Source organism: Cydia strobilella, chromosome 6 (assembly GCF_947568885.1).
Source record: "Cydia strobilella chromosome 6, ilCydStro3.1, whole genome shotgun sequence".
NCBI lineage: Eukaryota > Metazoa > Arthropoda > Insecta > Lepidoptera > Tortricidae > Cydia > Cydia strobilella.
Genome location: NC_086046.1, coordinates 17,500,606 through 18,026,447, shown reverse-complemented (window position 1 = coordinate 18,026,447; position 525,842 = coordinate 17,500,606). Strand labels below are relative to the sequence as shown.

Below are 525,842 nucleotides of genomic sequence, written 5' to 3'. Positions count from 1 at the left end.
AACTATAAAGGCAAGAAGTGATAACATTTTTACCTTGGTTTACTGGTTTCCACTTTTAAATTTAGCATCGTTCGTAGACGTTTCTGCTTGTTAAAAATTAAATTAAATATTATCTCCTGATTACCTCCGGTAGCGGGCAAGGCTTCGTTATGCCACTGGGACGTCCGATTAAAATCCGGGCCCGACTTTCGACAAGTAGTAACGGGTATTTATTTATGAGAAAGACAGATGTCAGAGAGTGGCACTCTTTATGCCACAATGTCCACCTTTTTTGCGTTTTTTTTCGACATGCATATTTCTTAAATGAACAGTAAAATCGCCCAAGAGCATGTCGGGCCATGCTCAGTGTAGGGTTCCATTGTTACTCGACCGTCACAATAGGCAGCCTAGAATGGGGGGGAGGAGGTATTAGTAAGTGTATCATGTCATGAACATAGAGGGGAAAGTAAGTGTAGATCGCACTAAGCTTATCTATTGCCCTAGCCACGAGATTCATAGCTCTTGGCTATCCACCAAAAAGGCAGGGGGGAAACGTGGCTCCGGCGGTTTAGTTTGCACCATAAATAATAAGATGGAAGTTTGTGCCGAACAGTAGGTTATTATAGGCTCAAAAAATATTACAATAATTATATATAAGTAGGTATTTCGTGGATGTCTAAATATTCGAAACCGCCAAATGTACAAGTTTGGTACCATAGTAACAAAACATTATCTCCGTGACATAGAATGTGTAATGCAATTAAAGACTCGTGTAATGTTTGTAACTAGGTATATTGTAATTTATTACTTAAATATATAAAAAGTAGTTCACTTGACAAATCTCGGTACGTAATTAACTATTCTATTGACATAACCTACTCACTACTAAAAATCAAACAAACGAATCATATTTAGACGTCTTTGATAAAGTAACCGAAAATAAGATAAGCTAAATGTGAAAATTAGGAAAAAATTGCTTGGTACCAGTTATTTGATAAGGTTCGTTTGGATAAGGGTTCCGTTTTTTCCTTCTGAGGTACGGAACCCTAAAAATGTCAATTTTCTTTTGTGTTCTCGTATATAAAACCTATAAAATTATTGACGAAGTTTTTATTCAAATTGCACTTAAAAAACTCAATAAAGGACTCGACTCGGGACTTTAAAAGACTTGGAAGTTTTTTAAGAGTAGTCGCGTAGTAATAACTACTATTGGTTCTTCAAATTTAGACTTAAAATTTAGACTCCTCGAGTCTACCAACTTCTTTGTTTGCTTAATTTGACTCAGAATGCAAGCCTTGGTGTAGCCAGGGATCCCTTTTGGTTCCCCGAATCGTCAAGTGGTTATCAATTAACTAGTTAGCTTGCTAGACAAAACGAAACCTCTCGAGGCCGGAGTTCTGTAGTTAATAGTACATTACGATACAAGTGCCCAAAAATAGGAAATTCGTAACGAGTGGCGATAAATTAAAACACGACCGAAGGGAGTTTTACAGTACAGTTTTACAGTACATATGGCCCTTTAAATTTTTGACATAGTTACGTAATGTGCTAATTATCTCACTAGTGCGGTAGCACCATATGTACTGTAATAGTATATTACGATACAAGTGCGAATTACCTATTCGCACTTGTATCGTACAACGTTTTACAGTACATATATGGCCCTTTGAGTTTTCGACATAGTTGCGTAATGAGCTTATTGTCGCACTAGTGCGGTAAAGTAGCACCATATGTACTGTAAATATCATTAATAAATGATGAATATTTTGAAAGCGAATGATTCTTGAAACTTAAGGTAAGTTATTTAAAATGCAAATTAGCTACTAGTTTTGTGCAAAGTAGAATAATTAGACTATCGTTAAAACAAATGAAAAGTAGAGATGTATGTACTCTAATCATCCATCAAGTAGCATTCATTGTGTTTCAAAATTATGTTGAAACTAAACTAATAACTAATTGTTCAAATAAATTTAATGAAGTAACCTTACTTATACAAATATTTGTCTATTAAACAATGGAATTATGCTACAGCCTTTAGTTTTGTTCTTGTTCACTTTTTCTTATGTTGTAGTCTTTTTAGGGTTCCGTACCCAAAGGGTAAAAACGGGACCCTATTACCTACTAAGACTCTGCTGTCCGTCTGTCTGTCACCAGGCTTTATCTCATGAACCGTGATAGCTAGACAGTTGAAATTTTCATGGAGTAGGGTAGGGTGGTCTAAGACTGCGCGGTCGATAAGAATGCGCATACGTCATAACTTAAATACAATGTGAAGTTCGTGGCTAACTTCAGTGCTGTTTTGAAGTGTAATAGCACCTGTTACTGCTCCCGGAATCAATTTAGTTTACTGTGAAAATAAGATACTCTAGGTTAAGTTTGAAGTTTTTATCACATTTTGATCGTATTTTTCTTCAACGTAAATGTATTGTCACTAATAAGACCTAGGTAAATTAAAATATGAGATCTTGAATTTGGATCGCGTATGCGATGGCGCGTTTGAACGGCCGTCGCTAGTTCACGTCATTTTGCATAGGTGGCGTTACCAGTATGTTTTAGTGAAAATGGAGGAATGTGTAAGAATGCGCATGGTACGAATGTGTAAAAATGCGCGCGCAGTCTTACACATCCATTTCCACATGAATGTGAAAAATGGCTCAGAAATAACCCAGGAAAAACTATAAATATTCCAAATGTTTAAAATCTTCACTCCAGCTTATCCCAAAGCTGCAAACCCCGCATGCGCTGCTGAAAGTTTTAAACCTTTAGGAATATCACCTTGTAATCCTGAGTTATTCACTGAAGCTGATTTCTTGGCTAGTTCTGTAACCGAACGAGAAAACACGAGGCTAATTTTGCTGAAGCCAAAGAGCAATCTACAATTTATACAAGCTATGTTGTTGTAAATGATGTTGACCCTCTTGGGCATGCCCGTGATGTGGCGAAATCTATAAAGATCCAATTACTGAAGACTGGATCACGTGTATCGCTTGTAATGAATGGTGGCATGATCAATACACAGCGCACACGGGTGCTGCCGCCTTTGCTTGTGACTTATGTAAATAATTAAACTTGGCTGGATATGCTACCGCGTTTCCTTAGGTATCGCGCATTCTTACACCACCCGCGCAATCTTACACATCCTGCTGCGCATTCTTACAACGCGGGTAGTGTAAGAATGCGCATTTCTCGTTTTCCAATTATGCTCTAATATATCAAGATTGGTTGATCTCATTTACTAATAGAGTTTAAAATTATGTTGTCTTGTTATTCGGGAAGAAAATAACAAAAGTTGACTTCAATGATACCGTTTGTTTTTATTTTATCACGTCTCAAACCTTAAGTGCGCAGTCTTAGACCACCCTACCCTAAGTATTTCTGTTGCCGCTAAAACAACAAATAATAAAAAGTACGGAACCCTCGGTAGGCGAGTCCGACTCGCACTTGTCCGGTTTTTTTATATTAGTAGGTTGTTCAAATGAAAACACTACATTTTCGTAGCGGCCTAAACACCTCATACCCTTTGGGAACAGAACCGGCAACTGTGAATACTAAGGGTCGGTTGTATGAAACCGTCAGTGACCGTAAAAACCTTCGCACAAAATTTTAGTGCAACTGGCCCTTAATATTTTTTTTTATTTTTTTAAACTTTATTGCACAAGCAAAGAAAAATGTATAAATGGCGGACTTAATGCCAAAAGGCATTCTCTACCAGTCAACCATTGATATGTGTGTATTGTTCTTGATTAGGTCAGTGTGGCTAAATCCATCTGCGGAAAATCCCGTACAGTACAACAGTACACGGCGCTTTTTTCAAACAATAGTACACGATTTTTAACTTCATTGACAAAGTAGTGATTGTTTTTAGTTTCAGCAGTAAAAAGTAGGCTATTTCCTACGGTTGAAAAAAAAAGGCAAAAAAACGCTCATGTATGGAATTTCTCATAGACGGATTTGGCCATATTAACTACATTAGATTCTATTGCTTTGAACCAGCGTAGCTCCACCTAAAATTCCTGAAACCCAACCGCTGGCATAACCGAACCATGAAAACCAATACGGCGCTTCCAAATTCGAAAAATAACAGTTCGATCCAATTAGGCCTGGGCGTGGATTCGGCTGATTGGTGTGGACGGGACTTGTGCATGGCGGTTGGCGGGCTTCCGTAACTAATACGAGACGGGTCACTGAGCAATGTCGGGTGTCCATGCCGGGTGTGTGTTATATAACGGTTGAAATCTAGAATCTAAATCTAAAAGCCTAGCTAAAGAACAAGTGGTTATAAGAAACGCGAAACTTAATGGTAATGTGTGGAGATCAGGCGCCTTTTCGTCTCATCTATCGTGCCGATAGAATTTTACTTTTCGATTAGTGTTTGTCGATAAGCAGTTGTCATCTTGGCTACATATGAGAAGAACATATAAATAATAATAAATAAATGGAATAAATTACATAGACAAAGGTAAAAATACTATCATAGAAATCTTTCATAGTGCTAATGGTAAGGAACATACCTGGGGCCGTGGGGACCTAGCGCGCGTCGCCTCTATGAGGAGCTGGCAAAGCGCCTCATAGAGGCTTCTGGTGACCAGAGGGCTGGCCAATATTTTGCCCAACGGATCAGCATTGCCATCCAGCGGGGCAATGCGGCCAGCTTTCTGAGCACCCTACCAAGCGACTATGATTTAGGCCAATTTTTTTATTTATGTTTTTAATTTTTAAGTGTTATTGTGTAATTAAACTGAGTTTGCTAAATTAAAATTTCAAGGAACATAATATACAAAACGCAAATATTTTGTAAGGTTCGGGCTAGTTTAGTTTTAAAGGCAGTGACATTATCAGCAGATTTTATAATGCACGTATCGTCTGCGAACATGACATATTCCGAGTTATCAGAGGCGGAGGTGATATTATTCACAAGAATCAAAAACAGGGTATTCCCCATTGATGACACCTGTGGGACTGCGCTCGAGCCTATTTCCTCTAGGTTAGATTTACATTAATTAACAAAAGTACTTTGTTTTCGATCTGCCAAATAGGATTTAATTGTGTTTGAAGAACCACCATTTATTACACCGTACCGTGACTGCTTTGCAATCAGTAGCGCATGGTCCACGGTCTCGAAGGCGTATAATAACTATTTTAAAGCCTGTAAATATGTAGTAACTTACATTGAATGTCGCCTTTTATTGTGTAAGTAAATAACACGTGCAATTATAGTAATCACTATTCCCCCACACACAGACATGTAGGGTAGGCATGTTAAGCTGTACGTTACATACACTTGTCAATTTGACATTTGCATTTCCTGTAAAAACTGAAACGCGCATGTTTCTGCGCATGTCACGAATGTACCTTTCTAGTCTTTGATACTTTGGAGATGTAGGTACTTTGTATTATAACATATTCAGGGTGCTGATGAAGCTGCCGCGACGCTGCAGTGCGTCGGGTGTGTTCTCAGAAGAGGTGCACTGATAGCCTTCACGCCCTCAGAAGGAAGGTGCGCAGCTCCAATACCATCCTGAATATGTTTGCGGAACGCTTGGACTGCCTCATGACAAACCACTAGATATAAACTTGTAATCACTGGTCAAACAAAGTGATATTTCTACCTAGCAAAACTACACTAACTGGGAAGACATTCTTACAGACAGATATTCTTTTTTCAATTACTCTACCTGAAAAAGTTTTCCCACTATTAGTACTATTTATTGGTAGTAGTATTAGTACCTATAGGTGATGTCTTGATAACCTCAATGTTCAATGTTCTTTCATCAATCATCATTAAACAATGTAGGCTACGAAATGTATAAGTGTGTAAAAGTAGTCCCGAATTTCAAAGATATTCCAGATCAAACAATCGTATCGTAAGCACAGCAAACAAACATCAAACTTGATGAAAACACTTTCGTAACTAGTTTTCCAACTTCCATTATCACGTATATAGGCTGCACCAATTAATCTTGTGTTACTCTATCACGCTAGTTGTCCTTTTCTCACGCATTTACTAATGTCAAACCACCGTGGTCGGCTGGACTCGCCGCGCGCACCGCGAAAAGGCGTCAGTAAAATGATGATTCGCGGGTTCATAGTTTAAAAGTTTGAATTGTTTTTAAAATTAATGTAAAATGAGCAAAAAGTCTGGAAGTGACGACGGTATAGTGGCCAGGCAGAACTCTGTGATAGCGACTACTAATAATACGTCGAACCCCTCATCGCTTGGTGATGATTCCTATGTAAGTGCCTATTTACTTTATTTGTCAATTATTAGAAAGGGTTCGTATTTTTTGGTTAAATGACAATTTAAAATAACGAAGTCGGTAGATTACATCTTAAGCGACTATTAGCCAAAAACACGAGAGCACTGTCATGAAAACGATTGTTTTCAGGTTAACTGAAGAGCATTTTAATATTTTTATGAGAAATTAAAGTTTAATAAAATCATGATAATTATTTTTAACGATTGTTAAAAGGTTGATCGTCATTAGTCGACGAATACAATCAAACCCTTAATGTAAATGCATTTCAACGCTAATTTAAAAAATATTAATCACTGTTCTAAAACAGATTTAAAATAAATATTACGAATGAATTGAATACGGAAACGTAGTATACAACTAAGTTACGTTATCTACGATAGTCTGGCAATACCAATTTCGTCAGTAGGTACCTACATAAAGCAAATTATAAAACTGTACTCATTCCTCTTTTTGGGACAAAATAATATTAGAATAAGAAAAATACAGAATGATTTTTTCTGCCTATGCCCCACTGACAAGCTGCTCTTGTACAACAAGTGATTAAGTTATTTTTAGAATAATTTGTGACGTTTTCAACCAAAAGGTACCACATTGTCGCTTGTTGATAAGGTTGATTTCTAATTAAAGCTATATGGAAATAGCACCTTACTGACCTTGACAATAAGTACCCTTATGGTTGAAAATGGCACATTTGGTCTACATATAGTAAAATATCCTTTGATTAAAAGTTTAAGGGTTGCGCTGTAACATTCGCAAAGTGAGACTAAAGTTAGTTGAACTAAGGCTAAAGTTAGTTACCTATGAACCGTTTTAAAGTACGCATGTGCATAAAAGAAGGCAGAACAAGAAAGTGAAATATATTAAACTCTACCCCCTTACAATAAAGTTCAAATAAAGTTATCGGATTTCAAAGTGACCGGAAAGTACAGTTCGCAAACACGACACCGTAACTGATATTATCGATCTTGGTATGAAAGTGTGTTTGGATTAAACCACAGACCTTAAGGGAGCGCTGTCCGAGACACTGAATGTCTAGACTAGACTGATACGTGAGAATCATGCTATATTCGCACGATTCCAATCGCGGCTTAGCTCATAATATAGTATAGCGTAGCTACGATATATCCCTAAAGTTATCTTTTTAAGAGCTGGCTGGACGATAAAGTTCACATTCAGAAAGAAGAAGAAGCGTCTAGAAGACTAAGCTCAGCATTGTTTTTAGTTATTTATTTATTGTTTATTGTTATGTCGTCGATGTAAATACCTAGGTACCATATTATTGTCTGTATTTTCTCTTGATAGAAAGCGACCCAACCGTTCCCACACGGTTATTGAATTCTAATATTCTAAGCAACCTACCACAATTTGATTAGGTTAGTAACTTTCGATTACAGTATTTACAGAACTAAAGCTTTAGTTTTGACGATGATTGTATTACCCACCTTGGCCTGTAAGTGACATTTTTAGGGTTAGACAAGACAACTATCAATTTTGTCAATTAATTTAATTTCTTCTTAATAGCTATTTATGCAACAAGTGCGGAAATCATCTTTATGCACGTGTATCATACAATGTTTTACTATGCATTGTGCGAGTAAATAAAAAAACATATCATGGCAAATAAGTTAAATTATTAAAAAATTGAAAACAAAAAGCACTAGTGCGGAAAAGTGCTCTTTTCCGCACTAGTGCAAGAAAGTAGCACCATATGTACTGTAAAAAAAATTAAAAACAAAAAGCACTAGTGCGGAAAAGTAGTACTTTCCGCATGATATGGCTCCGTAGGAAACGCACTTTTCGAGCACATGCATTGTAAAACTATTTTCTGAACAGGAGCTGGCCTCAGCCGACGTCCTGTACATAGACAATGGGGTCTCCAGATCGAAGTACGAGCCCCTGTTCCCTGAGGTGGAGGCGGTGCTGGGGTCGCCACACGCGCCGCCGTCCTGCACGCTCGTGTGGCGGGACCTGTCCGTGCACACCAAGCTGAAGGATGGACACCTTAAACGATTAGTCAATAATGGTTAGTATACTGTAGGTCGAAGTACGAGCCCCTGTTCCCCGAGGTGGCGCTGCTGGGGTCGCCACACGCGCCGCCGCCCTGCACGTTTATATGGCGAGACCTGTCCGTGCACACTAAGCTAAAGGGTGGTAACCTTAAGCGATTAGTCAATAATATCTTGTTCTTATAAAATGAGCGCGGGAATTAAAATTTTCTAGATTAACCTTTTGGATATTATCTTTGCCGGCTTTGCCGCTTTGGTTAGATTTAAAATAATTTATTTAATGAAAAACCAAACGACGATGTTCACTAGTTCTTTCACGAGTATCTACAACTAACCGTAAGACAGGAAAACACTTTATAAGTTGGACTGATTACTATCGTGAATTCCGGTTTGATGTTATCGGGTGACATGGGCATTCCACCACTAAGATCGCTTATGTGACGCTATTTTTACATATTTATGATAAAACTGATAATCTGACACGCGATATATTTTTTGATTCGTCGTCGGTCAATTTTGCTAGATAGCGGTAGAAATGCTATCCGCTACGACGTAGCGCTACGAGCTTAATATAGCAGTAAAGAGTAGCTTCTTCTACTGTCCATTATTAATTAAGGTGCATTGGGGTAACTTTAAGAGTCACCCCACACTAGCGTCTCTCTAGCGTCGGCGTCTAGTCAACTCTATGGCTGCTACTCGATACAACGTTGGCGCAACTGCGCAGCGACGCCATTTTCCATATCGCTGACTAAAATATGCTAAATTTTACCAGTGTCATCAAAACTTAAATATATGAAAGTCTTATAATATTGTATCTAAGTATTTTAGCACAGCGCAACTCGTATTCGAAACCATTATTCTTTTTTTTATTTGTACAGTAAGCGGCATTGCAAAACCTGGCTCGCTGGTGGCATTAATGGGACCCAGGTAAGTGATCAATTAATTAAATCAGTTACTATATATCACTGCACTAGTTTTCTCCTCCTATCAGCATATCAATAGCAGTCCTACAATACATTTATTGGTACGAGTCGGTAGGTATATTATATTTCGTTTTTTACTCGACGACTTATGTACTTTTGTCACACTTGAATAAAACGACATGGGGCTACTATTCGCTGTCTATTGACCACAGTGAACTAATTAAACAGCACCATGACTTCGTGTAGCAGCTCTATAAATAAAGCCAAGTGCTGTTTGTTGCAAGGTACAGTGATTTAAACGGTGTGGATGCTCATACGTGTTCAAGTTCTGTTGTTATTCCAGATACTAAATTCGGTTGACCAATGACTACTCAATCTGCACAATGCAACTTCCATTTAAAACGAAACCGGTCAATACACGGTCAAACAATATTACATAGTACCGTAAAATGGGGTGAGTAGGAGCAAAACTGACATTCAAACCTCGATAACATTTTATTTTTGCATATGCAAACTGAATGGTGTATATAATAAGTGTTCCGGACGTTTGTATTTTAGTTTTTATTTTATTTTGGGTAGTGCCATTTCATAACTTTGACGATAAACAAGAAAAACCATCTCACCCCATAATCCCTTATAATTGGAGTGAGATGGGTTTTCATACAAAGGTGATTTTGGAAGATTGTTGGATCTTTTTTTTTATTATGACTATATATTAATACTATACATTAATACATTATTTTTGTAGCAGTAGCAAAAACCCATCTCACCCCCCTTTCAAACCTTCTCTCCCCGTTTATTAAATTATTTGTATTTGTTGTTGTATTTGTATTAACCCAACGCTCCCCGCGATCCCTACTCACCCCATTTTACGGTACCTAAATTAAGCCAATTTAACAGTAAAGTCAATTTTGTACCTGGGATATTTAAAAAAATCAAGGCAAAGTACTGTTTCAAAGTTGTGTTGCGTTTCCAGCCAGCAGTGTGGAAACTTAACATTCTATCGGCTGTATAGGGTTTCATGGCTTACCGGCCGTTATCGCCGAACGATTGATTGACATGCGGTGGGTAGGCGCTTTCTATATAGGCGGCCTATGCAAAAATCTTTTAAACTGCTCGTTTTCGCAAAATTGCGCAAAACACGGCCAAAAAATCACGTTTGTTGTATGGGAGCTAGTGACAGACGGACAGCGGAGTCTTAGTAATAGGGTCCCGTTTTCACCCTTTGGGTATACGGAACCCTAAAAAATAACTTCCATGCAACGCTACATGCGTCATCATTGTTGTTGATGGTGTAATATTTATTAAATTTTGCGTTTAAAAACTGGCATCTAAATGACTAAAATGACTAAAATTAGGCACTTGGTGTTGTATGGAGGCTGACAAACATTATTTATTAATTAACTTTATCTGCCATAACTGGCAAGCTGAGAATGTTGAAGTTGTAAGACCCTATATTTTTAACTATGTGAAATACCTAAGTTTATAATACTTTCAACTTCTATAATAATATTTATTTTCAAGGCCCAATTTTGCCTACCAGTAACATGCAACTTATTCTTGGTTCATGAAGTGGGCGCTTAATTACCTCATTTGCTGATTATACTTATTTAATTACCTATATATTTACTCAAATCACATGTGATCATTAAATTAACGAATTTATTCCAGTGGCGCCGGAAAGACTACATTGATGAGTGCGTTAGCGCACCGGAGTCCAGGTAAAATGAAAAATATGCATTATCAAATCTAATTATTCTAGATTTACGTTATTAGCTCTTAAGAGTAAAAAAAAAAACCGTATATACATTCTTACCGACATCAACCATTTCAAACGGAGTTGTATGTACAATTCGGTTGTGTTTTTTTTTTGTAAAAAGTAGATGATACAAAAGATGCTAGTGTTACATCTGTCAACGGCTCATTAATATGCCGAGCATATAAAGTATGCCATTGCCAATGCACACAAAACGTATAAAATGGTCATAAAAAATGCCAGAAATCACCAGTTTATGATACATTAATTCTTATTTGACCCCATCAAATGATATCATTTCGGTCATCAACAGCTACTATAATAGTACGAGTACATACTAGCTTTCGCGAGTGTTTTTCACAAAACCCATATTTGCCATACCTATACGATATCTCACGCCCGACTTGCGTGGAAATGTTCTAGAGCAGGGATTTTTGAGAAGAATAGCCAGCCGCGGACTAGATGTCACCAGGTTTTAGGAGTGTCAAAGGGTGCGCAAATGATGTTTTTTTGTAGTAGTAGTCTAAGAACACAAAGGGCGACTTGCGCGTTCCAGTTAGCCAACTAACTCGGAGTTAACCGTTATGACAGTACAGTTTAACCCTGTATAAACGGTTAACTCCGAGTTAGTTGGCTAACCCTAGAAAGCGCAACTGGCCCAAATGGTGAAATTTTTTGATAAGTTGAAGAGTCGCAATCGGACGCAGCCGCATATATCTCTCGAGTTTGATAAGTTTGATAATCCTTGTTTTAGAGAGATAGTGTTGGGATTCGCATTAGTATTCATGTTTCTAATAGTTAATGTTTCTCTCCGACAGTAGGCACGATCGTCGACGGAGAGATGGCCATGAACGGGCGGCCCGTTGGAGACTTCATGCATCGTCATAGCGGTTACATGCATCAAGATGAGTTGTTCGTAGACAATTTGACGGTTATCGAGCATCTCAATGTAATGGTATGATTCTTTCTGTCAATTTTTAACTTCTCGACTACTTAATCAATTTTTTTCAGTTAAAAAGTTACACCGAAGTTTTAGTATTTTTGTGATTTTTTTTGTATTTAGAAATACATTTAGAGACTCTTTGCGGAATAGAGATCCTTAATGACCTGAGCACATTCTTCTTTCCTTCTTAAATTAGCTTGATGTAAGTAGTGACGTTTTTTACTTACTTTCTACGATAACCTGTATATATCCGATAAGAGGCTAATGACTCTAAATGAGGGTAAGAAGAAGAACTAAGTATGATAAATATCAAATAAATACAATTAGAAAAACAATAAGTAAAATATGGTTAGTACATTATTTTTTTATAATAGTTAGACATAATTAAAAAGTGCAAAATAAAATACAAGTGCTTCTAAAACGGGACATTCATATTATATTCATATAAAATCTACTTAGGTCGCCTTATCAGCCAGGGTCAATAAGGATAAAAATGACTAATAATTCTTCGTGAGCCGGCGGATATAATATTATAGGTATATATACCTGTATATGACCTTAGCCATTGGACAAACCCTGAAATCCCACTTAGGGTTACTTCTTAGGAATGCTCTAACTTTAATATTTTTTTAATTAGAACAAAAGATACTTACAAAACTTAATTTTCAAACAAAAGTTATTTCCAATAATCGACAACAAAAATAAACACACTGGCAGCGCTTTTGACACCTTGTTCGAAAATGTGCGGCCATGATAACATTCGTCAAAAGTCAGAATCTTATTAGTATCATGAATTAAAAAAAAACAAAAAGGTCGAACAAGGTTTCATACTATTTATGACCTATTTATGCTACTAACACATACAGGCTGCTCCTCAGAATAATGACTAAAGCAAAGAAGCCGGGCAAAAATAAAAGCTTGGTAAAAGATATCGTATTCACAACACGTTATTACGTTTTGTGAGTGAGATAACAATCCGCAAGTTCTTTCGTTTTTTTCAGTATTGTCATAAGATGAACTGAGGGAAATGTCAAATGGTCCTATGTGGTTCTATAATATAATCCAGCCAAATAAAATATAAGTTCGTTATTTCACAGTTAGGTGTCAACTGTAACAACTTGACATAGTCGTATTATTTTAGTTGAAATATTTCGGGATGTTTCAGCGGTCATCTTGGTTTATTTTAATTATATTCTTGCTATTCCTGAAAGATTGTTGGAAAACGTGTTGAGTTTTTATTTGTAATGGTTTGAAGTTCCCTTTGTGATAATGTCTTGTGTGATCGAGGGCTGTAAATCGCATACAGGAAGAAAAGAAAATACGCACGAACCGATAACCTTTAATCGGTGAGTTTTGTTCAATTTTGAAGAAATTAATTTATAGGACCTGACCCTAAACATAGAAATCGATATATTGTTTATGTAATTATTACTTGCATTCAAGTCTATATAGATTTTTGCATAAATTTTCGAACTTTTCTGCTAAGTATGAAAGGTTATATTTTTGGCATAGTGATGTATCGACCTGATCAATAACCTATCGACATTTACAGCTTTCTTGTAGTTTGGCCCAGGACTGTCTCATTTTAATTGATGAGTACAGTCAAGGGCATAAATATATATACATTCCCAGTCTCAAAAATATGTGTACGCTCAGACAATAAAATCGTGTTCACATATTTTTAAGCCATTTGTCTGGATCGATATTTTTGCCTTCGACTGTACCTATAGTTTTCTTTGTTCTTACTTACTGACAGATTGTGTTTGCCAGACTATAGTTTAATACTAAAAACCGGTCAAGTGCGGGTCGGACGCACGCACCAAGGGGACCGTACTTTTTAGTATTTGTTGTTATAGCGGCAACAGAAATACATCATCTGTGAAAATTTCAACTGTCTAGCTATCACGGTTCATGAGATACAGCCTGGTGACAGACAGACGGACAGCGAAGTATTAGTAATAGGGTCCCTTCTTTACCCTTTGGGTACGGAACCCTAATAAAAAAGACATTAATGCTCATTGATGAATGTTCCTTTTATTAATATTGTTGGTCACAAAACTCAACTTTTTATTTCAGATTTCCAAAGGACGAGGAATAGGGGATATTACTGCAATTTTCTGCCACCAGAGTGCAGCACTAGTTTTTTTAGTGCACCTTATCGTAACTTATTCATACTGTACCTTTAACAGGTTTTTGACAAGTTTTCAGGGGACCTATCGGAAAACTCGAATCCGAAATTTCGTTATCTAGCTGCCTCTTTATCGCTCGAATACGCAAGAGTGACAGAGATGTTAGATAACGAAAGTTCGATTTTCTTGTTTCGCGATAGACCCTCAGATTGTGATAGTGGCGCCACCTACGCCGAGTTTCGCGTAATATTCCCTATTATTAAATAAAAAAAATTATTACACGAACGTTTTTTTTTTTCATTTCCTATTTGGTACAGTCAGCTGCAGAGAAAAGGTACCCCACGTCCATACTAATTTACAGAACTTTGTATGCAGGGGGGGGTGCCTTTTCTCTGCAGCTGACTGTACATGACTAGAAACTATACTTAGTCTTTTAGCATTAGAAAAAACGGTAAACCATTTCCACGTGTCTTTTTATTGACAAGTTTTTTGATAAATATAGCAATATTTTACTTATGAAAGCAAAAGTATGTAAATGATCGTATATTATATTTGTTGCAACTTATTTTCAAAGTGTTTTTCGATAAAACGACACGTTAAGATCGCTCGCCTTCTTTCTAATGATAAAAAAACGAGAGGTATAGTTAGACGGTTCTGAGTGGTAGACTGCAAATGAGATAAAAGCTATATTAGGTACATGCATTAATCCTCATATCAGGCGGCTCTTTGATTCCAAGGATTGCATAATTTTTATACTTTTTAATGATTTTTAGAATATGAAAATTATAAAAAGTATAAAAGTTATGCAATCCTTGTATTCCACGCATTTCATTTCATTTCAACGAGCCGCCTGCTACAGATTTCTTGAAATTGCCGCGTTTTTTCAGGTTCAACTTTCATTAGCCAGACTATTATCAATTTGCCAATTTCGTGATTATTCTTTTACACGGCACATAAACTTATGCATAATTTATCGATATAAAAAGTCGACACAGTCACATCCCTAGCAAATTATCAAACTTATGACACCGTACGTAAATGAGAAATAACAAGCATATATGCATCTCTTTTCGGCACATTATCTAATTCGTAAAGAAGTAAAGTACGGGTATACATATTTGCGAAGCATTTTTGCCCGACTTCTATGCTTTAGTCATTATTCTGAGGGCTGCTCCAAAGTAAAAAATCGTAATTTGTGATATTCTTCGTAACCGCTACACCGGTTGTTATAATACTTTGTATACTGGTTTTAAATACCCTAATGCATATGTACATTTTGGATTTGTCCAATGGCTAGGGACAACCTGTATAAGGCCCGAGTTTTACATTATTTGTCCGACACGATACGATATCCTCTAAAAAAATTTTCTTATCATTGCCAATCATATTTTAATTCCGTATGAATATTAATTATAATAGACTACGTTATAGAATAGTGTATAGCTCTATAATACTGTTCTCAGGCCCGACTACGTATGGACCGGCGCACCTCCTCCATCGCTCGGAAACGTCGAGTGAATCAACTCCTGCGTCAGCTGGCGCTCTATAAATCGCGGTTCACACGCATCGGCGGTCTTGATGGACAGAAAACTCTATCCGGAGGGGAGAGGAAGAGACTATCCTTCGCTACTGAGGTAAGGTGATAACTCAGGGATATAACTCTGGCATTATATTGGTTCTCATTTGGGGGCGAGTGAAACAGGCTATTTTTCGCCACTGGGATAAGAAATTAATTACCAATTAAATAGCAAGTCAACGCTGGCTTTTGCGACAGCTGCCTCTACAGGTTGTCATTCTCAATAGCTTGGCGCTTCGCGTTAGTGAGAGAAAAAGATATCTCACAGGAATGAAAGATAATTCAGATGTAAAGTGAAAGAGATCGATCGCAGATCTCTGCGCTCTAAACTAAAAACCAGCGCGAGAAACGTTCATTAACTTGTTGTTAATGTGTATTTAATTTAACTTGCGAATGGAAGATATAAAAAATCTACTGAATAAATTGAGATATAAAATAACACTAAATGTTAATTGAATTAGTAACATAAATATCAATCAGTGTGATTTTATTAGTGCCTCAGTCTTCTTCGACCTTGACATTGCAAATTTACATGTGAGCCTTGTCAATAATCAACAATGGTTTGTTATATTCCAGCTTTTAACAGACCCCGGTCTCCTCTTCTGCGATGAGCCCACCACGGGCCTGGATTCCTTCTCCGCGCAGAAGCTGGTGTCTCTACTGCGAGCCAGCGCTGCACAAGGGAAGACCGTTATATGCACCATCCACCAGCCTTCTTCGGAGCTGGTAGCGCTGTTTGACAAACTAGTGCTATTAGCGGAGGGAAGAGTAGCGTATGCAGGCAGTGCGAAGGGAGCGCTCACTTTTTTTGAAAGGTACGGTTCTCTCCAATTGGATTTCGAAGAAGAAAAGTAGTTAACAGTTGTTATCTCGACTGTGAGGAAGTTAGTCATATGCACTATTCACCAGCCTTCTTCGGAGCTGGTAGCATTGTTTGACAAAGAGGTGATGCTAGCTGAAGGGAGGGTGGCAGCGCAAAAGGAGCAGCAGGTGCAGACAGTGCAGGAGGAGCAACCCTTATTTGTGACCGAATTTTCGCAGGCAGCACCATACATATTCGCAATAAAATTACTATCATTTTGATATATAATTCAAGCGTCTGACAGATGAGTGCAATTATCGATATAAAATCACCAATCAGGTATTTCGGCGCAGTATCGCAGTGAGCGGTTTAAGGAAATAAGTTCGCAATTTATACTTATAGATTTGTGCAAATAAGTTCAAATAAATTTTCATGTCTATGATGATAGCAGAATCTTGATAACAGATCTATGTCTAAATTGTCTAATACCGTAGCGTATTGTAATCGAATACAATTGACTCGATGCATTTAAATGATCTGGACCGACTACTGACCTTAATAGAACATCCTGAACTCATGTGAGAAAGCCCTTTATGTTTACAATCGGACTTACAATTTTGATATAACTACATTGATATCAAACGAGCTAAACTAAAAAAGTTTGTAAATAAGTATGAACGATGTTGAAACTATGATTTAATTAAAGGGTCGGATTATTTATTTTGTGTCCGCATTATATAAAAAGGACTTATATTATTTTAACATATTATTAACAGAAAACTGTTACTCATCACTAAAAAAAAAATACAAAATAATCATCAAAAATTTTGATCTTTAAAAACATTAAATTTTTTGTTATTTAGGATTGGTGTTCAGAGAATCTTATCTCTTAACAACACCGGTCCGGTTCAACACTTCTTTTTCTATGATAGGTGACGTGACGGTAATTACGTGACGCTTTCTATAGAAAACTGAAGTGTCAGATGCTCCGGCCCGGGACCAGACCGTTGTAGCGTGAGTCATCCTTTATTGCCCTTTTAATTTCCAGCTTGGGCTACCACTGTCCCATCACGTACAATCCAACAGACTACTTCATAAAGAAACTAAACTCATGTGAGAAAGCCCTTTATGTTTACAATCGGACTTACAATTTTGATATAACTACATTGATATCAAACGAGCTAAACTAAAAAAGTTTGTAAATAAGTATGAACGATGTTGAAACTATGATTTAATTAAAGGGTCGGATTATTTATTTTGTGTCCGCATTATATAAAAAGGACTTATATTATTTTAACATATTATTAACAGAAAACTGTTACTCATCACTAAAAAAAAATACAAAATAATCATCAAAAATTTTGATCTTTAAAAACATTAAATTTTTTGTTATTTAGGATTGGTGTTCAGAGAATCTTATCTCTTAACAACACCGGTCCGGTTCAACACTTCTTTTTCTATGATAGGTGACGTGACGGTAATTACGTGACGCTTTCTATAGAAAACTGAAGTGTCAGATGCTCCGGCCCGGGACCAGACCGTTGTAGCGTGAGTCATCCTTTATTGCCCTTTTAATTTCCAGCTTGGGCTACCACTGTCCCATCACGTACAATCCAACAGACTACTTCATAAAGGTGCTGGCGATGACGCCGGGCTCAGAGGAGGCCTCGCGACAGGCGGTGAAGAGCATCTGTGATCGGTTCGCGGTCAGCGACGCCGCTAAAGAATTAGACATGGAGATACACTTGGAGTTTCACCTTATGGACCATGAGGACCAGGTTCTCGTTGATCAAATGATTTTTTTAATGTTCGACATATTGACCGGGATATAGACCGTAATTACCTTTTGTATTGTTTTTGAGCTCAAAAACCATACAAAAGGTAATCACGGTCTATATCCCGGTCAATATAAGTCTTAGTGAAACTAACCGTGTATCATTCAAAACTGATTTTTTTATGGTCAAGAACGCCCGAGGCAGGTTTAAAGTCTGCGATTCTAAGGTGACGAATCATGGTACTCAAGTTTAGCCAAACTCAATTCCAACAGAGTTGTGTGGTGATTGTTAGAATGTGAGAAAAACTTCCTATTAAATATTTTACTCACTATTTTCAGGTGGTGGTTGATAATTTTTACAACGTAACTCGATTCAAATATTGTCAAAATCAAGTACCTATCTTAACCTATTTTGTTCTTGTTCCAGGCTCGAAAGAAACTAAATAAAGAAAACTTCAAGCCACCATTTTTCTTCACAAAAATTATGTGGCTTGTGTACCGATATGCCCTGATCGTCATCCGAGATCCGAGGGTCCAGTTTATACGAATTATACAAAAATTGGTAAGTTAGAGAGTCCGGCTACGATAATTTTGCACGCCAATAAATACTTAATAATAGTGCTATGCCAAGGGTACATACATTTATGTTAATTAAATTTAATATTATAAAAATCACACTGGCACTAATAACTTTACTTGCAACTCGCACGTGTTCACCTGGTTTTCTGGGTGCACGCCATATCGTGTTGGTTTTGATAAAATCGCAACCATCCCATCCGTACAGGATGTACAAGTTTTTGATTGATCTAGCGCTTATATTGCAGGCAATAGCGTTCACTGCCGGCGTTTGCTTCCTTGGTACAGCACGCCTGACACAAGCCGGGATCCAAGACGTGCAGGGTGCTCTCTTCATCATCATAGCAGAGAATACCTTCAGCCCCATGTATTCAGTCCTGCACATGTTTCCTGAGGAGTTCCCGTTGTTCCATAGAGAAATCAGAGCGGGATTGTACTCAACTCCTGAGTATTATATAGCGAGGATGATTGCATTGGTAAGTATCTCTCTTATGACAAGCCCGTTGCCCAATCGACTTGCTACACAGACACCACTGTTGTGACTCCAGCATATCATAGTTTCCGTTACGATGAAGACTGCAACAAATGGCATATATATCGCGAGGAAAACATTACATTCATCACGTCATCATTAGGTACACCTCCACAACTACTATCAAGAGTGAACGACTAAGAAATAACTGGTCTTGCACATGATGCATAAGATTACTAATGCCATCCAAAGATACTCTTAGCAATGAAGGGGATAGAAACCCACTCAAGACAGTGAATTTTTCCAATTTTAATTTATTTCACAGACGTTTCACCATTCACCAAGACGATTGTCAAGGTTGAATCAAAACTAGTTCAAAATCCTAACAAATGTTAAATATAGACTCTGATCTCCGAATAAATTGTTCAATATTGAAACTTTCCTTTACAATATTATTCCATTACCAATTACGCTTCAAGCATATTTAGGTATATATATATATAATACAGTGTAGCTCTGCTACTACGGTTGTCAATAGCTAACGTCGCGAGGTCGCAAGAACAATATAGCGTCTTGTTAATTAAAAACGTTGAAGCTTCATATTTTCCCAACACATTCTATAGAAGCTTTGTGCAATAAACTGAAATAAGTCCATACAAAATGGGGGATATTTGTTCCTTTAGCTGACAAAACGGCGCATCCTATTGCATTGACTATCATTATTTAGATAAAACTGATAAAACTGAGGTTACAATTCTACCCTCGTAAGACCCAGGGCAATTTGTGCGCTTTAGAAATTTGAACTTTCTTATATTTCTATAAAAGTTCAAATCTCGAATTGAATTTGTACTTATCGAAGTACGCGGGAACTTACGAGGCTGTACCTAGTGCTCATGATGCTGCATAATTACTTATTTACATTGTTTATTTTCGCAGTTCCCCGGGTTGGTGGTTGAACCATCCCTGTTCACACTAGTGGTATACTGGATCGCGGGGCTTCGAGCTACTGTCTACGCCTTCGGCTTCACCGTATTCCTGTCCATACTGGTGCTCAACGTTGCTATCGCTTGCGGTAAGGCAAAACACAGATCGATTTTTAATTTGGAAGTTTTATTGAATCACCTTGTTAGCCAATGATGCTTGAGCCCGAAAGGGGTCGTTTATTGTTCGCGATACCTCGTTTGGAGTTCTAAAAACTAAGCTAATAGTCCACCATAATACTTACCTACCATATTGTATTATTTAACAATCAATAACGCTTTGATAATATTTAGAAGGTATTAAAAGTCCCTATATTGAATAAAAACTTTAAAATGTTTATTTGCAGGATCGTTCTTCTCATGCGCTTTCGGCTCAATGCCTGTCGCCATAGCCTACCTCGTACCTTTTGACTACACTCTCATGATGACATCTGGCATCTTCATCAAACTAAGGTATTGTTTTTGGTATTAAAACTTCATCTTGTATTATCTTGACAATTCAATTCCACATAATATCTAGACACGCGGTAGCGTGTCCAGCCAAGTTCAAAGAAAAAGGAACTGGCGACGCAGCAACCGTGTGTAATATTACACGAACCACTTCGAGCTCCTTTTGACCCCTTCACAACTTGAAACCTATTTTTTCTACACACATGAAATTTGGCACATTTGTGACGTTTTCAACCAAAAGGTACCACATTGTCGCTTGTCGATAAGGTTGATTTCTAATTGAAGCTATATGGAAATAGCGCCTTACTGACAAGCGACAATAAGTACCCTTTTGATTGAAAATGGCACATTTATTGAAACTCTTAGCTTGTTTAAAATACAAAATTTTATAAACCGGCATTGTTGTGATTGACTGACTTATCTAAATCAAAAACCTATCAAAAACCTAACCCACTCCCAGATGACCTTGAAACTTAAACATATGTCATCGAATTCATCATTTGGCATCATATTAGGTGTATATAGATGGAAAAATCTGAAAACTGAAAATTATTGATAATTCGATGGAAAAAAATCATTATATTGATAATCATTAGATTAATTTAGACTTATAGATCAAAAACCACTTACAGATGACCTAGAAACTTGATATTTGGCATTAAGGTGAACATTAGCTGGCATTAGGTGGCTATTAGGTTAAAATCTGAAAACTGAAAATTATTGATAATTCGATTGAAAAAAAAAAAAACATATGGTTATTGATAATTATTAGATTAATTAAACTTATAGATTAAAATCCTATCCCACTTCTAGATGACCTAGAAACTTGATATTTGGCATGAAGGTAAGGCGTAATACGAAGGAAAAAATCGGAAAACTGAAAATGTTTGATAATTGACCGCGCGTTAGCGATGGTCTCTTCAGCTTGGGCAAAACTGCTTTCATGATGAATACTATAGTAATTTTTGTACACAAAGTAATGATATTCCAACAAAAACATAAATGTGAAATGAACGATAAGTTCAGTATTAAGAATATGTTGAAAATATTAAGGATTTGTCTTGGCTAGTTTTTTGTATAGGCTATTTATATTTGTCTATGTTACTTTTTTTAATTTGGTTTGTTGGTAAAAACTAGCCAAGTCAAATCCTTTATAATTTCAGGATTTTCTACACAACACAGGACTTGGCACCCATATAGATCTCATTTGGGTTCCGTACCAAAAGGGTAAATACGGGACCCTATTACTAAGACTCCTCTGTCCGTCTGTCCGTCTATCCGTCTGTCCGTCTGTCCGTCTGTCTGTCACCAGGCTGTATCTCATCAACCGTGATAGCTAGACAGTTGAAATTTTCACAGATTATGTATTTCTGTTGCCGCTATAACAACAAATACTAAAAAGTACGGAACCCTCGGTGGGCGAGTCCGACTCGCACTTGTCTGGTTTTTTTTGTAGTCGAGTCAACAACGACTCATATTCTTAATATTGAACTTGGCTCTCATTTCACATTTATGTTTTTGTTGGGATTGTAAATTCACTAAAATACACACCCGGACCAAATGCAAACAAATTGTTAACTTGATTTTCTTCATAAATAATTCCCTTTAGTGTCAAGTTAACATTGTGTAGATAATAGCAAATGCTCTCTTCAGTTTTCTAAAAGTGCGTTGGTTGGTTTTGGAAATTTAGAAAAATTTTAACAATGCAATTAGCGTTCATGATTATGTAATAATAACGTTTCTTTTATTTCAGTACATTACCAAAATACGTATCCTGGATTCGGCATTTGTCATGGCTTATGTACTCAAACGAAGCCATGAACATACTGCAGTGGGACGGTGTTAGCAACATTAGTAAGATAATTTTGTCTAAGTTCACTATTACTCCCGCATCATTTATCACCATCATCCCTCTACACGATGGGCTATCATACTGGCCCACTAAGATGGGCCAGCACGTAAAGAGGGAAGTGGTCTAGTGGTGTCGGATGGCTTATGGCGCGGCGGGATGGCGATGGGATGGCCACGGTGTCGGTTTTTCGTTCGCATATCAAAGGTAGTGGGCCAGCTATGGTGCGTACCATCTACACGTGGCCCATTCCATAACACCTACGTGCTCACAACCATCGCATGGCCATCTTGCTGGCCCAGCGCTGGGCCATCGTGTAGAGGAGCCATAACAAATGCGTCGGTACTATGTGGCGGAGATTTGATAAGTTAAAATTAAACAAATTTAGAACCGGCTCAAGTGGGGTCAAAGGGAAAAAATTATTGCATTAAATAAGTTTTTGGCAAAAAATACATTTTTGGTACAAGCTTTTATCGCTGACTGTACTTTTTTTCACAGGCAACTAATACTCATCGAGACGATTCTAAAAACCCCAAACACAATTAGGTTGCGTTTATTTATCACAGAGTTCCTATGACCACCTCCTGTCTTCATCATCAGATCAGCTCGATGGTACCATAATATTGCATTAACACCCGACTTACATGCGTATGCAAATTTTCAGCTTCATCGGAAACCGGGAAGATGGTTAAATTAGTTACCTTAGATTCCATTACATAGTTAGTTACATACAGGTCGACCTAATAAAAGCGCGTTAATTTAATGTTGAGGTTCGAATAACGCTACATATGACATTTGGATCAGGTCAACGTCACTCACATCTGTCAAGGGAATTAAATCAGTCGCTTTTTTCATAATTTCGGATTTTAATTCAAATTTTTAGAAATTACACCAAGAAAACCCCACAATTTATTCAACGTGAAATGTTCTTCTAGAACATTATTATTAAAAATGTTTTATTAATTGCTTTGCGATCCAAAAGTTATTGCTTTAGCACCAAGAACAAAAAGCTTATCAGCTATTTAACACCTCCGTTGTCAGTTGTTTGTTTCTTTTATAAAAAATCAGGTAAATACGGCGCTAACTTGGGGGTTTCCCGATCGGATAAAATATTACAAAGGAACCAATGCAGGTAGTTTATAAGGAAAGGCCCCATTACCCCATTCAACAGGTTGAACACAGCCGATTTGTCGTCTAATTCTTTTGTAAGTATTTCTTTTCAAAAGCAGCGCTCTAAATTGTTACGTGCAAAGGTATTTATTATAGATTTGGGAAACTTACAATTAAATCTAAACATATTTTATTTATGAAAAACATACCGACTCATACCGATGTACATTTTTGTTTTGACATAACAAAATCAAGTTCTTGATTAATGATTACACCGGGGGTTCTTGAATCAGTTATTGATCAGTTAGGACCACAAGTTATTGGAAAAACTTTTTCACAAAAAATCAAAGCCTGATTTGAAGTGTTGCATGTGGTCGCTAAATTGCCTCTGGCTTTGTTAAGAGTTAATCTGCTTGTTAATTATTGCATTGTTTAATCTTAAACTTGTTGCTCCAGCTTGCGCCCCAACTGACACCGTTGTGCCGTGCCTCAGCACGGGAGATGAGGTTCTCAACGTGTACGACTTTACCACCTCACATTTCTGGACGGATGTCATCGCGCTGGCCGTGCTGTACCTCACCTTCCACCTCCTCGCGTTGCTGGCTTTGAGGCATCGGACTAGGCGGAAATAACCATAATAGTTAGTTTACATCACGTCTCCCGACACGTTACGAGATGTTTATTGAGTAGACTTCCTCACACTTCTGGAACAATGTCGTCGGTACGTCGTAATGTATTGCCCTTAGTGGCCTTCAGACTAGGCTGAAATAACCACTTCGAATTAATTTTGGTGAATGTGCCGCTTGCAGACCATTCGTGAAATGCTCGCGCATAGTACCACAGAATAACTAATAGTACTACCGTACCACTGTTTAACGAACAATTCGTTTTTAGGCTTCCGTACCCAAAGGGTAAAAACAGGACCCGAGACTCCGCTGTCAGGCTGTCTGTCTGTCCGTCTGTCACCAGGCTGTATCTCATGAACCGGGATAGATAGACAGTTGAAATTTTCACAGATGATGTATTTCTGTAGCCGCTATAACAACAAATACTATAAATAAACAATAAAATAATTAAGTGGGGCTCCCATACAACAAACGTGACTTTTTTTGACATTTTTTGCGTAATAGTACGGAACCCGGTACCGTCTTTGATTTGAACTCCTGATATGTTTTCCACTAGATAAATTAGTATTTCAGATGAGTTTTACTTTTTTTTTTATTAAGTACTTTTACTTACTTATGTCCTTCTCGAGACGTGTCAGAGAGTCGGCTCAATTTTTTTTTCCTTCATAGTTATGAAAGTATGAGGTTTTTTGACATGTTTTAAATAAGATACTTTCTGTCGGCAACTCGGCAGCGGCACATAAGTAGAATTGCTTTCGATGAGGACGCGAAATGAGAGATAAAGGATGAATCAATTGACTGTTGTTTTGTTTTTTATTTTATTGGTGTCTATTAATAATTTTAATTTCAATATGTGTGATATATTTAATAAATTTATATATATGTAATTTAGAGTTTTGAATGATTCACGGTTAGTTTCACTAGACTTATATTGACCGGGATATAGACCGTGATTACCTTTTGTATTATTTGTGAGCTCCCGATATTTCGACGCAGTTACATGCATCATGTTCACGGGTGACTGAAGATAGCGGGTGGGTGTCAAAGTTGTGTAGACAGCGCTCTGTCTACCCTCATTCTTGCGCGTCGGCTGCGTTCACTTTCAACGTTACCAACGGTCGCATTCACACTTGTTGGTCCGGTCGCGTTCACACTCGTTGGTCTGTCCAAACACACTACACTCACGGTGTCACTACGCGTGTTTGATTCGGATATCACTGGTTTTTTACACAAACAAATCACAGGATTCCACACATTTGACAGTTTAAACCCATCTTCACGATTAAAATTTTTGTATTTGTGAATTTCAACGGCTTCTCTTACCAAGCTTGGTATATAGTGGCGTTCTGTCGAAATGACCTTGGGACTATGCAACTCGATCCAGTGATTTGTACCCGACTCAAGGAGATGCTGAGCAATAGCTGACTTGCAAATAATACAAAAGGTAATCACGGTCTATATCCCGGTCAATATAAGTCTATATGTAATTTGTATAAATAGTTGTTCTTTTTTGCGGCCCATCAAATATCACTCTCTCAGAAAAACCTAGTTATATAGTAACTTATCACCACCAATTTTCATTTTCACAATATGTCGCATTCCTGGCCACTGGCTCGATTCATGTACGGTTTTGAACTGGTTTTGATACGAACTTGACGACCGTCTTGGTGATTGGCGTTCACTTCATTTCGCATGCACCAATCAGCGTGAGCGATCTTCAAGGTCGTATCAAAATAAAATCAAAACAATTACAAGTTAATAAATCTAAATCGGGCTCCGTATCTTATTGTAAGTAAGTACATGAGGCGTTTATTGCCTGCCCCCTTGTCCAGCCCAATGCGAATTGAAGACTTGTCTTCAACCACACCTCTCCTCGTGATATTAAATTGGTGTATTTGTCACCCACTTTTTTGTACATTCCTACGATTGTTAAGAAGGCGGCCGGTGAGTAAGGTTGCCAGTGCTCATGCAACGAGGGTGCTGGGTTTTAGGGTCAGCAGCAACGCGCATGTAACTCCTATGGAGTTGCAGGCGTCCATAGGCTACGGTGACCGCTTACCATCAGGCGGGCCGTATGCTTGTTTGCCACCGACGTAGTATTAAAAAAATTGTATAAAAGAACACGACTTCCAGTTTGGTACGCCTTACCTCTTCAAAAGTCCATCTTTAAAAGGTACCGTAACGCTTGTTAAAAGTAGAGGTACTCTCCTAGGTAATAGAGAACTACAAAAGTATGTAAATGGGGGTCAGAGGGTTATATCCGCCGAATTGCGTTCCACAGCGCTTACTATACCGACGGACTTTAATATTACGATGTTCTTAAGATTTAAGTTGTTCATACCACTCATACGTTAAGATCAGAGCACCCGGGATAAATTTTACGAAGAAGCAGACGCATGTGTTGCTATCGTGATTCAACGTGTGAGATAATGAGGAGTTAGAAATACAATATTTACTTGAAGTTGTGCAACTCTGTCGCCATCTGGAACCGTAACTAAGTTATCAGAACTAGTTCTCCTCAAGTACTTGCGTCAAGTTCCGGCCTCCATCGTTAGATGGCGTTCGGCGCGTCCGTGTTTTTTTGCTACCTGCCAGGCCGCGGTCGGCCGGCGCAACTGGCGCAAGCGTAGTGTAGTTCAAATTCATCCGCCATATTCGTCGTGTCAGGCGGAGTGCAGCGCAGCCGTGACATGTTTTATCGTAAACTGCACATTACTTATGACATCGAGTCCACACTGGTGCTACTCACGTTCAATAATCAGTACAAATATGCGCTCTGATGGACTCTCAGACGCGTATTCTTTTAATTTGTTGATTCGTGCATCGAACTGTGTACCTATATTGGTGTGTTTATGATAACAGTATCCTCGGCCGTGTATTGTTTTTAGTAAATCCCATGCGATTGCCGGTGTCGAAGCTTTGTGATATTATGCAACGTGACATAACCGTGACCTTCTAGTGTTGTGATCGTGCTTTAGGTGCTTTTGAGGTTAAAATGCAGCTTGGATTGTGAGCGACTGCGCCGAGTCATACGGTTAGTAAGACAAAGTTTTTGACAGCTAGTGATAACAAGTCCGCATTCCCTTAGTTAAGTATTAATATTTACCTAACTTTAACTATCGATACCCTCAATAACTGGAGCATGTTATTTAGTTAGTTCTATTTGTTTTCAAATACATAGGTTTTTTTAAAACTTTTTGTAAATTTCTAAGTCATTCTTTACATCAACAAACCTTTATATCTACAAATATTGACCTTAATTAAATTACTTGAAAAGGCACAGAACTCCTTTAAAAGTATAAGATGCGGTGTATAAGTTGAAGAAGCAACCGTTGCGCGCCTTGCGCGGGCGCGGGAATGCGAAGCGGGGGATAAAACCAAAACGAGTAAAAACCAAAGGACCCGTCCTTCATTACCATTACCCAAATCGTTTTGTGTACCAACGCGGCAGCGTTCTAGTATTGATAATGCACTCACGGAAGCAAGCAATTTAACATTTATTGGGTTAATATGTTGTTGTGACTAAACAATACGAATATATGCTAATAGGACCGGTTACATGTTGACATTTTTTATGGTAGTCATTACAATAGTGAATTGAATGTCGTGTCGGCTAATTATGCATTGGTTGCATTTCGGTCCTGTAAGTATGTTCACGGAGAAGATAAAAACTTTTTATATTGAATGATTGATAAGTTTCAAAACGCCGACTAAAACTTGAGTTGGACTACACTATTGTATACTCATAGGTAGGTAGGGTAGGTATTCCTGTCATGAGACTTGCCTCCTTTACCATCTTGATTTGGTTATAGCTGGATTAAGCTTATGAAAGATATACTCAAAATAGGTAGGTATCTAAGGGTGACCAAAAACATACTCTGACTAAAAACTTCAGAAGAAACGGAGAATCCTAAACACGGAAACCTCGAGAGGATAGTGCTGTTATGCCGGTTAGTTATGGATATTAAAAATGCATTTGCTACATTTCTGTCACTCGCATGATTAAATCATCTAAAACAGACTAAAATCTTGTCAAAACTTCGATAATCAGGAGTCAAACTGCAGCACTCCAATTCCCCCACACGCACTGATAATTCTTTCCTCCTTATCACGGATTGACCTCCATTTTCGCCCGGCTAAAACGTTTCCTATCACCGTACCGTTATCATCCCGATAAGACCACTCTAGATACGGTGTTTGGTTTCCAATGACGTCAGGCGAAATAGCGCACCGACCGCAACTATGCAGCGCTGGTTTTTTGCAACATGATATCATGATGAATACATAGATGACGGATACCTATCCCCGCCTGTTGTTTTTTTCGTATCTGCCAGGTAGCTATGCATTATTTCTATAATTTGTTTAAAATAATCTAAAAAGCGCCTGAAAAAAAAAACTAGCGGGCCAGGTACAAGATTTGCAAGACCATACGGAAAAACGTCAAATGAAGAAAACATACCGCATGATAACGAAATTCACCATTTTGGCAACGCATTCGTGAGAAATGTAACTGTTTATACTCTGCATTTCTGTATGATTAGTCTAATTCATCCTAGGTTAATCTAATTAGAAAATTTAAAATACATTGCAAGTTAAAACCCAGAAGCTTGCTTACTTTCCTTGGCAAGTTTTATTCGCCATCAATAACTGTCCAAACATCTCACACGCCTTTCTGACCTCGAGTCACGATATCCACCAATTAATTTCAATATACATTCCACGCGTTGTAGGTACCAGGCAACTAACTATTACACCTGACATTATTGGATTGGCCAAGAACCATATCATGATATCAGTGATTCCATAGTTTGTATTTAGGTAATGCTGAAAAATTAAGGACAGTGGCAAAATTCTCTGTCTCGTTCGAGGCTCAAACTCTCGACGCTAAGATACTGGGCCTGGGAGGCGTTACTGTTACGATTATCACTGATCAGTATTCGCAGAATTGCAGAATGACGTAAGCAATCGCCAAAAATTTGTTCTTAGAACTCGACATCTTTTACACTTTACAGGGATCCAAGAACCAGGACAATCCAGTGAGTGAAGACACGAAGCCAATATAATTGAAATGGTTCTTAATAATAATATGACTGTCTTTTAGACGATGCTGAATGCTGATGGGAATGTTGGATTAGCTTTAGTGGATTGTGTTGTGTCTTAAATTGGCATCGTTATAACTGTCTCACTCAATATGCACACTTGATCCTGAGGGCGGACTCCAAGTTAATGCATCTTATCCTATGAGTTCCAAATCTCGAATCAATTCTATTTAAGTAAACTTAGGGTTAAACGTTTCGTTTCTAAGAGAGCCAAGTTTCCGTATTTTAAATAATCTCAAGATAGCCATTTCAATATGAAGTTCAGTTCAGTCAGTCCAATTAAGGCCTAACTGGTGGGATGGTGCCTAAGGATTTTGCTTAATGAGGCTAGACCAGAGTCTTGTCGGCCGGCGCGACAAGTACGGATACGATTCATTAAATCAGTGCCCGCTTACCTAGATTTCCGTTTTAACCAGTCTAACTAGTATAATTAAGTATAATACTTACCCCGCCGGGGCCCAGTGGCAACCGAGTTCATTTGCGGGGCAAAAAGGACACTAGTTTTACAGACTGTATAGACGCACTGATTTTTAATACCTTGAGGCAGTAATTCACTTGGTCGTATGTTTTTGCGCAAACATATTCAAACAATTTTTTTTTAACTAACCAAAGGGAAATATACACAAAAATCTGGGAAGCTCACCAAAATAGTGAAGGCGACAAGACTTAAATCTATATGTAAAATATACTCAGTTTAGTACCTAGATTAGTGTCTATTCTAAGTCTGCCAAGATACCTAACTTAATTGCAGGGACACTTGATTGCTGGTCCAACAATAAATATTGTCGCTAGGTACCGTTGTTACTTATCGACCTGGACAGAAACAAAACAAAACAGCCAAATCAATCAAGAAATGCCATTTTAAAAGGTGTTTGAAAATTACAATCAGTTGATACTATCAGTGAGAACAAATTTTGATTGGACGGTTACTTATCCCGGAACCTTGAAGGTAAATGATTACATCCGATTTCTTCACAAACAAATGGTAGTGTTTTTAGCTAGCTGCATCTCGACTGCGCCATTGCTAATCAGTCTCCGTCGGTGCAAGGTGGTCGGAGATCGAGATTGATCACGACCTGTGTGCATTCCCGCTACACACAACACAACACAAAGTCAGACCAACCAATGTAAGGTGAACGGCTTTCGGGATGTGCATCGCATGTTAGCAGTTATAACTTCTCTTCTAATTTGGAAAAATTGACAGGCGTAGGGTTATGTCGTTTTTGAGAACGCACTCAGGTTGTATTGGAAGTACACTGAATTAAAGTTTTACGATTCTTACTCATTATTATTCACAACGGCGGGACTTAATCGCGTAAAATGAATTTTAAATTTACCTTCGACGTTTCGAGGACGGCATTGTCCCCGTGGTCTCTGAGAATTGGAAGTACTTCTTGATCGAGAACTTTTCAGCTACGAAATCGACATGATTTTTTGACATCCAATGTCAATGGGTTTTTTATACGGTAGATCGTGCGCCAGCCAGTCGCTAGGATACTTAGATAATGTACTTTTAGTAGTAGATAAATCAAGGTACCAACTAATAACTATTTTGTACTATGCTGATTTGTTTTCGAGATAAGTAATATCTAAGAATATGTCTTATTTTAATAGGGTACCTACACTAGTTCGTTTAAGTGCTCGACTTTCCTGTTTTCGACAAGCATTTGGAATTATTTAGGTATCACGTCTGAGTTCACTACAGAAACATTGGCTGACCATTTCCTGTTAGATGTCAGTGCATTAGCTGGTTATTTATAAAAAAACTGACCGTGAAATTGAGTCATATTCTAGTTGAGCTTTGCTCTAATGACGTTTGACTGTTCAATATGCTTTTCTTAATGCCTATTTCTTCGCTACCTGGGGAAGGAACTTGATAAGTTGAATAATTAGCAGGTTTCTATGAAGGTGAAAGGAAAGTCTTACATGTTTTTTTAAGTTACGTCCACATTATGTTGTGAATAATTTTCGCTGGCTGCACTCTTTGAAGTCAATTACTATGGCATCGGCAACGGACAAGTGAAAGTATATAATTACCATAACATATGATAGTAATAATGATGCGCGACGTTCGGACGTTTTTTGGTCAATTATTCCTCAATCGATCATTAACGGTAAAGCGTTACAAGTAGCTGGTAAAAAATCGTGAGAACAAACAGTGTGGAAGTATTTACTACCAGATTTGGCATGACGCGATGAAAAGTGGAACTGGTTTGATGTCGTTAAGAGTCGCCGCGTTGTCTCACGCAGTGCAACAAAAAGCTGGACCTTTTTTATTCCCTTAACTTACCGACCAGTTCCTTCTCAAAAACTAGTATTATTGTGACCTAGAGTTCTATAACAACCACGTGTACGCAGAGATCACTTGTAATAATTGATGTACGGTCTTTGTTTTGTAGGCGATGAAAATAAAGGCAGGTCTCGGACAATACTCGCTCTGGCCTGACACTTGAATACCGATGCACTTAACCATATGACGGGCCAGGCTTCGCTTTAAGCCAATTTATTGAATCTTAACTTAAATCAACTCCAGCTTACGTAAGAGGAAATAGTACATTTCGATGCTAGTGCGGAAAGTATGTCATTAGAGAATGACATTTCCGCACGTGTATCGAACGACGTTTTTTAATACAGTTGCGAAAAAATAAGAAAAGCAACAAGTAAGGAATGGAATTCGAAACTTTTAAATTATTAATTCTGTGACATCATTGACATTGACATTATGAAGAAGTGTTTTTCTAGTTTTTATTCGACTAGAATAGATTTTGTTATTATTATTGAACCCACTTCAATGAAAGTTTTTTTTTCAAATGCATGTTCTATAAGACAGAAACAATTGTAAATATTAAAACATTGTACTATTATTACCTAAATATTGTTATTTATGATTATTTGTGTATCGTATATTTATAAAAACAATATCGAATGTTGCCTTTGGAAACTTAAAACATTCTTGCAGTAAGAAAATACGCCTCTTCTTTGACAGGCGTTCCGTTCTATTTAGACAACTTATTAAGAACGGTTTTTCAACATTAAAAAATAAACGTGTTATAATACTTATAATGATGAAGAGGTAAGTAATAAAATATGAAATATGCATATTTTTCGTATTCTTACATTAACAGTAGGTTTTTATGTTGATTACGACGTTTAAAGGATACTAATATTAACACTCATCAATAAGTAGTCATGAATTGGAACAAGTAAAAATTTAAAAAAATTGGAAAAGTAAAAAGCACTAGTTCGCGAAAACCAACTTTCCGCACGCTAAACAGCCACGAAAAGTAGCACTTTTTAAGCAACTGTATTAAAAACATATTTATGGTAAAAGTGAGTATTAGACTAAAGTCAAAAGTAGTATATATACCTATGTTTAATATCGTTTAGACTACAAGGCTCATGAACTTAGAATTATGATAATGGATAATATAGGTAATATGATTATGATAATAGTTATCTGTGCGCACGTCTTTAATATTTCATTTCTAACATAACATTTATAGGTACTTACTTTGCTTGGGCTATAATTTTCTGAATACGTATAATCGCAAATTGTGTAGGTACAAGTGGTACAACGTAAATTACTATCTTGTTATTTGGCCCAAAGAATGGGAAGAGAAACACAAAAGATCTATTGTTTAGTCCCGAAGGTCCCACTGCAAGATAACGCGCGCACTCGAGGCAATCATTCTTTGTGTGGTTTTTAAAACGGAGGCATTTCGCAAAAGAAAACAGGCCTTTATTCAAGTTTATTCCCGCTTATTTTGTATTATGAAATATTGTGCTTCAAGCCCTAGTGGGCTAAAACAAATAGGTGTCTGTAATTATGACAAAATATTATTATGTTAGATCAAACAAAAAAATAACAAGTTACATTACCATTGGAGAATAGTTATTTGTTTTACAAGGGGGCAAAGTTGTTATTTAACCTCTCGTTCTAATATTAGAATAGAATAGAATAAAAATTTATTCGTAAGCACAATCAAACAAGACATTGATACCCGAGCAAGCGAATGAATCCAAATTGGAACCATGAGCGCAGCGAGTGGTTCGAAAAATGGAATGTTGAGCGTTGCGTGGGTTTTAAACCAATTATGCCACCGAGTGAATCAAAATTTTTCACCACACCAACACAAGAAAAATGGGCGTTTTCTAAAATATGTAAATATTGAACACCTGATTCTCACAGATCCTGGTGTTTTTGGGTTCTTTCAACTTAGAATCACTAGCATATTCAATCCTGATGATAAAAAAAAATGTCCCAAAAATTTGTATGAAAATTGTACATTCCAGTACGTCACGCACTTACAAGTGAAATTTTATTACACTAAAACGTAATGTGATGTTGTAACGTAATGGAATGGACATTTTGGGACATCTTTTTTTAATGGCAGGATGGAGAATGCTGTCGATTCTGAATAGAATGAGCCCAAGAATGTCCAGATTATTTTTTTATATTTTAGAAAACGCCTAAATACTGACTGTAAAATATCAAACAAAATCAAAGCAAATAAATTCAAAATAAATGTTATAACTTATTTATCATTCAAAATCATCATTTAAGAGTCAATTCTACCAGCCAACATAAGGAAAGAACTCAAAATTTGCATTTGATTACTTTGGCTTTAAAAATTTGCATTTGTTTAGTTTTCGAACAATCAAGAGAGCCTTTACCAGCTGGTGCGGTGAATTTTTTTAAGACACCTTAAGGCGAGATTCCACCAGTGTGTCACTGTGCGGCACAAGCATTTTTGTACTGAATATGCTTCTTTATGCCTTTATGTTCGTACGATGTAATTTCTCATGATTTGTGTATCATATAGTAGATTTTTTATATTTTTTTTATTAATAAATCGAAAGAAGATAGAAAATTAGTTTTCTTTTATTTTTAAGACCGTTTCGCACCCATGACTTTACCGCTACGGGTAAATACATATTTTTAATACAATAAATACAAACAAATCGTGCACTGTTAGTATCGGGAACTCTGAAAGCTCTAAACTGTGTTACTTTAATACCTTGCTGAAATCACTTCCCAGTATGCTGTATTGGTATTTCAGCACTAGCTATTGTGGCCGAGGGCATCGAACTCTAATTACCCTGCACCGGTGCAGTGCAATGCTCCAGTAAAATTCAGCATAACAAGTCTTTATTGGACCCTCGGCGCCGGTTGCGTCATTGCGATGGACTTTAATTTCTGTGCCGAACTTGGAGACAAAATGCCAAAACCGGACATTCATGTCATGTTAATAAAAATGGTCTTAGTCTCATCTGATTAGACGCGAACGACTGCACTAGTTTTAAATTTACTTCCGACGTTTCGAGGACGGCGTTGTCCCCGTGGTCTCGGAGAAGACTGGCTAAAGTTGACATCAACATCTTCTAGGCGCGCGAGTTTTTCGAACTACCCGCACTTGGTCTTGTTTATTAACTTGAACGTTTTGCGCACTAGGGAGGGAGGTAAATTTAAAACTATTTTACGCGATTAAGTCCCGTCGTTGTAAATAATAATGAGTAAAAACCGTGAAAGTTTAAATCAGTGTTCTTTTTTCTGTAGAAATCTTAATCATATTCAACGGGACAGGTACAAAAATTTCACTTCTTATAAGTTCGCTTTAAAAAAACGATCGTTCGAGCAAATGATTGGTACGTGGATAAAGTAAGGATGCTTCCACTTCTCACGTCAGATGATGATACGAGTGCTAGGGTTTGAAACAAGGAAAAATCAACTGTTAAGGTATATGAGAGTGTGTCTATTTATGTCTAATTAATTAGTACCTGTTATTACCAAGGTTCGAGTCTCAAAAGATAAGACTCATCTTGTATATTGCGTTAGGGAAAGAAGCCGATGGGAGCAAACCCAAGTTTAGATAACCCTAAGTATGTTGACGGCCACCCTACACTAGCGTCTTTTGAGCGTTGGCGTCTATGGAAAATGGCGTTTTTGCGCTATCGTTGCCTCGAGCAGCAGCCATAGAGTTGACTAGAAACCGACGCTCGGGAGACGCTAGTGTGGGGTGGCCGTCAACATAGGGTTATCCAATCTTGGGTTTGCTCCCAACGGCTTCTTTCCCTAACGCAATATACAAGATGAGTCTTAGCTTTTGAGAATCTAACCTTGGTAAATGGTAATAAATACAGGTAATAATTTGATTCTCAAATGCCAAAAGCGTAATAAAGCGTACTAAGGACTATTAATAGTGCGTCATGCGAACGTAAATAGCTTATTACATGGAGTTATGTATTTAGTTTGGTGTAACGTAACCTCGCAAGCCACAGACGAAGCCCGATCGCTATCGAGTGACTCGTGAATCACCGTCCGCGTGCAGCCGAAACCTTTTTTGGGCCGTTTTGGGGTTCCGTACTCGAAGACAAGGGTGCAAAGGTGCAAACAGAATTATATTCGTATTACTAAGCCTAGAATTCCAGTCTGACCTTTACAAGGCAGTAGTTTTGTAGTTGTAATACGGTATATTGCGTTACGTTTGTAAAATGACGAATCTTACAATTTGCCTGCATCGGCTTTTGCTTTAGTTATGGCAGATTGCTTTCTAATAAAAAGTTAAAATCACTAACTAAAGAAAACTATCGGAATATATTACGTAGGATAAAATAATAAAAAATGGTAATGAACTATTTGATCTCAATAAATTACAAATTGTGTACCTAATAGTTTATGATCCTCGATGCACGATTACGACTCGCACTTGATCGACTTGTAAATCAGTGTATTGATATCATGGATCGAAATGATTTATTCAATGATTCACACACGATTACAGGAATTGTGCATTTTTTGTTAACTATAATCAATTCGCCGGCTTCCTGAACGTTTCAAGACCCTAATCGAATCGTTACTATAGGTCTACCTTTTAACAGAGGTTGTTGGTAAGTAGTTATTATTGTAGGTAGTCAGCTACGGACTGGTTGAAGGGTTGGCTGCATGAAGCTGTATTGTAATATTTTTCTCAGCTACGGACTGGTTGAAGGGTTGGCTGCATGAAGCTGTATTGTAATATTTTGCTCAGCTACGGACTGGTTGAAGGGTTGGCTGCATGAAGCTGTATTGTAATATTTTTCTCAGCTACGGACTGGTTGAAGGGTTGGCTACATGAAGCTGTATTGTAATATTTTGCTCAGCTACGGACTGATTGAAGGGTTGGCTGCATGAAGCTGTATTGTAATATTTTGCTCAGCTACGGACTGGTTGAAGGGTTGGCTGCATGAAGCTGTATTGTAATATTTTGCTCAGCTACGGACTGGTTGAAGGGTTGGCTGCATGAAGCTGTATTGTAATATTTTGCTCAGCTACGGACTGGTTGAAGGGTTGGCTGCATGAAGCTGTATTGTAATATTTTGCTCAGCTACGGACTGGTTGAAGGGTTGGCTGCATGAAGCTGTATTGTAATATTTTGCTCAGCTACGGACTGGTTGAAGGGTTGACTGCATGAAGCTGTATTGTAATATTTTGCTCAGCTACGGACTGGTTGAAGGGTTGACTGCATGAAGCTGTATTGTAATATTTTGCTCAGCTACGGACTGGTTGAAGGGTTGACTGCATTAAGCTGTATTGTAATATTTTGCTCAGCTACGGACTGGTTGAAGGGTTGGCTGCATGAAGCTGTATTGTAATATTTTGCTCAGCTACGGACTGGTTGAAGGGTTGACTGCATGAAGCTGTATTGTAATATTTAAACTAGTTTTAACTAGTCCCAAAATTCTACTAGAAAGTAGCATCGCACAACTTCTTTATCAACCACCTGTATTGAGGTTGTATTTTGTATTTAGTCTATATTTTATATCCTTTATTGCCTATTACTGTATTTTATGTTCCTTTTTAGGGTTCCGTACCCAAAGGGTAAAAACGGGACCCTATTACTAAGACTCCGCTGTCCGTCTGTCCGTCCGTCTGTCCGTCTGTCCGTCTGTCTGTCTGTCACCAGGCTGTATCAAATGAACCGTGATAGCTAGACAGTTGAAATTTTCACAGATGATGTATTTCTGTTGCCGCTATAACAACAAATACTTAAACCAGCATAATATAAATATTTAAATGGGGCTCCCATACAAGAAACGTGATTTTTTTTGCTGTTTTTTTCCGTAATGGTACGGAACCCTTCGTGCGCGAGTCCGACTCGCACTTGGCCGGTTTTTTATTCCATTTTTGAATATTTGATGTTTATACTGGATGATTTTGAGGTCATCATCCTAAATGTCAAAAATGTGTTAAGGTGATCATACTAAACAAATTTCTCCACAAAATTGCGAAAAAAATCTTATGGACACCTTAGCAAAGTTAAGTCCACGGTACGTATGGGGGGTATTATATTTTTCACGATTTTCATATCGGTTCCATGGGAAACCTTGTTAAGTATGATCATCATAATACATTTTAGACATTCGGGATCACGACCCCAAAATCACCGTTTTCTAAAATAAATATTGAAAACCTGATTCTCACAGATCCTGGTGTTTTTGGGTTCTTTCAACTCAGAATCACTAGCATATTCAATCCTGATGATAAAAAAGTGTCCCAAAAATTTGTATGAAAATTGCACATTCCACTACGTCACGCCGTCACCGTCACGCACATACAAGTGAAAAAAAATCTCACTAAAACGTGACGGAATGGACATTTTGGGACATCTTTTTTAATGGCAGGATGGAGAATGCTGCTGTCGAATCTGAGTAGAATGAGCCCAAGCATGTTCATATTTAAAAGACTCAGGTTTTCAATATTTATTTTAAAAAACGCCCCAGTATGTTTGTTTAGGTATATTTTCTTGCCAGTTCTTGATTAAATCTGGTGTGATAACGTCAACTGCTTGAGTAGGTATTATTCCATTAATCTCCTAAAGCTATCAAAGTTGTCTTCTTTAACCAGATAAGCGGTAGATTAGTGTGATTGCTCTCAAACGAATGTGTGTTTTATAGGACAGTAATGACACGTTTACGCCCGGTAACAAGTACCCGGTAACGTTGAATAATGTCAGCTAATGCTGCCGCCAATAAATAAAACCTGTTCCATTGTGCTATTGTCGGAGTAGAAGTACGTCTACAGATCGTTACTTACCTATTAGACGGATTATACAGGTTACAAGATTTGATCTAACTTTTAATGTTCTTTGTGTTAAAAATCCATCCAAAACGGAAACTAACAAAATAAACCTGCCTTAGCCTAAAAATGGCTTAAAGCTTAGCTACAGATATTTGTTATGCCGCCGGCCCTATAAGGCTGGCTGCGTCACCTTCCGGAAGACAATACTCGTACCGTACCTTCGGTATAAGACCAATAGAGACCACGTGGCGACCACCCATACGTGGTTATATAAATAACACCGGCCAAGTGCGAGTCGGACTCGCGCACGAAGGGTTCCGTACCATTACGCAAAAAACGGCAAAAAAATCACGTTTGTTTTATGGGAGCCCCCCCTTAAATATTCATTTTATTCTGTTTTTAGTATTTGTTGTTATAGCGGCAACAGAAATACGCCATCTGTGAAAATTTCAACTGTCTAGCTATCACGATTCATAAGATACAGCCAGGTGACAGACGGACAGCGGAGTCTTAGTAATAGGGTCCCGTTTTTACCCTTTGGGTACGGAACCCTAAAAAGTATGAGAACGCGGATGCTCATTTCAGTAACAACTCTTTTGACTATCGGCATTTGAGTAAATTACTTTGGGTAAAAAGCACGAATCGTAAGATGCAAGTGATGCAACTGCCGGAAGCGGGTGGTGGAGAAGTCTAAGATGTAACGATGCGTGTTTATAAACCGCAGCATCTAAAGGATGTAGTCTTCTGGCATTGTCGGGAGAGAAATACGTCCTTTCTAACGAGGAAGTGTGAACGAGTAATTGGACCAGGCGAAATTACACGTATTACATTACAATTACACGTACAATTACATTAAATTAGTACAGACATTGTACATTTAAGAGGCTGTTAACAACGTCTGTCACAAGTTGTGCTTAACAATCTTCAATGCATTTTATTAAATTGGAACAAATATTGTTAGCGGCACAACAAATACAAAATATACCAATGTCATTAACTACTCAAGCGCCGCAAATACTCATCTTTATTGCAAGACTATGAATTTGCGGCATTGCAGTGGAGACAATGGGACCTTGACTAGAAGACATGGAAGCCTTTATGAGGGCCCTGTCGCCACGGCTGGTCGACGCTTCAGGAGACCAATAGGGCTAGCCCTGCGGTTACCTCTCCCAGCGTATATCGCTGGCAATACAGAGGTAACGCAGCCATCGTTGTGGGGTTAATGCCGCAGGCGGAGGTTTTGGACGGGATGTTCTTTTTATAAATTCGGTAGATTTTTTTGTATATCTATAGTTCTTTTTATATTTAGTTTTAATTCAGTTTAAATATAGTTTTGTTTAATATTAATTAAATTTTAAAGTAGATAGTTGTATTTATTGTTAATTTGGATTTTTATTCGTGTTTTGTCAATGTTGTGTTAATAAAAGCACTTTTCACACAAAACGTACAAAATGCATATTATTAACGAAAGGCAATTAGGTAGGTACGTATTAGTTCGATGATTATCTGAAGTTTTAGGAACACCTACATAACTTACCTACAATACCTACATCAAAAAGGTTTGTAAAGGTCTGAAGTAAAAAAGACCATTCGGTACCTGTGTTGAGCTTATAGGGTTTAAAAGTTAAGATATGACAGCTGGCGGTCTATCATAAGTTGCGTTCTCGTGCGCGAGTCCATACTTAAAGTTGCGCTTGATGTAGTCTGGCAAAAAAGAGTAGAAATTAAAAAGTGGCAACACTGTAGTGTCGTCCCGTTTTTCTTAGATTGATTTGAAAGGGACGACAGTACAGTGTTGCCATTTTTAAATTTCTACTCTTTTTTGCCAGACTGCAGTATAAACTATGAAGTCGCACGCGTGAACGCAACTCATGCTAGTGGAGATAGCATGCAGCTCGTACGTAGGTATTGTCTACTAGTTTATTATACATAATGTATGTAGTAACATTTATTAGAAACGCAAGCATACCTACATAACAATTTGTCCACACGCCCTTAAAAGAACGAACGAGACATGGTACTCGGACATAATCATCCGCGCCGCGTTTGGCGAGCGACGAGCTTCTTTAAAAGGCCTGCTTAGTTAATGTGAACCGTTAGCTGCGGCTGTGACACACTCGCTAATATTCGGCCTGAGCGTTACTCCGATCGTCGTGGCGTGGGGATTAATGGGATTATTTATTTATTATTGTTTTATTTTGGCCTTTTTGACTGCCATATCGACCATCAGCAGTGATGTATTGCGGCGGCCTTTTAAAGTTCATTACTAATGCCCGTTGAATCTGGAAAATTCCATGTTCTTTAGGCCGTAATGTTTTGCAACTTAAGGTTTAACTACGTACCGCCCTAAGTAGGTGCTCCTTTTTGACATAGTGGTCCGCAGGAACATTTTTAATATTGTGAGGTAATAAAATATTCCCTCCTTGACTGGAGTATCCTCGTGTCAGCGAAAATTACTAGCAATTAAGGCTTATACAGATTTACGTAGCAATTAAGACGGCCTTATTAAGCATGACTAGCTGCGGATGGTATGCCCCTAACTAGTTTTTCGCTTTTGATGAGTTAGTATTCAAGGTATGAGGACAGTCTATTCAGGCTACATCGCAACGAGGCATGTCAACTCATACCATATGTTTAATTGAAACACATTTTAATTGCAGTGGTCAGGTCACCGAATTCTTCAAACATTTGACAGCCATCCTCCGAGCGTTGGTTGCCTGTGTTAGATATTAACATCAGTAGTGAAAACTATTAAATATTTTTAAAAAGGTCTTGAGGTAATTTATCAAACGGTTATGGATGTGATCTGTCAACAGAAACGTTTCTGGCAGAAATGTGTGGTTATATTAGAAATCTCACTGTTGAAAGCTGATATATTATATTCATAACCGTTTGATAACAAAAACTTACTGTCTTAATAGGCCCCCTTGTAAAAACCAAATAATAACGATAAATTACATTAATCTTAATAGAAACGTTCTTTATTTAACGTATCAAAATAGAGGAAAAAAGAATAGAAAAATCCTACTCGACATGTCTCATATAAGGAATTAGGTATGAATTTAATAAATTGTTAGTACGTGTTGCTTTGTCTCCCGAGGAAGTAGAGTATATGGGACTAGCACCAGATACAAAATAAACATATTGTAAGTGTTTGCTTAAAACGCTAACCCTTGCAAACAGTCAGTCAAGTCGTAAAATCAGCATAATGTGCAATAAAATCCAGTATCAATAATATTGCAATTAACTTATTTATTTTCTTACTTACATGCGATGATTTAGGAGTTCAGTGGCTTGTCCCATAAACTATGCAAGCTAACAAAGCATAAACATGCTTTTGTAAACTGCTTGTATTAGCCACGTCAATACAAGATGTGGTTTCATGTATACTTACCACGTTTTAAAAATGCAATTTATAATACAAACTATTATAGTAAAGCTGTATCAATCTAAATAAGGTTTCAAATTGCAATAGCTTGCAGAGTGCAGGCAAGTTCATTAGATAGTCAAACCAGTATCGAGTGTTCTTTGATTGCCTAAAATTATTACTGACTGAGCTCACAAGTTACTGGTTCAGTTAAGAACCTGACTCACATGAAGTAGCGCCATAAAGAATGCTAAGTCAGTAGCAGTCGCCCGCGCATGTCTGTGCATACAGTAAACAGATATAATTAAGGTCGCAGCGGCCATAATAATGCGACTGATCAATATTCATGGCAGGGGTCAGATCTGCTATCTTTCCAAGTCCAGGTCAGCTGAGATTGTGCTCGAATCAATTAGAAGCATCTTTTGATACAAACAACGCTATCTTAGTTCATTTACATGTAGCATTATCGCGGATACCTACAAATTCGCGGATCAAGTACCTATGTGAACAGTACCTACTAGTATTACGGATACGATTCTAGTTAGAACACAGTAAGCCAAATTATAATTAATGTTTTGCATTTTTATACAAGCAATGTAGGGCAGGGCGAGACCCATTTTTGCTTAAATTACACTTCAACCAGCTGTATTTTTCGTGAACATATTTTTTCCGGGCATTTAAACCGTTAATATTCATATTGTACATATATCGCGTGAGATCTAACAATGCTCCATATTGTATGCGACTCACGCGCGTCTCAGCCTTGACTGCTTCTTTGCGAGTGCAGTGGAAACATTAGATCCAGTACTTTGGTTATTTGCAGATATGACCATTTATAAAAGCAGGTATATTGGTTAACCCCTCGTATGCGGCCGCTCAAATTTGATCATTGAAAAAGTGACCTTGACATTAATACAATACTTATATTTAAATTCCCACGCACGGATCCGTGTCTAGGCATACGAGGGGCATGGGTATAGTTTCCTATCTTAGGTAGCAACCATTGACACACACACATAGGTCTTGACGTAATACTACAAAACAAAAATCTACCTTTAAGTATCATGTGAATCCAGTCGAAAAACTGTGAATTTTTAACTGTGACGTGGCTCGCCCTGGCCCATCCATTATTATTACAAACGTGCCAAGCATCGCCATGTTTTTTGGTAATTACCGTTTACATTAAAATCCGTTTATCTTGAAGATGGCACCACAATTATTGATTTCTCCTTAATTCGACACGTAGTTTATTAATGTTTACTGTATTGCGGTTGACATTAAGGTTTTATTACTTGCCTTGCCTTATTGAGGCGTGTGTTTTAAAATGAGGGATTTAAAGAAAATCTTTGTCCTGAACCCTTTTGCCATTAACCATAATTCGGGGCAAATAAATAAGTAAAGCCTGACCAGTAATATATGATCATTGTCAAGAGGGCGCTGTTCATTCTCATGTATAGGGTGACAGTTCTGTAAAGTATGAAAAAAATAGTTCCAGTGAAATTCCGCAACATGGCGCGTGATCGTATATTCCTGGACAGGCTTTATACGAAATGCAAACGCAATTAATTCAGGAAAAAGTCGTTAACATTTCTATGATTCGCATAACCCGCGAAGAAATCATTCGCGATGCCCCATTGCGATTCAGATGAATCCTTTGATAGTCTTCGAAAGCTATTTACCATGAATGAGCTTCATTTACCTTCCTTTTCAATCGCTGCCTTCATCAGCCGACCCACTTCAATATCATTCGACATCTGATGCGCGCCGCATTTCGACTATGTCGACTAGTATGAAGAACTATTTCTGTGTTTAGCCGTACGTGAGCCTGAGCGCGTGCTACGGCGCGTGCAATTGTCAGAGACAATGGTACACAATGGGCGACCGCTCACAGAAAAGGAACAATGGCTTTTGTTTAACAGATTACCGTCTTAGACGAAAAAGTCATTTGAGAAGATGCAGACTATACTTAGTACGGCTAAAAAACTTTGCTTTGTCTTTGTTTTATAGATTACCTGAGATTTTAAGGGAAATCTTTGAGGAACATCATTGTATTTTAGTTGTAGATTGGTGCATACAAAGCACTGATATGCATTCACCACGTTTTAAGCCATCCTTTCAGTTGATAAAGATTTCACTAAAAATAAATCATGTCATGTCTTGTTTATTTCACTATCTCTTGAAAAAAAAGAAAAAAAAAGAAGAGAAATTGCGTAATGATTATGACTACTTTTCTTGCGTTAATAGGCACTTTTATTGTCATTGTCTTGTCCACCGCATCCTCGGCTGATTAGGCAGATACCATCAGACGGTTAAATGTTGAATCATATACTGCTTTAAACACATAGGTTTAACACATGCTTAGGTACGGGAAAAAATGTACCTGGGCTACAATTTTATATAACTTGCATACAGAAAAAATTATTTATTTTTTCACTATTAATTAACAATAATACTTTAATACTTTATCACTTTAGCCACATTCAGCCCATATTTTGTATATAGGTGCCTTAGTACGCGTATACTTAGATTCCAATGTTATCTAAGTGTAAACATTCATCGAACATGCACTATCGGTGGCTTCGGCATAACGACGACTCATGGCCGGAACTATCAGTGTATTTGTCGCAATGCATCTAAAATATTAAACCGCATATCCAGCATTAAAACATCGTTATAATTTCAATCTTAACAAGATTATATTAAGTGTAGAATGGCAGTGTTATGGAGTCATTTGAAACCCTTTCACACTCGACAGATATATGCGCATGACAAATGCGTAAACTCTTTAATTAGCATTAGAAATCCAGTTGTCGTTTATAAGCTAGGTACTAGCTTTGTATTACGGGTAGTTCAACTAATTTACACAAAACCTTTACAAATTATACATATAAACCTTCCTCTTGAATCACTCTATCTATTAAAAAAAACCGCATTAAAATCCGTTGCGTAGTTTTAAAGATCTAAGCATACATAGGGACAGACGGACAGACAGCGGAAAGCGACTTTGTTTTACACTATGTAGTGATGATATGCCTTATTTCCTTGTGTTGCAGTGTGTTATAACTTTGTAACTGGTCGGCGGTTGCTTTCCAAGAATTTCATCACTCATCAGGCTAAGGAAGGCAGGTGTGATATGAGTGGAATTTACAAAGCTCATTTAATAAGATAATATTGGTACAGGCTAGCCAGTCTAAGCTTGATCTGTGATTGGAGCAATTAAAGAGACGAGAGTGTGTGTTTTTTTTTGTAATAAAAGACAGAATCTGACGCTAAAATTTTTAGCTCAAGCCATGGAGTATTGAGGCAAGCGAGGAGAAATGGTTTCTATTTTTTTTTCAGAACATGTTTATAAAACTCTGGATTAAGTTTAACTTGGTACCTATCTATAGACTTACATTCAAGTAAAAATATGTTAATATATATAAATATTTAAAATATAATACAACTATTTTTAGGGTTCCATAATCGAAGGCCTACACTCTCCGTCTCCGTCTGTCTGTCTTTTGTAGGTGCCTGGTCTAATATGTCTTATAACTTATAACAAAGCTTCAACACGTGAACCCGAGTCGTTTGCAAACGGTTATTATCTGTACTAAGCGCCGTCGGTGGAATGTAAATTAGAAATATTTGTATGATTGCTGGACTACTGGCGTCGTTGCGTGTTGTTGAATAATGATCTGTTTACAACCTCAGCACGGTAGCCTTAAAGAAACTACACCTTGGAACAGTGCTTAGTAATAGTTACTAGATTACTGACTTGATATTTATGTTTTATTGATATTAGTATATTTATAGGGCCACAAATATTATAGGAACATGAATACTTGGGCCGAATTAGAACAAATGTATGCACAACAACTGCCTCTAAAACGACATGTTAAAGTAGACGCGTCATAAACAACTGCAGAAACCGTACAATTAATACATACGAAACAAACTACAAATTAGTACAACAGTTCTTCTATTTATTATAATAATTTTAAATACTACTTATGCAACATAATATAAATAGGTATGTATAAGTAGATAAAACCTTTTTTTTAAAACGTCTTATTATTAGGTACAAGAAGAAAACCAACTTAACCAACATGTTATGTCACAACTGTCAAACAAACTCCGCATTTAATATTTATTTACACCATTTTGCCAATTTAAAATCAGTTTTTTGGAAAAAGTTATACTTAAGTTTTTCATCAATCAAGTAGTTTTAACGGTGGTATCAGATTGTTTACATATGCCAACGTGTACGACCTTATATATTGTAAGTAAAATGAGTGAACTCTGTAGTTGAAAGCGGTTCCAACTGATTTGCCGCAAGCTGGGCACCAGGTACAGTTATTTTTTTACCAATTGCTTAGACAGTTTAGGTAGTAGGTATCACTCAACCCTCTCACTTACTTATTCGTCAAATAAGGGAATAGACAAGTATTGACGAATAAGTTCACCAGTGGTTGGTTTATTGTCTGTATCGCCCATGGTGATGGTACTAAGTCATCATTAGCAGTCGATGTGTCTCTAAATAATTCGCATAACATTCACATAGATGATCAGCATCGGACAATAAACTAAGACTACTAGGAGACACCATGCTCAGTCGTCACCATTTCGCCGCATCATCAATGTTATTCTGTCATTTATTACCACGCTTTTATGTTTGTCACAAATATTTTGTATTTTATTTCTTAATTTCGACTAGCTCGTCTCTATAGAATTATCATTCATTCATGGAGTCAGCGCAGCATATCTTTTTCTTCCATACCTCTTTATCGTTTGCCATCTCATCATACGATACTATATAATAGCACCAATAAATTATACCATTTCAATCACGAATAAGAGTAATAATGTATTTTAAATGGTTTCCTATTTTGTGGTGCAAACAGAAACATGAGCGCTCGTCTGTAGTACATATTGTACGAATTAAACACACACGTGTGTAGGTGCGATGCACTGGCATTATCGTACGTCTCGCGTTACCTTTATATGACCGAGATAGAGCTTGCAGTAGGTAGTATGTGTAATACGTGGCTAGAAATACATATTAGGCATTACTAGGTATCTGCATACACAAATAAAGAGACAGGAGAAGAGAGGTTGGCGATAGACGGCAATCAAAATGCGTATACCCGTATAATAAAGTGATTACGCTTGCTGTTCTTTTTTACATAAAAGGGTGTCATTATGTTCTAGATAGTACTTACCTACCATAAACAGCCTTTATGAAGGAAACCTATAAAAGATAGGTATGCATAATGTTCGCTAGTTGTATTGATGTCATATTTGTAACTGGTACAAATGATAGGACAATTTTCTGTAAAAGTTAGTTAGAAAAGTATGTCTGTGTATGATAAGAATCCTGAGCCTGATCGAATCTTTAGTCATCTTTTAACATTTTTTTTGAGAAAGATTTTTTTCTGTTGCATAGAAACACAACCGAGGTTTGAATCCACGATTTTTAACCACCACACACATAACTATGCAAGGTTAATTATTATCACTACTTTTCTGCACATCTCTCTTTCAGCAAAAGCTCATATTGTCTCAATCTCAATCGAATACCTAATCGTTTTTTTGTTTACCACACTTTTTTACGATCCTCGAGTCTAGTTCACGATCGGATTCAGAATTGGGTCAGTCTTGTTGGATATTATCTGATCTGTCATTATTGCCCTTGTCAACGTTAAAAGCTCTATCAGGGTACATCACGATGTAACGGTGCTAGCTTCTGACGTTGCAAGATGCGATCTCATGAGGGTTTGTGACCATGTAATTGGATTGAACGTTTTGAATTATTTGATCGTTTATAGGTTTGTATTTAAAAGGTACTATTGACATGTATTCAACTAACGACATATATTATGTATGTAGCTATGTACAGTAGTAGCGAATGATATTAAGAAAAAAGTATCTGTAAATAATTTCACAAATAGATATCTTTACAATTCGCGTTTAAAATGTTTTGACACTCATTAATTTCCTTTTATATGTGCTTATATTTTTATTTTTATAAAGCTCTACAGTAAATGCAGTGAATGTATTTTCTTTATAGAACTACTTCATTTATTTAGTAGGTAAATTAACAATTTATGCTTCTTTTCTTGATAAAGGATTGAAATTAATAAACTCGGAGGTCGGAAATTAGTTTCATTAAAATGCGAAATAACGACATAAATAACTTTAATTCCGTCTTTAGCTTCAAGTAAAGTTTAAAAGAGTCCATTACCAAAATAAACGATGATTATTTTTTTCACGATTGCGTAAAGTCAACTTTCTACTTTTTAAGAAATGAAGGTTCGGTTCGAGTTCGAACACCATACGGATACGGTTATTTGCGGGGTCGAATATCGGTTTGCAATTCGAGTCTGAGCTACAATTTACTCCTGCGATACGGTTACAATAAAATTTGCTTATTACCATATTACAAGATAACTTGGAAACTTGAAAGGAGCAATTCTTGTAAATAATATTCATTTTATCGGGATTTCATCAGTTGCAGTAAAGGTTGTAATTTTGAAACGTAGAAGTTCTGCTTTATCGCAGTTCCTTTCCTTAGGTCTATATTATCAGACCATTGGTACCATTAACATAACATTAAATTGTCACCGAACTTCTGTAAGTCCTTATGCTAAAACTTTAGCTGAGTTATTCTCAAGGACAAGTTTAAAAACAAGCGAACTAAAAATAACCAATGCAAGTAAAAAATGGTCTTAAAAGTGCAAGTTGTGTGGAATTTATTATTCATGTGTTGCTAAATGAATAAAGACAATTGTTTATGTAATAACTGCTTACTCACTATATTGACGTGGCTAGCCATATATTCGTTTTATGCTGTATTAAATGTTTTTTTTTTTTTAATTTACATCTAACCTTAGCTGTGGAAAGTAGTTAATTAGTTGACAATTTGACATCAGAACTTCACCTTTATCCTTGTATTGCTGTAGTTTCAAAACTGTTCGAGCCCGAGAGGCCTTTCTACAGCTGATGAGGGGTTAATCCATATCCATACTAATATATAATTGCAAAAGTATGTCTGTCAGTCCGTCTGTTACCTCTTACCGCTGAACCGATTTAATTGAAATTTGGTATACAGATAGTTTGAGTCCCGTGATAGGATGCTTTTTATCCCAGAACTCGCCCCCCGAGGAGGTGAAAAGGGGGGTGGAAATTTGTATGGGGAATCAATAACCGCTGAACCGATTTAGATGAAACTTAGTATGGGGATAGTTTGAGCTGTGGGAAAAGATATAGGATAATTTTTATGCCCGAAATCATTCCTTAAGGGTGTAAAAAATGGGATGGAAATTTATAGAGTGGACCAATTTAGGGGTGAAAAAAAGGATAGATTTAAAAGCAGATTTGTTTAAAAATTAAGGTACCCAAATTATTCCACGCAGACGAAGTTGCGGGCAAAAGATAGTTAACATATAAAGTGAGATCACCAGACCATAAACTACCCGTATACACTATCAATCGGCGCACATCCTTCCGATGCAATCTCAAAGCGATACCAGCACAATACCTCCATTTATCGAACGCCGTGAATTGCCCACTTGCGTAGAAAGCCAATACAAATGTTTACTCTTCACAACCTTTTATTATCCCTTAACCTTGCCAATCAAATTTAAACCTTAAATTTATAACCTAAGAATCGTTTTCCAATGATTTTATGGTTCGTGATGCGAGGTTTAGAAAGTAAGAGTTTGATACGATTCCGACTAGATCTGATAGTGTCTATTGTGCCTCCATTTTGAGAGTTCGATGACTTCTCGTTCATCAAATTGTAATAATTCATCCTTTTAAATGCTCTGTGGTTCACAGCTGGAGTTTGATGCGTTTAAGAAGGTGTTTTGATTTTAATGGCGGCCGTGCTGTGCGTATTCAACTCTTCCCTCTACCAATTCTTTGCTTTTACCTTTTACCCTATAAAATTGGGCTCGACGCTTTTCGATATTGGCTTCTTAAATGAGTACAGAACCAGACATTGTGGAATTTATTTATTGTGAAAACAGTAATTGACGTTAGGTCACCTTAATTACAGTGACTAGGTACTGGTAGAAATAATAAAAAAAATAGTTTGTTTACCCGGGCAAAGTTGTTTAACCGCTTGTGCTAATATTGATACCCGAGCAAGCGCAAGATTCCAAAATTGAAATTCGAAATTCGAGAATTTGAAAAGTGGAATCTTGAGCGTTAGGAGAGTTTTAAGGCACGAAGGTTAAACAAATTTTGCCACCGAGTGAAACACAAAAAGAAAAGGAACAAAAGAATCTATACTTGAAGTAGACGTTTTCGACCAATGTGGCGCGCAAAGGGGTAGACTTGACTTTTTAGTCTTAAATCCGCAAAATTGTAAGTGGGGAGTTGGGGACCCATTTTTATACTAGCGCAATCTTGGCGCAGAACATGGGCACCACTGACCTGAAGGGTTAGTAGTTATTATAGCGGGTCTAATGACAACAGTAACTAATGGTGCATTTACACGCCAAAGTTAAAGTAAGCGCTCTCGCTTTTCCGATGCGCCTATTATAACCCGACACCATTCAACTTCAAACTTAAACTTTCAAGATTTATCGATATCTACCTGAAGTAAGTGAAGTAAAAGTTTTTAACCAATGGGGTGTGCATACGGGTGAACTTGCCTTTTTAGTCCTCTAAACCCGCAAAATTGAAAGTTTCCATTTATATACCAGGGGGGCAGGGGACCACTGACCTGAAGAGTTAGTACTTAGTTATTATAGTGGGTCTAATGATTAATGGTCCATTCACACGCCAAAGTTAAAGTATGCGCTATGCGCTCTCGCTTTTCCGATGCGCCTACGACCCGACACCGTGACACGGCCGTACAATAACCACAAGGTCGTGTGATTAGTGGTCAAAAGGTTTTCTTTCACTTTTTTACTGTTATTCCCTTCCAGTTTGGGTTTGCCGTGTATGTATTTTGCTTAAACGAAACCTCGATTTCGAGGATTCGTAGTAGGTAGTTACCTACAGGGAATGCTGGTAGGTAATCTAGCGGTAGCGTGCGATTTTCAATCCGGAGGTTGCGGGTTCTAAACCCTGCACGTACCAATGATTAGATTAGATTAGATTAGATTAATTTATTTCTTATTGGGAATTACATGATATTTAACAATGTCACAATGTATCTAAATAACATGAACTCACAAAAAGATCGTCAAATTGTATAAAATAATAATTCAGTAAAAAAATTAAAAAATAAATAAAAACAAACAAATCATAACAAAATAAAAAATTAAAAGTCAAATACAGTGAGATAAAATGTCAGAAAGTAATACTAAACACAATGTCAAAAATTATCTCTTCAGAGTATAAATAAGCGGTCAAAATATATATATTGCTAGGGCACCCTAGTTAATATAATGTCAGAATTAATAATAGTATTGCAAAGTCAAATTAAAATAAAATTCTAATTAACAAAGTAACTAAAACAATAAGAAATAAAAAACAACAATAGAACATAAAAATAACAATGTCAGATTAAATTATTATAGAAAAAATATTATACATTTTAATCGCGTTTCAAGTTTGTGTATTCTTTAACAGAATACAGCGATTTTGTTAATAACATTTCTTTGAGTCGGCGTCCAAAAATGAGTTATGTATACGGTATATCTTTTGGTGAAGGAAAACATCGCGATTAAACCGGACTAATATCCCAATAAGGCCTAATTTCCCCTCTGTTTTGGAAGGTCAGATGGCAGTTAGTTGTCAAGCGGACCCCAGGCTCCCACGAGCCGCGGCAAAAATCCGGGACAACGCGAGGAAGAGGATGGTGCAGTTCTTAGTTAAAACAGGGTTTACACAAGGTTAATTCGTTTAATTACCAAACCTATCTAGACCCAGAGCCATGTAATCCACTAAAGGCAATCCAACATAGGTGTCGACTTATCGACATAATGAAGATAACCTATTTTATTAGCCGGTACACTGAAACAGAGCCAATTATATTTTAATGGCTTAATGTCTTGCTTGACTCAGTAGATTGTCTTTATTTTAAGCAACGTATAATAAGGCAGACTATAATTATTATTCGGAGTGTTAAGTAATAAATAGCTTATGGTGGATAATAAATCAATTACGGAGGAGAGTCCTTTTATTACATTCTCTGCTTAAGTTTCAAGATCATCTTGTAAACGTTATAATTAGAAACATTTTTCTACGAGTCATCCGACATCCGATATCGGATATGAAAACGCTCTAAGTGACCTCTCCAGTAACGCATAAATGTCAGCGATATGGAGGTCACATTACGTCGGTTTGTTCTGAGACTTCTACTCGCTCAAATTCGCGTTAATGAAGAATATACAGACAATATAATAGCCAGAACTCAGTATTTGTTTTGACTATAGAAATAATTAAATTGATATTTATATCTGCGGGGTAATCGTCAAATGACCCATTATGTTTGTTTGAACAAATTGATTGGAGGAATGAAATGGATTCTTGTTTATTCAAGATAAGAAATATGGGCAATCGGTATCACTTCATAATATAAACTGTGATGATTATTAATTACGGTTATTTAATAAGACTGCGTATTAATTTTTTTCGTAAATTTCATTTTACATTTAATTTTATTTAATTATTGTGTTCTTATTTTCAGGTAAGCTAGACACAGTTTTGGGGATTTTAGGAAAGTTACTACTATTAGTACTATCCTACCATGAGGCCATGCCCTTCTCTCACAAGTAAGTTTAGACACCATCAGAAAACCAATAAGTAGATTCTTGAGTGTTCAACTACCTACCACAAAGTTTTGAAAGGTGAATGCTACGAATGTTTCATCGGGAGACTGAGGAATAGTTATTTCAGTTATCGCACAGCTAAAAAGGCGTTTTTCACTAAGTTATTACAGAAACAAATTTTCTCAAAAATTGTCATTATCTCTTAAACGAGATTGATTTCAGGAAACTTTGTATGACATTTTAGTCTCTATAAATGCGGTCAAGAATACACCTTTAAAATCTGTCGGGTTTAATAGGCCCACGGTGTATAAGTTCACAGGGATATTAGGTACTGTAGCATGACGCTACATCTGTCGTTTTGTTTTGTAAACTACTTGCTTGTCAGTCATGTCTAGTTTGCTTGATGTTTGTTTAGTCGTGTCGTATAGTGTGAATTGATTCACGCAATTACGGTTAGATGGCGGTTTAAAGAAACACATGGAACCTTTTTTGGACGATGATATTTTCGAGATTGGCAGGTTACAATTGCGTTGAATTTTGAATTTCAATTCTGATTCGGAAAGAGAAATTTGTTTTCTTCGTGATACTTCAGATGGATTTTGGGATTGACGTGTAAAGATCTGTTTGCGATATATTAGATTAACCTTTTAAGCTTGAAGAGGAACGTTTTCTTCTGAGGTTGCTAATAACAACTTCAAGTGCGCTTTACTTCCCGTCGTTCCGCGGCCTTGTTGGCCGCAGTTGCCTACAACAGGACCTTTTTAAGGCCACCGTGGAGCAGTGCTCCGGTGGTGCGTGGTGGCCGTATCAACGACAGGGCGCAGCCGCCGACGTGCAGTCGGCAGTGGATGGTCGTCGACCCCATCAATCAGCGGTCAGGTATCAGACCCACGGAGGAGACGAGCCCGCATACTGCGTGGTTCGATAGCGTTGGTTGGCCGAACGTTTGCTTTGGAAAGGAACTAGCAGACCCACGGAGGACACGAGCCCGCATACAGCGCGGTTCGATAGGTCACGGTACAGCTTCGGTTGGCCGAACAAATTGTCATCGTCTACGGAGCTTGAATATTTTTTTAACGTATTGGAATTGGTTCCCGTTTAATTGTTATCTTTTTTCCCGGTTCATTGTTGTTTTTTTGTGCAATATTTCTATTAATTCTGAGAAGCCACTGTTATCCGTATTCCGCATTTATTTAAGGCATTGTTTTTTTTAAATTCTAATTGCCCCTAATTGTCAGGCGAAACTAATATTCGGCAATAAATTTAGGTACCTATCACCCGTTGAAACAGCCATTATCGTCCATAATCTCCATCTCATTAATCCATTTCTTTCCTTCTACAGCTAAATTTATACGCCGTAAACTTTCGCGCGTACATCAGTTCACGCCAGTGCGGAAAGCGGACCGTCAGAAAAACAATTTGTTTTGGTTACATAATTTTTTTAAATTCTATGTGTAGATTTTTTTAGTGACTTTCGGAAGTGCTTATCAAATTATACGTGTTGTGCACAGTATTTGTTTTACTGCAGTACTCACTTATTTTGTTGGCTTAGCGACCCAAAGTAGGTCGTAGCCTCCGATACAAGATGGCGCCAGCGCGTCCTGGTTTATGCGATTTCCTCCCAGTTGTCTGCGTTCAGGGCGAGCAGGTCGCTGCCAACCTGGCCCCTCTAGCAATAGTGTCGGATGCTATATTTGGGGAACATGTTTCAACAATATAAATATTTACACTTTAGGTATTACGTAACCCTAAAAAGCGGGGTATAACTGATCACCGTTTAATTTGATCCCATAGAGAACTGTCAAACATTTTACACAAGCATTTTTATACAAACTACGCTGACGATGACAGACTGTTTGGTAGGTTTTTTAGGTTACCGGTATTTACCCAAATTCGTGTATGGGAAAATGTATCAGGGGGCCTACCCATGATGACAATTGCAAATCAACGAACGCTAAACGAAAATAAAAAATGCATTGGGACGGGAAAATTTCACGGGACAATCTCCATACTTTTCTATCAACGAAGATGACAATCTTGGCTAAACCCCATATACTATAGTACGTTTCACGACGCTATACGCCTTAAGTAAGAATTAATCACGAGTTCAATGTATCGCACACGAAGACGTTTTGTTTGCTTTGTTTTAATTTACGAAGAATGTCGAAACAATGCTTACTGTTCTCGGAAATTAGCAGAATCGATTTACTTGTTGCTTCACCAATTCACAGGTTTCGGCGAAGTTTCATGCCTGTTCGCTTGGTCACTTACATTACATTGATATGCATTTATAACGTTTTTGCGACTAAGCGTAACAGGAATATATGAAACAAATTACTTGACTTTGAAAGAAGTGACGTTGATAAATTTACTTTTGATATGCACCATGCACCGTTTTATCGACACTGAATCCAGTTTGAGCAGAATGGCGATGCATTTTCAAATATCGACATGTATGAAACAATTTTAGCCGATCGGGTCGGGTTGCCCAAGTGCAGAAAGAATAACGTTTTATCGCTTTTAAGGTAATTACAGATATATATAGGTAGTAGAATTTAGGTCTTTTTTTTTTCCAAATTGGAGCTAAATTTATTTTTTACTAGCGACCTGCCCCGGCTTCGCACCGGTGCAATGCTGTATACATACCTCCCTCTTGAATCACTCTATCTATTAAAACCACATCAAAATCCGTTGCGTAGTTTTAAAGGTCTAAGCATACATAGGGACAGACAGACAGACAGACAGCAGGAAGCGACTTTGTTTTGATGATTGTGTGTCAAAATTATCTGAGAATTTTACCTGCTCTTTGGACATTTATTCATATTCATATTCTTTTATTCACTATTGATTATACATTGTCAATATACCACAAGTAATAAATGTTTGTAGCAGTTGTCACCCTCAATAAAATTCTCAAAATTAAGATGGCGTGCCGAGAAAGGCGTCCGTTAACAACTCAGTCCTCACCCTACATTTTGTAATACAAGTTTTAACAATAATCTTTAATTTATGTACATTATAATACGTATTATTTCACGTTCAACGTCCCTGGCCGATTTATTTTACCATTATTATTTTTCGGCACATGATTAATATTTTTTTATCGGCGACATATTAAAAAGCAACGCCGCCGAAAATGACTTCATCTTTGACTTGGGTGAGCTATTTACGAAAAATTGCAACAGGCTCATGTTTATTAAAGGCATTATACCAAAAGGAGACCGCATGTCAGCCTTCGCCGGGTTTGGCTTTTGACTCAAATGCTTGTGTATATTTGCGAGGTATCAATGAAAGTTAGTTTTTAGTCGAAGTTAAAATAATATTAAATTGCTTCGGAGTATTCTTAAATTAGATGAAACAAAAAAAAAACTACACTACAGACGTCATTTTATTTATTTAACATACTTAACATAATGGATTCTTGTAAATTTACACAAATGTAATTTAAACTTAATCATAAGTTGTGTAATAAATAAATCTATTAGGTAAAACGTAATCTGAATCTAATAGAGATAGGTAGAGGGACAAAAAGACGCTTTCAAGAAGAGCCAACCTCTCGCGTAATCTTGTTATTATATATGGGTATTCTTCTTGTTTGGTAAGTTGAAGTGCCACCCAGCTATGATACCACATAAAATTCCGTATAAACCTTATAGTATATTCATATCCTCTCTGGTTAGTAACATAATAAGTACTAAAATTCAGTAAAATAAAGCTCATATTAAAGGCAATAAAATAAACAATAAAGAGAAGACATAAAATCTTTAATTTTATCCTAGATGCACAAATCAAAAGGTCGATATCGATACATTCATTCTCACAACCTTTTATTTTTACTGAGAGAAGTAAGGTTTATTTTAAAAGCGTAAGATTGAATGAAATACGGAGGCTTAAAAGTTATGGACTGTGTATTATTCATCCAATCGATTTAGAAGTTTAATGCGAAACTTAATTAGTTAATAAATGGCGGAACGTATTGATTTGTGCTGCTGGGAATATCTTCGAAATATTTTATAATTTTATACCAGTTGTAGTTTTGATTGCAAGTACATATTTATGAGTGAGTGATACAATTTTTAGATTGATGCTGTGTTACATGTTCTTAAAACTTTGGCTTATTTCTGGACAACGGCATATCATGGTTTCTTGGTTGGCTATACAGAATGCTTAAATAATAAATAAATAAAATAATTTAATTTCGGACATAAATCCATAGTTGTTAGTTACATACATAGTTATATTTAACTTATAAAATAGTGTTAGTAGAATTACAAAACTAATCTTAACCTACATACCTAAGTATAAATTTACCTATTTTATTACAGTGTGGAGTTTTGTCCACTGCTGCAGTAGAGGGGAGTCTTAGGTACTTAGAAATTAAAAATATTAACTATGTTTTTTGTGACTGGCCTTTATATTTATAATTTATTTACCGGACTACAATTTCAATTTTAATAAAAATGTGGTAGATGCTACGGTGTAGGTTGAAAGACGTAAATTGCAACGAAACTCCGGAAATACGTTTCGGGTTCGTCAGCCCACTGGGGTGGTCTAACGTGGACAATTGCAACATCGGAATTAGTGTGGTACGAAGAATCGTTTATTTTCCAGAATATGTTTACAAATTAAAGAGATATATGGATTGAAGTTGATTCAACTAAGTATATTTTCGCTTAATAGAAAAACGGAATGTAAATTTTATCGGTTTCCATAACAATGTTTTTCTTGCCAGTCTTCAATGAATTGTTTTCGTTAGCAGTGTGTATATTTAAAGTTTTATCTGTATAGTAAGGATCCAGTCCGAATGTTTTAGTCTTCTGTATGTTTTTTTTTCGAGAACGATATTTTCTGCACTACACATATTCGAAGTTTGAACCGAAGATTTTTAACCAACACACACATATGAAAGGTTAATACGAAAATAAGAATAATCGGCTTAATTAAAATGAATCAATGCAGTTAGTAGATGCACCCAGCTCGGGCTTTAGAACATAAATCTAAGCGCAGTTCAGGGAATAGTTTGTAAGTACAATCTCGGTTTCGGGTTCGGCCCCACCGGGGTGGTCTAAACGTTGACAATTACAACATTGCGATTCGTTGGTCTTTGATGTCACGCAGCCGGGTACAATAGTACATTATTGTCGAGGCTCGGAAGTAGCTACTTGCTGGCTGAGGATTCGTTTTAAACGGACGACCTTGGGAGTCCGTTTAATTGAATCCGAAGCCTGCAAGTAGCCTTCCAGCCGAGTCATATATAGTGCTTTTCTCAAAAATGGCACAATAAACACAAATATAATAGAAATATTTTACAGAAGCAACGTTATTATGTATATATTTTCACAGAAAAAAGTAAAAAGATTTGCTTTGCCGCCTTTTTATTTTTTTAATTAAAAATAGAAGTGTATTTTTCTGCTGAAAATACGCCAACCTATTTGAGACACGAAAATAGTCGCGGTACCAACATTGTAATAATAAGTACTGATCATCTGTTTGGCTGTTTAATGGACCTATGCCTTCATTTGATATGGCCACTCCAACTTTTAAAAAGTTTGGAACTCGACAAATAATGGAATTTGTATGCAACATTGCAGTCCCGAAATCGAGACTGCAATGTTTTTTACTTTTTAATTTTTCGACTGACCATAAACTACGCACTTCGCGACCTACTTTTTAACCGGCAACGTCGACTTTGCCGTCCATTTTTGAGAAAAATGTGTTTATTTATTCTAATGTGTTTATTATTTGTACCATGTAATTTTTAATATGTATATTTGTACAATAAAGAGTTTACTACTACTACTACTACTAATTTGATGAAATATATTTCGTAAATATCTAGAAAATGTTTCATTTCACCAATAAAATGTATGTATGATCCGCGCAATTTTTAACCCTTATGTTTTATTCGTTAGTAAATAAACCATAAGATCGGACCAAATTTAATGAATTTTTAAGAAGTCATAATCACATACATACTTAAGGGCAGAAATGTTAACCGCGAACGTTGAAGTACCATGATGCATGTGAGTGGATAAATTACAACTCACAATAACAAGAACTTAATGCAAAATTTGAGACACGGTGTAGTCATTTGTTTTCACGCTAATCATTGGGCAATAATAAAACGCTTAGCTGTGAACTGTGAAACGCTTTATAAACAGTTTTTTAAATTCAACAAATATCTTTATGCGAGGTATAGCAAACAATGTACCTACGTAAAATATTACAGTAAGAATAATTATTAACCTTTATAAAAAAAGTTAGGTAGGTATTATAACATTTATAACCAGCTCAAGTGCTACGAAAATTTGTCATATTACAAGCTTTTATTGAACTTGCCCTGTTAGTTTGGGTCTAATCTTAAAAGTTAATTTGAGCCACTTCCCGACTTCCGATTGAGCTGAAGAGCTGAAAGAGCGCTGGTGGCCTAGCGGTAAGAGCGTGCTACTTGCAATCCGGAGGTCGCGGGTTCAAACCCCGGCTCGTACCAATGAGTTTTTCGGAACTTATGTACGAAATATCATTTGATATTTACCAGTCGCTTTTCGGTGAAGGAAAACATCGTGAGGAAACCGGACTAATCCCGACAAGGCCTAGTTTCCCCCCTGGGTTGGACGGTCAGATGGCAGTCGCTTTCGTAAAAACTATTGCCTACGCCAATTCTTGGGATTAGTTGCCAAGCGGACCCCAGGCTCCCATGGAGCCGTGGCAAAATGCCGGGACAACGCGAGGAAGATGATGTAAATCGGATGACAATGCAATATTATGATGACATGGAGCTGATCTGATGATGGAGACAGTAGATGGGCATGGGAACTGTGATAAAGCAACGCAAACTAACTGTTTGGGGTTGTTTTGATGTATCGATGTGTTAGTTGCCTGTGGGAAGAAAAGTACAGTCAGCGATAAAAGCGTGCTACCAAAAATGATTTTTTCCCAAACAGTTATTTGTTAACATTATTTGCATTTTCTATTGAACTCTACTTCTATTCTATCGTTAATTATATCAGGCAATTGCAAGCGCGGCACAAACTGCGGGCCCAACAACGGCGCACGTAGCCATGTCTGATCATTGATTATTCCGATACATTACACAAATATGGCTGCGGCAATGTTTGTAAATTCCTGGCCTGTTAATAATGCCGGTCTGTTGCGGGCAAGGGTTGGGGGTTCCATAAATCCATACTTAATATTATAAATGCAAAAGTGTGTCTTTCTGTCTGTCTGTCTGTTACCTCTTCACGCTTAAACCGATGAACCGAATTAGTTGTAAGTTGGTATAGAGATAGTTTGAATCCCGGGTTAGGACATAGGGTAGTTTTTATCCCAAAAGTCATACTTTAAGGGTATGAAAAGGGGGGTGGAAGTTTGTATGGGGAATCGATAAAAACAGATTGGATAAAAAATAACGAAGTCGCGGGCAAAAGCTAGTATTGTTATAATTAAGGTTGCCAAAATATTATGGTCAGCTACGGACTGATTGAAAACTTGGCTGCATGAAGCTAATTTGTATTACCTATGTTAAGTAAGTAAACATGCAGTATATACTAGTTTCGTCTCAAACTCGGCTACCTTCTACTACCTATAAGCTAAAATAAAATAACTACGCAATATCTTTACCAACCGCCTGAGATATTATAATGATTCAGCCTTCGATACAACGTTAGGACTAATTTATTAACCTGTTTTGATCATATGCCATTGGAACAAATATGTATTGTTATACATTTTTACCTTCAAGGCCTCTTGTGATTTCATACACTCACAAATGCCCTTTACTCAATATAACACCAAAGCTTAGAAATTGTATCATTACGATAAATTGAGTAATGTGTAGATATTACATAAGTGGTAAAGAAGTATCAGCTACTAATGAAGATATTAAAATTATCCCTACACTTACCCCAAAATTTTTTTTACCTAGGATTGAACCTTAAGGCACTCCACCACCACTGAGTAATGCCGTAGAAAGCTTCATACGTAGTTCTAGTTTCATGTCTCTAATGTTTCTATTGACCTCACATTAAAGTGGCTATTGTGTTTTAACTGTCTTATTTAAAGTCAAATAAATACAGGTTAATTTCTTATTAGAGCCGTTTAAATCCAGAAAGTCCGTCATAGTTATGTAAGTATAGAAAGGGTTCCTTAGGTCTCTTGATAAGCAGCTCAACAAGGTGTGAAGAAAGCTATATTTATCGGCATAGATATCACTGATTAATAAAGTGAAGGCATATGTGTAGATACGAGTCAGGGTGTGGCGCTCTCTCCGGCCCTAAATGGAGAGAAAAGTTTGCGCTGACCGCCCGCTGACCTTTCGCACCTCGACGTATGATGGGGCCGCGGGGTTGTTTGACGTGGTGTGTTTAAACGGCTGTATAATTTGACGTAGGATAGAATATGTGCCCGGTTTTTTTTTTAAATAAAGTCTGAGGCTTTTCAGAAAAAAATAGTACCATTTGCTGTTTTTCGAAAAACTATCGAGTTTTGCGTTATTTCGACTCAGAATCACGAGGACTATTGATGACAAAGAAAAAAAGTGTCCCCAATTTTTTCATACAAATTTTGGGTGTCAGTTTTGTGACGGTCCATACAAAATGTACCTATATGTGAATATGCGTCGCAAAACTGACATATTTTTTGAGGCGCTTTTTTTTCTCTTTAAATCGAGTCCTTGTAATTCTGAGTAGAAATAACCCAAAGTTGATGGTTTATCGAAAAAAGAATGGTACACTGAAGTCATAATAATGCCCAACTACCAGAAAATGAGACAGCGTAGGCGTAGCGAAGTGTCTTGGAATGCGTTAAGATTTGCCATGCATTTCGCGGTGCGCCAATGCTGGTCCTTGATTCAAACTTCCGTAAGTAAATACAAAATAAACTTTACTAGTTGTGTGTGAGTTTTGTTATTGTTAAATTATATTTGTGGCTCAAATTATTTTACAACTGGTTTAAAGACTCGTGCAATAGCTGTATGCGTCAGCGCTCTTTTCGACAAACTTTAGCCTGTTATTATCGTTCCTATACGGTCCTCAAATTAAAGCTAACCTCTATAGCCTCTGATATTATCACGTCAAAGTTAACACCTTAATAAATACCATTCAAAATCTCTTTACAAAAAATACTTTTTATTATAAAGTCAATTTTTGCGACCTCCTGCACTACAGGCATCTAGCAGCTATGGCATAACTGTTAACGTTTTACAAATCCAGTTCCCCACACCGACTGCTATCTCCTATATTGTATACTGATAGAATAATAAAACAACTTAACGGTATACAAATGGCCGAAACGTGCGGTGTTAAAAAAATAATCGACAAGTTTTATAAACGTCACGATTGTGTTATAAACATGTTTTACGATACAAATAAATCGGCATTAGTCGATCGTAAATCGATAGTTTGACAAACGGTTGATATTATGTTAGATTTCTTTGAATTTTAAATGTAATTGTGTCTTTAAGCAAATACGGACGTAGGATTGTTACGGAAACTCTTTTACTTTGTGATTTTGGGTTTGAATAAATTACCTAGCAGAACTAAACCATTTATAATTTAGAGATATAGTAGGAAGAAATAGTGGTTTATATTTTACTAATGTAGTACCAATATGTATTAATGTCAATTACCTATAGACAGATTCTCTATCTATGATGTGTTCAGAAACCGCATGTTGACATGACCGCCATTGCGGCATTTGATCATCCACTCATTAAAAGTCATCTCGACTGATACCAGAAATGAAGGTAACTAAATTCCTTTGTTTTTCAATGATGTATGAAATTAGAATGTCAATAAAAAATGGATATCGACGTGATACATATAAAAAATGTGTTATAATTTGAGGTTTTTGAACGAATCACAGAGGGTATATTAAATATATTAATAACGGGTCACTCACGTCGAAACGCTCGTTGTTAATATATTTTTCCCCTCACTAGCTCGGAAAGTTGTCTTTTATCCTTTAAAACAAGCGGGGAAAAACGCATTTTATCCACTAGTGGGGAAAGTAATTTGACCTTGGATGGAGCGTGTTTAAGTAGCTTGACAGATAACAAAACGTAAAACGCTCATAATAATGATTCGTTTGATATTAGTTATCATTAAACAAATGGTTGGAGAATCTAATAAGAAATACCAAATTTAGCTTTATTTAATGATTTTATGTCATAAACCTTAAAGTTCCATAAGAAACGTTTGTTTTTTAATAATGATGTTAAATATAATTCTGAACGCACAAGTTGAGTAAATGCAATTTCAAAACGCATCATTGACTATGGATGGTATAGAAAGGATCGCAATCTCTTATGGCAGAATTGTTGTAAAAGTGACCGCGTTAAGCTTTAAATAATAGTTCCTAATCTCTCCGGTGGCGCTAGTTAGGCTCTGGGACATGAGTATAACATGAACCATATAAGATATACAGTCTCCATGCATATAAGGCAACAAATAACCCGACCAAATTACGTAGGTTGTTTTTGGTAGTATTTCGGTGTATGGTGGCGCCGCCTAATTACTGTTTTTTGATGGACACTTTTCATACATAGAGATTTGGCTCCTTTATACAGTCTCCATGTCATTGACATTTCATACGTCAGAAATGTCAACATTGTCAACAAAATTTTTACTTAAAAACTTCTCACGTAAAAAAATGAGTGATTTCAGTGATGAAGATGATCTAACGCCTGTGGATGTTGCACTTTCCTCGCTATAGTGAGGTGAAAAGTTTTGTGTTACACACGGGTGCAAATGTATTTTACTTCTCGTGTGTTGAAACACTTGCTACGCTCAGGATTCTATTTTAGAACCACTCGCTTCGCTCGTGGTTCAACTATAGAATCCTTTCGCTTGCTCGTGTTTCAATTCCACACTCGCGGGTAAAATACAACTTTGCACCCTTGTATAACAAATAACTATAATATGTCTGTGTCTCACGGAAGTTTTGACATCATAGAGGGTAGGTAAATATATGATATGTGTGTACCTAGATAAAATAAATAAGAAGACTTTTATTCATCGAAGTTTGACAACGCATTTCTTAGTTACCTTTCTATTATTATGTTTCAAAGGCGCCACCACTCAATTGTTCTCATATCGGTGTCTGAATCATACACTGTCTATCTCTCGATGGAGACATTGGATCCCGTTGTCCAACGCCAAGAACAATAGTCCTGAAAAGTTGCTCCGTAATCTAAGTTCAAACATATGGCATACGAGCACTAAGAATGAGCCGTCTAGAGAGCAGTTCAAAAATATCAGTAGAATACTGACCTTAATCCATTGTGATAAAGTTCAAAAGTGTAACGTATTTGCAATTGTACATACAATATTCTGCTGTAGCCTTATACATGTCATCGCAGCGGGCGATAGATTATGCGCTTTCGAATGAGCTCGCAAAGGCGTCATAAGTGTATTCGATATCATAATTTTACAAATATGTTTATTTAACATAATTACTAAATGATTTCACATGTGGGATAATTCAGGAATAAATCGCATACCTATTTAAATATTTTTCATTAATTTATAATTTTGCTATTTTTTATTTTATTAATATGTATATCTAAAATACAATATGCATCAGTAGGCCTAGCACATGAATGGCGCGGCAGTATCTCGCCCGCGAGATAGACTACCCGTCTTTTTCTAATTATATTAATTAAAGAGGGACGGGTATAGTTTATCTCGCAGGCGAGATACTGTCGCGCCTATCATGTGCTAGCCAGGTTGCGTCATCTAATCAGCCATGTAGGTTTTCCAAACTACCCGAATTCTTTAATTATCGAACTTCAGTGCTCGTCCCTCTAATATCGGATAAATAATTCTGTGTTTTGTGAACTGAAATTAAAGCGGACCCTTAAAATGTTCCAGGTAATAAAACAATAAGGAAGGAAGTAGGTAACCAAGAAATCTTGTAACATAGCTCCATTACAAGGTTGGGTATTGTAAAGTTACTTAAATCGTGTATCATTAGTTAGGGTCTCCCTAGATATATCGAAGCGGAATCGGCAAAAGCCGATAGGAAAAAGCTTTACGTCCGCGCAATAATAGCGAAAAAGCCGTCGACGCGTCGGCAGGCGTCGGCCGATGCGAGCCAAGCCGAACGAAGACTTTTTCGCTCTAAAGACATAAAGACATTTCGCTTTTTCCTATCGGCTTTTGCCGATTCCGCGTCGATATATCTGGGGAGACCCTTATTTGATTAATTTTGCTTTGGGCCACTCGGTCAGGCAAGCGGTGTAAATTATTCAATCTATCGCTCTTTATACAATCGCCCCCGACTTACGCGGCACGCGATATTTTAAACTAGTCGTCTAGCGCCATTACCATTGCCAACCAAGTCCAACTCTCTAACCAACCAGTCTAAACTGCAAGTAATCGTGGTCGGGCAAGGGCAACGCACATATACTGGTGACCTGGAGCAATCAAATTACCAGCGCACTGTAGGCGTCTGGAACAACACCCCAGCTTGTTTACGTACTTTATCAAACATTTATCTTATTGTACGTGTTTTAAATACAACCTCAGTTATAATCAAATAAGGTTCACGATTCAATGTCAAGAAATAGAAATAAATTAACAGGTGTGAGTAACCAATACTCGCTCTTTGTTGCATAAATTAATCGTTATAATTAAATTTCATTGTAAAGTTCACTTGCGCGCCCTTGTGACCAAAACGCGTGTCTGATAAGTCAAATAAATAATGTTATTATTTGTTTAATTGATTCCCAGAATGAGTTTAAGGTAGCGTTAACAAATCGGTCAGGTCGATTAAAAATAAATATTACTCGTGCTGCTATAAATAACTTAATGTTGTGTTGTTAATGTTGTTATACCTAGTTATTTTTACACTGGTGATGATTAATCGTATAGTCGCCATCAGATATATCAAAGCTGTTTAAGAGTTTAAGGTGTTCACAAATATTTAAACGAACAAGTAAGGAAGTTCCGCTCTCCCACAGATTATTAGTCCGCCGGACGATATCGGCCTGTCAGTTAGAACAAAAATTTGGCAGTTCCGAACAACTGACAGGCCGATATCGTCCGGCGGACTGGTAATCAGTGGGCCCCTTTAGGTTGTCCACAATATGAGCTAGATGACATTTCCGCTGTGGTCTACCCTAACTAAAATCCCTCCAGTCCAGTTGTTGCATAATATGAGCGTATAAATAATTCTTGTAGATTTTTACCAGTCTTATCTCTGACCCACTAAGATATCGTCCCGCAAACAGCTTAAGTATCTGTCTCGTGTGTTCTTTTCCTATTCTTGCACATGACACCTTTATCTGTGGGAGCGGGATGCATGCAAGAAATGCAATAAAGCAATTGACACATGATAAAGCTTGGTGTATCCGTTGCATTATGTTTACTTATTGTGTTGTTTCTTTTAAGGTAAGACGGACACAAACATTGTGTGAGGATTTTGGGAACATACTAGAAGTAATATCTACTTAGTAACTAATAGTAACTTAGTAAGTAGGAAATTGCGTAAATTTATTAGGTACTTTATGTACGAAATACTAAGTTTTCATTTCGGATACATGCTTTTACACGTATCGCTGACTTGCATTTCTTTCAACAGGCAATTTATACTCATCGAGAGAATTTTAATAAAACCCGATACTACGATATATGTCATCCATCAGATCATTTCAATGGTACCATAATAGTCAGCTGCAGATAATTCCCCCCCTGTTTTTAGTATTTGTTGTTATAGCGGCAACAGAAATACATCATATGTGAAAATTTCAACGGTCTAGCTATCACGGTTCATGAGATACAGCCTGGTGACAGACGGACAGACAGACAGACAGCGGAGTCTTAGTAATAGGGTCCCGTTTTTACCCTTTGGGTACGGAACCCTAAAAAGTCTGAAATATTAATGTTGCGCCCTTGTAAACTAGGTAAGTTAAATCAAAACTAACGACCAAAAGCAAGAAAATTATCCAGGTTATGTAAAATGTACAATAATATAAATGCACCAGAAAGCTATAAAACCTCGTGTTTAGCGTCTCCTATATCATTTCCCAGATATTTATGCGACATAATTGCCGGAGCTGTAAATCGCAATTACAATGGCTTCTAAACAGCGAGCAATGAGGTGGAAAAGCTGATAGAGTTGTAACTCCATACTCGTGTATAACTAATATAACCGTCGTGCACTGAACGGAGGCGAGTTTCCGCCTCAAACAAACCAATATACTTGATTTTGAATTCGAAGTTACCTACACTTGAAACATTTGTGACATTCCATCAAAGAATTCAGAGAAGGATCCTTATGCACATGGATCATTCCTTCTCTGATAGAAAACCACATTTACACAATATAACTACCTACCGCAAACCACAAAAAATTACTATCCTCAAAGATAAATAGGTATGGCAACGTAAATTATTCCTAAATTAGTAAGCAACTAAAAACAATCTAATAGATGAAAACATCTTTGTAAGAAATATCATAAGTGACTTTGGGATGGAAACTGTTACGACAATGACACACGCGGCTTTGAGACGACCTGTATCTGTCAATTTCCTTAATAAAATAAGTGACGTTCGCCGCCACATCACTGCCGCGATTATGACGTTCAATCCGTCACTTATTTTTTCAAGGAAATTGTTACATACAGCCGTTTCAAGGCCACAGCAGTAATGTCGCAACAGTAATACAGCTACAGTTGGCACCTGAACGTCACCTTTATAATGTCCAAATAGGTAGTATCAGTCGGTCGGTTGGTCTATTCGGCCACCAAAAACGGTGTCTCTCTGGTGTTACACCATAAATCGTCTGCAACAGACGCAAAGGTGATAATGACTATAGTATACTGGTGGAAGGAGCCGCTCAGGATCGCGACAAATGGAAAATTCTTCTGCGAGCCCTATTATGTCCCTAACACAGATCATATAATAGTCCCTAATGAGGGATAACAGGATTACATCATCGTCATCATCATAGTATACTGGTCAACCTGAAGCGACTACTCGTCTCGGCTAAGTAACAGGAAGAGCAGTCCAGTCTATTTTGAATTGTTTACGACGTCGCCATTCATGGCTAATAAAGACGCACGCGCACCATTGTGGCGACGGAGGGTGGATGCCCTCGTGTCTGGAGATTGTGTCGGGTTTACATTTTCATTGATCCCGAGGATCTTAATTACGGAATAGCTTTGCTGATGGTTTTACAGTTTAGCTGTGTTAATTATCCTAGGGATATAACTAGCCTAAAGGGGCCCACTTACTATCAGTCCGCCGGACGATATCGGCCTGTCAGTTGTTCGGAACTGTCAAATTTTTGTTTTAACTGACAGGCCGATATCGTCCGGCGCGGCGGACTGATAGTCAGTGGACCTCTTAAGTCCATCTAGAAGCGTGTGGTTATCCTGGTGTGTCCGCAGGTTTCCCGATATGAAAGTGCCAAAGCGCGATAGGCCCTGTGCCTTCAAGTAGTTATCTAGTGTACCACTGTATCTAAAGGTGATTAAAATTAGGAAAATTTTGTATATAATAGTGGGCCTTAGGAAAGTAAGCCGATACTTGAGGCTGACCATTACAGACATCACTTGGCGTAAAAAGGGCAATTTGTACCTTTAACGTTGTTATTCCCGGCTTTTCGAACTCGGTCGAACAAACAGGAGCGGAATTTGATTTTATGATTTTGTTTTGATATTTAATTAATATTACTCGGCGGCGGCGTGCATTTCGCTCACAACAATATTTATATATAGGCAGATAACGAAATTTAGATTTTCGTTTTTTGTGGTATAGTAGGCCCTCAGACTTCAAAATTAGAATGCTAGTCCAGTTTCACGCCGGCGCCGTATATAAGTAAAGTGTACTCGATTGAAATGACCCAAATATACGTAAACGGTACAATTTGATGAGATCACGAAGGAAACTCGCTGAATTGTTCCCGTCAACGAATATCCCCTACAACTGTTATTTACTGCTATTCTGTAATTAGTATTATCCAAGTCCTTACTGGAATGGAATGGACTATACTGAGTTTTGTTTGCGAGATAGCAATGAGGTGATCCGCGCGAGAGCCGAGGCTGACAATTACAACAATGCTCAGAAGCGGCATTCAAAAAAAAAACAATATCGTCTTAAGAATATTACGAAGCATTTATAAGTGGGAGCATGTTAAAACAATTAATAATTTTCAAGTTTAATACAAAATACTTAACTGCCAAATAATTTTTATTTTTCCTTAATGACAATCAGCGAATATCAGGTAAACTTTTTTCATGCCACCAATCCAAACCGAAAAGTTCACCTGATATTAGTTCTAAATAATGTCAAATCGACTCTAAATCAATTCTTAAAGTTCAAATAGGCATCGGTTATTACGCCATATTACAACATAACCGCATAGCAACTCCAGATCTTATCGAATAACCGAGAGTTTACACTATTAGTCCGACTGCGATGTTTACATTGGCCAACAAACACACTGCCCTACGTAAACAAGTGTAAACACGGCATCCATCACTACGATATTCACATTTCGCTTATCTGCTAACACCGTACAAATGAGCGCTTCTATATATAAATTTGTTGTGACTTATATCCTTTTAGAACTGAGTGGACGTTTGTATTCCTCTCACTACAAATAACGCAGGAAAGTTTGTTGGAAACCAGTATTATAAGTATTATAACTGTAATTATGAGATCTGTAACGCCTGTCCAGAGGGCCTACCGAGAAAATCGAAATTTCGTTATCTACCTCTCTATCGTATATGCAAGATTGCTAAAGAGGCAGACAACGAAATTTCGATTTTCGCGACGGACTCTCAGGTACAGCTAAACTTTAAAAACTTAAAAAAAAAAATGCAGTGTGGTTCGCTACCGAAAGGACGACGATTTAAACTTTGGTTGTCCTGTATAGATCAGACAAAATCGTTTTGATAAAAATGCAAAAATATGTCTATTTATATTCGGTCAGGATCTTTATCATACACAGACAAGAGGTTAAAGTCGCCTGCGGTCAGATAGCCAAAGGAATTAGGAGATTATATTATTATATGTAATTGTTTAGTAGGTTACTGGTTACAGGAGATAACAAAAGGGGAACCAGTATAATGACGTTTTCTGATTGCCCATGGTTGTAACGAATCTCTAAGCCATGTTATTTCTGCTTCTTAAAATCTCGGCTCGCCAACGCTCGCTTAAGCAATGATAACACCTTTATGTTTACATGGCGAAGTGAGAATTAAGTTTGTCTGATCTCACGCCAATGATCTGGTAAATTTTGCACGAGTTCTTGGTCTGAGGAAATGTGTTTGCTATCCTACTTGTTTATTATTGTTACTTGGTCTTGATAGAATTGAGTGGTAGTGGCAATGTGCTACCATCGCCCACATTGTTAACTGTCCATCCGTCGACCTTATTACAAACTGCATAAGGTCCACGGATGGACAGTTAAGAGTGTTGCTGTTTGTACTGTAGCTGTGGTATCTTAATATAATTACTTTGATCTATTATGTTCTCACTATTTTCAGCAGATTTATCTGTTAAGTGTTTATTTTAACTCATCGAGCTGGCAGAGAACCGATTGGAGCGCCCACCAAAAGAAAACATAGTTCTATGGAACTTCTATATATTTTGACAGTTTCTGTCACTGGTAATATTGCCCAAATTTCAATTTCTCTAATTAATATAACACCTATAACATAAAAACTTTCCCTACGTAATTTGATCCGATTTGTGTACCTAATACATATCTACTACTAACATCAGTTTTTCTCTGCGATGTTCTCTCTTGTTCCTCATGGGAGAAAAAAGGACAAATTACTTACATAACCAAGGGATCATAGGCGATTGTCACGAGCACAATTCCCATGACGTCCATGGACGACAGTTAACCATTCGTGAACCTTATTACGAGGCGTTAAGGTCTTCAAATGGATAGTTTTGCATGTCTTCTTCTGTATGGAATTGGCGTTTTGGCACGCGTTTTGACAATTCCTCGGCCACGGTTGGCCACTTCTCAACGCTCTGATTTATTTAAACAGAGTTTGTGTCCATTGTTTTTTACTAATTGAGAGTATGTTATAGGAATTGGGTTACGTTTGTGCCTATTCATTTGAAAGACTAATAATACGAAGAAACCTACAGTCCCTGACCCTAGTGTAATTGATACCTACATTGTTTTTTCAATTTACTATCCTACATAATTATTACATTTAGACACGTCGACAGCTCTAATAAATACGAGTGTGGCTCCTCATCCTTCTTTAACATAATAATATATTTGATGATGACATTGATGACTAATCAATGAGACGTTATGACTCTATGACCAATATGTTTTTAAAAATATTACTAAGACTTACATTTGCTGCATCCAACTACGTCCCACACGAATTACTTTATTCTATTTTGTGTTCAAATTATTTTAATAACTTTATAAGAATTGACATCACAGTTATATTGTATGAGAAGTATGCATGTCCTTTGCTTGACACCGGCGATGGTATTCGATCCATCATGTGTGACGTGGACGCGATGTAAGCGCAGACAGGCCCATGCCCCACATGGTGCATCATGACGTCCCGTTCTGTCATCATTCATTGCACCGACTTCTAACCTCTAAATACACAGTTATGTGACTTATCTGTGAGTACTATGTCAAAAGGGAGTGAATTTTCTTTTCATATATATTATATATATTTACCGTGGGACTTAGTCAATCTGTGTACCTAAAGAAATGTCCTATAATATTTTTATTATTATTATATATCTTATCTAAACAGTCTTATACCTATTATATTATTTTAAACCGGGTCACTCACGTATTATTAAGTCGAATAGCTCGACATGTTTCGGTCCAATTTACGAGGACCGTCTTCACGGAGACACGACCGACGACGGACGACGGACGACGCTGTTGTTCACGGAGTCTTATACCTGGAATCCGTAACCCCCGTGGAGAGCCCACTTAGATACTGCCAGTTTCAGCGTTTTTGTGCGAAATCGTGCGGAGCGTTTTTTCGTCGCTTCCGAGGAAAAAAGAAAATGAAGTAAGTTTTTAAAAAGTGGAATGAACTCTCTGTGGAGAATTTTCTCGATGGATCACAGTATGGGGTTCTTCAAAAACGAGTGCACAACTGCACACGTTTCAAGAGCCGGCAATGCGCATGTTACACCTTTGGGTTTGCAGGCGTGTATAAGCTCAGTGACGACTTAATATCAGGTGACCTGTATGGTTGTTTGCCACCAATGATGTAAAAAGTAGAAAGCGATAATTTTTCCCTTAATCAAAAAAAAAACACTTGTACATTCGCGAACACAAAATTCACACACATTCACACACAGGCATTCACATTTGCAGCAGCATTTGGATTCACAGGCAGAGTGACGGCAGGTGTACCAAAATGTTGATGGATTAGTGGCCACTTTCGGATGAAAGAAGCGCCTGGCGTCTGTTGGCTCTTTGGGTGGATGACGTTCGAAAAATCGCGGGGCACTTTTGGATGAGACTAGCCCAGGACCGGGATAAGTGGCGTACACGAAGAGAGGCATATGCCCAGCAGTGGGCGAGTGAAGGCTAAATGATGATGACATTCGCGAAAGGGTATTTCACCAAATTGCGTACCAACGACTCTGGATCAGACACAACAGATTTCATTTGCTATAATTTTAGACGCACTTTACGACCCATAAAGTCCACAATAGAAATCGCCAAGCCGACAGCTGTTAGTTTCAGGAACTGGAGCTGCGGAATGAGTTATCTTTTGCCAGTGGGCCAACACATCTTGTCTGTCAAATCGCAGACGCGCGAGCGGTCCATCCTTCTATTTCGTAGTTGGTAGTTTTTGTCGCCCGTAGTTCGTGTCGCACCGCCCTTTCAGTTAACTGCATAGCGAAATGAACCTTGAGGCTTTGGGTTCATATATTTGGAACTTTGGATGTTCTGACGGCCTACCGCGAACCACGTTCGACGTGTTGCGTCTCTGTCGCACTAGTAAATTCGTACGTAAGTGTGACAGGGAGGCAACACGTCTAACGTAGTTCGTGGTAGGCCCTTTGATACTCTGAGTAGTCAGTTCTTCTGAGTGTAGTTGCAACACGTAGCTTTTCAATCGTAGAACAAAACAAATATTATATAAAGGAAGGCATCTATCACGTCCTGTAACGTTTGCCCTTTTAAATGGCTGAACCTTGTCACAGTCGTACGGGGTTTAAGATTAATAGCACACAGAAATAACAAAAACAGCTTAATTATGGTTACGAACGATAGCGCGGGAGATACAGTAGCAATAGATGTCACTAGGTTGGTCGTAGTTAATAGTAGTTTATGTGACTGGTACATAATGAAAGGCATTAAAATATGAGTGTGGGTTTAAGAAACGAACGAAGTGAGTTTCTTAAAAGGACCAAACGGATTTTGAAGGCATCATAGAGGGTTTATGATATTTGTGTAGATAAATGCACTTTCTTGATTGAAACATATGCAGGCGTTCGGACTAACGGTTATTACGGAAGCGTCCGAAAATAACTTTATAGCGACGCTTCGGAATTAAAACAAGTTCCTGTCATTCCAAAAGTTTATGTTCACTCATCGATGCTAATACTTTGATGTAGTGGTTCTCAACTCGCGGCTTACTCGAACGTTCATTGCTTTTAGCTGTTATTTGTCAAGAAACCGAATGGCAAACACCGTTGCCAAACGTCGAATCTTTTGTTGTACACCGGCACGTGAGTCACGGTGACATTTTTCGAGGATTTTTTTTTGTGAAGTTACGTCTATGCTCAAGGCTAGAGGCGTGTAACGGTTGGCTGTGGACGAAAATTGTTGTTTACTCAAGTCGCGTAATTAGACTAATTAGTCATCACTCATACCGATTGCAAGAAAGAATAAGATCGTAACTATCTTGCATTTCATAGCACACTAGGTTCAGTCACATAAATGTATCAGTTTCTTATGAGATATTTATAGTGTAGGTACAATATCGTGATGATTGGTTGATGAAATAGATGCAATTTGCAGTTACGTACCAATCTTTGGTCATCACTCTTGCCGGTTACAATGAAGTCTTTAATAGTGACCATTAGCGCAATAATCTGATCATTTCAATTTAGAAATGAATTATTAAATACCACGCACATTATCAATTGAATGTTTGTAACCTTTTATCATCGCCTCCGCCTTAGAATTTCGGATATAATAAAAACTGGCCATATTTCAACATATTATGTCCATTAAACCTTTAAGGTCAAATTTGTTCTGAATTTATTACAAAACTAATGAGTAGGCATCGGAATACACGCCTACGGTCGAACTTGGTGTGGTGTCAACCGTGGACTATGGCTGTGAATCTGTGATGATACAAAAAGATTATATAAGCTTTGGCGAGTTAATAGTTCATAGGTTCTTTTGGCTGTGTGCAACTTCGCAACGATTAGAGAACATCAAAAACACCTGTTCTGTGTTGCATATTAAAAAGGGCTTACGAAGTTTGGAACGTCCACTGAACGCAGCGTTTTAAAATCATTAAAGCGTTCAGGTGGGCGACGGCCAGGGCCGGCGGAAAATATATCGCGCTCTAATTAGTTAAAAGTATGATCGGAATTTCAGGATAACTTTGACTTTGACATCGATATCCACTATACCCAGGTCACGAGTCCAGCAATCTTCGTGACTTCTATGCATTTCTTTAATCATTTCGCCAAAATCTCCTACACGTTCTCCTGGTTTGTTGAAAATGTTCCTGCAATGTCAAAGCTATCCACCAACTCGGTGGGTTGAGTTCCCACAAGACTTAAAGTTGTCTGTATATATCAGTTTCCACTGTTTCCAGTCACAGGAAAGCAAATCAAAAACTGTCCAAGCGTTTATTCCATCCGGCCTGACACTTAAGCCGCTAAACCTTGCTTCCGGCGCGAGCTGATGCAGTCATTAGCCGGTATACCTACCACGATGTCGTGCAAATTCTACGACCCCCTGTCTCTGAATTTATAAATAATCCGGGAACGTTTCAGTGGCGGCCGCGAAGCGGCACACCGCGGACGGCGCGGACGCGCTTCCGAAACACGATCGATATGACGATCTATGAGTACATCGATCGATAAACGACGCGAGTGGTCTTGTGATCTAGCGGTGTGCTATGTGATTTTAATCAAGTGCCGGTCGAAACTTTACCATCTTAAAAGTGTATTACTCATTTTTTATACGTTTTATTTCTACTGATTTAATAAAGTCACAAAGATCTTTACGCTGTCACCCGACTGATTGAGAGCAGACGTGTCACTTTCAATTTAAGAAAATATGAGTTACCGTTCGCGCCGCTTGCGAAATTCCTGTCAAGTGATTTATTTTTGAAATCTCAATTCAGTCTAATGAATGGACCCATCATAACCATTAAGTTTCACATTAACTTGGTATTGTTTACGTTCCTCGTTTATATTTCGCGACGTTTCATGATTTACATTCGGTTCGTGTATTTGAAAGTCTAATTTGGTCTGTCGTTCGTTTCCTTAGTAAAACGAGAAGTATGTACGTACGCAAATACACCGAGACGGTCAAGTATGTCAGTAATGTTGTCTACTGGACGATAAGCGCATGATATACTGCTAACGATATACATTTAATGATAAAAAAATGGCTTATTCAACTTTCAGGTTTGATAGTTTTTATAACAGACCTACCTACCCTATTAACATAATACAGATTTTGGTGAACTCAAATAGGTACCAACTAGATTAATTGTTTTAAGAAAACAGGAGGGAACGTAAAATGTCAAAGATGGATACTAGTAAAAAACATAATCAAGATTTTACTGTAGCGTACACTGAAAACGATGCCAAGCAATATTTCGCGATTAATAAATAAGCATGGAAAACAAACGCTGTCCATTACGATTTTCCTACCTTCAATGGCGTCTTTGTTCTTCTTTCCATTGATTTCGCAACGGCTTTCATGTGTGGCTAATTTTACTGTAGGTACATCGTCGGTGTCTCATTAGTGTCTACATCAACTTGCCATTGGCATGTCTTTAATATTCAGACTTCACGGCACATTTTCACGTAGGTACCGTTGCCTTGCCACTGTTTTATTAATGACCTATTGTCATCATTTACCTATTCAACCAGACTGCACTTTAAGAGTTATAATATGAACTTAAAACGTAATATCATGTTAATTATGTCCTCTGAAAAGAAAGTTGCTTTTTTATTGGAGTTTCCATTTGCGGGATTTAAAACGACATTGAATTATGTATTAGCTCTTAAATCCGTACAGTTTTATTGCCATCTTTATTTGTGTTTTTTGTACATGTCACCGGCAGAACTTAATGATGTTGTTCGTATTCAAATTGTCTTGTGACCTCCTTTGAAATACATAGTAATGTATCAAAGTAGGCACACAGTGTCTGAAAAACCAACACTCAAGATGTCTCGCTCGCATGATGAAGACAAACGAGCGTAAATTATTATGGCGCTCAAGTTTTTTTTTTTTCTTTTATTGAAGAGGTAAAGGAGGTTTTAATTTTAAAGTGCTTTGCATACATTACTTTAAACAGTAGTGTTTTACCCTCGTTTTATCAAAGCTTTTAAATAGCTTTATAGTTATACTAATTGCGTTTTAATCTAAATTTAGTTTTAGGCCCCCGCAATACTCAATCTATCGACCACCTTGTTCTGTCAATGCACCGCTTATAACTAAGTAGACTTAATAACAAGATTGTGTATCGGCAGTGAGATTAAGATAAAACCATAGACCTCACCTGTTAGATTGAGTATGTAAAACGACTTTTTCCATTATTTGGTGCTACTCCCCTATTCCCCGCTCCTCTACTAATTTAATATGAGAGCTGCTCATCCCAGTTCTGTTGCATCCAGGTTATTATTGAACTGAATTCCATTTTATAAAGTTACAAGTCACAGTTTTACAGGTATGCACCGGCAGCGTTGATGCGATTGATATTTGGTTGACGACAAATGAGCTTCCATTTGGTTAGTGTTTTCGGTTTAGACCTATAAAATAGTAAGAAAGTACTAAGAAAAAATTAATTTATTAAATATTAGTCACATTTCAGTTTTTACTGCAATCACATATATATTTTAAAATTGACTTCCAAGCGGTAGGTTACAAATAAGTTACCATTATGAGTGTAATGCGGACTCTATATGAGATAGTCTACGGCTAAAACCTTTAGGAATCTCCCACACGCACCAGTTATTCCTGAGGGCCTACCGCGAACCACGTTCGCCGTGTTGCCTCCCTGTCACACTTAGGTACGTACGAATTTACAACTTTTACAAGTGCGACAGAGAGGCAAGAGGCAACACGTCGAATGTGGTTCGCGGTCACGCGGTCACGCTGGCTTCGACTTTGTCAGTTCCGTATTTACGGGCCGCGTGGGCGTCTTTCGACGTTACGTTAACAGATGACCTTGTGTTAGTATTGTGCTTATGATAAACCTACATTTTCCATGTCGGTATTTGGTAACTTTTCCTTTTTAGACTTTTAAGTGCCGCAGGCGTATTATGGTTAGACATATCGCGACGATAACGACAAGATAAAATATAGGCACGTCAATTTCTGACAAATGCACGTTAGTAAGAAAAAAACGCTTTATTGTGAAGAGATCTGCGGACGCATTCATTTTTTTTATGTCAGACATTAGCTTTGTTCAAACTCAGCTCCAATTGTGGCTAGATTTTTTTTCTGTCTGTAACTGTAAGCACAGACCTACTTAGACCGACTGTCCGAACTCCGAATGTAATTGCTAACAAATAGTTACGCAAAACTGATTGATGATAACGATCCCGGCATTTGTTACCGTTACTTCAATTTGGCCACTGTACTGTCTGTCTGAAGGTCAAAAACCTCGTACAGTCAGCAGAAGAAAAGTAGCTAAGCGGCCGAGGTGGTCAAACTGATCTGAATACAGCTTCATTGTTAAGAATGTAAAGTGTGCTCAGATAATTTTGAACACCTGGCCCGTGTAGCCAAGATTTCCTTTGGCAGGATTGGTCCTTAGGACCCAAGGATGGATTTAAGAAGTGGAGCCACCAAGATTTGTGATGTAAATATGTAGAGGGGGGGGGGGGATCTCAACTTTATCTTGACATCTATATCATTTAAGCTACCAGGCCAAGTTTAGTTTAGTATCGTTTTCGTATAAATCAGGGATGCCGAATTCATTTATGTTATCAAAATGATACCATTTCGAAGTAAAAACCCAAAAAATATGAAAAAAATACTTTTTTTAAATTCCTCTTCACGCTTAAACCGCTAAACCAATTTAATTTTGAAAAAGGGCGAAAAAACTGTTGATTTTAGAGTGTAGTTTTATTTAGCGGTACCTAATTGTAAAATATTTTATCTCGACTACAGTCCTCTAGCGTATCCATCTGTCAACTTTACTTCAAGTTCCGCCTCCAGGGGAGAGGGGGAGAAATTAGGGGTGAATTAGCCGCTTACTGACACAGACCGAATTCCACGCGGGCGGAGCCGCGGGCACAGCTAGTTTTAAATAAAAATACTTATACGTGTTGAAAACAAAAGTTGGTCCTGATTAATTTGATATACCTAAGTAGTAATATTGTTGGTTGACCTCCACAGGGTCCACAGGTCAATAACAGATGAATGAAGTAATTTGAATGGTATAAATATTGTTTTTGCAACTTGCCTCAAGAAGGAACAGGACAGGTCTCACAGACAGGTGAAACGAATGTATTTGTCCCGCGAACATGCGCGAATGAAACGTCATCATTTAACTATGCTTAATTGTAACCGTGTGAATAATTATAACCTCATTGTAGAATTAAACGTGGAATGCTCGGCCATGCTAGCCATGGCTGACTAGTCATTACATGTGTTTGTGGTGGTGAAGTGAAAAGTGATCAAAATGATGCAAGGATTGCTCGATTCGCTGTACAAGATCTATACAGGTAAGTTTTAAATATACTTTAAGCAAATTTAATCCTTAGATGCATGAAGTATCAATACTAAAACAACTAAAGTCAAAAATAAATTCACTTTAAATTAAGAATTTATATCGTCCTAACAAAGTCTTACTTTTAAGAGAACTTAAATAGTTGGCACTTGTCTTGTTTGAGTATATAGCACTCCATACATACATCTAAGATTCTTAGGGTTAACTGTAACTGCCCATTTCGGACTTCCATGCAGGCGTGGGGAACGAAAGCCACGTTATCGATACATTTACCATTTAATCCTCGTCAGTTTTAATGATTGCTAAGGAATGGATTTCACTTCCGTCCCTAACCTAACAATAGTTATTTTGCCAATTTTCACCACACCAACACAAGGAAAATATGAACTGTATAATATCAAGCAAAATCAAATCAAATCGATTCAAAATGAATGTTTTGAAATATTTATCATTCAAAAACATCATTCAATCAATAAGTCAATTCTACCAGCAAACATAAGAAAACAACTCAAGGTGTGAAAAAATATATCTTTGGCGCGAAGTATCAGCCAGCATATACGCGGTGTTCAAAACGCAATTTTTTTCAAACACATGACCGCTACTTCTATCTAGCTGAGCGTTCAAGATTTATTATCACGAGCCACAGTTTGATCCAACTATCCAATTAGGTGGGTGTGCGCACATAAAGTACCTATCTAAAGTATTTTTGTGCATAGAAATTCTCGCTGAATATCTATTTATTTCGTCTAACAGGAACTGTTTGGGTCACGACCGGGCTCTGAGCGTGGGGCGTAGTTCCGTGATGAATTAACGTTTAAGTAATAATTTGTGTTTTTTTTTCGTCCGCCATTTTAACTAAACTCTCTGACGGGTGCTTTGACCCCGCTGGCTCTTAATTATGAAGGGTAAACATTTTACGTAATTACTTTTTAAATTGTACGCCTGTTTTGAGTTTTATGCACGTCAGGCTCGATCCTTAATTGGCGTATTTGTTATGCAATATACATTTTATAACTACCTACAATGAACTTCGAATCCAGTCAATAAATATTTGTTGCGCAAAAAGATTTTTTTTTTAAATAAAATTGTAATACATACAAGACCTACAAATTTAAGTGGTCTGTTTGGCAGTCGGATGTCCTCTGCCATCATTTATTAAAGTTAGGGACATATAATTCAATTCGTAGGTCTTGTAGACCTAAAAGTTTTTTTTTTACCTAGGTATTGCGTTTTTCGCGCGAAAATCCCCTATGATAGTTGCCTTCAATATGACAAAAGGAAGCCAACTAAGTGCATGTATATATATTTGATGCCAACTGTACCCGTCCTTTATACTGATTAAGCACGTATATCCCTATACTATATCTTTGCCTTCATATCACTACCGGCCTTACGGCCCGTCGCCTCAAATACCAACTCTATTTATTGACCATCTGCAAACCTTATTACAACTGCGTAAGGTATTTAATGTTGTGACTTGTGATGTTGTTACTAGGTACATTAGATCCGATTGACATTTACCATTAACACTGGTACGAATTTCGCAACCAATACAACTTAACGCACAATGCAATCGCAGATCTGACCCGGGGGTCAATGTCAAGTTTGGCACAGTCGTGTCTAATAACATGTAAGTACACTTTATTTAACGTATATCTTGGTAATAAGGTTGAAAATAGCCCAGATATTTATGACCGATATGAGATCATGCGTAAATGACGATGTACGATAACAGTTTAGATGAAAAAGGTAGTAAGTTCGTTGTGAATGATTGACGATTGTATTGTTATTATTTTTATTAACGAGTATGTTAGGCATTTTGAGAATGATTGGCGTTTGATATGTGATTCGGTAAATACTTATAGATAAAACGTTTTATTATAACACTATCCAGGTATACTGGTCAAACCAAATTGTCAGTAAATAAGAATAAAAAAAACTATATCATTCTTTTCTTTTGGGTGCTATTACTAGTACTAGTGTAAGATAAAGATAGTATGATTCTCTCTGTCTATATTTGAAATGAGACAGTCCTTTGACAAACTATACCTACATAATAAGTGCGGCAGAATGGGGTTGGCAACTGTCAAAGGTTTTCAGAGATGGCGCCATCATAGCTTTCCCCTTTTTCTATGAGATTTGGTTTAAAGGGCTGGCATCCAGGGCATTAAAAAAACAAAAATTTGACACAATTCCAGGGATTGACAGGGCAAGCTATGCTGGCGCCATCTGCTAAATATTTTGACCGGCCAACCCCATTGCAATTACGTAGTAAGTGTTCAAACATTTTTTTAAATGTAGAGGATAGAAAAAACATCATTAGAGATTATACAATTCCTGTCAGGCCACAAAATACTTCCATGAATAAATCACAGATATTTATAGGTATTTATTTGTCATTAATTATAGATTTCATTTTACCCTTTGCACTAGATAGGTACCTACTTTAAATTAGCTAACGTAGATAAAAAAAACCGGCTAAGTGCCAGTCGGACTCGCGCACGAAGGGTTCCGTACCATTACGCAAAAAATGGCAAAAAATGACGTTTGTTGTATGGGAGCCCCACTTAAATATTTATTTTATTCTGTTTTTAGTATTTGTTGTTATAGCGGCAACAGAAATACATCATCTGTGAAAATTTCAACTCTCTGGCTAGATATCACGGTTCATGAGATACAGCCTGGTAACAGACGGACAGACAGACAGACAGACCGACAGACAGACAGACAGCGGAGTCTTAGTAATAGGGTCCCGTTTTTACCCTTTGGGTACGGAACTCTAACTAGTTATACTGACACAAGAGACACACAATGCCAATACTACCAATATTTGTATAGCACCTAGTTAGAATATTTAAGGTCATTTAACTGATTTAACTAGTTGTCTTATGTGGTGCTACCAAGTGTCTTGCAAAATCTGATAACGATACTATTATTTCAGTTACACAACCACCCTTTCACTAACCGCAAGGTTTGACAAATAATGTAATTTTCTATATCTTATCTAATCATTAAGTATCAAGGTTATTGTTCTATGCTCGGTTCTTAAGCGTATACTTATTATCAGAAATTTAGTGCAATTTACCATAAAATGTTTAAAAGGGCTTGTGAGAAAATTATCTTAAGTGGTTACGGCATCGGCAGTGAAGTTTCTATAGTGCTGCAGATAGGGATGGAACTTTACTTTTAATTAAGCGATTGATCTAAAAGGTAATCGATTTTTAGCTTATTTGATTAACTGCTGAGTAGACCTTAATAGGCCTAGAATCACATACCTGAGCCAAGTAAAAGAGAATGCATCGTACGAGCAAATCAAAAGACTGGCTCAGGAAAGAAAGGACTGGCAATTATTCCACCGACAAGAGCAAAGCTCTTAAGTGATGATGGTGATGATTAGACCTTAATATCATTTGCTTGGGAAATATTGGTGTTGTTTAATAAAAATGAAATTTGTGGCCCACCATATGGTTTATAAATAATTATTTCATTTGGTTTGATTTGAACTCAAGCGATGAATCGTTTAGTAATATTTTTTCTCAAGAAAATAATCAATTAGAGTTTAAATATAAGAAAATAATCGTTTCAACGATTTATGATTTTTGTTTAATTTATTGACTATCTATTAACCCACATTTAGAAACGGGTCTATCGCGAATTTATTTTGTTACCTTTATTTACCGCCGTTTCGACACAGGTTTCACTGGTCGTGGTCGCGGCTAACAGCGACCACGACCAGTGAAACCTGTGTCGAAACGGCGGTAAATAAAGGTAACAAAATAAATTCGCGATAGACCCGTTTCTAAATGTGATTTAATATGTGTTTAAACCGCGAAAGTTTTAAATGTTATATCTATTAACCGTTTTCTTTTACGTGATCGATTATTTTTCAACACAAAATAAACATAAACTAAAATAACCGAATAACCAATTCGACAGCCATCTCTAACTGCAGACTGCAGGTGTGCAGAATCGTGATCTAAGCAGCAAGGTCGGGTTGAGCGGCAGAACAAGCAAAACGCAGTATCGTATTCTAGAGATTAATGGTAGTTACTGCACTTTGCCTTGGGAAGGTGATGCAGAGTCGATGCATTGAGTGGGCAATTAACGTGCCGATACACTACCCTATTGTCGGTGAGCGTGGTATGGTAATGTGCAGATTGGTGTTTGTTCTGTGGGTCGTGTGAATTGAGATTTAAACACTTCGGTAGATACGCGTGCCTCCTCGTGTACGATGCTTGCCGTACAAGTCATACAACTATTGTTTTATTTATCATATTTTTATTGACTTAGAGGCAATCAAAATTCCTACGTCAAATTTTATCCCAAAATCAATGCGCGACAGCATTATTGCATAAAAATCCATTGCAGGCATATCGATTAGCCGCACCCGTGTCATATATAGGTACTCTTAATAGCAATTACCGCAGAATTTACTCTTTTGAATGCCATTTTAAGTTGGTTATTCAACTTGAAGAATGGGAAAATTGATAATTGAACGCGCCTAAACTTCCATTTTTGCTCCAACCGTTTAATCCCGGTTTTCATCCAATACATTTTTATTACCCATAAATTTTGGGTGTTCTTAGTCTTACACGAGCGTTGCTGATTTAGGACCTGGTTGTGTTCCTGCCAATTGACGTCACAAAACGGCTACAAATCAGCCGTAGTGGGACTCTCTTGTGAGTGTTTTAACTCGCGGGAAGTTTAAACAAACCGCTATAACTGCATGATTTGTTAAGGTGGACCAACAATAGATTTTAGGTCAACATGTCGGGGAGAAATATCGACTTATTTTAGCTGAACGGTAGAAAAATGGACAAATCGACGTAAATTACATATGTATAGGTAATGTTTAGCTTGTGTGGTCACTTGGTCAGGTTAGCTAGATTTTCTTTGTATTGCATATAATATTTAACTATCGCGATTATCGTTTACCGACGACTTACGCATGTCGCATATATACAATATAACCGCGGGCCATCAGGAACAGATTTCCATGACCAATCGCCTCCCGGGCGAAAACTCGTATAGTGGTTAACGGCTATGTATGATGAACCCTAGTGAACGTCAGCTGCCGCTCCGTTGGTGGGTTGACGAATGGCATATATAGCTGTTAACCGCTATACGAGTTTTCGCCCGGGAGGCGATGACTGACGAAATTTGCGCCTGGCTCTCGCGGTCTATTAATGACGCCAGTAATCATATTTCTCGACAGAACCTCCACACGGCGTGGCTTTTATTACTTTGAATGCACTTTATTAATTTTAACTTAAGCACAATAAATTATTTGTTTATGAACGCGTCGATCTTGGCCCTATTTAAACTAAATGACACAGGATATGAGTAATCTTATTTACCTCTTTAATTGCTACTATGTAAATGAAAGCATGTTGAACGTACATTGGCCTTACACGTATGTACCGTTGCATGGATGGGATTAATTAAACTGCAACTTTGTCACAGTCAGGTCTCGGGGCAATCTCAGCTTAAGAAGTTTAATGAAAGATAAGAAGATTATAATCAGGTGTGCCTCTCTCGAAAAAGATTAATTACAGGTAAAGACGCCTAGTCTATCTAAGATAAATCACTTGACAAATTTTTGGAACATTCAATATATATTTGCTGTAGGTGTACCTTTCCTTTGCCTTTTTTTATTTCGGTTCGTGGTTCTTGTGTTTTCGTCACTTTATTTTGGTCTGTTGGCAGCGTATCGTAAATTCTTGTAGGTTTTTTCTTCGGTTTTCCTTGTATTCATATCTGCAACATTGGACATAGTACGGTACGAGTATGATCTGCCGTTCAGTCAAAAGTGCTAACATCGAATGAACCAATTTACTAAAAAAATAGGTAACGTCAACCGGGGTGAATAGGGATGGCTGGGGTGAATAGGGACAACGTTTAAAATGTGATTTCAGTGACAATTACTTAGAAAAGACCCACACAAATTATATCATTCGATTGAAAATGATAGTAGATTTTGTATGATACAACTTGTATGGGTAGCTATTATCAAAATGGTAGGTAAATCGCGTTTAACTTTTGTCCCTATTCACCCCGGTTGCGGTACCTTAACATTAATTTACAAAATGAGGTTATTCGCGAAATATTCGCTTGCTTCTTAACCTTTCATATGTGTGTAGTGGTAAAAAAACGTGGGTTCAAACCTCGGTTGTGCTATAGGTATACAGGTTGGAAAAAAATAATGGGCCCTGGAGGAAAAGTGCCTTAAAACCTTAAGCTAGCTCATTTTACCAAAAGGAAACATTCTTTTATTTCTAAAAAGAAAAACTGCATTCAAAGATTTTTATTTTTTTCTTTAATTTCGGTTGTCTAAAAATATTCATGAGTACTAAATATATTCGATTTTATGGATAATTTGAACGAAAGACGATTGTAAGACCTAATGTTTGTTGGAGAAATGTTATCATTTACATTAACTGTATCGACTAGTAGAATAAAATACCAAGTGTTTATATTTTGAAATTTTTAGTCGGTTCGACTAAGCTACACCTAAGCTGCGCGAGACTTGTAGAGTTAAACCAAGAAAAGTGCAACGATTTTGATAGCATACGCAGTAAGAGTGTTATTTATACGTCATAATTCTATCAAAATCGTTGCAGACTTTTTTTGGTCTAACTCTACCCTTTTTCACTAGGGCCACAGAATACATGAATGCGTTGTTATGTTCGTTTAGAGATCCCAAAATAGTAAGCTAACCCAAAATATTGCTACCCTACTTTTAATTTATTTTTGCGATGCAGTGACCTATATTTTGAAATCTAATTTTATACTCTCATAATGAATCTCAACTCAACATACAGACAACATGACATTTTGACACTCATAATTTGACAGGTAAAACAATAATAACTAGTCGTGGCAATCTTTTTTTGTTTATTAGTATTGTGCTCCTAGGTAGATAATTTTAGATGCCTACATAAATTCCTTATTTTTTAAATAATATTTTTTTATTTATTGAATCGTATCGTATAAGTCATACTTAAACATTGTACAAACAGAAAAATAAAAATAATTACTTTTCTTATGGATTTTACACCACTTTGTTATTAAAGTGTATAAATATCATGAATGAAGCGCTGGTGGCCTAGCGGTAAGAGCGTGCGACTTTCAATCAGGAGGTCGCGGGTTCAAACCCCGGCTCGTACCAATGAGTTTTTCGGAACTTATGTACGAAATATCATTTGATATTTACCAGTCACTTTTCGGTGAAGGAAAACATCGTGAGGGAACCGGACTAATCCTAACAAGGCCTAGTCCCCCCTCTGGGTTGGAAGGTCAGATGGCAGTCGCTTTCGTAAAAACTACGTCAATTCTTAGGATTAGTTGTCAAGGGGACCCCAGCCTCCCATGAGCCGTGGCAAAATGCCGGGATAATGCGAGGAAGATGATGATGAAATATCATGAATTTATTTTCGGATTATTTACTTCTTTAGCTTCACCCACTTTTTGATGACGCGGCATGTGAATTTGACCAATTTTATTAATCTCATTTTGACAACACTCACAATGAATCCCGCTCGTACTTAAGTACCTATTGGTTATGGCGTGATATGTTACTGACAATGTCAAAATGATATCTATTATTAAAGTTTGAATAGTGCTCCAGTGTGAAAGCGTTCTTGTAGTTCGAAATATGAGATGCAACAAAGTGGTCAATCTCTCGTAACTGTATGAAATACAATATACTTAGTGGTCAATGACCATGCCCGGCAGTTTGACGGGGGCAATTTGGTTTGACTTTAAAAAAGTGCGAGGATAACTGAAACTTAATATAAATCGATGTCGATAAAATGGGGTTGGCCACTGAACTTTTCATAGAAAATGCCCCAAATATTTGTGTCCACATAACACTTCTAACACTGGAACGTTCTTGCCCCCGAAACACTGGGGCTATATGAATGACTTTGTATAAAAAAATCTGGAGCATATTTAAGGCAACGCAAAGGTCAATAATCAAATTGGCGTAATGCCACACACGCCGTGACATTTGGACAATCGTGAAGGAAACGATCGTGCACCATTTAGTCGTGATATTTAATCGTAATTACCTGGGTGTTAACATTTGCTCTTGTTCAGGCCTGTTTATAAGCTCTAGGGCGCTTAAACAGGGCGTATCGGGTGCATAAATAAACTAGTAGCCGTATTTAAGTTTAAAAATTATGATATAAACAGGAGACCAATTTCAAGGCCCTTCACAACCGTTAGTGTAAGTTAAACGCACCGAGATTTATATACTTTTCGTATACTATTTTTAAACTCTAAATTTATCTAAGCCTCGCTAGTCTGGCGATATATATTTACGATTTAGCGACAACTGGGTCGACCGATCGAGGAATAAAAATCAAAATAAAACAATATAAACATTATAAACTAGCTCTGTTAGCTATAGACCTCGCGAGTATAATTTGGAACTGAATAAATGCTCCGCCATTTTTAAAAATAATCAAAAATTTATTCACAAAAAATCATTACTCATTTAATCATCCAACCTGCTCACAAAATTTCACGAGAATCGGTTGAGTTGAGCATTGCGACCTGTAGAGGAAAACATCCGGACATACGAAAGCATTTTTGTCCAAGCTGAAACAGTCCTTTGCTGACGCTCGTTCTATAAGCGCTTGCTTTATTAACAAAAACTTTTTACCCAAAACCTTAGTGCTTTATTTTTTAATCCCTCGCAAAGAGAGATTTTCGAGTACTTTACTGATTATGCATTGACATGTAGCAATCAAAAGGGCAAACCCCTTTATCGCGATAATTAAAGGTGGTGTTACATACATACAAAATATATCTCTAGTCATCTCAGTTTAAGACTAAACCTAAATAAATGGAATGGCAAAAAACAGCAGTGATTATTTATTATTTTATAGTTCGATGCTTGCAGTAACATTTTTTCTTATCTGAAGTACAAACAATTATTCTTTGTACACTAATCAGTAATCGTGGTCCTACATCCTGGGGTCGCAATAAATTACCACAGATAAAAATATAAGGAACCTATTGCGAACGCGACCATAAAAATACTGATGACTTAATTTAAAAAGACGTTGAACCCACACGGCCGCATTGCAGAAAAAAAAGGTAAAGCGAGTTTCGCGCCAAAAATTCTCGAGTACTCCTACACAATGTGTGGCAGAGCGACCTTATTTTAAAAGTTTCATTTTGATGATAGAGGCTTATGCTCCAGTTTGGGACAGTTTTGAGCGTTACGATATGAGGGTGGAACTCGGGTGGAAATGATGATGTTATCACTGTTATCAATTTTGGCAATGTTTCACACAATAGGTACGAGTAGTACAAGACAGTACCTAATGTACCTATACTAAAGATATGATCATATTATTGTATGTATTACGCTTGTATGTATCATTTACGATTTACCAAGCAAGCAGACGGCGTAATAATTTAACCTCAATTTACCTCGACATTTAATAAGTGTGCGCTAGTGTGAATATGTAATTTTACTACAATAGTGCTGTCCGTCAGAGCCTCATTAAAGTAGGTATTCCATCGCCAAACATGATAAAAACACAATGATTTAAAACACAAAAGCTGACGTAATGGTAAACTATTATCGATGGTACTTCCAAACAAATATTACGCCACGATGTTTTATATAAGACTGCTGCGTCTAAGTCTCCATTACTGTCATCATGATTGACGTAAAGAACTTGAAACATCTTCTTGGTGTAATTAATAAACAAACGTTTGATATGACGGACATGAAAGGACTTCTCAGAATACGATTTCATAATAGTATTTAGTCAAGTAAATTAAAACAAAAACAATCAAACTCCGTTGATTAACTTTCAAGTTAGTTCGTTTTTGAACGAAGCTTAAGACTAAAATATGGTTAAAGTAATTTCTTATTCATTTGAACAATTGTATTCGGGATATTTGGGTAAACATCAAATGCAAAGTGACAAGGAAACTAATTTGAGTTATAAGGGCAAATTCAATTCACAGTTGATGCTAACGGGCCCGATGTCGGGCCTGACGTCGCTGAGCAAGAGTCGTTTTCCGTTTCATGAAATGCCAGAGCATCTTTAACAATATTTGACATGTAAAAATACTTTGTCTAGTTGCCAAAAATGTCCAATGTTTGATATTTTTGCATTTGAACTATTTTTTTATATTTCAAATATTGTTAACGATGTGCTGATATTTGGTGAAACGGAAAACGACTTGTTCGGGCCCGACGTCGGGCCCGTTGGCTAGTGTGGATCCAATAGGCCCTATAGATAGAAATTCAGCGGAAAACGAACGTTTACAATACTCTGAACTGAAAAAATCTGTTCAAATCCTGGAACTCATAACTGTAACGTTTAACATTCCGTTCCACAATTTATATGTCTTGGTGTAATTTAGTGAGCATTTTCGCCTATTTACTTTCATAAACTCGTATATCCTTGCATTAATTTTAAATATGAACTTTATTGTTCATTAGATATGGTTGCATTTGTTTCAGCATGATTGACTGATACGAGTGTAAGAGAGGAGTAGATTTTGGGTTTTTGTTTGTATCGTTCGGCTGTCGAGCGCTGCTCGGGGCGGCGCGTGATGGAATGCTCCAGAAATGATTGCAATTGTTGCAACAGTTGTTGTTGTAATAAGAATTGTTGCGGTGATTGTTCCTCTTATGTATCTTACCGCAACATTTTATGACTGACAACATGCCTTTATACTTGATGCAAATTTGAAAGGTACCCAGCTAGGTAGGCACAAAGTATTTTCTTACTGCAACCTTACTTTAAGGGGCTAGTTTCCGTTGTTGTTAATTGGCAGTGAAATTCTAAATTATTAAAACATATAAAACGTATTGGGTATCTACTGTAACGCAGTAACGCAAACGCAATCATCTAATTCTGAATATAAGTGTGACCTAATAGAAAGATAACCTAACAGTAATGAAAAACGTTCATTAATAAAATTTAATTTTTTGTTTCGCCGATACGAAAATTTACGTATCGCCGTATGTCTACGTTAGCGTAACGTATGTACGTTCGAAATAGGATGTTCAAACACAGCATTAATTCTAAAGGATTTGGAAAGATCTGGAGTTTTTTACAATTTTATACTACTCATATTACCGTATTGAAACATAATACACCCACTTTACTAGCTTGTTGCATCATAAGCAAACACTAAAACGTCTCTTACGCATCGTGAGGAGTTGATGAGTTGATGACTGACGCATGCGTAGAGAAACAAGGTCGCGCCTCTCGCACGATGATAATGCCCTCACACACTTTCGTCCAAACCGCTGCGATTATGATAAGTAATAAAATATTCATGAAATGAAACTATGAAAACGGATTATATCGCGTATATTGAATTTATAATACATCCCGACGTTTCGAACTCTTTACAGCGTTCGTGGTCAACGGGTGACACCCACCACCGTTGACCACGAACGCTGTAAAGAGTTCGAAACGTCGGGATGTATTATAAATTCAATATACGCGATATAATCCGTTTTCATAGTTTCATTTCATGAGTAACTATCGCGGTAACCGAAGACAACATTAATAAAATATTATTAACCTACTAAGTATCCATGTATGTTACACAAATAATATTTGAATAGGGTCAGGGTAGGGTCACTTAAACAATATTTTCTAAATGTTATTTATTATTGTCATGTAAAATTGTGGAAAAATAAGGCAACATATTGAAAGTGAAACAAAAGCAGACTTTGCTGATTACGTCTACTTGTATATTACAATACAATGCAATCTAAATTAAATATATTAAATACATTATTGATTATATTTAATTACCTATTAGGTATGCCAAAAAATATCTACCCGAAACTAATTTGCATTTTTTGACAATTTACAAAAATACCTGTCCTAAGTTACACATTGAATCGTAACTAAAATAAAATGTTACCCTAGTTATAACTAACTAAATTGCTCTAGAAATTGGCATAGGCAAACAACCACCAGGACGTCCAAAAGCCACCTGGTGGAGAAACCTAAAGAAAATCGCTAAAAATACCAGCAACCTACTTTGACAGAGCCAAATGGCGAAAACATTGTTGGCAAGTCCAACAGAACATACTTGTTATATAATGTATTAACTCCTTTTTACACTCTGTTATTTTACTTTTTCTGTTTCCATGTAAACGGATAACAATTAGAATCTATCCTTCACATTCACCTTACAGGTGCTTACATTGTGTGTGCTTAAAATATAATAAATTGTGACCATCAAGACGGGCTTTCCTTCCTCGCCTTACTGAACCAGCCATTCCACCTCACCGCTGAACAAACATAATTCAGAGGGCCGACCCAAAATAAATGGGAAGAGGCATGGAGAAGAAAAGAGTTAATACTACTACATAAATAATGAAACAACCATTCATAAAATTAACGATTCTTCATTACCTATTTATGTAGGTACACATGCTTTACATTATTTTACAAACGTTTTCGTTAAACAATCGTGTAATACACTTTAACAGCTGACCTTGTATCAGCCATTAAACGTTTCGACCTGATTTGTGTACACCAGATTAATGCAAACATTGTGAACGATTCATCACCGTCGATGTAGATATTCAATCGTGAGCAGAACGTTATCGCATCGCACAATTCGTGTGAAGCAGCTCTTAGCGCTGACCTTGTGATGTCAGCCCTTCGGGTTCGGCCTGATTTGTTTTTAACTAGAATACCTAATGCAACGTTCCGTTTCACGCATGATTGATGACTTGCTTTTTAGTAGGTAGTGAAATAGATTATTGTATTGTTTTTTTTTTTTATCTTGTACTTAGAGAGTGCCAGGTGTTACAATAGTTATTTGTGCAACAAGAGAGGAAAGTTGGTTTTTCTTGCGAGTGTTTATTTTGAGTCCCGAGAAAGCGAAAGATTCTATAATTGAATCACGAGCAAAGCGAGTGATTCTAAGTTAAAATCTTGAGCGTAGCGAGAGACTCAAAAACACGAGATGTAAAATAACTTTGCTCTCGTGTTGCACACATAATTCTTCACCTCAGTAGTGAGAACATATTAAAGGTTAAAATGTATTTCGAATTACACAGATTAATTCAGAAAAATAAAAACTTGTAATTAAAGTATGAAGTGGCAGTTCATGGCCTTCACTAAATTAAAAAGCTACTTTGTTTCACTCCCTGGAGTGAGGAAAGTCGCACTTTCTTCACTCCCTGGAGTGAGGAAAGTCGCACTTTCCTCACTCCAGGGGGTGACGAATGTAGGCTTGTTCGAGCTGCTGAGGTGAAAATATTATTTTGCGCTCAATCTTTGTTCTATGAACTGTACAGACTACTTGATTATTGGCGCAAAATGTAAATGTCAAGCTTAAGTTTTCGATTAAGGCCACAAGATGGCAGACCCTCCAACGCGCACGGTAATTATTACGAACGTGGAACACTGCAAAAGTATCAAAGCACTAATAATTACACTTGACTTTTCATTTAAAAATGAATCGATGACATATAGTTTAAGAACTTTTTTTAATAAGTATGTTTAAATTGATGTTTTTCAGCTTGTTTTCTTGGTACCTACCAAAAATTCAGCATTATTCTTATTTTCTCGTACAGTTTTACCTGTCCACGTTAATTTGTCCCACGTCGCATTTCACGTTGATGGATGGCTTGCATCGTATTAATAGCCAGTTAGTCGGTGTTCACTCGTTCATTAGCGTTCTAGATGTTTGTTACTAACAACATCAAAATCTTAAGAGGAGGCGTACAGCCAGGAAATTTGAAAGAAACAAAACATATGGCGCGCTCGTCGAGCTACGTGAAACTTGTCATGGAAGATATGGCCAACGCGCAGGTTTTTTACATTTTATTTCAATTACTCTGAAAATATACTTCTGTTTGTTTTGCTCGTCATCATATCCCTCTATATCACTAGCTATATTATACTAAAATTATACTGCTATGGTACCTATGCAGGGTAATGACACTAATGACTAATAGGAAATGCAAACCGGTTTTTAATAGTATGGGAAAACCGGTCATTAACCGAAATTTCATACAAATAAAAACCGGTTTGCATTCCCTAGTACAACTGAAAATAAACGAAAATTAGACATGTTTTCGTGTTTTGAAATTCGAAGGTGAGACTATGAGATATAGACTACGAGATAAAGACTGTAGCCCAATCCCTCTCGTGCATGAGAGGAGGCCTTTGCCCAGCAGTGGGACGTATATAGACTGAAATATTCTTATATTATTATTATAAATATTGCACGACGTACAACCGCCGCGGACACTCGTGCCTGACGAAGAATTCCCAAAGAATCCGAAACATGTCACCAAAAGCGACTAAAAATAATAGTGAGTGAAACCGTACTGATCTAAATATTTTGAAATATGTCTCACGATAGTTTAGGTTCGATTATATTATTATATTCCTGATTATTTTATATCGAGCCAACTTTTTAAGGTTTTGTTTGGAGTCTGTCCTTGCAAATATAATCTGGTTTCCGTGTGATTTTTTTTATGGAATTTGCCCTCGATCATACCGTGTAATGGTTCATTATTAAAACTACTTATACAATTTTGCGTTAGCCCCCACTTAACAACGTGGGACATTAGCGTTTGAGATTTTGTTACCTAATTCTAGTGGTTTACATAACTCGAGGCCGGGAGCTGAAGGCCATTCCGTTGCGATTCTAGGTTGATAACCGATTAATTGGCTTTAGTTTAATTATTGTCCAGTTCTATTGAAAATATATAGGTACATGGATGAATGATAATACTTGTAGTAAACACAATGCGAATTGGTATTAGGTATATATTGGCTTTTTAATTAGGTAGTGACAAGTTTACTACGTATAGAAAACACATAATATTCAATGCTCTGACACTTCAATTGAAAATTACTTCTAAATTTATATTATTTACATTAAAATTAACAAGAGATGATATGTTATTTCTTATTCTGTAATTTCTGTTACTTAAATGTGTACAGTTGTCACCATAATACACGTAAATGACACATAAGTAAATATGCACTATGTAATGTTTAAATTTTCTCATCTAACGTCACACAATAGCTCGTAAGAATCGTAAGATGTCCAATTGTCCATGGTTCGACTTTGTTTATGTTGGCTAAATATTGTAGAATACTGCTATGCCATTCTAAACCCTATATTCCAATAATATTTTATTAGCTTAAGACCTTTTTGGCTTAACGGGGAACTATAACAACGAGGCTGACTTCAATTCAAAATCAATCTTTGCAAGTTCGGCTCATATGAAAATACTGAAAAAATACCTTTTATATGAAACTACACCTGCTGCCAAGCCATATTTGGCTTGACAGGGTTGCTACATGGAAAAGATATATGAATGCTAGAAAATTTAAACGTGTTTGTCGTTTTTGTATCGAAACAAAACTCGTGGGAAGTTCCGCTGAGATACGGTGTGAGAGGTATCTATTATTGTGTATGTTTGTTTGATGTATGATCTCGTGCGAAACAATGGAATACGAATGATTTATGATCTGTTCGATAGGACTGCGATCACTACTAATCGCTCCTGTGAGTAGTGTTCTGACACCTGTGGTCTACAAATACCTTTGTTTGTATCACTAAAATGTGTGTGTTTATATTGTTGACTAACGGATATGACAGTAAATTTTGCAAGGCATTATCACGGAGTCAGCGGAGTAAACTCGCCCTTATTTTGAAACAATATTCGTGATTTGAATCACTTTATGAAAAAGGAGCTAAATATTCCAAATGTGGGACATAATAAATAGGTCCCATAATATTGGTTTTTGTAATAGATGAAGTTAGATATATAGATATTATACCTATTTCATAGGAGCATTTCGCTCTCGTATCTTCTGTTGTTTATATTTTATTACCTTCGTCTCTTTGTCAGCTTAGATGGCATTTAATACAAATGAATATGCATGTGCTTTAAAATAAGAGTAGGTGTTTATCATTTCCGTTCACCGAACCAAAACAACAACATCGATCTAAATACAACTGATGATGAAACCCATACAAAAAAACTTGTTGTCAGTATTCACAATTAACTTTTTATGCAAATCACTTTGGGCAACAATCACGTATGCTTTTGTTGGCGGACTGTACTAGTACTCCCGCCATTGTGGCGATAATTAATGTTTATCTTACAAAAACTTATTTCGACGTGACTGTGCGTTTGCCTTTTTGCTCTGGTTAACTTTGGAGGTCGGTTGAGAGAAACTTAAACGATTCACCATAATGTGTGTTCTGTACCAAAATGTCGTAATTTCGGTTTACGTTTTTGAAACGTACAGTCGCTATTAGATATATCGGGGCAGCCAAATATCTGAATACGCCTCTATTGTCAAGGCGTTAGAGTGCGTGTTTAGATATATTCGCGCACCGCGGCCGCTCCGATACGGATCTCTATTGTTTCCCATAAAGTTTTAAGTCATAATGTATTGTTTGTCCGCATTTTCGTTAGTCATAATTTGGTTTTTCTCACAAACGCGTAACTTTTCAGTATTGCCATAAAACAAACCTAACCTAACCTATCTACAGGATAACCTTAGGAAAATCCTGAAAGTTTGCGGTGATAGAATTATGACTAATGATAATCTGACAATCATTACATTATGACTTTCAATAATTAAGTCAAACAATGGGATCCCCTCCGATACATCTGATGGCGTCTGAACAAGCTGTAGATACGTTACCAATCGAATAAGGTGCAAAATAAAAATCATCATGAAAAACAGGTATATCAGCCAGCAGCAGAAATAGCTGACCAACCCAGGTGTTTGAAATGGTCTGGAGGCCAACACAAACTTGCAAGGTGCTTGAGATGAGGCCATTTCGTAGCTTTTATCATTGTACTTTTTTCTTATAAATTTGAACCTCGATAGCACGAATCTCAAGGGAAACGCCAAAAACTTCGTGTAAATGAGATTTCGTCTTATCGAGGGCATCGACTTAGGGAGGTTCTTATAGGTTTTTATTTGTCTTAAAGAGGTTTCGAGCTCCAGAGGTAAAACGCTTGAAAAAATCGTGTTTGAGAGGTAATTATAGAAACGCAGAAAGTGCAGTCTTTATTGTCTGTTTCAAGTTACAGAGGTTTGTTAGTAAATAGCTTGGTAAAATAATACGACTATTTTTTCGAGTTGTAGAGGTCAAATTTAATTTTTCGAATTATAGAGGTAAAAATGTACTGGAATAGTCGTGAAGGGAATCGCTGCTTAGGTACTTCGTCTTAATGAGGTTGAATATTTCGAGTTAAAGAGGCTTTGGGCTCTGAAGGGAATGGAATAGCATTTTATTTCGTGTTATCGAGGATTTCTTCTTATCGGGGTTCGAGTTAGCGAGGTTCCACGTAATACGAAACGCAAATGGTAACAGAATGACATCATTTAGATATAAAAATGTACGTTCGAGTTGGTCTCCTGCACATGCTACAATAAGTTTGTGTTAAGTTAATTTTGAACATCAGATTTTTAGAAAGTTCTGCTGCTGCTGAAAATTGTGAATTGACTCAACTGACATCACTAAGGTGATTTACCAAGCCCTGTGGCCTAAATCGGAACCGGACTCAAGAGAATCTTTAAACATTCGTCACCATTCGTCACTTCCTGACATTTGACAGCCTTGGCATTGGCATCGCTGAGGCCACTCGAGAGCCGATAAATTAGCACCTCGTGTGTGCACGGCTTTATTTAAATTCGTTTGTTTAGCGGTCGTTTACCCTTGCGTTGATATTATACTACAAAGAAGAGCAATGGAAATGGGTTACTCTGTATAGAAATTGGTATTGAAAGTCACCGGTTTTCAGTGATTTTGAGTGTTTGTACACTATTTGTTATAGTATGTTAAGTACCCGGTGGACGTATAATGTCTAAGGGTACCTACTTAAAATACTTAGGTATATTGTCCATACATTGTATGAAGTAGGTGCAAGAAAAGGTTGCTGTCTTTCGGTTATAGTAGTGAGTGATTCAATTATTGTTTAAGGTCAACCGGGGTATTTAAATGTAACTATGGGATTACTGCATATATTCGTTATTTCGCTAAAAAGTATTCAGTATTCAGTCATTTATTGCCTTCATAGGTACATAATAAGATGTTACATAATAATTTTGATCAGCTATGAACCCTGTAGGGCACTGCAACTTAATACTCACTAATTAACTACATTCTTATCTACGTAACTTACTAACTAAGTAATTAGTAATAAGTAGCTAAGGATCACGATTATAGGTTACAATACATAATATATTAAATTTGACATTCCAATTAAAGATTATATTACATGTTATTGAATTTCACATTAGATAAGAGATCAAATATTATTAAATTTACATTAAAATGGAATTTTACATTGCGATTGGAGATTAAATATTGTTAAATTTACCTTACGATTGAAGATTACATATTTTTACATTTTACATCACGATTAATTACATATTAAATATTTTATCATATTATATTTCATAGTTAATAACATTACATTATATTTCATATAGTTACATCTTCATTTAAGAATTCTAGTACAGAGTAAAAAGCTTTTTCAATTAAATATGCTTTGAGTTGGGTTTTAAATGCACCTATGTTACTCAGTTCTTGGATCTTATTTGGGATTTTGTTAAATATTTTTATTGCCATGGCAGAAGGACCAGTGCTAACCATCTTCAATTTAGTCTCAGGTAGAGCTAGTTTTTTTCTAGGTCGTAATGAAGATGCGTGTGAGTATTGTGGAAATAATGACAGGTTGTTTTTCACGAACATAGAAGCTTCCAAGATGTATATTGATGGTAGAGTCAAAAAATTTTGTGCTATAAAGTAGTGTTTGCAGCCTGTCATTTGATCCACATTAACTAATATCCTTAGGCAACGTTTCTGGAGTATAAACAGTTGTATAGTATCTGTACTGTTTCCCCATAATACTATTCCATATTTTAGCCATGCGTATGCGTAAGCATAATAGGCACAAGTCGCTGTTTTTATATCGGTGCATTTCTTAATTTCATGCAAGGCATATATAAATCGTCTTAATTTAAGGGATATTTGATGGACATGTTCTTGCCAGTTTATTGTAGCATCAATATAAATACCCAAAAGCGCGGCAGAATCTACACATTCAAGTTTTGTATCTTTGAAGCTATAGTCTACGTTCAAACTGCGTTTTTGGTAAGGTCTGAACTCTAAAAGTTTAGTTTTGGAGAAATTTATTCTTAGGTTATGCTCGCTAAGCCAATTCTCAATACTAGATATTGATTCATCTAAGTGATTTCTTAAAGTAATAGTATTTTTGCATGAAATTACTAATGATATATCATCAGCGAAAAGAGTGCAGGAGCAATTTATCGTTTTGGGCAAGGGCAAAAGATTAGTCGGAGCGCCCTCTATGTTACGTTTTATTTTCCAAGTATCTTTTACCACTAGACATGTTTACCAAACATAGACCATTATTAGTTTTTTAGACAGAATATACATATAGTGATCTAATAATGAACGATGTTTGGTAAATAAATTCAGATTTATTACAATTACGTTGTATAAATAATGTGCGTTCAAAATGCATAAATAAGTTTTAGGTATTTTTTGGGTTCAGTACTCAAAGGGTAAAAACGGGACCCTATTACTAAGACTCCGCTGTCCGTCCGTCCGTCCGTCTGTCCGTCTGTCACCAGGCTGTATCTCATGAACCGTGATAGCTAGACAGTTGAAATTTTCACAGATGATGGTTTTCTTTGTCCGCTATAACAACAAATACTAAAAACAGAATAAAATAAATATTTAAGTAAGGCTCCCATACAACAAACTTGATTTTTTTGCCGTTTTTTGCGTAATGGTACGGAAACCTTCGTGCGTGACCGTGAGTCCGACTCGCACTTGGCCGGTTTTTTAATTTAATTTTCTCTGTGGCTGTAAAAAATCATTTTTACCAGTAAAATTTTTCTAGGGAAGTACTTTGTAAGAAACTGGTGCTGTTATAGTAGGTATATACTAGTTCTAACTCAAATCGAGTAGCAAAGTCACGGGCAGCGACGCAAAAACATGTAATTTAGACATCGCGAAGCAATTACGCCCGCAGGCAGCACACGTGGTGCCAGTTTTTATGCCGTGATGTCATCCTCGTGACTGAGGCATTAAATACTATTGAAAGATATGCTTTGTTCAGTGGAGCTTTGATACCTGTAGGATTATCAAATAAATGATGTCTGTCAGGCCTTTATTTGCGCGATAAAAAGTCTGAAAGCGGACTGGTTAACACCCTCGCTGGGGCAATTAGTGTAACTCGTAAATAAGCATACTTTTCTCTGCAGATGATTGTACGATGCTTTTTGATTTAAATATCGCGATAGATACCGCTTTGGAGATGCAATCGAAGTAATCCCAACATGATAACGGAACGGCGAGCGAGATACGATGTCGTCTCCAAGTTTGTCGATATCTCAACTCAATCTGTGTTGTCGATTCAATTTGTTGTATTCAGGTTTATTTTCACGGTAGGCATGTTGAAATTTTATTAATAAATAATATTGTCTTCGGTTACCGCGATAGTTACTCATGAAATAAAACTATGAAAACGGATTATATCGCGTATATTGAATTGATAATACATCCCGACGTTTCGAACCCTTTACAGCGTTCGTGCTCAACGGGTGACTGAGGAAAAGCTACAAAGTAAGTAAGTAGTAAGTAGCGGGATGTATTATAAATTCAATATACGCGATATAATCCGTTTTCATAGTTTTATTTTAATAATAAATGTTTAGCAAAGTTTGACGGATTGTTGTAAGACTCACGAGTTCAAAGCCGGGACAAGTGGCGCAGGTACACTTAAAAAGAAGCCATCTTATCTCAGGCGGTAATTAAACAAACAGGTAATTACCTAAACAAGTTGCGCAGTGATTTTCTAGTCGCAGGTAGCTGAGATTTGGGGTTTAAAACTAGTTATAATATATATTACATACATATTTACTTACTTAACATAACACAAATAAGCTTCATGTAGCCATGCTGTCAACCAGTCCGTTGGTGACCATAATAACTTCTTACCAACCACCTCAGTTAAACAGTATACCTTACAAATAATTAGTGAATTATAAACAAGATTCATCATCAGTCGTTGACAGCTGCTAGACTGGATAAATATGAAACAACCAAAAATAGTTTTACGGCAGTTACAGAGTTGTTTGTATAAATTCACACGACGTAGAAAACTAAATTCATTCATGCACTATGTTTGCACTGCAGGTTAGATATTACCAGCGAATTAGAATTACTTAACCTAACCTGTTATTTGTCATGGAATGCCGTTAATCAATGGTTTGCAGATTTATTGAACATTTCTCACCTTAGCACGTACAGGTGAGAATTTTAGATAATTTTGACTGGTGACTACGTGATCGTAGAATTAAAATTGCCTTTACGTAGAGTTTAGCTATGTATTTAACACTACCTAAGTACCAACTCAAGAGCGTAAAAGTGGACTCAAAAGCGAAGGTCGTACTTAAGTACATAAAAAAGATATACGGATCCACTAATAGTGTCAATGAACTACGATCTCTGATGTAAAGACACATGCCTAACTTGCCTACCGATAGGTAGAAGATAGACTATAAGCAGGTAATATAAATGCACTTCAAACGAAACGCTATTAGGTATATTTTTACAGACCGGCGATCATAAAATGGAAATAATTAGTACCTAATATTGGGAGGTGCCGAATATGGGCCGGGTTAAGTGTTTCCTCAATTTAGCTTATTGCACACATTCCAAAACCCGTTCTGCTATTCCACATATGCTCAAACGCTATACCAGTGTAACTATGACTTTAAGATTCGGTACCTAGCGGCAATCGAAAAAAAAAATAACAATTTGATATCGCACATACTTATTTAATATATGAACCAGCAATTTGAGAACACAGGCGGTTTTCGGTGTTTGAGGATTACGGGATTACGAATTTTTTATTGTAACACGTGATCTATCTTTATGTTAATACTTAATACCTACTTGTAGAGTTGTTTTACAGTTCGTTCACGCGCGCGATATATTTATTAAACTACTCTAGTAGTGGACTGTTGATGGTGTTCGCTTCAACGAAACACGTGAACTGATTTCGAAATTCACTGTGCCGCTTTTGAGTGCGAATAAGTGCGCACTCAAAATATATATTATTCTGGTAGTGCCTGAGCGTTTGATTAGCATACACTAGACGAGCGTTTGAAATAACAATCCTGAATAGTTTAATGATAGTAACCTGTTAACGCTTGACTAACTATTAAATTAAAAGGTAATTGACCTTGCTAATTGTCGTAGGTAAATAAATAGTTGAGAGAGGTAACAATAAGTCGCGTATTGACGTGAATTGTTAGCGCCATTTTATCAACTTTACTTTTTTCAATAAATTAATTTTTAGCAAGCAGAAAGGTCTGCGAATGATGCTATTAAGCTTAGAATAAATTTAAAAGGGGAAAAATTACTGCCTTGGGTGAGACTTGAACTCACGGCCCGGCCTCTGGATCGATACTCTACTATCTACTACGAGTACTACGACTATGGATGAGGTCTTGGTGGCTCAGATGACAGGGCGCTGGAGTATCGATCCAGAGGCCGTGAGTTCAAGTCTCACCCAAGGCAGTAATTTTTTCACTTTTAGATTTACTTTTTTTCCTGTATGTTCGGTAGGATATTATTAGTAGATACATATTTTATTTTCTCTTACCGCATTACGCGTTTTTTTCCTCACTGGCGTATAATAATATGTTGCATAACGGAGCGCCCAAAAATATCCGACGCAATCTTTTATTTTAAGAGCCATAAGGGCGTGTCATATATTTTTGCGCGCTTTGTTGTGCAAGACATTACTGCAGGTGACTGTACTATGATTGATTTTAGCACAGATATAAAAACAACATAAGCCATCGCCTGTTACAGTCTCGCGGTGTCAGAAATTAATTAGGTACGCTTAAATATCTGGTCGAACGCGATAAGAACTACCATTACCAAAATACGCTGCAGTTTGTGATTTGTACCACGCGAAGAGCGCGCAGTAAATCGCACTTATATGTCGCTCACCTGAGCCGTTAAAAAGCACGTATTTTGTTGGTTTTATTTACTTTACGCTGCTCGCGTACATTTGGAAACGGCATTATTGCTTTGTGATGGCCCGCTGGCGTTGGTTGCTTGAACCCAGTTATATTTACAGCTGTGTCACATCTTGATTGTGTTGTACACAAGAGTTTGTAATCAACAGGCATCGTAAACTGCGAGCGAAATCCATTGAAATGACGTATGACAACCAGTTACAACCCTAGTACTTCAATGGATTTCGCTCGCAGTTTACGATGCCTGGTAATCAATGTTTATTGTTGTTGTTATTTAAATAAACAATTGAACACATGCTGGTTTTACAACACATTGCAAATTTATATTGCGCATTTTTGTGATTCTCCCATTACAAAATCGATGAAATGGGTCAAACGAAGATGATAAATACTGTCGGTTGGCCTGTCGTCTTGCCAATTAGATTTAGTTGGTTGGAGGTTTATAAGAGCATATAATATGTACTATTTATACTTTCCTACTTATAATATATTAATGTTGGTGTTTTTTATTTCAGGTAAGAAGTTAAGAAGTCGTGATGAGTGATGCAAGATACGACAGGTATACTGTTGTGGCGTAAAAACTAGTAAAAAGTACGTTAGTATTAGGTAGTAAATTCAAGATGTTTCTTCAGCGTTTAGCCAATATCCATAGTTATGTGAAGTAAATACATACATATGTAGATCGTAGTAACGACTTACAGTAGCGGCAAAAAATCTATCATACTGCTATTTTTTTTTTATGAAATAAGAGGCAAACGAGCAGACGGATCACCTGATGGTAAGCGATTACCGCCGCCCATGGACACCCGCAACACCAGAGGGGTTGTAAGTGCGTTGCCGGCCTTTAAGATGGAAATACGCTCTTTTCTTGAAGGTTTGAGGTCTTTTGTTGAGGTCATATCGGTCCGGAAATACCGCAGGCGACAGTTCATTCCACAGTTTTTGCAGGCAGTCACTCGAAAATTAATTAAATTAGACTATATATATCATGTTAACTTGATTGTATCATCACCAATACATACTAACGTCCCACTGCACGAGGCAACGCGGGCAACCACGATAGCACAATGCGGATTGGGGACTTCACACACCCCAATTAATTTATGTTATAAAACTTATAAATAGCAAAGATAGATATAACTCCGTAATAGATGGATACAGTCTAAGGAAAAAACGTGCCTCGAAAATCAAGAAAATTTGATTCTCGTTCAGAGGGCGCTACTAGCTTTGGCTTACTGTCATATAGATGGCGTTGACGGTTTCGTTTGTTATTTAACAATTTTAACGCATATCAGTGAAAGAACATGGGTCAAAATCATAAAAAAAATTAATGCAAATAAAAAAAATCATTTATCCATATTTAAATACATTTTATCGTATTTTTATAAATATTTATTTTTAGTTTTTAAGTGTGTCGACAGATGGCAGTGAATTTACTGGGGTTACAAAATTTACTATGACAGTACCGCTCTAGTATAAGTTACTCTATGTAAATAGTGTATTTCTTATTTAAATAAATAATATTATGGCACATTCTTACACAGATTAACTAAGTCCCACGGTAAGCCTAAGGAGGCTTGTGTTATGGGTACTCAGGCAACGATATATATAATATATAAATACTTAAATACATAGAAAACACCCATGACTCAGGAACAAATATCTGTGCTCATCACACAAATAAATGCCCTTACCGGGATTCGAACCCAGGACCATCGGCTTCACAGGCAGGGTCACTACCCACTAGGCCAAACCGGTCGTCAATTTTCATACGCCCTTACATTGTAAATTTCATCGAAATCGCTGGAGCCGTTTTTGAGAAATTATCAAAAAATATATGCAAATGTATCTAAAAAAATAGGATAGATTATTTGCCGCTACTGTATAATCTGAGAACTATCCATACTTACCCCACAGAGCCATAACTATATTTGCAGACTCAACTGTACTAATTGGCTTTGGTTCATTAATTTTGTCTTGTTAAAAATGTAATCTCTAGATTAAATTCTCTTACAGTCATGATTACCCTTTACCGAACATAACATACGATCTTTCGAAACGAAAGCTTATTTTCGTTTTCAATCTAAATGTAGCAGCATTTTCCATCAGAGCTGAGTGTTGCCATCGTAAACGCGAGAGGATCGTATCTGTGCTTTCTCCGCTCGGTCCTAATTGGGCCAAATTGCCAGTTGCGTTTAGCTAGGGTTGCCAGTGCTAGAAAAATACACATTTGGGTTATTTCCAATTTTTCTCATACACTTCCACAGATTTCACTACCGTGGATTAATTTACTTTATTTTTTTACTACAAGTCATTCCCATGATCTTCACTGCTGTGAATGTAATTAATTAATCTTATAAACTCTTACTAAAAAGATTTCTTCATTATATTAGACAAATTGATTGATTCTCGATAGTAACAACTATGGAATGTTTGTGCGCACAAAAATATGAACATTAAAAATGATTAAATCAAATTTGTATTCAGGCAAAGCTGGCCTCATAATCTATGAGCGCTCATTTTCCATACAGTTTGGAATATACAGTTTATCTAAAATAAATTATGACCTTAAGTTATCATTCGCGCATGCATATCGCTCGTAATTAGCCCATATAACAAAAAAAAAAACATCAATTTGAAATCTAAAAGTTCATTTTAATTTGTCTTTTTGATGGTTTTACATGCCAGAGCATCCTCTTTCAAAGCACTGGTTTCTACATACCGCGTAGAATCAATACGGATATTTCAATCTTGCGCATCAACTTTTCTTCTAAAGGATGATTTGTGCTGATTATATTTAAAAAAATCTAAAAATAGGTATTCCTGGTCCTGGTTTACATGACCCTACGTCGAGTCTATACCTATCTATTTAATTTATCTAAAGCTTCATAAATAGCGATTCTCGTGATTGGCAACGGGCATTCAACACCCGATTCGGACCACAGTCTAACTCTACGACTTCATGTTGTTTACTTTGAAATACAATTTTTTTGTTAGATTTTTTTATTTGGAAATCTTTTTTCTTATAAAATTGACTGATGGACTTATTTTGCTTTATTTATTCGCGTCATGCCATGCAATATGCAATACAAAATTATACATATAGATTTATAGGAATTTCTGGAAGGCTAATTGGGATCACTCCTAACGTATTGGAACGGGGTATGATTATTTTATTGACAATTGAATTATTATTATTATTTTTTGTTATTATTGTTATTCTAATGTTTAATGAAACCCAATTTTAATTGCACATATTTCTGACATATCTATTGTAAATAATAATATTAATAATGTAAATTACGCATCCATGACAATGTATGATTAATACAAATAAAAAATATGAATATGAATATATTGACCGGGATATGGACCGTGACCTTTTGTATTGTTTTCGAACTCCCGATATAAGTCTAGTGAAACTAACCGTGAACCATTCAAAACTGACATATGCATAGGTATTTCAGACGACAGACAGACACGAGGTATTTCAGAAAAACTAACATTTCTAAAATTAAACTCAATTAAAATTTTAATTAAAAACTAGTACTAAATAAAACTAAAATACTTACGCCAAAAAAACGTTTTTTTATAAATATTAAAGTTTAATTAGTTAAAAATATTCCATTATTAACATTAGCGACTATCCAGATACTTAATTCAGATTTAGAAAATTAAATAAGGGAACAGACAGAACGGAGGCGGTTTTATTACAATTGCCAAATTTGGTACAAACATAAACATTGATATGGTAAAAGAAGGATTTTTATTTCTATATGGCGATGTTTTGATGAATTCTTAATTTGTTTCGTGTAGGTTCCCACTGTAGGCGGGGTTATTACCAGATCGCGGTTTTTCGACCGCATTTCGAGACATTGACTAGTTTCTCTCGACCACAAGGAGTCGTGATCGAAGAAAGAGTGGTTATTATCTTAAATGGCCTCGCTAAATAATTGTAGAATTCTAGTTTTTAAAATAAATAAATAAGCGGATTTTCTCAAAAACCAGTTTAAAAGAAAATTGCCTACTTACCTATTCTTGCGCACATGAATCACGCAGAAGTTATTTATATACAGGCTATCAACTATCAACCCTGTCCGCGATCATGGTCAGGGTGCTGTTGGAGCTGGCCCGTACTCTGCGCACCAGGGATGTATAGACATACTAACTTTTATTGGGTATGTTCAAGAAAGATGAACATGAAAGCTCACTAGTCTGGACATAGCTGAATTGTCCGAACGGCCAGTGGGTGGGTGGTCAGTGGGTTCATATTCCTTAGAAGATATAACCAAACGGAGTAGCCATTAACAGGTCCCCTCTGTCGAAAATAGGCGGCCAATGGTCATACAAAATGTTAGGACTGACGTTTATCTGACAAGGCTAATTTTACGTTACGTATACCTACATTTGACGTTCCTCTTCCCCGCAAAAATCGGCTTTAGTACAAAAATTTAGTACAGAAAATAACAACAAGACAATAAAGTGGGGTTATAAAGTGTTTTATGAAAATTGAAATGATTACCGATCGGGCACGCACGTACAGCTTCGTTAACCCTTGATTAAAATAACTCAAAATTACGTTATGTTTAGAGTATGATGTGCATCTATGTTCGTTTTTAGGGTTCCGTATTCAAAGGGTCAAAACGGGACCCTATTACTAAGACTCCGCTGTCCGTCTGTCTGTCTGTCTGTCAGCAGGCTGTATTTCATGAACCCTGATAGCTAGACAGTTGAAATTTTCACAGATCCGACTCGCATTTGGCCGGTTTTTTTATTGAAGTTAAAATCATTAAATCACAATATAAAGTACATATACTTAAGTTTGGTATCAAAGTATACATTTATTTATAAACTTAAATTTTGATAAACCTGCCACGGACGGTGTGCAGTAGCAACCTTGCATTCTTACAAATAGGTATTAAACAGGCTATCAGCTAAGCCCCTTTTCAGATTTGAGAATTTTAGGTAAATATCTTCGTCGCGCCGGCGGGGACGACTCCTAAGATTAATTTTAATCTGATGATTAAAAAAAAAATTGTCTCGAAAACGACACGTTCGTTAGATTACTTTTGAGGCCGTAGGTACTAATTAACAGCCAAACTATTAGCAGACCTTATACCTTTGCAATAAGGTTTACAATCGGTTAACAAGTTGGGCGATGGCACATAGGTAGTAATAACTCCAAAATGCAAATACCAAGGCAACGAAATTATTAATTACTCCCCTTTGTTAATTAAGTCGATGAACGCACATTTATCTTGGCGACGCCGAGTTGAGCCAACTTGCACCCCAGTAGGGTTGCACCCTTGCGAGGATGCACCCTTGCACAGGGGTGCAACGTTCGAGACGTATAGTTACTGGAAGAGGCTAGGTATAATTTTATGCGTCAGGGTTTCGTTTTTGACATTTAGGGTTTTTTTTATTAGCCATTGGAAAAACCCAAATCCCACGTAGGTTACTTTTCAGGAATGCTCTAACGTTATTTTTTTTAAATTAAAACAAATGATAAAAAATTTCAAACAAAAGTCATTTCCAATAATCGACAACAAAAAGAAACATACTGTATTAATCATTGGCCTGCTTTTGACAATTTGTTCGAAAATATGCGGCAATGATGACATTATTCAATAGTCAGAATCTTATGTGTCGTAATTAAAAAAGATACTCAAAAAGGTCGAAGAAGGTTTCATACTAGGTTTAAATTGACCGGGATATAGACCGTGATTACCTTTCGTATTATTTGTGAGCTCCCGATATTTCGACGCAGTTACATGCATCATGTTCACGGGTGACTGAAGATAGCGGGTGGGTGTCAAAGTTGTGTAGACAGCGCTCTGTCTACCCTCATTCTTGCGCGTCGGCTGCGTTCACTTTCAACGTTACCAACGGTCGCATTCACACTTGTTCAATATAAGTCTAGTGAAACTAACCGTGAATCATTCAAAACTCTAGGTTTCATACTATTTATTACCTCAGGAGCTACTAACATATACCTAATACAGATAGGCAAAGTAAAAAATTGTTACTTGTTAATTTCTTCGTAACCGCTACACCGGTTGTTATGATACTTTGTATACTGGATCTGATAAATACCCTAATGCATATGTACATTTCGACTGTGTCCAATGGCTAGGGACATCCTGTATTGGAGGCAAACTGATGGTAAGCACTTGCCATCGCATGGACAACCTTAAGGCCAGGATTACACTTGTAAGTTTTACTTACGTAAGTAGAGACACAGCTATACTACAGAATGAGATATGAATATCGTTATCTCATTCTAGCAAATAGCTTTGCCCCTACTTACGTAAGTAAAACTTACAAGTGTAATCCTGGCCTAACATCAGAGGGCCTACCGCGCCTGCCTGTCGCACTTGTAAATTCGTAACTTATACTAGAGCGGTACTGTCATAGTAAATTTTGTAACCCCAGTAAATTCACTGCCATCTGTCGACACACTTTAAAACTAAAAATGAAGATTTATAAAAATATGATAGAATGTATTTAAATATAGATAAATGTTTTTTTTTATTTGCATTAATTATTTTTATGATTTTGACCCATGTTCTTTCACTGATATGCGTTAAAATTGTTAAATAACAAACGAAACCGTCAACGCCATCTATACGACTGTAGGCCAAAACTAGTAGCGCCCTCTGAACGAGAATCAAATTTTCTTGATTTTCGAGGCACGTTTTTTCCTTAGACTGTATCCATCTATTACGGAGTTATATCTATCTTTGTTCGTACGTAAGTGGAACAGTGAGGCTACACATCGAACGTGGTTCGCAGCAGGCCCTCGGAGGGGTTGGAAATGTGTTGCAGGCCTTTAAGACGGGAATACGCTCTTTTCTTGAACGTTACAGAACTTTAATAATAAAGCGGGATTTAATGTTACCTGATATGTTAGCGTAAATTTAATATAGTCTTACATGTCGTATCCGACAACGACGACTTTTACAATTTTCTCTGATGAGCACGTAAGTACACATAGGTACGCAAAACCGAACTTTGTTGTCTTTTATTACAACCGTATTATCTATTACTAGACTTATATTGACCGGGATATAGACCGTGATTGAAATATCGGGAGCTCACAAATAATACAAAAGGTAATCACGGTCTATATCCCGGTCAATATAAGTCTAGTGAAACTAACCGTGAATCATTCAAAACTCGTATTATCTATTTCCTAATTTAGTTTGTTTATTGTAGTTTTTTGTAAATAATACAATTTTTGTAAAGTATTGCAATCTATACAATTTCCAAACAAAGTGATCCGTTGAGTGCAGTCACTTCCAGCATTCATTTGCAGGTAATGCAGTCCATATTCGGTGCAAGTGCATTTAATGTCCTCAGTTTGGTGAGTCACCCTGGCTTCTTCGATATATGGCCGGCGTTGGTAAGATAAGACTTAGTAGACGTATAAATTATGGATGCTAAGTATCGCGTCTATATTCCGTTAAATTTACGACTTTTGATAAGGAAAATCGTAATAAAAAAGTTTCGTAAAACGGGGTGGCATTAGGAAAATTTGGGGTTACTTTGATAGTTTTAAAACTTCCATAAAATTACCATTATTCATTATTTACTGAAACTGTTCAATTCAATTTCATTTCAAAGCCACCCCGTTTTACGGTTCTTTAAATCTTCTAATACTTAATAAGTAGCTAGTAATACCATAAAATTGGAATAGATTATTAATTAGATGCATTTTAGTTTATATTCAAGAAGCAGAACATTTATGAAAATTAATTCGAGGTTTCTATATGCTATTCTGTTTATCGGCGATAGCTTATAAGATAAGTTCGCCTTTGTACTTTTTTATCTGATGTAACCTTGATTCCTTTCTTTTTCGTACAATAAAGTGTTAGCTTACTTACTAATATAATAATTTCCTATAAAAAAAATGAATTTATGTCATAACTTTTTACAGCTGTTCTTAGTTATAAGGGTTAGATAGGTAGTTAGTCCATCTTAGTCCTATTTTGTAATGTCTGTTTGCTAATTTTAAAACGTTACTCCCATTGTTTACTGAAAACTCTGTAAGATTCATAATACATAATTAGAATATAGAAGAAAGTAGTAATGTGCCTGAAAACGCTATCCTGCAAAACAAATAAATATAGAGATATCTGAAATATTATGTAATCCCACACTATCACCGTAGTTACATAAACTAAGCCTGTAACTTATACATGCAAATAAGCATTATCTGCGGGGTTCGCCAGGATTACGAGGGAGCCTGTATCACAACACCCTCGCAATAACTTACTCAATCAACTCTTAATTGGTAAAAGCAACCTTGATAATGTCAGCAATAGGTTCAGTTTTCAAGAGGCTTTTGAGATGAGACGTGAGGTTTGGAAAGTTAGTCGGTATGCGGCGCGTGGGCGTCGCATTGTTTGTGAGTGTACTTGGGAGATTGTCTTGTTTTGCGTATAAAGTGGGCACTTGAGTTCGAGATGTTCCAGTAGGCCACTTATTAAGAATTTTAATAAATATAAAAGATTTAAAAGATATATTACCTTCTGGATTATATTAAAATACGTATGTAGTTTTTTTTTACTCAACACAACGGAAACTATTAATTTGAATGGGAATTTTATTACCAGTGCTGCCTTATAATAATGATAATTGCTCGCAATAATAGTATAGTTTACCCTATGCTTAACTCAACAGAAGTGATAGAACACTGATGGACTGCTATTCGTTTCCATACTACATCTACATCTAGGCTAGGTAGATATTTTGACATTTCTATGTTGTCACTGAGATATCATAGCGAAACAGATGCGATCTGTATGTGTATATATTTTTAACGTTTGCCTTAAAACTTAAAATCATGGCCGATAAAACATATCCGCCATCTTGGATTCCGAAATGGTAATAATTTTCGAAATCTGCATCCCCGAGAACCTAGAAAACGATGGCCATAACGATATTTTTTACGTATTCCTAAAACCATAGCATAGTCCCTTTTAAAAATACGTCAGAGATATAGGTATATATTTCACATCACAAATCTTCTAGAATAGTTCCTTGCTTATACAGATTAATACGTAACATGTACCGTATGCTCCTAATCTCTGCACCTTTGCACCTTGGAAGCGAGCCGGCAATCGGATGCTTCCTAACGACTCTCATTATGGCTTACAAGTCTTACAGCTTCATTAGACATCATTGCTATCTGATTATTATACTGCAGACAGAGATGAATCCAACGAACCCAAAATCATTAAAATCGGTCCAGCCGTTTTCGAGTTCTGAATGGTGTTACTAACCTGACTTTGTTTTAGAGTTTTGAATGATTCACGGTTAGTTTCACTAGACTTATATTGACCGGGATATAGACCGTGATTAATCGTGACCGTGAGTAATATCGGGAGCTCACAAATAATACAAAACGTAATCACGGTCTATATCCCGGTCAATATAAGTCTAGTGACTTTGTTTTATATTATAAAGACCAGAGATTCCGGCGAACTTCGTACCGCCCTAGTCAATGAATGTCATAGTTTTCGTAATTCGTACCCCCGAGAACCTAGAAAACGATAGCTATAACGAAATTTCTAACGTTTGCCTAAAACCATGGCTCATAAATAAATAAATAAATATTATAGCACATTCTTACACAGATTGACTAAGTCCCACGGTAAGCCTAAGGAGGCTTGTGTTATGGGTACTCAGGCAACTATATATATAATATATAAATACTTAAATACATAGAAAACACCCATGACTCAGGAACAAATATCTGTGCTCATCACACAAATAAATGCCCTTACCGGGATTCGAACCCAGGACCATCGGCTTCACAGGCAGGGTCACTACCCACTAGGCCAAACCGGTCGTCAAATAGAGTAAAGTACGTTTTGAAAATACATCTCAAAGATGTATTTTAATATCACGAATCCTCTAGAATAGTTCCTTGCTTATACAGTTTGAAACGTACCATGTAATATGCCGTAAGTTCCTAAGGAAGCGAGCCGGCAATCGGATGCTCCCTAACGACTCTCATTACGGCTTACAAGTCTTACAGCTTCATTAGACATCATTGCTATCTGATTATTATACTGCAGACGGAGATGATATTATACTGCAGACGGAGATGAATCCAACGAACCCAAAATCATTAAAATCGGTCCACCCGTTCTCGAGTTCTTAATGGTGTTACTAACCTGACCTTGTTTTATATTATAAAGACTAGAGATTCCGGTGAACTTCGTACCGCCCTAGTCAATGAATGTCATAGTTTTCGTAATTCGTACCCCCGAGAACCTAGAAAACGATAGCTATAACGAAATTTCTAACGTTTGCCTAAAACCATGGCTCATAGAGCAAAGTACGTATTGAAAATACATCTCAAAGATGTATTTTAATATCACGAATCCTCTAGAATAGTTCCTTGCTTATACAGTTTGAAACGTACCATGTAATATGCCGTAAGTTCCTAAGGAAGCGAGCCGGCAATCGGATGCTCCCTAACGACTCTCATTACGGCTTACAAGTCTTACAGCTTCATTAGACATCATTGCTATCTGATTATTATACTGCAGACAGAGATGAATCCAACGAACCCAAAATCATTAAAATCGGTCCAGCCGTTCTCGATTTCTGAATGGTGTTACTAACCTGACTTTGTTTTATATTATAAAGACTAGAGATTCCGGCGAACTTCGTACCGCCCTAGTCAATGAATGTCATAGTTTTCGTAATTCGTACCCCCGTGAACCTAGAAAACGATAGCTATAACGAAATTTTTAACGTTTGCCTAAAACCATGGCTCATAGAGCAAAGTACGTTTTGAAAATACATCTCAAAGATGTATTTTAATATCACGAATCCTCTAGAATAGTTCCTTGCTTATACAGTTTGAAACGTACCATATAATATGCCGTATGTTCCTAAGGAAGCGAGCCGGCAATCGGATGCTTCCTAACGACTCTCATTACGGCTTACAAGTCTTACAGCTTCATTAGACATCATTTCTATCTGATTGTTGTACTGCAAACTGTAAATGAGGCATCGGTATAGCAAAAATAGGTTACTTGCGCCGTTTTTAAATGGAGGAGAGATTGTTAATTCGCGAATGAAACTGCATAGGTATTATATAAATAATAAGAGTAGTAGCTTGTTTTTTTATTAGTTAAAAAGTGAATAACTAATATCAATAAGTAGCGATATGATTAACTTTTGAGTAATCAGAATCACAAAAAAAAATTCTTGACTCCATATAATTATCAAATTGTAGTTTAGTAAGGAACATCTGATCTTTTTTACAATTTCAGGGTATCATAATAACAAAAGTTTTTCACAATAATGAGTACAGTCGCGTTATTTTATGTGAATCAACCGATATTAGTTACTCTAAGACATCGTCTGATCGACGCGCAACATGTAGCAAATTTAGATAGCGATCGATTTCGAACTTCACTCACTGCCTTTATTGTTCTACTAAATATGTTATTGTCGACCGTACTTTGGTCAATTTCTCTCGCAACCTACATAATGTTATTAATGTTGAAACACTCGTCTTTAGCTTGATACAAGATCGTAAACACCTTGACAAAAAGGCACAAAGAGAATCACTCTATTACAATGAATACGATAATATTGTATCTAATTTACTTACAATCACAAAGCTGCTTCTCAATAAAAATAGCAGTAAATACCTTAGTGTTTATAACGTGTACTGAAGTTACTATTCGTATACGTACTTTGTGTTGAAAGTTGTCAAGATTTACTTTATTATGTGCTGGCGGAGACCATTGTAGCATTTGTAGCGTATTACTACTTACTTCTTTACTCAATATATGATGCTCAGCCATTTCTGCGTTAGACGACTTCAGATAATGAATTTAACTATTAATCTACTTTCATTTTTGACGACCGGTCTGGCCTAGTGACCCTGCCTATGAAGCCGATGGTCCTGGGTTCGAATCCCGGTAAGGGCATTTATTTGTGGGATGAGCACAGATATTTGTTCCTGAGTCATGGTCTGGATGATTTCTATGTATGTATTTAAGTATTTGTATATGTGTATAGTGTGTAAATCTAATACGGGCAATAAATTAAACCAGATATAGAATTTATTCGTCTAATCATTAATTAATAAGTTTTTTTTATTTACACTTAATTATGACACCGTAATTTTTTTTATTTATTTACCGAGCAGCAATGTACTGCAAACATTAAGAAACATAAGATGACATGACATTACGAGATACGAGCTTTTTTATATTAGTAACTGCCAACAAGCGTTGACAGTTACTTTAAAACGCTCGTATCTTGAAACTTGTGTGGTGTATTACATTGCGGGCTCAATTATTTTGTATGGATAAAATTGTAATTGCAATTCTAAGTAAAAGTTATCTAATTACATTTCTTATGTCCTAACCACCGTTAAGAGACTCGCCCGTATTAGATTTACACACTGTATATCGTTATCTGAGTACCCACAAGACAAGCTTTCTTGAGCTTACCGCATGGGACTTAGTCAATTTGTGTAAGAATGTCCCTATAATATTTATTTATTTATCGTAAACCATACTCTAAGCTGGAATTAATAACCCGACACAAACTATGCTGCAGGTGTATCCCATTAGATAGTCCTGCACAAGTTGATAATTGTTTCGCGAGTCAGCTGTTATAACGGTAACGGTGCGCCCGCGCCGGTTGGTACTCGACTAAGGCTGCTATTTACCAAGCTTGTAGGAAAAATTATTTTGCTAAAGAGCCAGTATAAGCTCGGGTTATGAGTAGTTTCAACTAATCATCGTCTTTATAAACTTTTTAAATCTACACGCTTTTGCTTACTTAACAATAAAATGTACTTATAGAAATAATAAACACTGCGACCGTACTGAACTTTTTCTTCTGTAAATTGTACAACCTTTAAATTCAAGACTCCGATGTTTTCATAATCGGATATTCAAAGGTTCCTAATTATGTTGTTTTAGTGAATAGCAACCACGAACCGAGAGTAGGTACTCTGATATCTTACGGAATGCTACGGTTTTAACATTTAAGATTATTACAATCGAAAGCTATTAATGGGTTGGTTTTCCAGAGCCATTCTACAATCCCTTTCTACATCCAAACGAACCTGAACGAATCAAATTTAAGCCTTTAATTTGTTATCATTAGTACTTATTATAACATAACTATTAGATTTTTCTTCAATAATCGGCTAAAATGAAAGTTGATTAATCAAAGTCGAAGTCGCTCTACTTAAAAAAAAAGAAATAGTCATGGTTACTTTTCCGATTAAAATCCTTACGCAATATATTATTTATATCGGTTAGTGTAAGGAATGACTACTTCTATTTTGAATACACGGCTTCCGACTCCATATAACTAATACAAACAAACGTGACAGAAAAACGATAAACATGCTTTATGACAAGTCTCGACATGGCTCCAGCTAATCGCATCACGATTATTTTTCTTTACCCATCATGGGCATGCAACAGTAATCAATATAAACTGCATAAATTTTGCATAAACTTTTCATGATTGATCGAATGCCTTTTATAAATCTACAATGTTTTTGTTAGAATTACAAATTAAACAAGTCATTTGTCAGGCTTTAAATGCGCAACCCTTTCGTTTTAATGCTAATGAGGCTGGGGTCGGGGGCCTTTGAAACGTCCTAATCACATAATGTAGTATTTGTTAGGGTTGTCACAAAAGCGTACAGACGCTGTTTTCCCATTGCTATCGAGCGCAGGCAAATTAAGCTTTTATATAAACCAGTGTAGCTCGTGAGATCTGATAATCTTGTGTATTGCAATAGCCTTGTATTCATACTTGTTTGCCTAAACAACTGACTCGCTTCGGCAAACGATTGGAATATATCCTTAGTTACCGGGCATGTAATGACAGGACATGGTGATCTGGAAGACACGTGGGCCCGCCGGAGCTATTGTTTGAAATAGGGAATAACAAAATGCTAATTTTGAGTAGGCGCTTTTAGACTATTGTGAAGATAGTAAAGTTGTGGGAAGCGAGCGGCGAAGAAAATATATGTGGAAGAGATGACAGATTATTATGTATAAATAAGTGTATTAACAATAATGATAATTGTTACAGTCTTGTGGAAGATAATAATTGGTCTTTTTGGATTGAACTTAAATAAAAATAAAAATTGATACCGTCGCCATCAGCTATCCCTATATATCGCAGCAGCCATCATCATCATATATTTAAGAGTAAGACTCTAATTATCGGTGGAGCAATTTCCATGTTTGGCGGTCCTCTCCCTTATTTTTGACAGCCTGACACGACGTTAAGTTTTTCCTTTATTTGATGCATGTACGCTCTCTACCTCTCCCTTATACACTCTCTTTGTTAGCCTTCTTTCACTCATTCATTCCATGTATCCAAACCATCTTAACATACCTTTCTCAATTTTTGTCACTACATCTTCGCTCAGTTCACACTTTTCCCTTATCACACTGTTCCTAATTCTATCTTGTAATCTCACACCACACACACTTCTCAACGCTCTCATTTCCACTGCATTCACTTGGCTCTGATGCCTCTTCTGCCATACCCAACTTTCGATACCATACATAAGTGTAGGCACCAGCACCCCTCTATGCACAGCCAACCGTGCCTTTTGCGACACCTTCTGGCTTCTCATAAAAGCGTTAAGTGCCCCATTCACGCGATTTCCGGCACTCACTCTCCTTTCAATATCTTTATCATGCTTACCGTCCCTAGTGAATAATGTTCCCAGATACACAAACTCTTTCACTTGTTCTACTCTTTCTTGACTAATCAAAATTTCACAGTTTGTCATATATTCCTCCTTTTCAAATACCATAACATTCGTCTTACTTACATTTATTTTCATTCCTTTCCTTTCAAAAGATTCATGTATTCTAGTTACCATCTCCTGCAACTCTTCACCCGATGACGCTAGCAATACCAGGTCATCAGCGCAGGAGTTGGAAGGGGCAGACCTCGGCGGACTTTCTCTGATCAGATCGGGGAAATCCTGAAGAAAGTCCAGGTCAAGAGCACCCTAAACCGGCGAGCGTGTATGAGGAATGTTATGAAAGTGAAGGATGCGAAAGAGGTATGTCAGGATCGTAGCAAGTGGAAATCCGTGGTCTCTGCCTACCCCTCCGGGAAATAGGCGTGATTATATGTATGTATATACGCTCTCCTTGGTCCTTCCCTTCTTCCTCTTTACTCCAACTTTCCCTTCTATGATGTTTTTGATAAATTCGTCGTGTCGTATCAGTTGCCCAAGCATCTTTTCTCTTCTATTATCTATAGTTCTTAACAAACTCCTCTTCTCTCCTACTACACGTAAAACCTCTTCGCAAAGCTCTTCGTAAAACTTTTATAAGCCTTTTGCGTATATTGCCTGATATCCGGGCTTTAAATAGGCACTTCTTTGCGTTAAAAGCTTTTTTAGCCATCGCTATTCTAGTAGTAATATCTTATTGCAGCAGCCAAGGTGCTCAAAAATATCCTAACGTGCACTTTAACGTCTTGATAATAGAGGATTTGTTCGGTTATTTGTGAACACATTACCCGTTCCGATATATCTGATGGCGACTGTACCTGCTTACTGACGAATATTCACCTGGCGTTAGAAACTCAACACCTAGTTGCATTCAGTTTCGTCAGCATTGTTATTCAATTTCAACACCGTCGATATCTAATTTAATACACCTTAACCCACCGATCATGTAGAAATCCGGCAATCAGCAGGGTACCTAGTCTTCAGCACCGCAGGCGGAAGGCAACAATTCTAGTGCTATCTACAATGCGATCGTACAATCAAATGTCAAAACTTGCAAATTATCCATGTCGTGACTGAACTTTAAGCAATCACCTCAACGCAACGCTCATCAGTACGTGTGCATTGCCTCGGGTGTTACTTCTCATATTACAGCAGGGTTACGTATTTCGAAATAATCAATTGCTATGGAAATTGCGTTGCATTAAACAAGGAAATGTGTAACCTGTGAACTTCAAAGGGCATTTGGACATGTGGTTAGGGAAAAAACCGCGCAGCAATTTGCTTGTTAGAAGGCAAATTGGGCAATTACGAAAATGCCTCTTTACTTTGTTCTCCGTATCATACCTACCAATCAACCACGTGTAGGCACTAGTGACGTGTCAACAAAATGAAACATGTGTATTTATGTTTAAAATACGTATATGATCGAACGATTAGGTATTATGGTATGTGTGCAACGGTCGTGTCAAGTGCAATGTTCATATTTTTATCTGACTCATGGTAAGGTACAGTTGAAAACGGCAGGGGACTTCAAATACAATCATGGCCAGAGAAATTGCATTCGTACATCTAAATAGATGAATTTAGATTTATAACGCATTTAGTCATTAAGTCATCTTAAATTTATTCTCCGAACAACAAACATGCAAATACAGCTTTCACAGTCCCAATCCAATGCTTATTCACAAGTTAATAACTAGTGTAAAGCTAGAGATCACAGATCAGCAACACCTCCAGTTCGTGCCTCAATTACCGAAGACGTGACCGGCATCTGAGGGATCGGATTTGAATAAGTAAATCACGTCGCATCCCGACTTATTTGTTGCTGAGAGAAAGGGCACAGCTTCGATTCTTGGCCGTGCAATCGCTGCATCTACTCAGTGGAATCATCATGGAATCCCAACGGTTTTGCAATTTCGTTATTTTCGAATAATAGACTGTGGAAAGCGAGAAGGAACTGATCTGGGTAATGTTTTCGTGTTGAAATACAGTGATGCCTTGTGGTGCGATGGTTGGGAAGTGGGTTTTGTTTGTGAACGTAACGAATTGTGTTAAAGTAGAGGTTATAGAGATCTTTTTCATTTTCATATCTTCGTTTTGATTATAACGTTATGCATTTGCGTTGATAGTTTAAGCTTGATATGATATACTAAAGCGCAAGCATTTATTCGAATATACAATTGCGTCAACAACAATAATATATGTTTTAACAATATGAGATAAAACCGGCGAATAAATTGATATTTTGTCATCTTTACAACGTATGTTTTGATTTATGCAGACCATTTCCACTGTCTTACAGAGATGGTAGTTTAGACTCAGCCAATGAATAATTCCTAAACCGTAGGTGTTTCCATGATCATAACTGTTTGTCACTGTCGGATAATTTAACATAATGTCCAGGACACTCTTGAAAGACATCTGAAGAGAAATAGCTTTTTAAAGCAGGTTTACGCCCCTACTTTTACTGCATTATGCATTTCACTATACTGAAACTGATTCTAGATTCGCCTTCCGTCACTCATGTTCAACAGATTTCACTTGGATCTTACATAGGAGCATTTAAAAAGCCAGCATTTAGGTCAATATTCGACAAAATTTGGAATGACTTATAGTGTTAAAATAAGCGCAATAAAGGTTAGTTGGGTTCATTCAACACAGTGTCATTGCGTTAATACTTGATATCGTAATATTGTCCATACAAAAACTTCCAACCGCAGCAGCTTCCAACTGTCAGAAATATGCGCAAATCAATAGTAGTCCGCTGATTATCAGTTTATAACGGGGAATGGATATTAACTTATGAACAGTGAAGTTCCGACTCAAATTGGGACATTATCCTCACGCAGCATGTCAACGACGACATAAAAAATTTATCACCTGGAGAAAGCCGAGTATTAAGGTCGTACGTGAAGTTTTCGTATCGCGTCGCGATCGCATCGCACTGACGATTTTCACGCGTGGATGTGCCCTTATCTGACCATCATTTGTACCCATATTTGTTGGCTTAGCATACATACATCATACTTTATTTATAAAGCTTTTTCTAAGCACTTTCTAAAACAAACCAACTTCCAAATTGACAAAGTGACCTCAGCTTCCGGTATTAAATTTCCATATAATCTGTGATTAATTTAATTCACAGTTTCTTTGTTCCCGTTAGCTATCATTAATCGAGTTTGGGGACACAGGCATCGGTTTTTTGTTATGAATAAGTCATGTTTGCATGTTGACAAAGAATATATCGTAAGTAAGTGTGGCCGGTCCGGTAGGTTGTCACACGACATGCTTTAGGTATCAAGAAAGTAGCAAGAAATAAACTATCTAGAAAATGTACACGTTTTTGGTGGCATAGGTACGATAACTTAAAAAAATATGACATGGATTAATTATTGATATATTTTTTTGCTAAGGTGTCTGTAATGACAACAAACTGATGCAAATTTGTTACTTTGAATCAGCCTCCTGTTGCAAAAATTGAAAACTTATTTCTAGTTGCAGTAACCAATTAGACGAGAGATAAAAATAATTGCCAAAAGAGCTCTTCTGGATCTGGCTCATTGTCCAACAATAATTTTAAAGGCATGAAAATAATGGTGACCTTAACTTTTTATTTTGCAATGAAGCCTCGTATCGCGAAATCTGTCGCTCGTGAGATGTTAATATGCCCGCGACGCGACAGCTTTGTCGCGCCGACGCGGATGCGTTTATCCGCGCCACCATCGATTTCACTTAAAACGCACTTTGCGTATACCGTTGTAGGACGAAATGCGTTTTTTTTCCACATGGCTGATTAAGATAACATTCGTCATTCTTGTAGATTGACAGTAAGTAAAATCCGTTAAATTATGCTCTTAATGTGACTCCCTAAAAGTTAATTTGAATATTGCCTGCTCTTATGTATGTATATTGCATGACATATTTTTGCTTTCACGTTAAAGATACACAGTCGTCAGCAATCCTTTATTTTAAGAAAATGTTTTCTGAATCTGATTCTAAAGAATATCGATTCACACTGATTCTCATGTTAGATACTTACTTACAATCCCGCAAAAAGTTTTTTTTTATAAAACATTTGTTACATATTTAAAAAAGTAATTTTAAATAAGTAGCTAGGTTTTTTGATCAATTGTTATTCAATAATGGGTTTGTGAACTTGCTGGTTTCTCATTCACGAAAGTAAATAAGAGAGTCACAAGGACTGATTGGGTGATGGTGCGAAAAGTTAATAAAATGGCAAATTGCTTTTTAGCTACTCGTTAGCTGCCCATAAGTAAACCTTATTCCAATGAGATGGGGCATAACAATCACTAGTTAATTGTGTTGCTGTTAACACCAGAGATGGGCAAAATGTAATCGACTAACGATTAACGATTAAGATTACAAGAATTAGTTGCGACTGACGATTGAAAACGACGATTGATCAATCTTAGTTGTATAGAGTGCAACTAATTTAGTTGCAACTAAATTAGTTGCCGATTGATTTCGGACAACTAAATTTTGTAATCGACTAATTAGTTAGACTATTTTCTCGCGACTAATGTTAGAAGCAAATTGGATAGAATACCTCGGTATGGCTATGTTGACAGACTGATTAGGACATCTTAACGGATGTTTAAAAATAAAATAGTCATGTATTACTTACGATATTTTGACCGTTTCTAAGGAGTGAGATCTGTTCTCACTATTATTTTGCTACTAAAGTAGTGCATCTGTCTGAAATTGGATTAAATTTCTCTTATCTAAGGGTAAATAAGAACTGGGTACTTTGTGCATTAGTAAAATAACACTTAAAAAAACACAATTATATAAATCAAACTTTGTATATTAAATATAAAAGCAACCATGATATGTATTTAGTTAAACTATATGAGGTTAGTCTTGCAATCGTAAAAATAATAATTAAAAGCAAAAATTATCAACAAATCAACGTTGTTTATACAATAACATGTTCATATGTGATAAGATAAAACATTAAAAAACACAGTTATAATAAATCAAACTTTGTAGGTATGAAACATTCAAAGCAAAAAATATCAAAAAAATCAACGCTGTTTATACAGTAAGATGTTTATATGTGATAAGATAAAACATTAAAAAACACAAAACTATGAAAACGGATTATATCGCGTATATTGAATTTATAATACATCCCGACGTTTCGAACTCTTTACAGCGTTCGTGGTCAACGGGTGACTGACAATACAACAATACAACAAGACAAGACAATATTAAAAAACACAGTTAAGGCCGTTCCATCGGTTTGCCGCTGTCTCTGTCACATTTCGCAAGAAAGAACGGGAAAGGTCATGCGCGCCAAGTGTAAATTTTGATCGAATTTTGTCGATTTTTATTTATTTTAAAAACGTTACCCAACAATATCGAAATTCGAAAGCTATGAAATTACTATTTATGTTAAGATTGTTTTTTCTTATTTTTTTGTTTATAACACATAATAAATAACCGAGTAAAGTTGGATTAAAAATCCGAGGTAGAGGTTACTTTGGGAATTAATTGTATCGAGTGGAGTGTCATAATTCGTGTATCGGAAGCTATGATATTAAAGATAATATAGTCAAGAACTACATATATTTTTTCCACGTCTACGAATATCAACGCCTCTTAGAAAAACAGGATCATATAAGGAGATTTTTCGCCTTCTGGCCCAGGGAACCGCCTTAATAATAAATCAAACTTTGTATATGAAACAAGCGGCTGATCGACCAATTCGCTACCGGTCCAATATATTGGCAATAGCGGTAATAAATAAAATATGTATGTTGATTGATATATTTGAATGTAGAATGACGCAAGGAAAATGTACCATAGTTAACGCTGAGAGTTCTTTACAAAGAGGTTTAAATATTTTTAATGACCACACGTTGAAAACAAAATAGACCGCGTAGATAATAAACAACATGCAGATGTGTCATTCAATAGAACGTGTTATTTTTAGAAGATGCGTCGGCACTTGCACCAAAATGCAACAAACAACTTCCAGGCCAGGTAAGTAGGATTATCCCATTGTTTTGTCACCGCGTGACACTAAAAAGAGTTTTACTATCAGAGACAGCAAAATATTGATAGTTTCTATGTCTAAGATTTACTCAGTATCGTATAATTCAAAGTATTAATAATGCACCAACCTACTTTATTGTTTGCGATTTGTAAACAATGCAGTTTTTCGCTATTTGTCGTTATTACCAATATATCGTTATAATAATATTATGGCATTATTTGCATTGTCATTCAAGCATTTCAAATTAAACGTGTATACATAATTTTAGCTCAATCGGATGAAGATATCTGCTTCAAAATAAGTCGCAAAATTCTACCCAAACTAACATAGTTACAACATACGAGTACCTCCGTATGTTACATACATACGTACTTGTAGTTACATATTGCAAGATAAAAAATGCAAAAACGGGCGACTACGTAGTTTTAATATAGATTTAATCGTGAAATTTAGTCGATTGAAACTAAAACTAATTTAGTTGTTAGTCGAACATTCTCACAACTAATTTAATCGCAACTAAATTAATCGCGATTAAAAAATGACGATTGATATTTTTAATCGATTGATTAGTTAACTAAAAGATTAATCGATTAATGCCCATCTCTGGTTAACACTTCGTACACAATTATGTGGGCGCCATATTATAATGCGTTCAGCTTTCGCCTTTTTAACTCTGTTTGACAAGGGGAAAGCCCAACAAAGGCTCAACAAAATGTAAATCAAACAGTTTTTATACCAATCGCAATAAAATGCGTAGAGATCGATTTGGCAAAAAATATATCATTGTTGTGAAGTGAAAGCTGAACTTCAATAGCGTTTACACCACATGTCGTTACCGTTTAGAAACTTCAGTATTTGTAAGCAGCATCATCATGTTATTTATACTCTGCGCGAAATTAATCTACACATTGTACATTGTACGGTAGGTATAGATATACCTAATGCTGAAAAACGTAAGAGTACAGATATTATAGGACTTATTTTTATTTATCTTTTCCTCCAAAGTTAAAGACTGGTGAAATTGGTAGTCACATTTTTGGTTTCGGTTTATAGTTATTAAGCTCAGACTCCAGTAACAGTCCATGCGATCAATTGTCGAGTATCACCAGTTATTCAGTAAAAAAAATGCGAAGTACCGCAGTTGCCATGTCATTAACGGGAGTTGACATATGCGTCCCCTAGTCCCCTTTTTACACGGAAAAACGTCGACATACACGCACGACGCACCCCCAACTTACTAAACATTCTTCCCGTGTAGTCTTCAAATATTCACCAATAGCAATACATCAACCCTTTGCCGATATGGTATTCACCGCACGTAGCTCCGGGGTGGTCCTACGTGAGTGTACCCTTGCACTGTATCCACAAAGTCCCTAATATAACGGCTAAAGGGTTATTATTGCTTGACCTGTAGATTGTGCGTGCCTACGATTACGATTGTCCATAGGGTGTCCGCTCACCTAGCGCAGGCGATTCGAATGCATAAACCAATATAAATTCGCTCTGCAATTAGGTATATTTACTATAGACTCTGAGGTCATAATACACTGTTTTTTCTTGTTTTTATAAGAATTTGAATATACAATCTGTGCGTACACACGTTATAATGACAGTTTTAGTCCTATCATTATGTCGCGAAGGGCCGATAATATCTATAAATCTACGTGTGGTGTATCGGACATAAATAACTAAGCATATTTCATGTCACAGTGGGGCTGCGGTCGGTAAGACCCAGGAATTGACATTAGTATGTAGCAAGATACCTGCGTGTAAGTTTATTGTATAATAGGTTTACACCAATTAAAACGTTAATTACGTTTACACAAATTCAATATTTTAATTGTATATCATTTCTTATGTTTTAGTCATAAAATAATAATCGACAACCAGGAAACATTTTTGCGTCAGACAACCGCAAAATTGCAAATAAATTGCGTGTTCGCATAAATAAACAATAAAATCTTTTTATGATATATTCATATCATAAAACAGCTTTCACGCTGTTTGTTCAGTAAGTGGTCATTATTATTTTTATTGACGTCCTGAATCCTGATACATAATTCAGAAAGCAAGTTGTTCCGGTGCTTGATCCTAATTTAGGACTGCAGAAATAGGTAAGATCGCATATTGCAGTAGTATATTATCTTTGCCATCTGCCTGCCCTTTAAATGACCAATATGACCATGCATTCAGTCCAGCCTAAAGAAGAGCTATTACTTACTGTTAAACCTGCTACAATTGAAAGACCATGAATGAAGATCACTAGAAGGCCGAATTTTCGATTAATTTATTTACACGTCTGTTTATATGTCTTAAATAAATTCCTAAGAATATAACAAGCAATCCATTCGAATATCTTAAATTTTTTTTTTGGATTTTTAAACAATATATTTGTTTAATACAAATCTATATTAAGTATAAACCAAGGCCAAAAGTCTCCGATCAAGACAGATTGAAAAGTTAAAACCACAAACACAGGATGTTTAAAAGGTTACGGCAGTTCAAAATGCATTTCCTTGAGCCTCTTATTTATAAACAAAAAAATATGTTTCGAGTAACTGTTACATTTACTCGGAATAGTAAAAAAGTTATCTTAATAACATCTTATTAGTCGAAAAAAAATTAACAACCGCATTTTATTTTTGTGGGAGCACGTTATTGTATTCAAAATTTATTACCCATACATTTTTCCCCTTGAAACTGGTTCATTAACAAGTTAACAGCTTTGCGTTTTTGTGGTACCATTGTCACTTTTTTTGGTAGAGATAAAATTTGTCGGACTTCTTAGTAAAGAAGAGATTTAGAAAAATATACGGGCCGGAGGATGAGAATCAAAGATATCTTACACACACAGACATATTATTAAATATATACCAAATAATATTTAATATGTCAAATATACCTATCCGTAGTGTAGGTACTATTCTACGATATTTATAATGCTCTAAATGCGAGAGGTACGTATATGTACTTGGAAATTAATGCTATTTTAAGCTTTTTGTTCATCCCATGTATGTTTTCTGTGTTATCTCCTCAATAAATAAATAAAAGAACTTGAACAAGTATTTGATGTCTTGATAATATACTTGTGTTCAGATTTTTATGAGCATCTGTCTGTAGTTTTTTCTCATTATCTTTTAAAATCCAGTAGTATTATCTATGAACATACAAATATAGGGACATTGATGAAGCAATATTTATCTTAACTCAATTATGATTTCCAAACCCCAGGGGGACGTCCCTTGTCAAAACCCTGTACCCTACTACCAGCATTAGTATTTTTTCTACATCTTATTAAAATGCATAGAAAATCTTAATTTATAGTCTGATCTGCCCTTACTTTCTTATCTACAGGGACGTCAGGGACCAGTATTAACACTGTCAAAATTACCCATTCAAAATCTCGCTTCATCTCCCCAGGCGAATTTCTGTGAAAAGCTCATTTTCACGAGTCGACACTAAGAAAACTCGTACGAAGGAAATGGGTAACATTTCCCCCTTCGAGCTATATATTCGCGTAGGTATACATATTAATAATAAAGGAAAATTGCTACCGCAGGCTACTATCAGAATCAAATTGCGTGGGGCAGAGCACGCGACCCTAAGCAGTCGATTTTTTAAAACCACAATAATGATTCCTATCGCTAAGCCAATAAGTCTCAAATCACAGTGTCGAAGAAGTATTAAAAAGGTTGTATACATCGCAAAGCGCATGCGTTCGTTTTGGAGCGAAAAACCGTCCACAGTGTTGTCATAGCAATGACGCATATTGCATCGCGCGAGCTCTTTCTACTCGTACCTAATTTCCTTTGTAACCGGTGTGTTTTCTTTGTGACCGTTAAGTTGTATTGGTTATCGGTTTATAAATTGCTAGTTACATTGTGTTTAAGATCGAAGCCTTTGTTCCATTCAAGTGTGGGCAGTGAGTGAACTCTGCGGGTTATTTACGTTTGAGGTAAATAGTTTACTCGTATTTGCTGCATCGGTTTTCTTTAACGTTTGTTTTATCGGTTCTGCTATCTCTTGTTTGTAGATTAGAATAGATATCTTTGTACTGTTTGTTTAGAAGTTCGTCATGGTTGAAAAGGGTATTCACCTGAAGCTTTTTCAATAGGAAAATATTGAGCTGATTGATTAAATTTCAACAGACTATTGTCAATAAGTAGTTTTGGAAAATGTAAACCTGTTTTGAGAATGAAACACAATTCTGCTCTATTTGTAGGTGTAATATATCTATGTTATCTATGTAACAGGATTGTAGTCTGTATGCACCGACAAATAATTAGTTATTTAGGCTATTGCTGAACCAGCGAGCTTTATTTTATTCTCTTTCTTCCCTTTCCACATTATGTGACTATCAGACGACGACAAATTTTAATTTTCCATATCAAACATCCTTAACAAAATTTTCTGTGATAGACGGACAAACACGGAAGTACCTGCTCCCATTTATCGCCATCTTTTCAGGATGTTGTACACTTGTACAGTTAAGTACCTACTCTGAAGTACGCGATGCACTTAAATTATGCAAAGAGGGCAGCGCCTTAAACGGTCATGTCAGTCAGCACAACCCGTCTGTCGCCATAAAACACAAACTAGTTTCAGCAGGAGTGGGTTAATTAGCACCTAATTAATTCCTCCGGTTCAACCTGTCCTTCCAACCCTTCCATTCACTGCTATATTGGTAACATCCCGTAAAAGAGTCATATCTCATTCAAAATGTGTCATAACTTATTGCCTTTCGTGCGCATGTATTTAGTAGTTCCCTTCCTATCGAAAAATGTGAGCGGACAGGATAAACAAGCTTTGGCGTTAATTGTGGAGCCTCAAAATTTGGGACGTAGTCGTCAAACGACATTGATTCAAATGCATTCTTGACTGAACACAGATTGTTTGACAATACAATTAGAACGCTAGAAAACTTTATGGTCTCTGCATTGAATATGCTATGAATTAGAAAAAGGTGTAGGTAAAGTAAAATGTACCTTATGTACTTAAAATTAATTTCAATATGGGAAGGATTATCCTCTGAATAGGTTCCTCTGAATACATTCAAAACCTCCTAGCAATTTAATTGACATGGTTTTATACTTGAATTAGTTAGTTTTTCCTTAGATTAAAATCTATTGCCTAACGCAAATCCACTAGGGCAGCATGATTTATAAAAACTGCAAGCTCTCGGACTAATAGGAGAGCTTGATATGTTAGTTCATGTATTATTCAATATGAGACATTGCTAAAAGTTGTGTAATCTATGGGAAAACATGTTTCTTTCGGTATGTTTTGCATGTCAACAAGTCTAGTAGTACTCCTGGTAGGACAAAATTGTTTTTCGATTCATGTAGTTATGTTATGACAATAGTAGTTTTAAAAACATTGAAAAGTTTAGATTTTTTGCATAAATATTCAATCAGTAAAATGAAGCTAAAGCAAAATTCAGTCTAGGCTTCAAAGATCTAGAAATACATACACTCGAAAAATTTTGTAACTGCTTCATGACTTTCTTGAGTCAGGTACCTAAGAATTAAAAACCGGCCAAGTGCGAGTCGGACTCGCGCACGAAGGGTTCCGTACCATCACGGAAAAAAGCAGCAAAAAAAATCACGTTTGTTGTATAGGAGCCCCATTTAAATATTTATATTATTCTGTTTTTAGTATTTGTTGTTATAGCGGCAACAGAAATACATCATCTGTGAAAATTTCAACTGTCTAGCTATCACGGTTCATGAGATACAGCCTAGTGACAGACGGACAGACGGACAGCGGAGTCTTTAGTAATAGGGTCCCGTTTTCACCCTTTGGGTACGGAACCCTAAAAACGGTATTAGGAAACCTTCACACACGTAACAGGAAAACAGAAAACCAAAAAAGTTACGATAACGGCTAAAATTCGAACCCGTCGAGTTCAAAGCCGCGATCCGGTTTCCAAAACTGCTCGCCGCAGACGCAGTGTCGCCCGGTGCAGCGCGGGAAACTCGCAGCCACGTACACGCCCACCGAGTTCCATGCTCAATGCATAGATGGCGCTATCTTTAATATATATATCCTTGATTTAAACCTTTACGATTTTTACTCATTATTATTCCCATTCATCATTATTTAAGTCCCGTCGTTGTAAATAATAATGTATATCCTTTTTTGAGAATAATATACGTAGCGGCAAAAAATCTATCATACTGCTATTTTTTGCAGGCATTCACTAAAAAAATCATGAAATCAGATTTTAGACATCATGTAAACAATGATTGTATAATAATCACGACCATAATTATATAATATACTAACGTCCCACTGCACGTGGCAACATGGGCAACCACGTTAGCACAATGCGGATTGGGGACTTCACACACCTCAATTATGTATGTTATAAAGCATATAAATACTGTAATTCTTATTAAAAAAAATACAATCGAATCTTACTAGCAATAGAACCTAGATGGATCGATTTTTTGCCTCGTTAGCCTCGGTTTAAAAATTAAATCGCATCGTTACTTTACAATTGAGTACCCACCGGGCTACTGCGAAAACTCGGCCAAACTAATTATTTTCAAAATGAATCCTAGCTTAAGTTTTTCCTAGTGTAAGTACATGTTTTTCCTTTTCCAAAAAGTCCCTTCTTATTTTATTTAAAAGCCTGGCAATCCTTATTTCTGACCGGATTTTCACAGGCAACCCTATACCACTGTATACCATACTACTACCCTACTATACCACTATTACCACTGTAATCGCAATAAAATTACCATCATTTTGATATATAATTTAAGTGTCAGACAGATGAGTGAAATTTTATTATCGATAAAAACACCTGTTTAAACACGGCAACCACATAATAGTGACCGGAACAAAATAGGCAACTAAACTTAATTGATTCATGTTGTACTACTTGTATGTACATTGGAACTTATTTCGTTAGTCAGACAAGTCAGTGAAATTTAAAGTTTTTTTTTATATAGCCTTGCCTATATTTATTTAGGCAACCCTATTTATTTATGTTCAGGAATATATTTTCTTTCATGAAATATAAGTTTCATCCGTCAGACGTATCGGTGAAGGTCGACCATATATAACGTTTCTCATTAGAACATTATTATTACCTACTCATGTAGACATATCGCTACCGGCGAAGTTATTTGTTTGCCAAAATGATCATATATGATACCGTTCAAATTCTCTGCTACATATTAGAAATGTGACGGCAAATAAAACCCAGAGCCTACGAGGTTTATTATATTTTATAGTTCTTCAAAGAAGACGTGATTTGAAATACGCTCGTAAACGTCACCCCTCGTTAGATTGGTATGGGGATCGCATGATACATCGTTATTTCGAACTCAAACAAATACTTGTCAATCGCTCCCTACTTGAGTTGGAGTGCCTCGTTTATTCAGTGCTCAGGGGAATGTTTTAATACTATAGTTTATTTAGTATTTTTTTGTAATCTCGGATCTCGCACTATTTTAATTGGTATTGTACACGCACTCTCTACATAGTCTAATTGGTCAGTAGGTAGTTAGGTAGGTAAGTTTAGTATTCTAGGTTAAAAAGGAAACTATATATTTTTCTTTCTGTAGTTTTTTATTGAGGTGTGCAATAAAGAGTATTTGTATTGTCAATACAATACACATATGTACTCTTTATTGCACACCTGCAGCTTTATTCACGCTTTAGATTAGGAGCTTTGATGAATGTGGAACCTAACCTAACAAAAGAAAACAAAACACTAAACAAGAAACTGTCATTGTCAACAGATTGGCGCGCACCAATGGCCGACGAGGAGGCTCGGGCGCGGCGCGCGCCCGCGCCGCCGCCGCGGCAGCCCGCGCGGCCGCCGGACCCGCGCCCGCGTACCCTCTCCCCCGACTCCCCTGCCAACCTCCCCGCTCCCCCGCGCCTCATCAGACCCTCCGAACACCTGGCGTTGGTTGAGTGGTCTGAGCGGAGGCCGCATCCTCTGTGCCCGACCGTGATCATCCAAGGTCCGAGACCTGCTGTTCCGCCGCGCCCTCCTGTGCATAGGCACGTCGCACCCCCGCAGCCGAGGATGCCTGCACCAGTGCCTCAAGGTCATGCCGGCCAGCAGGTCATGAGGATGCCGCAGCAAAGGAGAGATATTCAGGTAGGTCTAGTTCTACATTTTTCTAATGAAATGCCTAAAATGAAGTCATTAAGGTTGATAATATTCGCTATGTAAAGTTTTTTTATGAAGAAAACTAACACAAAAAATATCTGAAAGTTTCTTGCGGCCTCGTCATTATATACTTATTAAAAAAACCGGACAAGTGCGAGTCGGACTCGCCCACCGAGGGTTCCGTACTTTTTAGTATTTGTTGTTGTAGCGGCAACAGAAATGCATCATCTGTGAAAATTTTAACTGTCTAGCTATCACGGTTTATGAGATAGAGCATGGTGACAGACAGACGGACAGACGGACAGCGGGCAGTCTTAGTAATAAGGTCCCGTTTTTACCCTTTGGGTACGGAACCCTAAAAAGACGATTTATGTTATTGAACTACAAATTATAACCATGTGTTTACTTCCTTACAATTGAGACTAACCTCGTTTGTTATATTTTACTTAAAACCATTAAAAACGAACAGGATATTCTATGTATGTACCTACTCAACACATATTATATGTTCGAAAAATATTGTTTACTTACATAATACTCGTACATTCCTTTGTCCAGCACTAGCAGCCAGATAAAAACAGAATAAATAGGAAGTAAGCAGTAATAATTCATATTTCATAACAGCCATAATATAATAAAAAACTTCTGCGTGTTCGAAAGTTTAGGGTCGTTTACTAAAAAAAAAAATTGAAACGAACGAGGCCATTCCGTAACGTTATTTGCAAAACTTTCATGCCGAGAGTCCAGCGGGGAGAACGGAATAGTCTGTTAAAAGTTAATAACAATGCTGAGCTTTTTTAATGCCAGGGTATAACTTTTCTCGCGTATGTTTTAACGCATAAACTGCGTCTACCGGCTTACTGGGTTGTCATTCCAATCGGGCGCATGCGAGTCCACGGCTAAGCTAAAACACGTAGTGTTAAGCTCTGTTTTCCTAGGATAGCGGTGCTGTCATATAGCGGCCGTCTCCATACAAAATAATACGGCTAGATATGGATGGAGTTCACGGTAGAATCTCAGGCATCCCATGGCGCCTTCAAAACGGTAAGACGGGTGACGCCGGAGTGGCTTTTAGTGGGTATACCTCCTCTCCTCCTCTCTTTAGGAGAGGATGGCTGCAGGAGGGAGTCCCACATATTCCCCAATGGCTCCCCAGGCCGGGGGAATACGTAACGCATTTTACCACTCCGTCAACAAAAAAAAAAGATATGGATGGAGTGGTATTTTATATTGAGTCGGCCGAATCGGTCGGCTATACGACGACACCGCTATCCTAGGAAACCAGCGCTTAACGTCCTGGCCACGACATTGCGCGACTGACTTCGGCTAAGGCGAAAACCATAGGTGGGAACGAAAGGTTCGATCGCTGTGTCTCGTTCCAACCTATGGTTGTCGCGGAGCCGAAGCTAGTCACGCAATGTCGTGGCCAAGACGTAAGTTTCGGATCGATAATTCTGCACAGACTGCAGTGACATTGTGTGAAATATGACGTCAAATTACTATGAAAATATGGCGTATGTATATCCACACCACACTTCCACACTTTGTCATCTTAAGGTGCAAAATTTGCATACAAGAACATTAATTGCGTGCACGTCAGTAGCGACCACCTAGTAGATTCTTAGCGACAGTGATTTGACAGTTGCCAGATACCTAATAGTTTGAAAATGTGGCTCGAGGAAAGTTCATATCTGTGCCACGTCGAGCACGAACTGTCATTTTCCTACCAGCCAATTTGCACTTTCGCCCATATGAAAATGCCAATAATAAGAAAATGATGATGTCATGTTTAAATGGGAAACTATTAGTATATAGTATAAATATTTTGAATTATGTGTGTGAGATCTCATTTGTGAGCCCAAAAACAAGCATATTTTGCAGCTTATGTCAAAAATGAGTCTGAAGCCGGTGCCCCAAGTAAATTCGTTCGTATACCTATCAAAAATGTTTGAAAATACTTAATACTTTACATTAAGGTTAAAAGTGTGGCATACGGGTATGTGTGGTTGGCCTTCGCATTGGGGTTTGTTAACACATTGATTAGTTTTAGTTATTGCGACTTCATACATTTGCTACTTGCAGCTTACATTTAGTGGCAAATGTATGAACTCGCTACACTTGTCTTATCCCGCAGACATACTTACCCGTACTGATCTTACATCTCCAGTAATTCCTACAAATTATGTAATTCTCACCATTTCACTGGTTGTCCGAGTGATCTACTCCGCGTTCGATAACCATTTGGAATAAAATCCCTGGTAGCCACGTTCGTAATACGGTAGCCGGTTTAATTCGTAACGGACATCAGATATACGGCAGTTCATGCGCAAAAATGGAGCAAAACCCGCCTCGCCTTTTACGGGCACTATGAATGCATTTTGATGTTGCCTTACGCACTTTTTGACCACGCTTTTTTTGCATTTTAACAATGCTATCTGCTCTCAGCGTGTAATCATGTATGCCTCTCGGTTTTTCACATATCTTGGTTCATGTTACCATATGTCTGCTTACTAGGATCTCCTTTTGTTGGAGGTTGGAATCATGGCACAAATCGATCGTGATCTAAGGGCTGGCTGTTTCAAAATTAACGTCAGTTATCATTATTCATTACCGTTATTGAATTATTTGGCAAATTTGACAGTTCTGTTAAGTTTAATGTTAACCTGTAAACCGTTCCGTTAAATGCGGCTCATGTCTATTAATGGTTTTCAAAGTTGACTCTTTTTAAATTTAACTTTTTGGGAAGTTTATCGGTTTTCTCTATCATCCGTCTGAAAGTGTGTTAAGCTGATTCCAGGGGGCTCTTGGATATTTTACTATTAGTATTTAACTTATGTTTTAATTTGCACTCGTGTATTGCGCGCACATTTCCAGGATGTTTATCAAGTCTTTGTCAAACTTTCGATTGTTTTGCCTGCGACATGGCGAGTGGGCGAGTCCATTCTTCGACCACATCGCATATATGCTAATGATGATCTGTTGACGATGATACGGCATGTTCGCGATCGATACGAAAGCGATAGATGTGACTCACTGTTATACAACACATTGTTTTCGGTGTTGTTGCAATTGCTCACAGGAAACACCAGCGGTTATAGCATGGTAGGATTTTTATCGCCTGTCACTATGCCTGTCAGGCGATAAAATCCTACCATGCTGCAACCGCTGGTTTTTAGTAGTTGACTTTTGGCACCGCTACCTCAAAGGGTTTCCAAAAGCTTGTCAAGTTTCCAGAAAATTCGTACTTTTCCTACAGCTAATGATAAAATTTAAAATTAACGGTGACTTGCTTACGATTTTTTTTGACGCATCACCGCTGCTGGCTTTTATGGAAAACTTTCTAAAATGGACAAAAATTAAATTCTTGTAATTCCTGTTTTTAGAAATTTCTAAGCCCTCTCCTAACTTTTCTGGGAACTTTCTGCATGCATTTTTATTATTGTTTGAAGGATCGCAGTAGACTGGTTTCACCGATCACATGATTTTGTCGCGTCCGGCGAGCATTGGGAACAAATGCGTTGGCGCCACGCGAAAAACGTGTCTTGTTAATCATTATACTTTACACGTGATCGCAAATCTTCTTTGTGAATCATTGTCTTTTTTCTTACATACAAATTAGCTGCGTTTTACTTTGATTGTTGTGGCTCATAAACAGGACGCATGAAATCATACGATAGGTCTTCTTATTAAGTAAGTATATAAAATGTAAAAAAGTATATGAATGCGTGGCAAAATGCCTACGAAGATGATGATGCGACGCATAGCACCCAGCATAGCATAGTGGATATAGTGCGTGATAAAACTCGATTGTCCACAATATAGGTACTATTAGGTACTAGCCTGACCTATCCTGATCCTGGTTTATTTCTTCCACATTATACGAAAGAGAGCCTTTGAAAGTTTATAATTAGAGTCGGAACAAGCTAACTCTGCACGGCATTTGCAATGACAAAGTAAGGAGATATAATCATTAAGTTCAAATTTCTATGAAAATATGACGACATTCCATCACTTTATCCTGTTCAAGTCGGCGCAGTTAAAATAGACGAACTGTAGTATGTAATTATGAATTTCACCCAGCAAATTGGCGGGCCAGTTTGTGTGAGGCTTACGCAGCCACGCTGTATTCTCCAGTCCTGGAATAGCCAACCAACTCAATTACGAGGTAATCTTTCACGCGAAATCTCTGTCATTAAAGCGGCACTAAACATCATGTGTTTGAAATCTGGTTGACCCAGATAAAGGGCCCTCCACACGCTAATGACGCGGCCAGACAGGGCGGAGTCGGGCCTTGGCCTAAAACCGCTTTGGAGGGACCTGGGTGTTCCCTTTCATGTGCGAGCGCAGGTGAATCAAGTTCACCTTAAGACCTCGAGATAATTAATGACAAATGACAATGCGTACTCGAAATTGCATTTATTGGCTATATGTACGACAGTGGCGCCCATCTGACGGCTTAGTAGTTATCTGGAAGTATTGTGCAACTCCCAACAATTGACATGGGTGAGCTAACCTGAGATGATGCAGGGGCCTAATGATGCAGGGGTTCCAAAATTACAGTAAAAATAAGAAGTTAAAAGTCACAACAGAAAAATACCAAGGAGCTATACATTGACTGCGTGGAGAAAGTCCTTCAGATGAAAAAGTAATCAAGTGGAAAAAAGTAGCCGAGGTTTGTGATAACTGGAGAAAGATAGTAGAGGAGGCCAAACCCACAAAGGCAAATCTATCGCTATCTGAACAAACGAGATGAATCTCATCAACGTTTCTATTTCGTCGCTACACTTCATGTAATACATGAAATACAGGTTGACCTGAGCCTTGGATTCACCCGTTCTTGGTAAAGAGGTTGGAATGGCTCCCCCTGGCCCAATTTCGGTTAGTTCCGGCTGTTTTGACTGTTTTGTTTTGCCGTGCAATTTTGAGATGCCTTTCCAAATGCCCATCAAGTTTCCCGAAGCATTATCTTAAGAAATAAAATAAGCAATTAAGACATGCTTACATTTATTTAAGAAATAAAAAAGATTTTTGATTAATGTGCCCTTTTTTTTACATACATCGCTCCATGTTTTGTTAAACTGGTTGTTTATGAGATTTTGACTGCTCGCCTGGTTGTGTTGATTCATTCTTCATTTAAATCTTTATCTTTATTTTGATGATTGCTCTATTAAATAGTTTTACTTTATACAACCCTGTTGAGATTCAATGATAAACAGCCAATTCGAATCTTGGCATTTACATGAGATGGAAGTAAGACAAATTCCATACCGTAGCAGTTCTGAATTCGTACCTCGAGTAGGTACGAATTCAGAACTGCCATATAGATATATAACTTATATAATATATATATATATAGTCCTACTCATCGATTTCGATGACGGCGACCTCAGCAATTATGGATTACGCCGAATGTGGCTGGCCAGGCCGAACTTGGTCTTAAAGACTCTATTGCAGGTGTTACATTAGAGTTGGCCAGACGCGTTACACGTATACGCGTACGAGGGCTTCGGTCTCTCTTTACGTTGTCGGCGTTTGACATCTAAGATAGAATTTTAAGAATTTAAAGAAAACGTAAGTAAGATTTTGACACAGATACTGATTGTTTTGTTCTACTTTCGAAACAACCTCAATATTATTGATTTTATCAGCAAATTACCATCATTATTCACATGATAAATCGTTTTCCTCTCAGCCTATCAATATGAAATCAACAATGCAATCACAGTACGCGTTGCTTAATCTCGTCAAAGTTAATTAAAATTTCTATTTAACCTTTTTAATTGGCAGCTCTCATCTGGCGCGGACATCTCTCGATATTGAATCTGTGACCCACATAAGGGCAGGGGGTAATTCCAAACGCTGATAGCGTCGAAAGGTCGAGTGAACCGGAATAAGTCCTCTTTCTGACTGCTTAACTTATATTGACGGGGATATGGACCGTGATTACCTTTTGTATTGTTTCCGAGCACCCGATATTTCGGGGTAATTTCATGCATCTTGTTCACGGGTAACTGAAGTTAGCGGGTGGGTGTCAAAGTTGTGTAGTTGTGTTCAAAACTGTTAGACAAAATAATACTAGAGCGTCTAACGTAGACAATGTAGTGCAGCTGAAGTAGATTTTGTTCGACACTTTACATTTGTGTTTGATGGAAACTAGATCGGAAAACGCCGAGTTTGAGAACTTAATTTGCTACCGACCTTAGTGTCTATATTGCTCTTGAGAGTATTGAATTTCAGACATATAAAATTATAATTCTGTGTTATTAATTTATAAATTTACAATTTGACATCCTACATTTACATTTCAATCCTAATACCCATTTTATAAATTTTCGTGTTTTTAAGTTTAAACTTTAATATTAGTTGCATGTTTGCTTGTTATGGTTGTCCATGTAGTTTTAAGTAATTTATACATTGAAACACAATGTAAAATTGTTTTATGAATAAATGCAATGAAATGAATGAAACGAATGAAACGAATGAAACGAATGAAACGAATGAAACGAATGAAACGAATAAAACGAATGAAACGAATGAAATTAATGAAATTAATAAAATATTAACAAGTTATCTTAAGATTTACACTATTAACTCGCCGCCAAAAAGCCACTCCCATACAGTTGAAGTTACACTCTTGTTTTAAAACGACATGCTTATATTAAGCACATAAAACTTGGCATGAACATTACGTACCTACTTAGCATAAGTCTGGTACTAGTTTTCGTTTCTAAAAAATGTTATAAAAAGAAAATAGCTAGTAGATTTTGTCCCTATGTAAAATGGCGGCGGCTAGGTTTGTGTGACTTAATTAACAACGTATAATTCAATATGAAGCGTCATGTGCCATTTTCTACAGACCGGCTTGCTTTCTAACCATCAGCCTAACAAGACGGTCTATTTACCTACATGTAAGTAATAAAGTAATTATTTCATAATTACAGGTTAAATAATTTGTGACGATTATCAAGCTGCGTGGCGAAAGCTTCACTTTTCCCGGAGCAATGTCGTCCGTACCGTGTTTCTGTAACACCCTGCAGTGTGCAATTGCCACTGGGCTTTATTTCCGAGCCGAACTTACAGAACCACCAATGTGTCAAAGTTTGTAACAACTATATGTTGGCTGTGCATAGAGGGGTGCTGGTGCCTACACTTATGTATGGTAGCGAAAGTTGGGTATGGCAGAAGAGGCATCAGAGCCAAGTGAATGCAGTGGAAATGAGAGCGTTGAGAAGTGTATGTGGGGTGAGGTGAGATTACAAGATAGAATTAGGAACAGTGTGATAAGGGAAAAGTGTGAACTGAGCGAAGATGTAGTGACAAAAATTGAGAAAGGTATGTTGAGATGGTTTGGACACGTGGAAAGAATGAGTGAAAGGAGGCTAACAAAGAGAGTGTATAAGGGAGAGGTAGAACGGGAGTTGGAAGGGGCAGACCTCGGCGGACTTTCTCTGATCAGATCGGGGAAATCCTGAAGAAAGGCCAGGTCAAGAGCACCCTAAACCGGCGAGCGTGTATGAGGAATGTTATGAAAGTGAAGGAAGCGAAAGAGGTATGTCAGGATCGTAGCAAGTGGAAATCCGTGGTCTCTGCCTACCCCTCCGGGAAATAGGCGTGATTATATGTATGTATGTATGTATGTATGTATGTATGTATATGTAACAAAGTCACCATAAATATTATACATATAACTGGAGACTCGCTATGTACAGTCGCCATCAGGTACCTTAAAGTGGCCAAGATGCTCAAAAATATCTGAAAATGCACTGATAGCGTCTGTACCAATACTTTACAATAGTTATTTACATTTTTTTTTCTGTTATCAATGGTTCTGTACGCGTTTATACATACCTATATTTATAAAATATTTATCACCGTACTGATAAATATTTTGAAATATGTCTCACGATAGTTTAAGTGCGATTACCTATATTTATATTTTTTATATTAAACATTCTTGCACTAATTGACTAAGCATCACAGTAAGCTAAAGAAACCTTGTGTTGTGGGTACTCAGACAACGATAAATATAATATACAATAAATATATGCGTTTATTCTGCCATTTTTTTACTGTGTTTCTCGTCAACAAAAATATAAGACAACTAGCTTTTGCCCGCCGCTTCGCCTGCGTGGGATGATAATGATGTCCTTCCCCAAGCCTCAAACTATCTGCATACCATAATATTCATCTAAAACGGTTTAGCGGTTTAAGCGTGAAGAGATAACAGACAGATTTTCAGACAAAATTATTTTCGATATTGTTTTTAATTCGATTATTACGAGTACTTTGAGAGTTCGACTCACCCGCATCTGCTTAGTGAAATGAGTCGGAATAAATTCCCAGTTACTTGTGTATTAGTGTAGTTGTTGCTGTTAGTACATACATAATTGCGCTGAGGAATCAGGAGAATCTCTGCCAATTAAAATGCAGCCTACCGTAGGAGCAAATTACATGATGTTGTTCCGTGATTGTAATTGAGGAATTTCAGCTTTACGCTGATTGAAATAATTGTTACTACATTGTCCTGAGTATTGCAACAGATATACCTAATATAAAACCAGGCATGCAGGCAGGCGGGCAAAAGGCAGGACGAGGATTGAGGCGGACAAAGGTTCTCTGCTAGACTCGGCTAGAAAGACGTAAAGATTAATAAGGGATAACATAATTCCATCATCATTAACATACATCTTGCGATCGTTTTGAGTTTTTTATTTTATTTTAAGTAGCGGGGTCTAGAAGTGATATTTCAACTCAGTAACTTATAATTTCTTATTTTAAATATGAAACAGACTCCGCACCGACGGCAACTTATAGGCGGGTCATTAGTACCCAGAGATGGGCAAAATGTAATCGACTAACGATTAACGATTAAGATTACAAGAATTAGTTGCGACTGACGATTGAAAACGACGATTGATCAATCTTAGTTGTATAGAGTGCAACTAATTTAGTTGCAACTAAATTAGTTGCCGATTGATTTCGGACAACTAAATTTTGTAATCGACTAATTAGTTAGACTATTTTCTCGCGACTAATGTTAGAAGCAAATTGGATAGAATACCTCGGTATGGCTATGTTGACAGACTGATTAGGACATCTTAACGGATGTTTAAAAATAAAATAGTCATGTATTACTTACGATATTTTGACCGTTTCTAAGGAGTGAGATCTGTTCTCACTATTATTTTGCTACTAAAGTAGTGCATCTGTCTGAAATTGGATTAAATTTCTCTTATCTAAGGGTAAATAAGAACTGGGTACTTTGTGCATTAGTAAAATAACACTTAAAAAAACACAATTATATAAATCAAACTTTGTATATTAAATATAAAAGCAACCATGATATGTATTTAGTTAAACTATATGAGGTTAGTCTTGCAATCGTAAAAATAATAATTAAAAGCAAAAATTATCAACAAATCAACGTTGTTTATACAATAACATGTTCATATGTGATAAGATAAAACATTAAAAAACACAGTTATAATAAATCAAACTTTGTAGGTATGAAACATTCAAAGCAAAAAATATCAAAAAAATCAACGCTGTTTATACAGTAAGATGTTTATATGTGATAAGATAAAACATTAAAAAACACAAAACTATGAAAACGGATTATATCGCGTATATTGAATTTATAATACATCCCGACGTTTCGAACTCTTTACAGCGTTCGTGGTCAACGGGTGACTGACAATACAACAATACAACAAGACAAGACAATATTAAAAAACACAGTTAAGGCCGTTCCATCGGTTTGCCGCTGTCTCTGTCACATTTCGCAAGAAAGAACGGGAAAGGTCATGCGCGCCAAGTGTAAATTTTGATCGAATTTTGTCGATTTTTATTTATTTTAAAAACGTTACCCAACAATATCGAAATTCGAAAGCTATGAAATTACTATTTATGTTAAGATTGTTTTTTCTTATTTTTTTGTTTATAACACATAATAAATAACCGAGTAAAGTTGGATTAAAAATCCGAGGTAGAGGTTACTTTGGGAATTAATTGTATCGAGTGGAGTGTCATAATTCGTGTATCGGAAGCTATGATATTAAAGATAATATAGTCAAGAACTACATATATTTTTTCCACGTCTACGAATATCAACGCCTCTTAGAAAAACAGGATCATATAAGGAGATTTTTCGCCTTCTGGCCCAGGGAACCGCCTTAATAATAAATCAAACTTTGTATATGAAACAAGCGGCTGATCGACCAATTCGCTACCGGTCCAATATATTGGCAATAGCGGTAATAAATAAAATATGTATGTTGATTGATATATTTGAATGTAGAATGACGCAAGGAAAATGTACCATAGTTAACGCTGAGAGTTCTTTACAAAGAGGTTTAAATATTTTTAATGACCACACGTTGAAAACAAAATAGACCGCGTAGATAATAAACAACATGCAGATGTGTCATTCAATAGAACGTGTTATTTTTAGAAGATGCGTCGGCACTTGCACCAAAATGCAACAAACAACTTCCAGGCCAGGTAAGTAGGATTATCCCATTGTTTTGTCACCGCGTGACACTAAAAAGAGTTTTACTATCAGAGACAGCAAAATATTGATAGTTTCTATGTCTAAGATTTACTCAGTATCGTATAATTCAAAGTATTAATAATGCACCAACCTACTTTATTGTTTGCGATTTGTAAACAATGCAGTTTTTCGCTATTTGTCGTTATTACCAATATATCGTTATAATAATATTATGGCATTATTTGCATTGTCATTCAAGCATTTCAAATTAAACGTGTATACATAATTTTAGCTCAATCGGATGAAGATATCTGCTTCAAAATAAGTCGCAAAATTCTACCCAAACTAACATAGTTACAACATACGAGTACCTCCGTATGTTACATACATACGTACTTGTAGTTACATATTGCAAGATAAAAAATGCAAAAACGGGCGACTACGTAGTTTTAATATAGATTTAATCGTGAAATTTAGTCGATTGAAACTAAAACTAATTTAGTTGTTAGTCGAACATTCTCACAACTAATTTAATCGCAACTAAATTAATCGCGATTAAAAAATGACGATTGATATTTTTAATCGATTGATTAGTTAACTAAAAGATTAATCGATTAATGCCCATCTCTGTTAGTACCCACTTACCATTACTCTTCGCGTCACTGAAATATCACTTTGTCAGCATTTGAATCGAACCGAAGTCGATGTAATGAATTCAAATGGGGCGTATTAATAAGCCTGGCTACACCTACGCGGGGCACACAATGGATTAGATTGTCGGACTATTGATATTATTTGTTGTGTTACCATTAGTGGGTGTTATTAACCTTTTAAATGTTTATGTAACCAATGAGTCCATCTGTTAGAAAAACAAGCGCGTTTTTCAATTGTCAGCCACCGCGTGCGCTTTGTCACAACATCGTAATAAATGAAACCAGAGTTCTACTTTTATCTATCGAGATCGCATGGATATATTGAAGTGTGATAAATAATATGATGGTACATAACCTACCAGAGCCCTCTGGAGTTAATTGGTTTTTTATAATAATTAGTGGAGATGGAGAGGTCTCTCATAAATTCGAGCTAAAACTGCGAAATTAAATTTGAATACACCTAAGATACCTACCACTTAGTCACAAAAAGTGCACACGTGTCATTCAGCACATTTTCTTACATAATTCTTCATCCTATGTACTCCCGTGTGCTTGCGCCACCGAATCCCGTCTTACCGAACAATATTAACAGCGAATCTCGCAACCAATGATTTACTAAAATCCGCGAACAAGGAAGCTCGACTCAATTTCACAACCGTGAAGGCAATCCGAGAAAGGCATCAAATCGCCGACTGCAATTGAAAAATAGCTTATTACCGCCCAATAAGCTCGCGGTAGAAAGTGCATCGAGATCTTTGCAATTCCCTTTGCAATAATTCGTCGGTTGGATTCTACGGCTGACGGCAGCAGCGTTATCGCTGGGCCGACCATGCTAGAGGTTCTGTGGAGTAACAAGTGTAACTTATATTATGTTATAAACATCAATATAAGCACAATATGTATTAAAGATTTTTTATGAATGCTATCCAAGGATTTATATAAGTATATATGTAAGGATTTATGTATGTAAATGTATTTTCCTTTCTCTGTTTCTAACGTGTAATGTTTTGTGTGCATTTACGAAATAAATGATTATGATTATGATTAAGTCCAAAAATAATAAAAATTGAATAAAAGCCAACAAGTAGGTATGTCAGTTTTTGATAGCAATTGTCAACAAATTATATTGAACTACGACGCAGAAATGACTGTTATTTCATTGCAATCCAAGCTTAATAAACATATCTGGCACAGACATGGCAATAAACTTTTTTTATTTTTTATCTTATCTTATCTGTCAACAATCCGATACGAATCGAGGCATACGAATAGGTACATAATTTGCGGCGCTAATTGATGTTATGGACATTAGTCACATTCATCATCATCGTGATCATCACACACACATCGTTACTTTACAATTTATTGCTTGAAGTTTGATTTGGGTTCATTGTAGACATTTTATATATATATTTAATAAATATTATGATTATATGATTTTATATATATTTAATAACTATTAAAATATATAAATTAAGGTTTTGTTTTGTTAGGTGCAAATTGTAACATTTTTTTATTCATTTTGAATCAAATAAAGATAAGTATTTGATGAATTTATTGCTAAACCTGACGCTCCACATTTTTTGTTTTTTTCTAACATCACGTTTAATTTATTGCGCGTAGGTGAATTTCCACGAGATATGGGTATAATCATATTTTTGCTTATAGATTAGAATGCATCGTGATGTTGATGGTTGATATGTTTGATTTCTAGTAGCGTTTTATTGACAAGCTGCAAATATTAAATTGTAGTACCTAAGTTTATTTTATCCCCCAAAAGTTGGCCACAGCACACACCATAGATTTCATTCCTACCGCTTTACAAAACACTGACTAGACGAACCAGTTTTAAGTGCACTGAATTACTACCCAGGTTTACTAAAAATCTGGAGGTCACGTTACGCTGGTTCTTTCAAGACTCGGATTATCTGTCCTCGCGTAACGAATGAGAATACACACCAATCGCCTGCCTTCCTTAGGGTTACCAGATGTCAGAAATTTTGGTGATTTGTCAGGATTATGATCAATATTCGAAAATGTTAGGAATTTTTATTTATTTATTTATTTTATTTTATTTATTTTATTTTATTAAAAATAAAAGAATACTGAAGATACTGAAAAGCTTGTCCGTTTTACAATGTGGTAAATATAAGCGCCAATCGCAAATCAGGAATTGTTTGAAAATTATACGTTATGACGTTATGACACTTTTGACTCCTGAGCTCCTGCTTTGTATCTTAAGGCTTGTTTGAAATTTCTTTATTGATTCAATTTTCCTGATTTGCAGTGATTCTCGCTGATCCAATGAACCTTCATAAAAGACGACAATATTACCTAATATAGGTACATATAGGTATACCACTTATCTCAGACGTTTTTCTAGTAGAAGGTAGCTGAATTTTTTACTAAAACTAGTTTATAGGTATGTTAAGTTTTTCCTTACGTAACATAATACAAAATCAGCTTCATGCTCCCAAGCGTTCACTTGGTCCTTAGCTAACCATAATTATATTAATAAGAATAATTTCTAACCTAACTATTCTCAGTTAAACGGACCTGATACTGCATCTGGTAACCCTACTGGTGGTTGTCGCTTTCGCCGAGTCGGGCGGCCGCGGGCGCCTCTGATTTACTGCGCACTGACCGATTCATTATTATCACCTGCGCCCTGCGCCTGCGCGTGCCAGCTATTGTGCTAAAGGTAAAAGGGCTAAGAGGGCACATTGGGCTATTCAAATGGCATAGTTAGACAAAATTATTTATAACAAGTGCCAATAGTCCTGCAAAACTTCAGAAAGGGATGTACAAATTTTTGAAGGGAAATTTACATGTTACCTATGTGCCGTCTCTGATGCTCCATGCGGCATGAAGCTGTATCTAGTTTTGGGAATCGTCAACAGGAACAATACCTGCAGCAAATGCCCCGTGTATATTGCAGGCATACGACCTACTGTATTACCTACCATTTTCGATTGAGACACATCGAACGATAATCGTCTTAAAATAAATGACGCCTTTATAATATAAAACTTTTGCCAGAAAGTTTTGTGATCCTAATGCCCCAGTATGTACTGTGACTTTCGCCATACCCTTGACATCATTTCAGGCTCATCTTGATACACTGCTCATATAATCCATTGCTCACCAAGCGTAAGCGAGTTGACCATTCATACTAACCAGTGTCAGGCAGTGTCACGGTGGCTTTACTTCAAGAGCGGACTAAACTGGTTCTCATGATTTTTTGACTCACCCGTGCTTTGTTAACGCCAGGAATGTCACCCGAGCATTGTGATGCGAACATAAATTCCAATGGGGAAATAAATGGTTATTACTATTTCTAGTTCGAAATTGCAAGACATGCTTTGGCATTGTATGTGAGATAGCTTCATTGAGATGAAAACATGATGGCTGGCGTACTATGAATATTTAAAACACCTTTCTACTCACATATTGACATGCACGAGACAGGTACACTGAGAGTGATGTCAAAATGATGTCAATTTTTAACCTTCAAATGCAGCATCTGATGATTGCTTTCTTTACTGGAGACCAACACTGATAATATTAAAAGTATTAAAACATTTCTGTAAAACGTACCGTACACAATCTTTAGACTTATTAGCCAGGGATAAAAAGCCTCTTTTTATTGTTTATAGTAAAATATATATATATAAAAAACAAACAACTATCTTTATTTGTACGTCAAAAAGCGTCCAGGAAACCCAATATTTTCGTAACAGGACACCAGGATTACCGACTACTGGTGGACTTTAAAAATAAACTCGTACGCAATACTACTGTTCAGAAGCGAAACGCTGTAAGTGCACGTGTAGTGAGTGTAGTTTTTTTTGCTTTTTGGATCGAGACGTCGGAATAAAGAGTATCGGTTTTCAGTTAAGTAGAGTTACTGAACTCTGTAAACGTAGACGATGAAAAAGGTATTTTTATTTTCTAGTAAGTATATCAAGATATATTTTTTAAGACTGTGGATATATATGAAGTTTTAAAATAACAAAAATTTTTAAACAAAACGAGCATATTATAATTAGGTTCTATTAACTGCTTCATTTACTATTGTTAAATGAAATGAAATTAAAATTTATTTAATCCACAAATAATTTTCCATATGTACTCTTAGTTAATAGGTACATATATTTATTATATTATGGTTGTGTATGTGTAGCTTATTTTATCTGTTATATAAACCTTACATTATTGTAACCCTACATGTATATTCACAGTTAGTGCAAAACAAATGTTAGATTTATATGTTATTTCAATAGTAGGCATTACACAAAAAAGTCTACGCATCGACTACTTTAGACAGTAATCGTGTCATAGAAGTAAATACCCTTATAACTACATGTATTTACATACGAGTATGATGACGAATTTTACGTTTTAACAAGATAAATATCCTGTTGAGTATTGCGCCTATTTGGGTATCCTTTTTAACAATAACATCCTGATAACTCTAGACCCTTCCGCTCTCTGCTTCGGATAGTTCGGATATATCAAAGCAGGTATTGTGCATACAGTGAGCACTATTAATGAACCTAAAGCTCAACTACCCATTCACGACCTGAAGCAACGTACTGAAGATATGATAGACGTACAGTTTATAGATCACATTCAAATTTATATTTGTTATTTATTTTAAACTTTATTGCACAAGAACAAGTACAAAAGGCGGACTTAATGCCTTCAGGCATACTGACGGGTCCAAAACTAGACACGGTTCTAGTTGCGCATTTTACGATGAAGCCGCGGATTTTGAGGGCAAATTTCTTATTGAAAATTCATGTATACCCATAATGGGAGTCGAACTGACAGCAGTTAATGAAGCAGTAAAATACAAAGAATCGACAACATACCGTAAAATCGTAATCTTTACAGACTCGAAGAGCAGTCGACAACATTTGTTGAGAAGTGCTAAGGGCGGTAGTGTCGGTAGATACGAAACTTACCTCATTATTAAATGTATCCGTAGATTGATACGTAACGGGGTTGAAGTTCGTTTACAGTGGTTTCCTTCACACGTGGGCGTCAGGGTTAACGAGGCAGCAGACTCACTTGCATCTGAGGCTCTACAGAACGGCATACCTCTCGATACGGTACCGCACTATACTGATCATCTTCCAAAAGTGAAAACCGACAATTACATTAAATTTAAATCCTATTTCAATAAGTGCTCAAAAAACAAGGGTATCTGGTACAGGACCATTGTAGACGAACCACCGCGCATACCTTGGTTTGTCTCTCGAAACCTCAACAGAATAGAATTAGTAATTGCTTTCGAACCCGAACTTATCACAACCCACTCAACAAATTTAACTTCATAATGAAAAAAAGAGACGATCCAAACTGTACACGAATGCGAGAGAGAGGATGACCTCCTCCACTTAGTTCTCGAGTGCAAAATCAACGAACAATCTAGGTTGGATCTCTTAAAAGAAACTCGGTGCTCTGCTCGGTTGATCTTCTCTTCTTCTTCCATCAAATCTTAAGCTCAGGGTTCACTACAGAACATAGATTTATAAGTTTTATCATACAGTTATTGGACCTTAGATTTGAATATTGGACCTTAGATTTGAATATTATAAAAATACTCCTCAAGTACTAATCTCAATTGTTTAAGTAACACCTAAAGTTTAAGTAACAATGTTATTATTTTTAAGCCCTTAATCGTAAGAGGCTTATAAAATAAATAAGATAAAAAAAGCAGGTATTGTGTCAGAAATGTTGACACACGTCCAATACGACCATGTTACGAGTAAGTAGTAATAATCTGGATTATCAGGTGGCTACAATTCAATTTAAAACGCAAATAATTGAATAAGTAGCCTGAATTGGAAAATAAAGATCTTCGTCTGCCTTTGACTGTTTTTATTGTGTTTTGTTTTAATGAATTGTGATTAAACTGACATATACTTACTTATTAATATTTATGACATGTAAAATTTGTAATTTTATCAATAAAGGAATATGAATATGAATATTCTCAGTAATTTAGTCCTTACGACTCAAATGGCGAGCTTTTCTGCATGTTTAAAACAACACTCTGTTTCGCAAGTCACGTTCGAGCCCATGCACCTCAGATTTTACTGAATGATACTGATTTGTCCGGGTATCGCCGTCGACGGATACGTCTGGGAGGACATCATCATAGGTTCTATAGCTATTAAACTTTCGATTAATTATTATATGACTATTAACGTACTTCGCATCTTACTCATTTAAAATTACCAGTACCTTTAGCCATTAGTGTAAATCCACCATGAATTAGCACTTTCCATTGCCATGCGATCACCACCCACGCGCCTGCGCCGATTGACAGCTGACGGCTGCGCGTGCGCAATGCACGTGCATGATCTATCTATTAATATGTCTATTTTACTACGTTATAAATTAATTAGGTTGACCATTAAACTACTGTATGAGCAATGGTTGTAATAATTATGTAATATAAATGGCGGTTTAATTAACAAATTGAGTAGTTTATGATTTTATTACTTGAATAACGACCAAGGAAAAGGCTATTGATAAAGAAACGGGAAGCTAAACTAAACAAGTCGAAAATCTACAATCTTTATCCAAATGAGGTTTATGTTAATGTAAAAACTGAAACTACTTACTTTTTTGTCGTTTGTAGTGTGATATGCAATTGCTTTCTAATTTTGCGTAATGTCCTAGTCCTTGACACCGTTTCCGAATGTCTAGATTTCCGACAGTAATTAATTAGTTTCCGTAGACAATGTCTACACTTCGTTATTTTTTAGTATAAGAAATAAGGTAAGCGATCGTGATGTATCTTTTATTGAAAAACTCTTTTGAAAAAGAATTCACAGCAAATATGTAACAATTATAAATCATATACAATCATTTACATTATTTTGAATTCATAAGTAATAGACGTATCGTCTGCGGCAATGGAAACGGGCCTATAATGAATCTCATAGCCGATTATGCTAATGCCGCAGTCAACTTTGATCCCGCAAGCCTCTATTAACGCTAAACGCTTTTGTACTATTAGAGAATGTCTCCGTCATCTTCGTCTAGCGTTGATGAAAGTCGTCGTCGTTGGGCTTTTCGAAATAATTATACTGCGATACGAGTATATCTGTTCTTTTTTCATCACACTTGCTCGTAAAAGTTGTTATTACACGTAGGCGATGTGGTCCGTAAAGCCTAAATTTCGATTTAGGGCTGTAATGTGCGTCCGGTATGTATGATGTTATATTTTTTTCCCCTCACTAGCTCGGAAAGTTGTCTTTTATCCTTCAAAACAAGCGGGGAAAAACGCGTTTTATCCACAAGTGGGGAAAGTAATTTGACCTTGGATTGACAGATAACAAAAAGTAAACCGCTCATAATAATGGTTCGTTCGATATGAATTATCATTAAATAAATGGTTTGAGAATCTAATAAAAAATACCAAATTTAGCTTTATTTAATGATATTAAGTCATAAACCTTAAAATTCCATAAGAAACGTTTGTTTATAATGATTTAAATATAATTCGTCTGAACGCACAAGTTGAGTCGATGCAATTTCAAAACGCTTCGTTGTCATTTTTCATACGTCAGAAGTGTTAACATTGTCAACAACATTTTTACTTAAAAACTTTTCTCACCGACTCGCGTAAAAATACACAACTTCCAGAGCTTTCTGTTATAATATCGTAAAAAAATGAGTGATTCCAGTGATGAAGATGATCTAACGCCTGTGGAAGTTGCAGTTTCCTCGCTATAGTGAGGTGAAAAGTTTTGTGTTACACACGGGGCAAATGTATTTTACTTCTCGTGTGTTAAAACACTCGCGGGTAAAATACAACTTTGCACCCTTGTATAACGAATAACTATTTTCCGTCAGTGTGATGAAAAAACATTGAAATTAAATTACGTACTCGTGTTAATTAAGCTCTCGCCTTAGGCTTCGGGCGTTCGTGCTTAAATTCACACTCGTTCGTATATGCTTGTTTACCGCCCTTAATACACAATGTACTATTAGATAATACACTTCAGCAGCTAAGTACAATATTTACGTACTGCCAATTGGCATAGTTAATTTTGTTCAAGCAGAATTGCGGCTATAAAGTCCGAAGGGATTCCCCTTAAACGTTTCATCCGAGAGAATTGAGAGAAAGCAATTGAAAATATCTAACAAGAAATTTGCTTAGACGACGATTGGCCAACGATAAATCAAAAGGGTAATGACGCGAGAGGCGATTTGTATTTGCGTTCTTCTTTACTTCTTAAAACTCCTATGTCATTCAATTAAATAATTGAAAAATGGGCATTGCTCCGTAAATGTCAAAGCACACATTTCAATATAATGCTATGAACTGATGAGAGGCTGTAAGGCCCGTAAGTGCTGAGTCGATTTGTGAACGCGCTTTTGGATTTCTATTGGCTATTTTGCGATGAAGGCTTATTCGTTATATCAACTCATAATGTCGTTTCTTGTTCTACGTTTTCAGTAATTGAAGCTTTAGGTAATGTATAATATAGTCTTTATTTTATAAATTTATAAGAAGATTGAATATCGGTGTTTGCATGTCGATAGTGACGTTCAGAAATTGTGCACATGTTAATATTTTGTAGCAAAATTGTAAAGCATCATTAAGGCAGTGCTCAGTGCTTAAGTGAGGCGTAAATTCTAAAGCGGAAATCTTTACGTCACTTTATGTCATCGTTTAACGAGTAAATGTGTAGTTACTATAAATAAATATTACATGATCTTTCACTATTAATATAATTACCTTATCCTATGTAGGTACCTAAATATTTCAGACTATTTTTAGAGAATATTTAACGTTCGATGTTGTTCCTACAAAATAAACCATGAATTAGTTTGCAATAATCACCGGGCATGATTATCTCCAATTATATATATAACGAGTCAGCTTCTGTTCGCGACATATTTCAAATAAAACTTAATACGTACTTATTCCTTTCTTATTTAAAACTCCTAAAAATATTTCGATCTAGGTTTTTAATCTTCCGTGCTATATTTACTCCATATGCATTCATACATTCACACATACTTACACGACTAAGCAACAAACATCTAAACACCCAAACATACAGACTTTCACATGAATAACATTAGCAGGATTATTCGAGTAGCGGATTGCGTTACCCATTCACGTCGCTCACCATTATTCGCGATCGATAATACAACGCAATTACAATCGAATTAGAAATCGGACGTCGGATCGGATCGAATTATTGGTTCTGTGCGATTCTCTTACATAATGGGATTAGACGTGAGGCGGTTTGCCAGTGGGTGCTGTGCTACAATACTATTTATAGACTTACTGCTTTCTGCTCGTTAATTTGTCTACTTACGTAAAATTATGATTTCCGTGATCGAAAACATTCATTTAAGTAACTAACTTAGCGGTTTCACTCACGCGTTTTTAGTCACTCGCGCGACATGCGCGTACGCCAATACGTGACGCCCATCAGTCGTGACCGCTACTCACTCAGGCACTGTTAGTGCTTGAAAATGGAGACCTAGGCTCTCCGAAACATGTCGCGCGAGTGACTAAAAACACGTGAGTGAAACCGCTAAATTAGTTAAGTTAATATGTCTCACGATAGTTTAAATTCGAAAAACATTCATGTCGACTCTGCGGTCGGTTCCGCGTTATTATATAGGTATATATTTATTATATTAGTAAGTATTTCATTTTTACCAGCATAAAAACTTCTTAAGGTGCCGTTCGGTTGTAAACTGCAGCTGCACTGTTGCGGCGTCGTTATCGCCACTGTGTATCTGTCAATTTCTTTGATAACACTTCGCCGTCGTATTACTGCCGCCGTGCCGCGATTATGACGTACATTCCGTGATCCGTCACTTAAGTATTTTATGAAGCCAATAAACAGATACTGCGGCGGCAACAACAACGCCGTAACAGTAATGCAGCTGCAGTTGACATTCGAATGTCACATTTACGCGGCGATAGGAAATTCAGTTGCACGATAGAGAAGAAAGATATATGACATAGAGAAAAAGAAGAACTTTCACTACAGATAGTTCTGCACTTCATTTTCTGCCAAAATTCACACGTGCCGTCTCGTTTCTCCATATCTTTAGTGTAGCACTGCCCTATTATTGTGTTGCCGCTTGATTGCGTTGAGTCACTTCCAATCATGAGGACTTCACTAGTTCGCGCACACGTCTAAGATATCGATATTAATATCTAATTATATCATTTCTAATTGCATACTCGTGTCATTGGTTGTGCTCGTATATTTTTTGCGGACTATTGCAAGTTAATGAACACCTCTTTTTATTATAGGTACATGCTTTTTTATATTTTTATCAAATCAGTTGTTTTAATTTTGTGTGATTTTTTGAAAGTTACAAGAAACGTTGACACAATGGTGACGAAATCACGTGTTTCTTACGAGTGCAATAGCCCCCGTGGTCTACTAATATCGTAATAAAATAACACCTTCTTACCGTACGTAATATCGCATTAATTTTACGATTATTACAGATGTATGTATACTTACGATTGGTACATAATATCTGAATACGACACCCGAGACGTTTATTACAATTATTACGAGAGGGATTTTCTTTCAAGGAGTCGTAAAGTATTCTTAAGCAACATTGATCCCTTACAGTTTTAAAAATGGAATTAAAGTTTAAGCCTGCTTGTGCTTATTCAAATCCGAAATCAAAAAGCAGCTTCTAATTATATATAATTGTTTTCTAATTGCGTAACGCGTAAATATTTTAGTTCTAAAATCTTCGATATCTCTCGGTCTATTTTCATAACTATTCATAAGTGACAATGACGATGACTTCGCTGCAGCTATTGAAAATACACAAGAAATGTATTGTTTAACGGGTAACTGTCCTTGCTAATACGTAAGCAAATGTGTATCGCATTTATGATTTTATACCTACTCGTAAGAGTTGGACGCTCTAATGAGAGTTGAATTAATTTCAGCAAATACTTAGATACCTAATATTATTATTTTCTAAACAACTTACCTACATTATCTAAGGCCAGGATTACACTTGTAAGTTTTACTTACGTAAGTAGGGACAAAGATATTTGCTAGAATGAGATAACGATATTCATATTTCATTCTGTAGTATAGCTGTGTCCCTACTTACGTAAGTAAAACTTACAAGTGTAATCCTGGCGTTACACTACGCGCTTGAACTTACAAAATAACCATTATATTGTATTTAGCCGCCGATTATTTTGTAGTGACAAAACGGTTAAAAAGTGTAGAAGTGGTGGTTACGGTATGGAGCAGTTTGGAGGCTGATGAGAGAGTGATTAAGCGGAATTGAACAGAAAAAAAGGTGGTTTAAATTTAGGTGCCTCTAATTGGCCGCGATACAAATGATGTGGAGCGCTCCTATTGGTGATTTAAAAAAGCCTCCGCATACTAACCGAGCCCGACGGCTGCGTTTAGCTACTGCTAGGAATATTTTATATAAATAAAAAGTTGCGTTCGCAACAATATTGAAGGTTAATTGGGATTGATTACTAGTTAGTTATTGGCTTCTGATTTAGACGCCATGCCATGCAGGCCGTTACAAGGCCAATGCATGAAATTTCATCATCACCACCTAACAACATAGGTAATAATGTAATTAACCGTTAATAAACATAACTCAACCAATAAAGTTTTTTTGCAATTCTCTACAAATAAATCACTACAAAGAGTACAAAGTCGCATTCCGCTATCTGTCCGTCTATCCCTATGTATGCTTAGATCTTTAAAACTACGCAACGGATTTTGATGCGGTTTTTTTAATAGATAGAGTGATTCAAGAGCAAGGTTTATATGTATAAATTGTATAGGTTTTGTGTAAATTAGTTGAACTATTCTCATCTTTTTTACACCATACATCGTAGTAAATTGATACTGACAGGCTAAGCGTACTTCCGATTCAATGGGCAGGAAACTCGATGATTAATGTTCTAATTCGATTATGTAAATCGATTCCGATTGAACTTTCGTGTTTGACACGGTGCGTATAAAATGCCTGCCGTGTCCGTTATCGCGAACTACTGACACAACTATTACATTAATCTTGCTCAATGTTCAATTTCATTAAATTTACTTTCTTTCCTAGTTACGTTTGCAAATTGTATACTTGTAAGTTAAGCACAGCTAGGCGACCTGCCTAAATAAATGTGTCGTTTTCAAGCAAAAGATACCACATTGTCGCTTGCCATAAGGACGCTGTGACAGGTTATTCGTATAAGGATACAAGCAATTTTCGCTCTTATAGTAAGCGACAATGTGGTACCTGTTGCTTGAAAACGTCACAAATATACACTTTAAGCAAAATTTTGACTCACTTTAAATGCACGACGTGACAACACGTAAACCCTAATAAAAAGCGCGCTCTTTATTATAACCAAACTGCTTAGGTAGTTCGAGCCCTCAGACTCACCTCTTTGATTACGCACCCAACTTGATATACCTATACCTAAACAAGTGCGTACAGCTAGTATATTAGGCATGGGAATCGCCGCTGATTGTGTATATTCACCCGTCTTAGCGCTTAGCGCTTACCCGAGCCCCGAGCCCGAAGCAGGAGCCAGAGATCCGCTTTTGCATCCTGACTCCAAGAATTAACGCTATCTCTTACGGAAATGATCGACATCTTAGTTTCTGAGAGGAGACTTAGGGTCGGTTGTATCAAACTGTTTGTCATCGTTACAGAGTTCGCTAAATTTTATTGTATGGAAAGTTTCATAGTAAACAGCCGCGGCGCGCCGGGTGACGTTGATCAGTCTATCAAGTGCGGATGGTGCAACTGGCACTTACCCTTTTGTGATAAGTCTGGTTATATGATATAACACTGGGATATAACTTATATCCCAGTGTTGTTAGGTACCTACCGTAAAACTAATGGTATTTCGAACGTTTCGAGTTTTTTCTAGAGGTCGTAATACACTGGTTCGCCAGAGAGGGCGAAATTTGCGCTCGCGCAGGGTATTTAACACACGGTCTGCTTTTAACGTGATGGCACGATAATGCCTCCCCTCTTGAAATGGGCTTCCTGCACCGAACAATATGTGACGCGAATTATTTGTAATTATCTTTATGGCATTTCGGTGACCATACGGTGAGGAAAGTAGTAAACAAAAATTCCTTTGTGATACTTTTTTTGGGTTTCATATTTAACGGATACTTAAGTCAGTAATATTTTTTTTAATCAAACAAATTATAAGTGATTAACCACACCTTACAAGTGTAAATCCGACCTAAGCTCATGAATAAGTATGTAAAAGTAAAATATATGTTGAAAACGCAACGCATTATAATACATCACTAGGTAGGTCCATGACTACTTACACCTACATTACCTACCTACCTACCTACCTACCTACATTAGGTACCTCCGTTGTATCAGGTCAAGATTGGTTTGTTAATTTGGTTATCAATTCCGTTTCAAGCAGCAAGAAGGTTTTGACTAGGAGTTGTTTAAATGAAAAATTTTTCAATGTAAAGTTTTTAATGGGTCGAGAGATTTTATTATGTAAATTGTGAATACGCGAGGCCATTTGTACATTTTATTTATCAACTTACTACCTTCTCTGCTAGTATGGAAATCTGTTAACAAATCTTTCCCAAAAAAACTTATCTGTTGGTCACAATATTCTTTTAAGGCCGTTGAGTCATCCAATGATGGTATCGGTTCGGTTATAATCAATAAAAATATCGATTTTTCAAGTAGAGATTATTATCTTTGTTATGTTTATCGCGTCTGTAATGGCAGTGTTTACACAACGGCAGCATAAAGGAAACAGGTATGCAAAGTAGTGTTGTACTGTTCCTGCCTTAAATGGACATTGGATAGTTTGAGGCATTTTTAACAATCGGCCCGGCCACGACATCGCGCGGCGGCGGCAGCGGTGAGCGGCGGCCATAAGTGGGAACGAAAGGTCCGATCGCTGTGTCTCGCTCCAACCTATGGCCGCCGCTCGCCGCTGCCGCCGCCGCGCGATGTCGTGGCTCGTGGCCGGGCCGAGAGACCGGCCAAGAGGACTTCAGTAGTAGTAGTAAACTCTTTATTGTACAAAAATACATACTGAAGATAATATACAATTAGTAAGAAGTACAAAGGCGAACTTATCCCTTTGAGGGATCTCTTCCAGTTAACATTTAAGTAAATTATTTTGGTTTTTTAACTTTATTCATTTACATACAAGATATATACAGTGGTACTACGTAAACGAAATTAATAACTAGCTTAAATCTAAAATAGGCCCTTGAGGCATTGTACCAAGGATGCTGGTGGCATTTCCCCGCTGTATCGCAATGCTGATACGTTGTGCGAGAAAGCCGCCAGCTCTTCGGTCACCAGTTACGTCAACCAGACGCTTCGCGATTTCTGCAAACAACTTATGCGCGCTGGGACCCCATGGACCTAGAGTTTCAACTCCAAATGGAATGAAATGATACTCTCTACCGAGGCTCTTATATTTATTACGTTTTAAAATTTCGGCGCTTTTCGACCCAAACCCAACTCCTTTGTGAATTTGGGTTGTCTGGAAATTGTTTCTCGGGCAAGCAATTTTAAAAGCATTTTTGGCGTCCTCAAAGCCCGCAATCTCACAGTTTGTGGGCAAAGCCCTTAAAATATTTCCTATATTTTGGTTTAGTTCCGATTGTGGTTTGAATCATTGAGCCGCTAATTAATAGATGCCTTAAAACTAACAGATAGATAACTTTTAAGTTCAACTTAATAGTTTAAAAAGTAGAAAAAAGGTACATTAGTAGGAGGCCTAGAAAGGAATGCATCTTTTTCCTTTACGTAGGTAAATAGGCAAAATTTCCTCAAATATAACATAGCAATAATAACGTAGGTAAATAGGTAAATTTCCGCAATATAACATGCTATGTTATATTTGCGGAAATTTTACCTATTTTGCCTATAGGTAAATAGGTAAATTTCCGCAATATAACATGCTATGTTATATTTGCGGAAATTTTACCTATTTACCTACGTAAAGGAAAGAGATGCATCCCTTTCTAGGCCTCCTAATGTACTTTTTCTATTTTTAAAATTATTAGTATTTTGAAAAAAGGACGTCAATTTTTACAAATATTGCAACAACACGCCTTGTCCATGTTTATCATAATTAAAGATACTTCATTATTACCCCATATATTCGATAAAAAATCTTAACCTCTCAACTGCTAGGCTTTCAATAATTGCAGTTTCTCATTCAGACAAGATAAAATGACGTATACCAATAGTTAGACGAGGCACGCCTATACTTGTTCCAAATCGTCCAAGTGAATATTTCTTAGATCAACCAAGCGAACGGATGCGATCTCTCGCCTGACCCTCTACAGCCTATTTATTAATAAACGGAGCTGTGTCGTGAAATATTGCAGCTTTCTAGGGCTCCATTTTGTGTTTGCAAATCAAACCGTTCAAGTGCTGCCTTCGTACGTTCAACATACTTTATGATTTATGATGAACCGCATCATGCTTTTAACTTTTTAAATAGGTGTAATATTAATGTTTCTTACAATTTTCCTACGTGTATATTCTGATAAATCTTGTAGACCAATGTTAGACCTTTAGAATATTAGGCAGATTTTTGAGTTTTTTGTTTATTTTGCTTCTGTAATTGAACACTTCGTATCCTTATAAGCTTCACAACCTTCATAAAACATCGACGCCTTGGTCCAAGCTCCCGCTGGTGTCCATATTAAAATGATGTTTACAATCCGGATACATAAAATAAAGTTTGTCGATCGCTTCTGAACTTATTTGCATGCTACATTGTAACACAATGTTGCAAGCACCTACTTCAGTTTCTCTTCTCTTATTTAAAAAATACGAATATTAGGATATTAAATTTTAATAAATTTTCAATCGGCATTATTACGATGAGGATACAAACCCCAAACGATTTGCAAAATACAATGTGATACGATATTAGTACAGTTGCAATCTGTTGTGTAATTTTGCTGATCTCTTATTCAACAAAGTTAATTGAAGTTTATGCATAGGATAGTCTAATGATAACATTTATTTGAATCAGCGACAGTTTAACTAAGCCTTACTAAGAATAATATTATTAAACCTTATTATTGCCGTTGTTCGAGGCTTTTAAACCGATCGCGGTGAAGTAAAAGGGGGAGATTTTGACAGGATTTCACTACTGAATTTGACATGGGCTTTGCTGATAGTGTAATGTAATGTATTAAATAGAAATATGTCAATTTAGAAATATGGAATGGTCTAAAAGGTATGTACTAACCTTATAGTACTAGTGCTTTAGTATACCTTGTTTTACTGTACTCCAGTGTAGTGCTACCCGCCGCGCAAGTACAAGCTTTAATTAATTTAAACCATGGCTAATAAATAGTGACCATTCTTCATCCCTCAGTCGCCGCGAGCACCGGACAGCCTAATAGATTTCTTCATCACGAGACTTATTAAGCCGCATTCTGATTTGAAAAATATGATTTTGATTCGATATGACTGAACCCTTTTGCATGAATGTATAAAATCCGGGCAAAATGCACTTTTAGAGAACAATATTAAATCAGTATTGTTTTGAGAATATGAACGCATCTCCTGAGGCACATCCGCGGTATTATGGCTGCATTGGAAATCTGATGTCCGAGTCCCGGATTACATTTATTTATTTATTTTTTGCACAAGATGCATATTTATTGCACAAGAACAAGTACAAAAGGCGGACTTAATGCCTTGGAGGCATACATTACCGGTCTAGTATGACTTATCCCTATTTGAGGTGAGTAAGGTGACGTTTTCATTGCCTTTGAGTATACTACACATAAAATAAAATAAAATAAAAAGTCATTTTATCATTTATTGTCGCAGTAAAATAAAATAAAACAGTAGTAGTATACATATATGCTTTTTGTTTTGAATAATCTACTTAATTAAAGTATTGGTGTTTTAACGTTACAGTAAGACTTCACAGAAGTGCCAAGATTTAAAAGAAATCATTGCAGTCCGACAATAGTATGTATGGTTTTCGCCACGGTCGCTCGACTGGTGATCTTCTAGTGTATCTCACTCACCGCTGGGCTTCGGCCATTGAGAGTCAAGGTGAGGCATTGGCAGTTAGCCTAGATATAGCGAAGGCGTTCGATCGGGTCTGGCATCGGGGTCTCCTGTCAAAGTTACCATCTTATGGATTGCCGGAGGGACTATGCAAATGGATCGCTAGCTTTTTGTCTGGCAAACGCATACGAGCCGTAGTAGACGGAAGCTGCTCCAATAGCATGGACATTAACGCTGGCGTTCCGCAAGGCTCTGTGCTATCCCCAACGCTGTTTTTGCTGCACATCAATGACATGTTGTCTATCGACGACATTCATTGCTATGCAGACGACAGTACTGGGGATGCCTATTACGCAGGCCGTGCCAACATCCCTCGTTCCGTGGTGCTAGAGAGTCGTGAAAAGCTTGTGTCGGATATTGAGGGCACTCTATCCAGAGTTTCGGTGTGGGGCCGGGACAATTTAGTGCGATTCAACCCCACCAAGACACAAGTTTGCGCGTTTACCGCTAAGAAAACCCCATTTACTGTGGTCCCACAGTTCGAAGGCACAGCCCTTACCATGTCAGGGAGTATTGGGATCCTCGGTGTCGACATCTCCAGTGACGTCCAATTCCGTAGCCACCTGGAAGGGAAGGCTGATCTGGCATCCAAAAAACTCAAACTCAAGTGCTCAATAAAGCACGGCGATACTTTACTCCGGGGCAAAGACTGCTGCTATATAAATCGCAAGTCAGACCCCATATGGAGTACTGCTGTCACCTTTGGGCAGGAGCACCTGGATGCCAGCTTGGACCCTTCGACTCAGTCCAAAGGCGCGCTGTACGAATCGTCGACGATCCCAAACTCACAAGCGGTATCGAACCTTTAAGTCTAAGGAGAGACTTCGCCTCCTTGTGTGTGTTCTACCGCTTGTACAATGGGCTGTGCTCTGAAGAATTGTTTGACATGATGCCAACGGCCGCTTTCTATCACCGCACCGCTCGCCATCGGCAGGGTGTTCATCCTCACACCCTAGCACCTAAATGGTCGCGTACTGTGCGGTTTAAGAGGAATTTCCTCCCGCGTACGCTTCGGCTGTGGAATGAGCTCCCTGCCGAGGTTTTCCCGAGGGGCTACAGTATGGGGTTCTTCAAAAAAGGAGTGTACAGGTTTTTAAAGGGTCGGCAACGCGCGTGTAATATCTCTGGTGTTGCAGGCGTTCATAGGCTACGGTAACTGCTTACCATCAGGCGGGCCGTATGCTTGATTGCCACCGACGTGGTATAAAAAAAAATAGATATAAACAATATAAGACATAAAATATAAGCTATTGACCAAAAAGAGGGTCTCACTAAAACAGCCCGTCTATCATTTGCAACTCGCTTCTTGAAATTTGAATCCGCGCGTGAAATTAAGACGAAAAACGTATCACAATACCCTACTAGCGAAATGTTAATTTAATTACAATTACATCTGACAGACGTTTTGACAAGTGAACCCGATCAGTGTGATGTAACCGTTGAGTTCTATGTGTTAATACTTAAATCATCGCTGTCTGAATGTTTGTTTTGTTACCTAATGGCATAAATAGCGTTTCGATATCAATTTAGTGTGTCAGTATATTGGTAATGGTGTTTTAAATGTCCGTCCTCATTTGCAAGGTAAAAGGCTTTTACAGACATTGCAACAAATGTCATGCGATTTCAGATTGTTGCCGGTTAAGCAGGATCAACAAATTCAATCGATTTATCAAATGCCGCAATGTATTACAAATCGCATGCGATTATCGGTGAAGTTTGTAGAACGTTCTCTTTTCAATCTTTTCCTCTTTCAAATTAAAATCATATAGTCTTGTCCGATTTAGGTAATATTATTTGTTACGAAAGAACGATGTTACGAAAGTCAAGTCAGACCTTTTCTATTCTTATTGACATTTGAGGTTTTTCATATTAACAAATACATCATAACTGGTTTGATATAAAATGTAAAAACTTAACAATAATTTCATTAAATTATGTGGTCATGAAAACTATAGCGTAGAATTTTGGCATAAAAAAAAAAATTTAGGGCAGTGAGCCTAGCTAAAATGACAATCGTATATCGACAAATACCAAACGAAAAAAAGGTATCGGTAGGTATGACAGAAGCCACGAAAAGTCATGTGATTATCTAAGCTCTAAGCTCCGTTGTATTACAAGGGGGCAAATAAAAAGCAATTGGTCAGTCGTGTGACTCGTGTGCCTTGCGTCCTGTCTGCCGCCATCACAGTTTGACAGCTGGCAGGAGTGGCAGGTAGTTCGAATACACTTTTATTGTATAAACGTCACAATTTCCATACATTATTAAAGTTTCGTTTGATGTTTCCTATCAACTACGAAAAGTTTAGCTAACTGTATCTACCTACAAAATTTGTACCAATCTCGCATGTCCACGGATCTGGTGAAATGTTCCAGTTGCCAAAACATTGATTTTGATTGATATCTGTCGTGTAGGTTAAAGGATATGCCCAATTAGTTGCGCTTGATATATTGAAGTGGAGCTCGCGGCTATTGTTTCACAAGGGTCTAGCTGCAAATGTAGCTAAAGAAGTAATTTTTTTGGACGTATGAAAAGTAACTGTAGGTAATTAATACAATGACAAAAACTACATACGGCACTACAAGAGTCAAATAAAAAACCGGCCAAGTGCGAGTCGGACTCGCGCACCGAGGGTGCCGTACTTTTTAGTATTTGTTGTTATAGCGGCAACAGAAATACATCATCTGTGAAAATTTCAACTGTCTAGCTATCACGGTTCATGAGATACAGCCTGGTGACAGACAGACGGACAAACGGACATACGGCCAGACGGACAGACGGACAGCGGAGTCTTAGTAATAGGGTCCCGTTTTTACTCTTTGGGTACGGAACCCTAAAAACGAATGTAAGGTAGTTGAAGTGAAAACCTATCAAGCTGGTTAAGAGGATACACCGCGGCGGCGCGTTATAAGCCTTTTCATACAAACGTAGTCCTCATTTTCCTCTCTGGATATTAATTATTAAAAATATTTTTTGACACAGTTTGTTGTATATTAAACGCTATGCCCATATGTTATTTTTTTCGGATCTTTAATTATTATAACAGTTAGGAGCATTTAAAAATTTGTATGATCTGTTTTTCGCTGTCCCCCGAATGCCTATAATGCCCCGGGTTCCCCTACGTTTGTATGGAGAAGCGGCCGAAGTGTATACTCTTAAGACGTGGAGGACGCAAAAGAAAAAGTTGGACGATACGAGTAATAAGCTATTTGCGAATTTAATTGTTTTTAAAGTTTTTAAACACATGTTACTTGAAAAGCTTAACCGCAAAATTTGCTCACTTTTAATTTTTACTCATTGACTTTTTAATCCGTGCCGAGCCTTTTAAGTCTCTTTTTGAGTTGGTTAACCAAAAATCTACAGGGGATTTACTTTAAATTATTTCTCATTGACTTAAATTTAATCCATGCCGAGGCTTTTAAGTCTCTTGTTGAGTTGGTTAACCAAAAGTTGGTTAACTAAAAACTAGGGATTTACACTACATAACAGTTTATTTTAATCCGCCAAGTCTGAATGTCTACCATGACACTGACGGCACCGTGGTCGGTAACGCTACTATTATCTATTAGTATCGCTTGTAATCTCGTTTGAGTGGACGACGCGTTTCCGCTCTCTGGACCGGCGCGGCGCAAGGGATCACCGAGAGCGATAAGCGATAGCGATTAACAGTGTTAAAATCTGGTGTTTCTCCTAAGTATTTTCTAGGTACGCATGAGGAAATTAGTTTATAATCTTAACAATTAACAGTGTAAATGATTTCTAGTTAATCAAAGGTAAAACCTAAAATAAAAAATAACTTTAAGACTAAATTTTTCAAAAGCCAAATAAAAGTAGTTATTCTTTGTTTGTCTGTCTGTCTGTTGGCCAGAGTTCAGGATGGTTATTTTACTGTTAGGAATAAAATGAGCATGTGATTAACTGATTACCTTCTTATAGTTACGTGTCGAAATCGATGATTATTATTTATTCTTTGTTTCAGGTAAGTAATAAAAAACAACGGATGTCATACTATATGTATGTCATGACTCGTGAACCTAACTGGATGGTAAATATAAGTAGGTAAATAACATATAAATACAAAAAGAAATAGTATAAAATCAACTTTTAGAAAGTTTGTGTTTTATACCACATAGAATTTGCGTATTTATTTTGTCGCTTCTACGCTCTGTGTGATGATTTGCTTGAATTTATAATTGCCTTAATGGATTTTGAATGCCTTTTCATTACGTGGCCTTTGTAGTCAAGAATATACACTTTACCCGTACAAACGTCATTTTAACAATTTGAATTTCTTAGTTTTAGATGTTTACAAGTATTTCTATACTCGTATGATAATTGTTCGGGCATTGTAATCTTTTTAATATGAGGGTATTCGTATGCCGTTTCGGAGCAAATTCGGAGGTAGATTCAACACCTCTGACTGTCAATCACTGCGGCTCGGGCGCGGCCTGCAACGCATGTTCCTCTGTGTGTTAATATTTCCAAAATTCGGTATTTAGGTGGTGTTTGCGAACAATCAGTTTACAAGGCGTGTGTGACGACCTCTCAAGGCCCTGGAAGTGCTAGCTAGCTGAAGAAGGACCAGGATCCCCGAAAATCATCGGCGTGTGCTCAAGTTAGTGGCTATCCCATATTGGTTGATTGCAATGCCTGTCCAAAGTTTTTAATACGCTAGGGAACCTAGGACCAGCTGATTTATCGAAGGGTTCATAAATACGTGAACAATAATAATAATATCTACTAGAGGCTAAATTTAGCACTCAAGTTGCAGAGCTGATAATGATAATAACTACCGATTCTTGGGAACTTTCGGGTCGCCTGCGCTAGGGTATGCAATTGTAATGACTAGGTACTGCAGTGGCTCAGTAACCTAGTTGCGTTTGCGCAATGTTTGTGTTGTTAATTGACTTTACCATTTTTCAGTAACGATTTTCGTAGATCTAAGATAATAAAAAGGACTTGTTTTAATTGGCAAAAATCTTAATCTAATGCTTTTCGTAATACCCTGGGGTGTTCGCACTTTACCTATACGTGTATATTTGAGTTCTTTTAAATATACACGTATGGGAAAATTATTAATATCAAATGTATAGTTAGAATTGGCCTTCATTAAATCTCACCCCTAAACTTCAACGGCGAGTCCTTAATTGGCCAACTGGAAACTTGTTGAAACTAGTTCTATATCAAGGCGTCATCTTGAGTGACGCACTGTCTCCTTGTCTGGCGTCCCCTTGTTCCTTTGTCCGGCTTTTCGCTTCATTAGGTAGGCAGTTTTTGCAAGATAGTGACCCGGTTATACTGGATTGGCGCGATGTTTCATCGTCAGTGGAAAACAAAAATAATAGAAAGGAAACGGGCTTCTTTAGCCATAATCTAATGATGTAGTTGTTTTATAGCGGTTTAAAATTAAAGTGAATTGTCATTTGAAACGTTACCACGTTTAGTCGTTTTCATTCTCAAGCAAAGGTCACAAAAAATCCGAGCGAATTCGCTTGACGTCAACACTTACTGCAGCGTCAAGCGTAAAACTTACAAGTCGCCTTCATAATGACGATCGCACGTTTGTTTTTTACGCTCGACGCTACAAGCGTCAGCGGCGAGCAAATTCACTTGGTGGTTAATTTCCGTGAGCCGCAAGTTACGATTCTCGCTTTCAAGTGGGAAAAACTTTGTAGCACTACGATATTATAGTTTCTCCTCGTAGATTTCTTACGTTGTTAAGACATAAATTCATTGAACCGGACTTGTTGATTTATAAAACCAATAGCACTAATTAATTGTCAATAAAAGAAACCGGCCTGTTGTACTATGTTATGCTGTCACATGGTAGAATAAGTTGCTACATAAAGCGCGGGACATAAACAGTTTCACAGCAGCCTTTATTTACCTATTATAAATAGGCCTCTAATTCACCAACTCGACAGTTTTCAGTCTCTGGACTGGCTGGCTATACATATTAACGAATATTTACGATTTCAGTAAGTGTTTTTTCAATAAAAAGTGTCATCGAGTTTGATGACGGGGAAAATAAAAAAATAAAAACATTTCGACTTAGTGGTTAAGAGGGTAGAGGAGGACTTCTGCTCCATACCAAATTTTCCTCCCTGGATAATTCATAACGTCAACGGTCATTATGGAAATTTTACACAATTTAAGTATATTCACCATATACTTACCAATACACCACCATATACTCATCATGACGACCGGTCTGGCCTAGTGGGTAGTTACCCTGCCTGTGAAGCCGATGGTCCTGGGTTCGAATCCCGGTAAGGACATTTATTTGTGTGATGAGCACAGATATTTGTTCCCGAGTCATGGGTGTTTTCTATGTATTTAAGTATTTATATATATCGTTGTCTGAGTACCCATAACACAAGCCTCCTTGGGTTTACCGTGGGACTTGGTCAATCTGTGTAAGAATGTCCTATAATATTTATTTATTTATTATTATTATCATAGCTCCTTCGATCTTTTCATTAGACTTTTTAGATTTTTTTCATTATTAAAATATTAATTAAGAGTTAAGTAGAAGCGAAAAACAATTTACATACAATTTAGTTAACGTCGCTCTTAAAAAGTCTAAAGATTCAAACGATGCGTTGGTAAATATACATCCAATTGTGTAACTATATTTTCTGTAATGTAAATACCTATCGAGAGGATGACAATGTGGACTACGAAGCGGTCGTCCCCTTCTTTCTTACTTACAATTTTCTTGTAGGTAAAAATGTTTAAAGACCACCACCCTCAAGACTCGCAAAAATAACAAGTACCGACTTTGATAACGTCCAAGTAGCTCGAAAGTAAATACGTCCACTTACTATAATCCCGACTTTCTCAATACAAAGCAGACATTGCCAATGATTTACGCGGTACAACACTATCATCGGCTAAAGGTGCGCTTCCGCCCAATCCTGGCATTACAATTGCGCGACGAGTGCGCGCGAGTGTCGCGAGTTTCAGGCCACTGATATCAGAAAGATATCTGTATTCAACTAGGGAACAAATCAAATTATTTTATGAAATATTTTTTGATGTGTTTTTTAAGTAGTCACACTACTATTATATAAATTATAAACTGATATACACTAATTAAAAATTTACCAAGTCCACCGGTGGCCGAGGCGGGAGTCGAGCCCGCGTTTTCAGCTTACGCGGCTAACGTCCTGACCACTAGACCACCCGGCCACGGCGGTATCCGTCCCTAATAAGTATTGTATAGTAAGTATTTTTTTCCTGTTATACGTTTGGGCTACCTAGGTAATATTTTTTATTTAATTGTTACGTTTTTAAACTCAAACAGTTTAAAAAAATTCTAAGCTAATAATACGCTTTTACTCACATATTTTTAGTCACTTGCTTAGCTACTCACGCACTGTTAATAGTGCTTGAAAATGAAGACCTATGCTCTCCAGAACATGTCACGAGAGTGACTAAAAATGAGTTAAACCGTATTCATTTTTGCATTAATGTTGTGTTTTTGAACGTGTTTGTTGAACAAAAATTATAAAATATTTGTCATGCATGTAGCACATTGTCACTTGGCTAGCCCCCGTCAGAGGTCACGTTACCCTGGTTACCTTAGGCCCGACTCGATTCACCTCACTCGTGCCACCAATGACAATACTCGGGTAGTCTCACGTGTACTATAAATTTAACAGCTTCGATCGACATGCAAATAATGGCTGAGCATCACGATTCCTATGACGTGGGGTCAGCCACAGACATATGCCTAAATAGATGCCGACAAACTTAAGAAGTTTACGCTCCATATTAGAAAATTTGAAGCTATTCAGATAATGAAAAATAACACAGAAATACTTCAAGCTTCAATGTAATGAAAGTCTCAAAAATCTTTTTATTTAAAATCAAAGGATTTCCTTGGATTTGGATGTCATTGCTGTTACCCATTTGGGTAGCAGCAATGAATGTACTTTACAAGGTGTGATTGTAAGCACGCAATAAGTTGAAGCATTTGCGTGATCTAGGAGCGTACTGATATTTGAAATTATCGTATTGATTTGATGTGGTCCACCTCGCGCCTATGCAAAATGTGAGCGGATGAGCGGGTGTGAGACGTAGACAATGCGGCAGAAAGACAGGGAAATGATTAGATGCTTTTGAGATGTGGTTGTGGAGAAAAATTAAGAGAATAAGTTGGACGGAGAAAAAAAACGATCGAGGAAGTGCTGCGAATTGTTAGAAAGAAGAGAAACCTACTAAGCACCATAGAGAATAACGAGGCAAAAGGATAGGTCATTTTATAAGACACAACACTTTCCTTAAAACTATATAAGAGAAAACCACGAGCAAGCTATACACAACAACTAAAACCAAAAGAAACTGTCGTATCTTACAGCCCGGCTGAGGACCGCGAAAACTGGCGCATACTCCACTGACAAGAGCCATGCTCTTAAATTATGATGACGATGATCAATAACTTAAAAATTCTATGTTTCCTTAGATATATGTCTGTGGGGTCAGCGATTGGGTCGGGGTCTAAATTGGCGTCCGTGACGCGAGCTTCACAGCCGATTTGTACGCGTCACATTAGTTTACGGTGACCCAATGGGTAATGTCAAATAAGTTTGATGGGTTTCACAATAAGGCTTAGAATTATTGTTCAACATCTTGTTGTTTGCATCTAATTATTTAGTTTTATATAAATTATTGCATTTATGTCGGCTAAGATGCTACAGGGAAAAGGACGGCTCGCGTTTTTGCTGGTGTGACTGGACTGAGAAAAAAAATGTGTTTCCAAAAAAATTTCAGTTTTGTGACGCATTTTCACATACACATGCAGTTATAAAAAAAGTTACATTGTCTACTTTCACTACACATCGCTATCTAAAACAATAATGTATGTCAGTTTTGTAGGAAAATAATATCGATTTAGTCAAATCATGTCAGATGGCGGCGATACGAGTACACGATGTATGTCATTATCGCGCTCACGCTAGGCGTTAAATGTTATGTTATGTCTCACAAAACATGAAAATTTCTCCTCAGGTGTCACAGCATGGCTATTATAGAGCGGTTCATATTCAAGAAGTTCAAACGGCAGCTCGTAATAACTCGGATTGTGTCACATCTTTGTGTGTGTCTCTTTCTAACAGCAATACCTGTCAAATTGTTAGAAAGAGACGTAGACATGTAAATAGGTACTACAATTTACACGGAGCCTAGCCAAGATAAAAACCGTTTGGAGTAAAAGAAACGAAATGCTACGATAAACGTAAATAAATTCTTTATGTACGGAAATGATAGCGTTTCGTTTTCTGCAAACGATATCACTAACTAGCTAATTATTTACGAAAGCGGAACTTAGGTAATAGCGTATCTAATAATTTCCTAAATAATAATGTGTTAAAATCGTCAAGTTTAAATCAGGGTTATGTCACTAGCTTTCATTAAAACGTCCGAATAGGGTCGCAGTGGCTATATTAGGTTAATTTAGCGATAGCGCAGTGATCGATGGCTTAACGCGTGCTGCGCCGGCGCTGCGATTGTTGTTCCCATTGCTTATCGAGCAAATCGAAGACTCAGATGAACAAGTATTAAGGGCGCATTTGAGATAGAAGGTAGGATTTTTTTGTTGTAGGAAAGGTGCATTCGGATAACTTAAAAAGTGCGGTAATTTTTAAAATGGCAAATATCTACTAAACTATTTCTACTGTAGCAACAGTAGGCAAGCAAGATGCTTTGGTAAGTGTTGCAGTCGCGTAAGTGTTGCTAAAGTAAATAAGTTTAACTCGTCTCTTGCACTGAAAACCGGTTTCATTTGATACTTTGGCCATTTTTAGTGTTTCGTACAAAACTTTTTTTACGGAACACTTATGGGATCACTTCGGTCTTGCAAATCAGTTAAATGCGTTTTTCTCAGAGACCGTTTGACGTAGATACCTAAAATTTGGAACAGTTGTAGCAATTATCTACACTAATATTGTAAATAAGTCAAAACCGCTTATTTAATTTCAGCCTGCCTGTCTGAAGCAATTTAGCAGTAAACAGGAAGCTAATTATTTATTCTCAGCGTTTAACGTCTTAGGGCTTCATGAACTGATACCGATGCCATTGGTGTTCATGTCAAAATATTTATCAGTACGGTTTTTACTCACTATTATTTTTAGTCGCTTTTGGCGACATGTTTCGGATTCTTTGGGAATCCTTCCTCAGGCACGAGTGTCCGCGGCGGTCATCATCGCCATCATCATCGCGGTCGGTCGGTCGGCGGTGTTCATGTCGTCTAATTATCTTGGACCTTGAGATCAGAATCAAGACATATCTGTGATCGATGCGGTAAGAAATGCGGATCGGCTATGGGATTACACAGCCATCGCAATCGATGTTGATACCTCTTCAAAATACTTTAGACGCTACAACTATCATCTGCAAAGATGCTGTGGCCAGTGATGAGATCACATTAACGTGGTTTACCCGAGACCCCGAATCTTCTGCGCCAGCGCAAGCAATGGCAAGATATGCTGTCAGAGGTTAAACGCCCACTTTGCGCACGATCGCGCGCTATTGATTCAGCCGGCCACGACTGGGATATCGGGATATCTCACACTGTTTGCGTTGACTGATGTTGTGCTGCAGCGATAAGGGGGTTTCGATTTCACTTGTTTTTGTTTATTTTGTAAGACACTAGCTGTACCAACAATCAATTCAATATACACCCAACAGGCATTTTTGCTTCCTGGGTGGCTCCATCACCTTACATTACATACAAAGTGTATATAAAATAGGTATAATAATTAGTGTTTATTGTCACTCGTTGCATTTCCTTGGACAACTGTTAAAACCTTGATTCTATGGTATTAAAATATACCAAACAGGCATTTCTGTGGTAGTTATAAGCCATTTCTATAATGGGTAAAACCTGTTTCAAGACATATGTGTCATGGGCATGTTTGTAAAACATATCATTATAGAAAAACGTAGAACTCATATTTCTAGCTAAATAGAAGATTGTAATTTCTAAGTGACTATATAAATCATATTTGGTCATTATTTAATACGAGTATAAGCATCTAATATTAAGTAGCAATTTTGTAAACTGTAATATCTAAAACTTATTTATGAAAACCGTAATATCTACGTAGTTATACCCACTAATGTCTGGACCCATTCATCATAACCATTACCTTAGTCCATAAATCTAAGTAAATCAATGTATCTACGTGTAGCAGAATAGAGGAGAAAACCTCGCAAACAAAAGAGCAATGCTCGGAGAGACTGGAGGGTTTCATTCTCAATTGCGCGATTCGGATGTGAATACAATCTCAATTGTATTGGTGGCAGGTGTCACTTCGGGATGCTCAAAATAATCGCTGCCATTCTATACTACTCCTTTGGTTTGTCGCAGTATTGAGTGAATAGACCTCCTCCGTTCCTCCCTCATCACGTTCCTCTTTCCTAAGCATGTAATAGTAATTTAAGCATGACGTTTTAAATTGAGCATAACTTTGATTGTATGGAAGCAACTTTTTGGTGGCGGGTTCGTATAACTTAAGTTTAGTAAGAATAATGTCGACTTTGTCGGTAATAAAAAGAAATTATAAACTGAAATAGATAACATACACTGAAGAAAAAGTGACCAAGTCCACCGAGGCGGGATTCGAAACCGCGTCTTCAGCTTACGCGGTTAAAGTCCTGACCACTAGACCACCCGGCCACGGCGGTACCCGTCCCAAATTCTCTGGTGTATGCTATCTTGGTCACTTTTTCTTTAGTGTATGTTATCTATTTTAGTTTATAATTTATATATAGTAGTGTGACTGCTTAAGAAACACAAAACAAAAAATATTTCTAAAATAATTTGATTTGTTTCCTACTTGAATAAAAATAGAATTTAGATTCTTTTCTTATTTCTCGTATTACTGAATTTGTTTCTGAATGCGGCCGCGATTTGCGGTCAACGAAGGAATATTTACTTGCGTGGGCGCAACCGGCAATTTTCTTTATAGCTACATTATCTAATGACGGACACGGCGCATAAAACACTATCTTTCAACGTATGATAAGGAGGAAATTGCTCAAATGAGCCCTAAACACGTTACGTAATTTCCGCGTTTAGTGGGCAGGTTAATGATTACTCGTTAGTTGTTATTGATGTCCCTGAGATTCGCAGGCTAAATATATTGAATATAATCATAGATTATGTTTTTTAAATACACTGTGAGCTTTTATAAACAGTTATTGTGATTGATTTATGATGGCAAAGAAAATTAGTTTTGAACAATAATTTGGATTTATCAACCGTTTTTTTAATACAGTAGTCTGTAAGTTGACAATAGGGTTGTTGACACATGTTGATTTTATAACTAAGTTTAATTAAATAGATAGGAAATGAGCAATTTCATAATTACAATAAACCGGAAACTAAATAAATATATGGAAATAATAAACATACCTCAGTCAGATTATTATTTTTTTAATAGGAAAAAAAATAATGGTACCATTCGATTCCTCACATTTTATTTAAAAAAATATTTTATAGCAACATATATAAACGCAATATTTAATCGAAAAAATCGCTTTAATTTCCTTGTTTTCCATACATCAATACGGCTTCTAAGCAATAGCGACGTTATATGGTGACGTCACGATGTATTGCCATTTTGTTAGAAGCGTTTCGCCAGTAAAGTGCCAGACTTTGACCATCATTTGTGACTTTTGTATTGCTCCGTACAACATTATCAGCAAAACAAACCTGATCGACTGATTCCATTAATAAAAAATTTAAAAATACCCTTTTGACAGCAATATATTTTTTTATTAGGTAGAATAGGATAAGTTTACTTTAAAATTGTATGCATTGTTAATTTTGAAAAATACTAAGTATGTCGCAAACGAAATGCTTTGCTTAACCCCTATATCGTTTGTTTTTAACCAATTGGGTACATGAATCCTCAGAAAAAGTATATTGGTATATTTGAGGCCACGGTGTAGGTCATGAAGCTAATATTAATATCTGGCGTCTGTCTTTCTGCCAAAGTTTTGATGCCCGCAGTTATGAGAGAGCTCTGCCTAATTTGATGCAATGCAGCTATTCAGCCTAACCACGTTACCTGTCACTCCTGTCAGTGCTGTGAATGAACGGAGGAAACTTATGCGATTCACGGTATTAACTCTTATAGAAAATTAAATACCTAATTCCTGTTTCAATCTCATATTATGAAGAATTTTGCGAATCCACTCAAGTTTGATCGGTAGAAAGAAACTTGCCATAAGCGATAAAACAGGCACAGTAATATCATGATTTTAACCAAATGACGTCCTTTGAAATTTTGAATGTACTTAAGGATATTATAAAAAAATTACAGTCCTCATTAGGTACTAAAGTAGCTTTGGGAAAGGGATAAGTTCGACTTTGTACAAATGACGCGTTTTTCTCTTGTTTTATGTTTCTTTTTGTACAATAAAGGGTTTTACTACTACTTTCTGAACTAGAGGAGGGCAAGCGGAAACCTGGCGGACAACTCCTCCGATACAAAGATGTTCAGAAACGAAACATGAAAAGATGCAACATCGAGCCCTCTCAGTGGGAAGGTTTGTCAGCACAGCGTCCTGAGTGGCGCAGGCTGGTGCAGGACAAGCAGGAGGAGCGACGAGCTGAAAGCAGGCCAGCCTGCTTCCATTCATTACCATTATGTGGCTGGTGTTCTCACGTGCTCTCAGTGTGCACGGGGGTTCGCCAGCCATATTCGGGCGCACGAGCGCCGTGCTAACTGTAACAGTTAGCTCCTAGTTACTCGGAGTCGAAGTGGTCGCCATGGTCGAAATCGGCCGGAAGGATCATCATCATCATCACTAGTACTAAAGTGCTATTTCATAACCATTCGACCACCTTTCTAAGCTTAAAATGATTTGTTGCTCTTTCGACTGATATGGTGATGATGATGATGATAATGAATGACCAACTTTAGAAACGAAAACGAATGCGATGTGTAAGAAATATTACTTTCCTTTCGTCTCATGTCTGTCTTTATGGTGTTCGTTTTCAGACAAATACACTTTACAATACTATCCATGGCTGCCTACAATGCCACCATAAAAGTGGATCAACTATTTCATAATATCTACAAACCATGCGATTACCTAAACCTATTTTTTTCTTTGCCATTGGGGTTGGCCGGTCGAAGTATTTATCAGATGGCGCCAGCATAGCTTGCCCTGTCAATCCCTAAAATTGTGTCAAATTTTTGTTTTTTTTAATGAAATGTTATGCCCTGGATGCCAGCCCTTTAAGCCAAATCTCATACAGGGGCAAGCTATGATGGCGCCATCTACGTAAACCTTTGACAGTTGCCAACCCCATTGAAATACTTTACAAACTCCTTATTCCTCAGCCGCCTTGTCCAACGTCCAGTGTTGTCCTATTGTTTTCCCCGGCTCGTATGGCGGTCACCAGATAAACCGAAACCCATAAATAACCTTATTATGTCGACAGTAGTCGCTACCGATTTTATATGTACGGCTTTATTTATTACCTCGATCGATATTCCAATTTGCATTGTCGAATTGAAATTTGCTATTGTGGCTGATATGTGCAATCGTCGTGTGGTGTTAAATCAATATAATTTATGGGGCATTGCTATACTGACCTCCGTTTGAGTGGAACTAGTTTGCTAGATTTGAAGGCGGGTTAGATTTATCTATGAAATCTTAGGCCTATAAGACAATGTACAATTTACAGCCTAATATGAACGCTAAAGTTATAAAGACATTTGTTTAAAGTTTCATAACTCCGTTGCTATCTCTGAGCATTTTCAGAGCTAAATTGACCAAAAACGCGAAGTGAAACTTGGTAAGTTAGGTACCTTAATTACAGGATAGGTACTGATAATATACTTATTATAAACAAAAAGTTATGTAGCCCCTACATTTATTAGAAAAAGCTGATAAAAACTCTGTAGCTGTCATTATTATTAACCCGAAATAAATGTCATATACGAAGGAAATATTATCATAGAAAGTAATTTTATTTGTTCTTAGATCATTATTCATGTTGGAAAGCACCTCCTTTTTGTGCCCAAAATGGTAAGGTCAGGGTTATTTAAACACATTGTTAGATGATTCTGATATTGGTTTAATCTTCTATCTTTTCTATACAGATGCATGCCATAAGAATAAGACAAACATTTGCAAAAATGGCCGTTAACTTCACAACCACCTGTTGTAAGATAACTATTTACTAGTTGGGTTATAACTAGTAAATAGTTCTCTTACAACAGCCTATACCTTACTCATTTCGTTCGAACATTATGTTCTATTCACGTTACTCGTAACTCAATATTAGTGTAAATACCCCCGTTGTAGGTAAATGCCCCATAGTTTACCGTGTTTACGTTTCAAGTAAAGACATTAAGCTAGAAATGAAACACGACTTCCACATTCAATGAGATTTGCGAACTTAATATAGCTTGAATAAACGCAAAGCCTTATTATTATTCAATAACAACCATTTGAAATCATATGTAAACGATCTGGGCTAGATTTTATATTTCCTTACGAGATATTAGCGTCGGTTCCAATGGGTGGTTTTATTTGTCTGGCGACCACCCCGGTGGCATTATCTGACTTCCTCATGCAAATTATTGCAAATGGATACTTTCGTCAGCATCGAATAAGTATGCGAAACAGTACAGAGAGCACTTGCTAGTAGGAACTTTGATGATGCACTTACCAAATAAAGTTTATTGTTAAAAAATATTTTACTTACTTCAGACTTAGTTTCAGTAAAATAATTATGGTGTTTCAGTGAAATAACTACACAAGGACTTGGGGGAGGCCTATGTCCAGCAGTGGACGTCTATCGGCTGACATGATGATGATGAACTACACGAGTGAAACCCGTTATCAGTTTTCACAATGTTTTTTTTAATATCACGCTGACAGATAGCTGTCACCCTAGCCTATGGAGTCTGCAACCCCAGAGATATGACATACGTGTTGCCAACCCTTTAGGAACCTGTACTTGCACACCTTTTTTGAAGAACCCCATACTATTACCCTTAAAGAAAACCTTGCGGGAGTTCATCCTACAGCCGAAGCGATCGCGAAAAGAAATTCCTCTAAAACCACGGAGTGCGCCGTGAACATTTAGGTTCCACAGTGTGAGGATGAACACCCCAACAGCGAGATGCGATAGTTGAAAGCGGCCGTGGGCATTAAATCAAATAATTCTTCTGAGCACAACCCATTACTACACAAGCCAAAAGGTCAGTTTCAACTGATAGTGAAAACTGATCAGTAAAAACTGTTCAGTAAAAGACTTACGCTGGCGTATTTCTTACGTTGAGGTGGGTAGAGCTCAAATGGGTTCACCGTTCAGGAAGTGAGGTAAGCGGCACTACGCTAGATATTTTGATAGCTTAAGTGTTAAACGATGTACAGTGATTTAGACGCGATTGTTACTAATTTGGTTGGAGAAAACTATTGTTGTCTGTGCTTTACGTTTTACTACATCTCACTTTCATTACATTTTGATTTTGCGTAATAGCATGTATTGCTTTAGCTTTTCTACCATTACAGCTTCTATTTTATATGTATTTATCAATAAAGAGAGCTAACTAAAAATAAATAAAGTGCCGTTAGAATAATATTTACGTAGGGCCTTATTCATGTTATTACAATTGTTTTCTTTGGGTAAGCAATGTTTTACAATTATTTTCGAGAACAAGTAAATTATCAGTCAGAACCTAAACTACGAAAGTAATATATTTTAAAACATAATTTTATTGTAGTATTGGATTATAGTCGAGTGGTTTTACGGTAGTATCAGTCACATGTCACATGTAATAAATAAAAGTTAACCGTAAAATTCAATTATCCTTGTCACTTTCTTATCTATATCGAAATGGACCGCGAAATTCTGAGTCTTATCTCACGCGTGTAAAACGATCTTCACTCGTTCTGAATTCGCAGTTTCACTAGTAGGTCAGCTCGTAATATGTACCCGGAACACGTGTTGAACATAAATTACATTTTGAATTTCACTGCTATTTTTTGTTTTGTGCTGCGAAAACAAATAAATGTATTTTGCAATTTACTGAATTTTCTGCAAGTTGCAACAAATTGATTTTTTATTTATCAACGTGACTATTTAGCGTAATGCATAATATGGAGTAAAACAAAAAGAAAAAAATATTTTTTTACTTGTGTCATATTTTTGGTAATTACAATGTGGCTCGTATTTCTGGTGAAACAGTCCGGAGGTTGTACCGCGTTACTACTGACCATCATATAAATATTCGCCTTCCATAACGTTGTTATAGTTTGCTCCACAACGTATGCGTCTTGTACTAACTTAAAACACCGTACTGCAACGGCAGGTACCATCGCCCACACTGTTAACTCTCCATCGGTAATCCTTATTACACAAGACATAAGGTCCACCGATGGACAGTTAAGAATGTTGCTGTATACCAGACGAAAGATTTTTAACAATCTTTTGATTACATTCTTTCTAATGTGCCCTGAACCACCTAAAAACTTACTTTTAGCTGCACATGGTTCTTAAATGAGACATGAAAGGACAACTGGTCAAAATCCACAGCCATAAAAGACTACGAAGAATAAGATGCGAAGTGCTACCTATGTGAAAGGATTAAAACGAAAAGTTGTAAGCAAAGTTCAAAGTGCCTTACAGAATAGTTTAATTTCTGTAATGTGACTACAGTCTAACAATGTTGAGGAAGACAACTTTGTACGGAAACTACCATTTTTCAATTTATTTGTGTCTCTTACTACCTACAATGATATGTATCAGTTCTCAGCGCTTTTTGTTATCTGGCCGCCTTTTCTAGTGAGAACTCACTCCTGACCCTATCGCGCTCCCTTTCCCGTTGCCCTTGATGCCAATCTTCGCAACATTCACTTACCATCGTCCACTGTTAACTGAGAATACTTAAACCTTATTCCAAAGACATAAGATCTACTAATGGTGAGTTAAATTGCAATGAAATGTTTGAAAGGAAAATATATGAAATTATGTATATTGCGACATGTAGTTTGTAATTGACTTTCAAATAAGGAATTAAGTATGATAGATAACGGATTTGAATAAAATAGCGCTTGAGTACAAATACTATCTAAGGTTGGGAGGTCAATAGTAACTCCACACCACCACCTGCTCGCTGAGTTTAACCCCTAGTACGTCATAAACGTTATGTTTTAAAATGTATGGATATATTTATTGCACACGTGTAAATATGAACTTACTGCCTGTGTAAAATGTGATTAATGCCGAGGATTTGTACAGTACACAGCCTTGCTTCAACACCTTTTTGAGTCATCTTAAAGTATGATTATAATGAGATCACACAAGCGCTTCTGCACCGTATTCTTTTCTTCGTTCTTTTTTCTATTTGCTTGAACTTCGATCAGAGACTTTTCAGCTTAGCCATTTATTTTCCTCTTTCATGTGTAACCCTGGGTGTAAACAATACAAATCATAAAGTGTGTGCTCACGAATTCTTTAATATGCGTCTTCTTGAAGTCATACACTTAAACGTCATGACTCATGACATGATGCATGCATTAGTTAGTCCATATAAAGTTACACCTATGGCTTGATGCACTTGACGGAAGACGACTTGAAGACGCAAGATGTACCTTTAGTGTCTAATGATAGCCCCTATGGCAGTTCCTTCAAGTCTCTTTTGGTTACGCTTAATTTAATAAATAATCAAACAAATATATTTTGGTGTAAAAATTAATGTGCTACTTCCTAAAAATATCTACAAACATTTTATGTGACAGCTACTCCATATAAAAACCGGCCAAGTGCGAGTCGGACTCGCACACGAAGGGTTCCGTACCATTACGCAAAAAACGGCAAAAATCACGTTTATTGTATGGGAGCCCCACTTAAATATTGATTTTATTCTGTTTTTAGTATTTGTTATTATCGCGGCAACAAAAATACATCATCTGTGAAAATTTCAACTGTCTAGCTATCACGGTTCATGAGATACAGCCTGATGACAGACGGACAGACAGACAGCGGAGTCTTAGTAATAGGGTCCCGTTTTTACCCTTTGGGTACGGAACCCTAATAAAAATGAACTGTCATGGGGACCATCTTTCGGCGCGAGAGGTATATATAGGTAACATACCTTTATAATTACTCAACTACAGAAAAACAGATAAGCTTATCTTACTTTAAGTGTACATAGCACAATGCACCTGCCTAGCCTATGAGTATGAAAGTTAGATTCCATCCTTATCCTCAGCATCGGCGTCCGTATATCAATATCCTCATTTCCTGCTGACAACTAATTAAACCTCAAAGCTGAGTGTAGGATATATTTTATCTTCTACGGTTGCACGCTACGGCTTGTGGGCGTTCGTTGTTATATCTTTCATTGATGTTTAAGAGGAAATATCAGCTGAATTACTCTTCACAACTACAAAAACCTCAATACCAAGATTTGCCGTCTAAAGAAAAATACCCTTATTTGATACCACTTTTCCTGCATATGTGGTTAATAATTTCATATTTCATACCCTTTTAATATTTGTAAAATTTGTTACAAATGCACTAAAAATCCGTATGAGTGAAGATAAGTTAATTCATAAACGTACAAAATACTTAGCCATAACAGCAAAACCTTATGAAGAGTGAAATATAATTACTGTGGTCACAGAAGACTAGCTAACACTAGCTATAGACTGGCTAGCTAGTGCAACCTGCCCTTAATCGCATTAGACCCGCTAATGACATTAATTATGTGTACAAAAGGCGAGAGTTAAGATTTTTAAATAGTCCAACACGCCAACATTCATTATATGAATTTTCAAAACTGAAATGGGGTAAATAAAATTGGTACTTATTTAAAGCAACGTGATCAAAAGGACCTATCAAATTACGCTCAAGTTCACAATCCTTCAATATCATTGAACAGTTAACAAATCCTTTACCCCATTGACAATATCGTGAACCGTAGGCGGACCAGGAAGTCGGCGGACTCCCACGAGCTTTCATCACTTGATTCATATCCGCTCGCTTCGTTTAAGATCATCCAGACACGGGGTGCGTGACGGTGGCTCCGAGGTATCGCAGATTGTTTTGCGATCGACTGTAAAATGATTAATGTAATGGAGCCTCGATAAGACGGAATCTCCGTTACCACGAAATAAAATGACATAAGAAATCTCACAGTTTAAGTACACGAAATAAAATGCACCACCATAAAAGGCATAAAATGTCAAAGAAAATCCAACCATGGTTACTGGAAATGCTCGTAATTATTCCATCTACGATACAAAAGAAAAGTTATTTTGTTTTATTACAGCTATACTCCAGTTTATCTAAATAGTTAATCTCAGAAGAACAAGAAAATATTGGTTATCACGTCTAATTGGAAACTGCTTCGGTAATATTTCCAAATTTTAATTACCTAATTTGATTTCGAAATTATTTTTAAACAAGTAGGTAGATTCGAATAAGTGTTAGCTCTGTTAAGTCCACAGGGCATTCCGCAATAAACGAAAATTGAAAAACGCTCTTCCGTATTTGTGCGATAGAGGCAGCTACCAAAATCTTCGATTACTTATATTTATTCTCAGATGCTAAAAATGCCAATAAATTAATGAAACCGAGTAATTTACAGTAAGAATATACTGATGAGGGAAACATTTCGATTGGTACACTCTGACTTCATTATGTTCCAGTTCTACAAAACCAATAGGATGTTCCTTCTGACTTTTACTGTGTGCCCTAGCTCTTCGCTTGGCTGCATTCTACATTAACCGTTTCCGTTTCTTTGCCATTGTCTGTTAGATTTATGTTAGCCGAAGATTTGCATCTAGGTTTTATTTTTCACGCACGCCTTTAGTTTAACAGGTTCATATACAGAGCAAATGCGCTTTTACTACCTCGACGATGATTTATTTGATTAGGTATTAATACAATGCAAAATGAAAAAAATATTACTAATTGTTTAGATAGGTACAATACAAATTTTAATTAATTGACAATAATTATATATAAACACATAGGTACACATTTTTATTCTGACTCCCCCCTCAAGAGTTCACTCTTCCCGTATTTAGCAAAATAACGGGATTTAACTTTCAAATACACCTGCAGGCACATTAAATCACACTTTGATAAGCTTCCAGTCACACAAAAGCGCTCGCCTTATAAACCGCGTAAAGCAGCGATAGTATCGACTGCCGTATCGATAGACGAATCATCGAGATTATCTACGTGCGTGCCGGCCCGGGGACATTTTTCACCGCGCAATTGAGAAGCGAAATTATAGGGTTTTTACAAGTTAATGCAGCCATAAATAGGCGATAAGCATCGCGGGCTGGAGCGTAGCACGCGCGCGCGACGCGCAAGTCACAAGCAGTACCTATTTATACTTATATGACTTGTTTTTCTCGCACAAACGGGCCCACTTACCCCAATAGCCTACTTAACCCCAATAGTTTCTCCTCTGGCTTAAAAGGTCAAGCGGCAATCGCATCCGCAAAAACTAACACATACATACCAATACCTGGGGACTTTTATTACGGAGTTCAGTTGATCATTTTATGGTCTTCATGAGCATTTAAATTATGAATTTATTGGGGTCGGATTTATTGTAGAACTGATATGCAAATGTCCTTTGTCCCCGCTCCCGTCCATGCCTTCAACCGCGTTCAAGCCCGGTAGCCGCTTTCACCCGCCGTCAGCACGAAATTCGACTAATAGCTTAAATGATTGCTGCATATAGTGCAGTGAAAGGTTGAGTGCAAATGTGACGCAACCTTTATGAATCATTTGATAACCCATTTTGGGTCAATGACTTGTTTTTGGAACACTATTAGTTGCATATTTTAATGGTGTTTTAATGTTCGATTGTAAAAATGGCCGGTTCAAGTGGGCCGTTATCTTCTCGGCGCCAGCACATTTGGCACATAAAAAATAGATAACTTTGCACGGCGTATATTTGTGTATTTTACTGTTAGTTACTTGACTCATTCCTTAACTGATAAAGTACAGATCTATCCTAGTAAGGTTCAAGTAGGTTCAAGTCCCGCCTAGTCGATATTTCAACACCTGAACCATCCTGTAAACCATGTTGACGACTCCATTTTAGGTAAAAAATAGAATTGTCATAGGAAACAAAGTTAATATTTGATAAGTTAGTTAGTTACCCTTTGATGTTGATGATCGATGTGCATGTTACATGCATTCTTAAGAATACATCATCACAAACCAAAACTGGACTGTGCACTGTGCGGTCCGCGTAAAATGGCGAACCCTTTTGGACTTTACCAAGCCACAATAAAAATACATTTCAGTTTTTGAATACTCTCGAAATGTACCTATGTAAAGTCATTTTCAAATATATATATATTTGCACTTTTGCACCTTATTGCATTGTAATAAAACAGTAGAATGTATCCAATCTTTGACGTCAGAAATACATGCTGACAATAAATAAAACGACCAGAATTCATAAAAACAAAAGCGAGTGCAATTTGCATTGCCCATTGTTTCCCAATTCATAATTTCGAATACGTTTCGGTAACTTTTTTGCATTCCATGTCTTTATTTCGCTGTTAAGGTGCAGTACATTGTACGACGTGTTATTATTATAAGGATATTCAGTTTTGTCAGATAAAGTATAAAAGGTTCCTCATCGATCGGCACGTTACGATCTCGAAAAAACCTTTTTTTTAATTGACAAGGTTTTTTATTGAATAATTTTTGAATTCCACTGTTTCCGAGTCCTTTATAAAGTATCAAATTTTCCATACATTAGGCCCTTTGAAAGAGAAGATGAGTTTGAGACTTAATACGTTTAATTCCTCATATTGATGGCAGCTGCGTCTGCATTACTGTCGCGATATTACTGCCGCGTCCTTGACGCGGGCGCCATCACTGTCCCTGATAAAATGAGTGACGCATTAAATATCATACCTAATCGCGGCAGTAATGCGGCGGCGAACATCACCCTTTTTATCAAGGAAATTCACAGATATAGCATAAACGCCGCAGCTGTAGTGTCCCAACAGTAATGCAGCTACAGTTGCCATCGGAATGTTACCTTTAGTATCGAAAATAATGACAGCCCTGGACCGATATAATTCATCTCGAAATTCTCGAACCGTCAACTGTGTGGCAATAATTCACAACGGGTCGTACATTTACAAACGCGACAAGTAGAAGGCGATCCATACTGCAACATTGTTGCTAATGTTGAGCCAATTCTTTTACCATTTTAATCGGGGCTATTTTTATACCTTAATAAGAGTTTTCAATGCCTTTATAAATCGATCAAAGCCGGCTCTGACCTAGTTTTGGGAGAAAAAAAACAGTGGGCATATGTTTTACTCACATTTCGTAACTTTTGGGGTATAGTTAACGCTATCTCTACTAAGCTCGTTCACTTACCTGTACTAACAATGGCATTCTGTTAAACAAAAGCCATTATTTCTTTTCTGTGAGCGCGTGGCCTTTTTGCCTGAGCGCGTGGCTGTGAGAGCCTCAGGCACAAAAAGGCCACGCGCTCACACAAAAGAAATAATAGCTTTTGTTTAACAGAATGCCATTGTTAGACGTAAGTGAACGAGCTCAGTAGAGATAGCGTTAACTATAACATACACAGATTTTCATTCCTATATTTACTGCGATGCATATTTTTGTAGCCTACGAGAAGATTCCTCGCGGAAGTAAGACGTATAGATAAGTGATTTATCCGGTACTAATTGTATTCTAGAGCTCTCATTTAGTTATTGGTTTTTGACCATCGGAAGTATGGACACGCGCGCGAGAACGCAACTTATGCTAGATGGGGTAAATATATATAATAGGCCTTTTCATCTGTGCCAGATGTTTTAAGCAGCATCCCGGTAAATATAAGACACGGGTAAAAATAAGACTAAGTTTTTAACGCTCAAAAACTTATTCTACTTCATTCCTATTCCATTTAAAAAGAAGCCTTGTGTGTAGACTTCTTTATAATGGAATAGGAATGAAATATAATATGTTTTTGAGTTATAAACTGAAATAGAATAGATATCATACACTAAAGAAAAAGTGACCGAATCGAAACCGCGACTTCAGCTTATGCTTACGCGGCTAACGTTCGGACACTCCTGACCACTAGACCACCCGGCCACTGGTGGACTTGCTCACTTTTTCTTTAGTGTATGATATGATATCTAATTCAGCTTATAATTTATATATAGTAGTGTGACTACTTAAAAAAAACAAATTAAAATATTTCATAAAATAATTTGATTTGTTTCCTAGTTGGAAGTTTTTGAGTGTTAAAAACTTAGACTTATTTTTACACGTGTCTTTTATTTAACCCACCTGACCCTACGCTACTATTCAGCGTTCGAACACTTTACTACCAACACATCAAATATAACTCGCAATTAATTTCAACAAAGTACCGGCCATCAATCTGACGGAAGCCATTGACCGAAAACATTACGATTTAAATCACGATATCAGCACAATAAGTGTCTCAAACAGTACTTTAACCCGTTTGGCCTATCTAATTTTTATCTCGACGTACCTAACTACGTCAATAGTAAAATATTGAATACGCTAGCCCAATGCGGATTGGGGACTTCACATACACCTTTGAATTTCTTCGCAGGTGTAAGCAGGATTGTTGATGTTTTCCTTCACCGAAAAGCTAGTGGTAAATATCAAATGATATTTCGTACTTAAATTCTAAAAAAATCATTGGTACGAGCCAGGATTTGAACCCGCTACCTCCGGATTGAAAGTTCGACGTCATATCCACTCGGCCACCACCACCGCGAGTGTTGTACATTGTTTTATTTATTCTGGAGAATTGTAAAAGAATCACATGTAAACAAAGTAAGTCTACCAGCAACTTGAAAACTTTTTTTGTGATATGGGAGATGGGAGGCAAACGAGCAGACGACGCCTGACGGTAAGCGATTACCGTCGCTCATAGACTCCCGTTACATCAGAGGTGTTGTAAGTGCGCTGCCGGCCTTTACAATGAGTGCGCTCTTTTCTTTATTGTTCATTTTTAACTTTGATACAAAGGTTGGCTACAAGTTAGAACGGGCATGGTTAAGAGGCCGTAGTCGATTTTGGAGAAAAAAATTGATAGATTTAGTCGTTGAAATTATACACGTTTTGTTACGTAATGTCTAAATATCAAGTATTGGTTTCTATTAGCACGTCTTCTCATCTTGCCTTTTAATAATGAGGTCGCGAGCGTGCGTCGCCGGTAATATATGAAAAGAAGGGGCAGTTTTTAAAAATTCATCAAAAATTGATGGTGGCAAATTATACAAATTGATGTATAAAAATAGTTTCAGCAAATGTTGTAGATTGTTTAAGTATCAAAATTACGTTGAAATTAAGTCGATTGTCAGAGAAATTGTGACTTGTTTTGAAGTAATTTCTGGAGAAAATTGATTTCGTCTAACTTTCATTTACACTACTTCAAAGTCATAATAATAAAAATGTAGTCTGATAAACATCAAGTACAGGACATGTGTCATACAAAATAACCATGTTTAGCCGTCCAAACTGTACGAAATTTACAAATTAGAGCGACAAAATCAGTGCTATACGCGCTTTTACCTAAACGTCCATCAGAAAAGCAAACATAACTAATTTAGTGAGTCTGTTTTCAAAAAATTGATCTGATAAAAGGTAAGATAAGAAGACGTGCTAATAGAAACCAGTACTTGTTATTTCAATTAGGTAACAAAAGGTGTACAATTTCACCGACTAAATCTATCAATTTTACATTTTTGCGACTAAAATCGACACCGGCCTCTTAAAATTTTGACAAAGTTAAATGACTGTAAACTAATCTTACCGTGTATTGCATGAAATACTTAACGAAGTATGTAATATTAATAAATCCAGCCACCAGGGCCGTCGTCCATTGTATTTACGGTGTGTTTTTTGCTCCATTCATGTTTACAATCGAATTTTAATTATCATAGTTATTGGTATAACTTACATATACGTGCGTAATTGCTGTAAAAAGTACAAAGGAAATATTTAAACATTTAATGGTCGAAACTTATGTATAGTTATTTACAGCTTGGTGTGTATACATAAATCTGTAGACTTCATATTTATACTACCTACTTACAATTTATACCATCATAACATACTAATAATATGCAAAAGTAAATCTGCCTATTGATTGCCTTGTTACAGCTAAACTACCGAATCCGTTTTGATGAATTTGGTACTTACAATGTTAAGCTAAGCGTAAGCTTGGAGATGATCTTAGGCTACTGTATTTTTAGAAATGTATCCCTTGGAAGACAGACAGAACCCACAATCATTGCTATAGTATATTAGTACATATAAAAGCTAGCGTGCTGTTTCATCATTACCAGATTGCGTCGCTCCTACACGGCCTATTTTCAGTCGTTCCTATGTCAGCCCATCCCCACTCTACCCCACTTTCCTACCCTGACCCCGTGACCTTGACTCGCCTAGCCGTGAATTCCCAATTATTGAAGACTGAATGAAGTTTTCTGGCAAACCAGCTTTGTAAGTTGTTAGGATAGATTCTCTCCTTCCGCCTCTACACTGAGTTATAGAATTGAACGCTTAATTTTTAACCCTTTTCCTGGCTGCACCAATCTACAAGGTTTTCCCAAAAAATGCAAATACATTCCAGTTAATCCAGCTTTGATGATTCATTTGAAGACGTCATATTTCCCCTAGTCCAATCTAATTTGTATCTTAAATCCGACTATGCAGATTTAAATTCTATAGCGCTTACCTGTGGTCGATTAATCTTACTATGCCTGGAAAGGGGCTAATATATATTTTTGAAACACGAATGCAAAGACGCCGGTCGTGTCGTCGGTGTTTTAGGTTTTGTAATTTGTTTATGTTTATCAGCATAATTGAAAGTGAAAATTTGGCGCTTCACCAAATGTTACGGCTCCTAAGTGATACCTATACTTGATGGAATCGTTCCATAAGTAACAGTCGGAGCAATATGGATTCACGAGCGAATTTATTATCAGCAGATTGAAACAAAATGGTATAGGGCATTACATACCGCTTTACCTAATCTAAGAGTACTGTTTCACGTGAGCCTTGTCGCCCGAGTTCTTTAAGCTATCTGTGACACCCCAGACCTGAGCTCCGTAATTAACCTTCTTATTTAATTTAATCCCCTTTTATGAGCGAGGGTTGAAGGCTGTCTCGCCAAGTATGTATGAATATGTAGTGACCCTTTTTAAGCAAACTACTGCGGTATATAGGATGTTAAATCCTAAAGGGGCAGTTAGGTATGCGGAGATAGTGCACATTTTACTCAAATAAACTTCAATTAAACTTTGCAGAAGTGAACTCCAATGACAAACCAACTCATTAAAAATCAAAAAATCATACGAACGAGTAGCAGTTATTGTCCAAGAAATCGATCTAACTCCAAATCAACCACGTAATATGTCAAGCCAAAGTAGACCTTAGAGATAAACAGTAAGAATTGATACGAAATAGTAAACGAATATGCACAGATGTCTAACCATATAGATTGAGCATGTAAGGCAAGTCGCGTTTTGTAACTCGTAATTATTACGCTCTCCCTAATTAAGTATGAGCTCAATTCAGTTGCGTATATTGCACGTAAGATAATTTTCTACTTAGTATATTTTAATTTTGCCACGGCCTTCGACAACATAATTCTAAGAATAAGAGCAGGGACAGATTTTTACAAAAGTAATTGCCGTCTGACTTTCTGATGCCCACAGAAGAAATAATTCTGTAGCATGCATAGGTCTTCTTCCCTCGCGATGCTTCTTTCACTAAATAAAAATATCAAATGATATTTAGTTCATCTTGTAAATAATTACTCTCGCACGAGTACGGAGACTCGTACAAGCTAGGGTTCGAGTGTGCGAACCCAGGTGGGTTCCTCGTTCCTCCAATTACCTCCACTATGAAAACTGTACGCCTTACCGCTCTCAGCTACTACATACCGGCGCTCGTTATCACATACTACTTAGAAGACGTTAGTCATATTTAGAACTTGCTTCCGCCCCCGAATACATCTGGATGTGGGATGATGATGATGATGATTGATAAAAACTATTCTGCCGATGTCCTTCGTCGGGCCGGCCAAACTATCTCCATGTCAAATTTGATCTAAATCATTTTAGCGGTTCAAGCGTGAAAAGTTGGGTCAAAATTATTTACCCCTCACTAGCTCGGAAAGCTGTCTTTTATCCTTTAAAACAAGCGGGGAAAAACGCATTTTAGTGGGGAAAGTAATTTGACCTTGGATGGAGCGTCTTTAAGTAGCTTTTAACAGATAACAAAACGTAAAACGCTCATAATAATGGTTCGTTCGATATTAATTATCATTAAATAAATGGTTTGAGAATTTAATAAAAAATACCAAATTTAGCTTTTTTTAATGATTTTAAGTCATAATGACTTAAACTCCATAAGAAACATTTGTTTTTTTAAATCAAGTTGAATGTAATTCTGAACGCACAAGTTGAGTCGATGCAATTTCAAAACGCATCGTCAGAAATGTCAACATTGTCTACAAAAATTTTCTTACCGACTCCGACACGTAAAAATACACAACTTCCAGAATTTCCTGTTATAATATCGTATTATCGTAAAAAAATTAGTGATTCCAGTGATAAAGATGATCTAACGCCTGTGGATGTTGCCACGATGTTGCACTTTCCTCGCTATAGTGAGGGGAAAAGTTTTGTGTTACACACTCGCGGGTAAAATACAACTTTGCACCCTTGTATAACAAATAACTATTTCGTGTGTGACGGAGTGGAGCTTTTTGTATGAGATGAAATTTTGTCCTTATTTTTTCTCGTTTAAAATATAATCTAGGTACAGCTAGAAAGACATGCGATAGCACTCGACTTTTTTCATTTTTTTGATAGAAGACGGAAATAGACGTGACAGAGTGGTCAGGACAAGACAACGAAAAGAATTTTGACCCAGGTAACAAACAGACAGACGGAGTCACTTTCGCATTTATAATATTGTATTACTAATCTAGGGATCTAGTAGGGATCTATAGAGGGTAATCTATATCGGTAGGTATAGCACCTTGAACCTATAACCTCGCCCTTGGGACCAAATGACGCCCTTAAGTTTTCCGCGAGTCAAGTTCACACTCGATACAAGGTTGAGGGGTGCTTGACGTGTTTACGTGTAACTTACACTTTCACGCTTTTGTTTCCATTTTGGAGTCGGGATAAGATTTCACCTACGACATAGAAAGGTAATCATTTGATTTTAGCAGTAAAACTGGCATGTTAAATAGGATTTTTTTACGATGGATTAGGTAGAATTACCTATAGTATTTAAAACTCCAGAGGTCTTATTTTCCTCTCACTTTGACATCACTGCATCTAGCTCCAAGATAATATAGGGGCGATCTAAATGCATTGCTAATTGACGTCAACAATTTTACTTAAGTTCAAAGGGGTGTCAAAAAATTATTATAATTTGGAATTCGTCTCAAAACAATGAGAAACTTAAAATTTAAAATGAAAAACATCAATAATGTTATGTTTGTTTTGTTTTTATTTGTTTCAGGTAACGATCCCGGCAATTAAATATTAAACAGACACTTGAAACCGGGCAACATTAACGCAATACCTAGTAAGTATTTTTTTCACCATCAACCATTATTTATATAGAATATATAGATTATGAATAATCAGTGACCGTTCTTAGGTTTTTTTTTCCTGCTTTCTTTTTATAAAGATGTCAGCATAATAATAAATCACGGTGCGTTCGCATTTCGCACGCCGCCGTTTCGCACCAGTTCCGTTCGATATTCGGTCATTTCCGCGCGGAACATAGACGAGTAATTTTAGCCAGTACCTTGACATTTGCAAGCTTTAGATTGCCGACCCAAAGTGAAGACAACTAGAAATATCTTTAGCAACAAAGAGAGAGTTATAGCAACATATCCCAAAATTGTGTGTTGCCATTTCATGCACTTGAAGCAACGCGTCTCGTCATTGTGAAGATACCTCACTAATAAACACCTTTAATGAATAAAATGTAAATAGTAATTAAGTAATGAAATGACGTGTAATTGTATATGTTTTTTTTTACCAATAAAGTACTGTATCACTGTATCACTGTAATCTCTATATCGCGTGATAGGCGTGTCTATAATAAGCCTAAAACAAAGGATCCAAATCTAAAATTTGCATAAAGTCAACATACTGATTGTATTGCAAGCTTGTCAGCTTTTGGAGACGCCCACGACGGGATCTTATGCTTATCTGAGCGGGGCATCGATTATACCATCGTCGACATAATTGATTGACCATTTATGAACTCTATTGCAATGACTTAAGGTTTAACGATGGTCAGCATTGTGTTGCGTGTGGTTATACAACGTAATCCTCCGATATCGATATCGTAACGAGTCATCTCAGACTTTAGTCTGACTGGCGTAAAAATCTGGATCGCGCGACCGCGTTTCTTTATCTGGGTCTGCTCTGCAACTAACAATTACATATATATACCTAACCGATTTCCTAAATTGTAGAGGCTGTCTATTAAATTGTATCTACATGTATTATAGTGTTACCCGTCATTTATTGACCGATATAATTTTTGATAGCTCAATCATTAAAAGACCATCAAAAATTAAAATTTGTCTTCTTTTTGGTAATTTGCCGAATGTTACTAATCGATAGCCGTTTGTAACAGTGAGGCTATCGACTCCGCCGTACCATTAATTTGATCTGTCCTAAATAATCACTCAATTAAGAACCAAGGAAAAAGAAATAATTTACAGTTTCGGTTATCCTAAACATTTTATAAGACAAATACGAATCGATTTCACGGATAACGCGATGATTTCCATCCGGGACAAATTAACGGTGTTTCGTTCCTTTACTAAATTGCTACCACTATAAATTGGTCTTTTATCGTCTCCTGTGTTCCCTTTGAACGTTTGAAGATGACTAGGAGGGTAGTTCTCTGTACGCTGGTTTCTATAATTATGCACAGTACCTACCCACGCCTCCTACGTACTTCCCACCACCATTGTGCCTCCTAGCCTGGGTCAACTTGAAACAATGCTTTCACCACCTCTCCGGTTTAACATTTCTGCTAATTAATGATCGTGCTAAGAAACGGTTGTTCAGGTATAGACGAAACTTATGCAATTAAGTAATTTATTGGCCGTGTTACATAATAATGTCAAACTTTTAGGAAGTTGCGTCTCGCTACGCTCGAACTAGGGTTGGTGCTGCTAGGTTAACACGTTCACGGCGTAGGACCCCTTGCTAAGTATATTACGGATATAATTATTGTTGTTTAGCTGTGTCCTGTATGTGAGTAATATGACTAGAAGTAGCAAAGCAAAAGCAAGGTTTGTAATGCATGGGAAATCATGATAGATTCAACCGCGCTATCAAGCTTTTCTTGTAATAACGTGTTGAGTGTCCCTGGAGCAGTAATTTTAGTTTGTTAGACATCATCTGTCCTCCACGCAACAGGTACATAATTTAAGGTAGGAATTTTTTTTTGTTGGATCCAATCTGTCGAAGCCGAGAGCAACAAATTCTATCGGAAGGAAATTTTTAGATCCCTTCTAAATATTTTTCTACATAACTAACTTAAGTTTAAAACTCTTTCAGCCCTACTTTGTAAATGCAGTTTGCGAATGTCAATTCATGTCTGATCCGTGGCAAAATTGTTTGTATTCAAAACAAGGCACTTCCCCAAATAAGTCCTGAATGTATCTTGTTAGAAACAATAAAACTAATAATAACGCCTTATACAGTCTAACTCGATTCTATCTGCGCATGTTATGATGCTTGACAAGGAAAAATGACTTGGATGGGAATGGCCAAGGGGAAATTGGGGAAAACTTTTCGCGATCATCCAATATTATCGTTGATATATTTGGACATTTGTTGGATGCTCAGTATGGGGTAATCAATTGATTGTATTGTGATCTGAGTAGTGTTAAAATAGATGCTTAATGATATTTTCATAAACGGGCGTGGAAATATTCGAAACATCCTGGGGATTTTATTCTATATTTCCCAGCCTATCCAGGTATATGCCTATACTAGGTACTTATAATAAAGTAACCTATAGCCGATCATAATCTAATCCATTCATGCTAATGGGACATGGGTTGATTTCTCTTTTAATTATGATTTCTAATGAATACAGTAAATGGCATGGTCGGAGTTGCTGGAGAATCTTGAGATCGAGCAGATAACGAGACAGCTATAAAAGGCTCGATCGCGCTACCAAAGGTCAGCAGGTGAGTTATCTATACAAATTGACCTGGCACCTACCGACTGGCAAGTTTGAAATGGTTGAATATTATCTGAAGCTAGGCAGGGAAATTAGATATGGGTACCTACGTTGTTTTTAGTCCTTGATGCTTCCAAGTTTCTGTGCCATTTGGGTTATCGGCTAGCTTATGTGATATATTGATCATATCACAAAGCACAATAAATAACAAAATTCGACAATTTTCTAATGACTTTGCTACATCACAAGCTGACTCTGGTTGAGCTACTAAATCCCTACTAATATAATAAATGCGGAAGTATGTCTGTCTATCACATTCACACTTATCACTCGACCTCTGAAGCGATTTAGATAAATTTCGAAAAGTATGTAATGGAGATAGTTTGAAGCCCGGAGAACATAGGATAATGGTTTTTTTTTATTTCTCATGCTCTGAAAGAGGGTCATTGTTGTTCTAAAAGGTGTGCAGAAAATGATACGTGTCTGCACTAGAGCATTTTACGTTCGAAGTACGATTTTTTTACGATAATAACCTGCAGTAATGAGTGCCTTTCATCCCTTGGTTAACAATCTACTATTATCAATCTTTATCATCATCCCACGCAAACGGAGTCACGGGCAGAAAGCTAGTTTAAGCATTAATTGTTTATTTGTTTATTGTTTATTTTTTTATGTCAATCAGACAGCACTAACAGATAAACCTTACGTGCTATTTGGCATTATATTACTTATTATCTAACATGCATTAATTACTTTAAAATAGAAGGAAAAAAATACAATATTTGGCAAGACAAATAGGGCCGTTCATTACCGTAAATAAAATAAATTTAAATTAAATTAGATTGAATCAATAAATTATACATAACCGAATACAGAATTAGGAATAATGAGTTAATAATAATGTCACAATTTTCTCAATTAAAAAATAAAATAAACTTAAACTTATCTTTACAGGCCTAAGTAAATGTCACATTCTACTCTAATAATAATTAATGAAATATGACTATAAGTAATGAGCATGCGTATATAAAAATATTCGTTTCGTTGTATCAAGTATGTACATATGTATTGTATGTAGTATTAGAGGAGAAATCACCATACATCATTAAATAAGGGATAGTAAGGCACAGTATTTAGCATCTATAGTTATTGTGACGTAACTCACCACCAGTGTTGGCCGAAACGTTAATGCAATTAACCATTAACCAGTACAAATTGAACCGTAAACTGTAACCGTCCGTTACGGTTTACGGTTCAATTTGTACTGGTTAATGGTTAATTGCAATTAACTTTCGGCCAATATTGCTCACCACGTACGACGTAACTACATACAAATTATAATTACATACCTGTATGAAAATTTAAGAGGTCATGATTACCTGTTGTATGTTATACCGCTGTAAAAGTTACAAAAACTATAAAACACTACCAGGGTTGCGATAGCTTTGTAAGCTCCTGTAATAAGCTAATAAAGTAGCATTCAAAACAAGTCGTAAAAGTAAACTCGATTTTTGCGATAATGAGCGAGTCGCTCGCGTAATTGGTTCTTGGTGGTAAAGAAATCTAGTAAATGTGAGGCTGGTTGTAATGTCTATAAAAGTTATGAGACACGCTTTAACTCAAGATAAGTCTGCGATTAGGTACTGGATTTTTAAATGTTTACTGAATAAGAAATATAAATGGCGAAAGGAAGTCAAAGAAGACCTTGCCTAGTCATTTAACTACTTTCATTCGTTTCTTTTATTATTCAATGAAAGTGTTAGTACATTTACCTATGGTATAAGTTACGTTCGTTAGAGCTTCCTGTAGATTTCTACAAGTATTATACAAAATATTTTCCGCATACACGATTCTGTCCGTGGTCTTGTCCGTTTAGATTGCGTTAATCTCTCCCAATAACCACCCAATTCACTCTCACTATAAGTCTTTATAATAGATGATTCCGGGATAAATGTTCTGTGTGTGTTCTACACGGTACTCAAAGTAAATAAATAAATAAATGTTATAGGACATTAATACACAAATTGACTAAATCCCACGGTTACCTGGTACTTTGACAACGACAGAACGAACGAAGTATCCGTGTAAAACGAATTTCATGCACTTAAATGGTGTAGCGTCACCAAAAAAAGTGAATATAGCTGTAGTAAGTTACTTTCGCATTTATAATATTAAATTTTAACGAATAGGTAAATCTTCTAGATTCATAATCAAACAGGTAAAATACCCTATTCGCCCTTTGCAAATCCAACCCAAGCTCCAAGGACAGCTTAATAATTAATAATAGCACAAAACATCGTGCGTTAGTTAAAATACCAAGTACAAGCCATTGTAAACGTTTCCGATAAAAACATGGGCAATTAAAATAAACATGATTTGGCACGCGTGGTTAGTTCGTGCTCAATGATATTTCCACGCCATAATCAATCCTAGCGAATGTTAAGTCGATTAGGTATGTTTTTCACCCGGAATCAAGCAAGTGTGAAACGGGGTAAACACACTTAGCTTGCCAATTGTGTATTATTGATGATTTAATAAAGCTATGAAGGTCATAAGATTTATCTTTTGTGTATCCTATTGAAGGTTAATATTTTATCCTTATTTAAGGCCTTCGCCCAATATGGCTGAGTAGTAATATAGATTCGTTCTACATTACATTATAGTTTTTACCTAATTCAGTAATCCTATATGAAACTTGTAACGTCTTTTCTATCCTTTGCGTAGGTGATTCACGGATTTGACATTAAGAAATCGGTTTGCCATCAGTATTAAGTATTAGCTGGATGCTCAAAAAGACATAGACTATTAATAATGCCATTCATGATACTTGGAGGGTTCAAATATTACGTAACGCAATTTTCGAAGATTTTTCGCTTCAATGCCATATTAACCGATGCTATATTTCGCAAATCTGATAGAGCAAGACTAGCAAGAGGATTAATTTAAAAACGCGAATTCCCAAATTTTGCACCACTAAATTTCTCCGTCCTTTCTCACGCGTTCATAATTATTTGTATCGGATATTTCTGCCGATGGTCAGCCGAGTGCAGTTGCATTAATTACGGCGGCTGTTTCGCCCACTCGCGAGAAAGCCCACCTCATCAGAACACGAGGAAGTTGCAAATTGGCTATGAATTATTAGACTTACTTATAGATGAATCAACATTGCTTGTTACATTTAAGGCGGTTTGCGTAACGTGTTTGGATCGGTTGTTACTCTACTAGTTTTTGTGGTTCTGTGGAAATATTCAGACTAGTCGAGAGAAGGTAGATGTTGCGTTCAAGTTTCCAAATTTAATGCTTTTAAATTTTATAATCTTTTATCAATTTAAGCAGCGTGATATTTACTGCTTACGAAACTGGCTTCGGATTTTTTATGCTTGAATATTTTTAATTATGTAGTTTTTTTAAAACCTATATTTGCATAAGTATAATTACAATAGCGATTTACAAAATGTGGCTTACTGTAAATAATTCAACTGTCTCTGAACACGCAACATATTGACTAACTGAAATAATTAATGACTGTTTCCCGATCATTAATGTCATTCGCTTTTGATAGAATTCCTTATGTAAGTAAGAGACGAATTGTGACTGCTTTAATTCATTGCATAAAAGTGTCAATATCGAGCTTTCTACGTCTTGATTAAGCCATTACTCGACTATAATGTGGTATAGTTATTATAGTACCGCCGATTATACGGTCAACTTTGTAGATTATATCGGAGCGAATCAAGTGTATCGAGTAATATCGATCAAGTCTATCGATTAAGGCGAAACTATATCAGCGCAGCTCTAGTTATTGTGTTGCCTAACTGTATTTACTGCTAATTTAGATACAGATTATAACATAATGACACCGAATCGAGGTCAAAAATGTATAAGTATACCAGTAACATTTTATAAAGATAACAATCGTAAACTAAATAATAGTAAAAGACGTCTGTAAGTAACAATAAAATGCATTGTAGCCGTCGGCAAGGCAATTAAACTCGTTCTAAAGGTGCCAATGTAATATAAAATTTATATTAAATGATTATGTCTCAATAATGAATCAAAATGGTCGTTGTTTGATTACATAAAGATACTCGTGGTTAGAATGAAAATAATGTTTCTGTATTAACCCTCTAAATGAACGCAACATAAAACGGACTCCAGAGCTGTTAAAAGCTCGATGAAGAAGTTCCTACAAATTGCATTTGCGTTCTTCTCTTCATCTCTGTATCACTAATAACTAAATACAACTTAAGTCGCAATTTAAAGTAGGTACAACTTAAAATGAAAATGCTCGTATGTAAGGCGAGAACAACATCTCTCATGCAGTCCGCGGTGGTCTGTGGAAGTACTCGAAGGGACTATAGAACTACTTTATCTTTAACGCCTTTGTTCGTTATAGGTTACTTACTTCCAAACTTTTGATGCTGAGCTAAATAGAATTTATGATTTCTCCCAAAAATAAAAAAATATGGGAAAAATGTGGGGAATGTTACGTTCCAAACTACTTATCGATATCAGCTAAAAGCAAACTCGACGCATTGAATTAGAGCTATTCTCATGCTTACAATCGAACACATTTCTAGCGATAGTTTATCAAATATTCAACGTATAACCACAATGCGATTTTCCGGGCCATAATACGCACTGCATCAAGCTCAGAGCGACGTCTGAACGTTTAGCTGTGCGCTGGCGCAGCGCAAGGTAAAAGCGGCGAGAAGGTTTAAACCTTCTATTCCGTAGTTGATTCTAGTATTTTTAGACATAGCATTTAACGCCACTGGTCAAAATGATAAAATTTTTCGAAATGAACATAACTTGGAAAATATTATTATGTTTTCAATCATACAGAGCCAAGTTTTTTATACTTTTCACAGTGTTTTGTCTTATTTGTATTTATATAAAATAAGTAACAATTACAATTGCTACTTTTTATCGCAATCTCCCTAATTACGACAAATTGCTGTTAAACCCTTTGAGATGTTTACTTATAAACGAATAGCCGTATCGTTTAATATGACGGAATTCTAGCTATGGTAAGTTTATCACACTATAGATCACGTTGTTGTGCTGTAAGCGTAACATGGTATTAATTGAAAGCATTATGGTTCAGGAAATGTTTAGCTTAAGCAGAACAGCATTGGTAGTTTGACCTCCAACCTCAAACAGTTTCCCCGAGGATTATCAAGTTACACCCCAGCCATCAACCCGTAACACTATTTTACGGAACAGAATCTTACTAAAGATAGAAATATTATTATTTCTACTTAAAACCACAATATTATTAGTATTCTAAACTCCGTTTTGCTTCTGGAATCTGGAACTTCTTTTCAATCGCTAGCAGAGCGCAGGCAAGCAGTTGACGCTCAAGCTAACCAGTGAGAACGCTTTAGTTTAAATTAGAAGTCATACGAAAGATGAAGTGACCTGACGCAGTGTCTTACGTAGGCGAATAACTCGCGTAAGCGAACCGAAGCGGCGCGGCGGGCCCACGGCGTTCGCATTCGCAACGAGATCGCCCACGTGGGTCAAAGGATTGATTCACCCCGCCCCGCATCGCTTCGCTTCGCGTTCGCTTGTTGTTCGACTACGTAAGACGCTGCGTAAGCCTCCAGTCTAGGGTTGGGATCACACCAGCGTCTTCTGCATTCGCACGGCAGATGCCGTATTAACCAAATAAAATAAAAATTAAATCTAACGATGTCGATTTCATCATAAATTAATGGTTAAATTAAGTTTTTATGTTTAGTTAAATTGGTTAAATTTAATTATTAACATGGACCTCCAATTCGAACTTACATTTGATATAAAATTTATCTAAATGATAACATCGAATTATCATTCGCGCGTTCTTTTTCCATCGGACTTGCCCGTACATGTATTAGCGCGAGTGACGTTCGAATGAGAACAAAATGACATCATTTAGATATAATTTTGATGACAAATGTAAGTGAATTAGAGTTGCCTAAGCCATGTTAAACTGGTTTATCCTATGAAAATCGAGTTGCGCTCGCGCATTTGTGAATGTCTGCGTTCATCCATTTCCGCGCCGTCAATTTATAGTTTGCTGCGCCTACGCGCTCAGAACTGATACCCGTGTAAATGCGCCACTATCTCGGTTAATCCTAATGTACATAGTGTACAAAGTATGGACTGAAAATCAAGACACTCTTCTGTTTTTTTTTAATGCTTTAGGCACTAATTGATGTCCTTACAAATAGGTATTCATACCACTCCGTATTATTTTTACTTGATTCGTAACTTTTGATCCATCAATATATCTGTCTGCGCAACCGCTCGCCAACGATGGTAAAGTTTTAGACAAGTCGGAATAAAATGTAGATTTAAAAAAAACAACCTAAAACAGTTTAAACTGGCCAATATTTACACGTTGGTATATATTTAGTACTATATTGTGTATATTGCTATGGCTATTACGATGAGATTCCGTGTCTAAATGCTTGTGTCGACTTAGGGTGTCCAAGCTAAACCGCGGAGTTTATTGAAGGAAGACTGCGATGTTGCTATAAATAGGTTCATAAATTTAGCAGGATAGGATCAGGATGTGCTGTTAAATAGGTACATTATGATTCTAAAGGAATACATACTTAAATAGTTCCGCCACGTGTGGGTAAGTAGAACTAGTATATTTAAACTAATATTATCAAACAATTTTTTTTTTACTGTTAGCTTATAATAGTTAGATTCCTATAGTTTTATATACGTATTATGATATTTATGATTCTCATAGACGCCTATTTTGAACAGTTCCAATATTTTAAGAAATTGTTTTTGGTTAACTTAATTGTGTTAAGTATTTACAATAGTTATTTGTTATACAAGGGTGCAAAGTTGTATTTTACCCGCGAGTGTAGAATTGAAACACGAGCAAGCGAAAGGATTCTATAGGTGAACCACGAGCGAAGCGAGTGGTTCTAAAATAGAATCCTGAGCGTAGCGAGTGTTTCAACACACGAGAAGTAAAATACATTTGCGCCCGTGTGTAACACAAAACTTTTCACCTCACTATAGCGAGGAAAGTGCAACATCCACAGGCGTTAGATCATCTTCATCACTGTAATCACCCATTTCTTTACGATATTATAACAGAAAACTCTGGAAGTTGTGTAGTTTTACGCGAGTCGGTGAGAAAAGGTTTTATGTAAAAAAATTATTGACAATGTTGACATTTCTGATGTATGAAATGTCAACGATGCGTTTTGAAATTGCATCGACTCAACTTGTGATGCGTTCAGAATTATATTTAACATCATTATAAAAAAAATAACGTTTCTTATGGAATTTTAAGGTTTATGACTTAAAATCATTAAATAAAGCTAAATTTGGTATTTTTATTAGATTCTCAAACCATTTATTTAATGATAATTAATATCGAACGAACCATTATCATGAGCGTTTTACATTTTGTTATCTGTCAAGCTACTTAAACACGCTCCATCCAAGGTCAAATTACTTTCCCCACTAGTGGATAAAACGCGTTTTTCCCCGCTTGTATTGAAGGATAAACGACAACTTTCCGAGCTAGTGAGGGGAAAAATAAGTTTCTACTTAATTTTATCATAATTAAAGTTTTAGTTTTCAATAAAAACTTTTTTATCACACTTGCTCAAAAAGATCTTATTTAATGCAGGTGTACTGAAGGACAAAGCCCTATATTGTTCTCATTCCCGCGTGAGTTATGGGTTGTAAAAAAAAAGGTATAATTCACTCATACTTATTCATATGAATTAACTAGGAATAAATGAGTTTTACTTACAAAATACTGACGTTTATAACTCATTTTTGTTTATGTTTAAAAATATTAAATTTGATAAGTTTAATAGCAGCTTAAATTTTTTTTTCACAATTTTCAATTGTGGCTGAATGCCGATCGGTCTGTGCCTTCGATGCCTAAACTGCCAAAAAATTTCAAAATGGCGGACGAATGTTTGAAATGTCACCGTATTTAAGAATGATTTCGCTTAAAATTTAGGGTTCCGTACCTCAAAAGGAAAAAAATGGAACCCTAATAGGATCACTCGTGCGTCTGTCTGTCTGTCTGTCTGTCTGTATGTCCGTCTGTCACAGCCTATTTTCTCCGAAACTACTGGACCAATTAAGTTGAAATTTGGTATACATATGTAAATTTGTGACCCAAAGACGGACATGTAACGTAAACAAATGAATTTTAAGCACGGGGGCCACTTTTGGGGGCGTAAATGAGAAAATTAAAAAATAAAGTTTTTCAAACTGTATCGTGTTACATATTAAATGAAAGAGCTCATTATTAAAATCTCAAATATATATTTTTTTATAATTTTAGAATAAACAGTTTAGAAGTTATTCAAGAAAATAGGCAAAAAATTACCACCCCCCCCCCCCCCCTTTATCTAACTACTACTGGGTCAAAAATTATGAAAAAAATACACAAAATAGATCTTTAATTATTTACCTATAGATCCCAGGAAAACCTATTAGAAATGTGCAGTCAAGCGTGTGAGTCGGACTTAATTACTTAGTTTTTGATCCGACCCCCTACGGGTTTTTTAACGACATTTCACTCAATTTTCACATAAAAAATTACATTGTTTAAATTGTGTAATGAACGCGAGTCCGACTCGCACTTGGCCGGTTTTTTCTTCGCAAGTGTGATGAAAAACATTGTGCGTAACTCCGGGGGTAAGAATATTGCAAATTCGAGTATTTAATGGCCATCTAAAGACCTCATTTGCGAAATTACACTTTGCACAATGTACTATAAAGCTTGCACAGTGGAAGAGAAATCTGTTTGCAATCAACCTGGGTAATAGTACCTAATAAGATTAACTCATAAATTTTATCACTGGTTGAGGAAAGTATCATAAAACCTAAGCAATAACTACTCGAAACACTAACATGCCATGAACATGAAAGACAAATATACATTTTGCACCGTATATGATCGCAATAAGGCGAATTATGTATACATATTTTTGATAATGACTATACCTACAGGCCATGCAAAATTATCATAATAATCATGCAACCCGTCTAGCGAGCCTCGTTAGGTATAATAAAATGTAAAAAGTTGCCAAAATACGTCAAGTGAAGCGAAAGCGCGATTTGCCAAGATTATTATAACAAGCCTTTGTTGGTCATTGTGATGTCTTAGTATGTTTGTTACTTATTTTGGGAGTTTTTCTTTTGCTTCCTTTAATGATGGTTGTACCATTTGGTAACACTCTTTTAAGGGTTATGGCAGTTGATAGGATTGTTTTTTTTTTTACTTATAAGTATTTTACACCAATAACAAAACACTATCGCAAAATTAAGAGAATCAAAGGCTAATTTTTGAACTGTACCCTTACAGGCAGGATTTTTTTTTCAGTAGATACAGGGTGGGCCAGTGATAAATGCATTTAATTTTTTTTTTAATAAATAATAAATTTTTATGTTTTTAAATAAAAATTATAATTAGAATTTGGGATAAAAAAATAAATTTTACGTTTTAAAAATTAAATCATCAAGATGTCGTCCGTAGCGGTTGCGGCACTTTTCCAGTCTTGCTTGTAAATTTTCAAAGACTTAATAGACTTTCGTGTTGAGATTTCCTGGCTCCGAAACTTCACGAATCGTATGGTTACAACAACAACACATGGTTTCAGCAAGACGGGGCCACCTGCCATACAAGTAACGTGACCCTGGAAGTTTTGCATGAAATGTTTCCTCAAAAATTGATATCGAGGCGAGGTGACATTGCTTGGCCTCCCAGGAACCCTGACTTAACTTCGGCAGACAGAAGAGTAAAGTGTACTCCAATAATCCGACAACCACAGCAGAATTAAAGGAGAATATTCGTCAAGAAATCCAATCAATATCTCCGCAACTTCTAACGAAAGTCTTTCAAAATTTACAAGCAAGACTGGAAGAGTGCCGCAACCGCTACGGACGACATCTTGATGATTTAATTTTTAAAACGTAAAATTTATTTCTTTATCCCAAATTCTAATTATAATTTTTATTTAAAAACATAAAAATTGATTATTTCTTAAAAAAAAATTAAATGCATTTATCACCCTGTACTTAAGACTGAATTAAGAAAAATGTGTCACTACATAATATATAATTATGTAGTGACCTTTTTCTGAAATGCATTTGACCCACTTGTATCTGTACAAGCAATTTCTTAAACTTTCTGTTGCATTGCAGTCGTGGTCTGCGTTTAACCGTAAGAAATTAAATTATCATTTAAAACGCCGGATACAATTTAAAATCAACAGCAAGCACACACTACTTAGTTGAATTGATGTAAAAAAGGGGTTACCCTCATCTGTCAGAATATTATTTGACAGAAATACACTACGCATAACACGTATAGCAGAAAAACTTTGTCGAATGATACTTTCGCATAAATATATACTTACCTAACTTACCTTATTAGTCATTTCGCATTATATAAATTTTGGAGAATTTTGGTGTGGAAAGTGGGTTAGGTTAGGGTTTTCTTACTTACTTACTGCTGTGGCGCGACGACCCGAAGTGGATCTTGGCCTCCGACACCAAAGACCGCCATGCTACTCTGTCCAAAACTGTCTGTGCTGTCTGTCTCTGTCTGTCTGTCTGTCCGCTGGAGAGACGAAGTGCAGAAAGACCTCAGCGAACTCGGCGCCGTCGACGGGACAGAAACGTCTTTTAGGGTTTTCTGCCAAATAATATTATGCGAAAAGAATTTCTGCGAAGGAATATTATGCAAAAAGCAGTACGCCAAAAGTATTACTGCCAATCGTTATTTCTACCAAGGAACATTATGCCATACAAAATTCTAATAAACGACTTTCTAAAACACATGAGTAAACCAAAAAACCGGCCAAGTGCGACTCGTGCTCGTGCACGAAGGGTTCCGTACCATTACGCAAAAAAACGGCAAAAAATCACGTTTGTTGTATGGGTGCCCCACTTAAATATTTATTTGATTCTGTATTTAGTAGTATTTGTTGTTATAGCGGTAACAGAAATACATCATCTGTGAAAATTTCAACTGTCTAGCTATCACGATTCGTGTGATACAGCCTGGTGACAGACGGACAGACAGACAGACATACAGACAGACAGACGGACGGACGCACAGACAGACAGACAGCGGAGTCTTAGTAATAGGGTCCCGTTTTGACCCTTTGGGTACGGAACCCTAAAAAAGGTAATGCGTTAACCAATTATTTTTCTTTTAATCTTTTGAAAATCGACGAAGAGCGACAAAGATGACACAAGATTAAAGGTTATTATGTTATTAAGATACGTTGTTCATCTTGTGCGTTGCTTTTTCTCTGCTAATGAGCCAGAATTGTTAGTTTCCATTTTTTTATTCTTCAGATATGTCAAATACTTAACTCTTATTTCACCCTGACTGCGGCAAAATTAATCGATTTCTAAATACTAACATTAGAAGTAGACTTCCAAGAAAAAAACGTAGATAGCGAAGACCAATGGCAGATGATATTTAATATCGTTCAAGTTGTACACGACATGATATCTATTCACTTATTTGGCTTCACCGTATCTCTATTCCTATAAAACCTAGTAAACAAAGTTATGTATACAAAATGCACAGACCAGGGGCCCATTTCTCGAAAGGTATTATACTTATATTATTAGTCCACGAACTGTCAAATCGTATTCAATTCAATTCAATTCAATATATTCTTTATTCAAATAGGCCTAGCAACAAGTACTTTTAAATTGTCAAGTTTTAAATATTACCTTAATCTAAATATCAGAGCCATTTATTGATGCAGTTATTATTATTCTTAAAATGTATGAGTTTCCATAGCAACACACTAATAATATTAGACTGATACCGTTCGAGAAATGGGCCCCAGGAAAGTATTAAGTTGATTGGACTCATAAAACTACGAAGTGTTAAATTGTGATACGATGTCAGACATCATGGTGATGTTTTGGGCGAGATAATTATTGTCTAGGATTGGTTGTTTATTGTTGTCTGACGAGGATATTTGGGCCGAGGTCAATATTCTTTGAACTCTCGTCACTGGCGACGGTCAGCAAATTAATGGATGAAAATAATGTGTGTACACTTACAGTTGATACGTTATAAATTCGTTAAAAAAACGTTCCTCCTACAGTGTGACAATGGTTAGGTAGCGTATAGTATCTAAAAATAATTTATTACACGTAGGTAAATTTATGGTGAAATAAATATAAAAATACTAAATGTAGAACTAAAACGAAACTAAGATTAAATCTAAACATAGCAATGTCAGCGAAGTTATGTAATGATAATATCAAATTTAATTCGAAATATTTTATTACAAACGTACAGACACCGGGACGTCTAACCATTTTCAATAAGTTTTGTGTAGGTATAAGATAGCGTATTATTGCAGCCGTTATCATCGTTTATGATTTTCGCTAGAACAGGTTTATCCCTCGTAAATCGAATTAATCGGCATCTTGATATACCCTTTCCAGTAATAATAAGACCCTATATACAAAGCAAACCATCAACCTTTAGAATTTCGCAAGGCATAAACCAAATCGTAAATCATTCATTTGATTCTTGCTAATTTTATTACACGGCAGTTAATTTGTCTGCTGACGCTACGCGAGCCGAGTTCTTAATACGCTTTCACTCCTTTTGTTCGCTTAAAGGCTTTAATGTCACTTTTTTGCTGAAATACGTACCACGTCGAACAATTGAAGCTATTGGTATGTCAATTTCTAAGAAGACTTAAGTTGATAGGAATTTAGTAGAAATCGGAGTTGTTTTACTCTAGCGAATCACTCGGGTTGATTTCTTATCTGCTGTAAGCCATATTTCTCGGTCAATGTCTTATTGTATTGTATCATTTTTGTTGATATCGATGTATGTAATAGTAAACTTTAGTATAAGCTTAGTCACTTCAGATGATACGTTTCTTAAATCACGCCGTAGCAATTTATAATATTTTCTTCCTCAACCTGTTCAAAACAAGTCATCATTTTGAGAAATATACGTTGGTAACAATGCATTTTTATATATGAAAAACGATATTGGTGGAAAAAATCAAGTCATATAAACGATATTTATATATGAATTTAAACTTTAGCATAATATTTTAGATTTTTAATATTTGTAACTCTTTTTTATAAAATGTGTTAGTGATATTTCCTCCATCCAATCATATGAAGAAAAAAAAACGATTTCAGCGCAACAAAGTAAGCTTTTATTTGCTTTAAAATATGTTGATTAAATACGTCTTGGCAAGAAATTTACATTATTATTCTTTATTTCCTGACAAATACGTGCAATAAAACAGATTACATAAATCGAGCGTGGTAATCTCGTGTCACTTTACTTCCTCTCGATACCGGCTTTAGGTAAAATAAAACATGTTTGATCAAAACGCGAATTGCTTAATATACTGTCCCCTACTACTACACTACGTAGATTTTTTAATGGTGGTTTATCTGAAATGTTTGAATCTGCTAGCCCTGAACTGTTCACATTCCTAAATCACTAAGTTTATAAATATATAACAAAAGATATGTATCGTTTCTTAAATACATCAGAGTGCGTAGCCAACGTGCAATCGTTAACTCTCCGTAGCGAACGGAACGTAACTCTCACTGTCGCACTAGTGCGAAAGAGTGATAGAGAGAGATGACTAACGATACGCTACGGAGCGTCAAGGATTGTCACGTTGGCTACGCGCCCTGCTGACATATCCCAGATTTGACATCAATCTATTATTTGGGACTAGACGCTGACTTGCGTTTCACCCTTACGTCGTTACTCTGCCACTGATTCGTACTAAGCGCTATGCATCCAGCTTTATCATGCAAACGGCTAAGGAGTGGAATTCACTTCCTGCAAATCTATTCCCAGTCCACTATAACTTGGATCTTTTTAAATCGAGAGTGAATGGACATCTTTTAGGTAAGCATGATCCATCCTAGACTGCATCGGCACTTACCATCAGGTGAGATTGCGGTCAAATGCTTGCCTTTTTGTAATAAATAAAAAATATTAAAGAGTTCGTAAATGTCCTCGCTACTTGTTGCCATTTTTCTGTTAAATTATTCTATAAATTGTATATATACGTACATACCTACAGAGAAAAAACTCGCTTTCTTCCTCTGAAAGTATTTCCTGGAAACGTGCTATTAGTGAATAAAAAGATAAAAGATAAGATAAAAAATGTTTTTATTGCACAGAACGAATACAATTGTAGTACATAGTAAGTACATATCACAAGTTACAGAAAAGAGTTGGTGCATAACTGAATTGACATTCGGAGGTTCCATCAGGAGTCCCCGCACTAGGCTAGGCCTGTATCGCGGGAGACCAGATGTACATTTTTATGTCATGCGAGTTAACTAGAATAATATTTTTACAATTGAGGACAATAATGAGATTCAGGTTTATATACCTGGAATAAGATAAATACAATTTGAGACATATTTATATTTACGAGTATAGTTACGAGTATAGTTATTAAAAAATTGTTTTCCTAATTATTTTTCACACTGCACCCACATTCGAGAATTTCTGTATTGCCCTAAGGTTGACTGATGGTAGAGAATGCCTTGAGGAATTATGTCGGCCATTTGTGCGTGTTTTAATTGTGCAATAAAGTTTACATTAAATAAAAAATAAATATTTTCAATTCAAGTACCACTAGAAGTAACTATTTATTAGACAAATCGATTTACCTTATTTATCTGACTTCTATGGTTTTTACAACTCACTAGAAAGTCACTGTCGCGTTTTGATGGTACGGATTGCCTTAATTAATTGATACATTGACAGTAGTACGCGCCTCTTCCGGCGATTAGTTTGCCCATTAATTCACATTCCAGTTTTAGAGACATCCATTTTATTTCTTCTTTATCCTCTCTCCTAACTATTATGTAAAGTATTTTAAATCCTTTCTCTCATTAGTGGTTCAGAATGATGATCGATATAGGTATTTAATAAACATTGGTTTCTAAATATCCTCTGCCGTGGAAATAACGTTTTTACTACTTTTTGTATGATTACAATTGGCAAGATAATTTTTAATTTTATTTTAGACCTGTTGTCACTGAACTGTTTGTCAACGTCATAATAATTCGATAAAATTTACTTTAATCTGAAAGTGAAAGATTTGACTTAAATTTTTTTCGTACAACCACATTATGACACATAAACAGCTGCCTCCTAGATTATAGTGTGTGATGAAGATCTATGCCCCGATCTAATATGTACTAGCAGGTATTTTAATCCTTAGTGCTCTTAACGATTCTGTAATTAGGCTAAAACTGAAAACACTTCTGATAAATAATTCCAATAAATTTAGACATAGTATTTTAATCGAATTTTAATTGGCTCTTTCTGCATACTTTGTAAAATACCACATATTTCCCACAAACCGCAAAGTTCAACGCCGCATTACTAAAATAAATGGACAGCTCAGAGCAGGGTGAAAAGCTGGAGGTATTTACTGGTAACACGAGCAATATACAGTGGCCAGTTAACGCCTGTCGGCAGTGCGAGCTTCTGCCGTGACAGTGGAAAGTAACTGTCCTTACTTGCACGTTGCATGCCAATAGTTTGGATCGGTGACATTAAGAGATGCCGGCTTCTCAACTGGTACTAATATATGTAACATATTGAAATGTACCTAAGCATCAGGAATATGGCATAACAACAAGTGAGTTATATCTTACATCTTGTTGATGTAAGTAATTCAACATCTTATGGCCATCTGATAATTTAGTGGTTTTTGCTGTCCATGCAGTTCTACAGTTGCCCCAAATGAAACCCTCGATGAAAGGTATGTTAATTTTTACCTAATTTTGCTAAAGTAAATTTATGCGGCCGTGGCTCACGTATGTACCCGAGCCACTTAAGTGTCGCACTAGTGTAGTGTAGTGTAGTGTGTAGACGATGTTTAAATCACTTTACTATTGATGGAAAAGGATTATGATGATGATGGTTTAGGACAGCCACTTGACTAGCACAGTCGTCGCCAACTTGTACAGTGTATCGCGGGCCTAACTATGCGCGCGCCAGACAATCGATCTGATCGCAGATGGCGATATCGCCAGCGATACGATACAGAAACAGGTGCTGCCCATTGTTCGGCCAATTTAAATGTTAGCCGTTTATCTGCAGATTACTTACTTCTAGATAATGCATATAGGTAAGAAGGACAGTTTTCGCACACGCGAAAGCATCTCTTCCTAGTAAAGTATGACAGCGCGACCGCGATCCATCATTTCAGTTACGTCCTTGTTAACTAACTGCGTGTAAATTAAACTTGTACCAAGCAGTTAATATAATCGACGTAATCATAGCTCGTTCGAATTTTCGTAAGTACATATATGGAAAGTTTGACAGTTTCTCAATAGTATGACAAGTATGAGAACCATAAACTGAAATAGATAACATACACTAAAGAAAAAGTTACCAAGTCCACCGTACCACCGATTCATAAAATAATTTGATTTGTTCCTTAATTGGTAACCCGCCGTTGCCATATTAACGTAAATATTCGTCGATTACGCGTGATGCAACCTGCCTCAAAAGTGAAAAAGTAACTAAAATTAAGTTCCAGGGATAGGAATACAGTACAGAATCGCAGTGACGTGCCGAAAGCGTCACGATTTCATCGCATGCCCTCCACACCGCTGCTCAAAATACGCTGACTATGCGGGATCGCAGTGACGTGCCGTAAACGTCACGACTTTACCGCATGCTCTCCACACCGCTGCTCAAAAATCTCAAAATACGCTGACGCGTCGTAGTTTCGCATGAGGCACGTCACGGCGTATACGATGCGATTGAGCAGCGGTGTGGCCGATCCTTAAAAGCTTAACAAGGGCGCTTTTTCCTAATGCGGAATCTATGTGATGGAGTCCGTCCATTTAGCAAAGGACACGGCTGATGCTGTAATGCTTCTGTTCAATGCGGAGACAAGTGAGAGTTTCTTGTACTCTTATCTTCAATTGCATAATGTTTGCATTTAGTAACAAATATGCTAGATATGGAGTTGCGTTCCCTTTCTATGGCGTGCGTAATAAAGTGAGTTACACTTATTATTTATTAGCCAATTTGTTATTGACTAGTATCTGCAAACGAAACCATTGATAATAAAGTAAATGTATATATTTGCCTATGCGGATATTTTAAAAATGAATTCCTTGTTCCTAAATTATATGAAAATTATATATAACTTGCCCTAGTTGCTAAGAGCAGGAAGAAATATAGCATTGTTTGGACCTGGGGATCCGACCCTTTCCGATCCCTTTTTGGGGGGTAGGCACGGTACGATCTCGTGGATACTGGGCCAAAGCAGCTTTGTTTGACCTTAGGAACAATCGTGCCAAGCGGCATCGCCTGAGAAAAAAGTGCATACTCACTGCACTCACTTAGCCTACGAATTCCATTTCAAAAAATTATAAATTTTGAAAGGCTTTATGAAACTATTAGATCTACAGAGACAATTCTATTGTCGAGTTGTAGCAAATTTAGTCTACTTGAGAAGGCACTATCAAAAACGTTCTTTAGGGTTATAGTTGCCCAAATCTATAAAAAAAAACGAATCTTTCGCCGTTTTTTTTTTTTCGATTTTTGACAAAGTTGCGTTCGGCGCTCGAAGTCACAAACTTTTATTATAACAAGTTTGCAAAATATCAGAACTACCGGATTTGACGCAAACGAAAAGGCGATAAAGTTACTGGATTATGACGTTTGTAACTGGCTTTAACACGTGAAACCTCGAGCATTAATATAGATGTTATTTTTTTAACACTAAGCTTATACCTATTTATCTCGCCGACGCGGCTTGGCAGACAAATTCCTTGCTGTAGGGTAGACTGGGGACGATTGAAATTATTTATCATTGATGACCTGTAACTATGTATTTTATTTTTACAGTTAGAAAGGTATGCACCTATATTACTAAACCTTATTTATTTAGTTCTTAAATAAAGTTTTGAAAACCTTACTGCCCATGGTTATGTCATGATAGGGAAAAAATCAAAGAGAATGTAGGAGAGTGCTTCAATTGACCCCATAGGTGTGTTAATTGAAACACTATGTGAGGACGTTTGAAACACTGTTATATATTCGGCAAAATGAATGATTTTATTATTATTAATTTTTAATCTATTTTTAATAACTCTCACTGTATATCACGACATCAACTAAAGTTCGCAAACATATAAAAAAATTACAATTCGTCAGCATCTGAAAATGTTGATAAAAAAGGTAAACGAAAAAAAATTTGCGAGACTTCTAAACTTCATTTGGTTGCGATTACCTTATACATATAGCTTAAATAAACTAGTTTTAATGCAACAATATGATATTACGATAAAGAATTTTAATAGAAATGCATACTTGTGTTTCATAGTTAAGCTTGTTTCAGTTGTAACAATAAATAAATATTCTTTATTTGTTTCAATCATAACCATTACCACTATAGTACCTATATACAAATACTACCATATCTTTAGTAGGTTACGTTGTTTCTACCTTCCCCACATCGCATGTTTAACTTTAAGGTCAAATATTATTTACAAACAACAGTCCATCGTTGTTTAATGGCAGATATATTCCATGATTCTCATCCAAAGCCCCAAAAAAAACAAGTACTCAAAATACACACGTAAACAAAATAAATGAAAAAGTATGCAAGCATGCGATTACCGCCGCCCATGGACACCCGCAACACCAGGGGTTGTAAGTGCATTGCCGGCCTTTAAGATGGAAGTACGCTCTTTTCTTGAAAGTTTGAAGGTCGTATCGGCCCGGAAATACCGCAAGAAGTTTCTGGAGAACACTATACTACTTAAGTTTTTCATATAATCTCACTGCTACCAAGTCCGGGGCTGAATTTTCTCGCGATCGCTATCAACTCCATGACATCATTACTGCACCAGTGACCCGAACCACTTCCTCAGAACGGCACGACCATAAATCAGCCCTCATTATCGAGCTTTAATAACGCAGTAAATTTTATATTTCAGTATGATAGTACACGGGAATTCTTATGCGGTTATCACACTAACGGCCCGGCCACGACATCGCGCGGCGGCGGCAGCGGCGAGCGGCGGTCATAGGTCGGAGCGAGACACAGCGATCGGACCTTTCGTTCCCACCTATGGCCGTGGTCGTGGCCGGGCCGTTAAAGGTGACATTCAGATGACAATTGCAGAACTGTAATACCGGACCGGATAGATGTAAAAAACCCTTAAGAGATACCAAAACTTCAGTATAATATGGTATAATTTACGCATGTTTTGATGACGATAAGGAAACTGATGAAATGGATTCTGAAATTTACATTTACTGTGATGGGCCTAATATAAAGCAAACAATACCCGTGCAATCCGACTTCTAAACCCGACTTTCCTGGTTCCAAAATTTTAAGTTTATCTTAAACTTGTAAGGTTCGTAAATAAACATATTTATTGTACGTACATAAAAAATATAGGAGAGAAGTTTAAAAGAGGCCACGTGTGTCACGTTGGCTTGGTTAATTAAATGTTGATGGTATCGCATATTGTTTGGGGGTACTTTCGAATTTCGACCAGCCTCGGCGCGAGGTCTCGCCAGCATTGGAACTTTATCTGGGCCACAAATCATTTTTTTTTGTGAACATATTTAGATTTGTGCTATTTCAAGCAGAAATAGGGTATCCTCATACTGTTTCTCTTGCTGCGAGCAAAATAAACTATGTTTCTCTTACCCCACCTGACCTTATAAAATATAAACTAAAATAGATGTCATATAAAGAAAAAGTTACCAAAACATCAAGTAACCAGGGCTGGAATAGGACCAGCCGCGAATGCATAAGACGCTGGTTTAATCCCAGCCCTGAGCACTATACGTATAGGTCCGTATATGACATACATGTATATTTCAGTTTATCCGGGCCTCAGCTGAGTTCGACACCGTCAAAGTCATACACAGCCCACAGATAGATTACTCGTATTAACTTTTCGACCGGAACGTCATTAACATTTTGAAATATACATATTACATGGGTAGATTTCTTTTCAAAGGTGTGAAGAATTTTTATACCACGTCGGTAAGTAACAAGCGCACGGACAACCTGGTGGTAAACAGTTACCGTAGCCTCACACACATTGAAAACCTCATGGAGTCGCGTAATGAGTGTAAATAAATATGACGGGCAAAATTTTTTCGGCACATAGGTGCCGAATGAACTCTTTTGTTTTGTTTGTTACCATTTTACTACTACTTCATTGGCCCACACACAGTGACCCAAAAAGGATCTTGGCCTCCGACACAAGAGAGCGCCACTCTGCCCTATTCTGCGCCACTTTACCCAAACCACCTTACCCAAACATATTCATTAAGCACCCTTACTCAGAGCAAATTACCTAACATAATATATTTATCTCCGTCCAATAAACAGAACGAACAATTTGTGGCAGCAAATTGAATTTCCCAAAAACAGCTGCACGCGAACGTGCGCAAAATCATAATTCGCTAGTAACATTCCAAACAACGTATCTTACGATTATTAGGCTATCGATTAACAACTTACAATTGTACACAATAGAGTTTATTTTTCAATAACATCTAAGGAAGATACAAGATTCTTTAAGAGATTGGTCGAGTTTCGTAAGAAGTTTTTGTAGGTACTCGTGTAATTTATTACGTGATCCTATTTTCTATTAAATTTCGTTTTTTGTACAATTAGGCTTGTCGCCTGAGGTGTTCAATATGTACGAAGTTTGACATGAGACTATGAACACCAGTCATGTCTTTGAAATCTGGTTTTGTTCTTTAAAAAACCCACTGATAATGCTGATAAGTATCGATAATCGAGGTAAAAAGTGGGTAAAATGCATGTTTGTATATATGTAGGTATATATTGTTATTATTCTTATATGTGTAAGTGTATAAACAAAATATATATTGTTTAGAATAATTTGATTTGTGTTTCATATTTCCTCTCGCTTTCTACAATCCTGCACTAACTACACGTTTCTGTTTGACCCAATGGTTGACTGGTAGAGAATGCCTTAAGGCATTAAGTCCGCCTTTTGTACAATTTTATATCGTGCAATAAAGTTTAAATAAATAAAAAATAAATAAATAAAAAACTACACAGATTAATACTAATTCGAGGTGAAACCAAAAGTGACAAGTCTGTATGTAGTCTACGCTATGGTTTATGTTTCTTCATATCTAATTGCATGTATTGTTTTTAAACGATTGCAGCGCCATCTGCGTAAGTTTTGTGCGCTTATTATCATTGGTAAAGTACCTACTACTATAAATTACTCTATGTTGACTGAAGTTATAATAAACTATTGGAATGATTTTAACGCGCGTGCACTGCCGAACTCATTGAGTAAAAAAACAATAAATTGTGCTCATTGTCATAAAACCGATTTTGTAACAGGTAGGACATAGTTCTAGTTTTTGTGTGACTAGTAAAAATAGTTATTTGATTTACATGGGGGCAAAGTTGTTGCTTAACCGCTCGTGCTAATATTGAACCACGAGTGTAGCGAGTGGTTCGACAAGTGGAATGTTGAGCGTTGCGAGGGTTTCAAGGCACGAGGGTTAAACAAATTTTGCCACCGAGTGAAACAACATTTTTCACCACACCAACGCGAGGACTTACTATAAAATTAATATTAAACAAAATCAAATCCAAAGATCGTTATTAAATATTTATCATTCAAATTCATCTTTTAAAAGCGAATTCTACCAGCCACAACATACGGAAACAACTCAAAATTTGCATTCGAATACTTTTCCACACACATTGTGGATAAAACGCAACATTCTCATTACTTTTTGAACAATCAATAGAGCCTTTACCCCCTGGTGTGGTGAAATAGTACATTATTGTCGAGGCTGAAGTAGCTACTTGCTGGCTGAGGATTCTTTTTAAACGGACGACCTTGGAAGCGAGCAGGTAGCCTTCCAGCCGAGTCATGTATAGTGCTTTTCTCAAAAATGGTGCAAGAAATATAAATATAATAGAAATAATTTACATAAGCAAAGTTCTAATGTATATATTTTCACAAAAAAAGTAAAAACTATTGAAAAGATTTGCTTTGCCGCCTTTTTATTTTTTTTATTAAATATAGAAGTGAATTTTTCTGCTGAAAATACGCCAACCTATTTGATATACCTAAATAGTCGCGGTACCAAGATTATTAAATAAGTACTGATCTACTGATCATCTGTTTGGCTGTTTAATGGCCCTATGCCTTCATTTGATATGACCACTTCAACTTTTAAAAAGTTTGGAACTCCACAAAATAATGGAATTTGTATGCAACATTGCAGTCCCGTAATCGAGACTGCAATGTTTTTAACTTTTTAATTTTTTTACTGACCATAAACTACGCATTTCGCGACCTACTTTATAACCGGCAACGTCGACTTTGCCGTCCATTTTTGAGAAAAATATTTTATTACTGTTATGCAAACATTTTTTTCAGTGTAATTATAATTAATGTTGAACCGATGGCCAGACACGAAGCCCCAATTACTCCAGACAATGGATCCGTGTCAAACAAGCAGCCGACTCACAGAGGCGCGACATTCTACCGACCTAACTTTTTGGATTAACAGGCAAACATTAATACTATATTAATGTCTGTGGCATTAGCGCACGCGCTGCTGCTGTTTCCAGTGCTGATCGAGAGCAGGCGAGCGTTCGTCTCAAATGAAGCATACCCTACACACACACACACACACACACACACACCCTAAACAACTTATAACCAATAGTGTCCGACCGAAGTCTCGGTATCGGCAAATTTCAGCATTAAAACCATGTTTCGGCTGAAGGATCGGTTACGGCCAAAAAACTGCCGAACCTTTCAGTCGCGCTGTAATTGTATCTTCAGTAGTGCGCGGTCAAAGTTTCGATTTCGGTTTCAGCAATAAAATCATGTTTCGGCCGAAGGTTCGGTTTCAGCCAAAACTAGAGCAAAACTGAACTGAAACAAAACGGCAAAAAGCGATTCTTATTACAAGACCGTTTTATTATAATTATGATATTTATCATCATTACAATAACCAACCTTTGAGGTAATGGCCATCCTCTATTTCAATAAATACCTATCTAGAAAGATCCATATTTGTAAGACCACCAATAGCAGACCGAACATACGTAGTGGAAGATCCTACGGGCTTCCGTGAGGCGAACGCTCGGTTAACAATGGGAATAATAGGCCTGCTCCCGCGCAGCGAAACAATAAGCGCATTGTGTACATATTGGAGTTGTGCGAATGTGATATGGCATTTATTATCTGTCCAATCCCAGGGGACGTATTATAGTTTATTCGAATAATCTCAGTTTTAAATAACATTTAGCAATTCAGCTATAAAAGTGCTTAGATAGGTAGTATAAGTAATATACCTAACTTTACATATAGGCCTGGAAAATGTTGACATTTCTCATCATAAGTACTCTCGGTAGTCTCGGTAAAAGGGTAAAAAAAAAAATCCAACTCGGTTAAGAAAAACCCTTTAAAAATCCAGATTTGGTTTAATTGCGAAGTATTTACTTGTAGGGTAGCGCTTCAAAAGGTATCTTAAATAAATCTAGCAATATGTTTATTACGGTAGTATATGGTTCACTAAAAGCTGATTTAGCTGATGAATCTTTAAATCACTCCTTTCCTCGCGAGCACCTGAGCCGGTAAACATCCCAGTAGGTAGCGGACTCGAGTCTTTCGTAATTCTCGTAACGCATTTTTTTAAATATCCCATCTTTAGTTTTAGTTTGCAAAATGTAAGAAAACTATCCTATTGTACAATACAACATTCGAAATACTAATCTTCAGATGGGAGACAGTCATTCTCACTTCATCGCCAGCGGTCCGCGGCAGTTTGTCACGACCGATATCTCGTGATTTATCCCCGCCCAACGATCGGTAAAGGATTTGTCGAGAGGCGAGATGAATAGCCTAGCCGTGATATATGCTGTGTTGTTATTTGTCAACTCTCTTATCGATAACAGAGCGACCAGAGCGTGATGTTGATTTTTTTCTGAGCGAAATGTTGAATCTACAATTTGCTAGACAAGATACACCGTACAGTTTGTCGAATAATTATTAGTGTGTTTACTTTTCCCAGTCAAAAACAAGACTGGCGATAGATTGTTCGTTATGTATTATAACAGAAACAGCACGTTTATCTTTTACAAACTACTTTAAACGAAATGTTGTAAGATCATATCACGAATAAAAAAAATGTAAGTACTTATATCTACGAAAGTAAAACTTTCATTAGATAATTCCTAAAAAAAATAAGCCATGTACGTACTTAAGTACTTATCCAGCCTTCACCATTCATTCATCAGACAATTTATTGTACCCCACTATCTGCAAAACATGGATTCTTCGAACCCACCTTTCCCTTTAAATAAAGCTTGTATCTGAGATGCATCTACACAAAACGACAATGAAATAGTTCCAACGAAAGTACACCAAGAATTTAAATGCGCAGACTGGTTCTAGCAGAATAAGATCGTTTGGTTTTATTTCAAGTTTTATTATTTTTTAACAAAACCTGGTACTGAATGCGATTTTCATTTCTTTGCAATAAGATTACATGCACGCATACGAGTACGAATACAAATGTAATTGATGGGTCCTTTAATACATATCATAAATAAAATTGTAATGTTACGAATTTCTTAGACAATTTTAATTTTCTCGGTAAATTACTGATGTGATGTGTCCGTTTTTGTTACAGGTACGATCCAGTTTGTTTTGTAATTATTTTATTGATGGTAAGCGGATAATCCTAATTATAATAATAACTAACTATATACACCTTAAGCTATGCACTTAAATATAATTACGGTATTTACGGTAAGCCAACCGAGTTATAAAAAAAAAAACGGCAATAACATCACGTTTGTTGTATGGGAGCCCCACTTAAATAGTTATTTTATTCTGTTTTTAGTATTTGTTGTTATAGCGGCAACAGAAATACATCATCTGTGAAAATTTCAACTGTCTAGCTATCACGGTTTATGAGATACAGCCTGGTGACAGACAGACGGACAGTGGAGTCTTAGTAATAGGGTCCCATTTTTACCCTTTGGGTACGGAACCCTAAAAATCGAATCGACATTTACGAGTATGATGCCATTGATTACTTTTTTTTACCGATGGTAAAACATGAATATTGACAAGATTTGCTTGACCAGCTATAGTAGGCACATTTATCAATGTCTGTGTGCGCTTGACGGCATAGGAATCTTAGAATTCTTATTCCCCTCGAACCTTACATTATCCGGGATCAAAGTTGTTTGAGACCCCTCTTTCCGTGGCTCTAGAGCTCTAAGTCTAAACGAAGATTTTTGCACTTATTTTTTTGCACGTACCAAATTTTTGAAAATAAATTTCCGTAATAATCAAAATAAAATAATATTTTTGTAGACACCTGCAAAGCAGCTGCATAGCTAGACTGATCACGAGATAAAATGCAGACACCCGACATTTTTAAGATGACACCTTTGTCGCATCTGCTTTGGAGGACCTTTTTATAAAATGAAAATACTGTAGTTAACCGCTGCGCTGCACATTATTTACTCTAAATCTAGTAAGTAACAATGGAATTTTAACAAAAAGCAGCTTTTGTTTAGATTCGGTTTACCAAAGTTATGCATTTAAAAAAAAAATGATTTATTCAGTAACTTATTAACTTAACAGTATGCAGGTTGGTGTCTCTTTTTAAGTATACAGGATACTTGTGTTAAGATACACCGCTCTTCCTTACTGGTTTGCTTAGTAACAATATCAAAACAACAGTAAACATTAAAAATTAATATTAAAATTAAAATTACTTTAGCTTTGAAATTAACGTTACAGGAACAGGGATGAATTAAGTTAAACAGAAAAGAGTCAAATATCTAACTATAAGCCACGTGTGTGTGTGTGTGTCTGTGTGTGTGTTTATGTGTGCGCGCACACATGCGTAAAGCGTATGTATTAGCATAAAAACGGTATGGTTAAATTGGGTGGAAGCTGAGCATAGAAGAGGATTGGAAGGAATTGGAGAGAGGTTACGTGATTGTTACTAATAAATCTTCTATTTCTGTGTAGTTTTTAGATTTTAACCAGTTTAATGTTTTATTTTTACATTCTTTATACGTAGAAGAATATAAATCAAGGGCATTGTCTATGAGGTTATATAATTTTGCAGATAGAGCGACACACTGTCTTCTAGCATATACAGACTGTGTTTTTGGAATGGGGATAACATTTCGTTTCTTTTTCCTTGTGGACCTTGTTGAAGTATCCTCTCGACAGAACCTAGTATTTTTATGTCTACGCGCTATTTTTTTCTCTAATCTTATGCTTTAGGCACGTGTGTGTAATGTCATTGAGATTGAGATTCGATATAAATATATGATTGTCAAGTGAAATGAGAACCTATAAGCTCTGTAATTATATTGTATCTTGTAAAAATGCATAAAGTATTTGGTTTTTCATGTATGAAATAAAATAATTGAAATGAATAAGATTTTCGGATTTCCCAGAAATCCAAAAACTCTATCTATCCTCAGCCACCAAAGAGACATTTCAGATTCCGTGACATAAATTAATATGTATTTGTATGTAAACACATTTACATTTATTTTATATTCTTTATCATTATCACAAAAAAACGTCCGCGGTAAAATCGAAATTAAAGGGCAGATACCTACAGCATAAAACAACGTTCGCACGGCGTCCTGCTCGGTCAGTCTCGAAAATTTGTTTACACATTTGCACCCTTTCCCATTGTAATAAGGCTAAAACGTGTACATATCTTTGACGTGGAGTTAAACCACATCCATTTACTTGACTCATTGTTGCCAGTGTAACGTGAGAAAAAAGGTTTTCGTTGTTCGACGTGCATGCGCTTGCACAATGACCATAAACAAAACACTTTGGTATTCCGATTCGCTCCAATTTTGAATATCGAACGACCGGTTTGTGTGTTTCGCCTGTTTCGCGCCATTTTTATCGATCTTTTTCGATAAGATTCGTTGGCTGTTACTACGAACTGCTATTTTTTGTATATCCCACGGGGATAATGCTTGAATAAATTGTATTAACTCCATAGAAAGACATGTGAGGGAATAGTACATTTCGATGCTAGTGCGGAAAGTATGTCATTACTTCACGAGCACCGAGATATCTTACGATACAGTTGCGAAAAAATAAGAAAATCAACAAGTAAGGAACTCGAAACTTTTATATTATTAATTATGTGACATCATTTTTTTAGCTGGGTGTTATTATTATTGAACCCACTTCAATTAAAGTTTTTTTTTTTAAATGCATGTTCTATAAGACAGGAACAATTGTAAATATAAAACATTGTACTATTATTACCCAAATATCGTTAATTACGATTATTTGTGTATCGTACATTTATAAAAACAATATCGAATGTTGCCTTTGGAAACTTAAAGCAGAAAGAAAAAACGCCTCTTCTTTGACAGGCGTTCCGTTCCATCCAGACAACTTATTAAGAACGGTTTTTCAATATTCAATATAAAAAAAATAGACGTGTTATAATGATGAAGAGATAAGTAATAAAATATGAAATCCATTCATTTATTTCTGTGCCATATTTGTGTTCTATGTCTTTGTACAATAAAGAGTTTATACATACATACATACATATGTATATTTTTCGTATTCTTGCATTAACAGTAGGTTTTTATGTTGATTACGACGTTTAATGGAAACTAATATTAACACTCATCAATAAGTAGTCATGAATTGGAACAAGAATAAATTTAAAAAAATTGGAAAAGTAAAAAGCACTAGTTCGCGAAAACCAACTTTGCGAATGCTAAACAGCTACGTAAAGTAGCACTTTTTGAGCAACTGTATTAAAAAATGATATATCGGGGTTACGTAGGTACATTTTTTAAAATTCAGTTGGGTTTTGCATTCATAAATTAATTTCTATTAGGTATATTTACTCAACAAACCCATGCTTATTTCTTATTGCAAATATCCTTAACGACCGAGCTTCTCAACTTTTCCCTTTGAAACGATTCATAATTCAAGTTGCTATAAACGTAAATCAAACGATTCCACGTTTCTACTTCCAACTCATTAAATGCTACAGGCACTTTATTGGACAAGTCACTCAGCGCCGTGATTACAGGTTTAATGTACGATAATTAAATTGCATTATCCAATCAAATATATAGACATTCAACTTCGTTATCTCTGATCTAACGTCTGCGGGAGCACTTATTAGGACTTCCGTGTAACGTTCATTGGTTGGTATTGAAATAAGTCGTGCAAGTTGCCACGGTGCCCAAAAAATATTAATTGGGCCTTTGGAATGATGTCACTTTGTTTTAATATGTATATTTCTAGTATGGCTGTAAATTTAACTATGATACTGTGTCGTTTTCATGCAATGATATTTAACTCCTCCGCTCAAGAAGTCACCAAAAGCAAAGATTATTTTGAATATTTCATTTTAAAATATTATTCATGAATTAAACAAGGTACTGCCAAACATAACATATGTAAGATGTTTTCCAATCATTGCTATAAAAATCTGCCTCTTTTTTTTCGGGTTTCAAAATATTCATACAGCACAAAGCACAATAGGTATCTATAATACCTACTATGGTTACGGTTTAAAGTAAACAATATGCATACATTAATGTTACCTTTCGTCAAAAGTGACCTTTGCCTAATCTAAAGACTAATCTTTCTATTTAAAAAAAAGCGTGGTCTAATAATTAAGCAAGGATATACATTTTTAAGGTCTTACAAATCCGCTTTTGTTTTACCAATCGAATCTGCATAGCAAATGCCATCCAATTTTGCATCTACCATGAACTTTTCCACCTGCACCGTTGACCTTTGTGAAATATAAAACTATTGCGCCGTGTGATTCTGTACCTACCTGCCATTGTTCTGAAGATAGTCGTATCTATTACATTGTACTCAGCGGGAGATCGATCAAGTTTTTGCGAAGCATTTGTAGCAAACAACTTTTTACCGATGACAAGATGTTGGCGCCACGGCATATAAGTCACGTATTACAATTGCAAAACAAATAATTACGCAAATAGTAATGAGATTGGTAGAAATTATACTGCCGCTCTTTTGTTCCTTAACGAAGGATCATATAATCGTAAGTTTGTAACAAATATGAGCTCTATGTCTGAGATATCTGAGAACTTACTTATGCTGGAATCCAGTATAAAGTTTTTCTTAAACAATTAATGAGGGATGTTAATTAAGTGATGAGTGATTAGTTGATTAAGTTAAAGTAAAAAAAAGTACCCACCTAAGCATTCTGGTATTTGGAATTCAAAGAACTGAATGCCTGTATTGGACCAAGTAATAAAGTAAGGCACGTTTACGAACGCTCATATAATTGTCGTATTTATTTAACTCAATTTAAAGGAACAGGATGCTTGGTCATCTCTGTTTTCTTCTTTAGTTGAAATGTGTTGCAACAAACTCGCGCGGCATATATTGCTTCTCAATCAGGAAGCCCTTATTGAAATCACAAAGTTTGTAAGAACAAAGCACTGATTAAAATCTACAGCCGTGAGAAATGCTATTAAATTTCCACGCTAAGGTTGCCGGAGCAAATCGTCAGTCCTAAATAGGAGCCAGTGACATCATGTCCACGCACCTCTAAAGGGCAGTGAAAGCGAAGGCAATCAAATTTTATGATGGATTCAATGCGAAAGCCTGCGTTATGGCGTGCATTAGAGTAATGTGACAGTAAACTTAATGTCCACGCGCAGATTGCAGTTATTAAGGCGCTTCGCGCAGTTTTTGGCCAAAAACTGTTACTTTTTAGAGCTTATAACTTCTAAATGAGTCAACCAAAAATTATGAAAAAAATATATATGCATCTTCACTCTATGGACAACAATCGCAACATTTGACTTTCTTCCTGAAATTTGTAGTTTCACCGAAAAAAAAATAACACGACAGGCCGTTTTGCGGCTAACTTTGCTTATAACTTCTAAACGGCTTAATCGATTAAAATTATTTTTAAACTAACAAAAATGTTTTAACAGGTTCTACAAATGCAACATAGCTTTTCTTAATCAAAAAATATTTTCTTAAGAAATCGAACGTTTTTCCACATTTCATGCGTATGCAGCCTGAAAATGGCGTGGCCGGCAGTCGTGTGCCAGCTTTGAGACGAGGAGGCTGTGTCGCTCGTCGCTCCGTGCCTTCCTTGCACTATGTTCGCTTATGCACAAGCAAAGTGCTATAATATCGGAGTTATTGTGGCCAAAGAATAAATAACTGCAGAGCGCTGATTTGGTTGCGACGCGCATTAGCGAGCGCAACACGGTATTTTGCGGTCTATTACAATGAGTGTAATGATAATATCCGCATATATTATATTATAATATACGTATGTTTGAGAAAACTTCATTTGAAATAAATAAATAAATGTTTTCTAACCGACATATTATAATGTCATTCAAGTTTTACGTTTTGAATAATGTTCCATTCCATCTCGAAACAATAAATAATAGATCATAAGCTACCTATTATTACGTTGTATGTATGAATAGTACCTGTTAAAAAACATTGTTTTTGTAGTTTAAAAATAATTTTAATCGATTAAGTGATTAACGAGTGATCCTATAAGGGTTCCGTTTTTTCCTTTTGAGGTACGGAACCCTAATAATGATGATATTCCCACGTAATGATTGAGAAAACTTCGAATTTCGAAAAATAACACATTTGTAGTAGTATATGAAGCTAGTAGGTACTTTAATTTTATAAGTTAACTATTAATGGCATTATTTATATTTATTTATTACGGATAAAAAAAACTGTATAAAATAAACGCACTGTACGCCTCAATTTAGTACATACCAAGCTTTAGCTATAAATCTTAATCCGTCGATTTGACTTAGGTATTTATTTGTAAGAAACAGATAAAACACAAATTAACTAATTGAGGCTTGTAAAGTATAATGCATAAGGGAATATATTTTTATTATAATTTACGACCTCTACACGCATGATCTACTCATACTCAAACAACAAAATATCTGCAAAAGATACACAAATACGAGGTATAGCGCCAAATGCCGCGCACCTCTGGGCTGTAGGTTATTCTTTGAACCTCGTTCCGCCGCAGTCGCCGCACCGAGACGAAATTCACGTACGATCGCAGTGAGCGGGGTGCGGGTACAGAGACGCTGAGACGCTCAAGGCCAAATCAGCGAGAATCGTCTTAATGCGTTTACATATTGCATAAATTTTCGCAAACTGTGCATAAAACTGACCGTAAAGTTTCCTTTTGCTATATATTCTCTGCTTGGGCTGGCTACTCAGATACCTACACCTACCTACTAACCTCCATAGTACAGGAAACGATCAAATGCATATACATATGGAGACGTCCTAACTATCCTTTACTAAATAACGAGCCAGCGATTTGTGAATGGATTTTAAAACACGAATAAACGTATGTACCTTGGTATAGACAGATATATATTTTATACTTACCACTAAAAATAAGAAAAGGACCTACAAGCTCAGTAGTTTTTGTAGACTGACTGACTGACTGAATAATTATGCACTACATCGTACAGTAACTGTCAACGATATATGTATCTATAGGTTTTAATGAACGTATTGGTAAACTGTTTAAAATTGTATACGGTAGGTAAATCTATACTTTGATCAATTTAAACTAATATAAAACGAGGAATTGCATACCTCATTTAGCTTATGATCACCAACTTTCTAGTAAACCATGTTATAATTATCAAAACCATATCAACCGTGCTTCTATATACGGTAGAACCGAAAAGGGCCATACACGATGCACGGGAACTATAAGGACAGCGAAAGTGACTCTCACGCACTCCTCAGTCTACGCTAAGTTAGTTTTGAGATTCTTCAGCGGTTTGCGACATGCTTATGAACCTTTCTTGTTAATTAAATAGCTTATTGTGCATCTACCGCTAACGTGTCTCGTTATCCTTATAGGGTACAATAAGATTAAGGAAAAAAATTACTATCCTATAACATCATCTTATTGTATTGTTTTCTTAAGCAGAACTTTTAGGGCAATAAGGTGGCAATGAGGCTTGAATTGAGAATTTCTTAAAATCTTGACTGTTAAATTAAAGGGTTATTGATATTAAAGTCAGAAATAGCATTTGATATGTATCGGTCATTTTTTGATGAAGGAAAACACGTACACGAAGAAATTAAAAGATAAATGTCCCCAAACCGTTTTGAGCTAGTGTCGGGAAGGGGACTGTAGACTAATCTCTTTCATGTTTAAGTAGAGACCTGGCCGCGTAGCCAACATACCAAAAGCTTACACTCCGTAGCGATCGAAACGCAACTGTCACTGTCGCACTAATATGGTAGAGTGATAGAGAGACACAAAGCGTTTCGTTGTCTATAGCGATTGTCACCTTGGCTAGGCCGGCTGTAGGACGTATATAGGCCATTATAGGCTGAATGTTATATTTATTTACGTAGCTTAAATAAGAACAATTGTATGTACTGTGTAAGTAAATAAAATTTCTGAATAGTCCATCCAACTTCTGAATCGTCCCAAAAAATACGTCATCCGTAGCGGCTCCCAAGAGACATCCGATGACCGACAGTTGAATCCTGACTTACCTAATATGAAAGTAATGTATTTTCCATGGGCTCGCATTGTGGCCTCGGTCCGACCACCCACCCGAAATTGCACTACGCATAATATTACCATCAGTTATTAAAACACACGCGCGGGACATGAAATAAGATGACTTTTAAAGTGATTTTATTATTTATGCTCTGAACGTTTCCGCGTCTGTCGGTTTTACTTCTCAATGATATATGGACGTATTGGAGATAGCTTACTGATTGTTTATTGAATTACCTGCACTCAAATACAAAGTAACAAAAGAGTACGAAATAATTTATTATGTGTACCGTGAAATAATTTAATTTCTCCAGTTCCGTGTTGCGCTGTCGCTTTTCATCTTTTATCTTGCGAAAACTGAAAGGGGCATGGAGTCTCTATCATAACATACTAAATACTGAAGTTACTAAGTTATTGACGATCACCTAATACCTACATACTAATTCTAGTATTAGGTCAATTAGGTGATCGTAAGTAATTATGACATCGCATTGGCATCATTGAAGCCTAGGGCGACAAGAAAGGGAGTTATGATACGAGTAAGTTATGGTCACGTACGACGTTATTCACCTAATTGTTGGCATTGGCAGTTCGTTGTGTAAACTATCGAGAATAGGTGTGTTACTAAACTTAAGTGACTCCGACACAATAATAGGCGGCGTTTTCGGAAACTATACAAAACTTTGTTTACTATTTCTATTGTAACAGTTCGTCACTAATTGCTATTATGGAATCATCATTTTTACATTTAAACAAAACCGTAAACAAAGCGTTTAAGAATCGATTACAAGTTAATTATTATAGACATAGAGTAAGTTATACTAGAGCGGTACTGTCATAGTAAATTTTGTAACCCCAGTAAATTCACTGCCATCTGTCGACACACTTTAAAACTAAAAATAAATATTTATAAAAATACGATAAAATGTATTTAAATATGGATAAATGAATTTTTTTATTTGCATTAATTATTTTTATGATTTTGACCCATGTTCTTTCACTGATATGCGTTAAAATTGTTAAATAACAAACGAAACCGTCAACGCCATCTATACGACAGTAAGCCAAAGCTAGTAGCGCCCTCTGAACGAGAATCAAATTTTCTTGATTTTTGAGGCACGTTTTTTCCTTCGTGTTTGCTTGCATAGGAAACGCCTAGTGTGTATGACGACTACTTGCTAAGTAGAAAAATATGAATAGACGAATAACGAATTCTTTGTACCTATGTACATACAACACAAGGTTTTATTAAAAAGGAAGACCCAACCTCGTACGTAGAAAAAGTGACTTAATAAATTGGACTTATAAAAAGGCCTATAGTTCAAGCTTCGGTAGTAATCATTTTGGTTCGAAAAAAAAGCAAAAGGATGGTCAATGGTAATGTTACTCCTGAGGGACACAATCAAGCGTTAGATTGGCCATTTTTTTATTTTTTTGTCGATCTTATTTTTGTATCAGATTTTGATAAAAATGTGTAGGTTTGAAAAGCTTCATATTTTGGTCCGAATAAACTAGAAATCCAAATTTGGGACAAAAAAATGTATGAAAATTCCCATAGAGTTAAGGATAATTCCATACGTTTTCCGTAACTCAGTGGAAAATTTTGTAGGACATACGATGAAATTGCGCTTATGTTGTACAGAATAAGGAACTATCTATCCACCAAATTTTATCAAAATCTGAGAAAAATGAAAAAACGACAATAAAATAAAAAAATGGCCCAGATAACAAGACTGAGGACAGAGGTGATTTTTAGGATTCCGTACCCCAAGGTTAAAAACGGGACCCTATTACTAAGACTCCACTGTCCGTCTGTCTGTCACCAGGCTGTATCTCATGAACCGTGATAGCTAGACAGTTAAAATTTTCACAGATGATGTATTTATGTTGCTGCTATAACAACAAATACTAAAAAGTACGGAACCCTCGGTGGGCGAGTCCGACTTGTCCGGTTTTTTTAAATACTTTCTGTAACTAAAATTTATTGATTATTTGTATTTCATTACTTTAGCGTTAAATTACATTTAAAGTCAAAATAATCAACGTCAAGCACATAACACCAAACCATACAATATCACCATCATACGTCGCCACGCCATACGGTTTTGCTTGCGCAACCAGTAGCCAACAATAGTTGAAATAGACACTCAAGTCGTAAACGGCATTTTGTAATACTTAGTTTATTACGGGGTATTGGCGGGGCATGGGTGGGTTACTTATGGCGAGCTATAAATAAATTGTCAAAACGGGCGTCTCAAAGTAGCCAAGTGAGTGCCTTTTTAAGAGTATTGCGCATGGTGCTCTATCATTGTCAGGGATCCACACTTGGACTGTCTGTCTACTTTTGAAAGCCTCCATTTTATTACGTATTCTGGAGTAGAAGCGGCAGTTGGAAGGGGTAGACCTCGGCGGAATTTCTCTGATTAGATCGGGGAAATTCTGAAGAAAGGCCAGGTCAAGAGCACCCTAAACCAGCGAGGGTGTATGAGGAATGTTATGAAAGTGAAGGAAGCGAAAGAGGTATGTCAGGATCGTAGCAAGTGGAAATCCATAGTCTCATGCCTACCCCTCCGGGAAATAGGCGTGACTATATGTAATGTGTGTATGTATTCTGGGGAAAGTGATTATATTCCCGACTGTTTACTACTCTTTCGATACAGGAACACAGTACAAATACGTACTACAGTCGATAAACAAAAATATTGCCTTCCTTCGTCGTTGTAGTTGCTTTTACTACCCAAGCAGCGCCTCGTCTCTAATAACTAAAGTAGGTAATTTTTAAACAAAACAATCAAAACGGAATGTAATCCGTTCGCTTAGTCTTCAACTGCATTAAACAACTTAAACGCTCTGTAAGTGATCCGATGGAGCGATAAACAAAAAGGTTGGAAGATAAACTTGCTCTTTTATTAGCGCGAGGTTGTAAGGAACGGCCTTAGATTCCACAGTAAAAGCGAAAGTCCGAGGAATGTGAAGAACTCGCATCCTTTTCGGTGGCTATATCACGACATTGTACGGTCCAATCCACTTGACACTGCCTAATTAAAAATTAGGATTAAATTTTTAAATAAACAGGTTATGTTGGCTGATTATAAGCGAACAGGTTCCCCTAATCCTAAGCAGGGATTGTGAAAGGACCTTTACCTTTTAACACCAGGGTTACCACATGTGCCTTGTCTAACCTAAATAAAAACCTTACTTCTTTTTTAAAGAACCCTTATTGCGGGAAGACGTTGGTTGTGGGACCAATGTATCAGGATGAACGCCCTTTAATCGTCATCACGAGCCTTTAAGTCCCATTTCTTAACACAGGCCAAAAGGTAAGGTTTTTCTGTAATGCTTAGGTATATATTATTATGTTTTCTTATTTTCTTCGGCTTTAATTGACTCTTATAATTTAAACACAACTTGCATAATGTTTTTAGAGATTTTACGCTTGGCTGCTCAAGCATGTATCACATATTTCAAAAGTAACAGTTAAATGCTGATTTTCAAATTTCCTTTTGTTACACAATATTGTATACCCATATTCTCATAAAAAAGTTAAGTACTGTTGATTGTATTAACATTTGGATTCCTTATACATATAAGTACGTATTACAACTTGATGTTTTCTATGGCATGTCTGTTATAACATTATGCAAATTATTAAATAAATAAATATTATAGGGACATTCTTACACAAATTGGCTAAGTCCCACGGTAAGCTCAAGAAGGCTTGTGTTGTGGGTACTCAGACAACGATATATATAATACTTATACAAATACTTAAATACATAGAAAACATCCATGACTCAGGAACAAATATCTGCATGTGTTCATCACACAAATAAATGACCTTACCGGGATTCGAACCCAGGACCATCGGCTTCACAGGCAGGGTCACTACCCACTAGGCCAGGAGATTAGTAGGTAATTGTTGTAAAAAACTAGAAGAATTAACTTCCTCCCAATTATTACACTATAATCTCGAAGTATAATTGCCCGACTCCAATAATGACCAACCCAGAGGACCAGAAGGCACAAATCAATAGCTACCGAACGGACACAAACAACTATCGCTTTCTTCATGACTTATGACCATCATTCAGTCAGCGGCATCAGTGATTAATACGGAATTGATAACGCTAATAAGCTAAGCGTTTCGCTCAAAGTGGTTGCAATCAATAACTGGTTTTTGACACAAATATGTATTGAACAGTCGCGGCCTTAAACGTGGGAGCGACATGGTATCAATTTGTCGGACTTGTTTTAATCGGGCGGTAGTGTCATTAACTAATAACCGCTTGGACTATATGCATCCGGATGTCTTGGACGCGCTGGCCAGCTAAGAGCCGTGACTAAATTCAGCTTGCCGTAGGTCCGGTTTGTATTTCATTAGTGTGTTATTCACGTTAGATATAACCCATCGTATAGCACTGTTGCGACAAATATGCAAACTTTTCGAAATTATGTATTATTTTAGATTTGTGCTCATCACCTGGGCGCCGAGCACATGATTGACGCGACAGTATCTCGCCGCGAGATAGACTACCCGTCTTTTACTAACTGTATGAATGAAAGGGGGACGGGTAGTCTATGTCGCGGCGAGATACTCTCGCGCCAATCATGTGCTAGCCCGGCTGTTCTGATGTAGGTTATATTTTTATCAAATGGTGTATTGCTCATGCAGTAGCGGCAAAACATCTATCATACTATAATATACTGCTGCTATGTATTGCTGGCATTCATTCGAAATATCATATATTTTACATATGCTGCCAAGTAAGGAGGTTGGTCTTCGGAGCTTTAAGAGTATGGCCCAGATGACTCCGAAATTTGTCCAAACTTATAATGAAAAATACCTATTGATTCTTAAATTGCGGATTTATTGATGCGGGTATTCCGAGCTTCTACGAAACAGCTTTACATGATATAAAGTCTTATTTCACGAATTTTCGAATGGATACCTGTAATAAATAAATAGCAGTATGATAGATTTTTTACCGCTACTGTACCTGTCATTTTGCTCCCTGGTGACACAATCTATTACTGCTTGCACTCTTCAGGTTCAGACTTTCTATGATAGTAAATAAAGAGTCAACAAGTATTAATTATTCCAAGTAAATAAAAACTGTGGGCGTGGGCAATAATGTAACTGGTAACTTAGTATAAGTGGTATGGGAATATCTTAGGTAATTCGTAACTTTATCTTATCTATATTTTATAGACGTCCTTAGCTTACTTTACCAATAAAAGCGTGTTATATAAACATAAATCAATCAATACTACAATAAAGTGAGCTAAAAACATAATGACCTAAACTAAAAACTTACAAATAAAAAATCTGACCTAGGTCTCGGTCGTGTGGTAGGGTGCCCAGAAGGCTGGCCGCATTTCCGCGCTGTATAGCTATGCTGATGCGCTGCGCGAAATAGTGACCAGCCCTCTGGTCACCGGAAGCCTCAATAAGACGCGCCGATATCTCCTTGTGGAGTCGGCGCGCACTTGGCCCCCGCGGCCCCAGGGTTTCAACCCCAAACGCCGCAAACAAGTAGCTACTGCCAAGGGCAGCATACTTGCGACGTTTGAGGTTTTCGGCTGAAGATGCAGCCGCACCAGCATCAACTTTGGTGCCCGGAAGTTATAAACATAAATTAAACAAAAATTAAACATAAACATTAGTTTAGAAAATGTCTCAGCTGATTTAAAAACTTTTAGCATCTTTATTACGAAGTAAATAATATCGTTCGAAAATTGTAAAAACTCGAAAACGGACGCATTAATTTAAGCAATGACCAAAAAGAACAGTTTTGGAATTTTATTGCACAAGTCCAAATTCGTACAATAATGAAGTTTTATCAATGTAAACCGATAAAGTTTTATAAATTGTGATTTTAACACATTATCTTAAAATCCTTTTAGGCGGAATACGGTAGCATATTTGGGCATGATTCTGCCTTACGGAAAATGTATGTCCTGTTTATTTAAATGACACCAGTTTGCATACAATCTCGGTGAAAGCTGACCATTGCTTTAATCAGTCGGCTTTTCGTGCGTGCAGCCGATATCTCAATCCGACCGAGTTGTATATTGATTTCCTTGACGCTGTTCTATGAACTTGTATTGTCTGTTGGGTAAGAGTGATGGAGGCAAGTGCGTGCCGGACCGACGCGCGAGGTTGCATAGACGCGATAAATCAATACATTACAATTTATCAGTATAGCTTTTTGCATAGTTTGGTAAACAACTACAATTAAACTACAACCACAGCAAAAATTGTACAATTACAAAAATTCGCAATTAAAGTAATTTAAATAGGTACCTGTGGTTTATTTTATTTAAGTTGCTGATTAATTTCCCTTAATTTTATTTGATGGCCGTCCGTTTTGTACGTTTTAATTTGTCATACTACATATAAATAAATTTAAACCGCAACATACTTTACTGTTAACAACGAGCACAAGACGTATGAATACATTATAAATTAACCTTTAACAATTACACGTTAAATCTTCTCTTTCGATGTAAATACGATGTTCACGAAATGTCGATAAATTATTCTCTTTTGCGGCGAAATATCATGCTAGTGAATCAGTGGCTGGTAACCACTTAACCAGTGGGATGTGTACTGACAGGTCTATTGCTTTTTCTTCGTTTTACTCGCGGTGGTTACTACTTTTATTGATAATATTTCACAAGAAAATCTCTGGCGAATGTCTTCTTAAAAAAATCCTATATGTTATAGGGTAGGCCAATGATAAATGCATTTTAACGAAAGACGTCGAGACGAAAAGAGAATTTATCACTGGCCCACCCTATATAAAAATTAGGAACAAATAGTACACAACATGTTGTCTGAAAGAGATAGTTTTTTAGCAATAAGATATAATCTGTTGTTACCTAGTCTTAAACTTATATTTCGTTTCCTGTGTATTTTTTACTTTCTGGTGCACAATAAAGAATACTTACTTACAGGAACTGAAAATGTAAGCATATGTATGTAACTGTACAAAATTAAGGAGGAGTTTTGGCTGAAGGGTGTCAAGTTTGGGCGGTTCCGCGGCCGGCTTCCTGACATAGCGGGGTTGCGAAATGCATCGCAGCCATAGTGTGTGTTTTAGTTTTTAAGATACTTACCTATATTGTGTAATATGTATGCTAGTTTTAAGGTATTTATCTATGGGCCAATAGTTTCCTGAAAATAAAGATTTTTTATCTCATTTCATTTCATATCCTTCAACACGAACACGTGCGTGATACTTCAGGATAGCTTAGTTATACGACTAGTTACCCGGAAATATTCAGGCGCCTCGCCGGTCCGCGCGGATGACCACCACGTTCATCCTAACATTGCTCGTGGGCAGGCGAGTCGATCTCTCAAACCAGCGTAATGTGACCTACAGAACCGTAACAACGACATGTAGTCGGAAGATGCAGTCAAATTGGTCCTTTTAGTTTTTGTAAGTGCCTAGATGTCGCTACGGCTGATGTTTGTCTACTTTACTGATGTGCCATTATTGGAAACTTCTCATATCTGTGTATAAGGATTCGAAATTTTTCATTTCCTAAATACATCTTTCGTTCGTTTCCTGTGAAATTTCCGAGAACTTTTCCAACTTTTAGGAAACTTTTCACAACTTGGACATGTGGCCATCTTGGTTACCTATGTAATTTTACCTACGATACACGCCTTACCGACGCTGCAATTGCTTTATTTATCTAATTAATATTTTTCGATATTTGTTTGATTTTCAACAAACTACTTGAGTATATTATAACTAGTTAGATACCTAGTTCTAAGTACTTACTGATTATACCTATTAGGTTATTGTACTTCACAATATTTAAAAAAAAAATACATTTTAAAACTTGGTACATAAAATTGATTTGTCTGAGCCTGCTCTTATGTAGGCAATTGGAATAGCACCCCAGTGCATCGTGTTTCCTGTTTCCAGCCGATATCGTTGCGTCCGGGCCGTTACAGTAAATATTGCTACCCTTCCGCAATGCAGACTTCATAATATATCTCATAGGATAACATCAAACTTTACAGTTTTAATATCCGTATAAAATTGGCGTCCTCTTGTATTAGAGGCCAAAACTCATTTTAGGTTATCGCGCCTAACTAATAAGTAAGTAATCCGTATAAAATTAGTTGCGTGAGTCAATGTCATCCTTGCGAAATGCAGTGCATGTGTGATAGACATAAAGGTTAAACGCAAGGCATATGTCATCGTGGCGCTTGTAATTTCCGTTATGTGGCGCTTGTAATCTCCGTTATGTTGCGCTCTTTGTGATTTGGAAATTTATAACATATTTAACTGATCTGTCTTCCCTTTCCATCAGGTGTGACTAGGGCCAATCGCCGATCAGTTTATAATTTTAAAAAAAATATTAGCCTCAGCATTCCAACTGTCGGTTTTTAATTTGTATGTGAACAAGCTGTATTTCAAACAACCATAATGGGTACTAAATATATTTTTAGAGTGCTTAGGTTGTTAGTCGCTACATTAATTTAAATAATGTTAATTAAATTTAATCGAATAATAATATTCTTATCTAGATAGGCCCTATACAAAACTAACATGATTTTATCTATATTACCTATATATATAATGGCTCACCTATAGCTTAGCATGATATAGAAAAAAAAAAATACTACATGATAATAAAAAAATAATCCTGCGAGTCCTGCGACAAGTATTAAGATAAGAAAATAAATTAAAACGTTATAAAAAATCTTGTGCTAGTACGGCACCCTCGGAGCGCAAGTGTTTACTACTTTACCGTTTTTTACAGTTTAATTTGACGTTCACGTTCGATGAAATATATTATTATATTGCTTCTAAGCAATTGCAATTTAAATGGAGCCCATATTTCTGTTTTCTTACTTAATAGTTGCAATGATATGGCGCTGTGCTCGTAATGTAAACAAGCTAATTTGTAATGTATTTCTGCAAATCGCATTCAGTTGGAACGAGGCACACCCCTTTATGAAAGCTGTGGAACTGGAGTGCAGGTATTGTCCTGCATTTCATCTCTGTTCGTATTAAGGGGTAGTTCGCCTTTAAGATTTTGAGAATAGATATATTTTTTTTAACGAAGGGTTAATAAAAAGCCTTAAATACAGCAAGACATAATATGTTATTGTACAGCGAACTGCAAAAGTGCATAGATATTTTATGAATGCTTGCATGTGTGTACAAGGCAAAAGGTACAAGTTTTATAACCTGTCGTAATATTTATTCGATTCAAAATATTTATCAGTACGGTTTTTACTCACTATTATTGCACTTGACGACTCCATCTGCAGACTGCCCCGCGCCCCCCGTCCCCGCCCCATCAGCGCGTGCGCAACGAGCGACGAGGCGGGCGGCGCGGGCAGTGCACGACGTACAACCGCCGCGGGCACTCGTGCTTGAGGATGGATTCCCAAAGAATCCGAAACATGTCGCAAAAAGCGACTAAAAATAATAGTGAGTAAAAACCGTACTGATAAATATTTTGAAATATGTCTCACGATAGTTTAAGTGCGATTATTTATTCGATTGTTTACATTTCAATGAGAAATATTTTATTAAGATATAATAAAATAGCAATGTTATTTCTTTATCTGATTAGGTTGGTGAGCTAGAGGGCGAAAGTTACGACCGTTTACTAAAAAGTGTTCCTGAAGCTCGGTTGAAATAAAAGACTCTATTTTTGCATTTTTATTGCCATAATTTATATCACAAAGAAAACCTACCGTTTTTTCGTATTTTCGTATTTTTTACAATTTTGATACATTAGTTTAATTCATAACTACCGCTTCAATTTTATTTTCACAACCGACCAAAGCACATATCCTACTAAAATCATTACTCACAACTAAACGGCATAATGCGATTAAGTTCCCAAGTTCCTTTGGCAATATACGCGAAGCTACCACATAAATATGGCTTAGCTAAAAGACAGGTACCGGGCACTCGATGTTGATTTACTGTGCGCCTTCGTTGAGGCGATTAGTGACCACTTAAACTGGGAGGCTGGGATTTGATGCAATTTATTTTAATCGAAGGTATTGTATCACGTTTGCTTTTATTGATTTTGTTGAGTTATAGTTTAATTTAATAAGTAGTTAACCAATCTACAGAGATCGAAGCGTAGCTGACTGTAGGGAATGTGATATGATAGGACAGGTAAATGATATATTATATTTACTACCCGCCGTAAGTTAATTCCAACAACATATTAACTAAACACGAAATAATAGCTACCATTACCTAGTGGTCTTAGGCCAAGCGTGCACTACGATTATTTGTCGTGGGATAATTTTGTTGCAGAAATGCATTGTATGTGTTTATATGTCAGTGCGCGCATATACGACAAAAATATGTATTACAGCGCGATTCTAAAATCATGTCGCAAAAATTAAAATCGTATTTGCTCGCTTGGCCTTATAACACTAGACCCTAATATGCATAGTGTTGTGTTCCTGACGGTGAGTAAGGTTGCCAGAGCTCAACGAGGGTGCGGAGTGTTAGGGTCGGCAACGCGCATGTCACTACTCTGGAGTTGCAGGCGTACATAGGCTACGGAGACTGCTTAACATCAGGCGGGCCGTATGCTTGTTTGCCACCGACGTAGTATAAAAAAATATGTATGGGAAACTATCCGTCGGACCTAGCGTGTAACTTACTTTCTATGCGTCTCGCATCGCATTGTACTCGCATCGCATATTAGTGCGAGCGAGATAGAACGCAGATGTTAGCGAAAATATCAGTTTGACACTGCTAAGACAGTAGTGGTAAGGCTACTAGGTGCGCCAGTAAAGTATATCCTAAAAATAACTAGCAACATGAAGGTATTGATGGTTCATAATATATCATTCATCGGTACTGTATATGTAGCCTATAAACTAATTTACTAAGCATACGATACCATCTGACACAACTAAGTTGATACTGACGTTACATAGTACCAAAACGATCTTTACCATGAGCTATAGCACCTCCAGTTCGTCAGAGTAACGCGCAAGCATTAATATCTAAAGCTGTCGAAAGGTTACACTGCCTCGAAATGGGAAAGATCATATTTTCATAAGAATAATATGTGACTTACGCCTTTTTGTGAGAGTGAGCAGCGCGAGCACCGGCTCACAGAACTATTAACGCCGTTTCCGGGTTACACCGCTTAAAGACCTGTAAACTGTGCTTACAGTTTTTGTTGCGCAACATTTTGCTTTGTGATTCCGATATTTTAAAAATAAATACATATATTTATATATTTTTTTTGTATTCAGCAGAGCCGTCTGTCTGCTAACCAAAACATTCACCACTTCCGCCTTTGACGAGGTAAAAAGTAAAAACTCGCGGTTCTGGGAAAATGGACCTCCATATTTATTATTTTTGTACAATTACTTATCTGGGTACCATTCGTAACTTGGGTAGCTGTTCGAGTATAATAATAAAATAAAAAAACCTTCTTTTCCTACCTTCACTAAGTACTTACCTACTTCCCGCTAGAAACACGATTAAAAGAAAGACATATACCTAGCAGATGCCACTTTGTTTTGACTTGGAATTATATATTTTTCATTTCTCCTGCTCTAAAAGAGGGTCAGTGTTGTTCTAAAAGGTGTGCAGAAAATAATACGTCTCTACACTAGAGCATTTTACGTTCCAAGTACGTTTTTTTTTTACGATAAGCAATTGAAATTTAGGTTTAAATGAATTTATTATAAAATTTCCATTCTGATATTTAACTCCCCATTCCATAAATAACGATACTTTTGCCTAAATTGTTAATTGAAAGTACCCTCAAGGAATACTATAAAAATGTATACTTAGTCATGTTTTTAAAAAAACACATGTATTTTACTTTCCTCGTATTTAAAATGAAAAGTAGAGTGTTTAACTCGGGTGAAAGGCATCATTTCATCCCTTGGTTAACAATCTACTATTACCACCGCGTCTAATGAAACTTGTTTTTCATAAACAGTAATGTGTAAATTTTGTAAGATCTTCACTTTCTGCTATCACATTTCCATTCCTAATCAGTATCTCATTGAAACATAGCGGAAACCTCATTGGAAGTTGCTATTAGCAAGAAGCTCGTCAATATCGTAAAGCACAAGAGAAAAGTGCAAATGTAATAAACATACGACTAAAATGCGAAATGGCTCATTAAGTACCTTAGATTTTCACTGTCACTTGTCGTAATAATGTTATGTTATGTGCGATCGTGATGCAACTAAAGGGTGATGACTCGCGTTATACCTCGCCCAACACGGGTAAGAAGGAGCATCCACACCGCGGTTAACTTGTAACACTGTGCAACAGTAAGTAATAGGTACTTCAATTTAAAAGTGGAAAAATTACTGCCTTGGGAGAGACTTGAACTCACGGCCGCGGCCTCTGGATCGATAGAGAAATCAAGACTTGGAAACTGATCTGTTCTGGGAAATAAGAATCCGTTTCAGTCAACTACCTAAATGGATGCCAAAAAATTTAAAATTAATGTAATGACCTGTATATATGATAAGTATTTAATAAATTGTTAATTTTATCATTGTTTTATCTTTTCACAGGTATACTCACTCATACCTGACACGATACTTTATAAGTTAGTAAGTAATGTAAGACCATAATATCCTTATTTTTTGCTTTTAAATCGCTTTTCTTTTTTCTTTTTGTAGAGACAGAGGTCTCTACTAACTGTGTATAAAAAAGCTTAAAAAGGTTTTGAATGCAATTTATACCTACATAACAGTTAAAATATAAGACGTCTACTCAAAACGAATTAGCTAAGTTATTGCTGTGTTATTTACTGTATATGTGTCTATAGTCTTTGACTTTCACTAAAAGGCCTCTAATAAAGTAAGTCTTCATCAGTATTAAATTAACATCAAGTTTTCTGTGAAGTTCTGTAGCCCAGTAGGACTAACACAGGAACTCCGCAACAGTATATCTCGCGCTCGAAATTACCCGTCCTTCTCTAATTAATTAATACAGTTAGAAAATGACGTTCAGTTTAGTAATTGATACAGTTAGTGAAGGCTATAAATTTTATAACAACTTGATTGATTTCACCTTTAACTGTTTCAGTAGTAGGTAATTCCCGTGAGATTAATATACATATGATTAAAATAGTAAATAATATATTAAGGTTGACAGTTGATTATTAATTAAAAAAACTAGTTTCAGTTGCCTAAGATAGATAATGTTATTAAGATGAAGTGGTGAAATCTAGATTCGATTTGAATAACCGTATGATACGGGCTATATAAGTACTTATTGATCGGCTTATGAGCATAAGCCATATTCTGGTTCCATAGGTATCGCAATTCAAGAGTTTAATTAATGTTAATTTTGTTCGTATAATAACCACACATAATGTAGGTACTCGTAGGTGTTGTCCCTGTTTAGTTATCGTACATTTTTAAATTAATTTAAAAAATTAATTAGATGCTTTTAGCTAGGTGCGAAAAAAGTGATACGCCATGGGGAGAATGTAAGTTTTCGCGGCGACGCCATCACACTCGTGTAAATACTAAATAGCCAAATTGCTAATTGCGCATTTTGATACGAATCTTAAGATTATATCCTTTTTTCGAAGGTTTTTAGAAGAATTTGGTGTGGTTCTTGTCAAATGTATAAAGGTACCTTTTTTACAATTCATCAAAATTATATATGTTTTGTGTTTCATTTTTATAATCTTAACTGTTTTGTATTAATATTGTCTTCGGTTACCGCGATAGTTAATGAAATAAAACTATGAAAACGGATTATATCGTGTATATTGTATTTTATTTCATGTTTTGTATTAGTTAAAACTGATTAGTACCAACTCAATTCATACCGGATAGTTTACTTCATTTACGAAGCAGATTGAATTTCTAAATGATGTGTAAATCTCATTTGCGAAATGACAAGAGAAATTGCCGCTGCCATTTTGCTTTGCTTTCACGGGCTGCGCAGTGACATTTAAGTTTGTATCTAGATGAGCCCAGATTATCTATCCTAGCCATCTGTGCGGTACTGGACTGGCTTTTATCTATTTATTTAATGCTTCCTAATGGCTTTTAGCGGCGTTAAATATAGACAGGATACAAACAAGTTGGCCGATTCTAGGCTCTAGCGACATTTTTAGTTACGAAACATGACGAAATAGATTGAGGAAGGCATGCTTGATCCTTATAGATAGATAGATAGATTTATTTATTGGTACTCATCATACACTGTCAACATAATTATGCTCTAAGTGAATTATAATATTGGATGTTACGCTTACACCTATCGTAAGATACATGCGCAAAAGTTACAAATAAGGAAAACCTAAGGTATAAGGATGTAGAAAATTGTGTTGTAATCATAACTAGAAAAATGATCATAATAATACATCATACGCACAAAATGACGCTATCATAACTAACATAATAAATAGAGTAAAAGGATAGAAGACCATAAATAAGTTATAATACACAAAAGACGAACTATTTTCGCTAATATCCGCCATTTTTTTAATTAAAAAAAACTTGCACCATTGCAAGATACGCAACAAAATAGCGGAAAGAAACAATGATGTTACTAAAATCTGATAGTTTATCGCAACATATCTAACAGATTGCGGTCGTTTAGACCGGAGAATTTCCCTAACAAAACACATTGTAATCATCATCGTCACATCATCATATCAGCCTGTTGTCGCCCACTGCTGAGGATAGGTCTCTCTTCGAGTAAGCCACTTATCCCGGTCCTGAGCCAAACTCATCCAGAAGTGACTCCTTTCGTCTGAAAGCGGCCACCATCCCCGCACACGCCACATTCTAATAATAAAGGATTAGTACTACTAACCTAACCTAAACAGGTAGCAATCGTTTACATTTTAATCTAAACTTGTAAGTATACAACCAGCTTAGCCTGGCCTCTGTAAACATTATCATTACCAGTCACCGTTGTCCCAGTATGGCCAATGGTCAGTTACGGTCCTATCCCTCCATTAGCAACTTTGTCGCCTAAGTGCTTGGCGCTTCTTAAAACAATTTACATTTAATAGTGTTGTTCATTTGCATATCCAAAGTGGTTTAAGACGTACTTGTGTTTATCCAAATGTTTATAAACAGTTTGGGGCCCACGCGTTACGTCACTCACGTCACACGTTACGCTCACAAGCCCAGACATATATATCTTAATGAAGGTGCATGTATCGACTCGTACGTGACGATAGGATATTGTAGTGGTAGGCTACATGTTAACCGGATCTCGTAGTTTTTTTTTTTAATTTTTAAGATTATAAAGAATCAAAGAAAACTGCTTTTCATCCAACTTCAGAATGCGGGTAGGCAGACACGCAGCGCTACTGGCCAAGTGGCCATACGCATTAAACAGCAGCTTGTCACTTTTACGATTTGCCGGTCAATTCGAACAACGTAATAATTACTAGAACAATACGAGAACAATACGAGATCTAATAGATACGTTATAGTTTAGTTCTCAACTAGCATTGTTTTTGCATTGTTCGAATTGGCCCTTATGTTTCCGAAACGTTTTATTATATATTTTATGTTGATTTATCCTGAAAAAAAAATTAATATGTTTAGATCGCATACTCGTACTTATACGAAATGTGCACTACGCACAATAACCGTTTTGCAACCTTTTAAGTAACCGAACTGCAACCTTAAAAAACTTAAATATACCTATGCTCAAGTGTCCCCGCAGCGCGCTTGCGATGCTTTGATGTCTTCCGATTTACGATACGACTCGCCGTTTCACGCATCTAACGCACTTCACGCTTCCTTATATCCCAATCTAATTTTAGTATTAATTTGCCCCTCAAATTGAGCTGTAAATTTGTTAGTAGGAAACTATATTTTTCTGAATATTAATGGATTGGATCGGGCTCTTTTATCTGTGGTTAGCTTGATATGTTTTTGTGAAACTCGTGTTCTAAGTTGACTGTTAGTAGTTGGATAGAATAGTATATTCTGTGAATAAGTCATACAACGCGAATCAATGTAAAAGAAAAAACAATCGTTTGAAGTTGTGAGAACTTTGAGCCTGAAATAAACGCGGGCCGGGCCGCGGTCCACTGGCAAAACCTGAGATTGTTGATGTGGTTACTTTGAGCAGACCCATGGAAAAGGCATTATATGATTCCCGACTAAAAATCTTATCCAACCAATAAACTGCTCATGTAGGTATTTGTATTTTTCTGGGTTTTCAAATAATAGGGTTATAATAGGTTTTTAAAAAATATATATATTTTTGCTTTACCTTTATATGGAAAAAATATTTTCGGCAGAGCTGAGCTTTATTTTCTGAAACTATTAAAAAATTTTTTTTCTATATAAGTGTTCAAGTGTTTCTTTCTGGGACGAAAAATATATTGATAAGTTTAACAGCAGTCACCAACGCTTTGTTCGTGGATAAACTCGAAACAACCTGTTGGGTCAAACAGACGTAATTTTAAATAAAATATCTATCCATCCATATTAAATATCCATCATATCTGGATCGGATAATTTGAATACGAGTACAGTATATATCAAAATGTAATCTACAGTAGCAAAATGGAATGGTTAAAAAAAAAAGAATTTACAACCTTATATTCAGTTTACTTAGTGTACCTACACTTACACATTTCATATGCTTTTGGGTACCTGTTACATACAGTAACGGTAAACACATTCCGTTTTACTTTTACGTCTAAATGAGATCACACTAACCTATACTTATCTATCGAGGTTGAACTTACGAGTTAGTATGGATAAATATTATGTTCAATGTTTAACTAACATCACTTTGCATGATAGTCGTAATGGTTTAGCAATCACAGCGCTCGAATTTAATGGAAATTATTCATGACACATATTTGCAAAATTGAAGCACGATATTATTTCACGTTTATTTTGCCTACCTTTTTATCAAATGGGAAATCATGTTAATTATTTGGATAGAACCTTTGAAATAGAAACCTTATTCAAAACCTAATTAGATGTAGAGCCAATTGCACCAACCTACGGTACCTAGAATCGTGATTATCGCAATATTTTTTTTGTTTTAAATATTTGTCAGCTAGCCTATGTCCGTAAAAAGCTCGGTTACATTAATCCGAGCGTGATTCTGGTTAGGACAATCGTTACTAACTGCAAACGACATGTTTTTACAGCGATAGAACCGTGAAACTTTCGCGATTCAGCATCGCTAATACAGTTGCGTTACAACCGGGTTGCAGGCCTTTATTTTTCCCACAGTTGTCAAAACATTCTTACGTCATCATAGATTAAATTCTATAGCAATGCTCGATATAGTTGAGTGCAGCCGTTCTCTGATTTAAAATTTGGAATGCTAACTCTTTTTATTGAACACACACAGTTTTGTATCTACAACCTTCTGTCTTCTCATTATATTAGCTGAAAGATTTTAATTACTGAATCTGAATCCCCAATCCCCAACATCTACACCCTGATTCTCTGCGATCAGCAATCGACTTTGTTGGTGGCCTTCCCACGCTGCACTTTCCGCTGGAGAAGCAAGTTTAAAATGTAAGTAAAGATAAGTGAATTAATAGCGACTCATTTCTCTCATTGCGCACGACAGCTGTAAGTGCATATAGCAATATCAATAAAGCAAACAGATTAGGTACCTTCATATTAGAACAGCAGTAATGGATGGTAGAAAGCACTCGGGCGGCGATAATCATCGCGCGCGCAGGTCTACGTGTGGCCGCCGATTGCAAAGTAGTGAGGGAAGACCTACAAGTGCTGAAAAGCTTCAACACATTTTGTGTTTGTCTTGAAAACAGATTTGCAAGTTGCAGAAAGTTGGAAAGTTCTCGGAAATTTCAGGAAAATTATAAAGGAAATTAAAGAAAATGTTCGTTTTGGAAACAGATAATTTGTATCCCCAAGTCCAAAATTTTTCAATGTGGAGATTTCGCGACTGAGAACTTTCCGACGACTCATCACTCATCGGTAGTCATGAATCTTAAATCTCTTATTAAAATATTAGCCAGAGATTCGATGATCGTGTGAGATGTGTAAAGAGACAATTTCGTACTTCGAATTCGGCAGCTAATCGAGATGGCACGGCTCCTCACATTACGCAGTAACTTTAGTTGTTATAAGTTGACGTTTGATGGATTTCCCTCGCAGTTTACGATGCCTGTTGATAACTCAATGCAGACTAAGCAATATGGCGCAGTACTACGCCAACGGTACGGTTTTTTCTTAGACTTCACCTCTCTATTACAATCAATTACTCTTTGGTATTTGTAAACAGTTTACTTAGTTAATTACATACTTACATACGTCTTAATTCTAATGATTCGTATCTCTACTCGACACCTCCATGATGTTTGGTTTTTTTTAATGCTACCTGTAAAAAAAACTAATTGTTATAAAAATGGCATACTCTACAGACAGAAATTTCCTGGAATTGTTTTCAGTAGCTGGAATTGAGGTATAGTATAATGAAATTGGAAACTCGAGTAATTTTAAACCAAATGTATTTAACACATAACACATCATATTCAATATACATATATTATAAACGACCTAAAATTAAATATTTAATCATATTAATAATAATCAATATTTTTTCCATAAAATAACGAGGAAATACACAGATAAGAAAAATAATTTGCCTTAAATATATGGGGCACCCGGATCCGATTTAAGGCGAGCCGATAAATCAGAGTTGTTATTTTGCATACAATATATAATTATGAATTCGGTCGAATGCAAAACGCAACCATGGTCAGTGGCCAAATGGGGGACTGCAATTCATTCGCATTTCCAATAACGTAAGTGCACTAACTTTGTTGTACCTACATGCTGTTAACTAAAAAAATGTATAAGCTGTATTGGGGTAACTTCGAAAGCGCGGTTATTTTGAAAACTGCAATTTTCTATAAAACTAGATACTTTAGAAACTTTTACGCTACTACTACACTAAAAATTGCTTCTAGTTTGGTAGATATGGTCTGTCAAGCCATTTGCGTCAGTAGAAAAAAGCGGCAAATGTAAAAAATGTAGGCGCGAATGGTAATCATACCATAGAAAATTTGTATTTCGCGCCTTTTTCTACTGACAAAGTAGTTTGACCGGCTATATTAGCCATTTTCAAAACTACGCGGCTTTCGAAATTATCACAATGCACCTTAGGACTATTTACTTATACAATATTTTTGATGGTATGTATGAGTGCATGACACTTGTTCATATATGCCTTTCTTGACCGCTGGAGTTTTACAGCCCTACCTGGCACAGAATAAGTAATAGTATTATCATACAGCCACAGGAAGAGATGTGCCGCACCTCCGATCTCCGACGGCGCACAGACCTCTTCTTCATAATAAACTGTCGCTGCAACAATCATCTGTCTAGATGCTGTGGCCAATGATGATGATGATGATGATATCATACAGAACGGCCACGCACCGCCCCGCCCCGATTCGAATTACCTCGCCCCGCGACAGCAGATCGACGAGCTTTTGCCGACCGCTCAGTACTGTTTTTTAGCAACTTACTCACACAATGACACATGCCGCGTGTACAGACATGCCGTTCACACATAGAAACGCAAGTGATTTTTGATGTATAGCGTGTCCGCCCTGTGCTAGTGGTTTATGTCCGGTTTAACCCCCGACACAAAAAGAGGGGTGTTATAAGTTTGACCATAAAGTATGTGTGTGTGTGTCTGTTTGTGGCACCGTAACTCTTAAACGGATGAACCCAGTTTGAAAGCAGGTTTTCTAGCGGTGGTTCTTAGACATGTTTTATCGAAATCGGATCATCCGTATCATTGCGTTGGGAGTTTTAATATTTTTTTTTATTAAAGGAAAAATGGAAAATGTACCGGCAAGACCCGAACTTGCGAGCTCTTGGAACACCGGTCCAATCGCTACTACCATCTGAGCTACGGAGGCTTTCCAGAAGCGTGCGAATCTTTCTATTTCCTTGAATTTTCGCTTTCGATGACCGTTCTCGGGATCATTTCGCAATTAAGCTGGATCAAAAGGTGCCGATGCCGGTGACAAGCAATAACGTCACTATCGCTGAGTCAGACTATAGTTACCCCCGTGGGCGAGCGCTGGTTCAATTAAACTGACGCCCACCGGTGGACTAAAGCGGCAGAATAGGCAGGACTGGCTCGGAGAAAACGAACCTGTGAAACCTATTGTAGGGAAAGAGTTCGTTTTAATATCCCGAGACATGGGGTAGTTAATGGACGGGTAAACTAGCCCTTGTACTTAAAAAAACAAAACACTACATAAATTGGATTATCAACATGTAGACCTAGCAATTAACAAAATAAAATAATCTATTTAAATTAAAGTAAATAAGAAATCAAAATGTGAAAATGTCCGTTAATCTGTAGTATCGGATGTATGCACCATTGTTTTTGGTGTAGCCGTTAGTTGACAATTGGTGTGTCGCGAGGCGAGATCATGACCTGAAATTAAAGTCTAAATTCTATACCGTCTTGTTAATAACTCTGATAAAAACCTTTCCACTCTTTCCCCTACATGTCACGGCCGGAACGGGGATGTTCTGTCTTATTCTTGTTATTATACTTCAGACAATGCTTTATTTCCTGGCCTGGCCTGCAATTATTACTACCTACAATTATCTGATGCATTTATTGTATCGTTTCAAAAGATAATAAAAAGCGACATTATCCTGTACCGACATTAAGACATAAATTACAAAACCATAACATCATAAACTTGACGTGCATGCGAAAGAAAAGTGAAATCATCCTCGATACGTCTTGTTTCACGGAACAATGGGGGTACCTACCAGCTAGCAATTTTTCTGTCAGCGCACGCCAGCGGGCCTTATATGGCCTTTGACGCACGTCATTTTTTTCAGCCTGAATATAGATATATCCACGCTCACTTTCGCAAACGCGCATCTTACCCACTCAATTCAAGGAAAACTGACCACTGCAACAAACTAAATAAAGTTTATGTTTATAGTTGCAATGCAAGTGAGATGGGAATTAAAGATGATAAACGGACACTATTCGAATGACGGATCGGGCTAAAGGCCAGCCCGGTTATTTTAATCGAGATATTAATCTCGATCTTTATTGTTTTTGAGTTCCGCGGTACAAAGACATCTTAATCGGTGAGCGGTTTTGGAAGCGCAATATATTATCGTTGATCTACGATTGGTGCAAGTGAAGGAAACAATGATTTTGCATGGAAATTATACGCTTTGGGTGGTATTACCGATGCAGTGTTAAGAAAAACGAGGTGTTCCTTTTTCACTTAAAACGTTGTTTTGCGCAGAATGTTTACATTTATTCGGCTCCGCAATTCATTTTATGGCGTTGAAGATTGCAAAAAAAATGTTTGCAAGGTTTTTATGATGAACAACTTGGTTGATTGAACTGTTTCTTTTACGATGCTCTGACAAAAAAATACAAAAATTAAACTTGAAGCTTAAGTCCCCGGCAAGCTCGGCCAAATTTCACCTTCCCATACAAACGGAGTTTCGTTCTCATTTTAAAACTACGTGTTGGATTGTAATGAAAATTTGCAAGTACAATGACATGAGGACCATGAGGTATAACAAGTTTTGTATGAAAAACTTAAATTTGCTGTAATTTTTTACTATTGTATCTGAAGCTACATAAACTAATTATATACCTTATCCTATTGTAAGTACAAAGTTACAGAGCAATCTAGCTAATAGTCGTTTTAAAATGAGAGCGTAACTACATTTGTATGGAGAACCGAGCTTGTCGGGGACTTAACAAAAACGCCGGGAAAATGAATTGTTATATTTGTAATGCGCTGTCAGCAAGAAATATTGCCAAGGTAGAAATGTTCAGTTCAGTGTTCGAAATACATGTTTAGTTTATGTCACCTTTTTTAAACAAGTTTGAGAGAAATCGTTGATATTTATATTAAAATATCCAGAATTGTGTTCCTAATAAATATCTCTGAATCGAGTAACGTCCAAACCGCCTAGCTTATGATATCAAATTACTAAATAATGTGAAATCGTCTGAACGTTCTGTTGAATTAGATCTTGTTGTCGTCATTGTCGTGTACTATAAGCGCCACATGCACCATCCCACTAACCCGGGGTTAACCGTTTTCAACCGTAAGCGTTCGGTCGCTTACGTCATTCCGATTATTCAACGTCCATTACTAAAAAAACGTAGTTTTTATATAAAATAATGAGATGATAACATTCACACTTTCGCTGTGTTGTCGTTGTCGCGGTAATTTCGCGTTCGCGCCGAAGCGGCGATATGTAGATTTCCACGACTAATTTGATATGGCGCGTGTGCGCGTGCTTTCACTCTCGAACCGACCGGTCTGAACTTTGAATAACTAAGGATGAACATATAAAAATAACATATCCTTGGTACAATGCCTCAAGGGCCTATTTTAGATTTAAGCTAGTTATTAATTTCGTTTACGTAGTACCACTGTATATATCTTGTAGGATGAACTATGTATACCCATATGAATGTATTATTATTATACACGGTGGCTAAAAATAAGTGCATTCCCGTTGCTAGGGAGGTTTTGGGATTATACTGAGCAACTTTTACTATGAAACCAACCACGAAATCTCGAAAAAAAAATGTACCCTTCCATAGAAAAAGGGAGCAGCCAAAATGTGTGAAACAGTCAATTTTTTTTTCGCGATTTCGGGGTTGGTCCCATAGTAAAAGTTGCTTAGTATAATCCCAAAACCTCCCTGGCATCGGGAATGCACTTATTTTTTAGCCACCGTGTATTCGGCGATCGATGGCCGAACATTTGTATCGAGTCCAATTTCTCAAACAGACTGCTTTGTTGTAATCAAGAAAAATTAAGCCCATGGGAATATTATTTATTTAATAAATAGCGAGCTTACGAAGGTGCTTTTTATAGGTAGAAATAGTTTAGCAATAGTATAGTTTATAAAGTAATATTTTGTTAATCAGAATTTCATACGCCTCTCATAATTACTTAAGCCCCATTTATACGGTTCAAGAACTTGCATGCAATATTCGATACATTGCTAACTACAAAGTACAATGAATTCAGTGGATTAACCAAATAGGTACAGCAATGTCAAAATCACTTGCAAGTTCTTAAACCATCCAAATGGAAGCTACATAGGCATATCTACATAAGACATCATGTGCAAAGTGCGATTAACGTAGAGATAAACATTAAACATTAGGTACATGAACTTTTGCCTTACGCATCGGACTAATATATTAGACGAATCGCCCCTAGGAGTTTTATTCATGTCAAAGAGCAGTGTTTTCGGCCCTTGTATTTCGCTTTTATAGGGCCAGTCAGTTCCATGTAACATGACCAGAATAATATAATCCCACTGAAAACATTTTCATGTAAAATGTTACCAAGACAAAACCATAAGGCTCGAACTGTCAAAAATTTATCAGATCCCTTGTAGAGCCAAGCTTCTAACTCTACAAGCCCTAACTTCACAAAGTCTACACCTTAGTCAAAATATGTGGCGTGGCCGTTTTATAAGCTATGCAATTGAAATTTTTTGTACTTAATATGTCCACGATTGACATCAAATCCCGAGAATTTTATTTATCTGGTATAATCCAAACCCAAGTTATGAGGGTTCAAAAAAACTACGAAGCGCTTCGAGAAAAGGTAAGTAGTGCTCTTGTGTTTCGCTTTGCTAGTCTTGGCGGGGCACTGCCATGCCCCCAGATAATTCTGTTTGACCTTCTCCAATATTAATTATTATTTATTATTGTGGCAATATACCTTAAAGCTGAATATATTTTTATTTCACTGTAGTGGCTAACAAAACTACTTACTATCCGCCTAAATACTTTATGGACGGTTTCAACTCTTGGTGTATGACATGCGCGTTGTCGATATGTTGATAAGCGTATTTGTTGCATGCTCTGGGAAATTCTTCTGAAACGGTATAGGTACTTAGTTACCTGTTATCTCATTTTCACATCGGCGTTCGCTAAAGACTTCACATGATAATTAGAGAGGGGTTGAAACTTGTAAGGCACATGCTAACAATTTGATAATACAGATTTGACTGAAAATCAAGATGTTTCACTAATAGCTGGCCTAGCACCACAGAGACCTCTGGAAATGTTAGGAGTAGTACTGGATTATTTCTGAGTGTATGAGTTTACATAGATACATTTTAAGTATTAAATCTATTAGGTACCTACAGAATTTCTCTGACGTAGAAGTCTTAATGACAAGAGTCTCCACGCTCACATGGATTAGGAACTTCATATAGCCCTACACTTACGTTTTTTTTTATCAAAAAGGTAATATCAAATGATAAATATTCCATGCAACACTTACTACAGCTAAACACAGCTGTACTCAGCTGAACTGAGTAACTGTAGAATACAATTACAAATTTCACTATACGGGTTCAAGGGTCAAATGGACTTGTTGAAAAGAAAGTATACCTACAACTTAGTGAAATTAACTCAAGATGAATGCAATTACAGTAACCCAGTCTAGTTACAATAATGCGATGATCATAGCCGTTTTGAATGATTATACCAGTTACAATAATCATTTTTAATAAATTCGGCGTTACATAAACGCGTACAAAACGCCGGCTTCGCCACGGTTTGCCGTACTGATATTGTATGACAGATTGTGTGGGTGATCTTTAATCAATACCGTGTAATCGCACCATTCGTGAAGTCTTTCAAGTTTAAACTTTATGCAATTGGCAGATAGTTACATATTGATAAGCTGTTGGTGATTTTTAACTGTTGGTGCAGTACATTAGTCGCGTTGAGTCATATTTTGATAGCCGCGAAGTAAACTGAAGTAATCGAAAAGTGACTGGCGTCTCGTGGTGCCGGAATTGTAAAGAGTTTCAAGAATCGCATGAAAATTCTGTTGCATTATTTGTTTGATTGTATATCGCTTTTGTTCGATTTCTGTATTCTATTGTTTTTTAATATCGTACCGATGTTGGTATCTATGAAGCTTTTAATCCTTAGATAATGGAATTAGGATCAATTCCCAACGATAATCTATCTCGTTGATTGTAGCTACATTTAGAGAAAATCTTTTAAATGCTGATTAGTGATGAATTAGAATCACTAATACTAACTATGATAATTCATAGTTTCGGAAAGTTTTTAAAAGTCATTCTTATCTTACTGACCTGTGACGAAAGGGCGTTAAATAATTGTTATTGTTGTATGTTTTGTTTTGACTATTTTAGAATTGAGGTACGAGTGTTTTCCTTTGCCGGAGTCAAACTTCAAACGGAGGCAACCTCTGAAACCGTAGCGTGATCTAACAATTTTATTCGACCAACCAGTCACAACGAAATTGATATCAAATTATAAAGTAAATCGTAGACGTATTGTCTACGCCGGGTATCGAACCCGGTAGACACGAGGTATGGCGCAAGCAAGCTGTGTGGGCTGCCGCCGTGTCACGCTTAATTTCGATATAGCCCTAAGGTCAGCCGCGATCGGTCAGAGGGATCTATGACAAGAACCTTTACTGCAGACAAATACACGTCGGGATAAAATGGGGCAATCCATGGTTGTAACCAATAACCATAAATCATGTTACACAACTGGATTCGTATTAATGTTATCAATTGAGTAGCAATTAAAATCGTTGCGGTGCAAACAAAATTAATGTTTCGACTTTCGAGCCACCCGCCGCGCCGCTAGGAAGGACTTAAAACTCCGTGTTACCTGGAGGTGTTAAAATCGTACCATTGGCGTCAAAAACATGTTACATTTTAACACCTTATTCCTTTGGAATAAAGCCAAAAATTATACATCTTTGACGTCAACAGTACAAACATTCGTACATAGAAGTTTTTATGTGCCCCAGTTGAAACGCGACTTCGTCCGCTAGTATTTTTCGCTGAAAATCATAAGATTTGAAAGGCCATAGCGCGCTAAAAGTTTTTGCCACGGTTATTGCTTTGCGAAAATATTAACTTGTCTATGGAGCGTGGAGTTCGGAAGTTATAGTTAGTAATATATATAAAAAATGACCTAGATACATGTTAGATTGTATCGTAAGAACGTAGTTATAGTTAACAGACTTTTTCGGATCGGGCAGTGGTCAGCTTATAGGCCGGAGAGCGACGCTAATTCGAGGAACATGACGATAACGATGGATCTCGATTGCCGTCCGCATGCGTGGCGTGCCTTACATTGCTGCGTTTGACCCCATTTTTAATGGATTCGCATCTCCGTTTTAAACTTCTAGCTTTAATATTTTGCGATATGATCCAAAAACTTTCATTTTTGCAAAATATTAGCAAAGACTAAGAAAAAACCTAATAAGAAATATCTTCACATTATGTGATAGGTATAAAGAAAAACAAGCAAATTATACTTTAAGGAAGCATAAATTTTTGGTAATGAATTTATCGATCATGCAGTTTAGCGCAAATTACTGACGCAGTTAATTAAATAATCCATTAAAGGTATGCTGCTATTGATCTACGGTATAAGGCACTCCATGCCCCGCTCTCGTCAGTGGGCAACTATATTTGGAAGAGGAATACTATTACGTAAGGCTGGGAGATAGATAGACAGACCAAAAGTGGAAAAAGTATTGACCGTTACGCCATCATCGTACTAGTTTTACCCTACTTTTGTAAATGGTCACAATATTTATTACGGCAAATAGTTATGCTAATCAACAGAAGCTAACATAAATAGGTGAGAGAAAACGGTGCTGAGATTTCCGGGACGTTGCTAAGTTGCTATTAACAAATGCTAAGTTAATTTTGACTTTTATGCTGATACTACAATCGAATTTAAACTGTCGTGAGACATACTAAAATTAAGCTAATTTTGAGCGGCCATCGTAAATGCTACTCACGCATCTGTTAGTGCTTGAAAATGGAGACCTAAGCTATACGAAACATGTCGCGCGAGTGACTAAAACATGTGAGTTGAACCGTAAAATTAGCTTAATGTAGGTACCAACAAATTAATTTTGACTTTACTCAAAGTATTTACAAATTTAAAATGTTTTATGTAGATAATAAATGAATGTCATTTTTATATAATAAAATATATATATATATATAAATATACACGGTGTTTCCTGTAACAGCAGCAATAAATTAAACTGGAGGCTGTACGCCTCAAACTGACCAACATTTGTCCAGCAACTTTTTAAAATTATGAAATTTTTAGATTATACCTTTTTCATACTAATTAAATATTATTTTCAATGTACGCTGCCATCTGTGTGTTTGACGTTGCTTGTCACCCTTTTAACATAACAAATTTTGCAATACGTTGCGTCTTAGAATAAACTTTAAAGTGTAATGAAAATCAAAACACAAGTTATTTTTAAAAGTTGCTGAACAAATGTTGGTCAGTTTGAGGAGTACAGCTTACAGCTTAATTTAATGCTTCTGTTACAGGAAGCACCCGGTATATATATGGTGCCATATCCATGCCGTAATAGGCAACGGCGACCCCAGCTAATTACGAGCGTGAGCTCTCATATGGCACCATAACTTGCCGCTCACAAACGTTTAGTTTCATAACCAGGTCAAAAGAAACACAAATTTGATGCTACAAACCTTTCAGTACCTGCTAATTATTTTAAACTAGATAACGAGGCTCGTAACAATTTAAATTGTGATAATGATACCCGCAGCCAATCACGATTGACATGAACTTTATCTTTCTTGGGGACTTGTCCAAATAAAAATGACCCTTTGATTTGTTTAGGTCGCGTGACCATGCAAGCCTATTATTAACTGGCCGAGATAAACTGTTAATACGAAATCGCCCTTTTGACATGCAACGTTCCAACAATGCTTATTATTTTGCAATAGAACCTGTGGATTTCAAAACAATAACAAGTAATTGCAGTGCCGTGCCGAAACAAATTTGTTTTTTTTCCCTTTACATTCCCTTTATCTGGCCTCGTATCTTAATAAACTTCGTTCACTATGGTGTAACGTCATTATTTTATTTAGATCGCGAGTCAACCGCTAGATTTCACACATAACGTCTTATTGAACAAAGCTGTGTTTCCCACGCGTGCGTCCGCGTACTAGATGATCTTGAAAACAAGTGCACTGACTTTATGTACCTGCGTGCAATAGCTTGTCTCGGCATTGGGTTTCACTGGGACAATTGTTCGATACAAATAAAATTTAATAACAATAAATATTCGAAATATCATTCAAAACCATTTCTCTATAATGTAGGAAATAATTTCCCTAATAAATCTACATTATTAATAAAGAGGAAGCTAAGTACGGAACTAATCAACGGTACGCCTATTAATCACTGACAAGGAATCATTATTATTAGAAATTACCGAAAGCGTCACGAACCTTGGTGGAATATGCGAAGGTATAATCGCAGTATTGATTTAATTATAAAACAATTATGGACCTTATTACTCTTTGATTAAGCTTAATTTGTCGTTAGGTACAGCGGCGTATTAAAGAAAGGCGTCTGTAATTAACTGTCCGATCCGCGGCGGACATCATTGTAAATCACTCATCGCGGCCGACAATGGTTTCATCTGTTCATAAATAATAAATAATGCGAGCTTTCTACGACTCGGGAGCACAATCCGACGGTACAGTCATTAGTCCGGTATTACACATTCGTCGTGCGACGATTCCTCACTTTCACTGATAAATTTGAGGCCAAATTATGCAATTTATTCTAATTCGACGCATTGTTGCGTCAGCGGCGTCTTCCGATGACTTATATTAATCCGGACCCTGCGCCCGCCGAGCGAAAACACCTCGCAGGCGCTGGCGCTAGCTAACGGAATAAAATTCCTCGCAACACTGTTCTTGTCATGTTACCGTCTTAGTTACACCCGGCGGGTTATTTTATATCGTTGTCAACCGGGTGCTGTTGGTACATTTGCATCCGCGGATCGTGATTCACGCGACCCAGAGGCTCGGGTGAGGATGAAAGTGCCCGATGTCGGGGCCCGGTGTGTGGTCCGAGGCGCTAATTACTTCTCGTGTCCGGTCAGTGTCGCCGAGATCACCCCGCTGATTTGGGCAAAGGGCGGCCACACACGGTATCGCGAGATCGCGCCGCACGCGATTGGGTAACGAGACCAATTAAGGGAAATTGTCGAAAACCGTGAGACTTGATTTATCGACCGAGATGATGGCTCATTGCGGTATTCATTTGTAACGAGCGGCTACTTAAGACTGGTGGATGCCGATTCGAATTACGCTTATCTTAACATGTAGCGTTCGCGGTGTTTTATGAACACGCGAATGCGCTAAAAGCATGCATCGTTTGTCGTAATCAATTAAAAACAATAAGAGTTGTGCAGGAGATGGCGGCGCGATGATGCGCGCGCTGGCATATCACGCGACCCCGAGCGTGCGCGTTCTATCAATACTCGGATATCGCGACTGCAAATTTTACAAAAGTCAATTGTCGCCATATCCGCCAATTAAATTGTATTTGTTTGCAATAAAACAAGCTTAATGTTCATTTTCCTTTACCTTAATCGGGGCCAATCCCATATGATTTTAATATCATAAAACGGTTTTATTTCCCGCCTGAGTGAACGCGTCTCGACCAAAAACTTTATAATGGGCACGAGTAGTCCATAAAAAGGCCAATTAAGTATTCTGATTAATCGGTAGTCTTGCGCGCGCAGTACGTTTCAGCGATCTGCTCAATAATTGAGAATGAATTCTTTGCCCATTTAACGTACACAGAAATGCAATCCATAGTTAAGTTATTATATTGTTTTTGGTTAAAAATCCTGTTTCGTATAAAGAAGTTTAATTTATGGTAACGGGAATGTAATTTTATTTAAAAGCTCTGAGGAATCTTAGTTCGCAATATATTTGTTCACTTCTGTTAACGTACTCGAAAAGGAATGCGTATTGCAAAATATGAGTCCGTAGCTATTCCCGGCATGTGCATATGTTGTTCACAAAAAAAATTAAGATCGTGTCCCAAACTTTTTTGCTCTATTGTGATCTGTATGTAGAAACAGTAAAACTCATTTTGGGTTGTCCCGTCATTTACTCATCTTAAGTCACAAAGGGACCTTGACCATTATAGTTTGCTTTTCGGCCTGCGACATTTTCATCGGCTATCCTCGAAACCCAGGAATTTTGTTAAACAAACTTGACAACTTTTTTTGCAAATTGTTTTAAACATCGAGACCGGGCCGAGGACACGTCGGTCGACGTATAAATCAAAACTGGAAAATGTCGGAATGGTTTTAAATCGTTTATTCATGAACAATATGGCTGGAAGTAGCCTGTTGGTTGGTGCTTATTATCATGTGTTTCGAGCTGTCTGGGGATTGAAACAATAGCTCCAGGACGTCTTCGTCACTTGTCTATTTTCCATACCTACTTGAGTTATCGACAAGTTTCTTTGTAACCACGGTTGTTCTGTAGTTGGAAATGTGCTACTTTCTTATAGTTTTCAAATAGTTTCAGATATTTTATGATATTTTGGTATTGATAGTACCCACCTAATATTAAAGTCCGTTACACCGTAGAACGCTAACTTAGGAAAATGGTCGATTTATTTTCTCTGGTCAATAAGTTTTACAACCTCACGAAATCATTTTTAAAAACGCGTGGTTTTGTAGGTATCCAAATAATGATTTTTTTTGTTATAATTTATGACATAAACATTTTTATACTTCCTTAAAACTGTACACACATAACCCCCAATAAGATAAATAATACGTCATAAAAAGTACATTACGGCTCAGTTAACGAGGATCTCGGCTAATTTCGTGCGACTGATGAAATTACGAATATTTATGGATACTTTACTGTAAGTATGGGTTACTGTTAACTGATGTTGATCAATTTGACGTTTGGGTTCCGTATTCAGTCAATGACACCATGACTCGTCAGCGTCAATCAGTCGTCATTGGTGATTAAATATTTAGTACCTTTAAATTATGTGTGGTATAATATTTTGTGATGACTTTTTTCAACGATAGCTCGTGCAATTAATCATCTTCCATTTTTTCACAAAGCTGACCATGTTATTGTCGAACTTGCTCTACAGTTTAGTTTTGTTATTGAAATTAAAAATAATTTTAAATTTGAATAACATTATTGATATTATTGATATTGACATATAGCCAATACTTAAGATATGATCCTTATTGGGAGAGAAAATTATTTTAATTTGTTTTGTATTTTTTAGTATGTAATGTTTGACTATCATGATAAGAAGATAAGCATAATTTTGACATTGATGCAAATTTATAGTGTAATTTTTATCCTGAAATAAATAAATCTAATCTAATCTATGCACATTTGCTAAACTGCGAACTGTCAAATTAATTATTGTTTCTCTGAAGCAAACTATGGATAAAACGTTTACGATCAATTTATTCTTGCTTTAATTCAATTTAAGTGACTTTTAACCTTCTCAATGTCAATGCGGCTTGCCCTGTTCTGATCATTCATGTAAGGAGGTATAAAACTATATTTCCAGTAAGCAAATATAAGACTGCCAGTATTTTGCTGAACATATACGTAGGTATTTGCATTTCAAATTGAAGCGACGCGACTCGTGTCCTTCCCACGTACAAACATCTCCATGCGTAAATCAAAACACTACACACAAGTCAAAACAATGATCTGGGGCATAGTTTCATGAAAAATATGTAAGTATTTTTTTTATCGAAATGCACGACTTGTTTGCGACAGAAGGGCAAACCCTTAACAAATTTCGTTAAATAAAATAGTAGGTGCGTGATGTGATCACTTAAAAAATAGAGTAACAATAATTTAATAAAGTATCTTTTTCGGATATACGACCCACTATTTCGTTTAAACTTTGATCAACTCATATTACGCGCAGCAGCTGCAATGACCATTCTCTAATTAAAATTGGTATCAAATTAGTCCAGTTACATAACAGTCCAGTTACATTGCTCCTCATCCAAGAATGGGTGGCCAATGACCACACACTTAATTACAGATAAATTATGAATGGATTATCGGCATAAATCAAAATTTGAATTGATTAGAAACGCGAACGATCTCGATTCGGTTTTAATCAAACGTTATGCAACTTAAGGGACATCGTGGAAAATTTCAAGTAATACATTGTAAACTAAAATGAATTATTGCTTTATATTTGTTACTTTTAATGTTTGTTTTTGGTATTTGAAATTGAAAGAATTGAATGCAATTTGCCGTAGGGCATTGATGATCAGCAATGATTTATTGTAAATTATCGTAAACCAGTATAGTTTTAAATAAATGCAATGTATTTTAATATTTATGTGTTTGATTGCAGGTATGCAAACGGATTCATAGTGCATGTTGTAAGTAATGTAGTAATAACCGATAACGAGGCTTTCGCGAGTGCAGCTCAACAATCGGTATTGAAAATGGACACATCACTATAGCGCGGCAAGATCTTGACAGATGAGCATCGCCGTAATGGCGTCGCATAGTGGAGTTTCCCAAGTTATGTCTGTTTTATTGTATTAAATCCTTTATTTGATGAGGATTGGAGCATTACTTTAACAGTAGTTAGTGCTTTCGTGCCTATAGTAAATGATTCGACTGTATGCTGATAAGCTCTACTCTATACCGATATCGGTGCCGGGTTTTTGTCTTACAAATTACCAAAAGTTAGAAAATGATTGCTTTTGGCCTTTTGTCTTTTCGCCGTATTGTAACAGAAGAAATAAATGTTATTTGAATACTATTATAACTTTGAAAACTCCTACTAACTTATAGTAAGGTTAGATAGGGTAATTAAAACATTGTGGCAAAAGAAACACCTTTAGCGAATTCTCATACTGCTCCTCTTGCTCCGAGCAAAATAAACTATGTTCCTCTTGGCTCTTATCCAACATAACCTTATAAAATTACTAATAATAATGTATTGCAAGTTGTTGCCTCGCAAAAGGAGTTCATATTTTTTCCACTTGTGATAATATACCTAATATGCGTTATCAAAGCGAAAGTACTTAAACAACGCATAATAACGTGGCCAGTTATCAAATAACAATAACTATTAGTCATAGAATAGACACCGGAATACGAGAGAATATTATTGTCATATTTAAAGCTTTATTGTATACGGCCAAAATATTTATTGAAGATAAAAAGTGTTTACACGCATTATTCACTGAATTAAGCTTTCAATAGGTACTTCTCATTTCGTTTACAAATATTGAATATAGCCGCTGCTTGTTGGCCCCGCAATAAAAATGCTCGTAGGTTCTCAAATTCCGAAACACATCGAATCACGCATCCGCGATTCGAAAATGCTTTAATCAAAGGCGAATTTTAAGCCAGCAGTAGCAGCCCACTTGGTCGGATTGGCTCAAAATTCGTGTTGCATTCTTGAACGAAAGTGACGTAGTCATATTTATATTTTACGTAACAGCCGAGTGTGCAGCATTAGCATAAACCGTAAAAAGCATTAAGTAAATACTCACGCGAACTCGAGTGCGTGTGTTATGATGCCACTTATCTGCAGTTCCCATGACTTGCCAAACACTCATCTCGTAGGCTGTTAAGTATAGGTATTTGGCATCGTTCAACTATTCACAGACTTGTACACCAACATAAACAACATCATGAATGTGACGTTCGGATGTCAACTGCAGCAGCATTACTGTTGCGGCGTTGTTGTTGTCTCTTTCCTTCTGTCAATTTCCTTGATAAAATACTCATTTTATCAGGGAAACTGACAGATACAGCGGTGACAGCAACAACACCGCAACACACGTGACATCCGAACGTCACCTTTAACAGGGTGTGGGTTACAATGTGTACAATTTTGAGAACTAGCACTGTGAACTTTGAAAGGAATTTATCAAATAAATTGGAGTAGAGTACACTAGGCCACACCTAAAATAACATTAACATAACCTTCTTTGAACTAATAGACTTCCGACTGTGAAAGGTTTCTTCAGAAATATCGCGGCTTACTATTATTTGCTGTTAAGTTCCAGTTTTAAAAGCTGACACAGTTGTCAGTAATTTTTTTGAACTGTCAGCTGATTAAAGACATTTTCATACTTAACGAGTCTCCCAAGTTGTTACGTTAAGCTTCCTATACACATACCTGTTGAACACCTTGCTTTACATAAATAATTTATGCAAATCTTATTTAATACAGTGTATTTCAACGTCTGCTGGGTTAAACATAGGTCGTATTAAACTTTTATTTTAAACAAACTCTGAAATTGCGTAAAATAGATCTCACTCAAAATCAAAATATACTTTATTCATGTAGGCCTAGCAACAAGCACAAAAAAAATCTAAGGTAATGAACAGGCTTCTTGCAATTTTAGGGCTGCTCCCGCTCCCACAGTAATATTTGTTAAGTACTTATAGTCTCCCATATCTAGTGTAGATCGTCGTAGTTTAGCCAGACATTAAAAAACAACCGGTATATGCATTTGTTTGATTATTTATATATTTGTGGATATATTAATTTAGTTTTTGCACCTTCTAATTAGTTAATTGCCTGACAGAATTGAAAAACCAGTGCCGTTTATCAGCCACAGCGGAACCTTAACTACTTTGGACACGTGCATGGCCAGACGGGAGCCGGACAACCTTGAAAAGCGCATTGTTTCAATTTCAATTTTATTTATTAAATAAAGATAACAATGATCTTAATTTTTGTTAGTATATTCCTAAAAATAATGTTAGTACTTAAAAATTAAATTATGGTTGACATGGTAGATGGAGGCCGGGGAAGTGAACATCCACCAACCCGCTGGGTGGATACTGTAAAGAAAGCCTGCCAGGGATCTACATAGGCACCTATCTTCAGGAAGGCGGGAAATCGTGCAGAATGGAGAGCCTTGGTGCACAAAATAACGACCTCATGTGGTCGTGACCCTCAGTAATGACGAATCGAGGAATAAGAATAATTTTAAGATTTTTAGAAGTTAATTTAACTTTTCCATTTCTCCACTACTTAAAGGAAGAGATCGTTCTTAAGCTCCTGTTGTTTACCTCTGTCTTTATGTGTTTTCATTTGTACATTTATTTCGAGGTTGTACAATAAAGGGGAGTCGCCAAGAGTGTGTAGCCAGCTTAAAGTAAAGACCAATTAGCGGTGACTCAGTTCCGCTCAATCGAAAGTGAGATACCCGATCCAAGGCCTCGGGTAAATTTTACAGCTTATTTTCAACCAATTTCTTTGGCGAATAAATTGCTATGTTATTTTATTTTGGTTCAAAATTTATACCGTCTTTATAGTGATTCAGGTTGACTCGTGCAGAATGAATCGTCTCGGTGGACGTGAGGCTGGTAATATATAGCCCAAGCGTCAAGGGCAGCAGGCGTCTAGTGCTCGCAGCTTGAGGCCGTATCGTTGTCATATTTGAATGTCTGATAGTACAGTCGGTGCCCTAACATAAGTACCTATCCGCTTTAAATACAGCTAGTAACTATGGCTGTAGACAAGCGGATTTTGAATTAGCAAATGGCTAACCGTTTGGTTAGTTATATTTTAAAACAGTACGAAGAATAAAAGAAGGAGATTAAAATCTACAGTAGCATACAACTTAAGCAATAAAAATATGTTCTAAAAAGCATGGTATCTAGTATTTTAGAAAACTACGTAAATTTTTACACGATCGGGAATCAATTGTTATTGTACTTTTGTGACCTACCATAAGTATGTTTGTCTAGTTATGTAAGGTTAATGCGTATTTTTTTTTAACTATAGGAAAAAAAGCCCATTGCTTTTGATTGCCTAAACTAAAACCTATAGCTGCTTTGTGCTTGAAATTATCAATTGTGTACCTAGTATTGTTTAAAAAAAATTGCTCGGAGTTGTCCCTATGACGGATTTGGCGGAATTGACCTTATATATGTTTCTTTCTCAAGACGTACTCTGTCTATTAAATAGGACAAAAATAAGTCAAATGGTAGGTTAATATTTGCTAATTTAAATTCCCCGTAGCTACAGTATTATAAGAACTTGTGGGAAGTGCGGGTAGTTCGAAAAACTCGCGCGGCTAAAAGATGTTGATGTCAACTTTAACCAGTCTTCTCCGAGACCCCGGGGACAACGCCGTCCTCGAAACGTCGGAAGTAAAACTTAAATACGCGATAAAGTCCCGTTTTACAATTTAATAATGCGTAGAAATCGTAAAAGTTTAAATCAGTGTTTTGTAGGACGTAATATATTGATTCAATAAGGTATACCAACAGCACACAATACCAACTTGATACCAATAGTCAGTAACCGTCTACGATGGTATCTTTCGCATCAGAGAGGCGTATGTAACTAGAGATAATTTAACCTATAGTACACTGTTCAATTAATAGTCTAACCAGAATATGTATGTCTTTAGGGATCACAAATTCACATATGACATTATAGTTTCGTATTGAACGAAGTGTGGATGCAACATGTGTGAGTATCCGTAATAGTTTGCTTCAATAAATTTCAAAGATACTCTAGTCTAGCTGAAACGAGTAAAAAGTCGACAGTCACAACAGTTTGGTGCGCTGTGATATATCGTTATATAATAGATAGTAATGTTTTATTGCTATCAGTGACAAATGTATCCTGCGTATATTTAAAAAAAAACCTGTTAAATTTATACATTATTATACAGCACTACTTTCGCTTCGTGCCATTCGTGTTGTGGCGTGTTGCAGGCTTAGTGATGAATAGAATAAATCTTTGGGAGTTATTGTATTATTAGTATTAGTAGTAGGTAGTATAGTTCTGGCGTTCATATGCATGTATAGATGATTGTATTGATAGACTACAAAGAGTATCTTCTGCATTGCAAACTATTTTGTAGAGTCGTGTCTATTGTCAAATTAACGAGAAAAATCATTCTCACATGGTATCCTCAGCCTCTTGTTTTTCATCGACAAGTTGTCGAATCTTTCATAAGGTTAGATTTTTTTCGGATACTTATGGTATATTAAATTCGACTTTAAATACATGAGCCACCCGTTTTAATATATTTGATATGTCTGTGACTTACGTAAGTTTTGTTATATTACTTATGGTATCACCTAACTACAGAAAATCCGCTCCATAACGTCACAGGATGGAAGCGCTTTCGAGATTTGAGCTAGTTTGCGAACTGACGCGCTGGTCAGAAAATAAAAATAAAATGACAAATTATCGTGTGGATCGAAACTTAACTTTGGTTGCCCTGGTATCACCTAACTAAATAAAAGCTGCTGGATGACGCCACAGGCTCTGCGTGCGCGGGAACGGTCGTGAGGCACGCTCGGATGCGCCCGGCTCGAGATACGGCCTAATTGGAAAACCGACGCGAAGGTTAATGAAATTAAGAGTTGACGAAATTTGGCTAAAGAATATTCATTTATTTTATTTTCGATGCTTTTGGAAAGGGTTATCAGAATCTGGGAATTTTGAACTTAAAATCGTGCTGACGAATAATGTAAAGTAAAAAGCAATGAATAACGTAGATGTGCATTCTAACTTAAACTTAAAAGCTATTTACTTTTTTCGAAATTCCATCAACTTTTGGGTCATTTCTACTCAGAATCACGAGGACTATCGATTTAAAACAAGTACAAAATTAACACAACAACTGCAGCTCCTTGGGTCGGACCAAGGCGCTGTCAATTATGCCTTTATTTACAAGTCGCAAAGGTCACAGATGTGACCTAATCGCGGATCCGCATATATTTCCGCGATTCGTTAGTGCATGCAAAATCAATTAGCTGGAGATAGTTATTTGTACAACAAGGGAGGAAAGTTGGTTTTTCTTGCGAGTCTTTATTTTGAGTCCCGAGAAAGCGAAAGATTCTATGATTGAATCACGAGTGAAGCGAGTGATTCTAAGTTAGAATCTTGTACGCTCAAGCGTCTTGAGCGTAGCGAGGGACTCAAAACCGCGAGATGTAAAATAACTTTGCTCTCGTGATGCACACATAATTTTTCACCTCAGTAGTGAGAACATATTAAAGGTTAAAATGTATTTCGAATTACACAGAATACAGACAAAAAAAAAAACAAAAAAAAAAGTATGAAGTGGCAGTTCATGGACTTCACTAAATTAAAAAGCTACTTTGTTTCACTCCCTGGCGTGAGGAAAGTCGCAATTTCTTCACTCCAGGGAGTGTCGAAAGTAGGCTTGTTTGAGCTGCTGAGGTGAAAAATAAATGTTCCCTCTACCGCGACTTCAGGGGTTTCGTTGCAATTGCTTACCAAATCTATAGCTTAAACGTACCAGTTTGACTGTGACACCTCTATGTAACCAGTAAAAAAACTATGTGCAAGGGTAATTTACGCTTATACTGGTTCTGGTTCGGATGGTCTCCGCTCAGATAGCAATTGTAATAACTCCACAGGTAGCTATTTACAAAGAAATCCGCGCTGTAGGCGGACCGTCACAACTAGCAAAGAGGATATAATAGGATAGAGCGGTACTGTCATAGTAAATTTTGTAACCACAGTAAATTCACTGCCATCTATGGACACACTTTAAAACTAAAAATTAATATTTATAAAAATACGATAAAATGTATATTTATGTATGGATAAATGTTTTTTTTATTTGCATTAATTTATTTTTATATGATTTTGATGTTGTGTTGAAATAACAAACGAAACCGTCAACGCCATCTATCCGAGAGTAGGCCAAAGGTAGTGGCGCCACCTGATTGAGAATCAAATTTTCTTGACTTTCCAGGCACCTTTTTCCTTAGACTGTATCCATCTATTATGGAGTTATATCTATCTTTGCAACTAGGTATAGTAGTTGTTACGAATATCTGACTCTATTTACAAGTATTAGAGACGAAATCTTGATTCAAACTTGTTTATGAATATGCTATGCGCTAGCACAAGCTCTATTAATTGGTAACATTATCACCGCTACGTGATATGCTAATTCCGTTTTGAAAATGGAACCGAACGACGGTTACGTTTGAAATGTAGTTGCGAAAGGTCTAGTCTTGCTCTTGTTTCTCTCCGAAGGTTGTGTGTGGGTTTCTTGCAACTAGGCTTTCTTAAAGAATGCACTTAAGTAATGTCTCGTTGGTCTATTTATAAGCGTCATTGGTAGCTGCTTGAACACAAATCCCTCCGCTCGATCTTTTAGTATTTTGGTGCAGAAAGGTAAAAAGACTTTATGAAACACTAATATTCTTGCTGCCTTTTTAAGGTAAGATAGAAGTATGAGTTCTCGCAATTTTTATTCTTTCCTATTGAAAAGTTTCATTAATCCTCGGTAGGGTCGTGGAGGAACTTGTTTATGCCTTTGTTATCGTCTTGGGTTCGATTCCCGCGTCGTGTCGCCGTTGTCAAACGATGCGTGCCCGATAAATCGCGTCTCGACACCTTCGATAAAACAATGGGAGAAAGTTACCATCGCACGACAAAAATCGCGTTTTAAAGGGTTTCTGCAACGGTACTGTTTACTTTACAGGGCGCAATCACATGTTAAACTTACTTTATGATAATACAGCTACAATATACAATGAGCAGTAAGTCGGATAAAATAAGAGGATAAAAATAAACAGCTTAAATTGTATGCTTCATTACACCAAAGCTTAAGCTGTAAGGTTTTATGATCAATTATTTTTGAAACGTAAGACTTGGACAAGGATATTCGAATATAGTGGAGCCATAAACATCATATTAAATATAAAAAAAAAAAACAATCTTATCTAATCACTCCACTCGTCGCGTGACATTTCTTCATCAGTCCATAAAGCAGCTAATAAAGTAATAAAATTTCGAATGAAGAACTACAAAAGTCCGAGCGAGCATGCATTCGTGCCTCAATGCAATAAAGCAATAACGTCTACACAGAACGTAGCAAACTATGTAACGAGATAGAATACTTAGCATCTACCGAATACTCTCAAGAGCTCTTCAAACGACATCGCCGCGAATAACCGGACAAATACAAACACACCTTCCACTGCACCAGGACGTTGCGAAGTTGAACATCTCCTGTTTTGGTCAAGTATAACCAGTGATTAATACGCGGCGATGTGACCGGGTCCTCTGGATTCCTATTTAATTGTATCTGCTTTCATGCATCTCTCGTCTATGGGAGACATTATCGTTTCAATCGTTTCAAGTCAGACGATGCATTCTGCCCGCTTGGATTCCTCGCCAACATTATAATTAAGATCAGTGAATGTAGAGATAAGATATTTTGCTATTAAATCAAAGACTTTGCAATGCTTTGCCATTTATGGAGAAGCACGAACATTGAGTTTGTGTCAATGAGTTTATTCATGAATGAAGCGGCCTAATTTGTTTAGAAACCTTAATAGTTATCAACCTCTTTCGGTTGTTCTTGAAACCCGGCCGTGTGCTGCGATTATTCAAATAAGCGTCGAGCATGCATATCGTGGCAGACGGCGGGTACCGTTGCTCCTACGTGATCCTAGCGCCTAGCGGCACTGACGCCCGTCATTACCCATCCATTAACTCAGTTTCAGGATGTGTGTGGCACACTTTCTCACTTACAACCTATTCGCTATCGACCTTTACCGTGATGACGACTTAACGGGACAATCCTCAAACTATTTCACAAATGCCGTAACATACTGATCTCGTATCAAAAACGATATGCAGGTCATTGACCGATGGTCCACTTAAATGCGCTTTTACTTTCATGCCACCGATGACATCTATCAATATACCGCGCATAAACTTGTTCTAATTTATCTGCATATTATGCATAATTACAAGCCCTTACATTCGCATGAGAATAATCGAATAGATTACTGTTTACGCGTCGTAAAAGGCGTGAATAATTACTTGGGCGACGGAAAAAGCGGTCGGATTCCACGACTAAAACGCAAAGTTGTCCTGTACGGGTTGCGATGTTCGTGTTTTTGTTGGGGTAAAAAATATGTCTGTGGAAGGAAGCGGCAGGGTTCGGTTGGGGTTGGGAAGATGCTTGGGGCCTTCGGGCCGGGACTGCGGTCCGTCAGTCTCGCTGTGCTCGGTGCGTACAGCGGTCGTGGAGGGGCGTAGCGCCGCGCGCTCACGTATCTTCTGTTGTTCGCGGCTAGCCGTCGAGAGCGCACGTGTTGCCGGCGACTGATGCTCCGATTCCGACGCGTACACCTGTGACTGCGCAAATATTTGACGTGATGTGAAAGACCATTGTTGGTTCTGTAGTGTTTATCAAGAAGCCAAACCGATTGTGTTAACGTGCTTAGTTTTTGTGTGCCTGTGTTGGAGGGATAAACTCTCGTGTTCAGAAGAATTTGTCGGTGCACGAGTTTCGGCGACAGCCAAAGCGTCCGAATCCACAGTTGGATGAACGCCAACATCCCCGCTGCTAAGGTGAGCGAAATCTGAACCCTCGAATGAAAATCCAATCGAATGTAAATTTACAGGAAACAGCTATAAAACTGATGTTTTTCAGGCTTATCTGCAGCTTTGCCGCTTATCGGGTCGTTCCGTTCCGCCTGCCTGATATTTATATTATTAGTATTACGTCCCATTCCTATTTCTGCTGCGATTTTACAGCTTTATCAGACAGTTGGGAATATTCCTGTGTACTCTTTTTTTTATCAAAAGCATTCAATATCAACTAACCAATGCATGAATCTATGACTGGGCTTAATTTACATAGGTACCTTTTCCTACTTTTCATAAAAATGGTTTACCTTATTGTTCATCTGCAGTCATCACCAATAACAGCATGTGTTTTCAAACTGCGTGAGTCTATTGTCTTAATTCTCAACAATTGTAAAATTGCCCCTCAATGCTATATTATTTATAGTCAATAATTTCCACATTATAAAACACGCATAGAACGAAGTCATTACATTACCGAAGCTAGAGCGTTATCGCTGCACAATCGTTTGCGTCGACACGCTATGTCGCTATTTATTTTTTTAGGGTTCCGTACCCAAAGGGTAAAAACGGGACCCTATTACTAAGACCAATGAGGATATAAGATAGAGCGGTACTGTCATAGTAAATTTTGTAACCACTGTAAATTCACTGCCATCTATCGACATACTTTAAAAATAAAATGAAGATTTAAAAAAATACGTTAAAATGTATTTAAATATGGATAAATTATTTTTTTATTTGCATTAATTATTTTTATATGATTTTGACCCATGTTCTTTCACTGGTATTCGTTAAAATTATAAATAACAAACGAAACAGTCAACGCCCTCTATACGAGAGTAGGCCAAAACTAGTGGCGCCATCTGATCGAGAATCAAATTTTCGTGATTTTCGAGGCACGTTTTTTCCTTAGCACGTTTTCCTATCCATCTATTACGGAGTTATATCTATCTTTGCTAAGACTCCTCTGTCCGCCTGTCTGTCTGTCTTTCTGTCAATTTTCACAGATAATGTATTTCTGTTGCCGCTATAACAACAAATACTATAAACACAATAAAATAAATAGTTAAGTGGGGCTCCCATACAACAAACGTGATTTTTTTGCAGTTTTTTTGCGTAATGGTACGGAACCCTTCGTGCGCGAGTCCGACTCGTACTTGACCGGTTTTTTTTTACTTTGTTACTTTACCTATTAGGTACATCAAATACCTACCCAATAAAATTTATTGTTTTTTAAGTAGGTAATCTTAAATTAACAACGGAATTGCAGACATTATTAAATTTGGATCTGTCTCTGTTCTAAACTTATGGTAATTAACAGATTGCAACATACGCGTATTTTTTCACACAGTAATTTATAAACGTTAATCATTTTTGTGCTGTCTGAGTCAAGGTCAATATAGACGAAGTCTGTTATTATCTATGGCTCGTTATCTCGTAGTTTCAAGGGCACAATTACGAACTACGAGCTTATCTGTGCGTTGTTTAGTTGTGTTAACTCTTATAGCTATCAGCCTGTTAATCCGTTATAAAGCGTTTTATTGTTTCGCTTAATGGGCGTCAACATCGAACGATGTCGGATGATGCCACCTAAATACAAGTTCTTGGTAATGCTAATTATCAAATTTAATGTGTACTTAGTACTTACCTACTTAATAGTTGAATATTTAGAGCTAATATTTCAGCCTACTCTTCACGTGGAGATCGATTTTAAAGTGCAATTTGCCAATTTACAGAAAAAATATATTCACTTATTTTCAAACCTCATGTATGTTCTTAACATGATTACTCTATTCTCTATTTAATACAACGTCACTTTATTTAACATGATTTCTTAAAAACTGACTTGTGGTTATAGGTAGGTACATATAATTTAAACTGAAACTCAAATAAGTAGGTTGTGTACTCTATATAATAATTAGAAGAATATATTATTAAAGAGATACAATATTTTTGTCTGCAATACCATTTTCATATGAAGGAATGAGAATAGCTACTCCAAACCGGTAGAAAGATATCTTTCTGATGACAAATGATAACTCCTGACTCTTGCTGCCGATTAATTCTTATCGGCGATTCCGTCAGACAGCGCACCGCGTACGTGACTCCCACAAGGGGCCTTTACCTCCCTGGTCACGTTTGACACACTCTCGAACAGGAGCTCCTAAGTCCAAAACAAACGCAACTAATAACGAATATTTGCTTACATCACTAATACTGAAATACGCCGAGTGCTATCCTTATCTAGCAGGCGTATGCATTTCTCTAGCTTTAAACTTTCAAGTGCCGGCGCCACCTGACTCAGGGAGCACTTCAAAAATCCGACCTCCCCGAAATAGATCGAACGTGACTGTCTACCCCTGGTTTTTTCGTCTTTGCAAATCGTCACTCATTCAATCGGAGGCGGTTGGCCTTTTGCCAGGACATCACGGGTGCCAAGGTTTGATCCACTTTTACAATCGAGCTTGGGACAGACGCGAGTTGTATTTGCAGAATAAAATCGCGTCATTTGCAGTGGCAACGGTGCTTGACCCGGTGTCGGACGCCCATAACACTATATTTATGCTATCCACATTGCAGTTGCGGTGAAAATAACTTGTTAGCGATTTTATGGTGACACGCTTTGCATCTGGGAGTTTCGGACGTGCAACTTAATCTGCAACCTTGCGGTGTATTTAGGTGCAGCCCCGTGTTCTGGCGTATTTCTCAGCAGTTGCAGCGTGCCGGCTCTCTCGGTGCTGGGACTGAAATTAGTTTTACGAGTGCCGGCCGCGGCTATGACGCGGGTGCTGCTCGCATCAAACGCGAGGCAACTCATTGTTACGTTTATTAATAGTTTCTATGAGCCGTTTACATTACACTCGTGTGTTATGCCGGCTCTCGTTTCATTTTCGTAACCTCAGCCTGTATTTTGTAAGCGGATAATTACTCGCAGCGACTAAACAAAAGTAATCTCCGACAGTTTCCGATTGGTCAAGCGAGTCTTTTGTTAGTCCTCGTTTGAAAAGAAATGCATTTAATGTTCTTCGGCCGTCGTCTTGCTAAATCAATATTGACACAATAGAAGAAGCTTTAAGAATACGAAGTGCACATTGTGAACAAGGATATTTATTGATGTCATGAGGCCAGCAGCTGTCGAACAATGCGCTCGCTTTACCAAAATGATGCTTAATTATTCATGCCATGTCGCCAAAAAAGTGAAGCAAGAAATTCATGGTGACCGGGCACAGCCGAGCGACCTATTCAGGCTTGACTAATCGCACTAATTAGATACCGATTTGGTTTCACTTTCCGATCCCATATCGAGTCGCAATTTCGTTTAATCCGTGAACAGCCTTGTGTCAGTTTTAGTTTTGGCAAATCAATCTCCCAGCTTTACCTCATTTGGTTCGCGTTGAATAATTATTTGCAATTAATTCGTTTGCTGAGGCACAAAAACTATTGAGGTCTCATTTGTTTTGGCTAAAGATTTAATGACTGTAAATATTGGTTAAGAGGTCGGTTATCGGTAAAAACGTCGAACCGACGACAATGCGCACAAGTTAAACTGACAATCTGGCGCTCTTCCGAATAAAATGCACTTAACATTTTAGTGTTGCATTGACACCAAAATGTCACGCGGTGTAGGGCCACGGGCCGGACGAAAAAGTGGACAAGTGTGATGGTGCTAGAAAATCGGAACAAGACGATTCGTATATGGAAGGAAGAACTGGTCTTTTACCATTGTCGAAGTTGAATAACGGTTTTCATGGGATAAAAAACCGTCCCAGTGTTTCCATCCTGCGTAATTGGCAGGTTTCATTCGGAATGCTGCCTGGGGAACACACATCCCAAAAGGACAGACAGAATACCATAAAAGGCCAAACCGATGCCCGTTTTTTTAAATATAATTTCAATTTATCACCAACATAGAGAGGAAAATGCTAATTACTTACTTTAATGCCTTGTCTATTTTATTACTGCGAATACGTATTACGTTGGTTGTTGAAGAACGAAATGACCGTTTTACTAGATTTATTACGGTGCTTTAATGGAATAGATTTATTACTATAAATAAATTGATTTGTCATATGATTTATGGAGGCTAAGTTATTTAGTAATCAGGTTTGCACCGTTGTCTAATATCTACGCCGATCGATCACTTGGCTTTTTAAAAAGGCTTGCAAACGCGTCTAAATCCCTGTCGGTAATGGCCCTAATGGCGTTGTATCGCGGTCTAGATATTTAAATGTCGTGACATTTATGCCCCAGTCACTTAGGCGGCGTGTTTTAACGGTAAAGTTAATCATAATCCAGGTTCTCGGTAATAACAAGCCGTGGCAGCCCCTTAAACTGGGAATGTGTGTTAAACGCTTCTAAACCGCTTCCGAGAAAGTATACCCTGGTTTCTATTACATACATGGAGAAAAAATGTTAAGGGTTTCTAGGTTACTTGACACTCGCTGACTTGTTTCCTTAGACTCCTTGCGGCAGTAAATTTAAAGATCTAACCTATATACATCGAACTATTTAAAATTGGTACGTTTGTTGTATCAATAAACTTTTATCTGAGAGATCATCAACCTAACGCGGGAATACATTAGAGCAGACGATTAGCGGTTTGTCGCGAGCACACAAACTGTTTGCACAATTGATTGTCTACTGTTATCGTTCTCACCATTCTTGGCTCGTAACTAACGCTCGTAACAATGTAAATAACATTCATCGAGCATTTGTGTAAATTTACAAACACTCAACTTTCTTTTACTTCAGTCACTCAACATTAGGCTTGTCAATGCTCTGAAGTTACTAGAAAGTGTAAGTTAAAGTTTACATTCGCCATTACCTTCTTATGTTACTGTCGTTTTTTGCCGTCGTTTTTGATACGGCCGCGAGATTTTATATCTTTTTACAATGCAACGCAAAAACCTGGCTAGTCCAGCTGAGGCGCACGAGCTCTTTTATGGTATCATTGAAAAAAACGGCAGCTGGCCCTCCCCATATTAGTGCACTCACTGCGAAAGGTGTCGCAACCTGCACCGCCTTACTAGCACACGAATAACCCTTGTAAATTAAGCCAAGCTGTAAGTTCCTAAGGCAGAAATTAATTTACCTGACACTGCAATTCAGTCGATTAATTGCTTGAGTGGCCTGTATCCGTTTCGGAATAGAGTACGTTTTCGTGTGGTGTTCCAGCAATGTTAGTGCTAAGCAATTAATTAAAAACACATAAAGATCTTTCTACGAACAGATTAGCTGCGAGAAAAGAGAAAATTCCTTCTTATGGGGCCGAGCGAACTTCGAGACCGCATTTGCAGAATTCTTGATACCTACTCTAGCGATGTCGCGATGGATGTAAGTTAGTGTTTGTTCGCGAGTCGCTTTGCTTTATTGGACACAATGTTTATTAGCCTCGTCTGTGGCTGACATGTTTATGGACCATAAGTCACATACATCTAAATCACAAATCATCGCTTCCTCGATTGCTCATCGTACAGTACAGGCAGGATTGGAGAAACTCGTGAAATATTGCAGTGCATCCATTATTCATTAATTAACCCAGTATTGCCGACTCCATATCTGGTCCTAGGCAGTAGTTGCGCTCATCACTTAGACGCAGGACATCTAACATTTCCGGAAGCTCTCACAAGTCGTGTATCGGTTATTTGACACTAGTAGTTAGCAATAAATACCGCAGTTTCTCAGGGACTAAGTATTTCTAAATGGTCAATGTGAGACATGCTCATTTTGCCTTCCGCATTCTGTGCTCTGTACCATTTTTGTTTAAGCCAGTAATATTGTTTTTATTTATTTTTTGTTTCCATCCACATTTCGGGTTGTTATGCAAACTTATTACAAATAATAACAATATTAATTTAAAAAAAATACAAGACTTTTCCTCTTCACGTGTTTCACGACCTGAGTCACGAATTCTTTTAATTTTGACAAAATGTAGTTTGCCAAGGTTCTAGGAAATGCATGGAGATCATTACTGCGGCTCTAGTAAAGCGAATGTCATCAGCAAATTCATTACGTCTCATGACAATATAGGATCTATGCTTTTGTTTTGAAATGTTTACGATGCTCTTATGTTTTGTAACTAAAAGTGCATCTGTGCCAAAATACGTTGTGGCTAACCTAAAATTAAACCAGTGTTACAAGTGTTAAATCGCTGCACAAACACCGTCGCTGTTGGTGTCGGAGAGGATAAATCAACACGTTCCCTTAGTTAACTCCTGACTTTTGAACTCGAATACCACGAATCTACGGCCAGGCCGTGTCTCGTGTTCGAACGGCTCGGAACCGTGTAATGATCGCATGAACCGCAAACCCATTTATATCGATGTCGGTGGGTTGTCGTGTCGTGTTGGCCCCGTCGGTCACGACGGCGACACGACACTCTCACGACACTGGCAATTAACACGAGCGCAGCGGGGGGTGAAACCCGTTGCTGGCTAACAGTGTCGACTTTGAAATGGTTGTATGTTTTACGATGGTGCTAATTTTGGAACTGTCCTTGGGCACCGACGATGAGTCACGTATCTCATCGCGTTTATGTTAGACATTTTATTACCAATTAATTACCAGTTTTGCTAATATGTTAATTCATTCTCAGTGAAATACTTTTACGATTGCTTAATTATATTGGTCGTTAAATAGGAGTTTCACCCCGAGGACGTTACATAATGTTGTTATTAATTTTAACGTATTCGCGTATAAAAAGCACCAGAAACGCCGATTTCTCTGATCTCTCTTAGGTAATCATATTTTTATATTTCTTCTTTTTTTTCGTGTCTAATTTCATACACTGGATGCGCAAGTTTTATATTTTACGTTGGTCATTGAATAGCTTGTTTAGGACCACATTTTGGCTGCATACGAACTTCTAGCTAATCTAGCTAGACAACGACGACCTTAAGAAATTGAGTTTGGTCATATAAAGTCATTGCACAAAAGCCTAACGCAAAGCTATGAGACTTTTATACAATTTCTTGTATACAAAGATATCTAAATCTGCTTAAATATACAATTTAGATCTGCCTAAACCAAGGCAGACAAGGTCAGGTCTACGCCCTCGGCCAGCGAGTCTTCGCTTGACAGTGACGGTCAGTGTCGGACCGGCTGTCAAATCGATTCGAAAATACTATCAATCAATCATTTGACGCTTGAGGTGAAATTTAGACCGTCAAGGTGCTAAGAAAGAGGGATTCCGTACCTTGACCCTAATATTTCTTCCTGGTTTTGGGATTCGAAAAATTGTTTGACGTTAACTTAAATAGATGTCATATATTAAAGAAAAAGTGACGTAGCCCTCCAGTGGTGGTGAAGGAATCAAAAATATTCAATAAGACAATTTGATTTGTTCCCAAAGTTGTGTAAAGCTGATGGTGTCATAATATTCTAACGACGATACGAAAATGCTAAAAAAGTTTGTAAACAAGTCTACATGCACCGTAAATAGATGTTTATTTTTGCACATGGCACTGGTACGAGTAGTTTTTTTTTAAATACCACGTCGGTGGCAATCAAGCATACGGCCCGCCTGATGGTAAGCAGTTACCGTAGCCTATGGACGCCTGCAACACCAGAGATATTACACGCGCGTTGCCGACCCTTTAAAAACCTGTACACTCTTTTTTTGAAGAACCCCATACTGTAGCCCCTCGGGAAAAACCTCGTAGTTGTACCCTATACCCTATATTGAACATAGCAACATTAGTAACCGTACGCGGAATCCCAATATCGCAGAAAATAACGAGGGTTGTATAGCAAAGTTTCTTCGACGGTCGATTGTTTCTTTTATCCGGAAGATGAACAATGTCCCTGTATTTGCAGGCAATGCATGTTCCTTATCGCCGCATCCATCGTGGAAATTATAAACGATAACTCGTTATTGAAAACAGATGAAAGTCACGAGGTCCTCTAATCCCAATTATTCAATTCGCTGAATGTCGAGCCGATGACATGCGGGCTCCAAATGATACGGGAGCATTTGAATAAACAAATTACTTGCCTCTTCACTGATGTTGATTTATAACTCTAGCACACGCCCGCGGCCTTGCCCAATTCATACAACAATACTGAATCGAGAACCTGGATGACTTCTCGTTTGAAATGTGACTTCCTGAGTTGTATATTTAGATTGCGTGCCTTATTGCTCTTTATTTTAAGATCGATACTCGTATTACTTGAAGCAGTGTTGTCAGTAGTTCTGTCCTTAAGCGAACCTTGATCCTTTGTTTGATTGCGTCAATAGGGCTTGCGCATCTTGTATTCATTACTTTTAAAGTCTATAAAATACTATAATAAAAAAAGTATTATTTATAATGCATATTTACATAATTTAAACACTTCAGTGAAACCGTACTCCTTAAACCATTTATGTTATCTGTAGTGAACAGCTCCAAGTAGTAACTTGATACCCGTCTCGTTGCAAGACGAACTGACTGCTGCATGCACAGCCAGAGTTACGACAAACTCAGTCATAACATTACTAAAGTTACATTTAATTAAACTTGTTTTATTAAGATGTTTCGACTTGATAATGCAACTAAGACTCTGCTTCTTTCTGATAAGATTTAAAATCTTCTGGGTGTGAAACTCGGGGGAGCGACCCACTTCGCGCATGGGCATTAAAGTTCCTTTGGGTAATGAATGGAATGAATACAGAGTATGTTTGAATGGCTGTTTAGTTCATCAAGTCTTTTGATGCTAGCTTCTATAGTTTTACATTATATGCGAGTGGGATTTGCAACGTACTTGATTCGCAATTTGTTCATTTGTAGGCCAGAAATTAGTTCTCTGTCTATTGAAGAAACAATTACATACTTGCAAAATGGTTTCAGATGTTTCATGCTTTAGTGGAATTGTGAACCAAATTTCAGGGTTTTTTTCGATCAGCATAAGAACCGATCTGTACAAATGATATTCTGGTATATACCAATATTAATTTTTAACAAGCAGAAACGTCTGCGATCGATGCTATTAAGCTTAGAATAAATTTAAAAGTAGAAAAATTACTGCCTTGGGTGAAGAGGCCGTGAGTTCAAGTCTCACCCAAGGCAGTAATTTTTCCACTTTTAAATTTATTCTAAGTTTTATACCAATATTCTTCTTATCTCTAAATCTTTTTACCTGACTGCGCGAGAGCAAAGACCGGGTTTTTGAAGAATGACTATGTTTGTTAGGATTTAATGAAGACAAAACATTATAAGTAGAACCAATATCAATGTTAAAAATTAGCTCTGTAAATGCTTTTACCTTAGCACTCCGAAGATAAATGTTTCTGCCACTTAATCAAGTACTAACGCTATGCTAAACCCACGCACTGCTGGACGTTCTTGGATGCTCTCCAAACTTACAAGGACGTACGAAAAACCATTGCTAAAATGGATTACCGTTAGCTTGGATTCACCACTTACATTACTCATAGTCATACTGATTTATTTACAATAATATTTCATTATATATTAGAAAGAATGATGACATCTAAATATCTCTCAAAGGACAAAGAACACGTTTTAGATGAACGTTTAGCCAATGTAATACGCTTCCCCGAAATGGTTGTCAACCTTTGGCGACGCAAAAAATGTTCCGTTTTAACCGCATTGTAATTATTCGCGCCTACATCGATTGGGGTAAATTACACGCCTCGATCGTAATGTACAGTTTTAGATAGTTGTTTGAACAGTCGTAGTGTTCCAAGATGATGATCAGAACAGTTTTTGTACCCACTTTGTAACATTTGATTGATCGTTGAGCCAATATGTTAATAGCCTGAGAATTCATATTACATTTTAAACAGAAACCTTTTTGTTCAAGCAACATGTCGAGTCACAATGAAGCCTGTTCAGAAGATAGTAAAATTGTATGCACTCCCCAGTTGATGTAAAAAAACATAATGCGCTTGCCCTTTGAATTGGTGCTGATCTTTATTTTTTTCACTTTTTAAAATGTAACTATTCACTTCACTCCCTTTAGAGGTTGCGCTTATGTGAATGCTGGAGGCTGAAACATCCTACCTTTTTTTATTGTACAGATTCCAAATAAGTGATGTGTGTCCTGTCTGGAGGTTTTACGAAAATGTTTTATCACTTGTTTTCAACTAGTCTTTCCTCCTTTACCAGTCGCCCATTGACAATTTAAGTGTGTGAGATGATCTACTTTTTATAACAACATATCAATCATTTTTATCAGCGCTTTGCGACTTGTTTTGAGAAAAAAAAATTGTCATCTGTGCATATATGCACTTTGGAAATCCAAATATGATTATGTGCCGTTAATTTTTGTCGTATATAGGTACCTTATACGATGTTTGTCAATACTGATAAATAAATTGTAATTGTAAGCATTTTACAATAATTTGCATATAGAAATATTAGTTCGTAGAACTTTTTGCACATATATGTAAAATATATCTTCAAAAATAACGTAACTGTGAGTATGTACTTCTGGCAATATAAGGATTTGGCAGTGCATAAATACAATAAAGTAGGTAGAAGTACCTAGACCTAAATCAATTATAAAAATTGCACATAATTAACGTGTTGGTTCATTAGTAGTACAACAATTGGCGACTAATTTTGACACCCAGAAGAATAATTTAAGCAAGTATAAAGCATTATTGTCAAGGTAAATTTTCCACGAAATAATCAGTTACATTTGTTTGACGTCACCTTTACTAAACAGAGTTACGAAACAGCGCTCATCTCTTGTTTTCATTAATAGCGAATTGTTTATCTTTCGTTATCTTCACTCGTAGTACTACAGTGTTTGAGCTACGACTAAACATGCACGTAGAAATAATGACAGTGTTATATATGATTCAACAAATCTTCCAGTTCTGTTTACATCGTCTAAATTTAAGGTTTTGCGGTTATCTAAGTCATACAATGGATATTGGTATGTTACCTTACAATTTCACTGGTAAAAAATGTCAACAACAATGACTCGATTTGGATAACGAGTTACCTATATGTAAGAGTTGAGGTTTAAGGTACATATAACAGTTAGTCAACATTAACCGCAGCAGCACTACGTCACACGACATTGTTGGCACTTGCTTGATCTGACTCACTGTCTGTTTATGTCCGATCCGATAAGGTATTCGATAACTTTCTATAGTAGACATAGACTAAGCTATATCGATCTAACCTCGTGATTACTGGAGCGCAACCTTACGTTATTACCAAATGATATGTCACATTATTTGATCATATCTATGTTACATATCATATCACTTTCAAGGTTGCTAGGTAAATGCTAGTACTCAGATCAAAGGCTATTAGGGAGTTTGATTAAAATACAGTTATTATAGTCATTTGACCATGTTTGAATCATATAATTGTCAAAGGTAGCTTAAAATTTTAGTACCCAGTTTGTAAGGTTCTTAAGGAAATATCAGTAAAAGAGCCAAAGACCCACTTGTCAAAGTATAATAAATATTTGAGCTGCAACCGCGCCACTGACGACTATTGAAGTCGATTAGGGCCATTGCCATTGCTCACTGACCCAAAGAATCTACAGCATTTCTACACTTACCTCGATTTTAAAGTGGCTCAAACATGGTATTTATATTATTTAGAATAATAGGTTGTGTGAAATTGAAAATCAAGTGTAGGTACTCTATTTGAAAATTGGCGGGAAAATCTATGGAGCTCAATATCTCAAGAAAGTATTTTACTTAAATTTTCCTTAATCATACTACAACCTGGTCATCAAAAACAGTAAATAAAGTGAGACGTAAACTGAGATAATTATTTTTCTTTCACATAATAATGCATCATCTTACACAATAAAAATTGTTAATAGTTTAGCATGCCTCACTATCTATACTGCAGTCAAATCTAGAGCAATTAACACACCTATAATCTTTTAATTTCTATATAGCCTAGGGGACACAGGCTATATAGAAAATAATTATTCAATCGTTTTTGACCGTACACAAGTTTTGAAGACAGCTACAATAACAGTAGCATAGATACAGTTAGCACAGGATGCGGTTTAATTGCATGCGGATCACGCTTCCGCTGCGCCGGCGCACTGTGCACCGATTAGCGTGGTCAGCGTGTTCAGCGGGGAATCGAACCCTGAACAACGACAACAACTACCTACTTTAAAAAAAAACCTACACAATGCATTGAGGGCTAGACAACTAATTTTAGTCAAGCGAATTTATGATTGGATGCGTCAGGTGCATTTAAAAATATTGCAAAAAGAAATCAATAAAATTCACAATCGAGTGCTCACCCCTTTTTCAAAGATGGATTTCGATTGTTATGCTAATTCAAAAGCAAATCGAACATTTCCCCCTGCCCCTCGCGTTGCAATACTTGCAATAAATCGCATCGTCCGTTATTCCATATTAAAACTGCATCTCTCTTTTATGCACGTTAAAAAGTAACATTCACAAAGCTAAATGTAAATGTATGATAGTTTAGACTGTAAGCAAATGCAATAAGGTTCAAAATTTGTCGTGTAATCGAATGAGTTACGAGCGTGCAAAATTTTTCCCTTACAAAATCTACAGAGGCATGGAGGAATCCCTGTCAGGGCAAAGAAGGTATTAAAATATTGGTCTCCTATATACATACGCCTGTATAGATACGCCCTTTTAGAATAAATGGAGAGTTTAGAAATAGGATTTAAATAAAGGGTTGCCTATCCTAGCCATACAGGGTGTCAATTTATTGCCTATTACAGTACAATGGCGAAGGAAAATTTATAACGTGGCAACGTCCGCCTGGGCCCTTTACGGGCTTGTAATGTGATTTTATAAATCCGGCATTTCAGAACTGTCGGCGGGGATGAGCGTAAATCATAGAATCTTTATTGTAATATTATACAATAACTTGTTGATTTGTTTACCCCAAATAAATGTTAAAAATGGTAATTTTGTCTTCGGAATTATCCATCCCTTTTTTATAAAGCATGTTCCATCATAGAATGCATCGGCACTTACCATAGGTGAGATTGTGGTCAAATGCTTACCTTTATCCAATAAATAAATAAATCAAATATAATCTTCTAGATAAGTACTCAATAAGCACAAGGTTTACGTAATAAGTACTAGACTATTATTAATTTTTTTTGCCTGTTTTCTAAATGGTAATCCCAAAGTTGCAAGAGAACGTATCTATTTTAGACTGAATATAACCTAAAGCTACGTACTTAAGCACCATCCATAGTGATATGATAGAAGAAAATTAATAATTTAAACAGAAGCATTTATTCTATATTTTGAGCGGTGGCAGACATCATTTTAAAATTACTGTCTATCTATGTATTTTTTATGTAAATGACCGCGACTCTACATAAAGCCATATCAATCTTTACAATCACTTCTAATCTGCCATCTATCGATCAGAGATTACATAATCGTACCTCCAGTGTCTGTACACAATAACAACCCAGGAGGCCCCCTTCCCCTTTTAGAGGCCGGAGGGCCAGAGGACCAAAGGGTCGCAACGCGTGCCAGTGCCAGGCACGTGTGTGCAGCGTGTGCTATATGTGCAACTGATGTGTTTATTAGTGTGCGGAAAATGTGATTTTGCAGATTATGTGTGAGCGGTTCGTTCCGTAAGAATGAGCTGCATTTTGAATGAATGAAATACGAAATCAATGAACTGGGAAGCAGTTAAACAATTTAATATTAGAGTGCAATTGCATTTTCCAGAATTTTATGCTTCAGTCATCGATTTTGCTTATTCATGTTATATATAAATAAAACCAATTACTCCTTAAAAAGACAGACATAAGTTTTGCATAAGGTTGGTTTTCAAATTGTAAAATGAAATTTTGTAATCGAGGATGAGCCATATATTTAACTTGAGCATATTAATTAGTGAACAATATGTTAGGTCAAATAATAAACATTGTAAATGTTACGTCTAACTGACCCAAATAAATTGACTGATTTTGATGTTGCCAAAAATATAACGCAAAGTAGAAATGACACTTCGACCAGCGATGATTAATTTCGTCACCTCTTTGTTGTAGACCATAAAGCGTAACCCAGCCTCTTATTCAATCGTTCCACAACAGACACTGCAGTCGACCCCCTCGCACACGCTGCGAATGACAAAGACAGTGGAACAGGGGCGATTCGTGGGTCAATTGTTTTGTGCAACGGCTTTTGTTGAAAATAAAAAGTGGAATAAAATATTCTGGTGCCCTGGTTTTTAAGGAGCGTACGCGCTTGTTATACAGGGCGACACTTGAAACGAGGTCAGAAATTAAAAAAATGTTATTATGAAGAATAGTAAAGGATAGCAATATTGAAGCTACAAACTATCATGGATAGTTTGTAGCTTCAATATTGATATCCTAATTATTACGAAATATAAAAAAGATATGTATATAGACCGCGGGCCAGGAACAGATTTCCATGACCAATCGCCTCCCGGGCGAAAATTCGTATAGACTGACGATGAGGTGATGACTGACGAAATTTGCGCCTGGCTCGCGGTCCAATAGTTTTACATATATAAGTAATCTTAAATAGATTACATACATGACCTATCATGTCACAAATAATACAATTATTGGTAAAATATTTTATGCTATAGTTGTACCTATTAAAAATCTTTGTTTTTTATGTTAATACCTCTAGTTGGCAGTCGTTAATAGAATTAGGAAAGACGATTCCAATATCACCCTGTTTTTACTCTTTGGTCTTTACGCCATTTCTGTTCCGCTTGTCGTTATTATGCACCGGTATAGCGCATGCGTATTGTGCATTGTGCGCGAGGGTGGAGATCAGCACCGCTCCCCTGATGCGTCTAGCCATGTTTTGTTTTGGATTCTCACGAGCAAGCTGAATATTGCACTAAAAACGAAAATTACTCGCGCGTATTTCAAAATCGACCATTATACGTTTATGGCGCATTGTGTAGCGCAATCACAAAAGTGCTTCTGCTTCCACACATATAATTTACACAGAAATGTATGGACAGTGCATGCCTTATCACACATGGCCTCCACTACAAACATGATCTGCAAATACCTTAACTACATTGTTATGACAATTGACAATTTAGTTTAACGACAGTCGCAACGTGTTTGATGCGTTGACTTCAGGCCATGGTTCGGTGGCTGATGGTATATAATATAATGCCTATTTAAGAATTATTATTTACCGTAAGTACATTTCACGCAACCATTAATCAAAACTGCATTGTATAATCAGTTCTGCCCACAATGCGGCAAGCATACTCCCGCTGTTTACCGCATTCCGATATTTGCTTATACAAACTAATTACTGCAGGACGTGATTGTATTATGATTTAATTGGTGATTTCATTGTACACGCGTGAGCTCATCATTGGTAATGCGATTAGGTCTAGACATCTACTAAGTGCGACGCATGTTTGATTGTTTATGTTGGTTTCCAATGGCAGTGTTGTGGCTCTTGGTTGGTCTTTAAGTCAATATTTTAACGGCAATGAAATTTTCATATATTAGTTTGCAATATTACTAATTAGTGCTTTTATTTATAATATATTAAACCATTTTTTTGCTCCCGATGTTTCAGATAGACACGTGTATTATAAAATCATGTAACTTTAAAAAAAGTGCTTCTTTATTAAAGATTGGTCATTTTGTTAACACCCTGTAATAAATGAGGGCATTAAACGTTTTATCTACATCCACATCATAACCTCTCTATAATATTATATTCAGAACCGATAAGCTAACAGCCTAATATATTAACAAACCTGTATCTGTGGGTGCATCGTAATTTTAACTTTACGTTATCGTTAACCGATGCCTTAATTACTTACATTCAAATTTAGAACATCTCTGAGAAACAAAGAAATTTGATTTGGCCTCTATTCTAAAGCCTGACCAGTAATATATGATCATTGTCAAGAGGGCGCTGTTATTCTCATGTATAGGGTGACAGTTCAGTATAGTATGAAAAAATTAGTTCCAATGAAATTCCGCAACATGGCGCGTGATCATATATTCCTGGTCAGCCTTTAATATCAGTCGAGATGACGTTTTATTCGAAATGAAGTGTCAGTTGCAAACAATTGCAGGCCCACTGCAATTGTTCGCAGACTAGTTTATCTCTGAATTGAAAAAAAAACAACGGATGCGTGACATGAGCGAAAAAGTTTGCATTACCGCCATTTGACATTATTAGTTTGTAAGTATAAAATTACTTTTTATTGAAGCTTATGATATGGATGTAGATAAAGTAGTGTATGTAACTGTACATAATTAGGCTTTAAAATACTCACAAACTTATTTTTATGATACTCGTTTACTATATTATTTTTCCTTTAAAAAATTAAAGCGTATTTTGTAGGTAACAAAAATTAATCGTTTTATAAACGGGGATATATTGTTTTATATCTTATTCTATCTTGTTATTAGATTTAGCTTCAATATTTCTCATTCATCACATCGACTGTCATCCTTAATAGCTTGATCGCGACACATGGAATGACGTGGGGTAACTTTTTAGGGGATAACTCTCTAAGGGGTAGCTTCCGTTATACGGTACATCAAAGTTTATGATTATATTCTGAATCTTATACAAATGTAGGTATAGTGGTACTGTTGAGCATAAAATATAAAGGTCACAGGGGTTCCAATTGTAATTTACTACGATAACCCTTCATATAACATCGAAGCGAAAATATCTCCGCCCGCATTCAGCATGCCTTAGCACAACCTTCCCTGACGACACAGTTCGCCGCACACCCTACTGACTGGCCCGTCTCAGTTCTTCCTTTTACCCGCTTTAAGCACGTATGTAAATTTCAAACTGTACACGCTTAGGCTCTTTACGATAACGGTCTGTACGAATCGACACACTATCGATACGTTGCAGTTCTTACTGCATTGATATAAAGGTTCTTATCGCTTGTGTTACGGTATGCAAGTAGTAGAACCCTATGTGCTCGAGCACCGTGACTGCACATGCTGCATCACCTGTTGTCGCGTTCCCATGGATCGGTGCGTTTTAAAATAGCAGGGACACCGTCAGTGGGGTAAAAACGTACGGATACTTTTGTCTGAATATAGCATTGTCTGTGAATCATCGTTTGTATCCTGTTGTTATAATGACGTATAAGATTTTTTCCGCAATTATTGCGTATTAGTAAAATTATTTTCAAACAAGTCTGATGATCTAGTTAAAACGTAGAGCATAATAATTAATAGCACAGATATTATTTATCGTTTTTTTTTTTTTTTGCTATGTATGACTCCATATTATGATAACTTAGTTATTTTTAATATCTTGTGATAAATTCTCGATACGTTTATTTGTAAAAAGTGCACATATCAATTTCGTTCCTGAATTCCTCATTGACTCTATTTAAATGTGCCCTCAATCAGAAGACGATGTTTCCCGAAACCGAAATACGGGAGTTTGCAAACATCCTCCAACACCGGCTACGTAAATATTTGGACTGCAACCAGTTAGCATTGAATCGAGTCCAAAAGCGCCCAGTAAACAGCTTGCTTTAATTGACGGGAACAGAAACACCTAGGCATCTTTACCTGATAAATATAGGTTTTCACCTTAAGTACCTACATGCAAAGATAGATAGACTCCGTAATAGATGGATACAGTCTAAGGAAAAAACGTGCCTCGAAAATCAAGAAAATTTGATTCTCGATCAGAGGGCGCTACTAGCTTTGGCCTACTGTCGTAATATAGATGGCGTAGACGGTTTCGTTTGTTATTAAACAATTTAAACGCATATCAGTGAAAGAACATGGGTCAAAATCATAAAAATAATTAATGCAAATAAAAAAAATCATTTATCCATACTTAAATACATTTTATCGTATTTTTATAAATTTTCATTTTTAGTTTTAAGGTATGTCGATAGATGGCAGTGAATTTACTGTGGTTACAAAATCTACTATGACAGTACCGCTCTATAATATTATATCCTCTTTGCTAAATGTAAAGAAGACGAAGAGATGTCTATACAAGATTAAATACTCTGAATTTGACTTTCGATGCTCATACCTAGTAAAATAACTATGGTAAATAATGACAAAAATATTGAAATCCCTATTCAACCTCGATAAAAACAGCGGTGGGCTATCATGTCTTCGGAGATAACTAAAAAAAAATAAACTTCAGAGGTTGTGTTTTGTAAAATTACCTAATTCATTGGGTACAAACATTATCGCAGATTAAATTGGTTCTTTACATTTCAATTGTAACAGCCATTCATCACTCCAAGAACCATGTAGGTCAATATTTTGTGTGAAACCACGATGCCGTCTAACGACGCACTATTGTTCTTTCCTGTCAACAAATCTTCCTAGAATCAATATTATCGTTTCCATTCAAGTTTTCCAACGCTACCGTAAATCCGATCTCACGACTAAAGGGCAATTCATAAAATAAAGCGTTGAAAGGCCAATTTGATCCTGACCTGTGGTTAAGAATAGTCGTTTCCAAAACAAAGATCTTTCTATGTGCTGTCCGTTCAGTCGTCGTTTTTAATAGCTACACTGACCATTCCCATAGTTTTCAATTATTATTCCCACGACCACTATTATCCAGCAATCTAAGCGACTGATTGCTCAGACTGAGGTTTATTACATGCAAGGTTTAGCATTGCGAAAACTAGCAATCAAGCCAAATCTAGCATTAAAATGCTGACGCTGGCGGCATCGTAATTTTAGGGCTTTGATGTAGATCTAAGCTATCGCGCTACGCTACGACCTAGATTGTTTAGAATATGTTGAACTTTGTAAATTTAACCTATGTGTAACTATAAGTAGAACCTAAATATGTAGAAACTAATGATAGATATGTACTGAAAGGTTATCTTACTAAATATATAAGGAGCTTTTAAGTTGTTGTGTCAAACCATTCTTCAGTATATTATCGGCTTAATAAAGAACTCACTTTTATGTCCCGAAATATTTGTGTTGCATCTCCTTAAAATAAAAAACACGAAGTAGTTTTATATGCGGCTACCTGACTTGCCGGACTTACGACTGCAAGCGCCTTCTATATTATTGCTACCTCATCTTATCAACATTTGATGTGTTCTTTAGCATTTTTGCAGTTAAAATGACAGCTGTATCTTTAACTGATGTATTTGAGCATACCACCATTCCCGTAGTTAATTAATGCTCTAGTCTCTAGACAATTGTCACACGAGACATCCTTTAATAGATCTTCATTTCTGCCTCTCAATTATCTTCGCAATTCGCAACCGCTTATAAACTTTGCATACTTATAAATAGATCATGTCCATAAATACAAGTCTCTGACATTAACAAAGCGTGAACTTGTCCCTCATTTATTACAAAAGCGGGCCCATCTTACCGAGAATATGTCATGGTGGCATTAGGGTAACCTTTGTTTCGTATCACTCGCGCAATTTGTAATGATGTGCGATCCCTGGCGCTGCCTTGACCTAAAATCGTGCGCGGGTCGTTTGCTGCGGCTTGAGGCTGCAACGAAACGTTTAGTGCAGGGGTTAGCAAACTTTAGAGCAAAAGAACCAGTTTTAAATAATCATCAATTCATCAGTTATGTACATGAACATCTAACAGCCATAGATTATTTGGTTTGATTTTATAATTTTCTTGGTGAAGAAAGTCGCAAATGTATTTTAAAAAAAATACGCTTACAACTCGCAGTTTGTCGACCCAGGGGGCCGATTTTTGAATTTCGAGCGCTCGATTTCATGTGATTGTGATTCACATCTCCACTACTAGGCATTTAAATTCTACTAATAGAATTGAAAACGAGTGATCAATACCACTAGATTCCCAATTTCTATTGCTCGTATTTCAAAAATATCAATTCGCCGTTTCCACAGATTTTCGAGTAACGAAATCGAGCGCTCGAAATTCAAAAATCGGCCCCCTGGTTTAGTGGATGTTGAGATGAGATAAAGGTAAATGTTGTATACAATGTTATAGGACTTTTTATTTAACAGGATGGGAGCAAGTGTTACGTTATTGTATATTAGGTAATTTAGGTAGTACATTTCAGTCCCTTCACTCTATAGAAAAATCCAATATTTTGCCAAATTTCAAAGAAACGTCATTACACTGGTATTACGATTATCGTAGTTTCTTTCTGGCAAATGTCGAAAATTAAACTACATTATGAATTTATGAGATGACATTGAAATCTTAAATAGCGAAAACAATAAAACTTTCATTGCTATCATTTAGTTTTATCCGAACAGTAGTGTATATCAAAACAGAAATTAATTACATGTTGACGACCGATTTTTTGGTATAGAAAAACATAACGTATATCACCTGGATACGAATTCATTTTGCATGGCAATATCTTTGGACGTTTAAGATTTATGCTTTCAGACGTCAGTATATTTATAATATTACACGTAACCCTCCACTATCAAAATAACCTTTGGCATCATCCACGTGGTTTATCACAGAGCATTAATAATCAGAAGGAGCACATTACTCGGGCCTGCTGAGGTAGATAGCATTGTCAATAACGATCCACTGTCCATTAATTCTCTTACGTCACAACCTTCAGTCACTGGTGTTATGTAAACAGTAAAATTCGTTTAATAATATATTCTTACGTGTATGTAAAGCTTAATGTGTTTACAATTATCTTATAGTATTGGTAGAGCGGTGTTTGAAGCTACACAACTAAGAATATAACCGTTAAAAAATGGTGCTCTAAACAACAAAGATGTGTATTTGTGAAAGTATATCATTAATTCGAGAATAATTACATTCATGCATGTTGAAACTGACTTTTTTAACATTGTAAACTGCAGTTTGCAAACATGTCAGCATGTACCAAGCTTATTATTAAGATGAAAGCCCCTGCGACAAAATAACAATAATGCATGCAACAGATTCGCGCTTTTATCATCGTCGACATCAAAGAAACCGAAGCAACGTGTGATCTCCGAGCGATCACCCCGCATCGGGCATGCGAATGTAACAATTAACGTGTATCGTCTGCGTGACTCACGACCGGCCCCTGTGCGCGAGCGTGGCACTTCTAATACTTCTAATACATGCAGAATTGCAGAAACAACGAATAGTTCGCGTAGAAAGTGTCAAAACTGATCCGCGAATCCCGCGCGACATGCCAAACAAATTGAATGAACTGGCCCTACTCCAAGACCCTTAAGACAAGTTTGATTCTAATGAGTTACTTACCTGTTTTTTTTTTTCTGAGAAAAGTGAAGCGAATCCTATCCTCAAATGATATATCGTTCGTGCTATCATAATTTTAACAGTTTTCGAACGACTTTTTAAAACTGCAAATTATTTTAGGAAAATTAAAGACAAGGAAGGAAAAACATGTAGTTTAGATGATAAACACACTTTATGAAGCGCGATTAAACTAATGACAATTTGTCAGGGAAGTAAGAGAAAGTGCAGTAGCGGTTTTAACCTATACTCGTTCATATCGTAACCGTATTACGTTACAGGTCGATTTGCATACTGAACCCTTTATCGGCCCACAAATTAAATAAATACGTGTTTAAGAAATTGTAATAACGTTACCACACCGTCAATTAGAGGTAATTGTACAAAATAAATAAGTCGTTTTGTCCAATATAAATGCGTGTAACATTGAACATGACACATACAATATGTGTCAGTTTCGTGACGTGATTAATAAAAACAAATCAATCATTTAGTTGTGAGACAAGTGAACACAAACAATTGCCTAACAAACATAATACGGCTTGTTAAACACACATCACCACAGAAAAGGCATGTCGACTCGCTGCAAGTCTCCGGGGCATTTTTAATGGCCCCATATTAATGAGTTAAAAACCACATAAAAGACTTCGCTATGAAAAATGCTATTACATATATGATTTACTAAGTAGACTCGCATCTTAGCCAAAAATGTCTGAAATATTTAAGTGAAACTGAGAAAGACGATTTTGATGTGTGTATGTTTGCTTGCAAATAATGGTCCGTCAGCTAGCCCCATAGAAATATAACCTGATAAGGAACCAGTAGAATGTCAAGAATATTTGGAGCACCGCAGTGAGATCTGGTTCGAAGAAAGTTCGACAAAATTTGTTTACGTAAGCGTTGTATTATTATCCAATTGAAGAGCAAAGTCATCGGAACTGCGATCGTATCGCGGGGTTTCGTAACGTGCGGTATCGAGAAGTGTATCGTGTGGTGCAAGCTATGCGAATTGTCCGTGGAAGACGCTATAGGAGTTCCTATCCTTACCTTACTAACTACATAAGTAGTCAATTAGTCGCATACCTACCCTTTAGGCAATTGGTGAGGTTGTCGGGCACTAGTTTCCTAGTAGAAGTTTGGTATTCAATATAGTTTATGACTTGATTTTTACTGAGCTTAATAAAAAATATTAACAAGCATGCGTCACCATAGTCAACCATAATAACTGACAAACCCTCTCCTATTATATATTTCTAAGCGACAAAAACACGTCCAATACATGATCAAACGAACTTCAAAGTGAAGTTCGATCAGTATTATATGAGTAAGCTTCATTCGAAGATATAAAAACCAGGTAGTCCTTTAACCTACTAGGCAACTCATCGCATGTTTAAAGTGGGTAGCAAAAACTTTAACTCAAACAGGTCTATCCCTACTTTTCCCCCTAGTCTTCATGGGGCGCGCGGCTTGCCGCCATTGCTCATTATTTTTAGAGACTACTTTCTAAAGCAAAACTTTCTTTTCGGGTATAGGGGAGGGAGGGTAGTTATATCTTCGAATGAAGCTTACTCATATAATACTGATCGAACTTCACTTTGAAGTTCGTTTGATCATGTATTATATTTCTCAAGCTTCATTCTTCAGATATAAAAACCAGGTAGATGTTAAGAGTTGAAAGTTTTGCTGCATTCTTTCCCATTATCAATATTATCATAGCATATTTATTTCTGAAAACATATTTGTATGAATAATTATCTACCATGTACATATGTGTATGTTATACACAAGTTTACTGTTCCAATTGAGTTATAAGGCATTGTTAAGAAGCACGGGAAAGTTTAGCAATGCAGGTTCAAAAAGGTATACATATATTAGGTATAGCCAGGTTGTATATATATATATATATATATACTTTCAAGTATTAGGATATTTAAACAAAATCTAATTTGTTCTTCATAAAACCTAGTTGACTAAGATTCCATACAATTAGTGGTCAACTTTGCATTAAGTTTAATTCGATTTGAAAAAGTTTAATACGAGTAAACTCATAAGACATATGTCCTTTTGTGAAATGTATTAAAATTCACTGGCAGTGCTTGTCCGCGATACGGAATTTTTGAACGCTCAGAACAGTACACTATTGATGACAAGATTCAGGCTCGTCTAAGTGTAATTATCTACGAAGATAAGACGTAATTTAGGCTAACGATACAACCCAGCGTTACCTCCAGACAGGGTGGGATACGCTGTGGCTGTGATGTCTTTCCCCGCGTCTTGACGCTTATGACGCGTAGGCCGTGTGATGTCTGTCTCACGCCGACTCATCCTGTTTACGATGATCTCTGAGCAGACGACGACAATGAGAAAATTCAGTTATTAGGCGCGTGCACGCGCAAATCGGCTTACAGCAGCTCCTGATCAACGAATAGTGACCCGACGTGCAATGGACAAAGACTCACGCGGCCTAGCGCGTTTTCGAGAGCTTCAACTTAATAAAAAAAATATATATTTGCTCGAAACATGTCTAACATCGTTTATATTTTGATTTTTATCAAATTAAAAAATCCACCACGTTCCTGAAATCTAAAAAATATATGGACGTGCATAAATTATGCTTTCTGTTCAGTTATTAAGCATAAAGCATGTCATATGTGTGGCATCACCAAAGGTATTCTAAACAAAAATAATTTATAAGACTAGCAGTCTACTCAGCTTTCGAAGTAATCTTTCAAATAAGATTGTAATTTACTCAAACTCAAATGTTTATTATTGCGCTCATATTACATATAATGAATGGTCCAAGGTCCATTAATGGTAACAGAATATTTATTTATCATTTAATTATATGTACGTACCTAATGTACATATATTCGAGCTATTAAAATGCATAATAATATCCAGTTAAACCTGAGTAGGTAAAATCAGCGTTTAACAAACATCATTAGGAATTAATTTAGTATATATTTATAAATAGCTGCATGTGACGAGTACCTTTAAATAGAATATATAAATGATATGAACCTTTTTTATTTTATTTAAATTACTATTATTGACCGCAAGGCGCGATTGACCATATTTTCACAAATAATGGTGTAGCGGCTTCTATTCTCGCAACGCGAACGGGACAAGCACAGCAATCAACCACGCAATCAATGAAATGAAATGAATATCAATCCACAGAAAATCTAAAAACTTATGCCCTCCATTCAAGTATTCGCTCTGCAAGGAACGAAAGACTGTGCGACGTAATGTTGTATATTTTTAAAATGTAAACATTAAAGCCGGAATAATAATAAAAATTGCCTTTGCTGTATTGCTACTATGGTTGTATTGTTGAGTTCAGAAAACAAATATTATATTAAGTGGATTCATCTTAATATTTTAATCCATGACTTATGTCATGAATGTGCTATATTAATGACATAGCGGTATTGCAAGTGGTGGGTCCCCACCAACTACAGTTACTAAACTTATAATATCAAGGCACATATATTTTAAACTTGGCAAAAACGTATTGCATGGTAACATCGTATTGATGATGGCTGAAAGAGTATCGCGACCGACACATGAGAGTTGAACCATAGGTGCATTAGTCATTTATTGATTTTTTACGGTTTCTATTAGCTTCTTAATTATGTATTTATATTTTTATGTGCATAATCTGAGGGTGATCAATACAATGCAATGCAATCATTTATTAATAAAATTAAAATCCTTTAAAAGATAATCGGAAGGTAATCGTTTTGTAGTTTTGATACAGGTTAATAGGTATTTACCTAGTTACCCATTATTTACGACCATAAAAATAAATATTAAATATCTGTGAGAGATGCGAACAAATATATTCGTGTGTGTATTTAGCCAAATTGTACCGAAACCGCTTTATCATTAACTCAGTTAGATGGTACTCTAATGGTCACTTTGTCAGGCTTCGGCATGAACTTGTATTTATAAAGAAATAAGCGTAAAACGTGTTTGCGTTTGTTTCTTAGCTTTCGTTGTAAGTTTAGTTTTTTGCATGCCAGATGCTGGTGAAATATGTGTTACTTATGTATAATATTGTCTGACCACCTTTTGTACCATATTTCATGCAAAATAAAGTTATTTTCTTTCTTTCTTTCTTTCTTTTATATTCAGTACTCACAAATTGTTTCATTGGGTTTATTAGATAGATAATGATGAATAAACCCATTTTCCTGTAATTCAATTCAGTTAGGTGTCTTTGTTACAATTGGACGATTCAAATTATTTAATTATTCAATATCACTTAAAAAAGTAAAATCATATTTTTAAACAGACACAAGGTACTTAGATACTGACATCGCCTATGCCTTTAAGCGATCACGGTATTATAAATATATTTATATTTTTATATATCCCATAACAATATTAGCGTACGTATCCCAATAATTTGTATGGTTATATGCATATATAAACATTCAAAAATCGTCACCAAAATATATGCATTGAGCAGGGTATTACCACTTAGTTTATTCCATTTCATTTGTGGTAAAAGAGATTTTATCCAGCTTAAGTTTAGGAATTTCGATCAGATTCACATCACGTGACGTGATGTAGGTACACCTATTTAGCAATTCCCAATTTTAGAGACAAGTTATACTTATGTGGGTAATATAAAAACAATATAGGTACTATTGTATTGTTTCAATTATAAATTTACGAGGTAGTCTCGTGTTTATTCAAATTCAACCTCTGGGCGGATAAAAGTACCGTACTATGGGTTAGGTGTGAGTAAAATTTATTGTCACATATAATTGGATATTAAAAATCGAAATATATTTTATATGTAAGGATTTATTTTAAAAGGCAATGTAGTCTTGTGCCGAACGTTTCGGCAGCTAGACCGACGTGTCTCTGACACGCACAAATCAAAAATGAACCGTGGAGCGCTGGTGAAAAAATTTAAAAGAAATATTTTTAATTCGAGGGTAGTCTTCGAATGTTTTTCAAAATAAAACCCGTAAGGTTTTAGATTACATAGATAGGCCTATACATGAATAAAGTATATTTGAACTTGAACTTAAAAGATAATTCTTTATTGCACATAGAAAAACTTGAACTTGGTGTTTTAAAATGTGCGTGGTTTTGATCGAGAACCGCTATAGATTTATTAAATTGTGTTATGCATTGCTATCGTGTTGACTCACGGCCAACCCCAAGCAAGTTCTATCTTCGTGACGACTCTAGGCCGCCCCCCAGGTTTATAGTTACCAGTCGTGGACTCACGGCCCGCGCGGTACTAAGTAAGTGCAAGGTATTTGATCACAAAGTGTAAGTTTTTTACAAAAATAGTTAAAATAGTTACACTTAAGTAAGTATCTGATTTTTCTTCAGGATCTGAAAAATCTATTATCACTCGGCAATTTTGCTTGAGTTTCTTCTGTTGGGCCATCTAAAACCAAATAAAAAGAAAGCCTCCCTCGTCTCTTTAACACAACACAATATGATTATTTAGGGCCCTTTGTTTCGTTGCGCGCTGTCCGATCTAAATTAAACCTTTGGTTGGTTCACGACCAAACCCCGGGCGCAATCGGTGTTCGAAGTGCGAACAGACTTTCCATCGTGTTGGTTCACGACCAACCCCCAAGATAATTTTTTCCTTCGTGTTGGTTCACGACCAACCCCCAGGATGATTTATTCCTTCGTGTTGATTCTCGACCAACCCCCAGGATGATTTATTCCTTCGTGTTAGTTCTCGACTAACCTCCAGGATGATGAACAATTTTAATAACAAATATATTGCACAACGAATACGAAACGAATAATCCCACAGCTTACGTGTCGTATTCTCGTATAAATCGTATAATGAGCAATGGCGGCAAGCCGCGCGCCCCATGAAGACTAGGGGGAAAAGTAGGGATAGACCTGTTTGAGTTAAAGTTTTTGCTACCCACTTTAAACATGCGATGAGTTGCCTAGTAGGTTAAAGGACTACCTGGTTTTTATATCTGAAGAATGAAGCTTGAGAAATATAATAAAATTTTTGGTGCGACGTCGAGAATTACTGGTAAAATCTGTAAATCTTTATCACACGTAAAATTACAATATACCTACCTAATTCAATTACTGATATGGCAATTGAACGTGATAATGATAACAGTATTCGATCATAGCCAAATATAGGTTCACTATCGGACTTTTAAATCGATACTGTTTCTGTTTATCGGTAGTTGTCTGATACATACCTATCTTATTTTTTACTTACCTAAATATCCGTGAAATACTTTTTATTAATAAAAATAAATGTGTAGCTGTGTCTACCTTTCATTAATATCAAACATACACATTTTGGCAAAAAAACCCCTACAACTAAAGAAAAAATACTCTTGGTCGCATCCGATGCAACGGCGCCCATAACACTTGCGGCATCCCCGCGTTGAATAGCTATGAACAGCCTTTGGCTTTGCTTTTTTAAACTATTGTTTTTAAGCTAATACCTATTGCAGTATTTCGCCGCTCATGACTTGTACCTTTCCTGTCCAAAGTTGATCGTCCAAAATCGTGCCCATTAAACAATTCTTTTGTGCACGGTGACTTGCAGTCGCATGCGCAGCTCTCACAGGCCGAATACCTACTCGCTGACAACTCAACGTATATTTGTTTACTCAACAACTCCACATTAATTACTGGGATAGTCGCACAATAGTGAGAATTGGATGCATTAAGCTGACATGAATAGTGTCTTAGATAAGTGACTTGACAAAGAACTTTAAATTAGTATTAGGTTTTTATGAATAACAGAGTACGTTTGAATTAAAAACTCTCACAGGCCTATTCGTCCCTACTGATTAACGGTTAAGGATAAATAGCGATTACCCAGTCTCTTTCTGTTTTTAGTCCTGGCGTTAACCTCGTTTGCTTCTTCAACTACTATTTTCGGGTCTACATTCTATTTTTCGACATTTTCTCCCGCACTTTACAAGATCGTCGGCATCCTTATTCCTATGGTAACAGAGGTGTGTTGCGATATAATTATTTGGCCTTCTCGGCAGTTTCTATTCATTTAACGCTAACTGTACTCGTAGTAACTTTAATAATGACCCGCGGTGCATATTTGACAGCAAAATCATTTCAATCATTGCAAAACGTACCAGAAACAATTGAAAAGCATTCTGTTCCGGCAGACAAAATGATTGGAAGTAAAAGTATAGTAAGTGATGCAGATTGTATCGCACTTGGTAAACAGTTATTTGGAATCCTCCGTTACGCCACTAAAAGAGTCGATTTATACAGTTATCCATCTTCAAACAAAGGTACTTGCAGGAGCAGTTCGTAAAATACCAGTGACAATATATGCTACAAGGGCACAACACAACTATCTTGCATTAACCTTTCATATGTGTGTGGTGGCCAAAAATCGTAGGTTTAAACCTCGTTTGTGCTGTAGAGCAGACGAAAATCTCGTTCTTGAATAAAATGCAAAAAGATGACTTAAAATTCGTTCAGAGTCCTTCGCCTTAGACGATAGGTTAATTTGGATTCGTATAGACGGGCAATCATTTTCTCCGTTATTTACGACTAAAGAGAATTCCTGTGTTCTGAGCTATGTTACTGTCGTTCTAAGTATACTGCGTCTCTGTCGAGATAACAATTGTTATGTTTAGGTATCTTTGGTATTTTTTCTATTTATAGTGATTGCATCAGCGAATAAGGAAATTCTGGTCACGTTGCGACGGCCCTTGCGCGAAAATAGATCCTCTGTTAACTATAAATTGTGGACCGTTGTGATTTAGGTGGCTTGTTCGGCTTGTATGTTTTCGGATTCATTTAGTTTACGTCGTGGGATTACTCATCTTGGATCTCTATAAGTTATTGTAGTCATAACGAACTACGGCGATGTTTTGACTTCTTTATCACACACACTCACATGAGATTTTATTCAACATCTATTAAGACTTAACCCTGTTTATTCATTCTTGTCTGGCCACAACGAAGAGAAAAAGCTTAGAAAATATTTCTTTGATTTTTTCTGCCTTATTTTAGGTACAAGTGAGCTGCAATATTGCATGGAGAAATTATGAATGAATTCACTGATAAATTCGCCATGCACTTTTACGGCTGATGGTATCTACTACTTTTGGCAAAGTGATGAGAATGTTTGCAACTGAACAAATATGATTTTACTCTCAAGTCTCTCAGCCTTATGTATAAGTTTACAAAGCATGGCCCACTGGGTAGGAAGCTAGAGTTTACGCATTGCAAATTGACGCTAATAGTCTTAAATGCCCGCTTAAATAGCGAGTATCGTTACAAACATTACCTCATGTAGTACGGACAGTATGTTATTCAGTGTTTAAACGTGTGTAAACAATGTTCTTTAGTCATTAACTATACTGTGGCAAGTCAGCGTTATCAGTATAAAATGTAGGCAAATTTCAAATATTTAGGCCCGAAAGAATCTTCCTTACAAATTTTGACTCTACTGACAAAATTAGCTTGCCGTATTCTGAGTCATCTTATTACGGATTGCAAGACGATTAACTAAAACTGTCGTGAAAATTAAACATATGTATAAAATATAATATATGTATGGAGTTCGGATTCAGGCTAAGCTATTTTCATATTCTTGATTCATGTCTGTTTAGCTTATTACTTCCTCCACCATACTCGTATCGCCAGATCTATTAAACATTTGAAGATCGAGGAAGATGATGCAACCATGAATGAGTGTTTTGTTTTCGTGCTCAGCGCAAACATTTGATTTCATTCATGAAATTCCGCGTTTTTGTTTTGTTTAATAACAATGAGATGTGATAAGAATAATCTGACTATACTGACTACTTATACTGAGGTTTCTGGGTAATATTTTGTTTACTGTTAGGAAAAATCGAAGTTTTGGAATTATCATGTTTAAGACTCAAATGTTTTTTCCTCTTAGTCATCCAATCAGTTTTATTTAAATATGTTGGAAATTTCTACAGTAGATTCTAGATAATTATTTAATTTTTTTAATAAACAATTAATTTAATAACTTCTAACATAAAGGTAAAGAAAATACAGCAATTACTGATTTATAGATGCAATAATCTTCAACATGACTCAAAAATAGTACTTAGCTCAAAGTATTGTAGATATTAAAATAATTATTTAAATTTATTGAGTTTTCACGTTAATTACTCTTCCTTGTTGGTGATATTTCAGCATTTTACTCATTAATATGTATTTTTGTTACAGGTACATTGCACAAATGCACAAAGTAGTTCACAGCGTCGAAATTTTGAACAATGCAGGTTTGTGAGTCAATTTTTGCACAATACTGCGCGTAACGAGGTCGTTCACCTCTCCACTCCGTATTGTTGCCAAATGATTACGGAATATTTAAAAAACTGAAGGCAGAGGTTATCAGTCCATTGAAATCAAAAACAATATCCTTTATCAGATTAAAAAAGTTTCGAAATGATTTTGTTGCATTGTACAGTATGATCTCAATTTCAATAAACATAAAAGTTGCTTCTTGCCTTTGGGGTGCAAAATAAATATGTAAGTTGTAGTTCTATCTTGAACTACTCTGGTTAAGATAAAAAGAAGTAAACATTCATCTTTATTCTCTTAGAAATCGATTAGTACTTTTAATGTACTATCGTACATACTTTCAGCTAAACATTTAAAAGCCTTATTGGTCTCATTGCAAATACAAGAGCCACCGCGGTGGCTATTTACGAGTCTTACTGTTACGAGTAGTACAAATAGTACAACACCCAAATAGTATCTTTAATTTTTGGTCATATAGGACTTAAATCATTTTGAACTTTTATAAACGACACAAAACAAGTGATTCCAAAATATTGTTACTAATTATAGTTCAATTTGAAGTTCAATCGTTTTTATTATGTATTATGCCCATGCCCAGAATTACCCTGTAATATACATCATCATTTAATAAATCATGATGATTTAATAAACGCTATTAAACAAATGAGTAATAAGATTAATTATAATAGACCAAATATTTAAGTTCAGTTTAAGAAGTGCAATCGGTTTATTATGTAGATGCCCATGGCCAGAAGTACTCAGTAAAAAAAATATATTGATTCACGTGGACATGCCTTTTTATCAACTTATTGCCGACTTTTATATCTCGCCTTTGACAAATAAGCTCATTCTAGCAAGGTCTCTGCATCTTTAAGATTCTCTTCATATTACAAAACACGAGGGATTAAGCTACTTACTATATTTAAAATGTCATGCTTACTTGCATTTATGAGTCACGTAATGGGTCGCTTGTTTTATTTTGGGCCATTTGTATTCACCACGAATCTATTGGCTTGTGAGTCAGGACAGTGGCATTCTGGACTTACGCGCAGCAAAAAGACCAGTTTTAGGGTTCCGTACCCAAAGGTTAAAAACGGACCCTATTACTAAGACTCCTCTGTCCGTCTGGCTGTCTGTCTGTCTGTCACCAGGCTGTATCTCATGAACCGTGATAGCTAGACAGTTGAAATTTCTACAGATGATGTATTTCTGTCGCCGCTATAACAACAAATACTAAATAGTACGGAACCCTCGGTGGCGGTTTTTTTTGTTATTGTTGTTGTATCTGTCGAAAGCTGTATTATTAAACTCTTAGCTGTATTAGTAAAGTCTTAAATTTACAACCAGTTACATTGCCGCTTAATAAGTTCAACTTTCTTCAAGTTTTATTTTTAACAAGTCTGTATATAGAAAGATGTAAACCTTATACTCCTTAATCCTTATAGGTACTATATCCGTTCTTTTACCTACTCAATTCGATCGCAATTTCTTCATTTCTAATACGTAAAACTGACGTACTGCAGAAAATATTTCTAACAATTTCGAATACAAAACTAATGCATGATTTACGATAGCGATTATTTCTTCGACGAAAGTGTTTCGATGTAATTCTGAATAGAAGTATTCAAAGAACCTTTCATGATTAATGTGGCTATACGAGATTTTTTTATCGTTTTTACCTTTTCCTTAGAGGTCGTCGATCTGCGCTGCGATCCCATTGAATAGCTGCGGTTGAATCGGATAGCGTTTACGCGATTATGATGAATGACTTCAAGTTCATTGAACTTTTGTTACATTTTCTCATTTCTATTCAGAACCTCTACGTAATTTACGTTGTCGTTAGTGTCGCTCAAAGGGAAACATTTTTTCATGTCCAACGCATTTAATTTATTACTTCTTCGTATGATTCAGTAAGATTGTTCAACTCTTCGTTGCCTAACTTGATGAGTTTTAATTGTTGTTTACAATACGCAATCGTAATCTGAACATACAATCTCGTTACCAATATTGTTAAATCTACCGCTGGCAGCGTAAAAATAATTAATTTTCAATCGAGCGAAGCCTCTATCGGACTGTCGCCCAATTAAAGTTCCCAACACACAGTATTGTGCAACCGGTGTTCCGAGGTGTCGTTGGTGCACTGGAGTATCACTAGAGTAGATTAGAGTAGATATACTATTTACAAACAAGTGTAGGTTTTCGGCAGGCAAACGGATTCAAGGGCACCGCCTGCCTGGGTTTGACGGTTATAAGTAGAGACGGAACAGAGCGAACATGACGGCACGGGAATAAGTATTCCCATGCCGTCATCCAGTCATAAGTGACTCTTATTGTCTGTGATATCAATGGAGAGTGACGTGGCTCTTCCTTAGCGAGATGGACATGATAACTAACATGTACAGGTGCCGCCTAAACGCCCCCCGCATTATACTGTCAAAAAACATCAAATAATAGCAGTTATAAACGAATAGTTTATGCTTATTATATAACTTAATAGCGAGCCTTCCTACTTTTCATATTACGTACATATTTAAATGAGCATGGAACAACAGTTTGGTTATGATAATATGTACTTGTCCGGTACCTATTTGTTTAAACTTTCTTTGGCCAGTGACATAATATTATGGACTATGAAGGTCGCCTTGCGGTATGGCAAGATATTTGAATAGTCCACGTATACAAAAGCGTTCCAAATAATCTATATTCACTTTACCAGCTCACCTTTCGACCTGGACGCCCTACAAATTATGCCAAATTGACATTTATAAAGAATAGTTACTTTTAGTATTTATACGGGCTACATTAGCATGTTTTAACATTCGGTCCCGAATAACACAAAACAGTTGCGTTTAGCCGTTCGGCTTCGCTGTTCAGTATTTTACATAAACATATTATGTAGCATACAGACGCTTTCCGTTCGTTGCTCCTACCACATGTTCAGTTCTAGATTTTCTAGCCAGAATGTCATTTTTTTTAGGATATCGTTTCTATGCTTATGTAGGAATGAATTCGTATTTTTCTTTTTCTCCATTCCAATATTCAAGAACGATTTTGTATTTTTTTCTGAACACAGTTTTTCAAAGACCTGTTCAGTTTCGAACACATTTAGAATTTTATTAATAACTTGCGTTTAAACGTTTCCAATAGTAGTTTAGTACTATTAGAAACACACACGTTTAGCATAACCTAACAAAATTACCATAAAAGTGGTACATAGTTGAATTTTCAACTTTTTCGCGCGCGGTTCAGGTCTGTTTGGCAAGTAGCTAATTATTACGCATGGGCCTTTTTTGTTCTCGTTTTGTCTAATTTTAATTTATAAAACATCAGGGTCGTTGAACTACTTCATAGTAATACCAAATTTGCGCAATTCGTTAACAATTAACTTTACCGTTATATTAATTCAGTATCGCATTTTTGTCGTGGGTGTGATAGGGGTTACTGGATATTACTGAATTGTCATTTTCTAATCTGAACTGCATCGCCTATGTACACAACTTAGAGGCCTCATTTTTACGCTACGTATCCGAATCTGCACCAGTTTGTTCCAATATCTTCTGTTTTATAAATATATTCCTCCTCCCTATGAATCAATGGACATCATTCCGGACTAACGTTTCCATATTGCGAGAACTCAGAATCTCGTCGCGGCTGTCATCCAAATGTCTATGCAGTCCTTGAATACTTCGGTCACATTGCAAGAAAAGACGGTGGCAAACTCGAAAAGCTTTTTGTTACCGGCAAAGTGGATGGGAAAAGGCCTGGAAGGGGACGCAGTCCAATACGTTGGTCTGACCAGATCCGCATCGCTCTTGACTCCACAGTTCACATTGCTCTCCACACCGCCAAAGACAGCAGCAGATGGAGAAAGATCGTAAGAGAGAAAGTGATACAAAAGGGACGTCACGACCCTCAATACTGAGGAATACGACGCAAGGAGGAGGATAAATATATTATTCTGTATTCTGGACGAGGTTTTCAAAAAGCAGCTTTATTACTTATTAGATCTTGACTGTATTTACTGTAGACTGACATGTGTACATACAGGCGTCCACGCCGACCTACAGTATGTAATTATTTTTCAATACACGATGACCACAACACTTGTCATGTTATGATAAGCCCACACCACAAACGGGCGTGATGGGCACGTATTCGCGCGCATCATTTGCATCACGCGTGACCACGTGTGCTGTGCGCCTAACTTATCTTGTACTCCCATCAACGCGATAATAGACTCTCTGCCAATGTTATAACATCTTTAGTATACGTTTTTTGTGCTGGTCAACAGGTACCTGATGAATCATTGGACGCAAACATGGAAACGTAATCCGATGTTCATTTTGAAATCGCCTAAATAAGTACATGACTTTGAAATTATATTGCCCAAGTATAGTTTTAAGATACATGAGTAATACTTTTGACATAGTTTAAACGGAACTGGAATTCTATACGTGATACAAATATTTACTGAGCTCTAGTCAATGCATAGTAAATCATTACATGGAGTATAGTGTTTCATAATATTATTCTTACTAATTTTATAATTCATAGTAAGTATTAAGTAATATGACCAAGGAAATGTATTATAATTAATTCGTTTAACAGCAAGCGTTATTATAAAACACTATACACGGTTTAATAGCACGATGATTGATCAATCCGGTAATAAAACTGACGACACTGTTGCATACATGTATGTGCCTTTCATCATAAACAATAGATTTGGATTTAGTAAGTCAATTCGTTCCACTTTTTGCTTCAGGTTTATTGGTAGGACATTACCCTCACAAATTATTTCCAGGTGAAATACTTGTTCAGCGACTGTTAAAACAACTGATACAGGTTTTTTGTGAATCAATTGTTTTCTGGTTCTATTAACATTGACACGTACCGTTGGCACATTTGGGGTCCGAACGCGATTGTTACACTTTATGAATTGTCCAAAGGGTTATCAGACGTCACCGGCGATCGTATATAGAGCTGGCAGCTTTCTCGCCCAAAGTTTATCATATTGTTTTGTTTTGTGTTTTTTCTGTGCTAGGTTGTCTTTTATTGCATCTGAAACACCTACTGACATAACATAAATTTATTAATGTCCACTACCTAAACGTTGTCTGGAAGAGATCGCTTTTTAGCGATAAGACCATCGCATTTTTAGTGTTGTTTAACCTTTTCTTTTCTGTATTCTTTGTATTATTTTCTGTAATGAGGTGTGCAATAAAGAGTATTTGTATTGTACTGTATTGTATAGACAATTTACAACGACGTGTCACCTAAATCCATACTAAACACTTAATCTGAGGCGCCAGACGCTTCCACGGCGCTGATGAGAATTAATACTCATATTGCACACTAAATAACTACAGGGTATTGTTATTACCACATAATAAACCTAAATACAACGTCTTAAGAGTCTTTTGGTAAGACTCTTTAAGTTCATTTTATTTTAGTATTGCAACACTATATATCGTTATTCCAGTTTCGCGTACAAACTACACATTAATTTTCATTGCGCCTCCGCCGATCTATTTTGAGTCCAATTAATATCAATATTGAGTCATATTTATGTTGTTCTAAAGCAATCTATATTTACATAAGAATATGTCGGTTATCATGTTAAAACGAAGCTTGAATGTACTTCTTGCTATTATATTATATTATTTCTTGCTAGCCGATTGCGGATACCTGAATAAGTTTTTATTAAATTGCCAGTGCCATTTAGTTGAGCAAGATATTCCGGTTCAACCTCCATAGCCATATCGTAACTTTATATCCACATGCGTACCCTTGACTACTTTTTTGGGATGAGCTGCTTTACTGTGTGGTGTTAACTAGATAATATTTCAATATTATATAATTTATTTAATCTTAGATATAAGATGTAGATTTACAAATCTAGAAAATAAGTACCTATGAGATGTTCGTGCCACGTCCACTGCCCAGCAATATGGTCAGAAGATGTCTAGATAACTTATGGCATGTAACAAAGTATGTTACAGAGAATTCTGGACATGAACGATACAATCACCGACGTTGCAGCTGTATTCGTTATAACGATTACTGAGAAAGATGTTTCCGTACAACATTTCTAACTAGCTTCATTATCTTAAATCGGTACTTTTGAACTCAAGTTAAATGTTATTTTAGAATAATCTCTGCTTAGTCTTAACTCATGTTTGTTTTGAGGATAATAGAATGCGTATCATTTATTACCTTTGTTGCTAAAAACACGAAATTACCAGTACCTGTGGCCATACCTCTGCAAGTTACCAACCATACTACTATAAGTTCCTTAGAAAACAGGATAAACGATATAAATTATTGAATGTGCAATATCTAACTTTTACTTTTCGAACGTAAACGATTGCCTCAACTTTAAGTAACGTCGTAGGCTTATTATTCTCCGTATCTTACTCTCCTTTCCCTATTGAAACGATTAAGCCTGACAACATGAAAAACGTTGTTAACAACGTTCGACTCTGACAAATTTTCTACAGCGTTAACTCTAGCACAATCTCATTGTCCGCGTAATAACGAATGAGCGACAAAGTAAAGTAGTTAATTTAGATAACTGTAATGCACTTCACCCGCCATGCTAACCCCGCTTTCACTGACTTTATTGTTGAATATTCAGTCTGCTGTGAAATTGCACTGGGTATTATGAAACTTCCTTTTTAGATTATTAAATAATAAACCACTTTCCGTAACTCATTCACAACATCCATTATAGTGTTGTAGGACTCAGGTATTACATGTTTCACAAAAGTGTACTTAATTTGTACTCAGGTAGGTACTTTTCTGAGATAGTATGGTGCTAACCCTTCTTAATTGTTTTAATTTTATTATCTGGGCTGTTTTTTCAAACCATTGCCAATTTTGGTTCTATCTATATCATCACTTGAACAGTTCATCTACCTCTTACGTTTTCTACATCTCGTACTGTACTCGTAGGTCCCTGTCATTTGTATAATAACACTCGTCTTGCCACAACTTTCATCTCTCACATTGTCTATATTGCTTGTATTAATTTATAACTAAATCAAACATACAGTAGCCCAGTCCCACGAAACAAAACGAACGATGATTGACAATGCTGATCTCACCAATTCCGAGCATGAGTCACGCCGCGCGCGCACGTTTGGTTTTTAAGCTCGTATCAATGTATCGGTGGGGGGCTCTTGTCCACACGAGTCTGGCATGACGTTTAAAGGGTTAATATTTAGAAGGGTGTGAAAATTCAATTGAAAATTTTAAAGTGAGAGCATTATTTTAACACAAACGTGTATTTAGTAGACGTAGATAGATACCTAGATATTATAAACTGAAATAGATATCATACACTAAAGAAAGTGACCAAGTCCACCGGTGGCCGAGGCACGAATCTAACCCGCGTCTTCAGCTTGCAATAGACCACCCGAGCACGGCGGTACCCCTCCCAAATTCCAAAATAGTCAGTTTGACATTTCTAAGGCAGTCGTGGTAATTGTAATACTGGTTGCCTATTTTAAATCGAGATAGAAAAATTCTGACAAATAAATAATTAAATATCTCCGGTTTGCTAAACGGATAATGTTTGACGTGCCACCACTATCGACAAAAAAAATCTGTTTTCTATTCCTAACTTTCGAATCGTCCATTATCTGAGAGATGCTACAGGCAGAAGCTGCTTATGAATCGAAACAGTCACCCTGAGTTCGTTACCAAAAATCGATAATCATTTCAGCCGTCTGCTTACATACACTAATGTCAAGTAACGGATCACCGTTGCCGCAACTATACCGTGAACAATTTCATACTCCCAATTAAATTAATCTCCAATTATCAGTGTTATGTTAAGGCCAATTACCGCATTAACGTCAATGAAGACATTTCGCGTGCAATTAGCGGCGCCTGCGCACCCGCTCTTATGCACCTTTTGACGGGTGATTTGCGTAATAATGTCCAAAATATGAATGAAGTGACAGCACTATGAAGTTTTTTTTTTCGAGTTTTATATTTAATTAGTGACCATTATCCACCACCAGAAAAATACAAATGCAAGCTGAAGCTGAATTATTTAGGTTAGTTCAAAAGCCATTAAGCTCAAAATAGGAAAACCATGTCATCTTAATACAATTTCTAAGTCATAATTTGTATTGAACTGGCGCTTTCGTTTATATATTTAGTATAAATATTTACCATAGGTAAAATAAAATATAGCTGTATAATTATAGGTAAAATAAAAGTGTACACCTTGCAATACTTACATCTACATACTTACATACATATACCCATTTAACATGATGTCGTACCGACTTACCCCAAAACGATGGATCAGCTTTTTGGAATTCGCCATCACAGCTAACGGAAAACGTAATTCAATATTAAAAGCAACTTGTCATTCGATAATTTTCATTCGACGATTCGAATTCGCTGAAAAAGGTTAATCATTAGTCAATATCGATACAATGAGTTGCGTCGGTAACGGTCGAGAGATTATAAGCCGAAGGTAACGCCATACAAGTCAACGGGTCGATGGGTAAAAAATTCGGTCACGTCATTTTACCGGTAGCACACGCTCGCGCCCGAGAGCTCGAAGTGATCGCTTTTATCGAAGCTTTATAAATACTTATGCAGGTCATAGATCCAGCGATAAGATTTGGTTAAGAGTGGCTATTGTAAATCTGGAGTAGTTATATTTTATTCGAAAGATAAGAATGTGTTTTTCTAACTAGATTACATGTGCGAATAAATTGGATACGAATGGATCGCTAAATATTTTGTATATTGTGGGTACTACTCCTTCTTTTTTATTTCATCATGATCTTCATGATAACTTGGGCCTCTTCTAAAGATTTACACTACGACCGTTCATTCGGTGAGTGAGAGGATATAAATTATGTGACTCTGACAAATGCAACCTATAAATTATTTGATGGGCTATAATGCGCACCCGCCATACCTAAACGGTTGAAAATGTTGCAATTGCAACAAGGTAATGCACCGCTGCACCTGCCGGCAACCTTTTTTTTCACTCGCGTGTGAATCAATTATTACGTGGCTTAGTTGAGCACACGGTACCATTTTTAGAGCAAAAACCACTTGTAAAGTTTATGTACGCTATTTACTTCATCTTTTTTGGGCATGTACTTTTTATCCCCCGGTAAAAAGGTGATGTGAAAAAAATTGGCAGTTGCTTTATTAAAAATAATTAGCTTCAAAAAATAAAATAAAAAACAGGAAATTCTGCAGCTGTTACTTTTAATACTTACCGAACAACTGCAATGAACATCGGTCCGTTGTCATAAATTATAATTGTTTTTTTAGCTGGTACCTACTCAGTTGATGTGCAAACTGAAGTCTCGGCAAATACATTGCAATGCAGAAGATTTCACCTTTCCACCCCATAAATGCATAAATTCACTGTAATATTCTATAATTTCAACTTTTGTCATCCAAAAAATTTAGCAGAATGGGCCTTGGAGCATATTAAGTGCATATCATATAATATGCTAAATGTGTTTTTCTGCGTAATAGTGAGTCTTAAGACTATTGGCGCTTAAACTATTATTTATGATTCTCCAATAATAAAGCGACGGTTCGAGATGTAAGCGTCACGAAGGTCGAAGACGATCCATTATTATTTATTGCCTTATAAAATAATGCCGCCCTACTACAACTGTCTGACCTTATTACAACGCATTAAAGTTTACTTCAGCCGTTCAATAAATACAGAAAACTTATTAGCTTGAAACCACTGAGCCACAGTGTGATTGAGTGTGTGAACTATGCTTATTTAAGCATTAAGCGATAGTAATTAATTATAACTACCGTTTTCTTTTATCGTATTCCTTTAACTTTACGAGTACCTAGCTTTAAAGAAATCTTTGTGTTTTGATAAATTTTGTAGTAAGTATATGTCCGAGAGATGTGAAAAAAAAAAAACAATCAAATCAGCTTGACGCAAAGGTTAGGGTTAGGAACCTCTGATTTAATGGATAGGTAATATACTTGCCTAACTTCAAAGACAAATAGAATTTGACTACCAAATCGGTAAAAGCAAAACAACGTAAAACATTTTCTTTACGCCAGTCCAATGAGGCGTGGCATGGAGCAAGAAAAAAAATACTTCTTGTGGGTATTTGAACACTACTAGTTATGATCTAGTAACGGTAACGATTTAAACCGGAGAAAACTAGTCTTAGAAAAATATAAATCGCATATTTTATTAAGAAGTCATTTTATAAATAATAATACAGGATAGGCATCTAGATGCCAACTTACACCAATTAAAATCCAAATGTATACGACAACTTTTTAATGTCACTCGATTTGGTTATCGCAATTAAATGTAACGATTCTTCGTATCAGCGGTCTGTACCTTTTACTGGTAGGTTGGAACTCCTGTTATTTTTATAAAATGTTCGTATGGGGCATGGGCTCCCGGTAAATGTCCGTTGGCGGCCATTTTGTTTGTAGTTTTTGGTATGTGTTGATTGGTGTTCTAATGCGATACCAAAAACAGATGTGCAAGATCCACTTCAAGGGCCCATTTCTCGAACGATATTAGTCTAATATTATTAGTGTGTTGTCGTGACAACCCATACAAGTTGACAGTTCGTGGACTAATAATATTAGTCTAATATCGTTCGAGAAATGGGCCCCAGGAGGTACGTACTGTTAGTTCTGTGTGGTACACACTTAATGTATCATAGATGTTACTTGTATTTTTTTCTTTGGTTAGATTTGACGTACTTATTAATGACATTTTGTAATACGGCGGCCATGACTAATTTCGCTATGCGAACATACTACTTAAGTTATGGTTACAAAATCGGCAGTGTCATGAGCTGTAATTAAAAAAACGAGGCCCTTTTCCAACTATTTTCTATACCTACTTTACTTTTAACTGCCATAATAATAAAAAAGTGTATTAGATACACAACAAAGGCGGTATGGCAACGCACAGTAGGCGCACTTTACTGAATGCGTTGCAAGGGTAATATTTAAGATGGTCCTTACTAAAGGGTGCTGTAATGTCAAAGGGGCCTATTGTGCACAAAGGCACTTGTAGACTCTTGTGACATGCCTGTTAGAGGGGAAATGTACAACATTTTATATTAACGACGGCGCGAACTGTTGATTTCGTTTTTAATCTTACCATAATTGCTATATTAGGTAATATATAATATACCTATTTAAAATAAAATACATACTTGTTCTGCCTGTCTACCTTAAATTGTGCTTATTTACTAAAAAAAATTATTTAAAAAATGTTCCTCTACAAAATTATGCCACTAGTTGTATTAGTATAGTGGTTGTATTATAAGTAAAACCTATTACCTATTACTATGAATTAAATTAACAGTTCAAAGTGTGAGAAAATCTATTGCATTTTATAGAACAAACGTCACACCGTTTAGACTTTATAACTGAACCTATAAAAATAAGGTCATTTACTTGTTTTTACTGATATGCCGTTAAGAGGATATATTAGCTGAGCCCCTTCTTAGATTTAAGAATTTTAGTTAAATATCTCTGTTGCGCTGACGGAGACGGCTCCTAAAATTAGTGCGATAAGGACAACTGCAGTTTCCTGCGTAAAAATCTTCGAAATCGAGGTTTCGATCTCGACATTTACCTCCTCCAAAACTTAATCCTCCACTCGTAACGAAATTTTGGAAACGGAATGAGAAAGAAATTATCTGTGTCTGACCGTTTTCATTTTTGCGTTTATTGTTGCCGATTTTGTATGCAAGGCGTCTGTTTACGGCGCATTTATTTGATTTAACTGTTTGTAGCGCTATTTCAAGCAACCTAGCATTTATAAAAACAAGAATATCAAAAAAATCAAAACGTACAGACACAGATACTGGTAATTGTGAACTCAAATAAAAAAATTACCTACTCATCTAGAGCCAAAATCCAGAGAGGAAAATGTCGAGAACTTTTGTGTGGAAAAATTACTACGAATTTATCCTCTTAATAACGATGACGTTCACGCTCCAGCCCACAGATTGGGCAGTAAGTTAAAAACTTCACCAACAATGCTTTTTTACCCAATTAAATACCTTAAAGCAACGAAATGCGAAAGGCTCTCGGACACAGCTAGTTAATTGAGTTTTTAATTAAAGCACTTGCATATTAATGTCCCTTGGACTGGTGAGGGATAGCTACCATTAAGGTTGCTAGGCTGAACAAGGATCTCTTACTTTCGTGTCTCAAACTTACGGGTTTATACGGATTTCTTCGCACATTCTTGTCTTGTCGCACTGTCTTGGAATTGATTGCGTTAGCCGTAGAATACTAGAGCCGAGCACAAAGTAGTTGTAGAGGTATTTGTTTATAGGTATAATAAATGTTTAAAAAGTTTTCCTGTTGGAACTAACAATACATGATTTAACTTTATTTTAAATGCAATTGATAAATCAGTATATATTTATTCCACACTTTTATTTAATTTTTAGTCAGGCACCATAAATAAAAAACACAGCTTAATTTGCAATTAATTATTCAAAAACACTAGTTTATTCCACCTATGAACTATTATTAACCGTTTTACTACCATAATTTATTTAACCAGCTCCTTTCCCTATGCTATTATTTCACACATTTTTCTATATATAGGTACATATTATATCACCTGCTGAGCTGCAGACGTGGTTATTGCCTTTATTTACTTGAATTTATTATGAACTGAGGTACAGTCAGTAACGTACAATTATATTATTTTTAATACCCTATTACTTTAGTGATAAAGTCCTTGAGTGTGGACATATTTATGTCGCAGATCATAACTCAAAGCGTCCGGTTATGTAGGATGAATTGACCATTAGTTTATGCACTGTACAACATTTAACAGCGATGTAATATGAGCTACTTCATTATTATCAAACGATGCCGTAAACATATGTTGTAAACTAACTTATGACTTATTTATTGAGATGTAGCTTAATCGACTTGGTTATACTGCTGTTTTACTGCTCGTTTCTCAAAAATATACTACGGCAAACAATTAAGCGTTATTAACCGAGAGCATTGATATCGTAGGTACTTACTCTTTGTGTTTAGTGCTTACTCCTACTTATACTTATATCCTTAGAGTAAAAGGTTTTTGCTATGAGTAACTTCATACCGGGGGCCTGCGCCAATTCTGTACGGTATATAGGATGGGGTTGATGATGAAACTATATTCACATTTTCACCAACGCAAGCATGAGTCCTTATAGAAATTCGGACCCTAACTGGAGCTGAAAACCCCATGCATAAAACCCATGTTAAACTGTGCAATGTTTGTACATTTTGCATTTGAAGATGAACTTTATGAAATTACTTATTTAATTTATATTGTATAACATTAACAAATAAAATATGGAGGAAAAGAGAGGTCTTTGCACAGCGGTGGGTCACAAAATTAGGCTAAAAAAATATTTTCATACTATACTTCGGCGATCAGCATCTGTTCGTGCTTTCATAGTGATATACTAACTTATGCACGTATTTCAACACACCAGGGTGTTGATGACCTACCTCTTCCCCCAGTTCCCTCTATGACGCAAATGGTGCCGTAATCTCATTCCGAGGATTAACGACTATTTGTATTGCTGGCTCGTCCACCAAATTGCGTCCCATTGTCGATGTTTTACGTTTATCTGTGAGTGTTATTGTAGAGAGCTTTCCAAAACATGTTCATATAAAAGTCATATAATGTCCTGTGTTATCACTGTAAGTGTTTAAACAAAAGTGGTTTGTTTGTGATGATCAAATCTTAATGTTTGTACCGTATTTGGTTTGATAGAGATGACTGTGTTGTCATAACGGAATTCGTTTTTTTTTCAAGTGCACATTTTTAACCAACTAGCTATTTGACGCACACACACACACACACACTAGCTATCCGAACACTTCTAGTTATTTGATAGAGGTCCTGCATTACAGCAACTTCTACTAAATATTGATGAGGAATGAACGCGTAATGACCCAGTAGTAGTAGTAAAGTAGTAGTAATCACTTTATTGTACACAACACAGGTTTACATAAAACTTACAGAAAAGAGATCTCTTCCAGCTAACCTTCAAGTAGATGAGAGAAGAATTCAAATTAGATAGACAAATTTACGGAATGCACAATAACATTTTAAAAGTAAACTAACCAAAATGTCCAAACGTTACATACTAATGTACGTAAATAAATACTAAACATATACTATATATATAAAAAAATATCACGTGTCAGCAAAAAATAAAAGACATCAGTACTTACACAAATCACGCTTGGTTGAAAAGTAAAAGCTTCTTCAGATTAGCCTTCCCAGCCGTCCCCCACCCAGGGCCCAGTTAGCCCAATCTTAGCTGTTCGACTGTTATATTACAATACCTACTTTGATATGACTTTTACACTAAAAAAGACACAGCTCATATCTATTTAGAGCAACAGATTTGACCTCATAAGAGTGTCGTATCGCCTAAAAGAACATTTGTTGCGTAAGGCTGACTTCACCGAACAATATTTTTATCGCGACCTACGACAAGGCGGGTCGTTGCCCCTCTGCCCACTTGTCTCGCACCCAGAGACTCTTCAGTACCCTCACTCATATCACTTAACAAGCACCTTGCCTCCACACCGGTGTAAATGTGACCATTAAATCCGTTACTTTTATGGAAATCCAAGATCTCCCTTATACTGTTTCTTTCAAGGCGAAAGCTCGGTGAAATGAAAATAACAGAGGTTCTCGAGAGATAGCACAAAAGAGGTGCTGGCTGGCGTACGCGATTCTATTTTTAAAATGATGATGCATTTTTTCACAGTTGCATTTTTAACGAGGAACAGCAAGAGAGCGAGGCGTGTCGATTTCGTTTTGCTAGCACTGTTAGGCTTTGCAAAGATTTTATATTCAGGCAGCGCTGAGTATTCCTTTTAATACCGTGGATTTTATTCTGTATTCTTTCTTTCCAGTTTCATTGTCTGGGTTTATTTTTATTTGCATTGTAGAGCTCTTAATAATTGGCCCGATGTTAATATTAGTAATTATAACGAGTTCTGGTGTAGTTTTTAATGACCATTACAAATGTTTGTTGCGTTAACAATGTTAATATTTCATTATTAATTTCTTAACTACAAGGAAAATCCATGGTAATGTATGTATGCATATAAATTCCATTAAAATGAATAACACATTAATAACCATGTAACATGCGGATGTTACGTAAAGATACAAATTAACAAATGTGAAACTGGATCGTTCTGACGAAAGGAACTTAGTATAAACAGTTAAATTTATATAAACACTTCAACTAAACTTCTCAAATGTAATCAAGACGAATAGCGAAATTATTTTGCAATACAAAGTTATTTCTATCCGGTGTAAACTGGCCAGAATCTTAGATCTAGTGCCACCGCTCATTCTAAATCATAAAAATTATCAAACAACGGTAAAGAAAACAAATTGCCATACTATTATTAACATCGCAAGCTATCACACCGGCTTAAGTATAGAGCTTCCGCTCTATTTACACACATTCAATGTACCGGCCACTAATTAATTCACTCCGCTTATTGCATACGATGTGCGAGTGCACGCGAGTCCATATCTAAGACTTACTAGCGTAACGTGACTTTGAGGTCCGTAACAACTATGCATAATCGGAGATCAGCCGTATATACATAGTTGATCCGAGCAAACAGCTTGTCCGCGCTCGCCGATCGGAATGACTCCCCCTGCACTTGGGAGATCAAAAGATATGCACGTCCAAGCCTGGAGCAGCAAACTTATAATGCCGTCAAGACACGCTATAATGATCCATAATCTCATACACCTAAAGTTTTCTTCGACCTGCATTTCTTTACTTAATCAATCGATATGTAAATAAAGGTGCTTATGATAAAGGAAAATGAAGCTTATGCGGATACCGAAAGAGCTACGCAGTTTGCATATCCTGTATTGCTAGAATGTATGTAAATCAGTGGTGTTGGTAGCGGATACTTTATTGCTGTGCGGTTGATTGAAAATAAGCCCATTTCATACTGTAGTAAATCTTCGCCTGGACAGTATAATGCTACAGGTAAAGTGACAGTGTCATAGAAAAAACCTATCCGCGGACCGTGGGCGTATATCCGAGTCAGATTTTCTACAGTAACCCGGAAATCATGGGCTGAGAAACGTATCTTATAGCTGATATAAATAATTTGCGCGACACTTAATTAATAGAATTACAGAGATAGGGAAACGGGAAATAAAGTAGTAATTTTCAGATAGTAGGTAATTGTGACAAAATTAAATTCATGTGGTAGGTACTAAGCTAATGACAACCATCGAAAAAACTACACTAATTATAAAGCAGTAAATAAGAACTATAACCGTAACCAACGACTCCTTAGATTAACAACAAATAATGGTCTCAAATGCCAGCGATAAAACAATTAGGCACTCGTAAAGAGATGTTATCTTAAAAGGCATTTCAAATGAACATTCGAAGTTCACGATATCGAAGAATAAGGTGTCCTCAAAGAATTGGCATAGTCGGGCGTCGTTTGGCGTTCTTAGGAGTTTGCTAGATTGCTTGACAATATTATAGGCAATAAAGCTGCTAGACAGCCAACTACTTACGGAAAAATAAAGTTTCCCTAGACTCCCTAGAGTTAGCTAAGTTGCGCGAGGGAATTGGCCAGCTTCGAGACAACCATTTACAAAAAAATGATGTCCAGAGGTCCTCTCTAGTCGGCTTGGTCGCGTGATTAATACGAACATACCTAAAGCTTCCAGACAAATAACTACCAAAAATACATTTAATATTTTCGCGGTCCTCTGGCTAGGTCGTGTGAGGATATGGGCCATAAAGCAGCAATGCGCGGCACGTCCGTCGCTTCCGGAGCGGCGCCGGCCAGCGGCGCTCCGAGTTCTCCGATATGTCTCCGATACTGACCCTTTCCCACGCGGCTTCAGCAACCTACTAGATTTGATTTAGGCTATATAATTGAGGGCACATTTTAGCTTTATTAGTTTACTTGCTTCCATCCGACTTCGTTATAAAGCCTTTCAACAATTAAACCTCTCCAATTCAGGAATTATTTTTTATAATTGGTTCCAAATATCAAGGCCTTACCTTCAAAGATTTAGGTTGTCAGTTCTCTGCTAGTATCAGATATATAACCGAACTATACAACACTAATTAGTGAATGTTTTCATTTGTTTATTCCAAGTACACTTAATCATGTTAGCGGAAGTTACAATAAGTAGATTAAATACGAATCACTTCATGTAAACCCAATAATCTTGTTATTTAGTTATATAAAATAATAACAATACGAATATTATGCTTGCTTTTGTGTGTCTTCAAGAATCGTGCATGAAGTAAGAATTTTATTCGTAGCCTGTTCCTAATGATATAAATTGTATTTTTTAACGATTGCATGTGAACTAATGTTTGTTGTTTGTTTGCAGGTAACCGCTAATGGACAACTTTGGAGCTGATGTGCTGAGCGTATGTAGATCCTAATGTGTATATTGTGTATTGAGGAATCCGGGACACATTCGGGCACCATTTTTATAGGATTTATACGCTGCCTCGCTACTTTTCGATTTGTACATTGTATCTAAAATTTGAAAATACCGGCTAATAATTATTTTCATATCTTTTTTAAACAAATTTGTTTATATATATAGATATATCTTTTTTAAACAAATTGGTATATGTACCTTCTGAAACATGGTAAACCTCATGTATGGTGCTCCTCATCTCATAGTCTTACAGTAATTGTTACGTCAAATATCGTGTTCAAATAAATGCTTGCACAAAAATACTTTCACGTTAATAGTAAGGCTTTGCCCGGATAGAAACTACAATAATTATAGTCACGCAGTGGGAAAATAAAACAAAACATTTCCAGTCCGTTCCATTGTATGTTTGAAATTAAATTAAGTACACGAACAAAGTTCAGTAAACTTAATGGTGTTTTTGAATAGTTTTCCTCTCGCCTCAAAAGTCCGTGTCTATCGATATAAACATTGGCGCACGCCACGCGCCGCGGCGTCTGCGCAAGGCCCTATATTTAACATCTCAAGGGTTTCCTGCTCGAAATGTTATTAATTTGTACCATGTAAAACATTTGTTTACGCGCGTCCACGTGGCTGGGGCAACGAACTCTTGAGATATTTATAAAATTTCGCTTTTATAAACTTCAGAGAAATGGTTTGTTTAGCACTTTTTAATAGAGTTCGATAAACAATCACACACGCTTTCAAAAACAAACCCGACCTGAGTAGGTTCACAGAAAACCGACTTCCGTTGCGCTATCGCCCACTTCCATCCACGATTCTTGTACCACAATTAATTATATAATTTAGAACCGATATTAAAATCCTATTACAAGGAATAACGTCTTCCGTGCCACTTTCTTTTTGATGAGTCCCAAGCGGTCAAACTCGACGTACAAGTCTAGAACAGCCTCCGATGCTTATTATTTTATTATACATTCAGCAAACCCTATCAAATGAGAATTGTTCCTACTCAGGATATTCAAACCGGCTATTTGCCTAATGACAGAATACTGCCAGGTGTAAACAAGACAGCATCAGCTTTGCGAAATGACATAAAATACGATATGTTATCGCCGGTGGTCATTGTAGGACCTATTAAGATGAAACCGGTGTAATTGGACATGCAAACTAGTAACTTGTCTTATAAATAGAAGTTTTCTTCTATTTCAGAAACTTACAAAATTTACGTAGTGATATATTTTTTTTACATAACTTAATAGCACCGAATTTACATTGCCAAGCCATGAGGGCATTTAACACATTCACTGCCAAAAACCCGCTGCGTGGGTTCATTTTGTATTAGAAATGGGGTGCTTGGCACTGAAAGTGTTAACTACTTACATATACACCTTATGTTTAATGAAATCAACAGGTATATGCTCATAGTTACCAGTTCATAGAATTTTATTGACTTCTCATAACTGCTGATGTTCTAGTCCCTTCAATTCGTGGGTAGCTACAGCTTAGATGAATAAAAGAAAGTGATTTGTTGCGACACCCCGCCACAAAATTATCCACCGTCATTACCACATACTCTCCCATTGTCGTCGGCCCTAACACGATACTCGAAATGGCTCTATAATTACCTCCACTTCATTCAACTATGTTATCTGATGCTCTAACAATAAGGGCCACTTTGTATTGCGTGTTGCACGTAAGTAATTATTTGAAATTCGGTATAGTTCATGGAGTTTGAAATTTAATGGAGAGGATTTCAAAAGGGAGTATTTATGTGAAATAATTTGCACGAACCAGACAAATTCTTATAAGGTCATTCAATGCCCATATCGATTTCGATTGCCCCATCCATGATGGCCATGGATGGGGCAATCGAAATTGCATATCTAGAAATACAAGTATGATGTGAGGTTAAAACATTTCCACCCCGAGTGCACATTCCCTGACTAACAAAAATTCTCTTTGGGTACGAACACTACGAACTTATATTTATCCGCTACTTGGTTCAGGAGCAGTTCTCCTTTGCCATGGACGTGATTATTACTCGAGAGTTTATGATTGATTACATATAATGTCAGAGTAAACAAATTCTTATTAATCTATATTACTTACTTTGTTCTTTTAAGGTTTGATTCTCAGACAATCAAAAACAAAACATATTTGAGTCATAGCACCAAAGAGATTGATGGGTAAAAAATTACCGAGACTTGGCCACAGTTTTTTATTCAGCACTCATTCATTATAATATCACCATTATAAAAATGGCGGACATTTGAAAGCTCATTCGATCTATCAAGTCATTGTTCGGGACCGCTGTAGATAATTTGACGCGTGATGCGTGATGTCACACCTTTTTAATGATCGTTGTATCCGCGTGTCATACTCATAGTGGCCAATTATCATTCATTGTCTAGAGCATTGTTGGTAATTGTCTCTCGTATCATATATACTCTCTACATGTTAAGTGTTTATCTATACATATCATAAATGACGCAAGGTTTGTTTGGTGGGTTATTAAAGAAATTCGTTGCAATAACTTTAACAACGATTTGTTTTAACCTTATATGTCTCATATTACATATTACATAGTGACTATAATTATTAGTGTTAGCTAGACTTACATTTATTAAGAAATATGTATTAACTCAACACAGGAAGTATCTGTCGTAAATAAAAACTTAGAAGTAGGTTTAGTGTATAAAGAAAGTAGCGGAAACCAACTAAAAGTATATTAATTAATATAAAATGCTCGTGATTAAAAGCTCTACACAATCGTGACCGCATGTCCGAAGTCACGGAACCAACCTCGGAACGGCTAGTTGTAAAAAACCTCGCAAAAACATAAGGGCATGTACCGAAAACATCATTAAAATTGATTAGGTTTTTTATGGTGTTCCGATGTAACCATTCCGTTTTCAAATGGAGATAAATGAAGATAGTCAGATGGCTATGAATCATGGTAGTATGAGGTGTCGTTGAACCTAGAGTACAATAGTTTTTACTAGCGAAGCCTCATTGAGTATACCTACCATCGATCTGCTCGGAGAGTGTTTTTTATGAGACAGCAAAAAGTTGTTTTTAGGTTCGAGCGCGAGGAATCGTTTTGGAAATGGTATGACACGACACTTTTTTTATATCGGCATTTCGCTAAACCAAGCTGGCCACTTAATGTACTTAATTTAATCTGTTAACACTGTGAATTATAAAATATTGATATCATAGTGTATAATTATGTAACTGCCATTTCTAATGTAGTGAACGAGTTTTAGCTTTGTAATGCATTAACAAAAAATACGACAAAAAATTTAAAATCTAGTCTGCAAAAATGTTTGGCAATGCCATTATAAAACCATTATAAATATGCGAGCCCAAATTTCAATACAAGAAGTAGAATAGAGTAAAAAAAATGGAATTGGTAGTGAATAACGATTATGCATTGGTTTCGGTCCGACTGTTGTGATTTCGGGGTCCGCTGCGCACTGTTGACGTAACACGCGGGTTTCATCCGTGTGTGATCCAGCTACAAATTCAATTAAAAAATACACATTCATAATACATTTTTTTTAACGAAAATTAAAATCTAAAACAAACGTACATATTATTATAACGCTAATGTTATGATGTTACCCTTTGCAAAATTTTGTCATGTCGAAAGCCGGTATTAATAGCCAAGCTAATCCGTACCTACTAGATGCATTAATTAATGGATGACCTTATTACTCCATTGTGCTCTCTGGGCGATCAAACGGAAGTGAAGTTGTGACGGGTGCGATAGCAGCAAATCAATTTCCGAGCATGAGGCTCTTAGTACTAGAGTAGAGCCATATCTAGAGCCGTTGGTGAGGGAAGGATTTATCAGCGGGACGCATTAGCTGGTGACCTATATCGACTGTGTTTGGTGGCAGTGTGCTATTTTTATACTAGCTTCTGCCCACGAATTCGTCTGCGTGTGATGATGATGATGATGATTGATAAAAACTATCCTAGGACGGATCCTCGGGCTTTAAAATATCTCCATACCAAATTTCATCTAAATCGGGTTAGCGGTTTAAGCGTGAAGAGGTAAGACAGACAGAGTTACTTTTGCATTTATAATATTAGTAGGGATAATCATAATTATTTTGACGCCTGGTCTGGCCTAGTGGGTAGTGACCCTGCCTATGAAGCCGAGGGTTTTGGGTTCGAATCCCGGTAAGGGCATTTATTTGTGTGTTGAGCACAGATATTTGTTCCTGAATCATGGATGTTTTCTATGTATTTGTATATCGTTGTCTGAGTACCCACAACACAAGCCTTCTTGAGCTTACCGTGGGACTTAGTCAATTTGTGTAAGAATGTCCCTATAATATTTATACTATATAATTACTTTATGTATTGATTTTAGTAACTTTTTGAGGTTAGCTGGAAGAGATCCCTTATAGAGATAAGTTCGCTTGTGTACTTTCGAATCTACATCCGCAGTTACCTATCCTTGTTTCGTACAATAATGTGTTTATTACTTACTAAGTACATGGACGTAGGTATTACTAAAGAAAATACACAGCGCCACTTGAACCATTCCACTAGCCCGGGGTTAAACGGTTAAACTTTTTTATGGCCAAGGGGCCAAATACCGACTAAACCCTATCCACCATAGCAATGGTGGCGGTGACACGGACGCGTAAGCATTCCACCGCGAACACCGCCTGCTGCCAGTGCTGCCGACAGCCGAAGCTGTCCCCTCCTTGGACCCCCGCTCTTGAGGGCAGTGTGCAGGGCGACACCACACACTGGTCCCTCATGACAACCTCCACGCCGGGAGGAGATGAAAAATCCCCGGATTCCACCCCCTCAGGTTGCCTTAGTGATTTTTTATAGAGGTGGTCATCCTCGTTGCCACCACGCCGGCGCCGAAAAAACGGTTCAACCTGGAGTTACCATGGTTACCGGTACAATTTGACACTGGGTTAACGGTTTAACCGCTTAACCCTGGGTTAGTAAGATGGTGCAAGTAGCGGTAAGAAAGCAAGATTAGTGCTATTTCCGTTCCATTCACACCGGTTCCTCGACTAACGATAATTGCGCGCGCTAATCGATACCTTGTTAATTCCTTCGTACAATTTATATGCGCACTGTCACAAGCAATTGCGCTAATAAAGCTATTTTTCCAGACGATTTGGCCGCCGCTATTCGCCTGCGGGGCGCCCTTAATAACTCACTAATTGCGTCTGCTCCGCTATCTTTGATCTACCGCCAGGTTATTTCGAAATGCGTATGTAAACAGTTCGAGCTACCTTCGAACAAATCTTATTACATCTACCAGTTATAAAGGTTAGATTAACGTGCAGATCCAAAAGGATTCATAAGCTTACCAAGGCGGATAGTTGCGCCTTTCAGTTAGTCAGTTTACGTCTCCGCCAATTAGAGTTTGCTAAATAAGCGAATGCGTGCGATAACGATTTGAATGAGCGTAAATTTACTGTTTTATTTATAACCGGCTGTTAATTTCCTCTATGGGATTGGCTTGCGAAATCTCTATATAGAAGATTGATATTACGATCTTGCGAAAATCACAAGTGGAAAACAAATAGGTTTAGTCGTTTACGAGTCGCTCGTTTATGGCAAATTCTCAGCCGTAAAACGACTGTTTAGTACGCGATAAAGCGTTTAATGAATAATGTCTAAACAAAGTTGAATAAGTGATTTACGATCGATTATGTTTACGATAGGTATCTGCGTCGAAGCTGAGCCACGACACGCATTACGAGATGGGATGATGTTTATCGATAACTACCCACGCTCGCCTTCATAACCAAGTACAACACTAAAATTGATTTTATTACTTTTACGTAACTAATGGTTAGTCATAAGCCACAAATTATCGCAGACACTTATTATATTCGCGAGAAACTTTGCGAACTTTCCCATAGTAAGTAATATAATCGTCAGATAGCTCCTTATCTGTCGATACAATATTTTCCTCGTCGTTTCACATAAAAACATACAAACCTAGTGCCTCCGAAGATCGGAAACCGTGTGCCCATATAGGGCTGAAGGCACGACATCTGACGCTCTTATCCGACCTACTTTCCAACCACTCTTACAAGTAATAAGAGGAAAGCGATTCAGTGGACGGGATAATGTGATGAATGTCTTGTAGGCTCGTTGGAAAGAAGAAATCTACAAGCTAGCAACCTACCTAGTAATGACTGCAGTAATAGGGCTACTTTCAAATTCACAAAACCGATCTGATAATACCAATACCTAAAATAACAGAATAAAACAAAATGAGAGATGATTATGGAAGCATTGAGAAACACTATCAGTGAATTTGAAAAATAATATGTGTTGAATAAACCCGTCTATTAAATTAAATGTTGTGTATTAAATTTATTTTCGTATGATCAAAAAAAAAAACGTTTCATAATAATTACCTAGGTTCTGCAAAAAATACATTATTCTAAAAATTATAAAATAGAATGCACTGTTAAAAATGACATTGGTACATTTTACCAAGTTGAAGAATTAAACTCGTATACACCACACCAACACAAATAACATACCTATTTTATTTAAAATTATAATGTCAAATCAACAGTATCATTACCACGATCATTCACCTCCCATCCGCCGTTCAGATCAGATCGTAATCCGACGCCCGCTGCATCTCGTCGCTTTTAATCAAAACATGACATTAGTCGCCACCGTTTGACAACACAGATTAGCTTTCTTTCTGGCCACTCGCTCCAATGGCGTTTGATATACGATATTACAGATAATTTCCCCTCTGGAGACAAACTTTTCTGGCTGAGATGGGTATTGTGTTTCCCATTTATGAATGAAGTCATATGAATAAGATCGTTCCGATTTGGATACTCCGAGAGTAAACAATTGTTTTCTTTTGTTCGTCAAGGATTTATTGCGGCCGGTAGTACGAATGGAGAACATGTGTTCTTTTGTGTATTTAATGTATTTATTCATTGTATAATTCATAGTTTTGTTCTTTTTTTACAAAGCTTTGTCATGCTCTGCACCGAATTGATTTTTGAGCTATCTACAATATGGCATTGTCGTATTCGTGGGTTAGTTCCAATGGGATCGACACTACAACCTGAATTTATTACCGTATTAGCCAAAAGGCCTCACATGTCGAGAAAAGTAAACAGTTTCTCTAGAAATCTATTGAGCAGCACCTGGTTTCGCCTGTAGTCTATCCATCAATCAGGCTTGAAGTAAAGTTGCCAATTGCCGGCCACCGGTTTGGCTGTAATAGGCAAACCTAGTGTACTTTATTGACACCTCTATTCCCTGGCACACGCGCAGAAAATGTAACTCTATTTTTGTTACATCAGGGTTTAAACTCGAATAATATTACAAGACAGATGGTAATATAATTCTTGTTGATGATAGTACAAATCACGGCTAACACGTGACAATTCATGCTACTCTTGCCTTAACTGTGCATCCGTTTTTTACGCTAGACAACATTTATAGTAGTAATGAAGTTTTAAATGGGATAATAATTTTATTGCGCTGCAGGCTGTCTTGTTATTTTTTATTTCAATTACGTTTACATGGTTGGCCTTCGGTTTTACATTTATTATCCTTATTAATGTTTTATCAATAGTAGACATTTTTCCTTCCTTGACCATAATCATAAATATTGCCACTGATGTTGAGATAAATTCGTATGAAATATACGTAATAACCTCTCATACTTCATCTATGATTGGTAAAACTAATAATATTATAGATTTGAAAGTAATTGTGTGTCTGATGTCCCTATTGATATTCTTGAGCGCACTCCCTATATCTGAACGTACCTTAACGGCCGCTTCACACTATCATCTCGTCTTTAATCAAATAAAGTGTAAACAAGAGAAATTCATGACGCGATCACACCCATAAAATGCTTGTACTTTATGTAACACTCCCTGCATGTGTGATAACCGGGCAAGATTGATCGGCGCATATGTTCGGCATAATTGATTGATCGATCTTGAACCGTATTGCAAAGAGATAAAGTCTACTAATGGCCAGACACATGTGTTGTAGCTTAATTGACATTATCGGGTGCCATCGCGCGCCATTCGTCTTAAGTCTCCGTAAAGGTTCTTATGTAATTGGCTTTAAATGTGTCCAATTAATAGGGCTAAATTAATCGTATGTAAATGAGAGCTTAGTGTAGCATGCAGGCGTGATTAGGGCCGCGTCTGATCTTGTACGGCCAAAAGGCGGCTTGCCAGAGGCCAAATTCCACCTATGACTTCTTTTTACCGGCCTTCCAGATTACAAAACTGATTTTCGTCGTCATTTGAGAGTCTGAAATTGAGACAACAAAAGCAATTGAATGAGATCGATCGGGACCAAAGACTTATTAGGGAGCGTACGAATACTATGTACATATGGGCCATTTCGTGACACTTTATTTTCACTATGTTCTTTTAATGTATGTCTATTGTCTGTGTTTACGAATAAAAAGTATTCTATTCTATTCGAATATGCCACGTTTGCCTGGATTAAGTAGTTTACCAACAAGAGTTCATCTACTACTCATTCTAGTTACCGGACGGACCACGAGGAGGTGTGGACCAGGAATTGGCACCCAGAATGGATATGATGTGAAAAGCGAATGCGAAACGTATTTTCATTTCCAATCAATATACATTTTGGAAACCCTGATGGCGTACTCGAAGAGAAGCCTATGCTCAGCAGTGGGCGATAAAAGACTGATATGATGATGATGATGATGATGTACGAATATGGTCACATTTAAATATTCTGCACATGTCGTGATATAGCGGGCATCGCCAAACGCCACAAACGAAAAGAAAAAAAATCTCGGGATGTTACGAAAATTCATATTACTATTTCCATTCGTTATTTAAGTTGCGATTGGTGTTTTCTATTAACGATTTTCATCTTGGCTAGATCCCTTGATGTGACACCGGGCGATGATGACAAAGAGTATGTTACCGCAACTAATAAACTTTCCTTTCTAACTAAATTACTGCTACAATTTTAATCTATGAAAATACCACATGAAAAATAATACGCATATTAAAAATGACATCATCTCCATCAAAACAGCTTAATACTCGCATCATTACTTAAGCACAAGAAAAAACATATCAGAATATGTTTTATGATCCCATTAGCAATTCATCATTCCGCATTAACATTTAAGCCAAATTTCCGCGCATGGATAAAAGGCGTATGTCTCTTACATACTCAGACGAAAGTCACCACTTTGCTTTAGGTCTATAAGGACGATTTGTGCATATATGTATACGCTTATATTTCCCTAGTGACTAAAGACAAAATCACACGTATTGCCTAAGGACACCGTTATAGTCCTGCACATACGACCTTATTGAAATAGATTTTAAATTAGGAACAAAAAATTACAGTTCAAGTTCGCGGGTCATCGACCCCTTGCGTAAGAGTACCGTAGCAGTGCTTGCTTATCACAGATTATGTACTCGATGGACGGAGCACATAAGAAAGAAGACGCGATTACCAAGTATCCACGTTCTGAGCTCGTTTAGACGGCGCAAAATCGAGCACTCGCAAGCATGTTTCGATACATTGCATACTACATACTAACGTACAACGAATTCAGTTGATTGTTAATTAAAAGTATCAACAATAACTGAGTTCGAGACTTCGAGCTACAAAAATAGGCTGTTTTAGTAACTGGGATGGGATAAAACTGAGATGTGTGACTTAGTTCCATGTACAGTATCATCATAACGTGTGTTTTGACTCGTGACAGCTTCGTATATCCAAAATCGCTTTATAAGAGCATTGCACGAAGCTAGCGATACTCTTGACAACGTGGTGTCTATGGAAGGTGATCTTTATTCCTAATTCAATCAGATACCCCGCCCGCGCACAGTATTAGCATAATAGGCCTTCGATATTATTGTTAAGGCATGAATGAATCAGTGTTTGTAACATTGTGAATATGTTATTGAGTATCTTCCGAGTCTTAGTAGATGTTATGATGAGCGATAATATATGTAAGCGATGATACTCGTAAATATATTGATTATTTTATACTGCTGATTACGAAAATGTTTTGACTCAAACTGTGTGAAGCTAAGTTACAGTTTAGGTTAACCAAATATTCCCTGAGAAATAAATAAATTAAACAACAACGACAAGCACGATACAAGTATACCGACAACTCAATTTAATTTCCTATTTAATTATTACAAGTCTCAATATTTCACCCAATAGTAGGTATAGGTAATTAATCCGACAGAAACTCTACCTGCATAAAAAACGGGGTCCCTTTGTTTGACATAATTATTGAAAGTCATAATGTAATGATTGTCAGATTATCATTAGTCATAACTGAAACTGGTAACTTTTCAGGATTTTCGTAAAGTTATCCTATAGATAGGTTAGGTTTGTTTTATGGCAATCCTGAAAAGTTACGCGTTTCTGAGAAAAACCAAATTATGACTAACGAAAATGTGGACAAACATTATGACTACTTTATGGGAAACAATAGAGACCCATAAAAAACATGTTCGGTATTAGTCTCAGTTACATACATACCTACATGTCGAGTCATTAAGTGGCTGTTCTGTGTCAAGTGCACATGTAACGAGCATTCCGTGGCGCGCGTAATTTACAACACTGGGCTGCCCTTACACGCGCTTTAGAGATATGCTCAATCTCTGAACATACACAATGTTTTTCGGATATACGTGATATTCAGCTTTAGACCTCATTTTCGTAGACATTTTTTTTTATACCTAGTCTGTTGTAGTGTCCCACTGCTGGGCAAAGGCCTCTCCCCTTGATTTCCATGACTCCCGTTGTTAAGCTTTTTCCGGCCAGTTATTAGTGAAGGTGTCTAAGTCGTTTCCCGTTTGTTTTAAATTGGCTGTAAAATCTGATATCATGATGATGTAATGAGTTTTTGGAATAGGACTTTTATGAGATAGAATAGAATTGTGCGACACACTCATCCTGTCCAAGCTTAACTACGCAGATACGGTGTATGGTAACTGCCTACTCTCTCGTACTAAGAAAGTCGTTCAACGGCTGCAAAACGCCTGCACACGTTTTTGTTTTCCAATACCCCCACGATCCCATATTACTCCGTATCTCAATATGAACAAACTTTTAAATATGGATGGTCGACGTACCCTACATTTTGCCACACTTTTATGTGGTATTTGCAACAGTATGAAACCCACATATTTGCTTGATAAGATGGTCTTCTACCAGCGTCGTATTAGACGTGTTCCCCGACTGGTTTGCCCAAGGCACAATACCGCTGCATTTCGTGGCAGTTTTCGTTATACTGCCACGAAATGCTGGAACTACCTGCCACCTCCTATTTGGGAGAGCATGACTATTAGAAGGTTCAAGTCTAAACTGAAAACACACCTAATAGCTCAACAAGGTATTGCTGCCTAAGGGCATCATTCTACATACATAGCTCCAGTTTCTAGATATTATTAACCCCCAAGTCGATTTCTAATTACCGCAATATAATGAATTTATATTGTATAATCTGTGTAACAGCTGTAATATATAAGTATTTATATTTCATATTTCCTATTGACAAATGTTTATTTATTATTACCTGACACACAAGTCGCGCAGTATGCCGTTCCGCACACCTCGCGGGCTCCACAGAAAACCAGCGCCGTTGACAACGCTTATTCGTGCTAACTGCATTGCTGAGTGGAGACCATTTCAGCCTCACATACTTATCTGTTAGTCTTGTATTTTTCACTTTTCACTTTTCACTTTTATTTTTTCCTTGTTAATGTATCTTTGTTATGTAATAATGATGTGTTGCCTGAATAAATATTATTCTATTCTATTCTATTCTATTTTTATTACGCTTTACTACTCAATAACCTATTTAACAACATAATTAATATTATCAGATCTAAGTGATGATGATCTCTGCTGATGATCATTCAGACATGACATAAAATAAGAGAACAAATAAAGATTAAATATGATGGAACAATCTTGCACCAATCGATCTGATCCCACAGTTCAATAAGGCTCGATGTTGCTGTTGTAGGTAGTATACATCGCAAATCTTAACTTAACTAAATTCGATTATTGTCGCAAATCTTGTTAAAACAGATAGAACCGCCAATTTATTACATCGCATCCCTACACTTGACCCGGTGACGTTGGACGCGTAATGTAGACATTAAAATACTTGCCCTTTTTAGTCTATCTCCACCGGTTGTATTTGATCAGCATACATATTCAGCACTGGCGCCAACGGTTCCAATACGACACATATCGATGTCACTTGTTTGGCGATTATGTCTTATGGATATTGGGGGTGAGTATGTGGGCTTTCGCGAGCCAGATGGTCTTTAGAGGTTAGATAACCTCCGATATATGCATTACTAGTATTGTTAGATGCCTTTAACGATGCTTGGTGTTATAAAACAATTTATCCAAAAAATGTTTTTCTCGTGAGTTCTTTTTGTTGAATGTAACGAGGTCTGATTTAATCTAATTTTATATATTATCTTCTTCTTCTTCCAGTGCCATCTCCTACCGGAGGTCGGCTATCATGAGGGCTGTACGAACTTTAGACGCAGCCGCGCGGAATAATGAGCGTGTGCTCTGTTTGAACCATGTTCGGAGATCTTTGAGCCATGAGTTACGTCTTCGTCCGGATGATTTTTTACCTTGGATCTTTCCTTGGATAATGAGTTGAAGGAGTTCATATTTCTCGTTTCGCATGATATGACCAAAGTACTGTAGCTTGCGTTTTTTGACTATCTTTAAAACCTCGGCCTCTTTATTTACCAGACATTATCCAGTTGATAATAATTATGTTATATAATAAATAGTTCATAAACTATGTTCATGAATTTCATATAAAAAGTAGAAAGATCGCTCAGAGCAGAGCTGTTATTGCCGTTGGTTATATGATACTTGGACCCATGCGTACCAACATAATCTGCGACCTAAAGATTCGTAAAAACTATACGTAGATAACAAAGATCACAATGAAAGTTGTCCGCCTATAGCGATACTCCCGAATTTTGTTAAGCGAAGATAATCCCAGCTAAAATCTGGTGGGCATAGTTACAGTTGCATTTCCAGACCGGATCATGAATCAGCGCCCGTAGACATTTAGCTTGGACCCGAGCCAGCGGTGAGACGGCCGTGCCGACCTTGGGACCTAACGTCTGATTGACGCCTACTCTTGAACAAATGCTAGGTGATTTTCACTGATATTCCGCATAGATCAAAATAATTGAATGTTACGTATGCTAACAAGCCCGCTATTTTTAGAAATGTACCCAGCTATCGCAAACTTCTTCCCATCAGGCGCGTCTCATCTGCCATTTTTTGTCTTATTACCTAATTAATTTTGGTTGAAAAAGTGACCTAGGGCTCGCAACATCTACAATAAAACAGTTATTGCTCAAATTATAAAGCGGTAGGTACCTACCTACTAAAATAACCTGAAGCTCATGTCATTTAAGTACTCAATTATAGCCACACAGTTCAAAGTACAGGTAAATGAAACATATGTCATTACCTTCTCATAATATTTACCGATGAAAATTTATATCTGAGGATTTGAAAGGCCCTTTAACATTAATCCTTAGTCGGAATTATAAAAAATGTCCACCATCTTGAACTATTTTTTTTATCCATCCCGTCGAAAATGCTATATATATATATGTTGGTCAAAAGACTAGCTTTTTCAATTGCACAATTTTAACTAATCGCAAGTTGAAGTTTGGGGTAAGTTGCAGTAAGAAGATAAGAGGATGCTTTGTTTACCTGTATTTTAAAGGCGTATACTTACGGTGCAATAAAAATACATTTTTTACATTATATCGATGTCGGGGACATATAGGACGTCATTCTCGCACAAATGGCGGATATGCGATTTTGGCATAGTTTTAAGCAGGCATAAATTCTATGCGAGCTGTAAATTAACAAACCTTACCTAATATCATCTCGCGGAATGCGTATCCAATCCGCCTTTGAAAACAGTAGCAATAACTACGCAGTGCACGCCTCTGCCTAAAATAATTATAGGTACACTTGGACTCTTGTCGGCTTCTACGCATTAAAACAACCTTCGAGCAATTAAACAGACACGTAATGTTATTTTCTTCGTCATTCGTCAAAGTGAACTGAATGAATGTAATGCTTACAAAATTTTATTATAATATTGTTCTACATTACTTACCATTTTGTTACCTACATACATATTCGCAAAAGATGGAACGCTCCTTACATCTAAATACAACATTAACTCTGAAGCTGTCACGATTATACATAACTTTACACCGAAAAATATATTTATGTGTATTTATAATTAGATCGAGTATTCATTATCATATTACTGTCACTTAAGTCGTTTTCATCGTAAAGCGCACGATGTTCAGTCACGTCGTTTCACAAAAACAGTGACGAATCGAGCTGTCACAAGCAATTGTTTCAGAAGCGTGGATCGCTCGGCTCGAGGATGTTGAACTCACGCACGATTCAGTTACTCGGGTGATGTGTGTGGAAAAATGACTTCCGAAGGTAGAGTTACGCACGCACATACTTAGGTTAATTATACTCGAGTGTTATCATGCTGTATCAAATAATAAACACATTTTCATCTCTATAGATGTAGTGCAGAACCATAGTAAATATGAATAATCTAACTAACATTATTAATTAGACTTATATTGACCGGGATATAGACTGTGATTACCTTATGTATTTGTTGTCTAGCGAAACTAACCGTGAATCATTCAAAACTCTAACATTATTAATTTCTTATTGAGGACTTTTATCAAGCCTGTTTGATTACTTTTCTCACGAAAATAATCACAAATAGCTTTAACAGTACGGTACGACTTAATTCCGATATCGCTGTGATCTATTTCACTAACTATTCGCTCCCAAAAATAGGACACCTATGTATGATAGTGTACAGTACACATTACAAATGTTCACCAAAATTCAATAAATTCATCAATCGACCCGACGTCGATAAAGTTTAACGACAGGGCACCTTCAAGAAGGATCTTTCCAAACGTCACAAACAACTCGTCAAGTAAAATACCCGCGTGAAATCAATACCATCAAAATAAAAATCGATTGACACCAACATCACACACCTCTTCCCACATTAACGTATGTCAACGCCTTTTCGGTTCCATCTTCGTTGTGACATTGACCATTTTAAAGTTCAAGTTGCCACCACAGTTGCGCAAGCGTCGTTATGTTATATTTTATTACGTTTCGTTACGCGTAATCCCCAGGAATCTGTGCGTAATGCGACACTTCTGAGATGTTGATGTCTCTCACGCCTCTGATGTTAAGCGATATAGGTTGGGTGAATAGATTTATCGTGATTTGTGGGAGTTTTAAACTGATGTAAAACCCGTAGTAAAGTCAACCGTAAGCAGCGGTTAGTTTTTATAATAGAACCTTGTTGTTATACACTAAAACGTGCGTTTACCATGAAACGGTTTTGAACATATGTAACCCAATTTAAAATAAACAGGCATTTTTTTACTATATTACCCATTTCGTTGTTATCGTGATGTGAAGACTCTCATTCGTTTTTCGCCGTTTATAAATGATTATAATTATTAAGATATAGCAATCTTCCTAGGAACTTGATCCTATATCACTAACAATTCTATTTGGAGGTGACTATGCATATGTAGGTGACCTCAGATTGTTACTCTCCACTTTGACAAATGTCATAAATTTCTTTGTACATATATCTTCGCTAACGGATCGAGTAGGTGTAATATTATTTTTCACCCGCGTAAATTCGGACTTAAGGTCTTCATTTAACAAATCCTACTCATTATCTCTGCAGACTTCAAACGGTGTCGAGTGTTTTATTTGTCGGTCTGTGTTACTCACCATTACAATTAGACTTCTGAAATACATCGAAACGGATTGACGTCAGGAATGAAAGACTGTCAGACGCCCTTCGTAGAGGATTGTCTATCCTGAAGGTAACGATGTAATAAAACAGTAACTGCGTATTCGTTCATGATGTTTTTAAAGTATATATAGTAAGGAACATAAAAGTAAACGATCAGAGAGCGCTTTCAAGAGATAACCATAGCCATCTTAAAATTACAAAACTTAACCAATTGCGAAACCATTCTCTTAGCATAAATCACCGCTTCTTTCAGTAATATTTCACTCGGAGCAACAATGCGAATTAGTGTCATGTCAGAATCTGGAGTAAAGACGGATAATGGCTAGATGCCGTTATTTACGGCCTTCGATCCGAAGGGCAGCTAGGATTTTGCTTTCTAAGCTTTAAGTTACGACCATAGCATCGAAACGTTGTTCTGCCGTCCTCACTCAAAAGGCTGTACGTCTATTTCAAACTCGTACAATCATACTGCGTTTTTCATTCGGGCGGTTAGCGTTCGTGAGTCGATAGGTTCCATTTTCAAGTTAATTTCGAAATAGGAACACAGGTGTCGCTTTGTTCGGGATAATGCCCGTGCGTCACTTTCTCCTGATGCGTTTACGCAACGTTTCGGTTTTAACAGCGTTAATCCGCCCTAGATTCCTTGCTCGTAACGTTTTACGACGTCTGTATTCGGCTGTAAGTACACGGATTGAGATTTAGTTGGCGCCCATTGTAAAGCTATTGATGGGGACAGCGTCTTTATTGAATAAAGGGATTGATAACATTTCATAACCTCGTAGGATGTCAAATCGATTCTAACGATCACAGCGTATTAAGGTTCGTTACGCCTTAACGATGGCTTTATACGTGGCCATCAGCTAGGTCATATGCCATATAAAGACCAATCGTGTTGACATACCGCCGATAGACTGACTGTTTTGCCCTGTACCACACGACAACAGCTCCTAAATAGAAAAAGGAATTATCTTGTTTACTTCTCAATTAATATCGAAGCAGTGTTATTAGTGTTGTAGCTTAATAAGTTTTAGAGGAGTTTACCGAACCTTCACCAAATCTTCGTCATCAAATTCATAATGTTCAAAATTCAATTTTACAAAGATAGCTCCAATAACATTTTATATATGCAACTTATGCAAGTATGCATATGTATACAAGTATGTTGCTCCTGTATCACAATATTACAGGAGCAAAATACTTGTATACCAATCAAAGACTTGGGTAGTGTTCTTAACAGTGCCCTCATGTGTCGGTATTCTACTTATTAAGCTGTTAGATGGCGCTGGATCGCGTTGCAACATACGTTGCGCAGACGCTGTCCTGTCGGTGTTGCAAGTCATGACATACGGCGATCATTCGGACAATAATAGACTATCGGGCCTTATCATAGCTATTGAGGGCTCTTGAAATTGGTGATTTGTAAATGATAGAAAGGACTGATATGTATGCGTTCTTACTGCCAAGTTTGTGCAAGTTAGCGTGGTCAGAGTCTACCTGTTTACTCGTGTACTACCTAAATTAAATATGGAAGAAAGCTGAAACAACCAGTGTGCTATATACGACCAGATCATCTCTTCGTTAAAAAACTAATTTACAACGTTCACCGCTCTCGAATGAAAATTATGTACATTACGCTCCATTGCAGCTAAAGTTTGCACCACATCTTTAACATATCAACAGAAGCTCCTGCTAAGTGGATAATATCAATTGCCGGGAGTCATTCCGCATTCCACCCGCAAATGGGCTATTTGACATTAATGTAGGGGCATTAATTCATTAAGAAGTGATGCGTCTGCAACATAATATGCTGTGGTCGCTTGGCGTTTACAGGTCGTAAGTGACATTTCAGCACGGCAGATGCGACCTTATGTAAACCTTATTGCAATAAATGTAAAGATTTAATTAGTGTGCTCTTTTGAATCTGTTATAATGAATATACGTCTTTTCGGGCTAGGAATAGTGTGAAGGATTGAATGAGCTCAGCGTGGGCGTGTGAATGAACTGTAGGTATCTAGTCTTGTTTTGGATATTACGTCAGTTATGTGCTAGACTGAATTGGATCATTCATAATGATAAATAACCATTGAAATAGAGTGAATAGTGCGTTTAATAATTATTGTTTTAACTTCAGTAGATTTTGCAGATCCGACCTGGTTTTTATTTGTAATATTCACAGGAAATTTATTATTTCTGTGAAATTATTATTTAAAGATTTTTCTTAAAACTAGATCATCATAATGTGTAACAAACGAGCTTTCAGACACTTTTCATTTGGGTCAAATTTCTTTTCGTTGTCTTGTTTTCTCCCCAAAAAAATGTGACGAAGTGGAGCTTTTTGTATGGGGTGAAATTTAGTTTTTATTTTTTCTCAAGAGAATTATAATCTACAGCTAGAAAGACGTATCACTCACTCAATTTTTTTATTCATTTGATAAGAGAGAAAAATAGAAGCGTGACAGAGTGATTAAAAACAAGACAACGAAAATAATTTTGACCCATTTACTCAGTTTATTAAAACTTTTAAAAAATTCTTCAGAACTTACTCCATTGAATGACGTTGACATCTAAACCTAAATATATGCCACAAATAGTTCCGGTGACCTGAATAGAAAAATGTCGCAGAAATAATGCCGAATGACTTTTCTAAATAGGTATATTTTCTCAAGGTTAGCGTAAAAGCCGGTTTACACTGAGCGAGCTAAGTGAGTTTTCGTGTAATGCGCAGAGTGTTTATGTGTGTATGCAATTTAATTTAATGTAGGGTAATAAGGTACGTTTTGAGAGCTAAGGGGATATTCTGCAATCACTGCACTTTTGCGCCATTAATGATAGTTATTATTCTACGTTTATCTTTACAAGCCGACGCCCCTTTCAGTACTTCTGATTGACTTGGAATTGTTGGAATTCACACAGACATGTTCACAATGTTGTTGATTACAAATAAGAAGTCGTTATTTTTAACTTTTTGCAGTAATAGTTACAGTTAAGTTGTTTAGAGTTTGCTAGGCAAGTAGTTTAAATATGAGCTGTTTTTTAGGAATGAGAAGAAATAAAGAAAATAATACTCAAAATGAGGTAACATTTACCTCAATTAAAACTATTATTTTATATAGGATGTATTAAGCACGATAAGTAAGTAGTATGTGAACGAAAAAATGCTGAACTGTCGACGATCGACGTATTACGTTATGCGACGCAAAATTTCTTAGTTATTACGGAATGTTATTCCTGTACCTAAGTGGGTTTTTCGTTATTACTTATTCTTATTACGATGCCAGAAAACGACAATCGTAGTTAGCTCAAAGCGTTGTTATCGGGTGCAATATTGTATTGATTTATTTTATTGCGAAATTCTATAATATTATTGTTAAGTAATGGACTGAGTGTTCTATATTTCCTTTCCTGTTACAGGCAGTTCTTTTTTAATAATAAGTTAGTCCACGTATTGTTTATAACAAATAATAACAATAATGTTCTTAAATCACACGTCAAGACCAATATAAAACGTTAATAACAACAATCACATTAATTCTCCGTATTTTTCGTAATCCACGCACATTATTCCTTCATAAAACGCCCTAATATTAAGAGCACATGCGACTGTTCTTTAAACTTTTGAATTACGAAGTAGAAGGGTTTGAGAGTAGAGGCCAGTAATGTGTGGCCACTGTGGCGCAACGCGCAATTAGCCATTAGCGAGGGCAACCAGGCTGCCCTTTAGTTTGCTGCACAGACTACACAGGCCAATTCGTACGTGCACGTGACATCAAACCGATATTTTTGAATGATTATTAGAATCATATCAGTTCAGTTAGCTGTCATTCGCGCGTTCATCTCTCTCTCTGACTTCACAACGTATAGTGCGAGCGAGACGCCCGCACGTTCAGGTGCACGTTCGAGTTGGCCTGCATGACACCGCATTATGAAGCGTTTACAAAAAACATTGGTGAAAAAATTGGGATCCCTTTGTTTGACATAATTATTGAAAGTCATAATGTAATGATTGTCAGATTATCATCATTAGTCATAATTCTGAAACCGTTAACTTTTCGGGATTTTCATAAAGCTATAATATAGATAGGTTAGGTTAGGTTTGTATTATGGCAATCCTAAAAAGACGCGTTTCTGAGAAAAACCAAATTATGACTAACGATAATGTTGACATAAAACTTTATCGGAAACAATAGAGACCCGAAAAAATTACTTTTAAAACGGTACGATATACGTAACGTACGTATTCTATTAGTTGAAGTAGTCTGTGGTTCGCAGTTACGCCCTTATTGCCCGACACTTCATCCAATTAGCGAAGCACTTACGTTGTTGTCTTGGTTTCAGGTAATTCATCTAGAGATTCTTGAGAGACAATGTGGCGCGCTCAAAACGCTGGTGGAACGTTAAGTATAATTGTATTTTATGAGCTTATTGTGGACGCATTATCTACATCCTTGTTCCTTGATTGCAAGAAAAAGTTATACTATACCTACCTAATGATATTACTATCATGTTGTCGCCAGATATAATTTATTATTTCTTCAACCGAATCTAAACCACTCAAATGTCTCCAAGCTAAGACTTTGTTCACATGAAACTCTTCGATTACCATCCTTCTCTACGCAATGCGTGTTACAAAAACAGTAGGTAGGTACCTATTTCTCGCGTGACGAGGTGTCACGATATTTGTAAAATGTCCAGTGGCAAAAGCTATTACGCACATAATAAGCGTGAGGTGGACGTACACTCGGCAAAAGGCAGCCCTGGGCCATCATGGAGCCATGTCAAATTGACAAACACATACCAGTTAAACTCCTTATAGCTTATTGTGTAGGTATGTGGAACTTTTCAAAAAGCTATCCATTTACCTTTATTCGAAAAACTGACAAATATTTAATTTAATAGAGAAAAAGTTTCCTCAGTTTTCTGTACAAAATGTATGATACCATTTTCACATAAAATGCGTCACAATAAATCCAAAAAATTTAACTGTTTTTAATCAATACAACTCATAATTTTTAGTAGAATGAACCTTAATGAACTAGATTATATTTTCTAAAATTAATAAAAGGTATTATTATTATTAATTATGCCGCATGCACCCTGAAAGGTGGGCCAAAATGGTTACCGAGTGGGACCCACGGAACACCATAGATGGTGCTGGCCGGGGTGCAGGCAGGCCGAAAAGGAGATGGCGGGACGACTTAGACGCATTTTATCCGGATTGGCGGGACACTACAAACGACAGGGTCGAGTGGAGGAAACGAGGGGAGGCCTTTGCCCAACAGTGGGACACTAAATTAGGCTAGTAAAAAAATAAAAGGTAATTTTTTTCTGCAATTAGCAAACTTATTACTTACAATTTCAAAACCTTGCTTCAGATGTAGCTTAGAGTTTTTTCCGGTTGGCCGCACTTGCGACCTTATTCTTCGAAAAGAGGGTTTTCTCATGTCTGAATATAACCGCGCCAATTGCGTTACACAGTTCACGCCCGGACCCGAACCCGGGGCGGTATTTCGAGAGTTTACGATCACACGATATTGATTCCAAAGTGCTGTTACGCACGAACTCACTTTCGTCTCGGTGGCTCTGGATAGTGATGTGACAAAATAATACCGGTTTGCCGATTGAGTGTTTTCCGGGTACTTAGAAGTTCTTCAAATCCTTTACAGCTAGCGAGTTCTTAGCAGGGAAAGTTTTAATCGTCAATATTATATTTATGTATGATGGTTCCTTGCCTTACGCGTATCTATAGCGGAGGCGATTCTACGCAATAATAAACGTCATCATTATATAACGATATCGATAATATGGCTGTAATGTCTGTGGAGAACCGCATCGGCCATATAAGCGCTTTTTCATTTGCTAAATACATAATTATATTCCATTAACTCGTTCATATAAATTCGACATCATTTGTCGAATATGCTAGTAAATCACATATTATTAAATCACCAACAACTGAACACAGACTGTTATTATACAAAATGTTTTGATCTACGTAGGGAATTAAGATTTAAATATTCGATCAGTTACGTTCGGTAACGGCAGAATCTGATATAATATATTTTACAGTACTACTTTATCGCACTAGTGCGGGAATGAGCACTTTTCGTGCATATGTCGAAAGTATAAAGGGCCATATGTACTGTAAAACGTTGTACGATACACGTGCGAAAAGGTAACTCGCAACTCGTGTCGATTTAAAACACTCCTGCGGTCGTGTTTTAATTTATCGCCACTCGTTTCGAATTTCCTCTTTTCCGCACTTGTATCGTAAATAACTAATATGACATCATTTCATCAAGCTAAAAAAATATAAACCCGATTATCGTATACAATGCAACAGACGCGTGAAAAACCGATAAGTCAGTCTCCCATTACCCAACATATGTGCCATTCCAATTACTTCACGACACGGGTTGGTTAAAACTAGGACAGACCAGTATAAGAGCGCCTCTCGGCAAGCTTTGTTTGGTTTGTTTCACAAATTAATAATCTCAATTAAATATATGTTTTTGAGAGAATCAACGTATAACTAACTGCTAATAAAGCAACATCGAAGTCAAAAATAAGTGTCAAACTGAGAGGTTTTCTCAGGGTGTTTACTGAGTAAAATACTATTTGGTTACTTATTATTTTATTTAAGTAGTCGTACCTATAGGTATAATTTATTCTTCATTAAAACATAATTACTGTTATGATATATTTATGATATTACTGGTAGTTTATGATTTAAAGTTTTGGTATTGCGTTAATCATTTCAATATACTTCATTTTCACTTCGGAACTAGAGATTTCAGAACGATAAACTAAGTCGATCAGGAACCCGACTTGCTCTTGCGCACCCAATAAGAATAGAACACAGGGCCTGCAATAGCACTCATCGTAAACTGCGTACGTCACTCAGTGGAGTCGGACGTTAACTGAAATACTATTTACACCGCTAATATTATTTATGTGTGTCAACTTTGGGTATTTTCGGAGGCGCGAGCGCAATTTGCAGTACCTGATGCAATGGGTTAAATGCGGGTGGCCATTTTGACTTCACAGAATGACAGATGGCTACGAAAGTCTTTTTAAGTGTAAAATTGTCAAAAAAGTACGTTACTCACAGTACCAGCCATGTCACAGCTATAACTGATAATAGTGATAATCGAAAACCAAAAAGGCTCTCCTATATACTTGTATGAAAGCAGACATAAAATAGCGGTCATTTACATACTTCCTAAAATATTTATATATTACCTACTTCTTTTTAGGAATTGTAGGTCCCTTTATAAACTGCACGACACTTATAGATCCTCCTACTGTGGATTATATGCGCGTGATTCACTGGCGGGAAATGGGCGCATTTCTAAATGTTAATGAAGCGCGAAGTTGAAACATCGCTGGGCGTTTATCACAGTGAGACGCTATCTGCGAATCCATCATGTGCGCGCGAGTCGGTGTTGGTAAAGTCAGCTACAAGTTTACTCCTCCATCAGTAGATATGCCGTCGGAAAGTTCCAAAATTTCGAAAGTTCCACAAGGAAAAATATCAGAAACTTCTCACATTTTCAAAATTAATGTTTCCTGTGATTTTGTTTTGATTAAAGGGGCCTAAGACCGCTTTTGGCTTCCTAATCTCAAGAATATTTCGGATATCGGTTAATTATGTATATTAAAATACAGTACAAAGCCTGCACCAACAAACGTCTCTTTTTGGCCCTGTGGTTGACTGGTAGAGAATGCCTTAAGGCATTAAGTCCACCATTTGTACTTATTTTATGTGCAATAAAGTATAAATAAATAAATATTTCTTTTGTAAAAACTTGTTGCCAATCGCGGTTCTCCCTTTCTCGCGTTAGGGAACGTAGTCGGGCATCGTAGATGTGGCTACTGGCTCCTTGTGTCAATCCAATGCGTATGTTCAAAAATTCATCAAAATAAAAATAAAAAGCATACAAACTCTTATTTTATTAACAACAAAACAATAATCAGTTAATTAGTAAGAAAGGTTTGATATCTAAGGAACGTTGTCTTAGATCTATGATCTATTAGAACAGAAATATAAGGACTTAGGCCAAGCAATAAGAAGGTATAGAGGGAAATGCTAGGAACACAATTTTTGACTTCGTAGCTTTGTTTGGACTAGTTAGGAGGTGAACATATCAAAAGTCCCCGACCGTAAGTAACCCTGGTGCTGGGGGGGAGAGGGGGGTTTGAAGGTTCAATTTTTCGGTTTTTCGATTATATCTCGGAAACTTTGCGTCTGAGTGACATGGCCACTTGTACAAAATGAAAAGTGATTTAATTTATTACAAGTTTTATTAAGTCAAGTTTTTTTATATCTTGTATAGTTTTTAAAATATCCGCTCTTGAAGGTTTATTTAGGGATCTCATTTTTATCTTAATTATCTACATGGTTTGGTTACGTTTTCGTATAAATCGGGGGTGCTGAATTCATTTATGGTATCAACATTGACACCTTTCCGAAGTAAAGGTAGGGGTAGGGGTAGGTAGGGGTAGGTTTTCATTTTGTATAAGTGGCCAAGTCGCTCAGACGCATAGTTTCCGAGATATAATCGAAAAACCGAAAAATGGAACCTTCAAACCCCCCTCTCCCCCCCAGCACCAGGGTTACGATCGGGGACTTTTGATATGTTCACCTCCTAACTAGTCCAAACAAAGCTACGAAGTCAAAAATTGTGTTCCAAGCATTTCCCTCTATAACTTTTTTTGGGCATTCATTTCCTGGCCTAACTTATGTTTCTGCAAATTGTGCCAGATATGTAATTTTCGATTTATTGTGCAAGATGTAATTTGCAGGTGACTTTGCAATATTAAATTATTGTCAACTGTACGAGTACCTACTACATAAACGATGCTCATAATTTAAAGCGTGTCCAGCGTATAATTTATGTTTATAGCAAGGACGTTTTCTAATACTTTATTGTCCATGCTAATTGCGACCCCGGAAACTATATTTCATAAGTGAAATACGGGTATATTTCATAATCAAAATTATATTACTCTGCATCAAATAAATACAAGCACGATTTCAGCTGTAAAATAGTCGAAATGGTTTATTGAGAATACATTTTAATTTTACTAGGTATATTTTAATGGTAGCACGACAACTTCTGATTTAGTATAATTTTGTTTACAAACAATGTCGTATTGTGTAAGTCTATCACGGCATGTTGACAAGCTAGAATAAGAGTATAAGTACCTATAATAAAGTATTCTTACGGTTTTTATAAATAACATCTCAAGCATCGCGACTCGCGACTTTAACTCGTTTACCATTTTACCTTAAGTTTTAATTTACAAGATACCGCTGTTTTCCCTTTTATCTGTTTTTTATTGATTTTAAATAGTATTTAATATTCTAAAATTCGCAAATGGCGCAACGCAATCAATAAACGATCTAAATGTGTTATTCATTAAATTTGTTTACTGATTTTTCACACGGCATGTAGGAAAAGCCTGATTTTGTTATATCACATAACTGAATCCAGAACAAAGCTCGGTCGTTAACAAATTGATGAATTAACTCTGTTTTTTTAAGTGATCTATTGTAACTTTACTGTCACACGCTTCATAACTCTGACGACTCCCATGACAGCTCGTATATGGGTCGTCGTCCTTCCCCGTCACATGGACAAGTAGAAAGTGTTAACAGAACACATAAATCACCGTGATTGACAGTGACGAGACTAAGGCTCAGTCCGCCCTCGATCTAGACTTGATATGTTACTTAATTTTAGGTACATAGGTACCTACACTCGATTGCAGTGCATGTTTGCAGGCTGAACTATGGTTAATATACTTAGGTTGTAGGACTTGTAGGTGCCTATATACCTAAGTACTTAACTCACTCATGCAACTGAAACGGTCTGTATAATCAAGACCATTTTCATAAACATTTTCTTTCATTGGTGGCTTTATTGTGCCCTAATCTAGGTCGGTCCCTGAGAAGCTTTTGATCCTGAATAGAAGTGAAATTAATTGGCATAAAAAATATTTACGATTTTTGCCACTGACTGTATTTTTCCGAAATATGAAAATGTCAATAATTGTTAAAAGATAAATAAGTAAGTTTAAAAACATTTTGGCTAGCAGCACGGGATATGGTAGATGCGCTCAGTGCGACTCATTAAAGATTTGTGTAAAATTGCCTACAAATATTTATTTATTTAAATTTAATATCCTTCTCCAAAGTCATTTGATAACATCAAGATAAGAATAAAGTAGGTACTATCTTAGATTTGGGCGCATATCATGCACCCGAGTAGTATTGAACAACATCGACCGCAATTATTATTATTACCGAAACCACCTCCGTTTTCTTCAATGTTCATCATTTTCAGCACTTCTTTCTTTCTTTATTAAAAATGATGAATATTGAAGAAAACGGAGGTGCGTTTTCTTCAATATTCATCATTTTTAATAAAGAAAGAAAGAATTGCCGTCTTTTCACTACTTACTCAAAATCACTATATTATTTTCCCTTTAATTCCCGTACGACATTCTATCAGACTGGTAGGCTTTCGTTTTCACTGGTTAATGACAGTTTGGTGTGACTGGGCGTCATTACGCGACTGTCAACTGTCGCTAATGAGATTACGCCCGACGTCCGCAGTCCAGCGCGAGATATGGAAACTGGTATGGTTCCTAGATATCACACAGATTACTGTTTACTCTGTCAAGATAGTGTTTAATTTGGTTGATTTCTGATTCGCGGGATATAATTCCCTCAATCTCATGGGCTAATTCGAACGTACACTGATATAATAATCACATCTAACTGATCTAATCTAACTGATAACATTCAGTTATCGTGCATTTGGCTCGTATTTGTCCGTACATGTACCTATTGGCGCAGGCGAGACGCACGATAACAAAATAACATGATTCAAAATATTCAAATATCGTTCTGATGTCAGTGTATGACGTAAGTACATTCGAATTGGCCTGTCAGAAAATTACCAAAATCACTGAAAGATTTATTTATTTAAACACAAAAGAAAAACTTAGAGTACAAAATGCGAACTCACTGTCATGAGGCCTTCTCTACCACTCAATCAAAGCAGAAAATACGTGATCTGTTTGTAAAGTACCTTTTACGTAGGTATATTTGGTACTTACTACCAACGCACCTATGACGTTGCCTTCCAGTCCCATAAATCTGCTAAACGAAGCAATATACATATCCCATTTGCAGTGTCGCAGCAAAATCTCACAAGCTCTCACGTTCAGTGTAAATGACTGAGATTTAAAGGAAATTGCACTCGCATATTACATAGTCTATGTAGTTGTACTACAAGAGTGACATGCAGTCAACGCATGCCTGCCATTCCGAGATCATTACGACTGGTCTCGTTACTGTAAACACGTTTCACTCATGAATCATTGCTCACGCAAACTGTTTCGGCTATGTGTCTGTAGAAATGAAATTTTCCTGTATGACAGATTTTTCATCAGGGTTTCCCGCTAATTGGTTGAATTAAGATTTCGTATACCAAATTGTAGTTGGGTAGTTTTCATGTATGGGCTCCTAACTCAACTATAATATTCATTTCAATCTCCTACCCAATAAGGCCACTCAGCAAGCTTCGTGGCCTTAACACAGTACTCGACTGAAAAGCTCTCCATTATGTCACGATTGTATAAAATACTATTTCTGCTCAATTTTGTGATATATGCTTGTTTTATTTTATTGTATCATTCAGTACTTTGACGTGGTCCTCTTACCTTGAAAACAAATTAGTGTTGAGTATGTATTTATGTACTAGATCTGTCGATAAAATGCATAAGTGGACATCGTGTACTAACATGTCCACTTACATATACATCCTTACCTAGATAATTTTCACTAATGAAATCAATTCTCTTGATAATAACCATTTGATATTGCTGCTACAGCCGTATATATATAAATTCGTGTGTATATTTGTGCTTTATGCCTTTGCCATAAAATTCTTAAGTGTATAGATATTTTTGTTACCGTACTAGAAGTAATAGACGTTATCAGATAGTGGCTGCGAGTGGTTAATAAAGTGACTGGCTGTCCCGCTAATGACTTATTTAATCTGCGACCCAGACAGAAATCTACATTGATTTGCTACCTGATAAATGTTGTCAATTCGGGGCCTAGTACAAGATTCTGTGAGTTAAATATAGTTTCCTTGTAGGGACAATAATGTGCACTGAATCAAGTGCCGAATAGTGTAAAATGATAATAGTGGCGATGGCGTACCTAATAATTCATGAGTGACTGGAAGTGATTGTTTTGGTTATGAAATTGGAAACTGGGGATTTATTACAGGCAAGTTATATTTCTGTAGTATTTTAAATTCTACTTTATTATTGTGAACCAATTGTAAATAGATCTGTCTAAGATACTTTGAAATTGATTTTAACGACCAACTAAACATTAATATTTCTACTTATACATAGGTACAGTAGACGTGTAGATATATTTACAATTTTACACCTTATCCAATTGTAATAATGTTATAAATCTCAGACATCATAATCGCTGTACAATTTATGATGAAACTAATACTCACTTACAGTGATTAATATTGACATTAAGTGGCATTTGAAAATTAAAGCTTTCATAGCGTCTACTGCACATTAATTTTTATCAGTAGAAAATCTCATTTAGCTCGATCATTAGGCTCACGCTAGTAATGTATTCGGTCCACTAAACCTAAACTCAAATGTGGTATGATAACTTCATATCTACAAATTTGCCCTTCTCATTGTTACCTTGCAAAGTAGCTAAACGATGAAACACCAACCTGTAGAAAGATGACATCAGGTTACAAAGTGTAGGTACTTAAGGCGCTCTTATAGTCAAGTTTTAGGTTTTCGAGGGGGTGAAGCAGACGTAGTGGTAGAATAGACAGGCGGGCGCCCCGCGCGCCGCGCCGCACGATTCCCGCGCAACACGGCTACGTCCTTATTCTGACGCCATCCGTATTCTGGATATTCTGATTTGTTAGTTACGGATTTTTTTCCGGAAATTTAATATATTTAATAAGATACATACATTATATACATTGACGTAATAAATAAAATTGAAGTGAAAAATTTAATTGAACTTTAAATTGATTATAGGCATATTCGTATTTTCATGACTATTTAATGAAATTTAAAATGGTAGGTAAATAAATTGTACCTATGTATACAATACTAGAGTATGCCGCAGTAAAACAAATAATCAATCATTTCTAATCACAGTTAATCAAAGTTATTGTTTGGAATTTTATTATAAAATGTCCGTCTGTCACAATCTATTTTCTTTGAAACTACTAGACCAAAGTTAAAGTGTGGTACACATATGTAAATTTGTGACCCAAAGACACATGTAACGTGAACAAATGAATTTTAAACATAGGGGCCACTTTTGGTAAATGAGAAAATTAAAAAATTAAGTTTTCAAACTATATCGTGTTACATATCAAAAAAAAGAGCTTATTGTGAGAATCTAAATTTTTTTTATAATTTTAGGATAAACAGTTAAGAAGTTCCCCCCCCCTCCACCCCTTTATCTCTGAAACTACTGGGTCTACATAAAAAAAAATACACAAAATAGTTCTTTACCTGTAGGTGTAGATGACAGGAAAACCTATTAGAAATGTGCAGTCACGCGTCAGTCGGACTTATTTACTTAGTTTTGATCCGATGCCTATGGGTTTTTACAGTAATTTAGGTTTCACATAAAAAAAAATATTGTTAAAAATTGTGTATTGGAACGCGAGTCCGACTCGCACTTGGTCGGTTTTTAATTTTATGGAGCCAAGTGAAGGGCACGCCGAGCTTAAGAACACGAGTGAGTATGGTTATGAATATGAGCTAAATTTTAGTTTTAATATCGAATATTTCTTTCGTCTTACCATATGATAAAAATCCGAGGCTTGGTCATTATGCTATAGAAATAACTAAAATATACTAATCGAGCTGTTTTCAAATCAGTTCACTAACGAATTTTGCTCACTGCAAAGAACAGCCTATTCGAAAGAGCAGAAATACACTGATTTAAACTTTCACAATTTTGTGAATAATAAAGAGCAGAAATAAACAAATATCCACATATAATTCCAAATATCCAAATATAATTGTAAGTAGTGGATATTTGTTTCATCTTGGTTATCGCCTTGTAATGCTCTAAAATTGTAATAATTAAATTAGGTAGGTAGATCTAGTCTCAACCTAAAAAAACTTTATTTTTCGGTTTTCCTCTAGTTAAACGACGTTAAGTATGAAAAAAATATTGATATGTGATCGGTCAATTGTTGATACCTACAAGCTGCACCTAAATGATACTCATCCATCAATAATATTTTAATCCGGTATATCTCCTGCATGTGCTAAAGCTGAAGGTGTTCCAATATAAATAGGGTAGTTGACACATGTTGAATTTTACAACTAAATCTAGTTGAATAGATAGAAAATGAGCAATTTATCACAATAAATTGGAAAATAAAAAAATATACGGGAAAAAAAATAAATACAAAACTTTTTTTTTAATTTCACACAGGAAAAAAATAACGGTACCATTCGATTACTTACATTTTATTTAAAAAATATATTGTATAGCAACAATATACATAAACGCAACATTTCACCGACAAAATCGCAATTTCCTTGTTTTCCATACATCGAAACGGCTTCTAAGCAAAGTGACACAGTGACGTCACGATGTGTTAGAGCGTTGTAAAAATGCCAGACTTTGACCATCATTTGTGACTTGTGAGTTTTGTATTGCTTTAAGACAAAGGGTCCCTTTAGGGACATTTGATCCTCAGTACAAACCTGATCGACTAATACCATTAAAAAAAATTGTCAACTACCCTATTATTTCCATAAATTTTACAAACCTACTAGCTACACCTACTTGAAAACACCAACAATGATATTGTTATGAAAAATCCGGAAACCGAAAAATATTATCCGGAATTGTGAAAATAATTTCCGGATTTCTGAATAACACTGGAAAAATAAATACCCAACTTATTCACGTGAATCATAAAATCTGAGGGCCTACCGCGAACGAACTACGTTTAACTTGTTGCCTCTCTGTCGCACTCATGAATACGTACGTCAGTGTGACAGGGAGGCAACACGTCGAAAGTGGTTCGCGGTAGGCCCTCTGTTTCTAAATTAAAGTACTTAACTTGTACGGTCAGCTGCAGAGACGAGGTACCACCCCTGCATAGAAATTTGTATGCAGGGGTGGTACCTTTTCTCTGCAGCTGACTGTACATTGTTTCGATACTTCGTAATTATCCTCTTTGCTTCGTCTTCTAGATTAGAAATAAACACAATGTAGTTTCACGTAATGCATGACCTGAAACACTAAATTTGAGAGAATAGAAAAAGAAAAAGTTTAAATCGTATTGACGTCTGACATTACCATCATTCACAATTTTCAGTGCTACGCCTGACACACGTTCTTATAATAAATAGATATTTTTTCTAGCTAGAAATAAATTCTATTGTTTAATCATAGCGTACAATGGGTAAAAGAAAGCACAAGAGCAAAGATCGGGATTACGAACATTTGCTTCACAAAATAACGAAGCTAGAAAAGGTTATTAAACGACACCGACATGATGATCTTGTGCAATCCCCGAATAACATGAAAGGTCAGTCCTTTAACATTTTGTACGAGTATCTTTTTCAGCAATAAAGAAAATAGCTACTTTTGCATAGATATTCCTACAATAACAAACGAAGTTTGGATATTAACGAAATTATGGATATTTATGACAAATAATTATTTATCACGTGTATGGTTCGTACTGCGGGCAGTTTTTGGGGCTGTCACTTTACTTACTGACGTGAATATATACCTGATTGAAGTTGAATATCTACAGTTTAACAGAATGTCTACTATTTAACATTTCCCACGTCCCACGTGTATGGTTCGTACTGCGGGCAGTTTCTGGGACTGTCACTTTACGTTCTGACGTGAACATATACGAGCAATGCGGGCAACCTGTGGGGTTGTCACTTTGCCGTAATTACAAGCCTGTCATATATTTACAGACGCGTCGCCAGTAGATGATGATTACTCGGTATCTGTAACAGAAGAGGACATACATCATGTTGAAACCGTAAGATCGACCGTACACATACCTGAACAATCGACAAAACCCGCCAACCCTCTCTGTTCACTATCCTCACCTACAGCATCAGGCATGCCGCCGCCGCGGGCACCTACTCAAACATCTGTGCAGCAAACAGTACCCCCCACCTTTTCCGTACAAAATGTTCCTTTATCGGATACACGGGAAGTACTACCAACGCAACCTGTAGAAACATCTGAGGAGACAGGAGACGTGATTCTAGACAGTACTCTTCTAGAAATACTGGGTGAGGATCCGTCATTAATCCAACAATATGGAAAAGAAATTCAAAACGACTTAGCAAAGCGACTACAGCATATTACGACTAATGGCTTGACCAAGGAAGTTCGTAAAGAGTTATGCGACAGGTACTTACCTCCTAGCAACTGTCCCTTGATTGACGCACCAGAACTCAATCCAGAAATAATAGCTGCGGTCTCAGACGCGGTGATGAAGCGAGACAAAGGTATTCAACTAAAACAAAAACAACTAGGACGAGCAATATCATGTGTTGCTGAGGCTCTAAGTACTTTAATGTCCAAAGAAGACAAAGATGCACCAGTTATAAAGTTATTAATGGATGCCTGTCGTTTGCTTTCGGATAATCAGAACCAAGACTCGGTTACAAGAAGAAACTTTATCTTATATAATCTGAAAAAAGACACGAAGGAACAATTACAAAAAACTAACATAGATAAAATGCTATTCGGTTCCGAACTTGCAGAAACCTTAAAAACTGCAAAATCCATTTCGAAGTCCGGAGCTGATCTGAAACCACCGGCGTCATCTAATAAAGTTTCTGGCCCTAAAAACAAGCCTTACACACCGCAACAATACACAGGAGCCCAACCTAAAAGAAATAATTTAAACTGGAAGGCTCCTCCTCTGAATCGCAGGCATCAGGGGAGCCAGAGGAGCAGGGAGCCTGCTTCTTCCAGGAATCAGCACGCGAGCAGCTCGCGAACATCTTATCGAGCGGCACGATACAGGTACTCGAGCCGCCACTAGATGGAACATCGGTGAGTTACACTGGTAGACTATCCCATTTCTACTATCAATGGTCATTATTGACCTCGGATCCGGTTATTTTATCATGGATAGCGGGATATGAGATAATTACACATCGTCCCGTGGTGCAGACTCATCCTCCTAAAAGCAAAACTTTCTCAATTAATGAGAAGCTTCAGATTTCAGAATCAATTGCAGACTTGTTAAAATCTGGCGCCATTTCTGAATGTGAACCTTGCAGTGGACAATATTTGTCGACAATTTTTTTAATTCCAAAGCCAAATGGTAAACACAGATTTATCCTTAATCTTAAAAATTTTAATAAATTCAATGACACGGAACATTTCAAACTCGAAGATTTAAGAACTGCTTTAAAGCTGGTTTCTGAGAGATGTTTCATGAGTACTCTAGACCTAAAGGATGCTTATTTTTTAATACGTATACATGATAATTCACGGAAATATCTTCGATTCGAATGCAATACAAAATTGTATGAATTTAATGTATTACCGTTTGGCCTTAGTACTGCTCCCTTTGTGTTTACGAAAATAATGAAACCCGTCACCAAATTGCTCAGAGCATGTGGTTACCTGTCCTCTGTCTATTTAGATGACTTTCTCTTAATAGGAAGTACATTTGAGTCTTGTTTGGACAATATTAAAGCTACAAAGCAATTGTTAACATCTATAGGCTTCGTTATAAATGAAGAGAAGAGCAACCTAGTACCTAATACTAGGTGTAAATTTCTAGGTTATATCATAGACACCAAAAATTTCCAAGTTACTTTACCTGATGATAAAATAGATAAAATAAAGAAAGAATTGAATCATTTTAAGACTGTGACTCTGTGAAAATAAGAGATTTTGCGCATTTAATCGGCCTGCTTAACTCGGCATGTCTTGCAGTAGAGTATGGCCAGCTTTATATTAAAGAATTCGAAAGACAAAAATACCTCAGCTTGATCAACGATCCAGATAATTTTGACAGCTATATGAACATACCTCGTACGCTGAAGTCAGAGTTTGATTGGTGGTGTCACGCCGTTAATAAACCTACTAACAAAATTAAGTATGACGACTACTGCTTGGACATTTTTAGTGATGCTTCTACCTCGGGGTGGGGGGCGGCGTGTGGAGAGAAATCTGTAGGTGGCTATTGGTCTGTGGAGGAGAGTCGCAACCATATTAACTATCTAGAAATAATGGCAACCTTTCATAGCTTACAAACTGTTGCTGAAGGCATGTCAAACTGTCAAATATTACTTCGTGTCGATAACACGACGGCAATTTCCTATATAAATCGAATGGGAGGCGTGCAGTTTCCTCATCTCAACCGCGCTGCAAAGGATCTTTGGCAATGGTGTGAGGCACGGAATATTATTGTTTACGCCTCTTATATTAAGTCGGTAGATAACTCTGTGGCAGATGCGGAATCGCGTCGTCCACACCCGGATATTGAATGGGAACTAAATAATTCCGCTTTCAACGTTATTGTTAAACATTTTGGTTTGCCAGATATAGATCTTTTTGCCAGTTCTCTGAATAAAAAATGTTATGCATATGTTTCCTGGTACAGAGATCCACATGCACTTACCATAAACGCCTTCACCATTTCATGGAACAAATATTACTTTTACGCGTTCCCCCTTTTACGATGATTTTAAAGACGATAAGAGACAACGCTACAGGTATAATGGTAGTCCCCTTTTGGCCAACTCAGCCGTGGTTCCCACTATTTATGCAACTTCTTCCCACGGAGCCCTTATATTTTGAACTTAGTAGCGACTTGATCATATCTAATTCCAGCGATCGCAGTGTACACCGCCGACTTACCCTGGTTGCCGGAGTCTTATCCGGCAGTCGCTGCTAAGACATGGGACCCCTCCGTCATCCATCAATATAATGGTTGCATCTCTATCTGATAATTCTCTTAAGCAGTATGATTCTTGCCTAAAGAAATGGCACAGTTTCTGTACTATTAATAACGTTGATTTATTCACTTCTTCAATAGCAGAAATATTAACTTTCCTTACACAGTTGTATGAAGCTAATGCTCAATACGGTACTTTAAACAGCTGCAGATCTGCTCTGTCCCTACTTTTAGGCGCGCATATTGGTAACGATGATCGTATTAGACGTTTTTTCAAGGGCGTTTACAGAATGCGCCCGCCTTTACCTAAATATAATCAAACATGGAACACCTCAATAGTATTAGATAACCTAGCATCTTGGTTCCCCAATAAAAATCTTGATCTGGATAAGATAACTAGAAAACTTGTTAGTCTGCTTGCTGTCGTAACAGCTCACAGGGCTCAGACATTAGCTAAAATTATTTTAAGTAATGTTGTATTTCATAAAAACGAAGTAACTATTAAAATTCCCGATCTCGTCAAAACCTTGAGGCTAGGTGCAGCTTAACCTATGTTAACCTTACCGGCATTTCCGGAAAAGCCAGAAATTTGTCCGGTTAAAACGCTATCGGTTTACATAGATAAAACTAAATTGTTACGTCACAATCACGATTCTCTCTTTGTGAGTTTAAAAAAAACCTCATAAACCAGTAACTTCACAAACGATAAGTCGTTGGATTCGATTAACTTTAGGAGAATGCGGTATAGATATCACAATGTTTACCGCACATAGTACGCGACATGCAGCGACCTCTAAAGCGCATAGTCTGGGAGTAAACTTGGATGTAATAAGAAAGACCGCTGGATGGAGCGGGTCTTCAGTTATATTTGGTAAATTTTATAACAGATGTATTACAGAGACTGATAATTCAACCTTTGCCAAAACTATTATGGCTAATGTATTATAATTAATTGAGTTAATACTTTGGTAACCATTCAAGGTTTACAGACAATTTGTTTTTGGTTAAAGTATTAAATTTATTTGTTACTTTTAACTTGGTTTATTTATTTTTCGATATTTCACTATTCCTCTCAAGGTCTACATTGTGTTTATTTCTAATCTAGAAGACGAAGCAAAGAGGATAATTAATGATTAAACGAACTTACCCATAAGTGAAGTTCTATCATAATTATCCGAGTTGCTTCGTCGAATAGATTAGAATCCCGCCCTCCCGTTTACACTTGCCCTTATTGTGAAATATCTTCAATAAATTAACATAAATAGGGGTATAAACTATATGCATACTTAGATGTATGCACTTATATAAAAGTATGTTGTATCTCTGAACTAAATGATGGTAATGTCAGACGTCAATACGATTTAAACTTTTTCTTTTTCTATTCTCTCAAATTTAGTGTTTCAGGTCATGCATTACGTGAAACTACATTGTGTTTATTTCTAATCTATTCGACGAAGCAACTCGGATAATTATGATAGAACTTCACTTATGGGTAAGTTCGTTTAATCATTAATTATACTTTACCTATCGCCATTATTCGATTCTGTTCCCGTTTGAGTATAATTACAAAATGTCCCATTGTCTTCAAGATGACAATCTTTCTGAATTCTAAACTAGAACAAAACTTTATTCAAATCGTAATAAAAGCAACTAATATCATTATCATTTTAGAGGGCCTACTGCGAACCACGTTTGACGTGTTGCCTCTCTGTCGCACTCGTAAATTCGTACGTAAGTGTGACAGGCAGGCAACACGTCGAACGTAGTTCGCGGTAGGCCCACTATTCAATATACTCTATGGTAGGCCCTCAGTACATTCGATGCCCAACTTGTCTAAAAATTATAATATGACAGACGAATGTCTGAAATGTCAGCGTATTTAAGAATTATTTCGCTGAAATTTTAGTTTTTGCTTCGTAAATGTGACCGAAATATGCTCTCGCAGTTCACGTAGCCGTGCCCTTTTGTGTTTAGTTTTTTTTAATGCTGTGATTACCCATTTTGCCGCCAACCACCAACGTCCGCTAAACTAGTACAGGTCCGACGCTGACAGTGGTCACGGGCGTACTGGCGTGAGGAATCGACGCACGGTGTTGCCGCGTGGTTGCTGAGCAGGGTGATGTTTAGTATTATATTGTAATTATGAATGAAAAAATTTACGTATAAATGAGAGGTCAAGCAAAAACTTAGATTTACTTAAAAGCTATCGAATGAAGTAAGTCTCATATTAATTTTCCTCGTAGTACTTCTAAAATAAGGGAACAAAGTCAATTTTAAGCATATTTTCAAAAGAGAATTCTATCGAGGAAATCATGAGCCATCGTGTTTCTGACAAGCAAATAACTAGTTCAGAGTCTGAAGTTATACATACTAGAAAATAATGCTAGAAATCCTTGTAAAAGTCTGTAAATATTGCTTCAAAATAGCGCATTTTACTATACACCGCGCCTTAAGTACATATATTTATATTGTAAAACGCTTTAAATATTTAATAGTAAGTAAAGAACATTACATGTTTACTTTGTCAGATAGCTATAAGCTAACTTGTCACGTAAAGTAGAATCCAGTAGCTCTACGTGTGTGGTAGTGAGTAGTGAGATGTCTTGCCACATAAAGAATGAGCGCGATCTCGCTAAAACCACATTTGGTGTTCTAACTGATCTAACCCTAACTAAAGCAACCCAGTGTTCAATCGATACGAACGTCACATACGACCGTTCTGTAATCAAAATAATGACAGAGCGGCAAATGACAGCTAATCGGCGGTGAGAGCCGACACGGGATTGGTGGAAATCGAAAGTCGCCGGCTGATTATTGGTTTTTACACAAACGCTGTGCGGTCGGCGTTTACGACCGGTAATGACGGTCTGTTCATGGCCAAGTGCAACCGTAGTTTACTGAGACCTTTTTATATAGGTACGTAATACAATGCCATTTTGTTTTTGTTGTCATTCGAAATGCTTTTTGCATACAAGCACACACCACAATAAGCTAACATACAGGTTTGAATGACTGTTCGTAGCTAATTTTATTTTTCATTAACGATTTTATATAAAAAGCTATTCCACTCATCAAGTCAGTCAATGCCGTGCAATAATAATCATTCTTTACTACAAAATCTGAGGAAAATAACCTGAATCGTTCTAATGATCTATTAGTGGCCATGCCCCAGGGAAAGCCGGGCCATAATTGCAAACCGATTTGCCAAGAAACTCGGGGCATCCTTTATGTTTAGGTTCGCACGCATTACTCGCGATTAGCGATATTAAGACAACGTGCGTGAACATCCCTAATGCGTCCCTTTCTTACAATGTAATGTGGGAGGAGAATAGCAATACAATCACTAAGTTTTTTTTATATTAACTAAAGCAGCGTTTTGGAATCTTTTTGGCGTAGTTTAACCATTTAGGAAGATGCAAACAAAAATAAAGCAAACCCCATCCTTCTATCTATATTATTATTTTTGCTCTGAGTATTTATTAGGTTTGTCCATTAATTATTGACTTATATACCTAGAGGGATTCTAGTTAATGAGGCCAATTAATTCTACAAGTAAATAGTACAAGTACCTACGTCAAATATGTAGGTTACAAACCGATACAATTACCTAAGAAAATTGCAAATAAAGCAATTTTTCCACGGCAATTCTTAAGCCCTGCTCCACCGATTGCAAACCAGATCAATTTAGTGATAAGATCTCTCCCACAGTTATTAACAATCTCTTGTAGAAAACAGTTACCGAGCGGGATTAGTGATTGACGACCGCTGGAAGCCTACTGTTATGACCAAAGGTTTGTGGTGAAGGGTTTTGTCTAGGCTGAAAAAGAGAACGTAATGTTTTTCAAGTAAATATACACTAAATATGTTCGTGTTCTAGTATTATTTTAGAGTTTGATCTGCAGTCTAGTATCTAGTAATCAGTAATCATGATAACATAAAATTTTATGCAAACTATTATTTCTTTTGCATGCTATATACATATAACAATAATATGGCATGCCAAAGAAATCTAAGTCTGCATATAAATAGGGTAATTACCAGTTAGTCGCCTAAGTTTTGTAGGTAATCTTTATTTGCAATTTTTAATATTTTACCGGTTTTCTTTTTTAATGTTTGTTGTAAAACAACTTTATAAATAAATGCTCGAATTTATTAATAAAACTAGCGACACGCTCCGGCTTCGCACGGGTTAACCTTAACAAATTATACACCTAAACCTTTCTCAACAATTAGTCTATTGATAGTTGAAAACCGCATGAAAATCCGTTTAGTAGCTTTTGAGTTTGCCGCGAGCATACAGACAGTCAGACGAACGCGGTGGGGGACTTTGTTTTATAAAATGTATAGATATTCTACTTTAGGTTAATAAATATCCAATTTCGTTTATCAAATAAGCTGTAAATCAAACGCCTATAAAACTTTACGATAAATAAATTCCATGTTAACGACTAAACGAGAGGTAATTTGCCAGTTTAACGCGTAACACCTTCCGCAAATATCTTTGTTTTTATGCAATATCTAAAACGCATCGTGTTTTATTAGTGCATAAAAACAAAGAAAAAAACATAATAAATCTTACTATTTAAGAACAAGAAAAAAACCTACAGATAAATATCAGTCCCAGATCGCCGTCAACGGGCAAGGTGCCCAGAAGGCTGGCCGTATTTCCTCGCTGTGGCGGTACTAATATGACATGCGAAATAATGGCCAGCCTTCTGGTCACCAGAAGCCTCTATTTATTACGCAGCGTATTACGTAGGCGAACAACACGCGAACGCTAAGCGGCGCGGAGCGGAGCGGGGTGAATCAATCCTTTGTTACCACCTATACAAGTGTCCTACGTGGGCGATCTCGTTGCGAACGCGAACGCCTTGGGCCCGCCACGCCGCGCCGCGCCGCTTCGCTTCGCGTTCGCGAGTGTTCGCCTACGTAAGACGTAGCGTTAGGCCGACAAGTCTTTGTACAGTCGACGCGCATTTGGCCCCCATGGCCCCAAAGTTTCAACACCAAACGCCGTAAATATGTAGCTGCTTCCCATAGCGTTATATTTGCGGCGCTTGAGGCTTTCGGCCGAGGAAGCCGCAGCGCCAGCAGCATCTTTGGTGCTTGGAACATGGGACGGTGCCAGGGTATCAACGCAAGTAGCGTCCTAAACTAGCGGCCGACCCATGCTCCAAGGCACCAGGGTCATTCCGTCGGGCCTCTTGCCGTCATCCCTGGCCAGACTGCTGGGCTCGAGGACTGCTTGGTAGTGCATTACAAATAAATGTAATACAAATACATAATACCCAGTCTCAAGTGTCAATTTGCAATATAAGTTACTCGTATCCTTTTGCAGGTAAATGAATAAATAAATATTTGGAGACAATCTTACTGATCGACCTTTTTTATACCATGTTGACGGTAACCGGTAACCTTGTCTCAGACTAAAAAAGTGGTTTACAATTTCAATACTGTACCTATATATATTTATATACGAATATAGTAGTTACGTATCTCCTTCAGATAAGAAAAGGCATATTTATAATCTTCTATCGGTGCGTCCAGATTTCGCGCCTTATTTGCGTTGCGATACTCACGCATTTCATAGCTCACATAAAGCGCGCAATCTACAGCAATATGCGTGTGCCCTCGCGGCGCATTCGCCAGATCTGGACGCTCCTTTAGAAGACATCGAATTTCATTCGATTCGTTTTAAAGTTTTTGAATAGCAAATTTACGAAGATAAATCTCTGTACATTTTAAGTAGGTATTGTATCGAAAATACAATTTTTAACGGAAGGCCGAAAAACGGTCGCCACTTTCCGCTCAGCATTACCTTGCATCGATAACATAAATAAGCGACACCTCATTATCACCTATTATGTGTTTACCACTTAATAACACGCGCCGACACGACAGCTAAGTGAATGGAAAATGAATATTAAAACTTAAAACATGCAATACTGAGTAATTGCAATTTGAGAATTGTCGTTGTCTTGTTGGTGATATCAGATACAATATTGTAACAAAGAATGACACTTGAGTTTCGTGCTTGGCTGCGTACATGGCTTCGTTATCAGTCCCATAATTTATTGTAGAAAGAAGCATGCAAAATATTATTACATCCTTTTTTGGCTCTACATCTTTTCCACTTATTCCCTATTGCCAGTGACTTATTATTAACTCGGGTACGTATTTTGATCGTCTTGGTCTTCACTTGTACCCATGCTGAAATTTCTTAATTCCGTTTTATATCAAATTTTGTTTTGAAATTGTACCTACTGAAGAAGGTTTTCCGGATCAGATCGCTTTTCGCGTTCGCTTTCTAAGGCGTTTCTAATATTTTTTGGTGGTGTTGTATTTTATTGTTGTAATATTACCTATGTAGGCAAATTCTTACATTTACCTATCTTTGATGATATATTATAATATATATATTTTTTATGTTGAAAGTAGGTAATTAATAGCTTCGACCGCCGATGGCTGAAGATCGGGCTAAGTCCGGGCCTTATAAGGAAATGCGGCCGGTCACAGGCGACACGCTGGCTTTTATGAAAGAGCCTACTGTCTACACTTTAGAGCGTTCGTAAAACAGGCCAATTTCTATGTCTCCTGAAATAAAAAACTTACTTTTAATCTGGGGGGTTTTCCTCCTCGCCTCGTTTTCCCAGTTCCATCCTAAATGATCTCAGTCCCTAATACTATGAATGACGCTAGTTTTTACAATAGCGACTGCTTACTTTTTGACTAAGAGCGACATTCGAACTTAAACAATCTGAACTTCATTTATTATGTATTTGACATTACTCGCTGTGTATTTCGCAAGCTTCAATTTACTTCAAGTCATCTGCTAATGTAAATCAATATAAAATCAAGTAGTAATTTTACAAGTTCGAATACGGCTCAAGTCGGCCGAAGGTCGGGCTAAGCCCGGGCCTTATAAGGAGGAGCAGACGGCGGCGACACGCTGGCTGTTGCGACATTAGACTAGACGTCATATAGCATACTCACAGCAGTGTAGAGAAATGTTATTAGGGCCGTATTTTCGTAAAAATATAAATACAATAAAAATAAAATTACGAATATTTACATACGTCAGTTTTTGAAAATGCAAAAACAGGTAGGTGCAGTGTAATTTTTGAACCGGAATTTAATAGTAATTTATCAAGAACAATAGAAAAACAATGTTGCTCTCAAAAAGGCACTTCATGTTACTGAGAAAAGGTTTTATTATAAGTTTCTGTTTGTCTTTCTGCATTTTTAACGGTTTAAAACTAAAGATTACGTCAGCCAAACGACAGAATATGAACGCTAATTGCTATTATGAAACATGATAAAGCCTCATAAAAATTACCAATAGCCATTAACTTTCTAAGACCTATTATCTCAACCTAAAATTATATGACATACGAGTATGTAATCTTAGTTTATTGCACAAATCAAAATAGGAACAATGGATTGCTTAAAGTTGCAATTTTGCGTCGCCGCCCGTTACTAAAGAGCATAATATTATATTTATACAGACTAGCGGCCCGCCCCAGCTTCGCACGGGTAGTTCAACTAATTTACACAAAACATACAAATTATACATATAAACCTTCCTCTTGAATCACTATAGCTATTAAACAAACCGCATCAAAATCCGTTGCGCAGTTTTAAAGATCTAAGCATACGTAGGGACAGACGGACAGACAGCGAAAAGCGACTTTGTTTTATACTATGTAGTGATATACATTCCCATTGTCTACTAAATGCATGCTAAATGTTCTTTTTCATATTGATAAAAGAATATTTGTATTTGTAAATGCAATTGGACGCTAAGTGGCACGCTAGCTGAAGCGTCAAAATGACGTTGCGCTGCAGGTTGAAGGCTTAAACCGTAGACCAAGGTGTTAGGCCGGGGTCTCCAAGCTTTTTGACGTGAGACCCACGGCTAGGCCATCGGCTCTTCTTCCATTTCTTCGTTTCCATTTCTCGGGCTGGATTATATGGCCTTTGATTCTCCCACTTCCATTCCGCAAGCCTAAAGTAAGGGTTTGCAGAGAGCCTTAGTTTACCTCTAACCCGGTGTAAAAATGATCTTAAGAATTTAAGATCATTCACAAATGTTCCTCAGAGGGTGTAAGCTGGTTTTCTAGATTCACTCATTCTCTATGTCCAATTAGAATAAAACCTTAGGTCTCGCTCTCGAAACAGAATCACACTGTTGCACAGGATTTTGTGCCTTATAATATTTTAATCCGCAGCGTGAAACAGCGGCTCAAATGTCACGCCTCCGGCATTTTAGCGTAGTAGGAAACGTGATATTTTTGAGGTTCTAGCTCACCTGAATAACGACAGAATAGTGACACGTGCCTCAAGGTTGTTCAGTTTATTTTAGTGCCATTTTGCGGTGCATGGATTTGCGTCACACCGTTGGGTGACTGTTGAGTGCATCTAGTTCTCAATATCGCTGTGTTAGCTTTTAGGGCTGGTTGTGTTAGGCCAAAGTTAATCGTAACTATGTAACGTTCAATAAATAAAAATAATGATGATAAATTCATGTTTTTCAATTATCTGACTAGTTCTAGTATCGTAGGTAGGTAACATTAATATAGTATATATTATTCTTGTCATTCAAAAGATGTTTAAAATAAACGTTAAATTCCTTTTAAAATTAGTTATTTATTTAAATTTATTATTTATTTAAAACACATAAAAAATAAAAAACCGGCCAAGTGCGAGTCGGACTCGCGCACTAAGGGTTCCGTACCGTTACGCAAAAAAACGACATAAAATCACGTTTGTTGTATGGGAGCCCCATTTAAATATTTATATTATTCTGTTTTTAGTATTTGTTGTTATAGCGGCAATAGAAATACATCATCTGTGAAAATTTCAACTGTCTAGCTATCACGGTTCATGAGATACAGCCTGGTGACAGACAGACGGACAGCGGAGTCTTAGTAATATCCCGTTTTTACCCTTTGGGTACGGAACCCTAAAAAGCAAGAATTTATTAAATGTCATTTATCACAAAGACAGGATTTCAACTGAGCTTGGTAGGAATCCCGCTGGCTTTAAAGGCGACCAATAAACAGCTATTATCTGTCAGCAATACTATAATTTGCAATATTATGGCGTCAGCTCCAAAACTTAAGCCCTAGGAATCTGGCCGATCAGGCGATCACTAATATTAATACGACTTAGACACAGTAACAGATCATATTTAAGCAGCACATTGACAATTAGTACACAAACGTTTAGTGTCGTAGATAAACTTTTTTGTAGCAAGTAAAAGTAAAATATTGGAATGCTTATCATCGTAACATTGACCCTTTGATTTAAAATTACTCTCGTTTTTCATTTGTATCTATCAAAAAATACAATTCTAAGTATGTAGTATAGGCATCATTGCATAATCAACGCTAACACGCTACGGTTATTATAAACTGTAGACTTCAGATTATAATAATGTAGTTAGAGGAAAGTTCAAGAAGTGTTGCCATCTAATTATTTTTTAAACCTAATAAAGATACTGTTAAGTTGCACTGCGCCGATAGCATTCCTCCGGTCCTATCACCGCTTGTCCAATTAAAGCAAGTGAATGTTTGACTGCGCATTACTGGGCCCCTAGTTTCCTGGTGTTAAATCAATCCGTCTAACAGCCATTGATTAGTTGAAACCGTATCATCTACTACGCGAATGCTAAGTGTTTTACATTATCTGTGTACAGTAATCGTAATGAATAAGGATTTAGTAAATTATTTATTTACTAGCGACCCGCCCCGGCTTCGCACGGGTACTTCAACTAATTTACACAAAACCTTTACAAATTATACATATAAACCTTCCTCTTGAATCACTCTATCTGTTAAAAAAACCGCATCAAAATTCGTTGCGTAGTTTTAAAGATCTAAGCATACATAGGGACAGACATACATACAGACAGCGGAAAGCGACTTTGTGTTATTGTAGTGATTTATCCACTGTTTTTAGTAATAACATGCAAATCATAACTTAAATTTAGCATTCCGTAAGTGGTCAATAGCGTCGCTCGTGAGGTCTTTCAACGGTAAAAATTAGACGTTGAAAATAAAACGTTCGTAAATAAAGTCAAACGTGATGTAAGTACGTATAGATCCGCTGTTAACGACGAGGTACCTATATGACGTATAAGACAACTTTTTTTAACTTTCTTATTTGGTACGACCTCTATAGGTAAGTAAAATATCTATTTAATTGACACAAATTTGCAGGTTTCACTGTATACGTAGTTATGTGACCATTACTAGGATAAGAAAGTCTAAAAATGGGTAACGCAAAAAAATGTTTCTCGTTTCAAATTCGGGCGTAATTTTATGTAGGTAAGGATTGTAACCAAGTCACCGCTGTCATTCGCATGTGTCGGATCGGATTCGGATAGTCATGAACATTATTGTGTTTTGTTATCAAGCAACAACTATACAAACTGTAGAAAGTTTACTGTTATTTAACTACCAGTAAAGGACATTGACTGACTAGAAATAAATTACTTAAAAGGTGAAATAACGTTTCCTTTCTTATAGCCCTAGTTTTTGTGCCTGAACGGGGATTGTTGAGATTACAGACTCCGGACATTTAGTGGGTGATAAATTTTTACGAGTTCACGCCGAGGGTTACTACAATGTTGTAAAACGTAAAATGAAGTCATAATACAAACCATATAAAAACCGGTCAAGTGCGGCGCATTTATTAAATACAAATTGTGTTCAACATTTTTGTAATAATTGTCTGGTGCTTTATTTCTTGCATGGTGTGAAATGATTTATTTTAAATACAATTAAATAAAAATGTCTAACTTTTTAAGAAGCCTGATGTAGATTGGACGAAGTTTGCTGCGGATGCCGTTTTGTACGCTTTTGATGAAACTTCGCTGTGAATACCTAAAAATGTTGACTGACAAAATTTTAAATTTGTTTGTTGTGGTGTCTTACGAACGTGGCTCAATTATCCGTGACAACCCTAACGGCATCACATATAACAAAAAAATAGTAGGTCGATCGTGCTAAAATGCATACAATTTGCAGTAGACGTGCTATTCTGATCCCGGCTAGCCGTACTCGGACCAAACACAGTCCTTATCGGCCATTTAGCGTTTTTTTAAAGTATATTGCGCCCCGCGGACTTACTTAGCATAACCGTTTTACATAATTACCGACGCGGAGGAAAGTTTCATGGGATGTAATCGCGAAGATATTATCACAGGTAATATTGTTAGCATTTTATAGGACTTTCGCATTATAACTGCTGCTGTGTCGTTGGAAAATTGTCCCTGGACGCTAATGTTTGTTTATTGTTTAATTATTCCTAGATGTGCATATACACAACTTAATCCGAACCCGCAACTATATAAACTAGGTATTTTATTTTGGTTATTTATTTTGACTTTTTACTTAAACAAAATTAAAATGAAATGTCGACCAGGTCAGACACCTATTTAATTTATTACCACCATAGATATTGCTAAACTACTGTTGGATTTAGACACAACGAAACCTTATGTTATGCTCTATCTCGTTCTCAATACCTATAGTACCCAAAAAATGTGTTTTTACCATTTATCTCATGTAAATTAGCAACCGACTTTTGCTAACTCGTCTACTGATACCATTTATTTTAAAAGAAGGTGTTAATTTATTAGGTCTCGTTGAATTCAATATAATAATGTTGTCCGGCCTCAGCAATTTATCAGCGCTGCAATCATTGAATTCCTCTTTTATCACGAGATAAAGATGTGTACAGATAAGTAATCATACCAATAAAATTAACTCTACGATCCCGCTAAACTGTTGACGCTGGGCAGTAAATTTAAATAAATACCTATTACTAGTCAAAGGCTGACCCGGAGAGGCAATTTGTTTTCAAGTTACATGATTTACTAGGTTCAGAACGAGGAAATAGCATGCGCATGTTGCCATCATTACGTTCTCTCAGTGATATCAGCATGCTAATGGGAGCTATGCGATTGAACGTGGATGTATCCGTAAATTACGTTAATTCTGTAAATAAAAATTATAATAAGCAAGCAATTCACCTTGTGGTATAGTTTTTACGCTATTGCACAAAAGCCATTGTTTCTTTTGTGTGAGCGCGTGGCCATTGTGCCAGCGCGTTCCATGCGCTAAGACAATGTCCACGCATTCAGACACATTGGCCACGCGCTCGCACAAAATAAACAATGGCTTTTGTTTAACAGATTAGGATCTTTGGCGTAAAACTCATTTGAGAAGATTCAAACTATATCTGCAAGTATAACTTGAGTACTACTATGATACTTCCTTTATTAACATTTTCCACGAAAGTACCTATAATTATAATGCAACCGGCCAATAATCGTTACTTTAACCCTCCTAAGTTCAACCTCGCCACTTACAAGGAAAGTGAACTGAGGACGAGCTTCCAAAAAATGTGTATGGTTTATTTTTCGCTCATAACGCTTATAATATTTAACAAAATGTCAAACCAAAGGGCATAGATTTGGTTAGTATGCATCAAATTGTTGTGTAAAAATATATTCCATAATGACATCCAGAGAGGAAAATGGGGACTACGTTTGTATGGAGAAGTCCGTATGAAAGAGAAGTGTATGAAATAGTCCCCGGCAAGCTCGCTTCTCCATACAAACGTAGTTACGCTCTCATTTTAGAACGACTAGATAGATTTCATTGCTCTGAAAATGTGTACCTACAATAGGATAAGGTATATCTATGCCTGTAATAAGTTTATATATATAGCTTCAGATACCATAGTTAAAAAATACAGCGACTATGTTTTTCATACAAAACTTGTTTGCTTTATTTCGTTTGTTTTAAAAGCTGGAGCTGTATAAACTAATTACAGGCATAGATATACCTCATGTCATTGTATGTGCAGTTTCATTACAATCCAACCCGTCGTTTTAAAATGAAAACGAAACTCCGTTTGTATGGGAAGGTGAAATTCGGCCCAGCTTGCCGAGGACTTAATCAAAGCCCTGAGCCACACAGGCAGCTGTAAAAACCCCACAAAGCCGGAAAGAGTGAATCTGATCGCCGTAATCGGTGTAACTTGACTCTACTCGTACTTTATACGCTGCGGCGATTGTGCGGCTTCGATGCGTTAACTGGATTTTGTATGTAAGTGGTTTTATTAAGGCGCTTCTTGGACGTGGAATTACGCATAGTATTAATTATTAAAGTATTCTTCGGAATTTTATGCCACTTGTGTTTTGTTCAAAATGTTAATGTTAATGTTCCATCAGTTTCATGAGTTGTAAAGTAATTATATAACTTTGTCGTCAGATTGCGATTGTGCTTATCATTGTACTTCAATGGCTGAGAACCTTGGACATAAACTTGTGTCATATGTACAGTCGAAGGCAAAAATATCGATCCAGACAAATGGCTCAAAAATATGTGAACACGACTTTATTGTCTAAGGTGTAAAAGCGTACACATATTTTTGAAACTTTGGGAATGTATATATATTTATGCCCTTGACTGTACCTGCTATATTTACGATTTATTTCAGATTTTTTTTGATGCCATTCGATTAAATGAATTGTACTTCTTTCTTAATATATTTTTTAAGGCCAATTATGTCAAACATGCTATACAGTTTGATGTTTTCTATTATGGGATCAGCTGCTAGCGCAATTTAATTGCCATTGGGTTTTAGAAGATTATTAATTTTCATCCCAACCCACATACTCATCCATTCTTTTCAAAACAGGATACTTGTACATTGTCAGTAGGTACCTAATACCATTCTAGGCGAGGATTTATAAACTTTTATTTGAAAGCACATGTCAGGTTCTCCTTATTCTGGCGTATCCGATGGGAGTTGAAGTAGACTTAACGAACTGACAACGTCAAGGCTTATTAAAATAATCCCTAACGTGGTTAATATAGAACCGTCATCGTAAAGGACACTCGCTCCATTTCAAAAGAAATATCCTTGCCACGGACACAGTAGAACTATCCTTTAATGTAATTATTTATAAATAGTCTTTATTGCGAAGGTTTAAAGACGAGGTTTCTATTTTTAAAATGTACGTTTACAATTCGATTCACTGATCATACGACTTTAAAAATAGTTTTTATTACAAGGGAATCCCGTCGTAGCTATTCTACACAACTATGGATGGAAACGATGAACGATGTAACAATATACGGGTTTCGTACTTAATGCCTTATGAGACGGGTCTAGGCAGGGTATGTGTCGTTACGATCGTCAAAGAAATGTAAACAGTTTTCGCCTTATTACAGGGAAATAAGATGCAAATGTGTAGATATATTTAATGTGGTGCACAATACGCTTCATTAGAGCGATTAGCGTCTGATCCGCTATTTATCCGAGCTATCATACGCGTTGACGGGCGTGGGCGTAAAGCCGCGGACTAGAGATGTGATCTTGTGTGGTCACCTCGGTACATTATTTTAATAACATAAGTACATTATAATTATTATCGGACTTATCAGAGAACTGTAAGATTTTCACAATACATTTTTGCAGTGTTATTATAATTACTTACGAATACCATCACAGACGGTTCGCCGCAAGCCGCAACGCAAGCGGCTCAAAGAATAGAATCAAAATTTTATAGATTGCCTTACTCTATGGATCATGTCACCAGATTTCATTTAATCGGCTATGGCTATATGGTAGTTAAACAGTGACCCTGTGCACTTTTTTTTAATAAATTTTATGGGACAATTTTACGCAAATCGCCCTAGTCCCAGAGTGAGCTCAATTAGGACTGAAAGTCCTTTCTACTTATTGCTCTTTTTTATACCCATATAAATACATTTACGACGTTCTGACTTAATTGTACATCAGCTCGAACCCTAATCCCTGAGTTACATAACCGTTAAAAGCCAGAAGCCACATTTTTCAATCCTACGATCCACCTGTCATTGACTCTGATTTACAAACATTCCTACAATTAAACCCCTTGCCATAACAGTGCAGCCATAAAACTAGTATATTATATTCCTTCGTTAACCAAGGCATCGTCAATCTTCCCTCATCGGAATCTGCCAGTAGATTAGTAACGCCAAAGATGTAACAGCTCTATATTTATGACATCCGCCATTCGCTTTTCGAGTTGTGACTGCCAGTGTCACTCCGCGGTAAATTAGTTCCTGTACCTGTTTTGATAAGCTGGTCGTGTTACTCGTATTCCCGTTGCTTTTCATGCGAAATATCTACAGTATTCGCTTCAGGGAATACAGCATCTGTTACACAAAGTTAACGGGTCTTCGGATCACCCTTCACTCTGGTTTACTTGATGCGACTGGTCGGTAGGCAATGGGAACAGCCACCGCAGTAGCACCGATTATGACACCCAAAGAACGACGTAAGTGACGTACTTCAAGTACTAACTTAATATCCTCTTATACAAGGGGGTTAGCTCTATTGAGACTGGATCTTGTTTGGCGCCTGTGAAAAGGATTACTGTGATGCCTGAATGGATAGGAAGATTTTATTTGCCGATATGCAATTTCCTCTTCTTTTATAACTATGTAGCTTCTTGAAGGTACAGACTGTATTTAATATTATTGTAAAAATAGTAGGCTTAACATTAGAGCCTTGACCATACCTTGACTGTAACAAAAACGTGGAAATGTAACATGTGAACCTCTTGTATGTATTAATAATGTTTAACCTAAAGCAAATAAGATTATTATGTGATGTACCTATTCATTTTCTAAAATACACCATGAGCAAATTGACCATGACTATTTTGTTATGAATCATAATAAGTGACTGGAAAAATCTCTAGATTCTTATTTGACAAAATAATTCCTCAACGGACATTTTTTATCGTTGTTAGATAACAATACGCAGTTGCGCGTAACACGAATACAATAGCTTGTATTGGATGTTTTTTTTCACTTGGCCCTAAATAGTTTTTTTTTAATAGAGGATTCAAGGTTCAACTGGCCACGCTCTGCTGTGATCTTTATTGCGCAATTGCGCATTATATTTTATATGTTAAAAAAAGGAAGGTTTAATTTTAATTTAATGACAAAAACTTGTTATTTATTATAAGTCATCGGATTGGTTTGCCTCTACTAATACCTACCTACGTAGGTGTAATGTAGGCAGCTAATCAGATTAATTTCAATTAATCTTTATCCAATATATTTTTATATAAAAAAGAGGCATTCATTCATGGAAACAGCATACATATTTTAATATAGGTAAAACCTCCGCCAAACTGTATAACAGTTTGTTGGCAGAAATAGGCTCCCTTTCTTTACATACTGTTATAATTAAAGTTTTTACTTATCTGCTTACTTGCTTATCCCTATGGTGTATGGTATAAGGTATACCCGGGTAAGATCGGATGGAGGTTAAGATTGTATGATCGCAATTGCTTCCAAAATAAGTAGTAGTTATTTTTCATCACTGCAATATAATGTGTGACGCCATTTCATCCCGCACCTCTTGCCACATTGCAGTGTAGTAACCGCTCAGTCATGTCAGTCGTGTGTTACGAACGTTTTAAAAAAGTGCGGAAAAAATATAATTTAAGGGAAAAGACCGGATTTTTTCAACATATGCAACTTTTCTCCTTGAGTTCAAATTAGCAATAGTCTGATCTTAGTCCTAGTCCAAGTCCAAGGGTTTTTCGGTTTGGTGTCTTGAAAAAAATGTAATTCAACTTTGAGTGTAGACTACTCCTAAATTTAATTATAAAAGTTAGTTTTCTTTTTTATCATTTGCAATAAACATTCGGATGTAAAAGTTAGTGATGAGTACTAATATAATTTTTTGTGACGTCCTTCAAACTCGCCTAAAAATAGTCCGGTCTTACCTTAAGGCTCCGTCACACACGCGCGTTTTGCAGGCGGAGCGTGAACGGAGCGCGATGAGAGCGCTCCCGTCGCGCCGGCGTCCGCTCACGCCCCGCCCGCAAAACGCGCGTGTGTGAGGGAGCCTTTAGTTGACGTAATATAATCTGCACCGATTGGTCATCTTTCTTCTTTACGAATACAAAATGACAAAAGAGCGGCACAGCACGTCGCATATAGTAGGAATAACTAGTTATAATAATTTGTGTTTCTGGGATAATATCGATAGGTGATTATGTAAATGAAACTTTATTTCGACACATATCGTATGTACTTTGAAATTAATGTTTCTTTAGATTAAATATTTTATTTTATTTAACAACAGACTATGAATTGAAAAGTTGAAATACTAGGCAAACTGAGAAATTAAAATGTAGAAACGTAAATGGGACAAGATTGCTTAGGTCCAGTATGCTTTAAGTAAAACCGGGTGCTAATTGTTTTATTACCCTATTCTAAAAGAGCCATTATAGCGATAACAATCATCGCATCGGTGTAAATAATATTTTTCAACTATAACTTCATGGGGAAACGGGAAGTCATAGACACTTTGATGTTAATAAATAAATAAATGTTAATAAAAAATTGTTGATTTGACGTCGCTTGACATTGCCCCTACGGCATGGACTGATGGTTCGCTTATCTTCTTTTTAACTATCGGAAATAAAACAGCAAAGACAAATGAACCTAAAAGAGCACATGAATTAATCTGAATATGTATTTTGTCTACAGCCCCCACCGGTCTCGCACCCCCCGCTGGCCCTGCCTGCGTCCACGTCTGCGTCCGTGCCGCCCGCCTCGCTCGCCGCTGCGCCGCGCACCATCGTCATCCAGCGCCCCGACGCCCGCCACGGCTTCGGGTTCACCTTGCGGCACCTGGTCGTCTACCCGCCGGATTCACTGCAGGTTGGTATTCAACAGTTTGCCTAACAAATGACGCAAACAAAGGACACTCCTAGATTAAGCGTCATCAGCGTACACCTTTCACGACACCACCAGGCAAATGACATCTGCCAAGTTTGCGGCCGTGTATGATGCCGCCTCACATGGCTAAGGCATCCTTGAGAGAGTGATTCCCCTAACCTCTGACAGTGCCATTTATTCCGGTTTTTGGCAATTATTATGCAAAGATGAATTTAAATGGTGATTTGTCACTTCGGATTATGTAAAACGCACTTCTTTCAATACCAACCCTCATGGTTCAAGGCGCAAGATTTATCTAAGGACTATTGGTCTCTTGACTTAGGTTTACGGTTACTTGCAAAATGTGACCAGTCAATACCAATAATCTCACACAACTATGTATCTGCGACCTTTCTTACATACATTACCCTAAAACTATCCTAAGATAGGTAAATACAAACATTAATGGGATATTAAATATATTAATGACGGGTCACTCACGTGTTTTAAGTCGAAAACGCTAATATAATATAATATAATATGTCTGTGTCTCACGGAAGTTTTGTTATTAAATTAATGGGATAGCCAGATCTATAATACCATTAGAAAGGGGAAGGCTATGTGCCAACAAAGATAGTATTTCAGATTGCGTAGTTAACACAATACTTTTATTTGTTTTCAGGAGTTGTACGAGGATGCGCGCCACCTCGCGGTGGGCGCGGTCGGCGCTCCCATGGACACGATCTTCGTAAGGTCCGTGCGGCCGGGCGGGCCAGCGGCCGCGGCAGGGCTGCGCGCGGGCGACCGCGTGCTGGCCGTCAACGGGGAGCCGGTGGCCTGCGGCCGCAGCCGCGCGCCGTATGCGAGGGTCGTCCAGCTGGCGCAGCGGGAGCCCTTCTCGCTCAAGCTGACGGTTGTGCCGAGAGACCACGATCTGTTGCAACGGGTGAGTTAAGTAGTTATGACATGTTAAAAATGTGCGGAAAGAGAAGAGTCGTGGATTATTAGGCAACCAATACATTTATGACTCTTCTGTTTGCGCGCAGACTCTACAGTGGGAGATATTGTGCTGGCCATCAAGGGCATGAGGTAGAAGTCAAACACATGCGAGGGTTTTTCAGCTAGTCACTTCCACGTTCTTATTCTGAATACCACTGTAGCAGAGAAAGGGATCCTCTTGCTCAATCTGACACTTGTCCAACTTGTGCAGAGGGACCACAATCGTCGTCACATTGCTGTAAATAGTGCAAAGGTCTGTCATTCTCATGCTAGTGTCTCTTTGTATAATTAAGTAAGTATTTGGGCAATGTATCAACTCATTAGTTCAACTGAACAATCATATTAAAAATACTTGTTTAATTGATAACAATATTTAATAAAGTTAGCCTTTTCTTCCAGTATTTCAGCGAAGCCGCCTACAACCCTGAATCGAACCAGCGGCACATTGAAATGCCGGCGCCGATAACCGAGCACGAGTCGCGCCTGTTCGACGCGTACCGGAGGCCGAGGGCCGCGCTGCCGGCCCCGCAGGTGCCGCGGCGGGAGGACCCGGAGTACGCGAGCGTGGCGTCGCTGACACCCTCGCGGTATGACGTGCCGCGGCTACCCACTACACCCCACCATTTGTTGCATGATAGGTAAATATTTCTTATGATTATTTACTCTGTTAGTAATCGCTTACAGTCGACCTGGTCTAGAGTTCTCTAGCAGCGCGCGGTGGTTTATTATGTCTGATATATACAGCTGATATAGCCAATCTATGCTGCCTAGTAACATGTGTACCCCAGGACCCCAATAATATTTTGTTAATTGCTTATCAAATGACATAGAAGTTAATTAAAATGTTAAAATATAACAGCCTATAAGACTCAGTGGCTCATAACAATTTTTCTTTTTACAGTAGAAGAGAATCAGACACATCGCTACCATCATCGGCCACAGAAAGCAAAGACAGCCTTGGCTCCTTCGACTCGAACTCAACCCTAACCGGCAGAGAACTAGACGACTCGATTATCCTATCCCGAATACGAAAGAGTCTCGAACAGAAAGAGGCTTTCCTCAGACGACCGAGCCAACCCACCGGTTGGGTCACCCCCGACGTCCCACCGCCCATAAAACAAAAAGAGTTCTACGCGAGGCCACAGAAGCTACAGAAACCAGCGTGGCCTCCCCCTTCTTCTCCGCCTCTCGCGGCATCTCCCCCACCCTCGTTACCCCAACAAGAAATTAAAAGAGATGATTGCTCAGCGAGCGTTGACAGCGGAACGTACAGTGGGTACGGGGAAGTTAACGGAACTCCAAACGACAAACAGAGACTAAAACAGGACAAAAGTCAATTTGTGGCCACACTATCGAAGATACAGGAGTCGATGCCAAGCAATAATGGGTCGATGAATAATGGATTTTCTCCTGAGTATCAGGAGGCGGCATCGACGAGTAATCAGGATAGCAGGTAAAGATATTCGTGTTCGTAAAATAAAACATTTCTTCCAACCATTACAATTCTACTAGTAACTTTATAGCCCAGTGAGGTGACAAGTGTCTCGAAATCATTTCACTAGTAGTACTTCTTTAATGCCCTCTACTTAACCGTATCTCCCGTTCCAGATATCCAGTGCCTGAGCTCCAGCTAGTGACGGCTCGGACGAGGCAGCTCGAGGAGGCTCGAGGAGGCGGCGAGCGGCGCACGGAGGTCGCTCGTAGCGAGCTGGCTCGTATGTCCACGACGCGGCTCGAGCCCAGCGTGGCGCTGCGGAGGAAAGAGTTCGAGACCAGGACGTCCAGGAGAGAAGCCAGGTCGCTCGATGTACAACCTCAGCAAGGTGAGATTTAAAAACAATAGATATTAGGTACGTAGAAATTAGTACGTAGATTATATTAACATCAAATAGATAAGATATAAGCTATATTAGGAATTTAAAAGTGGAAAAATTACTGCCTTGGGTGAGACTTGAACTCACGGCCTCTGGATCGATACTCCAGCGCTCTGCCAACTGATTCACTAAGACCTCAAAAACAACAATACAAGAGCTTAATAGCATCGATCGCAGACGTTTCTGCTTGTTAAAAAAAATATATATATTAGGAATCATAATATTGTCTTCGGTTACCGCGATAGTTACTCATGAAATAAAACTATGAAAACGGATTATATCGCGTATATTGAATTTATAATACATTATTATCATCATCATAGGGATGTATTATAAATTCAATATACGCGATATAATCCGTTTTCATAGTTTTATTTCATTTTTATATTAGGAATCGTTATAAACGGGTATTCCTGGAAATGAATATAATAAATCAGTCTTTGTCTCGAACTAGTCTTTGACGCGACGCGATACATAGCATGGCGCAGTCGGTAGGATCTCACACACAATCTTTTAGAAATTTAGCTAAATTGGGTCCAACATTGCGAATGTTACCTGACCCTGAATATGATTAATGGACTTCGATCGTGATATTATTCTGCTTAGTCTTTCAAAAAAAAATTCTATTTACAGTTTTTTTTATTTCAGATTTAGAGCATGAATTAGCACTCGGCGGCAGCTTGTCAGGAAACCAGTTGATGATCACCGGCGGTAAATACCTACATTGTCCGCCACCTGAAAAATATGTTCCCGGTAAATGCCTATTTCTAATATCATTTATTCTTACTGATTTCTGACGACTGTCTGTCTCTTACAACTCATCATCATTAACTTAAGAGTTATTCTCTTGTCGGTGGAGTATCTTCCAGCTTTCCCTATCCCGCGCCAGCTCTTTGACTTTTTGATACGACACGACCCCTACTTTTTCTTTCACTTGATCTAAAAAACTGCGTTTGGGTTTTCCTCTACCCCGCTTCCTTCCTATCCGCCCCTCCAGGATAGTTTTAAAGAAGTAGTCATGTCGTATTAAGTGTCCAATCATTTTCCCGCGTCTATTTGCAATAGTGTTCAGAATAGCTCTTCTTTCACTCACTCTTCTTAGCACCTCTTCATTCGTTATTCTGTCTCTCCAACTAATGCCTTCCATTCGCCTCCAGCACCACATTTCAAATGCTTCCATTCTCTTTCTATCGCTTAGGGTCATTGTCCACGTTTCACTTCCATAAAGGGCTATACTCCAGATGTACACCTTAATCAGTAGCTTCTTGCTTCTGCATGATAAACGGGATTTCAATAATTGTTTCTTCTGGTTGAAAGTTTATTTGCCATAGCAATCCTTGCAACGATGTCTGGTGTGCACCTGGAGTGCCTGGTAATTAAGCTACCTAAATATTTGAAACTTTCAACCTGCTGAATTGGGATATTGTTGAGAACTATTGGAGGATGATTAGTTTTGCGTTTTGACAGTTTTGATTAGTTTTTCTTACGACTATATGAATTAAAATCTATGGTATGGTATACATAGTGGAAAAAATTAATGGGCCCTAGAGGGAAAGTGCCTTAAAACCTTAAGTTAGCTCATTTTACTTAAAGGAAACGAATTAAAACTGCATTCAAAGATTTTACATTTTTTCATGTGATATTCCGGATAACTTTTCCAAATATATATAAATCGTTAAAATTCGGGTCTATATTGGAACTTGAAAGCTTGAAATGTCGTAGTTCACTAAAAGATGTTAAAATAGCCTTAGCTGCAGCTAAACTTGCAGCTTGAAATGTCGTAGTTTATTAAAAGATGTTAAAAATAGCCTTAGCTGCAGCTAAACTTGCAGCTTGAAATGTCGTAGTGTGGTCGTAGTTCACTAAAAGATGTTAAAACAGTTTTAAAAACAACATCATCTTATTTAATTGCAGAAACAGAAAAGGTTCAAATGCGAACAAGGTCAAACAGTACAGGCAGTGAAGGATTACCTATTAGAAGACATCATGCCACAGGTAATAACCTTTAACGAAACATTATCCAAGTTTTATTACTTTACTAGAACACAATTTTCACTTCACCCCCACTTTTAATTTATAAATCACGATGAGAACGATAATCGTGTACTTTGTATTACGGGTAAGTTACTTAAGACTGAAGTTGTGCTGCGTTTTTTATTTCTGTAATGCAAGTGCATTGGATAAGTATCCAAGTCATCCTTTATGTATGCTTATAAATAAACCCGGAGTGCATAGCCTGTGGACTATCGCGTATTACTTCTTATAGCATCTGATCTAAGATTCGCGTATACGAACCCTCATGTCCAAGAGGACGAGGCTAAGAAGCCTCGGTGTCGCTACGATAAGTGGAAATAATAGCAGGCATCAATAAGCAGGCGTTCGACTTTGAATGTTCAATATTGCAAATCTGTAAGTCGTAATAAAAACGCAGCACAACGTAGCATACACGCGGAGCTTAAAGCACCTCTAATAGCACTGTTACGCTCCAAGATGGCAGTCACGCGAAGAGACGTATGGGGCTGAACAGGGAGCAAATGGAGGCCATGAACCGGGTGTCTCTGCCCGGCGCGGGCGCGGCCGTGCGGCCCACGCAGCTGAGCCTGGCGCCGCCCTCGGCCGCCAGCTCGGCCGCCACGTCGCCGGCCGAGCCCTCGCCCACGCCCAGCACGCCCGCCGACTCAGGTCCCGCCCGAGAACACGCTGAGACTTCTTCTTGGAATGCTCTCGCTCCCTCTGATTAACGCTCGCTGGGTTGCATTAACAAACCGTTTGATCTGATGGCAAGTGTAGACGGTGCTACCCTAGGTCGCATTACGAACCAGATATTTATTTGCTTAACTTCGGTTTGGTGTGTTCTCCGCATACATAAAACCTAATGGGCTCGCTTATCTTAATAAACTTTAGAATTTGTCATACCGGAAGGCAAACGGAACGCATCCGGTATGTCAAATTCTTTGACACCTAAACTAATTAAAGATCACTTCTACTAAAACTAAACTTGCCATCAAACCAAATATCAATTTACCAACATTTTAAAGAACAAGCTTCAAATCTGTGTCTTTGATCAGGACACTGCTTTGAGTCTCAGGAGGGAGCGACCGGTCTAACCTTCTCTTCATACTAACGGAATGATGAGTGTGCTTCTAGGTGTGCTACTAATGTCGACTAATTGTTCGTGATCATCGGTGTGTAATGTACTAATGTTGTCGAATGTTGCACGATGTGTCCCTAAACGAGTGTTTCGTCCGCAGGTTTTGCTGACGACTTGGTGACACGGAGACAGAAGAAAGATGCTCAACTTGGTGGTCAGTATAAAAAAAAAGCCTATGTTCAAAAATTTATAACCAGTGTCTAGAATGATTTTACGAAACTAATTGCTCGTTACACATTTGACAATAGTAATCACTTGTAGAATAGTTGTAATAGATAATTTACAAGATTTAGATAAAGGGCTTCTTACTATTGCTTACATTCAAAACTAACGTCAATGTTGTTTGTAGATTATAGACGACCGGTCTGGCCTAGTGGGTAGTGACCCTGCCTGTGGAACCGATGGTCCTGGGTTCGAATCCCGGTAAGGGCATTTATTTGTGCGATGAACACAAATATTTGTTCCTCAGTCAAGGGTGTTTTCTATGTATATAAATATGTAAAAGTATGTATTTATCTATGTAAGTATGTATATCGTCGCCTAGCACCCATAGTACAAGTTTTGCTTAGTTTGGGGTTAGGTTGATTTCTGTACTTACTGCGTACTGTGTGTTAACATATACCTACTCCGGCCCTATTAATTTTCTTCTGCGGGCGGCCATCTTTGCACCGCACTGTAAAACCCATAGTTATTTGTTTTAATTACTTGTCAGCAGAGGAGGAGCGCGCGATGCGTCGCGTGTCCTACCTGAAAGCCACGTGGGGAGACCGGCTCCACCTGGACAGCGATCCGGAGCCCGACGCCGACCATCACGCTTTGAGAAGGTACGTTCCAATCCACGCTCACTCGTTTAGTCTACGGTTTCTGCCTCAAGATACCTAATAATGCGCGCGAAAGAGAGAGAATGCGAGCATTTCTCTTTCATGCGTTTGTGAATTGCGTCTCACTCTCTCATTAAGCAAAATGTGAAACGCAAATACATATTGGACCAAGAATTTTGGACAGGTGGAATGAAATGAAATGACCCTGAGACAGTAAAAAAAATATGAAAACTAAAATTGAATAATTTTTTAATTATAATTTCCTGGTATTTTGATGAGGCAAAAATTTATACAGAGTACAAATTATGTATTAGTATAATTTACGAAGCAATTTCTTCTAGTAATTTGGTAGTAAAATTTCAACTACTAATTACCTCCATACCCAGTATGAGCCCCGCAATTTGTATATTTATTTAATTGATTAAACAACATTCGCATTTTTATATTAAACATTTGACATTATTATGTAAAACTTTAAACTTTCACGATTTCTACACATTATTAAATTGTAAAACGGGACGTAATCGCGTACTTATTTAAGTTTAAACTTAAATACGCGATTAAGTCCCATTTTACAATTTAATAATTATTATGTTAGTGCAAGATGTAGAATATACATTGTCATTGTCCGTCAATAACTTATATTGTCCATTTAGTTTGTTATCTTGTAGTATTTGTAACTACCCCATAATTGAATTGTAGATAGATTTATTGTCATGTCTATGTTATGTCTTAGATAGTATATAACCAATGTTGTAATCCCAATTTAGTGGTATGTAGTATGTACATAACCAAAACACTATATTTATCACTGAAGACTGATTTTTAATCTTTTTTAAAAGAGAAGGTAAATATTTTCAGTTGTAATTCCAATTACTTAGTTATTTATTTTGTCTGATTGGAACTAACGTAGTAATTAGATCACTCTATTTACCGATTGAAAAGCAGTCTAGTGATTTTAGAAGTGTTATAATATGAAGATAAAACAAGAAAGTGCGAAATCCGAAAAAATGACAACAAACTTTATGAGTTTTCCATACATTGCATACAATTCTATTTTATCCTGGTTCATTTTTCGGAACTCGCACTTGTTTAACACAACAAAATCTACAACAGAAAAATAACAACAAATAGGTAAAATTAAATTTGGATTGAAACAAAAACAGTGTATACCGCAAGTGGCGCCCTCCTCGGTTCACGGAAGACATTACGCCGCTGCTGCGCATATTCGACCCCCACGCGTCGCTCCCAATGCGGTACGTCGCATGACACCGCGGTCCCGCCGGCCGACGCTAGGTGGCGCTTATGACAATGTTTGCATAGTTCACGTTTGACACCAATAGGTGGTGCTGCTAATTGGCCTTTTGAGTGATGTTGTGGCCCCATGGATGCTGGGAGCATCCGTATTTGGTCACGGTCAAGCCTTAGTCTTGTTTTGCGACTCATTAGATAACCAACAGAAATTAAAGTGAAAATACGCTAGTTATTAATGCTGCCAGGTCACGTAGGCACGCTCGGGAACCTTGGTATGCTAGCGGTGTTCAGTTTCGATAGAAATATTTACGAACACATGACCAGCTCTGTGTAGCTAGTGAAGTAATAAAAAGTTAAGTAGGTATATATCTGTAATACTATTGTCTATTCATATACGATATCGCTGAACACAATGCATCTTATCTTCTAGTAAATGAAATGAGAAATAGGTACTTACCTGAAAGAAATAGTCATCATCTATAATATGTTAAGTGTATTTTCATTTTATTTCTGCCCAAAATTAAAGCCACACACTTAAACATTCGACTCTTAACTACCACAGAACTGCAAAACACAACAAATTCATTTAGTACTTGAACAGCATGAAGTAAATTTGTGCGCATGACTGAATGATTGTTTGCTTTTGAGTACCTATTTTAATAGCAGACGTACTACGATGTAGGAATGTAGTGCTACATTTTTAGCTTAGTATTCTACGTAACTTTGGCTGCTGAAATGCCGTCAAAAACCTTTACAATGCTGATGCGTGCCAATCTTTAGTTTGTCAAGACATGGTTTTTATGCATTCGATTTTCTACCTTGTTGTAATTATTATAAAGTTAACATTACAAGCATATCATGCGATTGGGGTTCATACTTATTTTAAATATTGACTTTATTTTTATTTTATTTGTGTTAAGGTAGAAAATCAAATCGATGAACATCTGTCAATCATAGACTAATTTTAAAATTAGACATTAGATATTACACTTGCAAATGATAGATATCAGGCGGGCCGTATGCTTGTTTGCCACCGACGTGGTATACAAAAAAAGATACCTACGTATAAGGAATGAGTATTGTATTTATTTGTTTTAGTGTAACTTGTTTGTGTAGCATGGTCGTTGTTACATAATAGTTGTTTTATGTTTAGATCTAAGAGTTATAACTACAAGCTCTGTGTATATATCAAGTTCATTAATTTGTTACCTATATGTTTTTGTCATATTTGTAATAACTCCCTTTTAAAATCCTACTAAACCTTAACATATTATTAATCCAAATTATCGACAAACGACTTACCACAAAGATATATGTCTAATAAATAAAAGTCAATTGCCAGAAAAAACGCATACAAAACTGTACCAAGAGAGTATAAAAAAATCATACTACACGTAATCTTATTTACATTTCTCATGTACCCATTTTAACAAAAATGCATTAGCTTTATCTAATAGTCATGCTTGTGAACAAACTGTTCGTTAACATAAGTATTATAAATATTTGTTTTGTTTGTGGCAGCCCTGAGAATAAGGGGGAGGGAACAAGCGAGAGCGCTGTGGAGGCGATCGAAGGAGACGTGCAAGGGAATGTGCAGATCAAGATGGTAGTCAGCAATGGGAAGGTGAGAACTTTTCTCTTAATTATGCATGTACTTACTTATTTACTCGAAAGCGCTGGTGGCCAGCGGTAACTTGCAATCCGGAGGTCTCGGGTTCAAACCCCGGCCCAATGAGTTTTTCGAAACTTATGTACGAAATATCATTTGATATTTACCAGTCACTTTTCGGTGAAACATCGTGAGGAAACCGGACTAATCCCAATAGGGCCTAGTTTTCCTCTGGGTTAGACGGTCAGATGGCATCATGGCAGTCGCTTTCGTCAAAACTAGTGCCCACGTCAATTCTTGGGATTAGTTGCCAAGCGGACCCCAGGCTCCCATGAGCCATGGCAAAATGCCGGGACAACGCAAGGACGATGTTGATGACTTCATTTACTCCGTTGTCTTAGCGACCCAAAGTGGGTCTTGGCCTCCGATACGAGTTGGCGCCAGCGCGCCCTGGCTTGTGCTATTTCCTCCCAGTTTTCTGTTTTCAGAGCGAGTAGGTCTCTACCCACGTACCCACGTAGGTTAACCACGTCTCTCAAGCGGTACTTTCGCGTACTATTCTCAGATTAAAGCAGCCGGTAAGACCATGGCAAGCTTACTTGTTGCGAACGCAACCTTTTATTTGTATAATGCAGTAGCTAAACGCAGCCGTCGGGCTCGCTTACTATGCGGAGGCTTATTTAAAAGCACCAATAGGAGCGCTCCACATAACCTGTATCGCGGCCAATTAGAGGCACCTAAATTTAGACTACCTTTTTACCATTCAAAATTAGCTTGATCACTCTTGCATCAGCCTCCATACCATTACCACCACTTCTACACCCTTTTACCGTTTTCGTCAACTGTACCTTGTACCTCGTAACCAGCACCTAAAGATTACACGTTTACGTCAAATCGAAGTCTTTTTATTTGTCGTCGAGACCTGCACGGCGGCTACATTACTTAAAGTGATTAGGTGCCCTATAATGATCTCCTGCAAATTCTTGTTCGATATATTACGGTTTTGTTTCTAATGTTATTAAAAATTCTATTACCTACCTAATAATGTTACAAAAATAATCTGCATAAAAAACTGGTTTGCGTAAAAACTAAAAACATTTAGCTAAAGTAAAACGGAACACCAATAAATCCAGAAAAGTGTGAAAAAACACCGAATGTAGGGACTCTAGTTTACCCTTTTATTAAATAAGAATCATTTTCAGCGTGCGAGCGACCGATCATGGAAACAGGAGTGGGCGGTGCTGCACGGGACCAAGCTGCATCTCTACAGACATCATCCTAGCCAGGTTAGTGTACTAAGTATCTTAGCGCTCCCGTTTCCTTCGTAAACGAGCTCTGATTCCACTTTTCCAAATCTCTTGAGTTTAGAAGGAGGCCTGTTTGGAGATTCCAAGAGATTGCCATTCTTTCAAGAACCTCATTGGTGCGAGCTGGGGTCTTAATTAACAGCTGCATGTATATATGCGTGATTTATTTTTGTAGATACGTAATACATACAATAAAGAACACGGGATAGTTTTAGATTGAACCCATTATTAAAGTTACTGGATGCTTTGGGAAAACCAAAGACGCAATGACACATGTATTGCCGGAGGCACGCATTCCTACGGTGTTCTAATACGAACAGATATTTAGTATCTCGTAAAAATCATAATAATATTTATACTTGGAATCGTAAATAACCTCCTGATGATTAATTTTTATTGCAAAGATATATCATGTTACTTTAACACATTCACTGCCAGCAACTCGCTAGGCGGGTTTTCTATTCTTAGGCGCTTTTCGCTACATACGGGTTTTTCCGTGTTATCGGCTACGCTCGTAGCGCGTAGCTTGCGCTGGTAGTGAATGCTGTGTTAAGACACAGCTCAATTTATTCACGTGAGACGTATTAATATAAATTGTACACACTTTTATGATACCTAATGTTAATCTTTTAGCTAACCAATCATTAAATGTTGTTAAATGTTGCGGTGGCTGTAAAATTATGTACATGAAGTTTTCGACGAAAAGTGGAAATAGTATTGTGGTCGGAAAAGCCATGAATTCGTGCGTCAAGCTGCATATTTATCGTGACTACTTATTTTTGTTTTTCTTGGATTTCTAAGCGTTTAGGGATTGGGATTACGCATGTCCAGATTTTTTACGAGGAATCAATGTGAAGTTTAGCCATTAGCTATGTGCTAGGTGCGTGGTGGTAGAACTGAAAGCGACGACATTGCACTACGTAGGAAATATATGTATCTGTGAACTCTAGCGGACCCAAGTTTCTCGCATAATTATCAAGTACGTTATAAATTGATAACTTATATGTGTCTCATAGCCGCCACGGCAACGTACAGAACTTTTTGTACTTAAACAGTTGCAACATTTGTTTTCTTACAACTAAGTTTTTGCCATTTACCTGCTACCTATCCAGTAATATTCCGTGACAGTATGTGTTTTTCTTAAAGTCAACCTAATCCATATCAGAATAGGGTGTTTAATAAATTGAGACAATTAATAATGTAGATAAAGGTCGTGAAATGTGTAAAGGGCAAATATTTTCAAACCACGGCGCTTTTAATGGAAAACTGTTTACGATATGGAACGTGTAAAATATATATTACGTAGTAAAATGTACTCTGCATAGTAAGAAGTAGCTTTCTCGGAATATTTGTGACTTGTTTTTTTCCTCTATCCATTTAGGCGTAATATCATTATGTATTGAATTTATTTATTCTTTCGATACACTGCGTAAAATCGTAAATAGTCACGGCCGAATTTTTTTCCCTAATGGATTACACCTTTTTAGGGCTATTTTTAGGTGTAATATGCGTCATCGCATCGTCTTAAGGGATTAATAAAAGGTAAAAATAAGCTTGCAGTGCAATAATCAAAATAATCCCAACGACATTCGCTTACTCCAACTATACCCGCTGTCTAGTCCGTTGCCAAATAATTAAAACATATAGTAAATTCCGACGTGACCAGCGTTAATTAGGAACCATCCCAATTTTATTGATCTAAGATAAGGCAGCGAGCCATATGCGTTCGCGCACCTGGCCAGCGCGCCGGCGGTAACTGACTGTGACGAACGGACTTCCTTACGAAAATACATATCAGATGAGAGAGGTGTGAAACGAAGGCCGGTATCGCATTGGCTCTTTAACGCTGGAAAATGCTTTGAAGCATAGGTATCGAGAACCAGGGTTAGGGGCGGTGACGTAGGACTTCTAATAACCTTGTGTATTTTGAGGCAAACGATCGAGTCCGTCTAAGCTTACCCTGCACTGACTTAATTTGTAACAACAAAACTCTCGTAAACTCACTAGTACCTAGTACGTGAGTACATAAATCATAGTCGTAAATACTAAACAAAAACCGGCCAAGTGCGAGTCAGACTCGCGCACGAAGGGTTCCGTACCATTACGCAAAAAACGGCAAAAAAAATCACGTTTGTTGTATAGGAGCCCCACTTAAATATTAATTTCCTTCCGTTTTTATTATTTGTTGTTATAACGGCAACAGAAAGAAAATTTAAACTGTCTAGCTATCACGGTTCATGAGATACAGCCTGGTGACAGACAGACAGACAGCGGAGTCTTAGTAATAGGGTCCCGTTTTTACCCTTTGGGTACGGAACCCTAAAAATCGCCGCAACAGACCGCACGCCCTAAACCTAATTAATTAAATTTATAAATACGAGTGGCAATTACTTTCGATAATATTTTATTTTCCTTCAGAACCATTTCCTCGTCTTGCAAAATTATTAATAATTACCCAGAGTTGATAATACCGAATGAAATTTCAAATAAGTTATCAATTAAAATCCAATATTGAAAGCAGCCATTCATAAATACAGGTTAAAAGTACTTGTCCTAATAATAACATTAGTGGAGGTGAATGAAGCTCACACCGCACCGCCCACTCGCACGTCAACACGCTTATAAAGTTTACAAACCGTTGTCGCTTTTGATACTCGTAGTACTTCATTCTCGCACTGTTTCTTTGAAGAAATAACGAATTAAAACTCCTACCTGAGCTTGTTGTTGAAACGAACTTCACATTATAAAATTAAATCAAAATTTCATTTAAATCTATTAACTAGAACTTATAACAAGCTAAACAGAAAATAATAAATAAAAGAGCATAATTAGAAGTTTTTTGATACAATCTACCTGCGACCAATAACCACTGCCTACGTCACGTTTTCAATGCCAGGATAAAATAACAAAAATTAAATGCACGCGATAAAATTCCGTTTTAACAGGTATAAATATAAGCAAAGCAATGAAATTTAGTACTAAACTTTAAAAAAATATAATATGAATCACACAAAAACAATTAATAAGCCATTGCAACCGGATACGCACATCGAGGATGCCGTATCGTCGTTTATTTTTTCTTGCGGTTTTTATTGACCAGCTTTATCAAAAAATTTGCGTCTTTACGAAAACACAAAATGTCAGAGATTCCGTATAATCCCATTTATTTATTCTAACGATTTTAGTTTACTGGCTTAAAATATTAAAAATTTTGCGTGTTTAGAAAAACACATAATATCCGGGAAAAGTCGAGAAAGGTGTCGATGAGCGATTGTCGCACGCGCACCGGTGGGCGCAGAAGGCTGTTGCCAACGTCACTCATCCGTTTTCGCGTCAGCCCATAAATCTTGAAGTGATATATTTTCGGCGCGACGGCCTTTCGAAAAAGCCGACGTAAATGTCAAGTCGATTGAACGATTAAACTCGAGCGCAAGTTGCGCGTCCATTTTTACTCTATATTTTTATGTTTTCCTTATGCCAAAATGTACTTCCTCTTGATTGGACTTATAGGCAATAGCGAGATAAACTATATTCCAATTGGCTCCATTGAAAAAATAGCTGATGTTACATTCGGCTAAGAATTTTTCATTGTCAATTTTTGAGTATATATCACAAGAATCACAATAACTTCCTTTTACCCGAAATATCTTTAAAGAGCCATGATTTAATCAATCAAAAACCGTCAGAGAAAAACACAGGTGAATGAAAAGCGGATATCTAATGACTGTAGGCAGTTCGTAGGCGTATTTAATCCCGACCAAAGTTGAAATCGACTAGGTATTAAATTAACCCTGTCTACTATCCGTAGCCAAGTATCATAAAAATGAATACGCCTCCGAAGACGCACATTTCTTGCACAATTTATTTTAATCATTAACTATCAAAGGACATGTCTCTTCTGCGAAATACGTCCTACATCTCTATTAAGTTCATCTATTTCCCAGTACTATTAACGCACTGGCCGATATCCTTTCAGTTCCTATGCACAGCCTTGTAGCCAGGGCAATATAAATCAAAATAGTGTAAATGTGCGTTTATTGCGCTTTCACGAAGCTACTAAGTACTAACCGATTGAGACTTTCTTAGAATTGAAGACGTTAGTACTGGAGCATTTATAACGTTATGTCAGTCAACTGCAAGTTTAATCTTCTAAGATAGGAAGTAATGGGAGAAAGTCTCTGACATACATTAAAAGGTGACATATGTTTGCAAATATTTTCTCCCATTCAAAATCAAAGATAGTTTAGCTTCGGCTAATACTTGTAATAAGGAAAACATCATAAATCTGTCATAACTAGAACTGAAATATATGTAGTATGAATTTAGAATTGATAGAGGGCAATCTAAAAGCCCTTTTGTATGTTAAATCATGTTGGGAATGAACTGAAGTAATAAATATCAGGTAGATATTATGTCTAGGAAATGGACACTTTGATCGAAGTTTTCTTATAAATATGTCCTGTTTTATAGCAAAATCGATCGATACCTACGTACCGCAAATGACAAAAGTATGTACCTAATAGAGCTACTTAACAATTACCAAAAATAATGCCAACAGCTTTTTCGACAAGTGTTTAGTTTACTCGTATTGTGTAACACAATTTGTTATAGTCTCGAGTGGTACGTGGACCGCCTTAAAGTGTGTTTAATTTACGATCTCTTCTCCTTAATGTTGACATCGTTTATTGTTTTCCAGAACCAGCATATTCGTATTCTACACGTGTTTTTATTTAACCAACCAATTGCGCCGCGTTCATAAACGAACTTATCGGAAGCGAATCGTCTACAACGCCGAGGTTTTTATTGGGCACTTCATTAGTCTCTGGCAACATTACAGGCTGACTCATATAACATATCTTTATCAAGTTTATTTTAATATTTATGTTGACCTTAATTGCTTTCTTTTAAAACACGTGTTTAATGAAAATTTTCATTTTCTGAGTGCCTTGAAATTATCATGCGCTTTGTATTAGATGGGTTAAACATTGTGTTGGTGTACCTTTATGTACATATATTCGTTTCGTTTTACCCATAAACGCCTATTTCTAAAGACGCCTGAGTACAGATTATGAATTCTACACGAGTAAGACATCACGTTTATAGTAATGCTTTCGCATAAAGCAGAGCTGCTTCTGATTCATTTCACCGAAGGCGTTAAAGTAAATTGTTAAACACACATTCCTATAAAGTATAAACTGCACTTGGTTGCAAATAATGTCGTAATGCCTTCAAGTAACTGGCATACCTATATTAATCGGATCCACGCGATGCGGTCCGCCGGCATTTCCTTGCTCCTTTCGCAATGAATAATCTAAATAAATAATTAAATATGCATGTATAATTTTATTTGCATGCATTTATTTGTATTTTTAGCTATCGAATCATGCGTACCGCTCTCGTCTAACATACTTTTTGCTTGAAAATATACATACTTGTACACACATTCGTAAAAATGTAGCTGTTAAACTTGATTAAGTACCTAGTTCAACAACAATAAGATGCAAAATAGCCCTTTAACTCCCGTAGTAAAAACTAAACGGTTTAGCATAAACTACCAATTCAAACAAATCAAGCAATAATTATCGAGTCAGTTTTTCATCAAAGTGTAATAGAATGCAGTCAAGTTACTAGTCTGATTTTCATTATATCAATTAAGTAAATAAATAATTGAATTGAATTGAAATAAGAGCCGCAGTACGAATACATATTTATTAACGCTTAACGAAATATCTAAGTATCAATAAACATTTATAGAAATAGAAATAGAATAGAAATATAAATAATTTATTCGTTAGCACACACAAATAGAAAATTATACAAAACAGAGAAACATAAATAAAAAGAAAAAGTGCCACGAAATGGTCTCACCTCAGCATGTTGCTGGCGACTTCCAGCGCTGATCTTCCGGTGAGACCATCCGGTGAAACAATCACGACAGGTAACAAGAAAAACAACAAAATTAATATATATCATTTATTACATCCTAAGTCAATAGGTACACGGTTAATGGCACGGAGCTTTATTTATCATCTCAATTGATTTACCTACTTGTTTAAACTTGTTTTTGAAAGATGTAAGACATTGAGTTACAGGCGAATGAAAACATAAAGATAGTAGGTACAGTGTTTATGACCGTGATTGTTGGCCAATTAGCGATTTTTATTTAACATATTACTTTACGAATGTCTGTAGTGCCATACAATAGGATAACGAAACAGTGAAAGTCGGAAAAGCATGCCCCATGCATCCGGAATAGCAGCAGAGAGTACAACTGGGACTAATGTTAAGATGAAAGAATGAAAGATATAAACTTATGTCTCAATAGATTGACCCTTCACATATTTTCCACGCTCTTTCTGCATAAGATTCTTGAATCTAAAGAATCTTGTATTGGCTTGTCTGAGTTGGTAATAAATCGCTCAAAAGCTGGTTATCTCCCGACTCCCACACATTGTCCATGCTTCGGCTGGTATAGCCAGCAACATCGAAATATGTAGGAAACGGAATCGAAATCGTCCGCCTAGTACCTAAGTTATATTGATGACACGGTTTATATTACTTATGTAGATAAGCACCCCATTAAATGGCAGTCAACCGAATGAAAAGTGTTTTGTTGTCGTTGGGCACTCTCATTCGACTCGCTAGTACTAAACCATTTATAACCAAAAAAGAAATAAGTATATATAAGCTTGGCCGTCCAGAATAAGGACATTTGTATTTGGGTAACGCTCAGCTCATAGTAATAGAATAGCTGAAAACGAGCGTGACAACACTTATGGTGTTTGTACTACAATATATACGGACCGACAATATACCTACATTAAAAAAATATAATCACTAATTACACAACATCATAAAAACTCATATATGCGAAATTTCAGAGATACTATTCCAGACAAAATTGCTAAACACTAAATTATTTAAAATGGCCGTCATCTCTTACTAATGTTACGCATTGAGCATAACCTAATTATTCAAATGATTCTAGAAAAAATATTATTATAAACATTATACTTACTCACGCAAACCACCGTTTAGTTGGACATGTTTGTAAATTGCAACAAAATTGATATGTCAGTTCTCGGTTACATGAAATATTTTCAATTTCAGTTGATAGTAGGGAACATGCTTACGTCTACAATACAATATGAGTTCCCGCGGGGATTTGAGTGAAATTGAAATTCTATCGAACTTATTGAAGATGATGTTAAAAATTATTTGCTTTTAAATATTGCGCGTGTACGAGTATATTAAATTAATATTTTTAACCTTTAGAACGTTATATTTATACTTACACGAGCGGTTTGTCACTTAACAAAAATATCTACGAAAACTGGTTCAGTTGTTAGTAAGTACCAATTTTTCATATCATTTGAGCCAAATTACAAAAATATGTAATTCCTTCCTACTTATGTTATCTACACTGTACGTAGTCACATCTACAGTCAGCCCTGTGACCACGCGTGCTGAAAAGGACTTTGAAACTAACTTCGGGATAGTTAGATACAATATGCGTGATGTAGATCGCGGAAACCGAAGACAGTAGGAATTTCTATTTTCGGCGTGTGGAATTTGTATAGGGCAAAGAGAATATACTTATAGGATAAAGGGTTACTGTCATAGTAAATTTTGTAGTCACATTAAATTTACTGCCATCTCGACGACACACGATTAAAACTAAAAAATAAAATATATAAAAATACCAAAAAATGTATATACATATAAACGGATAAATGATTTTTTTATTTGTATTTATTATTTTTATATGATCTTGACCCATGTTCTTTCACTGATATGTGTTAAAAAATTTAAATAACAAACGAAACCCTCAACGCCATCTATCCGAGAATAGGCCAAAGATGTAGGCGCCATCTGTCCGAGAATAAAATTTTCTTGATTTCCGAGGCACGTTTCTTCCTTAGACTATTCATCTTATACGGAGTGACCAGGGACCGGACAACCCTTTCCGCGATAAAACCCTTTCAATGGGCGACACTTAAACACGGCTAACACATTGAAAGACTTTCCCTTTTGAACTGCAAGCCCATTCATACCCTTACCTTTGACTAACCCTTACCGAAAAGCTAACCAAAAATAAGGCTAGCTCTTAATAAGGGTTACCCTTATCTTTAAGCGCTTTTTATAAAGGTTTCCCTTTGCGTGAAAGAGACAGGATTGGTATATATCTACGGTAGTGTATGAAAAGGAAAGAAAATACGTGCCTAGTCAAAGAACGCCGCCGTCGCCGCCGACGATCGCTCGGATTCGAACTAATGTGTGCTTTATGAACAAGGTAGACGACTTAAATGAGCACGCTTATATGCTAAAAGGGAAGCCCTTTATAAGGCTAACCCTTATAAGCAATATGCAAGGTGTTGGTGAGCGGATGATATGGGTTTTGTAAGGGTATTTGGGCTACCGATTACTCAAATGTGGTAGCTTTATATAAGGGTTTTTAAAAGCAAAACAAAGGGTTTCGTCTGGCAAAGGGTATGGTGAGTTAAGCCTTATGCAATACCCTTATAAAACCCCGATAAGGGATAGCGGGCCGGTCCCTGGGAGTGACATAGGTCTTTATAGGGTAAACTACCCATTGTCGGCGCCCGGCGCCCCACCAATGGTTGGCAGCTTCAACCTTATTTAAAAACAGCAACGACGATGTGTATAGCAGCCTTTATCGACTATCGTCTATAAATGTCTATGGGAACAGGTCTTCAAGGTCAACCACACGAGGAGCGTCTCGCCTCCGGCTTCGACTAATATATGAAAATTGCACTCGCATACATTTCACCTCCTCACTTTCACACGCCCGTATAAATTCCTCGCGGCACTCAAAACTAAACCTTATTTTGGAAACATCAAGATTTATTTTCCAAGGTTAAAGCTGAAGGAAGTGCGAGTTTGCAAAATGGAGTGGAGTTATTACTACGATTTGGCTGTCGGTCAAGTATTTTTCATTATTTTAATGTGCATACTGATTTTCAGAGCCGATATTGATTAGTTTGCGAAGCGTTGACGCTCTACGCTGAGATAAATGGAATGGACGCTTAAATCACAATGCTTTCAGAAACCTTATAAATTATTTGTTTAAAATGTTTACGTGCTGCGTCTTGCAAGAACGACTGTGTGTATACATCTATTATGGTACTAGATAGTCTTGTCTACACGTTGTTATGTAAGAAAAACAGCTCATGAAATACTGTGGTAATATTTTATATCGCCAATACTTGTATACCCCGCCTACCTGTAACTACCGTAACAAGTTAAGACAGATTAGTGAGATTTGATAAACTTACTAGTACCTCGACCAGTGAAGACGGTCCTCGTAAATTGGACCGAAACATGTCGAGCTATTCGACTTAATAATACGTGAGTGACCCGTTTTAAAATAATTTAATATTAGTACCTACATGTCAAACAATACCTCGGGTTACCCTTATTTCTGTTTCATTTTGTAACTTATCATAATACAATAAGGTGCAAATTGCGACATATCTTTGACATGCCTAGACTGTAGGGTCTGTAGGTACACAGGCCTTTAATGGTCCGCTGTACCGTGTAATACGCGCACCGCGCCTCCGCCACCGCTGTTGAGCCTGAGAGCGTTTTCACATTACCCGATCCGATATCAGATGTCGGATGAAAGTAAAGTATGTGAGACATATGTGTTTTTCTGTATTTATTTATTCATTTAATAAATAGTTATTACTTAAAAACGATACATTATGGTTGGCATGGTGGATGGAGGACGGGGTAGTGGACATCCACCAACCCGCTGGGTAGACACTGTAATGAAGGCCTGCCAAGGATACACAAGCGCCTATTATCAAGGAAGGCGGAAAATCGTGCTGAATGGAGAGCCTTAGCGCACAAAATAATGACCTCATGTGGTCGCGACCCTCAGCCACGAGAAACCGAGGAAGAAGAAGAAAAAACGATAGATAACGCAAAAAAGGCGGACTTGATGCCATATGGCACTCTCCTGCAGCTGTTTCTCTCATAAGCGCCTTCCGACATCCGATATCGGAAAGGCGCTTCCGATAAATTCAGCCATGTCTGAGCCCCCGGTCAGCTGTCGGACCGATAATATGTGCTTGTGTGCGTATGTGTCGGAATAAATGTTTATTGTTGTGTGCGTGACCTAAAGACGGCGTCTGGGCGCGGCCTAACTACGGGGATGTAGGATCCTACATCCGATATCGGATCAGATAATGTGAAAACGCTCTGATTCTGATTTCAAAACCCAACACTTCCAGTCACGGTATGGTTGTTCCATTCTTGCTTGCGACATGCAGCATACGTTTGTTACTTTTCATTACACTTGCTCATAAAGGGTGGTAGGGGAGACCGAGGTAAGTTGTGACAGAGGAGAGTTGTGACATCGTCGATGTTTTGGAATCTATTAACTAATAACGAGCTCGCAATAGCGCGCGTTTGTTAGTGCAAGTTACTAGCTAACAAACGCGCACTGTTGCGAGCCCGCAAATAGTTAAGAGGTTCCAAAAAATCGACTATGTCACAACTCTCCTCTGTCACAACTCACCTCGGTCTCCCCTATTTCACGCAGATTTAGCGGGAGAAACAAACATTTAAAATGGTGGACGACATCTATAATTTTACCATTATTAACACTGGTTTCGCTTTAAACTTTATTTTTTCCTTAGCAAGTGTGATGAATAATATTGTGTGAAACAAGGGAGGTATGAAAATTGTATTGTGTTGTAGTGTTGTATTGTTGTTGTTGTTGGTGTTGTAATTGTTGTCTTAAAAATACTCTGAGCTACGCACATCCTATTTCTATTGACATACGTGTCCCATGCACATTGCACGATGTAGTATTGTGACTATTGTTAGAGACGGTCATATAAAATTAAGCCCAAAAGTGCAGATAATCCTTCGTATAATCATCAAGTCAAGGAACAACAATTATTTTATAGGTCCAACAAACACAAACTTATTTTAACATTTCAACATCACTACACATCACACATCATCACATCATCAACACCACACACCATTTTGTCAAACATTTTTCTTTTGGCATATGAAGAATCTTAACATGTCAAATAGTTAACGGTATTGCATGAGTTTTCGAATACATTTTATTTTATTTTATTCTAAACACTATAAACATTGTAGAGGTTTTTCACACACACATGTCTATAGACGAGTTTGAACTAAATAAAGAGACCTGACTTTTCTTTATGATCCTCAAATTGACGGAAATTGCTGAGTGCATCGCATTGGTTTAGCATTTCATTTCTAATGATGTTACTCTTTGTCATTTGTCACACGGATAAAGTATTAAAAGTTGTAAGATAATACATCAGTTAGAATGTAAGCATAATTCTTATATCGCTTATTCCCTTTTCGCACGCAAGCCTGCGCCGGCGCGGCAGGATCGCGATAAACAATCGCGGCTTGAGAGTTACTATCGCGCTTGTAATTGAAAATCTTTGCGCTTGATCGATGGTACGGTGAGCGTAGAAAAATAGTAAATTGAACATTGGAAAACGGTCTCAGGTCGCCATTAATAATCAAGGTAAAATAATAATACTTTGGATTTGGAATAATAATACATTATATAGAAGTATTAATATTTTTTATTTATTTTGATAGTTTATGGAATATTATAGATTTAGAAACTGAGAAATAATAGATGTGATTTTGTTATTGCAAACAAATTAATATATGAGTAGAAAAGTACCTGTTAGTTAAAATTATTTGAGATGAAAATAATAAATTAATTTGAATCAGATGTACATATATTTTCAACACAAAGACAGAACAATGAAAAATAATATTCGCAGAAGAAATAGAAGGAAAAAAATCAATTCCGTATACTTCATTAAGTATTTCAAGTAGCTAATGAAGCGATACTACAAAAAAAAGGATGGATAAGTCCTAAAATGGCAGTAAGTGCGCGGGCGACGGGCGTCGATCAATCGCGCACTTAACCGCCAAGTTATCTTAACTACTGATTAATGAAAATATACTTTATTTTGATAGAGAGAGGGTAGCAGTCAGCAGCACAGGTATTGTGGTGGTGGTGTATCGATGACGCGTTGATGCCTCGAAAGCCATCCTGGCAGCCATTGTGTTGCGCGTCATCGGCCAATGCCAGCCAGGTGCAAGGAATTTTGGCGTAGGTACGCGACCTCAGCAGAAATAACCGCTTTGTTACATAGTGGATCCATTGTTGTTGAAAATAAATGCGTCAAAATAACGTTAACTCAATGACAATAAACTGAAAATAGCTGTGACAAACACGTTTATCATTTAGGAGAAAATACGTCTTTTGTCCTTTTGTCTTTACGGAGAGACTCCGTCTTAATCCGTTCAACGGTTAGATTGGGATTAAAAGTTTGACAAACTCGTACATGATGCACACAGATCTATGATACAGTGTGTTTTACAGTGTATTTGACATGTCAAATACAACTAAGTACTACAAACGTAAATAGAAATAAATCCCACGTCTCGCCAAATCCATAGGCGATAATAGAAAAGTTGACACCGGATTAAAAGTGGAATTGATATTCGCTGTAACATTTTATCATCTGGTGTATCCACTTCTATTTTTAAACGAGCTTTTGCTGCAAGCGATTTATATTTAAGCGTGCAGCACTGTCAAAGCGCTAGCCTGAGTTCAAACGCGAACTGGCGAAACCACCTGACGCTTTAAATTAAAAACTGTATTCATGTTTCTCTGGTATTTCAGTTACAAGCTAGTTAAGGTCCAAAAATAGCTAATTTTCATATGTCAGATATGAGTTAAAGCGCAAAGTTCGAGTTATGTTGAATTTGTAAACCGTTTTCGTAAACCATGTCTAAATGTCGCAGGCAAATTGTAGAATCCGCCGTTTATAAACGGCGTCGTCAATTTACAAATGGTTTTATGTTTGCAAATTGCGGAAGGCAAATAGGGTATTTGACTACTAGTCAAATTAACTTCTTTTTTCGAACTATCAAAACGATTTTGTTACCTACTAAGGAATTTATATGAAACACTAGCATGTGACGTCACAATCAAATTACCTCCTCTTTATAGTTTTACACGGGTTTTAAAATAAAAATTGTGTCTAAAAATCACTGCTGTCTACGTTTTTCTATTAATCTTCTGGTGCTTTATTTCATGCATGGCGTAAAATAATTTATTTTAAATACAGTCAAATACCCTATTGTTAGTGCGCTCAATAGTGTCAACGTAAACGTGGTGGTTGTCTGAGGGTGACCATGGTTTGCTGTTTTATAAATTTACTAGCGACCCGCCCCGGCTTCGCACGGGTTACACAAAACCTTAACACATTATACACTAAAACCTTCCTCAAGAATTCCTCTATTGATAGGTGAAAACGGCATCAAAATCCGTTGCGTAGTTTTAAAGATCTAAGCATACATAGGGACAGACAGCGGAAAGCGACTTTGTTTTATACTATGTAGTGATATTAACTTTTATACCACACCACCATCTTCACGGCCATCAAAATCTCAAGGTCACCCGAAACCGAATCAGAGCTATCCACGTGGCCTTGTCTGTCCTACCCCTAGAGACCAATTGCGAATCGGAGGCGCGGAGGAAGAGCAGCCCTCGCCTGCTGTGACAACGCGGTCGGCTGCACGGTCACTACACTCGGCTCCGCAACTTCGGCTTGCTGGTCGCCTTTGGCGACCAGCCTCAGCCGTTCGCCTCGCTTATTCCCGCGCTCCGTCACGCGAGGGCGCGGCTCTCCCTCAGCGCCGGAGCCATCCAGATCTAAAATCCTCCCGTAGTAAGTCCGACGAACTCCAGATTTGATGGACACCCCAGCGTTTTTCATAGTTTTGATGTGCAGCGCCACGCGTGGTAAATTAAAAAACTGTTCGAGCAAAATGCCGCGGCAAATTACAAACGGCCCTGTTAATGTTATAAGGTATTTTACAAAATGCGGACTCTTTACAATTTGCCTTCGGCATTTTACAAACGACGACTACGACGACGCCGTTTGTAAACGGCGGATTCTTATAATTTGACTGCAACTGGTATTTAGATTCACGGATTTTCGTCAAAGTTTGATTTACTCAGATTTACATTTTCAATTCAGCCAAATCTTATAGTAAAAATATTTTACAGATATATGTTATCTGTTTTTAACCATTTATTATTATCCGTATAATTAGTGAAAGATAATTTATTACTAACCTCGGCGGACAATGCCGCCCTTCTTATGCCATGTGAATTTTCACATCATTATCTTATTTGACTATTCTATTATAAATGGCGTCGTTTGAACATTACACTACCACTGACCATACAGGTTAATAAACCTGAATAATAATGTGATTGCCAGTATAGTATAGGGTATTTGACAATTTATAAATGGTATGAGTCGATCAGGTTTGTTTTGAGGATCAAATGTCTGTAGTACAAAAGTCATAAATGATGATCACAAAGAAATTGTGATTTTGCCGGTGAAATAGTGTGTTTATGTACTTATATTGTTGCTCTACAATATTGTTTTAATAAAATATAAGGAATCGAATGGTAACATATTTTTTTCCTATTTGAAAGTTTAAAAATTTTTTTTTGAAGCTGTCTTGTATTTTTTTATTATTCCCATATATTTTTTAAGTTTCCAATATATTATGATAAATTGCTCATTTTCTATATTTAACTAGATTTAGTTATAAAAGTCAACATGTGTCAACAACCCTATTGTACCTAAGGTAATAATAACTACTGCTCCTGTGTTAATCGGGCCTTATAGACTACACTTGTAGCCGTAGCGTCCTTAATTAATTAAGAACAAAAAGAAGCTTAACTCGAGTTAGGACCTGGCAGGATGGCCTGAGCCTTAGCGGTGGAACGAGAACTATTTATAGTGTCCGGCCTTGGAGACACCAACCCGGCTCCGCCTCGTCCGCTCTAGAAACCCAACAGAAATAAGTCTTCTAATAAGTATGTTAACATTACTCTCTCTACAACTTGAAAACAATTAAGGACTTCCTGCTACAAAAACAAATCATCATAAAGTAAGTAGGTAGGTGCGAACTAAACGTTACGCGTCACGTGGAATATGACTTTAACACCTCGGGGTGAAAAGCAGCCGCCGGATAGTTTACGCCGAATGCCAGACGATTCCTTGGCGAACGACATTCGATCTATTTCGTTTTTCAATTACCTGTAGTTGACAACGAGAGGGCTTTCACCTTCAGTGTAAGGGTGAACCCGCCGCGATAATCCTCAATGACTGTCACCTCATAATTCCACAAAATATAAATGTCATTTTAAGGAACACGCGATCCGATTTCGAAGATGTGTCAATTAGGCCCCGTCGCACTGCATTGCATCGGATTATCGATGGTCACTCGACGCTGTAAACTGTACAGTTTAAAGTTCAAAATGGCTTCTTGGCCGGCGCCCGTCCATCAACCCGACAAAATCGCCTGTCGCCGGTCAAATTGCTTTATTTTGGTGAACGTGTGAGGCGCGCCTTCTTATTAAACGCGCCGCCTTCGCGGGCCCGCGGCCGGTTCCGACTTCCTGTCACGGCAATTATTAAAATAAACAAGAATCACTTCCTACGGCGTTGAGGCAGGTCGTTAAGCAGTGACGGCGGCGGCCGCTTAATTTGAGGGCGGTGTTTCGATTTTGCGTAATCGGTGACGTCGTGTGTGGCGCGGGTGCCATATAGGGTGCTATCGGGGCCCTCTACTTGCCCGAAAATACATATGCCGCGGCCATCAACAAGTAATCGCTACTTTATCTATCAATAATAACACGTTTCGCTTTAAATTAAGCGCGCTAAAGATTAAATTGGAATCGTTAAGCAGAGTTTATTGAGTCGTTGGCGATTATCGATATTGCAAGAAGCATCGAAGCGGGTTAACGACGGAGTGTTAAGACAATAGGCTGACCGGAGCATTGCAATATTTGCAATACCCGAGACCGCAGCTTTATTAAATTCTTGTGAAAAAATTCTTTCGACTATCGAACCGATAGCCATTATAAAAAGCTTATATATAAAACATGTTTGAAATACTATGAAAGTACATAATGTGGGTCACGGTTCGAATGTATTTACAGACTAAGGTGGTCGATTTCAGTGTCTAACTATAATTAATATTTACAACTGACTAGCGGGTAAGCTACTTAGTTGGCCTATATGGCTTAACCCTGTGCGGAACATTGAGAAATGCCGTCCTACATTTTTCCACTTACGCGAAGTGTAGCGATTTGTTAAGGAGACTTACAACTAAATCACGCGCGTTCGACGAATGGCCAGGAAGTTTGTAAAGATCTTACGTACGATAAAAATATATGTCGTTATTAATTGAGCTTTAATAAGCTCCGAGCGACTCGACTGAAGGTTGCAAGCTCGCGACCCAATTTTGAACTTAAGCTCTAATTTCGTATTGAGACTTATTCTTCCGAAGTTCGTGCCATGAATTTTGTGAACCGAAGGTAGCTTTATAATTCTATTTCCATTATACTGTTTTATTTTATTTTATTTTTATTTTATTTATTTGGCTCACAAAACAATTTACAGGCATTTATATAAATTACATTAATGACTTAGTTCAGTATAAATCTAAACATGTGTGCACAAAAGGAAAGAAACATTTCAGGTAAAATATAACGCTAGAGGGAGGAGATGTCCGAGAAAATTATATAAACAGTACAACAGTAATAAGATCTTAGTACAGCGGGGAAATGCCGCCAGCATCCTTGGTACAATGCCTCTAGGGCCTATTTTAGATTTAAGCTAGTTATTAATTTCGTTTACGTAGTACCACTGTATATATCTTGTATGTAAATAAATTTGTGATTACTATATGACATCAAAAAAGATCTTAAGTTAGTTAAGTTTTCTACTACTTAAACTAGGTCTAAAACTAAGCAAGACAAAACGTTTGTAGCCGCTGCTTTATTGTATGATTTAGAAAAAAAACGCTTTTTGACGGAATTGCCCGTATGACGAAATTGGCCGCATTGACCTTATGTCATCGTCGGGATATTCGAAACTCATTTGTTTTCCATGGCACCGGTGTATTAATTACTAACCTACCGACGCATATTTTATTAAATTAATATCCGCTCATTAGTTGATGCAGCAGAAGAAACATTTCGATATTATTTAATAAAATAAGTGTAGACACGTTCTGCAGATCAGGAGGAATCTAACGATACGTCATTCTTTCATAATTCATTAAACCATCAAGTAAAATGTTGGTGAGTACTCGTAATTGGAGTAACTCATGTTAAAATGCATAAATAAAAGTTGGTTTCGTATTCTCCCCACTTTATGGCTCCTCTACACGATAACCCAGCGCTTTACCAACGAGATTGCCATGCGATGGTATGACTCTTCTACACGGTGGCCCAGCGCTGGACTAGTGATATGGCCATGCGATGGTATGACTCTTCTACACGGTGGCCCAGCGCTGGACTAGTGATATGGCCATGCGATGGTATGACTCTTCTACACGGTGGCCCAGCGCTGGACTAGTGATATGGCCATGCGATGGTATGACTCTTCTACACGGTGGCCCAGCGCTGGACTAGTGATATGGCCATGCGATGGTATGACTCTTCTACACGGTGGCCCAGCGCTGGACTAGTGATATGGCCATGCGATGGTTGAGAGCACGCACTATGGAATGGGTCACGTGTAAATGCGTACGCACCATCGCCATAAGCCATCCGACACCACTACCCTCGCCAATTGCATCCATCATAATATGGATTTCGTTGCATAACAATACAATCCTCCAATACTATAGGACAGGAGGTACAGGAGAAATATAATGGCTCTGTGATCTGCATATAGATCTCACGAACACTGAAATGGCTCGGCCATTTCGATAATTTTCCAAAAACTGAAACGATTTAAAAATCTAAGTATATATCATCATCAATCCTGCTACTGAAATTTCACGAGAATCAATTGAGAAACGCGGAACTTAATGAGGAACATGAATAACATGATGCACGTGTGTGCGGTTTATAATTTTTTCTCAAGAAGTTATTACTGCTATTATATCGCCGTTAACAGACCGCAAAGAGGGTTCGAATTCGCGGCCTCCGCGACCCATTTTCAACTGAACGTCTCCTCTCGGCCCCGTTTTCTCTGAAATGCGTAATTTGCGCCTCGACACTCCAAAACGACTTAAGTGCACTGGAGGTTTAACCTACATTACGCTTTTCCATGCCGTCAAACGACAATCAAATCTTATTTCGACACCTTATTGTTTTTAGAATAGGTAATACTAAAAACAAGAACTCGCGCCCTAACGGTTTCCATTTTGTTTTAATTGGATTGTCCTGGGCACGCTTGTTTATGTTAAGAAAGTAAGGCAAACTTTCGTCAAGTCTTTAATGTTGAAATTTAAAAACTTAATCAGGCACAAACTTAGTCTTAATGAATCTATTTTTAGAACTTTCTTACTTTCTCCTTAAGTTTGATTAATTAAGGTGTTTCGTCTGAAAATTTAGAACATTGTAACGAAACTAAGTTTAACCTTGTTCGCAATCTGGGTCACAAAATATACGTCTTAAAAAATCGACCCATTTAGTGACGCAGCTTCATAATACATAACACAATAAGAATAATACATTAATCAAATTATATTGGATATTGCTTCCTTTATCTATTCTATATCGTTATGGCTATTCCATCGGTTCGCCGCTATCACTGTCACATTTCGCAAGAAAGAACGGGATCTTTCCATGCGCGCCAAGTGACAATTTTGACAGAATTTTGACGATTTTTATTTATTTTAAAAACGTTGCCTTACAATATCGAAATTCGAAAGCTGTCAAATTACTATTTAAGTTAAGATTGTTTTTTCTTCATTTTTTTGTTTATAGTGTCACATAATAAATAACCGAGTAAAGTTTGATTAAAAGTCCGAGTTAGAGGTTACTTTGGGAATTAATTGTATCGAGCGAAGTGTCATAATTCGTGTATCAGAAACTATGTTATTATTTAAAGATAATTATAATAAATAACTACATATATTTTTTCCACGTCTACGAATATCAACGTCTCTTAGATAAATATGATCATATAAAGAGATTTTTCGCCTTCTGGCTCAGGGAACTGCCTCAATTTAAATAGAGTTTTACGAATATATTTACACACATCGTACCAATAAGTATTTAAAAATAAAACAGAAGCTTGTGTATAAAACTTAATGGAATTCGCGTGTCCAGCACTTATTTCGAATTCGCTTCGAATACGTAACATTGAAATTGAATAATATATATGTAACGGACTCGAATGGAATGACAATTCACGGACGAAAATAGCTCGACAGGATGATCGCGTAAGCTTTACTTATTATTTTAAAATTCGATTGAAATGAGAAAAATAGAATTTTACGCAGGAAGGTCAATGTGCTATCAAATTAAGTACATAGACAGTGGACACGTGCCCCAGCACCTCACACCTAGATAGAATTTGATTAATATTTGTCGCGTGAGAAGCAAAGTCCCGGCCCCATCCCATGCAATGTCTAGGAGTAATCATGAAAACGAAAAGGAGTTGAAGCACTGCATAGTGCTTATAGATCCCTTCAGGTTGTGAGATAAGATCTAGTTAAACTATAATGCAATAAGATACAGCTCTGTAATAGTTAACAGTAATCAATATGAGTTTATTTGAAATTAATCAATTGTAATAAATGATCAATTTATTTGTAATTGAAAGGCTCGTCCACCAACCCTTGGATATAGTTTAGTTACTTAGTTATAGTAACGTACGTAGTGGTATAGTTTAGTTTGGTTACTTAGTTTGCTTTATATTTTCCATTGGTACCGGCATAAATTTATAGTATTTATTATGTAAGTTGTTATGTTTTTCTACGCAAATTCCGACCCATCAAGATACGAGTGGGGACATCTCTTTATCGCTACGAATTTTTCAGGAAACACCGCCTGGAATAGATGTTTTACACTCCGTTTTTTATGTCACTCGTGTCGTAATGTATTTCGCCGCTATTTGGGTTGACATAGCATCTACAGGGGTTGTCCTAAAAACGCTCTAATCTGATCGTTTCGTCACCCTTTCTAGACTTTCACTTCCTCAGACAATCACTAATGCGCAAAAATATCATTAGAAATGCTTTTTTAATTTTTAAGAGTCTAGTGTAAGTTAAAAGCTAAATATTTATTTCCAGCCCATAACGAGCATTCCACCGGAGCGCTTCTAATTTCTGTGGGCTATAAATAAGCTGCAGTTAAGTTACTCGCTAATGTATAATTTCCTAAATAAACAAACTTACTTTTTGGATAAATCGCATCTTTTATTCACGTGGCCACATGGTGTTTAGATCGGAAACCCGTCAACAGACATTGCCCCACATCTGAAGGACGGCGCTGAAACATTTCCACTCGTGTGGCAGGCGCGTGCCCGGGCTTTACTTTATTGTTTTGTTTTTCATCTTGTGTGTCATTTGTTTAGTAGGTTTAATTAATTGTCTCGCCAACGGGGTGCTAGCAGATAGCAATCATACCACAAATTGAAAACGTTTACGCCAAAAAATGTAGGTGCAATAACTTATCTTGTTATATTATTCGCTTTATATTTGATATTTAATCAAAACCAAATTCAAGAATGTATTTTGTATTAAGCAGAAACGTCTGCAGACGATGCTATTAAGCTCAGAAGTAAATTAAAAAGTACAGCGAATTTTTCCACCATATGCGCCTTAGGGGGCGCCACTAGCGACATATACCGTAAGAGTGTACGCTGTCCTCGGGTGAAGTCTCGGTAGCTCAGTTGGCAGAGCATGAGCTAGTGATCCAGTCCAGTGTCGCGAGTTCTAGTCTCTCCCGAATCAGTGAAATTTTCCACTTTTAATGTAAATTCAAAAATGCTAAGGAAATACATATATATTAAACAATGTTCACTATTTGGCAGACCAAAATGTTTACACAGGGAGGGCCATCTAGATTCTGCAAGTGTTTGATTACCGAGAAACAGGAAATTTCCAAGTGACGAGAACAACGACTAAAGAATTTAATTTGGGAATTTGAAAGTATATTGATTATCGACGATCCTTTATTGGGAGAGAAAATTCTTTTAATTTATTTTATATTTGTTAGTACAAATGTTTGACGATCATGAAGAAGATAAGCATAATTTTGACATTGATGAAAATTTAAGAGGCCTTATTCCTACAAACGAGCGTATTTTGCAAAATGCTTCCTTTTTCATTCAACATTACGACGTAACTATTAGTATTTATTCAAAAACTGTTAACGTTCTTAAATAATCATTTCCTAAACTAGCGGCTGAAATAATTAAAGTTTGCATTTTCTCTTTTTAAACCTAAAATAAATGAGTTTTCCTGGGAGTATTTTTCAAAATTTGCAGTGAAAGGTGTCGTTTCGGTTGCCAATTTTGCAGTAAACAAGAATCATTTGGTACATGAATGATTACAATTCAATTCACCATATCTTGGACGAGGGGCTAAAATGCTTGAAAATCAAAGATTCATTTAAAAAAATTGATAAAATACCTTCCGAGTTTTCTTCATTTTTTCGGTGAAAACAGGGTCGCATTATATTTTTTTATCGCAAATTGTACTTATATTTTGCCCTCAAAATAATATTATAGCAAACTCTAACTTTATGTGAACCCATAAAAAAATAATCATAACTATAGGACCTATTTTACCGTAAATTTAAATATTTTTAAAAGACGTATAAATCACGCTGCACCGACACTGCGCGCTCAGTCTCCGCCGGGCGCGCTTAGGGGACGGACCTGTGCTCGATCGTCAGGCGTTTGTTTCGTTCGTAATCAACGAGCTAGTTCCGAGAAGTGGTGTATACTGCGATTAGAAAATCTTGATCCTTAGGTGATCAATGTAATCATAGGTATATTTTATAGCACAAATATTAAATTTTTTCGCCTAGGTGATCGGGTCTGTTCAGGGTGCCTAGCCAAGATGCCAACCGTTTAGGTACCTATAGTTTACATTAAAACCAAATCTGTAGCTGGCCTCTGAATGGGTAGTAGAAACGGGTTCCGTATGTGTTTCCCTTTTCAGATGACCAAGGTGCCTAGCCAAGATGCCAACCGTTTAGGTACCTAGAATATAGTTTACATTAAAACCAAATCTGTAGCTGGCCTCTAAAATGGGTCATAGAAACGCGTTCCTTGTATCTTTCGCTTTCTAGATGACCAGGGTGCCTAGCCAAGATGCCAACCGTTTAGGTACCTATAGTTTACATTAAAACCAAATCTGTAGCTGGCCTCTGAATGGGTAGTAGAAACGGGTTCCGTATGTCTTTCCCTTTCCAGATGACCAAGGTGCCTAGCCAAGATGCCAACCGTTTAGGTACCTAGAATATAATTTACATTAAAACCAAATCTGTAGCTGGCCTCTAAAATGGGTCGTAGAAACGCGTTCCTTGTATCTTTCGCTTTCTAGATGACCAGGGTGCCTAGCCAAGATGCCAACCGTTTAGGTACCTATAGTTTACATTAAAACCAAATCTGTAGCTGGCCTCTGGATGGGTAGTAGAAACGGGTTCCGTATGTCTTTCCCTTTCCAGATGACCAAGGTGCCTAGCCAAGATGCCAACCGTTTAGGTACCTATAGTTTACATTAAAACCTAATCTGTAGCTGGCCTCTGGATGGGTATTAGAAACGGGTTCCGTATGTCTTTCCCTTTCCAGATGACCAAGGTGCCTAGCCAAGATGCCAACCGTTTAGGTATCTATAATATAATTTACATTAAAACCAAATCTGTAGCTGGCCTCTAAAATGGGTAGTAGAAACGCGTTCCTTATGTCTTTCGCTTTCCAGATGACCAGGGTGCCTAGCCAAAATGCCAACCGTTTAGGTACCTATAGTCTACATTAAAACCAAATCTGTAGCTGGCCTCTGAATGGGTAGTAGAAACGCGTTCCGTATGTGTTTCGCTTTGCAGATGACCAGGGTGCCTAGCCAAGATGCCAACTGTTTACGCTCCGTAGCGAACGAAACACAACCGTCTCTGTCGCACTAATATGCAAGAGTGATAGAGAGCGATTACCCTATCGTTCGCTGCGGAACGAACGACTGGCATCTTGGCTAGGCACCCAGGTTAAGGTACCTATAGTTTACATTAAAACCAAATCTATAGCTGGCCACTGTAATGGGTAATAGAAACGCGTTCTGTATGTGTTTCGCTTTGCAGATGGCCAGGGTGCCTAGCCAAGATGCCAACTGTTTACGCTCCGTAGCGAACGAAACGCAACCGTCGCTGTCGCACTAATATGGAAGAGTGATAGAGAGAGATTACCCTATCGTTCGCTGCGGAACGAACGATTGGCATCTTGGCTAGGCACCCAGGTTTAGGTACCTATTATAGTTTACGTTAAAACCAAATCTATAGCTGGCCACTGTAATGGGTAATAGAAACGCGTTCCGTATGTGTTTCGTTTTGCAGATGACCAGGGTGCCTAGCCAAGATGCCAACCGTTTACGCTCCGTAGCGAACGAATCGCAACCGTCTCTGTCGCACTAATATGGAAGAGGGATAGAGAGAAATTACCCTATCGTTCGCTACGGAACGAACGACTGGCATCTTGGCTAGGTACTCTGATTATCTGGAAAGCAAAACACATGCGGAACGCGTTTCTATTACCCATATCAGTGGCCAGCTACAGATTTGGTTTTAAGTGGTTTTAACGTAAACTGTAGGTACTAAACCCGAGTGCCTAGCCAAGATTCCAGTTGTTCGTTCCGAAGCGAACAATAGCGTAATCTCTCTCTATCACTCTTCAATATTAGTGCGGCAGAGACAGTTACGTTTCGTTTGCTACGGAGCATAAACGGTTGGCATCTTGGCTAGGCACCTTGGTCATTTGGAAAATGAAAGACATACGGATCGCGTTTCTATTACCCATTTCAGAGGCCAGCTGCAGATTTGGTTTTAATGTAAACTATAAGTACCTAAACGGTTGGCATCTTGGCTAGGCACCCTGGTCATCTCTGGGTACAAAGTATGTATATGTTCTTAACATAATAAACTGAAATTACTACTACCATGCATATAAAATAAAATAAAAGAGTGGCTATAACAATAAAAATAATGTTACTTGCTGTTGAAATCGCCAAAGATCAAGATTATTCTTCTCTGCGTTCAAAACGCGTTATAGTTGCCGGCGCTCGCGTACCGCGCGTCAACGCCATCTATTGAGTGTTATTTCGTGAAATCGATGAACGCTCCAGGGAATAAGGGCTCTTAAAGTGTAATTTTTATCCTGAAATAAATAAATCTAAATCTAAAATCTATCAATCACGTCTAATAGATTACGATAGACAGGGAAAATCTTATAGAACACAGTATCCAAAAAAAAAATATTTACTTTAAATATTGTGTTGGGGCAAAGTTAGATCATTCAATGTTGCTAGTAATTATAGAATTGCAAGCACACCTGCCATAATTAATATGTAGACATGTAGACTGATTAAAAATAAATATTTTTCTTAAAGTACTCATTAGCATATAAACAAAGAGCTTTTAATACCAAGAAAAACATGGACAAGCAGCCTCTGCATAAAATTATCACTTAATATATATTTTGATCTCAGTTGTCATAAGTTTGAGTTATTAAGCGGCTTACGTCGGGCAACCGCATTCCTGCGTGCCCTCATTGCCCTGCCTTTCTTGACTTTCCAGGACGCATATTTGCGTCAACGACCCATTTATCTCAACCTATTACTTTAGATTTTGCAACGGATTATTCAATTTCGCGAGAGATTAACGTTTCATTTGTTACTTAATTCTAGCGTGTCCGCCTGACAGATTCGGGCGTTTCCCTTGACTTATTTCGCCAAACAAATGACTACGTCGCGAAAAATATCTATATTTCCTTAGCTTTTAACGAGAATTCGAATGTTTTTACCGCAAAAATATTTTTGCGAAACTGTCCTATATTTTAGTAATCCATTCTATTATTGAATGCAAAAGTAACTTGTCTGTCAAATTGTCACCTTTACACATTTGAACAGCTTAATCGATTAAGATGACATGTGATATCGAAATAGTATAATTTTTATCACAAAAATAAATTAGGTGGAAGTTTATTAACGAAACTTCAAACTTTAACATTTATTCAGCAAATACGCCACAAGGGCACTTTGAATTTCATTGAATTTACATACAAGCAAAAAAAATACAACAACAATTATAATATACAAGTTATACAACTAACTGCAACTACCAATTCAAATTAACTTATTACAATTACTTAGAGATGTACCTATAAGGACTCATGTCAAATTACATAAAAATCTAAAATTATTTAGATGTGTAAATAATTAACACATTCATTAAGAGAAATAAACATACGAGAACCGAATGAGGCGTCTCATTGTAATTATACTCAAAAATAAAGTTACTAAATTACTAAATATAAAAACAAACGAAATAGAACAAACACAAAGAGAATGTGGAAGAGTGGTTCAATTGACCTCATAGGTGTGTTAATTGAAACACTATGTGGGGACGTTTGAAACACCTTAATATATTCGGCAAAATGAAAGATATTTTTTTCATTTCTAATCTTTTTAAATAACTTTCAGGGTATTCAATGAGATCAACTAAAGTTCGCAATGAAATTACAAACATTTAACAATTTATCTGCGTCTGAAGATCTTGATCAAAGAAAGGGATGAAAAAAAAAATGTAAGACATCTAGACTTCTTTGTTGTGATTACCTTATACATATAGCATAATCAAACGTGTTTTAATGCAACAACAAGATATGACGATAAGGAATTTTAGTAGAAATAGATAATTGTGTTTCATACAAAAGTAAAAATTTCAATTATAACCATGTTTTCATCATGACCATAATAAAATCACTGTCACTCCCTTTTTCACAAAGCATGTATTATAAAAAAGAGTAATAATTAATAATCAACTATTTGTACGACTTGTGAAAACGCGGGAACGTTTGAAACGTTTCAATCATCCCCAAGTACGTTGTTTCAACCGTCCCCACGTCACATGTTTTTCTTCAAGGACCAATATTTTTTTACAAACAACACTCCATCGCTACTATTTAATGGCAGTTAAAATATTCCATAATTTCCATCCAAAACACCAAAAGAATTCAAGTAGTCAAAATAGATAAGTAATACAAATTTTACGAAAAAGTAGGCGAGCACAGGTCCTTTATACAGCGAAATTTTTGAACGGCTTTGGCCCAGGATTTAAGAATAACTGACCGCAAAGACTGAGTATTGCGTCACATGCATAGGTATTAATTTTCAATAAATTTGACTTGTTTCAATCATAACGTGTTTCAATTGTCCCCGTCCTACCCTACTATTAGAGAAACAGCTACTAATATTTAAAAAAAAACAATCGAAACCAGTTAAGTTAATAAGAAGAGTGTGTAGTACAAAAAAGAGTTTGCTCTCACCCAATCACTTTGTTTAACCTTGAATCAAATCAAGTATTAACGGGCCGGGTGTCAAAACAAACACCTAACTTACGAGAGTGGGTCGGCTGGCTTAGCATTTCCACCGTATGTGCATCCTGAAACTATTTCGAACGTGTACTTTATTCCTTAAGAACAAGGTGTAGAATTACATGAGTTTTCGAAAGCACATGCGGTGATAGTACAATAGCAACTATAGACGTTTCCGCAGCCTACATCACGGAATCAATCTCCAAAGACCCACTTCGGGCTGTCGCGTGACACTTTCGTGACTGGAGCACAAAGCTGTGGGGAGGGTTGATTTGACTAGAAAAAGTTTTTTTGTACTTTTAGCTTCCTTTATTGAATAATTACCATACATATATAGTTATAAATTAAAGAGAAGAGAAAACAAAAACAATAAGAAAATAAATTTGATAAAAAGCATATATGGCTTAGCATGGCTACGTCGGTGGCAAACATGCATACGGCCCGCCTGATGTTAAGCAGTCTCCGTGGCCTATGTACGGCTGCAACTCCAGAGGAGTTACATGCGCGTTGCCGACCCTAACACTCTGCAGCCTCGTTAAGCTCTGGCAACCTTACTTACCGGCAGGAAGATAGATGGATAAATAGATAGATTAATCATTTATTAGACAGCTACAATGACACAATATAAATTTACAAACACCATAACAGAAAAAAAAAACAAATTAATTATTACACTAGCAAAGAAAATTGAATTACAGAGAAAATAGCATAATAAAAATGACATAGAAATGAAATGAGTAGGAACAGAAGTAAAATAGTGCCCATACCTCTCTAGGACGTAATTTAAGGACACCCGGGTCCAGACTTTTATTACGTACCTAGGTTTAAGTAGTTTTACTGTGTTTTACTACATGTTATCATGTGTACGGACGTAACATGACGCTATTCGGTTTTCAGCTGTTAAACCTGTCCACCCCCGGTGCAAGACAAATTTTCCTGTAGCCCCGAAACCTGGCCACGGCTGACCTACAATCGGGGTTGTTTACAAAGAAAAGGTCACCCACAAGGGTTGACAGGCTGGACACAATCGATTTTAGGTCATTGCGTAATTACTCTGAAACCATTAATCAAATCGCCATGCTGTCCATCGCACTGTCGTAATACTGTATCAATATATTTAAAAGGGCGTATCTTACGCTACTTACTAAATGCATGGGACCTTTTTCTTTAGATGATGGAACGATGACGTAAAATCTTGATCGAAACATTAATCTCCAGTGCTCATCACTCCGAGACTGAATTACCGTAGTAAACAATCCATGTCAGCGCAGTGTTTGTGTTAATACACTTAAAATGAATGAAACCATGTCATTTTCTATAAAATTTCTATACAAACCGACCCGTTTACATTGCTCAAGAGTGTATATTTTACAATTGGGACATGAAGAAACTGGCATAACAAAACAATCGAAGGAAGCCTGGCCGATCCGCCAATAAAATTAAATCATGCCACACGATGCGCCAAAAATTTCGTAGTGTTTATCTATCCATAATGGACCAGGAAACCGTTTTATAAAAGCGATCGCACCTTTGCGAAGCGTAAACCAACTCGATGTGTTTTAAATTCACTTCCTCGTGCAAGTGTTTTCCGGAGTGGATCGTATGAGCGATTTATTTTGGCAAAATTATCATATTAGTCAGTTGCGGCCAGAATTCACCTTGATCCGTGAGCCGAAAGACTAGTCGAATAGAAAGATCTTTTCAGAATTTTTGCTTGGTGTTGTAAATTGGATCATCTAGCCGACCCAGTGAAATAGTGACCGTCTTCCCGTTTGTAAATATAATAAGTAATAAGCTGATGAAGACAATGCGCTTCTGTTTAACGGACTAAGTACCGTATAAAGCAACATCAGTTATCTCAGCAGTAAAGTTACCAGTGAAATCGCATTACGTTCGATTCGAATCGGAAAAGTTACGTATATGAGGAAGAAAATTATATTTCCAACTGAACGCGACTTCCGATGTTCCGACTAAAGTTGACGATTGTGGTGAAACATCTTATTATATTAATGTCTGTTTTTTCTTAGAACTTTCTAGTCACCTTATCTTTTATTGTGCGTAAAGACAAGTATGGTGTGTGATCAAGTCTTTGTCTTACAGCTGGATGACTGGTCTGTTTAAGCTAACACGAGTTTAATATTTAGTAACTTTATTTTTGAGTATAATTAATTACAGAGTGACTCCTTCGGGTCTCGCATGTTTTTTTTCCTCTTAATGAATATTATGTTAATTTTACAGGATTTTGACTCTTGGAGACCCGATACATCTAAGAATAATTTGATAAACTATATAATCTTATAATCCGGTAGAGACATTTACACCTCTAAATAATTTTATATTTTTGGCGCAAATTTTGTCAGTCATCGCCTCCCTGGCGAAAACTCGTATAGCGGTTAACGGCTATGTGTGATGAACCCTCGTGAACGTCAGCTGCCGCTCCGTTGGTGGGTTGAGGAATGACAGCCACCGAAACGCGTAACACGGTCTTTCCACAGCGATACAATCTACTGACGATTTTGTTTATTCACAGTAGCATATAAACTATCATCTGACAAAGTATCAAGCGGGAGGCGATGACTAAATGTTTTTATAGACTTTATTTGCTGCCATTCCTCAGCCCACCAACGGAGCGGCAGCTGACGTTCACGAGGCTTCATCATGCGTAGCCGTTAACCACTATACGAGTTTTCGCCCGGGAGGCGATTGGTCATGGAAATCTATTCATTCTATAGTTTTTTTTCATGTAATTCGACATTAAGATACCTTATACATTCTGAGTAATGTGTTAGTTTGAATTGGTAGTTGCAGTTAGTTGTATATTATAATTGTTGATATTATTATTTTTTTGCTTGTATGTAAATTCAATGTTGACGTGTTAAAGTGCCCATGTGGCCTATTTGCTTAATACATGTTAAAGTTTGAAGTTTGATGTCCGATGGTTTCACGCTATATTTACTGATAGTAAAACTCCATACTAGGTCGTAACAGAAAGATAAATATGCTACAAATATTAATGATGTGATGTAGCTCTTCTAACAGGGAGAATTAAAACGGAAGTAGCTGTGGGAGGGAAATGAAATCGGTGGAGGGAGCATAATGAGAACTTAATTAGGCCACCGAGAGTTTTTGGCACAAGCAGCGACGGCAAGGCTCAGCAAATTGACTTAACTAGTTTTGTAATTAATTTAAAAGGTATTATTTGGGGTCACAAACAAAATTAAACCGACTTAATGGAGAGAAGCGTTCTGAGATATAAATATCTACTGCTCGTTTCTTATATGATCAGGACAGTTTGATGTATTGAAATTACATTAAATAAGTAATCGAGACATTACTTTAGCGCTCGCTAACACGAAAACTCGTAGACACGCTGGTATTTTTAATAGGTAATTCGAATTTATTGGTTATTACTGAATGCAGGCCTAGTAGGTAGTAAAATCCTGTGACTAAACGAACTATTCCCAGAATCAATATGTCAATGTAATTTAGTATAATTTTTAGAGTATAATATGTAATGATAAATTCGATGAATGGGATTTAATAAAGAATATTATTTGTTGTATGTCAATGATATATGAATATATCTATAAGTAATATACATAGATATTTGGTAAACAAAGAAATTTTCCCCATTGTCGTAAACACTGCGTGCACTGTTGACCGCTTCTCATAACGTAAATTAATTAAAGATGTCTTGCTGTGTTGTGTTACGTCACACGTATTAAATTTCAACAAAATACCTTTCTATTCTGATTATTATAACAGGTTATGAATATGATCTGGATTTGTGTTTAATTTTTTTAACCAGAAATGACACTATTGACAGCTGACAGATCATAATGATCATATCCAGATGAAATTCATAATCTCTAAAATCAGATTAAGCTTCCCGTATTTTATCAAAATTATTTTTTCTTCAAAAATATCATAAACCCCTCTATTATGCGTTAAAAAACCGCTAATTACGGCCAGCATAAAGATAAACTGTGATTTGAACAAAATTATTTATTATAATTTTTTGATACGTATGTTTTTAACTAAGTATGTACCTATTTATAAGTGGCGTTGTTTTTAGGGTTCCGTGCCCGTGTAAAAACGGGACCCTATTCAGTTTCAGTTTCAGTTTCTTTATTCATAACAAGAGTTACATGTCAATTTTATTATACATATTTACACAGACAGATTTTTTTTATTTTTTTATTACTAAGACTCCGCTGTCCGTCTCTCCGTCTGGCCGTCTGTCAGGCTGTATCTCATAAACCGTGATAGCTAGACAGTTGAAATTTTCACAGATGATGTATTTCTGTTGCCGCTATAACAACAAATACTAAAAAGTACGTAACCCTCGGTGGGCGAGTGCGACTCGCACTTGTCCGGTATTTTTAAGTGGCGTACACGAAGAGAGGCCTATGCTCAGTTGTGGACGACTGAAGGCTAGAATGATGATGATGATGATGTATTTATATTGTATTTTTTTGTTACAGGTAAGGTTTTCGATATAATGAAGAAATGTAAATTCAAAACACGTAAGTTATTATAACTATGATATTATTATTATTAGAGAACGAATATTTTTCGATAGCACATGAGTATGTGACATAAGTACCTATATACTTACTGAATTTCCTTTTAGTCATTAGCAACCGTGCGGAAAGCGCTACTTTACCTGTAAGTTTGACCTAAATTGCAAATACGACGGTAAATTCATGACAAAGGGAACATTTCAGCGGTTCCTGAGTAACTTAATAACAAGTACAACATCCAATGTTGCGGTGACGTCATAGGCAGCTATAGCGCGCAATAAACCATTGATTCGACCTATAATGAATGAGGTATAATATAATTTAAGTATTTCTTTTTCAGTACTTGCTTCTCCGAAGTTCACTGTTGTCAAAAATGTCACTATAGGTAGGTGGTGGAAAATATGTTTTGTCTGAAAATAAGCTTAGCTGGATCTGATTCTAATACGGTTTTCTCTTGACCTAACTTTTAAGGTGATTGCCTGGAAATATCTCGTTCTTAAAAGTAAAACATCTATTTACGAAACGACGTTGGTGGCTGTAGTATTTTTACGGTTCTTGGTATTAATACTTCATCTTGTGATTTATAGCATTCTTGTCCGATGCGCTTTTAACATTTCATTGTATAGTAGTTTTAACTTCCACGAACAAAAGTATATTAGGGAAGTAGAATCGTGTTTTTCGACAGTCGGTAATATGATAAACGAAAGATTTATCTGCCGCGTCGAGAGTAGTATAAAAACTGACAATAAAAACGTTGATACTATCGTGGGGCTTAATATATATAAAAAAATGTCGACAAATTCGACACTTTCGATTTTTAATTAGATGGTCGACAGTAGATAACCTTAAAAGATAAAAGCTAGGAGTATCGTTTCAAAAGGGCTTATTTTTGTATGATGTTCATAGAGAAATAAGCCCTTTTGAAAAGACTCCTGTTTTCCTGTACTTATCTAGCTTATCAGTCTTTGGATATTGGACAATTTAAAAGATTATTATTCATACATGACCATATAAAACCTACTTCTGCGAGAATCGCAGTTTATAAAATCTTTTTCCAAGAAGAAGTTTTGGTGTTGCCGGAAGCGGTGAATTTTTCTTTTATAATATAAACTTTTTTTGGTGTTTCTTTAACGTTGTAACGGATATTAGAAAACGTTAGTAATAAAATGAAAAACTTCATTTCAGGCAACTAGTGGCCCATAGATAAATAGCTAAAAACTAGCATACATATTACAAACAACCTACCTTACCTTTACTATAAACAAATGTAAAATAAAAAAGTCTGCCATAAAAAAGTGCCATCGACGCGCATACGTATATACGTTGCTTACGTCACTACACCTTTATTATAGACAAAGGGACGTTTGGAAATACAAATCTGGACGAGGGTTCGGAAAGTCCTCCCAAATGTTTTGTCGAGTGCCCACTGACAGCTATAAATAATACCGAATCGCAAACGCATAATCGGAGGGCTTGGGCTAATTATAGCGGGACTGGAATAGTCCTAACGCGGTCGTATTTGTTTAGGTTCACTCAATTTATTACTTATGTAGATTTAATACAATGTTTTGGTGGCTATAATTTGAAAGCGTTCTACATTTGCATGAAGTTTGTTTTTGTCTTTGACTTACCACGTCTGGATAAAGTTGATTAAATTGCAAAAAAAATCAGCATGTCGCTTGACAACTTTTCCGTTACACTGTGTTTTTGTGTTGAATTGGACTGTGGGCTCAGATTGCTGTCAGAACAGATGCAACTAAATTAAATCATAATAACCGTTCAGTCAGTGTCAGGATTAGTAGTTTATGTGACTGCTACATAATGAAAGGCATTAAACTACGAGTGTGGGTGTTTTAATGCTTAATTATGTACAGTTACATACACGTCTTTATCAGCCGACATGGGGCATCGTTGCTCTCTGGCGGAACTCGCAGATTTGATAGGTGGCGTCGAAAAAAGTTTCGTGTAAAATATCTTTATCGATCATTTTACACGAAACTTTTGCTTTGTTTAAAACCAACAAAACAAATTAATTTTATAGGTACTTAAAACTAATTAAAAGATTGCGGTAAATGAAAACTTTTTCACGCATCTCACGCATCAGTAGTTTTTCTTTAATTCATAGAATGAATGATGTCCCTATTCTCATGTCACTCGAGATCTAATATCGTGCAGTTTATATTAAATAAAAAACGGCCAAGTGCAAGTTGGACTCGCGCACGAGGGGTTCCGTACAATTACGAAAAAAACGGCAAATAAATCACGTTTCTGTTATAGCGGCAACAGAAATACATCATCTGTGAAAATTTCAACAGCCGCCTACAGTTCATGAACGGTCCCTATGGATGCAACTACTGCGGCACTATGTTGAGAAGTTAAACTAGATTTTTTACTCCTTAATTTCCTTCATCTTCCTAGATACCCGGCTTCTTTTTGCCACGGCTCATGGGACCTGTGGTCCCCTTTGGCAACTAATTCCAAGAATTGGCATAGGTTCGAGTTTTTACTAAAGCGACTGCCTTCTGAACTTTCAACCCATACTGCTTTATTGGGATTAGGCTTAGAACGCACTGCGATTAATTTCTTGAGATTTCAAAACCGCAAAAAGTGTGACGTACGCGGCATGCTTCATAAGCGCACGCACTTACAAGACTGAAACCGCAAGAAAGTAATCGCAGTGCGTTCTGAGCCTTAGTCTGATTTCCTCACGATAGTCACGATGTTTTCCTTTCACCGTAAAGTGATTGCTAAATATCAAATAATTCCGAAAAAGTCATTGGCACGAGCCGGATTTTGAACACTTTGAACCTGCGACCTGCGGGTCGAAAATCGCAAGCCCTTACCCCTTACCGCTAAACTACTAACCTCCTTTAATGCTTTAATCCTTGGCTTAGGTCCAGCTTAACAGGTTATATCATAGATATTTTGTAGATGCGAGGCTGTAGTGTCCGGTTTTTGTTGCGATATTGCTATTGCATTTGAGGCAACCCAAAATATTATATTATAAATATGTATATAGATTCGTCAGGTCCCTTGTATATTCCGCAATCTGAGGTGTTTTGGTAATTACACTAGTTTATTTGATGACTATACTGTGTTCGTTGCACATCGCACGCTGCAATGACCTTCTAGTCTCTACGCTCATGCACTCCACATATCAAAACTTTGACAGTGATTCTCGAACTTTCGCTAGTTAGTAGTTTGTTAAATACCGGTTTGTTTTAGTTTAGTCTCGCAGTTGGCACGTGTGGCAACATAATAGTGTTATGACAAACTGTTAAGAGTTGCTTAAAATAGCCTGCTACGAAAATACTGAAATGCAATATTCAAATGGGTATTTTCGTGATGTTTGTCCATTGTTTTCTCTAGCTACGTACCTAATATAAATACGTTTTAGTAAACACCACACCCCTATGATGGACGTGGCACCAGTAATGGGGTGTACACCATAAATCCTGTAAAATAGGTATTTATGTCAACAATAGGCACATCATTGATAAAAGGAAAACACCAAAAGTTGAATGTAATTCTCCACTCGCCTTTTTCCGCCACCCATTTTCACCACCTTGCATTGGTTGCATTTACAATTATCTCTTTTTTATTGTAGCCGTACAAGTATGTTATTATTTTTAAATTTTCAAGGTCCTGGTCAGTTAAAATCTTAATTTTATATTTAAGGAAAAAATGGACAAAGTTACGCTTCCGGCAGGAATCGGCGGATTCCGGAACCTCCGCAATCCGTGCGTTGCTCTTAACAAATTGAGCTACGGAAGCCTATCAGAACCTCGCAAATCTTTCTATTCCTGTAAAAATTTGCCTGGGGTGGGGTGGGGTGAGATGTAGTCGTCTTTCGGTAGATGTCGCTTTACGCCACCCCAAAGGCGTGTATATATAAGTGAAGGAATGGAAAGATTTGCGAGGTTCTGGTAGGCTTCCTTAGCTCAATTGGTTAAGAGCAATGCACGGATTGCGGAGGTTGCGGGTTCAAGCGTAACTTTTTTCCATTTTTTTCCTTTAATATGAAATTTGAAGTATCGCTCGCAGACTTATCTGCTTGTTAAAAAATAGTTTAGTTAAAATCTTAGTTATCTTAATCTTAATCTTGTGCAACTATGTACACATAGTTTTAAGATTTTCACGCAAAAGCTACGAGGACAAACCATATTGTCAACTTCTATTCAATTGAGAAATAATTGATTAGCAACGCTCTGGCTAACTGTTTAATTGTTATGGCATCTAAATAAAGATTTTCAGTCTAAACCAACTGTCTGTAAGCCTATATCACTATGATAACCTTTCGTAAAACCTAAGTTATCGCCAATTCCTTTTTAAGGTATTCAATAAAACCTCTCGGTAACCTTATTATTATCCCGCCGAGCTTTTATCGACGAGGGCTTTCCGAGGCTTCTCGGACCTTGAGCTGCTTTCTATCTTTCACACAACAGAGTATTCCATTATTTTCAAATGTCAACTATATTTTTTACATTGCAAGGTCGCTTTTTGTGACGCACGATTGAGTTAGGTGTTTATTATCAATAGCTGGGTGCACCCTTCCGAAGGTAAACTAATCTGATTTTTTTTTATTAGGATCCTTACCGCGACTCGGAGATAGGGGTTTTCGATTGTCAGATACCGTTTTTACGAGTACGTCACACTCACATCCATTTCTGAACTATTTTTGGAAACACGTGTCGTTACATAGCGATAAAAGGGATAACGTATTTTTAGGCGTTTGTTATTCCGCTTGACCAACCGTACTTCGGTCCAGTTCCGCAAGAAGATTTTCGAGGCTGAAAATTCAGTTAGACGGATTGCAGTGTCTGGTTACAAAATGGAAAATGTAACCATCAGTGATGAAATCAGTAAGCTTCTTACTAGAATTGCAAGTGAGCACAGTTTTAACGAACACGGATCCCACGCAACTGCCAACAATATGTCGGTTCTTGTCACCTCGTTTATTATGTATACAGGTTAACTTGAATATTTTTTCCATAGCTCTTACCGAAAATAAATTACAAAAAAATTTTACGTAATTGAGCGTAGAAGGACTTGTAATTAGTCTTAATTCTGTAATTGTTATGTTATGTATTAAAGAAGTCAGTAATTTAATTAATAAATTAACAATTAAATCTATGAAAACGAATAATTACATGAGGTAACTATTAGTCAACCCCGTTCGTTATCGCTCCCGGTGCAAAAGTGCCCATAATGCTCACGGCATTGCCCCGCTGGATGGCTATGGACAGCCTCTGCACCAGGAACGATTCGGAGCGGGGGTATTGTTATGTATTATATTTATTGTAGTTAAATCATACACATAGAAGTTTACATAGCATACGCTAACACATTTTCATGCATGTACTTATTTTTGCAATTTATACAGAAAACGCGCCCTAAAACATAACAAAAACAAGTTTTGCTATTATGCCTTTAAATTTCAATTGATGGGCTAAAACAATGTCTGAAGTTTTAGGTTGTTTGCTTAAAGGTTTAAGCTTAAGTTTGTATCGACATAACTTCATGAAAAGCTATTGAATTTGCTCTATCGAGTTCACTGATCCGTTCACCCTTCCTGTTACGTCATACCATCCCTCTTAATATTATTTTACAATACGTCAGTGTGTTTGTGGTTTAAAGTCTAAATGTAAAAACAATTAATTATTCTAAAAACCAAGGTAAGACTTAAAAAGATTAAATTATGTGGTGGAGGTTTCATGTGGACCAACGCTTGTAACCATCTCAATTGCTACTCGGCGCAGTTGTCAAGCCGAGTTCGGCCAATCATTTGAGTGATACAGATAATACAATAACTGTATATAACTACCATCTAATACGAATATACTGATCTTATGCCCAATTGGCGTTTAGAAGTTACCATTTAGAATAATTCATAGAAATTACAGAAATTGATGCAGCGCCGCCGCCGGCGTTTACACATGTAGAGCTTTACATGTTAAACCGCCGGCTAAAGCTAGTCTTCTCGTCACTTCCCTATTAATCTTAGGCTCCTCAGGTCACGACCTGCGAGGATTGTCTAACATTATTTGATCACAGGACTCAGGCCAATGACATTCGACTAACTTTGTAATAACCAAATTTTGCTTACGGAATTGTTAAGGTTAACAAAACAAATTCATTAATTACCCGCTCTTGTTAAGTTTGATGTTTAGGAGGGGAACATCGCTAATCGCTAGTGAAGTTTGAATGAAATTTAAACATCAAGTAAAATATTTACTTATATGTTTATGTTGAATACAAAGTTGACGGGCATTATCAAACATTTTACGTAATGAACCAAAGTAAAGCACAAGGGTGGTTGCCCTTTCGGTACCTACTATCGAGTCGCTGAAATATACTTTTAGGAAACGCTTGAAAAATCATTAGTTCTTTTGTAAATGCTTCTGTATTTTCTTATCAAAATAAATTACAGGTGCATTTTTCTTTATAAACAGGTGTAGTTCCAACGATATCTAGCTTTACTGTCATTTACAGTACGTAAACAAGACTTTATTAAATTATTTACAATGTGTCAACCAAAATCCGAACTACCGAAACGATATATTTAGACTGGTCAAAGTGTGACAGACAGACGGTGTGATAAATCCAATTAGTGTCGCGACCTACCGCCGAACCCTATAAATACTGAACTTAACAACTTTTACAGCCGATTTCCCGAAAATGCCTTTCCAACAATATTTTTATTCTCGCAACGCATTCTTGCGCGGCTAATACAGTAATTTGGAGCTGATTTTAAAAAGGCTCTAAGTATTTAAGAATAAAAGTGTTTTACGTCTTTTAAGACCAAATCCGGAGAGTAATGCGAGAGGTATGCGCTTTAGAGTGCACTCTGTATTAACACGTGTTACGCGTTTTATTCAATTTCCTCATTTCAACAAAACAATTTACAGAAACATACTGATATCTTTAATATCGGTTGACATTTAAGCAAATTATTATTTTTAAGCCAAAAAAGCAAAATTGTTGAATATAGTTACGTCATGTTCAACTGTAATGTGTCTATGTAAAATATTTTTTGTTCGCAAATTACCAAGGTGAGATGGGGTAAGACAACCACTGGGGCAAGGGTAACACTTGTAGGGAATCTTTATACTGTTACTCTTGCTCCGAGTAAAATAAACTATGTTTCTCTTACCCCACATGACCTTATAGATATTTATTAAATTAAATAATACCTGTACCTGGTACCTAAATATAATATAAGTGTAATTAAATGCTCTAACAGTTATATCAACACGGCAACAAAGAACAATGTTAATCGGATTCATACATTCATACATATATGTAGTCGGAACTTTATTGTAATATTTTGGAGAGCCGTTCACTGCGATCCTTGAAGTTTACTCGTAAACGTTGGCTCATTAACATTAAATTTCGCCTACTGAATATTTTGATGGACGTCGCTGATAGGCGCTTATAGATTTAATGAATACGTTTGAATCAATGGCTTAACTAGTATAATAAACATAGCAAGTGTTTATACTTGTTTACGAATGATTTTATCAAATATTATTATTTGTTTTTTTAAGTAGTCACACTTCCTATACTAGGTGTAATTTTAAGGTGACAATACAAGATATATGTACTCGATTGTACTCTTTCAACTTCAACTACTCACATCAATTTTTATTATAGCAGTAACTGAAACCACAAAAAAAAATCAGGACTCCATATAAATCTTAAACTAAAATAGATGTCATACCTATACGAAAGATCCCAGTCCTGGAATAAAAATCGAAATCGTGTTTCTACTGTAAAAAATTTAGTTAGAGTTTTTCCATAACCACATTATTCCATACTACCTATACATATTACTCTCATATTATGTAACTTTACTTTTGAGTGGCATTAACGTGAGGCACTTCATTCGGTTCTTGTCTGTTTGTCTGATTTAATATCTTGTCTTTTTATTAATTATATAACAATTCAAGTCTTGGAGACCCTTTACATTTCTGGATCATTTGATGATCTTTTTTATTATTATATACATTTTATCTCTGACACCTAGAGACTTTTACATCTCTAAACAATGTTAGTACTTCTGTTGTTTGTATATTTTTTTATTAGCTGTTTTTGTGTAGTTTGACATTTATATTTATGTAATTGTTTTTTTTTTGTAATTTTGGGTTAATTTTATTGTTTGTAAAAATTGACATGTAAAAGTGCCCCTGTGGCCTATTAGCTGAATAAATGTTTGATGTTGATGTTGATGTTGACTCACTTATTTCAACAAAGCGTAAGCCATAATTTCTTATGAAGAAAAAGAAAAATTGTGCAATATAGCTGTAAATACACGTCAGTATATTGTGAGTGCGATCCGAGCTCTCATCGGGCGACTTAAATCCTACAATATTATCGTAACCCAGTTTAAATGAGGCATCAATTGCGATGAATCGGTAATAAGGCGGAGTATACTCGGATTCGTTATATCGTGAACTTTCCGACGAGTTGCTTCTTTCTGAAAATTAAAGGCGTAATTATAGGTCATGTTTTTGTGACTATAGCTTTACATTAAACTCTAATAAAAAATCGCTGTTAGCTCCTGTGGTATAATCAACAGCGTACGACGCTGCCGGTTCTCTAGAGCGAAATAACAAATTCTCTGCTTAGCCCGAAGGTTGACTGGTAGAGAATGCCTCATAGCATTAAGTCCGCCTTTTGTACGATTGTATTTTCTTTTGTGCAATAAAGATTAAATAAATAAATAAAATAAATAAAATAATCGAATAAGTTACATGATAACGACAAGATAATTAAAGTGATGCAGCATCTGACAATGTTAGATATTATTTTAAAAATGACGTTAATACTTGGTTCGTTCTAACGTTTACACGTGAAAAATGTGATACATATGAATGATCAAGCAGCACACATACCTATGTACCTATATGTATTTTCTTACAAAGTTGTAACATAAAGTATCATTAACTGACTCGTAATCATAAACTAATTTCCAGATTATAACAATATTTATTTTAAGTTTGAACTGTTTTTTTTTCCTCAACACGCTAATCTAGAACAGGTTTGTTTGGGTTAATCTTTCTTACTCAATCGAATACTTACTCTACTATAGCAAAAGCTTTACTTGCAAACAGTTACGACTTAGATCATTAGGTACTTTTTTTTTCAAAATTAGTAACCATTATATTAAGTTTGGTTACTGCTATATTCAAATTCAAATTCTTATTCAAGTATAATTTATTTCGGAAACAATGTCCATAGTTGTTAGTAACAAAAGTTTACTTAGAGCTAGTATTAGTAGGCACCTTAAATTAATATATACATAATAACACACTCAAGAACAATCATACATAACCTAGCGAGCAATGCAAAAGGTTCCAGTGCTTCTGGAAGCGCCCCTCACATCGCTCTGCAATGGTGTTCATCATGCTGTTTGGGCTGCCCCGCAACCTCTTCACTAAGGATGCCACTCTTTTGCGCAAAATAGCTGCAAAGCTGTCCGTGTGTGCATCGGTAAACATCTGCGATGCACTACAAAAACGCGGCAGCCCCAACAGCACCCTGAAACCATTGTTATATACTGGACTCTAAGGGCCCTGAGAGCCTTTTGCGTGTAGTTAACCCACAGGCTGCAGGTGTAAAAGGTCTGACAATATGCTTTAAAAAGCGTAATTTTAAAATTATCAGAACACCTTGCAAACCTGCGAGCTACCATATTGCATCTGACTGCCAGGGCCCTACGCTCCCGTGCTATGTCCAGGTCATCACGAATGGACTCGGAGACCCAGTGTCCGAGGTATTTAAAACGCGTGACTTGCTTTAAAGAATCGCCATTCAGCTTCACCTGTGGAACTGAGTATGTCTTGCTATAATGCTTATAAAATAAAATTATGTAAATTGCAAAAACGACATAATATAAAGCATCGTATTAACATTTCATTACGTTAGTAACCTAACTGATCACTTTTAGCCAATATACCCGATTTGAATTGATAGAGCATAATTCTAAATTTAGACCAGGGTTCCACTTCCCACATCGCTCCTTCATGTTCCACGCCTGTCACTGGTAGCTGCTCCAGCCGCTGGAACTAACAACGAACTTGATGACAGTGACGGAGAGCAGAACTTTCCTACATTAATAGTTTATTACTCCTAGAACTTGGTCTAATTAAGCGTCCTTCGAATACGGATATTATGAGTTATATCTCTTCGTCTTAAAAGGTTAGTCTTAGTTGCTTATAGTGTTGTTGCTATGACACAAGTGATATTGTCTTCCGGAACTAAAGACCGCCAGGTCTTGGACATAGGTCCAATGCGGGTTCTCGAAGCGTACAGGAGTTTTTGTTTTTGATTAGCCGCGCGCATAAAGCATAATATGCTGCACCTGAAACAGGCCTACTCTAATAGATTAGATATATATTATTCGCTCTAACTGTTGTATTTTATAAATGGAATTACTTCCCACGATATTCCGATATTGAGGACCATTACCGTTTTGAGATTACCCACCGAGCCTAATTCAGACTCCAGAGTCCTTCAAATCCTAATTGAGTGCGGCTAGTCGTGACGTCTCCTGACGTAACTCGGCCGCCTCCGAAACCTCTCGCAACCCAAGCCAAACAAAAATAACAACCGTTAAAACACTCGTTAAACGATCCATCGACCCGTTTCCCTCTCTTCCGTTTACGTTGTCCGTTTATATACTTATTATGAGTAAATTAGAGCTGATTTAGTGACATTTATTGAGTGGGTATCACTTTGTTACAAGAAAATGTTTATTTATTGAGTTTTACGGCCGAGACGATGCGGTTAGAGACCTATTTAAATGCTATTGTAAACGGTGCGCTTGGTCACCTACTGGACTAGTAGTTTATGCGACCTGATTCAATTATATGGTCTATAAAGTCAACGTAACTAACTAACTCTATCTAAGCATCTTAAATGTCTTCTAAACGTTTCTCAGACTTCTATTATTTTACCTTTAGGTTTACCTTTGTAATCATTTGAAGAGTATTACTGCAGTGAACATTTTGCACGTGTTTGTTTGTTTGGTGTTTTTAAAGCACGAAATATAGGACGAATTATGTACACAAACCATTGCAACATTGGCAGCGTCGACGTCAATCCCGGCGACTGATTTAATGTTTCGGCTGCGAGTGCGAATCGGACTGCGCCACTGATATCAATGTACCAGCATTTTGTAACACAAACAGTCCAAATTATACACCACTGACTGATGCAACGAATTTCATCTATGCGCATCTGTGTTAAAGCAAACACTTCATAGCAATAGAACTTCGAATTTCCACTAAATATTCGCTTACATTCGTAGTTTTATTTGAGTAATAAAGCCAGCTATTCTTTATATAACCATGACCCAACCTAACATTAGCAAAACAATAAACGTTTTAGTAAGTACATCCAATCCTCGTTTTAGATTATGCGAGAATTTGCAAGAGCCTCTTGTTAACAGGCAATAGAGTATCTAGTTTAGTGCTGAGACAAGTATAACAGAGCTTGAGTAGTCGAGGGATTTATTATCCATTTATTCTAATTTCGCGAGCAGCGTCTATTTATAACGGTTAAATTAGCATTTTGTTATTAAATTATACAGCACAGTGAATGAGAATCACAGTGGTGGTAATTATAATTAGGCGTCGCGCGGGGGCGTGGTTGCGCTGTCTTTTTAGGAAGCACGCCTTCTCCGCAAACAATTTTTTTATGTACACGGCGTATTTGAATGCCACGTGTCCCGCCCGAAATAGAACAGTTTACCTGGAGCAATTTATTCATCAAAACGCTCCATTTAAAAAAAAAACATAGTAACAGAGTTTGGAGCCATGGTTCCTCTTTGCTGATAAAGATTTGTTGATGTACAACGTTTGGGTACTACGTGTAACCACGTGTAACTATGATCGTGTGTTATTGTGATGACAGTCCGCGGGCGTTAACACCGCGACATGCCCCCGCGCTTAGACTTTCTGACATAACTCGGCCAGACATTTTGCAACACGATATCTATTTATAAAATTCGCTATTTGCTCATCCTAAATTAACAATGTTTGTTATAGGCGTCCAAATGTTAGTAATTATAGTTTGGTGTCTTCAACCGCTAATTAGGCCTGGCCACGGAAATGTAGATACTCACTCGTAAACTGAAATAATTTAAATCTGAAAACAATTTCTGAATCATGATTACTCAGCCCGAGGCATCCGCCCTACAAAAACTTTTGATTTTCCTGTGAAAAGGACCAGCAATAAATTGAGGACGTCTTAGTGAGAAATCAACGCAATTTTCAGAATGTTTCGGAATAAGAAGAAAAGGCAGGGAGCGAGTGACCCACTGACATTAATTTAAAGTGCGGACGTAACAAAGAAAACAATTAGAATTTAGAGCGGAGCGGGAAAAATGCTATCTTTGCCGCGGACAATGCAAGCGACATCGGCACATAAATAAAAAGTTTCCTGTTCCTGTAGGGCTAAAGATGGTCGGCTCTTTATAATTTGTCACCATGCTTATCACGTTCTAACAAATATGTAAGTGCGAAAGTGACGCATGGCATGACAGCTGATAAAAATGCCACCATGATACCGCTTCTGGACGGCTAGCTCATTCGAAGTGACTGAGATTTACTGTTGCCACAGTCGCCACACTCTTTTAGGACTCCTTTATTGTCGTTTATGGAGCCTAAATGCAACAGCGAAATCGCTCTCAATTATCTTTTTTTTCTGTAAATGTAAACATTTTTTTATTTTGCAGATTCGTACACTAATTGAAATGTGGTGGCTCACACTAAATTATCGCGCGAGATTCAAAGCTGGCATCAAGATATAAACAACTTAGTCTAAAGGTAATTAATCGCAGATCAAAACGGATAGGCATGACTGGATTATATGCATAATTCCGTTCTGGATTTATTACTTTACGATTTCATAGAACGGGCTTAGCGTCGTTGCTTCTTACAAACTATAAACCTACATTCTGATTCCCTTTTCAGCATACGGGTTAATGTTGAAATGTGATCCTTTCGCTTCCTAGCTTCATCCACCATTTATTTACTAATCCTTTATTGCACAACAGAAGATAATGTGCAATCCATAAATTGAATGCGTGGTCGGTGATCGGGGTTTTGGTTGCCACTCGGAGAAAATGACCTACATTTTATTTCATTTATTGTCGCATATTTTATAAATATATTACCTACACTTAAATAGCATTCATTTCTAGCGGTTTCAAAGGTATCGCGGGTTAAGATGTATCCCTGTTACTATTTGAAGTTAACTCAACTTGATAACTCACTCAATTTCAACTTGATATACCGCTAACCGCGGTGTGCCATGCAAAACCCCGATCACTGTACCCATACCATGAGTCACTGACAGTGTCGAAAGTTTCATATACGAAACTGACATATACGCTAACATCTACGTAATTTACTTTTTATACATCTCGCTCGCACTAATATGCGAGTACGGGCGAGATGCATAGAAAGTAATTTACGTTCTCGATAGCGTTTATGTCAGTGCCAAACTGGTGGTAGCCACACTGGTTATGGTATTTTTCACCAGTAAATTATTGGTAATGGATGAATGGTAATCGACCATAGACAAGCATTTAACACCTCACAAATAGCTGATGATGTTGATCAGTTGATCACTAGTTCACTATGTTACGAGTTAAATCTTTAGACTATCTTTAATTTTAAAGTATCTAGGGAATAGGGATTTTTGTGTTTAATATTCCTCTTAAGCACATTGCAGTACCGTTAAAGTTTCTCTGCATAAGTAATAAGGTGCAATATAAATGGATACATTATCATTATCGCAAATCGTCGTCTTATAATATCTGTCACTTAAATCGGATAGTGTGTTAACTATCTACCATATAATATCGTAAATAGTGTAATTTATAAGACTTATTATTATTTACAACGACGGGACTTAATCGCGTAAAATAAGTTTTAAATTTACCTCCGAAAAAATCAAATAAATAAATAATAATAATAATGAGTAAAAATCGTGAAAGTTTAAATCAGTATTTATAAGACTTATTTATTAAAAGTTTATGTTTATTTATAAGTAAGTAAGTTACCTACGCTTGTGTAAATGAGACCAGAACGAATCAAAAACACGGAGCTAGTCCATGTCTTTAATTGCAGGTATGGGTGTCAAGAGCGAAAAACTAAATGTTTGTAACTAAGTTTTTGGGATATATTACGTCTGTCGATTATGCCCGTAAAGGTGGTTAAGACAGTCATTGGCCGGATCTTGGAAGAGTAAAACATGTAGCTTCGGTAATAGTAGATTGTTAACCAAGGGACGAAAGGCACTCATTTCTGCCGAGGTATTTTGGCGCTCGAATGCAGTGAGAGCGCCAATAGTCCGAGGCAGAAATGATGCCTTTCACCCGAGTTAAACACTCTACTTTTCATTTCGAATACGAGGAAAGTAAAATGCATGTATTTTTTTTAAAACATGACTAAGTATACATTTTTATAGTATTTCTTGAGGGTACTTTCAATTAACAATTCAGACAAAAGTATCGTTATTTATGGAATGGAGAGTCAAATATCAAAATGAAAAATTTATTACAAATCCATTTAAACTCAAATTTCAATTGCGTATCGTAAAAAAATTAAATAAGTCGTACTTCGAACGTAAAATGCTCTAGTGCAGACACGTATCATTTTCTGCGCACCTTTTAGAACAACAATGACCCTCTTTCAGAGCATGAGAAATGAAAAATATTTTACATTTATAGTCCACCAAAAAAAAATTAAAATATCGATTGACACCTACAACACACAGTGCTAAAATCATAAAACTATAATTATTCATGTATAAAATTACCTACGTTTATTAGCATCAACTGCGCGGATAATATTTTATCATATAAAAATAGCCTAAAAGCTTTGAATATACGAAGTAACCTGCGTGAGCTATTTATCCCCCTCACCTCGTAAATTGCTAAGTAACTGTATACAAATGTATTAGTTAAATAAAAGGCTTAATGGGGCTTAACATGAGTGTATTTCTGTCGAAGTAATAACTGTTTTCTTAACATATTGTACTCGACTTGTCATTGAACTCACTTATTCTTCGAACAATTGGAGTTCGTTATTATTTGTATGTTCTATATGTTCCCACTCCATTATACTTACACGATTGAATATGTGTACGTATATTACTCCAAATAATTCAAGCAGACAATCTGATTTTGGAGTATACTCGTACCTAGGTATACTATAAAGAGTATAAAGGGGCCCACTGATTACCATTCCGCCGGGCGATATCGGCCTGTATGTTGTTCGGAACTGTTAAACTGACAGGCTGATATCGTCCGGCGGACTGATAATCAGTGGGCCCTTTAAGTATACTTATATTTGTTATTTCAGTTTGTAATTTTATATTTTGGCATAGGTATTCAAGAACAATAAATACTTACACAGCATACTATGTAGGCGAACAACACGCGAACGCGAAGCGGCGCGGCGCGGAGCGGGGTGAATCAATCCTTTGATACCTATAGAAGTGTCCTACGTGGCCGTGGGCGATCTCGATGCGAACGCGCACGCCTTGGGCCCGCCGCGCCGCGCCGCGCCGCGTCGCTTTGCGTTCGCGAGTGTTCGCTTACGTAAGACACAGCGTTACGGGTCTTTTTGTATCATTTTGTATAATGTAAGTTTACATTGCTCTTTAATCAAGGATAATAAAAGAAAGTCGTAAACGTCTTAATTCCGTTGAAACGGGATAAAAAATATGTGACTTATTTAGGAATATCTAAAGTCGGAAACCTTTTGCCTCTTATCAACGTAGTAACGAGGTTTGCGACTTTTACCGACGGTGCTGCTACGTCAGACCCAAACGGTGCTACTTACGTACTACGTACGTAGGCGTAACTAGTAGGGATAATTCCACGACTCTGATATTAGCTAAATACTGGATCAACTGGCCTTTGTGACGTCACCATAAACCAATTAGGGGTCTTCAGACAATTAAGGACGAAAATAGCACCTCACACCAGGGCCACCCGACCCTTACACCGCAATTTCATTTTGAAAGAACATGTCCGCGGATTCCTGAATTGAATTTAAGGTTTAGGGTTCCAAGGGATAAAATGTCAAGGCTGATTGATCATTTTATTATAAAGACGACCTTCTATTTTTTTTTTCGTAGTATGTGTTTTATTTTTTAAACAAAAGCAAATCTGCATGCTCTTTTTCTTACTTTAACTAATTAGCTCTTCAGCTTTTATCCCAATACTCAAATACAAAAAGCACTGGTAGTCTAGCGGTAAAAGCGTGCGACGTTCAATCCCGGTGCAAACCCCTGCTCGTCCCAATGAATTTGTCGGAAATTAATATGGACGATATATCATTTGATATTTACCAGTCGCTTTTCGGTGAAGGAAAATATCGCGTGGAAAACGGAATTATCCGAATAAGGCCTAGTTTCCCGTCTGGGTAAAAAGGTCAAATGACAGTCGCATTCGTTAAAAATAGTGCCAACGCGATTCCTGGGATTAGTCCCAAGGGTACCCTAGATCCCCATGAGCCTCGGCGAAAAGCCGGGACAAACGCGAGGAAGATGACTCAGATATAAATAAAATAATGAAAAAACTATAAGGGTTTAACGAAACCTACATTTAGAAAGTCAGTTATAAATGAAACCTTAGTTACACTAGGCATAAAGACCAATCGATTAAGAACCTCACTCGGGCATCAAAATCGGTTCAGTAGTTTTGACGCCCCGGTGAAACACACGATATACTGCTGAAACTTATGACCCTTCCCGTATTCTGCTAAAAAAAAAAATTTATCCAATCTAAGTTCAGTCAGACCGTACGTTTTTGTACAAGCAAGTAAAGAAGGTTAACGCTAAATGTTATATGAAACAAAGACAAAACCTGAAGACACAAGAACACATCTGCACATGCAAAGGGCAATTAATTTAATTTGAATCATGACACTAAAAATCATCGAATCAAGATGTTTCTTAAAACCACATGGTAATTTACAGTCACATTTAAATTCAGAGTTGAGACGTTTATAGAATATAGAATGCTGCCTGTCTCCATACAAAGTTACATATCTCGCATCAGTAGACAGCGTTACATTGCCGTTCTCAGTTTCCCTAAGTGCTAAGCGGAGTTCAAAGCTCTGTGGAAAATTCTAGGTCTTAGACCTCGCTCAGTGCGTGATAACGTCATGTGAAACTATAATGAGGAACGGCTTCATATGATTGACCATCTGTTTTATTTACCCGTCTCTGATTAAACTCACGAAGTATTAAGTCTTTATTCGATAAAGACAAAGCATTCGCAAATACATGTTTAAGAGCGAATGGCATTTGTTTCATTTCGTTATTGCAATAAAACTGCGATGAGTTTTACTGAAGGTGTTTAAGTTGTCACATAAGATTTGCGAGTGTTTTGGCTACGATCTTTAAATAGATACGTTTTACTAAGTTATTTACGATTACTTTACTAAGAAAAGCGGATTAAGAATGAATTACCTACTCGATAATACGAATCCTGTTGCTTGCGCAATAAAACCTAATTTTGTTTTAAAAAAGGTTGGATTTTAAAATGAAACGCGACTGTAAAGTTCAAATTAGAAAGCTTAGTTCTAAATCTCCTTCTTGATTGCAAAACTGGGTTTAAAGTGCTTGCCTCGTGGGCGCCCGATCTTATGATCATGTTCGTCAGGCACGTAAAGTACATAGATAGATTCCCTAAAGGTTAAATTTGTTTTGGATAAAAAAAAAATATCACTTTTCAGCTTTTTTATTACGGTTATTAACAAAAACGTCAATCAAAAGTTCCTTATTATTTAATAATTTAATACGGTGTGAATGCATTTCGAATATTTAGGTACATCATAATATGCTAAAGCAAATAGAACCTAATTATTATTAATTCATTCGCATATAGTGCGCTGTTGGAACTCTAAAAATCATAACCTATAGCCCCAGGGCTTATAAATGAGCCCACGTGACAGCATGGTATCCATCCACTCGAACTTGAACCGATTGTTAAATCGATTACGTTTCACGATCTTCGTTAATCGGTTAATCATATCATTACATCACTCATCTCTTCATTAAATCTGTCAGCGACCCGGCTTTTTCGCGACCACGCTTTACGCAATCCGCACTCTCAGATATTTTAGCCCAGTCATCAATCAAGAATCAAGTCCATATCCGAGTTTAAACTGCAAGCATTCCTTTGAAGTGCGGCTTATAAAGTGTTGAACAGCACGGTTGCCATCAAAAATATCTGGACATGCGCTTTAACTCCTTGGTAAGATGTGTTTAGATATTTTTAAAGTTACATGTATCTTAAGGTAACAGCGCTCAGTTTAATATAATTCTAAAAATATATAACGTAGTTTACGTTTGTAAAATTTACGTGTCTAGTCTAAGTAGTCGTAAAAGTTTGTTTGGATTCTATTTTTAAACAAAGCCGTCTATGAAGTTTAAGACTGATAAAAATATATGTACTTATTTCGTTTCTACGTTTATATTAATAGTAATAAATACTGTATTGATAAGAAAAACAAACTGAAATGATAAGGAATCTTCCGTGTGAAAATCGCGCCACTCGAAGGGCGGAGGATTACCGTGTCTCGCAAGTCGCAACACTCGCAACTCATCCGATGCGTAATAGGAACTTTTGTGGAATTTGCTGGTGAAGATGATAAACTTTTCATTTAGCTTTGCTTATGGTTAATTGAAAACAGATGATAGCCGGTTTCATACTGATTGCAATTCTTCAAGATTTCATTACGGTTTTGTAACGTTCTAGTAGTAATTTTGTTATATCATAAATAGTAGATATATCTCTATCTCTACCTATTCGTGGGGTAAGCAGTCGTCAATTTGATATTTTGACAACCTCGCTTACATGTACCAATATATATTTTTTTACGATAATAGTTATTGAATACTTGGATCCGTAGTCACATCGAAGCGCATATTAAATCTGATCGCCTTTAAGCGTTTCTATTCTCGCGAAATGCGAATCTAAGACTCAGACCTAGACTCAGATTCGCGTTCGTATTCCTCGTCCGATAAATCGTTACATAACGGCTGTGTCCGATCCGATCGCTTCCTGATCCGATCGCCCACGCGCTTGCACAACGCATTAGCATACAAACGCACACGATATTTGGAAGCTTGTGAAACAAACTTGACCCCTTTACTTGTGTCACTGTAATATTTTAGTCTGTGTTACCTAAGCTACGTAATGTAATGAGATTAAGATCTCTAGTAAATTGATTATGAAGAATAGTTTTGACATTTTGTGTTACGGTATTAAAGCTTAGTCGCATTGGTGCTTAATAAACATCAAAGCTTGTCGCTGCGTTTGTGTCTAACTTGCTTCAAGTTCTAGTGTGACCTGTCCTTTGAATTATTGCAAAAAAGTGGCTCAACTTATACGAACAATCAAATGCTTTATATTAACAATCAAAGCATTTTCCATTGAAATTAGAAATCGCATTTGAGCTGGTAAATATCAGAAGTAATACTGATATAAATAAGTTAAAAAATGCGATCAGAATTTAATGATACATGGTACCTTTAACGTGATCATTAAATTCTGCCTATTTTTATGGCACAGCCCTTGGTGAGTCATAAACTAAAAACATTACAAAATTTACTTTTAGTTTTGAATTACTAGATTACAAGGAGGGCAAGCCCAACAGTGCGAAGCGCAAGACTAGTCGAAATCGAAGACACATGCTAAATTACGCGAAAAGACACAACCATTTCCCCTACATCCTCACCCGTCTGTGACACGTTAGTCTCTCACAAAACTAGTTTATCTATTCAACAAAAACCAAGGTGCGTTAAAAATATGTCTATTTTGACTGTTTATTGTTTACGTGTAACCTACATTCGCGAGTAAAAATAATTGCGCGCATTGCGCAGGACGTTACGCGAGTTACGCGCGGTTAGATCGCCACTGTGGCCGTGAAGTAGGGCATGGGCAGCCATGGGATATTGGCGATGGTGACGATTGTATAGGTAGGAAGTGGTACCTATTAGTGGTGCGCTCAGAAAAAATACTTGCGAGTTGCGCGATGTTCTGGACGTTATGAGCGTTTAATCCACTAGAGTAGACCACGGTATCTCTACTGGATTTTTACATATAGCAAAATACACCTACACTTCGCAAAATGAAAGAATCGACTACCATCGAAACATTCCAACGCGAATAGCTCCTTTACGATTTAATTTCTTTAGACGGCTACTTGGAGTACCGCACTTATTGAAATAATTTGAAAAAGAAATTTAATAAACTAATTCTCTCGTAAAATTGGTATTTATTGTATGTACCTATGTATAAAAATTTTACAAGTGTAGAATATTTTATGCAAATTGAAACTATTTTATTTAGTTCTAGTAAACGGTATTAAATTTCCTTATGAAATATTTTTTACTTAGTAATGGAAGAACCAATGAAAATGCTCTCCAGGCCAGACGAGAAACATCGGGGCCCATATGGAGAAATACAAAAAAAATATATAGAGTTCTAAATTTGTCCATAATGTGCGGTCACGTTGTCAGTTACCTACTTTTGTTGTTGAGACCACGTGCAGACCTCGTTTAAGGAAACGTGAAACATTGTAAACATTTTTCTACAGGTGGCATGTGACGTCAATATCATCCTTATACCTACAGCTTCCTTGGCTTCATCTCGTGTTTCATAAATTACATTTATTTTTACTTCTTATTTACCTACCTACCCACCCGCCGACTCCATAGTCCAAAGTAAAGGATAAAAATGCAAAGAAAAAATTAAACATGTATAACTTAGCTAACTTAGCTGTTCTGTTTCACTCACGTATTTTTAGTCACTCGCGCGACATGTTTATACTAAGTTAGCTAAGTTAATATGTCTCACGATAGTTTTAATTCGATTAAACATGTATACATAAGGCTGTGACAAATCTCACAACACTTCATGTTAAAAAATTACATCATATGACCTAAAAACCCTCTGACCCTTACTGGTCATTTGAAAACGTATACATATAAATGGGACTGACAAAATACACGCGGCTCATAAATATGGTAACATTCTCTCTTGCGACAATCAGGCATGAAGTACGTACTCTAAGGATACTCCTTGCCAATTAACCGAATCCCCCTTTGACATTCAATCTCCGTGTTTCCAGGAAAGTTCCAAAGTGAAATTGAATTTTCCGTCAAACCTTATTTTGCCTTTACTACATATCTCAATTTCTATTAGCTGAAATACGTCACGTTATAATTCAATTAAGGCTGCTAGGGCCCTTCAATTAACCTTTCTCGGGATCTACGTCACTGAAGGAGCATTGACAAAATGAACCTTATTTTATAAAAGAATGAGGATTGAAATATTTTTTTTAATACAGTTGCTCAAAAAGTGCTACTTTTCGTGGCTGTTTAGCGTGCGGAAAGTTGGTTTTCGCGAACTAGTGCTTTTTACTTTTCCAATTTTTTTAAATTTTTACTTGTTCCAATTCATGACTACTTATTGATGAGTGTTAATATTAGTTTCCTTTAAACGTCGTAATCAACATAAAAACCTACTGTTAATGTAAGAATACGAAAAATATGCATATTTCATATTTTATTACTTACCTCTTCATCATTATAAGTATTATAACACGTTTATTTTTTAATGTTGAAAAACCGTTCTTAATAAGTTGTCTGAATGGAACGGAACGCCTGTCAAATAAGAGGCGTATTTTCTTACTGCAAGAATTTTAAGTTTCCAAAGGCAACATTCGATATTGTTTTTATAAATATACGATACACAAATAATCGTAAATAATGATATTTAGGTAATAATAGTACAATGTTTTAATATTTACAATTGTTTCTGTCTTATAGAACATGCCTTTGAAAATAAAACTTTCATTGAAGTGGGTTCAATAATAATAACAAAATCTATTCTAGTCGAATAAAAGCTAGAAAAACACCTCTTCATAATGTCAATGTCAATGATGTCACAGAATACTTGTTGCTTTTCTTATTTTTTCGCAACTGTATTAAAAAACGTCGTTCGATACACGTGCGGATATGTCATTCTTCACTCGTCCCGAGTCTTGCCACTCGCCTACGGTTCGTGGCAAGATATCTCGGTACTCGTGAAGTAATGACATACTTTCCGCACTAGCATCGAAATGTACTATTACAGTATATATGGTGCTACTTTCTCGCACTAGTGCGTAAAGAAAACTTTCCGTGCATATGTCGAAAGTTTAAAGGGCCATATGTACTGTAAAACGTTGTACGATACACGTACGAATAGGAAATTCGCAACTCGTGTCGATTTAAAACACTCCCTTCGGTCGTGTTTTAATTTATCGCCACTCGTTTCAAATTTCCTCTTTTCCGCACTTGTATCGTAAATAACTAAAATTTTGTTGAAACATTACTTTGATGGGTAGTAGGCGTTAGAATGAAGCTGTACTCATAGGTGTACATCAGAGATTATTGACAACACCTAAATAAATCAGATATCAGAAATATTTATTGTAGCCAACAACTGCATGTCACTGTCGGGAAGAGTGATAGAGAGAGATGACTACGATACGCTACGGAGCGTTAACGATTGGCACGTTGGCTACGCGCCCTGATTAGGAAAAAGTAGAACAAAAAATTGTTTGATGCAAAAGTTTTTTAGCCTTTGTATGGAGGGGAGGGTTGGCCGACTTGGATGACCCATAGAAAAAAAATTTGCTTGCGTAAAAAATGTTTTCTACCTTTTCCTAATCAGAACACGATACCAAATATGCTCTTAAACGGAACCTTGTATGTAAACTGAAAAACAAACTTAATAACAGATTCAGTTGTAGAAAAGCACGAATCCCCCTTGGAGTTCAAAAGCTTTGTGTTACCAATGCACCATGCCAAAGATTTGGGACAATAACACACCAAAAACATAGATACTCAGTAACAGGTACACCTGCAGAAAAATGCTCGCATTACAATACTTCTTCATTTAGTTTTACGATATGAGCTTTTCAGCAATAGTAGGAATACCTTCTACCTAGTTACAGGTTTTTTTAGCGTTATGACTGTTACCGGCCGATTTGTACTTAGTCACTTTTTAATCAAATTTATATGACATGAACGAGATACTTTCAAACCATACATAAATTATAAATATCTGGGAGACAGAGCTTTGCTCGGAAAACATATAAAAACTCAAAAATGCGCGTTTTCCCAGAGATAAAACCTAGCTAGATCGAGTTTTCGGCCCCCGAAAATCCGCATATAGTAAATTTCATCGTTAGAGCCGTTTCCGAGATCCTCGAAATAATATATATATATTATATCTACAATAATTGCTCGTTTAAAGGTATAAGATCTGCGAACACGTTAATTGTCACTTCACTTGTTCTCTTTGACTTTAGTGCACTTCTTGATTGACAATATGTCCCAATACTTATTAAATGCGTATACTTAATTTTATACTTATTTCTGCCACCTAGTTAGTTTTAGTTCTAGTTTTAGTTTTAGTTTTATCAGGCCTCACTGAAAATCAGCGTCACGTAGTGAGTCCTATGATTCACTTCGGGACATTAAGCTGAGTGAGGACCTTTTAGCACAATTCTGTTAGTTTATATTCTAAATGAATGTTATTTTATGTTGTTTTTAGTTGTTTTTTTTGTGCTAATAAATATTTCTTATTTCTTATTCTTATTCTTAAATATGACTTTGAAATGCCACTGGTATTCCCGTTATTAGTATCGTTCAATTAATAAGTTCTAATCAGGGCGTGTAAACGCTTTGTTCCTCTAAGCAGACATCCTTGAGACTACGACGGCCCGTCGTTATGCCACGATATGATTTCACATTTGACATTAATTAGTGTGTCGTCCTTCGTCTCACTTATTTCGTACCTGGAATATGAGCTTTGAGAACTTGAAGTTTGAGAATTCGTTTTCAATCAATAGGTGTATATACAGCATGAGCGTTTAATAGAAATATAATTAATGTACGTATGTAAGCTTGTACTTACCTAATATATTTATGTAAGAAATAATCATAAGTAAATCGGCAACTAATATTGTCAAATCTTTTTGTTAATAATTCGGACCATTATATATTAATGTACACGAACAAACAAACTTCTTCCTGTAAAGACACGTCTTCATTCCATCATGTGCAAACAATGAGGACAGTTTATAATGCTTTTTACATAGTTTTTCAATTCCATTTAACAATGTTATCTAAAAAAGGTCCTTAAAACAAATATTATTTTTCGACTAAGGGCCACTTGCGCCATCCAGGGTTAGCCACTAGCTCGGGGCGAACCGGTTAAACCCGCAGTTACCAGTGCAATTTAACCCAGTGTTAACGGTTAACTCCGAGTTAGTGGCTAACTGGATAGTGCAAGTGGCCCTAAGCTATACATACCCTACTAAGACATACATTACATACCCTACTAAAATGCGCACACTGTATATCGAGAAAACACATACAGGAATTTGTATGCCTTCATTTTCATTTTATCGGTACGGGCGTCTTAATCTGCGTGAAGGTGATCCGAAACAGATGAGGTATAAGGCCCTTGTTTTTTTTTAGCTAATAGGTGTGTGTGTGTGTACGTGAGAATACCTATATGTATAAGCTGTGAAAGTTTTATCTTTGTCCCGATTCATACCTGTCAATGAACAATTTCTAAAACTCGTAGATACAATTTCTCATACTGTATTCCTAAACGATGACTCTTTAAACTTTCTTCTTTCACTAGTACACCTGCAAAATTTAAATATTTCACGAGCTTTCTCAAAAGCTCTCTACTTAATTTCAAGGCTTAGCAAGCGTTCGTCGAAACCAATTTCCGACAGCTTTCGATTTGCGTCAGTGTAGTCAGAGGCAAGATCCAAGACGGATAAGATAAAAAAAATTCAAAACAGTAAACTCGCATCGTATTCTCATGGTATATAATCTTTCTTTCTTTTTTTTGATTAAGTAAGTAAATATTTTTTATTGTGCACCGTACAGTTTAAAATACACAGAAAATGAAATACAGTTAAAAGCTAGGTAATAACAGGCGGTCTTATCGCTAAGAAGCGTTCTCTTCCAGACAAATAAATAGGTAAACAAGACATGTAAATAGGTACTACACGAATACTTAAAATAAAACTACTTCTTTACCGAAGATATTGCGTATTAAATAATTTTACAGTACATAATGGTGATACTTTACCGCCCTAGTGCGGTAAATAGCACAATACGAGTACGTGCCTATGTCGAAAATTTAAAGGGCCATATGTACTGTAAAACGTTGTACAATACACGTGCGACAAGGTAAGTCTCACTTTTATCCTAATGTACTAATATTTTTATTTCCCATCCCCGTAAAGCTTGTTTTTATGGAAGAGTGTGGGCTGCGTAAATTATTATTTTTTATCCCAAATTTAGAAAGTAAGTAAGTAATTAATTATTTTATAAGTTGCGCCAGTTCCAATTAAAATGTTTTTAACAAGTTGATTTTGTTACAGGTAATACATCTGAAACCTTTGCGAGTACTATGCTACCAATGCTGGTGTGGAAGGTAACTTAGATCTGTATGCCTAACCCACATTTCGTTCCGCTTTGCTACTCATAAAAGCAAGGAAATACATATATGTACTCGGAACTCATAGATAGTAGATAGTACTTTTTCTTCTGAACATCAGTGTTACATCGTGATGTCACGCACCTGCATACCGGGACCTTGTCACTAATAAATCTTGATCCTATTTTTAAAATCTACGTCAGTCGGAAGCCGTTTTAAAATTATATTGTTATTCTCGGATGTGCCGGTTTGGAAGTGATAACAAGGTTTGCAGAAGGTCGGGAAGGTTTGAGTTACATTTGGATAGTTACTAGGCGTAGGTCTGTTGCAATCTAGAGAAGTTGTTTGTACCGCTGCGCAGGACAAGAAATATTCATCGTAGTTAAATATGGACAAAGGACTCTGTATTTTTTTATTGGGATTGTCCTATACAAACTTATGTTTATGGTGTATTACTTTTTTTGCGTTATACAGGTATATACAAAATTATAGTATAGACAAAATTATTTTTCTGAACATTTTTAAGTCCCTTCGTTACGGAAAAATAACGTAGGTATGTTCATAAAATGCTCCCATCACTAGTTAACATTAAGGTAATTACCAGAGCCCGGAATTTTCGCGGCAAAACAAAAGACTGTCGCAATCTTGCTAGTTAGAAACTGTTTTTCCTCGATATCGATAGTTTGGTAATGTAATAATAACAGGTTATGAATTTGATCAGGATTTGTTTTGGATATGACCTGTCAGTGTCCAAAATGAGGTTTCTTGTTGAAGAAGATCACATATCATATCCATAACAAACCCAGATTAAATTCATAACCTGTTATTACCACCAGAATAAACCTCCATGTCCATTGACATAGGAACAAGTGGGTATGTGTTCGTGTGACAGTTACAAATCACACGCCTAATAAATATGGAGATCAATAACGACTTGAAAGATACGATTGTTAGAAAAGAGTTACAACAAAGCGCTCTTGATTAATTGATTCGAATGTATCTAAAAAGGATATTAATTAAAGTTATATTTATTTTAGGACAGTGCCAAAATAAAACCAAAACAAACATTTTGTTCCGCATTGTTCAGTCAAACATTCGGACGTATAATTACTTAATCGCCCCCGACTCCGCTCTTAGCCCATTACCTTGTGAAATAACTCGTATAATAATTAATCAGCGTTCAAAATAAGACAAAGCACAGTTATAGGCGCGTTAGTGATATTTATCGTACGTTTATATGTCTACTTTATTTATTCTCCACATGGAGAACGTTGTGACGTGCGGTGATATATGTCTACTGCTACTACACGCCTTGCCGCGGTAGAAAACTATAATTTATTGTTTTATAGCTTAATATTCAGTGTTATTTGATTTTTTGTTTAAGTTTTTGGCAGTGGTAATTATAATATGACTGAGAGTATAGGAACAAATTAGATTCATGCAACGGCGTTTCTAATTGGTTTGTCCCCCATCTCTATTTTGTCCAAAAGTTCTTATACATATTTTGAGGTCTAGCGGTTTCTATGATTTAAACAAATTCCTACTAAACTATCCTCCCATCAGAAACTGTTAGACCTTGCAGCATTCCAACTTGACTGTATTACAATACCTTAAGAAACCCATGAATTTTAAAGTCAAGTGCTTTCCGAAACGACTTACTTACTCGGTGATTCCTTGGAATTGTAACTTTAGTACGCATTATAAGGTACATTGTGAAATAACAAGTAAAATAGAGTTAAGCTGTTTTGGAAAAGCTGTAACTAGTTGTGGCAGGTGCGGCGTGGGCCCGTGACCTAGGCCTCCCACGCGCCGCGCCGTCTAGCCTAACCTAAACAAGGCCCAGGCTTTGCTCACGCTCCAAGCACGTTCGTGACCGAATGGTTACATTGTACGGTAGATCCACGAACTTAGAGATAAACAATGTCAATATAGAACAGGCGGAATCTAACTTCGTCTAAAGACGTATCAAAATGTAGACAAGTAACGGATTGTATCGTAACGGTATCGCGTAAGGTAACAATGAATATCCTGTGTCACACGTAAATGTGATGCATTTGATTAAAACATATACATACATTCATATTAACCAAGAAAAGGTATTTACAATATGAAGTATGCATATTAAAATAGAATAGCTGCATTAACTCCATGGTTTAGTTAATTAATGTAACATTCTGATTTCGTAACGATTTAAATATCAGAACGTGTTTCATTTACACTCGTGAGCGATAAGTTTGAATCATTAATCCACTGTCATCATCGTCAAAATCAACCTCACATTTCAATTCAAATCCAGGTTTGACCATAACTATTAATTATATATATATATATATATATATTCATCTAAATCATGGCTAATTATAAGCAAGAGTAGTTAATTTACTCTATTAAGTTACAGTTAGGTACCTTAATTTGCCTATCTTGAATGCCTACCAACGATATTTGTTATAGGCCTATTTACATAAATATTTACTAAATGAGCTTCTGAAGTTATCGCCAAAAGAATATTAAATGCATACACTTATACAGGGGAATTTATGGGTCGTGATCCAAAACCACTTTTTCTGACTGTAAATGATCCACTTCATCATAATATGGTAGTATTTGATTAAAAGAGAATTAGTTTATGTTTTCTTATTTTTCAAAAGAAATCAGGGTGACCTATGACTTTTCATATACACTGTATGGAAAGCGATAAGACGTCACATTGAGTAGGGTGACCAAACTATATGCAAAAATGTTATTTTCTGAATCTGAAAAATAACCATCACTATTTGTGATAGATAAACAATAATTAACAACATCATTAGGCTCTTCTTTGAATTCTGTATGATGTCTTGTTCCCTTACTACACGACCCCGAAATACCCCAGTAGAAGTAAATAGGTACTGCTTGAAAAAACTTCTTTGAAATCATGGATCGTATTAAGAAATAAATAAGAATATGTAATAGTAGGGTTTGGGTTGAGGAATGTCATGGAACGATTGGAATTAAATTTGATTGGAATTATATAATTATTTCGTTTGAGTAGACAAAGCTAAAAGGGACGCTTTGGCAAACGTGAAACCCATTTGTTTCCAAAAACCAGCCGTGACGCTCGCGCGTATATGGGGCTGAGTAGGTATGTAAATAGGTACAATTAAAAAAAAACTCCCAAAACTAATACGAGGTTATATCCGTCAATATGTATTCGATATACAATTTTTTTTTGCCAGCCGAGTAAAAAGACAAGTATCGTAAAAAAAGTAAAAAATAAACAACTCATTATCTGAGAACAATTTTCTAATAAACGGCCTACGCAATTTGTATTGTTCATCGATTTTCCGATAATATTATCACGTTTGAGACATGATAATTTTCATAAAATATGTAGGGAAAGAAATCTTAATAAAGTATTTTTATTTATTTTTACGAGTAGCTGTTAACTTGGAAGTTGGCAGTAATTAAATAAATAAATTAACAATGAGTTTTGAAAAATTAAATACCAGGTTTATTATGATAATTTAGTTTTGTGCATAAAAGTGGACACTGAAAAGGTTTTTGTGTTATACAGAGGTATAATTACTTATTTTATGGATTTAACTTCAATAATTAATAATCCGTACAATTTACATCTAAATCCTAATTCCATACTGTTATTTGTGTCATTTGTGTGACAATAACTAACTCTAGTAGTGTTCTTTGGTCAGGTTTTATTTAAATAACATTTACAATGTAACAAATTGTACAATTTTCTAAAAAGATGGTATGTAACATATTTGTCAGCAGGTGTTGTGTTGTTGGAGGAAGCGAAATAACGTAATCATTAAACAATCACAAGGCGAATCCAAATTAATGGGCGACCTCGCGCCATTTCGCAACCGCTGCGCCCATCTAATGTCATAACACTGGCTTTTTATTAGTGTAATTGTATCTTGATGGATTCAACTGTAATCTTGATTAAGATGAGTCTAGGCTTGAAGTGTCTAGTCGACTCTAGTCGGAATACCAAGATGCCCTTGACACAAAAGGACACTTTTTCTCATTTACATACTATTTTATGCTAAGTAAGCCTAATTTGATTTATCAACTATACAGATTACAACAAAGCGACTAGGTATAATCTTCTTACACCGAATTATATAGCTAATGCATAGGTGTGTGGCCTTATAACTAACACGCGTTGTCCTCTTTGTCAATACTCTGATGAATGTGAGGACGCACCATAACAGCTTACCTACGATCAGTGCCTACCTGTGGCTGTGAACTATGAATTTTAAGTGATTAAAGATTGATGTGACATCGTATTGACTGTTCCTGTCATGCACAAATACGACTACTGTCGGAACAAGTTAACTCTGCTTGGCATTTTCAATGACATAGTGTGCAATGGCATCATTAATGTCAAATATCTATGAAAATATGCCGTTTATAATGTTTATAATGTTGTCTGGTCGAAGCGTGTCGTGTTTCGGATATTCCGGGGCAAACTGCAGAATCCGACACAAGAGCAGACGATTCAACTGAGCACGCCGTTCTGTCGCCAAAATGGTGTTTAGTTTTTAAGTTTATGAAATTTATATGCACCTATGTTAGTCTATAAGGTATATGTAATATAGGCCTTGTTGCCTGAATTAAATAAATAAACAAAGAAAGCTTAGGCGGACTTTATTAAAACAGGTTTTTAAAATTCAGTCATTGGCATAAATACAAATGTATTACATTTATTTGCGTTACATTTTGCGTGACTTTCAATTTACGTAACATTTCTTATACTGTTTTATATAATATTTGCTCGTGTTTGAACCACAACAGGTAGTTTAGCTTGTCAAGCTACCCATATTTAAGTATACCTAAACTACACTGCCACTCCGAAGGTCGCACGGCGGGAAATTTCGTCAGTTTCCGCTTTATCTGATCAAATTAATTAGTACCGAATGCTCCGCTGAAGCCATTAATTAATATAAATGCCATTCCATTCCGTCCATTATGTTTCGCTAACAACAACAACAACACAATTCACCGGTATTGGGTATCGACATCGATAGAACTTGTGCATCGCGTGCCCAATGTCAGCCAGTTCGAGGGAAATGGGAGCCCGGCTGTTACTGCGGGTATTTTGACGTGCGAATATAGAATATAATTCCCGTGGACTGTAAAAACCGGCCAAGTGTGAGTCGGACTCGCGCACCGAGGGTTCCGAACTTTTTAGTATTTGTTGTTATAGCGGCAACAGAAATATCTATCATCATCTGTGAAAATTTCATGAGATACAACCTGGTGACAGACAGACAGACGGACAGCGGAGTCTAAGTAATAGGGTCCCATTTTTACCCTTTAGGTACGGAACCCTAAAAATGCATCTCAACTGTGAAGCGGTATTTCCATGTTAATAGGCATGAAAGAGAATATAATTACCTTACGTTCTTAAGAGACAGTTCCTAAGCTTTTAGTAGAATTAGTAGGTACGACTTTTTTCTGCATATAATTATTGACACAACACAAGCCTTATTATTCTCACTGTGGGACATAGTTAACTTGTGTAATAATGTCCTATAATTATTACTCTGATGAGCTTAGAACTTGGGTAACAGTTCACTTGTGATACAGAACGTCTTTTCGTAAGATGTATTATGACCCAAATACAACCAAATATAACCAAATTATGACTAACGAAAATGTGGACAAACACAAAACATTATGACTTAAAACTATATGGGAAACAATAGAGACCCGTATTTTCTTTTGTGCATTAAATATTGAATAAATAAATTACGGGATTTTAAAATGCACACTTGCATTTCAATAATATGAAATCCCAAAAAAGAACATTTAAATACCTTCAATCTATCCTAGTTTAATTAAAAACCTTTTGTAATCCCGCTCTGACATTAACGATGCAATTAATTCCTAGCTCGCTCCAATCCGATTATCCGGTAACAATATTGGCATATTGGCATAGCTGGGATATTGTCATGTCATAGATTACCTCCCTTAGAATCGCAATATACACGGTGGTTAAAAAATAAGTGCATCCCCGTTGCCAGGGAGGTTTTGGGATAATACTGAGCAACTTTTACTATGGGACCAACCACGAAATCGCGAAAAAAAAAATTACCCTCCCAATGAAAATGGACCAGCCAAAATGTATGAATGTATGAAACAGCCAAATATTTTTTGGAGTAACCAGTTTGTTGGCGCGCCGTGCTCAATTGTCACTTAACTTAATATTAAGGTAAATATGTGTGACGGTTTCAACCACAAGGTACCACATTGTCGCTTGTCGATAAGGTTGATTTCTGATTGAAGCTATATGGAAATAGCGCCTTATCGACAAGCGACAATAAGTACCCTTTTGGTTGAAAATGGCACATTTCTATATCGTGACTTAATAATCTATTGTTTGTAGAAAAAAAAACCATGTAGTTATGTTAGGATGGTACAATAAATTATATTAGTATATAGCTATTGATGATTTCAATGAGCAGTCGATTTAATTTCTTAAAACATACCGGGAATAGATATCAAGTCCTTACACGGTGTTAGAGCTTAACACACTGGCGATTTGCGTGAGAGTTGAAAAAGTGAGGCAAGCGCGCAGCGACTCAAGCGAGTTCACCGCGGGCGCACTACGATTTTGTCGCGAGCGGGCAACTATCAGATAGATGCTCATTCTTCAATGAGTGATCTGTGCATATTGCCAATGCGTCAGGCACGTGCCATCCCCCACCGGATGTAGGCAATCCGCGGGCTATTTCCGGAAGGGGCGTGTTCTGCGACCTCGGTAACTATCGCCATGGTAAAAGGTCCGTAAATGTTAATTACCAGTTAGGGTGGTTTCCATTAAGGCTTTATATTTGTTGAAATATCAGATTAGTTGTATAGTTAAATGTAACTGATGTTTTTTCCGCTTTACACGTGTTTGTTAAGGCGTTTTTTATTACCCTTTATTTACCCTTCCTACTCTTATGCGCACGAGGTCTGAAGATTTTGGACTTGTGATCATGAAGGTCATGATGCGAGAAAATAGGTCTGAGGGAAAATTAGTTTTTTGTCAAAAAAGAAACATTTCTGATGAAAGCTTTTATCGCTTCTATTGTACTTTTCTTTCAAGAGACAATTCTAAAAACCCCAAACAATTAGGTTCCGTTGCTTTATTAGAGAGTTCCTATGGCCACGTCCTGTGTCACACTCAGCTCAGCTCGATGGTACCATATAATATTGCATTGTCACACAACTTACATATGTATGTAAAACTTCAGCTCGAATAATGGGAAGGTGGTCTATTTTAACTTGCACGATTTGATCCGAACATACGTATGTACAAACATTGCAAGTTAAATAAAAGCTTGTAAAATGAGGCACCTTTTATAATTCCCCAAAGCTCGTATGCTTACTTTAGGTCTTAAGATAGAGCAGTATATTCGAATTTTAAAATTGGCTTTTTTGCTGTAGTGCCAAGGATATTTTTAACATTTCATTTCGTAAATATATCCTTCGTGAAGTCAATTTACTCCGGCCTATTAAAAATGCGATTGTAGCTGATTTTACGAATATGAAACTGACCGTTAAGTTAGCAGATAAGATTGTAAACATTAAAATATTTCACTCATTGCGAGTATAATTCAAAATGTATATTTTAAACATAAATATGACTCTTAAACCGGTCGTAACTTTACTCAAAACCAATTTAGTGTTTAGGCAGAAAGAATCCACCTAGAATACCATAGCGCTTGTCATCTCAAAACCGACGTCATTACGTCAATCCCGACACCTATACGACACTAATATGATTCCAGTAAACGTGCGAATAAAAAGCCGCCCCAGTTGGCAGGGCGGGCGGGCGAGTTTTCCGCCGTGCGTGCGGCCGCTCGCCACTCGTCGCCGCGACGCCGACACGAGCGCACGCATCTTGAGACGCGAATCGTGCGAGCGCGCTAAAACGTGTTTGCTACGCGAAAAAATAAAAACAAAAAGCTATCAAACAGACAACAAAACCAAAAGACTATAATAATTAGTGAAAAATAAAAAGACGATCAGCTGAGATTTATTTCATATATGTAAGATTTGTGTGTGAACGTTGACAGTGACTGTGTTGGTGGTGTAAGATGACATTGGACAGGGACTTCGGTGGTAAAATACAGCCGGCCGCGTCCGTGTCGTGCCTGTCACAGTGTCAAACCATTTTCGGGAAGAGGCTTAAGCGCTGGGGCTCCACTGGATCGTGGGTAAGACGTCTGACACTTTGAATACGATTATAAAAATTGTTACTTTATTTGACAAGGGGTTGGTTTATTATATCGAAAAAATCTGATACGAATATGATTTCAGGGTGAGGGTTTATGTGGAAGCAATAATTTTGTATGAATGCCATTGCAAACATTTAGATTTAAACCTCGAGTAGAAGAGCTTAATTCCCTTATTTTGAATACTAATATGTATGTTATTTCCCAACAAGCTTACATACTGCTTGGTGGCAAGCGGTTATCGCATCATATAACTGTAAACTCGTGCAAATCAATACAAACGCAAAGTTGCCAACCATTTAAAAGTCTACTTTCCTTTTATAAGCACCAAACCCTAATCATGAACCTTTTAAAGCTATTTTTGTCGATAATAAAACGTATTGGTGAATAGATAGATCATTTTATTTTATTTCCTGTGTTTAAATGTCATCTTCAAGAAGGTTAATCAGTAGTAAAATTAGGGGTAACAAGCTTTTAGTGAGATACACACAAAGGTCACGTAGGCATTAGGCAGTCGCACAATAGGCGCGGACGAAAAGTTCAACAATTCTGGGATGTTGGTTTTGCAACATGGATGGTAACAACCATCCTGGACATAAAAAAACTTATATACAAATCCTGCTTACATTCGTAACCCTTCCTTCATAAATAAAACTTATCGTACAAAAGTCGGACTTAATGCCACAATTTGACGGCCTCCTAGCCTAGTCGGTAGTGACCCTGCCTACGAAGCAAGAGGTCCCGGGTTCGAATCCTGGCAAGGGCATGTCGGCTAGTACCCGCAATATAATACCCCTTATTGAGTTCTCTGTGGGATTAGGTCGATCTGTATAAAAATTGTCTTTATAATATTTATTTATTTATAGTCTACCTATCAACCTTACCAGTCAAACTTGGCTGTTGTCAAGCAAAAACTCGCTTACAGCTAAAAAAAACTTGAACACTGATTCATTGAAACGACTTGTGTGAATTCGGTGATTTATTATTGTAATTTTCGCTTTACTTTGTGGTGTTGGTAAATCGACTTTATTTATCACCTCAAGCTTAATGAGACTCGGTCTTTTTGCGTGTAAATAAATATTATTTATTCTGGTACAATGTTGTCTCAAAGCCTCTGACAGTAATTGGTTCTAGAGAATGGTGCTGATTGATGTTTACTATATTAATCCGTTTAAGTTCCGTAATATTTCACGACGATGCCCAAGCTCGAATATACAAGTACATATTAGAATAGTTGTAAAGTATAAAAGTCAACTTCAAAAGACTCAAATTTACAATATTCTGACTCCCGGAGTTACACACAATGTTTTTCATCACACTTGAGTAGAAAAAAATAAATTTTAAGCTAAATAATTCTTAATTACGGTGATATTTCAAACATTCATCCGACATATTGTCATTTTTTGACAGGTTAGGCATCGAAGGCCAAGACCAATTCGGCATTCAGCCACGGCCAATGGCTATTAAATCGATAAAATAAAATATTTTTAAATATAAACAAAAATATTAAATAATAAACGCCGGTATTTTAAAAGTAAAACTCATTTATGCCTTGACTTTAAAGAAAGTACACAACTTTGGGAACAAATCAAATTATTTTATTAAATATTTTTGATGTTCAAAAGACAGTTAAAATATTTTAATTTGCATAATCTCTCGTTAGGTAATTAGTTTTCAATAAAAAATATCTAACTTCGAGCTCGTCTTAAACGTAGGTAAAGTGACCCAAATATTTGACTTTCAAACATTTAATGGCCATCTAAGTTAGTTAACTTGGTGCCCTGTACCTTGGGAAGATACGCAACACACATCAAACACATCACATTAAACTGCCTTTAGCCTGTAGCCGCTATAAACAGCAAGTACAATGCTGTATAAGCGAGGTAAACTTTACTAGGTTAACAACTTCCCTGTTAAGTCTCGTCTGGTGTTAATATAACCTTTATAGCCCACAGTAGGGCCCAAATGTTATTAGACGCCGTAAATTGTACAGCATATTGTTCCTTGTAAAGATAACAGGGGCGTTATATTAATCGTAATTTATAGCATTTTGTTTATTTATAGAAAGGATCTACGGTTGTAAGAATCTGCGGCCTACTTATTTACGTAATGATTCTTGGTTCAGAATCAACGAAAACTAAAGTAGACTAAGGATACGAAATGTAAATAATATGGAAAAATTGGGCCTTTATTCCTATATTGAGTTCTAAGAATCGGGTGATATTTAATGTAGATTTGTATCAACTGTAATTTTGCGTCGATAGATTTAAGACGCGTAAAAAATCCCGCATGTGACCACATGCCGCTATAAAACATTAATATGTTGTGTATTAATACTAATGAAAAACAGATGTCTGTTAAAAACCGACAAGCGTTAGAAATGCCTATATACCGTAACGAATGTATATTACGACAAGCTCAGCCACCCCCTACGTCACGTCACTCGTCATAGAGTTACACCATAGCGTCACGCGCTGGACACGCGGCGCTCACGAGAATACACCCCTGCCGACATTCGACCCCGTGTGGCTTCCGTATACATATTATATAGCTAGCAGAGCAACTAGCAACTCAAGTCGGGGAATAGTTTGCTTTCTTACTCTACACGCTGGTTTGGAAACGAACTGTACGCTTTAATATATGCATAAACCATATTTGTATTAAATTATGTCTGCTGGAGGAAAGTTCCTTTGTTCGAAGCACTGTTGAAACAGCGATTTGATGAAATAATAACATCTGTCTTAATACAAAGGACTTTTATTAAGACATGCTCCATTCAATAGCTTGCAAAATAAAACTTTTGTTTATACCGATAATAGATGGTTGCATGAGCTGCGGCGGGGTTTAGTGTAATTTGTTCATTAATCATTGTATTACATAATGAAAATGGCGTAATGAGGCTTAAAATCTAAGACAAATTTATCAAGGAGGGTATCAACAAATCTTACTGTGTACCTAAAATTATCGATTATTTTAGTATCGATAGTTTTAATAGTCGTAAAACGAAGTAATGAGTAGCAATTTCATAGTGCTCTAAGCATGTGTTGCACTGTAAAACTGCCGTTACACAAAATTACAATTATACGTTATGTACTCAGACTAACGGCGCGATTCGGGAAATGAATTAGAGATTCACTAGATATGAAATAGTAAAGATATGTGACATTTCACGGCAAAAGGTAGGTACCTTATGGCGGCTGGCTCTTACGTCGCAAAGCGTCGCAAATTATTGCGCTATGCGACGTAAGCGCCATCCAATAGTCATTGGAGCGGTGTTAATAATAGCGTAAGCGCCAACCGCCATAAAGGTATTACCTGTGGGATTGCCAGGAAAGACAGTGATAACCTGGAAAAGCTGGTAATCACTGGTAAAATCAAAGGCGATAGGCCGAGACGCAAGAGCCCAATGCGGTGGACAGACCAAATCCGCTCAGCCCTTGATGTAACGCTCCACGGTGCCCTACACTCGGCGACAGACAGAAAGAGGTGGCGGCAAATTGTCCAAGAGAAGCTGCTCCCTAGAAGTGACCACGACCCTCAGTGATGAGGAAACCGATGCAAGGAGGAGGACCTGTGGGATGTCACATAACTTTACTATTTAATATCTAGTGAATCTCTAATTCATTTCCCGAATCGCCCCGAAAGTTCGATAGTTACATGAATCATTTCGCATATGTAAAAGGGAATACTGAGTTATTATATTACAATCGACTCTCGTTAATTCGAAACTCAATATTACAAATTATCGAGTTTGAAATATCAAATGGTTCGAAATTTTTGAGTGAAAAATATGAGTTCGAATTATTGAGTAGTAATCAATTATTATTTATTAACTGCAAATTTTTTAACAATATCAAAGGGTTAATAGAGGTACACGTATGTATATACATAATGTGAATTAATAATAATCTTTCGGAAAAGTTTGTAATATTAGTTTGCTTCAAGGCACATTGCTGAGACTGATCAATAACTTTTTATCAGAAATAGTGCCTGAAATGCTTTTACAATAACAAATGCTCGTGAACTTGAACTTGTCTCAAAATCATAAAAATGTATTCTACGTACCTCTGCAATCTGATAACTGAATTGTCAAGCGTTTGACGCCTATAAGTTCGAATGAACGCGTCGTTCATTCGTTGTTCCCTAGCGATGATTTTTTTTGTTAGAATTACGAAGTGCTTAAAATGTATTGTTTTTTTCGAAAACGCAAGAGGTGTTCTAAGGGAACTGGTGATAACTTCGAATTATAGAGAGGTTCGAATTATCGCAGGTTTGAATTAACGAGAGTCGATGTACGAGACGAAAACGAAGTCGTGCCTTCACATACGAAAAGATATGAATAATGCAGCGGCGACCGATTTATCGTGTCAGACAAAAACCACAACGTATTTTTATTACGTCCGAAAACGTAAATTCGCATTATTAAGTTCATGGAGCTTCCGAGACGTATCTCATGTTTTCATCGGTCCTGTCTCGGTATAATTTAGCTGCAGTTAATAGCGTCGTAAAGTCGGCCATTTTGTTTTATCCGTTTAAAAAAAAGAATGCCAAATAGCTTGAGATACCGCTAAACATTTCTGCACACGTCCGTTCTTTCTCGTTTTCTCTTTGTATTAAAATATAGAAGCGAATCAAAATAAATTGTAAAACAATGGTAAGGTAAGCCAGGAAAAACTTTTTTTTTTGCCGATTTACGGCATAAATTACGGTCTTTAAAATATTCATAGAAGGAAGGGACATTTTTGATTATTTCAAAAGTCGCAAAAAGAGATAGATGCAAAAATTCTCACTGGTGTCTGAGCCTAGAACGGGTCGGTGGCAACGTTCGGCGCCGGCGCTGGAGTCTCAGGTCTATGTCGGGACCTTGCTCGCGGCAAAACTGGTCCGTAAACTGGTTCTAACATCTCGAGCGTCAAGTGCCCGAGACCGTTTACGTAATTTGCGAAATTATAAACGTTCGACAATCTAATGTGGGTATTAAAGCTCTATTATCTAGGTGAGGATTCATACGAAGGCTCACCCTGTTCCAAATTTTCCATTTTGGAAGGAAACATAACGTCCGTAGGTGTATTGCTTGATTCAATCTACAGATGATAGCAGACACTGACTGTTAACACGTAACCTCGTAAGTCCCGCTATATAAGTGTTATATATGAGCCAAATACCTTGAAATAAATGAATTTTTATTTTTTTAAGTTTTTTTTAATTAATCGCGTAAAATACCTGTTTCAAATTTACCTCAAACGTTTCGAGGAAGGCGTTGTCCCCTTGGTCTCGGAGAAGACTAATGGAGTATTGCTATATCGACACCTTTGTTTCAACAACTTCGATTAAGTAGTTTTGCAAATACTTACAGTAATAATGAATTTAATTGGACATTACCATCGAGGCAGTGTAGCGCAAACATAGCGAACTCTTAAATTGCTGCAATAAACGCACTTGTTAACTAAATGTGTACGTTTTAAAAGCTTTGTTCACCGTGTGTAAATGCAGCTTGAATTAGGAACTCGCTCGTTGGTCCAATCTAGGGCATAGTAGTATAGTTAGAATAATGTTTTTTTCGAATACCGGCAAGTAGTAACGTATATTTGTCATTGCAGCTCAGGCAACTTTAGACTGTAAAAACAGCATTATTCCTGGTTAGCTTCATTCATTGTGTTAATTAAACAATTAGGTGCGTGGTAAAAATACACTTTCACTGAATCCATTTATTATGCTTTTTTTGGTAAGCTTCATTAAATATTTGGACGTGACGTCTTATAAATCGATGAACACCGGTAGCATGCACGAATAAGTGTCACGTTGTGGACAGATCTCCATGGTAACGTATACGTTTAAATAAAAATATGCAATTTTTCATCAATGTTTTTTAATGACGTTATCACACAAAATTATCGTCGGTAAACCGACTTTACAGACAATATATATGTATATTGAGATATTTTTTACAGCAATTATCGTCAGATGACAACCAAAACTCACTAATTACCACCACAAGTTTATAGCCGTAGTGAACTGTATTAGTAATAAAATAAGGTTGTTTTTTGTTTAATAATTTTTTTGTAATAAGTGTTTTGGTTGGCACTGGACATTATATAGCCCCATATTTCTGAAGTCTACGAACCTGACTGTTGCCTTGATTTGTAAATACTATATACTTTATGATACAACTTATTGCACCTAAAATAAATGCAGGCGACGCCCGTTCATCCGAGCCTAACGAGACGTTAATTTTGAACCGAGTGCATATAAATAAAATCGTATCCCACGCACCAGTAAAACTAATATGTCAAGGTTCGTTGAGGAACTGTTAATGTTTTCATACGCGTGTAATTAACGGATCCAGCCGCGGGGCTGACGTGAGTTTTTTAACGTCGCTATAATGAACTTAACGATGTTCTAAACATTAGTTTCGCGCGCTCGGGTCTCGCGGTTTTCCTGCTTTTAACGGTACCAATAGATAGCCTACACTAACAGACAAAATTGCAGACTTCATGGCGGCAATGTGAAACACATATACTCACTAAGCATCTAATTATGAATACGTTCTTAAATTTGTTTAAGTGATAAATCGATAAACATAAAAGGGCGAATAAAATCAGAAAGCACCCATCAAAGGAAACGAACATTACTTCCTCCTACCATACGCGGAATGAATCAAAATAGTCTCGGTCGGTTCATCTCGTTCCAAATTATAGGTGCAAGTGAAAGTGGCAGCCGCTTCAGCTGCTACTAACATCAAAACAATAGCGGTACCATCAACGCGTGCATTACGATTTCCCTCTCTTTTTGATCTCCAACAATGATCACTTTGATGGCTGTCATGTGATACTTCGGCGATAAAACCTATAGTGAACATCGAACAAACAAACACATGAAATAGCAATCGACACCGACTATCTTCTCGAGGCATGTTTGTGTTTTTTAAGAAATAAAAACACAATACGATCCACGCATTGCTTTCCATGTCAAAAAAGTAACAAATGATCCCACTGTATCATATCCAGATAAGCATTGTCTTGTATCATCTCACACCCATTGTTTCGAGAATTTTGCAATATTCACTGTTGATTTCAGCGAAAGTGATGATAATAGTTGCTAATAGCTATATAAGTCTTGCACACAAGACAAGACAAGAAACTTGTGTGCAAGACAAGAAAGCTGTGAAAATAATATTTTTCAACTGACTCGCTAAAGCTCGCTTATCGTGAAAGGTATGCTCTTCTTAAATATCCTCTAGGCCCGTCAAGTTTTTTTTTGACACGACGCAAAGACGGTAAATACCAGCTATGTATGAAAACGCAAACAACCAAAATTCCTGGATATCGATAAGCAAATGTTCCGTGTTTGGTATAACACCAAAGATTCACATATTTAAATGCGACTATTGTCAATATTATGACCACGTTTTGCAAATAATTATCATCTCATTGTAAATTCTTTATACCATATTCTTATATTCTTTTTTTTTGTCTTAATAAAGAATCAAACTTAAAAAATATGTCATATGGACAACATTTATTTGTATGAAATCAATATTGAAGTGTGAATAGGTACACATTAAACCCGATTTGGTTCTGTTTGTATGGTCGTAACCACAATATTTGCATATTAAAAAGGCTCCAGGTGTGCCTTACCGATCTTATCTCTGCCCTTGACCCCATAAAAGCCAACGATTGGAACTGCTATCTCCAAACTCGAACAATTTAACAACGTTTGTGACTTTTGATATTTTCAAGACAAATTAACTTTTTTTCGAGCCTAAATGGAAGTTCTTGTCCAGCTTTGTATACAATATGACATGTCGTAATCTTGTTACGATATAAGACATCTATTTTTATTTTTTGTATGATATAGGTAGCAGTTTCATTCAAGTACTCATTCGCGATCGGAGTCATCCGTACAATATGAAAGGGGTCGTGAGAAAGACACCTCTTCAGAGGTTTTATTTTCAGTAAATTACAGAGAAAGCAGGTCTACGAGCATCTGAATTTAAGGTCAATACAACGGTTACACATGCTCCACTTCTACAAACTTTTTGTAATACTTCAACTGGTTAATATGTAGTTAAACTAGCTTGTAATTACCGCTAACGTCCGCTGTTTAATGCAACACTACTCTAATGAGACCGCTAACTATAATACCATACAATTAATAAGTAGGTACTCCGCGAGCTCACAACTGCTATCTAATAATACATTACATTCCTTGTGGAATTCACATTCGACCGCAGAACAGAATTCGTCCATTCAATATGAGGGACCACATCCACATCAGAAGCTATTGGTCAGATGTCCATTTATATGTAACCATTGCACTGACTGCGGTTCCGAGTACCTTCAGCTTGTGGTTTGAGCCTAGATGTGTACGTTGCACAACGTAGTTAGCGTGGTCTTCGACCCATTACTTTTCCTACTGAAAAAGGCATATGTACGCAACCAACCAACACTTATACGACGTATTGTTTCAAGATGGTAGCATTATTACGGCCCAGTTAGCAGTGGCGCAAGCCTTACATGTGTAACCCTAATGTTTCACTTAAACAAATGATGTGAAAATTTTATTGAATGGGGTATAATATGTTGAGTTCGTTATTAAGGAAGCGCCGGTGACAAGTCATTGATCGGCGGGGAAAGTTCGATTTCGTGCTTTTGCCGATAAATTCGATAAAATACACTTTTGGGTTATGGCTTAAGTTTTTAGTTCGTAATCTAAAATGCAATTTATGAATACTACTTCCGACTAAACCTAAACAGGTTTAAGGTTTTTTTTTTTTACTTTTACAGCATACCAGACACAAGATATAAGTTTATTTAAGAAGCAATCGCCTGTAAACTGTAAATCGCGGAGAATACACGAACCAAGCGAAAATGGATTCTTTGTAACTGTAAGAAAAACTCAACTGATGTCACGTATATTCTTTCCTTCTTCACCATTATATTTTACAGTCACGTCCTTGTGCTGCACGAACGTGCAATAAAAAGATCGTAACTACGTACACCCTGAAGCATTATTAGTACATTGTTCCCTTGGATGTTAGTACAGGGTTGTACAAAGGGTGCTCTCAGACGAACACTCGAGCGTTAGTGCTCAGCCACATGTCCTTATGACTTGCTTACACGACAGTTCGGTGTTTGCGACCTGCACTTAAGGGCCGAGGCCTCTGTGACAGGCGGCTGCTTTAGGTCTACGTGTACACATGAGAACGTATAACATAAGTAGCGCCCATTCGACACTGGTGGTGATCCCATATGCAATGAAATGAAAATGAAATTTTCTCGTATGTTATGAACATTTAAAATTTTATATGTTTTAAAGGCATAATGTACCCAATCTTTTGAGTACCTAGTTAAAAAACCAACCTTACCTTAAAATCAGGTAACGGAAATTCAATTTCCAGTAAAATATGTATAAGTATTTTTTAAATTATGTTGACTGTTTATTAGTTTTTAATACCATATTCGGAAAGCATCCTCAAAATTATTTTTGTTAATAATATATCTCATTTGTGCATGCGCATAACATGCAGAAGAACAGAAATTTGAATATGAGAAAAGAGAAAAAAGAAAAATGTCAAAGATTTGTTGCGGTTGATTTTTGTTGTGATATAAGAAGAAATTATTTTGGAGAATTTGCGGAGTACATGGTAGTTTTGAAGGCGGTCTCAAAACACTAAACGCGGACCTAATTGTTATTGTGTGGAAGACCTGCACAGCGCATCATCGGGGGTGAGTGAGTGTAGGGCTTGTATCAATTTATGTGATTTTTTTAGTTTACCATTCTTTGCATCGAAGAAACGGGTGTGATATTGTCCGAGGTGCTGACAAATATAGCTGTAATTGAACCAGCGCAATCAAGGTCAAAATCCATGCCAAGCGGGCGGCTGGAAGGCTTTGAAACTATTTGGTCCTTCAAGCTGGATTTGCTAAAATTTGGGCTCATTTTATTATCGTTAAATTTCTAGCGGTCAAAATATAATCATTTTATCATTGCGGTTTCATTTCACACCAATTTTGGGGGAAATATCTATTTTTAGGTCTCATTTTTTAATATTTTATATATACTGACTGGGAATTTTGTTTTATTCCATTTCATTTTCATATTTCATACATACCACCTTTATTCGTCTTGGACTTTATCAAAGAAATTCAATTGCAAAATTCAATTTGTTATAAATTGAGATAATATAGAAAGAGCATTAGTGTATTCACGCTCCAAAATAAATGTAACGAGTACAAATCATAAAGGTTCGTTAAGAATCAACGTTAAAAACTGGATCATAGTTGTACTTAAGGACTATAGTTAATTAGTTACCTGAGTTTACGGTACTAATTTTCTTGTAGGTAATTCGTAATATTGTCGGTAATATAATTTTCTTTTTCCGATCCCCTTCATGTTTGCCTTCTTCTCACAGAAAACCCAAAGCAATTTGTAGTACCTTTAAGGAAATAAAAAAGGTCGAGGTTGATGCCCCGGAGCTTTTTATAGAGCTTATTACGGTTTTAGACATTTTCCTTGAATTGCTAACGAATATTCACATTATTAAATATATCAAGAACGGGTCACTCACGTAATATATTTAATATGTCTGTGTCTCACGGAAGTTTTGTTATTAAAATATTCACATTGTTTGGTTTTTAATCATTTTATTCAAATCTTGAGGTGTTAATACCTCGGAAGAATTAATTCCGGAGAAAATCCCTCAGCGGACGATGACCTTGCTTATTAAATATTGAAAGCGGCACAATTATTTCTAGTGAAAGTAATTGACAACAGTGTTCATTGCATCGTAATAACTTTGCTCAGGGGTATTGTTGTGCGTCGGCATCTCGTGCCATCACAAAACAACACGCTCTGTTAATCAGAAGGGAGTATTTGTTTCATCGTTTACGACAAATATATTCGTCAACGTCGAACCACAAAGCGTATATAAATCTTCAGTATAACACGACGTTTAACGCATACTGCCTGAGTAGACATCAACATCAAACATTTATTCAGCAAATAGGCCACAGGGGCACTTTTACATGTCAATTTTTAAAAACAATACAATTAACCAAAAATTACAAAAAAAAAAAAAACAATTACAAAAATATGGAATTAGATACTTTGTTAGAGATGTATCCAGTCTAAATGTCGAATTACACAAAAAAAGTAATAAAAAAATATACAAACAACGTACAATTACTAAAATTGTTTAGAGATGTAAAAGTCTCTAGGTGTCAGAGATAAAACATATATAATAAATAAATAAAAATAAAAAAAAGATTTCTTATATTTGCCAAACCAATCTCAAAACGATATTCGAGCTTTATACTGATTGAGAAGGAACTGAGAAGTCACGGCCGCCCGAAAACAATTGACGTTCGAAAGAGCTGACTATCTATAGTCGATAATTTTTGTTCATCATTTAAAAGGAAAGCTCACGCGGCCTTGCATACTGCCTACGGAGGTCACATGTCTATTCGCGCATGGACGCGAGATGACAGCCGGGATAAGCCTGTCAGCTGAGGACTGAGTGACGTCACGCAAGTCCTAACTACGCACTCGGCTCCGTATAAGGCTCATTTTTGTCCCATTGTGCCTACTCAAACCCAATTGATGAGGAAGGATGCGACAGATTTTTTTATCCGAAACCCGACCGCGACCTTTACCCTTTAAATTCTATAAGATATTCCGAATGGTAATAGGATTGTTGATGGAATTTGGACGTTCTCGCGATCCACTAGTCTAAGTCTTTTGGCTTCTTGTCGGCAATGGGATAAGAAAGGAAATATGTAGTGACTTTTGACTAGGCTTTTATCAAAACTATTATTGCTTCAGAAAAATAATGATGCCTCCTGGATGCCTCTTGTTACCCCGCTGTGCATGTAGTTTATTTGCGATACTTTAAATTAATGTTAACATAACAAAGATGTCCATGGATTCTTAAAACATGCCATCGATGGATTATTATTACTTATGTATTTAAATACAAATTAATATACGTTAATCAAAATAACGAAGCAGTGCCGGTTCGCAACAGTGACGTTGCTATATTTTTTGCTGCCGCTCCGTCTTCGGAAAGCTCGTCGCGTCAAAAACTGGCGTCCATTACCGAACATAGCGCTGCCTTCGCGCGCAATTCTTTTATTAATTGTCAGACCAATTCAGTGGAGGATATGACGCCATAGTGGCGGCGCACGCGCGTGATCCACCTGCTAATGATCCTGCAAAGGCACGCAATCGGTATTCATCCTTGAATAGTTTGAGGTAGAAATTGTATTGTTATTTTATTGTTACCGCACGCGTGCCAACGGGCCTTAGTATGCTGAATTTTGTATGCACCCCTTTAGTGATTCACTGTCTAAATTGGTTACAGTATATTATTCAAAACGTAATGACAGCGGTGTCGGCGTGTATCGCTTGCAGTTACGCTATTGCAGCAAGTTTCGATATTTCCCACAGACTCCTAATGGCGTACTTATCAGTAGCAATCCATTACTGTCGCTGAGAAAATGAAGATCGAATAACTCTTACCTCACTTGACTATTTTTCAACGCACGCTAATAAGATAGCTAGCCGATGCCATAATATTTTATTCTCTCGATTGATAGCGGCTTTAAGAGTCGATTAGCGAACAGATCGACCATCGATAGTACACGGGAAGTTCGCACGATATTTTTCCCAATCGGCTTGCGTAATCACAATCATCCATTTTGAAATACAATTGGTTTGAGTTCGAAAACTGCAAGTTGCGATGACAGCGTTTAAACTGCTCTCGTTTAGCCAGCGTACATATTGATTTTATTTATCTGATCTTGAGTGCTCTAAATGCCACGAGCGGTGTAGCTGCTTTATTTAGTTGGGTATTGAGAAGCACGATCGTTACTATCAAACTTTTATTACTTATAGTAGTTTTGTCAAACGTTCGCCTAGACAACGCTGTTCTCATTTTGTCAGCCGTCGCGTCAGCGCTGTCGGTGACCTGCGTTATGTCACGACACATGACACTCGCGATTGGTTTCATAATGCTTATACTGTTTACATTCAAACGGCTTGCGCTGGGGCAGCCTTCCGAGTATCGAATCGCAAATCAATTAGAGTCGGACGACTATGTGCATCGCGTCTGCTTATGGTTGCACTCCTAAGTGCGAACTTGCATTATTTAGATAACGTAAGTTTATTCAGATAACGTATCATAAGATTTTGTGAGATGTTTCAATCAGAATCAATCGTTTTCTACCCTTAGTAGTCAATTTAATCTACCCAATTATAACTTTAGTTTTATATATAATTCCCATTCAAAAAAAATCTACCAACTCTCTAAAGTTGAAGTCGACCGAGTCTCAATAGTAAGCTTTACCTCACATGGTGGCATCTCATTAAGGAGAATTTAATGGGTTTTTTGCGCTTGCCTACATCTGTCCTTAAAGAACTTCTTGATTACCCACCGTCTGCATTAGTGATAGGTATAATAATTCACCGTACTCATCAGCAAGTAGACATACTTATGCATTTAATCAATGATGAACCACTTTAATAATGGTACCACTCACTTTTTGCTAAGCAGGTAGGCAACTTTAACACTCTCCGAAAACAATTTTTGTCCTATTGGCATAAACAATACGGTATTTAACAAATATAAAACATTATATTTATATGGAATGCCTTTGCGGTAACAGATTCACAGGCAACAAAAGGATTACAGAATCATTTCGAAACCAAATGTTTTGATAGAACTGTTAAACCGTATAAGAGTTAACTGAGCGTTTATCACCTTCACAGCTAGTTGGCCGCTTGACCAAAACCAATCGCATTGTCAATCAGAGCCATTACGATATTTCCGTTCGTTACGAAATTCTATAGCTTTCCTCGGCGGGTGGCGTTATGCGTATTGCGTTCGCGCCATACAAACCCCCCAACTCCAAAACGTCATAAGAGTATTTCAGCCTTATGCATATTTAATGCATTATTTAATCGACGCCATGGGACTTGTCGATTTTCTATTTCGCAACTCGGGCGCCGCTTGTTGTAAACAAACGTCACTCACATTACTACATTTTATTGGTGATTTCTTTGGCATCGCCTGCTAAGTGTTTCTTAACTCAGATCCAGCTATTTCAAAAATGCCCTGTCAGAATTATGTATCTGCCATTGACCTAATACTGGTTTTGATAAGTCGACAAATTGTGGGACTGTAATGGACGCGGCGGCGTTAGCCTTTAGGGTTATTTATTTTAATTGAACAGCGATAACATTAATTCCAAAGGGCAATCATAGGTATCTAATAAACTAGTTTCTTTGCTTTTAGAAGTATCTCTCAGCTAAAAATAAACTAAATCAACACGCCCTTTCCCGAGCTTTTAGACTCTGTCAGATACCAGATACAACAATAGCGCAATCTCAGATACCTTAGACCTAACGACCGGTTTTCTAGCCCACAAGCGTAGGGCGAGATCCGCAAACAAATGACAATCGCGGGGCATTTTATCAAGCATCATCAATGGCCCCCACCGCGGTTGTCGATGTCGCCGTCTTCCGCCGCGTCCGTCCATCACTCCATTGTACATTGTGCGTCTGTCCGTCTGCCCGTCCCTCTGTCAACGCAGCCCGCGGACCGCGCGTTCCTGGAACGGATGCCGGCGCGAGCGCCGATGAAAATGCACACGCCATTAAAGTCTATTAGACCATGTTTTGTATCCTAGCGGACACTCGGACAGCTGTGAAATTTCCGCTACTTTTTCTTTAATTGCATTGTGAACAACGGACTAGCGGTATTCACGGTCTCACGGTTGATTTGTTTGCACTTCGTGGTGCAGAGCGTAATTCAATGAATGGAGTAGTAGTAGGTCAATACCCAAGTACTTAATAACCAATATAATATAATGTGGTTACTAATGCTCTTTTCTACAACTTAGCAGTTATATCATAAATGTCATGACGATAAAATGTTATACATTAAGATTCAGGTCTTTGGCGGTGACTTATTTACATATAGTTCCAAAAAAAATAAGTCCGAGGCAGATTTAACTACTCGGTCACCAATATTAACGCAGATAGTTCCATATGGCAGTAAATTCAATCAAAACCAAACACACTGTACTCAAGCAATTGCAAGAGCAAGCAAATATGGCGAACCATAAAATGATCAACGGCCATATGGCGCGATCATCCTTTTGTGCTAAAATGAACTTCATCGACTAACTATGTCATACCAATTTAAACCGTAACGTATGCACTTTAAAGTATTAATTTAATAAATGGTCATTCTGTTTGATGCATTTGGTTCAACCGAGCGTTATCGCGTTTCGCGAGCGTTTACAGGGTTAAAATGGGTTAAGTCACGTATCAAATATGTTGGAGTTTCGATCTTAAGATTGACGACATTAAGTTTTAAATAGAAGCTGCTTGTTTGAGGATTTGATGTTCCTTTATTTGAAGTGTGCGATATGGCGGATCCGCCAGACCGAGTGTCTGCGATGCGGCGTGCACGTTATGTGCACTATTTGTGTTCATTTGTTTTAAATTACGGATGCGTGGAAAAACTTTGCGTAAATAATTGCAACGGATTTGTGTGTTCCACATGCATGGCATGTAAGACGAACATCTTCATAACTTGTTTACGTTATCACTGTTTAAAAACATGTAACACAAAGAAAACTTCATTATAGAAGATCTGAACCTTTCATGATTCTTGAGGATTTATAAATGAACATTTTCAACGTACATAAAAGGTGACTTTGGGTTAACAAACAAACAACAGTGGGAATTGTGTTAGGATGCATGCTAAACCTATCATTGTATTACCTTATCGGTGTATTGTCACTGGCCTGTATCTGTTTTTTCCCCAATTAAGAAAATAAAAATAAAATAAATAAACATCCGATAACTGATTGATTGAATATTAGACTTGCGTGCGTAGATCCAATGACAATGTAATATTTATGGTAATTTTTGTTATAAACTTATTTAATGGCGTTAACGGTGTTTTCCTCCATCGATTTCTTCACCGATAACCTGTCGTGCAATTTATTTTACGTTTCTCACTGCGTCATTTAATTTAATGATTTTATAATAGGTACATATTTATACATATACACTCGACAGATTATGCGCTTCATTAATATTGACTTCCGTATTCTCAAATTACATAGAAATATTCCACAACAATATCTATACACAGTCGTGCATTTTAAAGAAACAAATTTATGACTCCGTTTTGATTTTCCAGCATTCTTATTGAAATAATACTTGAAAATTTGTAGATATAGCTTAAAAGCGGCGCGAAGATTACATACATACGAAACCCTAATCATTTTTCTTGCTACACAATACCGCAATATCCATAAAACATATCTCGTTGTAAGATATTAAATATAAATTGTAAAGTGCGTGTAACAGGACGTCAACAGTTACCGCTGGTCCGCGAAGTGGCAGCTACCTTTCTTACCTCGAGGAAAAAACACGGCGGATATTTCTATAAGTTGCCTCGCTGTCTAAGAATGAGGAATACATTAGGTCTGAGGTTGTTGTCCTGTCGTAAAAGTTAGTAATAAATCTATCAAATGGTTATCCTGTTAGTGTGTTCAGATTTAATACTATTACCGATCCTTTTGTCGTGTATAATAGATAATCTACAAAGAATCTATTGAAACTTTATTACCATACAACGATTAAAGTATATGGTCCTTCTTACTACTGCTTACATTTAAATGTTGAATTCTACGTCGATACGATCTCGATCGTGCCAAACGTGTACGCTGGCTGGGGTTCTCGCCATGCTCGGCATTCAGCGGTGAGTCCGGGCTTTATCGTTTATCCCACCATCACTTGTCTATGCTATGCGTGGACGCAGTGCAACGCGTCCGTCCGCTGCCGGGGTGAATGACCTGCACTATTGCCTAGGAAATATATTTACTGGAAGCGAATAAGGAAAGAAACGCAACTTGAAAATGTATTTGCATATCTAGAAATTATATTTAAAGAAGTATTTACATACCTATTCAAAATCAAGGGACTGTCTAAAAAGTATTTATATATTCTAAGCATATACTTATCAAAAGTTGTTAAAAGGTCGTGAACTCACTTTGAAATTCGAATGTTTGATTTGATTCCCGAAATAGAACTCTTTTTTTATAAAAGATCGATAAAATCTCGTTTGTTAGGGTTCCGTATCCAAAGGGCAAAAACGGAACCCTATTACTAAGACTCCACTGTCCATCTGTCTGTCTGTCTGTCTGTCTGTCTGTCTCTCTATCTGTCTGTCTGTCTGCCTGTCCGTGTGCCTATCCGCCTGTCCGTCTGTCTGTCACGAGGCTGTATCTTATGAACCGTGATAGCTAAACAGTTGAAATTTTCACAGATGATGTAGGTATTTCTTTTGCCGCTAACAACAAATACTTAAAACAGAATAAAATAAATATTATTAAATATTTAAGTGGGGCTCCCATAAAACAAACGTGATTTTTTAAACAAACGTAATAGTACGGAACCCTTCGTGCGCGAGTCCGACTCGCACTTGGCCGGTTTTTTTTTTATAAACACCACGAAACGTCTTTGATCTTTGATTTAAAGGACGATATATAAAAATCTTAAGCACTTAAGAACATCTTTTTAAAACTTTTATCAAAGTTTTAAATCGAGCGTTTAATGAGATTAAGGAGACTGTAACCTACGTATTATAAAGGCGCTAATGATTTATTACCCATTGACAAGTAGGTATCTGTGGTTAGTCTATGCCAGTTCATGGTTTACCGTTTCCATGTCCTCTGTCCACCATTGTGAATAAAGGCACAATCTATAAAACGATACAGTCATGCGATTGGGCAGTTGTGTAAAAGTCTGTGACAACCCTACTGTGATGTTCTTGTGCGATTTCGGCATTCACGCAAACATCAAAAACTGTGATAAAGGGTACTAAAAACGTCACCTGGCGCATATTTCCGCTATATTTTTTATTTAAAAACTGCATTAATTTAATCTGTCAAAATTAGCGTCGAGCTTTTAGCTTTTAACCTCATTGAGCTCGTCATGCCTACATCGATTATGTTACACGGTATTCCTCCACAACCCTAACCACACAATGCAGATACATAATCGGCGAGACAATCACACCCACCGCTTCCAGTCGTTGCCGCATGAAAGCCCTGAGTGGGCCGAATGCATTGCCAATTATTGTTTACTTTCTATACACCTAATTGCATATTTATTTCGGCCGCGGATCCATGATTCATGCCTGGTGTCGGATTACAATGATTGACGGAAACAAACGGCGCGAGAAGGATGTGGATGCTGAATAGTGGGTACCTACTTGCTTTTGCATTGCTAAACATAACTACCTACTTTCTAACTTGTAACGATACCTATTCGCAAGTTAACAAAGGACCTGTTGTTTCTAGATGTGATTCGAAACAACAGCACTTCCAATCCACATAGTCCCCATGTCCCTAAACCCTCTTGTTGATTCGGTCAAATTGTGTTTTTGAAAAACAAATTATAGCCAGCTTGAAATGAATGTAGTGTGATACCTTTCCGTATGGTGCTTTACGCACACTAGTGTCCCACCCCCTCCCGCTGACGCAAGATGTCCTGTGGGGAAAAGTAGCTTGTTTAACGGTTAAATGTCAACGGGACATATTTCATGCTAAAAGGGGGTTGCAGCAGGGGTAGGGGAGGGGACGCTAGTATGCGTAAAGCAAACGCAAACTTACTATACTCTGATTTGTAATTAAATTCCAAAAAACGAACCTCACTCAGATCCTTTTTCTTTCGTAATAATGGAAAATATGTAAAGAAGTATACTCAAATTTCCCTTTTGCATACTCTAGCATTTAAAATAAATATAGATGTATCCTTTTAGCTTTGTTTACTTTCTTAAAACATACGGAAAAGAGAAAAAGTGAGGTTAGATGTGGGTTAGATTATTGGAATTTAATTATACCTAAATCAGAGTTTAACTAAGGTATCACTACGTTAATTTAATGCTGGCTATAATTTGTTTGTCTTCCCCATACATTAGAACATAACTTGACCCGAATCATTTATAATGAAAGGAAGCTTGTGCCTAGCAGTGGGAAAAGTTAAAATTTGGTGGTTTATAAAATCCATTGAGGACATCTTTCGATTAATACGTTGATGATGGGGACAAAAATTACCACTTCTCAGATCAATGATCCGCCGTATTAGAGCATGAGTAAAAGCTATCAAATGTGTAAAGAACATTTGTACATTTGGTACTGACACTGCCTATAAAATAAACGGATTCATGTAATCAATACAGACATCAAAGCTACACAAGCATCCGAGAGATCTGTTCCGGTGAAGCGCGAATGATGCGTTTCGGGGTCGCCGGCGCGGCGCACGCTTCGCTGCGCCTAGCAACGCGCTCACGCTATCTTCTACTCTGTGTATGTGGTGACAATATGGAAATGTAGTCATAAATATTTGCAAAACATCCATTATCATACATTAGAATACCTGTACCAACTTTTAGTACAATGGTACAATGGGTACCGTACCTCCATATTCCCGGAAAAGCGCAGAAGATTTCGTGAGCTTAAATTTTAATATTATTTAGTAGCATATACTAAATATATTCCATAGCAGGCAGGTGACGGCCGCCAGTCGCGCATACGGGTAATATATAAAAGCATAACCCGCGTTAGCGTATTTTCTTTCACGCATTATACAATGACACTAAACTTCACACACTTGAGTTATTTTTATCCGTGACCCGATAGTACGTTTGTTCTGAAAACGTAATAATAAATTATTTTCGGCATTTAAAATCACAAAGCTGGAAGTGGGGCAGCGTGGTGATTAACATGCGGCATGTTGCACAACGCTATCGTTTTACTAGCTAAATAATACTAATAAGTCTACCTACTCGAAAACAGGCTTTCAGTGTTCGCCTCAATTTCTTAAGTATCGCATAAAAACACAAATTGCGAATTGTTATCTTTTGTTTATAGCATTTTACACATAGCTTGGTTGGGTACGGGACAGCTGTCATGTCCAGACAATTTATAACCTTAAAACGCAATATATGCAAAATAGACAGGATAGCCGGTCACCGTGGACCGTACTGTACTTAAGCTATATGAAAAATACTAAAGGTACTATGTACAAATTCATTCATATTTAAGTCTATGACGTTATTGACATTTTAGTACGAATCTCCAATATGCCCCTGCCTATAACAATCAAATTAATGTCAATCTCAATACTATAAGGGATTTATCGTAAGTTGTGGTTATCGTTCGAAACAACCGTGCCAATGACCGATTTTGACGAACTAAGTATTACGTGTATTAATCATATTTACATCAAAGCTTGACCTTAATAACAAGCGTAATAAGCTTCTTTGCCTACCTCTACTTAACCTGTCTTTGATGATTATTAAATTAATGCTTACCTACTTTTGCGATTCTCTTAGTTGTAAACCTACGTTACATACGTTATTTTTAAACTGTTTGTGGGCAAATCTAATTTTACTGTCTACTGGCAGACAGTGTATGGTATTATGAGTAATGCAATTTATCCAATCGACGGGGCGTCGAACGTGGCAGACCATACAGTGCGTACTGACTAATGCGTAATGTGTCACAAGTGTGGACGTTAATTGAGTTACTTGACGAAAGAGTGCTCAAGTGATCTGTTTTGACACTTACAATCATATATTTGGGACATAAACGAACTTAGATTAAAGAATAAGAATAAAGAATAAAGATCATTTATTTCAGCAAAAGGTTACAGACATTCCAGGGGTCTCCGCACTAGGCAGTGCCTGTATCGCGGGGAACCAATTATAATTTAGATTACATCTGTGTCTGACAATTAATGCCATGATATAAGCATAAATTAGGTAAATAAATAACAAAAACTACTATTAGGGCCAAAGTTACTCAAATATCCTAAATTTCCCGAGACACATGGCATTGCTTTTTTTTTCAATCCGAGTAGGTAAAGTGTACTTTTTCAAAGTATTAGGATAATGACGCTGCTTCATGACCGAAAATACGCTGAGGTATACTAAAAAGAGATTTTGCAACTTCTGTTACGTTATCCATAACGTTGTTATAAAACAAAATAGGCTGTTAACTATGATTGTATATGAAGAATCTGACCCAAATGCGATCGTGACGCGCGCACCTGACGCAACCCGGCGATATCGGGACGTCTGGCTTCTGTGTTCTGTAATACTTCAGACCATCCTCGTCCACAAGAGCCGGATGCGATCATACAACACACGTTGTAATAAGCACAAAGTAAACAGTTTGCGCAAACTGTTCCTTGTAAAGCCTTTAGTATTTTCCAAATTTTTTCTCCAACAGTTAGTGTATGCTAACTAACGCGTTTAATTACCCACCTACTTGCTGTTGCGACAGTGAAGCTATGAATCATAGTCACTTAAGCGGCTGCCTGCAGGACGTTGCTCTACTTATTCTAGCCTTAAAAAAGTATCTAATACCAAAATTACAAAACGTAGTCTAGGTTATACCGTATGCAATGCACACTCGATTACAGAAGATATCTATGACGATCTTTCACGCAAAATAGCACTGGTAAGCAGCCTACAGGCTTTCTAGCGCATTACGCAATGCGGTGACTCATATTTACCAAAATTAATACAGCGAAGCCTTCCAGACCACTTCTGCAGTCGTAAAACGGCGTTGAGTCATCCGATTGTAGCAAAGTTTTATTATTGATTCGGCTCGAAGCGCTTTCAATTAGATAAAATGTCAGTCCAAAGTGCAGAACGAAGTGCCGCAATAGTTACGTAAAATAGAAATGTAAATATTACGGAAATAAGTTACTTATTTCAAAGAAAGCGTCGTTGAAAATGTCCAAGTAATGGTGACCTAATGGGCTATTCACTTCGCCGTCAATCATCTTCGTCTTTCGTCCGAAATATAGGTATATTAGGAAGTAAATATGTAGGTACACGGCGGCGGCGTTTTTCAATATTTTATGACTTTGTGAGTATCCAACTATTTTCGCAACTTCAGAAAGCAAGTCATAACTGTAAATCAGTGCTCAACAAGGTTTCTAGAAATCATTACAGTGCAAAGGAATATTTTCGCTGTAATTTTATTTCTTAATTTATGTGAAATTGCGTTTAGCTGCACCGTGACTATTGACCTCTGTGTGATGTGTTACACTCATAAGCACATCATTTGTGTTTGTTATTGTGTAAAAATGTATATGAACCGTGACTCGGTTACCGTGAACTGCTTACCGTGTTAAAGAAGAAATTTTTTAAGATGAGTGAATTTCAGCTAGTAGAGTTTACTCACTTATCCAGGTGTACAACTAACAACTAGTACTGAACATCAGGGAAATCCGACTAAACGGTTTTCATAGTCGGTAAAACCTTTTGGCAGCTCTGAAATCAGGTGTTATTTTAAACGTCAAAACTTCTATGAAATTATGACGTATAAATAACACTGGCACTGCGTGTGCTGTCAAAATCTCTGCAGACTTTTCTTGGTCTAACTACATATTTCTTCGAATGAATTTGGCATGAATTAGGCATTTCACTGTCGTCATAGGATTCAGGAGTCTGTCACGCATTAGTAAATTTAAATACTACGAGATTTTCGACAATATTACGAATTCTCCGAAAATCGTGCGGGGAGAACTGGTGATTTCTCCAGATGTCACTGAAAACTATTTAAAATAAAATTTTGGAGAAATTTTTTCACGATACTTGGCAACCAATTGTGAGATCTCTGTCCGCAGTTTTTGTATATCTAATTAAGCCTCAATTTCTCGAACTCTAAATTTCATTGCAGTCGAGTGTAGTGAAAAAAGTTGAACTCTCTCAATTGCTGGTGGCAGAGGAAAAGTATGACAAATCGCTATCGTTCGCTGCGGATGAATTTATGACCGCGACCGTCGTTCGCGGCTGACCATAAATTACAACAAAGAAACGAGCTCAAAATGAGAACTACGAATGAAGGTTGATTTTAAATAATCAAACTTGTGAATTAAATGTTGTGGTACATTGTTGTGTTGTATTTTATGTTTCATTGAAAAATAATAGAACGTTGAAAATATACCAATTATAGGTTCACCTCTCAAAAACGATATTCATGCAGTCTATCCGAATCATTTTCTTTGTGTTAGTGATGGCTACAATTTTAATTAAGTAGATCAAATAAAAACGTGACCCCTACGCCCTATGTGACCTATGTAAGAACTGGACAATATAAATTGCAACATACAGTCTATGTGGTGAGCGAACTGTCCGGAAAAAGCCATCAATTTCCGAACCATGAAAACGGCGATTTGGCAGACGGCGCGGAGTCTGCGCGGGATCACTTTCTCCGGCGCGCAGTCCTTCAGACGCGCGCGCGCCGCCCGCCCGCACGCTGCACTCGCGCTTCCGGAAATTCAATTTCATTACCATTTCACGCATCGATATTTCAATCGTGATAACTGCCGATGCCGAATGATTTACAGTGAGACATAACGGCCACTTTCGAACCGATCCGTGTCAATCATCGACGATATTTCGGAAGTTTGGGTCGTTGCCCGCGTTGCCGGTAGTGTTTTCGTGTGAATCTCCTGGATGCAGTGAGGGCTTGGGAGCGCCGGCTGCCAGTACATATTGTGCAGGAGAGGATTAAAGGCCGCGATGTATTGTGACTTCTGACGCTTGTGGACTGCAGCCAAGTCATGACGCTCTGGTACACAGATTTACTGGTGAGCTTGTAAACACTAAAATTGTCATTTGCTTCGTCAAAGCAATTAAAACAAAAGTATTGTACGTATATACCTTCTCGTACTCGTACTTCCACTGTTATGATATTCTTGACAGCCTATTTATTGTGTGCAACGAAAATAACTAAAAATGAACAAACATATATCTAGGTTTATATATTTATAGTAGTAGTAGTCAGTTTTCATAATTTATATACATTTTTATTGTACTAAGATCGTATTTTTCATTTATACTAGGGGCCCGGTTATCAAAAGCTTGTAGCTTGTAATACAAGTGGAAGTCCGTTTCTAACAAAATCTGTCAAAAAGGGACTTCCACTTGTATTGCAAGCTACATACAAGCTTTTGATAAACGGGCCCTAGGTATATGCAAACAAGCCATAGGTTATGACACAAAATAAGTGATAGTATTAATATAAATAGCTAGTCAGCCACAAGGGAGATATGTTGAGAATTAACATGAGATCTTCAGTTTGTAAATAAGATTGAAAAGGAATGTAAATTTTTTGCAAAATAACCACTGAACGGAAAAGAGCTTAGAGAGCCAAGAGAAAGAAAGGTTAGTTCCATGTATATGGCCACACTGGCTAAGTCGCGCGCGGGATGGCTCTCTCGCGTGGAACTCTTTTCTCGATCTGCGAACTTATGCTACAAAAATCAAGAAATTGATAGATCGAGATGGAAATATGTGACGCGCGACAGCTGTCTCTCGCGGCGCGAATTATTCCGTGTGTAATCATGTGCTAGCCGTGCAGTACAAACTCATTTTAAGAAGAACCTTATTCTCGACGATAACTTCCATGAGAAAACCTCGACAGGAAGCTCATTCCACTTGTCGTGACATCAAAATACATATTGACCTAGGTCAGTTTCCAATCTCTGAAAATGACGGTTAAATTTAAACTGAATTGCTGAGAAAGTAATTACTAATTAGATTTCCAATAAAGCGTGTCTTGACACAGACCCCAATCCGGCGTAGACGGCGAGACACTAAATCAATTAAAACCAACTTGAAGACATCGTTAAACCATTAAGTCGTGCAATTCTCTCATATAGGTATATAATATGGGGGCGTTATAGCGTCTCACAATCACTATCATTTGAAGGTACAGGCAATTGACCTAGAAGTAACATGTTATTACATATCGACGCTTTGGGCGCTACTCCTGTCTAGCTATCTATCAGGTCAATTGCTTTAGCTAGTTTCAAATTTCTTTCGTTTACTTTCTACATAATGATTGCGGTCGGGTTCTTGCATCAAGTTTAATTTACCCAAGTGAAGTGAAGTATGCTCGTTAAGGGTCCCTGCTAATTTGCCCCTAGTTAGTGCGTTTCCTGCGGAGGTGCGCGGCCCTGGCCGACGCTCGACGCTCGTTACGTCAGCGTCCCACTTTGAGTTCTGACGACGCGTCGCTGACCTGCTAATTGCACTCATCTGAATAGGTTACGATCGTGTAATGTTGTCACCAAAAACATAACATGTTTTTTTTTGTTTATGACAGAGTAAAAGTGTGTCGTTCAAAATAATAAAATTGCAAGTCCTTTTCTAATTTCCACTGAGAGTGTGATCATCGGTAACTTTCTAACAAAATCCGCAAAATAGAAATCTCTTCGTTACAAGTTTGGTTTCATGAGCTAGTCGTTACCAAATGGTTTTTTAACAGGTAGACAATGTCAACCGTGCTAATGGAGCTGTCGAATGATGATCGCGACTTTTTCTCACGTTAACAATGAGATCGACATGCTCGATGATTATCAGCTCACGAAAGGTTAACAGTCGTTAGGGTGTATAGGTATCATTTAGCTTTGACGACTATAATATTCAGGCTTTCACTATTCAAAATATAAATTAAAAAATACATCTGCGAAATAATTCTGTGCAAGTTAGAGTCGTTAGTTTCAAGCATTGTTATTGAGTTAAAGGCCGTCTAAAAACGAAAGGGCCATTTATATCCGTCACATGAAATGTTCTTGTAATTATACTGATCGGTATCAGCGGAGGGCCGCGGAAGACGCGACCGCGACCGCATTCGGTCGTTTGCACTTTCGATTTCCTGCGCTACGCTGCGGCCCGGCCCCGGGCGCAAATAGACAAATACTCGTAAGCTAGTTACCGAGATCTACATAATGCATCAATTCATCTTTAATCGAGCGTAGACGCCACCGGTCCAATCCTATTTTATTAGGGTTCCCCAATTCCTTGTTTAAAACATTATTTGACTACCTACAACATCTACTTATTTCTAGATCTCTACTCACTTCTGATATCTACTTGAAACTGCTATTTGAAACTAGTAATTATCAGATCTACTTCTTACATTCAGTCATTATCTTCCGCTATTGGTGGCTATCCATGATATAAACCGACGCTAGAATCTTATAGGATGCCGGTGGTAAAGTGGCAAGAGGAATAAGAGTAGATACTCCAGATGCAGATGCAGATGGACATTACTCTTATTCCTCTTGCCACGTCAGCAAACATTAACACGACAGATTATTTTCCGAAAGTCACTTTAATCGAAGCGCCTAATGGAAATAAATAAATAATTCAGTGTAAGAAACCTCACACGCGACACGCACTTGGCTTTTATATTTCTCGGTTAATAAGCCGGTGACCAAGTCAGTGTTTCGCTCGCTACCGCCTTTACAGAGATAATGGCGCCGAATCTCGAGCACTTGTCTGATTCACGTCTATTCAGCGCGGTACCCGTAATTAGGGGTGAAAGTGAACTTTTTAGATTAGATCCGTGAGTACGTGACTAGATTTAATGCTAACTTGTTTTGGGCGTGATTTCTAAAAGCATTACTTTTAAATGACAGTTGAGATAAGTTATTTTAATCATAAGTTCTTCGAATATACTTAGTCTCTGCATGTAGGTTTCCGCCCAGCCCAGTAATTTAGACCAATAATAAATTGTGGATTTTTATAGTCACAGTCCCAAACTGTCAGAAAAAAAACGAATCTACATTGAGTGTCGGTCGATGCCTTATTACTTATTTGTTGTTTTATTGTTACAGAGCCCTGGCGCAGTGAGCGGATCCACACCGGGCGCGGAAAGCTCGCGCGACACACTCGACATGCGGTACTCTCTGGCGGCGTTAGCCGATGATTACACAAAGAGAAAACACGTCGTGCGCGTCACCACTGCCGCCGGCGCTGAGCTGCTGCTACAGGTAAGTTTCACAGACTTACTGTTAGGGTTGACTATCATGTAAGTTTTCCACCGACCGGACCGTACCGGTTACGCCATTTCCGTGAGGTGGTCCTGTTGGACCTGGGTTCTGGACCGGATTGCAACTGTTAAATCCCCAATTATGTAAATATATGCGACTAAAACCTTAAATCCGATAAATTTATTTTAGGTATATCGTATATTTAGTAGAATGCGCTAGTTCTAGCCCGGCCCAGCCGTTGAGAATCATGCATAAGCAATAGGACGGCTAAATTGTAAAGGTTTTGAAGACAACAACAAACAAAAACATCATAATTTGTGTTTTCACTTCATGTGTGTTCTTCCTTTTTAAAATTTTCATTAATACTTAATGCACCAAAATGACTAAACGATGTGTAACAGGCGGAGGGACCAGAAGACGCCCAGCGCTGGCTGGCGGCGCTTCGCCGGCACTCGGCCGAGCCGCCGCCCGCGGAGACCGCGCCCGCACTGCCCGACTGCCCCTCGCCGCTGCCGCCGCAGCGCAGCAAGAAGATCGGCCGCAACAGGTCGCCCACGGGTAAGTTAGAAACTTATGAACAGGGTGTATTCCCATGTGTTCCCGCCTGGCACAAATGGGAGTGGGTGCATTCATATGAATTCACTTAGAATGCTATGCTTTGGAATCGTTACATCATGTCAGCAATATTAGAATTAGATATAAAAGTATCTTAAGCCCACTGCTACTTCCCAAGGTCTTTCTATTAGGTATGAGATTACTAAACCGACTCAGATTTTCATAAAATACAATAAACCTCTGCCACCAGATTCTGGCTTTCTAGCGTATATTTATAATTTTATTCAACCATACGTGGCTCGCATTATAATGTTCCTTAATTTCTCAGGACCGCCGACGCCAACCCTTCCATCATCGCCGAAGAATAAAACATGGAAGGGCCGCATGGCGAAGCAGCTCCGTCGCATGCACGGCGGCGGCGCCGCGACCGTGCCCGCGCCGACTTCAGGGTGGCTCGGCGCGCCGCTCGAGCGCTGCCCCACCGACCCGGAGCACCCGCTGGTGCCGAGAGCGGTCACGCTGCCAGCACATGCTGTGGAGGTATACATACATAAAATATTTGAATTTCAGAATCAAACGTTTGCAGTGGAAGAGAATATTCCTCCACGAATAGGTTGTTCTTAGTCATCAGTATTTTTTTATCCTCCGCAGGCTTGTGGTCTCCGCACAGTAGGCGTGTACCGCGTGCCGGGCAACGCGGCCGGCGTGGCGGCGCTTGCGGCCGCGCTGGACCGCGGCGAGCCTCCGCCGGAGGGCGACCCGCGGTGGGCGGATGTGCACGTCGCCTCCAGTCTGCTCAAGGCTTATCTGAGGCGGCTGCCTGATCCGCTGCTCACGGCTGACATGTATCCCGCTTTTATTGGTAAGAATAAAGCACGATTTTTATTTTTTTCATTTATTTAATAAAATACAGAGTATTCTTACAATAATCATAGCCCCGCAAAACTCAATAAAGAGTTTGACTGTGGGGTCATCAGTCTCTAGTTACATATGTACTTAACTTAATTTTATATTATATTAACATTGAACGCTTTTTGGAAAAAAATCTGTCTGTTATCTGGTACGTATTCAGTGATACATCGACAACTACCAGTGTCGCCAAGCTCTAGTAGATATCACTTAGCTCTTAGGAAATAGGAAATAGATAGTTAGGTATTAGATTCGCTGTGTCTGATACCTTCCTAACAGCCGACCGACACGTGTGCCCTAAATTATTAATTTTTTTGAAGGATAACTCACTTGTTCACTAACCGTAATGCCAGATGTCTTCTTGCAATTAAAAAAATCATGCAAACGATTTCTAAAGAGTTTACGGTCATGTATATGGTACCAGATTTTTTGCAACTGGTAACAAATTATCCTCTACATGCACTCTTCAGAAGTTCGTCGAAAACCTAATGAAAATGTTTCTATCCAAACGCTCATTAATTTTAGCAAATTGTTGGCAATGATCCTCGACTTTTCATCTTAGTTGTAGCGAGTCGGGTTATTGTTAGTACCTACCGCAAGCGATGATGAATGCCGTCTTAAACCGGGATATCACTCTACAAGTGTTCAGTTTACTTTACCAGCACTTTAAACTGGATTTTTCTAGAACTTTTTACATGTATTTTCAGCGGCCGATCGCTCACCTGAGAGAGCTCGGGAGTTACGCCGTTTAGTCCAAGCTCTGCCCGAGGCTCACTACGAAACACTCAAGTACCTGATCGAACATTTGCGTCGCGTCGTCGCGCACTCGTCATATAACAAGATGGAAGCGCGAAACTTGGCCATCGTGTTTGGACCAACGTTGGTGCGCGGCGCCAGCGACGACATGCTCGCGATGGTCAATGACATGTCCAGTCAGTGCCGCATCATCGAGTCTTTTCTGTCTCACGTGAGTCTCACGTATTTTCACCTCTACATAAATATTTTAAGTACCTACTGACTGACGTATATATTTTTTTACTTCTTGCCCGGCATTCGTCCTAATTATCGTTTATTTTTGCAGTATGACTGGTATTTCGAAGAGGAGGAAGGCGAGCCCCCAGTGGAACCCCCGACGACGGCGGAGGAGCTGTCTCCGGCCCCCGCACCCTCCCGGGACCTCCTCATCCACAACGTCAAGAAGATCGAAGGTAATCCAACATGGCTCTCCGCCAATCACCTTTGCCAAACCCAACATCCGCGGTAATCATTCACTAGTCACTTATTAACAGGACAATTCGTCTCTATCATTTTAACGTTCGGCGGAAAATTCTTATTCTTGCCTGGATGTCGTCTATCTTCACTATTTTATTTCAGCTTGTCCCGTATGGCTCCCACAAATATCGTTTCGAAGAAATCGTTTTTCCTCCGGATTTCATTTTCTGAAAACTATTTTCCGGCATAGATACCTGTGCTAATTCTTCTCTATGTACGCGCTCGTTTCCCTTCAGCATAAAACGGCTTTTGGGACAATAGAATAAGAACGAAGATTGCTTTTGAAGAGACCCTTTCTGTGCATAAAGTCACTTGCCTTGCCAGTACTATTAATTATTACACTCTAAACTCTCGCGTTTTGTACACATAATTAATGTCATTAACGGGTCTAACGTGATTCAATTTCATTATTTATTATCGGACGTCGTCACATTTTTCACAATGGTATTTTTTTTTAGGAAAAGACGTGTCGACTCGCGACATCGTATCCTCGATCATCTCCGCGGCGAACCGCAAGATCCAGCGCAAGCCGCGGTCGAAGCCGTCGTCGGAGAGCAAGAAGTGGGCGGAGGCCGAGAAGCGGCCCGAGGCGTCGCCGGGCGCCTCGCCGCCCAACTCCCCGCTCACGTCGCCGCCCGCGCACCTCACCACCTCCCTCGCCGACTACGACGGCCTGCCGCATAGGTTCAACCAGGGAGGCAACAAGTTAGTATCCATCCATCATATTGTTGGGGAATTCAACTATGCGCGAGATTCATAACAACTGGCTAACATCACTTTTTAGGTCTACTTTTTATCAACATCATTATCCTAGCCTTATCCCGTGGCCTCTGGATCGAAAAACCTAGTATTATGTCGCCTTAAACTTGTAGGGCAGTTAAGTACCTAAATTATGACGAAAAAACCGCTGTCAGATCTTTCAATTTCAAAATCAAAACTATTAGGTACTATTGTTTGGATTTAACAAACAACGCGACAGATTTTCAGACTAACATGTTGTGTGCTTTCAGAGTGGAGATGGAGTCCATATCAGTGTTGGGCCGCGGTCGCCAAGAGCTCTCGCGGCACACACACACACTACAGAGCTTCTCCATCGATGGTGAGTTAACATTTTATGTGTAGGGAAAGACAGGCTGTTTTAGTCAATTACCTATCAGTGGAAAAGGATTATTTAATGGTAAAACACTTCCATTGTGAAATACAGTAATAAGTAATAATGAATGTTTTACATTTACTGAATAAATTATGCAAAAAATCTTGTGAGAAGACCAAAGCATATCCCAAAAATGTCATGATATTGAGCAAGTCATTGTAATGGGAAGAGTATCCCTAAACAAGCTCACAGCTCCTTCACGTTCAACTGGTTTGACTTGGCCATATCCATTGTTTCGTTTTGTCCAGTCAATAAAAACTGTCTACTATTTGCCCCACTAGGTGTGCAGTACTGACGTCAGAGAGTAGACACAGCAATCCCTTTCTTTTGTCCACATTAAAAGGTATAGGAATGTGAGCGTGCGTGTTGCAAGTGTGTGCGTGCTGCGTGTACGCATTCGGCTCCGTTAACACGGGCGATTTGTTCGCATCTCCTAAATTTCTTGCAAAAACAGTTAACTTCACTGGCAGTTCTCACGCGACCAACGATTTCCTTAATGTACAAATTTACCTTGCGTTGAGAGAAGTCAGGTGAAGTTGACAAGTTTTTAAGGCCAGTTAATCGATGGATCATGCGAGCAAATAGCGGCTCCGATAAAAACTAACGCTTAGAACCGACGGCTGCTGACAGCACGGCTTCATGCTCGAGCATCCGACGTCCGAGCGACCGCCATTCATGTCCATATCGACGATCATCTCACTTCATTGTCATGCTCTTAACGTGCAACATTAACACGCTTCAATATACGGTGTGTCCGAAGGTACCTCTAGACCAGGGGTCGGCAACAGGCGGCCCGCGAGCCTCCTTGGCTATTTTGTATATAATTTAGACAAACGACAATACCTGATAAAGTCATAAATATTAACATAGTGCGGCCCGCGTCAATTTCGTTAACTACTATGTGGCCCTTGGCTGCTAAAAGGTTGCCGATCCCTGCTCTAGACGAACGAGTCGTCTAAATATATCTTCTCTTTACTAAATCTCCAAATAAACGACCGATCGGACGTAACTAATTTTTGACTCGATTTGTCGTAGGAACCGGAGATTTGGTGTCGTCTCTGACGAGCACGTTCGACCAGAAGCTGCGCACGCTGAACAACTCGTCGCCGCTGGACGACGGCAGCATCCCGTACGCGGACGAGCCCGAGCCGGACGAGCTCGAGCCCTCGGGCAAGTCCTCGTCGAGCTCCCCGTCCGAGCACAGCGAGCGCGAGGAGCGCGTCTCCCCCGCCGCGCGTGCGCAGGAGCTCAAGGCCGCGTGGCTCGCGAGGGACCTGCGCCACTCCTCCTCCTCCAGCGACGAGCCCGACGCGCGCTGGCCGCTCCCCCGCACCCCGCACGCGCGTGTTCCCACCCCGCCCACCCAGGACGACGACGACTCGGAGAAGGAGAACTGCATCATTCCAAAAAAGAACGACGAGGCCCGCAGCACCGAGGACGAGAAGGACGTCGACACCCGCTCGCAGGTATCCGAAACGATGCCCGACAACGACAAGACCATCGATCGGCTGCTCTACCCTTCCGCTTACAAAAACGGTCTGCGTCTGTCTAACCCGGAGTGCGTGAAGCGCAACAGCGCCGCGCTCGAAAACGACAGCGAAAAAGACGTAGATTGCTCCAAACTGAAACGATCCGAGTCTCTGAACAGGGATCCGGAGCGGAGCGAGGCGCGCGTGCTGCGCTCCGAGAGCCTCAACTGCCGCGTGGAGTCGCGCCTGCAGCGCTCCGAATCGCTCAACAAGGGCGAGCGGCTCAGCAAGCTCGAGAAGGGCGAGTGGAACATCGTGAGGAGGCGCGAGGGCGCGTGGCGCTCGACCAAGCTGAAGCGCAAGAACGGCATGCCGGAGCGCGGCATCAAGCGGCGCCACACCGTGGGCGGGACCAAGGACTTCGACAAGGACGGCTGGAGTGCGCGCCACACGCGCACGTCGTCGCCGGACCTGAGCGCGCCGCTCGTGCCGCCGCCGCGGCCGCCGCTCGAGAGCCACGTCTGACACGACCACTACCGCGAGGCGCACTCCTTGTAAAGGACCGCCGACTGCCCAGTGCCCAGTGCCCACTGCCCACTGCCGGCCAGGCCGCGCCCGACGACTGATCGCCGCGTGTCGTTGTCATCGAAGCTGCGGACTTTCGCAGGTCGAAATCGTTTTCGGGAACTGCATCGGTTGTAAATGTTTTGTGGCGCACTGGCGTTTTCGGTAAATACAGAAGTGATGCCCCCGGCCGCGCTCGGCGCCGGCGGGGGACGGGTTTCGACAAAAACATTAGCCGTTTCTAGATATTTAGTCATTAATGGACTGAAGTATCGCATGATGAATGGGCTTCGAAGTACATCGTTTCTTCGCTAACTGGACTCTACTATGGGTGCCTAGTGTTCGGGTGGTGCTGTTTATTTTATACCTAAGTAGTTTTTTTTTCTAATGAAGTGGGTGAATCAAAAATTTGGGTACCGGAAATCAAGAAAATATATGTTTTAAAATCTGATTACATGCAGTACCTACCATATTTATATCTTCGACTAACAGGAACTTTCGCATCGAGAGAGGCTATTATTTTGATTCGACTCAATTGACTGAATAGATTAGGTCACAAAAATATCTAATTATATATATTATAGTATGAAATAAAAAACTAATACTCAAAAGTCATTTACATTATATTATATCGAAAAATCATACATAAGTAATAAAAATATTCGAAACTTATATTGAAGTAACAAAGACATAAGTTAATATTGTATATGAGATATAGGACAACGTATTACTCATTGAAAAAAAAAGTACAGTGCAATACAATTTAGGTACTTGAATAGTAAAAATGTTTAAGGAAAGAAACAAATGAAGGCGAATGCCGCAACAAACAGCCGCCCTTTAACGATCAAGAACCAAACAAAGTAAACGGGGTTCTTAATCACCAAAGGACAGCTAGCAGCGGCGGGCATTGGGGCAGTGCCGTGCTTGGTTTGATGGAGTGTAACATTTGTTGCTCCGAACGTAGCTTATAAAATTATGGTGCGGACTACTAACGTGGCACTGCCCCAATAGAGAACTTAAGCTCACTAAATAATGCCAAAGAATGATAAGGAAATCGTCAATTTTGAGAATGCGAGGAGCATACTAGAGTGAAGGCGCGATTCTGAAAGGAATGGAAGGAATATGTATCAACGAACTACTGAGTTACGCACCATATCGAGGCAAAACGCACTGTACCTTGTAGCGTCGCTGCGCCCCCGACATACAACTCCCTGTGTAGGTTTAGAACTACTCTGTACGGAGTTGTGTGGGGCGCTTGCAGACGCCGTGATAGTGCTAACGAGCATAATACAACTAATATTAGTGCTAGTAGTAGATAGTACATACATACAATGAATGTTAATTAGATACTACGCCCAGGCGTACGTTAGTTTAAGTATATGTGCCCGATCGGGTGAACATGTGACCAGGCTACTATAACACCACGTAACTTTAAGCATTATCGGTAAGAATTACATAATAGGTACTCGTCGAGTTATATTGATAGCGATTATTGGAAGGAATTATAAAAATAAATAAAAGCATACATCACCTACTTGCCTTTGCAATAGTTTTAGCGGATTTGACTTAATATGCACAATTCTCAGATTAAAATAGATTATTTTTAATAAAGTTACCTAGTAGACTCGTCTCCTCTGTAATGAAATTATGTACCTAATCAAATATTTTAGATGACATGGATAAATTGTAAAACTTTGACTTAGTTTTTAAATATTACAAAGTGCGACTTGTATTGTAAATAGTGTATGCATTGTGCGTTGTGCGTCTCCCTGATCACGGGTTGCAGTTTGCAGTGGCCGCCACGGCAGACCGCGCTAGTACGGGATGGGAGATGGGAGACGCGGTACGTTTACGTAGTACGTATGACAGTAACCGGGCCGCGCGGCCCGCCCGTATCGACTAACCGACGTAACACTCCTACAGTGATAATAATAAAAGTGATTCTCTAGCTTTGTATAAATTGTACATTTCTTTTTATGATTAATTTATATTAAATTTGTTATCGTAGCTTTGTTGAATGCAATTATTTTTTATTGTTTTGTTTATCAAAGAGAAGTATTTTAGGCTAAATTCGATTGTTATTTATTTGCGAAAGCTGTAAAACGTGATTTGGCACAATTTCTTTTAAAATTGTAATTATATTTTGTAAATAATACATCGGCAAAATGATGTTTTAGACTTTCGTTCATTAACTATTTTGAAAATTTTATACCATCTTTACGTTAAGGCGATCTCAAGTTTGTTGAATGTTTGCAAAGCGTTCCTTTAAAGTTTTATTTGTAAATATATCTTTTAATGTAGGAACAGTGAATTTACTAATTGTAACTGCATCATATTGTAAGTACAGATGTAGTGCATAATAATTTTCCATCGTATTTTCACGGAAACGTACGAACGTATCTTGCTATTGCAGTCAGTCTCGGTGCAAAAAGTACTGAGGTTGACCGAAGTAGCCATGACAAATACGAACGTTTCCGAGAAAATACGATGGAAAACAATTATGCACTACATCTGTAGACGTTAGATGGCGGTAGGGGCGAGTCGGGGCGGCCCGGATCGGACCGGACCGGTCGGACGGCGCCGCCCGGCGGTCCCGCCTGCTCGTTAGGTACATACATATAAAAGACATGTCTCGCTCGAGTGTTTGCTTGCAAGAGAATTTTATTCAAGTAATCTAATTCATGTCCTTCGTGTAATCAGCTATGAAATTCAAATAAACACCGTAAGACATTTTGCAAACGTGGTCTGATTCACGTTACAATATTCATTGTCATTGTGTATATTTTGGAGCAATGGAATAGAATAAAATACTGAATCAATTTAGAACTTTGTTTCCTTTCTACCCTAAACAATTAAGCGTAGCATAACGCTTACGCCACGTTTCGTAGTTTTACGCCGTAGCGCGTTGCAATGATAAGGGCCGGTACAGAACGGACTGCAACCCTGGACCTGCACCAACTGCAACGTCGGCATGCAGTTCCCATACAAGTTGCAGTCGGGTTACAGTCCGTCTGTATCGGCCCTAACTCGTCATAGTTTCGCAGTGAAAGGGTTAAAAACGCATATTTCAGCTATTGCACATGAACTATCAGTAAATGAGTGGCCTACAGACTGTAGTGGTAATACAGACCTACCTGAATGAAACTTCATGAAACAAACTGACCGAATAACAATATGTAGTTACTTATTTTACAAGGGGGCAAAGTTGTCGTTTAACCTCTCGTGCTAATATTGATACACGAGCAAGCAAAAGATATCAAAATTGAACCACGAGCGTAGCGAGTAGTTCGAAAAATGGAATCTTGAGCGTTGCGAGGGTTTCATGGCACGAGGATTAAACAAATTTTGTCACCAAGTAAAACACAAACATTTTTCACCACACCAACAAAATGAAAATAATAACTGTAAAATATCGAACAAAATCAAAGCAAATCGATTCAAAATTAATGTTTTTAAATATTTATCGTTCAAAATCATCATTTAAAAGTTAATACTATCAGCAAACAAGAGAACAACTCAAAATTTGCATTTGATTACTTTGCCTCACCAACTTTCTTTGAACATTCAAGAGAGCCTTTACCAGCTGGTGTAGTGAAAATAAATAAATATATAGATCATTTTTAGTTAGAGATTTAAGGATGGTTATAATATCTATCACTGATTATCAACCTCGGTCTTAGCACGGTCGCATTTTTATCGCCTGTCACCATGTCTGTCACGTTCTAACAAATAAGTAAGTGCAATAATGACAGGTGATAAAAATGCAACCATGCTGACACCGCTCAATAGTCGTTTAACACAACAGGTTGAATGATGATCACATATGATTCAGAAATGCAATTTCGTCCTTAGTGTAATACATCCATGAATCTAATGAGATGGACTTTCAACATTAAAAATTCACTCTTTTATCGACTAGTGGAAAACAGTTATAAAATAGTACATGAAATCAAAAGACATAAATAAGTTACCATTGTTTTATTAAGCAATCCGCTGCATATAAACTCATAAGTAATAATATGTATTCCTCATAACTGCAACTATTACAACAGAGTAACAAAATTAAGGTTATAGAAGCAATTCAAAATATGTGACATTCTCAACCAAAAGGGTACTTATTGTCGCTTGTCAGTAAGGCGCTATTTCCATATAGCTTCAATTAGATCAACCTTATCGACAACCGACAATGTGGTACCTTTTGATTGAAAACGCCACATATTTTAAACAATGAGCTTCAAATGTGGATCTCGCATTTAGCTCAGTTTTTCGCCCAGTAAGAACTGGAATTTGAAAATATGACAATCACCTCATATTCAGCCTGGACCAAAACTTCAATTGTAACTCGAATAAAGGCATGATTAGGGTTGTTGACATGTTGAATTTTGTAACAAAATCTAGTTAAATAGATAGAAAATGAGCAATTTATCACAATAACTTAAAAACCTAAAAAAATGGGAATAATAAAGAAATACAAGACCTCAGTTTCAAAATTAAAGTTTTTTTTTTAAACATCCAAAAAGGAAAAAAATAATGGTACCATTCGATTCCTTACATTTTATTAAAAATAATATTGTATATAGCAACAATATACATAAACGCAACATTTCACTGACAAAATCGCAGTTTCCTTGTTTTCCATACATCGAAACGCTTCTAAGCAATAGCGACGTTACATGTATTGTATTGTACGTCATTTTGTTAGAAGCGTTTCGTCAGTAACGCACGGGTGCCAGACTTTGACCATCATTTGTGACTTTTGTATTGCTTTAAGACAATGGGTCTCATACAGACATTTGATCCTCAAAACAAACCTGATCGACTGATACCATTAAAAATGTCAACTACCATGGTATAATAATATACTCCGCCTGGTACTCTTTTCCGAGACTCGCGAACCACGTGACTGACCATGCTGAACCGCTGAGCATGCTGACTGTGCTGCATGCTGTGATCATGCTGTTCACAGGTTCACGATGACGTAGGCTTGTGTCAGTCACGTGGTTCGCGAGTCTCGGAAGAGAGTACCAGGCGGAGTATATTATTATATTATGTCAACTACCCTTTTCACCAAATATCGTGCGTGGGACTTAATATCTGAGCTAATTCGATATCAGGACAACAAGAGTTGTCGTAAAAATAGTTAGAATTATAATTAGATCATTATCATTGCAGTCAATGCAGTCTGAATACATCCAAACAGTAAAAGACGTTCATACGAAGCCATGCCAATCACCTACAATAATCTTTAGGATCACACGCATTTGAACTTGTCAGTCGAATCATTTAACTAAACTAACAACTATCTAATCGAACTTAAACTATCGTGAGACATATTAACTTAACTAACTTAGCGGTTTCACTCACGTGTTTTTAGTCACTCGCGCGACATGTTTCGGAGAACCTAGGTCTCCATTTTCAAGCACTAACAGTGCTTGAGCGAGCAGCGCGCGATGATATAACCGGTTGAGGGAGTTCTTGCGCTGTTGTTGTAGGCGCGCGCGATGGCGGGTTTGGGTCACCCAACACTTGTAGCGATGAACAACACGAACTCACTATGTCCACTGCGCCGCAGTACGTTACGCCCATCCGTCGTGACCGCTACTCACTCAGGCACTGTTAGTGCTTGAAAATGGAGACCCAGGCTCTCCGAAACATGTCGCGCGAGTGACTAAAAACACGTGAGTGAAGCCGCTAAGTTAGTTAAGTTAACAAATATCTACTGAATATTGACTATAAATTCTGATCAGCCGGGCTAGCACATGATTGGCGCGAGATTATCTCGCCGCGACATAGACTACCCGTCCTTAATTCCGTCTTTAATTCATACAGTTAGTAAAAGACGGGTAGTCTATCTCGCGGCGAGATACTGTCGCGCCAATCATGTGCTCGGCCTACTGAAATACCGTAACGACCGATATTTTGTCAGGCTTTTGGCATTATTATACCTACTGCTTTCTGCACAGTTCTACTAAGTACGCAAGGCCAGGAGGAAACGTAAAAATTATTCCTTTATTTACCCTTACACAAAACTTGACAAAATTATCGGCCTTAAAATAGCTACTTATTTCAATGAACCTTTAGTGCAAAAACCCTGAATATGAAACTGCCAGCAAGTCAACCAATATCAATACTTGGCCACTTTGAATCAATCAATCAATTCTTGCGTATTATATTACGTCTCCATCAAAACTTTGATATTTGAACTCTGGTAGTTAGGGCCAGTTGCACCAACCACAATTAACAGACTGATTAACGTCAAGCAACAGAGAACTATGAAACTTTCCATACAATAAAATTTTGCGAACGGTAAAACGGTGACAGACGGTTTGGTGCAACCGGCCCTTAGACTATCAGATTGTCAAGAATCAAATGGGCCCAGAGTTCGAATTGGTTGACCATACATAATATTTTCTGTGTATAAAAATACCAACACGATCGTCCATAAAGAGGCTGTAAACAATGAAATTTAATTTGTAGGGAGAATTTTTATCGAGTGTTTTTGGGAAAATTTGAAATTTGGTAGCAAATTGAACAAACTACCACAACTGTAACAGATGGTTTAAAAGGTATTATCAATTTACGAGGACCTTCTGACTCTTGTCAAGTGAATTTTGATACCTACACAATGTTGTAGACGGCAATTAATATGAGCACATAAGCTTTCCTAAAAAATTACATTAATTATGTTTCACATTAAATTGCAATTAGACCTATTATATAACTAAAGAAAACTTGCTAAGGACCCAAATCAAATAAACATTTGGGATACAAGCAACACACATTTAAAATACATTTGGGATACAGTTAAAATATCAATTGCCTATATAGCCATTTAATATAACAAATACCACCAATAATTTTCGGACATTCACCATTTTTATATTCAGTATATAATTCAAATATACGTATTATTAAAAATATATAATCAACTTTATTAGAATCATACTGAATATGAATTATAATAACAGAGATCTTTTACAATTTTGAGTCTTGTAACAAATGCCCATAACAAAATATTTATTTTCGCCACACATCGCGCAGTCTTAGCTCCGTCGAGTAAATACACTATAATACCGTGAATTACTAGTCATCGATAACGACAATTCATACTTATATTAACCTACTGAGTATGTACCGCAAACGAACGAACTTAACAAACGAGGCAAAGCAAAGAATGAGATGGTATGAAGCCAGTCACCTGAGGCGACTAACGTTACCATACTTTTATAATGAGTACTTCGCTCTAACAGCTAACTGTCAGGCGGTCGTCTTTAAAATGCTATGAAATGCAAGAATAGTCTTGAACACTGTTTTCAAAGCCTGAGTACTGAGTATTAACTGACACGACATTTGTATCGATATCGATAAGAAATTCGGAAACAAGCGATACACCAACACATGCAAGCACCAGCGTCTGTATATGAAACATACTTCCACGAAAGAAAGCATCACTACAGAAAAACATCAACAAAACAAACCCAAGCGGATATTTTTTGACATTAGGTGGACTTGGAGCGCGTTCGGAACCAAAAACATTTAGCTGCGTAACCCTTCATTCTAAATTACGAGTAAAATGGGCAGCGCGTCTACTGCAAACCTAACTTAAATTGATAAGGATACCGTCGTAGTAGTACAATAGCGTGGCAATCGTGGCATTATTCGAACATTCATTATTATTGTAAGAATATTGATCTAATTTCATTCCGAGCTATTGGGTATATCAACCCCAAATAGTAAGTCGGTAACAAAATGGTATTTTAGCGTAACCGGGCCGTGTTGTAACTTTCCACGCCGCCTGTGCGTATCAGTTCCACTAACTTTTATTATCTATAAAGGGTACTTACCCCGAACGATCAAAAATCTGATATTAGTGTACACATTTTTTTTTGCTAGACTATATAAGTGTCCCACTGCTGGGCAAAGTTCTCCCCCCTTGATTTCCACGACTCCCGATTTGGTGCTTCCTCCGGCCAGTTGTTCAGGAAGCTGTCCAGGTCATCCATGTCAGGTAAAAATATTACTCTATAAATACCCTCTCGTGTAAATAATTCACAGCACGGTTGCTTAGCGGGTCGTCTAACAAAACAACGCTAAGAAGTTGACTGATAGCGCCTCAATTTTTGTCATTCTTTAGACCCTTGCTATTTCTACAAGTAGAAAATTTTGTCGCGAACGCCAATGTCGCGGGTTCAGTTGCAAAAAAAAAAAAAAAGTTTTGTTCCGCATGGCCCCGCTCGATCCGTCTCGCCGCCTAGGCCGGTCGCGCCGCTCAAAAGTCGTGGCCTCCTGGCCTCGCCCGCGCTGCCCGATACAAATGTTCCCGCCCCGCCCCGCGCCCCGCGCCCCGCGCCCCGCGCCCCGCGCCCCGAGCCCCGCCCGGTGCACGCCGCGTGCGTCGCCGCTCGGCGACAAGACTCGTGGCGTGCATTATTCGCCGCCGGGTTATTGCTTTTGCGAGTTATCGCCGGTCGCCGTCGCCGATCGCCTTAGACCAATGTCGTGGCCAGACCGTTAGACTGCTAAAATACTCAAATAGCGGGCGAGAAAACCTACCCACCTCTTTCGAATCGAATCGTTTGATACTTTTGATAGGCAGACGTACTAGCCAAACGACGCTATAGCTAGGCCCACAGGCATATAATCAAGAAGCGGGCGAGACCTACCAACCTCTTTCTAACCTATGTGCAAAAGAGGTGTTTGTCAGTTGGCAGACGTACCAAACAGCGCTATATCTAGATCCATGGGCATATAATCTAGTAGCCGACGAGAACTACCCATTTCTTTATATTCTGTGCATCGTGTAAAAGAGATGGTTGTCACTTGGCAGACTTATCAGTCCCATTAGAGCCAGTGCTGGTACTCGCGGCCGCGACGACGCCGTCGTCACGGGCGGCGTAACGTGCCGCGCCTCGCACTGCGACGAGATCGACAGACTATTTAAGAAGATATCAAGAGGTAATTGTTCAGTTGTCAGACGTCCCGTTCTACGTAGAGTCAGTGCGCCGAGTGCACGGGCGCCGTCACTCGGCGTCGGCGTCCTTGTGCGGCGGCGGCGGGCACCACGGCGCCACGGGCGGCGTGGCGGGACGCGCCTCGCAAGGCGACGAGATCGACAGGCTGTTTAGGAGGATGTCGAAGATCGTGTCCTGGAAACGAAATAAAAAATTACAACAAGAGCTTATAACGACACATTATATCCAGTCTCAGTATGTCGGCTCCAGCAAATATCCCATTGACCGCCAGAGACGTCAACTGACGCGCGTGGTTACAGCCCAACTGACAGTGACAACCTTCAACCTTCGTGTATCCGACAAGGTTCACGATGACGCGCCGCACACGATAGGCGTGGCGTCTAATGGCGTTATTCATAAACGCGTTACTGACCTGAATTAGCTATGAATCGTTTGTCTTTATCTGTCATTTTGACTTATGTATTTGTAAGAAAAGGATCAAACATAATTTAACTAAATCAGGCCGGTAAAGTTTTATGAATAAAGATAAAAGATATTTATTCGTGAATAAGGGGGTAAAGGGATATACCTAGGTCAAAAATCAGACGAGATCAGACGGGAGCCGAATAACTTTGAAAAGCGCATTGTAGTTGGATGGAGAAGGGGGTAGTGCACATTCACCAACCCGCTGGGTAGACATTCTAAAGAAGGCCTGCCAGGAGAAGGCACACAGGCGCCTATTAGGAAGGGGGAAAATCTGCAAAATGGACCTCGGTGCACAAAACAACGACTTCATGTGATCGCGACCCCCCCTAAGTCATGAGGAAACGAGGAAGAAAGTCGCAAATATAACGGATATTTTTGCTAGTTATACACTACTTTTAGTGGTGATTGCGAGGAAAGTATACGTGAATATTACATGCGTATGTATTTAAACTTAAGTTTGGGACAAATAAATTAGTACTCGAGCCCGCTGCTGAGGCGACAACGCGAGGCTCCCGAACCGTGCCCGGAGGTTGAATGAAAAGTTAAGTTTTGGACTATATTGTTAAGTCAATAAAGGTAATTAGATGATTTTACATAAAAATAAAAGAATAAAAAGTCATTTTAAGCAAGCTACAGTTATACACAACTACCAGACTGATTTTAATACAAAAATAGGAAAGTACTCACATTGTAGTCGAGCATGGAGTCGACGTTAGTGACTATCTCCGTGGGAGACGCGACGCACGGCCAGCTGTAGTCGCTGGTCGCGGGCGAGGGTTCAGCGCGCTCAGGCGTGCCCGGCGGACTCAGGAAACATCCCACTGCCCCTGCATAACGTAACTTATCAGGTTAATATATCAGGTATACATTACCATAGATAAATAAGTAAGCATAGAGTGCTCACTCCATACATCAGTTTTGTTATCAAGACGACTATTACTTTCGTAATCGACATCTAACGTCAAGTAGCGGAATTATCAGTTCTGCTATTCGACAATAGATGTCGCAACGAACGGAAAGTCTAATGCTCAACAATTTTTAGCTAATAATATAACAGGGTTAACCGGAATTCTATTTTCAGATTCTTCTGATTCAGATTACAAATATTAGTTGTAAATTGTTGACCAATACACTTTTCATCATTCGCGACACACGTGACATCTAGGGTCGAGTAGCAGTACTGATAATTCCGCTACTTGACGCTAGATGTCAACTACGAAAGTAATAGTAGTTTTGGTAACAAAACTCATGTATGGAGTGGACACTCTATGCTTACTTATTTCTCTGTGATATTACATACGCAATATTTGAATAGTGGATTTAGATCCAGCGATCGCAAATGTTAAGTTTTTGCGCTCGGGTCTTAGATGCGAGTATGGATTTGCGGAAGCTGGAATGCATGAGTCTGCATGTTTTTGTACGTAGTAATTCCTAATGCCGGCTGTACACTCTCGGCGAGACACCCCGAGACAGACCGAGAACGAGAGTGTACATGATGCTCCCTTCTCGTCTCGTCTGGCGCTTCTCCGATTGGATCGGAGCGGTGCCGAGACTCTCGGCGAGAGGTCTCGGCCGAGAGTGTACAGCCGGCATAACACAGGTGTTTCTGCCGCAATAGTTACCGCAGGTCGGTCTCGAGTCAGCGACGCGCCGCAGCTGGAAGGGCGACGTGGCGGGGCGCGGCGGGCGGCGCGCGCGCTGTGCGGCGCGGCGCGTGACGCCGGCGGTGGCGGTGGCGGTGGCGGCGGCGGTGAGGCCGCCCGCCCCCGCGCTCGGGCTCCGCGCGGGACCGGCGCCGCGCAAGTGCGCCCAGTTGCGCTTCGTCGACGTGTCTGACGTGGGGATGGGGATGGGGTCGGTGAATTCGGACGTTGGTTTTGGACCTGAAAAAGGAATCGTTATTACAATCTAGTACATTCTAATTTTTTTTTTTCTCTACTCGTCGACCGTAATGGTTGAATTAAGATTTCGTATACCAAACTGTAATTGGGTACTTTTCATGTATGGGCTCCCGACTTAACTATAAAATTCATTTCGATACGGTTTAGTCAACTATAATGAAATTGACCAATCACAGCTCGCCAAAATCGAGGAAAAGACTGTCTAAAAATTGAATTTAGCGCGGAGCAAGTACCAGGGCCTCATGAGTCACGAGAAGGTGTCGTTGACCAGCCATCCGGGCCGCTGCGGCCGGGCGCGTGCGATTATGAGAGCATCGCGGTTGCTCGCGTATCTTAGTTGAATACTTTTGGTTTTTTACCTAAGTACATACATATTATATTTATTTTTGTTGACTCGTAGAAAAAGTATTGTATACAATAGTGATATAATCAAGCTTTTCAATCTCGTACCTGACTTAAACATGGCACTCGACTGAAAAGCTCTCCATTATATCACGATTGTATAAAATACTATTGTACTCGTGACACTCGTGACATCCTGGCGACAGGATTCTGATGTCCGAGCTGGGGCCGTAGTACACACAACTCCAGGGACCGGCCCGCTATCCCTTATCCGGGTTTTATAAGAGTAAGCTTAACTCACCATACCCTTTGCCAGTTCTTCATTTTGCTTTTAAAAACCCTTATATTTGTATACACACATTTGTGTAATCGGTAGCCCAAATACCCTTACAAAACCCTTATCATCCGCTCACCAACACCTTGCATATTGCTTATAAGGGTTAGCCTTATAAAGGGCTTTCCTTTTAGCATATAAGCGTGCTAATTTAAGTCGTCTACGTTGTTCATAAAGCACACATTACTTCGAATCCGAGCGATCGTCCGCGGCGACGGCAGCGTTCTTTGACTAGGCACGTATTTTCTTTCCTTTTCATACACTAGCGTAGATATATACTAATCCTGTCTCTTTCACGCAAAGGGAAACCTTTATAAAAAGCGCTTAAAGATAAGGGTAACCCTTATTAAGGGCTAGCCTTATTTTTGGTTAGCTTTTCGATAAGGGTTAGTCAAAGGTAGGGGTATGAATGGGCTTGCAGATCAAAAGGGAAAGTCTTTCAATGTGTTAGCCGTGTTTAAGGGATGCGTATTGAAAGGGTTTTATCGCGGAAAGGGTTGTCCGGTCCCTGCACAACTCACTGTGTTTAGACTTGGTCAGGCCGTTCATCCGCATCAGGTTGAGGAGCAGCATGTCCGTGGCCTGGTCGTCCTGGCGCGCCTCGGGCACGCCGTGCACGGCGCACAGGAGTCTGCTGATGATGTCGGAGCTGGCCGCGGTCGGCAGCGCGCAGGCGCCTTCGATATCGTTCTCACCTGTACAGATACGACGAAATACATACAGAACGACGAGATACGAGAATTACATATAGAAAAACCAGTATAACTAATAGGGTATTACACTGTAATCCTGTATTTAAACCAGATAATTATTTAAAAAAACGTAAATAGCAGTTATTTTTAAACATAAAAAGTAGGTGAGTTGATCGCGACGTCATTGTGTATTATTTAGGACATAATATTTTTTATAGATCCTGCAAAAGTTTAAAATTAATATCAATATTCAGCATTCGAAAAAAAATCAAATTCACCCACGGTTTCAAAATACATAAATTTCATATACATACAAGTAATAATAATTAATTGTAATTAATTGTATACATGTTTATATTACTTAAACTAGTACTTTAAAAAAATGTTTCGTGTAACAATCTGTTAATTAAGGAAGAGCAGTGTTGCCCAACACAGGCAAATTTTGCTTACCGGGCAGCACTATCCCCTACTTATAGACACCTGTATATTTTACGAAAATAAATAAATCTTAAATCTATATAATTTTGTAAGAAAACTATACAAGCCTAACTTAAGAAACAAATTTAAATAAAGGAAATAATCGAATCAACATAATAAGTACAGTCCCCTGCAATAATATGTTATACAACGAAGGCCACAAAAATATCTGACACGGTTTTATTTGTAGCGCAATAAGAGCATGTCAGTGTCACGTATCAGGTACAGGTTGTACATAAAAGTATGAAATAAATTAGAAACCATTGTATGATACTCACTCACTATAGCAACGTAGGTACTTTAAGCATAGCAAATAAAATAAAACTAGTATGATATTATTATTGTATTTATAACATTAACAGTATTTTTCCCCACTTGGAAATAACAACTAATTATTTACTATTAAACATATATCATCGCTTTAATTCTATGGCATCGTCGGATAGTCTGATATATTTGTTGGGATTATTTATCAAAACATATAATCAACTTTAACAGTATTAGCTTGTAAATCTTGTTATAAGCTTAAGCAATGATAAATGATAGTCAATATTTCACCTTGCCGTGTAAAGCCAAAGGTTTAAAATAGTTCGCCATTCATCAGCGCGTGAAATTATAACATTTTATGGGAATCTCGGAGGAATTTTTTTGAATTATAAAAATACAAAAACATTAATATTAACACAGCTTGTTAGGTGTTCACCATTCATTATAGCTCTTTAATACAATAAGTCGTTCGAAACTAGTATCGAACTTCAATCGAAATTATTCAATACACAGTTTTTTAACTAAAATAATTTAACTTTGTTAGCGCCACTTGCACCATCCCACTAAACCGCGGTTAATCGGTTAAACCTGGAGTTCCAAGGTTACCAATACAATATGACAATGGGTTAACGGTTCGCCCACTTAACCCCGGGTTAGTGGGATGGTGCAGTGGGTCTAATAAGTAATCGATATTAAAAATCATATCATAACATAACAGCGACCTCCTCTTTACCTTTGCTTGCTAAAACAATTGTTGAATCGAATTTAGATGTTAAAATGTATAATCAGTTTTCAATTGCCAGATAATATTGATCGGACTAAGGACCAGTTGCACCAATCACAATTAGCGAACTGATCAAACTCGAGTAACTATGATATTTTCCATACAATAAAATTGAGCGAACGCTTCAACGGTGACAGATGGTAATGGGCAACCGACCCGACAATAGTTAATTATAAGTACGCGTATTTCTCTGGCGTTTCATGTTTACCAAACCTCTGCATCCCAATTCACGCTAGTCACCTCACCACTCGACCGCATATTCTTATATAACTCCAGGCTAGGCATTCAGCGCGATGGTTAAATAACCCGATGTTAGTATGAAACTATCGATCTCTACGCAAACGTTTTTATCCACTGCCGAGGCTTGGCAATCGTGTGGCTTCGGGATGTGATTTAACCCCTCAACTCCAGCACTTCCAAATGTATAGACCTCTAACTCCCAGGCGTTTCTGATGTTTCAAATATCCCTAACGATATTATAAGTGCGAAATTAACTCTCTGTCAAGAAAAAAATTATTCGCGCTTAAAATGCTAAACCACTTTAAATAAAATTTGGTATGGATATAGTTTGAGTCCAAGGAAAAAAAAAGGTTAGTTTTTATCCCGGAAATCATTCTTTAAGGGGTTGAAAATGAGGGTGGAACTTCCTATAATAGTGATATGAAAGTAATGATTCTACGCAGACAAAGTCGCGGGCGCTAGATTACTATGAATTCGCGTGCCCCCCACCGTCACGATATCGGACTGTGACGGCGGGAATCTGTCTTTGATTTAGCGCTGGTGGGAGCTGAGGGGTTCCCTCGTGTCTATTGGTCTAATTGGTCTTGTTGCGGGCGCTGGCGGCGCGCCGAGTAGGGCTGCGCGCGGCGGCGGTGGCGGTAGGCGCAGTACGCGCGGCGCGGCTGCTCCGCGCACCAGCTGCACGACGTGCCCGTGCCCGTGCCCGACGACACGTCTGGGAGGGGAGGGGAGGAAGGAAGGTTAGGGTTAAGGACGCAACAAACAATGACTCCACCGGTTACTCCCCTCCGCGCTCCGCCAGGCGTGGAAAAAAATTATGGGCCCTAGAGGGAAAGTCCCTTAAAACCTTAAGTTAGCTCATTTTACTTAAAGGAAACATTCTTTTTTACTTTTAAAATGAAACAAAACTGCATTCAAAGATTTTTTAAATACGCTTGTCTCGCCCGGGAATCGAACTAGGGTTTGCTCCCGGTACTGAGTTTGTATGGGAGAACCGGGAATTCCCGGGAAAGCAAACCCTAAATCGAACCGACTAAAGGCTGGCGTCCACTAGGCTGGCCGAGGCGAATCGCAATAATTCGCCTTTTATACATTTACTATAAAACTGCGTCTATTGACGAAGAGCCGCGGCGCGTCGAATCGAATTTACCATTCATAGTAAATGTATAGAAGGCGAATAATTGCGATTCGATTCGATTCGCCTCGGCGAGTCTAGTGGACGCCAGCCTTAAGAATTACTAGTCGATACAGTTAATTAAGTAAAATGAGCTAACTTAAGGTTTAAAGGCACTTTCCCTCCAGGGCCCATTGATTTTTTTCAACCTGTAGATAGTATAGTCGCGACGCGCTTAAGACGAAAGGGGACGACGTCACGTGGCCACTTTCCATACAAACGCAGCCTCCATAAACCTTTCTGGATATTAACCTTTTCGCCGCCACGTCAATGACGTAATAAAGTGTCATCAACGCCATGTCAAAAATTGCACGTAAACAAACCGTATAACATATCAAGTCGTGACGCGTGGGACACGAAATGTACTGACTTTATATCAAGTCAATGGCGGCGAAGAGGTTAACATCATAGAAAATATGTTTACGCAAGCTCGTTGCACTACAGACCCACGTGTGTCCCATTCACGACAATTCTGACGAACATGCTCCGTTTTCGAGAGTTGTTTATAAATAATTCTATCAGTGATGAATTGTTCAAAAATAATTCTATCAAAGGGTCACTGCGTGTGTCAATCTCAGAATGTCTCGATAGCCCCGCCGGATCACCCGATGTTTTGCTTTAGAGCCATAAGCTGAATGGGTATATATTAAAATGAGGAAATTTAACGAAAAGTCGGGTTACGTGATATATGTAGTTAGAAGTATTAGAACAAATTAAATTATTTACAGAAAATACTTTTATTTGTTTTTATTTTAAATAAAAACACTACTATATAAATTATAAACTGAAATAAATGTCATATGTAGTTTAGTTTTCTTAAGAAAAAACTACATTTATTTATCTAAAAAAAAAAAAAACTGTAATCACATCGCTGCCTGGATTGACAGCCTTTATAGCCCGTACAATATTACCTGGCAAATTCCGGCTTATATGTAAACAATGATGTATTTCAAAAATAAATAAATCTGATGAATTAAGCCTATCATAATAGAACGACATTTAAACTTATAGTGGAGCATACGCGATGAGCGAAGTGAGGAACCGGGAGATTCATTTGAGTTATTGTTGCTTTGTGGTTACAGATTGGACAACGATGAGGGTTTTAAATCTTTCGGATTACAAATGGGAAAGTTCTAATTATGAGCTAAGATGTGCCATTTTCAACCAAAAGGGTTCATACCGAAACCAGGTAAAGGCGACTACTCGGATCCTAAATCGTTTAGGCCCATTAGCCTGACCTCCTTCATGCTGAAAACCTTGGAGAGGTTGTGCGACAGGTATCTGAGGGAGAGGGTGCTAAGTAATGTGCCCCTACATCCCAACCAACATGCCTACAGCCCTGGCAAATCTACAGAGTCGGCACTTCATGCAGTGGTAAGCAAAATCGAGGTGGCGATCAAAAGCAGGTCCATGTGCTTAGGAACCTTTATTGATATAGAGGGAGCTTTCGACAGGACCAGGTTCAGCAGCATAACAGCAGCACTGGTAAGGCACGGTGCGAATGCAGTTATGACCAAATGGATAAACAACATGTTGAGCCAGAGAGTCATCAAACTCGGGACAGGTGAGACACAACAGGCACTAGTGGCAAAGGGATGCCCCCAAGGCGGAGTCCTATCACCACTTCTATGGAACCTAGTGGTGAACGACCTGATCACTACACTAAACAACAATCACTACTACACGATCGGCTATGCCGACGACATAGTGATACTAACGAGCGGCAATCATTCAGGTACGGTGTGCGAGGTTACCCGCTCTGCACTAGCCATCGTGGAGCGCTGGTGCATTAACAACGAACTCACAGTCAACCCACGCAAGACGGAGCTGGTTATGTTCACCAACAAACGCAATTTGGGAAATTACCGCCTTCCCAAACTGTTCAATACAGAACTCCAACTATCTGCAGAGGTAAGGTATTTAGGGGTAATACTCGACAGCAAACTAAATTGGAGCAATCACTTAAACAGCAAAATTGACAAAGCTACAATCGCATTCTGGCAATGTCGTAGAATGGTTGGTAAAACCTGGGGACTAACTCCCAGGATAATTCTATGGCTCTACCAGGCAATCATACGACCAATAATAAGCTACGGCGCGATAGTATGGTGGCCACGCACCAAACTATCCACAGTGGAAGCTAGACTACAACGACTCCAGAGGCTGGCCTGTATGGCGGCCACGGGCTGCATGAGAACAACACCAACTGCGGCCCTGGAAGCCCTACTGGGCCTGCCGCCGCTGCACCTCTTTATACAACAGGAAGCGCTAGCTGCGGCGGTACGTCTCAAAAAATCTAATCTCTGGAGACCGCCTAGGGTGCCACACACCGAGATCCTCTACGAGGCCATAGGTAAGGAACCGCTAATTGAGGCGGTGACTGACAGGATACCCAGGCAATTCGTCTTCGACAAAAAGTACAAAATACAATTACACGAAGAACCCCATGAAGGACTCAACCCAAGGGAGCTGAGAATCTTCACGGATGGATCAAAGACAAGGTCAGGCACTGGCGCTGGGGCATTCTCAGAGGACCTAAACATACACATCTCGACACCACTTGGTGCACATAACACAGTCTTCCAGGCAGAATGTATGGGCATCATAATGGCAGCACACGCAATCGTCTCAAGGAAAGTACTGGACTACCCCATCCGCATACTCTCCGATAGTCGGTCGGTATTACAAGCCCTGCAAAGTTATACTTTGACCTCAGGGCTAATCTACGAATGCCACAAAGCTCTATCAGAGGTATGTACCACCAATAGCGTAACTCTGCAGTGGATTAAAGGACACAGCAACTCGCGAGGTAACGATGCAGCCGACATATTAGCAAGAGGAGGCTCGGAACTGAAGGTGGCAGGACCGGAGCCAATCCTACCTCTGCCATATGCCTGGCTCCGGAACATGCTGCGACACAACACCAAGGTAAAACACCAACAGTATTGGACTAACCTAGGTACCTGCAGACAGGCGAAGGAAGCCCTCCCGACGATCAACCCAGGTCTGTCACGGAGGCTGCGACTGCTGAAGAGGCCACAACTCCGGCTACTAACTGGAGCCATAACTGGCCACGCCTCACTAAACAAACACTTACTAACCATGCGTGTTACAGATAGCCCCCTTTGCAGGGCATGCATGGAGGCAGAAGAGACAGCCGCCCACGTCATCCTCGAATGTCCAGGGGTGGCAGAATACCGGGCACAATACCTCGGTTCGCCGGGGTCTCTCCCAGAAGTCGTCGGCAACATCAAGGGTCTGCTAGGCTTCTTGGAGGAGTTGGGTTGGCAGGAGTAGTGCCGGCAACCCATCACGCAAAATAGGCGCATCGTAAGACGTCGAGTTGCGGAAACCTAGCCCGCGAACACCTATAACCTATAACCTATAAGGGTACTTATTGTCGGTTGTCAATAAGGCGCTATTTCCATATAGCTTCAATTTGAAATCAACCTTATCGACAACCGACAATGTGGTACCTTTTGGTTGAAAATGGCACAAATATACATAATCACGTTTTAAGATAGAAACAGAATCGGGAACGGAATACATACAAACCTGAAATTAACTAAAGAGGTGTTAAAATACTCTTCTTCGGCGCGTCATCATGAACCTTGTCGCAATGCACGAAGGTTGATATTGGGCTGCAGCTGCGCGCGTCAGTTGACGTCTTCGGCCGTCAAAGGGTCAACTAGTGAGCTGTTAAAATACTCTTAAAGCTATTCTTACCCGACATAGTTTCCTCGTCGACGTCGTTCTCTTCGTTGGAGTTGTCGTCGGCGTGACATGGATTATTTTCATCCGTGAACACTTCCAGTTCGCTGAACATCAGGTCCTAAGGAAAATATATGCAGAATAATTAGTACATATCCCTAATCCCTAATATTGATTCATCAAGGTTTTCGCATTAACCGGCTAACAAAATTTAGCGTCCAAAGAACAAGAACGAATTGAAAAATGTGTAGGTACGTGTTTATAAATATTTAAACTGAAATCGACTATGTATTTGGTGATGTTGTCTGTAGGATAATAGCTACTGCAGTAAAACAAATACTTCTGCACAACACGTATAATTTGTTAAGCACTTCACTAAATTTAACATAAAACACCAAAAAAAATCTACACATGGAATTTAAAAATTATTATAACCAATACAAATTATTTTTCTGACTGTCCGCTTTCCGCACTGGCGTGAACTGTTGTACGTGCGAAAGATAACGGCGTATAAATTTAGCTGTAGAAGGAAAGAAATGGATTAATCAGATGGAGATTATGGACGATAATGGCTGTTTCAACGGGTGATAGGTGCCTAAATTTAATGCCGAATATTAGTTTCGCCTGACAATTAGGGGCAATTAGAATTTTGAAAATGCCGTAAAGAAATGCGGAATACGGATAACAGCGGCTTTACAGAATTAAAAGAAATATGGCACAATAAATAACAATGAACAATTATAGGGTTATTAAACGGGAACCGATCCCATAACGTTAAAAAAATATTCAAGCTCCCCGTAGATGATGACAATTTGCTAGTTCCTTTCCAAAGAAAACGTTCGGCCAACCAACGCTGTACCGTGACCTATCGAACCACGCAGTATGCGGGCTCGTGTCCTCCGTGGGTCTGATACCTGACCGCCGGTCGACGACCATCCACTGCCGACTGCCCGTCGGCGGCTATGCCTTGTCGTTGATACTGCCACCACGTACCACCGGAGCACTGCTCGACGGTGGCCTTAAAAGGGTACTGGTGCAGGCAACTACGGCCAACAAGGCCGCGGAACGACGGGAAGAAAAGCGCACTCCAAGTTATTATTGGCAACTTCCGAAGAAAACGTTCCTCTCGATTAAAGGTTTACTTGACGGAAACAAGGAAAAAATTTAAAAAATATTCGCGGACCACAAACAGACCTTTCCACGTCAATCTCAAAATCTATCTCAAGTCCTCCGAAGAAAACAAATTTCTTCTTTCCGAATCAGAATTGAAATTCAAAATTCAACGCAATTGTAACCTGCCTACATCGAAAATATCTCAGTCCAAAAAAGGTTCCATGTGTTTTGATAAAGCGCCATCTAAGAGAATTCCGCGCTAACGATAACCCACTAGCCCTCACATAACAAACAACAAAAAAAAACCGAAGAAATACGCAAACTACGTTGATATGGAAGAAGTTCCAAAAACCACCGATAGATGGCAAAAAAATAAATATGTAGCGAACGCTACACTACTCGGTATATAGGTAAGAGTCAGGAATTCAACTGACGGTTTGATTGAAAGACTTAGGTACCACAGAATAATTAAGGCAGCGGTCTTAATGCCAGCGGGCACCCAACACTCGCGCCGCCCGCTCCGAGCAACTTGATCTAAATGTATAGACTTGAATGAACCTGTTTTAAACGAAGCTGCTCGCTCGCCGTCCCGTGGCCCGCAGGCGTCGGTCTAATAGTACTCAAGTAAAGAAGAATCTTTTGGTAAATGTTGACACGGCCGACGTATGTGGCACTGTCAATCACGGAGGACGAGTACAAGTTAGGCCAAGTACACATGTGGTACTGACCCCCGCGTCGCTGCTGGACTCGGAGGCGAGCGGCGGAGCGGGCTCGCGCGGCTCGGGCGCCGGCTCCGGGCCCGCGCACGCGTGCAGCTCGGGCGAGGACATGGACGCGCACAGCGCCGCCTCCGTGTGTGGCACTGTCTATCACGGAGGCCGAGTACACGGTATACACATGTGGTACTGACCCCCGCGTCGCTGCTGGACTCGGAGGCGAGCGGCGGAGCGGGCTCGCGCGGCTCGGGCGCCGGCTCCGGGCCCGCGCACGCGTGCAGCTCGGGCGAGGACATGGACGCGCACAGCGCCGCCTCCGTGTGTGGCACTGTCTATCACGGAGGCCGAGTACACGGTATACACATGTGGTACTGACCCCCGCGTCGCTGCTGGACTCGGAGGCGAGCGGCGGAGCGGGCTCGCGCGGCTCGGGCGCCGGCTCCGGGCCCGCGCACGCGTGCAGCTCGGGCGAGGACATGGACGCGCACAGCGCCGCCTCCGTGTGTGGCACTGTCTATCACGGAGGCCGAGTACACGGTATACACATGTGGTACTGACCCCCGCGTCGCTGCTGGACTCGGAGGCGAGCGGCGGAGCGGGCTCGCGCGGCTCGGGCGCCGGCTCCGGGCCCGCGCACGCGTGCAGCTCGGGCGAGGACATGGACGCGCACAGCGCCGCCTCCGTGTGTGGCACTGTCTATCACGGAGGCCGAGTACACGGTATACACATGTGGTACTGACCCCCGCGTCGCTGCTGGACTCGGAGGCGAGCGGCGGAGCGGGCTCGCGCGGCTCGGGCGCCGGCTCCGGGCCCGCGCACGCGTGCAGCTCGGGCGAGGACATGGACGCGCACAGCGCCGCCTCCGTGTGTGGCACTGTCTATCACGGAGGCCGAGTACACGGTATACACATGTGGTACTGACCCCCGCGTCGCTGCTGGACTCGGAGGCGAGCGGCGGAGCGGGCTCGCGCGGCTCGGGCGCCGGCTCCGGGCCCGCGCACGCGTGCAGCTCGGGCGAGGACATGGACGCGCACAGCGCCGCCTCCGTGTGTGGCACTGTCTATCACGGAGGCCGAGTACACGGTATACACATGTGGTACTGACCCCCGCGTCGCTGCTGGACTCGGAGGCGAGCGGCGGAGCGGGCTCGCGCGGCTCGGGCGCCGGCTCCGGGCCCGCGCACGCGTGCAGCTCGGGCGAGGACATGGACGCGCACAGCGCCGCCTCCGTGTGTGGCACTGTCTATCACGGAGGCCGAGTACACGGTATACACATGTGGTACTGACCCCCGCGTCGCTGCTGGACTCGGAGGCGAGCGGCGGAGCGGGCTCGCGCGGCTCGGGCGCCGGCTCCGGGCCCGCGCACGCGTGCAGCTCGGGCGAGGACATGGACGCGCACAGCGCCGCCTCCGTGTGTGGCACTGTCTATCACGGAGGCCGAGTACACGGTATACACATGTGGTACTGACCCCCGCGTCGCTGCTGGACTCGGAGGCGAGCGGCGGAGCGGGCTCGCGCGGCTCGGGCGCCGGCTCCGGGCCCGCGCACGCGTGCAGCTCGGGCGAGGACATGGACGCGCACAGCGCCGCCTCCGTGTGTGGCACTGTCTATCACGGAGGCCGAGTACACGGTATACACATGTGGTACTGACCCCCGCGTCGCTGCTGGACTCGGAGGCGAGCGGCGGAGCGGGCTCGCGCGGCTCGGGCGCCGGCTCCGGGCCCGCGCACGCGTGCAGCTCGGGCGAGGACATGGACGCGCACAGCGCCGCCTCCGTGTGTGGCACTGTCTATCACGGAGGCCGAGTACACGGTATACACATGTGGTACTGACCCCCGCGTCGCTGCTGGACTCGGAGGCGAGCGGCGGAGCGGGCTCGCGCGGCTCGGGCGCCGGCTCCGGGCCCGCGCACGCGTGCAGCTCGGGCGAGGACATGGACGCGCACAGCGCCGCCTCCGTGTGTGGCACTGTCTATCACGGAGGCCGAGTACACGGTATACACATGTGGTACTGACCCCCGCGTCGCTGCTGGACTCGGAGGCGAGCGGCGGAGCGGGCTCGCGCGGCTCGGGCGCCGGCTCCGGGCCCGCGCACGCGTGCAGCTCGGGCGAGGACATGGACGCGCACAGCGCCGCCTCCGTGTGGGGGGCTTCGGACACCGGCACTGACGCCACTGCTGTAATTAAACGCTGATTAATAGATACCTTTTTTTTACATTTTTTTATTTAGCTTCCCTGCGTAAATTTGTTTCTTTGTATTGATTCAAATCTTGTAATTTAAATTTGAACCTCTTGTATAATGTATATCAAATCCAGTTGAAATTTGGAGTACTTCCGTAATACCGAAGATAATTCAATAATATGCTAACATGGAGCTGGTTATCTCGATGAGTTTTAGTTGCCAGCTGAAAGTACAGTCAGCGACAATAGCTTGTATCAAAAGTAATTGTTTTGTCAAAAAACTTATTTTAGATTAGGCGGTTGTAAAACGTTTTGGCTCGTGGTCCCTACTGTCAGTTTGTATTTGTAGTGAGCGGGATACCCACTGGCGAGCTCGTCCTTGCTGGGCTGGTGCTGGCGCGGCAGCTTGCTGGGCACCCGCGAGGGCGCCCGCGGTGGCGCGGCGGCGCTCAGCAGCGTGTGCAGGCTCACCAGCGCCATGCTGTCCGCGCCGCCGTTGCAGCCGAGGGAATTCACCGACCTGGACCAACAAACACTCACTACAATAAATAAACCTGAACGCTTCCTCAGAAGAACTTGTCTAACTTTTTAATTAACAATTACTGACATTCAATTTTGAAAAAAAAAGAATATGCCATTTCTATCCGACACGTCGTAGTTGCCAGAGTCTAAGTACCGGCGACAGGGATCCTGACAAAAGTACAATACCTGGAAGTGGACGGCAAGTTGACGGGCAGGTGGCGGTCGCCGTAGTCGCCGTAGCCGCACACGCCGGCGGACGACACGTCGTTGTTGCGGGACTCTTCAAACAGTACCGGCGTCAAGGATCCTGATAGATAATTTGAGGATTAATTTCGCTGACACCCAACTTCCTCACAATCTTTGCTTATCTTTTCCGAAAAATAAATCGGGGCCGCGGTCACGGATGCTTGTTGTCAACCAACCTGGGCTCATGAGCCGCTGGCCACTGACAGTCGCGTGCGGCGAGTATTTCCATTGTCCAGCGAACAACAACGCGTCGCTGACGGCGTTGCCGTCGACGGGCTTATTTTGCGCCGGGTTGTCAGTGTCGGAGGCCTGCGACGCTGGAGTAGCGCTTGTCGGTGCGCGGGTGGCCGCCATTGAGTTGCGGGACATTTCGAGCGACAGGCGCTGGAAGAAAAACAATTGGTAAACATTGGAATGTAGAACACTTCATAAGGCGTTTTTCTTCTTTCATGTCGAGGTTTGTTAGAAAATGAATCCCTGGAAAGCAGCGGAAGGCCTGGATGACAGTTGACGTGTGTCATGTTCTATTAAAATACTGCTGTTTTCCCATACAATGTGACGCTGTACAAATTGCAGGACCCTTGTCACACTCCTTGTATTTTCTCTAACATCGATAATTATAATAAAATGGATTATTAAATCTTTTTTTCTTCTTTCTAATCTTAACAGCGCTTAACAGTTATTGATGATTCTGTTTAGGAAAAAATGCAAAGAGGGTCCATTGTTTTGGACGTTTTCGAATTAAGAGTAAGAGTGTAATTATCCAGGTGTAATTACTAAGAGTCTAAAAATTCACACCACGAATTTATAATGAAACGAGAACGCACCTCTTTGAGATCGTTAATTTGTAGGATATGCTGGCTGCGCATATTGATGAGCTGGTTGATGTACCACTGCTGGTCGCGGCAACGCTGATAGAATGTGGGTGGCCGCACTTGGAACCTGTCAATTACTTATAGTCTTGTACTAATAGTCGATTCGTACTAATAGTGTGCAAGTTGCAAAAGTAAAAAAGTTGGTAATCGTCTTAGGAACTTTTACAAAATTTATCAAGAGTTAAATAAACAAATTTCCCATTTTGAAAAGTTCGCCAAAGAAAATGTTGAAATATGTCTAAAATCATTTAATTGGATTTTTTATAGCATGGTAAATACGCAACCTAACGTGCCATCTTCTTCCACTTACTCAAAGTCCCTACCTACCACTCGCACACGATGTTGTAAGGGACATTTGAGTAATATACCTAAGTAAGTACACATGTAAGTATGTATTACGAGTAGATTGAGGTATGTCAGTATTAAGGGTATCGGTGTCCGGGTTGAGGTATCCCTCGCTGCATGTCTAGTCGGAAGAACCCAACTCTCGCCAACTTCGAAATCGGACAACTCGCATGCAACTTTCTTCGATACGATACTAGAGTAAGTAATTCGTAATACATACCTCAGTATAAGGGTATCTGTGTCCGGGTTGAGGTATCCCTCGCTAGCCAGTAGGTCCAGTCGGAAGAACCGGTTGTAACCCCAGCACTCGCCGACTTCGAAGTCGGACGCGAACTCTCGGACGATGTTCTTGGACGGGTCGCGGGAGACTTGGTGGAGCATCTCCACTCGGTACTCGTATCTGCGAACGAATTTAAAATTTATTCATGGCTCCAGTAAAATATTAATACCATGGAATGGAGTGGTAACGCCAGATACGTACGATCTTGACATTGCCATCCGGGTTCACCTTCAAACGCTGGCATAGTCTGTTGTCGTCCAGAGTCGCACAGTACCATGCCACCGATACAGACTCCAAAAGTCTGCTAGAACTCACTTGGAGGTCTTTAGAACACAGATATGTAGTTCCCTCGTACAATTTCCATCCAAGTACATGGTCAGACAACAACATAGCTCACTTGAGGCGCGAAGTACGATACTACAGCATATTTCTAAAGGACCGTGGGCAATTTTGTATGGAGCCTGGTCCGAAAACCAACAGAGATGAGAATTAGGTCATTGGATAGGTATTTCTATGTACTCCATTTCGTTCTATGGGCACTGAGCGGAATTTCATTGTAGAACTGAGATATTGGTATTTTAGTTACAAATGTTGTCATCCTTGTATTGTATTGTATTGTATTGTATTGTAGTTGATGTTGAGGTTTGATAGGTTTCCTCGAGGAGCTGGGCTGGCAGGACTAGCCCACCCCCATGTCACGCAAAATAGGCGCCAGTCGTCGAGTTGCGGAAAATCGCCCGAACTACAATCCAATACAATACAATGTACGGAACCCTTGGAACGCGAGTCTGACTCGCACTTGGCCGGTTTTTTTTTATTCTGACTTCTAGGCCAGATTATTTGTTTTTAATTTTAGGTGTTTGCCGTTGCTGTCTGAGAAAAATATTGTGTGCAATGGTACATAATTAGGTCTTAAAATTGTCATCCTTATTACCTGGGCAATAGAGTACAAAGAAGGAAACGAATTGCTGCAGGGCAGATGTTCGCGCACCGCCGGCCGTGCGCGGCAAATGGTTTCACCGGTCGAAGGAATCAGTAGGTATAATATACTGCGCATATTATGCGCACGCATAGATTAAAACTTGATTATTTCAGTTCTGCAATGGAATTCAACTTGGTGTCAATATATAATGAAATATAATAGATAAAAAGTCCTACCAATGAGAACTCTCAACTCTGTTGGTTTTTTGGACCATTTTGACGCATAGTCCTTTCTAAAGTTTCTCATAGAATTACAAAAGTTCACCACTCACTTAGAGGTCTCTGGCAGTCCAGCGCTCAGCTCTAAGAACACCGATTGGTAGTTCCCTCGTACAAAGCCATTGCCGTCCGGGTACACCTTCAGACGCCAGCATAGCCCGTTGACGTGGAGTGGCGCAAAGTACGACACCGTAGTGAATAGGTAAAGACTGTCATAGAATCACAAAAGTTGAAATCCAAAAGTAAACTCACTTGGAAGTCTCTGGTAGACCGGCGCTGAGCTCCAAGAACACAGACAGGTAGTTCCCCCGTACAACACCATTGCCATCCGGGTACACCTTCAGACGCCAGCATAGCCCGTTAACGTGGAGAGGGGCAGAATATACGGGTGCGGCCGCGTGCTGGAGTTGAGTGAAGTTGGTCAGCGGGAAGGTGCTGCTGTCGTAACTCGGGACGATCTCGCTGTTCAAAACAGACAAACTGTACTAATACTTATAGTGAATTTTAAAAAAAAGTTTTAAGAAAAAAGGTACGTCGGTTATCGATAAGAACTATTTCGAATTGCATCTCTATGGCCGTAACTTAAGTTACCTTTTGCTTGAAAATAACAAAAATGTAATGGCGGCAGTACACACGAAACAGGCCGAGAACGAGTGCGTACTGCTCCCATACACCTAGCATTACATAGACGTGCTAAACGCGTGCGCCCTTGAGGGACAGAACATATGCAATGCGACAAAATTAAAAACACGTTTTAACATTCCTGACAACATACCATAAACCTACGTAATTTGGTCGGGTTCATTATTACCCACCATAAAAACGGTGGGCAACAAAAAAGTCTACGTCATTTAGGACTTTTTAGAAGTACTTTAGGCAGAAAGGAAAAGTGAGACTAATATGACAAGGACAAACGATAATAGCGCTTTATCTGATACTCCTACTGAAAGTTTCATAGGAACATCTCGTTCGGTCAAATGGGGGAGGGGCCATTTCCTTTTTATATTATTCTACCTCTATGACTGCTCCCCTCTCGTCCCACTCTTGCTCGTCTCGTTTCGCCCTTCTCCGATTGGGTCGAACTCTCGGCGTAAGGCTCTCGTCGAGAGATGAGTGTGTATTGACGTTAGAATATATTATGATATCTAAATTGAACAGTCACAGACATGCAGCTATTGCATTAAGCATCTTGTTACGAAGCAATAAATAATACAACCTAAAAGGCCTTCTTGCACTACGCTACGCATGTAGCCCTACGCATTATTCTGGGACGAAAGGCAGGACGTTTTCTAGCAGTAGGATACACCGATTCACCGATCTATTAAATTATCGGACGCTGAATGCTGCCAGCTACTTGTTTACTATTGTTTGGTACTAAGTGACAAAAATATAGGTATTGAAATCTAAAACATGAATGCAAAACGGTTTTGTTTGAACAAAAAACATTATCAATTAACGCAAAGTATGCCGAGGCCCAGGCCTATTTGTTGTACTTAAGATTCGATTTCTTTCGAGCAAGCATTTTGTGACCGTGCATCTATTAACCTTTTAGTAAAGTGGCTAGTTTGGAAGTTTTAAAACTAGTAAAGATTACATACTAACATAAAATTTCGATCAACAGAAAGAAATACCAACCACAAATCTTTGCATACCTCTCATTGACACCATTTAGATACATTTATTGATTTGCTTGTCGTGTACGAAATTCGCGTGACAACAGGAAGTTTACTTGCGTTACGAGTATTAAATTCGGTTCATACGCACGCATGTCGCATGACAAGTGTCAAGGTCGCCAAAGATAATTTTAACCGTACCAACCCAATTGTTCATAAACAAGTACATAAACTGATATTATTTTAATTTTGATGTATGATATAGGACCGAATTTAAACTGTTGTGAGACATACTAACATCAAATAATTATTTAACGATATAGGACGTTAGTATTTTAGAAGTATAAATATCAACATTATTTTAAGCACCACTGATAAAGTAGATTTGTGCCTCGACGAAACATTGACAACCGTTTTCAGGGTTCCGTACCCAAAGGGTAAAAACAGGACCCTATTACTAAAGACTCCTCTGTCCGTCTGTCTGTTACCAGGCTGTATCTCATCAACTGTGATAGCTACAGTTGAAATTTTCACAGATGGTGTATTTCTCTTTCCGCTATAACAACAAATACTAAAAAGTACGGAACCCTCGGTGGGCGAGTCCGACTCGCACTTGTCCGGTTTTTTAAATCAATTCCAAAAATCCTGGGTGACCTAATGTAAGCAATGGCTAATTTCGTTACCTCATCCAACAGCCCGGCTAGCTCAGTCGGTAGAGCATGAGACTCTTAATCTCAGGGTCGTGGGTTCGAGCCCCACGTTGGGCGCGTTTTTTTTTTACTTTTTCCCTTAGTTACCAAATAAAGATAAATGCGGATAATGAATGACATTAAGGTGGTTCGATTTTCATACAAAATTCAATCTGCTTTAATTAAGGCACTACACACTATTACTACACAAATATTTGCTCATTTATCTACTTTCGAATATTCGTTTGCGCTAAATTAATAGAAAAACTTTGTTTCATACAGAAATCATACATAAATCAACGTAATTTTTTCATCAATTTTACGTATGTGTGTGTCACAAATGTCGTGTACAAATACGTTGCGTGCGGCGTTGCCACTCTATGACGTTGGCGACGTTGCCTGGCCGACCTGGCAAGATTTGCAGTGGCGTCATGTTTAGTGCATTTTTATTTGACAGTGTTGACACTGACACATAGGGTCATGTTTATTGTGACATCAATTTGTTTGTATAAATTGAAAATGATAGCAACGCAAAGAGTATAATAATATATGTAGCAACGTCTAAATCAAGTTACAAAAATCATCGGTGTTCTGGTCTGCGAAAATCCAGAAAAATTCAGACTCAATTGAAGCGGAATTCATGATGGTGAAGTTTCGTAAGGTAGGTACAGTTTCATTCCTTCATTGTACATTGTAATTTTCTCGTGCCGATCTTTTTAGAAAATAATTCTCACTTCTTCCGTAATGGTAGATATATTTAAGCAGTGAACAATACCTATATAATGTAATTATTACTGTTTTGGTTGCCGAATAGTCAATGTGTCACTAACTCTAGGTTTTTTTAGGTATTGTGCAAAATGAAGAGGCATTCTTGGAAATAAAATGTTTTCCTTCATTAGCCAGAAAAAATCAGGACATCCTCACTGCAATAAAGTAAAATAACATTTCCTGGGGATGAAAATTATGGAATTTTGTCTATGAATGAAAAGCACAATTATTACTAGGTAAGTAAATGATAACTTTATTAGAATCCATATTGTTGCTTCATCTTTCTTCCTATAACATTAGAGAATTTGTGCTATCATGATATTATTTTTCTTTCAGGTACAGGGACAACTACGGATAACAAATATGAAAAAATGTTATTTCATTTGTTGTGTGAATCCATCTACACCAACAAGACATCCACTGCTGGACATAGGCCTCCCCAGGGATCTCCACAACGACTGGTCTTGCAAGACCGGCCAAAATATCGAGAAATAAATAATATAAATAAACATGATAAATATCCCGTTTTCTATAATAGTTATAATTAGAAGGCCATGCAATGTTATTACTCACTGTACCTACTTGAATCCAAAAAAAAATAATATAAAAAAGTTTTAATTTTATTTTACAATTACTACTTTATTATTAGTACATTACGATACAAGTGCGAAAAGTAGGAAATTGGCAACGAGTGGCTATAAATTGAAACACGACCGAAGGAAGTGTTTTAATCGACACGAGTTGCGAATTACCTTTTCGCACGTGTATTGTACAACGTTTTACAGTACATAATTATGGCCTTTTACATTTTCGACATATGCACGTATTGTACTAATTACCGCACTAGGGCGGTAACGTATATGTAGCACCATATGTACTAAAAAGTATTTTACAGTACATATGGTGCAACTTTCTCGCCCTAGTGCGTAAAGAGCACTTTTCATGCATATGTCGAAAGTTTAAAGGGCCATATGTACTGTAAAACGTTGTACGATACACGTGCGAATAGGTAATTCGCAACTCGTGTCGATTTAAAACACTCTCTGCGGTCGTGTTTTAATCTGTCGCCACTCGTTTCGAATTTTCTCTTTTCCGCACTTGTATCGTAAATAACTATTTCAAACTGCAAGGGTACGATGATAGATCTCAATTCAATATAATTTTGCAACATTTGGCATTATTAGGTTATAAATTGTATGGAGATGAAATCTATCATCGTACCCTTCCAGTTTGAAAAATACTATAGAGGCTGGGCAGTAAGGGATTGCTTTACTTGTAGAACTATATTTAGCGCTTTAAAAAAAAACTGATACCTGACACTTACAAACCTGGACTTCCTTGGGCTAGTGCTACTAAGAATCGTCAGTATTCTCCATCCTTTCTGAGTTGGAAGAACCCAAAAAGGTGAGATTTGTGAAAGACAGGTTTTCAATATATGTGGCGTTTTCAACCAAACGGGTACCTACTTATTGTTGTCATATTTCCATAAAGCTTCAAAATGAAATCAACCTAATCGACAACCGACAATGTGGTACCTTTTAGTTCAAAACGTCACATATTTTTATAAAACGTTATAAACTAATTTATTAATAATACTGAATATCTAGGAGAAAAAGAAAACATAAGTAAAAACTCAAAAATGCTCGTTTTCCCAGAGATAAGACTTAGCTAGATCGAACCCCTTACAGCAAATTTCATCGAAATCGTTAGAGCCGTTTCCGATATCACTGAAATATATTTCGGTTATATCGGAATCGGACAAGAATTCGAAGAATAAAAGGTATAAGAAACATAAGATAACACAAAAAGGACAAAAAAAAGTACCCCTGACGTACCAGTCTCGAACCCGAATCCTCTTGCACGTATTTCCACGAACATACCGCAACGCCATTGCAGCATACTTACACTGCATGAAATTGTCTACTACAAGCAATCACGAAAACACTGTTTGCATGTGTGAGTAATAGTAGGAAATAGCATGACAGAAACACTCTGTCGACTTTAAAAGTGTTTTTTACACTAATGAAGTATTCAATGTTTATTATAATAGTTCAATATTTATGTAAAGAGTGCGCTAAACATACTTTTAAGTATACAGATACCAACACTATTCCACAAAAAAATAAAACCTGAAAATTTGCGAAAGTGACGCCATCTAGCGGGGTTTAAGCTTTGGGTAACCTAGTCGAACCACCTTAAGGGCCCCTGACCAAAAACAGAAAAAATATTTGTTTAGTAATTTTTTGTTGAGATAATGACCGGTCATGACCTCAAAGTGTACAAATCACACGCTAGATGGCGCTGTTCTACGTAGTAAAAATCCTGAATCGTGCTGTCAAGACTTTTCTTGTGCTAATGACCCTAAAATGCATGCAATATCCGTTTAGATTACGCCATTGCACTTTAGACGGCGTCTTCGTGACTACATTTAGATAAATGTTACCAGTATGACGCATTTTTAACTTTGAACACAACATGTAAAAAGCACGCAAAATCACCACGGAAGTCATTGCTGTCATAACTACTTACCTATGGAAATCCGCGGGTACTGGGGCAGTGACAAAGCTCGCCATAGGTTTCTTGCGCACTTGGTGAATCATCTTCGACAGGTCACTACTCTTGGCTATTAACTCAGACCTGTATAAATATAATATGGATATTAAGCTAATATAGCATTGGAATCTAATAATTGCGTGAATGATTTGTATTTTTATGCTAATGAAATGTTAATCCTAATTAGGTGACAAGAATGTTTATGTTAAATTTATTATGGTAGTTCATATCCTTCTTTTACCACTTCATTAAAATACTCAATAATGAATGAGAGAGTGACATATAGGACATAACATGTAGTTTACGAGGCAATCGAACTGATGGAAATACAACATGGTATTCCTAACATCTCGAAAAAATACCACATTTGGCATTGTCTTGATACCATGAAGACAAAGCTGTCTATGAAATTGGGATAATTCTCAAGGCTAAAGTCCTATATGCGATTTAGTTTTTATCTTTACAAAATCTAGTTAGAATATAATTAGGGTTCCGTAGCCAAATGGCACAAAACGGAACCCTTATAGATTCGTCATGTATGTCTGTCTGTCCGTCCGTATGTCACAGCCACTTTTCTCTGAAACTATAAGAACTATACTGTTGAAACTTGGTAAGTAGATGTGAACCGCATTAAGATTTTCACACAAAAATAAAAATAAAACAATAAATTTTGGGGGCTCCCCATACTTGGAACTGAAACTCAAAAATTTTTTTTTATCAAACCCTGTGCTCTATCTATGGATAGGTCTTCAAAAATGATATTGAGGTTTCCAATATCATTCTTTTCTAAACTGAATAGTTTGCGCGAGAGACACTTCCAAAGTGGTAAAATGTGTGCCCCCCCGCCCCCCCTGTAACTTCTAAAATAAGAGAATGATAAAAATTGGTTTGAACGAGATCTGGTAAGTAGTTTTTTTTTATACGTCATAAATCGTGAACCGCAATTTACCTTTCACTCACGTTTCGCATAAAAAATACATTGTTAAAATTATGTAATGTACGGAACCCTCGGTGCGCGAGTCCTTGGCCGGTTTTTTTTTTTAATTTACATCACTCCTCCTTGTAGAGCCGTAGCCGCTAGTTATAAAACCTTCCTAACAACTAATATTACAGTAAGTGACCATACCTAGTGCTAGCATGTAGCTGATGCTCAATCTCCTGCAGCAAATGCTCAAGCTGCTCGGTCTCCTGTGTGAGGCTGTTCTTCTGGCCCATCAGCGTCAGGAGCTTGGCCTTGAGTGCCGAGTCCAGGCGGGAGATCATTAGTTCCACAGCGTTACGGATTTCCCGCACGCGCTCGTCTTTCGCTGCACGGACTGATTCCACGTTGCGCTCCTAACGGAACAGATAACAGATCTTTACTATTTCTAGTAACAAGAAAGTAGTTATATTTATTTAGCCATATAATATTTCCTTATTTGCTGTTTTAAATTCGTTTCACCTTTGTTGCATGTCCCAGAATTGTTTCTTACAACTAGTCTTAAACTTCTCAAAACATTTCTCGATATTTATTAATATATATGAGGACATTAGGCAATGTGATTATTGATATTATTGACTTTTCCAAGAAATTAAAATCATTTCTACTAATAAGACCATTTTATAATCTGAATGAATATTTTGATAACTTGACATTTTGATTGTAATATTTAAGGAATTTTCATTGAAATACAATTTAAAATTAAATAAATAACTACCTAAACATAGAGTATAAAAATTAAACTAACCTAAAACATTGTAGTTAGATTATTTAGATTATTATTTTAAGTTAGTCTAAGATTTTGCATGCCATATTGTGGTAGACCATACATGCATGTAACACTTAATAGCTACACTATGTACCTATAACATCCCAATGACATGTAACCATAACAACTGTGTATGTTCAAGCGAAATAAATAAATTGAAATTGAAAATTGAAATGCATCGCTTGCCATCCAGCATGGTAATGCCGCTAGTATATTTGGCACTTTTGGGCTGGGTGGGGGTCGGAATGGGGTTGATAGTATAAGTAGGATAGTATATCAGTAATGTGTTTTTTTTTAGTTAGTTTTAGTGTCTTTTTATGTTTTTTTTTTCTTTTATGTGCATACGTTTGTGTTTTAGATTTTAAGGTTTGACGTATGTTTTAAAATGTTGATGTTGAACCAAACCCATATTGACCCTTAACGTTTCCCAACAACTCTTTATTATTGGATCAGAAAAAAAATCTATATTCTTTTCTAAATGTATGCCTTCATAGTCGTTTTTAAACTAGCAAATTTAGGATCACGGAAGTTGATGCATTTAGGAGTATTATTGACATTCATTGATTTGATTGTTGTCATTGTCAATTAGCTCCATGCATGAATTTATTTTTATTTTGGATTCATAATTTATATCTTTGGAACACCGGAAATGATAAAAATACTTTTGTAAACCTTAACATTATTTTATTAAAAAATATTTAAAATGTTGAAAATTTTTGAGCGGTTGAAACGCTCATAATTTTTGGCGCGAATTCGATAGAGCGTGATGACGTCACACGTTGGGCGGCCCAACTGACGTTTGCTACTAATGACACTAATCTGTCGAACGCGTGACGTCACGTGGCGTTTCGAGCGTTTCACACACTAGCTTTTCGCGGGCAAATTTTTGTACTTTTTATTTATAATTTTAGGTAATTAAATGGTAATTTAAAAACGGAAATGCATTTGTAACATGATATAACGGTAACAAACATCCGAATAAATCATATTTCGTTCAAATATAAACTTCATGCATGAGGCTAATTGATATACCTTTTGTACTAAAATGTTAATTTTCCCACTGCCAAAGTGACATCCTTGCTAAATGTAAGTGTATGTTTGTGCATGCACAACACAATGCATTCACTAAGGGGGTCACAGGGTCAGAGAGAGCAACTTCTGCTCAACACAAAGGATTTGCAAAAAATATATTTGTGACACTTTTGTATAACTTTCAATTATTTATACTTGCAAAGGAATATACAGGGTGGCACAAAAATAAGTGCATTCCCGTTGCCAGGGAGCAGGGGACCATGTGTAGTCAGATGGAGTTTATGTATTTTAAAACTGAATAGAGTAACATTAGGGATAAGAATTAATATTGTAAACTAACAAATTTTATGAGTCATGTTACTTGAAATAAATAAAATTTATTTATTATTTATTATTATAAAGAGTAGGTAATTTGATTGTGACGTCACATGCTAGTGTTTCATATTAAATTAAATTATAAATTCCCTAGTAGCAAAATCGTTTTGACAGTTTGAAAAAAGAAACTAATTTGACTAGTAGTCAAATACCAAATACCCTATTATTTCATGCATGATGCAGTCTTTAAAAACTGGCCAAGTGAGAGTCGGACTCGCTCACCGAGGGTTCCGTACTTTTTAGTATTTGTTGTTATAGCGGCAACAGAAATACATCATCTGTGAAAATTTCAACTGTCTAGCTATCACGGTTCATGTGATACAGCCTGGTGACAGACAGACAGACGGACAGCGGGGTCTTAGTAATAGGGTCCCGTTTTTACCCTTTGGGTACGGAACCCTAAAAAAACAAGCATTCAAGTTAGTTTTTGCAGTTGATTAATTTTTAATCAATGTTTAACTGCCATATGATTTATAAATAGTAAATACTTTTTTTTTACAAATAATTTTTTAATGAGTAAATCACTTACCACATCCTGCACCAAACTAATCAGCTCCATGAGCCTCCGTCTAAGCTGTGACACCTCATCTCGGATCTGAGTCACATGTTGCTCGTAAACCTCCTCCAGGGGCTTGAATGTGTGGCCCGAGTGGGTGCCGCCCCACAGCGCGCACTGGTGGCAGATGCACCGGCGGCAAGTCCAACAGTATACTGTGAGTTTCTCTTGATGTGTTGGGCATCTAAAAATAATTGTTAAGTTATTGATTTATTGTGTTGTTAGTTCGCTCTTCTATCCGGAGGCATATTTTAAAGATTTGGCATGCCGGGTCAGTTAGATTCGCCACCTCATTAAGTGATGATAATGTATCTCATATAAGGAAAAAAACCCTGTTTTGCCACCCCTTGTAGCCTGCCACCCTGGGCCATGGCCCCCTTGGCCCTAGGGTAAATACGGCCCTGCTTGTATTTTGACTAAAGATTATCAATCAACGACAACTTACATCATTCCATTACGGAACAATAAGATTCAATCTTTCTGCATTGTAAACAAAGGTCAAGGATAGAAATAACGCAATTCCTTTCACACTAACTAGTCTAACTGCAGACTGTAATTTATTCCATACTTTCCATAGCAACAACAGTTGTTTACAGACCTGTCTCTAAAGCTCTCCCTTTGGGTGGCAGAGTTGGTCTGTTGCATGGTCTCTATCTGCTGCGTGACCTCTTCCACCCAGCGGCAGTTGACCAGCTCATGTAGGTGCAAGGAGGCGCGGCAGTGAGGGCACTGCGAGCGCTGCTCCGTCAGCCACCGCCGAACGCAGGCATAGCAGCACAGCTTCGAGCAGTGCGGACACAGGTGCGCGTCCACCAGCTTTTCCATACATATGAAGCAGCGGAACACCTCCGCCAACGTCTACAAACATACCCAAACTCGTAAAACACATCCCCTAACTGTTCAACAAAATCTAGGCCAACAATTACCTCCACAATCTGCTCCTCGCCATTTCCATTCCCTTTGTCTCCCCTCGAGGCCATATTTAGGGATTTACTTTTCTTATTCCGGATCCAAACGGTTTATCACCATAATTTAGACATTCATTATCATACTCTTGTTCGAAAAAAACAATTAGACATTTCACAATAAGCTCGTCAACGAGTTCATACGATGCAGTACGAAAGGAACCGAGAACGAGAAACAAACCAACTACTTCCGTGTTCCAATCGCAATCGAATCAAAATAAAAACAAAAAGGAAATGTTGCCCTACGCAACTATATAATTTCCCGAAAATGTGGTCATAATAGTTGGTCAAACTAAATTGTCAGTAAATAAGAACAATAAAAACTATACTCATCCTTTTCTTTTCGGTGCTAGTACTAGTGTAAGACAAAGAAGTATGATTCTCTATGTTTGAAATGAGACAGTCCTTAGACTTTTAAGAGTATAGGGACGATATGAAAAAGGAAATTGAATACTTATAATGACTTGGCCATGGCACGGCTGCATAATGACATAAGGATCATCGTCAACTATTAATAAAAATAATTCTGATTGAACAAGAGATATCGCTTTCTCACTCTTACTTATGGATGCATCGGACAATGACCTTGGTGCGGTGCAAGATTCTTGGTGCGGTGCGACGGTGTCACATTCACACATAATTACGAGTACGGTACGAGTAAAGCATTATGTGCGATTGCCATTATATGTATTTATTTATTATTTATTTATTTTATTGATAAGAATGTTTACATGACATTACAGTTGAACCAATGCGTCACGAAACTTAAAACTAATAGCAATAATAATACATAAAACAGCAACAATTATAACAACAATAATATCACATAACATTAGAATAGACAGACAGACAAATTATGTTGGAACAGTTGAGCACCTAGCATCCATCGCCTCACAGAATCTCAGGCATTCATTATACACTGCCGTCCATCGCCACGCAAATAGGTCGCACTCAGGCGTCGATGCCAGGAGCGCATTGAGCAGTGAAAGGGCGCGGGGCAGCGGCGAGTTCCTGCGCTATGTATTAAAAATTAAATAATATATCTAATATTGATACCCCCTGGCACTGACTAAAATAACCGATTTGGTATCACATTACATCTCAAAACTTTATTCATTTTCTATTCAATTTTTTATGGGATTCAGTGGATTTACTCCGTTGTAGCTTAATAATTACCTAAAATCAAGGAAAACTTAATTGGTATCACTACGAATCTTTTTAAATGTTGCCATTATTTTAAGTTATTTTTTTTAACTGTCGGTCAATGTTGTTGTAATATGTTGTGAAGGTTCCTCTACACGATGCGTTAGAGGGAGCAAGTGATATTGCTATCTCATTCCACCGCATAGCTGCGTCCCTTGGACTGACCTACGCTGGTCCATCGTGTAGAGGAACCATTAGAGTGTGTAAGCCATAGATGTACCACGTACCAGCCTTATAATATTTTTCCTATCAGTTGGTAACAATGCAGTTTATTTGTTTTCATCACGTTTCCATATTTCCATACAAATTTTTGATCTTTGATCTACATCTGTCACTTCACTAATTTTGTGACGTTTTTCTTATCGTGTCGCCCTCGTCCTTCATGATTACCTAAATAACCTCAAATGTTTATAAAATCAATTTTTCTTGTAACTTTCTTAAAAATTGATTACAAACACTATATTATATAACATCTCAATTGTCGCATAATTCTTTATAAGTAAGAAATTTTATTTAACGTCTAATTAACAATTTGTGCGAGTGAATGTGTGTAGTGTTCCATTGCTATGTTTATCGATTGGTTTTACTATTATTGTTTAATTTATTTACAAATTTATTACCAAAGCTATGACCTATGTACGTAGGCCACATAATTGCACTATTGTGTTGTGAAATTAAGAACACTCCCGTGATAGTTTATAATTGCTGTTAGCAGTCTGCGATAGTTTACATATTAATTATTTTCAGGATGTTGACGTGAAAAATCGTTAAAAAGGGCAACATGTCTTATATAAAGGTACTCCATTGCACCTTCTGCCTTAAGCATGGAGTAGCCGGAATATCTACTAAGTCTGTGCTCATGAAAATAGGTGTAAGTAATATTAATCATACTAATGTGATAAGCAATATTAATCCACATTGCAGTTTCAATTTACTAAACCGTAACATACTTTCTGACTAGAAACATATTGACTTGTAAATGTATCATCAGTTTAATAATTGTTTTGTTCTTCTAATTGCAAATAATTTTTGAATATGACAATGTACAATTAATACAAATAAAATATATTCTATTCTATTCACACAATGAAGACTTCTACACCTAGATAGATTACAAAAAAAATCATATACTTCTACAAATAGAAGTACACACACATTCTGTAAAAAAAATCTCAATCAATCACCTGCTGACAGACAGATGGACAGTGAAGGCTTAGTAACAGGGCCCAGTCTGCACAGGATACGGAATGCAAAAACCGTAAAAGTCAACAGGCTTTCCCAATGGTTTGTTTTTCTTATCTAACTTAAACAAGCCTCATGTCAATCTCTGTCCTTTCAATAATCTGACCTGAGTTACATTCTCATCTAGCGCAACTTCAAGTATGGACTCGCGCGCGAAAACGCAACTCATGCTAGACCGCCTGCTACCATTCTTTCACTTTGTTTACAATACTTTTGACATTAAAGGAAATTTATCCTCTACCCAGAGACCTACTCTACCAAAGGCTTTCTCCATTGTATTTAAACTCTTTATTTTGAGTGACCATGGCAAGTTCTGATTTTTGGGTAGCTAGAGCTAAGCTAAGGTTCCTTAGTTGCCTGAAAATAAATGATATTTAATTCAATTTTTTTTTAATTAATTAATTTAAATAATATATTATGGAGAACAAATAATATAGTCTCTTGGCTCTTTTTAATTTCAGAATGGTACCTTATCCCAGCAGTTGGTTAGAATATCAACGTCAAACAGTTGGCAGAGCAAACTGCCACTCACTACACAAAATCAGACGGCAACTCCGGCGAAGAAGGCTAAGAATGAGGACACCCGAGTGTGGAAGGAGACCCCGGCTCATGACAGGACCAATAATGTTGGCCAGTACTGCATGATGCTGTCCAAGTTTAGATTGACATGTAAGTATGGTTTTTGATTAGTTTGATTATCTAAAATCTATAATCCATAATAATATTATAGTGTGTCTGTCTGTTACCTCTTCACACTAAAACCACTAAACCAATTTAGTTGAAATTTGGTATAGAGATAGTTTGAGTCCCGGGGAATTACATAGGGTAGTTTTTATCCAGAAGTCATCCTTTAAGGGAGTGAAAAGGGGGCTAGAAGTTTGTATATATAGGGAATCAATAAAAAGCAGATTGAATTAAACATAAGCTACCCAAATTACTCCATGGAGACGAAGTGGCGGGCAAAAGCTAGTTCTAAATAACTAGACTAAATCCATATGCTTAGATCTTAAATAATTAGATTACTTAGTCATTTTAAACAAATTATTCTATAATTTTGTGGAGTTTGAACTTTTATATTATGATTAAAGATTAAACGAGGACAAGGCAGTTGCTTTGTCTACCTAAATTTATATTTGCTTATACTTATCTGTATTATTACTAAAATAAAGAGGGCCATAAAAATATTTTTAATTCATAATTATAATTCACAATTCATTAGCATTTTGTGCAACAGGTATATAATAAGGGTTCTTAAAATTCAAGGGCCAAAGTTGATTCAAGGGCGAAACGAAGTTGAGTTTTGCAAAAACAGGCCCGAGAATTTTATGACCTAATTATGTACTTACCGTTGCACACAATATTTTTCTTAGACAGCAACGGCAAACACCTAAAATTAAAAACAAAAAAATCTGGCCTAGAAGTCAGAATAAAAAAAAAACTGGCCAAGTGCGAGTCAGACTCGCGTTACAAGGGTTCCGTACATTACCAGGGGGGTGTCACTGCGCAGTTTAGGTATATTTGGCCGGCGCACCGCCCAGGAAGGTGTATGGCAGTGGGCTGCCGCTCGGCTCGCACGATAGTCGTGTCACGTGGCGCTCGCGCAAAATTGAAAATACGCAATGGCCACAGAATAACTAATAGTACTACAATGGCTTCGAAACCTAAATCGCGATCTAATCTGTATAAAAGATAATGTTCTGTTTACGGATGTCTGAATAAACGGAAGAACAAGGAAGCAGAAAAAACATATTTTTTTTAAATTCCGGACTATATTGACCGACATATTTTCAAAGGAATAAGTACTTCTGAGGCATACCTACTTACCGTGAGAATCAGAAATACTATCTCCGGCTAAAAATTTTATGTTTACAGAATCAACGTTTGTAATTCCTACATATTTATCTTAAAAATAATAAATCAGTAGGTATAGGTACAAAAACTTGTCGAGTGACAACCCCGTGCCGACACTCGCAGCTCGGTCATAAAACTGCGGCGCGCAAAGAAGATTCACGGTTCGTGCGCGGTTATAAGTTTCAATTTTGCTTGCAGGCGGCGAGTGTAGGTATAATTTTATACCTAAATCTGTGAAGGAGTGAATTTTCTGTACGGTAGTACTATTAGTTATTCTGTGACATTACACAATTTTTAACAATGTTTCTAATAATAATAATAGAATGTTTCTAGCCTAGCAGGTTATACACAGATTTAGGTTTTGATTTGTCTTGTCTGTTCCCAAAAATTATAATATTGGCAAAACAAATTCCTTACTTCTGACAGACTTTTACTTTTAGATTTTTGGTGTATTTTAAACCCAGGCCTTTTCCGCAAATCGACAACCATTGTGCCTATTTTGCGTGAAAAACGAGATAGCACTACTATGACCACTCTAGCTCCTCCACAAAACCTGGCAAGGTTTTCAGGTTGCTTACTGCCTCCTTTAGTGTACACGGAGACACTAGGTACCTGTTCCTGTATACTACCTGCTTGCAGTCCAGAACAATGTTTAACCACTATAACCCCATATGATTGGTTGTTGCAGCTCTAGTAGTAATGACATCAATGGCGGGCTACGCGCTGGCGCCGGCGCCGTTCTGCCCGACCACGTTCGCGCTGTGCGCCGCGGGCACCGGGCTAGTCTCCGCCGCCGCTAACTCTATCAATCAGTTCCATGAAGTTCCGTTCGACGCGCAGATGTCCCGGACCAAGAATAGAGTGCTAGTCAAGGGGCTGTTAGAGTAAGTTCCATACTAACTTAAACAACCTTTCGTGCCTAGTACCAGGGACAAATAAGTTTTTGACAAACATTTCATTTATAGTACAAGCATTTAATCGCTGACTGTACTTTTCTTACCACAGGCAACTAATACTCATGGAGACAATTCTAAAAACAACAAACACAATTAGGATGCGTTGTTTTATCACAGTTCCTATGACCACCTCCTGTCTCCATCATCAGATCAGCTTGATGGTTGCATTGTCACCCGACTTATACATATGTATGCAAATTTTTATTTCAATCGCAAATCGGGAAGTGGGTAAAATTTAGTTTCCCAAGATTTGACCTACACCATCCCACATTAACTAACAGGGCAAGTTAAATAAAAGCTACCGTCGATACAAAGTCGCCTTATAAGAACACCGTGAGCAGGGTATATACGATTATTAACATTAATTCTGTGTTATGTACTTGTTTTGTTCAATAAAGTGTTTACTACTACTACTAATTACTTAATCTACCTTAAAATATAATTTTATTTATTTTTAGACTATTCAGAAGTGCTTGTTGCTAGTCCATGAATAAATAACATCTAGAATATTTTATTCAACGATTTACTATTATATAATTGTATTGATATTAGACCTTCAGTGATATTTTAGTTTATGTTTCACGGGTACTAATATAATATATAACTCTTTGCAGGCCAACACACGCAGTGAGTTTCGCGGCTATCACAAGCACGACTGGTCTTAGCTTACTCTACTTTGGCGTCAACCCTTTGACAGCTGCGCTGGGCGCCGGCAACCTCATACTCTACACGTCGGTTTACACGCCAATGAAGCGGATGTCCATACTTAACACTTGGGTGGGATCTGTGGGTTAGTTGCACTAAATAGTAAGGCTACTTACTGGTTGTTGATTTACTTCGGCGTCAACCCTTTGACAGCTGTGCTGGAGGCCGGCAACCTCATACTCTACACGTCGGTTTACACGCCAATGAACTATGTGGGTTAGTTGCACTAAATAGTAATGCTACTGGTTGTTGATTTACTTCGACGTCAACCCTTTGACAGCTGTGCTGGAGGCCGGCAACCTCATACTCTACACGTCGGTTTACACGCCAATGAAGCGGATGTCCATACTTAACACTTAGCTGGGATCTGTGGGTTAGTTAGACAGAATATCTAGATAATAAACATCTCACTTGCATTAAAAATGTCAGAATTTTCTGATTTTATATCCCAAATATTGAAAGGACAGTTGGAATTACCAATTTACTATCCATTCTGAGTAATCTAACTGTCATTAAGTACAAATCTGACACAGTTGAGAGTGCTTTTTTATTTATTTATTTTATATAGACTGGATGCGATACAAAATACAAAGGATGCGATGGATGGATCTCTAATCTATACAGTACGAGCTCTGACCGTAGGTACATGTATCTCAAACATTCTTATATTCGATTTTCACCCTTATAATAAGCGGGTCTACAACTCCACACTCCACACACACACACACACCACACCACACCACACTGTGTGGATTTATAGACTCGAGTTTGCAATATTATAACGCCTAGTGTTACACACAATGTTTTTTATCACACTTGCGATACAAAAATGAAGTATAAAGACATAAAACTGTTAATTATAATATTATAAACTTCATAACTCCCTAGGGAAAACGCTTTTTATATAGTTCCCGCTAAGCTTGCGTGACATTTACTGAGTGAGTGTGATGAAAAATATATTCGCTTTTTGGTTCGGAATGACATTCTGTCAATACGACTATTAAAAAAAAAACAATAAACGATATTTGATATCAGTGGCGTAACTAGGTGGGGGGCAGGGGGGGCAAGTGCCCCGGGCGCCAACCAAGGGGGGGGGGGGGGCGCCAAAATGGGCAAAAGGCAGCAGCAGGGAAACTTTTGTCAGTCGTCAGGGGGCGCGAATGTAGTGACTGCCCCGGGCGCCATATCCTCTAGCTACGCCCCTGTTTGATATATTTTGCAGTTTTCTTTGTATAGAATTTCCAAAAAAAACATTAATAAAACATTATTAACAAATTCCAATAATATTGAATTGCAAATGTATAGTTGGTCAAACCAAATTGGCAGTAAATATGAACAAAAAAAACTATACTCATCCTTTTCTTTCGGGTGCTAGTACCAGTGTAAGATGAAGATAGTATGATTCTCTCTGTCTATGTTTGAAATAAGACAGTCCTTTGACAAACTATAATTACAAATACAGATTTAAAAAATTTCATTTAAATATTAGCGGTAAAAATGTCTACTCAAACACGCGTAGGTATTTTTTTAATCGTTTTGGAGGTAAAGTTAAACATTTTTCATTCTGTAATTCTATTTAATTGGATTTATTGTGCGTTGTTGATTGTGTTATTTAATATGAGTTTCGACGAAAATATTAAATGAATACCTGTTAATTATATTTCATGTTTAAGGCAGCGATGTATGTGAAGCATAATATCAACATAAAAAACTATGTAATCTTAGTTATGTGGCTAAAACTAGTCAGACGGATGCAAGGCGAAAAAATCAAAGATACATAAATATATCTTGAAAATTTGTGTAATAAATTGATAAACTACATGTGTAAAATATACGACACGTGTGATAAAGATACGTATAGGTGGTAGTTATATTTTGTGCCTCGTTTACTTTTAGTTTCTTTAGAATAAAAACTTTAATTTCGTGGAGATTTCTTTATTTATTTCATTGCATGTTTGAGAAAAGCACTATACATACATCGGCGTGAAAAGAGGTTGTCGCCACCGTCAACCGCTTACTTCCCAGCCTCTGTAGTAAAGTAATGTACTATTGTTTTCAGTGGGCGCGATTCCCCCGCTAATGGGCTGGGCGGGCTGCACGGGAGCGCTGGACGCGGGCGCGCTGGTGCTGGGCGCGGTGCTGTACTCGTGGCAGTTCCCGCACTTCAACGCGCTGTCCTGGAACCTGCGCCCCGACTACTCGCGTGCTGGCTACAGGATGATGGCGGTCACGGACCCGGGTAACATGAAACTGACTTTTAATCCTTTGAAAGCCCCGCCCACTGTGCGCGACGCGTCATCTCGAACCTTGTCGAAATCAGACATAGTATACACAAGTAGTTCTAGACATGAAACCGAGCGACCAGGGGTAAGAGAAAGACATATTCATGTATTGACAGTTTTATGTATGGCAGCTTAATCTTTTTTCTCTTTAAATCTTATAAATTTCGTTATTGCGCCATCGCCTCCTTGCTATGATGCCATAACATAACCCGACTAAGTATGAAAAAATGCCTGGTCGGTGATAAAGACAAAGCATGGCACTATTTTCTCTTTCCTCTTATAGGAATCGCAATAAGACTATCTTTCTCTATCAAAGAGTGTCAGGCCCTTGGTCGAAATGCATATTATTATAGGTTCATATTGGGTTGTAGCCGCGCACGTCAGCTGACGAGCTGGATATAAAATGATGCCTGTCCCGGATCCTGGCAAGATAAATATCATGGGACATTTATACAGATTGACTAAGTCCAACAGTAAGCTAGAGAAGGCTTGTGTTATGGGTACTCAGAAAACGATATATAAATACTTAAATACAAAGAAAACACTCGGACTCGGAAACAAAATATTTGTGCTCATCACACGAATAAATAATGCCCTTTCCGGGCCCAATACCCACTAGACAAGTCTTCAAAAAGATATAAAGTATCATTTTTTTAACTATTCTGCACTGGGCGGGCTGCTCGGAATCCAGTGGTTCGCAAATTAGCGCTTCGGTCATTTTTTACTAAACCTACTTACATACCTATTACAGAAAACTAAAGAAAATAATTTTTCAAGAAGGGTATCAAGGAAGCTTCAACGAAATTAACCTGCATCTTCAAAACACAAAATTAAACGTACTGTGTTGTTACAGCATTATGCAGAAGAGTGGCCCTCCGACACACCGGCGTGATCACCGCCACGTGCCTCGCATCCTCTTACCTCGGCGTCACCAATACTTGGTTCGCGTTGGAGTCACTGCCCCTCAACGTCTACTTTATGTACTTAGGTATGTTTTCGTAACTTCTGAACTGAACCTTATGGGGTATTAGATAAGCACGAAATTGCGTGATCACCACGGCATGGCTCTTGTCCGGGGGTTATTAATGTTATTATCCCAAGAAATATCTTAATAGCGTGATTTAGGGTTTTCAACTTTTCACTACACTTAACAGCGTCATCTAGCGAGCGATTTTTAAACTATTAACGTTTGTACGAGTCGGGGTCATTATTCCAAGAAAAATCTCAAAAGCGCGATTCAGGATTTTTATCACATGGTACAGCCGACATCTAAGGAGCGATTTACTCGTATAAACTAAATGAAATCTCTACCAAGTCTGGGGTTATTATTTATTAATTTAAACCTTTGGGAAACAAACAGCCAAAAACAACACACATAGTAAATCAGATAACACATTCACAAACCACAGTTTCCACTAATGAATGATAACAGTTGCTCAGAAACTAACATTAATAATACAATTTAAACTTAATTTAACATTAATAATTACAACATGCAAAACTCGAATACCTAACTCGAATTGTTGAAAACAGCATTTAAACGTTGGCAAGTACGATGATAATATAATTACTAATGGATAATTATCCCAAAGAAATGTCAATAGCGCGATTCAGGATTTTTATCACACGGTACAGCGCCATCTAACGAGCTATTCGTAGAGTAAACAAAATCTATAAGTATAGTAATGTCATTATAATCCTTAGAATTTTTTTTGTGATGTAATACTATTCAGAATTTAGACTATATGAACGAATCATTTATTCGCAATGTTATTATTTTATTATTCACATTTTGATATACGTATAAAATGTAAAATTTTATGAATAAATAATTGAATTGAATTGATATTTTAGATGAAAAATTTAGTCATAAATTAGCCCGATACGTGTTTCGTACATATTGGTACATATAATACATAATTTTGCGATGTGATGTCGATAATAGATGTCTTGTCTTAGGTAGTGAAACTCAACAACGACCCAAGTTCCTTATCGGCTCTTTGCCAATAACTCACGACAGTTTTTATTGGCAAGCTGTGTGGTGGTGGCCGATGCTAGTTATTTTGTCGAGTCATAAGTCTTTCATCAGTTTATCGCTTTATTTTATGAATTACTACGAATATACTTCCGACTTATTTGGGATCTACGAACTACGTACGAAAATACGTACCCTAATTATAATTCAATACTTGTAAACGAACTCGCAGTTGAAGTAAAACCGATTAGCAGTAGAAGTAACTAAGCACTATACCTATACTTATACACGGTGGCTAAAAAATAAGTGCATTCCCGTTGCCAGGGAGGTTTTGGAATTATACTGAGCAACTTTTACTATGGGACCAACCCCGAAATCACGAAAAAATTTTTTGGCTATTTCATACATTTTTGGCTGGTCCATTTTCTATGGGAGGGTTTTTTTTGTTCGCGATTTTGTGGTTGGTCCCATAATGCCCATAGTAAAAATTGCTCAGTATGTATAATCCCAAAACCTCCCTGGCAACGGGAATGCACTTATTTTTTAGCCATCCTGTATAACCTTATATGTATATTTGTATAGTTCTGCTCCTGGAAGTATTTTCAAGAGTGGCCTTATTTTCGGATTGCAGCTAATTGATTCGTTTCTTTTGTTTCAGCCTATGAATTCTACAAGAAATCCGACAGTGGTAGTTCTAGAAAACTGTTCAGGTTCTCTCTGATACACCTGCCAGCACTGATGTTACTAATGTTAGTCAATAAGAAGTATTGGAGCGCTGGCGAAGGACAGGATCAAAAGGACACCGTGAAGAATATAGATGTGAATAAATTGCCTGGGATCACGGTTATACCACGAGGGCCGGTCGTAGCCGCTCAGGAGACGGACTTAGACAAATAAGAACACGGATTTTTTAGTGAGGTTATTAATACATTCGTAGAAGTTGTTATAATTGACGTTGATGTTTTGCACCAGACTGAAATGTTTACTTATCTAAACTAAATTAGATAATTGCGACGCGACAATAGAAGACTTGGCGTAACTGCGATTGCCTTGCCATCTCGACTTTCTTTGCACTACCGAAAGAAATGAGTGACATTATACGTGACAATGATTTGCTGTTACCACTAATTCTGTAGAACTATAAAAAGGTCCTAACATCAACACTCTTCATTGTAGACCTTATAGACCTGTACCAATAACTTCTGAGGTTATAAGAATATTAATGTTGCTTATTTTTTATATATAGTTTCCAGACCATATACTAAACCTAAAAATAATATTTTGTGTCATCCTAGGTATTTGCTTAGGTAGAAATTTAGGTATTTCTTTTTTCAATCAGCATTCTGTAAAAAAAATATTCGAGACGAAATTCTTTGTTTCCCTGTAAAGGCAAAGTGGCTTCCGACGTACACACGCATTTTGTGTCATTTTCATCCACGGGTATAATGGCATTTAATAAATACCTAATATTGATCCTAAAACGCCTAAAAAAATATTAGAGTCGGTAAGTGAAGTGTTGTACTTTACAGAACATTGTTATATGTTATTCAAACAAATCTGTGTCAAATTCATCCACCGCTTTTATTTAAAAAAAAATTTTTTCTAATTAACACCCTGTATCTGCCACAAAAAAAAATTCATGTTATTAAGTTTACGTCTACAATATTATAATACCACATTGAGACATCATTCATAATTTGGGTCATTTTGATCCACGGTTTTTTTACTATCTGGCAAAATAAAACTCAATTGAACAAGAAGGGCGTGCGCGGGGAAGGGTACCTACGCGGGTGGGGTGCTTATTATACTTGCCGCAATATCAGCTGGCGACTGAGATCTTAATACTATCTCCTTTACCCTTGTTAAGACCAACCAAGAGATGGCATTATGAGCTGTCTCGCTCTGTTACATTGTCTTATCAATCTTACCGTAGTAGGTATATAAATATAATTAAAAATAAACTGTAGGCTGCACTCCTCATACTGACCAACATTTGTGACGTTCCTAATGAAAAGGTACCACTTTCTCTGACAGGTTATTTGTATAAAGATATAATCAAATTTCGTCTTTATGGTAAACGACAAAGTGGTACCTACCTTTTGATTGAGAATGTCACAACAGCGACTTAAAAATTACTTTTGTTTCGATTTTTAGTAGACTGTTTAAGTTTATTTTAAGACGCAATTTATTGTGATTTTTGTTATGTTTAAGCGTGGCAAGCAACATTAATTACATTGATGATGATGTTCATTAAATACAATATTTTTTCATACTATACTGAACTGTCACCCTATACATGAGAATGAACAGCGCCCTCTTGACAATGATCATATATTACTGGTCAGGCTTTAATATGTGTCATAATTTAGTAAAGTCCCCTTTGTGGATTCTAAGTTTCCGAGTTACAGCAGTTTAGTGAAAGCGTTTTTTTTTTAATATAAATTAAGGGTTGAATAAAGAGGAAAGAAAATTTGATTATTTTTGCGCTACGACGCACGGTTTAGGAGATACAGCCCTATAAAGTTTTTTTTATTGGTTTTTTCTTTTTTACATTGTGTTTTTTGTATATTACTTTGGGGTTTCATAAAGGGGAACGAAAATTTAATTATTTATGCGCTACGGAACCCTTTGGGAACGAAAATTTTATTATTTTTGCGCTACGACGCATGGTTTAGGAGATACAGCCCTATAAAGATTTTTTTTTTAAATTTTGCGTATTTTTAAATATAAATTATGGGTTGCATAAAGGGGAACGAAAATTTTATTGTTTTTGCGGTACCACGCACGGTTTAGGAGATACAGCTCTATAAAGTTTTTTTTCCTGGTTTTTTTTTGTTTTTTTTTTTAAGTATTAATTACGGGTTTCTTAAAGGGGTTTTTTTAAATTATTTTTGCGCTACGACGCATGGTTTAAGAGATACAGCCCTATAAAGTTTTTTTTTTTTAAATTTTGCGTTTATTTTTTTAAATATAAATTATGGGTTGCATAAAGGGGAACGAAAATTTTATTATTTTTGCGCCACCACGCACGGTTTAGGAGATATTATATCTATATATATATACTATATATAGCTATAATAGCTCTATAAAGTTTTTTTTCCTGGTTTTTTTTAAAGTTTTAATTAAGGGTTTCTTAAAGGGGAACGAAAATTTGATTATTTTTGTGCTACGATGCACGGTTTAGGAGATGCAGCCCTATAAAGATTTTTTTTTTCATTGTGTTTTTTGTATATTATATTGGGGTTCCGTAAAGGGGAACGAAAATTTTGTTCTTTTTGCGCTACCACGCACGGTTTAGGAGATATAGCTCTATAAAGATTTTTTCCTGTTTTTTTTGTTTTTTTTTTAAGTATTAATTAAGGGATCCTTAAAGGGGAACGAAAAATTGATTATTTTTGCGCTACGATGCACGATTTAGGATATGCAGCCCTATAAAGATTTTTTTTTTGTTTTTTTTTTCATTGTGTTTTTTTGTATATTACTTTGGGGTTCCGTAAAGGGGAACGAAAATTTTATTATTTTTGCGCTACGACGCACGGTTTAGGAGATACAGCCCTAAAATGATTTTTTTTCCACTTTCTTTTTTGCGTTTTTCAATCTTAATTAGGGGTTTCTTAAAGGGATTTTTTTTAATTATTTTTGCGCTACGATGCACGGTGTAGGAGATACAGCCCTATAAAGTTTTTTTGTTATTTTTTTTCATTGTGTTTTTAGTATATTACTTTGGGGCTTCATAAAGGGGAACGAAATTTTTATTATTTTTGCGCCACCAAGCACGGTTTAGGAGATATTATATCTATATATATAGCAATAATAGCTCTATAAAGTTTTTTTCCTGGTTTTTTTAAAAGTTTTAATTAAGGATTTCTTAAGGGGAACGAAAATTTGATTATTTTTGTGCTACGATGCACGGTTTAGGAGATGCAGCCCTATAAAGATTTTTTCCTCTTTTTTTTTCTTTTTTGCGTTTTTAAATCTTAATTAGGGGCTTCTTAAAGGGAAGCGAAAATTTGATTATTTTTGCGCTACGATGCACGATATAGGAGATACAGCTAATACAGCCCTATAAAGATTTTGTTTCTTTTTTTTTTTCTTTGTATTTTTCATGTATTACTTTTGGGTTACATAAAGGGGAACGAAAATTTTATTATTTTTGCGCTACGACGCATGGTTTAGGAGATACAGTCCTATATATTTTTTTACAATGCATCGAAAAGTGCGTTTCCTACGGAGCCATGTCGTGCGGAAAGTACTGCTTTTCCGCACTAGTGCTTTTTGTTTTCATTTTTTTTTTACAGTACATATGGTGCTACTTTCTCGCACTAGTGCGGAAAAGAGCACTTACCGTGCATATGTCGAAAGTTTAAAGGGCCATATGTACTGTAAAACGTACGATACACGTGCGAATAGGTAATTCGCAACTCGTGTCGATTTAAAACACTCCTTTTAATAATTAAACTTATTTGCCATGACATGTTTTTTTATTTACTCGCACAATGCATAGTAAAACATTGTATGATACACGTGCGTAAAGATGATATCCGCACTTGTTGCATAAATAGCAATTTTTTTTATCAAAGAATGAAAGAAAGTCACGGTATTTATAACCAAATTTTACTTTAGTGGTACCTTTTCCCTATCACTGTCACAAATGTATGTGGCGTTCACGTAAACGCGATATTTTTAAGATTTCCCTGCGCAATGTTGCCAGCTCGCTCGCAAATCAAACATGTA

General features: G+C 37.4%; 5 protein-coding genes and 1 non-coding gene across 15 annotated transcripts; 5 read left to right on the top strand and 1 right to left on the bottom strand.

The window, feature by feature from the left end:
- Positions 1 to 6,012: 6,012 nt before the first annotated feature.
- Positions 6,013 to 24,927, top strand: LOC134742178 (protein scarlet). Of its 2 annotated transcripts, XM_063675159.1 has the most exons (14): positions 6,013 to 6,212; positions 8,073 to 8,259; positions 9,121 to 9,169; positions 10,837 to 10,886; positions 11,740 to 11,876; positions 15,457 to 15,627; positions 16,146 to 16,384; positions 17,954 to 18,149; positions 18,573 to 18,707; positions 18,970 to 19,197; positions 20,130 to 20,265; positions 20,521 to 20,626; positions 22,377 to 22,477; positions 24,039 to 24,885. In XM_063675159.1, exons 1-14 carry the CDS (start codon positions 6,105 to 6,107, stop codon positions 24,212 to 24,214), a joined length of 2,019 nt encoding a protein of 672 aa, XP_063531229.1. In that variant the 5' UTR covers positions 6,013 to 6,104; the 3' UTR covers positions 24,215 to 24,885. The 2 variants fall into 2 exon arrangements, with proteins under 2 accessions (XP_063531229.1, XP_063531230.1); XM_063675160.1 differs by lacking the exons at positions 6,013 to 6,212; positions 8,073 to 8,259 and adding an exon at positions 8,284 to 8,418 and having other exon boundaries at positions 9,125 to 9,169; positions 24,039 to 24,927.
- A 49,484-nt stretch (positions 24,928 to 74,411) lies between these two features.
- On the top strand, positions 74,412 to 476,586 carry LOC134742191 (rho GTPase-activating protein 23). 9 transcript variants are annotated; one of them, XM_063675176.1, is made up of 26 exons: positions 74,412 to 74,584; positions 78,199 to 78,327; positions 129,942 to 130,309; positions 365,023 to 365,196; positions 365,876 to 366,139; positions 366,592 to 366,830; positions 367,094 to 367,645; positions 367,801 to 368,015; positions 368,715 to 368,819; positions 369,981 to 370,061; positions 370,557 to 370,748; positions 371,318 to 371,371; positions 371,930 to 372,041; positions 373,205 to 373,294; positions 374,814 to 374,916; positions 376,104 to 376,187; positions 467,683 to 467,838; positions 468,240 to 468,396; positions 468,722 to 468,933; positions 469,045 to 469,255; positions 470,010 to 470,269; positions 470,384 to 470,510; positions 471,033 to 471,279; positions 471,585 to 471,673; positions 472,763 to 476,112; positions 476,285 to 476,586. In XM_063675176.1, the coding sequence occupies exons 2-25, from the start codon at positions 78,285 to 78,287 to the stop codon at positions 473,719 to 473,721; spliced, it is 5,094 nt and encodes a 1,697-aa protein (XP_063531246.1). In that variant the 5' UTR covers positions 74,412 to 74,584; positions 78,199 to 78,284; the 3' UTR covers positions 473,722 to 476,112; positions 476,285 to 476,586. The 9 variants fall into 9 exon arrangements, with proteins under 9 accessions (XP_063531246.1, XP_063531249.1, XP_063531248.1 ...); XM_063675179.1 differs by lacking the exon at positions 74,412 to 74,584 and having other exon boundaries at positions 78,075 to 78,327; positions 367,097 to 367,645; XM_063675178.1 differs by lacking the exon at positions 74,412 to 74,584 and having other exon boundaries at positions 78,075 to 78,327; positions 371,933 to 372,041.
- LOC134742302 (uncharacterized) lies at positions 343,960 to 345,580 on the top strand. The gene is made up of 2 exons (XM_063675353.1): positions 343,960 to 344,089; positions 344,493 to 345,580. Exons 1-2 carry the CDS (start codon positions 343,960 to 343,962, stop codon positions 345,578 to 345,580), a joined length of 1,218 nt encoding a protein of 405 aa, XP_063531423.1.
- A 5,556-nt stretch (positions 476,587 to 482,142) lies between the features above and the next one.
- LOC134742335 (mucin-5AC-like) lies at positions 482,143 to 511,109 on the bottom strand. The gene is made up of 28 exons (XM_063675385.1): positions 510,856 to 511,109; positions 510,528 to 510,787; positions 509,903 to 510,113; positions 507,345 to 507,553; positions 506,195 to 506,302; positions 500,848 to 501,057; positions 499,336 to 499,515; positions 498,723 to 498,837; positions 498,072 to 498,279; positions 497,836 to 497,956; positions 497,493 to 497,647; positions 496,963 to 497,123; positions 496,781 to 496,918; positions 496,599 to 496,736; positions 496,417 to 496,554; positions 496,235 to 496,372; positions 496,053 to 496,190; positions 495,871 to 496,008; positions 495,689 to 495,826; positions 495,507 to 495,644; positions 495,325 to 495,462; positions 495,143 to 495,280; positions 494,961 to 495,098; positions 493,135 to 493,240; positions 486,296 to 486,469; positions 484,820 to 485,080; positions 483,885 to 484,024; positions 482,143 to 482,906 (listed from the first exon to the last, which is right to left on the bottom strand). Exons 1-28 carry the CDS (start codon positions 510,907 to 510,909, stop codon positions 482,781 to 482,783), a joined length of 4,317 nt encoding a protein of 1,438 aa, XP_063531455.1. The 5' UTR covers positions 510,910 to 511,109; the 3' UTR covers positions 482,143 to 482,780.
- On the top strand, positions 502,903 to 502,975 carry Trnak-cuu (transfer RNA lysine (anticodon CUU)). Its single transcript has one exon. It is a non-coding gene; the product is annotated as a tRNA-Lys (tRNA).
- A 1,330-nt stretch (positions 511,110 to 512,439) lies between the features above and the next one.
- Positions 512,440 to 522,284, top strand: LOC134742176 (protoheme IX farnesyltransferase, mitochondrial). The gene is made up of 8 exons (XM_063675157.1): positions 512,440 to 512,596; positions 512,845 to 512,968; positions 513,801 to 514,008; positions 515,879 to 516,074; positions 516,761 to 516,936; positions 518,911 to 519,090; positions 519,987 to 520,121; positions 521,767 to 522,284. The coding sequence occupies exons 2-8, from the start codon at positions 512,879 to 512,881 to the stop codon at positions 522,003 to 522,005; spliced, it is 1,224 nt and encodes a 407-aa protein (XP_063531227.1). The 5' UTR covers positions 512,440 to 512,596; positions 512,845 to 512,878; the 3' UTR covers positions 522,006 to 522,284.
- Positions 522,285 to 525,842: the final 3,558 nt, after the last annotated feature.

Excerpts from the sequence above, each read along its gene's own strand:
- LOC134742302 (XM_063675353.1), top strand. The coding sequence starts at position 343,960 with ATGGGTAAAAGAAAGCACAAGAGCAAAGATCGGGATTACGAACATTTG. Across the intron at positions 344,090-344,492 it reads ATCCCCGAATAACATGAAAG|ACGCGTCGCCAGTAGATGAT; the intron begins GTCAGTCCTTTA and ends ATATATTTACAG.
- LOC134742191 (XM_063675176.1), top strand. The coding sequence starts at position 78,285 with ATGATGCAAGGATTGCTCGATTCGCTGTACAAGATCTATACAG. Across the intron at positions 366,140-366,591 it reads ACCACGATCTGTTGCAACGG|TATTTCAGCGAAGCCGCCTA; the intron begins GTGAGTTAAGTA and ends CTTTTCTTCCAG. Across the intron at positions 370,062-370,556 it reads TAGAAGACATCATGCCACAG|ATGGCAGTCACGCGAAGAGA; the intron begins GTAATAACCTTT and ends TTACGCTCCAAG.
- LOC134742176 (XM_063675157.1), top strand. The coding sequence starts at position 512,879 with ATGTCTTATATAAAGGTACTCCATTGCACCTTCTGCCTTAAGCATGGA. Across the intron at positions 516,075-516,760 it reads CTAGTCAAGGGGCTGTTAGA|GCCAACACACGCAGTGAGTT; the intron begins GTAAGTTCCATA and ends AACTCTTTGCAG. Across the intron at positions 520,122-521,766 it reads CGTCTACTTTATGTACTTAG|CCTATGAATTCTACAAGAAA; the intron begins GTATGTTTTCGT and ends CTTTTGTTTCAG.
- LOC134742335 (XM_063675385.1), bottom strand. The coding sequence starts at position 510,909 with ATGGCCTCGAGGGGAGACAAAGGGAATGGAAATGGCGAGGAGCAGATT. Across the intron at positions 510,788-510,855 it reads GCGAGGAGCAGATTGTGGAG|ACGTTGGCGGAGGTGTTCCG; the intron begins GTAATTGTTGGC and ends GTATGTTTGTAG. Across the intron at positions 495,827-495,870 it reads AGTCCAGCAGCGACGCGGGG|ACAGTGCCACACACGGAGGC; the intron begins GTCAGTACCACA and ends CCTCCGTGATAG.
- LOC134742178 (XM_063675159.1), top strand. The coding sequence starts at position 6,105 with ATGAGCAAAAAGTCTGGAAGTGACGACGGTATAGTGGCCAGGCAGAAC. Across the intron at positions 8,260-9,120 it reads TAAACGATTAGTCAATAATG|TAAGCGGCATTGCAAAACCT; the intron begins GTTAGTATACTG and ends TTATTTGTACAG. Across the intron at positions 11,877-15,456 it reads TCGAGCATCTCAATGTAATG|GCCCGACTACGTATGGACCG; the intron begins GTATGATTCTTT and ends TACTGTTCTCAG.